Genomic DNA, 576,716 nt, shown 5'->3' with positions numbered 1-576,716 from the left:
GGCAGGGCGGTGTTCTACATCACGACCGAATCCGCAATGAACCGGTACTGTGGAGACTGGACTCTGTGTCGGTGGACTGTTTGTGCCGCTTGAGCCACTGACATCTCCAACCACAAGGATCGCTCTATCCAATATCCTCCCGTACATCCCTGATGAAATGCTGAGAGCACATCGTCGAGCTTGGCAAGATCACGTCGCCTTTCTACCCGGTCCCCATGGGGACCAAGGTTGCCAGGCTAAGACATGTGCTTTCCTTTCGACGCCACTTATAAGTGCTGCTCAATCCTCAAGAACAGTTCGAAGGGAGCTTTATTGTGACTTTTTAAGATATTGCTTACAGAATTTACGATGCTGCTGACATGTTAATGTGCAACGGTTGCAGAAGGCATGGGCATATCCGCAAGAACTGTCCCACCCCCAGGGTCATCAATAATATGGAGAAAATACAAAGAGAAAGATTGGAGGGATGGTGAAATTGTGGTAGAGCCTGCAAATAAAGGCACAGAGGTGCAGCAAGATCCAGTGGAAGCAATGCTGCATCCTCTGGCTGCGACTCCCATTGCCAAACGTCGGCTCCCACTCCCGATTGAGTGTATTGATGCAGGATGAAGCATCTCCCTGCCCTGTGCTGTCTTACAAGAGAAAGCTCAACCGATTTGGTTCCAGCTCACAAGAAACAGAGACGGAGGTGGTGGACGCATTCAGCGACATCCCTCCAATAAAGTCAGAGGAAGAACCTCAGAGCGATAAGGAGAGTGATGGGATCATTGCTCAGCAGACACCACAAATGCACACGCCTCAGTTGAAAAAGGCACGAGTGGGACACAAGAAGCGCCGACAAACAGCGGCCAACCCTGCCCAAGAAGTGCATGATTCGGATGAAATTGTGTCCTCAATCACTCAAGCTGAACAGCCAACATGTGTGAAGGAACAGATGCCGGATGTGCAAGATGACGAGGCCACATCACCAGGAGGGAATGATGAAAATGAGGTGACATGCGAGGCCTCAATGAATGCTCAAACAAAGCTCTGGACCCCTCCAGGGGAAACATGTTCAGACGGCACCCAGCTATATGATGCCGGGGTTAGGGGTGAATCTGCTACCCAGGAAGGAGAAGCAGCAGTAAGTCCTGAGGAGCAGCACGATGTGGATGACACTCTGGAGCATCAGAAAGATAATGGGGACATGAACCCAGAAGCGCAGTGAAATGTGAGTTACACCCAAGACCACCCTGAGGATCATGGAGACATGAACTCAAAAGAGCTGTAGGACGTGGGTGAAACCCAAGGGCGCTCAGAAAATCATGGGAATGTGAACCCGGATTTAGTTTCTACCAACCACTTTGCAGCACTAGCACAGGATACCTCAGATTCAGCGAGTGACGAAGATGCTAGGGCTACCAGGTTTAATGAAGGTGGCATTGGTACCCTCGAGCAAGGAGATGAGGCACTGATTCCTCCAGAGGAACTCCTGGACTTACTGGAAAGTGTGCCTCAAACAAAACGAAAAGAGATTGCTGTCAGCACTTGGGGGGACGTTAACAGAGTGATCTCGTCCCTACGGAGGGGGGGGGGGGGCTATACAACTAGGCCAACGAGGTAAGAGAAAGATGGAGAGAAGTGAGATTGCAAGATTGGACCAATTCCTTGAGGCTCTGTCCAGAAGTGAAAGATGCTCAAATAGAGAGCGCTAGTAAACAGCTTTGTGACTTTCGGCATCTCTAAAAAGTGCACTTCACAGATCCTGTGTAATTGATTTGGCAAAAAGCAAAAGTGCTCGGCCCTCTTCCGACAAGAGACTAACCTCGTGGAGGAGGAGGATGAGGCATGCTGGAAGGTAGACTTGGATTGGAAGATTTTCTTCAGTCACCTTTCTAACACAACTGCAGGGGTGGCAACTCTGTTGTCCCCAGGCTTCTCAACAGGAGTCCGTGCAAAAATATATAGTAGAGGGGAGAGCCCTTGACGTTGTTGCAAAATGACAGAGGCGACCTACCGGACAACGACCAACCAAAGACGTTGCTAACTCCACATACAACAGCAGCAAGGCTGAGAATCTACCTCCAAAAGGGTTGCTGCGAGACTCCTTAATGAACTTACCCATGCCCTCACCCTTCGGACAAGGTCGGCGTTTTCTTCCATCGGCAGTGTCCAGGAGCTGCTCAGTGCTCCCCCCTCCCAGCGAAACACTGCCGGTTAGGCCTAGAGATGCCCAGGCCAGATAACTAGCGGTCGAAAACCGTCTCGGCAAGGCGGCTGCAGCTCCGGAAGTTGATCTAAGAACCCGTCACAGGCGTGACCTCTGCTTCACGATGGTACATCGGCATCCATCAGACGGCACTCGGCAGCCACAAACCCCATGCGTGGGGGCAGGTGTTCCGTGCCAAAAATACCCCAAAGTGGAAGCCTTTTCTACTCACAACTGAGCCCCAACAAGCTTAGGGATCTAAGCTGGAAGGTCGCCCATTAGGCGATTGCAACACAACAGTATCTGGCCAGATTTTGTAGACCCAGACTCCAGTTGCCCTCACTGTGGAGAGGAGAGCAATCCCGCTTGTTCTTTGAGTGCAGGAGCCTACACCCCCTTGTTCCAAACCGCTGAAGCTGCTGCTGCTGCTGCTCAAGTTTAGGCTGCACTTTTATCCCACGCACCGTCATTCCGGGCCACAACGCGACTGGCATCGAGGACATTCGGGAGCCCCGCTGAGCCACGGGAAGCTCGCCATTTGTGGAGCCAGCCCAGCGGGCGGGAGAAAGTACGGGCACGGCGCTTGGGGGAGCCGACAGATTTTCCAGAGCTAGGCTCAGACCGGATTTCCGTTTTGCTCTCTTAAATAATACGGCGCCTTTGAGTTTTGTTATACAACGGGGCGCTGGTGGGGTGCTCTGCTCGGGGGATAGAGGCACGGGGGTGTAAATTGGTGCTGCACATGTAGGCTCTGTAATGTACACGCGGTGGCTTTCAATAACCACAGCTGCTCGATATTACGTGACATTAAATAGCATTAAAAAAAACATTTTTTATGATGATAAACAGACACCCGGTGATGTATTGATGAGACTTGAGACGTTTGTAGTGACTGTACTTTTCACGGTGTGGTGCCAGGACTTGCGGAAGTCACGGCCGGTGATGTCATTGCGGGCAGCCCGGATTGCGGGCTGCAGTACCAGCCCTAGCGGTGGTTGGGTGAGCGCTGGTGAGCGCGGAGGCACCACGAGCAGCGTGCGGTGCCGGCTCCCACTGAGGGAGCGAGAGGGAGCGTCAGCCCAGCCAGGGTTACCCTGGGGCATGACACTGGCTGACCTGTTGTCACGGTGACCGGGCGATACTGGAGGGGGGGGGGCGGCCACCGGTGGACGGGGCCGAGGGGTGGTCACGTGGCCCCGGAGAGCTCTCGGGAACATTCGAGAAGGAGCCCCGAGGAGCCTGGAAGGTGGGGGCGGGGCTAAGGGCGGAGCCAGCCCCAGCCCGGGAGCCATGTAACGAGAGCTCAGTGAGGAGCTCGGGGTTCTTCTTCAAGTGTCGCCGTTCGAAGGTCCACGCCGGGGAGAAGAAGCCTCTAGCCACGCGGTCCGGGACCCAGCTCGTGGTCCGGACCGGGACAGCGAACCGAGTTCTAGTTCTGCCGTAGCGTGGCGAGATGGGCATTCGAGACCCGAGCGTAGGTTATGTTACGTTGGCGCTGTTGTGTTAAATAAATAGCGTTGCTCCCGAGTTAACGTCTGCGACTCAGGTGGACTCACTACACGTTTAACTGATCAGTAAAAAAAATGAGTCACGCGACGATGCATCAGATGACACCACCAACACAACCACAACCAAGGCGACAACTCTTGAGCGCCAGTTTTTTTTTTTAAATCCAATAGATTTATTCAACATTTTTTAAAATTTATAAATAGTACAGAAATAATTTAGTAATTCACCTTTTTCCATCTGTTTTTCTTAAAAATGAATAACTGTATCCACTAGGAACACTCCAAAGCTTAGTGACGTCACGCAGGGGCGGGCGTAGACGAGGGGGGGGTGGGGGGGATTGGGGTGGCTGGGTGACCTGGGGGGGCAGCCCCCCCCCCCCCACTGCCCCCCAAGCTCCTTGCCTCCCCAGCTCCGGCAGCCCCACCCCCCACACCCCCCGCCCCCAACCTTCAGCATCCCCCCCCCGCGCGTGCACGTGTGTGTGTGTAATATATGTGCAGCTTTGGTGTTCACGCACACCAGCACGACTACCGTTCACGCGCGCACGCACACCTCACAACTCGACACACACACACCCAAGGACCTCCCTTCACACATACCTCACAACTCGACATGCACACCCGAAGACCCCCCTACACACACACCTCGCAACTCGACACACATCCAGGGACCCCCCCCCCACTTACACACAACTCGACACACACACCCAAGGACCCCCCCTTCACACACACACCTCGCAACTCGACACACACATCCAGGGACCCCCTTCACACACACACCTCGCAACTCGACACACACATCCAGGGACCCCCCTTCACACACACACACCTCGCAACTCGCACACACATCCAAGGACCCCCCCCACACACACCCAAGGCCCCCCCTAAACTCACAACTCAACACGCACACACACACACAAGGCCTCCGCCGCCCACCCACTACTCAAACGCACACGCAAATTAACTCCCGAGCATTAACCCCCTGCCCTAACATGAACACTCACACATGAATCCCGCATACATGAACAGTCAAAACATGCACCTCCCACAGGTGAATCACTCACACACACACATGAACCCCGAACATGAATACCCACATGAACCCCCCCCCCCCCCCCACACACACTCCTCACGCATGAACACCCAAACATGAACTCCCTCATCAAGAGTGAACCGCCCATGAACCCCTCACATGAACTCCTGGTGCGTGGAGGGGGAGGGGAGTTCGCGCTCTGCTGAGTGGAAGCAGGAGGGGGGGGGGGTGAGATGGTGGGGGGGGGGTCCAGGTTCCAAATCCAATCCAGCTCACTAACCACGCACTCTCACCTCACACTCACCACACACCTCACACCACGCACCTCACACTCACCACACACCTCACACTTGCCACGCACCCTCACCTCACACTCACCACACACCTCACACTCACCACACACCTCACCACACATTCAGTCGCCTCACACCCCTCCCCCACCCCAATCATGCGCTCCTCACTCACGCACTCACCGCTCACCTCACACACAATCCTCACCCTACTTACGACGAGGTTCGTTTACTCACGGACAGCAGCCGAGTGTCAAGACTCTTGAGACTCGGGGTCAGGGCGCGATGTTGGTGCCGCTGCTGCTGCGTTAATCCCAATCGAGTGATTTGCAGGGAATGTTTCGGCTTTGGGATGTTTGGCCAATGTCAAGTTACATTGCACGCGCTGTGTGGTTTTCGTTTAGCTACGGGACGACTTATTTAGCAACGGGAGGAAACCCATGCAGAGCAGGGGGGAGAAGAACGCCGAAAGGCATCCGAGTTGTGAATCGAACCTCGGTGTGCCCTGCTGTGTAGGCACGAGCGTCACCAATGCAGCGCCACCCTTCCGCCCGCCCCGCAGTAAAACACTCCTCTCGCTCACTCTCAACTCACAACCCACTCCCCCCCCCACCACTCGCCACACCTCACTACTCCCCGACGTCACCTCTCACCATACGCGCTCACCCACACCTCACCCGACACGCTCTCACTCGCACGCACGTACACTGTCAACACTCCCGCACTCCTCACCCCCCACTCTCACCCCTCTCTCGCCTCATCTCTCTCACCTTACCCTCTTTCTCATACCCGCACTCACCTGAACCTTGCATCCTCACACTCCCTCTCACCCTCTCCCTCCCTCACCCCTCCCGCTCACCTCACCCTCCCTCTCACCTCACCCTCCCTCTCATCCTCTCCCTCCCTCACCTCACCCTCTCTCACCTCACCCTCCCTCTCTCACCTCACCCTCTCTCTCACCTCACCTCGCTCTCACTTCACCCTCGCTCTCACTTCACCCTTCTCACCTCACCCCTCTCCCTCCCTCACCTCACCCTCTCCCTCACCTCACCCTCTCCCTCACCTCACCCTCTCTCTCACCTCACCCTCCCTCTCACCTCACCCTCCCTCTCACCTCCCTCCCTCACCTCACCCTCCCTCCCTCCCTCTCACCTCACCATCCCTCTCCACCCCCTCTCACCTCACCCTCTCTCTCACCTCATCTCACCCTCTCTCTCTCACCTCACCCTCTCTCTCACCTCACCCTCCCCTCACCCCCTCTCTCTCTCACCTCACCCTCCCTCTCACCTCACCCTCTCACCTCACCCTCTCACCTCACCCTCTCTCTCACCTCACCTCACCCTCTCTCTCTCACCTCACCCTCCCTCTCCACCTCACCCTCTCACCTCACCCTCACCCTCTCACCTCACCCTCCCTCACACCTCACCCTCCCTCTCACCTCACCCTCTCACCTCACCCTCCCTCTCACCTCACCCTCCCTCTCACGCGCGCACGCACACCTACAGACGCGCGTTGCACCCGCCGCCGCGTTGGCTACGTATAATCCGCTACACATCGTCTCCGTGATCATCATCATCATCAAACATTAATTATTATTGTTATTATTACTGGTTACTAATATAGTTTTACGAGCTTAAATATTAAGTGGGGCCTCGTGTAAACGAAGGCGGCTGGGGGGGGGGGTAGGGGAGGGGGGCGGGGTGGTGGGGGAGGCATAAGGGAGGGTGGGGGCCGTGTCATCGTCACCACCACCACCCACCACCGCCGGGTTTAATTTCAGCCGAGCCAGTCCAGGGTCGGTGACCGCGACCGCCCGGTTAAGCCGACCACCCGCCAGCGACCCCCGGGGACGCGAAACCAAAATTCGGCGAGGAGATCAAAAAACCCCGACGGTCGGCGTCGCCGTCGTCGGGGGTTCAGCCGCGATTCGCCGCGGGCTCCCCGAGACGGCGGCGCGACGTCTCGGCGGGCGCGTGGTGCGGAACGTCGGGACGTAGCGCATGGGCGAAACGTCGGGACGTGGCGCGCCGCCTCCCCCCCCCCTCCCCCGCCACCACCCGCAGCGCAACCGCACGTCGGAGGAGCTGTGCGCCGCACGACGGAACGCGACCGCAAACCCCACTACTCCGCCTCCCCGCCCGTTAGGGCAACATCCCTCTCGTCCCATCGTCGCCCCCGCCACCAACGAGACGAACCAAAATAAAGAACACGAAACCCGACCGACTCGACACAAACAAGGGCAGTCCCCCTCGCCAGCCAATCGGTCGGTCGGTCGGCGCAACCGCTGCCACCGCCGCCTTCCTGAATTGTCCTCGCAAATCGGCGAGCGAGACGTCGCGCTCGCCCCGCGGCTGGTGCGTTACCCGGCAACCGCCACTGCCGCCGCCGCCGCCCCCCAATCCAGAGACGGGGAGAGGGGGGCGGCAGTGCGGTTACACGGCAACCGCACTGCCGCCGCCGCCCCCCATCCACACAGAGAGAGGGGGGGGGGCGTTTGCCCCCCCCCCTCCGCTCCAAAGGGGTCGCAGGCCCCTGGACGATGATGGGGGGGTAGGGGGGGGTAGTGGGGCGGCTGCCAAGTCTAACTGGGTGGGGGGGTACGGAGGTGGCGGCTGAGGTGCCAACGCCTAGCAACGAGGGGTCTGGAGGGACACGGACAGTTCGAGGGAGGGAGGTACGGGAGGTGAAGAAGCTCCCCTCAACCTGCCAGTAACCCCCCACAACTCGCCCATCTACCCCATTCCCCCCCCGTATGCTAGGAGGGTCCACCTTGGAACATCACCAACAGTGGCAGTGCTGGCCCATTACTGTGGGGGGGGGGCCCTAAGCAGAAATTATTTTGAAGCCCCCACTCCACGCCCAACCCCTTTTCAACGTATGAATGCCGAGCGAGATTAGAGACGAGCGAGATGCCAGACGAGAGATGTGGATGAAGCACAACCGTGGGCAAGATGCGAGATCTGCGGTCGAGAGAGAGAGGGAGGTGAGCATCGTCTCTGTACGTCATTTCGCTTCGTTACGGTTGTCAGGATTTGAAGTTGAGCATATAGGTTTTCTTGTGCCGAGCACGCCACTGTTCAACAAAACTGCGCCCCCAGCCACCACCCCAGGCCCCCGCTACCTCCCCCTCCCCCACCACCTCATTCCACCGGTCGCAACCGACTCCGCGGGACAGCCTCCACGCACGCGCAGACACACACACACACACACAAACTCGCGCACGCGCAGACAACACACACTCGCACACTCGCGCACGCACGGACGCCCGTACGCACGCACGGACGCCCATGCGCGCGCACGGACACGCGCGTGCGTACGTACGCACGCACGGGCACGCACCGGGCACCGCACGCACGCACGCGGGCACCGCACGCACGGGCGCGACGTAAAGGTGCCTGTGCAGCAGCAGCCAGCACAGGTCACGTCAGGGGTGTGTGGGGGGGAGGGGGGTCAAGGCACGGAAAGCATATACAGTATTTTTTGTTTTCGTCTCAACACATATTTGTACAAAAGAAAACCATAAATAAAAGTGTGACTCGGTGATGATACATTCTATACAGGGGGGGCGGGTGGGGGGGGGCCTTGCACGGTCGGCGGAGGAAGAGGGGGGGGGGGCGGATCGGCGGGCGGGGGGGGGGGGGGGTTCAGAGGTGGGATGGGATGGGTGGTGCGGAGGGGTGGTGGTGGCAGGGCAGGACTTCGGGAGTGGGGGACGCGGCTGCGCGCCAGGAGTGTCTACAGCTTCGCTGGGCACGGCCGACTTCTGATCACCGCACGCACGCACACCACCTCTATGTACAGCACACAAGCTCTCGTACACACGCACGCACGCACGCACGCACGCAGACCTACGCACTCACATATGTACACTGCTCTCGCTTGCTCGCACACGCACGCACACACCGTGTATGTACACAACCCTCTCACGCAGCGCGCAGTCGTTCGTAAGTACGTATGTACACCACGCGCCCGAAGCGCGGCGTATGTACAACGCAACGTACAGACACCGGCGCGTGCGCACGCCCACACACCACACACTCGCCCACACACACGCAAACACTCCGTCTCTCTTGTTCTCTACACCAAACAAGAAGTTGAAATAAATGCTGTCGCCCTACCGTCCTCCTGCTGCCCCAACATCCTTACACACTGCCCCCCCCCTCCAATCCTCGAATGTCTCAACACCCCAAACCTACCCGCCCAACCCCCGCTAAGATGTTGGGCTATGCGAAAGCCACTCTGGCGTGGGGCCTTACCCCTCTATATAGCTGAGGGTCCAATGCAAGCCCCCCTCCACCTCCATCCGGTATCCCTCCCCCTCCCCAAACCATCTAACAAACATCTTAAGGATAATAATAAATCTGACTGTGACTAGAATGATTAATCCGTCTACGAATAACAATAAGGTCTCTCGTGTTTTGAATAAATAAAATGGAAACAGTGACACCCCCCCCCCGACTCCTAACGCTATACCTCGCCCGCTCCAAACATCACAGCAAAATGAGGCAGTAAATAACTTAAGTAGTATATATGTATATATGTACACACACACGCGAGACACGCACACGTGGAGGGGGGGGGGAGCAGCGTCGACACACCAGGTGGGGGTCGGGTTGGGGAAGTGCCGGGAAAGGGGGGGGGGGGGTGATCGGGGTGAGACAAGGTGGGGGCAGGCGGGGGGGGGGAACTGTGGGTGATGGTGGCAAGTGGCGTGACGAAGGTTGGCGAATGGTGAAGTATGGGGGGGGGGGGTATGGATTGCGATGTCGACGGCTTGCCGATGGGAACACCGCCAAAACCGTCGGCCTGCCGCCCCCCCTCCCCCGGACCGCGCCCTTTCCATAAACTCGACGCCACCGATTTCACACGGGTCGCCGGCACCGCCAACCGTTACCGTAGCTACAACAACGATTGTGCCGATGCGCCAGGAAGGGGAGGACGGTGGCGTGGCCGTCGCCGCCGTCGCCGTCACCGTCGGCGGTGGCTGTGGCGGTCGTGGCGACGGTGGTTTTGCCGAGCTGGCGGCGTCGCGGTCGCCGTTGCTCCGGCGGGGGCCCGGCGAGGGCGGGCGCCGGCGGGGAGGGGGGTGGTGTTTGGGGGGGGAGGGGGTGGGGCGTCACAAGAGCATGTACTGGCGCAGGTGCATGCGCTGGATGATGTCACGGCAGTCCTGGGAAGACGCGCCGGATGTTCTACGTGTCGACGGCGCACGTGAAGTGCGGGTAGCAGTAGTGGCGGCCGTCCCCGCTCGCCGTGCTGATGCGCTGCGAAAGGGAGAGCGGCACCGTGGGTAGCGCCGTCAGTGATGCACCGGGTGTGCATGTCAGCACGTACAGCGCCGACAGTACGTACAGCGCCGACAGTACATACAGCGCCGACAGTACGACTACTCCACTAATACTATTTAGCTTTTGACCAGGTAAGGTCCACTGGGCTGCATAGCTCTCTTTCAGAAGCGACCTGGCTACCACAAACGATAGCTCAACGGAACCCACGACCCCCTGCATACCCAGGCGAGAAGGATAATCTCGCCACCGGGGGGGGGGGGGGGGGGGGGGGGGCACCGTTGATGGGCGCAGCACCGCACCGATACACGCAGTACTGTTGGCATTAAGACGCCATCGATAGACGTAGCTGCTTTAGACACCATCCGCAAATCATCAACGCCGCCACTGCCACTACAAACGTCACCCGTCCACACTGTCGACACGCCGCAAAAGCACCCATCAATCGCCATGAACGCCACCAACAGCGCCCAACGCCATCATCACCAACGCCGCCGCCGCCGCCGCCACACCACAATCGGCACGGACGTGCCGCTATCCCCCGGCACCGTGTCGCTTGGTCACCGTCACACCTCGGGAGCCAATCAGGGTTGAGCCCGGACGGTGCTTGGATGGGTGACCCCCCACCGGGCCACCCCCACTGGGCCACCCACCACCCCCCCCCCCACCCCCTCGTGTTGTCCCTGGCCTTCATAAAGTTGCACTGACAAGCGTGGTGAAGTACGGTCAAACCCATCGCCCCCCACCTAACCCCACCTCCCACCACATACGACCAACCCTGCGTGGGAGGAGGGGGGACCCTCATACAGCAGCGGATCAACACAGCGGCTGTACCAAGTACGATAATCCTGCTCAATGTCACCCTTGAGGACGGTCACCGCATCATCGCGCGGCGCTTTCGGCTGCGCTTCTGCGGCCGTCTGGAACGCTCTTCCTTCCGATATTAGGAAGCCACTGGGAGCCACACACGTTTAAATCACCATCTAGTTTGGCAAACTAATTTATATAGAACGGCTTTGTTGTTGTTGCTGCGCGTTAGTTTGTTGTCCTTCCCCGGCCACCTCCGATTACCACGGTTGGCTACGCACGGCGTGAAAGACGTTCAACCGTACAAGTACCACATAGATCAGCGGCACCACCAACACCGTCACAATCTACATCAATAATCACCACCTCCCATCTGCTGCCCGTCTTCCAATAATACTCATCTCCGGCGAAAACGACAGTCACGACCACTTTCACAATCATCCGCCCCCGTCGGATGCAGTCACTGTCATTTCTCACCAAGAACTCGTCTCGAATGAAGAACTTGGCGCGCGTGACTCTGGGATCCTCGCCTCGTCAGAGGTGGCTGCACACGCACGCAGACACACATGGACGGTCAGACACATAACATATATGGTCACACACACACACGAAGATCCCCCCCCCCCCGTGTAGCCTTTAACAGACTGTTGGGCAAGCGCTGTTAGCGGAGCAGGACCTATTAAGGCCGGCACGGCACACGAGGGGGGTGGGTGGCCACCACCACGCCCGGCCGCCTTTGTTCCCCGGTGGCGATGTTGACACACCGGCCTAGCGGAGACGACCCAGGACCGGTTCAGTTAACCGTCACACACTGGTGTTGGCGTGAGCGGTATAGAAGCGTGGGGGAATGCGGTAGCCGCTGCACTGCAGCCGGGTCTCCGGACACACCCCACCGGTTTTGTTCGAATGAAGAACGGCCAACCCTGCACAAAGGCAACAGCAAGCTGCGCGGGGCCTCAGCACGCGTGAGCACGCCACCCTCCCGTAACGTCAGGCGGTTCGGGGGCGTGCCACGCGTCGAAAATGTTTAGTTGTTTTTAAAGGAGCCGCGGTTGTGTGGCTGGGCTCTCCGACCGGCAGAAGAGAACTCTGTTCTCGTTTAGCCCCCCCTCCACTGACCAATCACAACACTTCCTCGGAACGGCCCCTGATTACCCCCCCCCCCCACCTCGGCCCCATCACCCAACCCCCCGCCCACCCTTCTGAGAACAGAGCCTTCTAGAGGCCGCCCCCCCCCCCCAGAGCCCCCCCTACCCGCCCCTCCCCCCGCCAGGCCTCACCGTCGTCAGGCACGGTGTATCGCTCGAACTCGGGGAAGTAGTCCTCGATACGGGATTTCCCGGCCAGCACCTTGTCGGCCAGGACGTCTTGCTTGTTCAAGAACAGGATCACGGAGATTGAGCGCAGCCACCTGAACACGCACGCACACACGGAGGCAAAGACCCACCCCACCACCGTAAAGCCTTTAGCAGACTGCTGGGGTAAGGCCCCACTGAGCTATACAGATTTTTTTTAGAAGCGACCTGTCCACAAATGATAGCTCAACGTAGTGGCCCTATGTAGAAATCTATAACAGCCGAGTACTCTAAAACGCACGTGGATTCTAAATGTGGAGGGGAAAACCGTAGGACCCGGAAAAAAATCCACGCGGCCACAGGGAGAACACACAAACTCTAAATATACAGGCGTCAAGGGTCGGGGTCGAACCCACGACCTCCTGCATACCTAGCGAGGTAGTTAACATCTCGCCACCTTCATAGAAGCTATGAAGGCCGGCACGGCACACTGTGAGGTGGGGTGATGGCCAGCGCCACGCCCGGGACCACTCTTGGCTGTCAGTTTACACACGGCCCCCAGGTACTCATTTGAGGCCGAGTCGATCCAAGGGGGGAGGGCCCAGGACCGGTTCCAATATTCGCTACCGTTATTTGTCGTGAGTGGGAACGGAACTCTGGCCGCCGAGTCCGTCGTGCAGAGCGCTAACCGCAATGCTACCGCTCCTGATGCGAACCAACGCACGTGTTCAAAAGACAAAGATCCCCCCCGTATAGCCTTAACGGACTGTTGGGGCAAGTGCTGTTCAGCGAGCAGCGCCTATGAAGGCCGGGAAGGGCACACGAGCGGGGGTGGGGGTGGGCAGCACCACGCCCGAGACCGCCTGTGTCTCCCGAGCGGCGATGTTAACACACCGCAACCAGGTACTCGTTTGAGGCCGAGTCGACCTAGGGGAGGAGGCCCAGGACCGGTTCAGGTAATCGTCACCGGTGTTGGCCGTGAGCAGGAATCGAAAGCGGGCCGCCGGGTTCATAGCGCAGTGCTCTAACTACACTACAGCACCCCCCCACCATTAAGTGCACACACGCAGAGCAAAAGCCTGTATTCGCAACCAAGTAGCGATCATGTTACCACGGCGACTGTGCCAGGCTAGGTCGCGATTGTGCCAGGCCAGGTCGGGTCACGTGACGTGTGGAAGGCTCACTGGTAGGTGACGCGGCAGACCCAGGGCCCACGACTGGTTCAGAACTTCATCACTGGTATTGGCCGTGTTCACACAGTGGTTCCTGGTGCCCCTACACGGTTTGGTCAGGGTCGCCCCGCCGTTGCATTCTGGCCTTCCTTTGATTTTTCCAGGATTACCAACAACAACCGCCGTTGACCACTGAGTGGCGGTGACGTCCATGTTAGATGCACATCTGAGTACTATCAAAGACGAAGATCCCCTGTATTGCCTTAACAGACTGTTCAGGCTACACGGGGGAACTTTTTGAGTATTATCAATCACTATCACACACTAGCTTTTTACATACAAGTTGGTAGCAAACGCTGACAGCAACCACCTATGAAGGCCGACACGGCACCGCGCAGAGGTGGGGGGGTGTGTCTAGCACCTCACCCGGCCACCTTCATCTCCCCAGCGCCGATGCTTTCACACCACCGCAGCAGGCATTCATTTAAGGCCGAATCGACATAAGGGGGGGGGGGGGGGGGGGGGAGCGCGTGCCCAACGACTGGTTCAGATGTTCGTCACCGATGTTTGTTTGGCCACGAGCAGGAATCGAACTCGTGTCACCGGGGTTCGTAGGGGCGAGGGTGGGGGGGGGATTAACAGTGCGCGCACGCAAAAATGTCGACGTGTACGAGCCAGCCGTTCAGAGGTGCGGGGCCAGAATGGCTCAAGTTGCCGAGTTCCAATCCAGGGCAGAGTTGCAGCCACCGCATGTGACAAAAAAGATTAAAGCGGATCTTCTCGGGCGTAGCGAGTTGATGATCTCAGCCCCCCCCGGTCACCAACGACTGCACGCGAAGAAACCGCACCGCCATTCAATTTGCTTCTGCAATTTATTTGGCTACAGAAACACGCAAAAAAAATGTCAGCTACGAGATGTAAAACTGTCGGTTTGACCGTCGTGAGAAAATCACAAAGCTGCGTGGCGGGGCGCGTGGGTGATGCGTGTACACAAAGATCCCCCGTATAGACTGTAACAGACTGTTGGGGCAAGTGCTGTTAGCGAGCACCTATGAAGGCCAGAACAACACACGAGGGGGTGGGTGGCCAGCACGACGGCCGGCCGCCTTTGTCTCCCCAGTGGCGATGTTTACTACACACCGCACCAGGTACTCATAGCAGGCTGAGTCGACCTAAGGACCGGTTCCGATAATCGTCACCGGTGTTAGCCGTGAGCAGGAATCGAACCCGGGTCGCCGGGTTCGCAGCCTACAGCTCCCCACACACACGCACGTGCGCGCGAGTGTACACACGCATGTGTGTGTGTGCGTGAACATGCCCGTTTGTGCACACAGAAGATGAGCATTTGGGCAATAAATAACGTGTTTGACTTCCCCCGCGGACAACACCAAAAGAATACCCCTTCAAGTGGCCATTTCTTCCTTCACGCAGCAGGGGGCGCAGTGCGTGCACGGGTTTCCCTCGTTCTCGACGCGGGGTTGGGAGCGCGGGCACGCTAACCGCTGCGCCACCACTCCCCCCCACCTCCGCCGCCCCACCCGCAAAAAAACAAGTGTCCGGGTTTCCCTCGCTTTATGCGGGTTTCGGCGAGTGCGATTCGGCGCTGTGCGCGTGCGGGCTAACCTACTGCTACCCAAAATATGCTGGATGCGGTTTGAATTCGCTCAGATGCGGCGATGCGGTCGGACGTTGCGCGTGTGCGCGCGTGTACCGTACGCGCTACTACTGGGCGGGCCAGCTGTGTCGTGCAGTTTCGCTTTGAGCGCCCTTTTATTTGGAAACCATCAATCAATCAAGTCTTTATTTCTATAGCACTATTGCATGCAAGGGATGCCATTCAGATTAAAAAAACATTGTTAATGCACTAAATTACAAGAAGAATTAAAGCAAATTCCATACAAAACAAAACTGCATTATAATAAATTACTATCGAAGGCATATTAAAAAAATTACACTATGAAAGAACCTTACGTAAAAGCAAGTTTTAAAAGGCGAGTTTTTCGATTTAACTTTAAACCGCCTAATGATTTCGAAGCCGAGATCCCTTGGCAGGCTGGTCCAAGCACACTGAAGGCCGCGGTCTCCGTGAGTTTTGGTCCTGGCCCTTGTGATGACTAAAAGACCGGAACCGGAGGATCTGAGGGATCTTGTTGGTTCATATCTACCGCATGAAGCGAGGCAAACCCATACACACACACAGGTCCCCCCCTGTAGTGCATCGTTATGTCAAGTGCTGTTGGCAAACAATTATGATGGCACCACACACCATACCCGGCCAGGGCTGACATTCATGCACCGCACCAGGGAATCATTTAAGTTCACCTAAGGGGGAGCCCTCAGGAGTGGTTCAGATAATCGCCACTGTTATTTAGTCGTACGCTCACCTTTACTCTACCGCTCCCCACTATATATAAGGCAAAGATCGCCGCCTACACAGGGTGTTTGGGGCACATGCTTTTCACGAGTAGCACCTATGAAGGCCAGCACAATGCAGGAGGGGGCGGGTTGGCCAGCACCACGCCCAGCCGCCTTTGTCTCCCCAGTAGCGATGTTTCACACACCGCACCAGGTACTCATTTGAGGCCGAGTCGACAGAGGAGGCACAGGAATGGTTCAGATAATCGTCAGCGATGTCGGCCGCGAGCGGGAATCGCAACTCGGGTCGCCGGGTTCGTAGCGTGGCACGCTAACCGCTACACTACCGCTCCCCACACACCACACCAGATCCACACACACAGGTAGATGGGCGCTATGGGCAGCCAGCCTCTAAACAGTAGATAATCGAATATCCGGTGGCTTCGGGAAGGGGAGGGTGCGGGACGGAACTTTCAAAAACGTCGGATAATCACGAATTATTATTTAAAATAGCTTATTTTTGCACATTCTTGCATGACATTATGTTTGTAGGTTTTGTCAAATTTTGCAATGTTTACTATATGAAATTCGCATAAATTTACAACAACAACAAAAATATCATAGCCTTTTAAAACGTTACCATATTTACTGTACCCTACTTAACCACTCCAATCTCGAAGACTCTGCGTGGGGCAATGTACACACCTGCTGTATTTGAATTGCTTAAGTTGTATGTATGTAGTGTATAATGTACCCTATGTGATATTTAACACCGAAATCAAGCGTAGCTACCCATTTGTCACGCACACGGTGCTGCCGATCGCCAGCCTGGTTACAGCCCTTGGAGCGGTTTTGCCAGATCGGCCCGGGACCGCCGGACAATGTTGAAAGCCGGAGAATCGACGATCAACTCTGTATATGGAAGTGGTTTAAAGTGGGCACCACCCAACCCACAGCACCCCACCCCAGCGCTCGCAGCTTTCGGGAGTCGGGCACCGGCACTGCACGTGCATCTTGGGCGCCCCCTGGTGTCTCTTCCGATCTCACGCCGGCAGCAGAGCGCTTCCAAGCGGATTTCCATGGAGCGATGCGAGAAGCCGGGAAGGCCAGGGACGAGACTTATTCGCAGGAGCAAGCGAATTAGTGATCGAGTGAATGATTGAATGGGTGATTGAATGGGTGAATGAGTGAGTGAGATGGTGAGGGAGTGAATGAGTGTGTGTATATATGAGATAGCTGTTCGGCCGGATAGATGGAGCTAAACGGGCACGGCACCGGCTAGAGACGAGATGGACTGATGCGGTACAAGAGGATGTGGAGCCGATTGCACTTGCCGATGACTGGTACCAGCAGTGTCAAGATCAGCTTCTGTAGAGGAGGTTCGTGAAGGATGCTGCTGGGGAGTTGTACGCCTCCAGCAACAAAGGAGGGCAGAGGAGCGACGCTCGCAACAACGTGCGGAGCGTTGGGAGGCTAAAGCGCAGAGTTGGCACAGTGGGGAACACAATTTGTGTTGAACTTCTTTCATACTGTATGTAGCCAACCGTGCAAATCGGAGGTGCATCTCGTTTGCATGAGTTCGCTGCCAGGAGGGGGTGGGGGGTTAGCGATGACTGCTGCTATGCGTGTATAATCCACAAACGTGCATTAATTCGAACGTGCACAACGTCCTACCCTCGGAGGGATCTTTAACGTCCACCGTGAGCGAAGCAGTCGGCGGCCGCCGCTGCAGTCGCGTTACATTCGGCGAACGCAACCGCAGCGGTAACCAGGGCGGCCGCTCGATTAGAACCGCGAACCTTTACACCAAGCGGTGAAACCGCGGCCACCGGGCCGCGGTTTCATTCTTCCTCCCCCCTCACCCCCGCCCGCCCCCCCCCCCCCCCGACAGTACCGAGTGGTGGCAACGTGCCGCTACACGACGGCACGCCGCACCGCGCAACAGGTGCGCGCCGGAGCTTCTGGCAACGGTTCCTGTTCGCACACCGCAACGCTTCCGCAGAGGTGGAAAGGGCAAATTGGTTGAATTATTTATCTCCCGTAACTTTGTGATCCACAATAGCCATTGATGTATAGACACCCATTCACGTAGCTGGAAACACACCGATAAACAGAGGACTGCAGAGCTTGGGCAACTGTCGGTAGCGCCGGCTGCTCACCACCTGGCTTGGCTGTTAGCTTCCTCGGCGGCTGTGAGAGATGCAACTAACGTGAACTACTAAGCTACACAAGACTCAACATTATTATTAATATTATGGTTATTCTATCAAGCGTTGTTGTTGAGAAAATAAGTAACCAAATAACGATATGCCTTCTTTCTTGCCACTTTGCCTAGCCGCAAAAAAGCATTTGAACACATCCCATCGGCCGCATTGCCTTATGGGAGTGCATTTTTTCAATGCAAGCAAAACTCCAATCGCTCATTCAACTTCCCCGCAGTGTGTTTTGCATTTGCATTCTATTGTTTTTATGCTTTGCTGCACCATTAACTATTTATTACTTTACCAGGTAAGGTCCACCGAGCTATGTAGCTCTTTTTCAGAAGTGACCTGGCCACAAGTGATATGGTAGCCCAACGAAGCGGCTCATCATCACGTCAAAATTGACAGCAGCCAAATACGTTGGAGAGAAAAACCGGAGGACCCGGAGAAAAATCCACGCGACCACGGGGAGACGGAAGAGCGAACAAGCAAACTCCAAATATACAACAGGCGTCAGGGTACCGGAAATTGAATCCACGACCTCCCGTCTACCAGGTGAGGGAGCTAACATCTCGCTAGTACGGCTACCACACGTCGCGACCGGGCAAGTTTCTTCAGCGACCAGCCGCCGCCCCCCCCCCCACCCCCTTGCAGCCGAAACTCTCTCGGACGTCATCGCGCCCGACGAAACACGGCAAAAAAAAAAAACCCGGAGAGCGGAATACCTGCGGAACCCAGCGCTCCGCCGGTCTCCTCTCCAAAACGCAAATTACGTCGTTAAGTGCGCAATTAACCTGGCGTTGTGAAACGTCGGCATGGCGACGGCGCTCGCTGCCCGGGCGCGGCTCCACGCCGACGCAAAGGGAGCGGTAATTTTAGCGCCCGCAGACGCCCGGGGGGGGTGGTGGGGGCGGGTGGGCGAGCGGGCGGCCGGCGGGGGGACAGGAGGGGCCGGCGGCAGCCTCTTCTCCCCTGCCGCTTAATTAGGACCCACCATTACCGGGGCAATTAAGGCTCGTTAACGGGCTTCGCCGTCGGCTGCACCCGTGGAACTGCGGCCCCCCCCGCCCCCCCACCAAGGCCGAACAACCACCAACCACTGCCGCTCGGCTCTCTCGTTCCGCCGGGACGGCGCGAGCGGCGGCGCGGGTGGCCAAGTGGGGACCCCCGTGGGCGGCCGTTCCGCAGCCCCGACCTCCACACCACCCCCACCGGCTCAGGTGGGAGCGGACTAAACTAAACTATGTTTATTTTAAACTCAACTAAACTATGTTTATTTTAAACTCAACTAAACCATGTTCATTTTAAATTCAAGTAAACTATGTTTATTTTCATAAGGTAAGGCCCCACCGAGCTATGTAGCTCCCTTTCAGAAGCGACCTGTCTCTCACGAACGACAGCTCAACGGAAGTGGCTTATCCTCGCGTGCAAAATATTGCAGCGGTCAAATACTCCCGAGCGCGTGATTTTGATTCTAAATGTGGAGGGGAAAAACCGGAGGACGCGGAGAAAACTCCACGCCACCACAGGGAGATAGACACCGCAAACTCCAAATATACAGCAGGCGTCAGGGTCGGGATCAAACCCCCGACCCTCCTGCGTACCAGGCGAGAGAGTTAACATCTCGGCAGACGCACACCACCACCATGCGTGGTTATGACCCGCAAGGTCATCGTCGGCAGTACATGCACGCGCACATGCACGCGCACACGCAACACGCGCTAACACACAACACACGCTAACACACAACACGCGCTAACACACAACACACGCACACACAGCAGCCGGTCTTCGAAGCTGCTCACGCAACAAAAAACCAACGGCGTTCACCGGCGAGTGGCAACGATGTCGTCCTGGCGCTCGTGCCAGGCTAGGTGCGTTTCGAAGCCGCGCGAATTGTACGAGGCTCTCTCTCTCTGCCGGCAGGAGGTCAGAGGGCCAGACGCAGGGGTTCTATGGGATGACCGACCGAGATGACTGGCAGATGCTGCACCTGTGCGCCACTCATTGTGATGCCTGCATGTGCTCTTGAATAAGGGCTGTTGTCCAAAACGTCGCCTATTGTACATTTTCCCTTTTAAGGACAAAGTGTTGACGAATGTGTTTAAGGCCTGGGTCCGTCCGTAACCTCCTGTCAGCAGTGACACTTCATATGGCTTCACCCTAGCCTGGCACAACCGCCGTCACTGCCACGTAACAGCAACTTCTGCGTACGTGTGTGTACGTGCATGTACGTCCACGTATGTGGGCGCACCTGCGTTTACCTGCGTGTAAGTCCATATGCGGGGAGCGGTGTGCACAGCGGTGAACGCGCCGCGCTAAGAACCCGGCGACCTGAGCTCGATTCCCGCTCGCAGCCAACGTCAGTGACCAATATATAATCCGGTCCCGAGACCTCCCGTGTATCAACTCAACCCTTAGGCGAGTACCGGTACGGGGGAAACAAAGGTGGCCGGGCGCGGTGCTGGCCACCCACCCTCTCTCGCACACGCCGTTCTTGTCTCGACAGCCTCTGTAGGCCACACGGGGGCTGTGTGGTCTTTGTGCGGTCGTGTAGCGGGTTGGCGCGCTGCGCTACAAACCCGGCGACCCGATTCACGCTCACGGCCGACACCGGTGACGGTTATCTGAACCGGTCCGGGGCCTCCCCTAGGTCGACTCAGCCACAAATGAGTACCTGGTGCGGTGTGTAAAGTCATCGCCACTGGGGAGACAAAGGCGGCCGGGCGTGGTGTTGGCCACCAACCCTCTCGTGTGCCGTTCCGGCCTTCAGAAGTGCTCGCTAACGCCACTTGCCCCAACAGTCTGTTGAGGCTACACGGGGGATCCCTGTGTGTTTGTGTGTGGTGTGAGCTGGGGGGGGGGGGGGGGGGGGGGGCACCTGTTTATCCAGATGCTCTTGAAGAGCTCCAGGGACTCCCTCAGCCGGTTCTGTGACGGGTCTTCTCGCAGCACCATGTTGTAGCTGCTGCTCGACACCACGAAGATGATGGCCGTCACGTCTGCAATGGGGCCGACACGGGCGCAAGCACAGACACACGTGGTCATGCGCGCCACAAAAAGCACGAAATAACAACAACAACAAAGATCCACCCGTCCCCCTCCCCCCCCATGTAGCCCGCAACAGACTGCTGGAGCAAGTGCTGTTAGCGAGCAGCACCTATGAAGGCCGGCACGGCACACGAGGGGGTGGGTGGCCAGCAACCACTCTCGGCCGCCTCTGTCTCCCCCGGTGGCGATGTTTACTACACACCGCACCAGGTACTCATTTGAGGCTGAGTCGACCTAGGGGGAGACCCAGCACCGGTTCAGATAATCGTCACTGCTGTTGGCCGTGAGCGGGAATTAAACTCGGGTAGCTGGGATCGTAGCGTAAGCGCGCTGACCGTTGCACTACCGCTCCTCACACACACGCTCCGTCTAGACCCCCGCGCGACCTCGGTTCGGCTCGTCGCCCCCCCCACCCCGTCCGTGCGTACCGTTGAAGCACTGGATCCACTTCCTCCTCTCGTCCCTCTGTCCACCCACGTCGAACATGCTGCAGACAGGGGGGGGGGGGGGGGGCAGACAGACACACGGTTACACACACGCTGTCACGCGCGCACACACATATCACTACAACTGACACACACAACAACCGCCGTTCGCCGCTAAGTTGCAGCGATGTCACCACGGCGCTCGCTGCTGGCAGCAGGTCACGGGACAGACCCATGTGCCATGGGTTGACCAATTGAGACGACTTCCAAAAATAGGAAAAAAACACAAAGACAAAGATTCCCCGTATAGCCTTGACAGACTGTTGGGGCGAGTGCTGTTAGCGAGTAGCACCTATCAAGCCCGGCACGGCACACGAGGGGTGGATGGGTGGTCAGCACCACGCCCGGCCGCCTTTGTCTCCCCAATGGCGATGTTTACACACCGTAACCAGATCCTCATGAGGCTGAATCAACCTAGGGGAGGCCCAGGACTGGTGCACGATAATCGTCACTGTGTTGGCCGTGAGCAGAAATCGAACTTGGGTAGCCGGTTTCGTAGCACAGCGCACTAACCGCTACACCACCGCTCACGAGGTCACACATGCATGCTCACACACGTACACACGGTCACACAAACAAAGATTAATTGTCCCGCATAACCTTAACAGATTGTTGGGGCAAGTGTTGTTAGAGCGAGCACCCATGAAGGTCGGCACGACGCACGACGGGGGGTGGTGGGTGGCCACCACCATGCCCGGCCACCTTTGTCTCCAGAGTACCGATGTTAACACATCGCACCAAGTACTTATTTGAGGCCGAGTCGACCTTGGGAAGGCCCATGACTGGTTCAGATAATCTGTACTAGCAGTGAGTGGGAATCGAACCCGGGTCGCCATGTTCTCAGTGAACCGCGACCACCACCGCTCCCCACACACGCACAAAAACAGCAGCCACCTTTCGCCACCGACTGGCGGTGACGTCACCGCAGTGTTTGTGCCAGGCTAGGTGCACACTGAGGCCACATGGAATGACGAAGGCTCGCTGCTGGCAGGAAGTCACGGGAAAGAACCAGGTGCCATGGGTTTGACTGACTGAGATGGCTGGCAGATGCATCACCTGTGCTTCCTCTACTGTGACAACCACTTCGCTTCTGCTCCCCGCACACACGCACACGGTTAAGCACGCATGCACACGGATGCACGCACGCACACCTGAAGGAAGCACCCAAAACAGCAGTGGTGGGCCTTAACCAGACATGGATCTAGAAACTTCCCAGAAGAAGGCACGCTTGGGTGTTGGGGTCGTTTTAAATAGGACGTTCGATATATTTTCAATGGTAAGTATCGAAAACAATTTTCGGGGGAATAGGGGCGATTGCCCCCCCCTCGCCTGCCCTGCTACCTCCAAAGCCCCCCCACCCCCCCCCCTCCGGCCCCCTCCCCCCGTTCCCAACCGTGAGTGTCTCCGGTGCCGCCTGCGCTCGTACTCACTGGAAGTTCACCTTGTCCACCTGGAACCTCGTCTCGTAAATCCCCGATGTGAGAACTCGGCACCGCAGTAGATCCTGTACTCACACACACACACGAAGAAAAAGATCCCCCCCGGGTGTCCTTCAACAGCCTGTTGGGGCAAGTGCTGTCGGCGAGCAGCACCTGTGAAGGCCGGCACGGCACACGAGGGAGTGGGTGGCCAGCACCACGCACGGCCACCTTTATCGACCCGGTGCTAATGTTTACACAATGCACTGGGTACTCGCTTTAAGGCCGAGTCGACCTAGGGGAGGCCCAGGGCGGGTTGAGATATTCGTCACCGGTTTTGGCCACGAGCTGGAATCGAACTCGAGCAACCAGGTTCGTAGCGCAGCACGCCGATGGATACTCGACCGCTCCCCACCCCACACGTGCGCACGCATGCAACCACATACACAAACATGCGCACAGCGGCACGCACGTACACTCCTAAGTACACGCATACACACACTCGCACACCCACATATACAACACAACGCGCGCGCGCACACACAAACACCAATATATCCACTCCCTCGCACAGACACGCTACAGCATGCACGCACACACACGTATACCTACAACAACATGCAAACGCACAACCGCACACGGCGGCACCGGCACCGCTCGTCCGCGCCGTGCGTGTCCCCCGTCTTCACCGCCGACACGGCGCTCGGACTAACACCGAGCGCCGTGCCGACGGTACCAGGGAGGGGCCAGCGAGCACCAGCGTCCCCCCACCAGCCCCCCCCCCCACCCCACCACCCACCACCACCTTCCCCCACCACCCCCAACCCTCCCTTCCCCTCCACAGCCCCGACGGAACGAGCTCCAGGTGGGATCACGCTGGCGCCACCAGGCACGGCACCGACAGCGATGATGATGATGATGATATACCCGCGGGTTTGTATATAAACACGGGCGGGCGGGCGTGCGAGGGAGCGGGCGTGCGCACGTGACGCGCGCCACTGAACGCGCGTGTGCGTCTCAACTTCAGCAGGCGTCGCTCGTGCGGCTACAAACACACCCGCCCGCTCTCCCAGGCCGCACGCACGCACGCTCGCACGCACCGGCCAACAACACAAAGTACCAATACAATGACCTGCCAATACACTCGCCCCCAAAGGCCACTACTCGTACAAACGAACGCGCACTGCGATTACACGAATCGAATCACCGCCGATAACTAGCCGACACACAACCGATACTAACCAACGCGCATTAACCAAAACACCCCCCACACACACACACCACTATCCTCCACAGATCCCCCCCCCCCACACACACACCTCCCCTCCACTACCCCCACCCCCGCCCCCCTGCTCACCACCCAACTCAACAATGGCCTCGTATCAAACACCCCTTGGGCACGGACTGGGTGGGGTGCACGTGGGGTTGGTGAGCGTTGGTTAGGTGAGCGTGGGAGGGGTGAGCGTGGGGATTGGCGAGTGTTGGTTAGGTGAGCGTGGGAGGGGTGAGCGTGGGGATTGGCGAGTGTTGGTTAGGTGAGCGTGGGAGGGGTGAGTGTGGGGATTGGCGAGTGTTGGTTAGGTGAGCGTGGGAGGGGTGAGTGTGGGGATTGGATGAGTACAAGTTGGGTTAGCGTGAGTTGGGTGAGCAATGGCCCCGGGCAAGTGGGCGATTTGGGTGAGCGTGGGCGAGTGCCGGTGAGTACGGATTGGGCGAGTGTTGGCGACACGTGGGTTTGCCGAGTACTCGTTGGGTGAGGGTGAGCAGGCCGAGCGCGAGGGGGTGAGCGGAGTGTGGTGGTGGAGGCTGTGGCCTCACCTGGTCGGTGGGTGAGTAGTTGCTCTGACTGATGACGTCTATTCTGTCCAGGAAGCTGAAAGGCAGAAAGCAAAACGCAGGCAACGTCAACCACCCAGCTCCCACAGCACCCTCCTGCACCTCCCTGCATTAACCCTGCACTCCCCTTCACCACCTCCTGCACTCCCCTTCACCACCTCCTGCACCTCCCTGCACTCCCCTTCACCACCTCCTGCACCTCCCTGCATTAACCCTGCACTCCCTTTCACCACCCTTCACCACTCTGCACTCCCCTTTCACCACCCTTCACCACCCTGCACTCCCCCTTCACCACCCTGCACTCCCCTTTCACCACCCTTCACCACCCTGCACTCCCCTTTCACCACCCTTCACCACCCTGCACTCCCCTTTCACCACCCTTCACCACCCTGCACTCCCCTTTCACCACCCTTCACCACCCTGCACTCCCCTTTCACCACCCTTCACCACCCTGCACTCCCCCTTCACCACCCTTCACTACCCTGCACTCCCCTTTCACCACCCTTCACCACCCTGCACTCCCCTTTCACCACCCTTCACCACCCTGCACTCCCCTTCCACCACCTCCTGCACTTCTGGCGCCTGCGCGGGGCGCCGCCCGCCTCCCCCCACCACCGAACCTACACCTGCACAGGTGCGGTCGGGAGGGGGGAGGGCGCGCGGGGGGGGGGGGGGGCGACAGCGTGGTACTGTACCTACAGCAAAACAATCGCCATGGCAACGCTCGCGCGGCAAACACGGGCGCCGGAGCGGGTACCACCGTGTTTGCTCGTCCGCCGCGAACGCACGTTCCCGCTCGCGCGACGCCGCCGCCGCCGACGACGAGAGGGCCGGGGGAGAGAGGGAGAGAGAGGAGAGAAGGAGGAGAAGGAGGAGAAGGAGGAGAAGAAGGAGGAGGAGGAGAAGGAGGAGAAGGAGGAGGAGAGATGAAAACAGAGGGCACGCGGAAAAGTCGAAACATCCGTAAACAAAGGCAGGGGCCCCATCGGCACAACCGCCCCCCCCCCACCGCCCCACCCATCACCCCCGTTGCCGAGGGCTACCCCAAGCACGCCCACCCGCTCGGCGTCACCGTATCAACCGCTCGGTTGCCGCGGCGACGCCTACAGCATCACACATCAATCATTAACAGAGCGTGGGGGGGGGGGGGCTACGGGGGGGGGGGGACGGTGGGTAGGGGTGTGGGGCATTATTTGAGGGGGGGTGTTGGGGGTGAGGAGTTGGGTGGGGGGGAGGCGAGGCGTTGGGGGGGGGTGAGGAGTTGAGGGGGGGAGGGGCCAGGTAGGACCAAGTTGTAGTTCCCTCTTGAGGTTTTCTTAAAAGGCAAAGGTGCAGCCCTGCAACGGCTTGTTCACTCCACCGCTGGCAGAAGGACCCTCTCAAGTCCTCTGGAAAGATCCTCCACGTAACATCTGGCCTGCTCTTCCACACTGGCCAGCCATGCGACTGTGGTGCTGGATGGACAGTGGCCGGTGGGAGTAGGGGGGGGGGCGTTGGGAGGGGGCGAAGCGGGGGATTGAAGAAAAATGCTTCCGTACTATAACTACCGCACTGGGAAATCGAACATCCAGCCTCTCCATGGATCCTCACTGCACTCTTCCCCCACGCACTCCCCTCTCATCTCACTCCACTCTCCCCTCTCATCTCACTCAACTCTCCCCCACGCACTCTCCCCTTTCCCTCTACTCCGAGGGGTCTTGCACAGCTCCCCAAGTTTAACATGACACCGATTCAACAGCAGGAACAACAGCAATAATAACCACCGGTTGGCTTTGCAAATCTGCCAGTCCGTCACCTCCGTATCACTCTCGTATTACTACTACCATGGTTACTGTTCCCGTGACGTTCCCTCCAACAGTGTGTGGGGGAAGTGTCCATCAGACATTCCTTCATCTCATCCACAATGCGCTCAACCCCCACCACCCTGGGCGTCAAAACACTCACTCACCCATTCACACACTCACTCAGGCACTCACGCACTTACCGATTCACTCATCCACTCACCACTTATTCACTCACGCACTCACCACTTACTGATTCACTCACCACTTATTCACTCAGGCACTCACCACTTACTCCTTCACTCATCCACTCACCACTTATTCACACACTCAATCACCAAAGCACTCACCACTTACCGATTCACTCATCCACACACTCAATCACCAAAGCACTCACCACTTACCGATTCACTCATCCACTCACCACTTATTCACACACTCAATCACCACAGCACTCACCACTTACCGATTCACTCATCCACTCACCAATTATTCAAACACTCACCCCCACCCACCCGCTCACGCAACTCGCCACACTACAGGAGGTCACAACGCTTCTCTTTCTGCTTCTTCCCTGGCACCGTGTCCACTTTGGAATTCTCTCCCCGTCGACTCTTTCCCCCGGCCAAAAGTTCCCGCGTAGTAACCCAGCTCAATTAAATGAACGCGTTGCGCCCGTATCTATTTCACCTTCAATAGCGCCGTTTGTTTGCCGAACCACTTCACATCTCGGGGCCTGCGATTTGGCAACGACGATTCCAAAAAAAAAAATCTTTCCGTCGCATCGGCGGCTCGTCAGCGGCACGCTAAACCGCCCGCCTTGTCGGCGCAGCCCAGGAGGGGCGCGCGCTTCACGCACGATTCACAACCCGGCAGGCCACCCTGGTCAATACTGCGCGCGTTAACCGTGAAAAATACCACGGCGCCGTGTCCGCTTTGCGAACTGACGTTATTAAAGAGAGTGGGGGGGGGGGGCCCATCGTTGCGCTGGCGTCTCGGTTCAAATTTGTAACTTTACCTTACTGCTGGGGGTTGGGGCAGGAGATGTTAACTACCTCGCCCGGTATACAGGAGGTTGTGGGTTCAATCGCGACCCTGACGCCTCATCATCACGGTGGCCAGGAGATGTTAACTACCTCGCCCGGTATACAGGAGGTTGTGGATTCAATCGCGACCCTGACGCTTGTTCTATATTTGGAGTTTGCGCGTCTCTCTACCTCTCTCTCACCGTGGTCTTCCCTCCACGTTGAGGATCAACATCATGCGTTGAAGAGCATTTGGCTGCTGTAAATTTCCACGTGATGATAAGCCGCTTCGTTGAGCTATCATTTGAGGTGGCCAGGTTGCTTCTGAAAATAAGAGCTACATCGCTCAGTGGGGCCTAACCCGGTAAAATAAAAAAAAATGGTTTCTAGTTTAAATAGTTTATAATAACTACTGCCGGCTGTGCTCGCTTGTGCAACACGGCGCCCCTCGCACAAGGACTGGCGCCACGCCGACGGCGAGAGCGTCGCGAAAAAGTGCCGGCCATTCGAGTGGACGACCGGGGGAGGAGCGGCTCACGAAAGCCGACCACCGCCGTCGCCGTTTACTCTCCGTTCACACAATTTCATCCGCCGCAAACGACACCGGGGCCACCGGGGCCACCGGGGCCGCCCGCTGCTCAAGCGGCTGACGGCACAAACCAACGGACAGATGCACGGACAGCCGGACAGAGGAAGACGGACACTCACAAAAGAGAAATATCCCCCCCACCACCTTTCGGATAGCATTAACAGGATGTTGGGGCAAGGGCTGTTAACGAGCAGCGCCTATGAAGGCCCGGCACGGTGCTCGATGGGGGTGAGGGTGGCCCAGCACCACCCGCGGCCGCTTTTGTCGCCCCAGTTCTCAAGTTTAGATGTCCCGCACCAGGTATTAGGTTTTAAGGCTTTGTCAATCTAGAGGAGGCAAATGGGAGCTTCAGATATTCGGGAATCGAAGTTGCAGTACCACTCCCCCAAACAGACACACGCAAGCAGATGGATACAAGGAAGGAATGGGCAGCAAATGAGACATTCCTCGTCTCTCGGGTTCTCACCTCGTTCACCGAAATAAAAGGAAAGCTAAACGGACGGACGGGCGGGCGAACAGGGCGACGGGAACCGCTGGGTGCAATCTGCCCTGCCATGGCCGGACGGAGGGCGTGACCCCCGACCCACGCGGAGGGCGCGACCCCCGACACACGCGGAGGGCGCGACCCCCGACACACGCGGAGGGCGCGACCCCCGACACACGCGGAGGGCGCGACCCCCGACCCACGCGGAGGGCGCGACCCCCGACCCACGCGGAGGGCGCGACCCCCGACACACGCGGAGGGCGCGACCCCAACCCAGCCCCTGAGGCACTGGCAGAAACAGGGAATGTGCGTGCCATTGACGTGTACAAGGGGAGCGGCGGCGCAGTGGCTGGCGCGCTACGCTAGGCAACCAGCAACCTGAGTTCAATCCTCGGCCATGGCCAACGTGAGTGGCGAATATCTCGACTGAACTGGTTCCGGGCCCTACCCCTGTCGCGACTCCGCGGTCGAACCGGTACCCGGCGCGGTGCGCGCGTGCGAACATCGTAAAGGGGGAGACAAAGGCAGCCGGGCACGGCGATGGCCACGCATCCACCCCTACTTGCGCGTCGTGCCGGCCTTCGTAGGTGTGCGCGCTCGCTAACAGCACTTGCCCCAAACGGCCTGTGTGGGCTACACGAGGGGAGACTGGGAGGGAGAGTGGAGGAGGGGTCTGTCTGTCTGTCTCCGCGTGTGTGCGCGAGAGAGAGACGGTTTGCAGGCGGACACGCAGAGACGGACAAACACGGTGGCACAGACGTGTACACACCGAGTTGAACGAGACAGAGGGGAGGCAGAGAAATAAGGAAACAGGGGTGGGGGGTGGGGGCAAAACTAGCGTAGTCCCTTTGGGTTATGAATGCATTACACAGCTCACTGGCGGCTTGTCACTGCGGAAACGTGCTAAAAATAGCTCTGCTCTGCTCTCTCTCTCCCCCTCAATCTCCCCCCTCTCCCTCACCCCCTCTGCCTCTCACTCCCCTCCCACCGACTGCGGCGGGCGGGCAGGCGTTGCTGAGCGCCGAGCGGCCCTGGCAGGACGCATCGCGGCCACGGAGGGGGGTGCCTCCACACCACCGTCCGCCCCCCACAACACACGAGTTGCCAGCGAACGCGGGAGCGACCTCCGACACTTAACCGCTAACCTCCAGATCTTTAACACCCCGCGCCCCCCCAAAACCTCCACGACAACAAGGTTCACCCCCTCACTGGCATGAGCTGGTGGTGCTGGGTGTGGTGAGTAGGGTGGCGGGGGGCAGTTAACGCCCCCCCCCCCCCACCGGTGCCCCCCCCCCAGGCCCCCAACGCTTCCAACCCCATCACTACTGGCTGCACTGTACGACTTGCAGGTCGCCAAACCCCAATTCAAAACGGCGCACCACCATATTTGGAAGGCGGGCTTAAAAGACGTGGCGGTGGTTGAAGGGAATAATTTAAATATTTTTTGTTCCTCTCTTTCTCTCCCCTCTCCCTCCCTCTCCCCTCTCCCTCCCTCTCCCCTCTCCCCCCCCTCTCCCCTCTCCCTCTCCCTCCCCTCTCCCCCCCTCTCGCCTCTCGCTCTTCTCTCTCTCCTCTCGGAGTGACCCGGCATCATCAGCCGAGTTCTGACCCCAGCACCGCCGCTCGGCACGCGTGGCGGCGGGAGGGATGCGGGGGAGGTGGGGGGGAGGGGAGAGATTGGTGGTGGTGGGGGAGATTGGTGGGGGGGGGGGGGGGGATTGGTGGGGGGGGGCGCCGTTGCGTCTCATTGCTGCTTTATTTGGGCCGAGGAGGCGACGGGTCGCCAACGGGCGCGGGGGTCCTCGGTGGAAAGACGGCGACCCAACGACGACGGCGAGAGCCGGGGACCTCCTCCTCCTCCTCCACCTCCTCCTCCTCCTCCTCGTCTCCTTGACCTTGACGAGACGACATCGACTCGTCGCGAGACTCGTCCGTCTTGCTCTGTCATTCAAGAACCTCCTTTTGTCAAAAAGAAAAATATAAACCTCCCCCCCCCCCACGACCACCACCATCCCCACCCCGCCCCCCTTAAAAGGTGTCCGCTGTTTGGATCTGGGCCCATGTAGGGCTGAAGGAGAAGAAGCGGTTTGGAATTTTAACGGCCACGCAGGCGAGTCGAGTGTTTGTGGTTCCTCTGGCCCGGCCTCCGAGGACACCGGGCGACCACGCAGAGCAAACCCGTGCGCGCGCACGCACGTGCCCATGTACGCGCACGCACGCGCCCGTGTACACGCACGCACGCGCCCGTGTACACGCATTACGTCCATGTACCTGCACGCCCGTGTACGCGTACGCATGTGGCGCCCGTCTACGCGCACGTCCGTATACCCGCACGCGCGTGCGTGCGCGTGCGTGTGTTGTACACACCTGAGAGCGACCGTCGGTACGCGCACGCACGTGTAGGCCGACACGTGCACACCTGTGTGTACGCGCAGCCCGCAAGTACACGCTAGTGTGCGTGTGCACACAAGCCAAAGCAGTGCGTACACCGGTGAGTACACACGCCCAACCAGTGAGCACGCCAATGAGCACACCATTGCGTACACACGTCCAACCAGTGAGTAATCCAGTGAGTACACCAATGCGTACACCAATGCGTACACGATGGCGTACACCGGTGAGCACACACCAGCGCGTACACCAATGAGCACGCCATTGCGTGCACGCACACAATCAGCGAGTAAACCGGTAAGCACACCAGCGAGCACACCACAAGGCGTACACCAGTGAGTGGGCCAATGCGTACACGAGTGAGTACACCAATGAGTACACACCGGTGCAATGGTGAGGCAAGGCGCAGGGACTCGGCAGCCTCCCTATGGCCCGCGGCGCCCTAAACGTTCTGCGGGCGGGCAGACTGGTTTACTGGGGGAGACAGGTTTACTGGGGGAGACAGGTTGACTGGGGGAGACAGGTTTACTGGGGGAGACAGGTTTACTGGGGGAGACAGGTTTACTGGGGGGAGACAGGTTTACTGGGGGAGACAGGTTTACTGGGGGGAGACAGGTTTACTGGGGGGAGACAGGTTTACTGGGGGGAGACAGGTTTACTGGGGGAGACAGGTTTACTGGGGGAGACAGGTTTACTGGGTGAGACAGGTTTACTGGGGGAGACAGGTTTACTGGGGGAGACAGGTTTACTGGGGGAGACAGGTTTACTGGGGGGAGACAGGTTTACTGGGGGAGACAGGTTTACTGGGGGGAGACAGGTTTACTGGGGGAGACAGGTTTACTGGGTGAGACAGGTTTACTGGGTGAGACAGGTTTACTGGGGGAGACAGGTTTACTGGGGGGAGACAGGTTTACTGGGGGGAGACAGGTTTACTGGGGAGACAGGTTTACTGGGTGAGACAGGTTTACTGGGGGAGACAGGTTTACTGGGGAGACAGGTTTACTGGGGGGAGACAGGTTTACTGGGGGGAGACAGGTTTACTGGGGAGACAGGTTTACTGGGTGAGACAGGTTTACTGGGGGAGACAGGTTTACTGGGGGGAGACAGGTTGACTGGGGGAGACAGGTTTACTGGAGAGACAGGTTTACTGGGGGAGACAGGTTTACTGGGGGGAGACAGGTTTACTGGGGGAGACAGGTTTACTGGGGGGAGACAGGTTTACTGGGGGGAGACAGGTTTACTGGGGGGAGACAGGTTTACTGGGGAGACAGGTTTACTGGGTGAGACAGGTTTACTGGGGGAGACAGGTTTACTGGGGGGAGACAGGTTTACTGGGGGAGACAGGTTTACTGGGTGAGACAGGTTTACTGGGTGAGACAGGTTTACTGGGGGAGACAGGTTTACTGGGGGGAGACAGGTTTACTGGGGGGAGACAGGTTTACTGGGGAGACAGGTTTACTGGGTGAGACAGGTTTACTGGGGGAGACTGGTTTACTGGGGGGAGACAGGTTTACTGGGGGGAGACAGGTTTACTGGGGGGAGACAGGTTGACTGGGGGGAGACAGGTTTACTGGGGGGAGACAGGTTTACTGGGGAGACAGGTTTACTGGGTGAGACAGGTTTACTGGGGGGAGACAGGTTTACTGGGGAGACAGGTTTACTGGGTAAGACAGGTTTACTGGGGGAGACAGGTTTACTGGGGGGAGACAGGTTTACTGGGGAGACAGGTTTACTGGGGGGAGACAGGTTTACTGGGGGGAGACAGGTTTACTGGGGAGACAGGTTTACTGGGTGAGACAGGTTTACTGGGTGAGACAGGTTTACTGGGGGAGACAGGTTTACTGGGGGGAGACAGGTTGACTGGGGGAGACAGGTTTACTGGGGAGACAGGTTTACTGGGGGAGACAGGTTTACTGGGGGGAGACAGGTTTACTGGGGGAGACAGGTTTACTGGGGGGAGACAGGTTTACTGGGGGGAGACAGGTTTACTGGGGGGAGACAGGTTTACTGGGGAGACAGGTTTACTGGGTGAGACATGTTTACTGGGGGAGACAGGTTTACTGGGGGGAGACAGGTTTACTGGGGGAGACAGGTTTACTGGGTGAGACAGGTTTACTGGGTGAGACAGGTTTACTGGGGGAGACAGGTTTACTGGGGGGAGACAGGTTTACTGGGGGGAGACAGGTTTACTGGGGAGACAGGTTTACTGGGTGAGACAGGTTTACTGGGGGAGACAGGTTTACTGGGGGGAGACAGGTTGACTGGGGGAGACAGGTTTACTGGGGAGACAGGTTTACTGGGGGAGACAGGTTTACTGGGGGGAGACAGGTTTACTGGGGGAGACAGGTTTACTGGGGGGAGACAGGTTTACTGGGGGGAGACAGGTTTACTGGGGGGAGACAGGTTTACTGGGGAGACAGGTTTACTGGGGAGACAGGTTTACTGGGGGAGACAGGTTTACTGGGGGGAGACAGGTTTACTGGGGGAGACAGGTTTACTGGGGGGAGACAGGTTTACTGGGGGGAGACAGGTTTACTGGGGGAGACAGGTTTACTGGGTGAGACAGGTTTACTGGGTGAGACAGGTTTACTGGGAGACAGGTTTACTGGGTGAGACAGGTTTACTGGGAGACAGGTTTACTGGGTAAGACAGGTTTACTGGGGGGAGACAGGTTTACTGGGGGGAGACAGGTTTACTGGGAGACAGGTTTACTGGGGGAGACAGGTTTACTGGGGGGAGACAGGTTTACTGGGGGAGACAGGTTTACTGGGGGAGACAGGTTTACTGGGGGGAGACAGGTTTACTGGGGGAGACAGGTTTACTGGGAGAGACAGGTTTACTGGGGGGAGACAGGTTTACTGGGGGAGACAGGTTTACTGGGGGAGACAGGTTTACTGGGGGAGACAGGTTTACTGGGGGGAGACAGGTTTACTGGGGGAGACAGGTTTACTGGGGGAGACAGGTTTACTGGGAGACAGGTTTACTGGGAGAGACAGGTTTACTGGGGGGAGACAGGTTTACTGGGGGGAGACAGGTTTACTGGGGAGACAGGTTTACTGGGGGAGACAGGTTTACTGGGGGAGACAGGTTTACTGGGAGACAGGTTTACTGGGTGAGACAGGTTTACTGGGAGACAGGTTTACTGGGGGAGACAGGTTTACTGGGGGAGACAGGTTTACTGGGGGGAGACAGGTTTACTGGGGGGAGACAGGTTTACTGGGGGGAGACAGGTTTACTGGGTGAGACAGGTTTACTGGGGGGAGACAGGTTTACTGGGGGGAGACAGGTTTACTGGGGGGAGACAGGTTTACTGGGGGAGACAGGTTTACTGGGGGGAGACAGGTTTACTGGGTGAGACAGGTTTACTGGGGGAGACAGGTTTACTGGGGGGAGACAGGTTTACTGGGGGGAGACAGGTTTACTGGGTGAGACAGGTTTACTGGGGGAGACAGGTTTACTGGGGGAGACAGGTTTACTGGGGGAGACAGGTTTACTGGGAGACAGGTTTACTGGGTGAGACAGGTTTACTGGGAGACAGGTTTACTGGGGGAGACAGGTTTACTGGGGGAGACAGGTTTACTGGGGGGAGACAGGTTTACTGGGGGGAGACAGGTTTACTGGGGGAGACAGGTTTACTGGGGGAGACAGGTTTACTGGGGGGAGACAGGTTTACTGGGGGGAGACAGGTTTACTGGGGGGAGACAGGTTTACTGGGGGAGACAGGTTTACTGGGGGGAGACAGGTTTACTGGGTGAGACAGGTTTACTGGGGGAGACAGGTTTACTGGGGGGAGACAGGTTTACTGGGGGGAGACAGGTTTACTGGGGGAGACAGGTTTACTGGGGGGAGACAGGTTTACTGGGGGGAGACAGGTTTACTGGGGGAGACAGGTTTACTGGGGGGAGACAGGTTTACTGGGGGAGACAGGTTTACTGGGGGGAGACAGGTTTACTGGGGGAGACAGGTTTACTGGGGGAGACAGGTTTACTGGGGGAGACAGGTTTACTGGGGGGAGACAGGTTTACTGGGGGGAAACAGGTTTACTGGGGGAGACAGGTTTACTGGGGGAGACAGGTTTACTGGGGAGACAGGTTTACTGGGGGAGACAGGTTTACTGGGAGACAGGTTTACTGGGAGACAGGTTTACTGAGTGGAGACAGGTTTACTGGGGAGACAGGTTTACTGGGGGAGACAGGTTTACTGGGGGGAGACAGGTTTACTGGGGAGAGACAGGTTTACTGGGAGACAGGTTTACTGGGAGACAGGTTTACTGGGGGAGACAGGTTTACTGGGAGACAGGTTTACTGGGAGACAGGTTTACTGGGGGAGACAGGTTTACTGAGTGGAGACAGGTTTACTGGGGAGACAGGTTTACTGGGAGACAGGTTTACTGGGGGAGACAGGTTTACTGGGGGGAGGCAGGTTTACTGGGGGGAGGCAGGTTTACTGGGGGAGACAGGTTTACTGGGAGACAGGTTTACTGGGAGACAGGTTTACTGGGGAGACAGGTTTACTGGGTGAGACAGGTTTACTGGGAGACAGGTTTACTGGGGGGAGACAGGTTTACTGGGGGGAGACAGGTTTACTGGGGGGAGACAGGTTTACTGGGAGACAGGTTTACTGGGGGGAGACAGGTTTACTGGGGGGAGACAGGTTTACTGGGGGGAGACAGGTTTACTGGGAGAGACAGGTTTACTGGGAGACAGGTTTACGGGGGGAGACAGGTTTACTGGGGGAGACAGGTTTACTGGGGGAGACAGGTTTACTGGGGGAGACAGGTTTACTGGGGGAGACAGGTTTACTGGGGGAGACAGGTTTATTGGGGGGAGACAGGTTTATTGGGGGGAGACAGTTTTAGTGGGGGGAGACAGTTTTAGTGGGGGGAGACAGGATTAGTGGGGGGAGACAGGTTTACTGGGGGGAGACAGGTTTACTGGGGGAGACAGGTTTACTGGGGGGAGACAGGTTTACTGGGGGGAGACAGGTTTACTGGGGGGAGACAGGTTTACTGGGGGAGACAGGTTTACTGGGGGAGACAGGTTTACCGGGGGAGACAGGTTTACCGGGGGAGACAGGTTTACCGGGGGAGACAGGTTTACTGGGGGGAGACAGGTTTACTGGGGAGACAGGTTTACTGGGGAGACAGGTTTACTGGGGAGACAGGTTTACTGGGGAGACAGGATTACTGGGGGGAGACAGGTTTAATGGGGGGAGACAGGTTTACAGGGGGAGACAGGTTTACTGGGGGAGACAGGTTTACTGGGGGGAGACAGGTTTACTGGGGGGAGACAGGTTTACTGGGGGAGACAGGTTTACTGGGGGAGACAGGTTTACTGGGGGGAGACAGGTTTACTGGGTGAGACAGGTTTACTGGGGGAGACAGGTTTACTGGGGGGGAGACAGGTTTACTGGGGGAGACAGGTTTACTGGATGAGAGAGGTTTACTGAGTGGAGACAGGTTTACTGGGGGAGACAGGTTTACTGGGAGACAGGTTTACTGGGGGAGACAGGTTTACTGGGGGGGACAGGTTTACTGGGGGAGACAGGTTTACTGGGGGAGACAGGTTTACTGGGGGAGACAGGTTTACTGGGAGACAGGTTTACTGGGGGAGACAGGTTTACTGGGGGAGACAGGTTTACTGGGGGAGACAGGTTTACTGGGGGAGACAGGTTTACTGGGAGACAGGTTTACTGGGGGAGACAGGTTTACTGGGGGAGACAGGTTTACTGGGGGAGACAGGTTTACTGGGGGAGACAGGTTTACTGGGGGAGACAGGTTTACTGGGGGAGACAGGTTTACTGGGGGAGACAGGTTTACTGGGGGAGACAGGTTTACTGGGGGAGACAGGTTTACTGGGGGAGACAGGTTTACTGGGGGAGACAGGTTTACTGGGGGAGACAGGTTTACTGGGGGAGACAGGTTTACTGGGGGAGACAGGTTTACTGGGGGAGACAGGTTTACTGGGGGAGACAGGTTTACTGGGGGAGACAGGTTTACTGGGGGAGACAGGTTTACTGGGGGAGACAGGTTTACTGGGGGAGACAGGTTTACTGGGGGAGACAGGTTTACTGGGGGAGACAGGTTTACTGGGGGAGACAGGTTTACTGGGGAGATAGGTTTACTGGGGGAGACAGGTTTAGTGGGGGGAGACAGGTTTACTGGGGGAGACAGGTTTACTGGGGGAGACAGGTTTACTGGGGGAGACAGGTTTATTGGGGGGAGACAGGTTTATTGGGGGGAACCAGGTTTACTGGGGGGAGACAGGTTTACTGGGGGAGACAGGTTTACTGGGGGGAGACAGGTTTACTGGGAGAGACAGGTTTACTGGGGGGAGACAGGTTTAGTGGGGGGAGACAGGTTTAGTGGGGGGAGACAGGTTTAGTGGGGGGAGACAGGATTAGTGGGGGGAGACAGGATTAGTGGGGGGAGACAGGTTTAGTGGGGGGAGACAGGTTTACTGGGGGGAGACAGGTTTACTGGGGGGAGACAGGTTTACTGGGGGGAGACAGATTTACTGGGGGGAGACAGATTTACTGGGGGAGACAGGTTTACCGGGGGAGACAGGTTTACCGGGGGAGACAGGTTTACTGGGGAGAGACAGGTTTACTGGGGAGAGACAGGTTTACCGGGGGAGACAGGTTTACCGGGGGAGACAGGTTTACCGGGGGAGACAGGTTTACCGGGGGAGACAGGTTTACTGGGGAGACAGGTTTACTGGGGAGACAGGTTTAATGGGGGGAGACAGGTTTACTGGGAGACAGGTTTACTGGGTGAGACAGGTTTACTGGGGAGACAGGTTTACTGGGGAGACAGGTTTACTGGGGAGACAGGTTTAATGGGGGGAGACAGGTTTACTGGGAGACAGGTTTACTGGGTGAGACAGGTTTACTGGGTGAGACAGGTTTACTGGGGGGACAGGTTTACCGGGGGGGACAGGTTTACTGGGGGAGACAGGTTTACTGGGGGAGACAGGTTTACTGGGGGGAGACAGGTTTACTGGGTGAGACAGGTTTACTGGGGGAGACAGGTTTACTGGGGGAGACAGGTTTACTGGGTGAGACAGGTTTACTAGGGGAGACAGGTTTACTGGGGGGAGACAGGTTTACTGGGGGAGACAGGTTTACTGGATGAGAGAGGTTTACTGAGTGGAGACAGGTTTACTGGGGGAGACAGGTTTACTGGGAGACAGGTTTACTGGGAGACAGGTTTACTGGGGGAGACAGGTTTACTGGGGGAGACAGGTTTACTGGGGGAGACAGGTTTACTGGGGGAGACAGGTTTACTGGGGGGGACTGGTTTACTGGGGGGAGACTGGTTTACTTGGGGGAGACAGGTTTACTTGGGGGAGACAGGTTTACTGGGGGAGACAGGTTTACTGGGGGAGACAGGTTTACTGGGGGAGACAGGTTTACTGGGGGGAGACAGGTTTACTGGGGGGACAGGTTTACTGGGGGAGACAGGTTTACTGGGGGAGACAGGTTTACTGGGGGAGACCGGTTTACTGGGGGGAGACAGGTTTACTGGGGGAGACAGGTTTACTGGGTGAGACAGGTTTACTGGAGGAGACAGGTTTACTGGGAGAGATAGGTTTACTGGGGGAGACAGGTTTACTGGGGGAGACAGGTTTACTGGGGGGAGACAGGTTTACTGGGGGAGACAGGTTTACTGGAGGAGACAGGTTTACTGGGGGAGACAGGTTTACTGGGGGAGACAGGTTTACTGGGGGAGACAGGTTTACTGGGGGAGACAGGTTTACTGGGGGAGACAGGTTTACTGGGGGAGACAGGTTTACTGGGGGAGACAGGTTTACTGGGGGAGACAGGTTTACTGGGGGGAGACAGGTTTACTGGGGGAGACAAGTTTAACTCGCTCCGTAAATTCAAGTCGAGTAATAGCGGCGACGCAGATAAACACGGGGAGGGGCACGGGGGGGGGGCAGCGGTCCCGGGCGTGTGATGCTTAGCAAGGGGGACCGCCGCCGGGGCATTGCGCGGAGGTGACAACATGAGACGGCTGGGTGGGTGTGGCTGGGCTACGGTGAGTGTGAGGTGTGTGAGTTGGTGTGTGTGATAGTGAGGTGTGTGAGTTGGTGTGTGTGATAGTGAGGTGTGTGACTTGGTGTGTGTGTGTGTTTGTGACGTGTGTGGGTTGGTGTGTGGGTTGGTGTGTGTGTGTTTGTGAGGTGTGTGGGTTGGTGTGTGTGTGATACGAGTTGGTGTGTTTGTATGTATTTGTGAGATGTGTGGGTTGGTGTTTGTGAGGTGCGTGGGTTGATGTGTGTGTGTGAGGTGGGTTGGTGTGTGTGTGCGAAGTGTGTGTGGGTAGGTGTGTGTGTGAGGTGTGTGGCTAAGGTAGTGCAGTGTGTAAGGTGGGTTGGTGTGTTTGTGTGAGGTGTGTGGCTGGGCTAGTGTGTATGTGTGCGAGGTGTGTGTATGTGTGTGAGGTGTGTGGCTGGGCTAGTGTGTATGCGTGTGTGCGTTTGTCAGGTGTATGGGTTGGTGTGTGTGTGTATGAGGTGTGTGGGTTGGTGTGTGTGTGTTTGTCAGGTGTATGGGTTGGTGTGTGTGTGTGTATGAGGTGTGTGGGTTGGTGTGTGTGTGTTTGTCAGGTGTATGGGTTGGTGTGTGTGTGTGTATGAGGTGTGTGGGTTGGTGTGTGTGTGTTTGTGAGGTGTGTGGGTTGGTGTGTGTGTGTATGAGGTGTGTGGGTTGGCGTGTGTGCGTTTGTCAGGTGTATGGGTTGGTGTGTGTATGAGGTGTGTGGGTTGGTGTGTGTGTGTTTGTCAGGTGTATGGGTTGGTGTGTGTGTGTATGAGGTGTGTGGGTTGGTGTGTGTGTGTATGAGGTGTGTGGGTTGGTGTGTGTGTGTATGAGGTGTGTGGGTTGGCGTGTGTGCGTTTGTCAGGTGTATGGGTTGGTGTGTGTATGAGGTGTGTGGGTTGGTGTGTGTGTGTTTGTCAGGTGTATGGGTTGGTGTGTGTGTGTGTATGAGGTGTGTGGGTTGGTGTGTGTGTGTATGAGGTGTGTGGGTTGGTGTGTGTGTGTATGAGGTGTGTGGGTTGGCGTGTGTGCGTTTGTCAGGTGTATGGGTTGGTGTGTGTATGAGGTGTGTGGGTTGGTGTGTGTGTGTTTGTCAGGTGTATGGGTTGGTGTGTGTATGTATGAGGTGTGTGGGTTGGTGTGTGTGTGTTTGTGAGGTGTGTGGGTTGGTGTGTGTGTGTATGAGGTGTGTGGGTTGGTGTGTGTGTTTGTCAGGTGTATGGGTTGGTGTGTGTGTGTGTATGAGGTGTGTGGGTTGGTGTGTGTGTGTGTATGAGGTGTGTGGGTTGGTGTGTGTGTGTGTTTGTCAGGTGTATGGGTTGGTGTGTGTGTGTGTATGAGGTGTGTGGGTTGGTGTGTGTGTGTGAGGTGTGTGGGTTGGTGTGTGTGTGTATGAGGTGTGTGGGTTGGTGTGTGTGTGTTTGTCAGGTGTATGGGTTGGTGTGTGTGTGTGTATGAGGTGTGTGGGTTGGTGTGTGTGTGTGAGGTGTGTGGGTTGGTGTGTGTGTGTATGAGGTGTGTGGGTTGGTGTGTGTGTGTTTGTCAGGTGTATGGGTTGGTGTGTGTGTGTTTGTGAGGTGTGTGGGTGTGTGCGCATGGTGCAACGGTTCGTGCAATGCACTACAAACCCGGCCAATCTGAGATTGATTCCCGCTCATGGCCATCAAAACCGGTGACGATTATCTGAACCGGTCCTGGGCCAAATGAGTACCTGGTGCGGTGTGTAAACATCACCACTAGGGAGACAAAGGCGGCCGGGCGTGGTGCTTGCTACCCACCCCCTCGTGTGCCGTGCTGACCTTCATAAGTGCTCTCTAACAGCACTTGCCCCTACAGTCTGTTAAAGGCTATACAGGGCATCTTTGCCTTTGTCTTTTTGGGGTGTGTAGGGAGTGTGCGGTGTGTGCAGCGAGTGATTGAGTGTCCGAGGCGTGTGTGGGTTAGTGTGTGGTGTGCGTGTCATCTGCCAGTCGACCTGTAACACCCTGGGGGAGTCTGTCCTGTGACCTACTGCCAGCAGCGGGTCTTGCACACTTCCAAGCAACAGCCTCAAGGTGCACCTAGCCTGGCGCAGGCGCTGTGGTGACGTCACCGTCATCACTCAAGTGTTGTTGCTGCTGTCCGGTTGCCGTGTGTGCGGTTTACCGTGCGTCAGTGTGAAAGCTTCATCGTGCTGGTATGGGGCTGTTGCTGGGGGTTAACGACACACGCAGGCCTTTGCTGGGGGTACTCATTACCAGCTGGGTCCTTCCCGGAATAATGACCCCCCCCCCCCCCACGCTCCCCTGCGGCCCCGTACCTGCATCCACGGGGGACGCGATGAGACCGCTCAGGTGCGTCACTCGCCGTGACGTAAGCGAAAATATAAACTAATGATGACCGAGAGCACGCGAGTAACATCGCAGACGTCCACGACGTCGCCCCGAGCACGATCCAGCAGGGCTCACGCCGGAAGGCCCAAGAGTCCGCGCTACCGACCACAGCGGTGGCAACGCCGGCACTGCCTCCCCGTTACCGACCACGGCGGTGGCAACGCCGGCGCCGCATCCGCGCTACCGACCACAGCGGTGGCAACGCCGGCGCCGTCTCCGCGCCATCCATCAGAGCGGTGGCAAGCACGGCGCAGCGGTGGTACTAGGGTTACCACCGCACTGCTGTTAAGAAGAATGTCTCACAACACCGGAGGAGGGGGGAACTCCATGTCAACGCATTGTCTGCAGAGGGGGATTTAAGTTATTGTTATTTTAACATATCGTAGACTTTTGCGACCAATATGATCCATAATAGAGGTCTTTTGGGTAAGAGCGCATAAATATCAATGTGTCGTTACACCCACCGCCACCACTCGACACGGCCAGTTTAGTAAGGTTTCATTACCACGCAACGGACAAACACGGCAACTTTTAACGCCACCGGTAAGAATTATAAAATGGCCCAGGTCAGTAGCTGCCTCACTCAAGAACAGGACGATCCGGCACGGATGGCATTGGCAAGGGGGGGGGGGGGGGGGGGCGGCAGTTTAAAATACACGACTCGCTGCGTCGCCGGAATCGGCGACCTCTAGATCGGATCGCGAGTCCAGGAGCGTGCCGGCTGTCACTCCGTTGTGGCAGCTCGCTCGCACGAGATAATTGCCGGGTCGAGATTCGAGCGTGTGCAGGCGACGGCGGCCAAGGGCCGACCGGCGCGCGCGGGCGAGCAAGGGCCGAGCGGCGAGTGTGTGCGGGCGAGAGGGCGAGGAGGGCGCACTCACTACTTTGCGCAGTCGATGAGCTGGTACTCGTTGGAGCGCTCGAAGCAGGCCTTGACCCCGTCGTCCTCCCACAGTGCCTTGGCGTGGACGTAGAACTCCTAGGAACCCGGCACACGGACGCACACGCAGACACGCACACACACACGTCAGAATAATATTAGATCAGACTGCACGGTAGTCTTCTACGTTTAAGGGACATGCAATGATCTAACCCCCCCCCCTTTCCCCCCCCTTCGCTCCCTCCACTTTCTTAAGTTCTTCCCTCACCTTCCGCTTCCCCATATAAAAAAAAACCACATACACACTGCTGGCGGTCTCAACTGAGCGTGGCAGCGAGCCCACTCTGCTGCCTTCTCTAAACTCGTCCCTACGTCGCGGTTTGTGCTCTGTACCGGGCTACTCCTGAAACAACAATTTAGAAAGCCACATGACGTGGACAACCAGGGTAGGCCTTCCACCAAAACAAGCCCCTCGTGCTGGGGCACCATCTGACAAAGACAAAGATCCCTCGTGTAGCCTTTAACAGACTGTTGAGACAAGTGCTGTTAGCGAGCACCTTTGAAGCCCTGCACAGCACACGAGGGGGTGGGTGGACAGCACCACGCCGGGCCGCCTTTGTCTCCCGAGTGGCGATGTGTTACGCACTGCACCAGGTATTAATTCGAGGCTGAGTCGACCTAGGGGAGACGCGGGACCAGTTCAGATAATCGTCACTGGTGTTGGCCGTGAGCTGGAATCGATCTCGGGTCGCCAGGTTCGTAGCGCAGCGTAGCGCTAACCGTTACACTACCGTTCCCCACTGCCATTCACACACGCACACAATCAAACACACGGAACATAGAGATCCCCCGTATAGCCTTCTCCGGCTGCTGGGGCAAGTGCTGTTAGCGAGCAGCACCTACGAAGGCCGGCATGGCACGCTAGGGGGTCGGGCGGGACTAGGACCACGCCCGGCCGCCTTAGCCTCGTTTATACATTGCACCGGGTGCTCGTTTGAGGCCGAGTCGACCAAGGGGAGGCCCATAACCGGTGTCAAGATATAGGTCACCGATATTAGTGATAAAAGCGGGAATCGAACTCGGGTCGCTGGGTTCGTAGCGCAGTGCGCAAACCACTGCACCACCACTCCACCTACACACACACACACAAATGTACACGTGTACACACGAGACAAGCACATATAGAAAGGGACAAAAGACAAAGATCACCCGTAGAGTCTGTAATACTGTTGGGGCAAGTGCTGCTCGCGAGCACTTATGAAGGCCGGCACAGCACAGGAGGGGGTGGGTCGCCACCCGGCCACCTTTGTCTCCCCAGTGGCGATGTTTACACACCATACCAGGTACTCATTTGAGGCTGAGGCCCAGCACCAGTTCAGATAATCGTCAACTGGTGTTTGGCCGTGAGCGGGTCGTGCCGCTCGCTAACCCGCTAAACTAACGCAAACTGGGGGTGTACACGCTGTGGTGTGCACACGCTGTGGTGTACACACGATCTAGTTTACCAGCTGATAAGGTCTCGCGAGATGTAGAGTCACACTCTGGTGTGCACGCTTTGGGGCGCGCGCACGCTCTGGGGTGCGCACACACCACGGGTGTACGTGCTCTGGGGTACACAAACTGGGGGTGCACATGCACAAGGGCACAGATGTATTTAAAGGCTCAAGTTCACCGCTCGCTGATAAGGTCTCGCGAGATGTAGGACGCGGGTTAGAGTCCGACGGCCCAGACTTCCCACCAGGACGGCTCGACGGCCACAACGCCATCATCCGCCCCTGGCGACCTGCCCACAACGATCGGTGACGGACGGAGACGGCGGTGACGTTTTTCGTCGCGAAACGCAATGAGTGACAGTCTCGACGAGAACGAACGTCAAGTCGTTGACCAAAGTGAGAAAAGCTGGGCCCCCGTTTGTCGAAACGAGGAGTGCCGGAGACACGTGGGGACCCCGGTAACGCACGGGAGATCCCTGTCACACGCACGGTGAACCCCGGGAATGTGTTCGGGGATCCTGGTCACACGCACAGGAACCCTGGTCACACACACTGGGACCCCGGTAACGCAACACGGGGGGGGGGGGAACCCTGCGACACGTTGGGATGTAGCGTTGATGCACCTTGACCCAGACGCACTAGATTTTATGGGTGGACAGTTCCACAGTTTCGGACGTGCATTTCAGGCACTTGTTAAAAGTGTAGATTATCATGAGTACAGTCCAATATCACCGTAAAGAGGCTCTTTGCTTGGGTAACACCGGCCGGCCAGGCGACTCGAGCGGCAGAGCCAGCGGCTCGCAATCAGAAAGTCGTAAGTTCAAATCTTGGCTCGTGGGGGGGGGGGGGGGGGGTTGACTCAGGCCACCAGTCGCTATGTGGGAAAGTGGATCTCCAGACCTGTAAACAAACGGGAGATGAGCACCAAATGCTCAGTTCTTTTAGCACCGAGGGGGGGGGGGGGTGGGGGGGGGGGGGGACGGGGTGGGCCCAGTGACCCACGGGGGGCTGCGGGGCTGGCGTATAAGCCTGCTGGGGCCATTGGCACAAGTGACCTCTGGGCCTGAAACACAGCGTGGCCCATTGTGGCCGGGTTTAGCGATGACAACGGTGGCCTGCGTGTTCCGTGACCCGCTTGCCGGAACAATTTGAATCTGTCAGATGTTCCTTGATGTCCTGCGGTGTCTGGCACTTTGCACCTCTCACCCACTGGGCTCTCTCGCGGGCGAATGCCGAGCGGTGAAGGTGCGCGATTTGGGGCCGCGTGACGCAGTCCCTGTTAGAACACAACTGCGTTTGTGTTTTTCGTGGTTGTGCCGTTTAGCCCTCTCCCTGCCTCTCCGGCACGCGGCCTTTCAAGTCTCGTCACTCCCGTGTTGTTCGGCACCACGGCCGACGCTTCGCTTCCCCTTTCGCCGTTCTGTTCTTGCGCGCGATTTATACGCGGTTGAGGGGCTCGCGATGCCAATGGCGAGGTCTGCTACTGCTGTTGCTGCTGCTGCTGCTGCCGCCGCGACGACAGGAGGGCTTCAGCGGTTCATAGTCTGGGTTGCATGGCCACAGTCACAGCAGGTGCGGCTTGTGTCTTGAGTTTTCCCATCCGTGAAGGATATGTGGCGCACCGGCCTATCGGTGGTACTGATGATGCGGTCCATCGTTCCACCAGTGTCTTCGAGGAGGAGGTTGAACATCAAATCCAGGATGTGCAACGATGTTTCGGTCTTGAACGAGGAGTTTATTCTGGACGTCCGCTGTGTTCCACTCTGTTCAACAATGATTCTTTGCGGATCCGAGTTCTTGATGGTGTCAACGGCGATCGCAGAAGCGGAATTGGGACGTGAGCCCACAACTCGATCATCGCCCCCCCCCCCCACCCCCTAACGGCAGACTAACGCCCCCAGAGGTCACTGCTGCAAAGGAGACTCTTGTCCTCTCCAAGTTCAACTTGAGCTGAATCGCGCCGGAAGATTCCTTCAGGAGCGCAAATCCTAGCGTCCCTCCCGCGTGTCCTCGCATCTCGGGGCGCGGACCGCGCGCGTGCGGTGGCTCAGCGGTCGGCGCCCTGCGCTACGACGCCGGCGACCCGAGTTCAATCCCCGCTCGCGCCCAGCACGGGCGATGACTTGCCCGAACCTGCCACAGGGGGGGCCCCCGGCCCCCCCCCTCCCCCCTAGGTCGACTCTGCGTTAAACGAGTACCTGGTGCGACGTGGGATAATCGTCACGAGGGAGACGACAAAGGCGGCCGGGCGTGGTGCTGGTCACCTCCCCGCCACGTGCCTCGCCGGCTTTTTTTGTAGGTGCTCGCGAACAGCACTTGCCCCGACGGTCCGCTAAAGGGTATACGGTGGGCCTTTGTCTTTGCTGTGTGTGGTCCTCTTTTGCACATGCGAGTGCACCTTGACCCTGACATTCCAGGTTTTATGGGGGGGGGGGGGTAGGGGGGTGGGCGGCCAGTCGCAGGATGTCGAACGTACATTTCGGACGCGCTTAAAGGTGTCGGGTAATCGTGAGTGTAATCATGAAGTGGCTTTTCACTTGGGCATAGCATGCGAAGCAATTAGGACTGCGATTCGGTTAGAAGCAATCTGTCCCGCATGATAAGGTGCAAATGCTCATAAAATACCGCATTATCAGATGTACTCGGATGAACTGACTTTGTTTATCTGTGTACGTGTGTGTCTCTGTGGATGTGTGCGTGTGCGATGGGGGAGCGGTAGTGTAGCGTTTGGTGCGCTGTGATGCGAGTTCGATTCCTGTTCACGCCCAACACCGGTGACGATTATCGGAACTGGTCCTGGGCCTCCCCCAAGGTCTACTCGGCCTCAAATGAGTACCCGGTGCGGTGTGTAAACATCGCCACTGGGGAGACAAAGGTGGCCGGGCGTGGTGCTGGTCGCCACACCCCCTCATGTGCCATGCCGGCCTTTATAGGTGCTGCTCGCTAGCGGCACTTGCCCCAACAGCCTGTTAAGGCTATACGGGGGGACCTTTGTCTTTGTATGTATGTATGTATGTGTGCGCGTGCATGCGTGTGTCCGTGTATATATGGGGAGCGATGGTGCGATAGGAAGGTGCGGCCAGTAAGAAGCAAGTGTTGAGTGCACGCACGAGCTTTCTCCGGGTTCTTCTGTTTCCTCGCACAAGAAGCCCCAAACTCTCATTACTGAAATTGGCCAAACATCCCCGACGTGGCAGCAACCCTCCTCAAAAGGAGTCTTGAGACCCACCAAGGGCTTTCCTAAATAAATAATTTGCATTACGTTCATCGTCATCATTACTGGACATCAGTAAAAGATCGGATTTTTCCAGGATAAATACTCTGCTCGAGATTGTGATATTGTATTATTACGGAGCGGTAGTGCTACACACCCTGGGGTGACCGATTCGATTCCCAGCCACGGATGTACGTATGTTGAACTTCTTTCGCACACTACGTAGCCAACCGTGCTAATCGGAGGTGCGAAATGGCTATCATCAGTTGAGACTTCATGAGCCAGTCCTGGGCCCTCCTGAATATCCCTACAGCCTTACACAGAGCACCCTGTTCCGATGCGTAAGCGTTGGAGCTGGGGAGACAAAGGTGGCTGGGCGTGGTGCCGGCCACACCACCACCTCTCCTTGTGTGCGCCGCTGCTGGCTTTCACGGAGGCACCGCTAAAAGCACTTTCCCCAACAGCCCGTTGTAAGGCCAGACTGGAGATCTTTTGTCTTTGTACTGTACAGGGGGGATACTTGCAAGCGCGAATGTGTGCAATCATCGGGAGGGTTGACAGAAGCCCCGACCATTTAAAATCTGCTCTAAAATTACCACACAAACACAGCCGCCAACAAGACAGCAAACTCCCCGCAGTCTATTTTTAGACCAAGCAAACACGTGGATCAGGCCTCACGCACCGGGCAAGCCGAACAAACCGCAACCGTCACTCACGGGGGGGGGGGGGGTGCTCACCACACCACCACCGCAACCATCGCAACCACCGCACCCACCGCCACCCTTAAACCCTCCCGCCCGTAGAGTTCCCGCCCCATCTACACAACCACCGCCACCGCCGTCAGGAGCGGAGCCACGGCAGTGTTTGTTCGGTCGGCGGGTTTTATTTTAGAATGCAGACTTGGTCGTGGCGTTCGTGGTCGCGTGCGTCCGAGTCTGCCGATTTCACGAAGTTTGTTCCCTCTTGGGTCCCCGCCGTGCCTGGTGCAGTAAAAGAGTTGAGCCCAACGCTCTTAAGTTGTTGAAACGTGAGTGAGGGGGGGGGGGGTAAACCATTCCCCCCCCCCCAGCCGCCCGCCCCCCCCCCCCCAATATTATCACGTCAGCCAATCAGCGAACTCGTTTTGTAAAAAAAATAAAAATTACTTTTTACACACTGCCAATTACCATGTTTGGTCTTCCCTCTAGGAACTGCAGTCCGTGATAAGGCTACTAAATTATCTGGGTCCGCGCCTTCACTCGGACGTTGACGCCCGTGCTCGCGTCCGTGCTCGCGTTGCGCTGGCGTCCACGCCCGCGCCGGCGACCGCGGCGGCAACGGGCAGCGGCCGCTGTCATCGACTCACCGGGGGGGGGGGCGATTTTGGTCCGCTCAGCCGTCGTGCCCCCGGCAGGAAATAAACTAAATAAACACTTTGGTCGCCTTTCGCGACCAACATCATCCATAATAACAGGTTTTTTTTGGGTTAGATCGCGTAAATACCAATGTGTGTCGTTAAACCCGCCACCACCCGACACAGCCAATTAGTAAGGTTCGTCACGTAAACAGAACGTGGCCAATTCGTTACAGGCACAGCAAAACCGGTGTTGGAAAGCAAACCCACAACATTTACATTGGCCGTGTCGGGTGGTGGCGGGTTTAACGACACATTTATATTTTGATTTATTGTTTTATATATTTTTTATTATTTTATTGTTTCCCTTCAACGTGACTTTACCGAAAGAGCTAAGAATATACATTTATATTTATGCGACCCAACCCGAAAAAAACTGTATTATAAATAAACACTGTCAACGAATACTGGCCGCCACTAATTTTGTTAACGGAGTTAGCACGGTTCCACGGTGCGGGGGCGAAGGGTGGGGAGGGACACACACACACACACACGAGGCCCCGGATTGCTCGGTAGGGTGTTCGTCAAGAGGGGGGACGATTGGCTCGACTCACTGAATTTAAAAAAATAACAGTGATCGACCACTTCCCCCGTGGTCAATTACGCGGGACCCCTTTAAAAACGGAGCAACCGCGGCCCCACATCGCCCTTCCCGAATAGCAGAAGCCAACCCCATCACACCCCCCCCCCACAACAAAGCCCTACAATAGGCCTATCCTAGCGCCACGCGGATGAAGATACCCATGACGTCACAAGCACCATGCCCGCGTCACCTCCCATCCAGGGGCAGTGCTTACAGAGGTGATTTTCTTTTTTTTACAACGTCGTGTTTTTGTGATCGGTTGAATAACCTAACCGATAACCGGTGAAGTAATCGATTTGCTTGAATAAATCGCATTGCAGCCCAGATGACACTTTTTTAAAATAATAATTTACAGAAACCATTATCGATTCCCAAAGTCACGGAACCGGTAATCGAATACGGTCACCGAATTTAGCAACGGTCGTACCCGGCCACCTCCGGTCAGCACGGTTGGCTACGTACCGTGCAAAAGAAGTTCAACATGCGTGTGTTCATACCACTAGTGTAGAACTTTGCGGCTGTGGTGCTGCTGCTGCTGCTATAAGGCTGCTGCTATCTGAGACGACCCGTTATTCGGATTGTACCGCGCGTCACTCCGTCACACGACGTTACGACGCACTTCGCTCCGCCCGCTGCTGGGGAGACCGAATTCGCTTGCCCCGGACGGAGCTCCCACAGCACGTGGAGCGAAGGAACGTCGGGACGTCACGCCGAACAACGCGCGGTACGACACTCCGCTCGGAGAAGCCACAGGGCACGACCGGGGGCACCCCAAGCGGGTTCAGTGGTGTTTGTTAGCCTCCCGCCCAGTCCCTGGCCCCGGCGGCGGAGCCCTGGGGGATCTGCGAGGCTGCCGCGGCAACGCTCGCGGACGCCAATCCGACGAGGCGAGGGGCGCGCTTTCGTTGCGGCCGTGATGTCGACGAACAATACGGACAAATAAACGGGGCCACAACAACAACAAAACGTCCGTGGCGTAAACATGAGGCGGCCCAAAATAGGGTCTTTGTTTCGGTAAAGAGTAAATATTTAAAAGGTAGGTTCCCGCCAGCTGCCCTTCTCGATCGCCCAACGTGCACAGGGCCCAGGGCTCGCCTAGCGTGGCGCGGTGTGGGCCGCTGGGCGTTAAGAGTTCGGGGTGGTGTGTTGGGTATGCCGTGGTGCAGTGTATTAGTGTGTTGTGTATGCTGTGGCATAGTGTGGTGTGCTGTGTGTACTGTGTTGTCCCGTGGGATACTGTGTGCGCTGTACTGTGGTTTGTGCGCTGTACTGTGGTTTGTGCTGTGGTGTGCTGTGGTGTGATGCGGGTTATTGCGTGGCGTTCTGCGTGCGCTGCGTATGTCGCAATGCCTCTTCTGTGCTGTCGTATGGCGCGATGCTTGTGACGTCGTGGTGCGTCGTGGTCACGTGCATCGTGTTGCAGGGCGGCATAGTGTCGAATGGCTTTGTCGTGTTGTGCCGTAGCGTGGTGTGGTGCATCGCAGCATGACCAGTGGTGGTATGCATCACTGTGCGCCAAGTTGTAGTGAGTGTCCTGCGTCGTGGTTTGGGTGCACCGTGGTGTATTCTATTGTAATGCGGTGCACTACACTGTAATGTGGTACGCTGTAGTGCAGATTAATTGGTGGTGCTGTGGTACACAATCACAATTATTAAAGTGATTCTTCAATAACTACCGTGTGTGGCCTTACAATAAAATGTATATAATGGGAGACATTTCAGGCTATGGCCTTCTTCATGGCACATACACAGAAAGGTCAGTAGAGATAGACTGAGTGGATGATAAGAATTGGAGTCAAGGGGGCGTGAAGAGAATTCCATTTGACCAATGTTATCCAATGTCCAGTTTTGTGAATTGGGGTTTGAATAGTTACACTATCGGTAGCTATCAAGGAACAGACAAACCCTTTAATCACCAAAAAATGTGACTCGTATTAATTTACACATTTGTATTAAAAGTAAAAACAATTAAAGTAACTTATAGTGCAGCCTGTGTGTTGCTCTGTATTAGGGGCGTATTATACTGTGGTGTGGCACAGTGTCATAATGAGAATATTTATTCATACTGGAGGAATCCGATGAGCTATAAAGCTCTTTTCACAGTCGTTCAGTTGGGGCGGGTAAGAACGTTACAACAAAAAAACAGTACAAAAACACGATAGGAGTACAAAGTAAACAAATCACTCAAACACGTAAAAATACAACACTAAACCATCCTCATCCTACCAGGCAAAGCCCACTGCGGTATTAACTTATTGTCCAAAAGTGATCTGGCCACAAATGATACCTCAACAAAGTGGCTTATCATTTGGACATTTATAGCAGCAAAAATAATGTCAATAGTCTAAACGCATGTTCCTAAATGTGGAGACAAAATCCATGTGACCACGGGGAGAGAGAGACACGCAAACTCCAAATATACAGCAGACATCAAGGGTCGGGATCGAACTCATCACGACCTCCTGTATACCAGGCGAGTTAGTTAACATCTCCTAGGCACTATGATGATGATGAGAGAGAGAGAGACACGCAAACTCCAAATATACAGCAGGCATCAAGGGTCGGGATCGAACTCATCACGACCTCCTGTATACCAGGCGAGTTAGTTAACATCTCCTAGGCACTATGATGATGATGATGAGAGAGAGAGACACGCAAACTCCAAATATACAGCAGGCATCAAGGGTCGGGATCGAACTCATCACGACCTCCTGTATACCAGGTGAGTTGGTTAACATCTCTTAGGCACTATGATGATGATGATGAGAGAGAGAGACATGCGAACTCCAAATATACAGCAGGCATCAAGGGTCGGGATCGAACTCATCACGACCTCCTGTATACCAGGCGAGTTAGTTAACATCTCCTAGGCACGATGATGAGAGAGAGAGACATGCAAACTCCAAATATACAGCAGGCATCAAGGGTCGAGATTGAACTCATCACGACCTCCTGTATACCAGGCGAGTTAGTTAACATCTCCTAGGCACTATGATGATGATGATGAGAGAGAGACATGCAAACTCCAAATATACAGCAGGCATCAAGGGTCGGGATCGAACTCATCACGACCTCCTGTATACCAGGCGAGTTAGTTAACATCTCCTAGGCACTATGATGATGATGATGATGAGAGAGAGAGAGAGACACGTGAACTCCAAATATACAGCAGGCATCAGGGGTCGGGATCGAACTCATCACGACCTCCTGCATACCAGGCGAGTTAGTTAACATCTCCTAGGCACTATGATGATGATGATGAGAGAGAGAGAGAGAGACACGTGAACTCCAAATATACAGCAGGCATCAGGGTCGGGATCGAACCCACGCCCTCCTGCGCTTGTACATATCACATTGTAAGTGTAATTAATGCACCTCCTTACGTCATATACCTGTGCGCATTTTCATTTTGATCATCGTTGCTCAAGGTTTGTTCTGTATATTTTGAAACATTCTTGAATTGTAAATTAACTTTGCGTAGCCCTTGTGAAAGGGACCCAATGCTGCTTCGTGGGTCTCAGCGGGGGGGAGGGGGGCCTGCGGTTCACCTGCTGGCTTCGTAAACGCGGCTGCTACTCCAAGAGGCAGCGTTTGCTCAGCGGGGCAGAGCGAGCGGCTCGCAAGTGGAAGGTCGCGAGTTCAAACCTCTGGTTGTCGAGGGGGACGGGTTGACTCAGCCCATCATCCCTTCTGGGGGGGGGGGGGGAGCGGGGGGGGGTCGATAAAATAAGTACCACTTGGTTGGGGAATTCAACGAGTGGGTTTTGTCCTGTCGACTCGCGCACGCCACGAACGCGTCGAAAGCTCACCGCCGGCTCGGGAGGGCGAGCACCAACGGCCTCAAAGCGCTCATTTCTCTGGGAGGCGCCGTAGCGCTGCGGCACGGCGCTACCGGTGCGTCGCGCGTCTCTCTTCGGCCGTGTGGCATCGTGCTAAGACCCTCTGCCCCCCCCCCCGGTTGCTGGGGCTGGAACCTACTACGGCCGGATCCGCAGCAGGCAGGGAACCCGAGCGCGGAAATCCGCGTCTTGCTGCTGCTGCCGCCGCCGCCACCTTCCATATCCGGGGGGGGGGGGGTTTGGTTTGAGAGCGGAGGCGGTGGGCAGTTGGGGAGAACCCTCTCGCCGATTTGGATTGCGCGCGGGCGCAAGCGGCGCGTGCCCAGCGGCCGTCGAGCGAACTTATCTAATATTCAGCGCCGGGAAGGAAGGACTCTCCTGCCAAGAGGGCTAAGCCGCGCCACGCCGCGCCGCGCCTCCGCTCATCTCGCACGCCACCTCCGCCGCCCCCCCCAATCAAGTCTCCGATGACCAATTTACGGCAGAGCGCTGCGCGACATCCGGTGGCACGGGCACAAAGCGCGTGTCTCCGCGTATCTCCCCGGGGGTCTGATTAGCCCACTCAGGTGCGGCCGGGCTGGGGCCGCACCTGACCGGGTCGAACGCAAGTAAAACCAGTCGCCCGGGTGCGCGTGCACCCCCCGCCCCTCTCGCTCTCCGTCTCCCGACGCAGACTTCGCAACGCAAGCAAGACGCGCGGTGGTGCCGGCTGATCATCATTGTCGCCACTGCCATTGTTATCGAGATCATTATTAGCATCATCATCATCATCATTGTTGTCAGACACGCGACATCCTAGGCGGGCGGTCCGGCCCGAGCGGGAAAACGCTCCACCGCAATTTGCCAAAGCCCGCGACCCGCCGCCACCGACCGCCCCGGCCACGGCCGTAACGACCGACCGTCACCACACCGAGCGGCCCCGCAGCGGTAACGACGGCGGCTCTGGCGGCGGCGGAGTGATGAGAGAGACAGGGGAGGGGCCGTCCCTGTGGCCGTGTTTACCTTGGGGCAACAGGGCCATGCTTACGCAGCTAAACCTGCCCGGGCAGGCCGGCGGGGCTGTGGGGGGCTGTGAGCTATGGTGGGCGGTGGGGTGGTGGCTCGCAGACCGTGGGAGGCCCAGAAGAACCCAGGAGCAAATTAGCACGCACCTTCCTTGGAGCACTTTCTTTCACCAACCACCCCCGTTCCCCCCTCCCCCTACCGCCCATGTCTCCCGGCAGTTCCGTCCCGTCGGACCCCTTCGAGGGGCGAGGTGCACGAACGAGCACACGCACGTACACGCACGTACACGCACACGCACGTACACGCACACGCACGCAAACTGGGGGGGGGGGGGGGGGGGGGGGGGGTGTTTGGCCGGAGCGGAGCAACAACGATTCCATGGTCACCGCTCTGACAATGTTGGTGGTGTGATCGCCGGTGTGAAACACCACGGTTGTGCATCGCACACACACGGCACGGCACCACGGTAAACACATCGCTACGCAGCGCGCCGGGACAAACCCTACACCGCGACACACAACAATGTACAGTACTATGATACACCAAAGACAACACAAAGATCCCCCGGACAGCCTGAGCAGACTATTGGGGCAAGTGCTATTCGCTACCGTCTCGTGGAGATGTTTACACACCACACCACCAGGTACTGATTTGAGACTGAGTGGAACTAGGAGAGGAGGCACAGGACCCAGTTCAAATAATTGCCACAGATGTTGGCCATGAGTGGGGAATCAAACTCGGGTTGCCGGGTTCGTAGCGCAGTGCGCCATCTACTACACTAGGACTCCCCACAACTATGATACACCACACACAGCGTTACAGACGGACGTAAAAACAGCACTGCGTAACACACACACTCACGGGATGCTACTTCATGACACGCGACCCTACGCCACAGTAACATTTATGTCACACTACACGCATAGAACGACGCCGCAACATCGCCTGCCGACTCAACGCCTGCGTCAACAACGCTGCCCCCTAACAGAGGGGGGAAAATTTTAAATGAAATCAAAACGGGGTGTGGCCCCCTCTTCATGGCACACAGGTAGAAGCGTGAACAATAGTTGGGAGACGCCGCACTATTCACCACGGGGCCCTGCTAGAAATTTCACTTTAAAAAGAGCGTCTCCGAATCACCATCGAATCCGTTGACGTCACCGTGGCTAAAAGCCAGCAGCACTGGCTCATCTGCTAGTGCCACAGCGACGGTGCTGAAGTTAGAGGGGGGGCCCCAGTGTGCCCGCCGTGCGTTGAGAGTTTTGGCGGCGGTGTTAACAGCCGCGGCTGCGGAGGTGGCGGCGACGACGACGGCTGCAGGTGCGGTGGTGGTGGGAGGAGGGGGGGGGTTGGTGGCGTTTAATCGCTAAAGCCGGATCGGTTTTCTCGGTGTAATTTATCCCCGGGGAAGGGAGTTTGTGAATTGCCGCGGTAGAAAGATCACAACGTCCACCCCCCCCCACCCCCTTTTTTTTTTCTTACCGGGGCAAATAATGCAAACGCGGCTTTTCAAAACAAGCCGCCGCTCGAAGCGAAAAAACACCCAGCGTCACGAGCGGGAGCGCCGGCACGGACGCGTGCGACGCAAAGAACACGCGGCAGGAGCGGGGCCAGTGGGGAGGGGGGGGGCGAGCGGGGGAGTTGCCGGCATAGGCAGGCGGTGGGGATGGAGAGAGAGGAGAGAGAAAGCGAGGAGCAGATGCGACGACGAGTTGGGTGGAACGGACGGCGCACACCTTCGTGACATTTTGGCGAAATGAAGCAAGGGATAAAGCGCGAAGGGACCAAAGCGTAAATCGCTTTAACAATTACAAGTTGGTACAGTTGGTGTTCGCGCCACTCGCACACAGCGCAGCGCAATCACCAAAGGCTGCTGCTGCTGCTGCCGCCGCCGTGTCTCACAGACCCAGGCTGCGGTAGAGTTTTGCTGTCGAGGGTGATAATTGCTGCTACTGCTGCCGATATTGCCGCGTGATCCAAATTAGAGTGATTTACGGTGGCTTCACAGGGGATCCGTAACGTCCACCGTTTAAGCGGACGGTGCGTACCAGTAGTAGTAGAAAGTAGTAGTGTCCAACGGTTGATATGCCAGCCGTTAACAACCAGGGCGGCCCGCCAGATTCGGACCGCGAACCACCGCAAGAAGCCACGGCACCGCGCCAAGTGCCGGGCAGTCACCGTATTGAGCAAATTGCTCTAAAACTAAACTTAAAAACCATTTTTTCAATTAAACGAAACTACCTGGCCACAAATGATAGCTCTTCATCACGTTGACATTTACAGCAGCCAAATACTCCGTGAACGCGTGACGTTGAGTCTAAATGTGGAGGGGAAAAACCGGAGGACCCCGAGAAAAATCTTACTCGACCACAGGGAGAGAGACGCAAACTACAAATACACAGGCGTCAAGGTCAGAATCAAACCCACAACACCTCCTGCATACCAGGCGAGGGCGTTAACATCCACGGTCTCTTCCAGCCAGGTGGAGGTGGTGGTGGTGGTATTGCCATTACGGTTATTGTTGGCCAGTTAGGTGTTCGCGGTGGTGCTGTAAAGCTCAGCGATGTGTTTTCGAACCGTACCGAGCGCCTTTCAGAAACCCCCGAGAGGGAGCTCCCGCAACACGTTCAGCGAAACGTCGGGCATTGTGCCCGCAACGACACGCGGTACCGGAGCGCCGTGTATTGAGGGATGTTGATCAAATTTTTTCCGCGATAATAGTTTATTATGGGGAACCGATGATCGGTTGTGATGATCATCGAACGGATTTAACGTCAAACCCGTGTTAATTGTAGTCGATGCTTCAAAACCGCCTGGCACCCAATTACGCTCAAAACTTGCACGGTCAACTTACTGCGTACAAACATCAACGCAATCAACACGCACGGCCCTCCACTGTCAGTCCACTGCTGCACGAAGGCTTTACCCACAACGTGCCGAGCATGGGACTCGTTTGACCATACTTCATCACGCTTTGTTACAGTGTGGGTCGGTGAAGGGTGTGAGGGTGGGAGGAAGGCGAGTGGATTGAATTGAACTCTGGTGGGTCAGGGTTCATAGCGCAGCGAGATAACCACGGCGCCACCGCTCCACTCGTTTTTACACGAGCGTTGGGTGCAGGTTTGTTCTAAAACATACCGCCGACTTCGCTGAAGCTGTTTGGCTCATGTAATCATCGACGACGTTGAAACGCGATGACATCAACGCGACCCCCGACCGCACGGCGCCTGGCCACTTATTTTGCAGGGTGCTAGAGGAGTGCACACACTCATCTCGGGAAGCCATCAACTTACATTTCTAATTACGATCGTGACTCGAAGACCTGCATTTTTTCATTTGTTTTTGCTGGACATATTTCACCTGGATAATCTCTATCTCTTGATCGCAAGAGTGACGGTGCCCCCCCAATAGGAGAGTCTTGTCAATTGACACTTTCACGGTAAACACGTAATCGAGACGCGTGCAAATATTTTTGTAAATCTACCACGGACGCGGTGGTTATGCGCCTGTATTACGACGCACACCAGCCAGACGCGAGTAGTCAAAAACGCAGAGGACTCATCGGCAACTCATCAACAACGAAGGCCTAAAGCGACCACCGCGTAAGGAAGTAGGTCGTATCCACGGCTCGCCATCTCCCCGCCCAGAGACCCCAAAGATTCAAGTCGCCGGCAGTCAAGCATCGCGGGATTCCATTCTTGATAACAAAAATAGAAATGTTTACAATTCCAGCCAGGATACTCAGCCTGTAGAGCGAGCGACTCGCAGTTAGAAGCTTGTGAGTTGGGGGGGGGGGTGTTAACTAAGCCCATCATCTCTTCCTGCTTGGATAAAATCAGTACCACTCTGTGGGGAAGTCAATACTGGTTGTCCCGTGGATAGACTCACCCCCACCATCATAGGAATGTGGACTTTCCACCGTAATGCCTCAATGCTCATTTGAGCAGGAAATAATGTGGGACTCCCGGGCCATCAGTTGCGGTAACCAAATCGCTTTCGAAATCGCGCAAACTTAGACACATCGCCTGCCAACGGCTTTGTCCACATCTGAGCAAGAAGCTGCGCATTAACGGAAATCTGGCCAAACCCCTCCACAGAAGAGCCCCGCCCCTTACCCGGTTAGCCCCACCCTCCCCCGGCCCCACACGTCAGGACTGTAACGACCAATTGCGTGTTCACAATCAAGCACAGGATGACCTACGAAGCTACAAATCGCTGTCTACACCTGCCAGCAACCAGTTGCTCGACTGCTTGCGACTGACAGGAGAGACGTAAGCGATTCAGTTGCACGCATTCCAGTTGTCGGGAGATCACGCGGACCCACTAGGTACATCACGTTCGAATAGACAAACATAAAAAAACCCACAGATTCCTTTCGCGAGCGATTCGACGCAGGTTACCGCGGGCCTCCGAGAATCGGTGTTCACCTGCAAATCGACGTGACGTTATGCCACCAACCCACGCCGAGCCGGCCAACACCAACCATCAGCAGCGGTTCGGCAATGCAAAACCGCCACAGCCACACCTCCACCGTTACCACCATCACCACCACCATCACCACCGCCCAACCACCCACCCACCAATCCCTGAGCTGCGAAACCTAATTCTTATATACACGCAATGCCGCTCAAAGCCCTCCGCCCCGGTACAAAACATCGTCTTGTCAAGTCAGCGTGTGTTCCCCATGCAGGAGGGGGGTTATAGCCCAGTGTGCTTCACTAATTTTCAGATGGGGGGCGGAGGGGGGGACAATTTCGCCGATAGGACAACATCAATGTGAGGGCCACCACACATGAAACCATTGGGGTTTGACAGCAGCACGATGATGGGTGGGTGCTTTCAAATGTGTGCATTGTCGGGTGGGCCGCACGTCAGGGGCCGCACGAAAGCCAAACCAGGGTCTGGCACGTGGCCCGAGGGCCTTGCAAATGAAGAACACTGATTAAAGTGTGGTGGCGAGAGGGGCTCGCACAACGAGCAGTGAGCGGAGCGCCGGGCGGCCAAAAACACAGCAAGGTGGCACAGTGGAGAAGCGCACAAGGTGGTGCATCTGCCAGTCGTCCAAGTCTGTTAAACCGCAACACTTGGCGTCCGTCCTGCGAACTCCTGCCACTTCGCATGGCCTCAAAGTGCACCTAGCCTGTGTTTGGGGATGCGCGTGTTGTTGTTTCGCATACAATGGCTGTGCGGTCGTGTGAAGTTGTGCATGCAGTAGCTGCACGATCGTGTCCGGTCTGCTGTGTTGGTGGTTTGCGTGCGGTTGCATGTGGTTGAGCACTCTCACCGGCGTTATTTCGTACTCCATGCGCGTCACCGTGTTGAGCATGAAGTCCAGGCTCTTCTGATTGGCCGGGTTGCCGATGGACACGGGCGGCGTGAGCGTGCTCATGGCCGACGTGATGGTCTACGCAGCCAGGGCAGTCCACCGCCACCGTAACACAACCACCACAACACCACCACCACAACACACACACACACATAGATAACACACCCACCACGGCCACACACACACACACAGATAACACCACCGTCATCACCACCGACACACACACCGCAACAAGGGCACACACAACACAGCAACACCGGGTTAGCCAAGCCATTCGCTCGAATAGGCAATCTCCTTTTAAAACAAGGATGAAAAATCGTGCACAAACGCGTGGACTCTAACGCTCCCGCGTTTGCCCTCGGAAGTGCTTCATTTGCGCTCGCAATGTTGCGTTTCTAAGACGAGTAAACGAGGCGGCATCGCACGAGGGCGCGCGGTGTACGAGGGGGCGACGTCACCGCCGTAGCCCGAAGAGGCTTAACCCCCCGCCCCGTACTCCCGTGCTCGTTTTGGGAAAAATGCCTATTACCAATGCGGCCACTTTTCCGGAGGGCAAAAGTCCGCAGCAGCCACGCAACTTTAGCCTCAACGTTTAATTTCGTTTAGGCCTCATCTTCACGGGCGTCATCGTGACCCCATGTGAGACGGACGGAGAGATGGCCAGACGGACAAAGAGACAACGTATTGCCGCTTTCAACCTTAGTTGGAAAGTGTTGCAAATGCCATCATCATCATTACGTTCCCTGTCATCCTGTTATACGGCTTTAGTAAACACAGGCGGCCCTGTGATGTAAACACCCACTGAAGATATTTAGCACCAGCGACGAAAGTTTCCTCTCATCGCCTACTACTAAAGTTTCCTCTCACCGCTTCGTACTGGACATCTGTGTAAAAAAAAAAAAAAGCTTCATATGCTCGTCGGATTCCTCGACTATAAATAAATATTCTGATTCAGATAAAGGGACGCCGCCCATGTTGCCGGTTTCACGGCACTGCCGTGAATTACACCACACCTCGCTACCCCCCCCCCCACCTCCCGTCACTTCTGCAGGTACCGTAATGTCAACCGCCAGAAGAACCACACTGTTCTCGCTCCCGCGCCCTGAATACGCCCACTCGCAGCGGGCTTCAGAGGACTTCTCATTGTCAACGCGGTGAGGTTATTCCTCAAGGATCACTCTCAAGTCTCATCACCACAAGGTTGACTGGACACCCGTGGAAATTGGCTTAATAGCTCATCGCATTCCCAAAGTATGAATAAATATTCTGATTCGGTGGCTTTGGGTCGTCTTCCTTGGTCACCAATCCTCTGGGGGGTGGAGCCAGGCAAACGCAGGTCTCTGGTAACCTGCCCACCTCCCCCCCCCCGACCCCCATCCTGCTCATGTGTCTCAGCCATCACAAGGCACTTTTGCCCGTTCAAAAAAGAACGTCAACCTTCCGACTCGATCGGTTTCTGCTGTGCAAATACTTCGCATTGTTACCGAAGACAGCGGGCGAACCCTGCGCAACGAAAAAAAACACCGGCCCGAGTTATATTTCTGGTCAGAGCAAATCGTCAGTGGCGAGCGCCACGTGAAACGATTCCGCCTAGGAGGGACCCGCCCTGCCCCCTCTCTCTGCACAAACCTGTGCTGACCGGCATGGTGAAGCATCATGAAAAATATTAATAGGTTTTACCCTTTCTGGCAATAAAAAAAGGTTAAGGCGTCACGTCTGCATTATCCACGCATACCTATGGCAAAACATGCTCAACCCGAACGTGCATTGTCTTTGTACTGTTCGCGTTTTGGTGTTCTCTGGCCTGACACTGGTGGTGAGCCTAGGCCATAAAGAAGGCTGTCTCTGGTGTAGGCAATGCATAGTTATCAAAGTATGCTGTGTGCTTGTTTGGATGTTTTGCCACAAGTACGTGTGGTTAATGCGGACCTGATGCCTTGCAACAAGGTATCCATTTGGTGTTTGAGCGTCTTAACACCTCCTGTTTTATTGCCAGAAAGGATAAAACCTATTCTTACTTTTCGTCATTTTGATACCAGCAAAGAGGTCCCAAAGACATGGTGAAGTACAGTCATACCTCGGCATACGACTGCTTTGGAATACGTCGAATTTGGTACACGTCGTGTTTTGACGAGAAAAAAATGTCTTGGGATACGACGTCTTGGTTGCGATACGACGCGCTTTCTAGAACTTGTATGGGTCGGGATGAATCACCGCGTCCACCCGTAGACCCCGTTCACAACTGAAACAAGGCGCCACCACAGACCGCCGCCACCGCCACCCGATAACACTCCATCACCTACCACGATGGAGTCCTTGATGTTCCTCTTGATGTCTTCTATCTTCTGCTTCTTCTCCCTAGGAAGAGAAGAGTGGAACGGGGGAGTCGGACGTTAGCGCAAGGGAAGCTGCTCGCTAGCACCTCATGCACGCAATGGCGCACAAACATCCCACGTGGATAGCCTTTAAACAAGTTGTTAGGGAAAGTTCTGCTCGCGGGAACCTTTGAAGGCCGGCACAAAACACAAGGGGGGGGGGGCCAACACCACGCCCCGCCGCCTTTGTCTCCCGAGCGCCGATGTTTACACACTGCACCAGGTACTCAATTAAGGTCGAGTCGATCAAGGGAGGCCCAGGACCGGTTCAGTAATACGCCACTGGTGTTGGCCGTGAGGGGGAATCGAACGCGGGTCACCGGGTTCGTAGCGCTACGCTACCGCTCCCAACAGAAACACACACACGCACTCTCTCTCTTAAGGGACGTTCACACCCAAGCTATCAATTGCTGAACAAAATCGCTCTCAATATCGCGCAAGTCTTATCAGCCTGCAAACGGCTTGGTCTACATCTGAGCGAGTAGTTGCGCAACAAGGGCACGTCTCTTACAGAGCGGCCCGCCCCCCTTGTCTAGCTGCCCCCCCCCCAAACCACCTCCACGAGGATTGTATCGACCAGTCACGCGCTCGCAAATCGCCGAGCAGATCGCCGCCCGAAACGCCGAGTCCGTCTCAACCAAGCTGCGCTGCACAACGCTCCGGCACGCTTTTACTCGCGCACGCACCACCCGTCCCCACACCTGTAGAAACTCGGCAGTTGCACGGGGACGCTTCTCATTACGCGCACACACCTGTCTGCACCCGTCCGCACCTGCAAGTCAAAGGTTGCATTGGGGGCTGCTCTCAAGAACAACAGCCACCACCGTTCGCCGCTCGGTGGCAGCGATGTCACCGCGGCGTTTGTGAACCAGATAGGTGCGCTTTGAGGCTATAATGTGACGTGTCAAAGGCTCGTTGCGCTGGCAGGAGGTCACGGGAGACTCTAGTCTTACGGGTTGACTGAATGAGATGGCTGGTAGGTGTGCCACCTGTGCTCCCCCACTGTGTTAATAGCTCACACACACCTGGAAATAGCAGAGGGACTGGCAACACAAAGATCCCCCGTGTACCCTTTGCCGGACTGCTGGGGCAAGTGCTGTTAGCGAGCACCAATGAAGGCCGGCACGGCACACTAAGGGGTGGGTGGCCAATACTACACCCAGCCGCCTTCGTCTCCCCAGTGCTGATGTTTACACACCACACAAGGTACTCATTTAAGGCCGAGTCGACCTATGGGAGGCACAGGACCAGTTCAAATTTTCCATAGAAACTGAACACACACATATGCCTATCCACACCTGTGACAGCTTAAACATAGGAGGCTTCCTCACACTCAGTCATGCAGACTTCAGGACATGTCCCACCCAACACTTGGCTCCAACCACTTCCACATGGCGAGGAGTTCATCGACAACGTTCATGCGTTCATGTGGAGGTTGGTGGGCAGGCCAGTGGACGGCTTCAAGGGGTAGCCTGGTGAAGATCTGAAATGCCGCCGATAGCAAATACCCGGCACTGGCAGTGGCGTTACTATTCGGTCCATTGATTGACAGGGAGATTCCCATAAAAGGTTCAGACTTACATAAACAACCAAACTAGTATAGAGACCCATAGACTTACAGCTTTGCACAGAGAGCCTTCGGTGAATGAGCGGAGCAGGCAGTGGCGTTACTATTCGGTCCATGGATTGACAGGGAGATTCTCATAGAGATTCCTACACTGACAGACAACCATCGACTCACGTAGACCAAAAGACTTACAGCCTCACACAGAGACCTTTCGGTGAGTGATCGAGCAGGCAGTGGCTTTACTATTCGGTCCACGGTTTGGGAGGTAAATTATCATAGAGATACCTATACTGACTTAGACAACCATAGACTCACGTAGAGACCCAAAGACTTACAGCCTCACACAGAGAACCTCAAGTGAATGATTGGAGCAGGCAGTGGCATTACTATTGGGTCCATGGTCCGAGATTGGTGACTTGCAGTCGCAACTGCAGACCCTAAACGACGGGACTGGTGGCGGCCACAAGGAAACGAATCCCAGAGTACGTCCCGCCAAAGAGACGGAACAATGGAATCAGCAGCATCAGCGCATTGGTGGATTTTTGCATTGCAGGCTCGCGCTTAGAGAAGGTGGTGGCTTTGGGGGGGGGGGGGTTGTGGAGGGAGTGAGAGGCATTCATCCAACAGTGGATTGATCATGGCAACGCCGATGACATTGCTGATGATGATATAAGCGGGCGAGTTAGCCACATCTGGACAGCGGCCGCGCGGGCTGAAGCTTGGCTGCTCGTGCGAGCACAAGCAGACTCTGCCATAGGCAAGGGGAAGAGGGTGGGGGTAGATGGGAGTTATCCAAAAAGTCTGCACCACCACTACCAGCACCACAGGCCATAGTGGAAAAATCTATGCGGTCCGAGCGCGGGGTTATCGGAGTAACGATTCGCGACGATTCCGGGTCGCGGTTTCATCCGCGAATCGTTGTCATTTCTGGTCTACGCAAGGGGACGGGTGGCCACGGTAGTTCACGCACCCGACCACCCCCAACACAGTTCGATTCCTGGCCCACGAGTGAATGTAGCACATGAGCGATAGCGGTATCTAGACACCGGTCCACGGCAACGCTTTTTGTTTTTAATCCAGTGTGTCGTATGATACGCACACACTGACACATGTGTACATACGTACATACACACGCGTAATCATATACATACAGGAACACAGTCACGTACATATAATTACAACGACAAAGATACCCCCCCCCGTATAGCCTGAACAGATTGTTGGGGCAAGCGATGTTCGCGAGCAACTGTGAAGGTCGACACGGCACACAAGGGGGGTGGGGGGGTGGCCAGCACCACGTACGAGTGCTTTTGACTCCCCCAATGCTGATATTTTATACATGACACCATTTTAATCTGAGTCGACCTAGGAGAGGCCCAAAACCGGTTCGGATATTCGGGCAGGTCAACCTCGGGTCGCCATTGCTCGCAACGCAGCACGCTAACCAGTGCGCCGCCGCTCCCAACACACAAATACAAACATACACAGACAAAGATCTCTCCGTGTAGCCTGTAACAGACTGTTTGGGGCAAGTGCTGTTAGCGAGTAGCACCAACGAAAGCCGGAACGGCACACGAGGGGGTGGTGGGGGGTGGCCAGCACCACACAGACACACCAATAAACTCCCGCAGATATAAACATACAAAGGCATAAACTATATATAGACACACGGCGATTGGCTTGGTGGCGAGTGCACTGCACTATTGACCCGGCGAACACGGCCACTTGAGTTCAATTCCCGGCCACGGTTAACATCGGCGGCGAGCAGTACCTGCACGTGTCCGACCACATCCCAACTAACCCCACCGACCCCCCCCCCCACGCAGCCACTGCCTTCACAAACCCGGAGCGACTTGCGTGGTGAAGTATCACACCTGTCAAGCAATAGGGTTTTTTTTTTAACCCCGTATTCTTGTACAGGGAAATATATTTTTCACGCCCATACAGTGTACAGCCATTTAAATACGGGCACAAAGTAATCATGCTTTACATAACATAGGGTTTTTTTGGGGGGGGGGTGAGATCGCTTAACTATAAATGTGTCGTTAAACCCACCACCACCCGACACAGCCAATTAGTCGGGGTTGTCACGGAAACTGGTAATGAATGGGCGTATTTACGTGACAACCCTTACCAACTGGCTGTGTCGGGTGGTGGAGGGTTTAACGACACATTTATACATTTACGCGATCCAACCTAAAAAAAAACCCTCTATTATGGATGATATTGGCCGCGAAAGCCTACGTACTAGTCGCATTTTTGTCTATTTGTTCGTGTGTTTCTCCCTTGTGCTGATGGGACTTTTGAAGGACGAACGCTGAGATTCATACTGGCACGAAGGTGACCAACGAGGTCCGAATTGATCTGTAACAAGGTAGGGCACTGCGAGGGGGTTGACAGCTGTGACGCATGGTCACACAACCCCTGTGGAGTGACACCCAGCAGCGGACTGACAACAAAAGTTGGCTCCGCCGTTGTTCGTCCACCGTATTGACGTAGCAGTTCAGCGTACGACCGTGCCATGCGTGGATCGCATCAACTTTCAACGCGAATCGAAGCGCGTCGATTCCACACGCGCGCTCGAATCAATGAACGTAACAACAACCGTGCTAAAATCTGTACGATAGAGCTCGGCGCGATGAATTATTAGCGCCCGTAAGCCGCTGCACGGCGTCGAGCCATCGATCGGGGATCAAAATCCCCAGCGCGGCGAATCGAGCACGGTCGAATCGACGCTACCCACGATTCGCGGCCGCGACGTTCCACGTGACGTTGGGGGCAGGCTACCCACCGCGGCTTAACACAGACCGGACGACACACAGAGAAGTCACCGCTAACAATACAAACGAGACGGAAGAGAATCGATTCGCGATTGGAATCGAACGAGTGGCGAATCGTTACACCCATACACAAAAAAGACAAAGATCCCCGTATAGCTTTTAACAGGCTGTAGGGGCAAGTGCTGTTAGCGAGCACCTATGAAAAGCCGGAACGGTACACGAGGGGGTGGGTGGCCAGCACCACGCCCGACCGCCTTTGTCTCCCCAGTGGCGATGTTTACTACACACCGCACCAGGTACTCATTTGAGGCTGAGTCGACCTAGGGGAGGCCCCAGGACCGGTTCAGATAATCATCGACTGGTGTTGGCCTTGAGCGGGAATCAAAATCGTGTCGCCGGGATCGTAGCGCAACGCGCTAGACACTACAGCACCGCTTCCCACACGCACACGCGTAGACAACCCACACGTGGAGATACCCACAACAACGCCCGCCATTCGCCACCAAGTGACGGTGACGTCAAAACGGCGCCCGTGCCAGGCCAGGTGCATGTTCGCTGCTGGCACGAGGTCACGGGATAGACCCAGGTGCCATGGATTGACTGAGATGAATGGCAGATGCACAAAGCTGTGCCCCCTACTGTGCCAACACGAAGACAAAGACCCCCCCCCCCCCATATAGCCTGTCACAGACTGTTGGGGCAAGTGCTGTTAGCGAGCAGCACCTATGAAGTTCGGCGCGGCACACGAGGCGGTTGTGTGGCCAACACCACACCCAGCCACCTTTGTCTCCCCAGTGGCGATGTTTACACACCGCACCAGGTACTCATTTGAGGCCGAGTCGACCTAGGGAGAGGGCCCAGGACCGGTTGGGATAATCGTAACACTGTCGGCGTGGGTTGTCGAATCATCCCAAAACCGGGAAGCGATGGCTTGCCCGATGACATCACTTCCGCGTGTTTCCCCGCCCAAAAAAAAACTTTGGGGGGCGGGGCGGAGAGAACGTGGCGCCGGGTGACGTCACTACTGTCAGCACCAACACATTGGGCAGTGTGAAAGGTGAAATACTTGCACACACACACAAACTAAAATCCGTCCGTCCCCCCCAAAAAAAGTATCCCAACTCTTTTGTTTTCTCTCTCGTAACAAGTTGGAGAATGAACGTGCACACGGCACAGCTGATGCGTACAAAGACAAAGATCCCCCAGCCCCCCCTATAGCCTGTAACAGACTGTTGGGGCAAGTGCTGTTAGCGAGTAGCACCTATGCAGGGCGGCATGGCACACGAGGGGGTGGATGGCCAGCATCACGCCCCGCCGCCTTTGTCTCCCCTAGTGACAATGTTTGTACACCGCACCAGGTACTCATTTAAGGCTGAGTCGACCTAGGGGAGGCCCAGGACCAGTTCAGATAATCGTCACTGGCGTTGGCCCGTGAGCGGGAATTGAACCCGGGTGGCCAGGTTCGTAGCGCGGCGCGTTAGCCGCTACACTACCGCTACCTGCACGTATATACGCGTGTGCACGCACAGGTTGCGAATGCCACCTCGCACACACGCACAGTACGGGTACACGTGCCTACGCGCAGCCCCTCTAAGCACACGCGTGTACACCACACACGTACACAAGACACGTACAGGCGCAGCACGTGCACTCAGCTCACGTGTGCACTTACAATGGGCGGCATACGCGGGCAAAAGAAAACAACACGAAACCCGCCATGTTTGCGCCCACTACTACCCGCCTCGTAGAGCCCCGCCTCATGCACGTATTGATGGCGATGGTAGAGTGGCGAGGATGGCGGTGATGGTGATGGCGGTGATGGTGATGGCGGTGATGGCGATGGTGGTGATGGCGATGGTGGTGATGGCGATGGTGGTGATGGCGGTGGTGGCAGTGGTGGTGAGGATGGTGGTGGTGAGGATGGTGGTAGTGAGGATGATGAGAATGGTGATGGTGGTAGTGAGGAAGATGAGAATGGTGATGGTAAAGATGGCAGTGGTGAGGATGGTGGTGGTGAGGATCATGAGAATGGTGATTGTGAAGATGGTAGTGTTGAGGATGGTGGTGAGGATTGTGGTGGTGCGGATGGTGAAGACGGTAGCAGCGAGGATGCCGAGAATGGTGATGGTGAGGATGGTGAGAATGGTGGCGATGGTGAAAATGATGGTGATGAAGATGATGAGGATGGCAGTGGCGAGGATGGTGGTGGTGAGTGAACGGCCGGGTGAGGAAGGTGAACACACTCACTCGGGGTCGAATCCGTCCACGTGTAGGATCCTCATCTGTTTTACGATGGTGCTCTTGCCTGACTCGCCCGCCCCTTCGGGAGACAAACAAACACGCGCACAAAGAAGGTGTCACGGTCTGGGCAGGATGATGAGGATGATGAGGATGAGGAGGAGAGGCGAAGAGATGAGGAGAGAGGTGGAGACACATCAGGATGATGAGGAGGAAGATGAGGCAGGGAAGGACAGGAGGCTGAAGAGGAAGAGATACGATAATGCGATGATGACAAGGTAGATGAGGAATAATAGAGGAGGAATAAAGAATGTGATGAGAGCATAAAGAGGGGAGAGCACTGAGGAGAGACGGAAGAGAGGAGGATGAGAAGGGGCAAGTGGGGAGGAAGAGGAGCTCGAGGAAGAGGAGGAGAGTGGGAGGGATAGCGAGCGGCGAGGAAGAAGAAGAGGCTGCGAGGAGCCATAGGGAAAGGCGATGAGGAGTAAGGGAGGAGGTAAAATAAGTTGAAGAGGGGATCACCATAAGGAGGAGAAGGAAGAAGCTAGGAAGAGGGTGGCATAGGAGGGCGATGAGGAAGAGGAGAGGACGACGAGAGGAGGAGGACGGGAAAGGAAGAGGGGATGCGAGTGGGGGTAGGAAAGAGAGGAGGAAGAGATGGCCGGGAGAGGAAGTGGCAAGGAGGGGAAGACGATAGGGGATGGGTGGGGGTGCGTGTGGGCAAGAGGAGCAAGGAGGGGATGGATGGGCAACGAGGTAGATGAGATGAGAAGAGGAGAGAAAGACGAGGAGACCAGGCCTCTGTCTCCTAGGCTTGTGGGAAGTCGGGGAGTGTGTGTGCGGTGTGTGTGTGGAGTGTGTGGTGTGTGTGCAGCAGGATGGCTGTTGTTTGTGTGTACGAGTGTTGTACGGGTGTCTGTTTATGGGTGGTGTGTGTGTATCTGCGTGTGTCTGTTTTGTGTGTGTGTGTTGTGTTGATACTGTAATGGGTGTTGTACGGGTGCCCTAATTGTGTCGGCGTCCGTGTATGAGTGAGCGTTGGTTCTCCAACTGTATGGGTGTTTGTTGGACGAGTGTTGTGTTAATATTGTGTGTGTGTGCGTGTTTGTGTGCGTGTGTGCAGTGTGGGTGTGAGCAGTGCGGGTGTGTGTAGTGTGGGTGTATATGTGTGCAGTGTGGGTGTGTGCAGTGTGGGTGTGTGAGTGTGCAGTGTGTGCAGTGTGGGTGTGTGCAGTGTGGGTGTGCAGTGTTTGTGTATAGTGTGGGTGTGCAGTGTTTGTGTATAGTGTGGGAGTGTGTGTAGTGTGTGTGTGTGCAGTGTGTGTGTGTGCAGTGTGTGTGTGTGCAGTGTGTGTGTGTGCAGTGTGTGTGTGTGCTGTGTGCGTGTGCAGTGTTTGTTTATAGTGTGGGAGTGTGTGTGTAGTGTGTGTGCAGTGTGTGTGTGTGCAGTGTGTGCAGTGTGTGTGTGCAGTGTGTGTGCAGTGTGTGTGCGTGCAGTGTGTGTGTGTGTGTGCAGTGTGGGTGTGTGTGCAGGGTGTGTGTGCAGGGTGTGTGTGCAGGGTGTGTGTGCAGGGTGTGTGTGCAGGGTGTGTGTGCAGTGTGGGTGTGTGCGTGTGCAGTGTTTGTGTGTAGTGAGTGGTTCATGCGCCTCTGTGTTGTGTAGGCGGCTGTTTCATTCGTGTTGTGTTTCCGAGTGTGATTATCTAGCTGCATGCACGCCTGTTGTGAGTGGGTGGCAGTGTACGGTTGCTGTACGCAGTACTGTACGTGTGTGTGGCGTGTATGCCAGTGCGTGTTGTGTACATTGTGTGTGTGTTGCACGGTCGGGCGTTTGTGTGTGTTGTATGCGAGTGTACACGCATCGTATGTGTACGTGTGCATAGGTGGCATACGCCTTGTGTGTCAATCGCACTGTGGATGGATGATGTGGGGGATTCCGTGGCTGCGGTCGTTGCGAGTGTCGTGTGTGGCGGTGGTGGTGGTGTCTCGTGAGGTTGTCTAGGTGTAGTGATGTCAGTGTTGTGCGCCTGTGTGTGTGTGTTGTAAGCGCTTGTGCTGGTGTACGATTTTAGTGTCGTGGTTGGTGCTGTGGCGTGAGTTTGGTGCTGCGAGTGTTGTGCCGGTTTGTATTGTGTGAGTGTTGTGGCCGTACCCGGGTTTGCACTGTATGAGTGTTGTGGCTGTACCGGTTTGTACTGTGTGAGTGTTGTGGCTGTACCGGTTTGTACTGTGTGAGTGTTGTGGCTGTACCGGTTTGTACTGTGTGAGTGTTGTGGCTGTACCGGTTTGTACTGTGTGAGTGTTGTGGCTGTGTCGGTTTGTACTGTGTGAGTGGTGTGGCTGTACCGGTTTGTACTGTGTGGGTGTTGTGGCTGTGTCGGTTTGTACTGTGTGAGTGTTGTGGCTGTCCCGGTTTGTACCGTGTGGGTGTTGTGGCTGTGTCGGTTTGTACTGTGTGAGTGGTGTGGCAGTGCCGATTTGTACTGTGTGAGTGTTGTGGCTATACCGGTTTGTACTGTGTGAGTGTTGTGGCTGTCCCGGTTTGTACCGTGTGGGTGTTGTGGCTGTGTCGGTTTGTACTGTGTGAGTGGTGTGGCAGTGCCGATTTGTACTGTGTGAGTGTTGTGGCTATACCGGTTTGTACTGTGTGAGTGTTGTGGCCGTGACGGTTTGTACTGTGTGAGTGTTGTGGCCGTGACGGTTTGTACTGTGTGAGTGTTGTGGCCGTGACGGTTTGTACTGTGTGAGTGTTGTGGCTGTGACGGTTTGTACTGTGTGAGTGTTGTGGCCGTCCCAGTTTGTACTGTGTGAGTGTTGTGGCCGTCCCGGTTTGTACTGTGTGAGTGTTGTGGCCGTGCCTATGTGTACTGTGTGAGTGTTGTGTCTGTGCCGGTTTGTACTGTGCGAGTGTGGTGGCTCGTGCCGGTTTGTACTGTGTGAGTGTTGTGGCTGTCCCGGTTTGTACTGTGTGAGTGTTGTGGCTGTCCCGGTTTGTACTGTGTGAGTGTTGTGGCTGTCCCGGTTTGTACTGTGTGAGTGTTGTGTCTGTGACGGTTTGTACTGTGTGAGTGGTGTGGCCGTCCCGGTTTGTACTGTGTGAGTGTTGTGGCCGTGCCAGTTTGGACTGTGTGAGTGTTGTGGCTGTGACGGTTTGTACTGTGTGGGTGTTGTGTCTGTGACGGTTTGTACTGTGTGGGTGTTGTGGCTGTACCGGTTTATACTGTGTGAGTGTTGTGGCCGTGACGGTTTGCACTGTGTGAGTGTTGTGGCAGTGCCGGTCTGGACTGTGCAAGTGTTGTGGCCGTGCCGGTTTGTACTGTGTAAGTGTTGTGGCTGTGTCGGTTTGTACTGTGTGAGTGTTGTGTCTGTGACGGTTTGTACTGTGTGGGTGTTGTGGCTGTCTCGATTTGTACTGTGTGAGTGTTGTGGCTGTACTGGTTTGTACTGTGTGAGTGTTGTGGCTGTGACGGTTTGTACTGTGTGAGTGTTGTGGCTGTTCTGGTTTGTACTGTGTGAGTGTTGTGGCCGTGCCGGTTTGTACTGTGTGAGTGTTGTGGCTGTCCCGGTTTGTACTGTGTGAGTGTTGTGTCCGTAACGGTTTGTACTGAGTGTTGTGGCTGTCCCGGTTTGTACTGTGTGAGTGTTGTGTCCGTGACGGTTTGTACTGTGTGAGTGTTGTGGCTGTCCCGGTTTGTACTGGGTGAGTGTTGTGGCTGTCCCGGTTTGTACTGTATGAGTGTTGTGGCCGTACCGATTTGTACTGTGTGAGTGTTGTGGCCGTGACGGTTTGTACTGTGTGGGTGTTGTGTCTGTGACGGTTTGTACTGTGTGAGTGTTGTGGTCGTGCCGGTTTGTACTGTGTGAGTGTTGTCGCCGTCTCGATCTGTACTTTGTGAGTGTTGTGGCTGTCCCGGTTTGTACTGTGTGAGTGTTGTGGCCGTGACGGTTTGTACTGTGTGGGTGTTGTGTCTGTGACGGTTTGTACTGTGTGAGTGTTGTGGCTGTGACGATTTGTACTGTGTGGGTGTTGTGGCTGTGACGGTTTGTACTGTGTGGGTGTTGTGGCTGTGACGGTTTGTACTGTGTGAGTGTTGTGGCTGTACCGGTTTGTACTGTGTGAGTGTTGTGGTCGTGCCGGTTTGTACTGTGTGAGTGTTGTGGCTGTCCCGGTTTGTACTGTGTGAGTGTTGTGGCTGTGTCGGTTTGTACTGTGTGAGTGTTGTGGCTGTGTCGGTTTGTACTGTGTGAGTGTTGTGGCTATCCCGGTTTGTACTGTGTGAGTGTTGTGGCTGTGACGATTTGTACTGTGTGGGTGTTGTGTCTGTGACGGTTTGTACTGTGTGGGTGTTGTGTCTGTGATGGTTTGTACTGTGTGAGTGTTGTGTCTGTGACGGTTTGTACTGTGTGGGTGTTGTGGCTGTGACGGTTTGTACTGTGTGGGTGTTGTGTCTGTGATGGTTTGTACTGTGTGAGTGTTGTGGTCGTGCCGGTTTGTACTGTGTGAGTGTTGTGGCTGTCCCGGTTTGTACTGTGTGAGTGTTGTGGCTGTGACGGTTTGTACTGTGTGAGTGTTGTGTCTGTGACGGTTTGTACTGTGTGAGTGTTGTGGCTGTGTCGGTTTGTACTGTGTGAGTGTTGTGGCTGTGTCGGTTTGTACTGTGTGAGTGTTGTGGCTGTGTCGGTTTGTACTGTGTGAGTGTTGTGGCTGTGACGGTTTGTACTGTGTGAGTGTTGTGGCGGTGACGGTTTGTACTGTGTGAGTGTTGTGGCTGTGACGGTTTGTACTGTGTGGGTGTTGTGTCTGTGACGGTTTGTACTGTGTGGGTGTTGTGGCTGTGACGGTTTGTACTGTGTGGGTGTTGTGTCTGTGATGGTTTGTACTGTGTGAGTGTTGTGGTCGTGCCGGTTTGTAGTGTGAGTGTTGTGGCTGTCCCAGTTTGTACTGTGTGAGTGTTGTGGCTATGTCGGTTTGTACTGTGTGAGTGTTGTGGCTATCCCGGTTTGTACTGTGAGTGTTGTGGCTGTCCCGGTTTGTACTGTGTGGGTGTTGTGGCTGTCCCGGTTTGTACTGTGTGGGTGTTGTGGCCGTGACGGTTTGTACTGTGTGGGTGTTGTGGCTGTACCGGTTTGTACTGTGTGGGTGTTGTGGCTGTCCCTGTTTGTACTGTGTGGGTGTTGTGGCTGTCCCGGTTTCTACTGTGTTGTGCTGCGGACCCAGTGTGTGCTGCCGCTGGTGTCTGGTGTGGTTTTGTGTTGCGGGTCGTTTCCACCTTAAATCAACTGCGATGTTGATGCGAGGGCGTTGTGCTGCTGGTTGTTGTTATGTTTGCGTGTGCCGGTGAACCTGGCCACCCGGGTTCGAATCCCGCTCACCGCACAACACCGGTGACGATTACCGGAACCCGTCCTGGACCTGCGCTAGGTCGACTCAGCCTCAAATGGGTACTTGGTGCGGTGTGAAAAAAATCGCGACTGGGAAGACAAAGGCGGCCGGGCGTGGTGCTGTCCACCCCACCCCCTCGCTAAACAGCACTTGTCCCAACAGTCTGTTAAAGGCTACACGGGGGAGCTTTGTGTGCCGGTGTGAGTGTTCAGCCATTCCGTGTGTACTGCTTCTGTGTTCCATTTGGTGTGTGCTGCTGTTGCTGCTGCTGCTGTGTAAACAGTGGGTGCAAAGGCGTTGCGTACTGTGGCACGCAAGTGAAGTGTGCTGTCGACGTGTACTGCTGGTTTGTTTGCTACTGCCGTGTACTGTGGGTGTGTACAGATAGTACTGCTTTGTATTACACTAGAGTACTGTTGTGTAGTTAACGCACCACAGCCCTGTGTATACACACTAATGTTGGTATACAGCGTGTACACTGATGCTAGTATAGTACTACTCTAGCGATATGTACTGCTCGTACTGCTGTGTACTGTGTATTGGATTTATACTTCTGATATACTATTGCGGCGTTCTACTGATGCGAACTTTGAGTACCGTGTACTAACACTGTTGTGCATTACCCTATACCGCTCGTACACGCCCGAGTGTGTGCTGCTGTTATACCAGTCGTGTGTACGTCTCCAGCCTATGGATTATTGCTACCGCTAGTATACTAGTGCATTTCTACTACTTTTCTGTACTGCCAGTGTACAAGTTTAAGTTCTGCGTTCTGCTAGAATATTAGTACTGTGTGCCATGTACTGACAGTTTAGTAGTGCGCGATCCTACTATTCCTGTGAACTGAGATTATACTAGTGCTGTGCAGTCCTGCTACCATACTACTGCTACAAGCGTGCCCCTAATATACCAACTAGTGCTGTGTACTACTACTGTGTATACTACTGGTAAACGAATGCTGTGCACTGCTTGTATACTAGTATTATGTAGTGATGTGTACTGCCAGTGTAGTAGTAATTGTACTGTGTACTGCATGTGTATTAGTGGTGTGTACTGCTGCTACACTAGTGATTACTACGTCTGTTCTGTGTGTACTGTCAGCTCACTAGTGTTGTATACTAACAGTACACTGCTGTGTACTGTTAGTATAAATACGACTATGTACTGCTGTGTACTGTTAGTATAATACGACTAAGCTACTGCTGGTACATTTGCAGTGAATACTGCCACTGCACTGCTAGCATACTACTACTGTGTATTGTCAGTATAACTGTATGTACTGCTGCTAAACTACTACTTTGTACTATCGGTAACATCACTGCTGAGTAATCCAAGTATAATACCGTACGACTATGATAGTGTACAATACTGTGTACCATTGTACACTTGAAGTGAATACTGCCACTGCAGGACTATACCACTCCTGTATACTGCCGGTACACCACTGTGTACTGTCAGTATAGTAGTACTACTATGCACTGTACTATGTACTGCTAGTACAATATTACCAGGTACAGCAAGTACCAGTGTACTTAAATAATAACCACTGCCACTACACCACTAACATGTAATGCCAGTACACCACCACTGTACTGCCAGTACACCACCACTGTGTACTGACAGTACACCACCACTGTGTACTGACAGTACACCACCACTGCGTACTGACAGTACACCACCACTGCGTACTGACAGTACACCACCACTGTGTATTGACAGTACACCACCACTGTGTACTGTCAGTACACCACCACTGTACTGCCAGTATACCACCACTGTGTACTGTCAGTACACCATCACTGTGTACTGACAGTACACCACCACTGTGTACTGACAGTACACCACCACTGTGTACTGTCAGTACACCACCACTGTACTGCCAGTACACCACCACTGTGTACTGCCAGTACACCATCACTGTGTACTGTCAGTACACCACCACTGTACTGCTAGTACACCAACACTGTGTACTGTCAGTACACCACCACTATACTGACTGTACACCACCACTGTGTACTGACAGCACACCACCACTGTGTACTGACAGTACACAATCACTGTGTACTGTCAGTACACCATCACTGTGTAATGTCAGTACACCACCACTGTGTTTTGACAGTACACCACTACTGTGTACTGTCCGTGCACCACCACTGTGTACTGATAGTACACCACCACTGTACTGACAGTACACCACCACTGTGTACGGACAGTACACCATCACTGTGTACTGACAGTACACCATCACTTTGTATTGACAGTACACCACCACTGTGTACTGACAGTATAACTACTACCAGGTACTGCCAGTAATACTATAAGCGAATAATTACTACTACCACCACCATCATACTACTGTACTGCGTGTTGGCTAGTACTGTACCAGCACACAGTACAGCCGTGCAGTCCATGTGTACTGTCGTGTACTGCCCCTCCCCCGCGAGGTGGTGGTGGCGAGTGGCCCGGGGTGGTGGTTGTGGTGGTGGTTGTGGTAGTGGTGGTGGGGGTTGTGGTAGTGGTGGTTGTGATAGTGGTGGTGGTTGTGGTGGGGGTTGTAGTAGTGGTGGTGGTAGTGGGGGTTGTGGTAGTGGTGGTGGCGGTGGGGGTTGTGGTAGTGGTGGTAGTGGTGGTGGTTGTGGGGGTTGTGATAGTGGTGGTGGGGGTTGTGGTAGTGGTGGTGGGGGTTGTGGTAGTGGTGGTGGTTGTGGGGATGGTGATAGTGGTGGTGGGGGTTGTGGTAGTGGGGGTTGTGGTAGTGGGGGTTGTTGTGGTAGTGGTAGTGGGGATGGTGATAGTGGTAGTGGGGGTTGTGGTAATGGTGGTGGGGGTTGTGGTAGTGGTGGTGGGGGTTGTGGTAGTGGTGGTGGGGGTTGTGGTAGTGGTGGGGGTTGTGATAGTGGTGGTGGGGGTTGTGGTAGTGGTGGTGGCGGCCTCACCCAGCAAGAGGAGGCGATGCGTGGCGCGGTACTGCTGCTTCTCCCGCGCGAGCTGTCTCTCGATTTTCTTGTTGGCCTCCCTCTGCGCCTTCTCGTCAGTCCGCTGATCTTCGGTCTTGCTGTCGAAGCAGCCCATGGCGGCAATTTTCTCCTTCTCCTCCCTCCCTCCCTCCTCGTCGCCCTCCTCCTCCTCCTCCCCCGGCCTGGCCCGGCCCGCGGGGCGCGACCGTTATGCGAGACGGCGGCGGCGGCGGTGGCAGCGGCGGTGGTGGTGGTGGCGACGGTAGCGTGAGGAGGTTGTGAGGGGGTTAGCCGCGCGGACGGTTCTGGTTGGGGGGCGGTGTGGTGATGGTGGGGGTTGGTGGTGGTGGCGGGAAGGGGAGAGACAAACACGGCCGCGGGGAAAGAGAGAAAAAAATCCCGCGCCCGCGCGAGACTCTCCCTCACGCGACGACGATTGCGGTTTGACGGTAATTGGGTTTGTGAGGTTGGTTGGTAGTGGAGGGGGGGGGTGTTAATTAATCGGGCTAATTGCGGTGATGTTATAATTAATTTTTTCTCTCTCTCTCTCGCTCTCTTGCGAGGGGGAGGCGGGAGCCGCGAGCCCCCGGCGCGCCACTTTTATATAGAGGGGGAGGGGCCCCGCCCACCGCGCGAGCTCCGCCCCACTCGCGGATAAAGCCACGCCCCGCTCGCAGCCAAGCCCCGCCCTCCCCCACCCCACCCTTCCCTCTCTCCACCCTCCCCTCTCCCATCGCTTAGCCAGGGGCACGTGCCACCAGCAGCAACTGGACGCGGGGTGAGGGGGGCGATTGTGAGAGAGGGCGGGGTCAGAGATGAGAGAAGGCGGGGCGATGGTAAAAGTAGGGGCGGGGCGACAGTGAATGAGGCGGGGCGACGGTGAAATAGGGCGTGGCACAAGCGCAAAACCCTTGCGCGCGAGGCATGCTGGGAGGGCGGCACCGAGGGGGGGGGGTCGTTTCTCGCCCATCTCCCGCCCACTCGATTCGATTAATTTTACAACTCGATTCAATAATTGATTTCTCCACATTCACATTGAGACGAATATACTGCAATTGGATACGAGAGTAACGAATCGAACGTAATCGATGTTAAGCGCACAAGTCAATTAAATTGAATCGTGGTGGGTGGGAGCTTAATAATCGATATGAATATTGGAATAGATTTTCTCTTTTTGATGTAATCGATTAATCGGTGGAAGAGGCGTGGCCACGGTGGAGGAAGAAGCATCACGTGAGCAGCGACGTCAGACCCGGGCAAATGAAGCCCCGCCCTCACCGGCTGGATGGACCACGTGACATCTGGCGTCAGCATGTAGCCCCCGCCCTGGTGCTATTTTTAGATATACATCCGGGTGAGTGGCAGGTCGAGCACGTGACTCACATAGAGGCGGGTCCCCTCACTTGGGTTTCTTAGGGTTCAACAGATTCGTGGCTACGTAGCCCAAACATCAACAAAACATCACCATCACACCAACATAATCAACACAACAGCACCATCACACCAACATCATCAACACAACAGCACCATCACACCAACATCATCAACACAACAGCACCATCACACCAACATCATCAACACAACATCACCATCACACCAACATCATCAACAAAACATCACCATCACATCAACATAATCAACACAACAGCACCATCACATCAACATCATCAACACAACAGCACCATCACACCAACATCATCAACACAACATCACCATCACACCAACATCATCAACACAACAGCACCATCACACCAACATCATCAACACAACAGCACCATCACATCAACATCATCAACACAACAGCACCAGCACACCAACATCATCAACACAACAGCACCATCACACCAACATCATCAACACAACATCACCATCACACCAACATCATCAACACAACAGCACCATCACACCAACATCATCAACACAACAGCACCAGCACACCAACATCATCGACACAACAGCACCATCACACCAACATCATCAACACAACATCACCATCACACCAACATCATCAACACAACAGCACCATCACACCAACATCATCAACACATCACCATCACACCAACATCAACACAACATCACCATCACACCAACATCATCAACACAACAGCACCATCACACCAACATCATCAACACAACAGCACCGTCACACCAACATCATCAACACAACAGCACCGTCACACCAACATCATCAACACAACAGCACCATCACACCAACATCAACACAACAGCACCATAACACCAACATCAACACAACAGCACCGTCACACCAACATCATCAACACAACAGCACCATCACACCAGCATCATCAACACAACAGCACCATCACACCAACATCATCAACACAACAGCACCATCACACCAACATCATCAACACAACAGCACCATCACACCAACATCATCAACACAACAGCACCATCACACCAGCATCATCAACACAACAGCACCATCACACCAACATCATCAACACAACAGCACCATCACACCAACATCATCAACACAACAGCACCGTCACACCAACATCAACACAACATCACCATCACACCAACATCATAATCACAACAGCACCATCACACCAACACTAACATTATCAACACTAACATCATCAGCACTAACATCGCATCAACACCAGCGTCACAATCAGCACTAACATCATCAGATCAACATCAACACTAACATCATCAGATCAACATCAACACTAACATCATCAACAATATCAACAATAACAGCAAACATCAACACTAACATCACATCAGCAATAACATCATCAACAATATAATCAACAATAACATCTTCACATCAGCACTAACATCAACACAAGCGTCACAACACTATCATATAAACACTAACACCGCCCCATCAACACTAACATCACATCAGTACGAACATGAAACACATCAACACTAACATCAACATATTACATGCAGCACCAACATCGCATCTCCGTAAACATCACCACCAACACCACATCACCATCATTGTCAACTTGAACACCATCACATCATCAACACTGATATCACAGCAGCACACAACGCTGACATCACCACCAGCATCACCACAGCAGCAGTTAACACCGTCAATAAATCGGGCACCAAACATCATCCCATGAGGGTGGCCGGGTGACCTCAGAGGGCCCGGTTATAGTCTGTTTATTGTCTCAGCGAGTTGATGCTCTTAGCCTCGCGGTCACCAACGACTTACACAGAGATCCACTGAAGTCCCGTAGATGAAGACAACCAGAGCTCTTGACTAAAACCTGCTTACCAAGTGTAGCGAGTTGAAGCTCTTAGCCTCGCGGTCACCAACGACTTACACAGAGATCCATTGAAGTCCCGTAGATGAAGACAACCAGAGCTCTTGACTAAAACCTGCTTACCAAGTGTAGCGAGTTGAAGCTCTTAGCCTCGCGGTCACCAACGACTTACACAGAGATCCACTGACGTTCATTGAGACAACCAGAGCTCTTGACTAAAACCTGCTTACCAAGTGTAGAGAGTTGATGATCTCAGGCTCGCGGTCACCAACGACTTACACAGAGATTCACTGAAGTCCCGTAGATGAAGACAACCAGAGCTCTTGATTAAAACCTTCTTACCAAGTGTACGAGTTGATGCTCTCAGCCTCGGGGTCACCAACGACTTACACAGAGATCCACTGACGTTCATTTAGACAACCAGAGCTCTTGATTAAAACCTGGTTACCAAGTGTAGCGAGTTGATGATCTCAGCCTAGGGGTCACCAACGACTTACACAGAGATCCGCTGAAGTACCGTAGATGAAGACAACCAGAGTTCTTGATTAAAACCTGCTTACCAAGTGTAGCGAGTTGATGCTCTCAGCCTCGGGGTCACCAACGACTTACACAGAGATCCACTGATGTTCATTGAGACAACCACCACAACTGTCATTAGAACCGGGTTCTCTAAAACTATTAAACTAAACTATATTTTTTTTATTCACCAGGTAAGGCCCTACTGAGCTATTCAGCTTTTTCAGAGGCGACCTGGTGATATCACAAACGAAAGCTCAACGAAGTGGCTTATCACGTGGACATTCATAGCAGACAATTACATGTAGACTCCCCCCCCCTCCCCCGCCACATTTGTGATTAATACCGGGTTCTCTAAAACTATTAAACTAAAATATTGTTTTTATTTCACAAGGAGAGGCCCCACTGAGCCACAAACGATAGCTCGACGAAGTGGCTCATCATCGTCGTGGAAATTGATAGCAGCCAAACACTCCAAACGTGGAGGGAAAAACCGGAGGACCAGGAGAAAAAAAAAACATACGCGACAATGGGAAGAGAGAGAGACGCAAACTCCAAATATACAGCTGGCGTCAGGGTAAGGATCGAGCCTCCAAGACCTCCTATAGACCAGGCGAGGTAGTTAACATCTCGTCACTTGTGATTAAAACGGGGTTCTCAAATGTCGCGAGTTGATGGTCACCGAAGACTCTTCTTCTACTTCCACGCGTTTGGCCTCACTCACGTGGGGCTGTCCGCTGTCCTTGCCAACCTTCTCCACACTGCCCTCTCTTCCCGCTCCTCGGCCCACCACGGTCCGATCGCACCGCATCGCCCCCCACCCCCCACCTTTTCTTCTGCCTTACTCTTGATCTCTTTCCTTCCAACTTGCAGCATTTGCCACCTTCTGACAATACTTTTCCTGCTGTCTCTCCGCATGATCGAACCACACCAGAGCCTTTCTTCATCTTCTCTGTGATTCCTACTACCTTGAGTCGTCTTCTCACTTCTTCATTTCTCACCACTGTGTCCTTCCTTGTTAAACCCAACATCCAACGCAACATCCTCATCTCTGTGACTGCCGTAGCTTGGTCTTCCCTCTTTCTGTGCCCCAGCACTCGGCCCCATACAACAGCACTGGCCTCACCACCGTCTTGTAATATACACTACACTATACACTACTATACACTACACTACTATACACTACACTATACACTACACTATACGCTACTATACACTATACACTGCACTATACACTACACTATACACTACACTATACACTACTATACACTACACTATACACTGCTATACACTACACTATACACTACTATACACTACACTATACACTACTATACACTACACTATACACTACACTATACACTACACTATACGCTACACACTACACTATAAACTACACTATACACTACTATACACTACACTATACACTACACACTACACTATACACTACACTATACGCTACACACTACACTATAAACTACACTATACACTACACTATACACTACACTATACACTACACTATACACGACTATACATTACACTATACACTACACTATACACTACTATACACTACACTATACACCAAACTATACACTACTATACACTACACTATACACCACACTATACACTACTATACACTACACTATACACTACTATACACTACACTATACACTACACTATACACTACTATACACTACAATACACTACACTATACACTACTATACACTACTATACACTACACTATACACTACACACTACACTATACACTACACTATACGCTACACACTACACTATAAACTACACTATACACTACTATACACTACACTATACACTACACTATACACTAGTATACACTACACTATACACTACTATACACTACACTATACACTAGACTATACACCAAACTATGCACTACTATACACTACACTATACACCACACTATACACTACACTATACACTACTATACACTACACTATACACTACACTATACACTACTATACACTACAATACACTACACTATACACTACTATACACTACACACTTTTCCCTTCAACCAAACTGGGACCCTCTTTTTGCACACCACACCAGTCATAAAAAATATTTAAAAAAATATTTTTAAACATTCTTTTTTCTATGTTATGTTTCGGCTTGTGTCTAATTGTCCACGCTCAACTGACGTTGGCTGTAATTGGCCCACGGTCCCCTTACGTTGTGGCAAGCTTCGGGGCCACTTCCTGGAGTCGTGGAGTTCTTCCATTACTACAGTACATTTCATTAAAGCGTGTTTTTTTTTAAAAAGTATTTTAAATATTACTTATTTTCTTCCGGCCACGCAAAGATTGGTCGTACGCTCACAATTCGTTTCCTTTTCCAGCTGAGGCAGGGCGGGCGGGCGGGGAATGGTGCTGCCCCCTGGTGCCAACGAGACGTTGTCGGTGGCGTGGAACGAATTCCGATGTCACGGAGCACCCGCGACATCGACTTACGAACGTCCGCACTTACGCACGAGTTTCCGTAACATATTTAATTATTAACCATCCGAGTTGCGAACCGAACCGCGGAACTCTTCACCAAAACAGAAACCTTTTGCATGTTCACCACAAGCACCGTGTGTGGTTAATGCAGATACGATTCCTTGCAAAAGGACTCTGTTTGGTGTTTTAACATCTTAACACAACTGTTTCATTGCCAGAAAGGGTAAAACCTGTTATTAAATATGTTCTATAGTGGCAAGAAAGGTCCCGTAATTTTTTTTAATGAATCGGAATTAGAATCTGTATTTATACTGGAGGTAATCCGATGAGCTGAGGCTCTTTTCACAGATGTCCGTTGAATTACCTCGGACGCTACACTTTCAAGAGAGTCCTGCGTTGTGTGTGAGTGTTGTATTGAGAGTGGTCATGAATATGGTACGTAAGTGTGGGTCTGGGCGACGCAAATCAGGTGAGCGGTATTCATTACGTGATTGGAAACGAGTTCGTTGAGAACTGCGTTGTTCGTGTTTAGGTTTGGTGGCCTTTCCCCCGCACCTCCGACCAGCACGGTTGGCTACGTACGGCGCGAAAGAAGTTCAACAGACGCACCGCATGAAACCGGAGCACCCGGGGAAAACCCGGCGCGTGCGAGGGGGCAACACTCAATCCCTGTAACAGCAGGCACAGAGAGCAGCGCTCCCCGTAGCCAGCCGACACATTTGATCCGGAGGCTCGCGGTACAGACCATGGGCGCAGGCGACACTTCCACACGCGGGGTTCCCGAAACACAGGCCATGCCACAGCGCAGCGACCATGGAAGCGTTACCTCCTGCGGCGAAGAAGGCGAGAGTAGCGACTCCGTTGTTCATTTGCAACACGACGAGTGTGTGCATCCACGTGACAAGCAAGCAGCAGCAGCAGCGTCAGCATGCAAGATCGCAGACAGTGGCATGATAAGTAGCATCGTTGACACCAATTATAATCGAAATGAATACGTAAAAAGTTTTGTTTAGTAATATAATTGGTCTGCAATAAGGTAGGGCACTAATCAGGGGTTGACAGGTATGAAGACATCAGCCAGTGTGAGGGTGCCCCCACAAATAATCTTAAACCGTTGGGGGTTTGACAGCAGCACGATGATGATGGGGGGAGGGGGGGGTGTCACGTGTTGTGTTTTGTGTCGTGAGGCGCGTGTCAGGGCCCCACTAAAGGCCACCAGGGACCGTCAGTGGCCCGCGAGCCTTGCAATGAAAAACGCGGAGGGGGGGGGGGGTTACACTCTCGACTATTGTACGTAAATATATATTTTGTATTTTAGCAGGTAAGGTCCCACCGAGCTATGTAGCTCGTTTTCATGGGAAGAGAATGAGAGACGCAAATTCGACCTGGCCATCACAAATGATAGCTCAACGAAGTGGAAATGTACAGCAGCCAAATACTTTAAACGAATGACGTTGATTCTAAATGTGGAGAGAAAAAACGGAGGGTCGGGAGAAATATCCACGCGACAATGGGAAGAGCGAGAGACACGCAAACTCCAATTATACAGCAGGCGTCAGGGTTCAAATCGAACCCACGACCTCCTGTATACCAAGCGAGGTAGTTAACCTATCCTAGGCATCGTGATGATGATGAGAGAGAGAGGAACGCAAACTCCAAATATACAGCAGGCGTCAGGGTTGAAATCGAACCCACGCAATTACAAACGGCCTGATAATGCCGGTTGTAATTACTCGCGAAACGTCGTACTCAGATTTTAAATGTTGTGGATTCACTCTTCAAACACACCGGTGGGCTAATTGGCGTTTTGTTAAAGTGACACATTTCTGACTGATTGGCCGTGTCGGGTGGTGGAGGGTTGCGACACATTTATACTTACGCGATCTAACCCAAAAACCTTTACTAATTGGCTGTGTCGGGTGGTGGTCGGTTTAACGACACACATTTATACATTTACGCGATCTAATTAAAAAAAACCTCGATTATGGATCACTCCGTTCCCGTAACGAAGCTTGCTCCGGTATGGTAGGCATGGGCCACTAGAGGGCGCCCACCGCTCACCGATGCGACAGTTCAGACAGGCGTGCAGCAAAGGGCTGCCCACTTCATCATCATCACCACCAACAGCAACAGCAGCCGTGCTCGATCCACTGCTGGATGAAGGCCTCCCTCCTCCACAGCCGCTGGCGGCCCATCACCTCTCGCGGGCCTGGAACGCAACAAATCGCCCAGAGGATCGAGACGTCGCGTAAGTCGAGACGGTGGTGAGATGTTAACTACCATCGCCAGGTATACAGGAGGTCGTGGGTTCGATCCCAACTCCCCCCCCCCCCTGACATCTGTTGAATATTTGGAGTTTGCGATGTTTCTCTGTCTCCCCGTGGTGGTCGCGTGGATTTGTCTCCGGGTCCTCTGGGGTTTTTTGAATTTCCCCTCCACATTCACTCACGAACGTCACGCATTTGTCGAGTATCTGTCTCCTGCTGTAAATGTCCACACGGCGACGCTGATGATGATGAGCCGCTTCCTTGAGGTGTCATTTGTGATATCGCTTCTGAAAAAGAGAGACGCACAGCTCTGAGGGCCCTGACCTGGTACAATAAAATAAAAAGTTTAGTTTAATAGTTTTAGAGAACCCGGTTTTAATCACGACCGTTGGGGGGGGGGGGGGATCCCAATTTAATTATTTGGCTGCTAAAAACGTCCACGTGTTAAGCCATCATTTTCGATATCGCCAGCTCGCTTCTGCAATCAGAGCTACAAAGGCTCAGCGGGGCCTTACCTGGTAAGGTAACAAAACAAAGTTGTTCAATATCTCCCTGTCGCCGCATCCGTTCCTGTCCTTGGCTGCCGGGTGCGAGCCCACCACGCGTCTTCCCTGAGCCAGGGGAATCCTCTGGCTGCCGGCGCCGTTGCAAGTCTCGACCCATCCGGCCCCCAATCCACCTCCCTCGCAGTTCCATTTGCCGCATGCAGCAAGCCGACGGGCAGCTGGCGCTGATGAAGAGGCGACTGGGCAAGACCCCCCTCGTCCGATCTCGACCAACCCGACGACGTCACTGCCCGCTCCACTCCCATCGGTTCACCACCTGCGTGGAGCAAGCTCCCGAGGTTGACAAATTGTTGTTGTTTTTCCACTGCAGGAGCCAAGCCGTGCCCGTGCCGTTGACATCACACGCAATTACGGTAATTGAGTCGAGACATTGCTTAGGTCGAGACGTTGGTTAAAACGTTGCGTAGGGCGAGACGTTGCGTAGGTTGAGACACTGCGTAGGTCGAGACGTTGGTTGAGACATTGCATATATCGAGACGTTGCGTAGATCGAGACATTGCGTAGGTCTCGACGTTGCGTAGGTCGAGACGTTGCGTATGTCGAAACGTTTCTTATATCGAGAAGTTGCGTAGGTCGAGATGTTGCATAGATGAGCGTGGTTGGTTACATACGGTTCCGAAAGAAGTTCAACATACACACATGCATACACACACAGATGGCGTAGCGGCGGAGTTTCCTCACGGCGCGCTGGCTCACGTCACACGCAATGCACGTCACGAGGAGCACGCCGGACAATGTGCACCGACCGATGATGCAACTTGCGCCCGACAAAAAAATAATAATTAAGACGCCAGACTCAGGCGCGGTGCAAGGCCAGCCATAGCACGATTGCGTTCCGGCTCAGCGTGGCAAATAGCCAGTGGAAAACCACCCGTGCCGTGCGGGGCGGGGGCGGGGGGCTGTGCTGGCACGGTTCAGATGTGCCACTGGCAAAGGGGGTATCAGACTCACCTCGCCCCACCTGCACCATCCTAGAATACGCGAGAGAGCAAATCCACTCAGGCAGCAGTCACCCCAACATTCACACGTCACCGCAGAGCTTGCGCCAGGCTAGGTGCACTTTGAATCCACGTGAAGCGTGTAAGCCTCTTGCAGCTGGCAGGAATTCACGGGACAGTCCCAGGTGTCATGAGTTGACGGGACTGAGATGACCGGCAGATGCACCACCTCGTGCACCACACCGTGCCGACTCATTGCGTTTTAGGCGCCCAGCACTCCGCTCGTTGTTGTGAGCGTCGCTCCTCTTGCCCTCCGTTGTTGCTGGAAGGCGACTGCCTCCAACTGCCCAGCAGCAGCGTCCTTCACGAACCTCCTCCACAGAGGCCGATCTTTACACCACTGGTACCAGTCATCGGCAAGTCCACTCAGCTCCACGTCCTCCTGTACCACATCACTCCATCTCTTCTCTAGCCCGTGCCGCGCCCGTTGAGCACCCCTCTATCCGACCAAATCGGAAGCTGCGTGGGCATGCTGTGGCTTGACATGCGGGACGACATGACCCAGCCAACGCAGCCTCGCCTGCCCGGAGGAGCTTGCCGATGGGACCGTATCCAAAATCCTGCAATGCGCCGTGAGCGCTTCGCACAATCCAGCATGGTGAAAGCCCAGGATGGATCGTAGGCAGGCCAACCGGAATGTTTCAAAGTGGCTTCGGTGTTTCAGTCAAGGAGGTCACGTGTGTCAAGCACAGAGAAGGGAGGAGGGGCAGTGACGGTTGCCAAGAAGCCCCGGTGGTGGCCCAGGCGGCCTCCACACAGCTTTAAGCAACAACCGCAATTCGCCACTACGTGCCGGTGACATCACCGCAGCGCTTGTGCCAGGCTGCCGTGTGCACTTTAAGGCCACGTGAAGCGTCGAACGTTCGCTGGCACGTCACGGGACAGACCCAGGGTGCCGTGGGTTGACTGAATGGTGGCTAGATGTTAACTCCCTCGCCTTGTATGCAGGAGGTCGTGGTGTTCGATCCCGACATTTGGAGTTTGCGCGTCTCTCGCTCTCTCCCCCGTGGTCGTGTGGATTTTTCTCGACGATCTTCCGGTTTTTCTCTCCACATTTAGAATCAACGTCATTCGTTTAAAGTATTTGGCTGCTGTACATTTCCACACGATAAGCCACTTCGTTGAGCTATCATTTGTGATGGCCAGGTCGAATTTGCGTCTCTCTCTTCCCATGAAAAGTAGCTAAATAGCTCGGTGGGGCCCTACCTGCTAAAATATAAAAAAAAAATTTACGTACAATAGTCGAGGCCCCTGGTGGCCTTTAGTGGGGCCCCTGACACACGCCTCACGACACAAAACACAACACGTGACAACATCCCCCCCCCCCCCCATCATCATCGTGCTGCTGTCAAACCCCCAACGGTCTAAAATGATTTGTGGGGGGCACCCTCACACTGGCTGTCTTCATACCTGTCAACCCCTGATCAGTGCCCTACCTTATTGCAGACCAATTCAGACCTTATTGGTCACCCCGTGCCTTTTATAAATCTCAACGTTCAACCTACAAAGTTCCACCGTCACAAGGGAGAAACACAAATAGACCACAATTATATTACTAAACATTTTTTTACGTATTCATTTCGATTATAATTGGTGTCAACGATGCTACTTATCATGCCACTGTCTGCGATCTTGCATGCTGACGCTGTTGCTGCTTGCTTGACACGTGGATGCACACACTCGTGGGGCCTTACCCGGTGAAATAAAATGAGAATAGAGGACGCCTTTTAGCGTCCTCTGGTCCAACACCGTTTGAGACGAGGCTCAAAAGAAAGCTGTCTCTGGTGTGGACCAATCAGTTTCGAATACAATGCCACATATATTATCAGAGTACGTTTTCTCTTTGCATTCTGACCACAAGTATTGTGGTTAATGCAGACATGATTCCTTGTAAAAGGTTTCAGTTTGGTGTTTTAACATCTTAACACCTGATTTAAAGCTTTCGTGACTGCAGGAATTCATATGCTTGGTTCTTTCGGTAAAGTCACGTAGAAGGACATTTTCTTGCTGTGGTTTTCACACCTGATGATTATTGCGTGTGTTGCAGTCGAAACGTCGTGAGAATTTTATTGTTTTATATTTTTATTATTTTATTGTTTCCCTTCTACGTGACTTTACCGAAAGAACCAATAATATATCGTAACACCTGTTTTGTTGCCAGAAACAGGGGAAAACCTATTCTCATATTTTGGTACTGTTCGCGAGCAACGCGAATAGTACGGCGAACTTCTTTCGCACCGTACGTCGCAAACCGTGCGAATCGAATGCCGGGGGACACACACACACGTGACATAATCACATCACTGCGAGGTGGAAACGTCTTTGACGCACTTTTAATGGTTCACTGGGTGGAGCAACGCGCGGTCGCCGAGGTCCAAGGGGTCATCGCCCCCCCCCCTCCGCCCTGGCCCCCACCATCAGGGGGAGGTGGAGGGGTGGAGCGGCGAATGCCCCAAGACCGCGACCCCGAACACCACAGGCACAGACGCGACGTCGTTCGCGTGCGAGCGCGTGCGGGGAAGGGGTGGGGGGTGACGCGCGTCGACTCCCTCGTACAAAAACGAACGATAAAAAAAATGAAGTAAAAGTCTGAGTTTTGTGAACGTCAATGGCAATAAATATGTGTCCACAGTCCACTATGGAAGATCCAGAAACTCTCTCCTCTCTCCTCCTCCTCTCTCCTCCTCCTCCTCTTCGCTCTCTCTCTGCGTCACCTGCCCCGGGAGGGCATTTGGGCCGGGGGGGGAGTGAAGGGGGAGTGAAGGGGGAGTGAGGGGGGAGTGAAGGGGGAGTGAGGGGGAGCGAAGGGGGAGTGAGGAGGATCACTCGACGCTGCCCAACCTCACCCCAGCAGTGAGGCCAGACCCCCAAACCCTCCCCCCCCACACACACCACCCTGCTGTGCTGGTACCCCCCCCCCCGATGTGCTGGGACCCACCCCCCCGTGCTGGGACCCCCCCCCCCTCCCCCACTTGGATCCCTGTGCCGAGCCCCCCACTGCGTGGACCCTGATCGCCTCTCTTCCGCGCGTGCGTCACCGCCGCCAGTCGTGCGAGAGCGCTGCACCGGTACGCGCCAGGTGGAGTTAGGCGCACACGCACACACAGACACACGTACAAAGACAAGCACGCACACACACACACAACACTGCACGCAGGTGCGTACACACACACGGACACACACCTGCACACAGGTCGACACAATTGCACACGCATGTACTCCAGACGCGCGAGCACGCGCGTCTACAAAGGTGGACGGTTTGGGGTCAAGTGACGTTCGCGAGCACCTCTGAAGAGGGCCGGCACGGCACACGAGAGCGCAGTGGAGTGGCCAAAACCACGCCAGGCCGCCTTTGTCTCCCCGGTGCTGACGTTCTAATAACGCAACTGCACCCGGTACTTATTGAAAGGCCGAGTCGACCTTTGGGGAAGGGCCACGGGACCGGTTCAGGTGTTCGTCACCGACGTTGTGCGCAAACGGAAATTAAACTCGGGTCGCCTAACTCGCCACAACTACCACACCAACGCACGTACACACACACGTACACGTGAACACACACACACACGTACACACGAACATACACACACACACGTACACACACACACGTACACACACACCTGCACTCGCAATCGTAGACAAAGAGACCCCCCGCCCCCCCCCCCCCCCGTGTAGCCTTTAACAGACTGTAGGGGCAAGTGCTGTTAGTGAGCAGCACCTATGAAGGCCGGCACGGCACACGAGGGGGTGGGTGGCCAGCACCACGCCAGGCCGCCTTTGTCTCCCCTGCGGCGATGTTTACTACACACCGCACCAGGTACTAATTTGAGGCCGAGTCGACCTAGGGGAGGCCCATGACCGGTTCCGATAATTGTCACCGGTGTTGGCCCTGAGCGGGCAATCGAACCCGGGTCGCCGGGTTCGGAGCGCAGCGTAGCGCTAACCGCTAAGCCACCGCTCTCCCCACACGCACACACACCTGCACACACCTGCACACAGACACACACACAGACACACACACAGACACACACACAGACACACACACAGACACACACATGCACGCCCAGCCCCCGATCGTGCCCCCCAGATTTAGTGCAACTGCTTGACCCCCCCCCCCACGCCTGCCCCACCTCCCCCTCCCCCCATCTCCTCCTCGTTAACAAATTATCTAATAATAAAATAATATAAAATAACAGCAATAGCAATTAAATAAGCTTCTGCCACAACGCTCTTGGCACTGACAGAGCCTAAAATATAACAACAAAGACCTCAACGACAACAGTTAATAATGACGGCAATTATAATAATTATAATAATAATCATCATCATTATGGTAACAAAACGATGAGCGGCGTTCCTCGTGTAGGTGGTGAGCAATGGTGAGCGCCGGGTGGTGAGTGCCGGGTGGTCAGCGCCGGGTGGTGAGCGACGGTGAGCGCCGGGTGGAGGGCGATGGTGAGCACCGGGTGATGAGCACCGGGTGGTGAGCGACGGGTGGTGAGCGCCGGGTGATGAGCGACCACCTCCCGGTGGCTGTGTGCTTTTGTGAAACTTTTGCCTGACCCCTAAAAGCACTTTGGAACATCTCCCGGCCGCGCCAACGGCCGGGCGTGTCGCTAGACGTATATATATAGATAGAATCTCTTCTCGTTTATATAATAGAGATATAGATATTTCTTATTATTTTTTTTCATCTCCTCCGTCTTCGTCCTCCGCGAGTCCAGCACTGGCACCCCCCCCCCGCCCTTCCCCACTTTCCCGCAATGACCGGTCCAAATCCTCGCTGCTTGGCTCTCTCGCCCGCTTCACGCGCTCGCCCGCGTCCGTCAGTTCCTCCTTCCAGCTCTCCCTCTTTGGCACCGCCGTCACCGCCGCAGCCGTCGACGCCGCTCCGTTTTCCCCTTCCGTCCCCGGATCCACAACGGCCGCTCTTTTGCAGTGTGGGCTATGGATTTTGACCCCGCGTGCACGCACGAGTCGTCCGTCCGTCCGTCCGTCCGTCCGCACGAGTCCGTCCGTCGGCCCGTCCGTCTCCGTGCTCCCGTCAAGCCGTGCGTCCCCTGGCGGCGTTAGTCTGCGGTTGGCCGCCCCCAATCCCCATCCCCACCACCACAACCACGACCGCCGTCTCTTGCCCGGGCCCCACCGCCACCGCCACGCCGGCGCCCGCCTCTGCAACGGCGGCGGCAGCGGCGGCAGCGGTCGTTCCGGTCGCGCCGCCGTCGCCGGCGGAGACGACCGCGCCGGGCTTCGTGGCGGCAGTCGCGGCGGCGGCCGCGCCGGTCGCGCCGCCGGCGGCAGGGACGGCAACGGCGGTGGTGCCCGCGGCGGGGCCGGCTACCGCCTTGGCGGCGGCGGCGGCGGCCGCGCCGGTCGCGCCGCCGGCGGTCGTCGCCGCGGCGTGCGGCATGAGGCAGTGTCTCAGCGCCTCGCTGTAGGAGGGCGGCGGCGGCAGCAGCAGCCCCCGCAGGGGCCCCCCCCCGCCGCGAGCCCCCCCCGCCGAGACCCCCGCTCGGCAGGAGGGGGGCCGGAAGTGCGGCCAGTAGTCGCTGTCGAAGACGGTGCGGTTGGGGGGCGGCCGGATGGCCTCGCGGTTGATCTCCAGCTGCTGCTCGTGGTTGCGGAGGCGCAAGGAGCAGGGACCCTTGTAGGGGGGCGGCTCCTCGCCGTCCGAGAGCGCGATCGTGGGGGGCAGGTCCACCTCGGAGGAGCTGTAGGGGTACTTGAGTCCCCCGCCCGGGCGGGCGAAGGGGTCGCGGGCGGCCGGGGGGCCCCCCGTCGCAGAGGCACCGCCGCACACCAGGGGCTGGTGGGGGCGACGGTGGCGGGAGGTGTGGAGAGAGTGGGGGGGGGGGCAGAGGGTCGGTGGAGAGAGGGGGATGGAGCAGAGGGTGGGGGGCAGAGAGGGGGGTGGGGAGAGAGTGGGAGGGAGAGATGGGGGGGAGTAAGGTGAGGGAGGGTAGAGAGAAGTGGAAAACAGAGAGAGGAGAAAAAGAGAAAGGGAGGGAGAACATAGAACACAGAGAGACATTGAAATCAATGAGTGGTGAGGGTCAGGCGAGCTGATGTCTGGTGAGGAATTCTCACGTCACTTGGCTGGTGACTCGCCGGCTAGCGAGGCCCCACCGGTAAAAACAACAACTGACGCGTCGTCATTAAACGTTGTGGGGGTGACCTTGGGGGGTGTGACGTTGGAGGTGTGACGTTGAGGGTATGACGTTGTGGGTGTGACATTTGCGGGGGTGCCCTTTGGGGGTGTGACGTTGGGGGTGTGACGTTGGGGGTGTGACGTTGGGGGTGTGACGTTGGGGGTGTGACGTTGGGGGTGTGACGTTGCGGGTGTTATGTGGGCACCACATTGTGGGTGTGACGGTGCGAGGGTAACATTGCGGGGGTGACGTTGTGGGGGTGACGTTGTGGGGGTGACATTGCGGGGGTGACGGTGCGGGTGTGAAGCTGTGGGTGTTGTGCGGACGCGACGTTGCGGGTGTGATGTTGTGGGGGTATGATGTTGTTGGTGTGACGTTGGGGGTGTGTGACAGTGCGGGAGTGATGGTTCGGGGGTGACTTTGCGGGTGTGACTGTGTGGGTGTGACGTTCCCGGGTGCGATGTTGCGGGTGTGACGTTGCGGGGGTGTGACGTTGAGGGGTGTGACGGTGTGGGGGTGACGGTGTGGGGGTGATGGTGTGGGGGTGATGGTGTGGGGGTCACATTGCGGGTGTGAAATTGTGGATGTGAGGGTGCGGGTGTGACATTGCGGGGGTGGTGATTTTGTGGGTGTGATGTTGTCGGTATAATGTTGCGGATGTGACATTGCAAGGGTGACGTTGTGGGGTGTGACGTTGCGGGTGTGATGTTGGGGTTCATCCTTGGAGGGTATGATGTAGTGGGTGTGATGTTGTGGGTGTGACGTTGGGGGGGGGCACGGACGTCACGTTGGAGGGGGGGTGTCACGTTGTGGGAGGTGTCACGTTGTAGGTGTGATGTTGTGGGTACGATGTTGCGGGGGTGAAGATGTGGGGGTGACGTTGCCGGGGTGACGTTACAGGTGTGACGTTGCGTGTGAAACGTTGCGGGGGTGACATTGTGGGTGTGATGTTGTGGGCGCGACGATGCGGGTGTGACGTGGGACCAGTCACCTGATGAGAACTTGCGGTTTGCGAGGCTGCTCGGTCAGCAGGCCACAGGCCACTACCCTGTGAGACACACACACAGCAGCATTATCAGCAGGATCACCATCAATATCATCAGCATCATCATCATCAGTGCGAACAGCATCATCAGCAGCAACATTAACAGCATCATTAACAGCATCATCATCAAATGCATGAGCAGCAGCAACATCAGCATCATTGTCATCAGCAGCATCATCATCATGACCCCACTATAACAGGGACTTCGCATGTTGTGTTGTTCGTGTCGTGCGGCGAGCATGCCACGAGTCGTGTGTGGTGGTGTAAGTCGTCACGGCGTGCGTGTTACCGCAGCGTTACCACGGCTAGCACGGCACGCATGCTACTCTGATGCGTCACCATGGTGTGCGCATATTACCACGGCCACCGTGGTGTTTGTGCGTCACCGTGGCTACGATGGAGCTTGCGCGTTACTACGGTTACCATGGTGTGCGCGAGCAGTGGGGGTGTGGGGCGGCTGTCGAGGAGGAGGAGGAGGTGGTGGTGGTGGTGGTGGAGCAGTGAGCAGGGCAGGAACACCATGGCAGCCACACCGGCCATCAGCAGCACCAGCCTCCGTGGCGGCACACACACCACCCCTGTGCGCACCACACCATCACCGTTACACCGTCACCGTGACACCATTACGCAGTTACTGTTACACCGTCACTGTTATACGGTCAACAACACACCGTCACCGTTACACCATCACTGTTAGACCGTCACCATCACACCATGACGGTTAACCGTCACTGTTGCACCATCACCGTTAACCGTCACTGTTACACCACCGACAAGACATCATTACTGCCACACCATCACTGTTACACCGTCACCAACACACCATCACCGACACACCATCACTGTTACACCGTCACCGACACAACATCACCGTTAAGCCATCACCGTTACACCATCGTTACACCATCATCATTAAACCATCACCAACACCGCCATCATCGTTACATCATCACTGTTACACCGTCACCGACACACCATCACTGTTACACCGTCACCGACACACCATCACTGTAACACCGTCACCGACACACCATCACTGTAACACCGTCACCGACACACCATCACTGACACACCATCACCGACGCACCATCACTGTTACACCGTCACCGACACACCATCACCGATACACCATCACCGACGCACCATCACTGTTACACCGTCACCGACACACCATCAGCGCATGATGATTCTAAGTGTGGAGTGGAAAAAGGGAGGACCCGGAGAAAAATCCACGCGACGACAATCTCCAAATATACAACGACCTCCAGTATACCAGGCGAGGTCGTTAACATCTCCTAGCCACCGGGGCACACCCCCACCATCGCGAGAGGTGACTTCAGGCACTGGTGGGGGGACGGCGGGGGAGGAGGGGGCCTTAATCCAACAGTGGATTGATCATGGCCGACAATGATGATCCGTAATAAAAGTCTTCTTTGGGTTAGATAGCGGAAGAAAAAAAAATACCTCCGTTACGGCGAAAGCCTGCGTGTTAAAATGATGATGAGGATGCCGACGACGAACCAAGGTCGGGCAGAGGTGGAGCAGTAGGGCACGGCGGAGTGAAGCCGTAGCCTCTTGAACAAGGGGACAGGGAGTCCACAGCGTGGATGGCTGTGCGGGTGCGGCAAGGTCGTTGCAGACGAACGAGACAGAGAGAGAGAGAGAGGGATGGAGGAGGGGTCTGTGCAGGACGAGCGACGACCTCACACGGTGGTTAGGGCAGAAGTTTCCTGCCCCCAGGGGAGAGACCTTGACTTAAGATGGGAGATTGGCGGGGGGGGGGGGGGACGACGGCAGGGGGGGGGGGCTTTAATTTGGCATGGGGCCACTCTGCGACGCAGACTTTTATTCTGCCAGGCGGGGGACGATACAGCTGATGCCAGCCTTTGATGTTTGGCAGACGGCACCCGGCCGACGGGGCGGCCTTTATTTTGGCAAGCGGGTCAATCCCGTGACGAGGGACTTTTATTCTGGCAAGAGGAGGGGGCTGGGGGGGGGCCTACCCTTCCCCGTCATGGGAGCCTTTATTTTGGCAGGGGGCCACACCGTGATGACTCAACGTCTAGACTTTCGCACTCGCCCTGCACCCACCCACCCACCCCGCCGACTCTCACTCACACGTACACAAAGATCCCCCGTACCGCCTTGATTACTGGGGCAAGTGCTGTTTGCGAGCACCGCCTATGGAGGCCGGCACGGCCGCCTTTGTCTCACCAGTCCTCATTTTGACAAACTGCACCAGGTACTCATTTAAGGCGGTGTTGACCTAGGGCAGCCCCAGGACCGGTTCTATGCGAGTCTAAGGGTCTCTATGAGAGTCTATGGGTCTCTATGGGAGTGTATGGGTCTCTATGAGAGTCTATGGGTCTCTATGTGAGGCGATGGGTCTCTATGGCAATCTATGGGTCTCTATGAGGGTATATGGGTCTAAGCGAGTCTATGGATCTCTTTAAGAGTATATGGGTCAAAGGGAGTCTATGGATCTCTTTAAGAGTCTATGGGTCTTTATGGGAGTCTATGGGTCTCTATTGCAGTCTATGGGAGTCTATGGGTCTCTGTAATTCTGAGAGTCCAGGCTTAATGCATTCCTCTTATATTCTGCCGACATGATTGGCCGCCTCCATAATCCTCTGTAGGATAACCATGCACATGGCTCTTGAGATGCGGGTTCATTTTAGACTTTGCCCGTGGTATTATATTACACACACACAGGCGCATGGTACACACACACACAAAGATACTGGATACACACAAAGATCACCCCGTCTCGCCTTAACAAACTGTCGGGGTGAAAAGATATCATGTGTTCCATACAGGAACACACATAAAAGACACGTGTGTATGTATACAGTATCTATGTATGGTTAACGTGTGTGTATATGTCTGTGTATGTCTGTATGTGTATATCTGTGTATATTTATATCTGTATCTCTCTACGTGTATATATTTGTGTTTCTCTGTGTAGCTCTGTGCATATCTGTGTGTATATCTCTGTATATCTCTCTAAATGTATTATATCTCTATGTGTGTATCTCTATACATCTGTGTGTATATCTGTGTATATATCTCTATGTATCTCTGTGTATATCTCTATGTATATATCTCGATGTATATCTCTATGTATCTGTGTATATCTCTGTATATCCCTGTGTATCTCTATGTATATATCTCTATGTATGTGTATATCTCTATGTATATATTTCTATGTATATCTCTATATCTGTGTATGTCTCTATGTGTATATGTGTATATGTCTATGCATCTCTGTGTATATCTCTACGTATATATCTCTATGTATCTGTGTATCTCTATGTATATTTCTCTATGTGTGTATCTCTATGTATATATCTCTGTATATATGTGTATATTTCTATGTATATATCTTTATGCATCTGTGTATCTCTATGCATATATTTCTATGTATATATCTCTATATCTGTGTATATCTCTGTGTATATCTCTATGTGTATCTCTATGCATATATCTCTGTATATCTATGTATATCTCGATGTGTATATCTCTATGTATCTCTATGTATATATAACTGTGTATATCTCTATGGATCTCTGTATATATCGCTGTATATATCTGTGTATATATTTATATATCTCTATGTATATATCTCTGTGTATATCGCTATGTATCTCTATATATCTCTCTGTGTATATCTGTGTATATCTCTGTGTATATCTGTGTATATCTCTATGTATCTCTGTGTATCTCTGTGTATATCTCTATGTATATATCTCTATGCATCTCTATGTGTATATCTGTGTATATCTCTATGTATATCTGTGTATATCTCTATGTATCTCTGTGTATCTCTGTGTATATCTCTATGTATATATCTCTATGCATCTCTATGTGTATATCTGTGTATATCTCTATGTATATCTGTGTATATCTCTATGCATAAATCTCTATGTATATATCTCTATGTGTATATCTCTGTTTATATCTCTGTATATCTCTATGTATCTCTATGTATATATCTCTATGTATATATCTGTGTATATCTATATATACCTCTATGTATATATCTATGTATATATCTCTATGTATATTTCTATGTATCTCTGTATATCTCTATGTATATATCTGTGTATATCTATGTATATATCTCTATGTATCTCTAAGTGTATCTCTGTGTGTATCTCTGTGTATATCTCTATGTGTATCTCTCTATGTGTATCTCTGTGTATATATGTGTGTATATCTCTATGTATCTCTATGTGTATCCCTATGTGTATATTTGTGTATGCGTATATCTCTATGTATATATCTCTGTATATCTCTATGTATCTCTGTGTATATCTATGTGTATCTCTGTGTATATCTCTATGTATCACTATGTGTATATCTATGTATCTGTGTATCTCTATATATCTCTATGTGTATATCTCTATGTATATATGTCTATGTATCTCTCTATGTATATATCTCTATGTATCTCTATGTGTATATCTCTATGTATCTCTATGTGTATATATCTATGTATCTCTGTGTATCTCTATGTGGATATCTCTGTATATCTATGTATCTCTGTGTATCTCTATGTGTACATCTCTATGTATCTCTGTATATATATCTATGTATCTCTGTGTATATCTCTATGTATCTCTATGTATATCTCTATGTATCTCTGTGTATCTCTCTATATATCTCTGTGTATCTCTCTGTGTATATCTCTATGTATATCTCTGTGTATATCTCTGTGTACTTCTCTGTGTATATCTATGTATCTGTGTATCTCTATGTGTACATCTCTATGTATCTCTATGTATCTGTGTATATCTCTATGTATCTCTATGTGTATATCTCTATGTATATATCTCTATATATCGCTATGTATATATTTCTATATATCTCTGTATATATCTCTATGTATCTCTATGTGTATATCTCTATGTATATATCTCTATATATCGCTATGTATATATTTCTATATATCTCTGTATATATCTCTATGTATCTCTATGTATATATCTCTATGTATATATCTGTGTATATCTATATGTACATCTATGTATATATCTATGTATATATCTCTATGTATATATCTCTATGTATCTCTGTGTATCTCTATGTGTATGTCTCTATGTATCTCTATGTATATATCTCTATGTATCTCTATGTGTATATCTCTACGTATCTCTATGTATATATCTCTATGTGTATATCTCTACGTATCTCTATGTATATATCTCTATGTATCTCTGTGTATCTCTATATATCTTTATGTATCTCTGTGTATCTCTATGTATATATCTCTATGTATCTCTATGTATATATCTATGTGTATATCTCTACATATCTCTATGTATATATCTCTATGTATCTCTGTATATCTCTATGTATATATATGTATATATCTCTATTATCTCTATGTATCTGTGTATATATATCGCTGTATATATCTCTATGTATATCTTTATATATCTCTATGTATATATCTCTGTGTATATCTGTGCATATCTCTATGTGTATATCTCTATGTATATCTATCTCTATGTATATATCTCTATATATCTCTATGTATCTCTATGTATATATCTCTATATCTCTGTGTATCTCTATATATCTGTGTATCTCTATATATCTCTATGTGTATATCTCTGTCTATATCTCTATGTATATATTCTATGTATCTCTATATATCTCTATGTATCTCTATGTATATATCTCTGTGTATCTCTATATATCTATATATCTGTGTATCTCTATATATCTCTATGTATCTCTATGTGTAAATCTCTGTCCATATCTCTATGTATATATTCTATGTATCTCTATATATCTCTAAATATCTCTATGTATCTCTATATCTCTATGTATCTCTATATATCTCTATATATCTATGTATCTCTATATATCTCTATGTGTATATCTCTATATATCTCTATGTATATATCTCTGTGTATCTCTATGTATATATGTATCTATCTCTATGTATATATCTCTATATATCTCTATGTATCTCTATGTATATATCTATATATCTCTGTGTATCTCTATATATCTATGTGTATCTCTATATATCTATGTATCTCTATGTGTATATCTCTATGTATCTCTATATATCTCTATGTATCTCTATATATCTCTATGTATCTCTATATATCTCTATGTATCTCTATATATCTATGTATCTCTATATCTCTATATATATCTCTATATATATATATCTCTGTGTATCTCTGTATATATTCTATGTATCTCTATATATCTCTATGTATCTCTATATATCTCTATGTATCTCTATATATCTCTATGTATCTATATATCTCTATATATATCTATGCATCTCTATATATCTATATATATCTCTGTGTATCTCTGTGTATCTCTATGTATATCTATGCATCTATCTCTATGTATATACCTCTATATATCTCTATGTATCTCTATGTATATAGCTCTATATATCTCTATATATCTCTGTGTATCTCTATATATCTATATATCTGTGTATCTCTATATATCTCTATGTATCTCTATCTGTATATCTGTCTATATTCTATGTATCTCTATATATCTCTATGTATCTCTATATATATCTATGTATCTCTATATATCTCTATGTATCTCTATATATCTATATGTATCTCTATATATCTATATATCTCTATATATATATCTCTGTGCGTGCGAGTGCGCGTGCGCGGAGGCTGCCAGACTGAACTCATTTAACCCCGGCCCCCTCCAGCTCTGTCTGCGCCGGAGCCCACACAGAAGCCTCTGTTTCCCGGCGAGCCAGCCAAGGTCCATCGCCATCGGACAGCACCATTTCTTTTCCGCCGGCGAAAAAACGTTGCACGCAACATCGCCATCGTCGCCAACATCACCGACACCATCGGTACCGACATCCAGAGCAACGTCGGCAGTCAACATCAACAACATCAGCCAAACAACATCACCGGAACATCTGCAGGAGGATCACAGCAGCAAGACCATCTGATAAATCAACAACCACATTATCGGCATCATCGCCATTAAACATAAGCAGCAACATCGTTACCATCATCACCAGCAACATCACCACCACCATCAAGATGCTGAGGGGGTGTGCGAGTGTGGTGCGTGGGTGGTGGCGGTTCGTTGTGTCTGGGCGTGTGTAGATGTCTGGGCGTGTGTGGGTGGGTGGATTTGTGAGTGGGTGTGCGTGTGGGGTGTGTGAGTGGGTGGGTTTGTGAGTGGGTGTGTGTGTGGGGTATGTGAGTGGGTGGGTTTGTGAGTGGGTGGGTGTGTGGGGTGTGCGGATGTGAGGGTTTGAGTGTATGGATGTCTGGGAGTGTGTGGATGTCTGGGCGTGTGTGGATGTCTGGGCGTGTGTGGGTGTCTGGGCGTGTGTGGGTGTCTGGGCGTGTGTGGGTGTCTGGGTGTGGGTGTGTGTGGGTGTCTGGGTGTGTGTGTGGGTGTCTGTGTGTGTGTGGGTGTCTGGGTGTGTGTGTGGGTGTCTGGGTGTGTGTGGGTGTCTGGGCGTGTGTGGGTGTCTGGGCGTGTGTGGGTGTCTGGGCGTGTGTGGGTGTCTGGGCGTGTGTGGGTGTCTGGGCGTGTGTGGGTGTCTGGGTGTGTGTGGGTGTGTGTGGGTGTCTGTGTGTGTGTGTGGGTGTCTGGGTGTGTGTGTGGGTGTCTGGGCGTGTGTGGGTGTCTGGGCGTGTGTGGGTGTGTGTGGGTGTCTGGGCGTGTGTGGGTGTCTGGGCGTGTGTGGGTGTCTGGGCGTGTGTGGGTGTCTGGGCGTGTGTGGGTGTCTGGGCGTGTGTGGGTGTGTGTAGGTGTCTGGGTGTGTGTGGGTGTGTGTGGGTGTCTGGGCGTGTGTGGGTGTGTGTGTGAGGGGGTGTGTGTGGGGTGTGTGTGGGGTGTGTCGATTTGAGGGTTTGGGTGTATGGATGCAAGGCAGTGTGTGGGTGTCTGGGCGTGTGTTGGTTGGTGTGTGCCTGGGGTGGGTGTGTGTGTCTGGTTGTGTGAGTGGGTTTGTGTCTGGGTGTGTGAGTGGGTATATGTCTGGGGGGTGTATGTCTGGGGTGTGTGTGTCTGGGCGTGTGTCTGAGGGTGTGTGAGTCTGAGGGTGTGTGAGTCTGAGGATGTATGTGTCTGAGGGTGTATGTGTCTGAGGGTGTGTGTGTGGGGAGCGCTAGTGTAGCAGTTAGCGTGCTGCGCTATGAACCTGGCGACCCGGGTTCGATTCCCGCTCATGGCCAACACCAGTGACGATTATCTGAACCGGTCCCGGGCCTCCCCTAGGTCGACTCAGCCTCAAATGAGTACCTGGTGCGGTGTGTAAACATTGCCACTAGGGAGACAAAGGCGGTCGGGCGTGGTGGTGGCCACCCACCCCCTCGTGTACCGTTCCAGCCTTCAGAGGTGCTCGCTAACAGCACTTGCCCCTACAGTCTGTTAAGGCTATATGGGGGATCTTCGTGAGTGGGTGTGTGTGTCTGGGGGTGTGTGGATGTGAGTGGGTGTGTCTGGGGTGTGTGAGTGGGTGTGTGTGTGTCTGGGGTGTGGGTGTGTGTCTGGGGTGTGAGTGGGTGTATCTGGGGTGTAAGAGTGGGTGTGTGGATGTGAGTGGATGTATCTGGGGTGTGAGAGTGGGTGTGTGGATGGGTGTGTGGGTGGGTGTGTGAGTGGGTGTGTGAGTGGGTGTGTGTGTGTGAGAGTGGGTGTGTGTCTGGGGTGTGAGTGGGTGTGTGTGTGTGTCTGGGGTGTGTGTGTGAGAGTGGATGTGTGTCTGGGGTGTGAGTGTGTGTCTGGGGTGTGAGTGGGTGTGTGTGTGTGTCTGGGGTGTGTGAGTGGGTATGTGTGTGAGAGTGTGTGAGAGTGGGTGTGTGAGTGTGTGTCTGGGGTGTGAGTGTGTGTGTGTCTGGGGTGTGTGAGTGTGTGTGTGTGTGTCTGGGGTGTGTGAGTGGGTATGTGTGTGAGAGTGTGTGTGAGAGTGGGTGTGTGAGTGTGTGTCTGGGGTGTGAGTGTGTGTCTGGGGTGTGAGTGGGTATGTGTGTGTGTCTGGGGTGTGTGAGTGGGTATGTGTGTGTGAGAGTGGGTGTGTGTCTGGGGTGTGAGTGTGTGTGTGTCTGGGGTGTGAGTGGGTGTGTGAGTGGGTATGTGTGTGTGTGTCTGGGGTGTGTGAATGGGTGTGTGAGTGGGTATGTGTGTGTGTCTGGGGTGTGTGAGTGGGTGTGTGTGTCTGGGGTGTGTGAGTGGGTATGTGTGTGAGAGTGTGTGTGTGAGAGTGGGTGTGTGAGTGTGAGAGTGGGTGTGTGAGTGTGTGTCTGGGGTGTGAGTGGGTATGTGTGTGTGTGTGTCTGGGGTGTGAGTGGGTATGTGTGTGTGAGAGTGGGTGTGTGTCTGGGGTGTGAGTGGGTGTGTGAGTGGGTATGTGTGAGTGTGTGTGTGAGTGGGTATGTGTGAGTGTGTGTCTGGGGTGTGTGAGTGTGTATGTGGTAGTGTCGCGGCTACGAACCCAGCCACCCGAGTTCCCTTCCCGCTTACGTCCAACACCGTGAGTACCCGGTGCGGTGTGTAAACATCGTCACTGGGGAGACAAAGGCGGCCGGGTGTGGTGCTGGCCACCCACCGCCTCGTGTACCGTCCCAGCCTTCATAGGTGCTCGCTAACAGCACTTGCCCCAACAGCCTGTTAAAGGCTACACGGGGGACCTTCGTCTTTGTCTGGGCGTTGGAGGCAGTCGCCATCCAACCACAGCAACGATGCTCACAACAACGAGCGCAGACCACCGGGCGGATAAAACTCCGCAGGTTGGCGCAGGTTGTTATGGGTCAACCCAAAACAACCTGCAGGCCAGGGGGCCCTGTCCCGTGGCCTCTTGCCAGGAGGAGACGAGCCTCCGACACCCCATGTGATCTCAAGGTGTACAAGGCCCACCACCATTCACACCCACCAAAGACAACAAGACTGTAGGGGCAAGTGCTGTCAGCAAGCACCTATGAAGGCCGGCGCCGCACGCGACGGGGGTTGTGTGGTGGCCAGCTCCACGCCCGGCCGCCTTTGTCTCCCCTAGTGGCGATGTTTACTGCACACCGAACCAGACACTCATTTGAGGCCGAGTCGACCTAGGGAAGGCCCAGGACCAGTGCAGACATTCGTCACTGGTGTTCGGCCGTGGCTCCGCACACCCACACATGCCCTGTGCACACCCACACCACGAACCCTCTGACACCCCTTAACCACCCCCTACCACCACCATCTCACGCACACCCCCCCCCCCCTTCAAGCACACGCGCCGTGTAACGTGACGTAACCCCAATCAAGGCGCACAGCCCCACGCACACCCTCCCACACAGCCAGACCTACACCCCGCACAGAGCCCAAAGCACACGCCCACACACTCACACACAGACCCGCACACGGGCACCACGCACACCCTACTACACACAGGCCTATACACACCCTCAACATTGAACCACACACAAGCACCACACACACACCCCCACACACAGGCACCACACACCCTACACACAGGCACCACACACAGCCTACACACACACACCCTACACACAGAACCACACACAGGCATCACGCACACACCCCACACACAGGCACCAAACACACACCCTACACACAGGCACCACACACACATACACCCTACACACAGAACCACACAGGCACCAGGCACACACCCTACACACAGGCACCACACACACAGCCTACACACAGGCACCACAAACACACACTCAACAAACAGGCATCACGCATACCCTACACACAGAACCACACACATGAATAGCACACACCCTATACACAGAACCACACACATGCACCACACACACCCTACAGACACGTAACCACCCACAGGCACCACACACACACAGGCACCACACACACACCATACACACACACAGGCACCCTACACACACACAACCTACACACAGGCACCACACACACCCTACACACAGGCACCACACACACCCTACACAGGCACCACACACACACACACTAAACACAGGCACCACACACACACAGGCACCACGCACACACAGGCACCACGCACACACACACAGGCACCATGCACACACGCACAGGCACCACACACAGGCACCACGCACATACAGGCACCACGCACACACAGGCACCACACACACACACAGGCACCACACACACACAGGCACCACACACACACGCACCACACACACACACGCACCACACACACACACAGGCACCACACACACAGGCACCACACACACAGGCACCACGCACACACACACAGGCACCACGCACACACACACAGGCACCACGCACACACACACAGGCACCACACACAGGCACCACGCACAGGCACCACGCACAGGCACCACGCACAGGCACCACGCACAGGCACCACGCACACACACACAGGCACCACACACACACAGGCACCACACACACACAGGCACCACACAGACACCACACACACACACACACAGGCACCACACACACACAGGCACCACACACACAGGCACCACACACACAGGCACCACACACACACAGGCACCACACACACACACAGGCACCACACACACACACAGGCACCACACACAGGCACCACACACCACGCACACACACAGGCACCACACACACACACAGGCACCACACACACACAGGCACCACACACACACACAGGCAACACACACACAGGCACCACACACAGGCACCACACACCACGCACACACACAGGCACCACACACACACACAGGCAACACACACACAGGCACCACACACACAGGCACCACACACACACACAGGCACCACACACACAGGCACCACACACACACACACAGGCACCACACACACACACAGGCACCACACACACACAGGCACCACACACACACACAGGCACCACACACACACAGGCACCACACACACACACAGGCACCACACACACACAGGCACCACACACACACACACAGGCACCACACACACACCACGCACACACACACCACGCACACACACAGGCACCACACACACACAGGCACCACACACACACAGGCACCACACACACACAGGCACCACACACACACAGGCACCACACACACACACAGGCACCACACACACACACAGGCACCACACACACACACAGGCACCACACACACACAGGCACCACACACACACAGGCACCACACACAGGCACCACGCACACCCCGTATCGACCCCAGCAGACAGACCCCGCCCCGTCTGTCTGGGTCGCGTCCGCCTCGGGGGTCAGGGCCGGGGTTCAAGGGGACGCGGTGGGCTCGTGGGACCCTCCCGACCGGGGATCCGAGGGGACCGCATTTGGGGTTGAGTCTAAGGGGGGGGGGTACACAACATCTACGGGGGGGGGGTCTGGGATTTTTTTGAGGGGGGGTGGAGGTGGTTGTGGGGGTGTTTGCGAGACGCGTGGAGGGGGGTGCCGTGGGGGACTCACCCCTCTGGTCGCTCTCGTCGGAGTCCGCGCCGATGGGGGCTCGGAGCAGCGCGGGGGAGGCATGGGGTCTGCAGGGAGGCCTCGCCGAGCCTCGCGCCGGCATCAAGGGTCCCCTTCACGGGGTTTCCCCGGGGGTGGGGAGTCCCGGGGGAGGTCTCCCGGGCAGCGGGGTCGAGTGGGGGGCAGGGGGGGGGTCTCTCACACGCGGGCGGCCTCAGGAGCAGCAGTACCCCGGGCGCCGCGCGTGCATTGCAGGGACGCGGCGGTTCAATCGAGGGGGTTTATCTGGGGTTCAGATAAGACCCCCCCACCCCACCCCTACGGCGGAGCGATCGTTCGGAGCCGGCCTTGGGACGACGTCCCCCCTCCGCTGTCCGACTCCAGACAGCCCGGTTAGAGAGTCGTCGCCCCCCCCCGCCCACGTGACTGCCAACGTTCCGAGACCGGTCCTCGACGCCGCTGTGGGGGTTCCCTCGGATCCCAGTCCGGTTGCGTTCCGACGGATTCCCCCCCCCCCACTCGTGTGCGCTGACCGCGCAGTCCTCTAGCCCCGGGGCGCCCTCCTCCGGGTTATTGCGATGCCGGTCTCGGGTTCTGGCATCAGAAGTCCTCCAAGTTCCCGATCACCCGATTCGAGGGACCCCCCCCCCCCCGCTGCCCGGCTACCCCGTGCCCCCTCTGCTCTCCCCGCTGCGTGAACGCGGCCGCCCGGCGTGGCGCCCCGTCAGTGGCGTGTCTGGTCCCGATCTCCGATCCCCTGTCCCGCACTTTGTTGGTTGGCGGCGGTCTTTGGGTTCCCCGAGTCCCGAGATGTTGGTTCGCGGGATCCCGCTCGCCAATGGGGGGGGGGGGGGGGTCCCTGGTCTTGCAGCGGCGGGCGGGGGGGGGGTCCTGGTTCCTTGCTTGTGGCCCGAGTCCGTGGTCCCGTGGTCCCGGCTCCCCCCCCGCCGCCGCCGCCCCAGGTTCTGGATCCGGCCCAGAGTTTCTCGTCCCGGGTTCTCCGGTGCTGCCCGGAGCTGCCCCCAGTGCTACTCGTTGCTGCCCCCGGTGCTGCCCCACGTTCTGCCCGGTGCTGCGCCCGGCGCTGCCCCCGGTGCTGCCCGCGGTGCTGCCCGGCGCTGCCCGCGGTGCTGCCCGGCGCTGCCCGCGGTGCTGCCCGGTGCTGCCCCCGGTGCTGCCCGGCGCTCTCAGCTGTTCCAAAACCTCCAACCTCCTTCTCCCGCTCCCTCGCTTCAAAATGGCGTCGCTCGGATGGGGGCGGGGCTAAACGTGCGGGGGAGGGAGAGGGGGGACGGTGAGGGGGCGTGGCCATCGACGAGCGGTCCACCCAATCGGAGCGCGCATCCTGAGGCGACCCAGGGTTGACCAACGCGCTCGTCCAATGGGTGCGCGGGGGGTTCGTGTGGCGGGTCCCGCCCCCATCCCCTCTCCGTGTGGGGGGAGAGAGGTGGGGGCTCCGCTATATAAACGCCGCGCGCGGGCTCCTCCACTCCGCCGGCGCGGCGGCGCTGGGCGGGAGGCGGTTGCGAGGTTCTCCGTCGCGATAGCCTCCTGCGGGATACTCCACTGCTGGATGACCGCCGAAGGCGGGCCCCCGTTCATTCGTTGTGATCGGGACACTTGCTGGGATGAAAGGCTTCTCGACGCCGGTCCATCGTGAGGCGCGGTTGTTTCCGCCACGGCTGAAGTGATGCATTCGCCGCCGTCATGAGCGAACGGCCTATCCACTGCTGAGTTGCAGCCTCCGCAAGCATCATTGTGGGCTGCATGAACTGTTTCAACCCCTTACAGGCCAATTCGGAGATCTTAATTGGTCACCCCGTGCCCCTTACAAATATCAACGTTCATCCTGCAAAGTTCCCCAATCACAAGGGAGAAACACAAATAAAACACTGTTGTTGCCCGTACTGAAACAGCTGTACGCTGTATGGACCGTGAAACCCCAATTAATCGTGTACACGAATACGGGGTAAGCTATACATACGAGTTGACAGCTGTGGGTCTGTTCACTTGCTAGGCTATAAGACCTTCCCCATTAATCATGAGACTTGGTATATCCACTATTTGATCAAGGCCTCAACATCATGATCCATAGTCTATCCACTGCTGGACGAAGGCCCGTACATTGTTATCCATGGCCCATCCACAGCTGGATTAAGGTCCGCTGATGTCGCTCACGTACCTGGCAATGTACACGATAAGCCACTTCGTTGAGCTATCGTTGGTGATAACCCAGCGCGCTTTTGAAAAAGAGCTACCTACTTAGCTTAATGGGCCTTGGTTGTGGTGGCATAGCATCACGCCTGGCTGCCTTGGTCTCCCCTCGTGGCGATGTTTACACACCCGCACCAGGTTCTCATTTGAGGCCGAGTCGATCTAGGGGAGTCTTAAGACCTGATTCCAACGTTTATCAATGGTTTTTGGTGGCCGTAGGCGGGAATCGAACTCGGGTCGCTGGGTTTGTAGCGCAGTGCGTTATCCACTGTGGTGCCAACACTCCACCTCCCAACATGCACCCTATCGCGCTTTCAGACGCGCTTCTGCGACCGTCTGGAACGCTCTTGCTTCTGATATTAGGAAGCCACTGTGGGAGCAATTGCACTTTTAAATCATCATCCAGAGTGCCAAACTCATTTCTTTACAACGGCTTTTTGTGTGTTAGTTTGTCCTTAATCCACCCCGCACCTCCGATTAGCACGGTTGGCTTACAGAGACGCAAGCACACGAGGAAGCTGATCTCAGAGCATCGCTCCATCTCCTCCATGGGTGTCCTCTCGGACGCGTCACCATTCCCTGGCTGGCCCACCTCCGGTCAATGCTCTTCACCTCTGGACCTCCGGTCTTCTTCGTAACTTCTCGCCATGGCGTGCCCTGTCCGAGCTCACGTAAACAAATTATTTGGTGATGCTTGGTGCTACTGCGTTGACAGTTGGCAGCGGTGCACAAGAACAATTCAGAATGAGAATATTTATTGACAACTTCACACTCCCCCCCTCCTCCTCCCCCTCTACGAGCCGTACCACACTTGATCAAATCTCCGCACAGATAGATTCAAGAATCCATTGCCATCTTTTGGCCACCTGGCAGCAGCCAGCCAGCCAGCCCCAAAACCTACAGCAACGGCAATTCCCAAGCAGCCCACCAGGTTATAATCAGAATATTTATTCATACTTGGAGAAATCCGATGAACTATGAAGCTCCCCTTTTCATATATGTCCGGTAGGGGCGGGTCAGAACGTTACCGTAACAATGAATGGTAAATTAACAACCACAACGACAACACGCAATTCCTTGGTAACGCTGTGTGGTCTTGATAGACAAAAAATGTATCATAGGCGACGTTTTGGGCAATGGCCCTTCATCACATCAAAGTACTTTCAGGGTCTGTATTTATCGTGGAGAAGCTCACTTCCACAGATGTTTGTAAACAGTCTGGGTGACATTACGGACCTGCGTATGTTCTGCAATGCACGCGTGTTCCACCTCTCTCTCTCTCAGTGGAATTCCAAGCGTTGCACATGTCCGTACGTACGTATGTTGAACTTCTTTCGCACCGGTACGTAGTCATCCGTGCCAATCGCAGGTGCGGGGGATGAATAGAAACTAACCAGAGCAAGCAGTTCTAAAGAAATATTTTCAATCTAGGTGATTTTAAAAGCTCCAGTGGCGGCTTCCTCACATCGTGAGGAAGAGCGTTCCAGATGGCCGCAGAGGCGCATCTGAAAGCGCCGCGCGATGCGGTGACCGTCTTTGTTCGATTGTCAGACAAAAGTGTAGTGTATAGTGTAGTGTATAGTAGTGCAGTGCATAAGTGGAGATCTAGATGATTTCAAATTGCATAGCTCCTCGTGGCTTCATAACATTGGAAGGAAGAGCGTTCCAGACGGCCGCAAGAGGCGCGTCTGAAAGCGGCGCACGCGACGATGCAGCCAAGAGCCGCCACGTGGCCACGGCGGACTCGCTCATGGACTCCCGAGCACGAAGAAGACAACCTGTTGTGCTTTACCTGATTTTCGTCGAAAATATATATTTTTTTTGGGGGGGGGGGTGGTTTAGTTGACGATTATTATTATTGATAAGACGGTTTTTTGGGGGGGTTATATCGCGTAAATATATAAATGTGTCGTTAAAACCCGCCACCACCCGACGACACAGCCAACTAAGTGAAGGGTTGTCAAGCAAACAGAACGTGGCGAATTCGTCACTAGTAATTATTATTTAGTTTTCCTTTTCCCCCCCGTAGCTTCTCAAAGCCAGCTGTCATCGTAGCGGGCAGGCGGCACCGCCGGTGCGGTTGTGACAACCCCACGAGGCTTCGTCGACTCGAGCGATTATCCCCCTTCGTTCGATACCCCCCGTGGTCGAGGCTAGCGACGGAACGCAAAACCAAGGTGGGGGAAGGGGAGGGAACGACCACCGCGGAGATGGAGCGATGAAAGATCGGCGGCTTCGGCAGATGGACGACAGCGAGGGGCGTTGGGGGGGTGGTGGAGGCCTTGCTCCTGCAGTGGATAGACAATGGCTCTTGATGATGAGCGTAACATTTGCATTAGTGTACTCGCAAAACGTTGATTATTACGCGGAGCCTTAATATTCGCTATTAGTGTTTTCATATTTTATTAATTTGACAAGAGGGGAGAGGGAGGGGTCTGAGACAAAGTGGGGGGGGGGGTGAGACAGGGGGGGGGGGGGAGACAGCGAGAGGGGGATGAGACAGAGGGGGAGGGAGACGGGGGTAGTGAGAGGTGAGACAGAGGGGGGGATGGGACAGAGGGGGGGTGAGACAGAGAGGGGGGGATGAGACAGAGAGGGGGAGGGAGACGAGGGGGTGAGACAGGGAGACGGGGGGGGTGAGACAGAGAGGGGGAGGGAGACGGGGGGGGGTGAGACGGAGAGGGGGGTGAGACAGGGAGACGGGGGGGGGTGAGACAGGGAGACGGGGGGGGGGTGAGACAGAGAGGGGGAGGGAGACGGGGGGGGGTGAGACGGAGAGGGGGGTGTGAGACAGAGGGGAAGTGGGAAAGACCGAGGGGGAGGGTCTTGAGACTGGGGGGTTGAGGCAGAGGGGAGGGGGTGGACAGAGGGGGAGAGACAAGAGGGGAGTGGGGAGGGATGAGACAGTGAGGAGGGGGGAGGGAGGACGGGGAGAGAGACGGGGGGTGAGGGGCTTGAGACAAAGGGGAGGGGGAGGGAGGAGGCGGCGTTGTGAGACGGAGGGAGAGGATGAGGGGAGGGGGTGGTGTGAGACGTGGAGCGGCGGAGGGGGAGAGACAGCGAGGGGGGTGGAGACGGGAGTTGTCTGGGAAGGCAGCCAGTACGCTGTAGGCACCAACACACCATCACACAGACCATCACACACACACAGACCATCACACACACACAGACCATCACACACCATCACATAGACCATCACACACACACAGACCATCACACACACGCCATCACACACACACCATCACAGACCATCACACAGACAAGCCATCACACACACAGCCATCACACACACACAGACACCATCACACACACACACACTGACCATCACACAGACAAGCCATCACACAGACACACCATCACACAGACCATCACACAGACAAGCCATCACACAGACACACCATCACACAGACACACCATCACACAGACCATCACACAGACACCATCACACACACAGACCATCACACAGACAAGCCATCACACACACACACCATCACACAGACCATCACACACACACAGACCATCACACACACGCCATCACACACACACCATCACAGACCATCACACAGACAAGCCATCACACACACACACCATCACACAGACAAGCCATCACACAGACAAGCCATCACACACACGCCATCACACAGACCATCACACACACCATCACACACAACAACAACACACAACAACAACCGCCATTCGCCACTAAGTGGCGGTGACGTCACCACGGCGCTTGTGCCAGGCTAGGTGCACGTTAAGGCCACGTGAAGTGTCGAACGCCCGCCGGCAGGTCACGTGGCAGACCCAGGTGCCACGGGTCGACTGAGATGACTGGCCGATGGACCACCTGTGCCAACACACACACACATCACACACACAACCCATTACACACAAAGACAAAGATCCCCCATATAGCCTTAACAGACTGTAGGGGCAAGTGCTGTTAGCGAGCACCTATGAAGGCAGGAACGGTACACGAGGGGTGGGTGGCCAGAACCACGCCCAACCGCCTTTGTTTCCCCAGTGGCGATGTTTACACCACACCAGGTACTTACTTGAGGCTGAGTCGACCTAGGGGAGGCCCAGGACCGGTTCAGATCACCGTCACCGGTGTTGGGCGTGAGCAGGAATCGAACCCGGATTGCCGGGTTCATAGCGCAGCGCGATAACCCTTCCTCCTCCCATCACACACCCCATCACACACAGACCCCATCACACACACCCCATCACACACACACCCCATCACACCCCATCACACACACACCCCATCACACCCACACACCCCATCACACCCACACCCCATCACACCCACACTCCATCACACACACACCCCTTCACACACACACACACCATTACACCCACACCCCATCACACACACCCCATCACACACAAACACCATCACACACACACACACCCCATCACACACACCCCATCACACACACACTCCATCACACAAACACCATCACACACACACACCATCACACACAAACACCATCACACACACCCCATCACACACACACCCCATCACACCCACACTCCATCACACACACACACCATCACACACAAACACCATCACACACACCCCATCACACACACCATCACACACAAACACCATCACACACACAACCCCATCACAAACGCCGTTCGTTCGCCACAGAGGTGACGGTGACATCACCGCGGCGTTTGCTCCAGGCGATGTGGCGGGACCTTTGAGGCCACGTGAAGTGTCGAGGCCTCGGCTGCTGGCGAGCAGTTCGCGAAGGGTTCGGGGTCGACTTCCAGATGATGCATCCTCACCTGCGCTCCGCCGCTGTGCCCCCCGACAAAAGACAAAGATCACCCGTGTAGCCTGTAACAGACTGTCGGGGCAAGTGCTTGTTCGCGAGTTAGCGCCCTATGATGGCCGGGACGGCACACAACGGGGTGGGGGTGGCCAACACCACGCCCGGCCGCCTTTGTCTCCCCGGTTGGCGACGTTTACACAGCGCACCGGGTACAGACGATCGTCACCGGTGTTGACCGTGAGCGGGCGGGAATCGAACCCGGGGGGGTGGCCGGGTTAGTACCGCGGCGGGCAGCGGTCCCCATCGCCGTGCTAGAGTCTCACGCGCGGCACACAACGCAATCCACCAAGGGGTCCATCATCATCATCGTCGTCATACATCCACATCGTCCAAAACGATGACGTTGTCGCGCCATCGTCGACATTCATCTCGGACCATCAAAACCCCCGACTCCTGCAGCTGGGCCGAGCCGCCAGTGAAAGTTGGGGAACCCCCCAGCACCCCCCTCCCTCCATCCCCCCATTCCCTCTCCCCCTCCCTCCATCCCCCCCCATTCTCTCTCCCCCTCCCTCCATCCCCCCCCGTTCTCTCTCCCCCTCCCTCCACCCCCCCCATTCTCTCTCCCCCTCCCTCCCCCCGTTCTCTCTCCCCCCTCCCTCCATCCCCCCCCCCCATTCCCTCTCCCCCTCCCTCCACCCCCCCATTCTCTCCCGCCATCCTCCCCCTACCCCCCTCCAAATCCCCCTCCCCCACCCCCCCCCAAACCCTCCTTCCCCGCTCATCCCCCAGCCCCCCACAACCCCCCCTCCCAATCCCTCTCCCCCCCCTCATAATCCCCCCATCCTCCCCCAACCCCCCTCTAAATCCCCCTCCCGCCATCTTACCCCCCCCTTCCTCCCAATTCCCCCACACCCCCCCCACAACCCCCCCCCACCCCCCACACCCCCCTCCACACCCCCCCCCACGTCCCCCCCCCCTTCCCATTCCCTCCTCACCCCCGCGCGCCGCCGTGCACGGGCCGCCACGGGGGATGGTGTCACGTGAGCAGCACGAGCCGGGCGAGGGGTGGGGGGGAGTTGGGGGGGGGGTTGATGGAGGGGGGGGCCGCGGGTCACGTGGGGACGCGGAGCGCCCCGACGTGACCCGCACCTGCGTGACGTCGCGGCTCCCCCGGCCAATCGGAGGGCGCCGCGCGCGGGGTGCCTGGGATCCGGTTCCCACGGTCACCATTCACAAAAAAAATAAACCGCTTGGCCCCGCGGTGCCATTGAGCAGCAGCAGCACCACACAAGCACGTGGGGAACGGTAACCAAGGGTAACGGGGTAACCAGGGGTTACCGAGAGTAACCAGGGGCAACGGGGAAACCCAGGGTGCGCGGGTGACCGTGGGTTACGGCGGTAGTCATGGGTAACGGGTAACCACGTTTAGCGGCGTAACAATGGATAGCTTGGTAACCGCGGCTAACGGGGCAACCATAGTTAACGGGGTAATTGATGATCATTTGGTGACCTCGCTAACGGGGTAACCAATGGTAACAGCTTAATTGGGTAACGCGGTAACGAGGAACCACGGAGTTCATGGGGGGTAAACGGGGGGGCACCAGGAGCCGTTCAGATGTCACTCGCTGCTGCTGCTGCCAGGAGTCGAACTCGGGTTGCCGCGTTCGGAGTACCAGTGCGCTAACCACTGCGCCACCTCTCAATCCCCCATGTGCTCGAGACGAGGACTGCATCGGTAGTCCGGACGGCGGCGGCGGCGGCATGGGGAGGCCTTCATCCAGCAGTGGATTGACCATGAGCGTTGGCAGAGGACCACAAATAATAACAAATAAAACAACAAATAACAACACAAATACTAACAAATAACAACAAATAACTAATTAAAACAGCAAATAATAACAAGTAAAAAAAAACAACCCCAACACATTCGTCAATAACACAGTGGCCTGGAAATGGAAAATATAACAGGCGACGTTTCGGGCAATGCCCCTTCTTCAGAGCACTATGCTAGAGGGTACTTGTACCCCACATCTCTGCGAGTGTAACTGCGCACCGCAGTAGTCATCAGGGCGGTAGCGGGATTGAAACCCTGAACCCCCGCAACGAGCGGGTAACGGGGTAACCATTTAGATAAACGGGGTAGCCGATGGTAACCACGGGTAACGGTGAGACCGGTGGCAATTGGGTTATGCATGGGTCACGGGGTAATTGATGATGATTTGGTAACCGTCGGAGTAACCGATGACCACGGATTAATTGGGTAACGCGGTAACTATCGGCGAACCGCGTTTGCCGTGACGCCTCCCCAATCCGCCTTTGTATCCTCCTCATCGCCCCCCCCACCTCGTCACGTCCCCCCCTCCCTCCTCGCAGCTCCACACTCCCCCTGTGCCCCCCCCCCTCGCCCCACGCGACTCAACTCCTGCCCCCCGCTGATGCCTCAACGCTGCCCTCTCGCGTTTGCCGCGTGAGAATGCAGCGCCGAGGTCTCGACCAAGGTGTGACGGTCCTCCCCCTAGATCCACTCAGCCAGAAACGGAGTCCGCACAGGGCCGCACAGCCGAGGTCTCTGCCACTGTGAGGGTCCTCCCCCTAGATCCACTCAGCCAAAAACGGAGTACCCCCCGGGGCCCTGAGCCCTGGGTGCTAATTGGGGCGGGCAGGCGGTAGGTGGTCACCGCTGTGGGTTGCCTGTTGTGCTACAGCTCCATCGGCGAATTCTTCTCCAGTGAAAATAACAACAACAAAGGACAACAACAATTCCACGTGTTTAAACTATACATATTTTCATGTAAGGCCCCAACTGAGCTGTATAGCTCTTTATTCAGAAGCGACCTGGCCACAAATGATAGCTCAACGAAGTGGCTTACCACGTGGACATTTACAGCAGCAGCAGCAGCAGCCAAAAACTCTAAACGCGTGACGTTGATTTTAAACGTGGAGGAAAAAACCGGAGGACCCGGAGAAAAATCCACGCGACCACAGGGAGAGAGAGAGAGAGACACGCAAACTCTAAATATACAGCAGCAGGCGTCAGGGTCGGGATCAAACCCACGACCTCCTGTAGACCCGCCAAAAGTGCTGCCCGGAGCAGCCAATGTCATTGCCACGAGTGATTTTCGGGGTAACGATTCAGCGTTTGGGGATTCATAATAAAGGTTTTTGGGTTAGATCGCGTTATTTATAAATGTGTCGAACCCTCCACCACCCGACACGGCCAATCAGCAAAAAAGTGTCACGTTGACAAAAGCTAAATAGTTCGCTACTTTAGCCCACCGGTGTGTTGAAGAGTGAATCCACAACATTTACAGTTTGAATACGACGTTTCGCTGGTAATTACATCCAGCATCATCGGGCAATTCGCCAGAATGGTAAAGCCCTCACTTGCTCCCGGTCTTAAATAGAGCAGCAGGGTGACGTCATCATTTAACTCATTCAGGAGCAGTAATTATATAATCGATTGGTAATCAATGGTTATGATTAGCAATGAGTTGTAGATTAGTAATTAGTTGTAATGTGTGTTATTGTGATTATATGCTACGTTAGTAATCCGTTAATTAGTATGTGTTTCCCCTATAAGGAATTGTAATATGTATTATTTAATAATACGCTTCCAAGCCGCACTAAGCCTATAGCTATCAGAGCGATTAAAGTTATTTCTATTTCTCTCAACTTAAATGGATTCTCTAATTAGTCTTTGCTAGTAATAATTCGTTTTACACAACACTTCAACGTTATCAAAATCAATTGAGTGTCCTTGTTGACAAGAATGTTCTGCCGCTGCCGACAGTTGTGTTTGAGATAATTTAATATTTCTTTGGTGTTCTTTTAGTCTTATGCTGATGTTACGTCCCGTCTGTTCAATATAGCATCTGCCACATAAACAATTAATCCGATATACACCTTCTGTTGATAATTTAGGTAATTCGTCTTTAGTGCAAGATACTAGTTTTTGAATTTTGTGTACTGTACCAAATCTTACTGTAATGTTTTGCTTTTGCAAAACACGGGCTAATTTGTCAGTTACTCCTGAGATATATGGAATTTTTATTGTTTTAACAATCTTATCGCTTTCAGCAGTGTTGCTTTGCGATCGCGATTTGGCATTCAGTGCTCTGTTAATTTGAGTATTATTGTAGCCATTCTGTCATAATGCTTCTTTAATGTGTTTGATCTCTCTCACTAGACTTTCACCATCTGACACTGTTTGTCTTTTGTCAACGTGACACTTTTTTGCTGATTGGCTGTGTCGGGTGTGGGAGGGTTACGACACATTTATCAATAACGCGATCTAACCCAAAAACCTTTATTATGAATAATATTGGTCGCGAAAGCCTACGTGTTAAGCGTTGGGGATGTTAACTACCTCGCCTGGTATGCGGGAGGTCGTGGGTTCGAACCCGACCCTGACGCCTGCTGTATATTTGGAGTTTGCGTGTCTCTCTCTCTCACTCTCATCACGATGGCTAGGAGATGTTGACTACCTCGCCTGGTATACAGGAGGTCGTGGGTTCGATCCCGACCATGACGCCTGCTGCTGTATATTTGGAGTTTGCGTGTTTCTCTCTCGCCCCGTGGTCGTGTGGATTTTTCTCCAGGTCCTCCGGTTTTTCCCTCCACATTTAGAATCAGCATCACGCGTTTAGAGTTTTTGGCAGCTATAAATGTCCACGTGATAATCCACTTGCTTGAGATATAATTTGTGGCCAGATCAATTCTGAAAAAAAAGATCTGTATAGCTCAGTGAGGCCTTACCTTGTAAAATAAAAAAAATGTCTTAGTTTTTATTTTAGTTTTCAATTCCAAAATATCCCATTCACGCGATCTCCGGTCATCCTCGCAGCAGCAGAGGCTTCCTTCCGCATATTATGAAGCCACTGGAGCTTTGAAATCTCGGTTGAAAACTCATTTCTTTTGAGCTGTTTGAGCTGTTTTTGTGTGTGTTTAGTTTTTCCACACATCCAGTGGGCTAAATACGGTGCGAAAGAAGTTCTCCATATGCAAAGACAAAGATTCCCCCTAATAGCCTTAACAGACTGTAGGGGCAAGTGCTGTTAGTGAGCACCAATGAAGGCTGGCACGGCACACGAGGGGGTGGGTGACCAACACCACGCCCGGCCGCCTTTGTCTCCCCAGTGACGATGTTTACACACCGCACCAGTTACTCATTTGAGGCTGAGTCGACCTAGGGGAGGCCCGGGACCGGTTCAGATAATCGTCACTGGTGTTGGCCGTGAGCGGAAATCGAACCCGTGTCGCCGGGTTCGTAGCGCAGCGCGCTAACCGCTACACTACCACTCCCCACAACAACAACAACAACCGCCATTCGCCACTAAGTGGCGGTGACGTCACCACGACGCTTGTGCCAGGCTATGTGCACCGTGAGGCCACGTGAAGTGTCGAACGCCCGCTGGCAGGAGGTCACTGGGCAGACCCAGGTGCCACGGGTCGACTGACTGAGATGACTGGCTGATGCACCACCTGTGCCCCCTACTGTGCCAACCTGCTGTGCTTTAGCCACCCGGCGCTCCGCTCGTTGTTCTGAGCGTCGCTCCTCCGCCCTCCGTTGTTGTTGGAGGGCGACTGCCTCCAACTGCCCAGTAGCATCCTTCACGAGCCTCCTCCACAGAGGCCGATCTTGACACCGCTGGTACCAGTCATCGGCAAGTCCACTCAGCTCCACGTCCTCCTGTACCACATCACTCCATCTCTTCTCTAGCCCGTGCCGCGCCCGCTTAGCCCCCTCAATCCGGCCAAACAAAAGCTGTTTCGGCATGCGGTGGCTGGGCATGCGGGCTACATGACCCAGCCATCGCAGCCTTGCCTGCCGGAGGAGCTCACCGATGGGACCCTGCCCAGATCTTTCAAGGATTTGTGAGCTCCTCACACAATCCAGTCTGGTTAAACCCAGGATGGATCGTAGGCAGGCCAGCCTAAATGTTTCTAACCGGCAAAGATGTTCCATTAGGGGGGTCCACGTTTCGCAAGCGTAGAGAAGGGAGGGAATGACCGTGGCCGAGAAGACCTGAAGCTTAGTGCGGAGCGACAGACCAGGTAGCTTCCACACAGCGTTACGCAACCGATGAAAAGATATTGCCGCTCGACTGATTCGGAGTGAGACCTCTGCTGTTAAACTGGAGCCAGTCATAAGCGCACTGCCCAGGTATGGGAAACTCTCCACTCTCTCCACAACTGCCCCATCACCGATTGGGAGTTGTGGAGGTGGAATGTCCGATGGTACAAAATACCCAGGCAGGTGCTTAGTTTTGGTGGGGCTGATGGTAAGGCCCCACCTCTTAGTGGCACGCTCCAGTCTCAGCAGCAGCGTCTCCAACTCCTCCTCTGACTGAGCAGCTATTACCAAATCATCAGCATACATAACGTGGTTGAGCAATAGGGAGCCATCCCTTGACCGCACCCGGGCATCGATTAGCCTCCCATTATATCTGTACCATATGGAGATTCCCCCGGTACAGCTATTGAAGGCTTCACGAACTACGTGGTCAAAATAGATGTTAAATAATGTGGGAGCCAGAGGACATCCCTGTCGCACCCCAAGGTGTACAGGGAATGGCTCTGACTCCCGGCCACGTAGTTTTACCCGGGCCCGCTCACCATCATGAAGGTCCTTAATGATCGTGAGCAGAGGGTCAGGTACTCCAAAAGCACGAAGAACGACCCAGAGCCCAGGCCTACTGATGGTATCATAGGCCTTGACCAGGTCAATAAAGCAGAGATGTAGGTCTTCCTGGAATTCCCTACACCTCTGCTGTAGCAGACGGACAGAAAATATGGCATCTGTGCAGGACCGCCCTTTCCTGAAACCGCATTTGGGCTCCGCAAGCCTCTCCTCAGCATGCCTGGCAAGGCGATGCTGAATAATCCTTGCCAGGACCTTTCCCGGCACATTGAGGAGTGAGATGCCCCTGTAGTTGTTACAGTCTGTGCGGTCCCCCTTCTTAAAGAGGGGGACCACCAGGGCATCCTTCCAATCGTGCGGAACCCGTCCAGCGGCCCAGACCGTTGTTATGATGTCATATAGGGCAGTCTGTGCACAAACGCCACCCTCCCTCAGCATTTCGCTTGGGAGATCATCTCTGCCCGCTGCCTTTCCTGGTCTCAGACTCCGGATCGCCTTCAGTACTTCCTCAACAGATGGCACCTCAGCCAGCCACTCACAGGGGGTGACTTCCTCCCTCCCCCAGGACCTCACAGAAATGCTCAGCAAATCTGCAAACCTGTTCCTGGGGGTCGGAGATTGGATCACCGTTTTTTCCCCTAATGATGGTAATAGGTGTGGCGCTGCAGGTTACTTTTTTGATGGAGTTAAATAGAGATTTGTGATCACGGGCCACTGAGGCAGACTCCATCTCCTCAGCAACCCGCGACCACCACCCATCCTTGCAGCGCCTCACGGCTCTCCGAACCTCCGAGCAAAGGCTGCGGTAAGCCTCCTCATTCTCTGACGTGGGATTCTGTAGCCGATGACAGTGGGCCTGTCGCTTTTTCTCAACCATCCTGAACACCTCCTCTGTCAGCCAGGGTCTCTGGGGAGGTCTGGACCGCGTACCCAAAGCAGCCATTGCAGCTGCATGAGTCACAGTCCTAAACCTCGCCCATTTACCCTCGACATCAGGAGGAGTCGGGGACGATGCCAATCCCAGCCGCAAGCGATGATGAAATTCTCGCTTGCAACTTTCATCAGATAACTGAGACCAGGCCACTTTATGTTGGAATGGGGTCCTGGGTGTACACCCACCACCGGAGTGGAAGAATGGCAGGCGCATCTTACAGATGACTAGTCGATGGTCAGAGGGCAGATCAGCTCCACGGTAGGTCCTGGTGTCAAGGACATGGGCTCGCATTCGCTGGTCCGTCACTATGTAGTCCAGCAGATGTTCTTGCTTGGACCCGGCATGCATCCATGATGTTGTGTGGATGCGCCGATGCCGGAACAGCGTGTTGGTAATTACAAGTCCATGGGCCGATCTTGACACCTCTGGTACCAGTCATCGGCAAGTCCACTCAGCTCCACGTCCTCCTGTACCACATCACTCCATCTCTTCTCTAGCCCGTGCCGCGCCCGCTTAGCCCCCTCAATCCGGCCAAACAAAAGCTGTTTCGGCATGCGGTGGCTGGGCATGCGGGCTACATGACCCAGCCATCGCAGCCTTGCCTGCCGGAGGAGCTCACCGATGGGACTCTGCCCAGATCTTTCAAGGATTTGTGAGCTCCTCACACAATCCAGTCTGGTTAAACCCAGAATGGATCGTAGGCAGGCCAGCCTAAATGTTTCTAACCGGCGAAGATGTTCCATTAGGGGGGTCCACGTTTCGCAAGCGTAGAGAAGGGAGGGAATGACCGTGGCCGAGAAGACCTGAAGCTTAGTGCGCACATACACACACTCATACACACACACATACTAACGTGTACGCCAGTTCTCCAGCATGTTTTTTTCTTCTTCTCATTACATACTGGAATTGGCCAGACGGCCCAAATGTAGGACAACAGAGCTTGGGGAAATTTCTGGCGCGGTGCTTCGACTGCCCCTTCCCCCATCGTCCAGTGGCTTCCCGCGACTCTGAACGAATCTAAAGATATTGTGCGCGTGTAAGACGCTACGCACAGTGTTATGTAAGCAGTGGGGGAGACAAAGGCGACTCAGGCGTGATGATCAACGTTGGCCCAACGGTTTCAATCGGATGCCAATGTTAGCCCAACGTTACGTGCTTTCTCCTCTCCTCTCACTCTCCCGTCTCCTCTCTCCCCTCCCTCACTCTCCTTTTTTACGATCAGAGGAAACAAGAAGATGCTCGGTGTAGTTGGCACTTTGCTCCGTTCATCATTTCGTTTTTTTTCAATGCTTTGCTTTATGTAACACCCCCCTCTCTCTGTACCCCCTCTCTCTACCCCCCCCCCCTCTATCCCTCCCCTATGTCTATGTTCTCCCTGTTTTCTATGTAATTTTTTTCTTTTTTTCGACAAGTGCTGCATCTGCACGCAGCCCTTCTCGCTGTCCTACGGTATCCGATGGGTAGCTCAGATCTGCATGCAGAGCTCTCCGTCTTCTGCCACCGAGCACACGGCCTCCTCCAGCGCCCACTGCTCCTTGAAGGCCGGCACGGCGTGGGTCAGCCGCGCATGGCGGAACTCCAGCCCACACACCCTGGCTCCGACCAGAGCGCAAAAGATGCCCAGGCTGCTGGCCGGACGTTTCCCCTCCACGGCCACCTTCCTCGCCCTGTATATGGCGAGCTTGGTCTAGCCGACTAGCACGTTGACCAGCCCCTGACGATGTTGGGGTCCGTCGCCCTTCGGGTATCCAAAGATGAGGACCGTCGGGGAGAAGTGGAGGCTGAACCTAGGGAGGATGTTTATCAGGACCTTGAACAGTGAGTCCAGGCTCTTGCACTCCACGTATTGGTGCGCCACCATCTCCACTTTGCATCAGAATCGGCACTCCGGGGACGTGTCGGTGAAGCGCGCCAGGGAGGCTTTGGTGGTGACGGTGCCGTGAGCGATGCTCCAGCTGAGGTCGCCAATGTGGTTGTACGTCGGGCTGGAGTAGAGTTGCCTCCAGCGAGGCCTCTCCGGAGAGACGCAGGGCAGGGGCTTTCCTCCAGGCATGGTCCTTGTGGCTCCTCAGGGTGTCCTGTTGGTGAAACCGGACCATGTAGGAGTAGAGCACCTTCTTCTTTACATTTGCGAAGGCCACCTCCGGTAGGTCTTCCAGCCGGCACAGGTTGTGATCCGCCTTCGTTTGTCGGCATTGGCGATGCAGTGGCACGGACTGAGAACTCCGGTGGAGGGGGACCGAGAGGGGCCTCGTCATCCCAAATAGCGATGGGGGGCGTTCTCCCCGCTGCCACTGAGAAGGCCCCCTTGGTTTCGGCCAGGATCCGGGCAGCCACCCGGGGCGACTGCAGCCCCCCTGTCTTTGCGGCCATCTCTGCTGGTCCGAGCCACTGGCCCCGTGTTTCAGGCTCCACCAGATCTCCCATCCTGGTGAGCCGCGCGTTGGCGAGGCGCCTCTCCATGCCGGGGGTGGCGGTGGTGGATGGCAGCTTTGTCTGTGGGTTCCTGAGGATCGGTTCGAAGACCAAATCCTCGGCCGATCGCGGCTGGTTCAGCCTCCTGACGGCGAGGGAGCTCCATGTCTGCAGGATGCTCCTGTAGAAAGGTGGCAGCTGTCCCAGTGGGAGGCCCTGCAGGTCCATGTAGAATAGTTGCTTGGAGCACTGCAGACCCCCCCCCCCCTCCCAGCTGTTTCAGGAGGAAGGAGGCCGTGACGCTCCAGGCTGGTGCAGGGGCGGCGTGCAGGAACTTTCTCCCCCATCTCCTTTTTTTTACGATCAGAGGAAACAAGAAGATGCTCGGTGTAGTCGGCACTTTGCTCCGTTCATTATTTAGTTTTTTTTGTTTTTTATGTTTTGCTTTATGTAACCCCCCCCCCCCCCCCCTTTTAAATGAAAGACCCAACAAAATATTTTTTTTTCTTCTTTTTTTCTGCTCTCCTTACTCCTTCCCTCTCTCTCTACCCCCCTCTCTACCCTCCTCTCTCTCTACCCCCCTCTCTGCCCCCCCTCTCTCTCTCTGCCCCTCTCTTCCTACTCCATTTCGCTCTCTCTCGCTCACTCGCTCGCTTTCTCTCTTTTTTTTAAACTACGACAAGTGCTGCACTTGCACGCAGCCCTTCCCACAGTCTAACGGCCTCCAACGGGTAGCTTATATCTGAATGCAGAGCTCTCCGTCATCTGCCACCGAGCACACGACCTCCTCCAGCGCTCACTGCTCCTTGAAGGCCGGCACGGCGTGGGTCAGCCGCGCATGGCAGAACTCCAGCCACACCCTGGCTCCGACCAGAGCGCGGAAGATGCCCAGGCTGCTGGCTGGACGTTGCCCCTCCAGGGCTACCTTCCTCGCCCTGTATATGGTGAGCTTGACGTAGCCGAAGAACACATTGACCAGCCCCTGAAGATGTTAGGGTCCGTCGCCCTTCAGGTAACCAAAGATGAGGACCGTCGGGGAGAAGTGGAGGCTGAACCTTATGAGGATGTTTCTCAGGACCTTAAACAGCAAGTACAGGCTCTTGCACTCCACGTATTGGTGCGCCACCATCTCCACTTTACTGCAGAACCGACATTCCGGGGACGTGTCGGTGAAGCGCGCCAGGGAGGCGTCGGTGGTGACGGTGCCGTGGGCGATGCTCCAACTGAGGTCGCCGATACGGTTGTACGTCGGTCTGCAGTAGAGTTGCCTCCAGCGAGGCCTCTCCGGAGAGACGCAGGGCAGGGCTTTCCTCCAGGCATGGTCCTTGTGGCTCCTCAGGGCGTCCTGTTGGTGAAACCGGACCATATAGGAGTAGAGCACCTTCCTCTTTACATTTGCGAACGCCACCTCGGGCAGGTCTTCCAGCCAGCACAGGTTGTGATCCGCCTTCGTTTGTCGGCATTGGCGATGCAGTGGCACGACTGAGAGCTCCGGTGGAGGTGGACCGAGAGGGGCCTCGTCATCCCCAACGCCGATAGGGGGCGTTCTCCCCGCTGCCGCTGAGAAAGGCCCCCTTGGCTTTGGCCAGGATCCGGGCAGCCACCCAGAGCAACTGCAGCCCTGTCTTTGCGGCCATGTCTGCTGGTCCGAGCCACCGGCCCCGTGTTTCAGGCTCCACCAGATCTCCCATCCTGGTGAGCCGCGCGTTGGCGAGGCGCCTCTCCATGCCTGGGGTGGCGGTGGTGGATGGCAGCTTTGTCTGTGGGTTCCTGAGGATCGGTTCAAAGACCAGATCCTCGGCCGATCGCGGCTGGTTCAGCCTCCTGACGGCGAGGGAGCTCCATGTCTGCAGGACGCTTCTGTAGAAGGGTGGCAGCTGTCCCATTGGGAGGCCCTGCAGGTCCATGTAGAATAGTTGTTTGGAGCACTGCAGACCCCCCAGCTGTTTCAGGAGGAAGGAGGCCGTGACGCTCCAAGCCGGTGCTGGGGCAGCGTGCAGGAACTTTTGCGCGGCCTGCAGTCGGAAGGTGGCCAGCTGACTCTGCACACACACCAGCCCGTGACCGCCCTCGTCCAGTGGCAGGGCCAGGACCCCAGCCGCGACCCGGTGTCCTCCACCCGACCAGAAGAAGTCGAGGACTCGCTTCTGAAGTGCGTTGACGAGGCTCATGGGGGGGTGCAGGGAGAAGAGTCGGTGCCACAGCATGGACGTCACCAGCTGGTTCACCACCAACGTCTTTGTCCTGAAGGTGAGGAACTTGCACAGGTGACTCCAGGTGCTCAGCCGCTCCTTCACCTTCTCCTCCAGCTCGACCCAGTTCCTCTGCGGTGGTTCCTCCTCTGGTCCGAGGAACACCCCCAGGTGGTGCAGCGATGTTGTCCTCCAATTGATGGCTTTTGCCTTCTCGGGACACTCGGTCATGTCCCACGCTCCAACCAGCAGGCGGCTGCACTTTTGCCAGTTAATTTTTGATGAGGAGGCTTTCGAAAAGACCTCCTGGCACTCATGCAGCAGGGCGATATCATCCAGGGAGCGCAGGATGAGGAGGACGTCGTCGGCGTATGCCGTCAGGACCAACTTGACGCTTGGTTCCCTGAGCACCAGGCCACTGAGTCTCCGTCTTATGAGACTCAGGAAAGGCTCTAATGCCAGGGCATGAAGTTGGCCCGACAATGGGCATCCCTGTCTCACTCCTTGCTCGAATTTGACCGGGGCAGTGAGGGCGCCGTTGATCTTGATCATGCACTCTGCCTTGGTGTAGAGTAGGTGGATCGTTTGGACAAAGGCATCCCCAAAACCAAAGGTCTTGAGGGTTCCCAGCAGGTACTTGTGGTCCACTCTGTCAAAAGCCTTTTCCTGGTCAAGAGCCAGAAACGCGATTGGGATGCCCAACCTCTGGGACACCGCAATGAGGTCCCTGACCAGGAAGATGCCGTCGTGGATGGTTCATCCGGGGATGGCGTAGGACTGGTCCCTGTTTACGACTTGTGCAATCACCCCTTTCAGTCGCAGGGAGAGAGCCTTCGTCAATAATTTGTAGTCGGTGTTCAGGAGGGACACCGGACGCCAGTTTTGTAGGTGCCTCAGGTCTCCCTTCTTGGGAAGCAGAGTGAGCACCGCCCTCCTCCAAGACTGAGGCATCACCCCAGTGACTGAGGCTTCCTCCAGCACCTCTCTGTAGTCCTCCCGCAGGGATGGCCAAAAAGCGGCGTAAAACTCCCCTGTTAGCCCGTCTAACCCTGGGGATTTATTGGGGCCAGTCCTCTTATAGCTGCGTCAAGGTCAGTCCTGGTGAGCTTTTGCTCTAGCAGCTCTTTCCCGTCTTCCCCCAGGGTGGGTAGACCACGCCATGCCTCCGCCTGGGCCAGTTCCGATGTTTCTTCAGGGGAGAACAGGCTGCCGTAGAAGTCTCTGATTATGGTCGACTTCTGCTGGAGTTCGTGCACCAGGACACCTTGACCATCAAGAGGCCACTCCATGGATTTGCATCTCCCGTTCTGCCTCCCGAGGGAGTAGAAAAGCGGGGATCCCGTGTCGAGGTCCGTGATGAGCTTCACCCGGGATCGCACAAACGCTCCCCTTGTCTGCTCCCCATGTAGCCCTTTGAGACGCTCCCTATTCTCCTCGTATTCTCGGAGAAGAGCAGGGTCGCTGTCCTCGGCGAGGCGACCCTCCAAATCGAAGACTCGGGCTTCCATGTCGGTGATGTCCGCGTTCTTCAGTCTGGTGCTCCCCCAGGTGTATTGTTGGCACAGCAGCCTGGTGTGCACTTTGCCCATATTCCACCACTGGGCCAGAGAGTCGAACTGCGTTTTGGTTTTTCACCACTCTTCCCAGAAGTCCTCGAACATTTCTAAAAAGGCGCCGTCCTCCAGCAGCGAGTTGTTAAAATACCAGTGGGACTAGCCCTCACGGGCCCTCTCCAGCCTGACACGGAGCACGATGAGGTTGTGGTCCATGACGGGTGCCGCCCTGATGCCAGACGTTATGGCGCACGTCACAAAGCTCTTAGAGATGTAAAATCAGTCGAGCCTGGACTGCGTCACCGAGCCATCGCGCCTCGTGTACGTGAACTGGCATTGGCCCGGGTGATGTATGCGCCACACATCCACCAAGGCGGCTTCCTCCAGGAGTCCCTGCATTTCCCTCTTCGGCCCAACTCCCCCCGGCTGCCCCCCCGAACGATCCAGGGCGCCGAGTGTGCAGTTGTGGTCACCACCCACAATCACGCACTTGTCATCCGGGATCCCGGCCAGGTGCCTCCTCAGGAGGTGCAGAAATGGGATCTTCTCCTTGTTGGTTACCGGCACGTACACGTTCAGCAGGTGGGTGGTGACATTGCCCACCCTGACCGTTACCGCGAGCAGCCTTCCCTTCACCACCTCGGTCTGGGTGATGAGCTCGGGATGAAACTTTTTAGCAAACAGGGTCGCGACTCCACAGGAGGTGTTGTCAAGGTGACTGTAGAAGGAGTCCCCCTCCCCACTCCTTCCTCCAGTCATCCTCGTCCTCGACCGTGAGATGCGTCTCTTGAATGAAGAAGACAGAGGCAGGGTGTTTCCTCGCAAGAGACATTGCGGAAAACCTCCGCGCTGCCTCCCTGCACCTGTTCACGTTCAGTGAGCCAATGTACATAGACATTGCTTGTTCCTTGCCTCCGTGGCCTCCCACCGTGTAATTTGTTTGCGGAAATATCTCAGCTTTGCCCTCTCGTTGCCCCGGGACTCGAGTCCCTGCTTGGCAAGGAGTCTCTCTGCTTGAGTCACAGAGGCCTTTATTGCCTTGCTGTCCTTCCATCGAGCCAAGGCAATGTCCGCTCTGTCCTCACGTTGGTCTCGTCGAGGAAGTGCCAGAGATCTTCAGGGGAGACCAGGGGAGTCTGAGGGTCAGGGAGTGTAGACCCCTGGCTGCTCTCGCTCCCCACGCTGTTGCAGTTGTCCCAATCTGAGTCGATTTCCTCGGCGTCCGGCTCCACTGGAAGAGCTGCAGCGGCTGGGCTGGCTTATGGCCCAGCGGCGTCCTCTCCCCAGTGTTAGGGATGGCCTGGGATGGCTCCTGCTCAGGCTCTTCGGGTGGATGGCCCGGTGTCTCTTCCGCTGGTTTTGGGTCAGCAGTGGGATGGGGACCTTCCTCCTCATTCCCATCCATTTCGTCGTCGCCCTTGGTGAGTGTGCTCGATGTCTCTCTGCCGACTTATTCCTCTTGGTCAAGGGCGGAGCAAATAGAATTTGTCCTCGCTTCATGTATAGCTGGTGGGGAGTGAGTCTCTATGACCACAGTAGACGGGTCGATTTCCGTGGCGATGTCGCCTTCATCGTCCACGGTCTCCTGCTGTGGAAACCCTTCCCCAGACGCACGCTGCTTCTTCCTCTTGGCGCGTTTCTTCCTCGCCGCCCGCGCGTCACTCGGCGTGGCGTCCGGGAAGGCGAAAACCACGTCTTCGGCGTCTGGCAGCTGTTATGCTTCCTCCCCTGGTGTAGGGGGTTTCACTGCTTCTTCCTCCTCTGAATTTGACCCTTGAGATCCGGGTCCTTCTGTATTCTTCCTCTTGCGATTTGTCGCTTGAGGCGGCGAAGTTGGGGTCACGACTTCAGGTGCAGGAGGATTCGTGGCTGGCGGGTCCGGTGTGGGCTGTTGGGGGGCTTGTTGCAATGGGGGCTCTTGCTGCTTTGCCCCCTTTGCTCTGCCTCCCTCCTCCCCGCTCTTTTCTCCGACCCTCGCCGTCGTCGGTTTAGGGCAATGCCTTCGGAAGTGCCCCTCTTCTTTGCAAAGATTGCATCTGATGCAATCCTTGGCATAAAACAATCTATGGGCAATGCCTGCATTGACAATGACAAACGGGCCCTCTTCCTGCTGTCCGGGAGTCAGCAGGACATGCACCTGCCTCTTGAAAGATAAAATGTGATTCAGAGCAGGGTTTCTGCACCCCAGTGACAGGGCACGCGCTGGCACCACAATGGTGCCCAAGCTTGGACACGTGCTCCAACACGTGCTCCAACACGGCCTCGTCGGGGAAGTGGGGCGGCACGTTCGAAACGACTATTCGCGCCGCCACCGAAGCGACGGGTTCCAGCTGGACGTGGAGTCCCCCCCACGGTCATCCCCTTCTCGACGGCCGCATCGGCCACCTTTTTCGTCGTCAGGAAGAAGCCGGCTTTCCCGCTGGTCTTCGAGGTGTGGGTGACGGTGGCTGGCGGGACGATGGCGGCCGGGGCCTCGACGTACGCCTCGATCGTGACGGAGCTCGAGGCGTAGCGGCGGATGCCGTTCTCGCGCAGCGGCAGTGGTCGCTGCGCGCTTCGGGGGGGGGTCGGCCTTGGAGCAGAGGCCCTAGTGGGGGGCCTCGTGACTCCAGGCAGTTTGGCAGCTGCGACCTTTGCGTAGGTGGCCATTTTGTTCCTCGTACCTTCAATTTCTGCCTGACTGTGGTGTTTGCGTTTCTGTACAGAGCTCCCCTCGACAGAATGTAAACTGAGGATGAATAAAGAATCCTCGTTTAAGAAAATAATGAAAGAAAAAAACGAAAGGAAAGAGATCTATTTATTTATTTAAAAAAACTGTTTTTATTGAATAAATTAACGTATTGATAAAATATATATGAAGCTGTAAATAAATAAATAAACAGTAAGATCTATTTTTTAATTTACGTGTTAAATAAATGAATGTATTTTGCAAACAAATCTACTTTTTAGAAAAAAATTGTTTATTAAATACATTCACTCATCGTTAAATAAATATAACTTAGAGCCCTTGCACACACGTGGAGGCAAAACAAAAAAAAACCGCGGTATGTTAAGGAATCATTAACTGTTAGGTTGCTTTAGCAGCAAAGTCAACAATTGCTTGTGTGGCCTTAAATCTCTGCGCTACAGCGGCAGATGCCTCCACGTGGCTCACACAAGAAACAATTCATAACAAATCTCAAATAGTTTGAGATTCGTAAACTGAGATTAAAAAACATAAGCAGAAGAATACAGGAACAATAAAAGTATAAAAGAAGAACCTGTAAAGTATGAAAACGATGCTTGAATTAACTATGGGATTGAGCACAGCGCCTAAGAAACACCGCTGTGTTTCAAAACACTTTGCCTCACCCTTAACTGTTACGATTTAAAAAAGTAAAGAAAAATAGATCAACACACAACAAGTACGACTTGTTTGTGCAAGAGGCAGAATACTTACTCCTGCTGAGTAAAATCTTGAAAGAAAGAAATTAATTAGAAGAGGGTATGTTAGATTTATAAAGTTAACACGGGGAGCTCAAACGAAGCGCGTCCTCTCTCTCTCCCCTCACTCTCCTTTTTTATGATCAGAGGAAACAAGAAGATGTCTCATCTCCTTTCTCCCTCCCCTCCCTCACTCTCTCTCCACTCTCTCTCCTATCTCTTCTCCTCTCTCCCTCCCTCACTCTCTCTCCCATCTCCCCTCCCTCTCTCCTCTCTCCCCTCCCTCCCTCTCTCCTCTCTCCCTCCCCTCCCTCACTCTCTCTCCACTCTCTCTCCTATCTCTTCTCCTCTCTCCCTCCCTCACTCTCTCTCCACTCTCTCTCTCCTATCTCTTCTCCTCTCTCCCTCCTCACACTCTCTCCCATCTCCTCCCCTCCCTCTCTCCCCTCCCTCCCTCTCTCCTCTCTCCCTCCCCTCCCTCACTCTCTCTCCACTCTCTCTCCTATCTCTTCTCCTCTCTCCCTCCCTCACTCTCCCTCCCATCTCCTCCCCTCCCTCTCTCCTCTCTCCCCTCCCTCCCTCTCTCCTCTCTCCCTCCCCTCCTTCACTCTCTCTCCCATCTCCTCCCCTCCCTCTCTCCTCTCTCCCCTCCCTCTCTCCTCTCTCCCTCCCCTCCTTCACTCTCTCTCCACTCTCTCTCTCCTATCTCTTCTCCTCTCTCCCTCCTTCACTCTCCCTCCCATCTCTTCCCCTCCCTCTCTCCTCTCTCCCCTCCCTCCCTCTGTCCTCGTGGCGCCGCCTCGTGGCCGGAAATCGGAAGTGTCCGGGCTCGGAGCAATTAAGCGCTCGTCCACGATCGTCCACATTTGGGTTGTCAAATAGTGTTTTTTTCCCCTGCATTACCGGTAACCGATTGAAAGAAAACCGGTTAATCCCGCACGTTGAGAATTGTGTGGACCCCTGTACCCACCGGTGTGATGCAAGCGCAGATTATTCCGTAAATAACGACGTTCGTTAATTGTACCCGTTTTGTTTTGGACATTCATTTATATTTAACGTACATGATATTTAATTACAAAAAAAAATACTTCGGTCAAACACCCTGATTAAACTAACCCCAACAAAATGTAAATGCCACCATAAACAAACAAGAAACCCGTTGTAGCTGCGTAAAAAAAAGAGTTTTTTAAAATATATATTTATCTTCCGCTAATATGAATAATGATATTGTATTAGTGGCCTTAGAGAGAGGGAAGTGAACGCGTTTTGTCACCAGGTGGTGGGGGAGGCGGGGGCTGTGTGGTTCCGCGGAAATATTGCAAAGAGCTTTATAGCTCTTCGGATTCCTCCCGTATAAATAAATATTCCGATGCTTCCGTTTACGTCGGCTTGAGTGGTCCACGCGTTAAAAACAACTTTGAGAAATGAAAAAGACCAAAAAAGGTTTTACCCTTTCTGGCAATTAAACGGGTAGCGTTCAGATTTTGCAAGGAATGAAGTCTGCATGGATCACTCGCAATACTCGTTGTGAACATGCAGACAAACATGCTCTGATCATATTTGTGCACTGTCTTTGAAACTGATGGCCTACACCAGAGACAGCCTGGTGTAGGCCAATCACCACCAGAGTCAGACCGGAGGACGCCACAAGGCGAACGGTACAAGGGCAATGCCACGTACCAGAGAACATTTAAAGCTCGGCGTGAGCAGCTACATCACGGGATGCCAACCGCTGCTGTTGGGTGGGTGGTGGTGGTGGATTGGGGGAATCGACGTTCGGTCGCCCACGTTGATGGCATCCGCCGTGGTTTCTCACTCAGGAGTCTCGGTGGATGGATCCGAGTCTGCCTTGCAAAGGCAACCTCTTTCAAACGGAGCCATCCCCTCGTTAGTTGCATGGGTCGGTTGCCCCGTCTGGGTGCTGTTTTCGTGTCCTGCTTTTCACGCTGTCGCTCTTTGGGATCCGATGATGGAATGCGCAATTACACATTTGAATTATTATTAAAATACACGCGGACGTCGACACTGGCACGCGCGCGGACGTCGCGTTATCTTTACGCATCTGTAGTGGCTACAAACTAGAGGGAGACTTCTTTTTAGAGGCAACACGTTTATTTTACAATTAACAATACAGAACACGAAGGGGGAAACGGGCCCCTTCCACCCGCTACACTAGGGAGGTGCGTCCTCCTCACTGGCGTGCCCTATACTACACTCGGGACCAATCTCTATAGAGTCCTCCGCTATCGGGGTCTAGGGAGGCTACACTGACCACGAGCCAGCCAAGGTCCTCGGGTCTGGCTCCGGCTCTGCGGTCTTCAGGGCAGCTTCTTGATTCTTGAGTTAAATGATGACGTCACCCTGCTGCTGCTCTATTTAAGACCGGGAGCAAGTGGAGAGGGCTTTACCATTCTGGCGAATTGCCCGATGATGCTGGATGTAATTACCAGCGAAACGTCGTACTCAAACTGTAAATGTTGTGGATTCACTCTTCAACACACCGGTGGGCTAAAGTAGTGAATTATTTGTCTTTTGTCAACGTGACACTTTTTTTGCTGATTGGCCGTGTCGGGTGGTGGAGGGTTACGACACATTTATAAATAACGCGATCTAACCCAAAAACCTTTATTATGAATTCTTGATCTTCGAGTGGACGACAACTGCGGTCCCGTTCAGGGGGTCCGACTTTTATACCCCGTTCCTGGCTCACTCCGCCCCTAGCCACTCCTCCTTTCTGGAACCATCTCGAGGGGCCTGGAGTGTGACGTTAACCTCCAGCCCCCCTCTTCGGGGTCTGGGGTCTGCACCTCGGGTCACAAGCTACCCTGGGGGTTACCTTGGCCCAACGGCCCGACTCATCTCCATCAGCCTCCCTTCCGCCCCCTGTTGACAAGGGGCGTGTGTTCCTTTTATTTATTATTTTTTCTATCTACGCGACTTTACCGAAAGAACCAGAGAGTATCCTATTCATAAAACGGGGGGGGGGGGGGGGAATTTGGCTTAGATTGCGTAAATATATAAATGTGTCGTCAAACCCGCCACCACTTGACACAGCTAATTTAACGACACATTTATCAATTGACGCGCTCTAACCCAAAAACACCTGTGTTATGGATGATATTGGTCGCGAAAGCCTAGGTGTTGAACTAAAACCCCATTATTTCCCCAGCCTACATCACTGACATGCTGCACCCATGTGTCCCCCTCAAGGTCCCTAAGATCTGGGCATGATGCAGATCTTCTCTCTGCATTCCCAGGTCGAGGTTTCGGTCTATGGGTGACTGAGATTTCCACCGTGTAGCCCCCAGGCTATGGAACGCTCTTCCACGAGATACCAGATGGATCTCTGAGTCTGTCGTATTTTTTTTCAAATGTGTCTTAAAACCTATTTATATACGCATCCGCCTATTACCCTTTTAGTTAATTTATTAAATTGAATTTTGTAATGTATTTATAATGTAATTATATGTTCCCGCTGAGTGCCGGCTGCTGTGTTCTGTACAGCTCTTTGAGATCATTGATGACAAGCCTCTATATATAAATGGAATTATTATTATTAAGTATCGAGTGGACTTTAAGATCCCGCCGCTGCTGCTGCTGCTGCTCTATGAGGCTCTCAGTGGGTTAGGCCCCAGGGGTTTGGCAAACAGAATAACAATAAGCAGAGACAATTGTTTTCAAATTCGATCAAAGAAAAAAAGGCAACTCAATAATTTCAAGAGCCGCGATACACGGGGTGGGTGAATTAAAGACCGTGGTTTGGTCCCTTAGGGGCCGTCCATAAATGACGTCACGCACCTGGCGGGGGGGGGGGGTCAGACATTTGTGACGATGTGTGACGAGGGGGGGGGTTGAGAAATGTGACGTCACATCAAAATGCGCAACTTTAAATAAATATAGACAACACGTTCTAACTTAATTAAATAGACTTTTGAATAAATGTTTTCTCCTACAACATCAGAGTGCAGCGCCACATTAAATACGCACTACAATGACAATAGTTTAAATCGATTTGAAGCGTATTTTATTTGGGGGGGGCAGAGCTTTGTGACGTCATATTTGAGGGGGGTCTGACTTTTTATGACGCCGTGTGACGAAGTGGGGGGGGGGTCAAAAATCGTAAAAAATCGCGTGACGTCATTTATGGACGGCCCCTTAATAAATAAATAAATGCGGTCACGCAAAACAGTCCCCTGGGATAGAGCCGCAGGCTGGCGCCTTGCTTTAAGCCCCACGAAAATCTGCACGAACTGCGTACGGTGCGAAAGAAGTTCAACGTACTCCGGTAAACACTGCACCACACCCTACGCGATACACTACACTACTGGGACACCACACCGCTGTACTAGGTTGAACACTAATTTATTTAGCGCTGCTCTTTGTGTGTTTAGTTTTGTTGTCCTTCCCCCGCACCTCCGATTGGCACGGTTGGCTACGTACGGCGCGAAAGAAGTTCAACATCACGAATATAATGAGGCAATAATGTCTGTGCGTAACGCGCGTGACGTCACTCCACTTCGACCCGCCCCCCTCATTAATAATCATGGACGGGTGACGTCACTCCGCATGAAGCTGGAGCGGAAACGAAAATTTGTTTACGCAAATTAACTTTTATTTTGACCTTTGTTTATGGAAAGTAAAGCTAATAAAGAAATCAACGCAGCAACTATTATAAGGAGCTAAAAAAAGGCTGCGTGTGTGTCCCGCGCATGACGTCACTCCACATGCGGCCCCTCCCCTCATTATTAGTCATGTACGGATGACGTCACTCCATATGCCGCACCCCTCCCCAATAACATGGGCCAACCACCCCCTCATTAACAATAATGAGCGGATGACGTGAGGCACCCCCCCTAATTAATAATGATTAGCGGGTGACGTCACTCCACATGGGGCACCCCCTCATTAATAATCATGAGTTGATGACGTCACTCCACACGGAGCTCCCCCTTCATCAATAATCATGAGCTGATGACGTCACTCACGTGGACTCCGCCCCCCCACCCCCTCATTAATAATCGTGAGCGGGTCATTATTTTCGATCGAATATTTCAGATGAAACGCAATACAATAACGCACGTTCCGTGTTGACCCTCCATCGAGGTCCCTGAGATCTTCTTCGAAAACAAAAACTCCGATGCCAAGGTTCAATTTCTGTCCCGGTCGCGCTATTCACCACTGCGCAACTGCCACTTTTGGGAGCGACGTTTCGTGCCTTGTCTAAGAAGAAGGTTACAGCCCTTGGAGATATTTAGTTCCCGTCTTGAAAGCTCGCCTCTTTAAAAGTGGCCAGAACCCACGAAGCCGAGCTCTGGGCCGTCTTTACTTTAGCTGGGTTCTGAGCGTGTGGGTGAGTGAGTGGGTGAGTGGGGTGGGTCATGATACTGGCACCTGGTCTGGAGTGATTGGAGGGCATGGGCCAGATCAGCTCAATAACAACGGTAGGAGGCTGCTAAATTTTTGTGCAGCCCATGGGCTTGTAATTACCAACACGCTGTTCCGGCATCGGCGCATCCACACAACATCATGGATGCATGCCGGGTCCAAGCAAGAACATCTGCTGGACTACATAGTGACGGACCAGCGAATGCGAGCCCATGTCCTTGACACCAGGACCTACCGTGGAGCTGATCTGCCCTCTGACCATCGACTAGTCATCTGTAAGATGCGCCTGCCATTCTTCCACTCCGGTGGTGGGTGTACACCCAGGACCCCATTCCAACCTAAAGTGGCCTGGTCTCAGTTATCTGATGAAAGTTCCAAGCGAGAATTTCATCATCGCTTGCGGCTGGGATTGGCATCGTCCCCGACTCCTCCTGATGTCGAGGGTAAATGGGCGAGGTTTAGGACTGTGACTCATGCAGCTGCAATGGCTGCTTTGGGTACGCGGTCCAGACCTCCCCAGACACCCTGGATGACAGAGGAGTTGTTCAGGATGGTTGAGAAAAAGCGACAGGCCCACTGTCATCGGCTACAGAATCCCACGTCAGAGAATGAGGAGGCTTACCGCAGCCTTCGCTCGGAGGTTCGGAGAGCCGTGAGGCGCTGCAAGGATGGGTGGTGGTCGCGGGTTGCTGAGGAGATGGAGTCTGCCTCAGTGGCCCGTGATCACAAATCGCTATTTAACTCCATCAAAAAAGTAACCTGCAGCGCCACACCTATTACCATCATTAGGGGAAAAAACGGTGATCCAATTTCCGACCCCCAGGAACAGGTTCGCAGATTTGCTGAGCATTTCTGTGAGGTCCTGGGGGAGGGAAAATCCCTCAGCCAGGAAAACATCGTGGCACAAAGTGAGGATGACCCTGCTGAGGCTGCGGTGCCTCAAATATTGGATGAAGTCACCCCCTGTGAGTGGCTGGCTGAGGTGCCATCTGCTGAGGAAGTATTGAAGGCGATCCGGAGTCTGAGACCAGGAAAGGCAGCGGGCAGAGATGATCTCCCAAGCGAAATGCTGAGGGAGGGTGGCGTTTGTGCACAGACTGCCCTATATGACATCATAACAACAGTCTGGACCACTGGACGGGTTCCGCAGGATTGGAAGGATGCCCTGGTGGTCCCCCTTTTTAAGAAGGGGGACCGCACAGACTGTAACAACTACAGGGGCATCTCACTCCTCAGTGTGCCGGGAAAGGTCCTGGCAAGGATTATTCAGCATCGCCTTGCCAGGCACGCTGAGGAGAGGCTTGCGGAGCCCCAATGCGGTTTCAGGAAAGGGCGGTCCTGCACAGATGCCATATTTTCTGTCCGTCTGCTACAGCAGAGGTGTAGGGAATTCCAACAAGACCTACATCTCTGCTTTATTGACCTGGTCAAGGCCTATGATACCATCAGTAGGCCTGGGCTCTGGGTCGTTCTTCGTGCTTTTGGAGTACCTGACCCTCTGCTCACGATCATTAAGGACCTTCATGATGGTGAGCGGGCCCGGGTAAAACTACGTGGCCGGGAGTCAGAGCCATTCCCTGTACACCTTGGGGTGCGACAGGGATGTCCTCTGGCTCCCACATTATTTAACATCTATTTTGACCACGTAGTTCGTGAAGCCTTCAATAGCTGTACCGGGGGAATCTCCATATGGTACAGATATAATGGGAGGCTAATCGATGCCCGGGTGCGGTCAAGGGATGGCTCCCTATTGCTCAACCACGTTATGTATGCTGATGATTTGGTAATAGCTGCTCAGTCAGAGGAGGAGTTGGAGACGCTGCTGCTGAGACTGGAGCGTGCCACTAAGAGGTGGGGCCTTACCATCAGCCCCACCAAAACTAAGCACCTGCCTGGGTATTTTGTACCATCGGACACTCCACCCCCACAACTCCCAATCGGTGATGGGGCAGTTGTGGAGAGAGTGGAGAGTTTCCCATACCTGGGCAGTTTGCTTATGACTGGCTCCAGTTTAACAGCAGAGGTCTCACTCCGAATCAGTCGAGCGGCAATATCTTTTAATCGGTTGCGTAACGCTGTGTGGAAGCTACCTGGTCTGTCGCTCCGCACTAAGCTTCAGGTCTTCTCGGCCACGGTCATTCCCTCCCTTCTCTACGCTTGCGAAACGTGGACCCCCCTAATGGAACATCTTCGCCAGTTAGAAACATTTAGGCTGACCTGCCTACGATCCATCCTGGGTTTAACCAGACTGGATTGTGTGAGGAGCTCACAAATCCTTGAAAGATCTGGGCAGGGTCCCATCGGTGAGCTCCTCCGGCAGGCAAGGCTGCGATGGCTGGGTCATGTAGCCCGCATGCCCAGCCACCGCATGCCGAAACAGCTTTTGTTTGGCCGGATTGAGGGGGCTAAGCGGGCGCGGCACGGGCTAGAGAAGAGATGGAGTGATGTGGTACAGGAGGACGTGGAGCTGAGTGGACTTGCCGATGACTGGTACCAGCGGTGTCAAGATCGGCCTCTGTGGAGGAGGCTCGTGAAGGATGCTACTGGGCAGTTGGAGGCAGTCGCCCTCCAACAACAACGGAGGGCGGAGGAGCGACGCTCACAACAGCGAGCGGAGCGCCGGGTGGCTAAAGCACAGCAGGTTGGCACAGTAGGGGGCACAGGTGGTGCATCAGCCAGTCATCTCAGTCAGTCGACCCGTGGCACCTGGGTCTGCCCCGTGACCTCCTGCCAACGGGCGTTCGACACTTCACGTGGCCTCAGGGTGCACATAGCCTGGCACAAGCGTCGTGGTGACGTCACCGCCACTTAGTGGCGAATGGCGGTTGTTGTTGTTGTTGTGAGTGGGGTGGGTGAGCGAGTGAGTGAGTGGATGAGTGGTTTTGAGCGTGTGGGTGAGTAGGTTAGGGAGTGGGTGAGTTGGTGAGTGGGTGGGTGAGTTGGTGAGCGAGCGAGTGAGTGGGTGAGTAGGTTAGGGAGTGGGTGAGTTGGTGAGTGGTTGGGTGAATTGGTGAGCGAGGGAGTGGGTTGATGAGTTGGTGAGAGGGTGGGTGAGTTGGTTGAGCGAGCGAGTGAATGGGTGAGTTGGTGAGTGGGTGGGTGAGTTGGTGAGCGAGCGAGTGAGTTGGTGAGTGGGTGGGTGAGTTGGTGAGTGGGTAGGTGAATTGGTGAGCGAGCGAGTGAGTGGGTGAGTTGGTGAGTGGGTGGGTGAGATGGTGAGTGGGTGGGTGAGTTGGTGAGCGAGCGAGTGGGTGAGTTGGTGAGTAGGTGGGTGGGTGAGTTGGTGAGTGGGTAGGTGAGTTGGTGAGCGAGTGAGTGAGTGGGTGAACTGGCCTTAACCCACCGCCGAGTTCTGACCGTTTACCCAGCTGGTTATGAGTTGGTGAGTGAGTTGGTGAGTGAGTGGGTGATTGAGTGGGTGATTGAGTGAGTGGGCGAGTGAGTGGGTGAGTTGGTGAGTGAGTTGAGTGTGTGGGTGAGTGAGTGAGTTGGTGGGTAGGTGAGTGAGTGTGTGGGTGAGTGTGTGAGTTGGTGGGTGGGTGAGTGGGTGGGCGAGTGAGTGAGTTGGTGGGTGGGTGAGTGGGTGGGTGGGTGAGTGAGTGAGTGTGTGGGTGAGTGAGCGTGTGAGTTGGTGGGTGGGTGAATGAGTTGGTGGGTGGGTGAATGAGTTGGTGGGTGGGTGAGTGAGTGAGTCGGTGGGTGAGTGCTTGCCGGACGGGCAACTCTGTCGTGGACAGTGCTGTGGGGGGAGGCCCAATTCCAATTGGCCTCTCCCCTCATGGCGTCTGTGACCACCACAGTGGCTAAACGGGGGCTCTGGACGGGTGCGAGGAGCTGGTAACCCCTCCATCTTCGATAAATTACCACGAAACCACTAGTTATACTGAAATATGTAACTAATAAGCTTGTGCCGGAGGCCCCGGGGGGACAGGCGTCTATGACGTCTCCTGGCCAAACCCCAATTGGCAGAGCCAGGAGATTGAATCTTTACCCTCGGGGCTCCTCCAGAAACAACGAAAAGGAACTTCGTGTGGCCACGTGGAATGTTCGAACGCTCACTGCGGAGGAGAGGCTACCACTCCTCTGTCTGGAGCTGGATCGGTACAGCCTGGATCTCTGTGGCATTCAGGAGGTCCGGTGGACCGGTTCTGGCTCCTGCCACCATGAGGGGTGGACAGTCCTCTACTTGGGGCAGCAGACTGCCAAACAACAGGGTGTGGCTCTTCTTTTGAACAAAAGAATGAAGGGGGCGTGGGAGCGTGGCGGTGAGGTGTGGGAAGCTGTAAGCCCCAGGCTACTTTCGGCTCACCTTTCCATCAACCGGAGGCGAGGAGGGGTAGTCGTGGTTACTTATGCCCCCACCGAAGACGAACATCCGTGGAGGGATGCAGGCAAAGCCGATGAGTCAGATGCCTTCTATGACCTCCTGTCACAGGTGCTGGCTAAAGTGGCCCCTCGGGATAGAGTCATCTGGTTGGGTGACTTCAATGCCCGAGTTGGTCATGATGCTGGCACCTGGTCTGGAGTGATTGCAGGGCATGGGCCAGATCAGCTCAATAACAATGGTAGGAGGCTGCTAGATTTTTGTGCAGCCCATGGGCTTGTAATTACCAACACGCTGTTCCGGCATCAGCGCATCCACACATCATGGATGCATGCCGGGTCCAAGCAAGAACATCTGCTGGACTACATAGTGACGGACCAGCGGATGCGAGCCCATGTACTTGATGCCAGGACCTACCGTGGAGCTGATCTGCCCTCTGCTGTTGCCGATGACAGTGGGCCTGTCGATTTTTCTCAACTATCCTGAACACCTCCTCTGTCAGCCAGGGTCGCTGGGGAGGTCTGGATCGCTTACCTAAAGCAGCCATTGCAGCTGCATGAGTCACAGTCCTAAACCTCGCCCATTTACCCTCGACATCAGGAGGAGTGGGGGACGATGCCAACCCCAGCCGAAAGCGATGATGAAATTCTCGCTTGCAACTTTCATCAGCTAACTGAGACCAGGCCACTTTAGGTTGGAATGGGGTCCTGGGTGTACACCCACCACCGGAGTGGAAGAATGGCAGGCACATCTTACAGGCTACGGCGAATCGGGGGGCGATCGCCCCAGGTCCCGCGCTCTTGGGGGGGCGGGCGGCGGAGGGGGGGGGGGCTGTGTTTTGACGTTAAGGTCATGGGCAGAATTTAGGGGGTGCGGGGCACGGGGAAGATGCAATGCCCCCCCCCCCTCCACCAAACTGGACACCTTTATTAATATATTATCAGGAGTTTACAATTAAGATTTTAAACAATTTTCGAAGTCAAACTCCGCCTATGCTTACGGTGTCAGAGGGAATACTTCCCATTTAATTTGAAGGCGTTTGGGGGGGGGCGGTGGAGTTTGTCCCCCCCAACCCCCCACCCCCTCCTTCCCCTTTGGACGCCCCCTGACTAGAGAATAATGGACTGTATCTACTGTACACACACAGTCCTTTCATCGCTCCACTGCTAGATGACCGCCTCGCTACGCCGCGTGCGGACCCCTGGAGGAGGGGGGTGTGAAGGGTACTTCACACCCCTGCCCTCTACCCTACGAGCTGCACCACGCTTTGATCAAAGCTCCACACAGATGGATTCAAGAATCCATTGCCGCGCTTCCATCTTGTGGCCACAGCAGCAGCAGTAGCAGCCAGCGCCAACCTCTGCAGCACCGGGAATTAGCGAGAAGCCTCCCAGGTTTGAATGTGAATCTTTTATTTTTTTTGCTTGGAGGAATCCGATGAGCTACTAAGCTCTTTCTCTCTCTCCCTCTCACGGATGTCCAGTAACGTCACGGGGTCAGAACGTTACAACAACAAACAATTCAGAAACACCAGCTCGGCCTGTCAACTGTGCTGGCCTCCCATAAAAATGTCAATTTAATATATTTTATCCAGCGGGGGGGGGGGGGGGGGTTAATGTGGCCCCCTCCCCCATTCCCCCCCCCCCCGTTGCCCCCCCCCCCCGGGCACCCCCTCGCCCCCCACCCGCGGGGATGAGAACTGACGGCGCAGTCGCGATGGTGATGAGCCATGCAAGTGGGGGTGACATCATCACTCATGACACAACCCGAACGCCCGATCACCTCCCGGGTCTCCCATCTCATTGAGATCCCCCCCCATTGTGGAGCCGGTTCAACCAGATTGTCAAGGAAGTGAGTGGATGGTTTCAGCCGGGTCACAAGTGACTCACATGGAGACCCACTCACGCACTCACTCACCCGGGCCGAACTGGGATTGAACCTGGATCTCAAGGGTCTGGAGTGGATGGTCTCAGCCGGGTCACCAGTGACTCGCATGGAGATTCACTCACTTGACCCCGAACTGGGATTGAATCTGCTTCTCAAATTTGGCCGAATTGCGGCACGATCATTTTGTACCCCATGGGGTTTGTCCGTTACTCTCATCGGCAGGGGTTGAGGTGGGTGGGACAGTGCTGCCTCCTCACCCACTGCCGTGTCTCACTCCCGTGCTCATCCTCGCACGAGCAGCAGTAGCAGCGCCAGCAGCGACGGTCACGTTTGGCCTCAGCCATCGAACCAAAGACGGCGGCGGTCACCGCATCATCGCTCGCGCTCCGCTTCCAGGCGCGCTGCTTCCGCGGGCCGTCTGGAACGCTCTTGCTGAGCGATATTAGGACGCCACCGGGAGCTATGGCACTTTTAAATAATCATCATCATCATCTAGATTGACAGACTCCTTTTGTTTAGAACTGATTATTTGCGTGTTCGTTTGTTGTCCCCCCCACCCCCGCCGCGCCACCGATGAGCCTACGTACGGTGCGAAAGAAGTTCAACATACTACAGTATACACTGTACCAGGGACGTGCGGTCAGAGGAGGCAGGGGAGGCAGAGCCTCACCTGTCATACTCCAATGAAAATAGCTGTTACGAAAAGTAAAAAATAAAGAATAATCAAATGAGATAAATATTAAGATTTTTCCACTGATATGTGTTATAAATGTCATTTCTGTACAATTCCAATAAATTTTCATAGTCAAAATCGCCAAATTTGCGGAGCTCTGCTGCAAATACAGGAAGAGACGAGAGGTGAGGCAGCGACGAGCTCAGCCTCCCCTCTGATTGCGCAACCCCTCAGTAACTGGATGGAGCGTGGGCAATAAGCGCGTGCCTGTTACTATTTCAGTATGTCACCAATGTAATGTTTGTAGACCCCTTCATTTCATGTCCTCGCCTTCCATACACCAGGTAACTTATTTCACGTATGTGTATAAAGATATTTAGGCTCGCTGGTCTCGTCATGAAACTGCAATGAAAAAGCACCAGGAGAGGCAGCTATCACATCTGCCTCACTTAGGGGGACGTGTCTAACACGCCCCCTCATTGAGGCCACTCCCCCTCATTGAGGCCACGCCCCCTCATTGAGGCCACGCCCTCCTCCGTGTGTGAATCTGGCTCTGACACTAGCTAGTGCCTCCCCAGCCATTGACCTCACCGTCCGTCACTGCACTACACCACACTACGCGGTACACTACACTACTATACGCCACACCACTCACTACACTTGATTGAACACTCACTTCCTTGATGAAGCGATCTCAGCTGTAGTTCTGTGACATCCACTTCAACATTACAATGGCATTCTTCACGTGTCCGTCCCTCCACGGAATTAAAAAAACTTTTTTTTTAAACCCCAAAAGCATTTTCTACGCATCGCATCAAATCAGCCACAGAGCCCCTTTGCTTGGGAGTCGATCGTTCTGGCGTCATTGGTTCAACACAAGCAACACTCGTGACCAGTTTCGACATTGAGGTGTCTCATCAGCAGCAGAGTCACACTTTGCTCGAACCATTGCTGGTGGAACTGCCGGATGATTGTAGGCAGGGAATAGTTGCGGCTAACAGTGTCTCATCAGCAGGGTCAATCTCACTTGCACCAATGTCAGTAAACTCCCAGATGTTTAGAGGTAAGGACAGGTTTCGGCTAACAGTGTCTCATCAGCAGGGTCAATCTCACTTGCACCAATGTCAGTAAACTCCCAGATGTTTAGAGGTAAGGACAAGTTTCAGCTAACAGTGTCTCATCAGCAGGGTCAATCTCACTTGAACCAATGCCAGTAAACTCCCAGATGTTTAGAGGTAAGGACAGGTTTAGGCTAACAGTGTCTCATCAGCAGGGTCAATCTCACTTGAACCAATTCCAGTAAACTCCCAGATGTTTAGAGGTAAGGACAAGTTTCAGCTAACAGTGTCTCATCAGCAGGGTCAATCTCACTTGAACCAATGTCAGTAAACTCCCAGATGTTTCGAGGAAAGGACAGGTTTCGACTAACAGTGTCTCATCAGCAGGGTCAATCTCACTTGAACAAATTCCAGTAAACTCCCAGATGTTTAGAGGTAAGGGCAGGTTTCAGCTAACAGTGTCTCATCAGCAGGGTCAATCTCACTTGAACCAATGTCAGTAAACTCCCAGATGTTTAGAGGTAAGGACAGGTTTCGGCTAACAGTGTCTCATCAGCAGGGTCAATCTCACTTGCACCAATGTCAGTAAACTCCCAGATGTTAAGAGGTAAGGACAAGTTTCAGCTAACAGTGTCTCATCAGCAGGGTCAATCTCACTTGAACCAATGTCAGTAAACTCCCAGATGTTTAGAGGTAAGGACAGGTTTCGGCTAACAGTGTCTCATCAGCAGGGTCAATCTCACTTGAACAAATTCCAGTAAACTCCCAGATGTTTAGAGGTAAGGGCAGGTTTCAGCTAACAGTGTCTCATCAGCAGGGTCAATCTCACTTGAACCAATGTCAGTAAACTCCCAGATGTTTAGAGGTAAGGGCAGGTTTCGGCTAACAGTGTCTCATCAGCAGGGTCAATCTCACTTGAACCAATGTCAGTAAATTCCCAGATGTTTCGAGGAAAGGACAGGTTTCGGCTAACAGTGTCTCATCAGCAGGGTCAATCTCACTTGAACCAATGTCAGTAAACTCCCAGTTGTTTAGAGGTAAGGACAGGTTTCGGCTAACAGTGTCTCATCAGCAGGGTCAATCTCACTTGCACCAATGTCAGTAAACTCCCAGATGTTTAGAGGTAAGGACAAGTTTCAGCTAACAGTGTCTCATCAGCAGGGTCAATCTCACTTGAACCAATATCAGTAAACTCCCAGATGTTTAGAGGTAAGGACAGGTTTCGGCTAACAGTGTCTCATCAGCAGGGTCAATCTCACTTGAACCAATTCCAGTAAACTCCCAGATGTTTAGAGGTAAGGGCAGGTTTCAGCTAACAGTGTCTCATCAGCAGGGTCAATCTCACTTGAACCAATGTCAGTAAACTCCCAGATGTTTAGATGTAAGGGCAGGTTTCGGCTAACAGTGTCTCATCAGCAGGGTCAATCTCACTTGAACCAATGTCAGTAAATTCCCAGATGTTTCGAGGAAAGGACAGGTTTCGGCTAACAGTGTCTCATCAGCAGGGTCAATCTCACTTGAACCAATTCCAGTAAACTCCCAGATGTTTAGAGGTAAGGGCAGGTTTCGGCTAACAGTGTCTCATCAGCAGGGTCGGGATTTGCCTGAGCCAATGAATTAATAATAAAATAACGACAGTCGTAATAATAATACGTTACTTTCCATGTAGTTTCTCTGATAAACATGTTTTCATTAAAGTAAGTTATTATATTTTCATAGAGAGTTAGTAGCGGTCGCTTCCTAAGAAATCAAAATCGATGGGAAAAGATAACGAGATGAAATGGGTTTCAATAAACACCGATTTCAATAAATACTGATTTTATGGGTCTCAAAGTGGGCAAGGGGGGGGGCGAATACCCCCGCCCCCCTCCCAGCCACCCCTGAGCCCCCTCGCATCCCTCCCTGCCCCCCCCCCCCAGTCTCCCCTGTGCTGTTATCGGAGACCCGGGCCCTGGCTGGACTCCGGGGTCACGGGTTCATCATTAACCCGAAACTTGAAGGACGGCCACGGCACACGAGGTGAGCAAACAGGGGGGATGGGGGCTGGGGGAGGGGGTTGTGGGGGTGTGGTATGGAGAGCGGTGGTGCAGTGGTTAGGGCGTTGCGCTACCAACCATGTGCGACCCGAGGTCGATTCCCACTCACGGTCACCAACGCCGGTGACGATTATCTGAACCGGTCCTGGGCCTCCCCTAGGTCGACTCAGCCTCAAATGAGTACCTGGTGCGGTGTGTAAACATCGACACCGGGGAGACAAAGGCGGCCGGGCGTGGCGCTGGCCACGCACCCCCTCGTGGTGCCGTGCCGGCCTTCATAGGTGCTCCTCGTTAAACAGCACTTGCCCCAACAGTTCGTTACAGGCTACACGGGCGATCTTTGTCTTTGGTGTGCGAGTCGAGTGGGTGGGGTGTGTGGAGTGTGTGGAGTGGCCATGGTTTGGTATGTGGGTGGTGTGAGGGCATGAGTGGCGTGGTAGTCTGTTCGTGGTGGTGGCGGTAAGCCGTGATGATAATTATGATGTTGACGGTGATATTTGAACGATCATAGGATCAACAATCATGCTTCGATGATGATGATGATAGCAGAGATGACGCCCGTATATTTGATGAGAGTGACACCACAGATAGCGATGAGAGTTTGACGATGATACGAGTCGCGATCACAGCACCGGCAGTGATCATTCAAACGCGGCCGCCAAGCGCATCCAAGCAGCGAACCCGACTCGGCTGAAGAAGTCGGAGCGCGGATTTCTCATCAGCAGCCCCCCCCCCCCCTCTCTATCTTACACCTCTTCATCTCCTGTGGATCTCAACCAGACGCCCCCCCTCTCTCTATCTTACACCTCTTCATCTCCTGTGGATCTCAACCAGACCCCCCCCTCTCTCTATCTTACACCTCTTCATCTCCTGTGGATCTCCCCCCCCCCCCACTCTCTCTATCTTACACCTCTTCATCTCCTGTGGATCTCCGCCCCCCTCTCTCTATCTTACACCTCTTCATCTCCTGTGGATCTCAACCAGACGCCCCCCCCCCCCCCACTCTCTCTATCTTACACCTCTTCATCTTCTGTGGATCTCAACCAGACCCCCTCCTCACACCTCTTCTTCTCCTGTGGGACACACGCCTACAATGAGCTCTCTCCACGTGTTCCCCGCGCCTCTCCCCACGAGAATCTTCGTCCGAGCCACCGCTCTCTCAGCGACGGATCCTCGCCGCGCGGGGCTTTCGGCCTCCACCGGGTTCCATTTTCACCGGAGGCGCCCAAACTCGGGACAATTTCGGGGATGCGCAACTTGGTCCCCCCGAGGCGCGCCCTCTCGTCAGCCTCTCAACCCACTGCATCCCACTCCAGTGAGGGTCTGGCTGAAGAAGGCTGCCCTCTCTTAGCGTGGGCCCAAGCCTTATATTATATTATCGGAGCCATATATGTTGACTTAAAGCTTTCGTGATGTCATCAGGCGGATGACGGTCGCTTTGCGTTGCGATCGAAACGTCGTAAGAGACACCGCAAACTCCAAATATACAGCAGCAGGCGTCAGGGTCGAGATCGAACCCACGGCGTCCTGTACACCAGGCGAGGTAGTTAACATCTCATAGCCACCGTGGCGCCTGCGTTACAGCCATCGGCGGGGCTTTTAAGTCCACACTGACAATGTTCCACAAAGACAACGATTCCCCGTATAGCCTTCAACAGACTGTTGTGGCAAGTGCTGTTAGCGAGTAGCACCGATGTATGTTGTTTGTGCGTTGAACTTCTTTCGCACCGTACGTAGCCAACCGTGCGAAAGGGAGGTGCGGGGGAAGGACGACAAACCAACACACAAAAAACAGTTCTATATATTTTAAAAAAACGAGTTTGTCAATCTCGAGCACGGATGAGGAACCTTTTTTTTCTGCCAAGGGCCATTTGGATATTTATATAACATCGTTCGCGGGCCATACAAAATTATCAACGTAAAAATTAGCCCGTTATATTTGGTCAAACATTTAATTAACGCACCCCTAATGCGATGGGCTGTAACTGCTTCTCTTTGGCGAGGCGTGGCGATGATGTTAGCCGGTATTGACGATGTTGTTGCTACTCGCAACTGCTTTTCCAGGTTTGCTCTCCTAGATTTGTTGAATTTCGAGTCACGCCTGCGGTTGCCTAGGCAGGGCCACACCAAATGATTTCGCGGGCCTCATACGGCCCGCGGGCCGGACGTTCCACACCCCTAGACGCTGATTTTTAAAGTGCACCGCTCCCAGTGGCTTCGTAAAAAAAAATCGGAAGGAAGAGCGTTCCAGACGGCCGCAGAAGCAGCAGCAGCGTCTTTGTTCGACGGACGAGCTAAAAATCCGCCGCTGCTGCCGCTGCGAGGAAGAGGACCGGGGGTCACGTGCTGATGGTTTTTATTCCTTGACGAGATCAGTGACGTGTCGTTTTTATTCCTTGACGAGATCAGTGACGTGTCGTGGCTCACTTGGGGTGAGCACTTTGTGTGCAATGAGTGCCACCTTACAGAATGAAGGTCCGCAACTGCACACGCAGGGGGGGGGAGGGGGTGGCCAGCGCCACGCCCGGCCGCCTTTGTCTTCCCAGGTACTCATTTCAGACTGAGTCGACCTCGGGGAGGCGCCCAATACCGGTTCCAATGGTTTCAAAATGATGTGCGGCGGCACCCTCACACACTGACCGATGTCTTATCGACCAGTGCCCCCCCCCCACACACACACCACCAACTCCCCGCCTGTGAAAATGAACGAAGAACAACTGCGCTAACTGCTGCGCCACCGCTCCCCCAGCGACCATCAGCCAGCCACGTCGCAAGCGCCCTGGGGTCTCAGCCACCCGCGCTTCCGTCTGAGCTGTCCGGACGAATTGTGGCGCCGTTATGAACGTCGCATCGATCTGTCAATGCGAATTTCACAATTGCCAAACGCTCCGTGTGGGTGGGTGGTGGTGGGCGGGGGATGATGCGGTGACCCCCCCCCCCCATCATCACCCCGCCCCTCTCGCCCCCCTCCCCCCCCCCAGCCAAGCCCAGAATTTTGCGAAGTCGGCGAAAAGTGCGGAGTGCTGATGCAGAATTGACACAGAAAACGAAAAGGGACGAGGGGATTCGCTCGCCCCATGAGAACCGTGGGGGCCGCGGACATCGCCCGCCCGAGTTCGACTCGCGGTCACGGGCGACATCGGCAGAAACGTTTTAATGGGAGAAAAAAAAATGCAGGACACGCAAAACATCCACAGCCCAGTCGCCTCGTTTGCGGCTATGCGACCCGTATATGGCAAACGCATAGAGATAGGTTAAGAACCATAGAGATACATAGAGACACATATAGATATACATAGAGATACCTAGATATACATAGAGACACATAGAGACACAGATATACATAGAGACTAATAGAGACACATATGGATATGCATAGAGATACCTAGATATTCATAGAGACATAGATATACATATAGACTAATAGAGACACATATAGACCCATATAGATACAAATAGATAAATAGAGACACATAGATATACATAGAGATACATAGAGACACATAGAGATACATATAGACACATAGAGATACATAGAGACCCATTTAGATATTTAGAGACACATAGAGACCCATATAGATATATAGAGACACATATAGATATACATAGAGATACATAGAGACACAGATACACATATAGATATACATAGAGACTAATATAGACACATATAGACCCATATAGATATACACAGTCATCGGTTGCGTAACGCTGTGTGGAAGCTACCTGGTCTGTCGCTCCGCACGAAGCTTCAGTTTCATTTATTTGGTATAGCCCTGTGAGCCATTCGGCTCTTGAATCGGGTGCAACAGCAACAAACAAAAAACATGAACAAGAAAAACATCTTAACAAGAAAACATCTTAACAAGAAAACATCTTAACAAGAAAACATCCTAACAAGAAAACATCTTAACGAGCTGAGTGGTAGCAAACGGCACCGCGAGCTTCGGTCATTCCCTCCCTTCTTTACGCTTGCGAAACGTGGACCCCCCGAATGGAACAACTTCGCCAGTTAGAAACATTTAGGCTGGCCTGCCTACGATCTATCCTGGGTTTAACCAGGCTGGATTGTGTGAGGAGCTCACAAATCCTTGAAAGATCTGGGCAAGGTCCCATCGGTGAGCTCCTCCGGCAGACAAGGCTGCGTTGGCTGGGTCATGTAGCCCGCATGCCCAGCCACCACATGCCGAAACAGCTTTTGTTCGGCCGGATCGAGGGAGCTAAACGGGCGCGGCACGGGCTAGAGAAGAGATGGAGTGATGTGGTACAGGAGGACGTGGAGCTGAGTGGACTTGCCGATGACTGGTACCGGCGGTGTCAAGATCGGCCTCTGTGGAGGAGGCTCGTGAAGGACGCTGCTGGGCAGTCGGAGGCAGTCGCCCTCCAACAACAACGGAGGGCGGAGGAGCGACGCTCACAACAACGAGCGGAGCGCCGGCTGGCTAAAGCATAGTAGGTTGGCACAGTAGGGGGCACAGGTGGTGCATCAGCCAATCATCTCAGTCATCTTATTCAGTCAACCCGTGGCACTTGGGTCTGCCCCGTGACCTCCTGCCAGCGGGCGTTCGACACTTCACGTGGCCTCAAGGTGCACATGGCCTGGCACAAGCGTCGTGGTGACGTCACCGCCACAAAGTGGCGAATGGCGGTTGTTGTTGTCTGTGTGTGTGTCAGTGTGTGTGTCAGTGTGTCAGTGTGTGTCAGTGTGTGTGTGTCAGTGTGTGTGTCAGTGTGTGTGTGTCTCTATGTGTGTGTGTGTCAGTGTGTGTGTCAGTGTGTGTGTCAGTGTGTGTGTCTGTATGTCAGTGTGTGTGTCAGTGTGTGTGTCAGTGGTGGTGTAGCGGTTAGCGTGCTGCGCTATGAACCCGGCGATCCGGGTTCGATTCCCGCTCACGGCCAACACCAGTGACGATTATCTGAACCGGTCCCGGGCCTCCCCTAGGTCGACTCAGCCTCAAATGAGTACCTGGTGCAGTGTGTAAACATTGCCACTGGGGAGACAAAGGCGGTCGGGCGTGGTGCTGGCCACCCACCCCCTCGTGTACCGTTACCGGCCTGCATAGGTGCTCGCTAACAGCACTTGCCCCTACAATCTGTTAAGGCTATATGGGGGATCTTTACTCTTTGGTTCTATTCGGTAAAGTCACGTAGGTGACTTTACCGAATAGAACCAAAGAGTATGGACCCTTGCAGTCACGAAAGCTTTAAATCTAGAATTGGGGGATCTTTGTTTTTGTCTGTGTGTGTGTGTGTTAGTGTGTGTGTCAGTGTGTCAGTGTGTGTGTCAGTGTGTGTGTCAGTGTGTGTGTCAGTGTGTGTGTCAGTGTGTGTGTCAGTGTGTCAGTGGGGAGCGGTGGTGTAGCGGTTAGCGCGCTGCGCTATGAACCTGGCGACCCGGGTTCGATTCCCGCTCACGGCCAACACCAGTGACGATTATCTGAACCGGTCCCGGGCCTCCCCTAGGTCGACTCAGCCTCAAATGAGTACCTGGTGCGGTGTGTAAACATTGCCACTAGGGAGACAAAGGCGGTCGGGCGTGGTGCTGGCCACCCACCCCCTCGTGTACCGTTCCGGCCTTCATAGGTGCTCGCTAACAGCACTTGCCCCTACAGTCTGTTAAGGCTATATGGGGGATCTTTGTTTTTCTTTGTTGTGTCAGTGTGTGTGTGTCAGTGTGTGTGTGTCAGTGTGTGTGTGTCAGTGTGTGTGTGTCAGTGTGTGTGTGTCAGTGTGTCAGTGTGTGTGTCAGTGTGTGTGTGTCAGTGTGTGTGTCAGTGTGTGTGTCTGTGTGTCAGTGTGTCAGTGTGTGTGTGTGTCAGTGTATCAGTGTGTGTGTCAGTGTGTGTGTCTGTGTCAGTGTGTGTGTCTGTGTGTCAGTGTGTGTCAGTGTGTGTCAGTGTGTGTGTCAGTGTGTGTGTCTGTGTGTCAGTGTGTGTGTCAGTGTGCGTCTGTGTGTTTGTCCCCCCCCCCCCACTGTTTACCCACCACCGAGTCAACAATTTGACTCCGCGATTTCGCTGCCTCCGCGAGAGTCGAGCGAATAAAAAGCAGGGCACCTCCCCTCTCCGCCTCATCCTCCTCATCCTCCTCACACTGCTCACCACTCCTCCTCCTCGTCCTCCTCGTCGTCCGCATCATCATCATCATGAGGTTCCTCTGTCTCCTGGTCTTGGTCGCATCCAGCTCGCTACTCTGCAGGGCTGACGATGTAAGTGCACATCATCGTCATCATCGTCGTCATCGTCATCATCGTCATCATCATCATCATCGTCGTCATCGTCACCAAACCAACTCCTCATCCATCGCCTCCCGCCACCCGTGCTCACCTTCGTGTGCATGCTGAACTGAAAGAAGTTCAACGCGCTCTCACCTCCTCAACCGCGACCGTCTCTCCTCTCACCTCCTCATCCGCCATCCCCACCGTCTTCACCTCCTCAATGCACAACCCTCATTCCTGCCTCTCCTCGCCTCTGCAATCGCTCCGACCACCCCTCCTCTCACCTCGCCTCTCACTTCATTAATCCCCCAAACCTCGTTGTGACCACGCCGTAGCTACCTCCTTCTCACACCTCATCACTCATCCAAGCGTACTCACCCCACTTCATCATCGGGGTGTGTTGTGCGTGTGGGGAGCGGTGGGCGCGGTGGTCAGCGCTACGCCGCGCTATCAACCGGGCACAGGCGATCCCCTCTAGGTCGACTCAGCCTTAAATAAGTACCTGGTGCGGTGTGTGAAACATCGCCACTGGGGAGACAAAGGCGGCCGGGCGTGGTGTGTGCCGATCGTGTCACGGGTGCCGCTCGCTAACGGCACTTGCCCCAAAAGTCTGCTGCAGGCTGTACGGGGGGATCTTTGTCTCTGTGTGTATGTGTCTGTGTGTGTGTGTATCTGTGTGTGTGTATCTGTGTGTGTCTGTGTGTGTCTGTGTGTGTGTGTCTGTGTGTGTGTGTCTGTGTGTGTGTGTCTGTGTGTGTGTCTGTGTGTGTCTGTGTGTGTGTCCGTGTGTGTGTCCGTGTGTGTGTCTGTGTGTGTATATCTGTGTGTGTGTATCTGTGTGTGTGTCTGTGTGTGTGTGTCTGTGTCTGTGTGTGTATCTGTGTGTATCTGTGTGTGTGTCTGTGTGTGTGTCTGCGTGTGTCTTTTTTAGTCGTAGTTTAGTGGTAATTTGTTTAAGGTGGAGGGGTTACCAGCCCCTCGCACCCGTCCAGAGCCCCCGTTTAGCCCCTGTGGGCCAATCAAAATTGGACCTCCCCCCACAGCACTGTCCACGACAGAGTTGCCCGTCCGGCACCGCGAGGAGGTAGGGGGTTGTTTTGCCGGACGAGGCGATCCGGAGTCTGAGACCAGGAAAGGCACGGGTAGAGATGATCTCCCAAGCGAAATGCTCAGGAAGGGTGGCGTTTGTGCACAGACTGCCCTATATGACATCATAACAACAGTCTGGACCACTGGACGGGTTCCGCAGGGTGGAATGGTGCCCTGGTGGTCCCCCTCTTTAAGTAGGGGGACCGCACAGACTGTAACAACTACAGGGGCATCTCACTCCTCAGTGTGCCGGGAAAGGTCCTGGCAAGGATTATTCAACATCGTCTTGCCAGGCACGCTGAGGAGAAGCTTGCGGAGCCCCAATGCGGTTTCAGAAAAGGGCGGTCCTGCACAGATGCCATATTTTCTGTCCGTCTGCTACAGCAGAGGTGTAGGGAATTCCAACAAGACCTACATCTCTGTTTATTGACCTGGTCAAGGCCTATGATACCATCAGTAGGCCTGGGCTGTGGGTTGTTCTTCGTGCTTTTGGAGTCCCTGACCCTCTGCTCACGATCATTAAGGACCTTCATGATGGTGAGCGGGCCCGGGTAAAACTACGTGGCCGGGAGTCGGAGCCATTCCCTGTACACCTTGGGGTGCGACAGGGATGTCCTCTGGCTCCCACATTATTTAACATCTATTTTGACCACGTAGTTCGTGAAGCCTTAAATAGCTGTACCGGGGGAATCTCCATTTGGTACAGATATAATGGGAGGCTGATCGATGCCCGGGTGCGGTCAAGGGATGGCTCCCTATTGCTCAACCACGTTATGTATGCCGATGATTTGGCAATAGCTGCTCATTCAGAGGACGAGTTGGAGTCGCTGCTGCTGAGACTAGAGCGTGCCACTAAGAGATGGGGCCTTACCATCAGCCCCACCAAAACTAAGCACCTGCCTGGGTATTTTGTACCATCGGACACTCCACCCCCACAACTCCCAATCGGTGATGGGGCAATTGTGGAGAGAGTGGAGAGTTTCCCATACCTGGGCAGTGTGCTTATGACCGGCTCCAGTTTAACAGCAGAGGTCTCACTCCGAATCAGTCGAGCGGCAATATATTTTCATCGGTTGCGTAACGCTGTGTGGAAGCTACCTGGTTTGTCGCTCCGCACTAAGCTTCAGGTCTTCTCGGCCACGGTCATTCCCTCCCTTCTCTATGCTTGCGAAACGTGGACCCCCCTAATGGAACATCTTCGCCGGTTAGAAACATTTAGGCAGGCCTGCCTACGATCCATCCTGGGTTTAACCAGGCTGGATTGTGTGAGGAGTTCACAAATCCTTGAAAGATCTGGGCACGGTCCCATCGGTGAGCTCCTCCGGCAGGCAAGGCTGCGTTGGCTGGGTCATGTAGCCCGCATGCCCAGCCACCGCATGCCGAAACAGCTTTTGTTCGGCCGGATCGAGGGGGCTAAGCGGGCGCGGCACGGGCTAGAGAAGAGATGGAGTGATGTGGTACAGGAGGACGTGGAGCTGAGTGGACCTGCCGATGACTGGTACCAGCGGTGTCCAGATCGGCCTCTGTGGAGGAGGCTCGTGAAGGACGCTACTGGGCAGTTGGAGGTAGTCGCCCTCCAACAACAACGGAGGGCGGAGGAGCGATGCTCACAACAACGAGCGGAGCGCCGGGTGGCTAAAGCACAGCAGGTTGGCACAGTAGGGGGCACAGGTGGTGCATCAGCCAGTCATCTCAGTCAGTCGACCCGTGGCACCTGGGTCTGCCCCGTGACCTCCTGCCAGCGGGCGTTCGACACTTCACGTGGCCTCAAGGTGCACATAGCCTGGCACAAGCGTCGTGGTGACGTCACCGCCACTTAGTGGCGAATGGCGGTTGTTGTTGTTGTTGTCTGTGTGTGTCTGTGTACCTAGCATGGTACAAGCGTCGTGGTGACGTCTCCGCCACTGAGTGATGGACGGCGGTCTGTGTTGTAGTTGTGCGCGCATTTGGGCACGAATGAATGCTTGTTCATGTTTGTTAAACTTCTTTCGCACCGTACGTAAGCCAACCGCGCTCGCCATAGGTGCGGGGGACAACAAACTAGACACAACAACTAGACACAACAACAACAACTAGACACAACAACAGAAGCAGCTCTAAAGAAACGAGTGTTTCGATCTAGATGATGATTTTAAAAGCGCACGGCTACCAGTGGCTTCCCACCATCGGAAGGAAGAGAGCGTTCCAGACGGCTTCATGACGTTATGTAGTGTCGTGTATAGTAGTGTAGTGTGTGTGTATAGTGTATAGTGTAGTGTATAGTAGTGGAGTGTATAGTGTCGTCTGTAGTGTATAGTAGTGTCGTGTATAGTGGAGTGTATAGTGGTGGAGTGTATCGTGTGGTGTATAGTAGTGGAGTGTATAGTGTAGTGCATAGTAGTGTACTGCATAGTAGTGTAGTGCATAGTAGTGGTGTATAGTTAGTGTAGTGTGTTGTGTAGTGCATACTAGTGTAGTGCATACTAGTGTAGTGCATAGTAGTGTGGTGTATAGTCGCATACCTATCAATCCATACGTTTTACCCCGTATTCTTGTACAGGGAAATTTAGTTTTCAGGTCCATACGGCGTACAGACGTTTCAATACGGGCAACAACATTGTTTTGTCTATTTGTTTGTGTTTCTCCTTGTGTGATGGGACTTTGTAGGATGAGATTTATAAGGGGTACGGGGTGACCAATAAGTCTCTGAATTGGTCTGTAACAAGCTAGGGCACGGATAAGGGGTTGACATGCATTTAGTAGTGTAGTGTATAGTGTAGTGTATAGTGTAGTGTATAGTCGTGTAGCGTATAGTTTAGTGTATAGTGGAGTATATAGTCGTATAGTGTAGTTTATAGTGTAGTGTATAGTCGTGTAGTGTATCGTTTAGTGTATAGTGTCATGGAGTGTAGAGAGTATATAGTCGTATAGTGTAGTGTATAGTGTCGTGTATAGGATGAACGTTGAGATGTACAAGGGGCACGGGTTGACCAATAAGTCCCTGGATTGGTCTGTAACAAGCTAGGGGCACGGATAAGCGGTTGACAGCTGACGACGACGACGACGATGAATCGGTGCTCGCTAACAGCCAGCGCGTGCGCCCCACGCACAGGACCACAAGAGCCACGAATCCCACGAGGGAGGCGTCAAGGACTCGTGCCCACTCATGGTGAAGGCGATCGACTCCGTGCAAGGGAAGCCCGCGGCTGGAGTCAAACTCAGCGTGATGAAGAAGCAGGACGATGCCTCCTGGAAGGAGGTGGCGACCGGGTGAGTGGAGCTGCCCCCCCCCCCCCCAACTACTGCCCACCAACCCCGCCCCCCCCCCCCACCAACTCGATCCACACCCAGTAGCTTTTACTCAAAGTTTGATTTGAGAACTCGACGGAGACCCGGGTCTCGGTCTCACTTGCAAGAGTGAGCGAGCGAGTGAACGAATGAACGATTCGGCGAGCGATTGGGCGGGTGAATGAGTGGAGTGGGTGAGCGGCAGGAGCGAGCGAGCGAGTGAGCGAGCGATTGGGTGAATCATTGGCAGGGTGGGCGAGTGGCAAGAGTGAACGGGTAAGCGAATATTAATCTCGATTTGAAGCTTTCGTGACTGCAGGAATCCATCCTCTTTGGTTCTTTCGGTTAAGTCGCGTGGGTAGAAATTTTAAAAAATGTCACGACGTTTCGGGCGCAACACACCTGATGACAGACGCTTGTGTTGCGCCCGAAACGTCGTGGTTTATTTTATTTTATACCACGTGACTTTACCTAAAGCACCAAAGAGTAAGTGAATGTGTGTGAACGATTTTAATAATTGGTTTAAAAGTGATATGCGTGGCCTCACCCGCTCCCCCCCCCCCCCCCCCCGTCTTGCTCCCCCGTCAGGGTGACGGGTAAGACCGGCGAGTCTCATCATCTCATCAGCGACAAGGACTTCACGGAGGGGACCTACAAGGTGCGGTTCGAGACTCAGCAATACTGGACCAAGACCGGCATCACTCCCTTCCACGAAGCGGCCGAGGTGGGCGGCATCGGCACCACCACCATCAACACCATCAACACCACCACCATCAACATCACCACCATCTCCATCAACATCACCACCATCAACATCATTACCACCACCATCAACATCATCACCACCACCATCATCAACATCATCACCACCACCATCAACATCATCACCACCACCATCAACATCATCACCACCACCATCAACATCATCACCACCACCAACATCATCACCACCACCACCACCAACATCATCACCACCACCACCAACATCATCACCACCACCACCATCTTCCTCGACATCGCCACCAATCACCAGTTTCACCATCTGGCCCAACACTGTTTGAGACTAAGCTCTAAAGAAGGCTGTCTTTGGTGTGGACCAATCAGTTTCAAAGAGAATGCACCTACACCAGAGACGGCCTTCTTCATGGCCTAGTCTCACCACCAGTGTCAGACCAGAGGACGCCAGAAGGCGACCAGTACAAGGACAATACCACCATATTATCAGTTTGTTTCCATGTTCACCATAAGCACCGTGTGTGTGGTTAATCCGGTAACTTGATCCATTGCAAAAAGCTTAAATTTTGGTGTTTGAACATCTCGACACACAACTCCTGTCTTATTGCCCGAAAGGGTAAAACCTGTTCTTATTTTTTTCATACTTTGATAGTGGCAGAAAGGTCACATTTATAACCGGCGGGGGGGGGGGGGGGCAACCGACCAAATTAGAGAGGGAAAGCCGCTTTATAGCAGACTCAAATCTATCTACCGACTCCTCCAATTGCCCGATTTCAAGTGGCAAGGCGTTCCATTGCTTGTGGGTGCCATGCAAACAAAAGCACCGATCGCCAAAGAGAGCACGACCAAGAGATCTGGGAGTGCCGAGCAATTGGAGATCAGAAGATGTTAAGGAATATGAAACTATATATAAGAATAGGGGTTTTACACTTTCTGGCAATAAAATAATAGGCGGTGTTAAGATGTTCAAACACCAACTAGAAACCTTCCGCAAGGAATCAAGTTGCTGCATTAACCGCACAGAGTGCTCGTGGTAAAATATGCAAACAAACACGGCTCTGCTTAATATATGGCATCGTCTTTGAAAGGACCTTGATGGAATATGCACATTTATTAGTTCCTGAAAGTAATGTATTTTTACTTAACGTCGATTTATGTCAGTGCAATATTTCTCATCGTCTCTCACGCCAGACGACAAGGCGATTGGGGTTTTTAAATTTAACTTCTATTTCTCTTTCCTTAAGTTATTTTTAAAAAAAATTCGTGGAGCTTTTGCCATTTTGGGTGACCCCCCTTCCCCTCCCAGTCCAGGCTCAGGTCACTGTTGCAAATGAGACTTCTACCCTGGCCTCTTGCATTCTCACCCTGGTTACAACAAACATCAACTTGAATTGGCCAACCCACCCAATCATCCGATCACCCCACCCACTTAATCACCCACACACTCGCCCCATTCAATCATTCATTCACTCTCATTCACTCATTCATTCACTCACCCACACACCCATTCACTCACCCATTCAATAATTCACTCACCCATTCAATCATTTACTCTCACCCACACACCCATTCACTCACCCATTCATTCACTCACCCACACACCCATTCACTCACCCATTCAATAATTCACTCACCCATTCAATCATTTACTCTCACCCACACACCCATTCACTCACCCATTCATTCACTCACCCACACACCCATTCACTCACCCATTCAATAATTCACTCACCCATTCAATCATTTACTCTCACCCACACACCCATTCACTCGCCCATTCATTCACTCGCTTTTGCATACGAGAGTTCTCACCTGCCCCCCCCCCTCCCCATGCCCCCCACGCCCCTCCCCCCAGGTGGTGTTCATGGCCCATGGCGCGGGACACAAGCACTACCACATCCCCATGCTGCTGAGCCCCTACTTCTTCGCAACAGGGGCCATCGTGGTAGACGGAAAGGGACACTGAACCCCCGCGGCTCCCCCACCCCCATGGGCCCACAATAGGGGCCCGTGGCCCTGAACGACCCCACCCCCCCCCCCCCCCCCCGAGGGAGAGGGGATTCCGGAACCCCAAGGGGACCCGAATACCCCCCACCACCACCACCCCCTCTCAGCCCGTTTTCCAGATACGTTGTAGGTAGAGGGGTGACGACTTCCCTGCTGCCGTCGTTAAGAGTTTCGTTTCTTACCGCCGCTGTCACGCGCCGTGTAACGTCGCGTGACAGCGCGTTGCAACCACACCGTGCAGAGCCACACCACACCACACACACCATCTGAACCACACCTGGACTACACACCACACACACCATCTCAACCACGCCTGGACTACACACCACACACCATCTCAACCACACCTGGACTACACACCACACACACCATCTGAACCACACCTGGACTACACACCACACACACACATCTCAACCACACCTGGACTACACACCACACACACACCATCTCAACCACACCTGGACTACCCACCACACACCATCTCAACCACACCTGGACTACGCACCGCACCACACATACATATACACACCATCTCAACAACACCTGGACTACCCACCACACACACACCATCTCAACCACACCTGGACTACGCACTGCACCACACATACATATACACCCCATCTGAACTACACCTGGACTACACACCGCACCACACAATAGAAGACCCATACCACGCCGCGCCAAAACCGGTAATAAACGACGTTGACATCGCTGGAGTGAGCAGACTCAATGTTGTGCGATCCAACCACCACCCGAGGTGGGATAGAGCAGTTGGTGTGGTGCGGATGATGCCGTCTCGATAGAGTTCGGTGCGATTGGTGGTGTGCATCGTGTGGTCCAGATAGCCTGGCACAGTCTGGTGTGGTTGATGTGGTGTGCACGGTGTGGTACGGTATGGTTCGTGCGGCATGCATGGTGTAGTCCGGTTTGGTTGGTACGGTCAGCGTGTGGTGTGCATAGCGTGGCGCAGTATGGTTGGTGTCGTGTGGATGGGGCGGTGTGGTGCGGTGGAAATGGTGTAGTCCGGTGTGGCGAGCACGGTGCGTGGGCTCGTGGTGCGCCACTTTGCCACGGGACTGTAGCTTGGCCCGCACATCGCGGCCCGGGGTTACACCGGCAGACGCTGGCGCCACGGTGGCTTACTCACGATGACACGAGACCGCTGTTGATTTTGGGATCCACGTCCCGTCTATTTCACAGGCGATTCAAACGCGAGTCCCGTGAGCGCTGCAGGCAGGGAGGGTCGCGTCCCCGCACGACAAAACGGGTGGCGATTCAGTGACACAAAGACAAGACAAACATCCCCCACCCCCCCCCCCCCCCCACGTATAGCATCAACAGACTGTAGGGGGCAAGTGCTGTTAGCGAGCACCTGTGAAGGCCGCCACGGCGCACGAGGGGGTGGGTGGCCAACACCACGCCCGGCCGCCTTTGTCTCCCCAGTGGTGATGTTTATACACCATACCAGGTACTCATTTGAGGCCGAGTCGACCTAGGGGAGGCCCAGGACCGGTTCAGATAATCGTCACCGGTGTTGGTGGCCGCGAGCGGTTAGCAGCGCTAACCGCTGCACCACCGCTCCCCGTAGTGACAGTGACACAAAGACACACAGTGACACACACACACAGCTGCCGCCAATCCCAGCCTGAACTCATTCAGACCCCCCAAACCCTACCCGCGCTCTCCAGTATTCGGAGTACTGTAAAACCACACCCTTTACCACTACCCTACACCGGCGCTTGCCTCTCTTTAAAAAAAAAATAGCGCCTTTGTACCACTGCAGAGTGTCGAACTCAGGGGACGTAACGACTCGGAACTCTGTCGATTCGATTAAATCTCGTAATTCGATACCACAACAGCAGCAATTACAATCTGGCGAATGCAGCGCCCTCTGAGGGCCGCAACGGGCCACGTGACATTGCAAATGGCACGTGAAACGAAAAGCGACCCGGCTGGTTCTGACCACCTCGAGGTGGTGTGCGGCGATTGGTGTGGTGTGCACCGATTGGTGTGGTGCGATCGTGGTGATGTGCAGTGATTGGTGTGGCGTCCTGATTGGTGTGGTGTGATTGTAGTGATTCGCAGCGATTGGTGCGGTGTGTGATTGCGGTGGTGTGGTGTGATTGGTGCGGTGTGCGATTGTGGTGGTGTGGTTGCTGTGGGGTGGCGTTATTCTTACGCACGCGACCCGCGACGTGTATCCTGGGCTAATTGTGACCTCGATCACCCCCCTGAATTTGAATCTCAAAAGCTAAGCGAAGCTAAGCATGTGCTAAGCCTGGAAGCAGCCCTTGCACGGGCGAGAACCGTGCAATGCAACAGGCGGTATAGGCTGCTTCACGGCTACGTTACGGGCCGGCGGTAGAGGCGCCGTGGTGGCGAGATGTTACCTCCCTCGCCTGGTACGCAGGAGGTCCGTGGGTTTGATCCGGACCCTGTACAAAACATCATTTTATTTTTGTAATGTTTGTTGGCCGACCTGCCCCTACCGGACATCTGTGAAAGAGAGCTTCTCAGCTCATACGATTCCTCATCCAGTCTAAACACCGATTCTGCTAACCGGAGTTTTGCATTTCATCCCCGTGGTCACGCCGATTCTCCCCCGGGTCCTCCGGGTTTGCCCTTCCACATTTAGGAATCGACGTCACGCGTTTTAGAGTATTTGGCTGCTGTGCATTTCCACGCGACGACGATGATGGGCTGTCGCTTTCGTCGTTGAGCGATCGTTTGTGGCCAACGTCGCTGCCGAAAACAAACACAGCTACACGACCTCGGTGGCCCTTTAGCTGGTTAAAAAAAAAACGCTTAATTTAATCAGCATATGGCCAATGCGTCGAAATCAATTGCAGCCCTACGCTCTTACGTCTTGTCTGCTCCTTGCCGCTCCAGAGGCAACACGTGTTCGTGTGGGTCAAGGTGTGGTCTCGAAATAAATTCCCACGACCTGCAACAGCGTGGGAGGAGGGGGGGGGGAGGTGTCTCTCATCCGGCAGTGGATTGACAGAAAATGTCCTGAATGAATATAGCTGCGCACACACACAACACGTATACTGCACCGAATACACACAGCCCATGTACAGGCAACAGGCGTTGTCCGCATAGCGCGCGGAGGCAACACGTGTTCGCATAGAGCGCGTACAGGCAACACGCATGTTCGCGTGGCGCGGGGCAGAGGCAACACGTGTTCGCATAACGCGCGTACACACACATCGCATGCGTGACACGCCCGTACGTATAGCGCGCGCGCACACCACGCATGTACACGCAGCAAAACTAGCGGGGCACAGCACGGTACAGCTCCATCAGAGGGGGGCCAAGTGCCTCTCTTCATTGGGGCTTTGGCAGTCGGGGAGGGGGGCGTGAGGGGAGGAACTCTGCCCTTGTGAGCCCTGCCCTTAGGATCCCAGTTCGATCCCCAGTCACCGTACATCGGTAATAAAACCACGAGGATTACATTACACAGCAGTGAGGTTTAGAGGTCAGTGTCCAGCCCAAGTGGAGATCTTGCGGGGGGGCGGGCGGGCGGGCATGGATCCCCTACCCCCCCCTCCCCCTACACGGAGTGCTGTCCATAGTGAATAAGGTGGAACAGTATATCATGTAAACAAATGCAGGGGTGGGTTAGTACCGACAGTTTGTGGAAATTCGCGTTATCATAATCGCCAACGTCATGAATTATTAAATCAACATCGTCGCGAAACATCATCACCGTCCCGCTGCCATAGTCACGAATTAAACCGCAAAGTAAAAAGAGGACGATCGCGTTGACCCTCGCCATGCCCCACCCCGACCTCCACAGTGCAACCTGCGACCTGAAGGAGCCCAGCTTTCAAACCCAGGTCTCAGGTGTGAAACCCGGGCCTCAGGCCTCAAACCCAGGCCTCAAATGCGGGCTTCAAACCCAGGCCTCAAACCCAGGCCTCAAATCCGGGCTTCAAACCCGGGCCTCAAACCCAGGCCTCAGGTCTGAAACCCAGGTCGGAAACCCAAGTTTCAAACCCAAGTCTCAACTCTAAGTCTCAGGTGTGAAACCTAGGCCTCAAACCCAGGTCACAGATGTGAAATCCAGGTGTGAAACCCAGGTCTCAGGTGAGAAACCCAGGTCCCAGGTCTCAAACCCAGGTCCCAGGTCTCAAACCCAATCTCTGGTCTGAAACCCAGGTATGCTTCAGGTCTCGATCTCAAATCTCAAAATCCAGTTATCAAACCCAAGGCTCTCACTAACCAGGGTGGCTCAAATCAGGCCGCAATATAAACCCGGAACCCACGAGCTTCGAACCCGTGGCTCGAAGCTCAAGCCCAGAGGAGCACGAGATGCAGATAATCTCGTGTTCTCAAGAGCCATGGGGCATCTGGGGTCAAGGTCAGATGTTGTGAGGGTCACAGCCCTGGTGAGTCAGAGGGTGGGGGGGTGGTGCCCCTCTGTGCAAGAGGACAGTGCTGCCCACTTTCCGCAAGCGCATCCAGAGCACGCAGCCTCCCCGGCCCTGCGGGTGCGCTCACCTGGGAGCGAACTGATCCCAGGCGATCTCACCGGGGGACATAGGGCACGCACGAGCCTCAGGTGAGCTCGCCTGCAGTGGACAGCACTGTGTTCTTGAAGGGCGTAGGAGGTATGTGGTGTTCGTGGGGGGCTGTGGGCGAGGCATGGGGCGGGGTCGGGGAGGGCATTTAGAACCAAAAAGGCATTTATGTACAAAGGTAAAATTAAATAAGGACAGGTAAATGGCCGCAGATTATAAAACACGCGTCCCGGCCACATCGCTCCTCCCTCGGCAGACGACGCGTTTCCGGAGCGAAGGGAGTGCACGCTACATCGTCCCGACGATGGAAACGCGCGCATTCTCATTCACGCGCGCGCGCTTATTCACATATGGAGAAAATGTTTTTCTTAAATCGCTCGCTTGGTACGCGCAAGAGATGCTCACAGGTAAACTCACTCGCACACTCGCATCCCCCTTGGTGGTGGTGGGTGGGGGGAGACGTGAGAGAGGGGTGGCAATTGCCGTTCAGCGAGCAGGCTACGAAGGCCGGAATGATGGCACGGAAGGCGATGTCGTGAGGCAGCACCACGCCATGCTGCCTTTGTTTTCTACAGTGCCGAACGCTTGCACACAGCACCACGTACCCTCCTTTGAAAGACCGAGCCAAACCTGTGCAAGGCCCAGGACCGGTTCAAATAGCATGAGCAAGCGACTGCTAGCCACGGCCGGGGATTGAACTCGGGTCGCCGGGTTCGCAGCGGCACAGTGCGGTAACTACTCTGCCACCACTCACGACTCGCGTTCTCTGTGTGGCGGTGACATCACCACAGAACGCTTGCGCCAAGCTAGGTGCACTCTGAGGCCGTCACATGAAGTGTTGAAGGCTCGCACACGCACACACACAGACTCGCACGCGCAGATGCCATCTCGTGGTTTCATCACCGAGATTGAGGGCACAGAAACATCACGATTCAAAACGGCCACGTGAAAAAATAAACTACATCCACAGCTCTCGAACAGACTCCACGGCTGGCTCGCGCAAACACGGTTCGCACTCTCCCTCGCACGCAGCTCACACCGACACCCACTCCCCGCACAGGTCACTCGCGGCCCACGCAGCAGTGGCACGGCTCAACCCCAAGGGCTTCATAAGCACTGCGTGGCTGCGAAAAGCAAAGTACGCACTGAGCGGCCTACACAGCGCACGCGCGCAGCCACGTGACACAACCACACTCACAGAACAATCGCGCGCACACACACACAATGGTAAAAATATCCCCCCACCCCGTCTAGCCTTTAACAGACTGTTGGGGCAAATGCTGTTAGCGAGCGCCTATGACGGCTGGCACGGCGCACGAGGGGTTAGCCAACACCGTGCCCGGCCGCCTGTGGCTGCCCCAGTGTGGATGTTTACGCACCGCGCCAGATACGCATTTAGGGGAGGCCGAGGAACGATTCACCGTTAATGGTCACGACCGATGAATGGAACTCAGGTCGCCAGGTTTATAGAACAGTGCGGTAACCACTACGCTACCGCTCCCCCACATATTGCTACGACACTAACAGATACAGCACACTCGCAGACAACACAAGCGCACACCACAAATCGCACACAATACGACACGCACGGTGCAATCACACACACACACAAAACAATCACGTGCATCGCACAATCACGTACAAATGACAAAGATCCCTCTCATAGCCTTAGCAGACTTTCGGGACAAGTACTGTTAAGCGAGCACCTACGAAGGCCGGCACGGCACACGAGGGGGGTGGGTGGCCAGCACCACGCCCGACCGCCTTTGTCTCCCTAGTGGCGAAGTTGACACCCTGCACCAGCTACTGAAATCGGCCGGGATCATCGGCCACCGGCGTCGGTGGCCAGCGAGCGCGCGACCGAACCTCGGTCCGCCGGGGTTCGCAGCCACAGCTCGCCGACCGCTGCGCCACCGCTCTCAAGCAACACAAATCCCAAGCGCGCGCGCACAGAGCGGAACGCACGGCGGCCCGCGACCCGCAACCGGACTCACAGCGCCGCTGCCGTAAACAACACTCGTTGGGTGAAGCGCCCGGAGACGCCCGTCGTTCCGTGGTGGTTCGTGGTGGTGGCGGCGGGCGCACCGATTCGCCCCTCCGTCGCCACCGTAAACTTCTCCGGGGCTCACTCAGTAGTTTCGCGAAGGCGAGGGACAGGGCGTCGTATGGGGGGGGGGGGGGGGGGGCCTTGTATTTGAGGTGGTGGGGCGGCGGGTAGCCCCCCCCCCCTCTCCCTTCCCCCACCCTCGCCGTTTTTTGGACGATCGTCAGTCGGTCGGTGCCGGCTGTAGTTTTGTTTAATTTCTTCTCGCCGCGGGAGTTCATCGTGGTTTTGTGTTTTGTTCCCCACCCCCCCCCCCCCCCCAAGACTTGCTGTCTTCCTCCCGACATCTTCACCCCGTCCATCGTTGTTGATTCCATTAAAAAAAAAAATCTTCGATAAAACCCCCCCCCCCCACCACCACAACCACAACCGCCGCCACACTTCAGAAACGCATCATAAATAATGACCGCACATCGGCGAGATCGACGCTCGCTTCATCTCGGTCGCCACGTCTCTCTCTCTCCTCTTCCTCCGTCACCATCACAAATCCGATCAGCTGCAGGCGCCAGGGGTGGGTGGTGCGCGAGGGTGGGAGCGAAGGCGGCATCGTACCCTGAACTGCCGCCCCCCTTCTCGACGTCTCTCTCCTCCCACGAATATCGCCCCCCCCCCCACCCACCTCCTGCTGCCCTCCCTCCTCCCTGCCACTGCTGCCCCCCAGGGCCATGTGTCAGTAGTTGGCGGGCAGCGGTGCGAGCTCGGGGGAGAGGTTGACGGTGATGTTGGTGTAGAGCGGCGTGCGGGCGCGCTGGGCCCGGTAGCGCAGGTTGCTGATGCCGTCCACCGCGTTCCGCTCCCGCGAGCGGTGCAGCAGCAAGTACCTGGTGGAGGATGGAGGGGGAGCGAGGTGGGGGGGGGAGGAGAGGACTGAGCAACCACAACCAATTCTGACGCTACACACAACCAGCACTGACGTTACTACTGTGGTACACGAGAGGGCTGGTGTGGCCAGCAACCACGCCCCAGTGGCGATGTTTACACACCGCACCCGGTACTCATTTAAGGCCAGGTCAACCTCGCGGAGGCCCAGGGCCGGTTCAGATAATCGTCACCGGTGTTGGCCGTGAGCGGGAATCGAAGTCGGGTCCTTGGCTTTGTATCGTCAAGCTCTGCACGCCGCCACGATGATCACCAATACTCCGATCACCACCACCACCACACGCCTATCAGCGCCGCCGTCATTACCACCGCCACCATAACAACCGAAGAGATTGTTGAATAACGGCAGCAAAAAACGGAAAACCACACGTCAAAGGCAAACCACCGCTTTCACCACCACAGTAAGGGTGAGGGTCGGGGGTCACGGTCGTCTCCTCACCTGCCCAGGAACTGCACCTCCCCGCGGTGGTGGTGGGGGATCGACTTGTACCGCCCCATTGCCCCGGGCGGCCGCGTTACATTGTACCCTGCAAACATTACCCTGGCAGTGGGGAAGGCGGAGGGGAACACAAAGACAAAGATTACCCGTGTAGCCTTAACAGACTGTTGGGGCAAGTGCTGTTGGCGAGTAGCACCTGTGAAGGGCCAACACGATTATCCGAGATCAACTCGGCCTCAAATCAGTACCTTGTGTACAGTGTGTGTGTGTAAACATCCCCACCAGGGGAGACAAAGGCAGCGGTGAGGATTTCGGGCTCCGGATGACGTCAGGCGGTTCTCCTCCGTGAGTGCAGTGCCGCGTGACATCGCCAATATAACAACGGCCATCGCAAACAACGCTGTGTGTCAGCCTCCCCCTCTCAGCCTCTCCCCCTCTCAGCCTCTCCCCCTCTCAGCCTCTCCCCCTCTCAGCCTCTCCCCCTCTCAGCCTCTCCCCCTCTCAGCCTCTCCCCCTCTCAGCCTCTCCCCCTCTCAGCCTCTCCCCCTCTCACCCTCCCCCCCTCTCAGCCTCCCCCCCTCTCAGCCTCCCCCCTTCTCAGCCTCCCCCCCTCTCAGCCTCCCCCCCTCAGCCTCCCCCCCTCAGCCTCCCCCTCTCAGCCTCCCCCTCTCAGCCTCCCCCTCTCAGCCTCCCCCTCTCAGCCTCCCCCTCTCAGCCTCCCCCTCCCCGTCTCCCTCTCACCCTCCCCCTCTCTCACCCTCCCCCGCTCTCACCCTCCCCCGCTCTCACCCCACCCCCTCAACCCCCGCCCCACTGACCCCACTTATACATTCCTACATCCGAGCAGACGTGGTCAAGTGCGATCCGTTCACAAAAACCGACCGCTGTGGGCGGTGGGGGCCCCGAGGGCATCGAGGCGCGTGGGGGGGTTGTGCGACGAGTTGGTGAGGGGCGAGAGGCCGAGTGGCGATGGTGAGGTGTGTGCGGGAGGGAGATTAGAGAGAGGTGAGGAGGGGGTGGGCGATGACTAGTAGTGGCGACGGTGAGGGCTGTGGGGATGGTGAGGAATGAGGGGCGTGGGGTGTGAGAGGTGAGGGGGTCGGGTGAGCGGTGGTGGCGAGGGGTTACCGGTTCCACAGGTCGTCGTCCTCCCCTCCCCACCCCCAGAATGCATTGGGGAAGCCGTTGATTTTCTTGAACTGCTCCGTGGTGAGCCCACTCACACCGCCAAAGAACTCTTCGTAGGGCAGGCTGCGGGGGTCACAGGGTCACGGGGTCACAGGGCCACGGGGGTCACAGGGACACGGGGGGTCAACGAGGCCGTATGGGTGGTGTGCGCGCCCTGTCCAGGCGTAGCGATCGGATGGTAGCGATCGGATGGTAGTGATCAGGGCATAGCGTTGGGGCATAGCGTTGGGGCGTAGAACAAAGACGGTGGTCACCGCATCGCGGGCGATTTCAGACGCGCTTCTGCGGCCGTCTGGAACACTCTCCCCTTCCGATATTAGAAAACCACTGGAGCTATGCGCTTTTAAATCATCATCTAGATTGAAAACGAATATCACTAGAACTGCATTTTGTGTTTAGTTTGTCGACCTTCCCCCGACCTCCGATTAGCAGGGTTTGACTGTTCTACATACACATGCATACAAACGGATCTCAGCGATAGTTCCAGGATGTCCACTTCTCAAATTTCAATTAACACAGACGAACAGGAAGGCGGCCCGCAGCAGCAGACACGAGCTACGAGCCGGCGCTACCAACACTCTGCCCAAGCTCTGCGGCCCTCGATGCACGTGCGTTTACACGTGGAAGGAAACCGGAGCACCCGGAGAAACCCTCACGCGCGCGCGAGGGGGAAACTCTCGATCCCCGTACAGACGGAACGGCTGGAGTGCCGTAACCGCCTTGTCGTGGCGAGCCCGAGGTACGGCTCTCCTCCTCGACGCCGACGGGTGGAAGGGAGAGTTCCACCCGGTTTGCGCGGTGACCCGTCACCAACGGACACCTCGCTGCCGCCTCACTCAGGAGCCACGTAGCCGGCAGCACCGCCCGGCTAACCGGGACGTAGCGGTGGCGGCGGTGTCGGCACCGGTGGGGTCAGCACGCGCGGCAGTCGGGGGGGGGGGGGTGTGGGGGGGCACGCGTGTGCGTGCGTGCGTGGCGTCACTCACATGTACATGTACTTGTCGAGCAGGTGGGAAAAGTGGCGCGGCATGTCGCTGCAGCCGTAGTAGTTGCGGTCGCTCTCGGGGATGTGGTCGACGTCGTGGAAGACGAAGCAGTCCCAGGGCGCGTCGCGCAGCGCCTCCACGAAGCCCACGTTGAAGAGCATCGCGCGGTTGAACGGCATGTCGCCCGCCTGCCACCGCCGGGATTAGCACCGCGCCGCCGATTAGCGACGCGCGCCGGTACAAAGTAGTAACCACCCCCCCCCCACCGCGTGACTACCGCTTAGCGCCCCAAATCACATCACACACCGCGCAAATCACCAACCGCACCACACCGCGACATGAACCACGCAGCGCCGTCCAGCGCGTCGCGCCGCTGACCGCGCCGCGCCTCTACCGGCGCCGCCCCCCCTCTTAGCTCCGCTTAGCGACGGAGTTGCGCCGTGTTCAGCGGTCCCGGTGCGGTGCGGCGCGGCGCGGCGCGGCGCGGAGCGGCGCGTCGACGAGGAGCGGCGGGGCGCGGAGCAGTGCGGTGAAACGAGGGCGTCGACGCGAAGCGATCCGCAGGCGAGCCGCGCGATTCGTGACGGCGAGCGGGGAGGCGGGCGCTCACACACCTGCTCGATGAGGTAGAAGGCGAACTCGAGGCGCTGGCGCTGCAGCATGGGAACGAGGTGGCGCAGCAGGATGGGCAGGTGCTCGTGCCGATTGCGGAACGGGATGAGGATGGCGACCTGTACCGCAACGCACGAACCTCAGCTACACCGCATGCACCTCGGCTAAACCGTCAACTTGCACCTCTCTTCGCACCTGCGAGCACAGCCGCCACACCCACCAGGTGCACGCCACAACACTCAAACCCAACACACGCGCGCACACACCTGCATGCTGGCCCCCCACGCGCACGGCTCGACACAGGCACTCGACACCATTACAAAACGCACTCTCCCCATCGCTCGCTCGCACCACAACCCTCTCACCCGCCATCCAAAACACTCGCGCACTAGACGCTCTCACCCACGCGCGCACACGCGCACACGCACACGCACCCAGCTCGGATCAGCGGCCCCCCCTCCCCACACCTTCGGAGGGTTCATGCCAAGGTCAGAGTTCGTGGGTCACGGCGACGCGACCGCGTGCTGGGGGCGGAAGAGGCGGCGGGGTAGGGTGGGGGGAGTGCGGGGGGGGGTAGCGGCTGCGGCGACTGGACGGGAGCCAGGCACAACACGCGGCGATGGCGGCCGTGGCTAAACTCCACTCCCCAATCTAGATCGTTAACGACCAAACTCATTAAGCGCCGCCACGACAACACCAATGGGAGGAGGGGGAGTGGGGGAGAGGGAGTTTGGCGGAGAGGGAGGCTGAGGAGCGGCCAAAACGGAGCAATTAAATCGGTGAAGGAGTGTGTTCATAATGCGAGGGGGGCTTCCAGTGGGCCACCAGGTCACATGGCCAAAGCAGAAGGCCCTCCCTGGTGCCGCCACACGCACAGAGCCAGTCGTGGCCACAAGCGGAGCCGCGTCCGCACGGAGGACGGGCGCGAGACGTTCGCGGCCACGGCTAGCATCAGCGGCGAGCCACGTACCTGGAAGGGTCCTTCCTGTGCACCGCTAACCCCCCCCGCAGACCCCCAACCCCGCCCCACCCCCACCCTCCTTCACCAACCATGCCCGGGATCTTGTGGGGGAATCTCAAAAGCTAAGCAGGATTTTTTTAGACCGGTTTATAACTTCACTTGGTGATCGCAGAACCCGCCTGGGAAAAGCGATTGTCGCGTTGTCCGTCTTGAATTGTCAGACGGGCGGCCAGCAGATGGCAGCGCAAGCATTGCCATCTTGACTCCACCTGTGCGGCGCTATGAGCCCGACACCTCCTGTTTTTTGTTTTTTTACGCGAGGTTGCTCCGGATTTATCCTCCCGCGTGAAGCCAAAACTCCCAGAGTGGAACGGGCCAAACATCACGCCAATGCAGCAAGCAGGACCATCCCACCAGCAAACAAGTGCCTTGAGACTCGGGGAGGCTTACCTAAGGTACATGAGGAACGGTGCCCATAGACTAAAATTGCCGAAAGACTCACACCGCCCGTAGACTAACACCGCCCGTAGACTAACACCGCCCGTAGACTAACACCGCCCACAGACTAACACCGCCCGTAGACTAACACCGCCCGTAGACTAACACCGCCCTCAGACTAACACCGCCCTCAGACTAACACCGCCCGTAGACTAACACTGCACGTAGACTAACACCGCCCATAGACTCACACCACCCGTAGACTAACACCGCCCACAGACTAACACCGCCCGTAGACTAACACCGCCCTCAGACTAACACCGCCCGTAGACTAACACCGCCCGTAGACTAACACCGCCCGTAGACTAACACCGCCCGTAGACTAACACCGCCCGTAGACTAACACCGCCCGTAGACTAACACCGCCCGTAGACTAACACCGCCCATAGACTAACACCGCCCACAGACTCACACTGCCCACAGACTAACACCACCCACAGACTCACACCGCCCGTAGACTAACACCGCCCACAGACTCACACCGCCCATAGACTAACACCGCCCGTAGACTAACACCGCTCACAGACTCACACTGCCCATAGACTAACACCGCCCGTAGAATAACACCGCCCGTAGACTAACACCGTCCGTAGACTAACACCGCCCACAGACTAACACCGCCCGTAGACTAACACCGCCCACAGACTAACACCGCCCACAGACTAACACCGCCCACAGACTAACACCGCCCACAGACTAACCCCGCCCACAGACTAACACCGCCCGTAGACTAACACCGCCCACAGACTAACACCGCCCACAGACTAACACCGCCCACAGACTAACACCGCCCATAGACTAACCCCGCCCACAGACTAACACCGCCCACAGACTAACACCGCCCACAGACTAACACCGCCCATAGACTAACCCCGCCCACAGACTAACACCGCCCGTAGGCTAACACCGCCCACAGACTAACACCGCCCACAGACTAACACCGCCCACAGACTCACACTGCCGTAGACTAACACCGCCCACAGACTCACACTGCCCACAGACTAACACCGCTCACAGACTCACACCGCCCACAGACTAACACTGCCGTAGACTAACATTGCCCAGAGACTCACACTGCCTGTAAAGTAACATTCCCGTGCACTAATCTGTGCTTATGCATCACTGCTAACGCAGCAGCATCACCAAAACACATTTGTTAGCCACGGCCCATAGTGGGAGCTATACTGGATGTGGTGTTCCGGGGTGCAGAAATATTGGTAAAAAAATTTAACTATCCACAAGCGACGCAAAAGCACTGTAACAGATCCCACAGTCACACACCCACACAGTGCCCGAGGTATGCACGCTCACATTCACACGCGCGTTCACACGCCAACGGTGCCGCGCACTCGCACGCGTGCTCAGGCACGCGCGCTCAGGCAGCACATGCACGTCCGCGATCTCGCACACACACACGATGCGCTTTCTCTCACCTACACACACACACAAAATGTGCACACTCACATACACACTGCACACAATGAGCTCAAGCCCACACACGCTGTGCCTGCTCACAAAGACCCCTCGCGTAGCCTCTAACAGACTGCTGGAGGCAACTGCTACCAGCGAGTAGCAGCACCTATGAAGGCAGGTACAGCACACCGCCCGTGGGTGACCAACACGACGCCGGGCCACCTTTGTCTCCCTAGTGGCGACGATTAAACAAACCGCACCAGGTAACTCATTTGAGGCCGAGTCGACCTAGGGGGAGGCCCCAGGACCGGTTCAGATAATCGTCACTGGTGTAGTTGGTCGTGAGCGGGAACCGAACTCGGGTCGCCGGGTTCGTAGGGCAGCGCGCTCACCACTACCGCTCGCGCTCGCCCGCACGCGATCGCACGTGCTGGTTGTGCTAGCTCACTGCACTTGCTCACCCCTCTATTGTACAATGGGTAACCTGAGCGCGTGCATCTTTCTCCAGCTGTGGCTTCACGCAATAGGCTGTCTATACACAAATCCACAGCTCAAGTACATGACCAGCCCCCATCCTTAACCATAACCCTAAACTTGCCTAGCTCTACCCCTTGCCTTAACCCTACACTTACCTAGCTCTAGCCATAACTTTAACCCTAACCTTAACTCTAAAGTTGCCTAGCTCTAGCCCTAGCATTAACGCTAACCCTAGCCTTTACCATAAACATAATCCAGCCTTAACCCTAACGATAGCTTTAACTTGCCAACACGATCCCTAGCCTTAACCCCAAAACTAGCCCAACTCCAGCCTTAACCCTAACCTAGCTCTAACCCTAAACTCTCATCCTAACCTTAGCTGTAAGCCCTAACTGAACTCTCTTCCTAACATTAACCTAGTTCTACTCCTAAACCTCACAAAACCCTAATCTAGCTCTCGGCCTAACACTAACCTAGCCCCAAGCCCTGGCCTCTAATCATACTCGTCTGTCGCTTGCTGGTGGTCTAGGGTCTCTGGCAGTGCCGGCAGGGGGTGTTACTAGCGGGCAGCAGAAGCAGGGCAGCAGCAAGGCAGCAGCAGGAGCCGGGTGACAGCACGTACCCTCCAGAGGGGCTGGCAGTCGCTCGGCTTCCAGTGTCCACCCGGTTTGACCTCCCAGGGCGAGTCGATCGAGCGCAGCACATCATCTATTGTCGTCTCGCTCATGTTCACGTCCATGCGGCCCTCTGCACGCACGCCCACACGCACAGGTGTTTACACACAAATACAACGAGCGACCCCTTTAGCCGTACAAGGCTGTTGGGGCAAGCACTGTTTTAATGAGCACGCGGTGCGGTGTGTAAACGTAACAGGTGGGGGAGAGACAAAGGCGACCGGACGTGGTCCCGGACACACCACAGCAACAGCTGCCCTTCGCCACCACGTGGTGGTGATGTCACCACGGTGCTTGTGCTGGGCTAGGTGCGCTTCGAGGCCGTCACGTCAAATATCAAAGGTTCTCTGTTGCTAGGAAGTCATGGGACAGACTGCGTTATTATGGCTTGTCCGACTGGCACGTTACAAACACGCACTGGTCACGTGCGCTCCCCCACCATGCCTATTCGCTGCGTTTCAGCCGCCAAGCGCTCCGCTCGTGGCTATTGCCGAGCGTCGCAAAGACAAAGGTCCCCCCTAGAGCCTCTAACAGGCTGTTGAGGCAAGAGCTGTGAAGCGAGCACACCTATGATGGCATGCCAGGCACACGAAGAAGTGGGTGGCCAGCACCACGCCCGGCCGCCTTCACCGCCCCCACGAGTGGCGATGTTTACACGCCGAGAACCAGGCACGAACTTGAGGCCGGAGCAAACGTAGAGGCCCGGGGGACCTCGAGTCGCCGGGTTCAGAGGGCAATGCGCTAACCACTGCGCCACCGCTCTCGGTGCCCTTTGCGTCATACGCGGACGCATCGCAGACCCTCGCGCACACGGACGCATGCACACGTACTCATGGAGGGCAGGCGCGAGGGGCAGGTCATGTGCGGCAGGTAGGTGAAGTTCTCGGGGAGGTAGGTGCCGGTCGGCATCATGTAGTCACTCGCGTTGTAGCCGTCCAAGTAATCTGCACCACGCACAACGCAAAGCGCCGCACTCTCACCGGGGATCCACTAACGCCGCGAGGGACGGTCGTGCAACTGCGCACGGTGCCACGGTGTTGCAAGTGCTGGGCGTGCGTGCGTACGCGAGTGTGTAGTGTAGGTGGGTGTGTGGTGTGTGACTGTGTGGTGTGAGTGTGTAGTCTAGGTGTGTGTGGTGTGTGTGGTGTGGTGTGTGTAGTCTAGGTGTGTGCGTGTGTGCGGTGTGTGTAGTCTAGGTGTGTGTAGTCTAGGTGTGTGTGTGTGGTGTGTGTGTGGTGTGAGTGTGTAGTCTAGGTGTGTAGTCTAGGTGTGTGTGTGTGGTGAGAGCGTGTAATCTAGGTGTGTGGTGTGGGTAGTCTAGGTGTGTGTGGTGTGGTGTGTGTAGTCTAGGTGTGTGTGTGTAGTGTGTGTGTAGTCTAGGTGTGTGTGTGTGGTGTGAGCGTGTAGTCTAGGTGTGTGTGGTGTGAGCGTGTAGTTTAGGTGTGTGTGTGGTGTGGTGTGTGTGTAGTCGAGGTGTATGCACGGTGCGTGACTGTGTGGCGTAGTTGCCCCGCGCGAGTGCGGTGCGTACCGGTGCCGTTGCCCGTGCCGTTCTTTCGCATGCCGTGCCGGATCTGCTCGTACACCTGGGCCCCGATAGTCCGCATGTTGTTCCGGATCATAATGCTGCTGGCTTGCACCATGAACAGGTACTGGTTGGCTGTGTCGACGAAACACACCGGGAGACAACAACGACACCGCGGCCACGTTAAAACGGCAACCACGGTGCAGCCGCGCCGCCACGGCAATGACGGTCATTCGCAAACCGGCGGGGGGGCAGGGGACGGCAAACGCGACGGCAACGCCGCGACGACGACGGTCGCACCGCCACAACGCCACCGGCAGGATCGTAGCCGCGTTGTCGCCGCCGCCGCCGCCGCCGCCGCAACCTACCAACAACCACACCGCACCTAGAGACGCGGGGTGATTGAAGCGGTTGTGGGATATCTTGGTACCCCGTGCCCCCCGTCTCAGCCCGGATTTATTGTTGATGCTGTTGCTGCTGCTGCTTCTGCTAAATTGGCAGTGGTGATGCACAAGCACAAATAACAACAAGACTCGACGCATTCGTCAATAACGACACTTGTGTGTGTGTGTGCGTGCGAGACCATAAACACCTTTTTTTATATTCAAATATTTTCACCTGGGAAAACCGCTTGAGATGGAACACCTCATTTGCAAGGGTGTCAAATTGACACACACAGCAAACATGTAACGATACGTGTACAAACAATGTAAATCCATAACTCGTACAGTATGCGGTTATGCAACGAGTATCACAAGACAAAGGTGAATCAACTTCAAATCTATATTGAAGACAAAGGTCCCCCGTATAGCCCTTACTAGACTTTTGGGGCAAGTGCTGTTAAGCGATGCACCTATGACGGCCGGCCACGACACACGGGGAGGTGGGTGGGCCAGCACCATGCCCACACGGCCACCTTTGTCTCCCCAGCGGCGATGTTTACACCCCACACCAGGCGCTCCTTTGAGACAGTCAAGCTGGGGGAGGCCCAGGACCGTTTCCGATAATCGTCACTGGTGTTGGTGGCCATGGGCAGGAATCGAAGTCGGGTCCTTGGCTTTGTATCGTCAAGCTCTGCATGACTGCCTCCCACATATTCTTAGCTCTTTCGGTAGGGAAACAATAAAATAATAAAATATATAACAATACACCGGAACACACACACACGCATATATATCAATATACAACTATATATATATCACCGTAACATCCGCATTTAAATCCTTGGAGACGAAGCCCAGTCGAGGCTTTGCGGTATGTTTTCGAAAGTCGAAAAACAGAAAGGGATTGTTGCGGCTCGAATGAGCACCGCTGCGGTGGCTAATCCTCCTCTTCACAGCCCTGAGACGAGTCGATAAAATGCCACCTTTCCTATGGCGGCGGCGATGGGGGGGGGGTGCGAGAGGGGGCCCCTCTCTATCCACGGGACAACCTTCCGTGGCCGGCGCCGGCGGCGACGCTGCACGCGGCCTGTGATCCAGCGCTGCGCAGAGGCAGCGGCGAGGGGTCCCGGTGGATGACCGCGCAGGTAAACGCGAAAACTCCGTTCCCGTGGGCGTTCAGGAGGTGCCGTACCCCAACTCGCCAGGAGAGGGCGCCGCGGCATAAAATTTGAACTCCCATCTGTCCCATCTGTCCCATCCGTTCCATCCGTCCCACCTGTCCCATCTGTTCCATCTGTTCCATCTGTCCCATCTGTCCACCTGTCCCACCTGTCCCACCTGTCCCATCCGTCCCATCCGTCCCATCCGTCCCATCTGTTCCATCTATCCACCTGTGCCATCTGTCCCATCTGTCCACCTGTTCCACCTGTCCCATCTGTCCATCTGTTCCACCTGTCCCATCTGTCCCACCTGTCCCACCTGTCCCATCTGTCCCATCTGTCCCATCTGTCCACCTGTTCCACCTGTCCCATCTGTCCATCTGTTCCACCTGTCCCATCTGTCCCACCTGTCCCACCTGTCCCATCTGTCCCATCTGTCCCATCCGTTCCATCCGTTCCATCCGTCCCATCTGTTCCATCTGTCCCATCCGTCCCATCTGTTCCATCTATCCACCTGTCCCATCTGTTCCATCTGTCCCACCTGTCCCATCTGTTCCATCTGTCCCATATATCCCATCTGTTCCATCTGTCCCATCTGTTCCATCTGTCCACCTGTCCCATCTGTCCCATCCGTTCCATCTGCCCCATCGGTTCCATCTGTCCCATCTGTCCCATATATCCCATCTGTTCACCTGTCCCATCTGTTCCATCCGTTCCATCTGCTCCATCGGTCCCATCGGTCCCATCGGTCCCATCTGTACGCGTGGGTTTCCTGCCACGCGCAAGCGCTCATTAATTGGCTAATAACACCTTCATGTATAGAGGATGGCAGAGCTTGGGGTGGCAGTGGAGGGGGGGGGACAGGAAATTTGGCGCCGACTCATTGCCGTGGTTCATCCTCGCACCTCCGAGTCGTGCCCCCCCCCCCCCCGTCACTCTCGCTCGCTCTCTTGTTCTATCACGTAACAATGCTCTCCATCTTCGTCCTCGTCACGAGGAGAGAGCGCGAGCCGACACTGCGTGGCAGCGAGGCAGTGTTACAAGTTGAAATTAATTATTATTATTAAGTGTATCAACCTTGTACGTGTTTCACACTCCACACACACGCGCATGCAGCCCCCACCGCCACGTGTCTCACCAATACAGTAAAATCACCAAGGTTCACTATTGCCCAATGCCTTTGGGGATGCCATGTGGTGACAGCTTCCAACCGGAGACACTATGGGAACCCCAATTAGCGCTTTCCCGAGAGCTTACAACGATGATTCAAAACGAAAAGCTTTCTAGAAACGACGCGAAAAACACAACGTTACGGGAGAAAGCGTGCAGGCTCGGGGAGGGGGGGGCACAACTCCCCCACGTGTGCCTAGCAATGCACATTATGCAGTGTGGTCGCAACGTTGTAAATAACAATAATTTGCACTTATAAGGCACCTTCGACCTAAAGCCTAATGTGAAATGTGGAAACTACCAGGTAAGGCCCACCGAGCTATCAACCTATTTTACAGATGGCCACAAATGATAGCACGTTGATTCTAAATGTGGAGGGGAAAAAAAAACCAGAGGACCTGGAGAAAAATCCACGCGACCACCACGGGGAGAGAGAGAACACGCAGACGTCAAATATACGATAGGCATCGGTCAGGGTTTGAGATCGAACCCACGATCTCCCGCATACCAGGCAAGGGAGTTAACAGCCCAGCGCCCTCGTAGTTTGCGATCTGGAAGCGATGAGATGGGAGCAGGTGGATGGCTTCACTATTCTGGCAAAAATCGCCCCGATGATGTTGGACGTGATGACCAGCGAAACGTCGTACTGTTCAAATTGTAAACGTTGTGCATTTACCCTCCAACACACTGGTGGGCTGAAGGAGTCGCTAATTGGCGCGTTTTGTTTACGCGACGAATCCCTTACCGATTGGCTGTGTGCCGGGTGGCGGAGGGTTACGACACATTCATTACTTGCGCAATCTAACTCCAAAAACCTTTATTACGGGAGCCCATTGGCCCGCCAGCGGCTCGCGTTCCACTGCCGTTTCCCCCTTCGTGGCGTGACGCCGCAGGGTGGAAATTGGGAACCGTTTCTCAGAATCGGACGCTTACGTGCCTTGCCTTCCGCAAAGCACCAGCAACGGCAGCGTGCCGGTATGGCAGCGTACCGGCGCAAGTGCCGCGCCGCCACCCCCCCCCAACCCTAAGGGTGTCACGTGACCGCCGCACAGCACGTAAAAAACTCTCTCCCCGTCTCCGTCTCGTTTGGCCGCTGCCCCCGCTGGGTGGACAAGCCTGCACATTGCAGCTCGTTGCACGCGAGGCGTGGACTTGCGTGGGAGTCGCACGACTCCTTGCGGTTTGTGGGTTTGCGGCACTCCCAGCCGGAGTCGTGCGTGGGTGAACGTCCGTGCATTCGGCCTGCACCACGTATTCCTGTTTTTAGCGTTGGATTTGAATTGCCGGTCAGGGTTGCATGACACACCCTGCAGTCCACCCCACCCCCCGACTCCCACACCTGTTCTGTCAAGAGTACACACACGCACACACTCACCTGCGGGGTATCTCCCATATCCACCCACATACACCTGCTGCAGGGCCCCTTCTCAAAGTGTGTGGGCGGGGAGGGAGGGAGGGAAGTGGCGAGAGATCAGATATACTATATCCGTTGATCCAGGTGGGGTGGGCGGCGAGGGTTGCAGAAGAGACAGCGGAGGGGACGGTGCGATGGGGAGGGAGGAGGAGGAGGTGGTGGTGGTGGTGGAGGGGGGTGGTCAGTGTTTGGGAGCGGCCGATGCCAAAGTGCAAAACCACGTCGGAGGGGGGGGAAAACCCAGAACGCTTTGCACGATCGTTACCACAACTCCTCCTGTTCCCCGTTACCACAACTTTGCCTCGTTAAGGCAACACGGCTCGTTAACACAACACCAAGAGGGCGGGTGGGGGGTGGGGGGGCTAACTCCGTGACGACGGCCGGCGTTGGTTTGCCGGTGCTTTTGTTGTGCCGCGTCGTCACTCGCCCGCCCGATCGCCCGTCCATCCGAAATGTGATCCCGGGAAGGGTGACACATTTTCTCCCATGGGGCACTGCTTTGTCATTGCAAATAAGCCGAAGAGCCTCGTCGGCCTGGGTTTGCTAGAGTGCTGGATTAGAGGCCCCTCCGGACCACCTCAGGCACTGAATGTGCTACCTTCACCAACCCGCAAAGACCAACGTGATAAAGTATGGTCAACCAGCAGTGGATTGACCATGGCTGATGACGATGACGACGGGTGACAGGCGGGATGTCCAACGCCGTGGAGATAGAGCGATGAGTTTGGCCCTCGAGCGTTGCCCGCGGACTTCACAGAGGACTCGGTCGATAATTACAGACCGAGTGTTTCGTCTCATCCACCACTCGCTCACCACACCGCAGGTCCCAACACTCACCCAATCACTCACCCACTCACTCACCCACTTCACGAAACCCCACTCCGATTTAGCCTTCTTTCCTCCCACTGCTCCACTTACAAAAATCCCTCCCATCATCGTCACCGTCTCCCAACCACCCCACCAACCACCTCGCCCCCCACCCCCACCCACCAAGTTCTTATCGTAACCTTGCTCGGTTCAACAAAAAACGCATTCACTCGATTACGTATATTACAAACTACGGGGCCGGCCGCTTGGCATTTCGAGATGAGGCAGTCGGTCCCTCGGTGGGCAGAGTTCCCCCCCAAACCCAAACGCCACCCCCCCCCCCCCCCCCGGGTGGAGGAACCCGACGGGCAAACTTTCTCGGGAACGGCAAAAACCAACGAGAACAGCAGCAGCAGTAGCAATGGAAGAGAGCGATAAGGAGGCGACTAACCGCCCGGCCGGGCGAGCGAGTCAAATCGGAATGCCCCCCCCCCGACTCGCACCCCCCCCCCCACGCAGGGGGGGGGGAAATCAGGGAGGGGAACTGAGAGTGAGAGATCCCCAGGTGACACCAGAATGACCGGAATGAGGAAACTGAAAAGGCACACATCCACGACACGGCCACTTGACAGCAGGAGCTCAAAGGGTGGCTCGGGAGATGGCTCGCCCAGCAACGGATTCCGATTCCGTCTGCGCGGAGCTTTGGAGCGGAGTCTATCCCCGGGTTCTCCGGGTTTTTTTTTACCTCCGACACAAAGTCAAACGCTCATTCGCAGTTTCCAATCATCATCATCGTCATCATCCTTGCACGTGCTTGAAATGCCACCGCAACTTATTGTGTTTTTGTACCGTTTGTTGTTGTAGCGTTCTTACCCGCCCCGACTGGGCATGTGAAAAAAGAGCTTTATAGATCATCGGATTCCTCCAACTTATAAAGCACCTTACAATTGCCATCTCATCACAACAGGGACAACCCCCCCCCGTCCATGCCCACAGTGGCAACTGCCCCAGTGCGGCACAAGGTACCTAGGCACCTGTATGCACGTATGTATGTTGAACTTCTTTCGCACCGTACATAGCCAACCGTGCTAATCGGACGCGCGGCGGAAGGGCAACGAACTAACGCACACGCAATGAGCAGTTGTAAGGACATTAATTTTCAATCTGGATGATGTAAAAGTGCCATAGCTCCCAGTGGCTTCCTTATAAATGGGAAGAGCGTTCCAGACGGCCGCAGGAGCGCGTTTGAAAGCGCCGCGCGACGACGCGGTGACCCCCGTCTTTGTTCGATGGGCATAGAAAAAGCCGCTTGCGAGGATGACCGGAGTTCGCGTGGCGGGAAGTAGTCTGCCAATTAAAGTAATTTGGGGTGTTATTTTAAGAGAATAACACCACAAAATCCCATCTGGTCAACGTGCACCGTGACGGCGGCACGCAAAGGCCTACTCTTTACGCATTGCGTCATGCGGATCTTTGCGAAGCGGATGGCACGTGGAGTTTTCATGGTCAACACAGTCGCAGTATTAACCAGGGCGAGTGGCAGGATTCGAACCGCGAACCTCTGCGGCAAGCGGCGAACACGCCACCGCTCGGCCATGTCACCGTTTGTAGTTTCGTGGTTGCTTAGTTTTTGGGGGCCCACAGGAATCCCATCAAGAACAACAGGGATCCCACGGGGACCAACAGGGACCCCACGGGTGCCCACGAGTACCCTACAAGTGTACTGTGCGCGTGACGGCCGAAGCTGACCTCCCCGTGACTCAGTGAAGACTTTTCCGTGTGCGTGAAAACGGCCCTAATTAATGATTAAGCAGCAATGGGTGTGTATGTATTTTTAAACCTAAATGTCTTCACAAAGCGATAACGCTAAACTATATAAAACGACAGATATCCGTGGGTAATAACGTGGGACACTAAACCAGAGTCATTCTTCCTCACTAACGGAGGGGAAAGGGTCAAGGCCAGGTGACTTTACTTTCAAAGATGAAATGCTGACAGCTTGCGGCGGGATTTGTGCACGTATACTAATTAGAGACATTACATCGGCTGTAAAGGCAGGCAAGGAGGTGCTGCTTGGGCAGGACATCGCTCGGGAGGAGAGGATGGCATCCTATTGGTCAAGACCGACAATGGAAAGGCACCAAAGGAAGGAACGCACGCGTCCGAGGAGGACATCAAACTCGTGGAGATGGAGCAATGAAATTACTACTATTTACTCAGACTAGTTTAATTTCTTTTACCAGGCAAGGCTCACCGAGCTACGTAGCTTTTTTTTTCCAAAGCAATCCGACCACATTTTAAATGATAGGTCAACCATGTGGCGGCTTATCACTATTGTGGACATTCAGAGGGGCCAAACACCCTCTAACACTCGTCACGTTGAGTCTAAGTGTGGAGGGGGAGAAAATTCCACGTGATCAGAGAGCAAGACACGCCAACTCCAAATATACAGCAGCAGGCGTCAAAAGTCGGGATCAAACCCCTCTTGCATAACGGGCGAGGTAGTTAACATCTCCTAGCCACCGTGTTGCAGGAGCCAGATGGATTGCCATGTCGCACTGCGGCGAGAGTTGAATAGATCGCGGCTTATGATCAATAACGTTCGGCCCGTTTACTAATTCCCACTGCTGTATGGAGGGCCTGTATGGGTCCTGCGGGGATTTGTTTGACCACATCTCATCGGCATTTAAAGCCACGGCCAGGAATTGAACTCTGGGTGCCGGGATTTCGCAGCGCGGGTGTTCGAACCACAGCGCTCCCACGCCTGCTTTGAATGGAGGAGCGAGCTGCACGGAGGTGGCGGCAAGGGGGGGGGGGCTGCAAAGAGGGTGGGGGGCGGCAAGGCAAGAGGGGAGCACGAAAGAATCACCGTGGAAAGTACAACGGAACAGAAAATGCCGCGTAAATCCAAATCGCACATCTGGGAGTCGGGTGGCACAGCGGCATAGCCTCGCCAGCGGCGGAACAAAGATGCGGGCACGGCGTGGGCGCTAGTGTATTTTGAGTGGTTGGGTGGGAGGTGGATCGGAATGGAGGAGTCTGGGGGGTGCGGGGGGGGGCTGCGGTGGGTGCTGGGCGAGTTACTCAGGAGGCCAATCGTTAATGAGTAACACGGCCAGGTGGTGATGTTAAACGAGGCCGTCTTCAACAACGATGTCGCAAGCGAGTGCGCTGACCCGGGGCGGCTTCGGAGAGCTGTACACGGGGCCCCCTGTCTGTGTTGGAACTTGGAACTTTGGACGGCAGTGCTGCCTGGCGACTAGTTGGTGGGACGCGCGGGGAGGTTATTAGAGTTTATCCCAGGATGTTTCTGTTGCGCGTCGTCACTTTAAGATGTTTCTCTGTTCATATTTAGTTTGTTGCGGTTGCACCCGACTCAAGAGCCGCGTGGCTCACAGGCCTATCTCCATATATATAAAAGGCAAAGTTGTGAATGTGTCTGTTCAAAAATTTTAGCGTACTTCCCGACATGCAACAAACTTGAAATTTGCCATGTGCGTACTTTCCAGACTGTACACCATGCAAAAATTATAAAAATACACTTTTGTTTTTTTTAGGGGGGGGGGCGGGAGCTCAATAATGCATACATTTTTTGCACGGCAAGTGAGCTGTGACGTCAAATCTGTCACGTGACCCTCGCATGTGGAAGCCTAACGCATTGTAGTGTAACGGTTAATGCGCCGCGCTACGAACCCCGCGACCCGAGTTCGATTCCCGCTCACGGCCACCACCGGTGACGATTATTTTAACCGGTCCTGGGCCTCCCCTAAGTCGACTCAGCCTCAAACGAGTAACTGCTGTGGTGTATCAACATCGCCACTGGGGAGACAAAGGCGGCCGGGCGTGTTGCTGGCCACCCACCCCCTCGTGTACCGTCCCGGCCTTCATAGGTGCTCGCTAACAGCACTTGCCCCCTTACAGGCTACACGGGGGATTTTGTCTTTATCCTGTGTGTGGTGGGGGGGGGGACTGCGTAGCGATTCGCGCGCTGCGCTACGAACCCGGCCACCCGAGTTTGATTCCCGCTCACGGCCACCACCGGTGACGATTATTTTAACCGGTCCTGGGCCGCCCCTAGGTCGATTCAGCCTCAAACGACTAACTGTTGTGGATGTGAACACCGCCACTCGGGAGACAAAGGCGGCCGGGTGTGGCGCCGTCCGCCCACAACCCTCGTGTGCCGTGCCGGCCTTCATCGGTGCTGCTAGCGCAAGCATGCACGTGCCACCCAAAGTATGTTCAGGCTGTAGGGGTGAAGGGGAGTGGGTGATCTTTGTCTTGTGCGTGGGTAGATGGGCATGTCAGAAACCTGTGCCAGTTGCTTCAACCGCTGCGCCGCGGAGATTCGAATGGAGCCGGCGAAACCGTTACGGCGACGGTGTTGGTGACGCCCATCAGATGACCCAAAACCACCCACCCCCCCTCTTCTCGCTGCCCCACACCGAACCTCGCCGAGATGGTGGCGAAATGCGCCACTTGCGATTGTGCGTTCCTGCGCGGAGTTTTGCCACTGCAAGTAGCCCAAGGCCGCCACCCTCCCGTTTCGACCCAGGTCAAGCGAGACCATTCTTGAAGAGGCGAGCGTAAGATTTCGCGGCCCAAGTTTTCCCCGATTCGTAGTTTTACGCACGTGTGCGTGGCGAGCGGCAGTGTTGCGGTTAGGCGCGCCGCGCTACGAACCCAGCGTGCCGAGTTCGATTCCCGCTCACGGCCAACACCAGTGACTCACACAGACCCATAGACTCACACATTGACCAACAGACAGTTGCCATGTCCCATAACTCACACAGAGACCCATAACCTCGGAGAACCATAGACTCCTACAGAGACGTACACAGTCGAAAAGCGACGCATAAACTCGCACGGAGACCCAGGGACTCGCAAGACGTTCCCCACAAATCACACGTCCCGGCAGCGCTCTGTTGAACTCCTCCAGTTACCAGAGGCAGCTACATTCACCCACACTAATCTAGATTTGAAGTGGTTGTCCCACCTGATGACGGACGCGTATGTGTTGCGCCCGAAACGTCGTGAATTAATTCATTTTATACCTTCGTGACTTTAACGAAAGAACCAGGGAGTATTCACCCGCACTGTTAAAATAACGGCTCGATTCACAATTAACGTTCGCGTTCGGCCGTGTCAGGAACTAGACAAATGTGCGTGCCCGTCGCAGCCCTCCCCCGCCTGACACAGCCAAAGTAAATTCGACTGTCGCGTGAACAAGCGTGAGACGCGCCGAGACAAAGCACCAACCCCAGCCTGACCAGCGTGGTGAAACACTTCTGTTGCGATGACTTTTCATGTTGTTGATTAACCTTTTTGTTTTTCACAACACCATTATCTCGAATTATTTATCCGTTGTTACTTTTCTGACGGTTTCATTTTCACTTGTCAACAACCGCTGTGAATAGGATTTTGGCCATTCACGCGATTGCGTGTGTCGCCGGGAGCATGCAGACGATGATGCAACTTGCGTCGGACAAAAAAAAATATTAAGACGCCAGACTCGGGCGTGGTGCAAGGCCAGCCATAGCACGGTGGCAAATGGCCCATGGAAAACCACCCGTGCCGTGCAGAACCGCCGCGGTAATGTATGAAGCAAACCGTCCCACACCATCCCCCCACCCCCGCCAACCACGGAGACATTTGTAACCCCCCCTCCACCGCCCCATATTCTCGACAGAACAGCAAACGGGTTGCAGAACGGTATGTGCGCAGGCCGAAATGTTGCAAGTCCTTTCTTCACGCGCAGGGTAAATATATATTTTCACGTTTTCCCCTTCCCCGTGGCTATTCATATTTCAAAAACACTTGGTCGCTAAGAACAAAAGAGAGGGCATTAGACAAACGCATGCTGGTGCAATAGATACGAGGGCGGAGGGGGAGGGCGCCAGGTCTGCCTCGCGGGCCGACGTCAGAGGTCGACGCACCGCAAAAAAAGAGCAGCTGGAGAGGCCACCAACGCGTCGACTGACTTTGAACTCCAACCCAAACTCAGGAGGCCACCAACGCGTTGACTAACCTTGGCCTCCAACCCAAACCCAGGAGGAGAGGCCACCACGTGTGTCGGCATCACGGTGCAAATTTGCCACGTGTAATTTTTTTTTGTTTAAAATTCATTGCATGTTAAGTAATTTAAAAATACCCCCCACAACGCCTCCCCCCCACCTCCCCCCACCCACTCCCTCATCTCAGAGCAATCGTCACCCCCTCCCCTAGCCCCTACTTTGCTGCAAAATCGTAGCCGGGAACCCGCTTGAAAAGGGGTCCCTTGAGACTGGCTCGGCCCCCGGGTTAAATGTAATGCGATTTGGATTCACACAGCGCTGGCCAGACCCCGCAAGTGGGTGTATTTGTTTTATTATTTTATAGAGAGGGCGGAAAGAGTCTATCATGGGAGGACCTTGAGTCTGGATTTCAACAGGGGCAGGGTGGGAGCCAAGAGCACGAGCGACTGGGGGAAAGGAGTTACACAGATTGTGGGGGAAGCAGAGGAGAATGAGCGGCTTCCCACTGACTGACAGGGGAGAAGAGTGAAGGGAGAGGTGGGAGAGTGTGCGGGGGCGAGTAGAGTGAGGTGAGTGGTTGGAGAGTGTGTGGAGACCAGTAGAGCGAGGTGGGAGAGGTGGGAGTGTGTGTGGAGGAGAGGAGAGCGAGGGGAGAGGCAGGCAGGGGCGAGTGTCGTGGAGGATCTGGAAGATGGAGTGCAATAATGAAATCTATGATGGGATGAGTGGGGGGGCAGAGGCCGTAGAGAGCTGAACCCCCCCCCCCTGCCCACCCCTACTGAAGGCTCAACCCCCATTTTTTATTCTTATATACAAGTCAATTTTAACACCAGTGGCCGTTTATGTTAGTCACCCTATGGACACAGGGCGTGATATACCAGAGCAGGACACGTGAGAGAGACAAAGGGCGATTTGTACAGTTACTCATTCAGTTTAGCGATTAACTCCTGTTTAAAGTGTGTTTGACATCCATTGACCTGTATTATGCCCACCCCCCTCCAACTATTAAATAGTTAACGCTGCAGGACTGACTGAGCATGACACCTGCACACCCCCCCCCCCCCACCTGTCCCTGAACCCTAACACTGGACCCTAAACCTTGGACTCCAGATACAGAAATGAGAGAGGCTGTAGTAACCAGGGTAGGGCTAGGAGCGTAGTCTTTGCCCACGAATCAAACTCTAAACCTGTACAGGGTTGTAAACCGAGTTGGAGCACATTCAACAATTGAAACCCCTATCCCCACCCATCCCATCCCATCCCCGCCAAGTCTGCCCCCGTGATTCAGTGCATCGTCACGAAGCGGGTGGGCGGGGGGGGGTCGCGGATTCAGAAAGATTATTTTATTTCTTCATCAGCTGGCAGGACTCTAGCTCAGGGGCCGAACATGCTAGGAGCGTGGCGAGCGTGGTGGTGTGGTGCGAGGGATGCCTTGGCACCGCTAAGGGTACGGGCGCGACGCTCCCCTCCCCCAAATCTCTCAACGTTTTCCCCCCTTACGTCGCTCGCAATCAGGGAGGCACTCAGGCGGACGGGCGGGCGGCAGGTGGGAGACATAATCCTCGGCTCCTTGCTGTGGTAAAAACAAAACAAAAAACCCATTCTCGACAATGTCGTGTAGTTAATTTCTCTTCTCCTCTCTCCTGCGACTGTGGCAGTGGGGTTAGTGGTTGGGTTTCCATCGTCATTTCTCTGGTTTCCTCCTTGCGCAATGAGCAGCCGGTCCAGTTGGCCGTGTCGTCGTCGCCTCCTTCCGCGTTCCCGCCGATGCTATACGGCCAGGGAATTTGCATGCAAGGTGGCCTCATGGACTTGGCACCTGATAATTTTAGCCGCTGACCCACCCCCCCCTCCGTCCCCCTTCCTCCGACAAAAACAAATTTCCTCGTGCCAATAGATGCGAAGCAAAGCTGCAACTCATTCGGTGGGAGGGGGGGGGGAAACTTGGTGAGTGATCACAAAACCGCCCCGAGGTGCCGATCGCCACTTTTTTCAAGTAAAAGTTCTGTCCGATTTCGTTTTGTTTTATTATTTAATAACCGCACGGTTTTGCCAAGGACAGGCACCAAAATACCAAGCGGCCAGCGACTGAACAGCACTGCTGATGGCGTAACAGACGAGTGAGTGCAACACGCTTCTTGAATTTGGCGCGGTTGTTCATTACGAGAGCTTGGCAAAAAGATACGACGATGAGAGGCAAATTCCACAGAAAAGCAGTAACAGGATGGATGCAGAATGAGAAGTGTTGTGAGCTGCAGTGTGGCGAGTGGGTGAGTGGATGGGTAGGTGGGCGGGCGAGCGAGCGAATGGGTGGGTAAAGTGGGTGGGCGAGTGTGTGTGTTGTGTTGGTTGAAGTGTGGGAGTCCTCAACATGGGTGGATCAATCGCCGAGTGAAGTTTGCTGGAACAATAACCATGGTAGTAAGTGGTCGTGATAAGAGAGTTATAGAGGAGGAGGCTGACTCTGATGTACCCATTATAACTGCTGGGTGAACAGAGGCGGTCAGCTGGGGGTTGGGGGGGGTGGTGGATCTAAGAAATGTTCACCATCGCTTCCACTGTCTTACCGGGAGATTGAATCGTCCTGACAATCTCTGGATGGCACGCCCAGCGTGTTGCTAAACAATTAACACCGTGGGCAGCTCCTTCACCCAGCATAAGCCTCCCAAGTAGCCGTTTAATCATTGGGACTTCACAATTTAGAATGCTTACAGCTGCACGCCAGAGCCACTTGAATAGCCGCAATGACTACGGAAACAATGACCTTCACACGTCCATTGCGCCGGAAAAAACATTCAATCGAAGCGCTGGTTTAATGGGTGTTTGGATATTTGTTTACAACCGTAATCAGCGAGCGGGATCCAGCGCAAGATATTTCTGCCAGGATATTAAATGTTAAAAAGAAAACAAAGCAACGATAACCACAGCGGCGGTGATATTTTGCCCAACGGTCCTCGCGACTAATTGTGGGTGCTATTGCGTACGATGCACGCCGTAGCTCGCGAGAAGCTGGCTATGGAGCACACTTCCCTTTGGAGCAAGCCCAGGTGTCCTTGGGTCAAAGTGCCAAGTGACTTCCTGGCTCAAATGAGCATCGAGTCATTGGCACTCATCTCCTGTTTACAGCCGGGCAGAGCCAGTGGTAAAAATTACTAATTCCTCTGGCCGAGGGGGGGGGGGGTGAGTCTATCCCATAAAACAACCACTCTCGACTTCCCCACAAAGTTAGTACTTATTTTATCACCCCAGAAGGATGATACTGAGCTGTGTCAACCAACCCCGCCACCTCCCAACATAGCCACCATTTGAACTCATGGCCCTCCCATTGTGAGCCGCTCAATCGACCCGCTGATTCACCGGGACCGAATTGTTCCAGAAGTTGCCCTGTGCCTTCCCCACCCCACCAGCCTTTAAGTAAGTAAGGAAATATCAGAAGTGTGTAATTATCATATTCTTGGTTCTTTCGGTATGTCACGTAGAAGGGAAACAATAAAATAATAAAAATATAAAACAATACAATTCTCATGACGTTTCGACTGCAACACAAGCAAACATCATCAGGTGTGAAAACCACAGCAAGAAAATTTGAAAAAAGTGGCGTTTTTTTTTACGTTAGCACCACGGAGAGCGATTTGGCAGTTTGTTCAGATGTACGAGTCCATCTATGTTCGGAAAAGAGGAGGGGGGAGACGAAAATAATGGATGCGGTCTGAAAGCCACCGTAAGTGTGATCAATCAATTAAGACCCGAAATAGTTTATAAAATCCTTCCAATGATTGCTAAGCCAGAATCCATCTGCTCGGTTGAAATTGTCTCTGTGTTGGTATATGTGGATAGCCTCATGAACGAATCTCTCATGGTAGCCAGATGGCTTGCAAAGAACCTCTGTCTTGGAGAAGTCAATGTCATGTGAGCCTACTGAATTATAACAGTGATCTGCCAAGGCCGAGGTGTTGGTCCTACCGTGTTTTAGGTCTGCTTTGTGTTCACGAATGCGGTCCGAGACATGTCGTTTGGTTTCTCCAATGTAATTACTACCACAGAGGCAACTTAGTTTGTAGATGCCAGGGTACTGTATGTCCGGAATCACATCTTTTACAGACGGAACCAGATCACGGATTTTATGTAACGTGTTAAATTGGACCTGGATCTTGTGTTTATTCAAGATTTTGGAGATCTTTTTTGTGATCTCCGCAATGTAGGGTAAAGTGATGGTTTTGAAAGGCTCCTCAAGAGGGTCCTTCTTCATGGTTGGAGTGATAGCTTTGCGGATTGTGTAGTCGGAGTAACCATTAGCCTTAAGAGCTTGGTGTACGTGCTTGAGTTCACTGGCTATGTGTTGTTCCTGGTCGGATATGCATTGGGTTCTATGGTGCAGAGTCTTGATGAGGGAATTCTTCTGGGTTGGATGGTGGTGGGAATCCGGTTTCAGGTAAGCATCCGTATGGGTAGCTTTCCTGTAGACAGAGTGGCTCATTGAACCATTAGGTCTCTTTTTTAATAGGACATCCAAAAAAGGTAGCTTGCCATATTTTTCGACTTCCATGGTAAATCTGATGGCTGAGTGTATGGAATTGATGTGGTCGAGGAATTGGTCTAGAGCAGGCCGGCCATGTGGCCAGATGACAAAAGTGTTATCCACGTACCTCTTCCATAAGGTTGGGTGCAGAGTTGCAGTCTGGATGGCGTCAGTCTCAAACTTCTCCATAAAAATATTGGCTACAACCGGATATAGGAGGGAGCCCATTGGGGTTCCCTCAGTTTGTTTGTAGAAAGTTCCATTCCAAGTGAAGTATGTATTGGTTAAGCAGTGTCTCACCGGGGGGGGGGGGGGGGGGGGTACACTTGTTAGCCCAGGAAAGCCTCACTTAAAAACCTTCAGATCTTTTCAGGAGGGCTCAGCATTCGCAGTAGGATGGCGACGAGCAGAATCAGAATATTTATATACCCTGGAGAATTCGATGAGCCACGAAGCAGGGGTGGGTCAGATATACAAATAAGTATACAAGTTAAAATCGCATAAGCACACCAATTCACAGGGTTGGGAAAGGCAGCAAATCGCTGCGCTAAAATTGCGGTGCATTTCTGCAAATGCGTTGAACGACTGCGGCGCATTAGGGCCCTTTATCCTTCTCGAACAACGTCACCGGGGATCTTTAAAAGTGCGCCAGGCGATGCAGGCAGCGCGCAGTACTCCTTTATTTATTTTAGGTCAACACACGCTGTCCCGCGCGATTGTTCAGGGAGGCCCGTGCCTGCCGGATTCGAAATCGTGAACCTCCGCAACAGGCGACGACCGTGCAACCCGGAGCTGGCTGGGCAGCGTCACCGTGAATGAATGCAGCTTCCATTGTATCGCTAAATCATCACAACCACAACCCCCAGGGTCGGGGGGGGGGCACTTATCCTGACAGGTCTGGCCTTCCAAAACCAACCGGACCACTCTGAAGTTCATAAGCACAATTAAGTAGTAGAGCAAAAGACTGTACTTGTGCGTGCGCAGCGCATGCCCAGGGTTTGCGATGTATGCATACATGCATGCATACACACGTGTACCCTACACAACCCTTTCGTCAATTCACTGATGGACGAGGGCCCCATCAAGGCGTGCGGCATCGTAAGGGGGTTATTGGAGCATACTTCACCACGCTGGTTAGTGTGGGTTGGTGGAAAATCATCGCAGACAAATGCCCCCAAGTCACTCTTGCAAATGAGACGAGATCCCGGTCTCTCGAGTTCTCAACTGGTTAAACAAAATTTACTTAAAACTCAAACGAAATAAACTTGAAAACGGGGAACATTGTTGATAGACGTTGGAGCATAGAAGTACAGTTCCACGTCGGAACACGGAGCAACATTTAGCACCCCCAACCGCTGCCTATATCACCCATTCTGCATGCCAGTCGCCTATCAAAGCATTATCCAGTCTTAACACTGCTTTACCTTCTGAGATCTGACGAGACATGGTGAGATCAGGAGGATCCCAAGGGAATTTGGTATACAACTTTGCGTGTTTCATATACTGCTCTAGACACACGTGCCACAAACAGATTTCACACATACACACACAAATTACACTGTAAACACAAACGCAATATACACAGACACCCCCCCCCCCTCTTATAATCGTACAGAATGTTGGGGCTAGTTTTGTGAGCAAGCACCTATTAAGGGCGGCACGGTACACGAAGAGGTGGGGGGGGGGGGGTGTGGGCCAGCACCCAGCCTCGCCACCTTTGTCTCTCCGACAGATCTTCTTTATTATTATTTTATTATTCCACGCAGGCACGAGGTACTAATTTAAGTCCGAGTCGACCTAGGGGAGGCCATTGGCCGGAGCCGTGGTGCAGCAGTTAGCGTGGTGCGCTACGAACCTGGCGACGCGAGTTTCCATTCCCGACCACGGCTAACATCCGCGTCTAATATCGCAGCGGTGCCTCCATCGCTCAAACATCCTTGGCACGCACACCTCGTAACAACGAGGAAGTGTCAAGGCCTCGAGCGTGAGGTGTGCTCAACTTGCAAATGAGATTGCGATCCCCGTTTGCGGAGCTAGGATTCGTACCCCCCTCCCCCCTCTTCCCGATGCCGTGGGCAAAACGTGCGAGGGTTTAGGTCCGTGGGTTCCGCAGCTGCAGCGGTTGCACCGGGCGTGCGGTGCAGAACTCCCCAGGGATAACCACGGCTGGCAGGATGGAAGAGGTGTTGCAGCGAGCCGGGAGTAAAGTAGTCGGGGTGCCCCAATTTTGTTTTTGCCGTCGACAATGTTCACGAAATTACTGCAGCCTACCATCGCTCGGAGGTTCAACGGAATGCGCGGTGCTGCATTGGATGAGCGCGCTGGTCATGGGCCAGAGAGACGGGAAACTGTCTCAGCAGTCCCGAGATCACAAACCACCCGCTCATTGATAAAAAAAAAGTTACTTGCAACCACCACAACTGTTTGTATGCATGTTGAACTTCTTTCACGCCGTACGTAGCCAACCATGCCAATCGGATGTGCGATTACCACGTTGATGTTGTTGTGTATGTGTTTGCTATGTATCAGTCGAATTGACAACCCCCTGCAGGTCAAATTTCGATTTAAAGCTTTCGTGACTGCAAGGATTCATCTTCTTTGGTTCTTTCGGTAAAGTCACGTAGAATGAGAATCAAATAATAAATTGATCAATAAAATAACACAAGAAACGTCGTGAGAATTTTATTGTGTTATTTTATTTTATCAATTTATTATTTTATTCTCATTCTACGTGACTTTACCGAAAGAACCAAAGAAGATAAACCCCTGCAGGTCCTTGCAAACACGATTTTCCCATCTCAAGGGGCTGGGTGATATTTTAAATTAAAATATTTGCTTACACGTTTACGTACAGTATATGGGGGAGGAAAGAACCATGGAGCCCAATCAACTCTACATGGGGCGAGGGGGCACATCCCGTCCCCAGGGTGGATGGCGAATCGGGGTGACCACCCCAGGCCCCGCGCTTTGGGGGGCCCCACGCTGCAACGTCACGGCAGGGGAGGGGGGCCCACACAGTGGGATTTTCCCCGGGCCCCGCACACCCCCCAATGGGCGGGCCTGCCGGGGGTTGATTCCAATTCGGCCTGCAGTATGCAGAGCATTACAGATTAAAATGTGAAAGTAGCCAGTACCTGTGCAGGTGGTTGGCTAAAGAACACATGAAGATATCATCGGTTTCTCAACATTCCAGGAAGGGTTCTGGTAAAAAAACACCGAACGTTTTGTTTCCACACGCCCAGAAGAGGAACCCGATGAGCCCCCCCCCCCCCCAAGTGATGTTTTGTGACAGAGAAAGTCCCAACAGACACCCCACCATGTTCTCTGTACATCGCGCGACGACAGCACACCCTTGACCTTAAGAGGGAAAAAAAATAAGCAACGTTTCAGGAAAAGGCCCTTCTCCATAATACACCAAGAAGAGGAAGGGCCATTGTACAAAATGCTGTCCATTTTTTTTATTGTGGTTTTTAAGGCCGCAGTGTTATTGACGAGCATGTTGAGCAGTTTTGCTATTTGCACTCGTGCAACGCTGCCAACGCAGTATCACCTAATAATATATTTACATAGCCGCTTTATTGCCCCGGTCAAGGTCTACGATCCATCATCAGCCCAGGGCTTTGGGTTGTTCTTCATGCTTTTGGGATCCCTGACCTTATGTTCGCAATACAAGACAAAAGATCCCCCCATATAGTCTTAACAGCCTATTGGCGCAAGTCCTATTTGCGAGTACCTTTGAAGGCCAGAACGGCACATGACGGGGTGGGTGTGGGCCAGCACCACGCCTGGCCACCTTTGTCACCCTAGTGCTGATGTTTACACATCGCAACAGGTAGTCATTTAAGGCCGAGTCGACCTAGGGGAGGCCCAGTTTCAGATAATAATCACTGGTGTTGGCTGGGAGCGGGAATCGAACTCGGATCGCCGGGTTCGTAGCGTTGAGCAATGCACCAACCGTTGTGACACCGCTCTCCAAAATACATCTCACACACACACACACACCCTCCTGTACGTACTCACAATTGCATACACCACACCACAAATATGCGCCAATAATTTCTATTGGAAGTTACTTCTTGTTGCTAAACATGCCAATTTGGTTCAATTACTTCACTCACAATTGTATTGCACATTCATCCTAGCCGGTTTACAGTGAGGTAAAAAAAGTATTTGATCCCCTGCTGATTTTGTACGTTTGCCCACTGACAAAGAAATGATCAGTCTATAATTTTTATGGTAGGTTTCTTTTAACAGTGAGAGACAGAATAACAACAAAAAAAATCCAGAAAAACGCATGTCAAAAATGTTAAAAATTGATTTGCATTTTAATGAGGGAAATAAGTATTTGACCCCTCTGCAAAACATGACTTAGCACTTGGTGGCAAAACCCTTGTTGGCAATCAGAGGTCAGACGTTTCTTGTAGTTGGCCACCAGGTTTGCACACATCTCAGGAGGGATTTTGTCCCATTCCTCTGTGCAGATCTTCTCCAAGACATTAAGGTTTCGAGGCTGACGTTTGGCAACTCGAACCTTCAGCTGCCTCCACATATTTGCTATGGGATTAAGGTCTGGAGACTGGCTAGGCCACTCCAGGACCTTAATGTGCTTCTTCTTGAGCCACTCCTTTGTTGCCTTGGCCGTGTTTTTTGGGTCATTGTCATGCTGGAATACCCATCCACGACCCATTTTCAATGCCCTGGCTGAGGGAAGGAGGTGCTCACCCAAGATTTGACGGTACATGGCCCCGTCTATCGTCCCTTTGATGCGGTGAAGTTGTCCTGTCCTCTTAGCAGAAAAACACCCCCAAAGCATAATGTTTCCACCTCCATGTTTGACGGTGGGGATGGTGTTCTTGGGGTCATAAGCAGCATTCCTCCTCCTCCAAACACGGCGAGTTGAGTTGATGCCAAAGAGCTCCATTTTGGTCTCATCTGACCACAACACTTTCACCCAGTTGTCCTCTGAATCATTCAGATGTTCATTGGCAAACTTCAGACGGGCATATGTATGTGCTTTCTAGAGCAGGGGGACCTTGCGGGCGCTGCAGGAATTCAGTCCTTCACGGCGTAGTGTGTTACCAATTGTATTCTTGGTGACTATGGTCCCAGCTGCCTTGGGATCATTGACAAGATCCTCCCGTGTAGTTCGGGGCTGATTCCTCACCGTTCTCATGATCATTGCATCTCCACGAGGTGAGATCTTGCATGGAGCCCCAGGCCGAGGGAGATTGACAGTTCTTTTGTGTTTTTTTTCCATTTGCGAATAATCACACCAACTCTTGTCACCTCACCAAGCTGCTTGGCAATGGTCTTGTAGCCCATTCCAGCCTTGTGTAGGTATACAATCTTGTCCCTGACATCCTTGGAGAGCTCTTTGGTCTTGGCCATGGTGGAGAGTTTGGAATCTGATTGATTGATTGCTTCTGTGGACAGGTGCTGCTAATCTCAGCTCGTTACCTGTATAAAAGACACCTAGGAGCCAGAAATCTCTGATTGAGAGGGGGTCAAATACTTATTTCCCTCATTAAAATGCAAATCAATTTATAACATTTTTGACATGCGTTTTTCTGGATTTTTGTTGTTATTCTGTATCTCACTATTCAAATAAACCTACCATTAAAATTATAGACTGATCATTTCCTTGTCAGTGGGCAAACGTACAAAATCAGCAGGGGATCAAATACTTTTTTCCCTCACTGTACATATTCGTCAAATAATCACTGTAAATCCGTTTAACGTTTCTGCAACTTAATTTGACCACAAACGGTGATTTGTCCGAGCCAAATTTCATTTGCCTGAAAATGCATTTTTCTTTAATATTGATTTACGTCAGAAGCTTCAGTGTAGCGTGTTTTGCGCTCGCATTTCATCGCCGCATTTAACTTTTTGTATTTCATCGGTTTAACTTTTTATTGCAACAAATATTTTTCACCTGAACAATCCAGTTGAGACGGCAACATTCTCACATGCAAGAGTATCCAGGGCGTGTCCAGTGACAAATGCACAGCAAAACACGTCCATGGCATAACGTCGACAAACATTCTAAAGCATATAAGCGCCGTCACTGTTTGAGGCTCTATTTTGTCATATTGGCGACACCCCAGGGTCACTCTGCAAAATGAGACTAATCCTGGGTTTCTCGAGTTCTCACCTGGTTATAAACAAACACACTTCAAACAATGTGTATCTGTATATACCACGTAACAACAACCACCATTAGCAACTAAGTGGCGCTGACGTCACCAGGGCGCTTGTGCAAGGCTGTGTATTTTAAGGCCACGTGAAGTGTCGAACGCCTGCTGGCAGGAGGTCACGGGGCAGACCCAGGTGCCACGGGTCAACTGACCGAGATGAGCGGCCGATGCACCACCTGTGCCCCCTACTGTGCCAAATTGCTGTGTTTTATCCGCCCAGGGCTCCGCTCGTTGTTGTGAGCGTCGCTACTCTGCCCTCCGTTGTTGCTGGAGGGCGACTGTCTTCAACTGCCCAGTCCTTCACGAGCCTCCTCCACAGAGGCCGATCTTGACACCGCTGGTACCAGTCATCGGCAAGTCCACTCAGAAGGACACGGGACAGACCCAGGTGCCATGGGTTGACGGACTAAGATGACTGGCCCGATGCATATACCACACAAAGACAAATATCCCCCGTATAGCCACAACAGACTGTTGGGGGAAATGCTGTTAGTGAGCACCAATGAAGGCCGGCATGGCACACAAGGAGGTCATGTGGCCAGCACCACGCCTGGCTGCTTGTCTCCCCAGTTGCGATGCTTACACAACACGCATCAGGTACTCATACGAGGCTGAGTCGACCAAGGGGAGGCCTAAGACCGGTTGAAATAATTTCCACTGGTGTTGGCCGTGAGCAGGAATTGAACTTGGGTGGCGAGGTTAGTAGTGCACAAATTTTAAAAAATCAACGCGAGCATTCAATAAATTACGCAACAACTGTGTTTGCCACCCCCACTCTGAACCCATCCTCATTTCTCACCATAGCCGCAACCCTGGAAAACAAACCCCACTCTGTGCAGTAGCAGGAGTTAAGGCCCTTACTTAGTCGCCACTTCCTCCTCACCGCCTCTCCAGTCTCTTTGCTCCCGTTTCTCCGTTTCGTTCCCATCCTTTTCCGCCAATTTCCCATTCTTTCTCTCATCTCTTTCCTTCGCCCCATAAATATACTACATCCTTGACTCGAGTCCCCACGGGTAAAACGTCGCTCGCGCACCGCACACTTGAACACACCACCACCCCACACTTGAACACACCACCACACCACCGCCACACTTGAACACACCACCACACCACCGCCACACTTGCACACAACACCACCACCACCACCGCCACACTTGCACACAACACCACCACCACCACACTTGCACACAACGCCACCACCACCACACTTGCACACAACACCACCACCACCGCCACACTTGCACACAACAACACCACCACCACACAACACCACCACCACCACCACACTTGCACACAACACCAACACCACCACACTTGCACACAACACCACCACCACACTTGCACACAACACCACCACCACACTTGCACACAACACCACCACCACCACACTTGCACACAACACCACCACCACCACCACACTTGCACACAACACCACCACCACCACCACACTTGCACACAACACCACCACCACCACACTTGCACACAACACCACCACCACCACACTTGCACACAACACCACCACCACCACCACACTTGCACACAACACCACCACCACCACCACACTTGCACACAACACCACCACCACCACACTTGCACACAACACCACCACACTTGCACACAATACCACCACCACACTTGCACACAATACCACCACCACACTTGCACACAATACCACCACCACACTTGCACACAACACCAAACTTGCACACTCGTAGAAGCAGTGCACTTGCGAAACGGCTCCAGCGTTGTCTATTTTTTTGTGTGTGTGGTGTAATACTCCCAACTTGCCAATTTTTGTACCGTCACGTCGCCAGGTACATGGCCGGCACGTGCGAATGACGTCACGGGTCTTTAACGTCGCCCCCCCCCTATCCTCCTCCACCCCGCGACACGGGACAGGCACCGCCTCAGTAAAATTGTACATTAGCCGCAAATCGTTCATCACCGCTCGGCAATAAGTGACCAGACGTAAAGACGTGGCTGGTGATGGTGGTGATGGTGGTGGTGGTGCAATCCATTGGGGAGAGGGGGGGGAAGCGCATACGTCATGCAGTTTCAGTTTTTTTCATTTCGGCACACCTTGGGCAAGAACCGGCCATAGCGAGCTTTTTATTTACAAGCACAGGGGGTGGGTTGTAAAAGCGCCGAGCACTTACACCGTGACATTAAGCCCAAGTTTATCTAAGCAGAGTCCAACAGGCCAGGCTCAAACAAACATTGTCCGGTTCCGGCTATAGTGGTCGGCATCACGACCGGGTTGAACCGGGTAACGCACCAACAATTTAAGTAACAAACGCTTACCCCTACCCAAATAAAACACACACACACTTCCACCACTTCAGCACAAATAAAGAAACACATACACACATATCACCAAGTACACTGCATGCATACGCCAACGCACACCTATCTAGCACACGTGATCACATCAAGACACACCTCTAGCACACACAAACACGCACCTATCACACAAGTATTCACCAAGACACACACCTATCACACATGCATACACCAAGACACACACCTCTCTCTAGCACACGCCCAAAGCTCTCTAGCACACACCCAAAGCTCTCTAGAACACACCTAGAGAGCTTTGGGTGTGTGCCAGGCCAGGTACACACTTTGAGGCCACGTGAAGTGGTCGAAAGTTCGCTGACAGGAGGGTCACGGGACAGACCCAGGTGCCATGGGTTGGCCGACTGAGATGACTGGCAGATGCACCAGCTGTAACCCCCTTACTGCGCACACACACCACTCCAGCACACATCACAACCACACACACACCAACAAACAGCTCACTCCACCTTAATACATTTGCACATTAAAGATCACCCGGACAGCTTAAAGAGTTATGTTTGCGAGACCCTACTAAGGCCAACACTGCTCGCACGGAAGAGGGGAGGGGGGGGGGTAGCTGCGCGGTTATTTCCCCGGTGCCGATGATTACAAAGCCTCGCGCACACACACACACGCCAGGCACGGTACTACTCATTGAAGGCTGAGTCCACTGAGGGGGCCGAGGCCCGGGACATAGTTCGGATATTCGCCGACGATGTTGCTGGCCGCGAGCGGGGTCGCCGGTTTCGTAGCGCACTGCGCTTAAACCGCTCACACCACCTCTCCCCCCCCACCACTCCAGAGGAGGCACAACAGTCACAACACTCACAACACTCACCCCCCCACACACACACACCCGCCGCAATGCATCGTGGCATTGTCGGCTGCAGCGTGTTCAAATAAACTGCGCAGGGTTAACTGGTACGTCCGAGGATGTTGTTGTGTGGTCCGGTTGTGTGTGCGCGTGTGTGGTGTGTGTGTGGTCCGGTTGTGTGTGGTGTGCGTGTGTGGTGTGTGCGGCTGTGGGGAGCGGTGGTGCAGCGGTTAGCGCGCTGCGTTGCGAACCCGGCGCCCCGAGTTGGATTCCCGCTCAGGGCCGGCACCGGTGGCGATTATCTGAACCGGTCCTGGGCCTCCTCCCCTTGGTCGGCTCAGCCTCAAATGAGAACCTGGTGCGGTGTGTAGTAAACATCGACACTGGGGGAGACAAAGGCGGCCCGGCGTTGGGTTGGCCACCCACCCCCTCGTGTGCCGTGACGACCTTCATAGGTGCTCGCTAACAGCACTTGCTCCAACAGTCTGTTAAAGGCTACACTGGGGATGTTTGTCTTTGTTTTTTTTTGGAATGCAATTATCCGAGGGCACGTGGTTGTGTTGCGCGACTGTGTACACGTCATCATCGGGGATACAAAGGCGTCCGTGTCTGGTGCTCGCCACACTACTCATAAGTGGTTGCAACGTGTGGTTGTATATGTGTATACCCCTGTCTGTGTGGTTGTGTGGTTATCCCCGTGTCCGTGTGTCGGTGTGGTTATCCCCGTGTCCGTGTGGTTATCCCCGTGTTTGTGTGGTTATCCCCGTGTTTGTGTGGTTATCCCCGTGTTTGTGTGGTTATCCCCGTGTTTGTGTGGTTATCCCCGTGTTTGTGTGGTTATCCCCGTGTCCGTGTGTTTGTGTGGGTATCCCCGTGTTTGTGTAGATGTGTCCATGTGTGCTCGTGACCGTGGTTGCGTACGAGTCTGGGTGTGGCTGTGATGAAGAAGGCAGGGAATGTGATGGTGTTCCTGGCCATGTGGCCGTGTAGCTTAATGGGTGCAGTTCACATGTACTGTGGATGATGTGTACCTGATGTGTGTGTGTGTACGGTCTTACACAGATGCCATATTTTCTGTGCGTCTGCTACAGCAGAGGTGTAGGGAATTCCAACAAGACCTACATCTCTGCTTTATTGATCTGGTCAAGGCCTATGATACCATCAGTAGGCCTGGGCTCTGGGTTGTTCTTCGTGCTTTTGGAGTCCCTGACCCTCTGCCCACGATCATTAAGGACCTTCATGATGGTGAGCGGGCCCGGGTAAAACTACGTGGCCGGGAGTCAGAGCCATTCCCTGTACACCTTGGGGTGCGACAGGGATGTCCTCTGGCTCCCACATTATTTAACATCTATTTTGACCACGTAGTTCGTGAAGCCTTCAATAGCTGTACCGGGGGAATCTACATTTGGTACAGATATACTGGGAGGCTGATCGATGCCCGGGTGCGGTCAAGGGATGGCTCCCTATCGCTCAACCACGTTATGTATGCTGATGATTTGGTAATAGCTGCTCATTCAGAGGAGGAGTTGGAGACGCTTCTGCTGAGACTGGAGCGTGCCACTAAGAGATGGGGCCTTACCACCATCAGCCCCACCAAAACTAAGCACCTGCCTGGGTATTTTGTACCATCGGACACTCCACCCCCACAACTCCAAATCGGTGATGGGGCAGTTGTGGAGAGAGTGGAGAGTTTCCCATACCTGGGCAGTGTGCTTATGACCGGCTCCTGTTTAACAGCAGAGGTCTCACTCCGAATCAGTCGAGCGGTAATATATTTTCATCGGTTGCGTAACGCTGTGTGGAAGCTACCTGGTCTGTCGCTCCGCACTAAGCTTCAGGTCTTCTCGGCCACGGTCATTCCCTCCCTTCTCTACGCTTGCGAAACGTGGACCCCCCTAATGGAACATCTTCGCCAGTTAGAAACATTTAGGCTGGCCTGCCTACGATCCATTCTGGGTTTAACCAGGCTGGATTGTGTGAGGAGCTCACAAATCCTTGAAAGATCTGGGCAAGGTCCCATCGGCGAGCTCCTCCGGCAGGCATGGCTGCGTTGCCTGGGTCATGTAGCCCGCATGCCGAAACAGCTTTTGTTCGTCCGGATCGAGGGGGCTAAGCGGGCGCGGCACGGGCTAGAGAAGAGATGGAGTGATGTGGTACAGGAGGACGTGGAGCTGAGTGGACTTGCCGATGACTGGGACCAGCGGTGTCAAGATCGGCCTCTGTGGAGGAGGCTCGTGAAGGATGCTACTGGGCAGTTGGAGGCAGTCGCCCTCAAGCAACAACGGAGGGCGGAGGAGCGACGCTCACAACAACGAGCGGAGCGCCGGGTGGCTAAAGCACAGCGGGTTAGCACATTAGGGGGCACAGGTGGTGCACCAGCCACTCATCTCAGTCGACCCGTGGCACCTGCTGGGTCTGCCCCGTGACCTCCTGCCCACGGGCGTTCGACACTTCGCGTGGCCTCGGGGTGCACATAGCCTGGCACACGCGTCGTGGTGGCGTCACTGCCACTGAGTGGCGAATGGCGGTTGTTGTTGTTGTGTACCTGATGTGTGGCAGGTGTATACTTGATGTGTGGCCGATGAATGGCTAATGTGTGGCCGGTGTGCACCTCATGTAGATGTGTACCTGACGTGTGTCTGTACGGTTGATGTGTACCTGATGAATGGCTGGTGTGTACCTGATGTGTGGATGACGTGTGTGGCTGATGTACCCGATCTGTGGCTGGTGTGTACCTGATACGCGCGGCTGATGTACTTGATGTGGCCGGCGTGTACCCGATGTGTAGCTAACGTGTACGTATGGCCGCGGTGTGCCCGATGTGTTCGTGCGTGTGTGTGTGTGTGTCGCCGCACTCACCGAGGCCTGGCGACACGTAGATGAAGTAGAGGAAGGAAGACGACAGCGAGAAGAGGAAAAGCAGCGCCACCATGGAGCGGTTCCTCAGCCGCAGCGCTCGCATCGCGGCCGCTTGCGTCCGCCTCACGTCCGAGTCACCAATCAATTAACTACCTCCCCCCGACCAAACTGCCAATTAACGCTTAAGCTAATTACGGTAAAGCCCCCACTCCTCCCTCCCCCTCCTCCCCACCCGGAGGTGCCGAGCGGGCTAGCAGCGAGCTTCTTCTTTCACCATCATCAGCATCATCATCATCACCACTTGAGGGGTCACTGCGGGCGGCTGGACCGTGGCGAGCATGGCCAGACGGGCACTTGGAAACGTCGTCGCCGGTAACTTTGAACCACCACCAGCAGCAGCAGCAGCGGCAACCCGCGGGGCGCTCTCGCCTCAGCCGCAAGCGTCGCAGAGAACCACCTACGGCCGGCGGTGAGCAGCACGCGCAAAGTGGGGGCATGCGGGCGGGCGGGCCCCCTTTATAAAGAGCCAGCAGGCAGAACCGCCGGTGGGGAGAGGTGGAGGTGACGGGGTGGAGGTGACGGGGTGGTGGTGGTGGTGGAGGGGGGGGAGAAGGTGGGCGAGGAGGAGGGGAAGACGACGACGGCGGCGGCGGAGTCGACTTGGCCAGCGCCCTCCTGCGCGCCCCCCCCCCTTCTCCCCCGACTTTCCTCCCTTTTCTTTTTGCCTCCGCTCGCTGGGCGGGCGGAGGCAAAAATTTACGCGTGACGTCATCACGCACGATGTCTGCTGTCCCCCCCCCATCCCCCGCGTGGTTTATACGCGAGCGGGGCGCGTGACGTCACCACGTAATCGGATCCCGCCCTTCCCGCCCTTTTTATTTTCTAACGGGGGTGGGGCGGTGATGACGGAATCACGTACGACGAACGCTACGCCGCCCCCCCCATCCCCCGCGCTGTTTATATGCGAGCGGGGCGCGTGACATCATCGCCCTTCCCCCTTTTCTTTTATGCGAGGTTTGGGTGGGGCTGTGTTTGACCTCATCGCGTTCGACCGTAACGGCGATGACGTCATCATGTACGATACCGCCCCTCCCCCCCGCGCAATTTGTACCCGAGCGGGGTACGTGACGTCATCACGTCATCAGTTCCGCCTCGTCCCCCTATTCTTTGTTGCTGTGGTTTACACACCTGATGATGATGATTGCTTGTGTTGCAGTCGAAACGTCGTCATCGCGTTCAAAACGTAGCGACGCCCCCCCCGACGTCATCGCCCCTCCCCCCCAGACGTCATCGCCCCTCCCCCCCACACGCTCTCTTCCTTCTTTCGCAGTACTGTACGGGTTGTATCGATGCGGTGACGTCACTCAAGGGGTGGGTGGGGAGGGAAAGAGGGGGAAGGGTAGGCGCCCTTAGCGACGGCGCCATAGCAACCAGGGCTCGCACTCACCGCCGGTAATGTTGTTACAGTAGTCCGCAACACTGGTTGTTTGTGAGTTATATCGCCTAAATATATAAACGTGTTTCGTTAAACCCGCCGCCGCCACCCGACACAAGACAATTAGTAACTTTTACTAAAGTTTATATTTACGTGATCTAACCCCCACAACAACAACAAAAACCCCGCTCTGTTATTGATATCGGTCGCGAAAGCCTCCTCCGTGTTCAATTGTACGGTACTGTGTATGGAGCCTGATTGACCTTACTGACGATGATGTGTAACAGCCCCCCTCCCGCTTACGCTGAAGGATGTGGAATTCCGTGAGGGGGGGGGGTTGTTAAATGACCATACTTCACCACGCCTGGCCAGTGTGTGGGTTGGTGGAGGAGGCATGGAGGCAGTGGCCGGATTAAGATGTTGTAGGCCCCGGGGTTACAGGTAACTGTAAGCCCCCCCCACCCTCCTCCCCAGTAATAATTTCAAAATGACTTTACCCAAAGAACCAAGAAAATGAAAACAAAGTTAAAGAAAAATAAAAAAGTAAAAAATAAAATTTTACAAGGCTAACAACAACAAATAAAATTAAGCATTCACAAATGAAAATAACTTTTCACTTCCATCACTGGAGGCCCTCCAAGCTGGCGGAGGCCCTCTGGCCTGCAGCCACTAAAGAAGCCCCCCACCCCCAACCACCACGCCGCCTGCATGGAGGGAGCATAGAAGCACGCTACAACAGTGGATTGCTCTCTCGCTTGCACTTTTCACCCCGGCTGCCTGTGACATTCATCGTTTAGGCGAGTCGAGCAATGAAGATTCATCTGTTTAACGTACCAAAAACATTTTTTTTCCATGCATGTAGAAACGGATTAATTCGCCTTCTTAACGCCGTTAGCTTTTTTTTCTTTCTTTCAAATTACACAATTGTGAAGAAGTTTAGTCTGGATATATTAAATGTCACATTTTTGTCGTATGTATAATTGTCTTAATATACAGACTGGCTCAACATTCAGGACACAATGTTATATTTATTTTAACAAATGATTAAACTGACTGCCATTAACGTTAACGCATGCATGTTACAGTATTCTATTTTGAAAATAACGTCAGACTTTTTTTGTTTTAAAAACATAGCTTTCTTCTTTAGCATCCCGTAAAACAGAATGTATTCTCGTCAATTTAATTTCCATGTTCAAATTTCATCTGAAGAGGAAGACAGACGATAATAATAACGGCAGATAAACTATTAACTTAGAATATATTTTTGTTAAATATTTTAATGACAGCGTTAATATAAATGAAATAAATTTCGATTTAAAGCTTTCGTGACTGCAGGGATTCATATTCTTGGTTCTTTCGTTAAAGTCACGTAGAAGGGAAAAAATAAAATAATTTTGTTTTATTTTTTATTATTTCCCTTCTACGTGACTTTACCGAAAGGACCAAGATTATATAAATGAAATAACTTAATTGTCCCCCAACCCCTGTATCACGCAGCTCACCGATTGTACAAGAGGATAACGAAAACCTATCAATCCCTTATCAGTGCCATACCTTACTCCAGATCAACTCAGACCTTATGCGTCACCCCGTGCCCCTTCAACGTCCATCCTACAAAGTTCCCATCACAAGGGAGAAACACAAACAAATAGACGAAACAATGTTGTTGCCCGTAGTGAAACGGCTGTACGCCGTATGGACCTGAAAACTAAATTTCCCTGTACAAGAATACGGGGTAAACCGTACGGATTGACACCTATGCTACTATACACGACACTACTACACACTACAATACACTACACTATATACTATTGTAAACTTCACTTTACACTATACTACTATATACTACACTATACACTATTGTAAACGTCACTATACACTACACTACTATACACCACACTATACACTACACTACTATACACCACACTATACACTACACTACTATACTCCACATTATACACTACACTATACACTACACTACTATACACTACACTACTATACTCCACATTATACACTACACTATACACTACACTACTATGCACTACACTATACACTATTGTAAACTTCACTTTACACTATACTACTATACACTACACTATACACTACAGTACTATACACTGCACTATACGCTATTGTAAACTTCAATTTACACTATACTACTATACACAACACGACTATACACTACACGTACACTACTATACACTACACTATACACTACACTATGGACTGCACTATACACTGCACTATACACTACACTATACACTACACTATACACTACACTATTATACACTATTATACACTACTATACACTACTATACACTACACTACACTATTGTAAACTGGACTTTACACTATACTACTATACACTACACTATACACTACACGACTATACACTGCACTATACACTGCACTATACACTACACTATACACTACACTATACACTACACTATACACTACATGTCTATACACTGCACTATACTTTACACTATACTACTATACATTACACGACTATACACTGCACTATACACTACACAATACACTACTATACACTACACTATACACTACACGACTATACACTGCACTATACACTACACTAATATACACTACACTATAATTTACACTATACTACTATACACTACACGACTATGCACTACACTATACACTACACTATACACTACACGATACACTACACTATACACTACACTAATATACACTACACTATACTTTACACTATACTACTATACACTGCACTATACACTACACGATACACTACTATACACTACACGACTATACACTGCACTATACACTACACAATACACTACTATACACTACACTATACACTACACGACTATACACTGCACTATACACTACACTAATATACACTACACTATACTTTACATTATACTACTATACACTACACGACTATACACTACACTATACACTACACGATACACTACACTATACACTACACTATACACTACACGACTATACACTGCACTATACACTACACTATACACTACACGACTATACACTACACTATACACTACACGATACACTACACTACACGATACACTACACTATACACTACACTAATATACACTACACTATACTTTACACTATACTACTATACACTACACGACTATACACTGCACTATACACTACACGATACACTACACTATACACTACACGATACACTACACTATACACTACACGATACACTACACTATACACTACACGATACACTACACTATACACTACACTAATATACACTACACTATACTTTACACTATACTACTATACACTACACGACTATACACTGCACTATACACTACACGATACACTACTATACACTACACTATACACTACACGACTATACACTGCACTATACACTACACTAATATACACTACACTATACTTTACACTATACTACTATACACTACACGACTATACACTACACTACACTATACACTACACTAATATACACTACACTATATTTTACACTATACTACTATACACTACACGAATATACACTGCACTATACACTACACGATACACTACACTATACACTACACGACTATACACTGCACTATACACTACACTAATGTACACTACACTATACTTTACACTATACTACTATACACTACACGACTATACACTACACTATACACTACACGATACACTACACTATACACTACACGATACACTACACTATACACTACACTACACTATACACTACACGATACACTACACTATACACTACACTAATATACACTACACTATACTTTACACTATACTACTATACACTACACGACTATACACTGCACTATACACTACATGATACACTACTATACACTACACTATACACTACACGACTATGCACTGCACTATACACTACACTAATATACACTACACTATACTTTACACTATACTACTATACACTACACGACTATACACTACACGATACACTACACTATACACGATACACTACACTATACACTACACGATACACTACACTAATATACACTACACTATATTTTACACTATACTACTATACACTACACGACTATACACTCCACTATACACTACATGATACACTACTATACACTACACTATACACAACACTACTATACACTCCACTATACACTCCACTAATATACACTACACTATACTTTACACTATACTACTATACACTACACTATACACTACACGATACACTACACTATACACTACACGATACACTACACTATACACTACACTAATATACACTACACTATACTTTACACTATACTACTATACACTACACGACTATACACTGCACTATACACTACACGATACACTACACTACACGACTATACACTGCACTATACACTACACTATACACTACACTATACACTACACTATACACTACACAATACACTACACTACCTTTAACGCTCACCCCCTCCCCCCCACATTGCGTCACAAATGGGGACGATGTCGCCAGCCGGCTGCAATGACGCAAAGACACTCGTCTTGAAATGCGTTCAGACAGCTCGTTACCGGCTCGTCACCAGCTTAGGCTGGCTTGTTTTTGTGTTTATTGTACCGTGTGTTGTTGTACCGTGTGTTGTTGTACCGCGTGTTGTTGTAACGTTCTGAACCCGCACCTACTTGGACATCTGCGGGGATGGGCGAGTGTGGCAAGAGCTTTACAGCTATTCTGATTCCTCCAATATAAATATTCAGATTTTTTTGTGTGTGTTTGTTGTTGTTATTGCACGCTATACACGTGCCACGCCGAGTCTCACGAATCGTTCGTAAGTGGGAAGGGGAGGAGGAGGGGGGGGGTAGTTGTCCGTCTCATTGGGATGTTCGGCTATTAATTCCACGTGCTTCAAAGGTGTTTGCTATAACCGCCCGCTAAACAATGGGCTGCTCCGCTCACCTGCCTACGGCCGTCGTCGACTCTAACACAAAACACCGTCACCACCGATGGTGGTGGGCACACACACACACACCCCAAACACACCTTAACGGTGGCAACAGCAACACGAGACGACACGGGACACGGATGTCACCCACCCACCCGCCCGACGTTGAGCCACACAGTGATGGATAAACACAAATCGCTCTCGACGATACACACGCGAGCAGAGACATCGGACACTGCTGCAACTCGTGGATCACTCACAAAGATGGAGACAATCACACACGTTGACACTGACACAGAGACACTGACACAATCACACACGTGGGCACTGACACACAGACACTGACACAATCACACACGTTGGCACTGACACACAGACACAATCACACACGTTGGCACTGACACAGTCACACACGTTGGCACTGACACAGAGACACTGACACACACGTGGGCACTGACACAGAGACACTGACACAGTCACACACGTTGGCACTGACACACAGACACTGACACAATCACACACGTTGACACTGACACACAGACACTGACACAATCACACACGTTGGCACTGACACAGTCACACACGTTGGCACTGACACAGTCACACACGTTGGCACTGACACAGAGACACTGACACAATCACACACGTTGACACTGACACAGAGACACTGACACAATCACACACGTTGGCACTGACACACAGACACTGACACAGATACACACGTTGGCACTGACACACAGACACTGACACAATCACACACGTTGGCACTGACACAATCACACACGTTGGCACTGACACAATCACACACGTTGGCACTGACACAATCACACACGTTGGCACTGACACACAGACACTGACACAATCACACACGTTGACACTGACACAGAGACACTGACACAATCACACACGTTGGCACTGACACACAGACACTGACACAATCACACACGTTGGCACTGACACAGACACAACACACACGAAGACGCGAACTCCTTTACGCCGTCACCAAACACAGACCACCAACGACGACTAACAAGTGACACAAATACGACATAAACACTGGACACGATCGCCAAGTCTTGACACTGATGTAACACAAATACCGCAACTCTGTAAGTTTTTTTATAAAAAAACTTTTTTTGTATTAGGCGTCGTCCATAAATGACGTCACGTGATTTTGGACGATTTTTGACTCCCCCCCCCTCCTCGTCACATGGCGTCACAAAAAGTCAGACCCCCCCTCAAATATGACGTCACAAAGCTCTGCCCCCCCCCCCCAAAAATATATAAAACATGCTTCAAGTCGCTTTAAACTATTGTCATTGTAGTGCGTATTTAGTGTGGCGCTGCACTCTGATATTGTTGGAGAAAACATTTATTAAAAAGTATATTTAATTAAGTAGAACGTGTTGTCTATATTTATTTAAAGTTGCGCATTTTTACGTGACGTCACATTTCTTACCCGCTAGAGCCCACCGAGCGATTAGGGTTATTTTCATAAGTGACCTGGCCACACGCGATGATTGCTCATCACCGTCGTAGTCATCATCATCTTCGTCGTCATCCTCATCACCATCACACGAATGGTATTTTATAGATTAAAAACAGCCATCGCCTGGGTCCGGGATACAACCCACGTGTTTTCTTGCAATAACCAGGCAAGGGAGAGAGTGATCAAATATAATTACCGCATCTCGAATCTTTAAAACTTTTAGAACCCACCCAACATTTAAAAAAAACACACACATATATATCCCATGACGCATACGTCAGCTTGAGTATGAGCCCGCAGAGTTGCGAAACGCATGAGCACACCATGCGATGATGCACGGGCACAGTGTGTGACATACCAAACGTGAATGCGTGCACTGATGACAAGGGGCTATTCGTAGGTGCGCGTGTGGTGTGTTCGTTTGGGCTCCCCGGCAGGGTGAAACGTCGCTTTAGCCCCCTAACAGGCGTGACAAGGTCTGGGTTTCGCTGCGTCCTGTGAGTGTGCCTACTTCTGCATGGCTCTCCTCCGGCCCCTCGGGTTTCCCCTCTCAGCTAAACCGCCCTCTCTCCCTACCCCAAACTCCCCCCTTATCACCCCACAACAACAAAAACCCCACACAGCGTTGACAAATGCGACTGGCCAAACATGCCATCGCTGACAAATGACAGCGAGGATTTTTCGAGGACCGGTGCTCAACCGAGATGATATTGCTACAGCGTCGGCGGTGTCGCGTCGATGACGGGAGATCTGCCGGCGTTGCGCCGCACGTTGAACTTCTTTCGCGCCGTACGTAGCCGGCCAAGCAACCCACCGTTGCACGCACGAAGGCGGAAGATCGAACGTGGCCACGTCGGAGAGGGCGCGCGAAGGCCACGCGGCCGGAGAGTTGCAAGAGGAGCGAGTTGCTGTCCTCGTGTTCGAGTCGCTGGGCGGATTCCGACAGCATCCCTGTGGACTCAAACCTCGATGTTACAGAGTTAGGTCAAGCCGTAAACCTCCAGTGTGCGCCGATATATATCTAAAAAAAAGTATATATAATAGTTATGGTGACATTGGAGATTCAACAATTGGATGTTGGGTTTGTCCGGCCAAACCTACGCCTGAAGTAAAAAAAAAGAGTAAGTCGTAATGTAGTTCATTGAAAAAAAAATCATTATTTGAAGGGCGCTTTGCTTGAAATGCCACAGCAACTGCCAAGTGCCTTCAATCACCATCTCGTGTCAAGAATTGGAAGGAACTCCCCATCCTAAGTGGTTGCTGTCCTTGTGCGGCACCTGGTGACTCACTGGACATTTCACAGTAAAGAGTATTTATTTATTTATACCGGAGGAATCCCGTGAGCTGTGAAGCTTTTTTCTCTCTCACACAGATGTCCAGTGCGGGGCCGACGATTGCTACTGCTGCGCGCAAACCTTCCCACTGTCAGAATCAGATGTTATTTATCCTGGAGGAATCCGATGAGCTATGAAGCTCTTTTTCACAGATGCCCAGTCGTTTTCACGGATGTTGCTTAAGACCACAGAGGCCTCTGCAAGCTTTTCCCCGCTCCGTCCACTGTCCCAAGATGCGCTGTGGCACCACTGCTGGTCGCTTATAGCTGTTTAAGTCTGTGGGTCTCTGTGTGAGTCTGTGGGTCTCTGCATGAGTCTAATGTTCTCTATGTGAGTCTATGGTTCTCTATGTGAGTCTATGCGTCTCTATGTGAGTCTACGGTTCTCTATGAGTCTATGGTTCTCTATGTTAATCTATGTGTATCTATGTGAGTCTACGGTTCTCTATATGAGTCAATGGGTCTCTATGTGAGTCTACGGTTCTCTATATGAGTATCTCTATGAGTCTATGGTTCTCTATCTGAGTCTATGTGTATCTATGTGAGTCTACGGATCTATGAGTGTATGTGTATATGTGAGTCTACGGTTCTCTCTATGAGTGTATGCGTATCTATGTGAGTCTATGTGTATCTGAGTCTATGGTTCTCTATGTGAGTCTACGGTCTCTCTAGGAGTCTATGGTTCTCTGTGAGTCTATGGGTCTGGATGTTCATACGGTGCTGTGTATGCAAATCCACATTGTATTGTTGTATTGTTTGTTGTTGTAACTTGCCGACCCGCCCACAACTGAACATCAGTGAAAAAGAGCTTCAAAGCTCATCGGATTCCTCCAGTCCATTTAAAACATGATTGTGAAATGTATTTAATTGCATGCATTGGCCAACAGGGGGGCAATAATGAACGTAGCGACGCACCCCACCCGAGTGCCTGCAAGGGGGCATTCGCGTGAAATCCATTTACATACGTGTGCGAATCTGAGATTTAAAAAGAACACACCGCTCACGACTGTGTGTGTTCGAGAGAACACCGTCCACCGGGGGGAGACGGAGCGATGACATCAGCTCGTGTGCAGGCGCCAGGTGGACGCAATCACCGGTGGGATCGTGCGAGCTCCACCTGCATGTGTCTCGATCATCAACAAGCCCGCCCGGAACGCACGCGACTTGCACGTGGCGGTTTCGGGCGCTGCGCCACGAACCCGGCCCTCCCCGAGTTCGATTCCCGCTTAACACCGGTGACCATTATCTGAGCCGGTCCAGAGCCTACCCCGAGGTCGACTCAGCCTCAAGTGAGTACCCGGTGCGATGTGTAAATAAAATAAAAACATCGCCACTCGGGAGACGAATACGGCGCGGCGTGGTGCTGGGCCACCCACCCCCTTCGTGTATCGTGCCTGGCCTTCAAAGGTGCTACTCATCAACAGCACTTGCCCCAACAATCTGCCGAGGCTATACGGGGGATCTTTGTCCGAATCCCTCTCCGCTCCGCCACCCTGTGAAAACAGACGCTGCTCGCTCTCGCTCGCTCCTCTCTATCCTCTCATCACTCGCCCTCTCATTCCTGATGTCTTGCTCCGGTCATTCCTCCTCCTCCTCCTGCTCACCCCGAGCCGTGCCCTCCTCCTCTCTGTTCGTCCCCGGCCTCACCGTCTGTTGCCCCTTTTGCGCGACTGTTCTCCGCCTTTCGTCGGTGTTCAACGGATGAACAAGAGATTTATTACGCGATCGATTATCGTTATTATCCGACCTGAATCAATCCACTGCTGGGTGAAGGCCTCCCCCCTCCGGCTCTCACGCGCCTGCGATCTCATGATCCACGTGGCAACTACGCGCGGGGCCGATTTCATCGCCGGTCGATGTCCCCTCACGAACATTCCATCCCTTGGCTGCGGCTCCATTATCACGCTTGCCAATCGTTCACAATCCTCTTCATAGGTGGCCGCGTCCATGCCAAGTCCTCTTGCCTCTCTCACGCAAGGTGCGCGCGTTGTAGCACGCGGTACGCACTCCAATCGGACCCACGCGTTCCTCTTTCTACGCTCTCGCGACCTCCCCCCCCCCCCCCACGTGCGATAATCCACTCGCACCTGCACGAACCCATTTCGACGCTCCGTCTCCCCGGCGAACGTGCGCTCGGATGCGTACCGTCCGTCGGCCTTCCACTCCCGTTGGAAAACCGTCGACACCGATACGGATGATTCCATGCCCGTGCGTCACGAGCGATAGGAATCGAAAGTAAATTGGCTCATTGTCTTAATGTAATCTGTATTAGTATATACTCACCCAGGAGAGCCACACTGATTGACTTCAAGATGTTATCTCCTTTTCCTGGTATACAGGAGGTGGTGGGTTTGATCCCGACGCCTGCTGAATATTTGGAGTTTGCGTGTCTCTCTCCTCCCGTGGTCACGTGGAATTTTTCCTCCGGGTCCTCCGGTTTTTTCCCCCTCCACCTTCAGCATCACCACGCGTTTCAGTGTATTCGGCTGCCATAAATTCCCACGTGATGATGAGCCACTTTGCCGAGCGATCAATTGTGGTGGCCAGGTCGCTCCTCAAAAAGCTCAATACGGCAACTCAGTGGGCCTCACCTGATGAAATAAAAATGCGTTAGAAAGTTTACAAGAGTGCGTTGGTGCAGCACATGGGATGGATGGCAGCGACTTTGCGAGTCCTCCGTCCAGCGGCAGGCTGACAGCGGCCGGTGATGCGAGTGCCTAAATGCGACCGCGCATATTGGGACGAGACCGCGTGATTTGCAAACGCCGTCACAATTACTGTTGCCACGCGCCATTGTACGACTAAGACAACCTCGCTTGACACGTGTCTTTTAACGATGCTGTTGTGACACTATTGCAGTGTAGGCTCTCTTAAAACAAATGATTGAAGGAAGTCAAGAGGGAAATGTGGCGTAACATTTAAAATGAATTGGTGACTCAGTACTTAGTCGACTGTGCGCAATTGTGTATTGAACGTTTCCATCATTGGAGGGGAAAAAATACGTAGACTCAAAAATAATACCACAATGTTTCGTCTAAAATGCTGTGGATGTCTGTTAGCCACATTTAGACATGTTGTAGGGGTCTCTTAGTCACATATAGACACACTGTGGGTGTCTCTTAGCCACATCTAGACACTCTGTGGGTGTCTCTTAGTCACATCTGGACACACTGTGGGTGTCTCTTAGTCACATCTGGACACACTGTGGGTGTCTCTTAGTCACGTCTGGACACGCTGTGGGTCTCTTAGTCACGTCTAGACACGCTGTGGGTGTCTCTTAGTCACATCTAGACACGCTGTGGGTGTCTCTTAGCCACATCTAGACACGCTGTGGGTGTCTCTTAGTCACATCTAGACACGCTGTGGGTGTCTCTTAGTCACATCTAGACACGCTGTGGGTGTCTCTTAGTCACATCTAGACACGCTGTGGGTGTCTCTTAGTCACATCTAGACACTGTGGGTGTCTCTTAGTCACATCTAGACACGCTGTGGGTGTCTCTTAGTCACATCTAGACACGCTGTGGGTGTCTCTTAGTCACATCTAGACACGCTGTGGGTGTCTCTTAGTCACATCTAGACACGCTGTGGGTGTCTCTTAGTCACATCTAGACACGCTGTGGGTGTCTCTTAGTCACATCTAGACACGCTGTAGGTGTCTCTTAGTCACATCTAGACACGCTGTGGGTGTCTCTTAGCCACATCTAAACACGCTGTGGGTGTCCCTTAGTCACATCTAGACACTCTGTGGGTGTCTCTTAGTCACATCTAGACACGCTGTGTGTGTCTCTTAGTCACTTCTAGACACTGTGGGTGTCTCTTAGTCACATCTAGACACGCTGTGTGTGTCTCTTAGTCACTTCTAGACACTGTGGGTGTCTCTTAGTCACTTCTAGACACTGTGGGTGTCTCTTAGTCACATCTAGACACACTGTGGGTGTCTCTTAGCCACTTGTAGACACTCTCTGGGTGTCTCTTAGCCACATCTAGACACGCCGTGGGTGTCTCTTAGTCACATCTAGACATGCTGTGGGTGTTCGGACACCCAAGACATCCACAGTGGCAGTGCCCCCCCCCCCACCAGACACGGCTTCTGGTTAGCAGAAAACAAACACAGCGACACGGTGCCACGACTCAGCGGGTGAGGAAACAACATTCTGTATTGCACAATGAACACAGCGACGGGCAACTCGCACTGGAGCTTTGCAAGGCGTGTATTTAATATGAATTGTGGCAAGAACTGCGGCTGTATAGGCAGCGTCAGCAACGAGGACGACTATTTACAATTCACACCAACCCCTACGCCACCCCCACCACTTAATGAGACACCTTAATTTAACGCTTCACGTGGTGCTCTTCAAGGGAGCCGCCAAACGGGGACGGCGCCTCCGGACATTGCGTGGAAACCGGCGCCTTGCGCCACGGCCATCCAAATAAATACGGCTCGCCACGCCCCCGCGAGCTAGATGTCGGATTTGGCCGGGCGCAGGCGAGTGTAAGCGGCGTTCAGCGCCAGCAGCACCCACATCTCGACGGCCGTGCTGAGCGCGATGAGGAACGGCGCCCTCGACGTGCGGTCCGCTTGCGCCTGCGGCAGCGACAGCTGCAGCACGGCGAGCGCCAGCAGGCTGTTCTGAGCGCTGCACTCGATGGCCACGGCCCGGGCCGCGGGGCCCGGCAGCCGCGCGGCGCGGGCCAGGGTCAATCCAACCAGGAGCCCGCAGACGGGCACCAGCGCGGCGGCGCCGTACAGCGCCGCCGGGGCGCCGGCACCGCCCAGCAGCGAGACGGCGGCGTGCGCGCCAACGTAGAGCCCGCCGAGCGCCACCACCAGCGTGAACGGGCGGATCACGTCCAGCAGCGCCTCCGCGAGGCGCGGCCGCCGGTGCTTGATGACGGCGCCCAGCGACACGGGCACCAGCACGAAGAGCAGCGTGGCGAGGATGCGCGAGAAGGGCACGCGCAGGGTGTGGTGCACGCCCAGCGCGCGGCTGTAGAGCGCCGTCGACGCCGGCATGGCCGCGACGGCCACCAGCGTGGAGGCGAGCGTCATGGCGAGCGCCAGCGCCACGTCGCCGCCCAGCAGCAGGCTGTAGAGGTAGCCGCCTCCGCCGCCGGGGCACGAGCACGCCACCACGAGCCCCAGCGAGAGCTCCTCGTCCAGCGCGAACGCGCGCGACAGCCCGTAGCCGAGCAGCGGCATGACGCCGAACTGCGCCGCCAGCCCCAGCGCGATGGGCGCGGGCCGCGAGCGCAGGCCCTGCAGCGCCTCGCTGTCCATCTTGCAGCCGAAGGCGCACTTGTTGAAGAGCACGAAGGGCAGCAGCATGTAGAGCACGGGCGAGTCGAGGAAGTGCGACACGCCCGCCGGTGCCCAGCCCGCCGCCGTCGCGTTGCCCAGCCAAATCCCCGGCCTCGGACTCGCGCCGCCGCCGCCGTAGAAGAGGGTGGCGTTCGCTGCGGTGGGCGCTGCACCGGTCGTCGCAACGGTGGTGGCGACGGTCGCCGGGGCGGTGCCGTTGGCGGCGGCGGTTGTCACGGCCGTCGTCATCCTCTGTGCGTTCGGCTCGGCCGGCCGTGGAAACCGTTTCACCGGGGCGGCTGAGACCTCCGTTCCCCCTGCGCGCCCCGCCAGGAGGTAAGCCCTGCGCGGGGAGTTCCCATCGATTCTCCCGCTCCCATCGGTATCCGTCGCGGGGTCACCGCTCGGAAACGACTCGAGCGGTTCGCCCGCGTCGGCAGGCAGGTGCCCCGAGGCGTTGACCGGGACTTCGGTTACGGTTCTGGCCGGCGACGTTTCCGGCCCGGCGCTCACTTGGTCCCGCGGCGCCGGCCGGCTCAGCGCGGCGCAGACGGACGCGGCGGAGAGGAGGAAGAGCGCGGCACGGCCCGGTTGGGGCCCTGAACTGACTCGCATCCCCACGCGGGTGACGGCGTGCGTTTGGCGCGACCCGGCGCTATTTGACGGCTCTCACGCCGGCTGCCATGCTGCCTCCCGCGCGATCGGAGCCTGTCGGGACAAGTCAGGGTTCAGGACGCATACACAGCAGCAGCAGCAGCAGCATCATCGTCGCAGTGGTGCAGGATCAACTCTCGTCCACCTCGGGACTGCCTTTATTGCAATCCCGGGTTACATATACTCTCCTTTCAGTAGCATTCATCCGAAAGATATCGGCACTTGCTTTGCAAAATTGTTCCACGTGACAATACATTGTTGCGCATGATAATACCGGTTTGTAAAGTACTTTGTCAATCCACTGCTGAATGAAAACCTCCCCACGCGGTGCGGGTCATGGTGGTTACTTGACCATACTTCACGCTGGTCAATGTAAGTTGGTTATTGGGGGCCCAGGAGCGGTTGAGGTATCACTTGCCAATGACGTTAGCGGTGGCCAGGCCGAAACAGGAGGACTTCTTCACAATGCCGGCTATCGCCTGATGAAGCTGGTTGTAATCACCAGCGAAACGTACTCGAATTGCGAATGTTGCGGGTTTACTCCCCAACACACCGGTTGTGCTGTACTAGTAACGAATTGGCACCTTTTGTTTATGTGACAAACCTTACTAACTGGCTGTGTCGGGTGGTGTGCGGATTTAACAACATGTTTATATTTCCACAATCTAACCACAAAAACATTTTTATTATGGATTCAGGGCCACTATATTCACATCGGAGTGCATGAACCAATGCCCCACCAGTAGCCACAGGAGGAAGTTGAATTGCCAAGGTCCATATTTGGACGTGTGTGTGTGTTATTGTCCCAGACAAGTAGCCCGGTGGTGCAATTGACCAGAGTCGAAATTCTGACCAGCCACACACTCACACTGGTATCCAAACCACCCTTATTTTAAAACATAGCACTTAGATTACCACAACATTCCCTTCCTGTACCACAAAGCCCTCCCCTCCATCCCACAAGTTTTACCACACCACACGGCTCTACCACACCACACGGCACTACCACACAGCCCTACCACACCACACAACTCTACCACACCACACAGCTCTACCACACAACTCTACCACACCACACAGCTCTATCACACAACTCTACCACACCACACAACTTTACCACACCACACAGCTCTACCACACAGCACTACCACACCACACAACTCTACCACACCACACAACTCTACCACACAACTCTACCACACCACACGGCTCTACCACACCACACAGCTCTACCACACAACTCTACCACACCACACCGCCCTCTCACACTACACAGCTCCACCACACCACACAACTCTACCACACAGCACTACCACACCACACAACTCTACCACACCACAGAGCACTACCACACCACACACAGCTCTACCACACCACACAACTCTACCACACCACACAACTCTACCACACAGCACTACCACACCACTCTACCACACAGCACTACAACACCACACAACTCTACCACACCACACACAGCACTACAACACCACACACAGCACTACCACACCACACACAGCACTACCACACCACACACAGCACTACCACACAGAACGTCACCCCCCCCCCCCCCATCACAACCCACAGACCTTCCTTAAAACATTGCTTGCACACCAGTCCTTCCCCATGACACCACCCCGCTCTCACTCCACACTGCCCTCCTACGGCACCGCGGCCTCTTCGAGCGCGTCGCCGCCTCTCGTGCTGCGCGAGCCAGCCGTGACCGGACCAAGCCCACGCCTGCGAGGTGTTGGCGAGAGATGGCGCACTTCGTGATCGCTTCCCACTTCGTCACACCTCGCGATGTCTTCTCCTCAATCTCACTAGCCTCGTCTCCTTGAACGCCTCGTCTCCCCCGTCTCCCTATACCCATCGCCTGGTAACCCACATCTCATTGTACTGCTGTCTCCCTGTAGCCCCCGGTACCCCGGTGTCTCTGCACCATCTGTATCCTTGTTACCCCTGCTGAAGCCCTATAACCCCGCACATCTGTACCACCGTGTCTCCCCGTATCGCTTGTAGCCCCCACGTCTTGCGAAAACGAGCCTACAGCTCGCCGGATTCCTCCAGGTCAAGTAAAATCACTCCCGATTCTGAATCGGTTAAGGGATGCCCAGAGAACCAAACTGCGCGCACAAGGCCCGCGACAACGTCCGCACGTAGCCCGATGTGGAAGTCCGCGGCGAGGGTTTCGGGGTAACAAAGTGGGGGGGGGTGGGGGGGGGGTAACCCCAGCGACACAGCAGGGCGAGTGTTAACCCGTGGGTAACGGAGACGGGACAGCGAGCGTTGCCGAGACAAATATAACGGTCGGCGACAGCGTTGCACGGGGTGGTGAGAGACCGAGAGAGGCTATAGTAAGTGAGCGGTGCGAGAGGTAAGTTTACAGCACGAGGTAACCAACTCACAGCAGCGGCGGCGGCGGCGGCGCGGCAGCTTTGAGGGTAACGGAGGCGCCACGCGCGGGAGGGGTCGGTACAGTCGCCAACCACCGCAAGTGAACGCGCGCGCTTCCGGACTGTACCCGCGCTCTTGAGGCCCCCCCCTCCTTCCCGCAGCTCGCGAGCCAATCGGTGGCGAGATCTTCCCCGCCGCCCCGCCCACCCTGTCGCCCCGCCCACCCCGCACCCGGTTTTGTTTGTAAGGTGCGATGACGTCATCCGGCGATTACAAAACGCCACGGGGGACGTCACACGCTTTCCGCGCCCAACCACTTCTCGGGGCGCGTGATGTCAGGTAAATTCATAATGAAAGCGTCGCCTGTGACGTCGCCCTCGTGAAGATGTACGCGTGACGTCACTGTCGGGGAAGGCCATCACGCCCTCCCCCCAACCCCCGGTCACGCCCCCCCCGCGCGTGACTCGTCCGCGTGTGAGTCACGGCCACGTGATCCACGTGATACCCCCCCCCCCTCATCGTTTCTGCCCCCCTCCTGCCTCCCCTACTGCTAAGAAGAACGAGAGACAACGTGGACAAGCACTTTGAACACTAGTGTCCAATAACTCTGTGGCCTTAAGGCAAGGCCGTAGCCATGGAGTCAACATTTGGGGGGCCAAATCTTCCAGGGGGTCTAGGGGTCCCCCCCCCCAGAAAAAAATATAAATTTGAAAACGAATTTCCTGTCTAAAATATTTAAAAAAATCACTAACACATAGGATGGACTTTTTATTTATGTTTTACAATAATGTCTAATAGTGTATTGTATTACATTGCTCTGTTTTAATTGTTTACCTTGTTTTAATGGCAGCGATTAGGGATTAATCAAGAACAACCAAAACTACAATAATATAAACAGAAATCGATGCATTGTTATATGAAGACAAGTCCAGATATTGTGGCAAAGGTTTAGCAAATTCTTTGGTTTTATTCGGTAAAGTCACGTAAAATAAAATAAAACAAAATAATTAAATCACGTTTCGGAGGCAACACAAGCTTCCGTCTTCAGGTGGAAAAGTCAACACAATATCTGTGACACAGATGACTTTACCGAATAAAACCAAAGAGTATGAATCCTTGCAGTCACGAAAGCTTCAAATCTAGAAGTTTAGCAAATTGTTTTTATTTACATAGCATAGCAATGATTCTTTTTAAATATTTTTGATAGCTATATATTGGGGGGACATTTTGAGCATACAGTAAAATCTTGGATTACGAGTAACTTGGTCTGCGAGTGTTTTGCAAAATGACCAATTTTTTTAAAATAAATATTAATTTGATAAACGAGCGAGGCCTTGCAATACGAGTAGTAGTACGTATACGCTTTGTCCGCCGAGCGTCACGTGATCACAACTGATATACGAGTGCTTTGATATACGAGTGCTTTGGATTACAAACACGTTCCGGAACGAATTATGCTCGCAATCCAAGGTTTTACTGTACAGTATTTGAATATTGGGGGGTGGGGGGGGTGTCCCAATATATATTATTACAGCCTTGCCTTAAGGGGAAAAGTACGTAAGAGGTGACGCGCCGGGGCAATTTAATACGCAACCAACCTATACATGAGTCACTCCGTGATAGAGGTTTTTTTGGGTTAGATCGCGTAAATAGACGGTGGGGGATTCCCATGGAGGGATTTACAGACGACTGGAGTGTGAGATACCAACAGACAGCGATACTCGACAGGCAGCCAGTGGAGTTGGGAAAGTGGAGCAAAAGTGTGGGAATTGTCCCGTGGTGGGTGTATCACAAGGCATTGGCGACTCCTCGGGGGATAGATCATGGCTGCTGCTGCTGATGAATCTAGCAATCTGAATCTCGTGAAATGCTTCAAATTTCTCCAAGCGTCTCAACATCTCATCTCAAACATTCAAAGGGCACCCCCAGTGGCAGCTGTTTCCTGTGCGGCACAGTACTGTGTCGTGAGTCACGAACACAAAACTTAATAATTAAGTTCAAAAAGCGACGAGACTACATTCATTCATTCATAATAATGAATTAATGTAATTCATTCATTCATAATAATGAATTAATGTAGTCTCATTAATACCAATGAATGAAAGCGATCTAATGTCATGAAATAATTAATATACAATCTACCGTATTTGCAAGTTCCACTTTTCCAAATGTTAATATATTCTATGAGACACACTTTTGATCCCTGTACGGTGTTTTAAAGCAAAAGTTGGGGTGCGTCTTATAATCCGGTGTATCCACATCGTGTATAACTTTATTGGGGTGCATCTTATAATCCAGCTTGTGTTGTGTCCACATTGTGTATAACTTTATTGGGGTGCGTCTTATAATCCAGCTTGTGTTGTGTCCACATTGTGTATAACTTTATTGGGGTGCGTCTTATAATCCAGCTTGTGTTGTGTCCACATTGTGTAACTTTATTGGGGTGCGTCTTATAATCCAGCTTGTGTTGTGTGTCCACATTGTAACTTTATTGGGGTGCGTCTTATAATCCAGCTTGTGTTGTGTCCACATTGTGTGTAACTTTATTGGGGTGCGTCTCATAATCCAGCTTGTGTTGTGTCCACATTGTGTATAACTTTATTGGGGTGCGTCTTATAATCCAGCTTGTGTTGTGTCCACATTGTTTTATCGGGGTGCGTCTTATAATCCAGCAGTTGGTGTGGTCATATTGTGTATCACTTTATCGGATGCCTACTTGTGTTTGTGAGATATTAACTTTCCTGACACCGGGCACGACAGTTCTTCATACAAGTTGTGTGTGTGTTGGTGCTTCTTACCGTCGGGGGCTGTCTTACAATCTGGTCAATACACTACGGCCATTCTGTATATCTGTAAACATTCTATATATAAAGAGCTTTACAGCTCATCGGATTCGTCCACGATAAGGAAACAATTCATATTTATTTTAACGCGTAGGAGGATTTCGCGACCAATTTCATCCATAATCGAGGGGTGTTTTTTTTGGGTTAGATCGCGTAAAAATATGTGTGTCGTTAAACCCGCCACCACCCGACACAGCCAATTAGTAAGGTTCGTCACGTAAACAGAAACATGCCAATTCGTTACTAATACAACACACCGGTGTGTTAGAGGGCAAAGCCACAACATTAACAAATGCACAAATCTGGCGGATTTACGGGTGAGGTGTCGATATTTTGAACGATTTTAAAATCGCGATTTTTCTTTTTGTCATCGCCCCCCCCCTCCACCCCGCGGGCCCCCGTAGAGGAGGAGGAGCTGCGGTCAGGAAGTGACGTCACACCCCCAGATTGAGCAACACAGCGGCTCGCGTTACAGAAGTCGGCAGCGTTTTACTCATCATCCTCCTCGTTGTCGTTTACAAGCTCAGCACTAACAACTCCTCATCATCCTCAATCATCATCAAGCTCAGCACTAACAACTCCTCATCATCCTCCTCGTTGTCGTTTACAAGCTCAGCACTAACAACTCCTCATCCTCATCATCATCGTCAAGCTCAGCACTAACAACGCCTCATCATCGTCAAGCTCAGCACTAACAACTCCTCATCCTCATCATCCTCCTCATCGTCAAGCTCAGCACTAAAAACGCCTCCCCATCGTCAAGCTCAGCACTAACAACTCCTCATCAGCCACCTCGTCATCATCGTCGTCTCCTTCACCACTCGTCAATAACTACAGTGGTCATCATCATCAGCCCCCCCCCCCCCGCTCGGCTACAGCGCTCCCCTCACTCATCTCGTCTCTATCCCCGCTTCGCTTTCCTCCCTGATTAAAACCTCGCCTTACCTCATCTCCCCCTCCCCCCTCATCCCCTCGTTTGGTGGCCACCACCTCATCACCCGCTGTGTCGCCTCACCACCTCATCACCCGCTGGGTCGCGTCACCACCACCTCATCACCCGCTGGGTCGCGTCACCAACACCACCACCTCTACCGCTGGGTCGCGTCACCACCACCAACACCACCACCTCATCACCCACTGGGTCGCGTCACCACCACCAACACCACCACCTCATCACCCACTGGGTCGCCTCACCACCTCATCACCCGCTGGGTCGCGTCACCAACACCACCTCATCACCCGCTGGGTCGCGTCACCACCACCAACACCACCTCATCACCCGCTGGGTCGCATCACCACCACCAACACCACCACCTCATCACCCGCTGGGTCGCGTCACCACCACCAACACCACCACCTCATCACCCGCTGTTTCGCGTCCCCACCTCCACCACCACCTCATCACCCGCCGGGTCACCATGAACGTCCTCGCGAAGTTGTTCGGGTCGTCCCAGGGCTCGTCTTCGGGCCCCACGGCTCAGGAGGCCATCCACAAGTTGCGCGAGACGGAGGAGATGCTCGTGAAGAAACAGGAGTTCCTCGAGGGCAAGGTGGACGCAGAAGTTGCCCTCGCCCGGAGACACGGCACCGCCAACAAGCGCGGTGCGTATCACTCGACGATTTTTAATTCTTCGTTTTTTTTTTACCACACGCTTTTTCATTTAACCCGCTCTGTTGTTGTCGTCGTTGTAGCCTCAAATCTTGTAGCTCAATGTTAACCCACTTCCCAATGTGGTATCGACTGGAAACTTGCTATACTTATGTCATATCGATGACAATACTATGTTCTATGAAAACAAAAATCTAATAAAGTATTTTTAAACATTATTTTTTATATGTTATGTTTCGACTTGGGTCTAAATGGCCACGGTCCCCTTACGTTATGGCAAGCTTCGGGGCCACTTCCTGGAGTTCTATTACCAGCACATTTCATAAAAGCGTGTTTAAAAAAAAAGTTTTAAAAATAATACTTATTTTGACCGCATTTACAGGGTGCTTAAAACAAATATATTTAAAAAAAGCAATGTATGTTAACACTTCTGAGAATTCGCAAACAATGCCACGAGAAATGTGCTCCCTCCCCCGGGGCCTCTGGAGACCACCTGGAGAAGATCCCAGGCACGCGTTGACGACGATGGCGAACACGTGGAGGCACTTAGACTATGTGAAGCTATTAACGTACATTTGTTATCGTGTTACAGTGTGTTATCCGTTCTTTTTCCATTAAAAGCGATAGTTCCATATATATGTTTAAAAATGTTAAAGCACCCTGTATACTACACTCCTATATACTACACTATGCACTACACTACTATATACTACACTATACACTAGACTACTATATACTATAATAATAGGGTTTTTCCCCTCTTTTCTGGCAACAAAACTGAAACCTTTTTTTACAAGGATTCATGTCTGCATTAACCACAATACCTCCAGTCAAAATGCAAAAAAAAACATGCTATGATAATATATGTTTTGTTGCCAGAAAAAAAGGGGAAAAACCCTATTATTAAATTTTGGTACTGGCAAAGGAGGTCTAATGATGTAGATGCTCACCCCGAGCCCTCATTACTTTGACAGTGCATTGTCTTTGAGCTGTGTGACGCCTTTTGGCGTCATCTGGTCGAGCACCAATTGGGTCGAGGCTCAAAAGAAAGCCGTCCCTTGGTGTGGACCAATCAGTTTCAAGGACAATGCATATATTACTCATTGGTTTTTTCGGTAAAGTCACGTGTGTAGAAATAATAAAATTATATTAAAACAAAACAATCACGACGTTTCGATCACAACACAAGCGATCTTCATCAGGTGTCAAGAACAAATCACGGAGGTAAATACAACAAAAAAGATGAGAGACGAGAATTTAACAAACCTAAAAAAACATTTTGTGAAGCACAAAAACCAATGGGTAAAGCCCACTACGGTATTAATTAGTTTTTTTCAGAAGCGACCTGGCCACAAATAATTCCTCCACATTTATAAACATGTATTTGGAGCGCTTGGCTACTAGAAATTTCCACGTGATAAGCCACTTTGTTGAGGAATTATTTGTGGCCAGGTCGCTTCTGAAAAAATTAATACCGTAGTGGGCTTTACCCATTGGTTTTTGTGCTTCACATAATGTTTTTTAGGTTTGTTAAATTCTCGTCTCGCATCTTTTTTGTTGTATTTACCTCCGTGATTTGTTCTTGACACCTGATGAAGATCGCTTGTGTTGTGATCGAAACGTCGTGATTGGTTTGTTTTAATATAATTTTATTATTTCTACATACGTGACTTTACCGAAAAAAACAATGAGTAATTTTATGCAGTCACGAAAGCTTTAATACTTTATTAATGCATATATTATCATAGTATGTTTTTTGTTTGCATTTTTACTGCAGGTATTGTGGTTAATGCAGACATGAATCCTTGTAAAAAGGTTTCAGTTTTGTTGCCAGAAAAAAGGGGAAAAACCCTATTATTACATTTTGGTATTGGCAAAGGAGGTCTAATGATACTATATACTACACTACATACTATACAGGGTGCTTCAAAAAATAAATGTCAGAACTTCTAAGAATTTGCAACAATGTCACGAGAAATGTGCCTCCTGGCTCTTGGAGACGACCTGGAGAAAATGCTCGGCACGCGTTGACGATGGTGGCGAACAAGTGGAGACTTTGACTTTTTGAAGCTATTAACATTACATTTGTTATCATGTTACAGTGAATTATCCGTTCTTTTTCCATGAAAAACGATAGTCGCACGTAAGCGTTAACATTTTTGTTTAAGCACCCTGCATTTGACTTTGCCAGGTGAAGCTGCCCCCTACCCCCGCACTGAGCTATGTGTGTTAGCGATTTTAATTCCAGAAGCGACTTGGCCATCACGAATAGTGCTAATAGGTCGGCGAAAGTGGCTTCTTGTGGTCATAGCGTGGACTTTTTTTTAATAGCGGCGGCCAAATGCTCGAAACGCGTGGTGATGTTGATTTCTAAATGTAGAGGGGGAAAAACCTGGAGGGCCCGGAGAAAAATCCACGCGACCACGGGGAGAGAGAGAGACGCCGCAAACTTCAACTATACAGCAGCAGCAGCAGGCGTCAGGGTCGGGGTAGAACCCACGACCTCCTGCGTACCAGGCGAGGTAGTTAACGTCCCCTAGCCACCGTGGCGCTCCCACGGTGACGAGAATCTCCTAGCACTGACGCCCCGCTCGACCCGAGCCATATAGTTAGTTGCTCTGATGACTTGCGTTGCCTTTGTTACCCTTCACCTTGTGGCGATGTGTTATCTGGTCTTAACACCGGTGGTGAGACGAGGCCAGAAAGGAAGCTGTCTCTGGTGTAGGCCAATCGGCTTCGAACAGAACGCGTGCATTATTATCAGAGCATGTTTGTTTGCACGTTTTGCAGACCTGATGCCCCTTTGGTGTTTGAACATCTTAACGCCTCCGGTTTTATTGCCAGAAAGGGTACAAACACATTCTTACTTTCCATCATTTTCGACACTGGCCAAAAAAAGGTCCCCCGTAGATACTGAGAGACCCTGAACATACCAAGCTCCAAACCCCTAGCAGTGTTCGTCACTCATCAGTGTGTGCGGGTGGCCGTCACAGACAGCAGCACAACGACGACGATGATGATAGGGCAGTGTTTTTACTGTCTGTGTATTGTCGGGGGGGGGGCACACTAAAGGATATTAGGGCCCCTCCCTCCAGTGACCGGCAGGGCCTTGGCAAATGAAAGTCGAACACTGCGGAGTCGAGCACTTAACCCCCCAGCGGTTCCCAACATGTCTGGGCTGTGGTGCCGCTCCCCCCCCCTCCACCCCACTCCAGCCCCAATCGAGACCGCTCGTCCCACCCGCCCCCCCAGCCCCTCCGCAGATCGCAGAGCCACAGCGCACGGATGTCAGTGACCACACCCCGGGTCAACGCGGCGCGAGGCTTTTGTTTGATGTCGCGTACTCGTAAAGTATTTGACGTTGTGTATTAAGGGTTTTGTGGCGATTCCGCTTCCCCCAACCCCCCCCCCCCGCACCGAGCATTTACCAAATGTCCAAGATTCGCTGCGACCTCTATCTCCCAACACACGCGCGCGAAATCTCGGTCGAATCACTTCCCCGAACACTGTGCTCCGCTGTAGCTCACAGCGTGCGTTATCTCCAACGCAAACAGCAACCCAACCACCAACAGCCAAGTCCCCAGCACCAACCTCTGACCTATCGTTAAATAATTAATGTACTTGTCCGTGTTTGACACGCAATGCGACGCTTACTCCACAGGCATATACTGCAGCGTGCAAGTCGGGGGGCGTACTTGTTAATGTGTTGTGTCCGAGTGGTTAGAGGTTTTTAATTAAAAGTTGGAGGTTTTTTTGCCGAACGAGCGTTGGCCTCGTGAAAGAGTGGCCGCGGGGGATCGCCGAAATACGGAGCAATCGCAAGCCACGATGCGAATAGCAACCGGGGCGAAGGCAAAAGCGCGCTTCAGGAAATTTAAATCGAAAATACTGCACAGGCGTGAATGGCCCGTTCACATGCAAATTCCCATAACGGAAATTTGAAAAAAGTTAACTTTAAAAAGTTACGTGCGGATGTAGGATCGTGGTAGCACCGGAATGTAAACGGACGAGGCGACGTGCCGAATACACCAAGAATGTTCTTCCGTCTCGAAAGGGGGGGGGGGCGGAGGGCGGGGTGGGGGATGCAGGTGAAATGTTTTGCATGAGTAAAGTTAAAGCAAGCCGCTGACCCCCGAACATCCCGGTGGGTAGTTGGTGTACATCGTCGTACTCAAAATGTAACAATTGGGGGGCTTTTGCGACCAATGTTATCCACAATAGAGGTTTTTGGGTTAGATCGCCTAAATATAAAGGTGGCGTTAAACCCGCCAATTAGTAAGGTTTGTCACGTAAACTAAACGTGGCGAATTCGTTACTGGTACAGCACTAACCGATTGTGTGTTGGAGAGTAAACCCACTACAACATTTACAATTTGAGTTCCGTGACGTTTGGCCGGTAATTACAACCAGCCTCCAACACACCGGTGTGCTGTACTCGTCACGAATTTCCATGTTTTGTTTACGTGACAAACCTTACTAATTGGCTGTTCCGGGTGGTGGCGGGTTTAACGACGCGTTTATATTTACGCGATCTAACACAAACCCCTCCCCCCTCGATTGTGGTGTCTATCTCGCTGAAGCAGAACCACCACGGGTTCTAGGTTCCTGTGGAATTGCGACATTGCACTTCCCCCTTCGAGCCTTTCGCACACGCTTGTTGGCCCGGCGAAGCAGGGTCCCCCGCCACCTTTGAATGCTTTTGGAAATTTCCACAATTTCAAATCGTGTTTGCTCGCAAAGCCCTTTGCTGGACAATGGACCTCCCCCTCAACCTGCCCTGCTAACACTGCCGCAGACCCTAACGCAAACACCGCCGCCACCTGCGCCAAAGCCAATGGATGCTAACGCCAATAGAAACGCGAGCACCGGCAACAAACACCGGCACCAAATTTTATCGATGGGAACAAAAGCCTAACGCCGACACACCGGCACCAAACACTAACCGAGGACGAATAGTACCTGGCAGTACCCCCTGCGTTGTGTACCCCCGCTGCCCTCGTGTGTTGAACGCCGGGGCGATGCAGGCTTTGTTTATGCCGCCCCGAGGAGTGAGTCACACGCGGCTCTACTGGCTGCGACATCTTGGCCGCGAAGCTGCCACGGAATTCTAATTTTACTTTGCCGACAGCCTCGCCCGGCTTATTGTAGACTCCAGCTAGCCGGGGTTCCGGCTAACCGGGGTTTTGCTGCGCTGCATCACGGGCGTTAGCCGCCACGCACGGCTATAGGGTTAGACTGGCGGTTCCCAACCCATGGGGTTACAGGCTGGGGTGGGCGGGTGCTGACGGCGGCATGGATACCGTGCGGGAGACATTTTCAATGGTAGCGCCATGTTGTTTGGTGACAAAACACTTCAGACACAGCGTGTAATACATGCCTTATTCACACCGCATTGACGCCTGGCGTGGACGTGTGACCTCTCTGGTTATGCCTTCGTAACCTGGGGCGGGGGGCGCGAGGTCTTAATTCTGGGGGGGGGGGGGGGGGCGGGAGGGGGGCGCCATACCTAATAGCTTGAGAACCACTGGGTTAGCTGAACATTAAGACACTCTGACCGCTCCTCCTCACCGTGCCCCCGCTGCCCCCCCCCCACCACCGCCCCGGTTTAGCCGCCCTGTCGGCGCTGAAGCGCAAAAAGCGCTACGAGAAGCAGCTGGCGCAGATCGACGGCACGCTGTCCACCATCGAGTTCCAGCGCGAGGCGCTCGAGAACGCCAACACCAACACCGAGGTGCTCAAGACCATGGGCTTCGCTGCCAAGGCCATGAAGAAGGCGCACCAGGACATGTGAGACCGCGCGACGCACACTGCCATTCTTACGGCCTGTGTCACACACAGGCACTGCTGCGTTGCATGCATTCCCAGTGCCACACATGTGTATGTATGTATGTCGAACTCGTTTTGTACGTAGCCAAGTGCGTGAATCGGAGGTGCGAGGGAAGGACAAAAAAAAAACAAATGCGAAAAGCGGTTCTAAAGGAATTCTTTTTTTTATTCTAGATGAATTAAAAGTGCCATAGCTCCCAGTGGCTTCCTAATATCGCAAGAGCGTTCCAGACGGCCGCAGAAGCGCAGCTGAAAGCGTGCGATGCAGTGACCATCTTTGTTCGATGGCTCGACATAAGCCACTGCGGACTTCGCGTGATGGTTTATGCTTCTTGATGAGATCAGCACGTTATTGTGGTTCATTTGTGGCAAGCATTGCCGGTGTAACTGCCAGTGTCAAACACCCGCATTCGGTGTCGGTCGCCTTACCACATGGGTTTTCGCAGACACGCAAAACGCGCGCCTTAATTTCTCTTTAGTTGAAATATTTCGGCTGGATATAAAAGTCCCTTGCGATGGAAAATATTGTTTGCGAAGGGACGTGAGTGCGTGTGTGTGTGTGTGTGCGCATGCGTGTGTGCGTGCGTGTGTGCGCGTGAGTGCGTGTGCGCGTTCGTGCGTGTGTGTAAGCGGTAGTGTAGCGGTTAGCGCACTGCGCTATGAACCTGGCGACCCGGGTTCGATTCCTGCTCACGGCCAACACCAGTGACGATTATCTGAACCGGTCCCGGGCCTTCCCTAGGTCGACTCAGCCTCAAATGAGTACCTGGTGCGGTGTGTAAATATCGCCACTAGGGAGACAAAGGCGGTCGGGCGTGGTGCTGGCCACCCACCCCTTCGTGTACCGTTCCGGCCTTCATAGGTGCTCGCTAACAGCACTTGCCCCTACAGTCTGTTACAGGCTATATGGGGGATCTTTGTCTTTTGTATGCACATGCGTGTGCTACCCATGGGTTGGGTCACTCGTCATTGAGTATTTCTCCTCTCCAACTCGCGCCGCCGCCGTAGGCACCGTTGCTGCTCAAGATGCCTGCAGCAGCAGCAGCAGCAGCATCGGCGTGCCCCATCGTAGTAGTCCCTTGCCATTCAGCGTTGCTACAAATTGACAACTCGGCACGTTCGTCAATAACACTGTGGCCTGAAAAGGGAAAAATAATTAACAGGCGACGTTTTGGGCAACGGCCCTTCTTCACGGCACGTGATATCAATCAAGAGGTCCATTGCCCGAAACGTCGCCGATTATACATTATTCCTGTTAAGGCCGCAGAGTTTTATTGACGTACATGTTGAGTCGTCGCCGCTACCAACGCAGCCGCAGCATCGCTGACATGATTTGTTTCATCGAGAAAACGTTGCCTGGATCGGTGTCACTCACGCATGGCACAATCACCGCGGTTTACCCGCCCCCGAGTTGTTGGGAGCTTGTGACGCCAACGCCGCCGCCGCCGCCGCCTCCTCTGCTGCCATCTCCCGTCTCTGGGCAGGGACATCGACAAGGTGGACGACCTCATGGCCGACATCACGGAACAGCAGGACCTGGCGCAGGAAATCTCCGACGCCATCTCCAAACCTGTGGGCATGAGCGATGACTACGACGAGGTGTGACCACCCCCCCCCCCCCCCGCCCCTTGCCCCGACCCGTCCAGCCCTCGCAGTTTGTATCTCTCCGTTAAGTCCTTCGTTTGTCGCCTGCGTTGTTCACTCTTCATCCACGATGGAGGGGGTTTTGTTGGGTTTCGGTCGCCTCCATGTTAGTGAGGTTTGTCACGTGCACAGAACACGCCTTGATGAGGCCGTCGCCTGATGATGCTGGTTGTAGTTACCGGCGAAAACGTCACGGCACTCGAATTGCAAAGGTGCCGCGTTTACTCTCCAACGCGCAACCGGTGTGCTGAACTCGTAACTAATCGGCGCGTTTTGTTTTGCGTGACAACGCTCACTAATTTATCTCCGTCGGGTGGTGGCGGTGTTTAACGACGCATTTATATTGAAGCGATCTAATTCAAATATCGGTCGCGAAAGCTTACTCCACATTAAACGTAATTCTTCATCGTTAAGCCCCCCCCCCCCCCCCCCCAATTAGCTTTCCACTCGTCAGCGGTTCGTCGTCGAGAAGCCCTTCACCGTTAGCCCTGCATCGTCTCGTTTCGTCTCCCCCCGTCGCTAACCCCGCGTGGTCGCGGCGCGTGTGGCAGGACGAGCTGATGGCCGAGCTGGAGGAGATGGAGCAGGAGGAGCTCGACAAGGAGCTACTCTCGGTGGGGGAGGACGAGCTGCCCAGCGTGCCGAGCCAGTCGCTCCCCGGTGTGTACCGCGCCGGCACAACCTCCGAAACCACCACAATCACCACCGGCGCCACGCGCGGACGGCACACTTCCCGGTGTGCACCGCGTCGGCACAACCTCCAAACGCACCCAGCCAGCCGCTGCCCAGCACGTGCCACACCGATAACTGCGCCGGCACCGCCGTGTAACCACACCATCACCCTAACCACCGGCACCACACACCCGACGCATGTATATAAACACACCCAGCCAACACCACACGAAATTGCGCGCACACACAAACCATTCATCATCTAGACACCAAGCGTGCCTCCTGACTCCCGTCCATGCCACCCGTGCCCCCCCCCCCCCCCCCCCGCCGTAATCCTATCCCCCCTGACCCCACCTCCCGTGTCGTGCACACACGCAGCTGCGGAGAAGAAGGTGGCGGAAGACGACGAACTGAAGGAGCTGGAAAACTGGGCCTCCTAAAGCACACAGTCGCCCTTCATAGTGGGCGGTGGTGGTGGGCGCATGGGAGTGGTGGGGGCGGGTTGTGTGGAGTTGGGTATGGGGGCTCACAAGGCCTTCCCTTGTCACCAGTACCCAGCGACCACACCCCGCAGTCTACGTGTGCTAAAAAGACACTGTAAAACCACGATTAATACATCTATATATATGTGTGTGTGTGTCTGTTAACCTGAGCGTTAATAGCCAGACCATCGTCATCGTTGTCGGGGTTTGCTTGAGCGATTGCGCCAATTTATAATAAGTTCAGTTGCCGGGGGGGGGGGTAGGGGGGGGTAGGGGGGGGGGGCTTGGGAGGGGGGGGGGCTTGGGAGGGGGGGGGGCTTGGGAGGGGGGGGGCTTGGGAGGGGGGGGGGGCGCTTCCTCGGTGACCGCTGCCACTCGCTGTGGTGGATCGGTGCCACAGAGCCGCGACAAATCAAACTTCTAAACGCCATCGTCCTGTACATTTTTACTGTGAAGAGCCGTTGTCAACGTTGAAGACAAACAACTCTATTCAAATCTGCTTGCGAGTGATGCACAGTGCGGGACTGCACGGGGAGGGGGGGGGGGGTTGGGGGGGTGGGGATTGCTAAGGGCGTGCGACGGCGCGTCGATTCGTAATCGAGCGATCTCGATTCCGGCGAGATTTGCCGAGCCTGGGCTGTCCCCATGTCTTCATTAATCGATGGCGCTACCGATAGCCCGCTTCTGTTACTCGACTAACCAGATAGCAAGTTGGGGGTGGGGGGGGGTGTGGCTTAGTGGTGTTCATTTGGCTTGAGGGGGGGTGGTGGTGGGGGGGGGTTTCCAGTATTCGGGAAGCGAGAGCGGCTTCCGATTCTATAGGGGTCCCCGAGAGTGGCCGATTAGATTTTCTTTAAGTCGATTTAATCGAGGCAATCGTCGCAGCTGGAGATGAACACGCGTGTAAGAACGGACGTTCTGCGGTGTGTGCGTGTGCAAGCAGGTCACGTGACCAGCCCCCCCCCCCCCCGTACTAAATATTTCACGATACAATATAGAAATACTATTATATTGATTTGAATAATAAATCGTAACAACACTACTCAGGAAAGCCTCCACAGCATTTTTTTCACAAGGTCGGGGAGGGGTGGCGGCTGCTGCTCCAGTGGGGATGATTGGCAAATTCCATCAAAGGGGGGGGGGGGGAGTCGCGCGAGAGGAGGAAACCGGAGGAATCTGGAGGAAACCGGAGGAATCTGGAGGAATCTGGAGGAATCTGGAGGAATCTGGAGGAATCCGGAGGAATCTGGAGGAAACCGGAGGAAACCGGAGGAATCCGGAGGAAACCGGAGGAATCTGGAGAAAACCCAGCACGCCAAATAAGAGGGGAGGTGATTCGGCATCGCCGTTTACCCGGTCGCACCTCGACCCGAAATCTACAACACCTGGGATGTGTCCGAGAGGCAGCGGTTGCTCAAAAGAACGTTTTTTTGTTTTATATTGAACGATCTGTTTAGCCAAGGAGCGCATTGTTAGCAGCAGGGGCTCGCGGCCCCGAGGGAACTGAATTGCCGACATCTGTGTAAAAGAAGAGCTTCGCAGCTCATGGGATTTCTCCAGGATAAAGATTCTGATTCCGGTGACCTTTGAACTCCTCGCCGACTGAACGCGCACGCACCAGTCGGTGCGTGACGTTGCCCGGCGATGAGAGGCTCCTAACGCCACGGTGGCTAGGAGATGTGAACTACCTCGCCTGGTATACAGGAGGTCATGGATTCGATCCCGACCCTGTTGTATGTTTGGCGTTTGCGGTGTCTTTCTTCCCGTGGTCGCGTGGATTTTCCCCTCCGGGTCCTCCCGTTTTTCCCTCCACATTTAGAATCGGCATGTGTTCTATTTGGCTGCTATAAATGTCCATGTGATAAGCCACTAAGTTCAGCTGTCATTTGCGGACAGATCACTTCTGAAAGAGAGCTATATAGGTCAGTGGGGCCTTACCCGGTAAAATAAAAGAAGTGCAATAGTTGAGTTTCGATAAGAGCCAATGCCCGCCTCGTTGCGCCAAGGTGGCAGAACGCTCTGCCCACCGAGCGCTACCTCCCGCAAGCCCTGGCGGTGGTCACCCATCCACGTGCTCAACCACGCTCAAGCCTTCTTGGCGTCCGAGCACGGACGAGATTGGGTGCATTTCGGTTCGATTTGAGTGGCGTCCTGGGAAAATGTGATAACGCACAGAGTAGGCTTTTTTGTCAAGACGGTTTTTTTCGTGGATGGGGAAAATGTAAATTATTTAGTTGTATGACTTATCTGTGGGGAGATGATACAAATAAAAGCTACGAAAGAAGTGGATTGCAAAGTGCTACGATGAAGCGAAATATGGGTTTTTTTATTTTCTTCTGTGTGCGTGTGATCAACTTTTTCCAGGACTCCAAAAAGTCAGACTTATCTGGAATCACAATTTATTAAACCCCTGGGCATGTGAGGGTGGTGGGGGGGGGTGTTTTAAACCTTGCACCTTTGAGTGTTCGACGCTGCACACAAGAATGGTGGGGGTTGATGTTGGTGAGTGCGGGAGGGGCAGGCAAGGGGGGTGCGATTACAGCTTTTGATTATCGCTACTCGCGTGCAAACTCGCTCGTAAATAAACGTGAACACAGCCACGCGGTCTCGACAGCTTTCGCTCTCTCTAAAGATAAAGATCGCCCGTATAGCCTGCAGAGACTTGTGGGGGCAAGTGCCGTTAGCGAGTATCGCGTACGAACGGCCCTGCACTCGACGGGGTGGGTGGCGAGCACCACGCCCGACCACCTTTGTCTCCCCAGTGGCGACGTTTACATCCCACACCAGGTACTCATTTGATGCTGAGTCGACCTAGGGGAGGCCCAGGACCAGTTCAGATAATTGTCACCGGTGGTGGCCGTGAGCGGGAATCGAACCCGCCGGGTTCATAGCGTAGCGTAGCACTAACCACTACACTACCGCTCCCCGCACACACACGCACGCAGAGGCACGCACACGGGCGTCCAAACCGAGCAATGTTTATTTGACGCAAATTTTTTTACGGTGCGTTAATTGGAAGGATGCGAACGTACAAGGCACACGGACAGAATATTTATAATTTAGAAGTCAGCAACCGCAACGCCCCCCCCCCACCTCTATAACTAATTACATCTCTCACAAAACCCACGTGCGGTTTATCGCGAGCACACGCATGCCGAATTTTAATTAGCGCCCCCCAAAAAAAAGAATCTTTGCCGAGTCTCCTAATAAACATTTAGCCCAATATCGTTCATGTAGTGTTCGGCTTCACGTGGGAGCAAAGCAGACAATCTATAGAGGAAACCCTGCATTTGTACATACACGGTGGGGGGCGGGAGAGACTCGGGACACCCATCTTGCCAGCCACATCTCACAGCCCCCCCACCCACACACACACCTACAGCACCTACAGTACCTGGCAAGCAAGCGTCTGGTGTGGGTCACGGCGTTCGAACACGGGCCGGGCCCAACCCCGCCGAGCCGCAGCGCGGTCGTGACGCTCCGCCCCACGGGGAGCTCACGTGGGGCCACCGTGAACGTCTGGGCTCGAGGAGACTTTTGAGAGGTTGGATCTTGGTGGGGGGAGGTGGGATCTTGGTGGGGGGAGGGGTGGGATCTTGGTGGGGGGAGGGGTGGGATCTTGGTGGGGGGAGGTGGGATCTTGTTGGGGGGAGGTGGGATCTTGGTGGGGGGAGGTGGGATCTTGTTGGGGGGGGGGGGGTGGGATCTTGGTGTGGGAGATGGGGAGGGTGATTCTTGGTGGGGGGAGGTGGTGGGTGGGATCTAGGTGGGGGATGTGAAGGGGTGGGATCTTGTTGTGGGGGAGGTGGAGGGGTGGGATCTAGGTGGGGGATGTGAAGGGGTGGGATCTTGTTGTGGGGGAGGGATCTTCAGAGTGAGGAGGCAACCCCCTGTCATTGTTAACCAGCGCTGCTCAATTTCAGCCGGGTCTGTCCGGGTGATCGGCGTGAAAAACGTCGCTTTCGGCCGCTGCAAGTCATGGGCCATCGATTTCAGTCTCCCGTTGACCCGTAAAATATTCAGCACCGAATTTGGCGTAGATGTCAATACCCTCTCTTCCACACCGGTACAACCCAGCTGTGCCGGAGGGAGGGGGGGGGCTTAGTCAGTGGCACGCCAGCGTCAAGAATGGACAAGTCGAGACGCCGTGTGAGTCGCTACACAGCGACCGATGAGTCGTGACGGACTGACGTCACACACGCCATCAACTCATCGCGAGCTCCTCCCCCGGCCCTGCTTGCCCCCCCCCCCACCCCCGAGCCAGATTCAGATGTCTTTGGCGAGGCCCGGCAAAATAGCCGGGGGGGGGGGGGAAACACGGCACCCACCAGCACCGCGAGCTTGTCCCACACCCTGGCTCGGTTCGGATGTGACAGTGGAAAAAGAGGCGATCGTACGACGAGTACCAGCACCAAGAGGGGGAAAAACCGCGGCCGAGATGCCCCAGGGGCTCGCTGTGCAGACGGCTCCCGCAGGGCAAGCCACCGCGTAGGAGGATTGGCGCACGAGCAAATTACTCTCTCACAGACTCACACAGACTCACACAGACTCCTCTCTCACAGACTACCCTCTCACTCTCACAGACTCACACAGACTCCTCTCTCACAGACTACTCTCTCACTATCACAGACTCACACACGACTCTCTCGCCCTCTCACACACGACTCTCTCACACACTTCTCTCTCACTCTCACGACTCACACACTACTCTCACAGACTACTCTCACTCTCTCACACTCAGAGACTACCCTCACACTCTCTCACTCCCACACACTACTCTTACAGACTCTCACACTCCCACACACTACACTCTCACACTCTCACACACTATCTCACTCTCACAGACTCACACACTACTCTCACAGACTACCCTCACTCTCACAGACTACTCTCTCACTCTCACACACTATCTCACTCTCACAGACTCACACACTACTCTCTCACTCACACACTACTCACTCTCTCAGTCACTACTCTCACACTCGCACGACTCACTCTCACACTTAACCCACTCACACACACCATTCACCCTCACACTCGCACACGACTCTCGCTCTCACACAAAGTGCTGGGTACGAAATCCAAAATAGCGCGTCCTCTAAATAGCAGCCAAACCCAGGGATGGGGGTGCCTCCCCGTGCCTACCTACCACCCCCAGCCCCCCGCCCCGGTATATCAGCTTCGTTCACAAAATCCCCTTGTTTCAATGGAGACCAAATTTATCCCCCATTCTTTCACGCGGCTCCCCTTCGACCGACGACCACTAAAAAGCCAATTCAGGAGCGCGCTATTTCAACGCCACTGCGGCTGTGACAGCGCTCAACCGGGGGCGAGGCTGCAAGGGCGTTCACGGCAGTCAGTCTGCTCTGCGCGATTATTATTCCCTTTTATTCTCAGGCTATAGATTTTTTTTGTGGGGGGTCCCCAAAATTCACCACCCCCCCCCCCCATATGCGGAGCATCTGCCGGCGACGTTATTCGGAGGACGCACTGTACCAGTCGTTGGCTTTTGTTTCGGACGCTATCGCCGATCAAAATCAAAAATCCACGGAGGGGGAAAAAAAAAGCCGCACGAGGAAACCCGAGAAACGCAACGAGAAAAGAAAAACAAAGAGCACGGGTAGGTTTCTCATCACCACAACCAGCAGCTAAGTTTAGATCGGTGCGTGAGAAGTGTGGTGTGGTGCGTGGGTGTGCGCGCGAGTGTGTGGCTTCAAGTGCATGCCAGCGTGTATAGGCATGTGCATCTTGGCAGGCGCTCGTACGTGGATGTCAAGTGTTGTGTGGGGAGCGCTCACGGCACAACACCGGTGACGATTGTCTGAACCGGTCCTGGGCAACCCCTAGGTCGAGTCAGCCTCAAATGACTACCTGGTGCGGTGCGTAAAATAATTGCCACGGAGGAGACAAAGGCAGACGGGCGTGTGCCATGCTGTGCCGGACTTCATAGGTGCTCGCTTCCAGCATTTGCCCCAACAGCCTGTTAAGGCTAGACGGGAGATCTTTGTCTTTGTGTGAGAGTGTATACACGTGTTTAAGTGTGTGAGTGTTTGGGTTTAAAGTGTGAGCCTGTTCACTTGTGCTTTGTGTGTGTACGTAAATGCGCGTGTACGTGTGTGTTTACGTAAATGCGTGTGTACGTGTGTGTGTGTACGTAAATGCGTGTGTACGTGTGTGTGTGCCGTGGCCTGCTTTAAAGGTGCCCACTAACAGCACTTACCCCAACAGCCTGTGTAGGCCACACGGGAGATCTTTGTCTTTCTACGCGCTTGTGAGAACAGAGGATCTTTGTCTTTCTGTATGTGCCGGGTGGTGGCGCAGTGGTTAGCGCAATGCACGCGAGTGTTTTGCAGGTGTGTGTAAGACTGTCTGTGTACGTAAGAGGAGTCTATCTGCGTGTACATATATATACTGTATATACAAACGTGGATTCTCTCAAGCAATGCAGGCAGCTGCTACCGGCCGCGTTCACTGCCTCAGAGCGGCCAGCCTGCGTCAGAGAGGGTGGGGGGGGGGGGAGCGGGGGTGACAGGAACACAGAACCGAAAGTTACACCGACCCGCCTTCACTGCCTCGGCACCGCTGCATGCCGCCGTCGCAACGTGTCCCAGCGTGCCGTGGCGCCGTCGTGCCAAAGGGTAACGTGGCGGCGTTTCCCGGTGGGAGCTGCGGTTGTCATCGCGTACGTCGAAATAAATTGCAATCTCGATCTCGGGTGTCGCAATTTCGGATTAAAATGCTTCTGTAATTGTAATTGTCGTAGCGGTGTGCCGTAGCGGTTTGCCGTGTCGTCCCTGTGTCCCCGTGTCCCCGTGTGCCCGTGTGCCCGTGTCCCCGTGTGCCCGTGTGCCCGTGTGCCCGTGTGCCGTGTCGTCCCTGTGTCCCCGTGTCCCCGTGTGCCCGTGTGCCCGTGTGCCCGTGTGCCCGTGTGCCGTGTCGTCCCCGTGTCCCCGTCCCCGTGTCCCCGTGTCGTCCCCGTGTGCCGTGGTGGCGGCGCGCGCACCTGCGGGACAGCTGGTCCTCCTGGCTGCGGGCGCTGGCCTCGCCCACGGTGGAGGCCCCCGCCGGCAGCTGGTCCAGCTGATCCATGACCTCGAGGCCGTTTTCCTCGGCGATCTGGTGGATGAGGCTCTCCACCTGGTCCTGGGGCGTCGTGAGCGTCGTGGCCGAGCTCATGCTGTCCTCCATCACCTGGGCGACACACGCACGCACGCACACACATCAAGACCCCCTGTGTAACGCACACACACGCACACACGTCAAGACCCCCTGTGTAACGCACACACGCACACACACGCACACACGTCAAGACCCCCTGTGTAACGCACACACGCACACGCACGCACATACGTCAAGACCCCCTGTGTAACACACACACGCACGCACACACGTTAATATCCCGTGTAACGCACACACACGTTAAGATCTCCTGTGCAACGCACACACGCACACGTTAAGATCCCCTGTGTTGGCGAGAACGTATGAAGGTCGGTAAGGGACACGAGGGGGTGGGGTGGCCAGCAACACGCCCGGCCACCTTTGTCTCCCCTGCGGCGAAGTTTACACACTGCACCAGGCACTAATTTGAGACTGAGTCGACCTAGGGGAGGCCCAGGACTGGTTCAGGTAATCGTCACCGGTGTTGACCGTGAACAGGAATCGAACCTGGGTCCGCCGGACTCGTAGCGCAGCGCGCTAACCGCTACACCACCACTCCCCACACACACACACACACGTACACACACACACACGTACACACACACACACACGTACACACACACACGTACACACACGTACACACACACACGTACACACACACACACGTACACTCACACATTCACGCACGCACAAAGATCCTCCGGGTAACCATGCGGACCAGTCGGGGCGAAGCTCTGCTAGCGAGCACCGATCAAGGCCGGCACGGCACACGCAGGGATTGCCGTTTGGCCAGCACCACGCCAGGCCGTCTTTGTCTCCTCACTAGTGTGCAAGTGGTGGTCAGGGGGTGGGGGGCAGGTTGCCGGGGGGCCGTGTGAGCGATGAAGCGGAACTCACCGAGGTGTGGACGTCCAGGTTCTGCACCTGGTGCTCAAACTTGTCCATGACGGCCGACACCTTCTGCAGGTCCATCGACTTGAGGGCCTTGTCCAGCGACTTGGTCACCTGACCCATGTTCTTGGTCACCTGATCGAAAAGACAGAGATCCCCCCCGCATAGCCTCGTCAAGACTGTTGTGGCAAGCGCCGTTAGCGAGCAACACCGAAGACCAGCACGGCGCACGAGGGGGTGGTGTGGCTAGCACCTTGCCCAGCCGCCTTTTTCTCCCCAGTTCTGATGTAGATCACACACCGCGCCGGGAACTGATTTCACGAGCGCTATGTGGGAGGAAGCTGGAGATTCTAGAGAAATAGTGCGCGTGTTGTGGTGCCGTCCTGGTGTTGGTGTGGTACTGCGGTGCGGTGCTGTGGATCGTCGTACTGCTGTGGATTATTCCAGTGCGGTGCAATTGGATTATTCCAGCGGTGCGGTGCAATTGGATAATTCCACCGGTGCGGTCCTCACCGCCTTCATGGTGACCGCGCTCTGCACTTTGGATGCGACGGCGTCGACGCGGGACGCCATGCGGAGCCAGTTGAGCGCCTCGTTCTTCTTGCGGATTGAGTTCTCCGCGTAAATCCGCGCGCCCTCCACATTCTTCTGCTGCAGCGCCTGGTGGGCGGCGGGAGGGGAGGTGGAGGGAGGGGAGGTGCATAGGGGCAGGTGGGGGGGGGGTGGAGGGGTGAAGGGGTGGAGACGGGGGGGGGGGCATGAGAGGAGTTTTCGGTTCATTGTTGGTTTACGCAGTTGCCGAGTGTACGTGCCCCCCAAACTCGCACGATGTCACGCAGCCGCAGCGACCGACCGCGCTATATTCGGCTGTGGAGAATTGCTCCTTAACTCGCAGGGCGCTGACAAATTATAACCGGCGCTTTTGTTTCGACGTTTGTACGCGTGACAATTTTAAAAAAACAAGGCCAAACACAAGAATAAATCACGAATCATAACACTGGCCGCGGAAACCCACTGCGCTAAGTTAGTGGGGCAAAGTTGCACGAGGTGAGGGTTAATACGTTTATCTGGAACGGAGTAAGGATTTTTTTGTAAGCGTTTGGGGAAAGAGACGATTGGAGTGTGGGAGTTAAACACGGTGTGGATAAGACGTAACAGTCAGCCCGTGTCGCCGATGTGACGCAAAGGTCAATAAGAAGTGGGCAAAGTTTACTACCAGTCACTCAACATCAACATGTAATTGTGGCCAAAGTAGGTGATGCCGTCACCACCACCACACCTCGCCAATGCTTTATACCCTCTGTCAGTTCCTGCAGCTGCTGAGCGGTGGAGACACACAGCATCCTCCAAGATCAGCCCTGATAGTCTCCCACCATCTGCTCTTAGATAGACTCGCACAGAGAGCCACAGACTCACACAGAGACCCACAGGCTCACACAGAGACCCACAGACTCGCACAGAGACCCACAGACTCACAGAGAGACCCACAGGCTCACACAGAGAACCACAGGCTCACACAGACACACAGGCTCACACAGAGACCCACAGACTCACAGAGGGACCCACAGGCTCACACAGAGAACCACAGGCTCACACAGACACACAGGCTCACACAGAGACCCATAGATCTGCCCTGACAGTCTCCCAGAGTCCACTCTGAGGTCTCCTCTTCCCATGTGATCACCGGACTCGTGGAGACCGCTCCCAATGCCGGCGTCTTGGCATTCGCCCCACCGCCCCATCCCGATGCGTCCCACCCAGCATGGCCGTTTTTTCCCTTCATCGTGTCCACACATATTCACGTTGCTTACCCTAGCCTCCCTCCTGCACACGTTTCACCCAGCCCAACAACACCTACAAACACATTGTTTCCATGGTCTATTCCCAACTACCAGTGTATAAAACACACTGATTATTTGGTGACGGTGCTGCTGCTGCTCCATCGGTCGTGGTTCACAAATAAACCAAAACAACTTGACTGGTGCTCCACTACTGCCCCCGACAGTCTCCGGAATTCCGAAAAATATAAATGTTGGTGAAAATAAAAACGATGCAATGTGGATTGATATCGCGTCTAAATGGGACCGCGTTTCGAGATGCTGTAACAGTTGGCATAGTTATTCTATAGAGGGAGATAGCCAGTCGTTGACAGAGGGAAAGACGCTCTTTGGGCTGCACTTGCAGACTTACTTAGAGACCCAAAGACCAACACAGACATCCATAGATTCAGAGACACCCAATGGATTTACATCAGAGACCCTTATACAATATAAGTTGAGCGGGGAGGCACAAGTGGTACGGGTGGTATGGGTGGCACAAGTGGAACAGGTGGAACAATGGAACGCCCAAGGTGGTGAGATGTTAACTACCTCGCCTGGTGCACAGGAGGTTGTGGGTTCTATCCCGACCCTGACGCCTGCTGTATATTTGGAGTATGCACGTTCTCCCCGTGGTCGCGTGGATTTTTCTCCGGGTCCTCCGGTTTTCCCCCTCCACATTCATAATCAACGTCACGCATGTTAGAGCATTTGGCAGCTATAAATCTCCACGTGATAAGCCACTTCGTTGAGCTATCATCTGTGGCAGGGTCACTTCTGAAAGAGAGCTACGTAGTTTAGTGCGCCTTACCCGGTAAAATAAAATAAAAGTGTAATAGTTGAGTTTCGATAAGAGCCAATGCCCGCCTCGTTGCGCCAAGGTGGCAGAACGCTCTGCCCACCGAGCGCTACCTCTCGCAAGCCCCGGTGGTGGTCACCCATCCACGTGCTCTACCACGATCAAGCCTGCTTGGCGTCCGAGCGCGGACGAGATTGGGTACATTCAGGGCGATTCGAGTGGCGTCCTGGGAACAAGTGACAGTTTAGTGCGCCTTCCCTGGTAACATAAAAAAAATTGTTCAAGTGGCACACGTGGTATGCAGCAGGTGGCGCTATACCTTCTTGACTTTGGCCTGCTCTGTCTTGGCGTCCTTCTCCGCCTTCTTGGAGAGCTTCTCCAGCTGCTTCGCTGTGAACTGAGAGCAGAGCAGCAACGTTGACCACAGCGGCAGCCGTGTGTACGCTGGGTACACACACAGGGTACACACACTACCAAGACAAAGATCCTGTTGGGGTAAGTGTTGTTAGCGAGCACCTATGAAGGCCGGTGCAAGTGGCTGGTCTCCCTAGTGGCGATGTTTACACACCGCACCATATTCTTATTTGGGGCCGAGTCGACCTAGGGGAGGCCCAGAAGCGGTTAAAATACTCGCCACTGTTATTGCTCATCGTGAGCAGGAATCGAATTTGGGTCGCCAGGTTTGTAGCGCAGCGCACGAAAAACTGCACCACCACCCTCCAATCGTATATACAACAACCGCCATTCGCTACTAAGTGGCGGTGACGTCACTTGTGCCAGGCTACGTGCACGTTAAGGCCACGTGAAGTGTCGAACGCCCGCTGGCAGGCGGCCACGGGACAGACCCAGCAGGTGCCATGCGTTGCTTGAGTGACATGACCGGCTGATGCACCACCTGTGCCCCCTACTGTTCTAACTGTGTATACCCTAGTGGGGAGCGGTAGTGTCGCGGTTAGCGTGCTGCTCTACGAACCTTGCCGCTCACGGCCAACTCCAGGTACGATTATTTTAACCGGTCCTGGGCCTCCCCTAGGTCGACTCAGCCTCCAATGGTGCGATGTGTAAATATCGCTATCCCTGTGGAAAGGTAGCAAGCAGCCTTAGGAACTGCAAGTTCCAAACTCTAACCCCTACACCCAAAGCCCTCTAACCCCAAGCCCTAATCCCAATTAGCCGGAGTTTCAGCCTGCCAGTCTGGTAATGGGCATTCGTGTTCGGGTTGAGGGACTTGATTCGCACGGGGATCTGTTGGTATGCTTGCGTTGAACTTGATTACTGTTATAACTGCAGTTCCGTTGCTAGAACTAGGCTGGCTGAGAAATATGTTCGGTTTTTGAAAAGGTGACGACGACCTTAGCCCCAACTCCAAACACCTGAACATTACACACACCTTATCCCCAACTCCAAACACATGAACACCACACACCTTATCCCCAACTCTAAACACCTGAACATTACATACACCTGATCCCCAACTCCAAACACCTGAACACCACACACACCTTATCCCCAACTCCAAACACCTGAAGACCACACACACCTTATCCCCAACTCCAAACACATGAACACCACACACCTTATCCCCAACCCTAAACACCTAAACACAAGACAAACTAAAAAATCAGCGACCCTTTACTGCATCATCATCAATTGGGCATCGTCACTACTCTGTTGACATGTTAAATTCGTTTTTTTGTTTGTTTGTGCCGTGAATCGCAGGCGAGGAGCGCTTTTTATTACCTTCAACTGGAACAAAGTGTCTGCGAAAAGAGGAGACACACACACGCGTCAACAACAATGAAATAAAGATTCCGATTCTGAACCATGTACAGTGAGGGGAAAAAAGTATTTGATCCCCTGCTGATTTTGTACGTTCGCCCACTGACAAAGAAATGATCAGTCTATAATTTTAATGGTAGGTTTATTTGAACAGTGAGAGAGAATAAAAACGAAATCCAGAAAAACGTATGTCAAAAATGTTATAAATTGATTTGCATTTTAATGAGGGAAATAAGTATTTGAATCCCTCTAAATCAGAAAGATTTCTGGCTACCAGGTGTCTTTTATACAGGTAACGACAGGATACAGGACAGGTTACAGGACAGGTAACAGGACAGGTAACAGGACAGGTAACAGGACAGGTAACAGGACAGGATACAGGACAGGTTACAGGACAGGTTACAGGACAGGTAACAAGACAGGTAACAGGACAGGTAACGACAGGATACAGGACAGGTTACAGGACAGGATACAGGACAGGTTACAGGACAGGTAACAGGGCAGGTTACAGGACAGGATACAGGACAGGATACAGGACAGGTAACAGGACAGGATACAGGACAGGTAACAGGGGAGGCGATTTGGAGTTGGGGAGAGTCAGAAGGGGTGGGGTATGGGGATAGCTGAGGGGGGCGTGAGGGGAGATAGGGAAGAACTACAGGAGGGGAGAAGACATGGAACACACAAGGGAGTTGAGAGAGAAGATCTGTAATGTGTCCGACTGGACGTCTGTGATAAAGAGATTCATAGCTCATAGGATTCCCTCCTCCGGTATAATATAAAAAAAATATTCTGATAGATGAGAGGGGGGATGAGTATGGGGGGAGAGGGGATGGAAGAGACGACACGAGACTTGAGGTGAGAATCAGATCATTTTATACCACAGGAGGAATCCGACGAGCTATAAAGCTCTTTTTTCACAGATGTCCTGCAGGAGCAGGGCAGAACGTGACAACACAGAAACACGATGGGGGAGTGACATTTTTCGGAGGTAAACGAATCACACTAACAAATATAACACAAAAAATGTGTTATCTTACCAGCTAAAGTTCACTGAAGGTATAAACTTATTTCTTCAGAAGCGACCTGGCCACAAATGATAGCTCAGCGAAATTGCTTATCGCCTTGTGGAAATGTATAACGGTGGGGGGGGGGACGCCCACACGACCCCGCCAAGGTGGCGCTCCATCGCGGGCCGTCCAGCCAGGAAATCCCGCAGGCTTCTCACCAGGCCGCGCGCGGCCTCCTCTTCACACTTCCTAAACATCTCCGGCTCAGCGCGACTGACTTACGCACGCGAACCATAGACCCACCACCGCCATCACTACACACATACCCCTTGCTGTAGTTGTCAGTCACTCTCACACAACACCCCACAACAAACACCCCACAACAAAAACCCCAACACCGCTTCCTTACCGTCCATGGCGAGTTGGGGCTGCTCCGTCTCTTCCTTCTTGATGACGTCACCGCCCGTGGTTGCGCAACGCCCCCCCCCGCCGGTGACGTCGCTGCTCCCCGTCGACGACGTCATTACAACCCACGCCCTCACTCGATGACGTCGCGCGTCACGCGCCGAGCACGTGCGGCTGATGACTCGCTCGCTCAGCTGACTTGGGGGTGCGGCTAGGGGCGCGCGTCTTGGCCGCCGCTTGACGCCGTCACCACCACCACCTCGTTGAGGATTATCCACCGCCTTGTAAAGGCTGCCAGCCGTGGAGACGGAGCGATGCGAAGGGGGTGGGGGCCCGTTGGCACGCGGGTGGATCGTTGTTGCCTCGCCGGCTTGGGGGCAGTGGATCGATCAAGACGTGCAACACGGGAGTTGAGGCGTATTCTTGCCGAAGACAACCTACCCCCGTCAACAGAGACCTCGGCGATGTCCCCATTCCCAACCCCTTCCGTCAACATCCTCGGCATTGCATTCGCCCAGTTCCAGGAGAAACGCTGGCGAAACAAGAGTGGAACGTCGCGGCCGTGCGGAATATCAACGCAACACCTCATTCCCAGAGTCAACTTCGCACCTCGTGGGTGTGACACTACTAAAAATCACGCGATTTTTGCCCCCCTCCTCGTCACACGGCGTCACAATAAGTCAGACCCCCCCTCAAATGACGTCACAAAGCTCTGCCCCCCCCCCCCAAACCAAATTTCCATTTTGAAAATAAAACATGCTTCAAATCGCTTTAAACTATTGTAGTGCGTATTTAATCTGGCGCTGCACTATGATGTTGTAGGAGTGTTGTTATAACAATTAGTGTTGTAAAATTTTGATTCAAAGCTTTCGTGACTGCAGGAATTCATATTCTTGGTTCTTTCGGTAAAGTCACGTAGAAGGGAAACAAAAAAATATAAAACATTTCTCACGTTTTGACTGCAACACAAGCAATCATCAAAATTGTATTGCCGTGGTTTTCACACCTGATGATGATTGCTTGTGCTGCAGTCTAAACGTGAGAATTTTATTGTTTTATTGTTTCCCTTCTACGTGACTTTACCGAAAGAACCAAAATATGTAATTAGTCTTATAACAATTATATATACTAAACAAGATGGCGTCCCTACTTCCGCCCTCCTCACTTCCGGCCCCCTCTTTCACACTTCCGCCCCCCCCCCTCTCATTTCCCCCCTACCACCTCACACTTCCCTCCCCTCCCCCACGTGCTGACCCTCTTAAGAAAGTAAAGTGACAATAGGCCCATGCCCTCTCCACGATAAACGTGGCTCGGTGAGACACACCAAGCCGGCGCCATCGCACTAACCACAGCGTACGAACCCGCAAGGCGCTAACCACTCTGCCACCGCTCCACCAGACCACCCCGGTTTGTAGACACCGTAGGTCATCGATACACGTGACCCAGCCAACCGGGTTGAGGGCCGCTACATTCACACCAAATGTAAAAAAAAATGTTTAATGGGTGTCGCAGAGCCTGATTCACAACAATTCATGGAATCGTGAATGTCGGTGGGTAGGGGGCGAATGTTATACACCCCCACCACAAGTGATATATCTCTTGATGACCAACGCCGCCCCCCCCCCACCACAGACAACGCTTATTGTCTCCCACTGACAATGAACACATTGCGCGTTTCGCCGCCTGCTGCAGGGACTCGCGGTTCGGATCCGGCAGGCCGCCCCTGGCAAATAGCACGCGGAAAGGCGCGCGTTGCCCGCGCAGTGAACGGGTTATACAGATCCCCTGTGACGACGTTCGCGAGAGAGCGCTGGCCGTCGCTCGTGTGCCAGCAATGACAAAATATATATATACCCGCTAATTTCCTCGATTGAAATGTACGCACAACAATCGTCGGCCCGACTGCAAACATTTTTTTTTAGCGGAAACCCCTTTTTTAAGACGTGAAAATAAATTAAGCAGACAATATATTTCCTTCGTACATATGTCCGTTGAAAAAAAAAATTGTGTGTTTTTTTTTTTGAACACGTCCCATCGACCACACGGCCCAATCCTGGGAGTGCACGATTTCGGCAGCATTGATTCGAAAACAAGCAAACTCTGGACCAGTTTCGCCATACCAGTGTCTCATCAGCAGCATCATGCTCGCGTGAACCAACGTCGGTGAACTGCCGGATGTTGAGACTTCGTGAGGCTTTCTCGGGGAAATAAGTGGAATAAAATAGTAATAAACCCAATCTTGATTTGAAGCTTTCGTGACTGCAGGAATCCATACTCTCTGGTTCTTTCGGTAAAGTCACGTGGGTAGAAAATAAAAATAACTCGCGACGTTTCGATTGCAACACAAGCAATCATCATCGGCTGATCAGCTGATGATCAGATGATGATGATTGCTGATGATCAGCCGATGATGATCGCTTGTGTTGCAATCGAAACGTCATTTATTTTTCTTTACCTACGTGACTTTACCGAAAGAACCAAGGGTATGGATCCTTGCAGTCACGAAAACTTAAAATCTAGTATAGTAATAAACCCGTAATGACCCAGCCCCCCCCCACGCCTAATGACAATCATCTCATTCAGCAAATTCATTTAACTCTCGATCCGTGGGCAGATTATCCGGATGGCGGGTTGCGGGTTAGGCCGTGCTTGCGAAAGAAAGAAAAATAAATAAAGCATCTTTACGCACACGCACGCGAGAGTTCAATCGTCAGCCGCTCCTCACTCGCCGGGGGGTTCGTGACTCAGGCGCCCCTGTCACTGCAAACATGTCAGAAAGTAAAGCGATTCTAAGCGATTAAAAGAAAGAGATAACAATCGTAAGATAACCCAATTCACGTCGCCGCCCCTCCGCCGTTGTGCGTAGGATAAACGAAAAATACGTCTTTGCCACGTTTTGCATTATCGGCGTTGTCGTTTTCCGTGGGGCGATCCACCCCTGCCACTGAACAATTACGCACAGGTTTCCCTCGCTCGATGCGGGGCCGGTTTGTCGGACCTCGCGCCGTATACACGGATAAACTATTTCTACCCAGGACTCGCGACGTCGCGCGCCTCGAATCCACTCGCACCGCGGCTACGCGGTCGCACGTGGGGCAGCGTTTGCGTACCGCGGCGCGTGCCGTACGCGCTTACGCCGGCCAGGCAGCCGTCTCTCTCGACTCGTGCGATTTCGCTTGGCGTGCCCATTTCGGAACTCGCATCTGCCGCCGCACAGGAGCGAGGGAAACTTGGAACGCCGGCTCCGTTAGCGCGGGCGTCGCCGCGCAGCAGTCGCTCGCTCTCACGAAGAGACGACTCGGGAGCAGCGAGGAAGGAACCGCAGACGAGCGAGAAGGCGGCGGCAGCGACGCCAGAGTTGACCGCGCGTTGCCAATGGCGTTGCCGCAGGCGGTTAAGCGCGCTGAGCCATCAACACGGAGACCCGAGTTCGATTCCTGGACACGGCGAACACGTCCGTCAAGTCAAAGCGATTCCGTGCTGGCGTGAGCAAGCGGTGGAAATGTCACTTTCCTGTGGCGGGGGCAAGTTTATCCATGGGACAACCAAAGCTGACCTACTTATAAAGTAGTACTCGTGTTATCGACTCGAAAGCAATGATGACGGGGCCGAGTCGACCCATAACCAGAACTTGCAACCTTCCCATCATAAGCCCGCTCGCTCTGCCGCTCAGCCACCCCTGGCCATCAGCGGTTGAATTATCTGAAGCAGTCCCAGGCGCTGCCGACACCGACCTGCGATAAGCAGCGTGGTGAAGTACGGTCAAAGATCCCCTACGAGCAGGATCGGTTCGGCGACGCCTTTACCGAGGAGCGGATTGACAGAGTTGTAAATCATTTCATTGTCGTGTTATAGTTACCACGACCAATTCTGAACAGAAGCTGAAACTGGGTTGAGTTTATGGATAGTGATTGGATTGGAGACCGCTGAGTGTACCAGAGGTCGGCTGCGGTCATTCGCTGTGGGCGGCCAAGTGCAGCAAAAGCCAGGAACTATGTACAGCCGGTGCCAATCCACCGCTGGATCAGGGCCCTCCTCATGCCCGCGTGCGTCGTGGATACGCGTGACCGTGAAGCAGAATGCACCAACAGATGTTGCTGGGCTGCCCTCTTCTGTCCACCTCCCAGCCCTGCAGGCCTACGGCAAACTGCTTTAAACGCCGGTTGCCTCGGGCACGTATGAGCCAGGCTGAAACCTGCTCGGCTTCCAAAGCAACTAAGTCGTCGATTAATTAACCAACTCATTAACTTCGCTGCCAAAACTTCCTCTCCACCAGGCGAGAGAAACCCCCTCCAAGGGGGTTCTCCCTTTATATTTATTGCAAATATCATCTTTAAAAAATTATCCACCAGCAATGGTAGCAATAATAATAATACATTTAAAAAGTGATACGCACTATGGACCGGATTCAGTCTACCTCCACCCGCCCCCCCCCTTCTCCGCCCCCTCCCCTCCCTACCTCCTCCACCAACCCGTCGCTAAGTTTCCCTCCCACAACCCTCCTGCCCCCCCCCACCACCTCAATTTAACTCATCACCGTCGCTAATTAATCCCTTGAGCTCCCCTCCTCTCCCCCACCCGCCCGCCCCGCCGCAACCGCCGATGACATCCGCACGCTAACGACGGCCCGAGAGGCCTCGCCACCACCGCCGCGTTCAGTTCGTCGACGTATCCATCCATCGTCGAGTGTGTGCAGGCGATGCAACTGCACCGGTGGGTGGCCCCATGGGCTGGAGTGGTGCCCAGATGCAGGGGCTACGACGACAGAGAGGTATTACGGTACTGTGTTGTTTGTGCGCCGGGTGCAGAAATGTTTTCCAGTTCAAATGAAGACCTGGCCTTGCCGCCCCTCCCCCGACCACCACCATCACGTGATTATTGTTTGGCGTCGCCATCGTTTGCCGTGATTTATCGCGCGACGCGATTCGCGGGCGTCACACTGTCGCTCCCCCCCCCCCCCCCCCGGTTGCGTGGAGCTGGGCGGGGGCCCGCCGGAGGTCACTTGACCGTCGCCGTCGTGGCCTGGGTCCGTGCCGCCACCCACGCCATGAACACGTCCCTGTCGCGACATTGTCGTAACCGTTACCACCATCGCGATCGCCATCGTCGTCGACGCTGCTTTCATTGGGGTTAACATCGTAGTCGTCGCCATCATCATCATCATCATTTCCCTCATTGTCGCCGTAGTTCATTTTGATTGTCATCATCGTTATCATTGTCATCATCATTATCATTGCCATTGTTATTTTGATCACCGTTGTATTCATCGTCGTCATCATTGTTAACATTGTCATCATCATCATCATTATCGTTGTCAACTGCCACTTCATCACCGCTTCTGCCCATCGGTCACCAACCCATCTGGCCTCGCTCCAGAGTTTTCCCCAGCGTGTGCACGACAACCTCAGGGCGTAATTACCGGCGTTAATAATAACTTAAATTTCCCAAGTCTCGGAGGCGCTGGGCAGGAACCACAGACAAGCAGGAGCAGAGGTAGTTGCAGCAGCAGCTTCGGCAGCCAGGCGGGAGAGCCGGCACGAAGCAACAATTTCCCAAGCTCCTCTCTATATTGTATATTGATCCTAGTAATAGGTTTTTACCCTTTTAACTGGCACAAAAACCGACACCTTTATTCAAGGCATCATGTTTGCAATAACCACAACACAAGCGGTCAAAATGCAAACAAAAGAGACAACTCTGATAATAATATTGGCACTGTCCTTGAATTTGATTGGTCCACACCCGAGACAGCTTTTCTTAGAGCCTAGTCTCCACGCTACTGGTGTTGGACCAGAAGTCGCCAAAAGGCGTACAACTCAAAAAACAGCGCACTATCAGAGTATTGAGGGCTCGGGGTGAGCATTTACATTATGAGACCTCCTTTGCCAGTAACAAGATATAGTAATAGGTTTCACCCTTTTAACTGGCACAAAAACTGACACCTTTATTCAAGGCATCACGTTTGCAATAACCACAACACAAGCAGTCAAAATGCAAACAAAAGAGACAACTCTGATAATAATATGCACTGTCCTTGAATTTGATTGGTCCACACCCGAGAGGGCTTTTCTTAGAGCCTAGTCTCCACTGGTGTTGGACCAGAAGACGCCAAAAGGCGTACAACGTATATTGATCCTTTCCTGCTCCGGCACGTCTGCAAGTTACAGGGTTGGGGGGGGGGGGTCCCTTTCACCGCCGAATCTGGGGAACACACGAGCGGCTCAGCGCTAACTTCATTTAGAGAGCCGTAGTCACGCCGCTGTTTTTAAAGCTGTCGTTACTCACCGCAGAGAACCGTAGCGACACGAACCGCCGCACTCTACGACAGCCGGAGCCAAACTGTGTGCCACACGCCCTTCAGATTTCGTTCCGAGAAATGTACGCCAATGGGCGTTTCACGCGCGGCACGTAGAGTGATGGGAGATGACCACATTTCGCTTGTGTGCCCCAGGGCAGGGGGTAGACTCGCCTGCAGTGGCTGACCACGCACTCGCTGCTACAGTACTCGTTGTCCCAGTCGACGCTCTCCACCGACGGGTTGTTGCAGCCCGTGCGCACGCACCGCGACACCGCCGCCTCCGCCGTCACCGTCACCACCGCGTGCGGCGGAGAGGGCGCCGGCAGACACTCCACGCGCGCCGGCGACTTCTGCCGACGAGAGAGAGAGAGGAGAGAGGAGGAGAGGGGCGGAACGGCCCCGAACGTCAAATTGATGGTAACAACGGTGACCCCACGCCACGCCGGGAAGGAAGCGCGTTCGGCGCTCGTGGCAAAAGGTTCGCGGTTTCGAACCCGGCAGGACGCCCCGGTCAATGCTGCGGGTGTATTAATCTTAAAAGTCCCCGCCGTCTACTTAGCCAAAAACTAAATATGGAAACTGGCCGTATAAGTGAATGAAGGGTTTACAAAATGTAACTAATATAATACAACCAATAATTTATTATTTAACTAACAATTTATAATTATATATATATTTTTTATAAATTAATATAATAATATTCTTAGTTTTTTCGGTAAAGTCACGTTGACTTTACCGAAAAAACTAAGAATATGAATTACTGCAGTCACGAAAGCTTTAAACCAAAATTTAATATAATAATAACCAATAATTATTTCAGAAATAATTAATTAATCACTAATTTTACTCGCAATTTTACTAATAACTTTATCGCTAATTATTATATTCAGAGAATGACCGGATAAAAATCCGCAGACTGACGGCAGTGGTGCCCAATCTTTCCGGACCCACGGATCACCTTGCACGTTCACACGGTTGGCTACGGACGGATCGAAAGAAGTTCAAATGCATACATACGTACGCCACAAAAAACGTGTTATACTAAAAACTAAAAATGACACGACATCGTCGCGTCTGCGACGGATTTCGCGGGCCACCTCCCTTGCGGACACGACCAGCGACCGCACGCTGGGACTCCGCAGGCTTTCACCACAACTCCACGATCTATTTGCCCCCATCTCGACCGCGACAATCGACGCCGACTCGACCGCCGCTGCCCACCTCCGTGCCGGCGGCGGCGGGCGGGGAGGCGGGCGCCACCGCCTGCACCAGCACCTGCTGCGCCATCTGCTGCACCACCTGCTGCACCACGGTCACCGGCGCCTCGGTGGCGGCGCGAGCAGCGGCCGCCGGCGTTAGCGGCAGAGGCTGCTGCGCCACCTCCACCATGCGCTGCACCACGGCGCCGCCGCCCTCCATGGGCTCGATCTGCATCGCGTCATCCGCCGAGGCGGCCGAGTCGTCGGCGCCCGCCGCCACCCCGCCCTCCGGCTCCTCCACCTCGTCGACGCCGGCGCCGCCGATGCCGCCGTCGGCGCCCGCCTGCTCCTCGCCGGCGCTCTGCACCTCCATCGGCTCGCTCACCATTACCTGCCGGGGTGGGTGAGAGCGGCCGGGCGGCCGAGCGTTGAGTCGTAAGGAGGGGACGATGACGGTGGCGGTGATGCCGTGCCAGTAGGAGCAGCACGATTGGCCATCGCCGGTCATAGTGACGACGTCATCACCGAGAGTGACCAGCAACAGCAGCACCACGGAATGAGTCACGTGCCCCCCATCCATCATCGGCACCACCACCCTTACACGTGCCAGGAGCACCCACAGCACATCAGCACCGACACCAGCAACACCAATGTCAACAGCAGCACAATGACCACCACCATCCTCACCACCTCCACCACCACCACCGCCATCATGACGACCAGCGGACCAGCACACGGTGTGAGGGCTCCGTACTCACCACGTCACTGTCGCTGACCAGGGGCGTCACCTGCACCGTCTGCAGGTCGTCGCTCACGAGCGAGTGCACGTGGATCTGCTGGTGCTGCTGCTGCACCACCAAGGGAGGCCGCTGGTTCATGGGGCCCTGCAGAACTATCTGCTGCTCCATCAGCATCTGCTGCTGCTGCTGTTGCTGCTGCTGCTGTTGCTGGGCGGCGAGCCGCTGGTGGTAGTGCGGGGCGCTCATGAGCGGCGGCGGAGGGGGCATCCCCATGGCGGACACCGACGAGGTCCCGACCGCCCGCCCGCCGGTCCCCGCCGGACCCGCCCCGGCCATCATGACGCCGGCGCCGGCGCCCCCGCCGCCCCCGGAGGCGTTGGCGTGAGTCGCGACGACGGGCCGCATCATCACCTGCGGCATAGGCTGCAGCGGCGGCGGCATCGGCGTGGCCGCCGGCGCCAGCACGATGTGGGCCGGAGGGGCGCCGGGGGATTTCTGCAGCGCGGAGAGAAGCTCGCCGTCCGTCGGGTCCAGGGCGGCCTGCGCGAGGAGGCGGGGCGGCGGCGGTGACCGCCCGTCCGTCGGCAACGTTACAACCGGCGCGCCACGAACGTCGTACCGGCAGTCACGCGCCCACCGTCGTCGTCAACGTCGGCAAACGTGGCCGCCGCTGCCGCCAGCGTCGGCGACCTGCGGCTCTCCGCAGCCCCGTGCGGCTCTTTAAGCGACCGCTTCGTGACCGCTATTTATTAAAGAGCAGCGTCTCGAACTCGGGTGGCACTGGGGGGGGGGGCTCTTGAAATATTGAGGGGTTTTTTTTCTACCGAATAGCGAATCAGAATGTGACTATTTATTTATAGTGGAAGAATACGATGAACTATAAAGCGCTTCTTCTTTGGTTCTTTCGGTAAAGTCACGTAGAATGAGAATAAAATAATAAATTGATAAAATAAAATAACACAATAATATTCTCACGACGTTTCGGCCACAACACAAGCAGCCTTCATCAGGTGAAGGGACGAGACTGTCTGGTAGGACAGCGCTTTTTCACAGATGTCCAGTCGGGGCACGGAGTAAGGACGCTGCTTGCCGACCCCTGGTCAAGAACGCGGCCGCCCTCCGTCGCCGATGTCACCACCGCCACCGCAGCCGGCAACCAGTGGTGGCACCTTTGCCGCTAGTTGCAGGGATTCACGGTTTCGAATGCAGCGGCCGCCCTGGTTAATGCTGCGGCTGCGAGTATTAACCGTAAAAAATATCACTGCGCTCCTTCCGCTTCACGGTGAACATTCAAGTTTCCGTGACGTCGGTCGCAAGAGTGGGCCCATTGTCGTGCAATGGTCCAAGTTCGTCAAATTTGCGACATTACCTGCAAATGTACTCAACTGTGATTACAGCACACACATATCCAGTGGCAATCATCGCCCCCTACTGCAAAAACTTGGCAGGGAACCTCCTGAAAATAAGTCATGAGACCCCGGGGAGGCTTTCCAGAGAAAACAATTGCAACAAAAATAACGTTACGAAATAAATGTAATAACGTCGCCATCAACGCCAGAGATCGTCAATAACAACACCAACACCACCGTCATCACCACGGCTTCCCCAACGCACCACACAGCAGCAGCCCACCCCCCCGCCGCCCCCACCATCGGCGCCCTGCCTGGTGAGCGTGGCGAGCTGGCCCACCCTCACCTGAGGCAGGAGGCCGTCCTTGTATGCTGCGAGGGCCTTCAGGTAGTCCTTCTTGGCGGCCTCCGCCTTCCGCTTGTAAACCTGGGCCAGGCCCGATACACGCGCACCGTTTCATCCGCGAACGAGGGCGACCGCTGTCGTGCTTATGCCCTTTAATGTAAAATATAAACAACAGAAAACATGTACGTATGCAAGTTGAACTTTTTTTGCCCCGCACGTAGCCAACGGCGCTAATGGGAGGTGCGGGGGAAGGACAACAAACACGTAACGCCGGTATCCGTTAGTACGATTTAGCGCCAGATATGCGGCCGACCTATTTCTACCCAAAATGTATTCCCTACACGTGGCTTGAATTATTTTCGTTTTCATTTGTACAACAGTATCAAGTATGTTTAACACGTAGGCTTTCGCGACCAATATCATCCATAATACAGATTTTTTTTCTTGGGATTAGATGGCGTAAATATGAATGTGTCGCTAAACGCGCCACCACTCGACACAGCCAATTAAGTAAGGTTCGTCACGTAAACAGAACACGCCAATTCGTTATTAGTACAGCACACCGGAGCGTTGGAGAGCAAATCCACAACATTTACAATCTGAGTGTCAGAGTCATGGATCGGGAATCGGCTCCAGTGGGATCGTCCAAAACATGGAGCGTCGTGCCGCTCCGATTAGTCATCGGTGGAGGCACCGTGTGGTATATTTGCCCCATTGGGTGAGTGCAGTGGACTAAGGGACGGCAGTTGTGGACTATCCGGCGAGCATGGTGAACTATGGGGCGAGTTCAGTGGACTGTGGAACGATTAAAGTGAACTCTGGGGCGAGTTTAGTGAACTGTGGGGCGAGTGGTGGATTGTGGAGAGTGCGGTGGATCGGCGTTGTGGTGGAGAGTTGTGGACTAAAAGACGAGCGGTGGTGCAGTGTGGTGGAGGAGTGTCGGTAGAGTGTGTCGGTAGAGTGTGTCGGTAGAGTGTGTCAGTGGAGTGTGGCGGTGCAGTGTGGCGGTGGAGTGTGGCGGTGGAGTGTGGCGGTGGAGTGTGGCGGTGGAGTGTGGCGGTGCAGTGTGGCGGTGGAGTGTGGCGGTGGAGTGTGTCGGTGGAGTGTGGCGGTGCAGTGTGGCGGTGCAGTGTGGCGGTCGAGTGTGGCGATGGAGTGTGGCGATAGAGTGTGGCGGTGGAGTGTGGCGGTGGAGTGTGGCTGTGCAGTGTGGCAGTGGAGTGTGGTGATGGAGAGTGGCGGTGCAGTTTGGCGGTCGAGTGTGGCGGTGGAGTGTGGCGGTGCAGTGTGGCGATGAAGTGTGGCGGTGCAGTGTGGCGGTGCAGTGTGGCGGTGGAGTGTGGCGGTGCAGTGTGGCGATGGAGTGTGGCGATGGAGTGTGACGGTGCAGTGTGGCGGTGGAGTGTGGCGGTGGAGTGTGGCGGTGCAGTGTGGCGATGGAGTGTGGCGGTGCAGTGTGGCGGTGCAGTGTGGCGGTGCAGTGTGGCGGTGGAGTGTGGCGGTGGAGTGTGGCGGTGGAGTGTGGCGGTGGAGTGTGGCGGTGGAGTGTGGCGGTGGAGTGTGGCGGTGCAGTGTGGCGGTGGAGTGTGGCGGTGGAGTGTGGCGGTGGAGTGTGGCGGTGGAGTGTGGCGGTGGAGTGTGGCGGTGCAGTGTGGCGATGGAGTGTGGCGGTGCAGTGTGGCGGTGCAGTGTGGCGGTGCAGTGTGGTGGTGCAGTGTGGCGATGGAGTGTGCCGATGGAGTGTGGCGGTGCAGTGTGGCGGTGGAGTGTGGCGGTGCAGTGTGGCGGTGGAGTGTGGCACTGGAGTGTGGCGGTGGCGTGAGGCGGTGGAGTGTGGCGGTGCAGTGTGGCGATGGAGTGTGGCGGTGCAGTGTGGCGGAAGAGTGTGGCGGTGGTGGTGGACCCACCTGTTTCTGCTCCTCCCCGAGGCTGTCCCACATGGAGGCCACGATCTTGGAGACCTCACCAAACGTGGCACTCGCATTCTGGCCCTTGATGGCCGCCTGAGCCACATCGGAGTGGTGGTGGGGGGGGCACACGGGGAGGGGGAGGGATGTGGGGGAGGTTAGGGGTCGCAGAGGTCATGGGGGGTTCAGCAACGAGTAGCGGCTTGGGTAATGATGGGAAAGGATGAGGGTCATGCTGAGGGTCATGGTGAAAATCACAGTGAGGGTTACATCGAGGTCAGGGTGTGGGTCACGGTGAGGGTCAGGTGAAGATTACAGCAAAGGTCAGGGTGAGTTAGTGCGGGTCACAGTGATTCACAAAGCGGGCCACGGTAAGTCACAGCGAGGGTCACGGTGCGGTCCAGGCTAACATTACAGTGAGGGTCAGGGTAAGTCAGAGTGCAGGTCACGGTAAGTCACAGCGAGGGTCACGGTGAGGTCCAGGCTAACATTACGGCGAGGGTCAGGGTAAGTCAGAGTGCGGGTCATGGTAAGTCACAGCGAGGGTCACGGTGAGGTCCAGGCTAACATTACGGCGAGGGTCAGGGTAAGTCAGAGTGCGGGTCATGGTAAGTCACAGCGAGGGTCACGGTGAGGTCCAGGCTAACATTACGGCGAGGGTCACGGTGATTCACAAAGCGGGCCACGGTAAGTCACAGCGAGGGTCACGGTGCGGTCCAGGCTAACATTACGGCGAGGGTCAGGGTAAGTCAGAGTGCGGGTCATGGTGAAGACCACGGCGAGGTGAGAGCGAGGTCAGGGTGTGGGCCAGGCCGCACCTGCGTGTCTCGGAAGAAGAGGGCGTACGCGGACAGCGGTTTCAGGGGCTCGTTGGGGTCCTTCTTCTTCTTACGCTTGCTGGGCTTCACTTTGCGCTGCAGCTCTACGAGCTGCCTCTTCTCCAGCGCCACCTGCACACACAACAACATCAACAACATCAACAAACAACAACATTTTGATTTAAAGCTTTCGTGACTGCAGGGATTCATATTCTTGGTTCTTTCGGTAAAGTCACCAAGTAGAAGGGAAAACAATGAAATAATAAAAAATAATAAAATAATATTGCTTTATATTTTTATTATTTTATTGTTTCCCTTCTACGTGACTTTACCGAAAGAACCAAGAATAAAAACAACAACATGCTGCTGCTGTTGCCGTTTGTTGTCGGCGTAGTGATAACACTTGCACCTCGCAGCAAGCAGCGTCTGGGTTCGATTCCCGACTTGGGTGCCTTTCTCTGCCGTGATAGCGAGGCTATCACGCTGCATTTCCCAGACGCAGTCTGTACCAGTTCCACCGCAGTGGGAGGGGGTGAGAGGAGGGATGTTACCACGGCCGCCGCGTGTTATCCCAATTGAGTAAGTTGAGTATGTCTGTATGCTGAACTTCTTTCGCACCGTACGTAGCCCACCGTGGCTAATAGGCAGCTGCGGGGGGGGGGGGGGGGGGCAAGGACAACAAGCACGCAAAAAGCAGTTCTAAACAAGGCTGCCGCTGACGTGCGCGGGCGACACGGGCACTCACGCGGGCAGCCTCTTCGGGGTCCTCGGCGGGCTCCAGCGAGCTGCACGGTGACGGCGTGGGCGACTTGCTGCTGGGTGGCGACGGCGAGCCGTGGCCCAGGCCCAGGTGCGATTGGTCAATGGTGGTCAGCTGACCGTGCGGGATGCCCATGCTCCCAAGCGGCCCACTCAGCCCCCCGTGGGAGCCCGCCAAGGAGTGCGAGCGGAGCTGCAGGGTGGTCCTCTGCGGCTGCTGCTGATGCTGTTGTTGATGCTGTTGTTGCTGCTGCTGGTGCTGTTGCAGCTGCAGCTGTGGCGGCTGATGTATGAGTCCCGCCATGCTCATGTGGGGACTGTGTGCGTGGACGTACGGGGATGTGTCCTGTGGAGGCGAGGCATGAGAGGCTGGAATCGCGAATTGCGAAAACGCGATCATCCGTTCAGTTAATCAGCGCTGAGTGTCGCTACGATCACTATTCGATTGAAGAATGTAAACTATAAACTATTTTTGTTTTAACAGGTAAAGGCCCACAGAGCTATGTTGCTCTTTTTTCAGAAGCGACCTGGCCACAAATGATAGCTCAACGAAGAAGTGACTTATCATCACGTGGAGATTTACAGCAGCCACGGGGAGAACACACAAACTACAAATTTCAAGCAAACTACAAATTTCAAGCAGACGTCAGGGTTGGGATCGAACCCACGACCTCTTGCGTACCAGGCGAGATAGTTAACATCTCGCCACGGGAGAGACAGAGAGACACGCAAACTCCAAATATACAGCAGGCGTCAGGGTCGGGATCGAACCCACGCCCTCCTGTATACCAGGCGAGGTAGTTAACATCTCCTAGCCACCGTGATGATGATGAGAGAAAGACACGCAAACTCCAAATATACAGCAGGCGTCAGGGTCGGGATCGAACCCACGCCCTCCTGTATACCAGGCGAGGTAGTTAACATCTCCTAGCTACCGTGATGATGATGAGAGAGAGACACGCAAACTCCAAATATACAGCAGGCGTCAGGGTCGGGATCGAACCCACGCCCTCCTGTATACCAGGCGAGGTAGTTAACATCTCCTAGCCACCGTGATGATGATGAGAGAGAGACACGCAAACTCCAAATATACAGCAGGCGTCAGGGTCGGGATCGAACCCACGACCTCCTGTATACCAGGCGAGGTAGTTAACATCTCCTAGCCACCGTGGCGCTCCTCGGTGTCTAGCTCAGTGGTGCCCCCCCCTCCGACTACCGCACCCCCCACTAATCCCCTCCCACAGGTCACGAAGGCCACAGCACTCGGGGAGATCGCATGTCTACACATCTAGACGTCACAAGGAATGATGAAATCACTGCTGGATGAAGACCTCTCTCCAAGCCGTCACCATTGCTCACGGTCCTGCGATGTAGCAGTGGGCGCATCGTACCCCCCCTGGAAATTAATTTCACTCGCACGCTGTCAGAAGCTCAAAACGTTAACTGGGGTGCCAATTCCACCACGAATTATTATTCTCAGCTCCAATGCGAGTCATTAGTTTCCAGGCTGAGAACATCTATCTGCTCAATACAATTAATGTCCCTGTCAATCCATAAATTGTGCGACTATGGGTCTCTGTGTAGTAAGTCAATGGCAACTGCTCTGAGACCATCAACTCAATACGCATCCAGAACCCAATTTAATCAACGGCGGCTGAACCTGGATTCGAGCCCAGAATCTCAGCGCACTGACCTCTGAGCCACCCGGCTCCCCGCTCCCCTAATTGTAATGGATATTATATTAACATCATCATCATCCATTATCTCCGACTGCACGGTCGGGCCAACGTTGTCGACAAGAGTGGTGGTGGTGGCGGTGGTGGTGGCGGTGGCGGCAGCGGTGGTGGTGGTGGTGTTCTCACCATGTCCAGTGTGGCCTCCAGCAGGGCCGGCTCGGCCGACAGGAGGCCGCCCGCGATGGCTAGGCTCGGCAGCTCGAGGCCCTGCGCCGGCGGGAAGTGCGGCGAGAAGTCTCCGCCGATGACGCCGCCGGCACCGCTGCCAGGATGGCCACCGATCGCCGTCCTGCCGATGTCGGGGACGCCCCCGCCGGCCACGGGCTGCAAAGAGCCCCCGAAGGCCTGGACGACGACCCCTCCGCCGTCCACGGCGGAGGGATCCACCCCGGGAAGCCCGAGCTCCTCGGAGGGGTCGCCCAGCGCCGACATGGGGGGAATCTCCAGGTCCTCGTCGCCCAGGCTCGGAGTGTGGAACGTCTGCCGGGGGTGACGGGGTGGGGGGTGGTCGGGGAGGGACGGGGGGTGGTTGGACGGTGGCGGGGGTTTGACAGCAGTGGAAGGGTCAGCAGTGGCAGCAGGGGTGGTAGCAAAATGACGACGACGACAACAACAGCAGCAATGACAGCTACGATGGCAGAGCCAGTAAGAGCAGCAGCGACAATAACAGCAGCAGCGGCGGCGGCCGCAACAGCAGCAGCAAGCGGTAAAAGATAGCAACAGCAGCAGCACCGGCAGCAGTAGCATTAACAGTATTATCAGCGAGAGCATCAGTAGAGGCATCAATAGCAAAAGCAGTAGCAGCAGCAACAGCGTCAACAACAGCATAAGTAGCATTAATAGCAGCATCAATAGCAGCAACTGCAGCAGCAGCACCAGCAGCAGCATCAGCAGCAGCATCTGCAGCAACAGCGGCAGCACAAGCGATAGCAACAACAGCAGCAGCAACACCAGTATGAGATCAGCAAAATATCAGCAGCAGCAAAACAGAAAAATAGATAGCAGCAACAGAAACAGTAGCAGCAACAACGGTAGCAGCAACAACAGCAGGAGCAACAGCAGTAGCAGCAACGACAACAATACAAGATGAAGCAATAGATGACAAAATGGGACCTTTGAACCAGTATCAAAGTAAAACATATTCTTATTTTTTCATACTACACAATAATTAATTATTTGTAAATGCAGCTGCTGCAATAACAAGACGGGCGGTATTGCGCTGGCAACAACCGACACAACACCACCACCACAGCCACCGCACAAGCGCAGCAAACAACAGACAACCCGACGGCTGCCCAGGTTGTAACGAAACATCGACTCGGTGGTTTTGTTGATTGTCACGCTCCCGTAAACTTCACTTGTTACTCCATCCACACCGAGGACTTGGTCTACCAGACTCATCAACACCACCTTCAACCACAACCCACCCACCCACTCAGTCAGTCACCCACCCACTCACCCACTTACTCACTCACCACACTGCAGGTCACAACTCACTCACCCACCCGCTCATTCACCCACCCAACCACCCACTCTCTGACTCACTCACTAACCTACCCACCCACCCACTTACCAATCCACTCACCCAACCACCCCCTTACTCACTCGCTCACCACACTACAGGTCACTACTCACTCACCCACCCACTCATTTACCCACCCAACCACCCCACCCACTCACTCACTCACCTACCCACCCACCCACTTACTCACCCATTCACTCACCCACTGACCCCCTTACTCACTAATTCACCACACTGCAGGTCACAACTCACTCACCCACCCACTCATTCACCCATCCAACCACCCACCCACTCTCTCACTCACCCACTCACCTACCCACCCATTCACTCACCAATTCACCCACCCATTCACTCACCCATTCACCCACCCACCTACCCATTCACTCAACCACCCACCCACCCACCTACTCATTCACTCAACCACCCACTCACTCACTTATTCACTCACCTACCCACCCACCAAACTGCAGGTCACAACACTTCTCTATCTGATTATTTTCTCGCACTTCTCCAATTTGGAATTCCATCCTCTCATCATCTCTCCCCTCCCCCCCCCCAAGTTTTTACAAAAATAACCTCGCTCAATTCAAGAAACACATCAACCATCACCTATTACAACCTACAATGATGCTGTTTGTCGTTGCCTGCTTGACATTGTGGGACTTTAGGTTTGCGCTCAGCAACTGTGATTAAAAATAAAATACGTGCATCAAATTAAGACTTTCAGGAATCGGCTGCTATCCAATTGTGCATTAGTCACTCGGCAAGATGCTATATCAGTCAGCTGGGTAGTCTGGGTGTCCAGGACCTGTTCAAATATCACCCACCACCAATGTTATATCTGCCGTGGACAGATATCGAAACCAGGTTGAAGGTCCGTAGCGCCACGCACAAACCGCTGCACCAACACGCCAAGACACCACCGCACGCCACCGTGACTTGAACAAAAATGTACGTTAAAATAGAATTGCGCAAAAAGACAAGATAATAATTGTGCACACCTGGGGCGCGGTGCACCTACGCACAAGCACAAGCCCACCTGTTTTACCGCGGACGCCGCTGACACAAGACGAGCCGCTGACACAGACGAGCGAGTGCGAGCGCGAGCGAGCGTCGTTACCCGCGGTGACTCAAACGACACAAAAATAAACCCGCGCCACACACATCTCTGGTGCCCACGAGACACACACGCGCGCTCGCATGCGCGCGACGCCCAACGCCAGCGTCGCCTCCCAAGGGGCCGTGCGCCAGGAAGTGACGTCATCGGCGTTGCCCATCGGTGCAGGGCGTCTGGGGTTTATTTGGGGGGTAGGGAGGGTCCCCGAAGACCAGGGCTTAATTTCAGCTGAGTCCATCCGCACCCAGCACGCCACAGCCACCATACGTCTCCCCAACGGCCGTGGTTGCTATCAGATACGTGCCCACCTACTCCGGTCTCCGGGCAACCCCAAGAATATGTATATATATGCATATTCGTCGAAAGATTGAAAGCCCTGCTGGAGAGAGTGGGACAGGCGAGAGCCTTGAGAACAATGTCAGTGTAGAGGGGGGTGCTTTGGGGAGGCAGGGGGGGGGGGGTTGGGGGGGGGGGGAGCTCACCTCTGTGGTGGATAGAAAGCTGGGGTCCGACATGTTCATGAAGTTATTGGAGCCAAACTGTGGGGGAAAACACGGAGAGCAGATTAGATACTCCAGGATAGACAAAACAAAGACAAAGATCCCCCGTAGAGCCTTCACAGACTGTTGGGGCAAGTGCTGTTAGCGAACACCTATCAAGGGCGGAACGGCACACGAGGGGGTGTGGGTGGCCAGCACCACGCCCGGCCGCCTTTGTCTCCCTAATGGCGATGTTTACACATCGCACCAGGTACAGATTGGAGGCTGAGTCGACCTAATGGAGGCCGCGAAAGTTAAATTGGTACACAAAGAGTTTGCCCGCGATAGGTCGAAACCGCATACGATAAGCCCGCAATATTGTACTGACAAACTCAAACGCGCGCGCGCACACACACACTCCCCGGCACGCCGTGCCGCCACTCACCATTCCTCCGCCGGTGTCGGGCTCCAAAGATTGAAAAGCGGCTTCGAGCTAAAACCACGCAAGCCTAAACGGACAGAGCGCAACGCGCGCACACACACACACGCACACACGCACACACACACACACGCACACACACACGCACACACACACGCACACACACACACACGCACGCACACACGCACGCACGCACACACACACACGCACGCACACACGCACGCACGCACGCACGCACACACGCACACGCGCGTGCGTTATCTCCTTTGGAGATGCCACCCACTTGCACAGCACCGCACCTTTACCAAGTGGTCGTGAGAGCACCCGTCATGCCATCAGGTCTCAGAAGCTCAAGCAGAAAAGACCCAATCCTGGATTGTGCTTGGATTTGGCCACCACAGTGTGCAACAGGTGGTATAGGACCGCAGTGGAGGCCAGTGCAGAAAAATGCACGTGCTGTACACGTGCGGCCAACGTCAATCCACTGCTGGATGAGGGCCTCCCCACGCCCAGAGGATTTTGGGGGTTATTGGAACCATGATTCACTACGTCGGTCAATGCAGACCTCACCCCAACAGGTGATTGAATTTAACAAAAGCGATGGCTCCAAATGCTACAGACGAGGCTGTTAAAAGACTAAACAAGTGTGTTGGGATTGGTGGGAGAGAGACAGGCAGAGGTTTTGAAATACAAAGTTTGTCTTCTCTATTATTTATCCCTATTATTATTATTATTAAATTGGGATATTTACATATGGATCACCCTCCATTATGACTTTTAACAAATGCAGGGTTCAGAGTGCACGGTGGCAGGGCTCGTAGATTCACGATCTTGCACCTCAGCTTGGTGCAGGATCCTGCCAGAGACTTACCAATCGGCAAAGCGGTGTGGGTGGCGATGGAACCACCTCCGGCCCTGCCTCCCCGTGTCAGCCGCTGGAGCTGTTGCTCTTGAGTGTTTCAGACGATGATACTGCAGCAGCAGCAACAATTACCGCTATTCCGGCTGGTCGTGATGCCACCAGGCACCTGCACGCCAACAAAGACAAAGATCCCCCGTGTAGCCTGAACAGACTGTTGGGACAAGTGCTGTTAGCGAGCACCTATGAAGGCCGGAACGGAGCACGAGGGGGTGGGTGGCCAACACCACGCTCGCCCACCTTTGTCTCCCGAGTGGCGATGTTTACACACCGTACCAGGTACTCATTTGAGGCTGAGTCGACCTAAGGGAGGCCCAGGACCTATTCAAACAATCGTCACTGGTCTTGGCCGTGAGCGGGAATCGAACTCGGGTTCCCAGATTCGTAGCGCAGCGCGTTAACCGCTGCACTACCGCTCCCCACGCTAACACACACACGCGCTAACACACACGGTTCACCCCGTTCAGGGCCGTCATTTAACTTATTGTGGGAAAAAAAAAGATTCCTCCTGTATAGCCACACCGGTTGTTGGGGCAAGTGATGTTCAGCAAGCAGCTTGTGAAGTTTGACATGGCACAATGTGGGGCCGGTGTGGACAGCGCTGCAACCGGTCGCACGTCTCTCCGGTGTAGCATTTGAGGCCGAGTCAACCTAGGGGAGGCCCGGGACCGCCTCTGTCAATACTCACCACCGACGTTAGCCTTGACTGGGAACGGAACCACTCCGCCTCGGACACTCGTACCATATTAACATCCGTAAAGCCACTGGGGATTTGACCGAGAGGCCTGACCCTGCCGATTAAACTCTTGCAAGCTCAAGCCGATTCAGGGTTTGCTGCTGTTAACCCCTAATCCTAAACCCAGGTGTGCACGGCTCCATAGTAGACCTGAAGTGCCAATCTCCCCATGATTAAATAGGAGCTGAGACAATGCTTTACTTGAACCCTATTTCTAAAACAGTCTACATGGCCGAAGGCTGTTTGGATTAAAGTATCGTTCCCATATATGAGTACTGCAGGGCAAGTGGAGATGAAGATTTGTCTAATTATTTTTTTTATTTTAGTAACTCCTTAATTTTGTCACTTCATGAATTTAATGAGAGCATTAAAAAAAATTTAGCGTCAGGCCAAAAATGGCACATCGGTACCAGCCCATAAGGCGATTGCTCACAATTATTTTCTTAAAACAATTTTTAATCTCCGGATAACAAAGGTGAATGATAGCAAGATGAATGTCGTAGCTTTGTTTTTTTTTTAATTCATCATTAAAGAAAAGCACCGTATCGAACAAATATATAATAGGCGACGTTTCGGACAACAGCCCTCTTTCACAGCTCATAAGAGAGGTCAGAGCGGTATAAATAAATCGTTCGCATTCTTTGATACGAGATGATCGTTTTGGGGGAATCAACTGTGATATGAAACGTCTATGGAATGTGAATATAAATAAATCGCAAGTTGTGCGTACGAAACGGGCAGGAATGACGTTAAGCTTTTAACCGACCACGGTGGGACGCTGACCACGGTGTGACGCTGACCAGGCTGGGACGCTGACCACGGTGTGACGCTGATCACGGTGGGACGCTGACCACAGTGGGACGTTGACCACGGTGTGACGCTGACCAGGGTGGGACGCTGACCACGGTGTGACGCTGAGCACGGTGGGACGCTGACCACGGTGGGACGCTGACCACGGTTGGACGCTGACCACGGTGGGACGCTGATCACGGTGGGTCGCTGACCACGGTGGGATGCTGACCATGGTGTGACACTTATCACGATGGGACACTGACCACGGTGTGACGCTGACCACGGTGGGACGCTGATCAGGGTGGGACGCTGACCACGGTGGGACACTGACCAGGGTGGGACGCTGACCACGGTGTGACGCTGACCAGGGGTGGGATGCTGACAACGGTGTGACGCTGACCACGGTGTGACGCTGACCACGGTAGGACACTGACCACGATGAGACACTGACTATGGTGGATACTGGCCACGGTGGGTCGCTGACCACGGTGGGACGCTGACTCCGATGAGACACTGACCATGGTACGACACTAACCACGGTGGGACAATGACCATGGCGGATACATGTAGCAACTTCCACCCCGAGGTGGTACCGACTAAACAGCTTGGGCTATGATGACTGAGCCCTCCCCTCCAGGCTCTTAACAGAACCCCCAATTTACAGGACCCCCAATTTACAGGACCCTCAATTTACAGGACCCCCAATTTACAGGACCCCCAATTTACAGGACCCCCAATTTACAGGACCCCCAATTTACACGCCTCGTCAATCCACTGCTGGGTGAAAGCGCCCCACGCGGCGTCGCGTCCCAGTGGCTTGCTCGGCCGCAACTTCACAAACGCCGGTCGATGCGTGCTTCATTGTGAAGGAATTCGTGGCCGCCAGTCAAACTCACTCACTCCGTGTCAACACGCAGGCACATTCATCATCACCGTCAACAGCAGCAGCAGCAGTGGTCAATCCGCTGCTGGATGAGGATTACCCCATCTTACCCTTCGATGGCAGTGGCTTCACGGAGCATTCGCGAGCGAGCAAATGACCATTTGGCGAACGTCCTCGGCAATTCAAGGGCGCTAAGTCGATCCTACATGGAATGGAACGGGACGACAGGTCGCGGATGGAATCCTTCAATCCGGCAGCGGATTGATCGCGGCCGCGTGCGACGTGACACCGGTTCGCTTAGCACCGAACGCTCTTGAGGCCAACGCGGTTTAAAGTCTCGTCGCGTTATAGACGAGCGCCTTTTTTAATTAAGTAACAAACAAAAGCAAAAAAAGTTGTGTGTGGGTGGGGTGGGGGTAAAGGGTTGTTGTTGATTTAAAGACTCGTTCGGCCACGGCGAATTTACCGTCGCACGAGCACGTAGGTAGGCCTCGAAAGCCTACGGACTTTCCTGGCCCCCCGCTGCCGGCGAGGTCCCGAGTTACCCGCGTACAGAATCTAGCCCAGGCCGGTGGGGGTGGGTCGAGTGTCTCAAGTCATTGGCGGGCGGGCGCACGCTGATAGGGTCGCTCGATCATCACCGCTTCACCTACACCTCCCTCATCATCACCTCCCTCATCATCACCTCATCACAATCAACTCCTCACCGTCACCTCCAGGACCAACATCGCAACCATCAAATCCCTTCCTTCGCATCGCTTCCATAAAACTTCATCATCATCATCACCACCACGTCCTCCTCCTCATCTGCTCACCTCCCTCACATCACCACCACCACCTCCTCACATCACCACCTCCTCACCCACCACCACCACCTCCTCACCTCCGCTGGGTGGGAACTCGTCACAACTGCTCACCGCGCGGCCTCCACCAAGCCCATCCCTCCCCGCCTTCCCGACAGCGATTTGAATCTAAATGATTATTATTATTAAGACGGTGGTAGTTTGTTGTTGCTGTTGTTGCTGCTGCTGTTAACACGCGGCGATCGATCGGGGTGGGCAAGTGGAGCGAGTTAACGACAACTGTTGGTGTGGCAGTAGTGGTGGTGCTGATGGTGGTGCTGGTGGCGACGGTGGCCGAGACGGGATAGCAACGCGCGAGCCGATAATGGCAACGGTCCCCCCCACACACCCCCCCACACCCCACACAGACTCCTCCCCCCCACACCCCCCCCACAGACTCCTCCCACGACCCCCCCACCACACCCCTCCCACAGACTCCCCCCCCTACAGACCCCCCCCCCACAGACCCCCCCCCCCACTATCACCCCCTCCCACAAGCACAGATGCGGCCTGACGGAGGAGCACCGCCACTGCACAAGAAATCATCAGCAGCAGCAGCCACGATCATCAGCAGCAGCAGCCAAGATCATCATCAGCAGCAGCCGCGATCATCATCAGCCACGAGCATCAACAACAGCCACGATCATCATCAGCCACGATCATCATCAGCCACGATCATCAACAACAGCCACGATCATCATCAGCAACAGCCACGATCAGCACCAGCCACGATCATCATCAGCAGCAGCCACGATCATCAGCAACAGCCACGATCATCATCATCAGCCACTCCGCTGCTGGATGGTGATGCCTTTGTTGTCCCAATGTAATTTTCAGAAAATCACCTGCGCGTTACTTTGACCGTGTGTGTCTGTGTTGTCGTGACCTTCTGACCCACCCGTGCCCCCCCTCCCCCGCCCCTTACTGGACACCTGTCGAAAAAAGAGCTTTATAGCTCATCGGATTCATCCTGCGGTAGGAATACAGAATCTGAGTTTTTACCTTTTGGTATTATATTCGTGTTATCTCAGCGTGGCAAATCCATTTTTGGAAACATTTTAACACTTCAAAATATATTTTGTATTTTGGCCTTACCATTCTACAAAGACAAAGGTGCAATGCTAATATCTATAACACTCACTCTTGTTATTACGATATTAATTGTTTTATTGCAATTATTGCATTCAAATTTTACACGTAATTCATGTTAAACCCGGCGGTTGAAGTGCTCCCGTGCTCTCCCTCGGGTTCAATGATGATTCTTGACCACAACGATTTATAATGATCCATGAGAGGTTTTTTGGGGGGGGTTAAATCGCGTAAATATGTGTCGTTAAACCCCGCCACCACCCGACACAGCCAACTAGTGAGGGTTGTCACGTAAACAGAACGTGGCCAATTCGTCACCGGTACAGCACTAACCGGTGTATCGGAGAGCCATGCCACAACGTTTACAATCTTGAGTACGACGTTTCGCCAGTAATGACAACTAGCTTCATCATGTGACAGCCAGATTTGTGGAGAAGTCACCGATACATTGGCGCGATCTAACCCCCCCCAAAAAACCTGTATTATGGATATTGGTCACGAAAGCTTACTACGTGTTCAACTGATTTATGATATTTATATATACGCCGGGAAGTGATCAAGGACTTAAAACAATTAAATTGCCGCTTCCTTGGGATGCTCCGAGTATTTTTGCAAGTGATAAGTGGGAGCTTTCCTCCAAGGAGAGAACACAAACTCAACACGTACGTAGCCCGTCGGATTTCTAATTAACTTCTACATAATTGGCAAGCAATAATATAATTCATCTAGATTTGGCATCTCGTCGCGCGCTTAAGGAGGTTACAAATCACTTTGACGCACATTTTTTTTATGTCATCGTTACATTATTACCGGTGGCAATTTGACATTGACTTCCGAGTGGTCCGAACCACCCCCGAGAGATCCCTCTTAACTTGACGATACTTAATCATTCTTAACTCCCGAAATTGAATTAGTGTTCAGACAAATCTCACCTTCAAGCGGGCCTGCTCCATATCTACGATTACACAAGTCGTTCTGTGGACACAGGCCACAGAACAAGTTGGTAAGTTGGTAAGTCTTTCCAGACTTACCAACTTATTTAATTCTCACGTCGTGAGAATTTTATTGTCTTATTTTGTTTTATTGTTTTATTCTCATTCTACGTGACTTTACCAAAAGAACCAAGACGAAAACACATTTGATTTTACCTGGCAAGGCCTACTGAAATGTCTCTTTTTTCAGAAGCAACCTGGCTTTCACAAATGACAGCTCAACGAAGCGGCTTACCACGTGGACATTTCTCGCAGCCAAATACTCTCAATGCGTGTCGATTCTAAATGTGGAAGGACAAATCCACGCGACCACGTACAAGCGTAATGACAATAGAGCCTGCATGCGGTGTGAGGGGACTAGTGGTCACGGGGGGTAATGACAGGGGAGTCAGCCTGCTGTACGAATAGACTAGTGGCCGCGGGAGGTAATGACAGGGGAGTCAGCCTGCGGTGCGAATGGACTAGTGGCCACAGGAGGTAATGACAAGGGGAGTCAGCCTGCAGTGCGAATGGACTAGTGGTCACGGGAGGTAATGACAGGGGAGTCAGCCTGCGGTGCGAATGGACTAGTGGTCACGGGGGGTAATGACAGGGGAGTCAGCCTGCTGTACGAATGCACTCGTGGCCACGGGAGATAATGACAGGGGAGTCAGCCTGCAGTGCGAATGGACTAGTGGCCACGGGAGGTAATGACAAGGGGAGTCAGCCTGCAGTGCAAATGGACTAGTGGCCACGGGAGGTAATGACAGGGGAGTCAGCCTGCAGTACAAATGGACTAGTGGCCACGGGAGGTAATGACAGGGGAGTCAGCCTGCAGTACAAATGGACTAATGGCCACGGGAGGTAATGACAGGGGAGTCAGCCTGCAGTACAAATGGACTAGTGGCCACGGGAAGTAATGACAGGGAAGTCAACCTGCTGTACGAATGCACTCGTGGCCACGGGAGGTAATGACAGGAGAAGGGAGCGTGGTCAGGTGACGAAAGAGGACGGTGGAGTCTGTCGGTGGAGGGAGCGTCCAAAGTCAGCGAGAATGATCGATAAGGGGGACGTGGCCTCGTGTTGATATGTAAGGGAGATGCGCGGGAGACTCAGGACTGTTGCAGTGGGATCTCCGCCTGATGTCAAGTGAACGTGTCTTCAATAAAGTGCCATCTCAAGAGAAGTGTGTTAAGTCGTCATTACACAAGCATCAGGGTCGGGATCGAACCCACGACCTCCTGTATACAAGGTGAGGTGGTTAACGTCTCCCAAACAGTGGCGCACTTTGCCAACCCTATCAGTTTAAACTCAGCTGCCGATATAAAACACATTTTTGACGCATTACCGAGTTTAAGCTATTGTCATACTTCCTCACAACATTTTAATGTCTTTTTTTTCTTCGATGAAACTGTTGCTTTTGTTTTTCTAATTGGTCAGCGGTAATGAGTTAGAAAAAGCGTAAGCCTGCAGCTTAAAACTGCAGGGGTTGTCAAGTACAGCACAACGTCGCATATCCATTGTGGCGAGATGTTAACTCCCTCGCCCGGTACGCAGGAGGTCGTGGGTTCGATCCTGACCCCCGACGCCCGTCTCTCTCTCTCCCCGTGGTCGCATAGATTTTTTTTCTCCGGGTCCTCCGGTTTTTCCCTCCGCATTTAGAATCAACGTCACGCGCTCAAAATATTTGGCTGCTGTAGATTTCCACACGACGATGAGCCACTTCACTGAGCCGTCACTTGCGGCCAGGTCGCTTCAGAAAAAAGAGCTACGTAGCTCAGTGGGGCCTCACCTGGTAAAATAAAATCACTTTGTATAGTTCAGCTTAAATTTCGATTTAAAGCTTTCGTGACTGCAAGGATTCATCTTCTTTGGTTCTTTCGGTAAAGTCACGTAGAATGAGAATAAAATAATAAATTGTGGCCGAAACGTCGTGAGAATTTTTATTGTGTTATTTTATTTTATCAATTTATTATTTTATTCTCATTCTACGTGACTTTACCGAAAGAACCAAAGAAGATAGTTCAGCTTAGTACCACGACTCGCTGGGTGGCTGAGTTACGCGGCGGATATGTTAAACGGGTTGAGATACGCGAATGTCTATGGTAAATGGCAGTTACACCGTGCGCAGATAGGTTAGTGAGACAAGGCCCACATTGCTTTTAACGTGGGTACAATGTTTAAGCTGTGTTTTAGAAGTGAACTTAAGACAAACTGACTTTTTTTTATTAACCACACACAGTACTTGTGGTGAACATTCTAGATTTGAAGTTTTCGTGACTGCAAGGATCCAAACTCTTTGATTCTTTCGGTAAAGTCACGTAGGTGAAAAAATGAAAACAACTCAATTAAATCACGACGTTTCGGAGTAACACAAGCTTCCTTCATCAGCTCCCTCTTTCTACAGTAATTTTGCTGTGCTTTTTTTACACCTGATGAAGGAAGGTTGTGTTGCCTCCGAAACGTCGTGATTTAATTTAGTTGTTTTCATTTTTGTTTTATTTAATTTAATTGTATTAAATGTTTACCTACGTGACTTTACCGAAAGAACCAAAGAGTATGTTGTGGTGACCATACAAACAAACACGCTCTGATAATAATAACAATATACTTGCATTGTAAAATTTTTGATTCAAAGCTTTCGTGACTGCAGGGATTCATATTCTTGGTTCTCTCGGTAAAGTCATGTTGAAGGGAAACAATAAAATAATATATTTTACTATTAATAATATATTTTATTATTTTATTGTCACGTTGAAGGGAAACAATAAAATACATATTTTATTATATTATTGTTTCCCTTCAACGTGACTTTACCGAAAGAACCAAGAATATACTTGCATTGTCTTTGAAACTGATTGGCCTACACCAGAGACAGCCTTCTTGATGGCCTAGTCTCACCGGCGCGAGAGAACCAAAGAACGCCAAAAGTGCGCACGGCACAAAGACAACGCACGACCAGCGCATTTATAGCTCGGCTCGGGGTGCAGCTACATCATGGGATGCCTTTTAAACTTTGAAAAAACGCAAAGCGCGAACTCGATTCCTTGCAAAAGGTTTCTACAGTAGAACCTCGGAGATCGATTACGCCCCAGGACTCGGAACAATTCGGTGATCGAACACAATTTTTAGACCATTGTTTTTGGTCCCCGGACATTGAACAAAAATTCAGAGGTCGAACAACTTGAAAGAAGTTGCGTGGGCCGAGACGCATAGCCATGGCGACCGAGACGCGTAGCCATGACGACCGAGACGCGTAGCCAGGGCGACCGAGACGCGTAGCCAGGGCGACCGAGACGCGTAGCCATGGCGACCGAGACGCGTAGCCATGGCGACCGAGACGCGTAGCCATGGCGACCGAGACGCGTAGCCATGGCGACCGAGACGCGTAGCCATGGCGACCGAGACGCGTAGCCAGGGCGACCGAGACGCGTAGCCAGGGCGACCGAGACGCGTAGCCAGGGCGACCGAGACGCGTAGCCATGGCGACCGAGACGCGTAGCCATGGCGACCGAGACGCGTAGCCAGGGCGACCGAGACGCGTAGCCAGGGCGACCGAGACGCGTAGCCATGGCGACCGAGATGCGTAGCCATGGCGACCGAGACGCGTAGCCATGGCGACCGAGACGCGTAGCCAGGGCGACCGAGACGCGTAGCCAGGGCGACCGAGACGCATAGCCATGGCGACCGAGACGCGTTGCCAGGGCGACCGAGACGCGTAGCCAGGGCGACCGAGACGCGTAGCCATGGCGACCGAGACGCGTAGCCATGGCGACCGAAACGCGTAGTCATGGCGACCGAGACAAAGGCGAATGACCCAGTTCACGCGTGGCTCTCGCCCAGTGGCAGACCCGCCAAAAAACATCATTACGTTAACTTTGTCCTCACCATCTTCCACTCAAGCCATCCACTCTCCTTACTACAGGTAAAGTGAAGTTTCAATGTTCATTTATTATATTAATTATAACTGTGTTTCTTGTTTTTTAAATGCTTTTATGTACTCTACTGTATTTTAATACTGTAAACTTTGTGTAAAAATGGCCCATAATAGGAGCATCCTTGGGTGGGGAACCAATTAATGCCATTTCCATTCATTCTTATGGGGAAAACTGATTCGGTGTTCGAATTAAGTTCGATCTCCGAGGTTACCACTGCATTTGGTGTTTGAACATCTCAACGCATTCTATTTTATTGCCAGAAAGGGTAAAAACCGACTTCTTATTTTTGTCATACTTTGATACTGGCAAAAAGGTCCCATTTTGCCGTTACGCGGCTCGAAACGTCGGACGTCGCCCGAGCAACGCGCGAGCGGCGCAGCCCGAAGAGCACGCAGGAGATGCACGCAGCGCGACGCAGTGGGCACACAGCGGATAATTAACTTCGAAAATGACACCTATTGTTTCCAAGATGTTGTTGGCGATTATAATTTGCAACTGCGAGGTTGACGAAATTCTGACCACGCGGATACATTTTTTTTCACGGGACAACAGACGAGACCCGGGCATGATGGTCCGATGACACGGGGGGGGGGGGGGGGTGTGGGAAGGGGGGGGGGGCACTCGGGGTGCGTGTGATCGTGCCAGCGGTGGCGATGGGGCTGATGCGATGGCGAGGGGAGGTCAGACGGGTGGTGACATAGCCGGCGATGGGCACGGTCGATGTTGTCGACGCTGTAAAAAAATAAAGTGCGAGGCGCTGCCCCTCACTGCCCACCACCACCGTCCCCCCCCTCTGCCTCAAGCTCGTTCTTGTGCGGAGCCAGGGCAGTGGGCAGCGTCTGCCCACACGGCCCCTCGAAGTGGAACCTGGCAGGGTGGAGTGGCAGCGGTGGGGAGGCAGACAGATGCACACAGCACTCGTACAGAGTTGCGTTGACCCAGGAGAAGGCCCCTATTGTGGTATTTGCGTCTCTCGTGTCTGTGTGTCCCGTGTCTCCAGTGCCCTCGTCTCCTGTCTCTCCCGTGTCCCCTATGTGCCCCTTTGTCTCCTGTGTCCCATGTCTCCCGCGTCTCACGCGTCCCTCCAAGCGTGTATATCCCACGTCTTCTGCGTCCCCATCTTTCGCTTCGTCCCCATGCCCCCGGTGTCCCCGCGTCTGCCGTGTCCCCGTATCGTCCCCATGCCTCCCGCGTCCCCGTGTCCCCGTATCTTGCACATGTTCCCAATGTTCCCCATCTTTCAATACGTCCCGCGCCACACCCACGCTCCTCACCCGAAGCCCTGGGTCACGGGCGTCGTCTCGATGTTGAACTCCGCCACGGGGACCCCGCGCCCAGCGACCTGCGGCGCAAACATAGCGGCCGGGTAGACGACGGACGAGGTGCCCGCCTGGGGACAAGGGTCAGGGGTCAGGGGAGACAGGGGGTCAACAGTCACGAGCGATTTCCTCCGCAAAAAAAATTAACTCACCGCAGAGAACTGTAGCGACACGACCGCCGCACTCTACAATAGCCGACGCCAAAACTGCCACACGACCTCCCGCATGGCCTTGTGGGAGCCCCGGTATTCTATATCAGTTATTCTTTTGGTTCCGTTCCGATGACGTACATGTTGCGATGATGTGCGCGCACGTACGTGCCGTGCAACGATGACGACGATCGTCGTCGTGATTATTATTATCAAAACATTTTTCTTTTTTCGTTCAAGAACTGTACCACGATGCAGAGATCACAGGAGTCGAGTTCGGCGTAGACCCGGTCCATCACGCCCGAGTCCAGGCTCTCGCCAAACCACACCACGTGCGGGCGCAGCAGCCCCCCACAGCCGCCCTGCACGCACCTGGGCACACGCGGGGCAATCGAGGGCGGTGCTCACCTCCCGCTCGCAACCCTGAGCCAGCCAGCGGTGGACATTCCACGTTCCCGTGGCTTCCGGTTGGCGAACGGACGTCGCGCTCGTTAGACGCGCGACGTCCGCTTGCCTGCAAATGAGCCGCGGTGCCCTCGCCGATCTCGCCATAGAGCATGAACCATCGGCACGCCAGCTCCGGTTATCCTCGCAGCAGCAGCAGCAGCAGCAGCGGTGGCTTTTGGCTGCTCGAAGTCGAACAGAGACGGTCGCCCGCATCGCGCGGCGCTTTCAGGTGCGCTTCTGCGGCCGTCTGGAACGCTCTTCCATCCGAGACTATGAAGCCACTGAGAGCAATGCACTCTTAAATAATCTCGATTGAAAACTCATTTCTTTAGAACCGCCTTTTTGCGCGTTAGTTTGTTGTCCTTGGCTACGTACGGCGCGAAAGACGTTCAACATACACGCGTACATACATATCGATAGAAACAACAACCACTGTTGGCTCCCCCCCCCCCACCACACCCCCCACACAAAATGGTACCGAGTGTATCGACCCCCCCAAAGGGATGATGGGGGTTTGAGTCAACCCGCAGCAACCCGTGACTTGAACTCGCGAACCTTCCGGGCCGCGAGCCGCCCTCTCTACCGCCGGGCACGAGCGGGCGGTTCAACGGACGGAGACAAGCAGCTCCAGAGGCGTCCGTAGTGAGTGGCGGGGGTCCGGGGGTGGGGGGGGCAAACCCCACCTGACACCGTGACGTCGAAGCCCGGGCCCCCCCCCCCCGATTCGCCGTCCACCACCCAGGCGACGGCTCTGTGTGTGACGGGCGTCCGGAGGGCGACTCGAGTGGCTCCCGGCGATACTGCTGTGGCACGCAGCGGTATCGACAGGGGCCCTTCATTTTGCCAGCATCCAAGGTGTTCAGACACCGCCGTGTGTTATTTGTTTTGCATGTTTTACCAACAAGTGTGTGTGTGGGGGGGGGGGGGGTGTCTATTTGGTGTCTGGACATCTTAACACTTCCCGTATTTGTGCCGGAAAGAGGACGAAGCCTTTTCCTGTTTTTTTTTTTTTTCCCAGGCACACGCACGCACACGCACACGCACACACACACGCACACGCACGCACACACACACGCACACACGCACGCACACACGCACACACGCACGCACGCACGCACACGCGCACACACGCACGCACACACGCACGCATACGCGCACACACGCACGCACACACGCACGCACACACACACGCACACACGCACGCACACACGCACACACGCACGCACGCACGCACACGCGCACACACGCACGCACACACGCACGCATACGCGCACACACGCACGCACACACGCACGCACACACACACGCACACGCACGCACGCACACACGCACGCACACACGCACGCACACGCACGCGCAGTCATCACTGAACAGAAGTTGAAGTCTGATTTTTTTTCTTTCCTTCACAAACCAAACTAAAGTATGTTTTGATTTAAAGCTTTCGTGACTGCAGGGATTCATATTCTTGGTTCTTTCGGTAAAGTCACGTAGAAGGGAACAATAAAAGAATAATAAAAAAATAAAACAATAAAATTCTCACGACGTTTCGACTGCAACACAAGCAATCATCATCAGGTGTGAAAACCACAGAGACAATTTCAACCGAGAAGATGGATTCTGGTTTAGAAATCATTGGAAGGATTTGATAAACCATTTCGGGTCTTAATTGATTGATCACGCTTAAGGTGGCTTTCAGACCACATCCATTATTTTCCGTCTCCCCCCTCCTCTTTTCCGAACATAGATGGACTCGTCCATCTGAACAAACTGTCAAATCTCTCTCCGTGGTGCTAACGTAAAAAAAAACCGCCACTTTTTTCAAATTTTCTTATTGTGGTTTTCACACCTGATGATGATTGCTTGTGTTGCAGTCGAAACGTCGTGAGAATTTTATTGTTTTATATTTTTATTTTTTTATTATTATTTTATTGTTTCCCTTCTACGTGACTTTACCGAAAGAACCAACAATATAAAGCATTTTTTATTTTATTCTACGGTCAGGCCCACTGAGCTGTATAGCTGCTTATCAGAAGCGACCTTGCGGTCGCAAATTATCGCTCAACGAAGTGGCGGATTATCACGTGGACATTTATGGCAGCCGAAGGCTCTAAACGCGTGACGTTGAATATAAATGTGGAGGGAAAAACCGGAGGACCCAGAGAAAAATCCACGCGACCACGGGGAGAGAGAGAGAGACACGCAAACTCTAAATATATGACAGGTGTCCAGGTCGGGATCGAACCCACGACCTCTTGTATACCAGGTGAGGTAGTTAACATCTCCTAGCCACCGTGGCAAGATATTATAGCGAATCAAATTAGGGGAGTGGAGTGAGAGGAAAGCGAGAGAGGGGGTGGCTGGAATGCCCCTTCTCCCTGAGGGTACAGGCAGGCATCAACAGCACCAGCTCACCTGGGCAGCAACTCCTCAGGGATGGCAGCGTCCGGAGTGTTCGGGTCTGGGGCACTGGGGTCACACGGGGTCACAAAGCGACGAGGGGGGGTCACATCGGGACACCAAAAGGGGAGGGGGGAGGGTAGGGGGGGTCACACGGGGTCACGAAGTGGAGTGGGGGGTGGGGGGGTCACATAGAGACACACCAAGGGATGGGGAGGGTGGGGGAGGCGTCATTTTGTTAATAAAAAAAAAACATTCCACCTGGATGATCCCTTCTTGACACGGAAGAACACAGGGTGTGAAGTGACACAACCCAACAACAACAACAACAGCAGCAGCAATTCGTCACCGCAACGCTTGTGCCAGGCCAGGTGCGCACACAGACACACACACACACAGCAAACGCGTACAGACGCAACGTACAGACGCAACGTATGAGGCGGGCATTCTGGAATCGACGGGATTGGGGCGTCACCACCACAGGGAGTCTTTCTCTTCTCGATTTTAAGGTTTTTACCCAGTGGTTCTATAAAGATATCTTTCTCATTTTTAAACCCCCGAATTACGTTCTACGCGTGCCGAGACGGAGCCAATTCCATTGCGAGCGCTCGCAGTGAGCAGTGGACCGCCCCGAGGTGGGGACAGACGGAACAAGAATCTCCGCTGCCGCCGGCGGCCGCTAACATTCACTGAACCGTGACCCCGTAATGACTGCCTCTGCCTGTGACGGCCTGTGACTGGCAGTGACTGCGATTGCCTCTGACCTAACCGACAGTGACTGCTCATGGGTGCCAGTGTAGGGGAGTAGTGGGTGACGTCACGTCACGCTCGCCCTCGGAGAGAGTGGCGTCGCAGAACGTGACGTCAGGCGGACCCTGGGGGACGGTGACGTCGTTGGTGACGTCATGGTGACGTCATGCCCCCAGGGGGGGGGGGTATTTAAAGGGGGACCCGGGGATGTAACCGGGGTTCGTCGGGGGTAGGAGTCGGGACTCAGGGTAGTTGATCCTCACCCGAGGCTAGGGTAGTCCCGGCCCGGGGGGGCAGGGAGGAGAGCCGAGTTAGCCGGGGTTGTAGGGATCACGGTCCCCTGTCCCCTGGGGAGTTATCGGCCAGGGGGGTTTTGGTTCGGCGTAAGCCCCTAACAAACTTGACGTGAGCCCCGAACCGCAAACTGCTTCGGAGTCGTGGATTGCACCGCAACAACTGTGACTGTGACGACCGCAAGTGGCCAACCGCGACTGCCTTTAAGCCAAGCGCCGACCGAGTGCCTGCCCATGACTGCGACTTGACGACTTGACGACTTTGATTGCATGAGAGCGACTGCCCGTGACTAACCGTCTGTGACCGACTGCCCGCGTGTCTGCCCGCCCGCCTCCGCGGGCGACAGTCAACACGTTGCGCTCACCCCTTGCCCTGCAGGGCCGGGGTGATGGGGCTGTTGTAGTTGCTCTCCACGTGTCCACAGCTTGTGCAGCGCGTCTTAAACAGGCTCCCTGTGCCCAGGCACACACACACACAAAGACAAAGATCCCCCGTGTAGCCTTGGCAGACCGTTGGGACAAGTGCTGTTAGCGAGCAGCACCTATGAAGGCCGGAACGGCACACGACGGGCTGGGTGGCCGGCGCCGCGCCCGGCCGCCTTTGTCTCCCCAGTGGCGATGTTTACTGCACGTCGCAACCGAGTGCAGCTTGTAAAACATCACCACTTGGGAGGTGGAGACCAACTAGGGGAGGCCCGGGACCGGTTCAGATAATCGGGGTGTTACCCTCCCCCTCCTCGCCACACGCACCTCACCGTCTCTCCTCACCAAACCCACCTCAAGACTCTCTGCTTCGCCACACTCACCTCAAACTCTTCCCTCACCGCACTCACCTCACAGTCTCTCATCACTACACGTGGCTCCGGTACTTACCGTGGCTCCGGTATTTACCGTGGCCCCGGCGTAGCTCCGGTGTTACCACGGCTACAAAATCGCGAGACGACTCCGGCGGTCCGGTGTTTCGCACGGCGATCCACGGTGCCACCAGCCCAGCCCCCCCCGGCCCCCGGCCCCCCGCCGCCTCTCACCGTGCAGCTCGTGCACGTGCTCGGAGCCGGCGCGGCGGTGCAGCTCGTCCACGTTCTGCGTGACGAGGGTGAGCTTGCGGCCCTGCCCGGCGAAGCGGCGCTGGCACCGCGCGAGCGCCGTGTGCGCCGCGTTGGGCTCGGCGCGCAGCACGGCCTCGCGCCGGTAGTGGTAGAACTCCCAGACGCGCGACGGCGACGCCTGGAACGCGGCGGCCGTCGCCAGGTCCTGCGGCACACGCGCGCACACACACGCAGAAACACACACGCAGATTCACACACGCAGAATCACACACACAGAAGCACACACACAGAATCACACGCAGAAACACACACGCAGAAACACACACACAGAAACACACACACAGAAACACACACACAGAAACACACACACAGAAACACACACACAGAAACACACACACAGAAACACACACGCAGAAACACACACGCAGAAACACACACGCAGAATCACACGCGCGCACACACACGCAGAAACACACACGCAGAAACACACACGCAGAAACACACACGCAGAAACACACACACAGAAACACACACACAGAAACACACACGCAGAAACACACACGCAGAAACACACACGCAGAATCACACGCGCGCACACACACGCAGAAACACACACGCAGAAACACACACGCAGAAACACACACACAGAAACACACACACAGAAACACACACGCAGAAACACACACGCAGAAACACACACACAGAAACACACACACAGAAACACACACGCAGAAACACACACAGAAACACACACACAGAAACACACACACAGAATCACACACACAGAAACACACACACAGAAACACACACGCAGAAACACACACGCAGAATCACACACACAGAAACACACACACGGAAACACACACAGAAACACACAGAAACACACACACAGAAACACACACAGAAGCACACAGAAGCACACACACAGAAGCACACAGAAACACAGACAAAGATCCCCCGTGTAGCCTTAACAGACTGTAGGGGCAAGTGCTGTTAGCGAGTAGCACCTGTGAAGGCCGCAACGGTACACGAGGGGGTGGGTGGCCAGCACCACGCCCGATCGCCTTTGTCTCCCCAGTGGTGATGTTTACACACCGCACCAGGTACTCATTTGAGGCTGAGTCGACCTAGGGGAGGCCCAAGACCGGTTCAAATAATCGTCAGTGGTGTTGTGCCATGAGCGGGAATCGAACCCGGGTCGCCGGGTTCGTGGTGCAGCGTAGCGCTAACCGCTGGACTACCGCTCCCCGCTGGTGTTTCCGTGGAAGACATGGGGCCAAACTGCGCCTTGTGAATCATCGGTAGTCCGCTGGTGGGAACTGGACCACAAGTAAATATCCCGTACCAGACAGGTGAGTCAAGGCCGTAATTACAATAAATATTGGGGGGGGGGGGGACATCCCCCCCCCCCCCAATATTCAAATATGCTCAAAATGTCCCCCCCAATATATTGCTATAAAATAGATTTATGTTCATATCATTGTGGTTATGGTTGTACTTTATTAATCCCTAATCTCTACCATTACATACAATGAAACAAGGAATGGTAAAAAAATTAAAACAGAGCAATGTAATACAATACACTATTAGACATTATTGTGAAAAAATAATAAAAAGTCCATCCTATGTGTTAGCGAATTTTTTTTAATATTTTAGGCAGGAAATTAGTTTTCAAATTTAGATTTTTTTTTCTGGGGAGGGGGGGGGGGGACCCCCAGACCCCTTAGAAGATTTGGTCCCCCCCCCCCCAATCTTGACTCCATGGCTACGGCCTTGAGGCGAGTTACCTGCGACTGCCAGGTGCGCCAGTATCCGCCGGTGCCGCGGAAGGTGGGCACACCGCTCTCGGCACTCACGCCGGCACCCGTGAGCACCACCACGTGACGAGCGCGGCTCAGCACCTCCCGGAATCTACTCATGTCTGTGGGGGGAGGGGTGGGGCGGGAACGAGGCGGGGGGGAGAGGGGGGAACGAGGTTTGGGGGGGAGGGGGGGAACGAGGTGAGGGGGAGGGGGGGAACGAGGTGAGGGGGAGGGGGGGAACGAGGTGGAGGGGAGGGGGGGAAACGAGGTTTGGGGGAGGGGGGGAACGAGGTGGGGGGGGGGAACGAGGTGGGGGGGGAAACGAGGTGGGGGGAGGGGGGTAACGAGGTGGGGGGGGGAACGAGGTGGGGGGGAGGGGGGGAACGAGGTGTGGGGGAGGGGGGGAACGAGGTGGGGAGGGGGGAACGAGGTGGGGGGGAGGGGGGGAACGAGGTGAGGGGGAGGGGGGGAACGAGGTGGGGGGAGGGGGGGAACGAGGTGGGGGGAGGGGGGAACGAGGTGAGGGGGAGGGGGGAACGAGGTGGGGGGAGGGGGGAACGAGGTGGGGGGAGGGGGAACGAGGTGGGGGGAGGGGGAACGAGGTGGGGGGGGGACACTGAACTCCGTTTGCGTGATGATTGCTTGTGTTGCGATCGAAACGTAGTGATTTTTTTTATTATTTTTCTATCTTACGTGACTTTACCAAAGAGTAGTGCAGTGTATAGTGTAGTGTATAGTATAGTGCAGTGTATAGTGCAGTGTATAGTGCAGTGTATAGTGCAGTGTATAGTGCAGTGTATAGTGCAGTGTATAGTATAGTGTATAGTATAGTGTAGTTTACAGTGTAGTGTATAGTGCAGTGTATAGTGCAGTGTATAGCCGTGTAGTTTACAGTGTAGTTTACAGTGTAGTGTATAGTTTAGTATAGTTGTACAGCACACCGATGTGTTGGAGAGTAAACCCACTACAACATTTGCCAATTCCAGGACCGCGACGTTTCGCCTAATGATGCTGGTTGTTATTTCCGGCGAGTTTATTAAACGAAAACAATTTAAATCTCAAGGCTGAGCTGCGTAGCTATTTTTTTTCACAAAGCAACGTTGGCCACAAAAGGACAGCTCAACGGAGTGGGCGGCTTATGGTCGTCAACATCATCATCACCACGTGGCAATTCACAGCAGCCAAATACCGTACTCTTGAACGCGTGGTGGTCGTTGATTACTAAATCTACGGCGACCACGAGGAGAGGGAGAGACACCGCAAACTGCAAATATACAGCAGCAGTAGCAGGCGTCAGGGTCTGGATCGAACCCACGACCTCCTGTACACCAGGCGAGGTAGTTAACATCTCCTAGCCACCGTGATGATGATGATGATGAGGGAGACACGCAAACTCTAAATATACAGCAGCAGGCATCATCAGGGTCGGGATCGAACCCACAACCTCCTGTATACCAGGCGAGGTAGTTAACATCTCTTATCCACTGTAGCGGTGGATAGTTTTACTCCGGATCCTCCGGTTTTTCCCCTCCATATTTCGAATCAGCGTGCCTCCAGATTATTTAGAGTAATTGCCCTGCTATAAATTTCCACCTTTGATGATGGTGATGATGATGAGCCCACTTCGTTGAGCTATCATTTGCGATGAGCGGGGTCGCTTCTGAAAAAAAAAACTAATTGTTCCGTGGGCCTTACCTTGCAAGATACAAAAATAGTTTAGTTGAGTTGTTTTAAAGGTAAAATTACCTTGCCATTTCCTAGACTCCGCACTCCTACCGTGCTTTCTGTACTGTTCGTTGCTGTTGCGTTCTGACCTGCCCGCGCTGGTAACGTGTGAACAAAAAGATTCAAATAAAGATCCCCGTTAAAGGCTCGCTCGCTCGCTCGCTCTCACCTGAGCTGGGTCTGGCCATGGCTCGGGACTGCCCGGTCGCCTGCAAGAATGCGGAGCGGCAGCTGCTGGTGCTGCTGCTGGCACCACCACCCAGCAGCGACCAACAACGAGTCGGCAGCATCGCCCCCTGCCCACGCTGGGGGGGAGGTGCAGGGAGGGAGAGACAAAGACGGAGACCGCGGGAATTCCCCACGCCGCCCACCGCAGCAGGGAGTGAACGCGGATGCCACGGAAGGAGGAGGCGGTGGTGGTGACGCGCGCCGTGGGCCGCGGAGGGCACGTGGGTGACACTGGGTGATGTGTGTGTGTGTGGTGTGTGTGTGTGTGTGGTGTGTGTGGTGTGTGTGTGTGTGGTGTGTGTGGTGTGTGTGTGGTGTGTGTGTGGTGTGTGTGGTGTGTGTGGTGTGTGTGTGGTGTGTGTGTGTGGTGTGTGTGGTGTGTGTGTGGTGTGTGTGTGGTGTGTGTGTGGTGTGTGATGTGGGTGTGTGTGATGTGGGTGTGTGTGATGTGTGTGTGTGTGGTGTGTGTGTGGTGTGTGTGGTGTGTGTGTGTGGTTTGTGTGTGTGTGGTGTGTGTGTGTGGTGTGTGTATGTATGGTGTGTGATGTGGGTGTGTGGTGTGATGTGTGTGATGCGTGTGTGTATGGTGTGTGTGTGGTGTGTGTGGTTTTTGTGTGTGGTGTGTATGTATGGTGTGTGTATGTATGGTGTGTGTGTGATGTGGGTGTGTGGTGTGATGCGTGTGTGTACGGTGTGTGTGATGTGTGTGTGTGATGTGTGTGTACGGTGTGTGTGATGTGGGTGTGTGTGATGTGAGTGTGTGTGATGTGTGTGTATGGTGTGTGTGTGTATGATGTGGGTGTGTGTGATGTGGGTGGGTGTGATGTGTGTATGGTGTGTGTGATGTGGGTGTGTGTGATGTGTGTTTATGGTGTGTGTGATGTGTGTGATGTGTGTGTGTATGGTGTGTGTGATGTGTGTGATGTGTGTGTGTATGGTGTGTGTGATGTGTGTGATGTGTGTGTATGGTGTGTGTGATGTGTGTGTGTATGGTGTGTGTGATGTGTGTGATGTGGGTGTGTATGGTGTGTGTGTGTATGGTGTGTGTGATGTGTGTGTGTATGGTGTGTGTGATGTGTGTGTGTATGGTGTGTGTGATGTGTGTGTGTGTATGGTGTGTGTGATGTGTGATGTGTGTGATGTGTGTGTGATGTGTGTGATGTGTGTGTGTTATGTGTGTGATGTGGGTGTGTGTGATGCGTGATGTGTGTGATGTGTGTGTGTATGGTGTGTGATGTGTGTGATGTGTGTGTGATGTGTGTGATGTGTGTGTGATGTGTGTGATGTGTGTGATGTGTGTGTGATGTGTGTGTGATGTGTGTGTATGGTGTGTATGATGTGTGATGTGGGTGTGTGTGTGATGTGTGTGTATGGTGTGTGTGTGATGTGTGTGTGTATGGTGTGTGTGTGTGTATGGTGTGTGTGTTATGTGTGATGTGTGTGAGTCACCGGCGGGGCAGTCGCCTCCTTGGCACTCTCATATCGCTACTGCCTTGGTAACTGTCCCCGCGTGAACTACAAACATTGATTCCTCCACCAATACAACGCATCCACTCACTCACTCAACAATTTACATACTCACCCATTCCATTACCCACTCACTCACCCACCCACTCACTCACACACTCACCCACTCACTCACCCACTCATACACTCACTCACCCACCCACTCACTCACCCACTTACTCACCAACTCACACACTCACTCACTCACCCACTCACACACACACACTCACCCACCCACTCACTCACCCACTCACACACTCACTCACCCACTCACTCACACACTCACTTACCCACCCACTCACTCACCCACTTACTCACCAACTCACACACTCACTCACCCACTCACACACTCACTCACCCACTCACACACTCACTCACCCACTCACTCACACACTCACAACTCACTCACCCACTCACTCACACACTCACCAACTCACTCACCCACTCACTCACCCACTCACACACTCACCAACTCACTCACCCACTCACTCACACATCCACTCACACACCCACTCACATTCCCACTCACTCACACACTCACAACTCACTCACCCACTCACTCACCCACTCACTCACACACTCACACACTCACCAACTCACTCACCCACTCACTCACACATCCACTCACACATCCACTCACACATCCACTCACATACTCACTCACTCACACACTCACCAACTCACTCACCCACTCACTCAGCCACTCACTAACACACTCACACACTCACCAACTCACTCACCAACTCACTCACACATCCACTCACTCACACATCCACTCACACACCCACTCACATACCCACCCACTCACTCACCCACTCACTCACCCACTCACTCACCAACTCACTCACCCACTCACCCACTCACTCAACCACTCACTCACACATCCACTCACACACCCACTCACATTCCCACTCACCTATCCAGTCACCACACCGTTTGACCTTTCCTTAGCAAAATGTAAAACAAAAAGGGTTGAGTCCACGGTGAAGCGAGATCGCCTCCCTCTCAGACACCCAGAGAAACTCGAATTCGACCTCGACACCCACAGAGGTACTCACTGAGACGACTCGCGGAGACACCCAGAGACAACAGACCGCCGTTTGCCACCACAGCACTCGTGCCAGGCTAGGTTCACCTCGAGGCCACGTGACGCGCCAAAGGCTCGCTGCTGGCAGGAGGTCACGGGACAGACCCAGCAGGTGGCGTGGGTTGGCTGACCGAGATGACTGGCAGAGGGCATCAGCTGTGGCCCACTCCCCCCAACTCTGCCAACTCTTTTTTCAGCGCGGTCACTCGTGAGCGTCGCTCCTCTGCCCTCCGCTGTTGCTGGAGGGCGACTGCCTCCGATTGCTACCGGGTCAGTTGGAGGCAGTCGCCAAGTCGACCAATACCAACAATAACAACCGCGCCATTCGCCATTAAGTGGTTGTGACGTGACCACGGAGCCTGTGCCAGGCTAGGTGCACTTTGAGGCCACGTGAAGTGTCGAAGGCTCGCTGCTGACAGGAGATCTCGGGACAGACCCAGCAGGTGCCGTGGGTTGGCTGACCGAGATGACCGGTAGATGCACACCAGCCGTGCCCCCCACTGTGCCAACTCGCTGCACTTTAACCGCCCGGCGCTCCGCTCGTTGTTGTGAGCGTCGCTCCTCCGCCCTCCGCTGTAGCTGTAGGGCGACTGCCTCCAGCCTGCCCAGCAGCGGCAGCGTCCTTCACGAGCCACGGGGGCCGATCTTGATACCGCTGGTACCGGTCATTGGCGAGTCCAACCTCAGCCTCCACATCCCCTCTGTACCGCATCAGCTCCACATCTTGTCGAGCCCTGTACAGCCGTTGCCCGCTTTAGCCTCCTCTCTGTCCGGTAGTAACACAACACTGGCTGGGCACGCGGGCCGACTGCATGCGGGCAACCCAGAGGCTGCCACGGGCACAGGCGCGTCCACTCGCGAAGACAAAGGTCCCCCGTGCAGCCTTGACAGACTGCTGGGGCAAGTGCTGTTAGCGAGCAGCACTTATGAAGGCCGGGACGGCACACGAGGGGGTGGGGTAGCCAGCACCACGCCCGGGCGTCTTTGTCTCCCCAGTGGCGATGTTTTTACACCGCACCAGGTACTCATTTGAGGCCGAGTCGACCTAGGGGAGGCCCAGGACCGGTTCAGATAATCGCCACCGGTGTTGGCCGTGAGCGGGAATCGAACTCCGGTTCGCCGGGTTCGTAGCGCAGCGTAGCGCTACCCGCTACACCACCGCTTCCCACTACCACTCGTGAAGACACAGAGAGACACACACAGACACAGAGAGAGACAGACACACACGAGAGAGACACCCGTAAAGACACAGAGAGAGAGACAGACACAGAGAGAGAGACAGACACAGACACGAGAGAGACACCCGTGAAGACACAGAGAGAGAGACAGACACAGAGAGAGACACACACACACCGAGAGAGACAACCGTGAAGACACAGAGAGAGAGACAGACACAGAGAGAGACAGACAGAGAGAGACACCCGTGAAGACACAGAGAGAGACAGACACAGACACGAGAGACACACACACGAGAGAGACACCCGTGAAGACACAGAGAGAGAGACACACACAGACACGAGAGAGACAGAGAGACATCCGTGAAGACACAGAGAGAGACAGACACACACGAGAGAGACACACATACAGACACGAGAGAGACACCCGTGAAGACAGAGAGAGATACACAGAGAGACAGACACCCGTGAAGACAGAGAGAGACAGACACAGAGAGAGACAGACACACCGAGAGACAGACACCCGTGAAGACACAGAGAGAGAGAGACAGACACAGAGAGACAGACACACACACACCGAGACAGACACCCGTGAAGACACAGAGAGAGACAGACACACCGAGAGACACCCGTGAAGACACAGAGAGAGAGACACGCCGAGAGAGACACACAGAGAGAGAGAGACAGAGAGAGAGACACACACACCGAGAGAGACACCGGTGAAGACGCAGAGAGACAGACACAGAGAGACAGACACCCGTGAAGACAGCAGGAAAGCCTCTGACCAAAGTAAACATGTAATGTTGGGCTAACGGAGAGCCCACGCACACACCCAATGTTGATCCAACGTTGAATCTAACGCGTAGGCTTTCGCGACCACTATCATCCACAATGCAGTTGTCTTGTTCTGTTTACGTGACAAACCTTTACTAATTGGCTGTGGTAACAAGGTTAACGCCACGTTTATCTTTGACGCGATCTCACCCACAAACAGCCTCTGGTGTGAGACCAGCGTCCAATGTTGATACCGGGGAGACGCTGGAACGAGAGCCGCGCACATGCAGAAGACGAATCTCGGGCCCGGGAACCGTGCAGACAACACTCGGACGAGGCGTGACGCCGTTGTCCAACTCACGCCGACACTCGTCGCGACACACGGACACACACGGGCACACACACACACGGACACACACACGCACACACGGGCACACACGGACACACGGGCGCACACACACACGCACACACGGACACACGGACACACACGGGGACACACACGGACACACACACGGACACACACACACGGACACACACGGACACACGGGCGCACACACACACGCACACGCGGACACACACGCACACACGGGCACACACGGACACACACGGGCACACACACGCACACACACGGACACACGCACACTGTGTCTCACGGAGACACGGACATTGTCTCAAAGCCGCCCCAACCCAGGCGGCCTAAACAGCCCCCCCCCCACCCGCCCTCCTTCGTCTCCCTGCTCCCCCCGTATCTCTCTCTCTCGTGTCCCACACATCTACCTTGTCCACCCTGTGTCTGCCCACCCCTGTGTCACCCCCGTGTCATCCCCGTGCGTCGTCCACCCCGCGTCGAACCCGGCCCCCCCCCTCGGCTCACCTCCCCGGTCCTCGCGCTGAGCCTCCGGCCCTCGAGTAACCGCCCGACTCAGAGCGCCCCCTGCCGGCCCACAGCCGCGGTAGCTCACCCTGGTCAAAGGCCACCCCGGCGACTGTGACGTCACCACGGCGCCTGTGACGTCACCACGGCGCCTGTGCCAGACTAGCGTCACCTCGAGGCCACGTGAAGCGTCGAAGGCTCGCCGCTGGCAGGAGGCCACGGGACAGACCCAGCAGGTGGCGTGGGTTGGCCGATTGAGGTGACCGGTAGATGCACCACCACCTGTGCCCACCACTGTGCCAACTTGCTGCACTTTAGCCGCCCGGCGCTCCGCTCGTTTGTTGTGAGCATCGGTCCTCTGCCCTCCGTTGTTACTGGAGGGCGACTGCCTCCAACTGCTTACTGGGGTAGTTGAAGGCAGTTGCCAAGTCGACCAATACCAACACCCGCCATTCGCCACTAAGTGGCTGTGACGTCACCACGGCACCTGTGCCAGGCTAGGTTTACTTCGAGGCCACGTCAAAGTGTCGAAGGCTCGCTGCTGGCAGGAGGTCACGGGACAGACCCAGATGGTGCCATGTATTGGCTGAGATGACTGGCAGAGGGCATCAGCTCTGGCCCCTCACTCTGCCAACTTTTTTGGCGGTCAATTGTTGTGAGCACCGCTCCTCTGCCCTCCGCTATTGCTGGAGGGCGACTGCCTCCAACTGCTACTAGGGCAGTTGGAGGCAGTTGCCAACTCAACCAACACCCGCCATTCGTCACTAAGTGGCCGTGACGTCCCCACGGCGCCTGTGCCAGGCTAGGTGCACTTTGAGGGCAAACGTGAAGTGTCGAAGGCTCGCTGCTGACAGGCGGCCACGGGACAGAGCCAGATGGTGCCGTGGGTTGGCTGACTGAGATGACTGGCAGATGCACCACCTGTGCCAACTTGCTGTACTTATCCGTCCGGCGCTCCGCTCGTTGTTGTGAGCGTCGCTCCTCTGCCCTCCGTTGTTGCTGGAGGGCGACTGCCTCCAACTGCCCAGCAGCAGCGGCAGCTTCCTTCACGAGCCTCCTCTACAGAGGCCGATCTTGACACCCCTGGTACCAAGTCCACTCGGCTCCACATCCTCACATACCGCATCAGTCCATCTCTCCTCCAGCCCATGTCGTGCCCGTTAAGGCAACCCACCCCCGCCTGAGAATACAGGGACTCCTCTACTTACGAACGAGATTCAAAGGCCTGTTCCGTAAGTCGATTTGTTCCCAAGTCCAACTTTACTCCTGCCGATTCCGAACGAGCTGCGCGGTATGTACACTAAACAACGGCTTTAAAAGTCGTGTAACCTCCTGTAGACGCCACACCGATTCTTCACGTTCCGCACTTGTAGCAGATGCCACCTCCGCCACCAATTGCGCGGCGGTTGGATGTCGGCGGCGGCGGCGTCGGCGGCGGCGTCCGCGCGGTGGCCTTCTCAACAAACTCTGTCGCTCACGTCGACACGGCCAGCTCTCCCGTCCACCGTGAACGTTGACGGTGGCGCAGCACGCTCGGGCGAACGCACGCCGCGGCAGCGGAGAGAATTAGAATGCTTTGCACTCGCCGAAGGCGTTTGCGGCATTCGCGCTAGACACGAGTTTTCGCTGTGACGCGGTTCTCCCTCCACAAGGGAGCACTTGTCACCCAACGCGGAACCGGCGGCGTTGTAACGCGGAACCGGCAGCGTTGTAACGCGGAACTGGCAGCGTTGTAACGCGGATCTGGCACCGTTATAACGCGGAACCCGCAGCGTTGTAACGTGGAACCCGCAGCGTTGTAACGCGGAACCGGCAGCGTTGTAACGCGGAACCGGCAGCGTTGTAACGCGGAACTGGCAGCGTTGTAACGCGGGAACTGGCAGCGTTGTAACGTGGAACTGGCAGCGTTATAACGCGGAACTGGCAGCGTTATAACGCGGAACTGGCACTGTTGTAACACGGAACTGGCAGCGTTGTAACGCGGAACTGGCAGCGTTGTAACACGGAACTGGCAGCGTTATAACGCGGAACTGGCACCGTTGTAACGCGGAACTGGCAGCGTTGTAACGCGGAACTGGCAGCGTTATAACGCGGAACTGGCACCGTTGTAACGCGGAACTGACACCGTTATAACGCAGAACTGGCAGCATTGTAACACGGAACTGGCAGCGTTATAACGCGAAACTGGCACCGTTGTTACGCGGAACTGGCAGCGTTGTAACGCGGAACTGGCAGCGTTGTAACGCGGAACTGGCACCGTTGTAACGCGGAACTGACACCGTTATAACGCAGAACTGGCAGCATTGTAACACGGAACTGGCAGCGTTATAACGCGGAACTGGCACCGTTGTAACGCGGAACTGGCAGCGTTGTAACGCGGAACTGGCACCGTTATAACGCGGAACTGACACCATTATAATGAGGTCTCGGAGTGGTCGACGACGAACTACTATCTTGAGCTGCGCGGCCGAGTGGTACAGTGATACAGTACGCGGAATGATACTGCAAAGCGGTGGTGTACCCTCGGTTATTAGTCCCACCATCTCACTGTACGGAGTGCGTAGTAGTAGTACAGGACATCGTGTCTCGCCAAACTCTGTCGTCACAGGATCTTGGGGGAAATCGTTTGCTTAACGCTGTGCTGTTCAGCAACGCACCTTGCTCCCGCGTGAAACGAGCACTTGCCCCGCGTCTTTACGTCTCTGCCGTGTCGAGCGACAACCCCGAACAGCACCATTGGGAGCGAGATTGTCCCCCCCACCCCACCCCACCCCCCCCCCAATTCCGAGGCATTTTTCCCAGGCGAAATATAATTAAATTGTAATCAAGTCCCAAAAGCATCGACCGCTAACAAGGTCCCTTTAAAGCACCCCGGACCGCGACGACTCAAAACTGCGCTTAAAGGGTGACCAGGTCAGTCCAAATGTAAAAGTGTATTTTATTCGAAATTTAATTATTACATTTATACATTAGTCGAGTACACAACAAAAAAAACTGAGCTGGTGTGCTGCTGCTAAAAAAAAAAACCGGGGGGGGGTGGGGGTGGGGTGGAAATTTTCGAGCAAAATCATCAGTAAGTCGATGAGCTGGAGCTGCGGGTGTCGTCGTAGTGCTTGGCGTGCGCCACGCTGTTGGTGGCGAAGTAGCGCACATCGGGGTCGGCGTCGCTCTGCAGCATCAGCACCGCCTGCTCCGCCGCCTGCAACGCGGCGCCAGCGGGAACGTCTGCGTGGCGGTGGGGAAGGAGGAGGGGGGGGGGTCGGTAACGGGCATGGGCGGCGGCGGCGGCGGCGCGAGCAGTGAAACCCGAGGTCAATTAGGAATCAACTTTAATTTATTCTCATTAAGAGGTTTCTTGGGTTACTGTATCGTCTCGCGCGTGCAAACGTTTAAAACGTGCGGCGGCGGCGGCTGACGGCGGCGGCGGTGGCGGCAGCTGCGGTGATGACGGCGGCGGGTCTGACCTTTCTCCAGCACGGCTTGCCGCAGCGTCTTGGCCAGGAGGATGCGCACGTTGGGCACCGGGTCGGGCACCAACTCCAACAGACGCGGCAGCAGCAACAGCCCAAAGTCCTCCCACGCCAGGCAGTCCTCCTCCGCTATGGCCTGCGCACGAGCAGCAGCGCGCGGACACGGTGACACACCACCACCACCACCGCCACCCCCGCCCGCCACATCGGACTGCCCACCACATCGGATGCCACCCGGCCGTGTGCCGGGTGGCATCAACGGCTGTGTCCACGATGATATTTTGATCTCGATCTTGTGCTCCGGGGAGGGGCGGGGAAGGGGGGGGGGGTGGGAAACGTGGTTACCCGCAAAAAAGGCAAGTGTCCGCAAAGTGGCGGGATTTTTTTTCGAGAGTTGACTACTTAAGCCGATGGAATGGGTAAGATGATTGTGCGGCCATCTGTTGGGGAGATGCAATAAGAAATACCAAAATTGGGACCGTAAAATACTTCCAGTGAAGTCAGTAAGCGGGATGTTATCTTTTAAATATCGTATGTCGAGGTATCTTTTCAAACCGCAAATTTGGACTGTGACGAGTCGTCACACACAGGCCTCCCCTGCTCCTTCTCCGAATGACATCCCGGGAAACTTGAACGTCCACCGTCATCGAAGCAGACCGGCGCCTCGTAATTTTACGGTGAATAACACCAACAACCGCCGTTCACCCCTAAGTGGCGATGACGTCACAACGGCGCCTGTGCCATGCTAGGTGCACTTGGAGGCCACGTGAAGTATTGAAGGCTCGCTGGCAGAAGGTCACAGCACAGAACCAGCAGGTGCCATGGGTTGACCTACTTAGATGACTGGCAGATGTACCGACCGTGCTCCCCACTGTGCCAACTTGCTGCATTTTAAGCCGCCCGGTGCTCCGCTCGTCGTTGCGAGCGTGGCTCCCTCTGCCCTCCAACAGAGGCCAATCTTGAAACGACTGGTTACTGCTTCATCGGCAAGTCCAATCCACTCCAACTGCGCTCCCTCACCCTTCACCCCGGTTGGCTACGCACAGCGCGCGAAAGAAGTTCAACTGACAAAACATCCGTGCACACAATTGCCCGCAAAAACCCAACGCCCTCACCTGGCAGATGTAAGCGAAGGTCTGCCTGCTGTTCCACTTGGAACCCGCCAGGAACTTGCTGATGATCTGCTCCAGGAACAGCTGAAGGAGGTCCCGTGAGGACGACAGCTTACGGACGATCTCGCTGACCTGCGGGCACGGGGCGAACGGACACGATGCAAGCCGTCGGCGAGAGCGCGCGCTCGCGGGCGTGGGAGCGGTGCTGGGGGAAGACCGTGCACGACGGGTCAGCAATTGCACGCGAGAAATACAACCCGGCTTTGTCCTAATAGAAAGATACGACCGGGAATCGAATCTCGGTTCGCTGGGTTTGCAGCAGAACGCGCTCATCATCATCATCGCGCCACGAATCCACGGAGGACCTTGCAGAGAGCGAGCGCGATTCTAAAAATGTACCCGGTCAGGGAATCTCTAGCTCGCAGCTCAGAAATTCGAGTTTAGATGTCGTGTGTGTAGGGACTGGGACGGAGTGGGGGCGCAGTGGTTAGCGCATGTCGCCCTATGAACCCGGCGGGACCAGAGTCCATGGGTAATGTCAGTGGCGAGGGATATTCGAACAGTTCCTGGGTGAATTTTGATTTAAAGCTTTCGTGACCAGCTTGGCGAGGTACGATCAAACAAAGCCCCCACCGACACGGCACGAATGGGCACCCCATCATCCAGCAGTGGACTAACACGGAGTTCTGCGAATTATTACTGGAGACCTGCCGCGCCCGAATAAGCGCATTTTTATTTACGCAGGCGGTTGCTAGAGCGGCGCAACAACTCACCAGTTTGTAGGAAATCCATCGGACTTCTGCAACTTTGTCCGAGCAGAGTTGAAAGGCAATTGGGCAGAGGTGGTCGAACACATCCTTGGAGGCATAGAGCTCGAGGAGCAGAATCAACTGCCTGTGACACACACCGCACACACCACACCATGCACACACACCACACACACACACCACACACCGCACACATGATCCCCCATGTAGATTATATTTGCTAGTGGGCCAAATGTTGTTGGCGAGAACCGTGAGAAGGCCGGAGAAGGCCTACGAGAGGGGGTGGAGCGACAAGCACCACACTCCGCCGCGCTTTGCCTCCCCAGCGCCAATGTTTTGTCAACACCGTGCCAGGAACTCACTTCAGGCCGAGTCAGCCTGGGAGAAGCCCAGGACCGATGCAGACATTCGCCGCCACCGCCGATGATGGCAGCGAGCGGGGATTGAAATCAGGTGGCTGGGTTCGTAGCACAGTGCACGAACCTCCACATGACCACTCCCCACAAAGTATGTGTACGCTGAGGAGTATACACAAAACACACATATCTCTCGTGTAGCCACCTTAATAGACTGTTCGGGCAAGTGTTGTGAGCGAGCAGCACCTATGAAGGCCGCCACGTCACACGAGGGGGTGGGTGGCCAGCAACATGCACGGCCACCTTTGACTCCCGAGTGGCGATGTTTACACATCGCACCGATTAAAAGTGAGGATAGCGGAGACGATCTCGGGGAGGGGCCCATGACCAGTTCGGATAATCGTCACTGGCGTTGGCCGTGAGCGGCAATCCAACTCGGGTGGCCAGGTTTGAAGTGAAGCGCGCTAACCTTCGCACTACTGCTGCGCGTGCACGCACGCGTGTGTGTGTGTGTGTAAAAGAAATCAAACGCATGCGCCAGCTACTGCATCGCATCGTCTCTCACCATTTTACGCTGACGCACACGCGCGCTTTTGTGTGCCAGGTGGTTCGCGCTTACACGCGTGTGTGCTCATCGCGCAAAAACGGTTTCACGTCAGCGAGTTCTGCGCATTGGGCATTATAAAAGTAGCGCCTCCAGTGGCTTGCAGGTGGTAGTCACGCAACCAAGTACGAACCCAGGCTCAACCCTGCTTCCAGCGTCCGAGACGTATGTTTGTGTGTTTGTATGTACGTGGAACGTCTTTCGCACCGCGCGTAGCCAACCGTGCTAATCGGAGGTGAAGATGGTGGTGATGGTGGTGGTGGTGGGGAGGCGATCGTGGCAGTGAAGATGGTGGTGGTGGTGGGGGGCGATCGTGGCAGCAGAGATGGTGGTGGGGGGGGGCGATCGTGGCAGTGAAGATGGTGGTGGTGGGGGGCGATCGTCGCAGCAGAGATGGTGGTGGTGGGGGGGCGATCGTGGCAGTGAAGATGGTGGTGGTGGGGGGGGCGATCGTGGCAGTGAAGATGGTGGTGGTGGCAGAGATGCCACCAGAACCATACGTTTAGAGTATTTGTCTGCTGCTATAAATGTCCACGTGATGCTAAGCCACTTTGTTGAACTATCATTTGTGGCTAACAAAAAAAAACTACGTACAAAAAGCAGTTCTAAAGAAATGAGTTTTAAATCTAGACTCAAAAGTGCAAAGAGATGTGTAGAGATCAGGGTGCACGCATTGAGGGTGACAAGGCAAGGCACGTGGTGGCCACACATCGCAAGGTCCTGCAACACTACCTTCCAATCGCAGCCGTTGGGCACCTCCGATTAGCACGGTTGGTTACGTACGGTGCGAAAGAAGTTCAACGTACATACATACACAAGAATTGTTCATGAGTATAGGGTGGTGGGGAGGTGGTGAGGGGGGGTGTGTGGGGAATGGGGGGGGTGCTAAATGAGATCATAGTGGGGGCGGGGAGAAGGCACGCACTCGGCAAGGTCGTAGCGAAATCGCCAATTCCTCGTGTTGTCCGTGACGAGGAACTCCTGCAGGTGGTAGAGGTACTCCCTCCGCTTCTGCTGGGGCAGCAACTGCACGGGGGACAAGACAAAGATCCCCCGTGTAGCCTTAACAGACTGTTGGGGCAAGTGCTGTAAGCGAGAAGCATCTATGAAGGCCGGCACAGCACAAGAAGGGGGTGGCTGGCCGGCACCACGCCCGGCCGCCTTTGTCTCCCCAGTGGCAATGTATACACACCGCACCAGGTAGTCAATTGAGGCCAAGTCGACAATCGCCACTGGTGTTGGCCGCGAGCGGGAATTTAAACCGGGTTGCCAGCTTCGCAACGCTGCGCACGCACCGCAACATTACCGTACAGGGACAATGCACGGCACCACCAGCATCAACCAACGGGCTACGCACAATCAATAAACCAGGGGTGGTGGAACCGATGGTCCCATACACTACCACTTCATCTCACATTCCACAAATGCAGCGATGAATAATTGGATGTATTGTCAGTACAACCGGTGCAGCATAACATCGCGGTCCTCATAAAACAGTCTGACGATGTCCATGTTGCTTGCCCTTGAGTGGAGCTGCAGACTCTCCATCAGAAGTCGCACTGCCTTCCAATTGGAACGCGCGGTGGCGACACCACGAGTCGTAGTATTTTGATGCCACCGTCCGCCGAGAAATGATTCTGGAACTGAATCGAGGCACCGTCCGACCAAGTCTAGGGCACGAGGAGTCAAATCTGCCTCGGAAACATGGAGCAGCCAATCTCTCGTCAGGCTGGGTGCTGCTGTACGGGAACAGACTGAAGCATCGTGTTCAGCCGCTCGTTTAAACGTTCGTCGTCCGACTGCTTCGACATCACGAGAAACTGATTTTGACCGACGCCCCGCAGCAAGATTTTCTGAATCGGGGGAAAGTAAATACTTATTGCAGGTTTTTTTAATTTCCCTCCCTCCCTCCCCGCCCACCGGTTGTACCGCCAATACGTTCAACCACCCGTACCGGCGAAGCTCCCGAAAAATCCTCAATTGTCGAGGCCGCCCACCAGCCCCCGCCCCAACCATTTTTCACCCCAGGCTCGAAGTAAACGCGAGAGAGTTCCCTGCGCGTGACTTTGCCGTGCTTTTTAAAGGTTGCGCAAGGCCCCGCCCCGTTGAACCCGCGCGACGTGGCCACTTCTGCTGTTGCGCAACTTGGGTGCTGGTCGTTGGGAGAGTTATTAAACTCAAAGCGGTGGGGGGGGCGGGGCGGGCGGGGTGGGGTGGGGGAGGGCAAAGTCTCCGTGCGGTAAACTGGCTGGGAGGCCTGAGCCAGGCAGCTTGGCGTAAGGATCGAGGCAAGTAAAAGCGCCCGTAGCTCAACCTATTAATAACAAAATTAAAAAGCCCTGCCCCAGACATTTTCGTACAAACCACGAACCGACAGTAAATACTGTTTACTCAAAATAGTAAATATTGTATTGCAGCTATATTTTTAGCCTGGCCAGGTGGCTCAGCGGTAGAGTGAACTGCTCCGCACTCGGAAGGTTGCGGTGACATCACTGCCCCCTCACTTTGGGACTCTCTCCCCAAAACAAATCCGTGACTGCACCGACCTTCCAGCGTTCAAATCATTGACTAAAACTCACCTTTTTAAAATTGCTTTTAATGTTTAGCTAAGTTTGATGTGTTTTTAGTGTTTTTACCATTTGAATGTTGTTTTTTTGCTGCTTTTACGATTTTATGTAAAGTGTCTTTGAGTATTCAGAAAAGCGCTCACAAATAAAATTTATTATTATTATTATCATCACCACGGCGCTTGTGTCAGGCCACGTGTGGAAGACTCGCTGCCGGCAGGAGGTCGCGGGACAGACCCAGGTGCCACGGGGGATGACCCTCCGAGAATGACCGGCAACACCCCCGCGCGCGCGCGCACGCGCGGCCACGCCCGCCCACCCGCTCGCGCCCCGCTGACCTTGAGGAAGTCGTGCAGGTGTTTGAGCACGCCCACACGCACGTCGTCCAGGTCCTTGAGGAAGCCGTTGAAGACGGGGACGAGGTCCACGGCGGTGAGGCGGTCTCCCAGGATGGCGGCCAGCTCGTGGATTGAGAAGGCCAGCGTGCGCCGCACCTTCCACTGTGGGGTTGCCGGCGGCCCCACAACGGGCGCTCATTCGCCATTTGACTTTCTTGCTCTTTTTTTTTTTAACTTTTCGGTCAAAGTCGTTTTCCCCAAAGATTTCACCCTGCAAGTGTCATTTTGTAACTTTTACCCTTTACCCGTGTATCGACGATTCAATTGACAAAAAACGTGCCTTTTTATTGAGGGACTGTGCGATGTCTTGGACAAAGCGCACCACACCATCGTGTAGACAGAAGAAAGCAGTGGCCAACCGAACGTCGACTAAGAGAGAGAGAGAGACCCACCTGCATGTCCGCTGCCAGCGAGTTGTAGGTGCTCTTGAGGCAGTGCCAGTGCTGGGTACCCAGGGTGAGCGCCACCCCCGGGAGACTGTACGCGCAGTGCCTCGCGATCTCCGTGTCCACGGTTTGAGCCCGGAACGGGTCGGTCATTGACAGGAACTGGTCCAGCAGCTCCTGGGGTATCACGTCCTGCGGAGAAGCAGCGTCGTCGCAACTCGCCATCACGACCACCACCACCGTAACATGATCAGCAGCACCGCGGGCGCGATCGTCAGCGATAACGCAGGTAGGCGTTACGATGATCAAACATCAAATCAGACGCCTATTAAGTCTGCATTGGCCACACAAACTTGTGGTAAAACATGCACACAGGTATCCTTTGATAGTGCATGTATTTTCCTTGAAACCGATTGGCCCACACCAGAGACGGCCTCTTGTAACTACCACTAAAATTGTCACCAATGCTATCAACACCCCCCCCGCCCCACTCCATCATCACCACAACCATCATCCCAACCGTCCCTGTCACCACAACCATTGAGTGTGGTAACCGTGGCGATTGGGTGGGGTGGCGGTCACCTGGTTGTGAAGCTGCTCCTCTGGCTGCGGTGTGAGCACCATGCTCCTGTCGGGAGAGTCCATGGTGCCAACGCGCCCCTCCTCCTCCTGCACGAACAAGCGGTCACTGTTCAACTTGCTATTGGCAGCAGCAGCAGCAACAAGGAACTAAAACCATGCCCACGCTGGGGGCGGCGAGACGTGGCCCTGCGGCAGAGCGCTCGCCGCTTGCTGCCGAGGTTTGCAGCTCGACTCTGGCACGCACGAATCACGCGACACACCAAGTACCGTCCGCTTCACAGTGGCCTTTAAAGATTCTCCCGATGTCATTACAAATGAGAAGGCCATCGTGCTCTGGGGTCATGGTCAAAATTTACAAAATTCGAATAAAAATAGCCCCCCTTCTGGTATGTCGAACTTCTTTCGCACCGAAATGTTTGAGATGAGATTTGATGCATGCCGGCACTGAGTTGCTGAAGCATTTAATGCAAGGATTAATATTATTATTATGAAACAATTAACATGTAAGGCTTTTGCGACCAATATCATCCATAATTAGTTTTTTTTGGGTTATGCTCTGTAAACGTGACAAACCTTACTAATTGGCCGTGTCGGGTGGTGGCGGGTTTAATGACACATTTATACATTCATGCGATCCAAACCCCCCAAAAAAACCTGTATTATGGAATTCCCAACTTGTGCTTGTCCTCGCAAGGATTCAACCCCTCCCCTCCGTGCGATTACGGCTGCGGACCAGCGGCCATGACGTAAGGATCGCAGAAACCAGGACGGTGACGATGAGGACGGAATTTAAAAAAAAACCCGGCTCGGCAGACTTGAGAGATCCGACGAGAGGCTGGGCGAGCGCTCGGGACGATTTCAGTCGTAGGTAACAAGGGGGGGGGGGGTGGGACGGAGGTGGGGGGCAACGTCGCAACCTTGCTACGCGCCTTCCCCTGACGCGACGAACACGGGAGAGGCGCTCGAGGCACGGCTCACCGTGCTATCGAGGAAGCTCGACTTGACGGAGCCCTCCAGGGAGAGGCAAACGTTGTCGAAGTGCAATCCCTCGTACTCGCCGAGATCGGACGGGTCCGAATCGAGGGAGGCGGCCTCCAGCATGCACGCAGCCACGTCCACAGCCTCTGTAAACAGAGAGCACAGGAGGAGCCGCGTTCACAACACGACTCTCCACCAGCAGCTGTTCAAAGACGAAGATCCCTCCTCCCCCCCCCCTCCGCCCATACAGTCTTTAACAGGCTGTTGGCGCAAGTGCTGTTCGCGAGCAAATATGAAGAGCGGAGTGGGGGGGGAGGGGGGAAACCTCTGTCGCGGATCTTCGCAACATCCGTGGCATCCCCCGACACCGAAGGCGCGCTCGCGCCCTCGGCGTCGTCTCTCTCCGCCGGTTCTTCGCGCGGCGCGTGGCACTCGGGGGGGTGCAGCAGCAGCAGCTCCCCGTCGATCGCCACGTCCGACAGCGGCGTTCTCCAGAAGAGGAACGTGCCGTACTTGTTGTTCGCTCCGGCGTCGCCACCGCCCGGCCCGGCCATCTCGGCGTCGCGCCGGGTGCCGTCGCGGTCGCCCGACTGCTCTCCTGGCCGCTCGCTCGCCGCGCTCTCCGCGGGGCGACGGCTTTCAGCCTCCTCGTCGTCGTCGTCCGAGCGCGCGGGCTCCGACGCGACATGGGTGTCGCGCTCGGTGGGAATCGAGGGCGGCTGTGGCTGACGAGAGTCGCCCGAGAGAGACTCCGAGCCTCCGCCCTCGCGGGCGGCGAGCCTTGGTGGCGGCGGCGGCGGTGGCGGCGGCGCCCCCCCGGCGTCGCTGCCGGGATTCGGGCACCCGTCGGCCGGTGCCTCCTGCCCTTCGGCGGCACTGCGGCGACACAAACGGCGTGGAACCTCCTGGCGAGTCGGGGTCGCAAGTCCGGAACGCTCTTCCTTACAATGTTAGGAAGCCGCCGGGAGCTATGCACTTTTAAGTCACCTAGACGGAAAGCTCATTCTGCTTTTTGCGTTTAGTCAGTCGCCCTTCCCGCGCACGTCCAATTAGCACGGTTGGCTACGTACGGTGCGAACGAAGTTCAACGTACATACATACATGTAGTCGTCTACTAACGATGGAGATGCGTTACGACGACCCCATCGTAAGTCAAAAATATCGCAAGTCGAAGATGGCCCTAGCCTACCCAGGAGTCTTAAAGAATGGTGATAATTTAGCAAAACAGAGCAATTTACAGTACCGTATAAACTATATACTGTATGTATTTATTAATTACAATACTGTATTGCACAGTAAAACGTAAAGTAAAAAAAGGTACAGTACACGCGCTAACACCTAGACAACTTAACTCCGTCGACCGCTGGCGAGAGTGAGGCATCACCACACAAGGCGGGAGATGCGTACATCCCGGCAGCGTCCCAACGTACAGTATCGTACCTCGTACGTTGCTGCGTTTACCCGCCGCGCGATAATTTTAAATATTTTAAAATTTTGTCGTACCGCTATCGCCATCATAAGGTCGAAATATCGTAAGTCGGGGACCATCGTAATTCGGGGACAATCTGTACATACACGTGTGGTGCCTCCCACCCATGCCACCCCCCTTCTTCCTCCCTGCGCCGAGAGACATTTATGCCGGGGGGGGAAGTAGAGTTTCTTTTCCCCCCCAAGGATTTTCAAATACCTCGATGAAATGATCATCTGTAAAGTGACACGCGCGTCGACCAGGTGTGAGGAGGAGCCCCTTGCGGTGACAGAAGCGACTGAGCGTGGTGCCAAAACTAGAAACGCCTGGTGTTGACACCAGGTCGAAAAAAACTGCCCTCCAGAACCAAGTAAATGCGGCCAAGGTCCTTGCAGCGATGGATTAATGATTCTTTTCTGGCAATTTTGAAGAGTGTGGGCTAGCGTGGAGCCGTACGTAATAAAGTAGCGGGCCGGGTACGGCCCATGGGCCAGCCTGCTCGCTCGTCGCAACGTCAAATGAAAACTACAGGACACCGGTAACTACAGGACACCGGTAACACGACGTGCATAAATTTAGGGGAAGATGAAGTTGAAGTACAACGGTTATTTATTTTTATTCTTTGGGTCTTTCGGTAAAGCCGCGTAGATGGAAAAATAATTTTAAAAAACATCACGCCGTTTCGATCGCGACACGAGCAATCGTCATCAGGCGAGGAAAAAAAACGAGTACAAAGACTCGCTTTCAGGAGGATCCCGGCATTGCGATGTTTGGCCAAGAGCCATGACATCGCGGTGGTTTACAGCTATGGGAAGAACCCAGAAAAACCCACGCAGAGCAGGAGGGGAGAGCTAACAAACCACACGCAGAAAGGCAACTGAACCCGGGCCCTTATTGCCCGGGAAGGCGCAAGCGTTAACCGACGCGCACCGCCAACCCGCCGCCCACTGTACGAGAGGCGAACAAAAATTGAGATTCAACGCCGCGCCGAGGTCCTCACCCAGTGGAAGGCGACGCCGACAGAGCCTCGATGGTCAATTCCACGTCCCCTTTGCTCTCCTTGTGGATTGCCACGCCGGCGAGCAGGGAGGGGGGGCTCGCAAAGGTGGAAATGAACTGCCCCAGAGACTGGAAGGCCGCCATCCTCACCTGCAACGCAATCAGGCACACGTTGTCAAGGGGGGTAGGGATTGATCGGTGTGGGATGAGATTGATCAGTGGGGCAGGGATCGATCAGTGGGGCAGGGATCGATCAGTGGCTCAGGGATCGATCAGTGGCTCAGAGATCGATCAGTGGGGTAGAGATCAATCAGTGGGGTAGAGATCAATCAGTTGGGGTAGCGATCGATCAGTGAGGTAGGGATCGATCAGTGGCTTAGGGATCGATCAGTTGGGGTAGGGATCGATCAGTGAGGTAGGGATCGATCAGTAACTTAGGGATCGATCAGTTGGGGTAGGCATCGATCAATTGGGTAGGAATCGATCAGTGGGGTAGAGATCAATCAGTGGGGTAGAGATCAATCAGTGGCTCAGGGATCGATCAGTGGCTCAGGGATCGATCAGTGGGGTCGAGATCGATCAGTGGGGTCGGGATCAATCAGTGGGGTAGGAATCAATCAGTCCTATAATTAACACAGCCCTGAAGGGGGTGGGGTACTGTAATCATTTTTAAACCAATGAAAAATCATTAACTGGCCGTAATCGATCAACTGCTAAATTCATACTTACCTCTGCCCCTCCCCCCCCACCACAGCGTGTTGTTGTTTTACTATACTTCACCACACAGGTCAGTGCAAGTTTGTTGACGGGACAGAGGGACATCCAGGATTGGTTCCGGTATCATTCACCTCTCACCCTTGTCTGGAAATCAAACTGAGGTTTCTTGATTCACTGTGCAAGTGAATTGACCACCGAGTGACTACACCCCTTGTGCCCCCCCCCCCCCAGCCCCCGACTTCGCCCCCTCCCCCCACCCAACAATAATAATAATCAAGCTATGAAAAATAATAATACGTTTTTACCCTTTCTGGGAATAAAATAGGTGTTAAGATGTTGAACCACCAAATACAAAACCTTTTGCAAAGAATTACGTCCGCATTAACCACATGGTAAGGGGCCATCCATTGAGTACGTACGCATGGAGGGGGGGTTAACCCAAATGCGTACGCATGGGGGGTCTACTGACAATGTACGCATAGGAAACGGGGGGGGGGGGGGGTGAAGCCTCTATAATAATTTGTCTACGTTGACCTTCAAATGAGTTAGATAGTCTGGCGGTGAACTGTTTGCTTAAACACGTTAATATTATTAAATCCTTGATCGTTTCTGCGTGGATTAAATATTGGCCGTTCTATACAATTCGGGGGGGGGGGGGTGCGTCAAGTGTACGTACGCAGGTGGGGGGGGGGTATAAAAAGTCCGCGTGTGTACAGGGAGGGGGGGGGGAGGGGTCAAGTTGACAGATTTTTGCATACCTACTCAATGCATGGCCCCTAAAACAGGCAAACACCAACGTGCTCTCATGATAAGCAGGGTGGGCTGGTAGGACAAGTTTCTGCGCTGTCTATTGCTGATTTTACACCAAACAGCACGAGATTTCACTTAGTTAAAGTATTGAAAGGGGACGGACGGACGGACACATTAATCTATTGCAGGCTGGTACACTCAGTTTACAACTTCGTTCCTACCAGTATAAATACATCTTATTTGAAATTGATTGGCCTACAACAGAGACAGCCTTCTCTAGAGCATTGTCGTCTTATCCAGTGTCAGACCAGAGAACGCCAAAATGTGTATGAACATCTGAACGCCTATTTGGTTGTCAGAAAGAGTCAAACGTAATCTTATTATTTTTCATACTTTGATATCGGCCAAACAAGGTCTCGTATAAATAATAAAGCCGTTTATCAACGCAAGAAAGTGCGGTTTCCCAGACTCTTTTCACAACAGGGTCATCTGCGACATTTTCACAGTCCACGGGGCAACATTGCAACGCGCAATCCCATGAGCGATTTTCCAGATAATATTTCAGCATTGGGATGTTTCGACCAATATCAGTTACAATGTACGGCAAAGTCACGTAGGTAAAAATAAAATTAATCAAATCTCGACGTTTCGGAGGCAACACAATCACAGCAAAATTACTGGTGTCTCCTACCGATTTTGCTGTGCAAAATTACTGATTTTGCTGTGTTAGTTACACCTGATGACGGAAGCTTGTGTTGCCTCCGAAACGTCGTGAGATTTGATTAACTTTATATTTACCTACGTGACTTTACCGAAAGAACCAAAGAGCATGGATCGTTGCAGTCACGAAAACTTAAAATCTAGAATGTACGGCAATTTTGTGTGTTCTTGCTCTTTTAGCCATGGGAGGAAATCGGAGAACCCGGAAGGAGACACCCACACAGAAACAGGGAGGCGGGGGGGGGGGGGGAGGCGTGAAGAACATGCAAACTCCACGCAGAAAAGGCGCCCGAGTCCGTGAATCGAACCAAAGTTGGGTCCCTTCTCGGCGCCGGCGCAGCCACCGCCGGCGTTACCCGCCGCGGCTAACGCGTCGCGCCCCCTTTAAGGCGGGCACGCACCCAGCGCGAGGGGTCGCAGATGAGGTTGATGAAGAGCGGCGAGAGCTGGGTGCGGCGGAAATCGTGCGAGGCGGTGCTCGACACGGCGGTGAAGCACTCGGCGCACGCCTTGCGCACGCCCCACACGCTGTCAGAGCACAGCTGCATGAACTTGGGCAGCTGTGGGGGGGAGTGGGGGGGGTGGTGGTTAAAAAACAATGAAAAGAAAAACCCGGCGCAAGCTCGGATGCCGTAAACGCGACCCCGTCACCGCCGCACGTTAGTCCTCGGGGAAAGTATTTAGCGAGTGGCGTCCGACTCGGTGGTCGCGTGATATGCGACTCGGTCCTAGGACTCCCTCGTGCTCGGCTGGGTCTTCGATTCTATTCTTGCGTGTGATGGCCGACGTGCTCGCAGGAGCTGAAACGCCAATGCCGAGAGACCGTTCAGGAGACTGTTCGTGTTAGACTTTGCTATGCCTCCTCGTCCGTCGAAGGAGCGGAGAGACCACAGTGGTTTAGCATACGGTCCAGTTTGGGTTGCATGACCACAGTCTTAAATAAGTACGTGGTGATGTGTCAACAACAACGGGCGTGGTTGCTGGCCACCCACCCCCTCGTGTGCCGTGCCGGCCTTCATAGGTGCTGCTCGCTAACAGCACTTGCCTCAACAGTCTGTTACAGGCTTTGTGTGTGCGTGCGTGTTTGTGTCTGTTTGTATTATTATTTTAGATAAGTTTGATGTGTTTTTAGTGTTTTTACCATTTGATGTTGTTTTTTGCTGCTTTTATGATTTTATGTAAAGTGTCTTTGAGTCTTCAGAAAAGCGCTCACAAATAAAATGTATTATTATTTTAGATAAGTTTGATGTGTTTGTAGTGTTTTACCATTTGATGTTTTTGCTGCTTTTATGATTTTATGTAAAGTGTCTGAGTATTCAGAAAAGCACTCACAAATAAAATTTATTATTATTTTAGATAAATTTGATGTATTTTTAGTGTTTTTACCATTTGATGTTGTTTTTTCTGCTTTTATGATTTTATGTAAAGTGTCTTTGAGTCTTCAGAAAAGTGCTCACAAATAAAATGTATTATTATTTTAGATAAGTTTGATGTGTTTTTAGTGTTTTAACCATTTGATGTTGTTTTTGCTGCTTTTATGATTTTATGTAAAGTGTCTTTGAGTCTTCAGAAAAGCGCTCACAAATAAAATGTATTATTGTTTATAGTGGTGAGCGACCGATGCTACAAACCCGGCGACCCGAGTTTGATTCCCGCTCAGGGCGACCACCAACACACCAGTGACGACTATCCGAACCTGTCCTGCGCCTCCCCTAGGTGGATTACGCCTCAAATAAGGACTCGGTGCGGTGTGTAAAAATGCGCGGTGCTGCTCTTCGAAAGGTGCTCGCTAACAGGACGTGCTATATGGGGGGGGGGTGGGGGGTGGGGAGCATTTGCGTTGCCTTTGTACGCACTCACCAGCACGTGCTCTGTCGTTTTCTGCCCCACGACGCTGCACACGTCGCCAAAGTGAGCCGCGCAAACCTGAACACGCACGCGAGTAAACGCACGCAACTTGCAACCAGCCCCGCCATCCTCACGTCACTGTGGCCAGCGCTGCAGCTAAGACGGTTCAGAGTCACAAGTGATTTCCTGCTCAGATGAGCTTGGAGGAATTGCCGCTCATTTCCTGTTTACAAGATCCGAGTCAGTTGCCGGAAAAATCCACATTCATCCGGCGGGGTAGGGTGGTGGGTGGGGGGCAGGGACAACCACTTGGCAACTATTTTATCGACCCAGGAGTGATGATGATGATGATCTACACCCCCCCCCCCCCACTCATTGCACCCCTCCACTGGAATCAACTTTCCTTGCACTGCCCATAGACTCATCACTGCACCATAGACTCAACACTACCCATAGATGCAGCACTACCCATAGACTCATCACTGGACCATAGACTCAGCACCGCCCGTAGACTCAGCACCGCCCGTAGACTCAGCACCGCCCGTAGACTCAGCACTACCCATAGACGCAGCACCGCCCGTAGACTCAACACTACCCATATACTCAACACTACCCATAGACTCAGCACTACCCATAGACTCAACACTACCCATAGACTCAACACTACCCATAGACTCAGCACTGCCCATAGACTCAACACTACCCATAGACTCAACACTACCCATAGACTAACACTACCCATAGACTCAACACTACCCATAGACGCAGCACTACCCATAGACGCAGCACTACCCATAGACTCAGCACCGCCCTTGTACATTGAGCAGTCCACCTCCTTAACCTCCTTTCGTTGCTCTTCCAGCCTCACCACCTCGTCTCTATCGCCCGTTCCTCTTCCCTCCACTCGCCCCTCCACTCCTTCCCGTCCCTCCCCAGAGCCCCTATGCATCCCTCTATCGCGGTCACTCATTCCTCAATATTTGCGGCACGCCCCCCCCGTCAACTACATCATTCCGTTCTGCGTCATCGTTTTGTGTAAGTTACATCAAGCTATACATTACATTAGATATGCCTATCCATTGTGTCGTTTTGAAAGCCGGGCTCGTGACAGCCCTGGGGTGGGGCTGGCATCACAAGTTGGGTGACTGTAAACGGTAGAGTAGACAAGCAGCGCACGGGCCAAATAAGCCGATTCATGCGATCAAAGGGCAAAAGTCTTTGTACTGTTAACACTCGCTCCCGCCACAGGAATGTATAAATAGGTTAGCACCACTTCAGTGTTACTCTGAGCAGGAAATAACTTTATGACTTTTTAAATCGCAATAATGCTGTTCTCGGACGGAGGCCCCACTTCGCAGGACAGCACAGGGCGCCACGGGGGCAGGGGTCAACTTCCGTATCGACCAGCGAGTGTGTTCGTGCGTGCGGAAAACGCATTTGACGTTTGCGCACCTTGCGGACGTGAAAGATTTTGCCGTCCATGCAGAGCTCGCAAAAGCGCGGCAGCAGCAGACACTCCGTCACGTCCTTGCCGACCACCATCGCCATCTTGCACATGATCTGCGCAGGGGAAACGCGGCGTCAGCCCAACTCAAGACAATCACTTGCGTCATTGTGGAGAATATTAACAAACGAAACCATCTCTCCACATCAAACCCAGAAGATCCCTGGGGTTTGATCTTCCACGAAGACGCTCATCCGCTGCAGCAGATGCGGGCACGTGATGCACAAATGTAAAACTCTCCAGTGTGCAACTGTGGGTCATCCAGAACGGAACGGACCGTACAACGTATGACGACTCAATGCCCGGTCCACAATTACGAAGGAGACATCACGGCAATGCACTCCGCTGCTCCCGACGCGGTTATCTGGCTTGACGCACCTGAACGTGAAATTGTAGTTGTTGCTCGGCATCTACATCAGCCGTAGGAAAGAGGAGGAAACGGCACGGCCGAGTGGGAGTGCACAACTTCGGCAGCGTATGTATGTTGGATTTATTTCGCACCGTACGTAGCCAACCGTGCTAAATTGGAGGCGCGGGGGAAGGACGACATACTAAACACAACGAGAAAAAAGTGAAGCGTTTCGCCCAGGCAACACAATCACAGCAAAATTACTGGTGTCTCCTACTGATTTTGTCGTGCAAAATTACTGATTTTGCTGTGTTAGTTACACCTGATGATGGAAGCTTGTGTTGCCTCCGAAACGTCGCGATTTGATTAACTTTATTTTTATTTTTACCTACGTGACTTTACCGAAAGAACCAAAAAAGTATGGACCATTGGCAGTCACGAAAACTTCAAATCTAGAATGTACGCCCACCGTGACGGCCTCGGCTTTGTAATCGTCGTTGCTCTCGGGCGCCGTCAGCTCCAAGATCACGGGGCACACTTTGGTCTCGATGCTGGCGGCGTCCAGCAGCTCCTGCTCCAGCAGCACCAACAGCGCCGCCTGGCTAGTCTTGCGCACCTCTCGTTCGGAAGCACACCGCGGGGGGCACAACACCGGTCAGCGCTCGCGCGCCGGCGCACGGCAGCGCAAGCGCCGTTACCCATCCTCGGGCGGTGCCGTGCCGTTCCGGCGCTGCTACCGTGCGGTTCGAATCCGGCAAGCCGCCCTCCTGGTTATCATTATCCCTGCGGTCGTTGTGTATCAACGGCAAGATATGACACCGCCGTCTGCTTCACAGTGGACGTCAAATAAATCCCGCGACATCGTTCCAAACGAGTTGGGCCACTGTGCGCCGGCGTCGACGGTCCAGGTTTGGCAGGTTAAAAAAAAAAACAACACGGAAAAATGATTCAACTGGGATGATACGCGTAGCGACATCGCCCCCGACTGGGAAACCACCGCAGACATGTCTGTGACACGTAGCGCCGTTTCTCCGTGGTAGCCTTGAGCCATAAGAATAATCGTGCCAAAACCAAATGTACTCAACGATAATTACCATTTAGTATTACTGCTCCCATAAACTTCACCTGTTGATTTTTCCAGCCGAGTCGAGGACTCCCGTCTAGCCGACTATTAAGTCTGGTCCACACGACACGTTCACAACCACCACACTGCAGGTCACAATGTTGTTCACCGTCCTGCTCACTCGATCGCTTATCCACGATGTGTTCAGTCACCGCACTGGTCACGACACTTTCTCCTTCAGCTTCTCTCCTTGCACTGCTCCACTTTGGAATTCCCTCCCATCATCATCATCATCACCATCGTCCCTTTTCCCCCAAAACGCGTGCAATAATATTACTCGATTCAAGAAACATGTCAGGTCTGTCCTATCACAACCTACAATAAGTGCTGTTTGTTGCTGGCCGTTTCGCATCCTGGGCCATCGAGCCCGTTGCTCATCACGTCAAAAAACATTTTTTCTTCCCAAAAAGATTGTGCAACACCGCAGTCAAGCGTTTGAATATATCAACCGAGTGAGATCTGCGAATGCAATAAAAAATAAACTTTCCCCATTAATTCGCCAAAGTTCCAGGACCGTGCTGCGTACCTGGTTGTTCGTGTCGGTCATTAATCGGATGACGACGGGCAGCAGGTACTTCTGAATAATGTGCGGAACCGTCGGATGGCTGTCTTTACAGAAAATGGCGATGTGAGGCAGCTGCTCCATCAGCTCAGCTCGTACCGTCGGCTCTACACAAGAAACAAAACAAAACCATCAGCGACCTGGCACACGAGCTCCGGTCATCCTCGCAGCAGCGGATTTCGGCTGGCCGGCGAACAAAATACGGCGGTCACCGCATCATCGCGGCGCTTTCAGATGCGCTTCTGCGACCGTCTGGAACGCTCTTTCCTTCCGATATTAGGAAGCCACTGGAGCTATGCACTTTTAAATCATCTAAATTGAAAACTCGCACCTTTAGAACTGCTTTTCACATTCAGTTTGTTGTCCCTACCCCGCACCTCCGATTAGCACGGTTGGCTACGTATGGTACGAAAGAAGTTCAACATACGGTGCTGTGCTGCTGCGGAACACAATGGACAGATGACACAAACAAGCTCCGCTGAAGTCTAGCGGTAAAACGTGGGGTTTGTTCGACACAGCACTGTGTCCGCCAATCGTGTGAACTTTTGTGGAGTCGTTAGCCCTACGATTTAGCCTTGGTTCCAACAGAAACCAGTATAATGCCTTTGGTATGTATGCATGTACGTATTTTGAACTCTTTCACACTGTACTGTAGCCAACTGTGCTGATCGGAGGTGCAGGGGAAGGAATCAAAGGTGCGGGGGAAGGAAAGGTACAGGCTAACACGGCTGCGTATGTTTTCACCGTTGGGCTCCGCGGCTCTCCCATGTGTTTTTATGCAGTGCCACGCATTTTGTGGCCATGTCCGGGAGCGAAACGTCGGACGTCGTGCCGAAAAGCACGCGGTTCACGGCGACGAAAGCACATCGCGGGACTAGGCGATGATCCCCTCTTTGACAGCGACACGGTGAAACAGGAGACTTGTAGAGCAGCTGGATTCCACGAGCCCACGTGTCGAGAGCATGAACGCGCGTTGCCGTAACCGCGGACAACCTTTCCTGATTTGTTTCATTTTTTTGTCTTTTTGTCGACTGGGTTTGGCCTCGAGGTCCGCTCATTTTCCGGGCTGAAGCTCGGATTCTTTCGGGCCGGCTTCGTTTCACAGGCACGGGCTGAAATCCGTACGTCAGAATTTTGGGCCGAGTGGAAATGACAGAAAAAAATAATGAAAATCGCATCGTCAAAATAGTTTTTTTTTTTCAAACATTTTGTAAGCGGCAGGAATTGAAAAAATAAATAACTCTACCATTAATGTTTTATTTTGTTAGCATGTGCGGTCGTGACATCGCACCGACATCTATTTCGGGGAAAACTTGGCCAACTCGACAATAATGAAACCGCCACTTTTATTACTGACCAAGTCGAGCGGTTTTAACCGAGTCGAGTCAACTGGCACTCAAAAAGCATTCGAGCCGGCTCTCGTGTAGCTCTGTCTCAAGTAAACGTGGCAATGCGATTTATTGCGAGGTTGCCGGGGTGCCTCAGGGCTCACAGCGCTGAGGCAGTACCAACCAGTTTCCTGGCTATATATCCATGTTTCAGCCACCTGTGGTCAAAACGAATGCTCAAGCGTAGCGAGACGATGATAATGGTGGTGGTGGTGGTGGTCTTGGTCTGATCAACGATGGGGACTGTGTGTGTGGAAAAAACCAACAACCGACTCGTGTCAAATGTAGTTTGCCACTTTGGACAAATTCCAGCTACGGGAATACAAAAAAAAAACACTTGCAGCTGTATTGACGCACGACAAACACTTCTCTCCGCAGGGCATATACCAAGCGTGCTCCCCCCAGTGTGGATGAACAGGTATCATAAAGTGTCTTCAGAAGCAATTTTTCGTTCGAATTTTCCCGGGCCATTCTCCGACACAGGGTTGCGAGCTGCGAGCTGCCACGAAGCTCAAAATGAAAACCTTCACCGCAAGACGAAGAAAAACGCCGACGTCACGACACGCGGAACAAAAATTTGGGGGAAGAAAATTGAGAAAAATTAAATTTTAAAATAAAAAAATGTCGTGTCCCTTCCTGCGTAGGTTTTCACGGTCGGCTGTTCTGCGCAGCTCTCTCCAATCCATGGTTTGAGGTCGTGCCGCTTTGCTGTTCGACACCAAGTCCGACGTTTCACCCTACGTGCTGAGAGCTTATTCAGCAGCGAACCTGAAACTGTCAGCGATCGAACGGCGGCTTGTCCCGTTTCGCAAAATGAGCGAGTAAAAAAAAATAATAATTACAGGAAAAGCTCTTATCTGGCATCCACGGGGAATGGAGTCTCCTGGTTAATCAAATACGCCGGCTATCTGCGAGTTATACTTATGGTTCAACCAGAATAAAGAAACTAAGACTACATTTTCATTTTGACATAATAAGTAATAATATACTCATTTGCCGAGTTACTCACCACCGGTCAGTTGTAGAGCATTCTAAGTTGATTGTAGAGAAGTGGTGGGGCCGTTTAGAGTACAGTATACAGTACTGTATTTATGGACTACCGCTAGCGCCAATGAGTTCTCAACTACACGACCACGGCACATGCGAGCGGGCTCCTCACCGGCATCTTCGGACAGCTTGACGATTACTCGCATGACTTTAAGCGACTCGTTTTCATCGTCCATCACGAAGCGGAACGTGTCCAGGAGGCTCCTGGTGATCATCTGTCTGTAAAACAAACACGCGCGCATTACAATGAGAACAGTGGTAATAGCTCTCTTTTGCCGAAACGCCGGAGGTACAGTAACGGTAGTGGAGCGGACGGGAGCGATGGCTATGAACTCCACGATCGCCCGATTTTTTTGGAGACGTGCGAGGAATGCCAAAATTGCAAATAAGTTTGACGTTAAAAATCGCTAAAAAAACCAAAATCCTGAATGATAGAACATCATTGTTTATTATTACGCTTGTTTGGGCAGGAAAGCCTCACCGAGTCTCATGGACTCTTCCGGGAGGTTCCTGCCAATTCATTGCAGGCGATTTTTACGTACGAAGCCAAGGGAGACGTTTGTGGGACACGTTTTTCGAATGTGGCAAACTTTGGACCACGACGCCCGTCACACAATGGCCAACTCACGCGGATGGCGTCACGCGATCCTTAATGTCCACTGCGAAGCAGACGTCACGTAGCGCTTCTATTGTTGATGATGCACACCTCGCCCTAGCTTACAAACCTCAACCATGGTCTCGCCCAAACGTATATCGCTTCCCTCATTTCCTTCTACGCTGCCTCTCTCTGTTCCCCCTCCTGCTTGTGCTCAATCACGATTGCCTTCTTTCTCGCTTCTGGCGCCATGGTGGCGAGATGTTAACTACCTCGCCTGGTTTACAGGAGGTCGCGGTTTCGATCCCGATCCCGACGCCTAAATATTTGGAGTTTGCATGTTCTCCCCATGGTCGTGTTTTAGAAACATGCGTTTACAGTATTTGGCCGCTATTATACATTTCCATGCGATAAGCCACTTCTGAAAAAGAACTACATCGCACAGTGGGCCTTACCTGGTAACCTAAAAACTTAACTTTTTTTTTTTACACTGGAACAAGCTGCCCCTAAACGTCAAACAATCAGCCTCACTGTCCACAATTAATTATTCCCCTAGAACTCTTATTTTTCCTCGCTTGCCAGACTCCTCTTCCATCTACCTTCCCCATCATTTGCTCCACCATCCTTCTTCCCAACTTCCCCACCTATGCATCTCACTCACTCATCATGAACCACTCGCCGTTCGTTTCATCATCGTTTATTTCACTGGTCAACATGTTCATCATGTGCTACCATCCTTCCCATCAACCCATCTCTACACACTCCTGCTGTACAAATAGCCCATTCTATGTTCAGCATCCATCATTAACTCCACCATGCCTCTTCCCAACTGCCCCACCCATGCATCACTCACTCATGATTAACCGCTCGCTGTGAGTTTCATCATCGTTTATTTCATGCATCATCATATTCATCCCTCTCATCAATCCATCTCATCACACTCCAGCTGTACAAATAGCTAATTCTTTGCTCAGCACCTTGGTCAAGGAGCTGTACAAATTAAAGATAACACCAGCAAAGTTTAATCAAGGATGGCTTGCCAGATTTGAACCGTGACTACAACCTCAAAGCTCATTCGAGTAGGAAACCATTTGACCTTTGACCGAGAGCTCCAGAATGAGCTGCAACACTTTGGCACTTTACGCATTAGAAAAAAAAATTCCGCGTGGCATTTAAGTTCAACGTGAAATGGCTACACGGAGAAATATCGCCGCGCATCACGAGTCCGCACGGACCGAAAGGAACTGACATGCGCTTGTGGCGAAACAGTGGTCACATGACCCATAGGGACCGTTAAGAGGGGGGGGGGGGGCGGGGGGGGGGTTTGCTAACGTGCCCCGCGTGTGTTTTTTTATTGTAAGTTTTTTGCATGGCAAAGTACAACAGCTACGTTGCAGTAAGTTAACGCGTAAGTTAATGCGTACCCCCCCCCCCCCCCATTGGTGAGTGTGAGACCATCGTATCGTACGTGACTCACAACTTCAAGGAAATGTTGCTTTGTATTTCCTGAAAAGGGATTTACTCACAGCGTTCAAAGGTAAAAGTTCAGCCCTCCAGTGGCCGTACTTCACCACACTGGCCAGTGTCCATTGATGAGGGTTTGGCAGGGGCGGTCAAACAGGACCGAGTCATCAAATGCCAGTGATGGCCCACTATTTTAACCGTCAAGGCTCGGAGATGGAATCAAACCGACGACCTCTGGATTAAAAGTCCGGTGCACACACCATTACGCCAACGTGACAGCTCCCCAGTGTCAAACCTGCAGCGCAAATCACTCAGAACACCCAAAAAAAGCTTTCCTGCAGCACCGCTTACACATGCACGCGCGGACAAACATACCGCGTCGCTCACCTGTTAAATATGTTGTCGCTTGATGAGAATTTCTCCATTCTGGCCAGTGGCGTCAACATTTCATCCTGAGTTATGGTATCCAGCACCGACGTTAGCGACTGGATATCGCTGTCCGGGCCAAAGTCGTCGTAACCTGAAAGATAAAAGGTGAGAGGGCACGCGGCCTCGCTCAGTGAAACTGTGACGGCGGAGCCTGTTGAGCCGATGCCACGCTCATTCATCCCAAGTCAACTTGCACCCTCGCTTAGACAGCCAATAATAATTGAATACATTTGCTATTCATGTTGTTCCCATAGGGCAAAGCTATCACAAAAGCGCAATGTTTCACAGATGGGTATAGTCTGCCAGTAGGGAGCGATGCTGTCAAGTGGTTTTACTCAATTAAGTAATTTGCAAGCAAATGTTCAAACTCTGGACCTTGAGAGCGGCACTATTTTTCGAATAACATTACGGACTCTTTAAACGTCCTCCGACAAGCAGCCGGCACCGTGGTAACGAGCAATAAAGCTTTCGGTATTAACCACGGAGGTCGGTGGGGGGTTCAAACCGTGAACTTAGCAATGGGCGACCGCTCGACCACGTCACCGCCCAACTCAAGGCAATCTTCATTTGGGCCGATTTCTCGCCGGAAACACGAATTAAGGGACAACGCAAGTCACGGAAAATTTAAAAAAGAGCCGTTTCCATACCCGAGTCAGCACGCGAGATGAGTGGCACATTTCCACTAACGTTTCGGAGTAAGACCGTGTCATAAATACTTATGAGTTTAAAGACCACAATAATTGTGTTACCGACAATAAATTACCGTACTATGTCGATCGTAAGATGCTCTGGAAAGTAAGATGCGCTAGAAATTTGGGCTTGCTGTAAATAAAAGTTACACTAATCCAATCACTTAACACACACACACACGTACCTGATGATAATACACACCCCCCCCCAAATTTTTCTTTAAAACGCGGGGGGATCTAAGTTATTATTATCCAGAGAACATGGTAAATATTGGATCATTAATTGAACGTCTCCTCGAACCATATTTTGGACTTATAAGTTTGGTGAAATTTTTCCCGCTCGGCCCAAATTCTGTCCGTGGGTCCAGTCCCGAGTCAGACTCGAATCAACTTGAGTCGGCTCACACGAGGCTGGTTTCTCTCAGAACCAGAGGTGGAAGGCACCTTGAAATTATAATAAACAAGTAGCGAGATGTTATCTGCCTCGTCTGGTATACACAGGAGGTCGTGGGTTCGATCCCGACCCGGATGCCTGTGGTCGTGTGGATTTTTCTTCGGGTCCTCCGGTTTTTCCCTCCACATTTGTATTCTACGTCACGTGTTTAGAGTATTATGGCTGCGATAAATTTCCACCTGATAAGCCACTCCGTTGAGCTTTCATTTGTGGTCAGGTCGCTTCTGAAACAGAGCTATACAGCTCAGTGGGCCTTACCTGGTAAAATTAAAAAAAAATGTTTAGCTTTATATATTTCATAAATTGGGCAGGGCCTCTGAAAAAAAAATTCCATTCGGTCCGAAATCTGACGTCAACAATTCAGGCCAGCCCGAGAAGCGAAATAGCCGAGGAGAATTTGGGCTGCCACCCAAATTGGCAGCTATAACGTGAGTCGTCTAAAATCATGGAAATGGAGTGTGTGGGGAGCGGCATTTTGAGTTCTGGGGTTCATGCAAATGTGGTATTGCAACTACACATCCCCAAGGCGTGGAACAAGAAGCAATGCCAAAATCGCCTGCGAGAAAGTTCGCGCTCAATGCGCCTCATCTCTTGTATCTCAGAAGCTCGGCAGAGTTGATTCTGATCAGTGCTTAGATAGGACACAGAATCCACAACAGTACAGCAATGGATTCTGGATTCCAGCTGTCGTGCAGCGTGGAGTGACAACCCCCTTGTACGCGTGGTGGGATTGTGTCTCCGGGTTCGCTCCCACATGATGCCAACCTCTCGTGAACATAAAATTGGCCAAACATCCCGAATGTAGCTGCAGCAACCCTCATGAAAGATAAGTCTAGACTCCCGGGGGGGTAATGAGTAGAGAATCGCCGTCAAGAGTCACCGTCGGCTGCACGCGAGACGTCAAAGATTCTAATTAAAGGGAGGGCCCCTCTCAACCCTCGCACAAATATCTTAACACTGGCAATAGAACAAGGAGGGGGGGGGGGTTGTTGGAGCGGGATGGGTGCAAGTGAGCAGGCTGAGCAGGATAGTTGGGTTGAGCAGGGGAAGCCGGGTGAGCCGGGCGAGAGGCGTGATACAGTGAAGAGAGTGTGGAGAGACGGAATGCAGGGAGAATTGGCGTGGGGAATTGAGTGAAAGAGGGTTGGGGAGAGTGCAAGATGACATTATTAAGTGGGAGTGTTAGGAGAGGCTTTGGGCAGAGAGGGGTGACTACGGGAGGGATAGGAGAGTGCATAGCTGTCAACCCATACAGGGAAATTGAGTTCTCAGGTCCATATAACATACAGCTGCTTCAACACGGGCTTTGTAGGATGAACGTTGAGATTTATAAGGGCACGGAGAGACCAATAAGTACTGAATTGGTCTGTAATAACGTCGGCACTGATAAGGGGTTGACAGGTATGACTGAGCGGCTTTACTCTCCAACACACCGGTGTGCCCAACTAGTAACTAATTTTCACGTTTTCTTCACCTCAAAAACCGAATTGGCTGTGTCGGGTGGTGGCGGGTTTAAAGACACATTTATATTTTACGCCATCTAACCCCCCTCCCCCCCCCCCCCAAAAAAAAACACCTTTATTATGGATAGGAGAGGGTTAGTGGAGAGTCTGGGAGAATGAGTGGAGTGTGCCCGTTGAGTGGAGGGGAGAGTTAGGGGAGCACAAAAGAACAGGGGCCAATGGAGAGTGTGTAGGACGCGTTGGCGGAGTCAGGGGTGAGTGAAGGCAAAGAGGAAATGGATGTTGGGAGTGTAGAGGGGACTTGCATTGCGTGAGGGGAGAGTCAAGGTAGCGCGGGGAGAGTTAAGGTAGTGTGGGGAGAGTCAAGGTAGTGTGGGGAGAGTCAAGGTAGTGTGTGGAGAGTCAAGGTAGTGTGGGGAGAGTTAAGGTAGTGTGGGGAGAGTCAAGGTAGTGTGGGGAGAATCAAGGTAGTGTGGAGAGAGTTAAGGTAGTGTGGGGAGAGTCAAGGTAGTGTGGGGAGAATCAAGGTAGTGTGGAGAGAGTCAAGGTAGTGTGGAGAGAGTTAAGGTAGTGTGGAGAGAGTCAAGGTAGTGTGGAGAGAGTTAAGGTAGTGTGGGGAGAGTTAAGATAGTGTGGGGAGAGTTAAGGTAGTGTGGGGAGAGTTAAGGTAGTGTGGAGAGAGTTAAGGTAGTGTGGGGAGAGTCAAGGTAGTGTGGGGAGAGTTAAGGTAGCGTGGGGAGAGTTAAGGTAGCTGGGGGAGAGTTAAGGTAGTGTGGAGAGAGTTAAGGTAGTGTGGGGAGAGTTAAGGTAGTGTGGGGAGAGTCAAGGTAGTGTGGGGAGAGTTAAGGTAGTGTGGGGAGAGTCAAGGTAGTGTGGGGAGAGTCAAGGTAGTGTGGGGAGAGTTAAGGTAGTGTGGGGAGAGTCAAGGTAGTGTGGGGAGAGTCAAGGTAGTGTGGGGAGAGTTAAGGTAGTGTGTGGGGAGAGTTAAGATAGTGTGGGGAGAGCAGCGCAACAGGAGAATGAGGGTGACAATGGAGACTTAGGGAGGGTGACGGTGAGGGTAGTGGTGAGAGTGAAGGGAGAGTGAGTGGCGAGTTAGAGGAGCGTTAGGGGAGAGTCGGGAGAGCGTCACGAGCGAATGAGGCAGCAGTGTGTGGGGAGTGTTGAGGGTCCATCCGATGGCAACTGTGGCGGCTGCGCTGAGGAGGAGTTGGAGGAGGAGAGTGGAGAGTTTACGAGGCCCGCGCAACAGGAGAATGAGGGGAGACGCGAACCGAGAGTCCCGGTGGTGGTGGTGGTGGTGCGGCGACGAGTAGTCGACGCAAAGTTTACGGGGTGAGAGGGAGGAGGATGTCGGGGTTGGCGTCGGGGGGGGGGGAGAGCGAGTGGGGGATCGAGAGGGGAGCGCTCAGCCAGGAAGAGTTCGGTGGACGAGAAGCCGCCGATCGTCGCCTCCTGCCCCGAGGGGCCCCACGGGAGTCTCCCCCCCCGGCTTCAGCTTTTTTTCGTTGTTGCCGACGGCCTCGACCGCTTCCGGAGTTTGGTGGTGGCGGAGAGATGAGGAGGAGGAGGCGGCGGCGGCGGCGGGGAGCTGTGGGAGGGGGGGCGGTTGGCGGAAAGAGGTCGAAACCGCGACGGGAGATAAAACTCACAGTCAGCGGGGTCCCCTTCGGAGTCGTCCGTGAGAAGGCTGATATCTGCGGTCGCACACAGTACACAAGGGACCCGGGGGTCGGGGTGGAGGTGAGGCAAAGGGGAGCGGTTGAAGCTCGCCCGGAGCCGACTACAGCGCCGCGTAACGCGCGGAGCCGCCGAGCGCACGAGTCCTCACCCGCCATCTTGACCCGCCTGCAGCGCCTCGGAGGCGGCGCGCGATTGGCTGACCAGGCGACCCCGCCCCCCCCCCGTTCCCCGGCTCCGCCCTCCATTCCCCGGCCCCGCCCCCGCAGCCACCGTCCCACGTCCGCCCCCACCATCTCCGATGTACGTCATTTCCGGGAAGACACCGCTCCCCTCTCTCGTGATATCTTTATTGGTACGCGCTGGTTGCAAAAACTTTATTAATAACTTTATTAGTTATTAATAAATACTCGTCAGATTTCTTAGGTAAACTTTATTATTCTTGGTTCTTTCGGTAAAGTCACGTAGAAGGGAAACAGTCACGAAAGCTTTAAATCAGAATTTAAAATTTATTAGTCAACTTTATTAATAACTTTATTAGTAACTTGATTATTTAACTTGATTAGTCAACTTTATTCATCACTTAATTAGTAAACTTTATTAGTTATTTTTATTAACAACTTTATTAACATCTGTATTAGTTAACGTGACAAAAAAAACTTAATTAGTTAACTTTATTAGTCAACCTTATTGGTCAACTTTATTAATAACTTAATTAGTTAACTTTATTAGTCAACGTTAATAATAACTTTACTAGTAACTTTATAAATAACGTTACTAGTAACTTTATTAGTCAAAATTATTAATAACTTCATTAGTTAACTTTATTAGTCAAATGTATTAATAACTTAGCTAACTTTAATAGTCAACTTTATGAACAACTTTTTTAGTCAACTTCATGAACAACTTTATTAATCTATATTCTTGGTTCTGTCGGTAAAGTCACGTAGAAGGGAAACAATAAAATAATAAAAAATATATAAAACAATAAAATTCTTACGACGTTTCGACTGCAACACAAGCAATCATCATCAGGTGTGAAAAACCACAGCAAGAAAATTTGAAAAAAGTGGCGGTTTTTTTTACGTTAGCACCACGGAGAGCGATTTGGCAGTTATTCAGATGGACGAGTCCATCTATGTTCGGAAAAGAGGAGGGGGGAGACGAAAATAATGGCTGCGCTCTGAAAGCCACCGTAAGCGTGAACAATCAATTAAGACCCGAAATGGTTTATCAAATCCTTCCAATGATTGCTAAGCCAGAATCCATCTTCTCGGTTGAAATTGTCTCTGTGTTTGTATATGTGGATAGCCTCATGAACGAATCTCTCATGGTAGCCAGATGGCTTGCAAATAACCTCTGTCATGGAGATGATTGCTTGTGTTGCAGTTGAAACGTCCTGAGAATTTTATTGTTTTATATTTTTATTATTTTATTGTTCCCCTTCTACGTGACTTTACCGAAAGAACCAAGAATATGAATCCCTGGAGTCACGAAAGCTTTAAATAAACATTTATTAATCTACTTTATGAATAACTTTCCTAACAACTGTATTAGTCAACTTTATTAGGCAACTTTTAAATTAAGTTTTGGAAGGGTCATGAAATGCATCATAATCGAGGGTTTTTTGGGAGTTAGGTCGTGTCGACGAAGCCGTCAACCCGTGCGATTTACCCCGTATTCTTGTCGAGGAAAATACGGGCAAAAGAAATGTGTCTATTTGTTTGTGTTTCTCTCCCTTGTGATGGGACTTTGTAGGATGAACGTTGACATTTATAAGGGGCACGGGATGACCAATAAGGTCTCTGAATTGGTCTGTAACAAGTTGGGCATTGATATGGGGTTGACAGGTTTGCGTAAATATGAGTCTTTAAACCCAACTAACTAGTTTCAACTCTGTCTGAGCTCTTGACTTAAAGCTTTCGTGACTGCAGGAATTCATATTCTTGGGTATTTCGTTAAAGTTACGTAGATCGGTTCAAAGAAAATAACAAAAAAATAACAAAAACCTACGACGTTTCGATCGCTTCAGACGACCGCTTGTGTTGCGATCGAAACGTCGTAGTTTTTTTTATTACATTTTCTGTTATTTTCTTTGAACCTTTCTACGTGACTTTACCGAAAGACCCAAGAATATCTGTCTGAGCTCTCTAGCTGTGTGCTGTAAAGAAGGGCCGTTGTCCGAAACGTCGCCTGTTTTAAATGTGTTGTTGTTGACGAATGCGTTGAGCGTTGTTGACGAATCTGATGTGTTGTTGTTGTTGTTGACGAATGTGTTGAGTGTTGTTGACGAATGCGTTGAGCGTTGTTGTTGACGAATCTAATGTGTTGTTGTTGTTGACGAATGTGTTGAGTGTTGTTGTTGGTTGTGCTTGTGCACCAGTGACAACGCAGCGTTAGCAGCGTCACCAAATAATAAGTTATTAAACTGCATTCCAAAGTTGTTATACAGTATTTGTATTAATTTCTGAATAATCAACATCATCATCGAGTGATTACTACTGCGGTGTTATACTCACCGTTCGAACAACTTCATCGCTTAAATAACTACTTTATTGATTGATGGTCGTGTAACTTTACACGTAACCTTTTTGTGAGCGATAATTACAGTGAGGGAAAAAAGTATTTGATCCCCTGCTGATTGTGTACGTTTGCCCACTGACAAAGAAATGATCAGTCGATAATTTTAATGGTAGGTTTATTTACACATTGAGAGACAGAATAACAATAAAAACATCCAGAAAAAACGCATGTCAAAAATGTTATAAATTGATTTGCATTTTAATGAGGGAAATAAGTATTTGGCCCCCTCTCAATCAGAAAGATTTCTGGCTCCCAAGTGTCTTTTATGCAGGTAACGAGCTGAGATTAGGAGCACACTCTTAAAGGGAGTGCTCCTAATCTCAGCTTGTTACCTGTATAAAAGACACCTGTCCACAAAAGCAATCAATCAGATTCCAAACTCTCCACCATGGCCAAGACCAAAGAGCTCTCCAAGGATGCCAGGGACAAGATTGTAGACCTACACAAGGCTGCAATGGGCTACAAGACCATTGAAAAGAAGCTCGGTGAGAAGGTGACAACAGTTGGTGTGATTATTCGCAAAACACAAAAGAACTGTCAATCTCCCTCGGCCTGGGGCTCCATGCAAGATCTCACCTCGTGGAGTTGCAATGATCATGAGAACGGTGAGGAATCAGCCCAGAACTACACGGGAGCATCTTGTCAATGATCTCAAGGCAGCTGGGACCATAGTCACCAAGAAAACAATTGGTAACACACTACGCCGTGAAGGACTGAAATCCTGCAGCGCCCGCAAGGTCCCCCTGCTCAAGAAAGCACATATACATGCCCGTCTGAAGTTTGCCAATGAACATTTGAATGATTCAGAGGACAACTGGGTGAAAGTCTTGTGGTCAGATGAGACCAAAATGGAGCTCTTTGGCATCAACTCAACTCGCCGTGTTTGGAGGAGGAGGAATGCTGCCTATGACCCCAAGAACACCATCCCCACCGTGAAACATGGAGGTGGAAACATTATGCTTTGGTGACCTCCTGAGTGACGCCGTGCCGATCGCGGGGGTTATTTTCCCGTACGTTTGTTGAACACTCTCTGGCACCCTGTAGACGATTGTAATGGCTTAACTCCCTAGAGTGGCTGAGAAGGTGCTGATCATTTTGCAGCATCATGAGGCCATCTTTGCCAGTACCAAAACATAATAATATGGGTTTTCCCCTTTTTTATGGCGACAAAACAACACTCTGATAATCGGAAGCGTATAAATAAATTATCAGTGTTGTTTTTTTGTTTGCATTATGACTGCAAGTATTGTGGTTAATGTAAACATGATTCCTTGCAAAAGGTTTCAGTTTTGTCGCCAGAAAAAAGGGGAAAAACCCCTATTATTTATAATTTGCAGTACGTTCAGAATTCGGCTTTTATGGTGTGAATTAGAACGCCTTCTTCACATCGTATATATGACTCCGTGTTGGCCTCCCTGCACTGGCTTCCAGTTTCGCAGTGAATCATCTTGCCCCAGCCTACATCGTTGACATGCTGCACCCCCCTCAAGGTTCCTAATATCTGGGCATGATGCAGATCTTCTCTCTGAATTCCCAGGTCGAGGTTTCGGTCTATGGATGCTCCTTCACGAGATATCAGGGATCTCTGAGCCTGTGGACATTTTTTAAATGTGCAATCAAACCCTATTTATACGCTTCCGATTATTAAAAATTTAGTTAATTTAGTAAATGATTCTTGAAATGTATTAATAATATTATGTTTATGCTGAGTGTCTAATGCTGCTGCTGTGTCCTGTATAGATCCGTGAAAAGCGCTGTATAAATTTAATTATTATCACGTAGCCAACCGTGCTTGCTGATTGGAGGTGCAGGGGCGTGGATAACAAACTAAAAACAAAAAGCAGTTCTAAAAAAATAGTTTTTCAATCTGTATCATTGAAAAGTGCATAGCTCCAGTGGCTTCATAACATCGCAAGAGCGTTCCAGACGGCCGTAGAAGCGCATCTGAAAGAGCGCGATGATGATGCGGTGACCACCGTCTTTGTTAGATGGTCAGCGAAAAGCCGTCGCTGCTGCTGCTGCGACGATGACCGGAGTCCACGCGATGGTTTTAGGGGCCGTCCATAAATGACTTCACGCGATTTTGGACGATTTTTGACCACCCCCCCCCTTTCGTCACACGGCGTCACAAAAAGTCAGACCCCCCCCCCTCCTCAAATATGACGTCACAAAGCTCTGCCCCCCCCCCCTCCAAAAAACATTTCCATTTTGAAAATAAAGCATGTGCTGCACTCTGACGTTGTCGGAGTGTTGTTATAACAATTAGTGTTGTTGTAACAATTCTATATTTATTGAAAGTTGCGCATTTTGATGTGACGTCACATTTCTCAACACCCACCCCCCTCGTCACACATCGTCACAAAAATCTGACCCCCCTCCCCCCCCTAGGTGCGTGACGTCATTTATGGACGGCCCCTTATGCTCCTTGACGAGATCAGCGAGGTATTGTGGTGCATTTGCGGTCAAGCGCTTTGTCGTTTATTCATCACTCCTAGCCACGACGTGTCCTGCTCATTTCCATCAGTCGACAGAAATGATGTTTGGTTTGCGCACGCGCGTGTTCCTCTTCCGATGTTAAACATTTGTAATGGTATTCTTGGTTCTTTCGGTAAAGTCACGTAGAAGGGAAACAATAAAATAATAAAAATATAAAACAATATTTTTATATATTTTTGTATATAGGGAAACAATAAAATAATAAAAATAGAAAACAATATTTTAATATATTTTGTATTATTTTATTGTTTCCCTTCTACATGACTTTACCGAAAGAACCAAGAATATGAATCCCTGCAGTCACGAAAGCTTTAAATCAAAATTTGTATTGGTGTTATGGGACGAACGTACACCATCTCCGGCTAGCACCCACTGCTTACCTGTAGGGGGCTGTGGGGTGTTTGGATCCCCCGTGCCCTCCCAACGGGCGGGGGCTGCGGGGTGTCCTGGAATCCCACAGAAGACAGAAGGCTGGCAAGCCTAGGACCCTGGACCCCTCTGGCCCCGCAGTCCTTATCAGGGCCGGGCAGACTGAGCCAGTGGTGTGACCCTGGGAGCCTCGGATCCCGACGTCCTTATCAGGGCCGGGTCCGTGTAACCAGAGGTCGGGACCTGCACCTTGGCCGGTGAGGTCATGACGAGCTTGAGACCCTAGCTTAGAGATCGGGCGAGTTCCGTGGGGGAGTGTATCCCCTTAGTTAGCGGGTGGAGGGGCCGCTACCCTTCCTGTTAGGGATGTTGTGTTGTGTGAAAGTTATAATAAATAAGTGTTGCCTCAACCATCCGTCTACGTCGTCTAAAGAACCCACTACACATTCACAATCATCGCCCCTTACTGGCAGAGCAATGCCCCGGGTCACGCATGCAAACCAGACTAACAAGACCCTGCTCACGTGTTACCCCGTTGGACGGAATGAACTGGAAACCGAAACTCGATCTCTGACCGCATTCACTCGCTCACTCACCCACCCACCTGCTCATTCACTCGTGCAAATGAGCCTACCCTGGTCTCTTGATGTCTCAGCTGGTTAAACAACGTGCACGTTAAATTTTGATTTAAAGCTTTCGTGACTGCAGTGATTCATATTCTTGGTTCTTTCGGTAAAGTCACGTAGAAGGGAAACAATAAAATAAAAAAATATAAAACAATAAAATTCTCACGACGTTTCGACTGCAACACAAGCAATCATCATCAGGTGTGAAAACCACGACAAGACATTTAGAAAAAAAGTGGCGGTTTTTTAACGTTAAAAATAACCGTCGTGAGAATTGTATTGTTTTATGTATATTTTTGTTTATTATTTTATTGTTCCCTTCTACGTGACTTTACCGAAAGAACCAAGAATAACATGCACGTTGATGAGGATGTCCCACCGTTTCTGGGCCAGCAGCATCTGTGAGATGGGTGTCACGTTTCTCAAACTTGTTTTGGCCCGCGGACAACTCATCCGATGCAAACTTTTCAGCGGAACACCCCCCCCCACGCTCCCCCCCCACTCCGCCCCCCAAACAACAACCGCCATTCGCCACTAAGTGGCGGTGACGTCACCACGACGCTCGTGCCAGGCTATGTGCACTTTGAGGCCACGTGAAGTGTCGAACGCCCGCTGGCAGGAGGTCACGGGACAGACCCAGCAGGTGCCACGGGTCGACTGAGATGAGTGGCTGATGCACCACCTGTGCCCCCTACTGTGCCAACTTGCTGTGCTATAGCCGCCCGGCGCTCCGCTCGTTGTTTTGAGCGTCGCCCCTCCGCCCTCCGTTGTTGTTGGAGGGCGACTGCCTCCAACTGCCCAGTAGCGTCCTTCACGAGCCTCCTCCACAGAGGCCGATCTTGACACCGCCCCAAACGCTGCTCCCGCCTCCCACCTACCCCACCCCCCACTCCCCCCCCCACTCCTCGTGACGAAACGCTTCTCTGTAATTACCAGTCATACAAAATTATTCATATTACCGGAACATAGAAAAACATTCTAACGTTGTTTTTTGTTGGGAGGGGGGGGCAATTTAGATTTTATGGTAGTTTAATTAGGGTCGTTTACCTGACTTCATGATTTCAATTGAACATCACGAGTAAAATATTAACTAATGTCCGAAACAAAAGGTATAAACACACCGTCATTATTTCCGGATCAACATTCACTCGCATCGGCCCTGCTCTTTGTGTCAAGAAATGCTTTGTGTGTTTAGTTCGTTGTCGTTACCCCCCCCCCTGCACCTCCGATTAGCACGGTCGGCTACGTGCGGTGCGAAAGAAGTTCTACATACAGACATACAGACGAACAGACCGCGTACCACCTGTTCTCAACCCTCAAGCGGACTCGCACCGTGTGCACCTTGCCCCCCCCGCTGTCCACATCTCGGATGACGACCCCTCCTTTGCTCGGAATTTAACCGCACTCGCAAGCCACCAATATACAGGGTGCTTCGAAAAAAATGTTAACACTTACATGGGGGTATCGTTTTAAATGGAATACCAACGGATAATGCACCATAACATGATAGCAAATGTACGTTAATCGCTTCAAAAAGTCAAAAAATCTCCCACGTGTTCGCCATCGTTGTCAACACACCCCTGGAATCTTCTCCAGGTAGTCTCCAGAGCCTGGAGACACATTTCTCGTGGCGTTGCAAACTCTCCGAAGTGTTAATATTTTTTTGAAGCAACTTGTACTTTATACGGCACAGCTTGTTTACCCAGAAAGTCACACTCCCCCGCCCCCCCGCAAGGGTTCCTGATGGGTTTTCCCAGCATGGGGGCGATGTTGCCACGTGTTTCAGAATTAAGTTACTGGCGGGCATTTTTTCATTTTCGTTCATTCCTCTCTGCTACCTATTTCCCGTGGCTACTCATTCATTAATTCCTTCTGTCCCCCAGTGTGTGGAACTGCTCCCCCCCCACCACTACTCATTCATTTATTCATTCATTTCAGCTGTCCCCCCCCCCACTCCTCCACTCGTCTGCCACTTCCACTGGCTACCTGCTCATTCATTCACCCCCTCTGCTGCCCCGCCTCGTCTGAAACCCTTCCACTTCCACCCATTCACAAATCCCTCCTTGCTGTCCAGTGACACACAACCTCTGGCCGTCCTACTTTCATCCTCCGCTGCTGTCGTGGCCACTCGCTCATTCCTCTCTGTCGCCCCCTATTGTCTGGAATGCCCCCTCCTGGCCGTCCCCACTGCATGTTAAAAGCGTTTACCCTTTTCTGTTCTTGTTAAAGGCTAAGATCAAGAACTTGGACTCTACGTCTGAGACTATATCTGCGAGGTGGCGGGTATCTTTATCTGTCATGTAGCCTTCGACATTACCCCACCCCCGTGGACACAACCTGGGTTTATCAATGTATGATGCCCCCCCCCCCCCCCCCAATATTTAACTCGCATATTAAGTTGCCAGTCACGCACTGCACGAGCCCAGCAATGTATTTCATTGATCGTTATCGTCCTCCATGGTCAATCCACTGCTGGATGAGGGCCAACCTCAAGGCGCCACCCACGTGGCGTGGGTGGTGCCTTGCCACGTGACCACAATCCACCTGGCACACCTGCACGCGCGACGATTTCATTTCTCCATCTCCGCCCCTTCACTGCAGCCCTCGTCACTGTTATTGACCATCGGCTACCATCGCCCATTCGGGTGACGTGTGTTGCCCAAGCACGCTTGTCTCGACAGTTTCATCCCCCATATAGACATTGCGTCTTGTGTTCTAGCTACCGTAGTTGTTATATCTTATTCATATTCTTTGTTGTATATCTTGTCGAGTGCATATGTATTGCAGTAGCTATCGTTGCCTCCATCGCATACATGTCAACCCCTTACCAGTGCCCTACCTTATTACAGATCAAATCAGACTTGATTGGTCACCCCGTGCCCCTTATAAATCTCAAAGTTCATCCTACAAAGTTCCCATCACAAGGAGAAACACAAACAAATATACGAAACAATGTTGCCCGTATTGAAACGTCTGTACGCCGTATTGACCTGCAAACTCAATTTCTCTGTACAAGAATACGGGGTAAACCGAATGGGTTGACAGCTGTGCAACCTACATTATGGTTAAAGAGTGATCAAGTTTCGTGGATTATTTGTATCGCGTAGTGTATGCTTAAATATATGATGCAATTATTTTTTAAACACAGTACAGTATAATCTAAAGTCCCTGTGTAGAAGATCTAGTGCGTAGCTATTGTCTAGTATTTTACATATACACTACTCTCTCTCTCCTTGTCTGACTTGGTGGTCTAAAACTCTAAAATATATGGTGTAGTATTAGTTGCCTGATTTCGCTCCGCGTGCTGACAGCGCCCTCTTAATGGGCGTTTGAGCCGGCAAGTGGAACCATGGATAAAGGAAGTTTAAGACGTAGTAGGCTTTCGCGACCAATATCATCCATAAATATAGAAATGTGTCGTTAAAACCCGGGACCAACCGTCAGGTGAAGCTAGCTGTAATTACTGGCGAAACGTCGTACTCAGATTGTAAATGTTGTGGTTTGCCTCTCCAACACACCGGTTAGTGCAGTACTAGTGACGAATTGGCCACGTTGTTTACGTGACAACCCTTACTAGTTGGCTGTGTCGGGTGGTGGCTGGTTTTAACGACACACATTTAAACGATCTAAACCCCCCCCCCCCTGTATTGTGGATGAATAAAGGAAACCTACGCAGGTGAATCAGCCTTGGGCAGGTCACGTCGCGCCGAAAGCGTTGATGGCCGATGGTCAATAGGTAGTGGCGGGAGTGACCGCAAAGGAATGAAACGCGTCGGAGAGGACGCGCGCCGAGAAGGACCACGACAACAGCTCGTGTTTAAGTAGCTCGATGCATCGCGGAGCCGCGAGAGGTTTGCGACGGCTAGGGGGAAGGCCTTCATGCAGCAGTGGATTGATACATGGCTGATAATGAACGCGATTTCACACGCACGTGAATTCGGGACGCGAAAATGCGATTCTGCGTTGGCTGTGGCGCAAAAAGGACAAATAGCGAAAGCTCAACGCATTCGTTAACAACACTGTGGCCTTAAAAGTAGCAACAACAAAAAAATGGAATTGGAGACGTTTCGGAGCATGTGCCTTTTTGCAAAGCTCATCGAAATTCCCTCAGCTGCAAAGACACGTGCTTCCGGGTCCCGCCCTTGGGGGGAGGGGTGGGGGAGGGGGCGGAGCGAACTCCGCCCACGCAGGATATACCGGCCAATCATCGTGTGTGGTATGTCCCCGCCCTAAGATGTTGGAGGAAAGGGGGTAGCTGAACGGGCGTGGCCTCGTTATAATAACGCCCTCTTATATTGAGGCCCCGCCCACGCAGGACGCGTGGACCAATTAGTGCCGCGCTCGAGGGTTTATGCCCCGCCCTAAGCCGGAGGTGGGGTTTTTTTAACTGTTCGAGGAGTCGGAAAGCAGGGGCGCGGACTCACCCGAAACGAGGCCACGCCCCGTTTACGTTAAGACCACGCCCACGCAGGACCCGTTGACCAACCAGCAGCGCGCTATGTCCCGCCCTTTTTGTGGGAGGGGTGGATGAGGGGGTGGGGGAAGCGAGAGAGGGGTTGGAGGGGGAGGCGAGAGGGCGTGGCTCACAAAACAAACCGTCAGAAGTACGCGTGGCCAGCCATAATAACCCCGCCCTCGCCCCCCCCCCAAACCGCGCCCCACCCCCGTTTTCAGTCGTGGCACCGCCCACGCAGGACGCGTGGACCAATGAGCGCCGGCGCTTCGCGAGCCTTCTCGCGCCAGTGTGAACTGGAGGGGGGGGAGGGATTCTGGCGGGGGGCTTGTAGGGGTGGGTAGTCGGTGAGAGGGGCGTGTGTAAGGGGGGGGATAGGGGGGGTGTTTTGGGGGGGGGGGCGGGGGTAGGGGGCGCTCGTGGCCGTTGCCGAAGCTTGCTGGGGGGTTTGGGTGCGGGCAGCGCGCGCGCGCGCAGTGCACTCTGGGTCGCTGCGTCAGGAGCTCCGGGGCGGTGCTGGTGGTGGCAGCAGCAGTAGCAGCAGCAGCGGGAGCGGCTATCGCGGTGACGAGAGGCAGTAAGCAGCAGCAGCAGCGGCGTTCGTCATCGGCAGCAATATCATCATCAGCAGCAGCATCATCATCAGCAGCAGCATCGCCGGCAGGGCTTTCTGCACAAGTGCGCGACCTCCCCCAGCCCGAGTGTGCCCCACACAATGTCCAAGTTCGACCAAGTGCTGCTGCTGGAGCCGCCCAACGAGCTCAAGTTTAAAGGTGAGAGCGTGGCGGTTGGTGGTTAGTGGTGGATTGGGTGGCTGCTGGTGGTTGTTGTTGGTGGTTGTTTGCTGCTGCTGCAGCAGCAGCAGCAGCCGGTGGTGGTGGTGGTTGCAGCTGGACGTGACTCGGCGCTTCCGCTCTCCCCCGCGTCGTCTCCCGCCGCCGCCGCCGTTTTTTTTTTGCCGCCCGCCTCCTAGGCCGCGCCGCCATGTTTTTATCTCCGGCTTCTTCGCGGCTAAGCGATGAGGAGAGAGAGAGAGATGAACAACAACAGCAACAACAAACAGCAACAACAACGAATGTTGTTGTCGTCGCCGCCATCTCTCGCTCGTCACGCGGAGCGAGAGACGGCGGATAGAGCCTAGAGAGAGCGAGTGGAGAGACGTGGTGGGGGGGTGGTTGGGGAGAGAGTTGTAGGCACGCTCGGAGAGAGATGGGGCCCGATGGTGGGGGGGGGAGCGATGCGGTCGATTTGTGTGCGGTGCGATTGAAGGTGGGCAACGAGTTGGGGGGTGGGGAGTCCACACTCGACGTGGTGGGCGGTGGACACTCTTGCCTCGGGGAGGCGCCGAGGCTTGCTGTAAGCTAACTCGAAATCACGCGAGATGGACAATGGGCGAGATACGTTCCCAGGCGAAGGTGGACTGTGTAGTAGATTGGAGATGGGCGATGTGCACACACACACACGCTACAGTACTTAAGAAGACACGAGGCCTTGTTGAGGATGTAACTCGAAATCGCTCGCGATGGGACAATCGGCGAAGATACATTCACAAGCTCGCGTTGTACTTTGGAGTCGTGATTAGTGGGTAGATTAGAGATGGGCGATATGCGCACACTGCGGTACTTGAGGTGACGCCGAGGCTTGCCGAGGAGGAGGAGGTAACTCGTACTGCCTCTAGATGGACAATTTCGCGAGAAACATTCCCAAGCAAGGTGGACAATGTAGTAGCGGATTAAAGAGTGGGTCCACTCGAGACGAGCGATGGACTTTCTACTTTAGGGAGACACCGAGTGTTATTGAGGAGGTAACTCGAAATTACTCGAGATGGACAATGGGCGAAATGTATTCCCGAGCGAGGTGGACAATATAGTAGTAGATTAAATCGTGGATACATTGGAGATGGGCAATGCACACTACTTGAGAAGACACGAGGCTTGAGACAACTGTCGCCCACTTTAGATGGACACCGATGAGATGGACACACGGGGAATGATGGACAATGGGCGAAAATGTGTATGTGCTGCAAGCGAGGTGAACGAAAGAGAGTATATTAGATGGGCTCTATTCTTAGAAGACACGACTTCGAGACACGAGGGAAGGGATGTACAGCATACTTAAGGAGGTTGTATAATGCACCGGATGAAATGTACAAAGGAGGAGACACACACGCGAGGTGGACAATATCGTGAATGGTCGATGTGGGCAGTGCGCTGGACGACCACTGCGATAGGCACTAGAACTAGCAAGACGCTATGTGAACAAAAATATCTATATATACGAACACTTGGATTAAGTGAGACGCGAGAGAAAAGACAAACGTCTTAGAGGAGATGGACACGGGAGGGGGAGGTGAGAGACCACGCGTTAGGATAGGCGGTAGGGTAAATAGATTATTATATGGGCGCAATGCACTTAGAAGACACTGGATTAAACGCTGCCCCTCATACACTCAAGGTAGACTGTGGATACACTGGAGAGGAGGCCGGACTCGTGGAAAAGATTAGACTAAATACGACGGTAAATTCGAGCGTAGATGCTAAATAGATACAACGTGGATTGGACATCCATTAGGTAGGTGGACGGCAGGATGAACATTCTGCTGGGGGCGCCACAGTTGAGAGATGTTAACTACCTCGCCTTGTATTCAGAAGGTTGTGGGTTCGATTCCGACCCTGCCGCCTGCTGCTGTATAATTGGGAGTTTGCGGTGTCTCTCTCCCCGTGGATTTTTCTCCGGATCCACCAGTTTTTCCTTACACATTTATAATCAATGTGCGCTTAAAAGTATTTGGTTGCGATAAATTCCCACATGATAAACCACTTCAGGTATCATTTGTGGCCAGGTCGCGTCTGAAAAACAGCTATACAGCTCATTGGGCCTTACCTGGTAAAATGACGTCTTTTTTTAAACATGAGATTAGGTGCACAATGCACCAGATGTACAATAAAGTAGGCACTTGCAGTAGACACTGAACTGTAGAAATATAGACACTAGGAACACATGCTGTACTGTATATAAAATAGTATAAACGGACACAAGACTAAAGATAGGATAAATACAAGAATATATGAACAGTATAGGAGAGTGATAATAAACTAGACACTGCCATAATGGGCATTAGATGAGAGACTTCACTGAACACACACTGACCAACGTGGCTAAGCGTGGTCAAACACCCCCCCCCCCAAAAAAAAAGTGTGCCAGAGAGCCCTTCATCCAGCAGCGGATTTGACAAATTATTTTAAACTGCATAGAACACTGGACCAGATATACCCAGCCTGTACATTAAGGGACCAGATCCGATAGCCACGAGACTAGATAGACACTAGACTTGATAGACTGCACATTAAACTAGATGCTACGCTGGACTACATGCAGACTAGACTATATAACACTAGGTCAGATAGACATGAGACCAGACGCTTACGTCACTTAATTGATTTTACCTTTACATTTCTTGTTTATCCAGGAAGGTCACAGAGTCACGGGGACTCGTTTTTTTTCAGGAGCATCCTGCATTTTGGTTTTAATTTGCAGATGCTTTCAGCCGAATAAAGTCTTGAGTGTTTTGTATCTAGTATCTAGATGCATGTATCTAAGCCGACGTGTTAAATTTATGGTTTTATACCTGCGGGAGGAGACCGGAGCGCCCGGGGAAACCGCCGCCCCCCCAACGCGCGCGAGGAGGCAACGCTCTATCCTCCGTACAGATGGAAGCAGATGGCGATTAGTCCACTTGCTGGTTACTGCCTTCTCCTGCCGAGCCAGGGTACGGCACCTCAACACCCAACGGAAAGGGAATTTCACCAGAATTGTGCGATCCAACAACCCTCGCATCCCCAAAGTGTGCTGGATTCGAGACGCGCGCCACCACCGCCTGGCACAAACCAGACTCAATTATATATAACAGTGGACTGGAAACGACAATAATTTGGCATAAAACTACTGTTGCTTAACCCAAAATACAAATGTGAATGATTGTATTGGCTACGAAAAGGCAACGTTTTAAGTTGGACTTGAAACTAGATTACAAGGCAGAAGACTTTTTATTTCACACAAACACCCTTTCACGACCAATCTTTCTCATTTTGTTTCTTTCGCGCTAGATTGTGTAAGTATGAAGTAAGTTAGAGCGATAGCTCCTCCATCATCTAACAGCCAAATAAATTAAGGTTTTCACGTGGGCACATGTGACACTTGATTCTGTTGAGAACCGGTTAGGTTGAAACATAAGTACCATTTTTTTAATTTTATAAAACTAGGGACACTTAAACTTGAGTAGAGAGATGATGGGCAGTAAACTAGAGAGTAGACTGCATGTCACACTGCACTAGTGAGACAATACATTATATTAGCTATACTAAACAGACTAGTATTTATGTCGTCTAGTGTTATAGTACAAACTGGAACGAGACTGGATAGACACTAGACTAGATGGACACGAGACAGAAGACTATACTCTGGACTGCTTATTAGACACAATGATAGTGGATCAATATTGGATAAGTGTCTTTATTGCACAATATTATTATAACTACTATAATTAGTTTGATTACATGACCACTCAACTAGCTGAGTTTAACAATCAGCTCGACTACAGGCTACACCACACAGACACTACATTTCAATCAGGCTAGATCGAGAATAGGTTAGACACTCAACTAGATACAAATAATAGACTACATTTATATTACACTAGACTAGACCCTAGATTAGTAATATGCACCAGATGGACGCTAGATTTGCATGATGACATGGCCTATTGGTACCACGTTTGCCGTTTAACCGTGCAGACCGCCCTGGTTAATACCGCAGTCTGTACTAAACAGTTAAATACACGCCGCCAACTGCCTTGCTCTCGCAGTGTGCTCATTAATCTCGTGACATCATTGGAAATGAGTAGGCCAGCGTCGTGGTCCGAATTATTTTGTGCAGAACTGCGACTTCATGGTGGAAGGAAAGCCTTTCGTGACAAACGGTGCAAATGCCACATTTGACTAAAATGTAATGATTGCGTCAATGATTCAAAGTCTGGAGAGAGGACATATTTTGGACAAGCGAGAAAAGGACTTAAAATTAAGATTAGATGTAAAATGATCAAGCTAAACCTTAAGCATAAGAGTGTTCTAGAAACAGACCAGACTAAACGTGACAGCAGACGACAAACCGATAATAGTTGAGATAAAGACTAGACTGATTTGGGATGAAAACTAGCCTGTAATAGACAGCAAGCAATTTACTTAAGAGTAGACTAGAAGCAGAAAATATAGACATGGACCACGCCAACGTAAAAATGTTATCGGGACAAACAGATATAAACGAGACTGTGGCGATTAGACTACAGCCAGACTGCACAGGAACGTGATACCAGGACCAGACTGTAGAGCTGGTTAGTATGCACTGCAGGACCACAATCGGACTGGATCTAAACCAGGAGCTTGATGCATACCAGAGGCAGAAACCAAGGACCAGATCCAAAGACCAAAGCAATACATCAGAAGTACAACTCGCAGCGGATAAGGGACCAAATGAGACACGCGGACCAGCATTGGTTTAAACCCGGAGAAAAAAAAAACTAGGATTAAACGACAGTATAACTTAACTAGCGCCAACAACCAGGACACCAGAACCGGAAAAGTCTAGAACAACAAAAATAAACGAATAGTAACTTGAGCAAAACTAGAACCGTATGAAGTCCGGAACGAATAAGAGACCCCCCCCCCTCCAGGATCCTACATAAGGGGAACTCGGTGCGGTGTTCTCACCAACACTGGAAAGCACGTAACCTTTGGACCCAGGAAAGGTCCTGGGCCATTCCAGCTGAGATGTTGTTCAATTGCTCCGTGACCCTTCAGCATTGATCCCACGATGCCGTGCCTGGTTTGACAGTCCAGGTGAGAGCGTACAGCTCTCTTCATAAAGGAAGAAAGTGGGCCTGGCATTGAGTGCAATCGAACAATTGCACCTACTACAATACAAAGCACAGATTCGGCCAATGTTTAAAATGCTGTTGACATATCGGGTGGAGCACCCACAGTTCCTTCTTCACTGCGCTTGATTGCATTCATCATATTGCAGTCAAGTTGACTGATGAATCCAGCACTCATGAATTTACTCTAGTCGGTCGCCTCCTATAGCTCTGCTATCGCTACTGCCATGGTTACCCTTCCTGTGAACTTGAGTCATTGATTCTCCACCCTTGTGGACTGACCGTTTTGTCGTCTCCAGACTGTCCAACAACTCATACTGCAGGTTACAACACTCGTTCACACTCGCCCATTCACACACTCACCCATCCACTCACTCGCCACACTGCAGGCCACAACATACTCACCCATTGACTCACCCATCTGCTCACTCACCAAACTGCAGGTCATAACACACCCATTCACACACCACAGGTTACAATGCACTCACCTATCCACTCACCCGTCCACTCGCCACACTGCAGGTCACAATGCACTCACCAATCCACTCACCACACTGCAGGTCACAATACACTCACCCATCCACTCACCACACTGCAGGTCACAATGCAGTCACCAATCCACTCACCACACTGCAGGTCACAATACACTCACCAATGCACTCACCACACTGCAGGTCACAATGCACTCACCATTCCACTCACCACACTGCAGGTCACAATGCACTCACCATTCCACTCACCACACTGCAGGTCACAATACACTCACCAATGCACTCACCACACTGCAGGTCACAATGCACTCACCATTCCACTCACCACACTGCAGGTCACAATGCACTCACCATTCCACTCACCACACTGCAGGTCAGAATGCACTCACCCATCCACTTGCCACACTGCAGGTCAGAATGCACTCACCACACTGCAGGTCACAATGCACTCACCATTCCACTCACCACACTGCAGGTCAGAATGCACTCACCAATCCACTCACCACACCACTTCTCTTTCCGCTCTTTCCCTCGCACCGCTTGACTTTGGAATTCCCTCCGATCGTCTCTTAACCCGAGCTCTTCTAACCTTGCTTAATTCAAGAAACGTTACCTATTGCAACTTGGTGATATTTGTTGCTGGTCAGTTGGTGTTTTGGGCTTCTGCTCGGCAACTGCGATTAAAACGCAAAGTAAGGTGACGAGGGGGGGGGGGTGGGGGAGTGATGAAGAAAAGGTCAAATTCGAATAAGTTTTACCCTTTCTGGCAATAAAACAGGTCTTAAGATGTTCAAACACCAAATCGATTTCTTTTGCAAGGAATCAAGTCTGCATTAACCACAGGTACTTGTGGTGAATATAAAAAGAAAACATGCTCTGATAATATATGCATTGTCTTTGAAACTGATTGGCCCACACCAGGGACAGCCGCCTTTATGAGCAAGTCTCAACAGTGTCTGACCAGAGAACTCCCAAAGTGGAACAGTGTAAAGCCAATGCACATATCGGGGGATTTATAGCTCGGGGTGAGCAGCTAATTTTCATGCTTTGATACTGGCAAAAAAGGACCAATGATAATTATGAGGTCATTTTTAGACCCTGGTTCTGGAACCTCCCAACTGCCCCCCCCCCCCACCACTAAACTAGAAAATGTTCCCGCCTCATGTGAATGCATGTCCTTCAAGGGAGAGGGCAGCAACCCACAGACTGCTCCACGCTGGGATATGCAATGGGTCCAATATAAAAAAAAAAACACAAAGTAAGGTTCCCGTGAGAATCCATGCTCTTCTAGCTGGATATGTGAAGCAGGCCAGTTCACTTCACAATGGATGTGGAAATACAGCACGAGTCAGAACTTGATAAACACCAACTTTAGAGCTGGATAAAGACCAGCAATAGGAGTAGAACGGGTTAAATATAGACAGATTTAGAACCAAGACCAGAGCCAGGCAAAGAGCAGAATTTCACAGAATGAACAATACAAACGTAAATTGACTGGACTACCATTGTATCAGAACCAGACCATCTTAATTTATTATTTATACCACGCCTCCCAGGCAGTGCCTCTCAAAGCAGAGGAACAAAGGGGCAAATATGACGTTTAAAACAATGCAGTCGAGACAATATACACGAGGACAAGCACTGCACAGTACCAGACAAGATATTTACTTAAATCATTCCACCACTTCAGACAAGAATTGGAATCTAAAAACTACGCCCAGCCATTCCATCCTCTGGGCCCGCCCTCCCCACCCAGCCCCTCCCCACCCCCTCCGTGACGGCCGATGTTGGGGTCGTCCTTGCCGATACGCGTGCTGTTGGGGAGGGAAACTCTGCCCTCACCCGCAACGGCCATGTCCAAGGGAGACCTAATTAGCGGAGAATCTAATTTAGGCGGCGGGATAGGTGAGCGGGGATCGTGTTTCTGTCACTGTAAATTTAGTCAAGCGGTGACGTCGGCAGCATGCTTCCCAGCTCGCCGCTGTGCTTAGCCCCTGCCCCCCCCCACCTCTGCATTCAGAGGGCGATGGCGTGTGGAAGTCGGTCGCACGGAACGTTTGATCACACGGATTGTTTGATAACACGGAGAGGGAGAGAAGTTTCACTCGCCCGTGTTTAGATCACGTGGACCGTTCCATCGCGTGGAGACCGTTGTCAATCGCGCAGAACATTCGTTCCATCACCCCGGAGGCTCCCCAACACGCCACCGCACTGAACGTTCCATCGCATGGGGAACATTCCATCGCACGGAAGGTTCCGTCACAATTCGACGTTCCGCCACGTGGAGCGGTCCCGTCGAGCAATGTTCGATCGCATAAGGTTCCCTTGGCATGGACGAATCGGTACGATTACTGCCCTGCCGCAACCGAACGGTGCGTGGTGTCCCGCCCCCGCAGGTCCGTTCACGGATGTCGTCACCACGAACCTGAAGCTGACAAATCCATCCGAAAGACGGGTCGTGTTCAAGGTGAAGACCACGGCGCCGCGCCGGTACTGCGTGCGGCCCAACAGCGGCATCTTGGAGGCCGGCTCGTCCATCAATGTCTCTGGTAAGTACGGCGCTGTGTCACCGGGCACGGCATTGCCAGCACCAGCCATAGACACGATCTAAACGGGCTCTGTAAATGGTGCCGAGCGCGAGACGTGCGCCTGAATCTTCCCCGCGCTGTGACAACATGACCGCCAGTAGCCTGAGCCGCTGAATTTCTTGCGAGCGTTCATTCCACGAGAATACTGGAGAAATCCGATGAGCTATGAAGCTCATTTTCACACATGTCAAATATCCCACTAGGTGGGCTCTGCTATCCCGAGTCCTCTCGCTGTCTCCGATTCGTCGCCATCCCCCGCAGTGACGCCGCATGCTTTCCTGCCCTCGTTGGCGTCGCAGTGGCGAGATGTTAACTCCCTCGCCTTGTATGCAGTAGATCATGGGCTCAATCCTGACTGACGCCTCTTTAGTATTTGGCTGCTGTACATTTCTACGTGGTGGGCCACTTTTGTTGTGCTATCTTTTGTGATAGCCAGGTCGCTTCTGAAAAAGAGCTGTCTGGCTCAGTGAGCCTTTCCTGGTAAAATAAAAAAATCGTTAAACAATGCAACTCCTTGCCATTCACCCTTCATTTTCCCTCTTCCTTTCGCCCGGCTTTCATTGTTCTGAACTTTCCAATGTAGTCTTCTGGCTTTTTGGCCACATGACCGAACCATCTCAGTCCTCTGCTCACCCAACTTCCACTCTGTCGACGCTGCTGCTACATTCACTCGCCGTCTCGCCTCCCCAGCTCCCAATAAAGAGGACTGTTTAACGTTCGGGCAAATAACACAAATAACTGACTTGATTTTGGGGGGCCTCCAGCAGCAGCAGCAGCAGCATTGCAGAATGAGAATCAGAATATTTACACCGGAGGAATCCAATGAGCTTTAAAGCTCTTTTTCACAGATGTCCAGTTTCGGGGCGGGTCGGAACGTTAGAACAACAAACAATACAAAAATACGATAGCGGGGAAAAGTATAAGAAAGGTAAACAAATCACTTCAAAAAATATATACAAATTAAACTAAACTATTTTGTCATCTTACCAGGTAAAGCCCACTACTGAGCCATTAGCTTCTTTTTCAGAAGCGACCTGGCCACAATTGATAGCTCAATGAAGTGGCTTATCATCACGTGGAAATGTATAGCAGCACAACTTACAAAGTAATGAGGCCTCTCCCCATAGATGAGTGTGGTGGTAACGCACACCTTTAATCTCCACCACTGGTGGAGGCGAGCGTTGGTGGATCGCACACATCTTGTGAAGCCACCTTCGAGGTGGCCATACCCTGGCTTGCCAGGAGAAGGCGTCACAGCAAAATCTGGAATCCACTCAATGCGTTCCATTCGCCATGAGACGGTGTTACCCGCTCACACAGTTGGGTTTTCTCCGGTCTCCCCCCTCATAAATCTGCCGGAAAAATCTTAACATATAAAGGATGGCAGAGCTTCGGCAGTTGGTGGTGCCAGCTCGCCGCCCGGCTTCCTTCCCGCTTGTCTGCGGTTCCTCGCGCATCCTAGCTCTCTCTTTGAGAGCGAGCAAAGAGTGTGCGTCGGCGCGTTACAAGTTGAGATAATTTGTAAATGCGGCTAGTCTGTGCTGTACGTTTGTCTGGACCATTCCCTCCCTGAGCGCTGCACCAAATCCAGTGTACAACGTGTGGCCAAGACGCGTTCGGGATGGCACCTCGGAATGAGAATATTTATTTGCACTGGAGGAATCCGACGAGCTATAAAGCTCTTTTTCACAGATGTCCAGTCGTGGGCGAGTCAGAACATTACAATGACTTAGATCAATAAGATCAGCTTTATTGCTCGTGTGCAGGCAGGTGCCAGGTGGATTATTGTATCGGAGAGCTGTTGAGAGATGGCGACGACTTGGAGCCACTTTCATCCGTTAGTGGATTGGCATAAGGGCTGGAGTTTCAATTAACGTCAGTGTCACCTCCGCTGATTGGGGGGGGGGGGGAGGTGCATGTGTTAAACATTGGCCAATCTCTCTCCCGGCTTGCTCACCCCGTTGCTAAAGTACCGTGCAGAGGATTCGTTTTGACTTAACTTTCGTGACTGCAGGAAATCATATTCGTTGGTTCTTTCGATAAAGTCACGTAAATAAAAAAGAAAGGTAAATTTTTATGTTATTTATTCACTTTATTTTTATTATTTTTCTATCTACGCGACGTTACCAAAAGAACCAAAGAATGCAGATGGTTCGTGTTGAGCTCTCATACGATTGCCGTTGATGGAGCTTTACTTGATGGGAGCTTGACCACTCCAAGGAGATGGCATCGGTAGCCTGCCAATAGTATGACTGGATTCGTCTCTCCGTTTGCATCGCTCTGCCACCAATAATGCAAGGCACAACGTTTCTCTTGTTTCTGCTTCTTCCCTCGAACTTTTCAACTGCGGAATTCTCTCCCGTTGTCTCTTTTCCCCAAGCTCTCATCATCATCATCCTGATTTCATCATCATCGTCATGATTTTAAACCCCACTATCTTTCTGATCTCGTCAAGGAGCATTAACCGTCGCGTGAAGTCCGGTCATCCTCCCAGCGGCTTTTGGCGAGCCACCGGACAAAGACGGTGGTCACAGCCTCGCGCACTTTCATATGCGTTCCTGCGGCCGTCTGGAACACTCTTCTTTGCGATATTAGGAAGCCACTGGCGCTATGCGCTTTTAAATCATCTAGATTGACAAACTCATTTCTTTAGAAGTTCCTTTTGTGCTCGGCACCATTGTCCTTCCCCCGCACGTCCAATTAGCGCAGTTGGCTATGTACGGTACGAAAAAAGTTCAACATACATAATTGATGGCCATCATCAATCATCTAATCCACTTCTGCATGATGGCTTCCACCAAGCCGTCGCCTCTTCTCAGGGGACTTGCATTGCAACGATCTCGTAGTCTAGATTCGGCGGTTCTCAACCTTGCCAAACCACAGCGGGGAACACGACCCCTCAACCTTCAGACATGTTCGCAGATCGTCACGCAGTCGTGAAACGTGGCGTTTTTGTGCAAATCAATTGTGCCTGCGACAGGTCCGCGGACTGCCTCGCCGCGGTCTCGCGGACCACGGGTTGGAAGCTGATGAAACTCTGGGGTTTCATCCATCGCTCCGTTATTCATGGCGGACATCTTCCCCGGACGTGGCATTCCACCCTTTGGGCTGCCATTCCACCCTTTGGGCTGCCGTTCCATCCAAAGTCCTGACCACCAGGGGGGTGGGGGTGTCGCCCACGTGACGGCCGCCTCATTCCAGAGCGGCCGTGACTCGCGCGGGCGTGCGCTGTGCATTTCTCGTGCCGACGCGTTTTTTTGTGTGCGCCAGTGATGGAAGGCTGTTGTGGTGTGCGCCTGTTTGCCTGATGACTGTGTGTGCCCGTGTTTGACGACTGTTATATGTGCGCGTGTTTGTTGACTGCGGAGTGCTAGTGTAGTCGGCAGCCCGCTGCGCTTTTGTCTTCTTTCATACTGCTGATGTAGATGCAGAGCAACGACTACCATTTCGCATTCAGGTGGTCAAGCCAGATAACCGCGTCTGATGTAATGTCTCCTTCGTATGTGTGGATCGGGGCATTGTGTCGTTATACTTTGTACGGTCTATGCTGGAGGACCACAAGCGCACACTGGAGAGTTTCGAATTTTCCACATGTGCATCATGTATCCGCATTTGCCGTGGTCAGTGCGCTACGAACCCGGCGACCCGGGTTCGATTCCAGCTCACGGCCAACACCAGTGCCGATTATCTGAACCGGTCATGGGCCTCTCCTAGGTCGACTCAGCCTCAAATGAGTACCTGGTGCGGTGTGCAAACATCGCCACTGGCCACTGGGGAGACAAAGGCGGCTGGCCGTGGTGCTGGCCTTCATAGCTGCTTCCTAACAGCACTTGCCTCAACAGTGTTTAACATTGTCTGACAACCGTGCATGTGTGTCTGACAACTTGCGTGCGTTTCGACTGCGTGTGCATCTGATGACGGTGCGTGTGTCTTATCACTCGGCGCGTGCGTCATCGTCCCTTTCCTATGTGCGTGCGTGTGTGTGCGTGCGGTGTGTGTTTAGGTGCTCGATAACAGCACTCACCTCCCCCCCCCCGATAGTCTGTTGGGGCTACCCCCTGGGGGGGGGAGGGAGGAGGGGGATCTTTGTGGATGTGATGTAACGACTTTGCGCGCGTCTCAGATGCCTGCCTACGTCACTGACCGCCGTTTGTCTCCCCCACCTCCGCCGCTCCCCGCAGTTATGCTGCAGCCCTTCGACTACGACCCCAACGAGAAGAGCAAACACAAATTCATGGTGCAGACGATGTTTGCGCCCCAAGACACGTCGGACATGGATGCCGTGGTGAGCCGCTGCGCTGTCGGTTCCGTCTGCTGTAAAACTCATCAGCAGTTAACTTTTCGGGGGGGGGGGGGGTGGTGGCGGAGGGGAAGGGAACAACGTCCGCATTGTCGGTGCACAATAGTGAGCATTGTACCGTATATACGTTTCGTCGCCTCGACGCCAATTAAATGGCTGTCTCAAAACTTGGCGACCCGTGTGTGTGTGTGTGTAAAATCATTTGCACTTATAAGGAGCTTTTCACGAAAAAAGTGTCAAGGCGCCGTGCGTGAAAATGAGCAAGATAAAGAAAGAGGCGGTTGTCAGAAGAATGGTCAAAGAGGAGCACAGCTAATTAGGAAAACCTTTTGAAAATAAACTGTAGCTTTCGATATGGGACTTTTGAGTTATCAACACTGTCCCGAAGCCTCATCTCCAGTTGTAGTAGGGGGTCACATCACCGGTGGGGGGGGGGGGGGGGGGGTCACCAGTAGAGAGTTCCACAACCGTGGGGGGGCACCAGTAGGGAGTTCCACAACCGTGGGGGCGGGGGGGGGGGCGGCACCAGTCGGGAATCTCACAACCAGGGTGGGTGGGGGTGGGGCACAATTGGCAAACCATAGGGACCCTTGTGGTGGAATAATGTTGATGATACGTATAAACCGTACTTGACTATGCTGATCTTTATGGGTTGGTGTGGAGATGCGGACACACAGATGTACGATTTTCTGCACTGCCCTGTCCGCTGCCCAAAAGCCGATATATATATAGCACATATAACACCTTGGTATAGGCACGAGCCAGGCTTATACCTGCTTAGCTTCCGCGTTGTGACAAAAGCGGGCACGATTCTGGAGATTTGGTAGCAGCTCTGCACGGTTTGTCATTCACGTGCGCTAATCCTCCGCGTGTGCCCATCGGTGCGACGGTTACTGACGGTCCACTGGAACCCTGTTTACCGGACGTTCGGAACCGGTCACCGGTTTTCGTCTTCATCAACCCCGCCCAAGGCTCTCGACCAGTTTTTAATTTGACGCCGTCTCCTGAAGGACGTTGCTCCATCGGCGATACCCTCACAGCGTCGCGGCGCCGCCTGAGTTTCCGCGGCTGCGCCGTGCTTCCGGATCGTGCCCGCTGTGTGGTTTGGCCCCGGCCTGCGACGTTGTTCGCGCCACGTGCCACGGGCAGTTTCTTGAGGACTTGAAGTGAACTAAAGAGTCTTGTGTGTTTGTGTCTGTGTGTGTGTCCGTTTGTGTGTGTGTGTCTTGTCTTTACTGCCTGCCACCTCAGTGGAAAGATGCTAAGCCCGATGACTTGATGGACTCCAAACTGAGGTGTGTGTTCGAGCTGCCCCCCGACCAGGAAAAGCAGGTGAGTGTTTATTTCCCGTCGAGTTTGCGCAAACACAAAACAATGTTTATCATTCTTGTTGTTTCGATTCAAAGCTTTCGTGACTGCAGGGATTCACATTCTTGGTTCTTTCGGTAAAGTCACCACGTAGAAGGGAAAGAATAAAACAATAAAAATATATTATCGTATTATATTTTTATTGTTTTATTGTTTCCCTTCTACGTGACTTTACCGAAAGAACCAAGAATATTCTTGTTGTCGTTACGCTCGTTTACCCGGTGAAGTCTCGCCGAGTCTCGTTTCGAGGAGAGTCCCGCCAAGGTTTGGTTGCGGTCTGCAGGCAACGTGGCTTTGTAATCCCGAAGGAGTCATTTGCAGGTGTGCTCGTGTTTTGCATTGGGATGTTTGGCCAACGCCAGTGACGTACGGTTGTTTGGCTATGAGAAGTAAAGCGGAGTACCGGAATGAAACCAGTGCTAGAACATGGGGGGGGGGGGTGGGGGGAGGGGGGATGATGAACCCGATGAGTACAAAGCTGCACGCATACGGCCGCAAGAGTTGGGAATCGAACCCAGACCCTTGTTGCTGCGAAGCCACCAGTGTTGCCACTGTGCCACCCACCCAACCCAAAATAGCCCTGGCACCATGGGTTGCTAGGTCAGAGTTCCAGTCAAGGACTCTGACCAACCACCTGGTTCTGATGTGGGAAAGCGATGATGATGATGAACCCGGCGAGTGAAGAAGGCCATGCTTTTGAAAGCCATCGTTGTCAGATGTTCTACATTCTGTGAAGCGTTGAGGAAAAAAAAACAAAGGCAAAGTTTGTCTTGTTGCCCAATGTTTATCCCAATTGTTATTTTCAAACCCAGTTACTGAGCACAGGTCAAAGAGTGTCAAGCGGGCAGCGGCAAAACTGGCGCAATCGCAAGCTGTTAAGTCAAAAAGATGGAGAGTTTACACGTTTCTGGAATTGAGCAAATTGGTTATAAGAGCTTGGGAGGGAGGGAGCGAGGGAGGGAGGAAGACGATGGGAGGGGGGGAGATGATGGGAGGGAGGGAGACAATGAGAGGGAGGGAGACGATGTGAGGGAGGGAGATGATGAGAGGGAGGGAGACAATGAGAGGGAGAGAGACAATGAGAGGGAGGGAGGGAGACGATGAGAGGGAGGGAGACGATGAGAGGGAGGGAGACGATGAGAGGGAGGGAGACGATGAGAGGGAGGGAGGGAGACGATGGGAGGGAGGGAGACGATGTGAGGGAGGGAGACGATGGGAGGGAGGGAGGGAGACAGAGGGAGGGGGGGAGACGATGAGAGGGAGGGAGACGATGAGAGGGAGGGAGGGAGACGATGAGAGGGAGGGAGACGATGAGAGGGAGGGAGACGATGAGAGGGAGGGAGACGATGAGAGGGAGGGAGACGATGGGAGGGAGGGAGACGATGAGAGGGAGGGAGACGATGAGAGGGAGGGAGGGAGACAATGAGAGGGAGGGAGACGATGAGAGGGAGGGAGGGAGACAATGAGAGGGAGGGAGACGATGAGAGGGAGGGAGGGAGACGATGGGAGGGAGGGAGACGATGAGAGGGAGGGAGACGATGAGAGGGAGGGAGACGATGAGAGGGAGGGAGGGAGACAATGAGAGGGAGGGAGACGATGAGAGGGAGGGAGACGATGAGAGGGAGGGAGGGAGACGATGGGAGGGAGGGAGACGATGGGAGGGAGGGGGGGAGATGATGGGAGGGAGGGAGACGATGGGAGCGAGGGAGACGATGGGAGGGAGGGAGACGATAGGAGGGAGGGAGACGATGGGAGGGAGGGAGACGATGGGAGGGAGGGAGACGATAGGAGGGAGGGAGACGATGGGAGGGAGGGAGACGATAGGGAGGGAGACGATGGGAGGGGGGGAGACGATGGGAGGGAGGGAGACGATGGGAGGGAGGGAGGGAGACAATGGGAGGGAGGGAGACGGTGGGAGGGAGACGATGGGAGGGAGACGATGGGAGGGAGACGATGGGAGGGAGACGATGGGAGGGAGACGATGGGAGGGAGACGATGGGAGGGAGACGATGGGAGGGAGACGATGGGAGGGAGATGATGGGAGGGAGGGAGACAGAGGGAGTGGGGGAGATGATAGGAGGGAGGGAGACAATGAGAGGGAGGGAGGGAGATTATGGGAGGGAGGGAGACGATGGGAGGGAATTGCAGGGCTAATGCACAAACACTTTGTTGAAGCTTGCCTGAGGGCACCAAGGTGGGTAAGATGTATACATGAGGACGTGGGTTCCATCCAGACCTAGCCCACCTGTATACAGTGGTACCCCGGAGATCGAACTTAATGAATGAAAATTTCATTAATTGGTTCAAGACACAAGAAATCTCTCATTATAAAGCATTTTGACACGAAGTTTACAGTAATGGCAAACATAAAATAAAAAAAAGAGAAACACATGAAATAAATGAATAAATACATGGAATAAATGAGATAAATGAACATTGAACTTCACTTTACCTGTAGTAAGGAGAGTTGATGGCTTGAGTGGAAGGTGGTGAGGAGATGGTGGTGGTGTTATTGTTTGTAAGGGGAGTCCCCTTTGTCTGGGCAAGCGTCATGCACGCTGCTGGCCATCAGCGTCTTAGCCGTGTACAGGTTCTTGCAAGTCGCGATTGCCGTTCGACCTCCGAATTTCGTTCGGTTTCCGGGGCAAAAAATTGTTGGGAAATACTAAATATCTTTCGAACACCGATTTGTTCGAGTTCTGGTGCATTCGATCTCCGAGGTTCTACTGTATATTTGTAGTGTGCATGTTCTCCCCCGTGGTCGTGTGGAATTTTTCTCCGGGTCCTCCGGTTGCTCCCTCCACGTTTAGAATCAACGTCACGTGTTTCGAGCATTTGGCTACTATACATTGCCACATCCATAATAAAGCTTTTTTTTGGGTTGGATCGCGTAAAGCCTCCGTGTTAAAACAATCCCACGTGATAAGCCACTTCGTTGGGCTGCCGTTTGTTGCCAGGGCGCTTCTGAAAAGAGCCGTGCAGCCCAGTGGGCCCTTTTCGTTTGTAGAATGCGATGAAGTCGCGCTTCCTCGGGTCTGTTTTTTGGCCGCCCGTCCCCCAGAACGACTTGGAAACGAGCAAAGTAGCGAACGTCACGGCCGCGGTGAACAAGTCGGAGGTAGGCGCGGCAAAGCCGCTGAGTGCGGCGCTGGACGACTCGGAGGTCAAGAAGGTCATGGACGATTACAAGAAGCTGCAGTCGGAGGTTCAGAAACTGCGCGAGGAGAACCGGAGGCTCGTGGTAAAGACGCACACGGGGACGATATATGAGAGTGCGCAACGATGGGCCCGTAGCGTAGCAGACACCTCGGAGCGCTGGGATAGATGCACGGGGGACACGGGAGGGACCGGGCTAGGGAAGGAGTGGTTGGCTAGCTCACCCACCCACCCACCTCGCCCGCTTGCACACACCTACCTGTTCACTCGCCCACCCACTCAACTACTCACCCACTCACTCGCTTGCCCACAGACCTACCTGTTCACTCACCTTCTCACCCACTCACACACCTGTTAATTATCCCACTCACTCGCTTACCCACATACCTGCCTGTTCACTCACCCACCCAACCAATCACCCACTCACTCGCACATCTGTTAATTCTCCCACTCACTCGCTTACACACACACCTACCTGTTCACAATTCCCCCACTCACTCGCTTACATACACACACACCTACCTGTTCACTCACCTACCCACTCACCTTTTCACCCACTCACACACCTGTTAATTCTCCCACTCACTCGCTTACCCACATACCTGCCTGTTCACTCACCCACCCAACCAATCACCCACTCACTCGCACATCTGTTAATTCTCCCACTCACTCGCTTACACACACACCTACCTGTTCACAATTCCCCCACTCACTCGCTTACACACACACACACCTACCTGTTCACTCACCTACCCACTCACCTTCTCACCCACTCACACACCTGTTAATTCTCCCACTCACTCGCTTACCCACACACTTACCTGTTCACTCACCCACCTACTCACACCTACCTGTTCCTTCCTAAGAGGCATCGTCTTGTTGCGTTTGCGCGCGATTTGTTTCCGCAAACGTGGCGCCGATAATCCCCAGTGCGCATTTCAAAATTTCTCCTGCACGGTGTCCACGCCGCAGTCTGCATCACTCCCCCCCCCCCCCCCCCACTCACCCCCCTCACCCCATCCCTGCCACAAAAAATAAATTGGGGGGGCAAGGGTGGGTGGAAGGGGGGCGGGGAGGGGCCGTGTCACCTCGCCGCGCCCGCGTGCCGTGTCCGAGCGTGAGCCTGACCGTGGTTCCGCGCCGTCCCTCCCTCTCCCCCTCTCCCCCTCTCCGGACAGGACGAAGACGGCGTCCGACTGCGCCACGGGGCCCAAGTAGACAACAGCGGCATGAGTGCGATGCCCAAGCAGCTCTCGATGAAGGAGGGCACCGCCAGCGCCTTCCCCTCCCTGGCTGTCGTCATCGCTGCCATCTTCCTGGGCTTTTTCTTGGGTAAATTTATCCTGTAGGGGAAGGAGGGTGGAATCGTACAACTACCATCCCCCCCTCCCTCTCCTCCCTTTCCCACCACCCACCACTTCCCCACCCCACACCTGAATGCTGCAGTCTGATGATGATAATAATAACTCCCCATTACTCAACTATAATTGCGCATCATATCCAGTTCTTGCCTTTTACATAGATCTGACGTCACACGTTACGGACCCCAGGATTTGCGGGAGTTTTTTTTTTACGTGCACGGGTGAGCGGATGGGACGGGGAGCGAAAGCGAGCATTTTGTGGGCGGTCTCTGGTTGATGTCCGTGGGCAGCAGCGGAAGAAGATAAATCCTGTCAAGCCCCGAATAATAATTGTCGTTTAAAAAGAAAGAAAAAAAACCCTATAAACGTACGAAAGGAAAACCCCCTTCTTGACGAAACTGGCGGGCTGAGTCTGGCAGATGCAAACCGAGGTGTTGGGTGCTGTAACACTAAAACTCCGAGGTGCCATCGGTGTTCGACGCATGCAGCCGGGGCTATAGAATGCATAACCCCCACCCCCCCGCCCCCCCCCCCCCCACCTTGCATTTTAAAGCCTCTACATTTCAGTTGGGTGTGGACGGTGTTTGCTATAGCCGACGTTAAGAAACATTGAAAGATTATCTCGTGCATATAGTGGAGAGAGGCGCTGTGCAAAAAAGAAAATGGTTAACCCACCCCGCCCCTACCCCCCCCCCTCCCCCTTCTTCCCAACCCACCCCGCGGTCCTCCATAAAGATCCGCGTTATGTAAAATGTATTTAATTATACGGTGGACAGTGGGTGCGCGCGCACACACACACACACACATGCAAAACTGTGGCTGACAAAGGCGTCTTTTAATCCATCCTGGTGAATAATTGTAGAGGAGGAAAGCAAGAACAACGACAACAAGGCGTGCGTGGAAATCGATTAGCAAAACTGAAGTCCGAGCGAATCTCGAGGGGGCAACGAAAAAATCGTCGCAGAAAAATTATCACGGGCGATAAATCCAGTTCCAGGACGGATCTTGAATGTTTAAAAAGAAAGAAAGTGAGTCGTGAAATTTGTGCTGATGTGCTATTGACCTTTTCTGACCACAGTGCTGTATTTCCATTGTGCCACTGCTTTAGTGGTTATAGCCGATTAGTGATACGGAAAATAACACACAATATTTGCCTGTTCTGACGGTCTTTTTTCCTGTGGTGATTTTACACTTCTGTCATGTAGTTTGAATGTCTTACCCATAAAAAACCCCATCTCTGACTGTAACTTGCTTGTAGTAATCAAAACGGCTTGAAATTTCACCATGGTGAGCACATTGGTCCTTGCTAAATTATATATATGGGGAAAAAATAAAAACTTAAGTTTTGCTTTTTAGTTCGAGCCTTACGCAGCTAAACTTTACTAAGGGCAGTTTAAGAACATAAGATGAGCTTTTACTGCGTTTTCAGTTTTAGTGCAGCATGTTTGTATCAAGATATTTTGTCCAAGAGTTGGTGTTTTCTTTACGTGTTAATTCATCTTGTGGTTTGATGACTCAAGAGGAATAAACAGTACTGTATGTTCACGCGCCCGCGCACAGTGGATCTCGTGCAGACCGAACTCGCGCCGTTCGTTCACGTCCCTCCCGAGAGGCAGGGCCGGGTCGGCGGCGAAACGCCCATCGTCGCGGCGAAACGGCAATTGGCCCCACCGCCGCGGCGGCGAAACGTCGATCGCCACCGCGGCGGCGAAACGGCGATTGTCTCCGCCTTGGCGAAACGGCACGCGCCAACCGCAGCCACAGGTCATCGTCACCGTCATTGTCCCCCCTTGTCCGTCTCGCCCCCCTCGCTTGCAAATCGACCAGGGTACTCGTGGATTGACACAGACGATGACACGTAGATGTCCTCCCTACTGCCCTACCGTGCCCCCCACCCCACCCCCACCTCCCATCACCCCATTTTTTTCGCAAGTGCATGAATGCCCTTCGGGTGTTTAATTGGGTTGGATGGTGAAATGACCTCACATTGACGATAGATATTTAACGACTACCAGTATATTATGGGCACTTTACAATTCGTAGGATTGTGCTGTTCAAATAAAAACAACTCAAACGTGACCGTTTCCGCATTCAGGATTCACTGGATCCTCGGAACTGGAGGCCCCCCCCCGCCCCAAAGGGTCAGACGTGATGCAAACCCTTGGTGGGGGCTCACCGCGCGGCGAGCCTGCCGAGCGAGCACGGGGGGCTGGTTTGGAGGGGGTAGTTTTAATTTCTCACCCGAGTATCTCTCGTTGTGTTTCGGTGTTGTTACCCCCCCCCCCACTCTTCGCCTGGGGTATTTGTTTTGGGCACGATGTCAATACGTTGCGTTCCACGTAACCGAGAACGAAGCCGCAGCCCGCGAAAAACGTAGGTGTACAGCACAACCGCGAAAACCTTAGCGCGCATGAATATTTCTCACTAAATCATGCTATGGGTCGTCTGGGAGTACGTGGCATATGACGACTCCTCGCCGCAGGCATATCGCAAGAGGTCTTAGTCCTAGATGCGCTCCCGGAATGTTCTCCGGGTCGGGCCGATTGGCACAGAGACGCAGCTGAAATCCAGGCCCTGATTGGGGCCCACTTGATAAGATCATGATTTGCGTTTATTGGCCCAGCCCCCGCCACCTCTTAAAGTCTCCCCTCGGCAACTCGTCAACGACCTCGCATTGGATCTCACCCGCGGCCTGGCCAAGGGGAGCCCTCGCCGCCCATTGGCAGCTGTCCCTGTGCAGCGCAGGACGTGGAGCCGGGGTGACTCGCAAGGGCCGCTGGTGGATGTGGCTCCTCGTGAGTTCTCGGTCTGGCTCCCCCCTCGCCATGCTGCACGCAGTTGTGACGCTCGTCGGCGTCGCTACCACGACTTGATATTGACAGCACGCATCCCACGCGGTGCATCTTGTGCCCTGCAACAAGAGGCATCTGTGCCTAAGCAGCACGGCGGCAGTTGCACACGCTCGCTCACCCGCCAACTGACTCGCTCAGCCCCAACCACTCGCACATCCACTCGCCCACTTACTCCCCCACTCGCCCATCATCGCTTGCTATTTATAACTATGCCTCCCATGCTGAACATCTTGAGACAGCATCGGGGTAGGGAACCCCCAGTGACTGCAGCAGTGATGGCGACCAGACGGGGTAGGGGAGGGGGGCTTCATCCAGCAGAGGATAGACCATGTCCGATTATTTCAGGCAGTGCCACCCAGGGGTTTGTGAAGGTCCAGGGCCACGGGGCAGTGCCACGTGGGCCTCGGGCCCCCCCCCCCCCCCCGCGCGCCACGGTGGCTAGGAGATGTTAACTCCCTCGTCTGGTATACAGGAGGTCGTGGGTTCGATCCAGACCCCGACACCTGTACAGTATATTTGCTTGTTCTCTCCGGGTCGTCCGGTGTTTCGCTGCACGTTTAGCATCAACATCACGCGTTGAGAGCATTTGGCTGCTATACAGTCCCACGTGATGATGATGATTAGCCACTTCGTTGAGCTATCATTTGTGGCCAGGTCGCTTCTGAAAAAGTGCAACATAGCTCAGTGGGCCTTTACCTGGTAGAACAAAAAGTATTTTTTGTTTTGTTTACTGGGCTACAATCAGTGCACTATTGCTATGTTGCTTCCCAATTAAGTAATTATCAAATTTAGACCACAACACCAGCACACGTGTCCCATTTAAAAAAAAAAATGGATCTTAAACGTCCGCTGTGAAGCAGATCGCGTGTGTGTTATTCTATTTTACAGTTGACATCTGTAGATGATACACCTGTAGTAGTAGTAGTCGTATTAACCAGGTCAGTTGCTGTGCTCACACCACAATCCTCTGCAGCGAGCATGCTGTGGTTCGGCCATGCATTGTAATTCAGTTTAAGTGTAAGAGCAGTGGTGGGGATCAGGGATCCCAGTTTCCATGACTCAAAGGGGGATCAGGGTTCCCAGTTCTTGTGGCTCAGAGCGGATCAGAGATCCCAGTTCTTGTGGCTCAAAGGGGATCAGAGATCCCAGTTCTTGTAGCTCTAAGGGGATCAGGGATCTCAATTCTTGTGGCTCAAAGGGGATCAGGGTTCCCAGTTCTTGTGGCTCAAAGGGGATCAGAGATCCCAGTTATTGTAGTTCAAACAACAACTGCCATTCGCCACTAATTGACGGTGACGTCATCACGGCGCTTGTACCAGGCTATGTGCACGTTGAGGCCACGTGAAGTGTCGAATGCCCGCTGGCAAGTCACGGAGCAGACCCAGGTGCCACGGGTCGACTGAGATGACTGGCTGATCTATCACCTGTGCCCCCCACTGTGCCAACTTGCTGTGCTTTATCCACCCGGCGCTCCACTCGTTGTGAGCGTCGCTCCTCCGCCCTCCGTTGTTGTTGGAGGGCGACTGCCTCCCAACTGCCCAGCAGCAGCGTCCTTCACAAACCTCCACAGAGGCCGATCTTGACACCGCTGGTACCAGTCATCGGCAAGTCCACTCAGCTCCACATCCTGTACCAAATCACTCCATCTGAATCGATTGACGGTGACCCGGGTCACCATCGTGACCCGGGGGTGCCAAAACCTCCATAACTCCGAAACCAGAAGACCTATGAAGAGGGGAGATGTCACTGAGCCCGATACGCACGCCAACTATGGAAATAAAAAACACGCAAAACACCCATTAAAAAGGGGGGCTGCTGGGGATTTGTGCGTGGCAACGGCTGTTTATTGCTTACTCTTTGGTTTTATTTGGTCAAGTCACGTAGATAAAATAAAATAATTAACGACATTTCGGAGGCAACACAAGCTTCCGTCTTCAGGTGGAATAGTCAGCAAAAGATCTGTGTAGAGTACACAGCTCTGAGACGATCGGGTTTATATATAGGTTAAGGGGGGGGGGAGGAGTCAGAAAGGGGGCGTGGGTGGGTGGGCTGAGTCAAGAGTGGAAGGTGGTGGTGGACTGCCAACGCGGAGGTTAAGGGGGGGGGGAGGGCTGAGACAAGTGGAAGGCTGTGGTGGACTACCAACAACTGCGGAGGAAACATCTAAAGTTTGGTATACCACCACTGAGAATTGCTGTACAATTAAAAAGCAGCTAACGTTTAACTTGATTTAAAGCATCTTTCCAATGGCTGCTCAATTTGAAACCATCCTCTCGGTTGAAGTTGTGTCTGTGTTTGTATATCTGGATGGCCTCGTGGACAAATCTCTGATAACCGGTAGGTTTGGAGAGTACCTTGGTATCGGAGAAAACAATATCATGATCACCCACGGCAGAAGAATTCGTTCTGCCGTGTTTCAAATCTGATTTGTGCTCGCGAATTCGGTCAGAGATATGTCGCTTCGTCTCCCCGATATAGCAGTCACCGCAGGTACAACTCAATTTGTAAACACCGGGGTACTGTAAGTCAGGAACAACATCCTTTACGGATGGGATCAGATCACGGATTTTGTGTACTGTGTTGAACCGGACCTGGATCTTGTGTTTGTTTAGGATTTTGGAAATATTTTAGTAACGCCTGCTATGTATGGTAGCGTGATGATTTTGATCGGAGTGTCAAGTGGTTGTTTCTGTATGGTGGGAGAAACAGCTTGGCGGATGGTGCGGTCAGAGTAACCGTTCATCTTGAGGGCCAGATGTACATGTTTTAATTCACTGGACAGGTGGTGTTTGTCAGAGATGCAATGAGCCCTATGGTATAGCGTTTTGATGAGAGAATTCCTCTGAATCGGGTGGTGGTGGGAATCAGGTTTCAAGTAGGAATCTGTGTGGGTAGGCTTCTCTCAAACAGGACATCCAAGAATGGTAGCTTGCCATCCTTCTCCACTTCCATGGTGAATTTGATGGAAGGGTGTCCAGAATTGGTGTGGTCTAGGAAAAGGTTCAAAGCTGGGAGGCCATGTGGCCAAATGACGAACGTGTCATCCACATATCTCTTCCACAGGGAAGGGCTGAGGGTGGATGTCTGGATGGCGTCTGATTCAAATTTCTCCATGAAAACATTGGCTATCACTGGTGATAAGGGGGAACCCATGGGGGTACCCTCATTTTGTTTGTAGAAGGTGCCATTCCAAGTAAAGTAGGTGTTGGTGAGGCAGTGCTTAACCAACGCCGGCACATTGGGGTCAAGTCCATGTTGGACCAAATCTTCGATTATTGTGATGGTATCAGGTACTGGGACCTTGGTGTATATTGCTTGTTGTGAAAGTACATCAGGATGCTGGTCTGGTCATTCCCCAGCACGTTCTGCTTCTTACGGGGGCGGCAACACCCTCCTTGTCTTTGTGAGCGAGACCACTTGGAGGCAATGGCGCACCAGGCGCTCGCTTGGTACGGCCGGCGGTCACGGTCGTGCCGGTGGGATCGACATCGTCGTCATCATCGCTCCCAGCGTCGCCCTCCGGCAGGACAGGGTGGTGGTACCAGCGATGCTCCCAGAAAAAACAAAACCTTAAACTCTGCCCGGCCCACCAATATTGTGCGGTGACCCGGGCCCACCGCCAAATCGATTCATCTCTTCTCCAGCCCGTGGCTCAAAAGGAGGGGGGTGGTGGTGGTGGGGGGGGGGGTTGCCCACGGTTTAAGGGGCTCGGGGGACTGAGGTCACGTGGCGCCACGTCCTCCGCCTGCCCCATATAAGGAGTAGCGCCTGCCACGTGGCTCGGACACGCCCGCTGCGTGACGTCAACATTTAAATGTCCATCTCTCGCCCCGCCCTCTCACCCCCACGCACGTGGTTTGGAGATGGGGAGCCGGGGTAAGTGACGCCAACGCCGCCGTTTCCTTGTGGGCGCGCTTATTTATTTTACACGCCCGGAGACGGCCAGCGACAAACGGCGTTCGTCGTCGTAGCAGTCGAGGTGGAAGAGCCGAAGGCGTCTCTTACGAATTTGGGTGGGCGACGTTGCAGGAGCTTTGGGCCGAAAGAGACGAAGGGAATGCGATTGCCAAGCTTGGAGGAGCAGTGCGAAGGGAAGAAGCCAGCGAGAGAAGCGTTTGTGAGCCTGCAGTGTGGTCCAGATGTCTTGTGACCACCCACCCCCCACCCATGTAATTCTCTGAAATGTAATATTTTAAAGTTAAGTTTATTTGAAACAAATGAATATGCAAAGGATAAAACAATGTTAGGGGTCAATTGGGGGTTATATCCGGACCACCTCTGTAGTGTGGTGTGGGCGTGTATGATTGTGTGCTGACCTACAGTGTGGTGAGTCGGAGTGTGTGTGTGTGTGTTTTGACCTGAATTATGGTGAGTGTGCCTGTGTGTTGTGGCCAGCAGTGTGGTGAGTGGAAGTGGTTGAGTGCGTGTGTGCCTGTTTTGTGACCTGCAGTGTGGGTGAGTACCTGTGTGTTGTGGCCTGAAGTGTGGCGAGTGGGTGAGTATGCCTGTGTTGTGGCCTGAAGTGTGGTGAGTGGGTGAGTGTTTGTGTGGGTGATTGTGTGTGGGTGAGTGAGTGGGTGAGTGCGTGGGTGAGTGCGCCTGTGTGTTGTGGCCTGTAGTGTGGTGAGTGTTGTGAGGGTGCGAGCGAATGTGCCTGTGTTGTGGCCTACAGTGTGGTGAGTGGGTTAGTGTTGTGAGTGGGTGTTTGCCTGTGTTGTGGTCTAAATTGTGGCGAGTGGGTGAGTGTGTGTTGTGGCCTGCAGTGTGGTGCGTGTGCCTGTGTGTTGTGGCCTGCAGTGTGGTGAGTGTTGTAAGAGTGTCTGTGTGTTGTGGCCTGCAGTGTGGTGAGTGTGCCTGTGTGTTGTGGCCTGCAGTGTGGTGAGTGTTGTGAGTAAGAGTGTCTGTGTGTTGTGGCCTGAAAAGTGTGGTGGTTGCAGGCAGTCTGGATGAGATGGCGGAATCTGGTAAACAGTTTCCTCCAACATGGGCGAAAACAAACAAAAAAAAGAACGAGTTAAGTTGACCGCAATAGCAACAACCGTGGTTGTAGAAGTAGACGATGGGATAAGGAGGCGGCTGAGCGTGAGTGGCCCAGAGTGAGGCGGCCAGCTCTGGATCATCATCGAGCCCCATTGCTTCACTCGCTCGTCTCGGACGAGGCCCGAACTGGTTTGCCGCATTCCAAACACGGCAAGTATTTGAACTTTGGCCGAATTTCGTGCTCGTGTTCGGTCGCATTTTTTTCGTCTTCTTTTCGTCCAAAGCAGCGAGCAGCCTCGCCACTCAATTGTAATTAAATGAGAATGGTTTGTGCAACAATTTATGGCAATAGAACAGTTGTGTTAAGATGCTGAAACACCAAGCAGAAGCCTCCTGCGAGGAATCACGTCATAGCATGAACCACGCATACGTGTGGCGAACAAGCAAACACAAACGCGCCCTGGTGGTATATGGTGCAGTCTTTTGAAACTGATTTGGTCCACACAAGAGACGGCTTTCTTTACAGCTTAGTCTCAAACATAGGTCCCATGATCAACTGTAATCGTTTAATCGGGGCCATTACCAATCCACCGCTGGATGAAGGCCTTCCCCAAGCCGCCGTCTTAACGCGGTACCGTGCCGCGTCACAATTCGCCGAGCTCCTCGGAAGCTGCTCGCCCACACCGCTTCAGAAGCTTCAGAAGCGGTGTGCGGCTGCTCCGTGCCACGCGACTTCAGCTTGCTCATTCATTCTCCCCTCTCATCAACGAACCCCCCTCCCCCCCATATTTTCCCATAGGCCCTTATTTAAAAACCGAATCCCCACGATTGGTGAGGGGTTACTAAATAGCTCAGTGGGCCTCACCTGGTACAATATAGTTTTTAGTTTATGGCGGTGGTGCTTGCCCATGCATTCTCCCTCTTCCCTTCCCTCTCATCACCCCCCCCCCCCACCACTATTTTACCGGAGCCTCTGTACTTCACTACCCGCGGATTTTGGCTACCACGGCCTTATCCAGGAATCTCACCGCACGGTTAGTGAGGGATTACAAAATATCTCAATGGGCCTTACGTGGTCAAATATATCATTAGACCTCCTTTGCCAGTACCAAAATGTAATAATAGGGTTTTTCCCCTTTTTTCTGGCAACAAAACTGAAACCTTTTCACAAGGATTCATGTTACTGAATTAACCACAATACCTGCAGTCAAAATGCAAACAAACAAAAAACATACTATGATAATATATGCATTGTCCTTGAAACTGATTGGTCCACACCAAGGGACGGCTTTCTTTTGAGCCTCGACCCAATTGGTGCTCGAGCACCAGTTTCAAGGACAATGCATATATTATCATTGTTTTTTTTTGCTTTGACTGCAAGTATTGTGGTTAATGCAGACATGAATCCTTGCTTTGACTGCAAGTATTGTGGTTAATGCAGACATGAATCCTTGTAAAAAACGTTTCAGTTTTGTTGCCAGAAAAAATGGGAAAAACCCTATAATTATGTCAATATAGTTTATAGCGGTGGTGCTTGCTCATGCATTCTCCCGCTCTTCTCTACCCTCTCATCATCACCTACCCCTTCTATTTTCCCATAGGCCCTGTACTGAACCAACCGCAGATTAGCCTACCACGGCCTTATCCAGAAACCTAACCCCCCCCCCCCCCCCCCCGGTTTGTGAGTGATTACTATAAAGCTCAGCGGGGACTCAGTGGGCCTTACCCAGTACAATTTTTTTAGTTTATAGTGTTCCCCGAAAACCCTAAAAAGCAACGGAATTTTTTGAGAGCCGCATTTGTGTGCCAGTTTGTCAGCCTTCTCCCGCACCTCCGACGGACACGGTTTGGCCGCGTACGGCGCACAAGACAACTCATCCCCGACATCTCGGCGCCGTCATTCTTTCTCCGCTTCCCGGCGCTCTTTCCCAATGCTGCTCATCTTGAGCACTTTCGTCGATCTGTCCATCTTGGGGACCTCCGTGTCCACTGCATCCCTTTCTCTTCCCGCTCTCTTTTTCCACGCCTTCTCTTCCCTCCCCTCTCATGATCACCCCCCCCCCCCGTCTCTCATCGCCGACACCTCGACTCTCTCTATTCCACCACTTCCGGTGTGCCACGGGTGAAAAGTTGTATCTGAACTACGGGCGTGCTGTTTCAACACGCGCGCGCGCAAAAAAAACCGACAGCTTACATTGGCAAGAGCGCACGCCTGTAATAATTTATTGGCAAGCCAAGGAACTAGGGCTCCCAGGAGCCTTGCATCAGGTCCAGTATTCAAGCCGACAGTGTCACATTGTTTATAAAGACCCATAAATACAAAAAAATAAATACTTCATCTTAAAATGGTATTAAGGGTCTACGACTCCGCGACTTACAAAAACAGAATACGGAGTGGTTCCCTAGATCGAGCGCAGTGATGCAGAGAGGGAGGCCCTGTTACAGATCGAGGTTATAAGGGCAAAGCTTTTAACGTCTCTATCATTTTTTTCTTTCGTTTTGGCCGTTAGATCAACTGGAGTAGGTGGCTGCGGTGGCTGGCAACGTGAATAGCCGTAGCCACAGGCATTGCTTCGTCGTAAAAGCTGTTTGATTTCAGCGGCCGCCCTGGTTAATTGCTGTGCGTGTGTATCAACCGTAATAATCCCGTGGCGGCCGTAAAAAAAACGACACACACACAAGGTGCCGCGACGTTCTCAAGAGTGGAGAGGCCACGAGTTTCCTGGCACCGTGCTACAAATTTGAAACTCAAGTCCAGAAAAATTGCCGAGTTGGGATAAAATCAGGTAAGCGACGCGGCCATCTACTGGCAGACGATGCTACGCGCCTGAGAAACATCGGACCTTCGCGATAGCCTTTGTGCACTTAGCATGGCGGCGACTGCCATGTGCACGCTAACGCTTCCATTGCGGGCAGAAAGATAAACTGGATGCGGTTGTGCCGGTTTTCTTGAAATATTTTTCCCGGGTCGCTGACCTCGACAGGGGGTTCTTATTCAGTGCTACACCTTGAGTGGGGGGGGGGGTGGATGGATGGGGGAGGGGTCTCACCCCAGCTCTGCAGGCGACCGCTGCCCAAGCCGCGGCACCATTACCCTAGCCCGAACTTTGAACCGGGAAGCTCTCTGCATCACCGCCGCTTGTACGCAGGCACGCGCGCCCCCCCTCCCCAGCTCGATTTTATGAACCCTTGGTGCATGAGCTTGACAACCAAGTGCTATTTCACAATGACTGGCGTCGACATTGTAAGGGCTGGCGGTGTCGTCGACGACGACGACCTGCAGACGTTCAGTCAGGCCTTGGTTAGACCCGTGTGGATTTCTTTTTTTCTGTTAACGACGGATGAAAGACCCGACCTCGAATTACCACGCAGGTTCGTCACCGATTCAGCTCGCACTTGGCGGCAAGGAGGTCGGGACGCCCAATAAAATCGGTTGCGTAAAAATGATCCCACCCTTGATGTCGGGTTCTGTAAAACACGGCACCGTTCTAATCTTATCGCGGGGGGTGCCGTCCACCAGCACGCAAACTACAATATGGCCACGGGGCACTGCAACGCCTTCCCGACGGCTCTCGGGACGCTGCTCGGGAGGGACGGGGCGAGGGTTGTGCGACGTCCCCCGTCGCTCCACGTGCTGGGGAGATTCTTCGGGAGTTAATTCAATAATTTGTGCTCTCCGAAAGACGCTGCCCCCCCCCCAGCACCATGTAACCCGATGTGGGGGTGGGGCCCAAACATCCCAACGCTGAACAAAAAACCATCCTAATTACCTCCTAATTACTCGGTTGGGATGACACGCAGCAGCAGCATTGTGGCCCCTTGTGTGGAAACTCAGCAGGACCACCCCCCCCCCGCCCCACCCCACCCCTTTTGAATAAAGAACCTTGAGAATTCCGCCAGGACTTTCGCACGCACACACGCACACACACGCACACACACACACACGCACACACACACGCACACACACACGCACACACACACGCACACACATGCACACACACACACACACGCACACACACACGCACACACACACGCGAGTATGTGCACACACACACATGCACACACACGCACACACACATGCACACACACGCGCGTATGTGCACACACACACATGCACACACACACGCACGCACACACACACGCGTGGCGGCGAAACGTTGCACGACACGCGTCAGCGGCACAACCCGGACAGCACAACGCGGGAGAGTTGCGCGGCACGACCGAGAAATCCTCTGCAGCGTTTCCTTGCACCGATTCCTTGCACCGACGTTCCAATTCGGGTAATCAAGTTCATGGCCGGAGACCGCACAGAGCGCGGGCCAAGGGGTGGGTGGGTGGGGATGGGGGGGGGCGCTTTTAGCACAAAGGGGGGGGGCACAGCATTTAACGTAAACGCTGCCCCGCCCCGGTCAGTGATTTCGCTGCGTCGACGGCAAACACGATCGCTACTCGTAACAGCCTCTCCGTAGTCGCCACGGTTGTTTGGCGCGGGGCCCGAGATTCTCGGCGCGCGGCAAGTCGTATGGCAAACAGCATTCCGAGCAATGCGGGCAGCGTGCCGCGGTGTCGAAGAGCCGTGCGCCAAATGGCGTGGTAAACAGTGCGCCGACCGGCGTGTTGCGGTGTGCCGGGGGGGGGGAGGGGGGGGGGGTTAGTGGTGTGGCGCTCGCGGTTGGGACGGCGCGCGACCGACACCGCCGCCGCGCGCGTGCGCCGCACCCTGTAAAGTCACCGCCTTATCGCCGTACAACCGCACCGGCCGCGGCTTTGACGCCACGCCAACCGCACCGCGCACCGTGCCGGCGACCGCCTTGACGCCGCGCCGAGCCGAGCCGGGTGCTCGCGGGAAAAAAAACTTCCCCGTGGGCGTGGGGGGCTCGCCGTGGCCGGCGCCGTGAGCCTAGAACGAAGTCCCGGTGGCTGCGGCCGCCCCCGAGATGGCGCTCTTGAGCTCGTGCATGCTGCCGCACGCCGTCGCAGCCAGCTCCTCGATCTCCACGTTGATCTTGCCAATGACCCACTCCATCGCCTCGCGGCCCTGCGAGACGCACGCCGTCGACACACACACACGCGCACACACACGCGCACACACACACACCGCCATCACCGCGGCAGCCACCCCCCACGGCAAGGCGTTAGCAACAGGCGGGCTCTGTGTGTTTGCGAGTGTTTGTGTTTCGCGCGTCTTGCATGTACGCGCGCGTGACGGCGAATGCGTGCAGGCGAATGTGCGAATGTGCGAATGTGCGTCCGTGTGTCGCGCGCGTGCGAGCTTGTGCGTGCGTGCGTGCCACCTCCGCCCCCACCTAACAACACTCGCGCGCTCGCGGGGGTCCTAATCGTTTTAAGGCGGTTCTCGTTAGGCGCACGCCAATCGCCGGCAGCGCCATACCAGCCAGGGCTTTCAACTGCTTTGAACCGGACGCGGACGCCTGATGACGCAAACGTGAAAACTGTGCTTTGAACGGCGGTCGTCACTCCACCGTTTTAAATTGTAACACTTTGTTGGAGTATTGCGTCATAATGATCATCATTAGGGAGGGAGGAGGGGGGGTAACATTACCCCCAAAACTCTCCCTCCGCCCCCCCTCCCTCCTGCTTCCGTCTCACCCCAGCGGTTCGCCAATTTGTCCAGATTCGATTCCGAGTTAACGTTGAGGTGGACGCGGGCAGCTCGTCCAGAGACCACATTCAAACTGCACCAATCGGGGAACGTCAGCAACACCTTCCTAAAGGCGACGGTGAAGCAATCACTCCTGGGAAAAGGGGGGGGGGGCAGGTGGGGGGGGAGGCTGGTATAATTCTGGGTATCGGCGAAGGTGGCGGTGACAAGATGGAGGAGGCCACATGGGTGGGACACTGGACAAGGCAAGAGCTCGGGACTGGGTTCACTGGGCGCATGCGGGAGACGAACGCCTCTTTTTTTCCACCATCACTTCCAAGCTGTGCCAGCGCGGGGCCATCACGGCAAGGGGTGGTTTTTCCACTGCCGAGGCGAACCGAACCGAGCAGGCCTTGCGACGACAAGTCTAAATCAGTCTGCGCTGTCTGCGACGTTAGTGGCATGGTTCGGCTACGGCAGTGGAAAAACGGCGCCGGTGCCAAACGAGCCACACCGGGGGCTGGCTCGGCATGGCACCGGCGTGGTTTGGTTGTGCGGTGGAAAGAAAGAAAAAAAAGAAAGAGGTAAACGGTGGAGCATTGCAGAAGGAAGCCTCATGCACATCCATAGAAACAGGGCCCCGCCTCCAGTGGGCAATGGCGAGATGTTAACTACCTCGCCTGGTATGCAGGAAGGTCGTGGAGTCTGCATGTTCTCCCCATGGTATTCCCTCTGGGTCCTCCCATTTTCCCCTCCAGATTTAGAAACATACGTTAAGAGTATTTGACTGCTGTAAATTTCCACGTGATAAGCCACTTTTTGTTCAGCAATCATTTGTGATAGCCAGGTCGTTTCTGAAAAAGAGCAAATATAGCTCAGTGGGGCCTTTACCTGGTAAAATAAAATGTTAATACATTTTATTAAACAGATCCCCAGGGATCAATCATTTCAGCTGGGTGTGTCCGGGGTCGGTGAGCATGAGTTTTTCCTTACCCAGCACACCGCATCCAGAACAAGCTCTCACTATGGCTGCGGCCACCACTTTACGAGTTAAGCCGCGCGCCACCGACCGGAAGCCTATAAAGCGACCCGACAAAAAATTGTCGGCGAGCAAATTGAAACCAACAGATGTACACACCGGGGTCCGAACGCTCGGGTTAGAGGACCCATCGATTTACACGGCCTAAATTTCCGCCAAGCCTGTGCGGACAACAGTTCTGCAGCGGTCACACCTCGCGCAGCATGCCGATTGGTCAAGTGCCACCTACTCCTCCAGTTAAATCTGTCAAAGACCTGGCGCACCTATTCACTTTGGACAAATTAAGCCCCGAGACTATCACAAGAAAGCATGGAAGGGTGGCAGCGACACTGCAGATAAAGCAACTGAGCGAACCTTCTGCCCGCACACACTGCACACGAGCGTACACACCACACACGCGCGCACGCTACAACACACACACGCGCGCACGTGCGTGCAATAACTACGGCGGCGGTGGCATGGTTGAACGATGGAAGCGATGCCCAGTGTGCGTACAGGAGACAAGAGTCGTTACCCATCAGCGAGTAACAGCCGCAGGGAATAGTGACGCGGCTAGCTAACGGCAGGGCCTGCATTGTGTATTGTCCACTCAATAGCGTCCCACCCCTGCGGAGACAGGACAGCGGCCCCGCGCCGGGTTATCGGACGCGCGCGGTTGCGACGCGCTCACTCGTGACACTGCAAAGCCGGTCGGCAAAAATTCACGACGAGTGTTGAAGGGCGGCGGCGGCGGCCGCGTTTCACCTTTTTGGCGTTTGCCGAGATGGTGCTGGCCATGAGTCCTTCCAGGTAGCTGCCTAAGCTCACGCCCTTGACGGAAATGATGGCTTCCTGCACGAGCATCGTCCTGCACGCGCGCACACAGCACACGCACGCGTGTATAACAACAACGGGCGTTTGCCACCGAGTGGCGGTGACGTCACCACAGCGCCTGTGCCAAGCTAGGTGGACTTCTTGAGACCACGTGAAGTGTCGAAGGCCGCTGGCCGGAGGCATACCACACACACACACACACGGCAAGTACACAAAGCAAGCAGCAAACAGGCGGTGCGCTGTGCAGCACAGTGAAACGCCAAGTGTAAACACAGTCCATACACAGCACACGTACACACGGAACACGTGTATACGTATAGCAGGCGCGCAGCACACGCGTGTACAGCGCACATATACAAACCAAGCAGCATACACATTGTCTATAAGCAGCCCAGTGCAGCACAGTAAACAAAGCAGAGACAGCGCGCACAGCACACGTACAGCACAGCACACGTACAGCACACACGGTACACATGCAGCACACACGGTACGAACAGTGCACGCTCGTAGCGCAGAGAACGAGAAAGCGTAGCGCAGGCCGTTCGCCGAGCGCCGGGCTTACTTCTCGGCATCGTCCGGGTGCGGCTTGTACACAAGGCGCTCGTCCACCGACACGAGGTTCGTGAGCGTGATCTGCGGAGCAACAGCAACGGCAAAACAAATATGAACTATTTTTTTTTTATTTATAGCGGAAACGGCCCACCGAGCTGTACAGGCCTTTTCCAGAAGCAACCTGGCCACAAATGATAGCTCAATCAAGTGGCTTATCACGTGGAAATGTATAGCAGCAGCCAAATACTCTAAAAGCGGTGACGTTGAGTCTAAATGTGGAGGGCAAAAAACCGGAGGACCCGGAGAAAAATCCACGCGACGACTGGCAGAGAGAGAGAGAGACACGCAAACTGCAAATATACAACAGGCGTCAAGGGTTGGGATCGAACCCATGACGTCTTGTATACCTGGCGAGGGAGATCACATCTCGCCACAACCCGTCGGCTAACACGAGGGCGGAGCGCATACTACGTACCCCAGTACTGCTGTGTTCACAAGCGCCTCAGTGGGTTTAATTCTGTATCTCCGGGTTGTACGTCCTGGACCAGTTGAGCGATTTGTTTTTTTTGTTATCCATCAATGTAAAACCGTTAAAACATTTTCATGAATGAATCTATTTTCGTTTTAGATGTGACAATAATTAACATGTAATATTGAAAACTACATTTGTTGCGCGATCGATTGTTTTCGCCGGTGTGATTTTCTCCCTCGGAAATGTTTAGCCGATCGACAATAATCGAATTTCAACAAACACTGTTCCCACCGCTGCGATGGGAGATGATTTAAAAAAACTCACGTTTGTTGACTTTAACTCCATCGTCCTCTGGGTTGGGTTCACGATCGAATGTTCCTTGATGTAGGTTTTGGTTCTGCCCGTTCCTAAAAGCTGCAAAACAATAACACGTACGCTCACACTCCTGCACAATATATTCACCACAAGGCTTGCGCCAGGCTGGGTGCACTTTGAATCTGTCGCATGTAAGCGTGGAAGCCTCTCGCTGCTGGCAGGAGGTCACACGGGACAGACCCAGCAGGTGCCACGGGGTGGACTGACTGGGATGACCGGCAGATGCACCACGTGTGCCCCCTACTGTGAAACTTGCTCTGTATTTAGTCGCCCAGTGCTCCGCTCGTTGTTGTGACCGTCGCTCCTCCGCCCTCCGCTATTGCTGAAGGGCGAATGCCTCCAGCCTGCCCAGCAGTGTCCTTCACGAGCCTCCTGCACAGAGGCCAATCTTGATACCGCCGGTGCCAGTTATCGGATTCCGCGCACGCACGCACACGACGTGTACTTACTGATCTCACGTGACGCGTACGTACTGATCTCACGTGACGCGTACGTACTGATCTCACGTGACGTGTACTTACTGATCTCACGTGACGCGTACGTACTGATCTCACGTGACGCGTACGTACTGATCTCACGTGACGTGTACGTACTGATCTCACGTGACGCGTACGTACTGATCTCACGTGACGTGTACCTACTGATCTCACGTGACGTGTACGTACTGATCTCACGTGACGCGTCCCCTACTGATCTCACGTGACGTGTACGTACTGATCTCACGTGACGCGTACGTACTGATCTCACGTGACGCGTACGTACTGATCTCACGTGACGTGTACCTACTGATCTCACGTGACGTGTACGTACTGATCTCACGTGACGCGTCCCCTACTGATCTCACGTGACGCGTACGTACTGATCTCACGTGACGCGTACGTACTGATCTCACGTGACGCGTCCCCTACTGATCTCACGTGACGCGTACCTACTGATCTCACGTGACGCGTACCTACTGATCTCACGTGACGTGTACTTACTGATCTCACGTGACGTGTACTTACTGATCTCACGTGACGTGTACCTACTGATCACGTGACGTCTATGCACTGATCTCACGTGACGTGTACCTACTGATCTCACGTGACGTGTACGTACTGATCTCACGTGACGTGTACTTACTGATCTCACGTGACGTGTACTTCCTGATCTCACGTGACGTGTACTTACTGATCTCACGTGACGTGTACTTACTGATCTCACGTGACGCGTACGTACTGATCTCACGTGACGTGTACTTACTGATCTCACGTGACGCGTACGTACTGATCTCACGTGACGTGTACTTACTGATCTCACGAGGCTGGGCAGGCCCCACTCGGTGCTGAGTAGACGGTGTGAGTGGAGCTGCCCGGCTGCGTCCACGTGTCGCCCCACCACGTCCACCCCCACGACGCTCGGGTTCATCGGGTTGGGGTATTTGCGCATGGCAGCCTGCGTCACCGTCTCCCACGGGTGGCTGCTCACACACGCGCAAAGACAAAGATCCCCCGTGTAGCCTTAACAGACCGTTGGGGCAAGTGCTGTTAGCGAGCGGCACCTATGAATGCCGGCACACACGAGGGGGTGGCTCCATTGACTACCCCCTGGTGTGCCGTGCCGGCCTTCATAGGCCTCATTTGGTTAAAATATTCGCCCCTGTTAATTGTAGTGAGCGGGAATCGAACTCAAGTTGCCGGGTTCGTAGAGCAGTGCGCTTACCACTGCACCACTGCTCTCCACCGACGGTCTCTTCCCGTGTGTCCCCGCGCATATACGGAGACAGACTCGCACATGTACACACATAGGCATGCACAGAGGCGCATACAAAGACAAAGATCCCACCGTAGAGCCTTAACAGACTGTTGGGGCAAGCGCTGTTAGCGAGCAGCACCTACCAAGGCCGGCACGGCACACGAGGGGGTGGGTGGCCAGCACCACGCCCTGCCGCATTTGTATCCCCAGTGGCGATGTTTACTACGCACCGCACCAGATACTCATTTCAGGCTGAGTCGACCTAGGGGAGGCCCAGTTTCAGATAATAATCACTGGTGTTGGCTGGGAGCGGGAATCGAACTCGGATCGCCGGGTTCGCAGCGCAGCTTAGCGCTAACCGCTGCGCCACCGCTCCCCCTGACCGCCGCGCACACAAACCCAGCACGTGCACAGCCAGGTCAAGGGACAGGCGAGTGGGGGGGGAGGTGCGGTGAGGGGGGTGGTGTCGTAATGGGAGAGGGTACAAGGGGTGGACATTCCATTAGGGCGAGGGGGGGGAGCAAGGGGGGGGGTATAGGGGGGGATGGGTTGCGACCTTGGGGTGACCCTGTCCTCTTTTGACCCCTCGGCCCCTCCCGCCATCCTCCCATGTACCCCTCCCTCCCCCTCCCGCCGCCTCCACCACCCCTCAAGACACCGGACCCCAATCACTGAGCCGCAACCGATTCGATTCGCTGTCGCGCGACGTATTTCGATTCGAGGATCGATGCCTTCACTAAAACGACCCCTAGCGCCTGCTGCCGAGGGCAAATGAGGGCCAGCGCTCAACGTTCCCACGACGTTCCCACGACGTTCCCACGAGCTCCCCCTGAACAACACCGTGGCCCCTTGGAAAGGACGAGGACAAATTAGGCGTCAACGTCCCTCAATAATAAAACAAAAACCCGCGCAACAAATTTGTCCAATCCTCAATACGGATTTTTTTTTTCTTTTTCAGGTTGGCTCGCGTAAATGTGTGTCGTTAAACCCGCCACCACCACCCGACACGACCGATAAGTAAAGGTTTGTCACGTAAACAGAACGTGGCCAATTCGTTACTGGCACAGCGCACACCGCTGTGATGGAGAGTGAATCCACATTTACAATCTTCTCTACGCGATCTAACCCAAAAAAAATCTAAACATACATTTTGGATATTGCTCGCGACAGCCGAACGTGTTAAACCGACGTTCGTCAATAGCACAATCGTGGGCTTTAAAAGTGCACAATGACGGGGCGACGTTTCGGGCAATGGGCCCCCCTTCAGTTCACTGCGTCAGACGGTTCGAAGGAATCGACGGCGATCGATAACGACAGAACGATTCGACGCCAACGGCCGCATCGTTTCCCCGGTGATTCAACGATACGAAGCGTATCGACGCAAACGATTCCCGTCATTACGGCCGTAACGCCGCGTTGCTCGCGACGATAAAGCACCTCCAAGACTCGTCGCTATCGCGATTATTATTATTGTGGTTGTGGTTACTGCCGCTTCCACGCAACGGCTGCGCGTGATGCCGCCAGCCACGAGAAGCCGCTACAACTAAAATAGATGTTTTAATGGAGGAATCGATTCCGTTTGACTGCGAATCGACGGCGGGAGATGGCGCGCGAGTGGTTGCGTCACTTTCCGTTATGACGCAACACCGGGCCCAGGGCGAGTGGGGGACTTCAAAGCCCCGGGAGAGACACTTGGACCCCTACAGGGGGGTCCTGTAGACCCCTACAGGACCCCCCTGTAGACCCCTACAGGGGGGTCCTGTAGACCCCTACAGGACCCCCCTGTAGACCCCTACAGGGGGGTCCTGTAGACCCCTACAGGACCCCCCTGTAGACCCCTACAGGGGGGTCCTGTAGACCCCTACAGGACCCCCCTGTAGACCCCTACAGGACCCCCTGTAGACCCCTACAGGGGGGTCCTGTAGACCCCTACAGGACCCCCCTGTAGACCCCTACAGGACCCCCTGTAGACCCCTACAGGACCCCCCTGTAGACCCCTACAGGACCCCCCTGTAGACCCCTACAGGGGGGTCCTGTAGACCCCTACAGGACCCCCTGTAGACCCCTACAGGACCCCCCTGTAGACCCCTACAGCACCCCCTGTAGACCCCTACAGGACCCCCCTGTAGACCCCTACAGGACCCCCCTGTAGACCCCTACAGGACCCCCCTGTAGACCCCTACAGGACCCCCCTGTAGACCCCTACAGGACCCCCCTGCAGACCCCTACAGGACCCACCTATAGACCCCTACAGGACCCCCCGTATAGACCCCTACAGGACCCCCCTGTAGACCCACCCAGTCAGGACCCCGTCTCAAGGGGGTGTTATGATCCCTCACTTGAATATCCCTGCTTAACGTGACCCAGTACACCTCCCCCACAGATCCCCTATAGACGCCAGCAGTGAGATCCCCCTCAATTGTTAGACCAGCCATCGTCCGTGCACAGCCCTTTGCCTATCCACCGCTGGATGAGGCCCTGGGAAGGAAGTTCGTCATGCCCCTGTACAGTAGTCCTCCATATACTGTACCCATGGACCCCAATAGCCTCCTCAATTGCACACGCACCCTAATAGATCCCTGTTAAAACCCCCTATAAATATACACCCCTGAAGACCCGTCACGTGGACATACCCCCACGATGGACCGTTATAGAATCCCGTTTGACCCCTGCCCTACAAAGGCTTCTGTAAACAAAATCATTGTAAGACAATACCACCTCAATTTAACACATGGCCCTGTAGCCCCCTTACAGGCAGCCTGTACACCGCGTTCACGATGAGAATACATTACCCGCTAATCTCCCTGTAGACATAGTTGGCGGGCGTGGGATCTTGTTAACTTGAACACGCACCCTGCGAGACCCCTGTAGGACCCCTGTAGGACCTTGACCCCCGACTCACTTGAACACACACACCCGAATGTGTTAGCCCCCTACGAGACCCCTGTAGGACCCCTGTAGGACCCCTGCCCCCCGACTCACTTGAACACACACACCCCAGTGTTAGCCCCCTACGAGACCCCTGTAGGACCCCTGTAGGACCCAGTAAAACCCCTGCCCCCCGACTCACTTGAACACACACACCCCAGTGTTAGCCCCCTACGAGACCCCTGTAGGACCACAGTAAAACCCCTGCCCCCCGACTCACTTGAACACACACACCCCAGTGTTAGCCCCCTACGAGACCCCTATAGGACCCCTGTAGGACCCCTGTAGGACCCCAGTAAAACCCCTGCCCCCCGACTCACTTGAACACACACACCCCAGTGTTAGCCCCCTACGAGACCCCTGTAGGACTCCTGTAGGACCCCAGTAAAACCCCTGCCCCTCGACTCACTTGAACACACACCCCAGTGTTAGCCCCCTACGAGACCCCTGTAGGACCCCTGTAGGACCCCAGTAAAACCCCTGCCCCCCGACTCACTTGAACACACACACCCCAGTGTTAGCCCCCTACGAGACCCCTGTAGGACCCCTGTAGGACCCCTGTAGGACCCCAGTAAAACCCCTGCCCCCCGACTTACTTGAACACACACACCCCAGTGTTAGCCCCCTACGAGACCCCTGTAGGACCCCTGTAGGACCCCAGTAAAACCCCTGCCCCCCGACTCACTTGAACACACACACACCCCAGTGTTAGCCCCCTACGAGACCCCTGTAGGACCCCTGTAGGACCCCTGTAGGACCCCTGTAGGACCCCTGCCCCCCGACTCACTTGAACACATGTTCCGAGGTCCAGATCTTCATGGCGTCGCAGCTTCTTCTCCCGGCGTAGAGAGGGAGTGGGGGGGGGGCGCGCGCGCTTCCGCGGCACGTGCCCTCGCGTCAAGGAGACAGCCGGCCCACCAATGGGAAGAGTCGACGAGCGACCACGTGACGAGAGAGGGTGGGCATTAGTGGAGGGGCGAACGCCGGGAGATGACGTCACGCAATTGGAATGTGCCTCGTTATGCACCGCCCCCCGTGACGTCACGCCAACACGCACTCACACAAACGACCCTGGCGGTCAGGGGTCACTGCGGCAATGGGAGCCCAGGGGAACCCGGACACGTTGCTTTAGTTACTCTGCCACGTTACTTTCCATACTCTGACACGATACTTTCGTTACTCTGCCACGTTACTTTCCATACTCTGACACGATACTTTCGTTACTCTGCCACGTTACTTTCCATACTCTGACACGATACTTTCGTTACTCTGCCACGTTACTTTCCATACTCTGACACGATGTTTTCGTTACTCTGCCACGTTACTTTACATACTCTGACACTATACTTTCGTTACTCTACCACGTTACTTTCCATACTCTGACACGATACTTTCGTTACTCTGTCACGTTACTTTCCATACTCTGACACGATACTTTCGTTACTCTACCACGTTACTTTCCACACTCTGACACGATACTTCCGTTACTCTGCCACGTTACTTTACATTCTCTGACACTATACTTTCGTTACTCTGCCACGTTACTTTCCATACTCTGACACGATACTTTCGTTACTCTGCCACGTTACTTTCCATACTCTGACACGATACTTTCGTTACTCTGCCACGTTACTTTACATACTCTGGCACGTTACTTCCGTTACTCTGTCACGTTACTTTCCATACTCTGATACGATACTTTCGTTACTCTGCCACGTTACTTTTCATACTCTGACACGATACTCTCGTTACTCTGCCACATTACTTTCCATACTCTGACACGATACTCTCGTTACTCTGCCACGTTACTTCGGTTTATTTTAAACGATATTTCCACTACTCTGACGCGTTATTGTAGTAACTCTGCCACGTTACTTTCTATACGCTGGGACGATACTTTCGTTAGGGGCCGTCCATAGATGACGTCACGCGATTTTTGGACCCCCCCCCCCCTCGTCACACGGCATCACAAAGTCAGACCCCCCCCCTCAAATATGACGTCACAAAGCTCTGCCCCCCCCCCCCCAAAAAAATAAAACATGCTACAAATCGCTTTAAACTATTGTCATTGTAGTGCGTATTTAATGTGGCGCTGCACTCTGATGTTGTAGGAGAAAACATTTATTACAAAGTCTATTTAATAACTAGAACGTGTTGTCTATATTTATTTAAAGTTGCGCATTTTTATGTGACGTCACATTTCTCAATCCCCTCCCCCGTCACACATCGTTACAAATGTCTGACAAGCCCCCCCCCCCCCAGGTGCGTGACGTCATTTATGGACGGCCCCTTACTAGGCTTTCGCGACCAATATCCATAATAGAGGTTTTATTGGGTTAGATCATGTAAATGTATAAATGTGTCGTTAAACCCGCCACCACCCGACACAGCCAACTAGTAAGGGTTGTCACGTAAACAGAACATGCCAATTCGTCACTAGTACAGCACACAAGGTGTGTTGGAGAGCCAAGCCACAACATTTACAATCTGAGTACGACGTTTCGCCAGTAATTACAACTAGCTTCATCAGGCGACAGACAGATTTGTGAAGTCCACCTGTTTCGTTCCTTGTATAGAGGCGTACAGTCAGGGAAAAAAGTATTTTATCCCCTGCTGATTTTGTACGTTTGCCCACTGACAAAGGAATGATCAGTCTATAATTTTAATGGTAGGTTTATTTGAACAGTGAGAGACAGAATAACAACAAAAAATCCAGATAAACGCATGTCAAAAATGTTATAAATTGATTTGCATTTTAATGAGGGAAATAAGTATTTTACCCCCTCTCAATCAGAAAGATTTCTGGCTCCAAGGTGTCTTTTATTTAGATAACGAGCTGAGATTAGGAGCACACTCTTAAAGGGAGTGCTCCTAATCTCAGCTTGTTACCTGTATAAAAGACACCTGTCCACAGAAGCAATCAATCAATCAGATTCCAAACTCTCCACCATGGCCAAGACCAAAGAGCTCTCCAAGGATGTCAGGGACAAGATTGTAGACCTACACAAGGCTGGAATGGGCTACAAGACCATTGCCAAGCAGCTTGGTGAGAAGGTGACAACATTTGGTGCGAGTATTCGCAAATGGAAGAAACACAAAAGAACTGTCAATCTCCCTCGGCCTGGGGCTCCATGCAAGATCTCACCTCGTGGAGTTGCAATGATCATGAGAACGGTGAGGAATCAGCCCAGAACTACACGGGAGCATCTTGTCAATGATCTCAAGGCAGCTGGAACCATAGTCACCAAGAAAACAATTGGTAACACACTACGCCGTGAAGGACTGAAATCCTGCAGCGCCCGCAAGGTCCCCCTGCTCAAGAAAGCACATATACATGCCCGTCTGAAGTTTGCCAATGAACATTTGAATGATTCATAGGACAACTGGGTGAAAGTGTCGTGGTCAGATGAGACCAAAATGGAGCTCTTTGGCATCAACTCAACTTGCCGTGTTTGGAGAAGGAGGAATGCTGCCTATGACCCCAAGAACACCATCCCCACCGTCAAACATGGAGGTGGAAACATTATGTTATGGGGGTGTTTTTCTGCTAAGGGGACAGGACAACTTCACCGCATCAAAGGGACGATGGACGGGGCCATGTACCGTCAAATCTTGGGTGAGAACCCCCTTCCCTCAGCCAGGGCATTGAAAATGGGTCGTGGATGGGTATTCCAGCATGACAATGACCCAAAACACACGGCTAAGGCAACAAAGGAGTGGCTCAAGAAGAAGCACATTAAGGTCCTGGAGTGGCCTAGCCAGTCTCCAGATCTTAATCCCATAGAAAATCTATGGAGGGAGCTGAAGATTCGAGTTGCCAAACGTCAGCCTCGAAACCTTAATGACTTGGAGAAGATCTGCAAAGAGGAGTGGGACAAAATCCCTCCTGAGATGTGTGCAAACCTGGTGGCCTACTACAAGAAACGTCTGACCTCTGTGATTGCCAACAAGGGTTTTGCCACCAAGTACTAAATCATGTTTTGCAGAGGGGTCAAATACTTATTTCCCTCATTAAAATGCAAATCAATTTATAACATTTTTGACATGCGTTTTTCTGGATTTTGTTGTTGTTATTCTGTCTCTCACTCTTCAAATAAACCTACCATTAAAATTATAGACTGATCATTTCTTTGTCAGTGGGCAAATACTTTTTTTCCTCACTGCAGATGTGGTGACCACACTTCTGCGGTCTTGCGCAAAGTGGGGGGGGGGGGGGGGGATAAATGAGTCAACGTACATTATGCATGCACATTATGTGAGCCCAGTCCTTCTTCCTAGATTTGAGGTTTTCGTGACTGCAAAGATCCATACTCTTTGGTTCTTTCGGTAAAGTCACGTAGGTGAAAAAATTTAGAAAAAATAATATCATTAAAAAATGATTTCAATTTTTTGTTTTAATTTTATTATTTTAATTTTATTTTTTCACCTACGTGACTTTACCGAAAGAACCAAAGAGTATACCAGTCCTTCATGTCTATTGTGTCTATAATGTGTGCATTACAATAGCCGTACCAACGGTAATCCCAATTAAAGTATGGTGGCCTGTATAGGCATGCATTTAAACTTTGTATTATTTGATGATTCTCTTCCACGCAGCACTAAGTCGGTAGCTATCCAAACGGTTAAAATTATTTTAATTTCTTTCAATTTCGATAAATTATCTCGTTAGTCTTGACCAGTAGTAGCTAGTTTTGCACAGATCTTCAACATCAAAATCAATTGAGTGTCCTTGTTGGCACACGTGTTCTGCTACTGCTTGCTGACAGTTGTATTTGGGAGACTTGAATATTTCTTGAGTTTTCTTTGTCTCATGCTGATCATTCGTCCTGTTTGCCCAACATAACATTTAACACACGTGCAGTTGATACTGTACACACCTTCTGTTGATAGTTTCGGTAATACATCTTTTGTAGCAGATTTTTTATTTCTGTATTTTATGTACCGTGACAAATCTGACTCGGATGTTTTGTTCTTACAAACATTTAGTTAGTTTATCAGTTACTCCCGCAATGTACGGTATTTTGATTGTTTGAATTACTTGGGCAGTTTCAAGGCTCGTGTTATTTGATTTGGTTTTGGCATTCAATGCCCTGTTGATTTGTGCATCATTGTAACCGTTCATTTGCAGCGCTTCTTTAACATGTTTAATTTCTCTTCTCAGACTGTCACCATCTGACACTTTCTTAGCCCGATCAGTGAGCGTCTTGATAAGAGCAGATTTCTGTGCAGAGTGATGGTGTGACTCAGCATTCAGATAGGCGTCAGTGTGCGTTTTCTTTCGGTAAACGCTGCGTGTTATTTTGCCATTTTGACCCCGTCCGAGCAGAATATCCAGAAATGTTAGAGTTATGTCAACGTCCCCTTCCATGGTGAACTGGATGGATGGGTTTCGCGAGTTGAGATAATTTAGAAATTCGTTAAGTGTATCTTTGCCGTGTGGCCAGACCACCAATAGCTTGAAGCTATTGCTTTCAATCTTGATTTGAAGCTTTTGTCACTGCAGGAATCCATACTCTTTGGGTTATTTCGGTAAAGTCACGTAGGCTATTGCTTTTGTTTATAGAAGTCACCTTTCCACAAGAAATAGGTGTTCTTCACTCTGCCATGTTACTTCGGTTAATTTTGAACGATACTTCCGTTACTCTGACGCGTTAGTGGCCGTCCATAAATGACGTCATGCACCTGGGGGGGGGGGGGGGTCAGACATTTGTGACGATGTGTGACGAGGGTGGTGGTGGGGGGTTGAGAAATGTGACGTCACATCAAAATGCGCAACTTTAAATAAATATAGGCAACACGTTCTACTTAATTAGACTTTTTGATAAATGTTTTCTCCTACAACATCAGAGTGCAGCGTCACATTAAATACGCACTACAAAGACAATAGTTTAAAGCGATTTGAAGGATTTTTTTTGCGGGGGGGTGGGGGGCAGAGCTTTGTGACGTCATATTTGAGGGGGGGGGGTCTGACTTTTTGTGACGCCGTGTGACGAAAGGGGGTGGTCAAAAATCGTCCCAAATCGCGTGACGTCATTTATGGACGGCCCCTTACTGTAGTAATTCTGCCAGGTTACTTCCGTTACTTTCCCACTTCAGTTTACCGTTATGTTTCATTGGTCCTTACGTTTTGAAATCACAGCCTATTTTATAATTTTCCTGTTAAGGTAGTGCTTTTGACGAATGTGTTGAGTTTATTTTTCTTTGGGGCTGATGTTTGCCTTTCAAGTGACCCCCACTCACTCACCCTCGGATGAGGGGGTAATTCTTGAATCCCTAACGGTCCACTCTCTTCTATTCCACCACCTCCTGCTCTCCCATCGGCCGCTAAAACATAGCACCATGCTTTTGTCATCACCATCGTGCTTTATCCATTGCCGGATGAAGAATAATATGATGTAATTAACATCTCCGTGCGTCTTTGTAAATTGCACCCATAGTAAAAAAAAATGTTCAAAGGGCATACACTTGATGTGAAGCTTTCTGTGTGTCTGTGTTGTGTGTCTCTCTCTCTGCTTGTGTGTCTATGTCTGTGTGTCTCCGTGTCTGTGTTTTGTCTCTCTCTCTCAAATTTAGTTCTAATTGATGACGGTTACTTGTGTGGCACAAGCTGAACACAGAAATGGCCTGCCAAAGTGGTCATTAGTTTGCCAGTAGAGAACTGTGGGGCTCTGTGTGAGTGTCATGGTCTACGTAGGTTTCTATGTCTCTATATAACCCAGGTCACCCTTTCGAGTAGCAAGTTGTTTCATGTGTATCGATTGATTTGTTTCATTCCCCTGTTTAAATAAAGGATACCGTACAACAATGTGTCACTACGTGAATCTATTGGTCACTATGTAAATCTAAGAGTCTGTGAGTATGAGTCTGCCAGTAAGGGGCTGTGGGTTTCTATTTGAGTCTATGTGTACTACACTAAACTTTTTTTATTTTACCAAGTGATGACAACTGAGCTATATAGCCCCTTTTTTAGAAACAACCTGGCCACAAATGATAGCTCAACGAAGTGGCTTATCACGTGTAAATGTATAGCAGCAGCCAAATACTCTAAACGTATGTTTATAAATGTGGGGGGAAAAACGTGAGGACACGGATAAAAATTCATGAGACCACGGGGAAAAAAATACAAACTACATATACCTCGCCACCGTGTCTCTATGCGAGTCTAAGGATCTCTGTTCAAGTCTGTGAGTGGGTGAGTGAATGCGTGGGTATGAGCAGTGTTGATTTATCTTATAGCAAAAGTAGCTACATATGTTATGGTCCCCGCACTTTCAAGGGCCCCCGCGATAAATGCTTTCAAGCTATCAATTCCGGTTCAGTGATTCCGCACTTGCTCTATTACTACAGTACTATACCGCCTTCAACTTTTACGAACGACTGGGTGTTTAAGGTTAGCGATTTGTCGTATTATCTGGCTGTATAGCAAATGAAGAAATACAATTACTTTACTATGCAAGTAACAAATTCGTGTTTGAATAATTATGTATTTTTTTTAATTTAGGGCCCCATTTTAACATATGCTACAGGCCCCGCACTAGCTTCATCCGGCACTGTGTATGAGACTCGTGAAACAACCCCCACCTCAATAGTTACCAGACGGTAAACACTCTGGTGTGCTGTGAGCAATGCCATTGGGTGGAAATGTTGATACTCATCAGCTGTTACCCTAATGGCAGTTCACAGCTGCCACACTGGCCAAGAGAGGCTCTGGGGTTGGTAACCCTTCAAACTAAAATTACAAACAAAACAACAGAAAGTGGCCGTCCATAAATGACGTCACGCACCTGGGGGGGGGTCAGACATTTGTGACGATGTGTAACGAGGGCGGGGGTTGAGAAATGTGACGTCACATGAAAATGCGCAACTTTAAGTAAATAGACAACACGTTCTACTTAATTAATTAGACTTTTTAATAAATGTTTTCTCCTACAACATCAGAGTGCAGTGCCATATTAAATACGCACTACAATGACAATAGTTTAAAGCGATTTGAAGCATGTTTGATTTTTTGCGGGGGGGGGGGGCAGAGCTTTGTGACGTCATATTTCAGGGGGGGGGGGGTCTGACTTTTTGTGACGTCGTGTGACAAAGGGGGCCAAAAATCGTCCAAAATCGCATGACATCATTTATGGACGGCTCCATACCCCGCCGGTGTGCGGGGCGGGGGGCAATTGCCGGTGGGCGGTGGGCCTGGGGGGGGTGCGAGGCTCGCAACGCGAAGTCTCGCGATGTTTACGGACGCGAGAATACGTCACAGACGCGGCTATCGCGTCACAGACGTGGCGAACGCGTCACAGACCAGGCCGCACGTGACGCTTCCTCGGCGATTGTTGGCAAGGTCGGTGTCGAGACTGAGGAGGTCGCAACAGAAGCAGTGGGGGGGGGGAGGGGTTGTTTTTAGCGGCTGCCATCCGACTAAACATTCGATCAGGTAAGCGGAGAAACTGCAGAAAAAGTGCGGTAATGAGTTAGATGTGGGTGTTTGTGTTTATGAGGTTTTCTCCGTGTTGATTAGGTGGTCCCGTGTTGATGATGGTGGGTTCCGTTTGACGATGTGGCTACATGTTGATGTGACTCCGTGTTGATGAGAGTCCGTGTTGATGTGGGTTCGTTTTATGATGTGGTTTCGTATTGCACAATGTACGTTGATTACCATATGAATAACTCAACCGGAAATGGATACCCATTGTATTTTATGTGCGTTCATTAATTCCCCCTCCCTCGCACAAGAAGGGCTCACAAGTGACGTAATCACATCTATCCTTCTAAGGGACGAAACAGGAGGATCTCTCCACAAATCTGACCGTCGCCGGATGAAGCTAGTTGTAATTACTGGCGTAACATCCTACTCAGATTGTAGATGTTGTGGATTTCATCTCCAACACACCAGTGTGCTGTACTAGTAACGAATTGGCATGCTCTGTTTACATCACAAACCTTACTAATTGGCTGTGTCGTGTGGTGGCGAATTTAACGACACATTTATATTTTAGCGATCTAACCCAAAAAAACCATATTATGGGTTCGTATTGATGGTGTGGGTTCATATTGATGATGTGGGTCTGTGTTGGTGTGGGTTAATGTTGATGATGAGGGTCCGTGTTGATGATGGTTGGTCCGTGTCCACGTGGGTTCGTGGCTACGTACGGTGCGAGAGAAGTTCGACATATATACACTGCGATATACAATTGTGCATCATCAGCATATGGAACTCGATGTAATGCGATCAGATGCCATTGGTGATTGTAGAAACATATGACATAGGCGATAACTATTCGTCATCCAATTCTATGAACTGTGATCGACAATGTAGGTATGACTCAATCCACCCAAGTGCCGTACAAAATACACCTAACCTTGACCTTCATATGGGTTCATGCTCATGAGGGTCCGTGTTGATAATGAGGGTCCGTATTGATGATTTGGGTCCATGTGGATGATTTTGGCCAGTGATGATGATGATAATGTGTGTTCGTGCTGACAAAATCGCTGACGTGAATTATATTCTATCCTGAGAAATGATCTTGTCGCACATTCCAGACGCTGCATGACCCGAGACTCGTTTACCACTTTCCCTGCAGGGATGAGAAGATGGTGTGAGACACAAATTTCTTGACCCGCCCATACTGGATATCTGTCAAAAAGAGCTTCATAACTCATCGGATTCCTCTAGTCAGAATAAAGATTCTGATTCCGAGGTCTGCACATCCTGCCCCGTACGTCGACGACATGGAGGTACGGTCTCTTATGCCCGTGTGGCGAAGTATGTGTGGACATGTCATGCACCAACGTGTGTTCTCCACTCTATCCGTGTACCTACCTGTCATCCTGTCTACCTGGGTGTGTCTATTTGCCTACCTGTATGTGTATCAGTGTCTGACTGAGAGCTTGTCTGTGTACCCACCTGTCTATCTATGCAAGATCGTCCGCCATCCTTTAGTGTATCCACTGCCAGTCGAAGGTTTCCCAAGGCACTGCCATCTCTCAGGATGCTGTGATGCTATAATTCGCCCAGCACCTACTTTACACATAATCTGATTTAACCGCACTGTATTTTTTGGTCCATGAACTCTTGTGCATGTTCCATTCCTTGGCTGCCTCTTTGTTATGAGTCTTGACCATCGGACCTTTGTCCCTTGTAGCTGTGACGTGTCCTGCCAAAGTCCACTAACTTTTCTTCATAGTGTGGATGTGGTCAAGAACCTGTGTATGTTCTCTCATCCACGTGTTCTTCTTCTTGTCAACATAATTCCATGATTGCATCTCGAGATGCTTCTCTCGTCACATCCCATGTATGTGAGGAGTATGCACTCATTGAAGCTTTATTGTTTAAAAAAAATCTGCTAACCCATGTGGGGGGGGGGGGGGGAGGAGGATCTTTGTCTTTGTTTGTTTAGATCTGCTGTCATCGAGTGCTTGAGAGGGAGAGGACTGACATGACATGGAGCGCACTGTCCCACTCGTCGGGTGGAGAAGCCATTAAAAGCAAATCTCCACGAGGTATTACAAATTAATGGGGGAAGTTAATGAGGCTGTGTTGCATTGGGGGGGTGGGGGGGGGGGTACTGGGTGGTGTTAACGCATCCATGTTGCATGGGGGAACTCTTGTTGGCTATGTTACATAGGGATACGTCAAGGTGGCTATGTTGTACAGAGGACATCATGCTCCCTATCTTGCATGGGAGAAGTCAAGGAGACCATGTTTCATGGATGTCATGTCGGCCATGTTACATGGGGTGTGTCACGTCGGCCATGTTGCATAGGGGGGTCATGTCGGCCATGTTGCAAAGGGGGGTCATGTTGGCCATGTTGCATAGGGGGGTCATGTCAGCCAGGATGACATGGATGTGTCATCGTCTCCTTTAAAAAAAAAGTATTGAGACTGGTGCGACTTTTCTGGGTATATAACAGCAACACATTAATTGTGGATGCCATTCTTGTGTCTGTAGACATCCTTGAGCTCCATGGCAACCAGCTGACCCCCTGTGAGAAACGAGAAATCTCCACAATGAGGGACATCTGGTATTTCGGGGTCCACAATCTCGCCATTGGTGGCCATAACCACGGTTATGACGACTCCGAACGCCCTTACGTGTCGGTAAGTGTCACCACAGACGGCCAGCCTTGCGGGTAGTGACAAGGCACAGCACTCGTACGTGCAGTCTATTTCCTTATCCGGCACCTTACTAAACTTAGTACAATAAAACGCCTTAATAACAATGAAAAACGGGAACAACCGCATACTTGTCAACTCATACGGTATACCCCGTATTATTGTACAGGGAAATTGAGTTTTCAGTTCCACACGGCGTACAGACGTTTCAATAGGGGCAACAACATTGTTTTGTCTCTTTGTGTTTGTGTTTCTCCCTCGTGATGGGAACTTTTTTAGGATGAACGTTGAGATTTATAAGGGGCACGGGGTGAGCACTAAGGTCTAAAATTGGTCCGTAATAACTTAGGCACTGATAAGGGGTTGGATAGGCGTGCAACCGCGATGCACGGCTTACGGCAACTCACGCCAAAGCTCCGATCTCACTGTCAACAAATGTCGGTAAGAAATTGACTAATGCCCCTTTTACCACGACGGAAAACCGCAGGATCTCGCGGTTCATTTGCGGCCACCCGCCGCCATGGTTATTCGTTTGAGTGTCATGATCATCATCAGCATCATCATCACACCCGGCTTAATTAACGAAACGAAGAATCGGCAAAAACATAATCGCGCATGTTGCCATCGCACACTACGTCCTCACGAACTGCAACGTTAATCGTGGTGACAACAACAATAACCGAAATACAATTTTAGTCACCTTGGTACGAGCTTATTAGGGTGTTTTCACCGTGCAGGGGTTACCGGCCCCTCGCACACAACAATCTGACTACACACATTCATACACAAAAGACAAAGATCCCCTGTGACATACTGTCGGGGCAAGTGCTGTTAGAGAGCACCTATGAAGGCCGGTAACGGTACACGAGGGGGTGGGTAGCCAGCACCACGCCCGGCCGCCTTTGTCTCCCCAGTGATGATGTTTACACACCGCACCAGGTACTCATTTGATGCTGAGTCGACCCATTGGAGGCCCAGGACTGGTTCAGATAGTCGTCACCGGTGTTGGCCCTGATCAGGAATCGAACTCGGGTCACTGGGTTCACAGCGCGGTGCGCTAACTGCTACACTACCGCTCCCCACAAAGACAAAGATCCCCCATATAGCCTTAACAGACTGTAGGGGCAAGTGCTGTTAGCGAGCAGCACCTGTGAAGGCCGGCACGGTACACGAGGAGGTGGGTAGCCAGTACCACGCCCAACCGCCTTTGTCTCCCCAGTGGCGATGTTTACACACTGCACCAGGTACTCATTTGAGGCTGAGTCGACCTAGGGGAGGCCCGGGACCGGTTCAGATAATCGTCACTGGTGTTGGCCGTGAGTGGGAATCGAATCCGGGTCGCCGGGTTCATAGCGCAGCGCGCTAACCGCTACACTACCGCTCCCCACATACACACACACACACCTACACACATGTAAAGACAGTGCGGAGCGATAGCGGGACAGTATGGTTCCTCGGGAGCCATGGTTACTCATGGATGTGCTCGTGATGATTGATGGGATGAGTGTTGACACGTGAGGGGGAGCACGGGATCCAATGGAGGGAAAGTGTAATTCGGGCGGTGATTGACAAGAGCAGGTGCGGCGAGGAAAATTCTGGAATAAGGGCGTGGCCAGACCGGGCGAGCTGTGGGCTGTTTGGTGTGGCAAACCGTCGTTTCCATCGTCTGCGAGTTGTCTTGAGACGAGAAGCTATGTCGTCTCTGTGTAGAGTTGTCTCACCACAGTGTACGGAGTCACTCGCGGTCACTTGTTGAGTTCTAGATCTGAAGCTTTCGTGACTGCAAGGATCCATACTCTTTGGTTCTATTCGGTAAAGTCACGTAGGTGAAAAATAAAATAACAAAAGTCACGACGTTTCGGCCACAACACAAGTGGCCTTCATTAGGTGAAGGGACCGTGCTGTCATGAGGACAGCGTTGGAGTGAAAACAGCCAAGCCCAGGTCGCGTCCTTTAAGCTGTGTGGGAGGAAGCAAAACGCTTTGACAAAGGAATTAGCATAAAAATGAGCATGATGTATGAGTTGTCAGTGGACTTCATTCATAATAAATACAGGAGACAAAACGGTGTCTCTGAGAGCTACATTACACATACACTCAGCATCACACACCACTCCCTGTGCAATACAAAAATCCCATGTCAGTTATGTTACCCTGACACCTGAATGTCACAAGCCTGCCAATCAGTTCAATAGATTAAATACAGATCTACCAATATAATACTATCACTCATTAATGGTCCAGCCATACAAAGGTCTAAACACACACACTCACAATCCGCAGAACGGAACATACAAAAATAACTCCACACAGAAAGGGACACCTCGGTCGGGCATTTAACTCAATCACTGCTTGCCGTGAGGCACAAGTGTTACTGCTGCGCCACCCTGCCACCCAAAGAATGTTCTGACACTCGGTTATCTAGGACAGCAGACGAGGGCGTGTCGAGTCTCATTTTCATTGTGCCCCAGAATTGATAAAAACGAGTTTAATTCTGTAAATGGTACTCTTGTCACTGCGCGGATTAGGTCTCCGATTTATTTATCGAATGAGCACCGAATCGTATGTACATACATTGAACTTCTTCCGCACCGTACGTAGCCAACTGCACGAATCGGAGGCGCGGGGGGGGGGAAGGACAACAGCAAAAAAAACCACAAAAAGCAGTTCTAAAGAAATGAATTAGCGGTGACTTAATGAGCGTTGAGCCGGCACTCATTTGTCGCGTGATTGTTGCGCAGGTCACCCACGAGCACATACACTTCCGCTACGAGGTGCTCGCGAGGCTCACGAGGAGCGAAGGCCGCCGGGTGTTGTCTTGCCTTGACCACAGAACCAACGATCTGGTGGCCATCAAAATGTGGAGGAAAGCATCGAGGTAAGACTTCACGATGGCGCGTATCGTAACAATAAATAATAACAACGGCGAATACTTCGTTTCAACTTGTACAGCGCGCACGGTCAGCATTCGCGTCACTTTTGGTGAGCGGCGACGACGTAGCGGCGTGAGGGACAGCCACACGGATGAGCCAGCGCCGGCAATCGCCCCGGCGGCTCTGCGGCCTGCGATTCCTCGCTCCCCTCTGCGGGTCGTTTCTCTCTCCCTCGCGCTCTCTTCGAGACCAAGACCAAACAAATATCGCACGTGCGTTAATTTGCCTACATTGTCATTGATATCGTCGAATTGTGGACTCCCGTCTGCGCAGCCCCATGGAGGGCACGATCCAGAGGGCAGAACTGAACGCCATGCTTCGTTATGCCAGCAAAGGCAACGCCAGTGGTGTCAGTGCCGTGGATTGCTTCAAGTTCAGGGGTCACAAGAGCATCGTCCTGAGGATGCCGAGGTATGCGCCACATATCCCTTTGGCGCCATCGCTCGACTTGCCTGCGCTGTCATCAGTTGTTATAATACAGTAGACTCGATATACAGTCGACTCTCGATTGTCTGTGCTAATGACGGGGAGGACGGCCGCGGATAATCCAAAAATATAACCATTTTCCGTGGATCTCGATGCCAAAAACCACTAATATGGGTATAAATAATAACTCACAAAACACATGGGATAAATCACTCAAAATGAAGCACAACTGATCATTTCAATTGTTACTCTTTCGATTTAGAATGAATTCTAACGATCGACCGATCAATGCACGTGCTCAGTGATAACACTTTCCTGCTCCCGCACGGAAGAATCTGTCCACTTAGTGGACAGCAGAGCCACGCCACTAAACATCAATTAAACTCCGCCCACTGTTGTAAATATATGCAACTCCTGTATTGTAGGGCCATCACATGGATTTCAGATTAACCGGAGCACCATATTTGTTCGGTTTAAGCACGTGACTCGTAATGAACATTTCCAAGATTGACAATGTACAACTGTTTTTAGATTAATTTGGGCTGAAGGGAAAATCCATGAGTTATTAATTTATGTCAACATCTCAGGTGCGTGGTTAATCCGCAAATCGGATAAACCGCACGCGGATAATTGAGAGTCTATCGTGTGCCCTGGGAGGCTCGACTGGGACGTGTCTCCTCGGCAGTGGACGTTGAACATCCTCCCCCCCCGACGTCACTCGAGATGAGCGCGCTGCTGTGCGTAGAGATTTAAAAAGAACTCTCCAACACACCAGTGGGTTGAAGTAGTAACTAAATGGCACGTGTTGTTTACGTGACAAACCTTACTGGCTGCGTCGGGTGGTGGAGAGTTACGACAGATGTATACTTACGCGATCTAACCCAAAAACCTTTATTACATACACCCCTGTTAACGACTAATCACTTAACGATGGCCCTCCATAGAGCCCAATGTGTAGTGTCTAGTAGTGTAGTGTATATTACACAAAGCAACATCGCCCCCCACTATGTCTCTGAATCGTATGGCGTCTTCCTTCCCGATATCCTCACGTGACGGGAAAGCCTCGCGTGGATATTAAATGCCCCAAACTATTATTACATCGCTAAACGTGGTTCATCGGCAAAACTGATCTCCGTACAGCAGGGGTGTGGAAAGTCCGGTCCGCGGGCCATATGAGGCCCGCGAAATCATTTGATCTCTGGCCCTGCCAAGGCAACCGCAGGCGGGATTCGAAATTCAATAAATCTAGGAGCAAACCTGGAAAAGCAGTTGCGAGTCGCAACAACATCGTCAATACCGGCTAACATCATCACGCCTCACCAAACAGAAGCAGTTCCAGCCATCACATTAGGGGTGAGTTAATTAAATGTTTGACCAAATATAACGGGCTAATTTTTAAGTTGATAATTTTGTACGGCCCGCGAATGACGTTTTATAAATATCCAAATGGTTCTTGGCAGAAAAAAGTGGTTCCCCACCCGCTGCCGTAGAGGCATAAATGCGGAATCGGGAGGAAAATAAAATCGTCTCATTCACGTCTTTTCACAGATGGGAAGCTGCGCCCCCCTCCTCGCTCTCACAATATTCTGCGGATCTGGAGGTGACCGAGGAGCAGATGACTGAGGAGGAGGAGGTCGTGGAAGATAAGGTGAAAGCGGAGCGCAAGAAGAAGGGGGAGGAGAAGGGATCGCGACTGGCTCGAGCAGGACGAGCGATCCGCTCGTTCCTCCGCCGCACGCTTTGCTGTCGGGGAGCGCCCGCCGCTAGAGGAGCCGCACGACGACGATGACGACGCAACATTCGCGATGGCCGCGTCTTAAAAGCGCCGCTTCCCCCCTTCGTATACACCCCGTGTTTGCACGGTGCTCATGTTTACACATAGAGGCCCGGGACCGGTTTAGATAATCATCACCGGCGTTGGCCGTCTAGTGGGGATCGAACTCGGCAGTCCGCCGGGTTCGTAGCTCAGCGCGCGAGGCGCTACACTACCGCTCACTGCACGCACGCACGGGGGTAGCGCAGTCGTTGAGTGGAGCCGGCCCTACCCTGGGCCCTTCCCCGGTGGTTTTCTTCCAGTAAGTCCTCCAGAGGATGACCTCGCCAAGGTTGCCAGAACACGCGAGGGTAGGAGCTGGCCCAGGGTTCGAGAGCTGAGGTGAGCTAGGCAAAGGCAAGGCCACCTGTTAAAAGTTAGGGATGTTACGTGTACTGATAAATTATCTGTTGTTGCTACGCACGATATGCTTCGTAAATTAACAAATTGAACGAGTAATCAACTCGACGAAACTGGGTCCTGTGCATGATAGTGTCGGTGACTTTACTGGTACTGTACTTAAGGGACCCGGATCAGGAAGCTCGTTGACGAGAGAGCTGATCTCTGATGGTGCTGGATGTTCTGACCTGAATCCACGTCCAAACTGAGGGCACCGATCCGGACTGTGAACCGTGGCTCACGAAATGCCGTCGATTCCTCCGTCCCTGATGAGCACTCGGTCCTACCTCACCCACACTGCGTTCAACTGGCACAACACTCTCGGCTTCCCCTCTCGCACCGGCCAATCCACTGCTGAAGGCCGCTCCAAGTTGCCGCCACCTCCCGTGGGCAATTCGCCTCGCCACTCGCGCTCCAACCGATTGTCGTTCCATCGCCCCGGTGGGCACCCTCACGGACGTGTTCCGTTCCTTCTCAGAACCTCGGCACAATTAAAGAGACACTCCAGATGCGTTCCTGGAGAGGTGAGCACTCATCGAATCGGCGCTAAAAGGGGTCATTGTACCATGGTACATGTGGGGACGCGTTCCCGACAATGTTATTTATTTCAAATGAGCAATATGTGTACATGTTGAATTTATTTCGCACCGTACATAGCCACCACGCTAATTGGAGGGGGGAAGGACAAGCTAAACACAAAACATACAGTTTGAAAGAAATGCGTTTTCAATCTACGTGATAACTCCAGTGGCTTTTTAATATCGGGAGAACGTTCCAGACGGCCGCAAAAGCGCATGCGAAAGTGTGCGACGCAGCGGACCGTTTTTGTTCGACGGCCAGCCAAAAGCCGCCACTGCTGCGAGGATGAGTGGCGTTCGCGCGATGATGGTTTATGCTGCTTGACAAGATCAGCGAGGTATTGTGGTTCATTTGTGGCAAGCACATTGTGTGTAATGAGTGCGACCTTACAAGAGTGTTCCCACTCTTATCGCGGTATCCTGTGTATGCTTTGATGTAAAAAAAAATTTCAGTAAATATTTTCTCCAGGAAAAAGCGCTGTAACGAAGGAGCATTCCAGGGGGTCGCGCTAAGCGAGGTCTGCCTGTATTCTCATCTATTGCCACATTAAGAATGTTGTTAGTTGCTGGCCACGTGCAATTGTGGGACTGTGCCCAGCAAACATTATTGAACATGTTGTGACATCGGGGATGTTACTGTACGGTGCCGGCCCGGGAGGGCCGTGGCGTGCGATGTACTTCCGTCGCGGACAGCACCGTGTGGGTTGCTGTGTGAGGCCGGCTCTAGCAGAGCACGGCGTGCGATGCACCGTCAACGCGTACACCCCGTGGGCGGGTGTAGTACCAGCCCTAGCGGGGCTTGGTGAGTGCTGGGATAGCGCGGGCACCACGCACGACGTGCAGTGCGGGCTCCCACAAGGGGCAGTGGGAGAGTGTCAGCCCAGGGGCAGGGTTGTTCCGGGCCATGGCACTCTGGTTGACCCCGTAGACACGTGATCCGGAGTGTCCACAGAGAGGGCTCCAGTTGGGGGGGCTAGGGGGTGATCACGTGTCCGGGGAGAGCTCTCGAGAGGGAGCTAGAACGCTCGAGAAGGTGGGCAGGGCCGAGGGCGGAGCCAGCCTCGACCCAGGGGGATATAAGGTGGGTCCCTGAGAGGGACCGGGGTCTCTTAATTCTACAAGCTGGAAGCTCTACGTCCTACGAGGCATCAACACGTGGCCGGGGACCCGAGCGAGGGTCCGACCCTTCGTAGCTGTAACTCCTACGTATAGTGTAGTTAGCTGGGTGGTCACCACCCTAGGCTGTATCTGGCAAAGAGGCAGTTACCCCTTTGTATATACGTGTTACAATAAATGTGTTGCCTCTAAAGAATACGTCTGGGACTCAGTTGGACTCACTACAAGCACATAGGACACCACGTACAACCAGCGGCAACAACAAAAAAAACAACTGCAAGAACAACAATCCAGGAGGCTGAAGTCTTACGTGGCACCTTTTTTTATTAATATTACATTAAAAAAGTGACAAAATATCATGTGACAAAAATGTTTATTATATAGACCATTGAGATAAGAATTAAGATATTGCTGTTACTTGACGACTGCAGGCCGCTCTTTGCGAGCCCGCCGCACGCACACACGCACGCACGTACGCCACAAACGATACGGGGAGGCACATTTATAATGGCGCCGCGCGGCTCCGGAAGCATTCACCACCACTGTGCCACCGCGGTGCCACCTTCAAGGCGGCGTCTTGATACGGCGTCGCGCCAATGCAGGTGCGCGTCCGTCGATCCGTCCGCCTGTCCGTCCGTCAACCGTCGGGTCCGCCAGCCGGGCCGAAACGGTCGCGGCAAAGGTGAAGACGCGAAGGTCGGGCCCTGGGCCTGCGTAGGGCCGAGCGTCGTGCCACTTAAGGGCAGCGACGGAACAACAAAAAAAACGAAACTGGGTTTCTCCGGGAAACGTTTTTTTTTGTTCCCCTAGCGCCCGTGCAGCGGCACGGAAGCCGTGGCAAGCGCAGGCAGTCGCAGAAATGTGCCGCTCGCGTGCCACCTTCTCGCACCGACGAGATAACCGAACGCTCCTTCCCAGGGATTAATTTCAGCCAGGTCTGGTCCAGGTTCTGTTGGGAGTACCCCAGAGAAAAATATTTATGTGCGCGACACACACACACAAACAAAAACGCACATCCAGGAACCCATTGCTACGGCTGCTCTTACTACTACTGTAGTCACGTGCCGCCTGCTGCAGTGAGCCTACCAGCGACCTGGGAAATATTCTGCGTCAAATTAAGCCCCTGGGCACACCACATCCAGTATACCTCTCGCTACGGGCTCTGGTCACTACGGTGGAAAATTCAAACCCTGCCCGTTGTTCGCATAGGCACTGAATCCACCGATAAAAATGTCGCGCAGAGCGATGTGTGGGCGGGGGCGAGATGTCATTTTAATTACACAGAAAAATAACTCGTCAAGGTTTGCCCAGCGTCTGGGAAAAGCCGGATACAAGGGGTGAGGATTTCACATCGCAAAGTTAACGGCCGGCAAATCGCAAGGTTCGCCCCAGCCCCCGCTCGGTTGGCGAAAATGAAATCGGAAATTTCCCCCACCCCCCCCCCCACCACAAAGATCAGAACAAGAGACGGAATCCTTCCTCCACGCGGCACCGTCTCCGCAGAGCCACGCGGCAGGCGGGGAAGCATTAGAAGGCCCTGCCTGTACCACAGCTCCCGGCACTCCATCCAGTCGAGACCTGCAACAGGGCACGTCGATAGCGGCTACCGACATCGGGAATGCCGGGCCAACCGAAACACCTCCACCAGCACGCCGCCGCCGTCGCCACCGTCGCCGTGGTATCGTGCAGGGGCGACGCGGCGTGCACCCAGTGCGGGTTTATGCCATACGGCTGTGAAGCGTGGTTGTTTCCCGGCCGTTTCCCACCGTACACACCGCCACGGCACCCCGGTGGCACGCGCCGCCGGACCTGTCTCACTGTGCGCGCGGCGCGTCTCACGCGGTGGGGGGGGGGGGCCGGTTGAATATTTATAGAAAGGAGAATTAGTACTTGGGTCATTTATTTAACACACAAGACAAAGATACCCCCCCGTATAGCCTTAATCAGACTGTTGGGGCAAGTGCTGTTGGCGAGCACTTATGAAGGCCGGCACGGCACACGAGGGGGGTGGGTGGCCATCACCGCGCTCGGCCGCTTTTGTCTCCCCAGTAGCGATGTGGTTTGCACACCGCACCAGGTACTCATTTGAGGCTGAGTAGACCTAGGGGAGGCCCAGGACCGGTTCAGATACTCGTCACTGGTGTTGGCCGTGAGCGGGAATCGAACTCGGGCCGCCGGGTTCGTAGAGCGGCGCGCTTACCGCTACGATACCACTCCACGCACGCACGCGCACACACGACCATTCGGCCTTAGCGTACAATATTATAGATAGGAGCCGGCGAATGGTTCATACGGTGGGGAGGGGGGTTCAACCTCTCGCCCCGAGACACAGTCTCTCCCATTCATAGCTCAGTATGACGTATAGGTCATGTGAGGCCGAAAAAAAGGGCCCGTTCCAACATCCACCGATTATTTTAAATATACAAGTGTTATTAAGAAATATCTCCACGCGGGTACAAAGTGGTATATGTATTACATAAATAGGTTATGCAAAATAGTGCACTCTTAATGTAATATTTGCTAAATACATAACTTGCCTCTCCGTGTGCTTAGCAGGCCTCCCTCCTTGGCTGCATCGCCAGCATTAAACTCCTCCTACTGCTGTTCCCTCCCCAGCAACCACCACCACCACCACAACAAAGACAAAGATCCCCCGTATAGCCTTTTAACAGATTGTTGGGACAAGTGCTGTTAGCGAGCACCTCTGAAGGCCGGAACGGTACACGAGGGGGTGGGTGGCCAGCACCACGCCCGGCCGCCTTTGTCTCCCCAGTGGCGATGTTTACACATTGCACCAGGTACTCAATTGAGGCTGAGCCGACCTAGGGGAGGCTCACGACCGGCACAGATAATTGTTACTGGCATTGGCCGTGAGCGAGACTCGAACTCGGGTCGTCGGGTTCATGGCGCGGCGCGCTAACCGCTACGCTACTGCTCCCCCTCGCATCACAAACGCACAAACACGTACACACACACCACCCAGCATGCCACAGGCCCCATTCACAAAAAAACGCTTCCCACCGTTGGCATGGTACATTACGGTGAAGTTTGGCAAACGCGCCACATCGACCGGAAAACCACTGCCAGCCGGCCCGCACATACAAACTCCGAGAGCCACGAATCGCTTCGGCCCCGAACGTGCCTCAGTTGAGGCTTGAGCCACTTCACAGTTGCTTTCGAAGACGCACAAACGGCCAAGCCACAGCTTGGCACAACCTCAGCGCAAGGAAATCCTGGGCACGGCTGGGGCCGTGCTCGGAGCTGGCTCGAGCGAGGCGTGGCCCTGTGCCGGCTCGCCGAGCCAGAGCCGAGCTGAAGGGGGCGAGCCGTGAGTAAGGCCTACAATTGCCTTGGTTGGGGCGTGGGAGCGCGTGTCGTTCTTTTTGCCGACACCCCTGGTCCACAGGCGGGTGGGATAGCCGGGTCCACAAGCCCTCGCGGAGAGGTGGGGGGGGGAGAGAACGCGTGGTGGTGGCGGTGGTGGCGGCGGTGACGCTGTCGAGCCGTGCGGTACAATGCAAAGGGCCCCACGCGGCCAATGGGTGGCTCCCCAAATCACCGAACTGCGACTTTGGGACACCGGCTGCTCGGCAACCGAAGCGCCATCACGTGCTCAGCCGGGGCAAGGGCGATGTGGTATAGGGGCACACAATAGTGGGCGGCTCTCTTCAGCCTCCCCTCACTTACCCCTTTCCCCACTGGAACACTTAAGTTGTGCCAGTGGGGGCTTGCCACTGGCGTGATAAGAAATAATGGAATTACTGACGAGGCCAACGAGAAGAAAGGTGGGCGCAGACAGCACATGTCCCAAGAGAGAGGTTAAGCTTGATAAATAATGAAGATGTACGGGGGGGAGGGGGGGGTGTGTGGAAGAAGGAAAGAGAGGGGAAGAGAGGAGAGAGGAAGGAGAGGGGAAGGAGAGGGAAGGAGAGAGGAGGAGAGGAAAGAGAGTGGAAGAGAGGGGAAAGAGGAAGGAGAGGGATCATCAGTTGGCAGGAGACGAAGCGAGGCGGTTGGGGACGGGGGTCTCTCCGCGGGGGACGAAGACGAGAGGTCGAGACCGTCCGTTGTCCGTCGTCAACAGTCGGTTCACAGAAGACGCGTTTTGGCGAACCGGGACGCAAGCAAACCGTGAGAAAAATCCGAATCTGGCTCGCGGCGGGGGGGAGGTGGGTGTCAAGCAGAAGGGGGGGGGGGTCAAGCAGCCTGGGGTTGACGGGTTCCCGTTGTTAACGTCGCGTGGCTCCGACTTGTTAAGCTTTGTGCGACGGCGGCGGCGGCGGCAGCAGCAGTGTGGCTCAGGTTCTGCAGTGGTGGGGGGGGTTTAAAAAAAACAACGAAGTTTTCTGGAGCTACGAATCGGCCGAAAATCTCGGCAGGGCGCCAGAGTGGCTCAGTTTGTAGTGGGGGAGAAAAAAGGGGGTTGTGAATGACAAGCCGGGAGAAGCGTCACCCCCCCCCTCCACACACACACATGGGGGGGGGGGGGGAGTGTGGGAGGGGGGCACCAGACACAACAACCGCCATTCACCACTAAGTGGGGGTGACATCACCAAGACGCTTGTGCCAGGCTATGTGCACGTTGAGACCACGTAAAGTGTCGAACGCCCGCTGGCAGGTCACGGGGCAGACCCAGGTGCCACGGGTCGACTGAGACGACTGGCTGATGCACCACCTGTGCCCCCTACTGTGCCAACTTGCTGTGCTTTAGCCACCCGGCGCTCCGCTCGTTGTTCTGAGCGTCGCTCCTCCGCCCTCCGCTGTTTTTGGAGGGCGACTGCCTCCAACTGCCCAGTAGCGTCCTTCACGAGCCTCCTCCACTGAGGCCGATCTTGACACCCCTGGTACCAGTCAACGGCAAGTCCACTCCTGTACCACATCACTCCATCTCTTCTCTAGTCAGTGCCGCGCCCGTTTAGCCCCCTCTATCCGGCCGAACAAAAGCTGTTTAGGCATGTGGTGGCTGGGCAAGCGGGCTACATGACCAAGCCTTGCCTGCCGGAGGAGCTCACCGATGGGACTTTGTCCACATCTTTCAATGACTTGTGAGCTACTCACACAATCCAGCCTGGTTACACCCAGGGTGGATCGTAGGCAAGCCAGCCTAAATGTTTCTATCTGGCAAAGATGTTCCATTAGGGGGGTCCACGTTTCGCAAGCGTAAAGGGAATGAATTACCATGGCCGAGAAGACATGAAGCATTGTGCGGAGCGACAGACCTGGTAGCTTCCACACAGCGTTACGCAACCGATGAAAAGATATTGCCGCTCGACTGATTCGGAGTGAGACCTCTGCTGCTAAACCGAAGCCGGTCATGAGCGGACTGCCCAGGTATGGGAAACTCTTCACTCTCTCCACAACTGCCCCATCACCGATTTGGGAGTTGTGGGAGTGGAGTGTCCAATGGTACAAAATACCCAGGCAGGTGCTTAGTTTTCGTGGGGCTGGTGTTAAGGCCCCACCTCTTAGTGGCACGCTCCAGTTTGAGCAGCAGCGTCTCCAATTCCTCCTCTGAGTGAGCAGTAATTACCAGATCGGCATACATAACGTGGTTGACCAATAGGGAGCCATCCCTTGACCGCACCCCCGCATCGATTAGCCTCCCATTATATCTGTACCAAATGGAGATTCCCCCGGTACAGCTATTGAAGGCTTCACGAACTACGTGGTCAAAATAGATGTTAAATAATGTGCGAGCCAGAGGACATCCCTGACGCACCCCAATGTGTACCGGGAATGGCTCTGACTCCCGGCCACGTAGTTTTACCCGGGCCCGCTCACCATCATGAAGGTCCTGAATGATATTGAGCAGGGGGTCAGGGACTCCAAAAGCAAGAAGAACAACCCAGAGCCCAGGCCTCCTGATGGTATCATAGGCCTTGACCAGGTCAATAAAGCAGAGATGTAGGTTTTGTTGGAATTCCCTACACCTCTGCTGTAGCAGACGGACAGAAAATATGGCATCTGTGCAGGACCGCCCTTTCCGGAAACCACATTGGGGCTCTGCAAGCTCTCCTCAGCGTGCCTAGCAAGGCGATGCTGAATAATCATTGCCAGGACCTTTCCCGGCACACTGAGGAGTGAGATGCCCCTGTAGTTGTTATAATCCTGCGGAACCCGTCCAGTGGTCCAGTCTGTGCACAAACGCCACCCTCCCTCAGCATTTTGCTTGGGAGATCATCTCTGCCCGGTGCCTTTCCTGGTCTCAGACTCTGGATCTCCTTCAGTATTTGCTCAACAGATGGCACCTTAGCCAGCCACTCACTGGGGGTGACTTCTTCCAATATTTGAGGCACCGCAGCCTCAGCAGGGTCATCCCCACTTTGTGCCACGCTGTTTTCCTGGCTGAGGGATTTCCCCTCCCCCAGGCCCTCACAGAAATGCTCAGAAAATCTGAAAACCTGTTCCTGGGGGTCGGAGATTGGATCACCGTTGTTTCCCCTAATGATAGTAATAATAGGTGTGGCGCTGCAGGTTACTTTTTTGATGGAGTTAAATCGGGATTTGTGACCGCGGGCCACTGAGGCAGATTCCGTCTCCTCAGCAACCAGCGACCACCACCCATCCTTGCAGCGCCTCACAGCTCTCCGAACCTCCGAGCGAAGGCTGCGGTAAGCCTCCTCATGACCCCACGCACACACAAAGACAGCCTGTTGGGGCAAGTGCTGTTAGCGAGCACCTATGAAGGCCGGCACGGCACACGAGGTGGGTGGGTGGCCAGCACCACGCCCGGCCGCCTTTTTCTCCCCAGTGGCAATGTTCACTACACACCGCACCAGGTACTCATTTGAGGCAGCCTCGACCTAGGGGAAGAGGCCTGGGGCCGGTTCAGATAATCGTCACTGGTGTTGGCCGTGAGCGGAAATCGAACTCGGGGTCGGCGGGTTCATAGTGCAGCGCGCTAACCGCTACACTACCGCTCCCCCATATACACAAAAGACACACAACACGCAGTAAACCACACGCACCCTTACGCACACGCACACACGCATAATCGAGTCCGCACAACTCGGTGACCAATGCATTTCGCATTGTTCTCTGGGTCTCACGACACTACACAATACGGTATTCGTATTGTGCTACACGATATGCGAGGGGTTATTTGACCGTACTTCACTACGCGGCCTAGTGCGCGCTCATCCAACAGTGGATTGACAAGGAGTGCTACACGTGCACGCTCCATGTGCGCTGTATAGTGTGATACACGTTGTATACCTTTAAAAGGAGGGAGGCTCAGGTATCTCCAATTTGGACGGGCGGTGGGGGGCGGATGAGACTTTGTCAAGGTGCAGCCGTGATGGCGGAAGGGCCTCCACTTAACCCATTCACGTTCCGAGACGTCCTGCAAGTTGCAGGCTGTGGGTGTGTCCCGTCCACCGCCGAATCTTGGGACGGCGCAAGCGGCTCGGCGTTCATATCATTTTAGAGAGGCGTCGTAAGTAGCAGCGCCGCCATTTTTAAAGACAACGTTGCTCACCGCAGAGAACCGTAGCGACACGACCGCCGCAACTCTACGATAGCCGGCGCCAAAAACTTTGCCACAAGCGCTCCCCCCGTGGCCTTGTGGGAGCCTCGGAAGCGGTTCCGCTCCGATGACGCACGTGCGCGTGCACATCACCGGCGTACACGTCGCCGGCAACGGAACCGCAAGCTGACGGGAGCACGCGTACGTCATCGCAACGGGAAGGGCTTAAGGGGAACTCGAGAGAGAGCGCCGCCCAGAGGGTACATATGGCCTCCTCTTCCAGGCTGCCCGAGCATCGTCAAAACTGTGGGCACGCTCGCGAAAGGGCACCGCGCACGCCACGCGCTCAGGCGATTTCCTTTCCCCGCCGAACACTCGGCCAAGCGTCCATCATCGCAAAAGGCCCCCCCCCCCCCCCCCAGAGGGACCCCACGCATCCGATATCAGATTCTCTGTAAAAAACAAGTCCGATGTAAACTCTTATATACGCTTATATACACATTATACGCGTAAAAGCGGGAAGGGGGGAGGAGGTGGGGGGGGAAGGGGCGAACTAATGGGAAAAATACAAGTGCCCCCCCCCCAAACCAATCCCACTCTGACCCCCCAGCGATTCATTTTCTCTTAAAATATATTCTTCAAAAAAAGGGATGTGTGCAGAACGAGACAGCATTTTCATCACTTTCTCACGTGGAAGGTTTAACGATGGCTTAAGTATTCTTTTGTTTTATTCACCCCTTCGCAAATATCTACTTATTTATATATCAATAAAGTGCAAGTAGCCGACGGCATGGAGCATGGCCCCTTGACCAGCCGCCGCCGCCACCACCACCAACTCCACCACCACCAACTTCACCACAACCACCAGCACCTTCACCACAACCACCAGTACCTTCACCACAACCACCGTCACCATCTACACCACCACCACCATCACCATTGCCATCTCACCACCATATCCATCACCACCATCTCCACCAGCACACAATTCACCACCACTGCCGCCGCACATCACCACTTCTGCCTCCACAACCACCACTTCAAGCAACAGCCACAACCACCACATCAGACACAACCACTTTCCTCTGCCACCACCACCACCACCTCCGGACAACAACCACCACCACCACAACTCGGGGGAACAGTTAAGAGCCCCCACAGGGCTGCGCCACCCTTCCGCCGTCATCTTCATGACTACACGAGTGCTAAACCGTGGGCTACAGACTCTTTACCACACCCGAGGTCAATTATAATTCACAACAGCAGCATCGTCAGCTCACATCGTGACAATTGGAGACTGCGATTCAGTGTGGGGAGTGTCGCAGATATCCATCGCTGTACCCTACTTCCATGCTCCCCCGCCTTCACCAGCTCGCACAAACCGGCGTGGTGAGGGGTGGTGAAATAACCGCCCCCCTCCGACCACCCCGAGACCCGCACGGCGTTGGGAGTCCCCTCATTCAGCAGTGGATCAACGAGAGGGCTGCACGCGCGTTAAATGCAAATACGACAACTCGTTATTCAAAAACGCCCCATCAACGCGCATCGCTACCCGTTTCAATGTGCTGCCCCAGTAGCAGCTGTCTCCCACCCCCCCCCTCGCCACACACGAATCCCAGGTCTGCCGCCGTAACGGAAGCGCCCACTCGGACGTGCGTACTCCACCGCACGTGGTACACGCGTGTGGTGCACACGCGTACCACGTGCGTACTCCACCGCACGTGGTGCACACGCTAGTGGTACGCGCACGTGGTACACGCTCGCTCGTGCTCTCCAGCAGTCAAGGGCATCCAGGGCGTGGGGTTTGGATGACCAAACTTTCACGTGCGCACACCTGAATGTGCACGCGCGTGTACACCTGAATGTGCACGCGTGTGCACGCGCGCACACACACGGTCGGGTGTGTCCGCGTCGGTGACACATTCAACATCTCTGCAGCCAGCAGACACGCGCACGCACCCAAATCGTCCACTATATACCTCCTCTCGGTTACGGCCGTGGCCACAACTGGTCGCGTGCCACCCACGCCAGTCTAGCAGCTGTGCGGGAAAACGTTCGGTGAGAAATTACGCACCTGGTCGCGAAACTGTGCTTACCCGTGCCGAGTCGATCGAGGAAACAGTCATGTGGTCGTGCGCCTCGATTGGACATCAAATACATGTTGACACTGAGGAGGAACTCAGGGCGGCAGGTGCCACTACGCGATGCAGGGAGGTGTCACTGTGTTATACCAGGGAGGTGTCACTGTGTTATACCAGGGAGGTGTCACTGTGTTATACCAGGGAGGTGTCACTGTGTTATACCAGGGAGGTGTCACTGTGTTATACCAGGGAGGTGTCACTGTGTTATACCAGGGAGGTGTCACTGTGTTATACCAGGGAGGTGTCACTGTGTTATACCGGGGAGGTGTCACTGTGTTATACCGGGGAGGTGTCACTGTGTTATACCAGGGAGGTGTCACTGTGTTATACCAGGGAGGTGTCACTGTTATACCAGGGAGGTGTCACTGTGTTATACCAGGGAGGTGTCACTGTGTTATACCAGGGAGGTGTGACTGTGTTATACCAGGGAGGTGTCACTGTGTTATACCAGGGAGGTGTCACTGTGTTATACCAGGGAGGTGTCACTGTGTTATACCAGGGAGGTGTCACTGTGTTATACCAGGGAGGTGTCACTGTGTTATACCAGGGAGGTGTCACTGTGTTATACCAGGGAGGTGTCACTGTGTTATACCAGGGAGGTGTCACTGTGTTATACCAGGGAGGTGTCACTGTGTTATACCGGGGAGGTGTCACTGTGTTATACCAGGGAGGTAGGTGGTACGGGTGGCCCCGCAGGGTTTTGACGGAGCGTGCCCACGGACATCACTGCTGTCCCAGCACACGAGGGCACGAGCACACCTTCGCCACAACTCACCGGTTGCCAGACTCACCAGCGCGTACCACACTCACCAGTCCCACATACACTCGCTACCACCGGTGCCACGGTGCCCACCACGTGCCACAGTCGCCACCACGTTGCCATCCACCACCACCACCACCACCACGAGAAGCCACGGCTCCCCACCACCACCGGTGCCACGCTACGGGAGAAGACGCGGTAAGGCAAGACGCCGAGACAGCCGCCTGTGCCGGCAAACACAGCGGTGTGCGCGTTCTCGTATAAACGTCAACGATTGCTTTAAATTACTCGCAAGCCTGTCCCGCCAACGGTCGTGGTCTCGACAAAAACGCGGGACACGCTCCGTGCGTGTGTGTGTATATTAAAAAAAATAAAACTTTACTTCACTCCCAAAAAAAAATAACCCCTCGGCAAATCGCATCGGTGCTGGCGAGGAAACCCCCCCCCCCCGCGGAGGCGATGTCACGGGGAACGACGAAGAACACTAGCCGGGCTTCGCTCCGCCGTGCCGACGCCTCGTCGCGGTGAGGGGAGAGGTTTGGGGGAACGCCGCGGCCGGCACGGACCCGGTGTGCACCGCATCGTGACTCATCTCGCAAAATAAAAAAAATCAGTCAATACCTCCTTCGCCTCGAAACCCATCCAACCCCGGCGGCGGAGCTGTCACTTGGTCGGTGTACGGCCCAAGGTGGCTTTACATGGCCAATCGGCAGCGAGTTGTGCGACAACCATCGGGAACGAGTGGGGGTTACCAAATTACGGTGGCTAAGAGATGTTAACTACACCGCCCGGTATACAGGAGGTCGTGGGTTTGATCCCGACCCTGACGCCTGCAGTATACTTGGAGTTTGTGCGTCTCTCTCCCCGTGGTCTGTGTATTTTTTTCCGGATCCTCCAGTTTTTTTCCTGAACATTTTAAATCAACGTGCGTTCAGAGTACTTGGCTGCTATAAATTCCCAAGTGGTGACAGGCCACCTCTCTGAGCTATCATTTGTGGCCAGGTCGCTTCTGAAAAAGAGCTACATAGCTAATTGGGTCACCCCACCAATTTCATAAAGCTGCACCCTCCAACATTACAATTAACGGTCATGTAATCAGTCCGGCACAAGAAGTCACAAATCTCGGGGTCATCATTGTCCTTCAAGGCTCATATTAAAAAGATCACAAAGACTTAATTTTTCCATCTGGCGAAATATCTCCCGTAACCGATCCCTACTCTCTACCTGGTCCATCTCATCTCGCATAGACTACTGTGGATGTATTACTTACTCCCCGGCGTGGCTAAGAAGGTGCCAATCAATTTTCAGGATGTTCAAAATGCGATTTCTAGAGTGTTAACCAGAACGCCTCCTTTACATCGTATTACGCCCGTGTTTGCCTCCCTGCACTGGCTTACAGTTTCACAAAGAACGCAGTTTAAAACCCTATTGTTAATTTAACAAAGCAGTGAACCATCTTGCCCCAGCCTACATCACTGACATGCTGCACCCATGTGTCCCCCCCTCAAGGTCCCTAAGATCTGGGCATGACGCAGATTTTCTCTCTGTATTCCCAGGGCGAGGCCTCGGTCTATGGGTAACAGAGATTTTCCCCGTTTAGCCTCCAGGCTATGGAACGCTCTTCCACGAGATATCAGATGGATCTCTTGAGTCCGTGGACATTTTTTTAAATGAGTCTTAAAACCAATTAATATACGCATCCACCTATTCATGTTTAAGTTAATTTATTAAATGGATTTAAAGAATTAATAATATATTTATTATTTCCCACCGAGTGCCTGCCGCTGCTGTGTTCTGTACAGCGCTTGCGATCCTTGATGAAAAGTGCAAAATAAGTGTAATTATTATTATTATTCATAATACAGGTTTTTTGGGTTAGATCGCAAAAATGTATAAATGTGTCGTTAAACCCGCCACCACTTTACTCTTTCCTCCCGCCTGCTCTGATGAGTCCGGGGTGTGCCTGATCCTGTCGATGCCCCTGGTAATGCCGTCCGGAACGTCAGGATGTTGCAATGCACGAAGTGAGGGAGGATGTGGAATAGAAAAATTTTACCTACGAAAAAATAACTACATTTTTTTTTTATTTTACCGGGTAAGGCCCACTGAGCTGTGTAGCTCATTTTCAGACGCGACCTGGCCACCACAAATGACAGCCCCTGCGAAGGGACTTATCACATGGAAATTTCTAGCGTCGAAATACTCCCGAAAGTGAAATGTTGATTCTAAATGAGGGGGGGAAAACAAAAAACCCGAGGACCTGGAGAAGAATCCACGCAACCACGGGGAGAACGCGCAAACTCCAAATTTCGAAGCGTCAGGGTCGGGCTCGAACCCACGACCTCCTGCATACCAGGCGAGGTATTTAACATCTCACCACAGTGGCATAATTGGCCTACGCTGCGACGCAAGTCTGACGCACCCCACCGCAAGCGCCCTTGCTGACCGTATGTGCAGTACCCGTCGATAACTGCCGTGTGGACAGAGACGAGAGGGGGGGGGGATATAAGAAATGTGCTTCATTGCGACGTCTGGATTGCAAGTCCAGTGTGCTGCCCATTACAAAAAGGCAGGATCTCTGCGGCTGTATGCTAATCAGTAATTACACTAGGATGTATTAAGGAGATGCTCACGTCACCGGCGGTTACAAAACCTGAGACAGAGCTCATCGCCAACTGAAACTGGAGCCACAGAACACCTTGACCCTTTTGCTGGTCGAGTGCACGCCACACCACAGCATACGCTCTTCACCGCACCACACACACCAACCCCAATGCACCACCCGCACCACACACGCCACCTAAACCATGCCACGTCGCACCGAGCTGGGACCGCGCTCACCGACGTCCGTCCCTAGCAGCCGGGGGGGGCGCCGGCCGCGCCATCGCGCGTCTCGCCCGGCACCGCGCGCCACCACCGCCCGTTGCGGCCTACGAGCCAGTGTTGGATCGGCCCTCGATGGAGACCTTGAGCTGGTGCGGGATGAACGCGGGGGGAGGGCGCGGCGAGGAGGAAGGGGAGGAGGGCGGCGCCGCGTCCGATGGGGCCGGCGCCGGCTCGCGAACGTCGGGCGCCGACCAGCGCCGCTTGCGCGACGGCCGTGCCGGAGGGCCCCCGCCGCCCCACCACTCGCAATCCCTCCCGGCGAGTCCCTCCCTTTCTCCTCCTCGGTCGTCCGCCGCGCCGGCGGCCGGCGAGGCGCCACCTTCCCTCCTCCACCACGTCCGACCGCCGGCGGCCGAGACCGCCCCTGTGGCCGGAGTGGGCGCGGCGCGGTTCCTGCCGCCGGCGTCCGGCGCGACCGGGCCGCCGCGCGTCCTCCACGCCGCCGACGGCTCCTCGGCGCCGCCGTCGCCGTGGCCCGACGGCTCGGAGCGCAGCGCCAGCGACACGCACACGTCGCCGACGCGCAGGCGTGAGCAGCGCAGCCCCGCGGCGCGTTCGGTGCGCTCCGGCTCGCACGACGCCCAGCCCCGGCCGAACACGAAGAAGGGGTGCTCCACGCTCACCTGCACCGTCACCTGCACCACGGAGACAAACAACGGGCGATTGAGGGCGTCCACTTCGCCCGGCTGGCAGAGGCCGCGACGGGCGTCACTCGACGGGTGTCACATGACGGGCGTCACTCGACAGGTGTCACTCGACGGGTGTCACATGACGGGCGTCACGCGACGGGTGTCACATGACGGGCGTCACTCGACAGGTGTCACTCGACGGGTGTCACATGACGGGCGTCAGGCGACGGGTGTCACATGACGGGCGTCACTCGACAGGTGTCACTCGACGGGTGTCACATGACGGGCGTCACGCGACGGGTGTCACATGACGGGCGTCACTCGACAGGTGTCACTCGACGGGTGTCACGCGGCGGGCGTCACGCGACGGGTGTCACATGACGGGCGTCACTCGACAGGTGTCACTCGACAGGTGTCACTCGACGGGTGTCACGCGACGGGTGTCACATGACGAGTGTCACATGACGGGCGTCACTCGACGAGTGTCACATGACGGGCGTCACTCGACGAGTGTCACATGACGGGTGTCACATGACGGGTGTCACGCGACGAGTGTCACATGACGGGTGTCACATGACAGGCGTCACTCGACGGGTGTCACATGACGGGTGTCACATGACGGGCGTCACTCGACGGGTGTCACATGACGGGCGACGCTGTGGGGCGTCTCGTCGGCACGCGAGCTGGGAACGAAACGCGACCCCCGATTCACAGTGGACGTTAAATACCCGGCCACGTCGGTTGAAGCAAACTGGGCTGTCCGTCGGTAAACTCACTTCTTGAGAACTGCTTTTGATATTGATTTTGAAGACGACCGTTTGAGTTATGGTCGAAACGTCGTGAAAATTTTTTATAGTTTTTATATATATTTTATTATTTTGTTGTTTCCCTTCAACGTGACTTTACCGAAAAAACTAAGAATATGTACTGCTTTTGATGTTTAGTTTGTTGTCCTTCCCCCAGCACCTCCAATCAGTACGGTTGGCTACGTACGGTGCGAAATAAGTTTAACATAGACACATACCGCGTCGTGGTCCACTTCTTGTCTTTACAAAGCACCAATTTAATCATTAATCCATATTTATTCACAATGTGAATAAAAATTTGTTGACTGAAATGATAGTATTTGAAATAAGCACAACCTGACTATTTTACAAAACAGAAGATAGGGTTATGAGGGTGGCCGAGCGAAGATGAGTCTTTGGACTCTTTAAATTGTTAAGTTATCATTATTTTTTTTATCTTATAGCATCGTCAACCCTAGAGATTAGCAACACAGCGCGACTAGCTGAGGACAGAGAGTGCAGAGAGGCGCTACACGTCTTGCAAATGAGACTGTCCTGGCCTCTTGAGTTCTCACCTTGCCAATCAAAATTAATTAAACTATTCACGAAAAAAACCCATCTTTTTTTTTATTTCACCAGGTAGGGGCCCACCGAGCTCAGAAGCGACCTGGCCACAAATGATAGCTCCACGAAGTGGCTCACCACCATCATCATCATCATCACGTGGAAATTTATAGCAGCCAGGGTCGGGATTGAACCCACGCCCCCGCCGAGAGAGTCAAAATCTTGCCGCTCCTCCGGATTGCGGACGGCACACGAAACCGACGGCGCATCACCTGCAGGCGCTGGGGCCCCACGGAGAAGTGCAGCAAGTTGCATCGGGGCTGCGCGGCGGGCTGGATGGCCGCCAGCGTGCTCGAGTCGACGCGCAGCTCCCCGCTCGCCTCGGCGCTGCACACAAAGTCCTCCGTGCGCAGCTCTTCCACGCGCTTGAGCCCCCCGCCCGCGAGCGCGATCACCGAGCCACGCGTAAAGTGCGGGGGCAGCGGCGGCGTGGGAGCGGGCGATGGCGAGGTCGCGGGCAGCGGTGGCGCCTGACCCCCCGCGTGACCGTGGTGGCGCCGGTCGGGGCCGTGCCGGCGATCGAACGCCGAGTCGGGCCTCTGCGTCGTCGGCACCCCGGCCTGGTCGTGGGCGACGGAATCCAGGGCCGCCAGCAGCGGCTGGTGCTGCCCGACGCGGCCGTGCCCGTCCTGATACCCGCCCCCGAGCTCCCTGGTGACGGCCGGCGCTCGGTCAGGCACGACGTGCAACGGTGGCCTTCCCGCCGAGGCCCTGCCGGCCGCGTACGCGTGGGCAGCGTCGTGGTGCTGCTGCCGCGGTGGCGGAGGCGCGGCCGCGGCGGCGTAGCGGGCGCCGCCGGTCCCGGTCGCGCGCCGCTCCCGCGCCGCTCCCGCGCCGTCACCGTGGCGCCAGGGCGTGGCGCGAGAGGCCGCGGGGGCGGCGGCGCCAGCGCCGTCGGGGGAGGGGTGCGGAGGCCGGCGGGGCCTCATGGCGCCGTCCGGGTCCGGGGTCGGGGAGCGGCGAGTACCAGCGTCGAGCGCCTGCAGCACGGAGCAGCGCGGGTTGCGGCCCAGGATCTGAGCAGCGCAAACACGAGCCGCCAAGTCAGCATCGACAAGTCGCTAGATGGCTTTGACGCCACACACACACAGAGAGAGAGAGAGAGGTGTGCACTGCGTGTAAAAAATCTGGCAACCTTTTCCAGCCCACCAGCTCAAGCGGCCTCAACAGGCTGCAGTCAAACATTTGCGCAAAGAAAAGTCACAAGACCTTCTAAAGCCACCGAATGCATCGCAAAACAACTGACCAAACTATCACGCAGAGTGAACCGATACGTGATCCCGCATGCAAACCTGAAACTGCTCCCACGTTTGCACAATGTCCACACGGCTCCTGCGCGGCGAGCACAGGCTGCCCAAGATTGGCACTCACCTGCAAGGTGAGCGGAGAGCGCTGCCCCCCAGCCGCCAGTTCCATGACCAACTCCGGCGAGCTCGCGTACCGCGCCGCGTCCCTCCACGCCGCCGCGCCGCCATTCGCTGCCTCCCGGTCGAGCGGCGGCGGCTCACCGCCACCACCGCCGTGCCGCTCGCCGCCGCCACCACCGCCGTGCCGCTCGCCGCCACCACCGTCGTGCCGCTCACCGCCGTGCCGCTCACCGCCGTGCCGCTCACCGCCGTGCCGCTCACCGCCGTGCCGCTCACCGCCGTGCCGCTCACCGCCACCACCGCCGTGCCGCTCACCGCCACCATGCCGCTCACCGCCGCCGCCTCCGTGGCACTCACCGCCACCCGTCGCCCGCTCATTCATTCCCAGGCGGTCGCCGCCCACCGGCGGCGAAGGGTGCGACGAGAGACCCATGCGGTACATGGCCTCCGAGTATTGCAGCGAGGCGGACACCGGCGGCGCCGCCACGCCCACCATGCCGGGCCCCGGCGACAACAGCGCCGGGTGGATGGGCATGGGGGGCATTCCCGGCGAGGGCATTCCGCGTGGTACACCGTATGCAGCTGCGGGTGAAGCCAGGAAAGAGAGCATGGCTTGGGGATTCCCATATGCCTGCCCCCCTCCATGCTGCTGCTGTTGCTGTTGTTGCTGCTGCTGCTGCAGCTGTTGATGCTGCTGCAGCTGCTGCTGCGAGCCGCCAAGTCCGGCCAGCATGGCGGAGTACGAGTCTAGCGAGCTTGTACGGGCCGTGACGAGGGAGGGGTGCAGGAAGGCCTGCGATTGGTACGCGGCGGTGGCGTAGGGCACGCCGCCAATGTACTGTATCGGCGGGTACTGCAACCCCGACGGGTACGAGACGGCGCCATGTCCCAGCGGCGAAGTGGAATAGACGGCCACCAGCGGCGCCGTCGCCGCCGCCACGTAGGTGCGGGCGGATGCCGCCCCTGGCGAGTAGTCGATGGGCGAGGGGGAGCAGCTGTAGAGGCCTGGCGGCGGATGCTTGCCGACGGAGGTGTCGCCGTAACCGTCGCCGGCGTTGGCCAGAAGCACCGGCGGCGAGTAGCCGGCGCGGCCCGACTGGCCCTGGCTCGCCGCGAGCGACTCCAGCCAAGAGAGGCCCTCGGCGGTGCGATCCGAGGACGGGTGGTCCAGCGAGGGGCGCTCGCAGGGCGAGGCGAGCATCGGCGGGCGGGGCGGCGCCGGCGGCGGCGGCGGCGGCGGCAAGCCGTGGGCGCCGCCATCGTGGGCGTCGGCGTTGTGCAGCAGCTCGCGCTTCTTGGGCGGAAGGCAGGACTCGCTGGCGCGATCTCCTCCCGACGACCTCATCTTGGCATCTTCTCAGCGCCAGCAGCACGACCGGCGCCGGGGTACAGGGGCGGCACTTGCTCTAGCTCCGCCGGTACACGTGTGTGACGCTGACGCCATACGGGAGAAAAGAAGGGCATACGGCCCCCGAACAATTGGAAATGTCAGGTGGAGGAACGGACAACAGGGCACGACCACAACAGCAAACTGCACGGCTGACGGTACAGCCTATAGCCGGACTCTCAAAGCGAAAAGGTGCGGAACTTCCTGAGCGAGTACTGGAGGAAGTGGATGTGAGACTTCGCAGCTGCTTGGAGGTGGAGCGACCGATTGATTGGGAGGCGTGAGAAGTGAGTGATCATTGGGAGGTGTGAGGTAGCGTGAGTGATGATGGGGGAGGGGGCGGGGGCTATGAGATTGAGACATAATTGGCAGGAAGGAGTAGGTGTGAGGAACGAGTGATGAAGGGAAGGTTTGCGGTGGGGTTTGTTGCTGGTGGTAATAATAATAATAATGGTGAGTGCATGGCACGGACTGAACACGGGCAGGGGGGGGGGGACACCAGGGGGAGGGGGGGAAGAACGTGGGTAGAGGGGGAAACGGGGGGGGGAGGTAAGACGGGAAACCTGGGGGGAAGGGGAATACGCGGAGAGGGGGGGGCACGGAGAGGGGGGGGCACGGAGAGGGGGGGCACGGAGAGGGGGGGGCACGGAGAGGGGGGGGCACGGAGAGGGGGGGTACGGAGAGGGGGGCACGGAGAGGGGGGGCACGGAGAGGGGGGCACGGAGAGGGGGGGCACGGAGAGGGGGGGGCACGGAGAGGGGGGGCACGGAGAGGGGGGGCACGGAGAGGGGGGGCACGGAGAGGGGGGGTACGGAGAGGGGGGCACGGAGAGGGGGGGCACGGAGAGGGGGGCACGGAGAGGGGGGGCACGGAGAGGGGGGGGCACGGAGGGGGGGCACGGAGAGGGGGGGCACGGAGAAGGGGGGGCACGGAGAGGGGGGGCCACGGAGGGGGGGCACGGAGAGGGGGGGCACGGAGAGGGGGGGCACGGAGAGGGGGGGCACGGAGAGGGGGGGCACGGAGAGGGGGGGCACGGAGAGGGGGGGGCACGGAGAGGGGGGGTACGGAGAGGGGGTGGGGGCACGGAGAGGGGGGGCCACGGAGGGGGGGGCACGGAGAGGGGGGCACGGAGAGGGGGGCACGGAGAGGGGGGCACGGAGAGGGGGGCACGGAGAGGGGGGGGTACGGAGAGGGGGGCACGGAGAGGGGGGCACGGAGAGGGGGGCACGGAGAGGGGGGGCACGGAGAGAGGGGGGGCACGGAGAGGGGGGGCACGGAGAGGGGGGGCACGGAGAGGGGGGCACGGAGAGGGGGGGCACGGAGAGGGGGGGGCACGGAGAGGGGGTGGGGGCACGGAGAGGGGGGCACGGAGGGGACGACTGGGAGGGGGCCACATGAAGAGGAGAAACACAGCATGGGGATGGCAAACACCGGTGGGCGTGGGGGGCATAGGGAGGGGGGGCACTGGGAAAGGAGCCATCCATTGAGTCCGTACGCAAATGCGTAGCTTGCGTATGGGGGGGGGGTGAAGCCTCGATAATAATTTGTCTACTTTGGCCTTCAAATGAGTTAGATAGTTCGGCGGGGGACTGTCTGTACTGGGGAGGGGGAACACAGGGAGGGGGAGACGGGGGAGAGGGGACATTGGGGAAGGGGGAACACGGTTCAAGGGGAACATGGGTCCCGTTCTCACCATCCGCTCCGTCTCCGTCTCCCGCGAAAAACGCGGGCCCAGCGAAGCGCGGTTGCAGGCGACCGCGTCGTGAGGACCGTGACAGGGTTGCAAACAACGTGATGGCAGTGATGATGTGGATGCAATGATGATGATGTAGTGGTATCGGTGATGAAGGGTTGGCGATGCTGGTGATGGGGTGATGGTGCTGATGAATAGTTGATTAAAATTATGAGGGGGGGGGAGGTGTGATAGTGGATGTAATGTTAATGTTGTAGATGTGATGACGATGTAGCGTTAGCAATGGTGGTGGCGATGATGATGATGTGAAGATGTTGATGGTGATGGTGTTGATGTAAAAGACGCGCAGCGACTCCTCGTTTCCGGTGCGCGGTTCCACTTCCGCCTTGGCGGTCCCATGACCCCTGACCCCCCCCATCCCCCCTCCTTCCCCCCGTCTCTTCCCCCCACCCACCCCCCACACAAAGCCCCGGATGTCAGCACTGACACGCATGCGCGCCCGCACTCTCCGCCCCCTTCCCCCTCTGCACACGGGCGCGAAACCCCGGATGTTGACACATGTGCGCGTGCGCGCACCTCTCGCGACGCTCCCCCGCCCCCCGAGTCACGTGACCCGAAACGAGGCGGGGCGGGGGCGGCGGCAGCGTGGTGAGGTGGGGGGGGGGTCTCTTCCGCTCGACAATGGCGACCGCGGGGTAAGCGTGGGGGAGCTAAGGCGGGCGGCGCACGAAGCGAGGTGCACGGTAGCGACATGGAGAGCGGCGCCAAGGTAACAAATAAAAACGCACGCGCGTGGACAGCGTGGGCCGGCGACGCGGCGTCGCTTACGACCTCTCCCCACACACACACACACCCGACGGCGGTGAGGGCTCGAGGCGTTGGGGAGGGGGAGGGAGGAGAGGCTCCGGCTGCCGTAGGGTTGCTCGGCGTGACTAGGCCACGCGCAGAGAGGGCGGCTTCGGGCAAGCGCGTTGCCTCCTCTCGTCGAGGGAAGAGGAAGCCGAGGACGAAGCCCCTTCCCCCCCACCTCCCTCGGGGTGGTGATGGAGGTGGTAGGGGGGGGGGTCGCTTGGTTGTTGTTGCGTGGCCGTCTATGAGATGCGCCGCCCGGTCGAGGGGGCTTCTCGCCACGCGCGGTGGTTTGTGCGGTGGGCCGAGTGCGTGGCCAGGGGGAAGTGGTGGTGGTGATGGTGGTGGTGGAAGGGGGGGCACGCACTCGTGGGGGGGTTGGGAGAGACGAGACGGTGGGGGGGGGGGGTCGATGGGACGAGGCTGCTTGCTGGTGGCGGGAGTGGCGGCCCAACCAGACGGACAAAAACGATACTGTACTGTATATATGTGAAATCGCGTTTCTTTTGAGGCAGATGCAGAGGCGGCATTTGCCTTCCGTTTTGCTGCAAGAGACCACCTCGGGTACACGCATAACGCAACGCAGGTCAACGCGTTTCGCCTTTTTGATTTTTTTGGCTCCACGTTTCTGCTTTGAGGGCCACCCACTGCCAACGCAGGGACAAAAATAAAACCTCTCAATATATTAAAAACGCATTTTTAATTTGTCGAATCGAGACTTTCCCCGTGAACAAATCTGCAGTCGATGCAATCGATGGGGGTGTAAGTAAAGACGACGAAATTGCACTTTAAAAGAACATTACATTAAATGTGATGTACACGAATTGTCTTAAGGCAGCCGGTTAAACCAACTCACTTTACAAGGGTTTTCGTCAAGAGCCTTTGGCACATATATATTCCCCCCCCCCTTCTAACTCGGCTAATGGTCGTGATTGCCTGCAGACGTGGTCTGAGAGGCAAAGTGAATACAGAATCGCGAGGCGGCGTCGACTGTGAAAATGATGCCAGACCAAACCAATTCGCACGGGGTACGATGCAGTGAACGTGCGTACATACAGAGGGGGGAAGCCTTATATATCCAACAGGGTGGTGGGCTCCTTGGCTTGCCACGGTCAGCATGTGGACTATAAGCGACAGAGTTGCGGCGTTCACGACTTTGTATGGCCGTTTTAAGACATTTGGCCCAAATGCTGAATTAGAATATTTATTTATACTTGAGGAAATGCGACGAGCTATGAAGCTTATTTTATTCGCACATGTCCAGGAGGGGCATTTCTCAACTCTAATAAATGCAAAGAGAATCAATGAATGGGTATGGTTGCATCATCGCTAGATAGGAGGACGATGATGACGGCTGATGGACGAGGCCGGTGATGTGGAGTGAGCGGCAACCACAAGTCGAGAGGGCATCCCATGAGGATGGACCTCCATGACGGTGGAGCAAAGTTTTCCCGGCGTGTGGCAGTGAGATGGTAGCAGCAGCACTGGACCCCGACGGATAGCGACCGCATGGGGGGAGGCCTTCGCCCAGCAGTGGATAGGCGATTACGGATTACACAATCACAGTTGATGGAATTCAGATACACCCGCCGCTGATGTTTAGCCGTGGCCGGGAATCGAACTTGGTGTTTGTCGAATTGACGGTGCGGTGCGTGAACCACTGCTCCACCGCACCACCCACGCTATCCTGATTAACCCCTTAGTATCAATCCCCTCTTAATTCGCTCCCCCTTCCCGTTTTTGATGAGCCCTGCTCTCTTCGCCAAGGCTGCGACCGAATACCTGTTGAGGTGACTTCGCGGCAAACCTCTCTGCAAGCCCAAAAAATGCTGAGTAACCCATGGGGTTACTCAGCACTTTTGGTTTGAAGTGACTCATCCTGAATTGAGTTGAAGCCCAATATGGGGTTGCGTCACCAGCAGCGGTGGCGGCGAATCGCCTTTTGTCATGCGCAATAAACAAGCGTAGCTGCCAACCCATACGGTTTACCCCATATTTTTGCATAAGGAAATTGAGTTTTCAGGTCCATACGGCGTACAGCCATTTCAATGCGGGCAAAAACTTTTTTCTCTATTTGTTTGTGTTTCTCCCGTTGTGATGGGACTTTGTAGGATGAACGTTGAGATTTATAAGGGCACGGGGTGATCAATAAAGTCTGAATTGGTCTGTAATAAGGTAGGCACCGATAAGGTGTTGACAGATATGAAGAAGTGACATTGCCAAAAATCTTGCCTGCCACGTTTGCTCTTCTCAGGCGGTTTCATTATTGTTGTTGATTGCTCCAGCCGAGGAAAGAGCTCTTTACGTGGGTGGGGAGAGGAGTCTGTTGAGATGCCGGGCCCTTGCACCAAAACAGACACCGGCTTAACCAAAATATTTTATTATAACAATTTACTACGCACGGTGCAAACACCGTGACTAGTAAATTGGAACGGAAAGAGAGATGGCGCAGGACAAGGCAGCGTGGAGAAGGTTGGCAAGGACAGCGGACCCCGCATGAGTTGGACAAACACGTGGAAGAAGACGAAGAGGTGTTTACACCGTTCTCATAGCGAAAGGCTAGAACGAAGACGTGTTTTACAAACGAGTCTGCCACTAAGAGGAAATGCTGCCGCGTGTGGCCTTTACGCATTAGAAGTAATTTTGGCTGGTTATTTTTTCGTTGTAAAAATGCTTGACCGTGACGCCAGCTCACCCGGCCTCCTCTTATTCAAATAACGCAGTGGTTGAGACTAACGACACTCGAGAGGACGACGTCCACCGTGGACACAGGAGCACGTGCTCAGGAGCCAGGTGGATTGTTTCTCTGAAGGAACAATAACAGATGACGGTGGCTTGCGGAGGCCTTGACCCAGCGGTCCCCACAACCCCCCCCCCCCCCCAATGCCTTGTTCTATGACGGTGATGAATTGTAACACTCTTTACGCATGAGCTCCGTCAGTCCATCCATAAAGGAGCAGGGGGGGAGCCCACTTCAACTCCAATGTGAAGAAGACTATAGGATAACGTTGTGTTGCTGTTACGCACTCGCCCTGTTAACAACTGGCTCCTAAAACGTCGAGACAATCCAGAGTGAAGAGGGCCTATTTGCAAATAACCCCACAGCGTTTTTCCCAGACCGCTACCCAATTGCTTATGTACTGCTAATTGAATCCTTGCAAGGGCAAACTTACATTTATTGTTTGACTGTGAAGCCGATGTGTAAATTGGTATCTTTTTTCTCCCTCAGTATATTTTCGGGGAGTTCAGCCATGAAGAGGTGCAACAATACTTCCAGAACTCGCACATTTCCGTGGAGGTGAGTACCCCAGAGGTCCCCCACTACCTTCTCAAGTGCGGTCCGTGTGTGTGTGTACAATGACACACGCACACAGTCGTTCGTTTAAGCCACACGTCTCCGGCATTTCAACAGAGAATTGGAGATAAAGTGCTGCTGCTGCTGCCGCCGAACGCCGCTGTTTGCACTTTGCACACAAGACGTGTGAGACACCCAAGTGCTAGTCTATACAATGCAACGTGGATTTACATAGCATCGACTCGTGACTACATACGGTGGTTGTAGGTATTGAGAGGGAGCGAGAGAGAGAGAGAGAGGCAGTCGTAGGCAGAGGCAAAAAGGACGATCTTGAGCCCTGACCATTGGACAGTTCGTCGTCAGCACGAGATTGCTGAGGGAAGGCAGTGCCAAACAAACGGGGGCAGTGGAAGTGAATTGAGAACTAATGCAGCGCTTATCTCCCATTTACAGCCCTGCACCAGGTGGAAATGCCACTAATCTTGGGCAGAGCGGAGTCTATTCATAGGGCAATCACTGTTGACCTCAACCACAAAGTGACACTAATTTTACGAGATGAGCCGGTGTGAATAAAAAGGGGTGTTGGACTCCCAGCAATGGTGGGCCGTGGTTCTCTCAGTTATTGACATTGTTTTGTCCCTGCTGTGATGGGGTATTTTTTTCTCTCATAATCTGCAGAAATTGTTGACTTTTTTTTATTCTCGCACCGCTTGCAAATGAAATGCCGATTTTAACAGTTTCCTCTAATTTTTTTTTGTGTTTGGGGCAGCTTCCTCCATGCTCGGAAGACACGGACGATGATGATGCGACAGGCCGTACCGGTAAGACAAAGAAGATCGTGTCGCGTTGGTTTATTTTTGCCGTTGACGTGGTGTACGGATGACTGACGGCGCCAATCGTACGTTTGAGGGATGCCCTGGAATACCTTTAGCCGACAAAAGTTCGTCGTCCAGCTAGTCGGGTTTCGTTGAGCGCGCTAGCTTTTGATTAAGTGGATGAACAAAGTAATATTTACACACGTGATTCAATGAGCTTCATCGTCAGCGAACACCCATGTATCCGCAAATTACAAAGCAACATCGCTCCCTACTGCAACGTCCGACAAGTACGGTTGGCTACGTCCGGTGCGAAGGAAGTTCAACGTGTATACAAAACTACTGCAGACAAATAGCTGTCTGAAACGTGTAGCACCTTATGGTGATGGTGTTGCGCCGTAACAAATGGCGCAAATACCAAACGTGCCCGTGGCAAGAGTGAATGTTTATTCGCAGTTGCGCATCTGCCAAGTGACAATTGGCAATTGGGTGAATTGTTACGTGCCTTAATTGTGACGATAAAACAAGCGCGTAAAGAAGCGTGGAGATGCGCCCGCTTGGAGTGACGTTGAGGCGCGGAAAGAGTGACTCGTGGCTTTGGGTGAAGGCCAAGTGAATGACGTTCAGACTTGTTAAGAAAAGTAACGAAGTAAATAAGTGGATAAATGCACCTTTATATGTCTGTCCCGTAAAATAATTAAGTGTGTATTTTTTTTGAACCTCTCATCAGCCACACGGCCTTCCGGAAGTGCATTATTTCAAGAGCGCGTTGCTAGAAGGGATGATCGTGGGTGGTGGAGGCGAGCGACAGTGGTAGTCGAACTAAAACTAAACTAACAAAACAATTTTTTTTATTTTTCCAAGTAAGGCCCACTGAGCTATATATTTTTTTTCATAAGCGACCTGGCCACAATAGATAGCTCAATGAAGCGGCTCATCACGTGGAAATGTATAGCAGCCAAATACTCTAAATGCATGTTTCTAACGTGGAGGGAATAACCGGAGGACCCGGAGAAAAATCCACTTGACCATGGGGAGAACACGCAGACTCCATATATACAGGCTTCAGGGTCTGGATCGAACCCACAACATGCTGAAAACCAGGCGAGGTAGTTAGCATCTCCCCTCTGTAGCTAGAAGATACCCAGCACAGAGACGGAGCCATCAAATCCGCTCGTTCTCAGGAGTTGTTGTGGATTGTTAATTTTATCACGAGATCACGAGAGGTGGCGACGGCTCCGGGGGGGGGGGTAGACCTTCGTCCAGTCGTGGATAGAGCAAAATCCACGCGACCACGACGATGAATTGTGACACCGCCTTAACCTGGCTTCTGCCGTGTCCTCACAGGGGGGGGCGACTGTTCCGAGCCGGCCAGGGGGCTCGCGAGCAGCAACGGTGGGGACAACTCGGTCGAGGGCTCCCCTCCTGACGAAGTGGGGGGGCCCAGCACGCTCAACCCACGAGCCCCCGAGTTCTGCCTGCCGCTCGAGCAGCCCGCCACCTCCTTCCCTCGCCAGCCGGCCCCGCCACCGTTCCCGCCGGCGCCGATGGTCGGTTGCCGAACCACCGCTGCGGCCGCCGTCATCGCCGCTCCTCTGGTGGGAGACCCGGCGCCGCTGCCGCCCAACAGCTCCGTCCACACGGCAGCGCTGTCGATGGGCCCGGCTGCCCCGCTGACGTTCGGCCACCCGGTGCCAACCGCCGCCCTGCAGCTGCCCCTGTTCGTGCCGCCCCAGTCGGCCCTCGCCGGCGCGGAAGCGGCGCCGGTCGTGGTGCCGCGGCCGCTGGTGCCGGTCCATGCCCTGCCCGTGGGGCTGGCGCCGACGGCCTCCGCCACCGCGTTTTTTGGCAGCGCCCACACGGCGCCCGTCGTGCTGCTGCAGCCGCTGCCGGCGTTCAACAACGGCGACGAGATGAGCGCCGCCGAAGGTGCGATGGCCGCGCGCACGCACACACGCACGTATGTGCAAGCCCGCTTGCTGGCGCGTACATGAGCGAAGGCGCCACCGGTACCTGACCGTCATGGCATCATGAAACCTCTCTCTCTCTCTCTCTTCCTTCTCTCTCCATAACGGCTCAGCCGCCGCGGACGGGAACGGCGATGGTTCCAGTCGCAGCTCGGGCGGCCCGCGGGAGCGGCGGAACAAGAAGAAGCGGCCCCCCGGCTACTACGGTTACCAGGATGGTGAGGGGCACGCGACGCCACACGCGACGCCACGCACCGGTACCCACAGTTGTGCGCTCGCATCAACGCGTGTGGCGGTACACAACGATCGGGCGCGAAGGGGACACCACGTCGATGCACTCCCACCATGCCCGGCCGCCTTTTTCTCCCGAGTGGCGATGTTTATGCACCTCACCAGGTACTCATTTGAGGCTAAGCTGACCTAGGGGAGGCACAGGACCGGTTCAGATAATCGTTACTGGTGTTGGCCGTGAGCGAATCGAACTCGGGCCGCTGGGCTTACCAGAGCAGCACGCTCTCTGGCCCGCGCTCCATTCACACGCGCTCTCCACCCACAGGCACCGGCGCGGTGAACGGGATGTCGTGTGCCGACGACGGCGACGAGGCCTCTCCGGACGCCCCCTTCGCACCGCCTCCGCCACAGGGGGCGGCGCCCCCCCACCAGGGCCGGCTCCCCTCGCCGGTCCCCCCATCGCAGGATCCACAGCCGCAGCCCCGGCAACCTCCGGAGGCGTCTGTGCCGGCGCCCCGTCCCGCCGAGCCCGCCGAGCAGCCGGCGCCGCCCTGCAAGCAGCCCGCGCCCGTGCTGGCGGTGCCGCCGGCCGCCGTGCCCCCGCCGGTGCCGTCCGCCCCACCGGCCCCGCCGCAGAGCGCCGCTCAGCCGACCGAATTGCCGGGCATCGGCGGTCCGCAGGGCCAGCAGCCGCCGGTGATGATGATGATGCTGATGAACGGCCCCCAGGGGCTGCCCGTTGAGGCGCTGTTGGTGAACCAGCTGGGCATGCCGGCTGTTCCGGGGGTGCCGGTTGTGGCCTCGACGGCGCCCATGACAGTGCCCCTGCTGGTGCTCCCCCAGCGCATGCCGCCGGTCGTGATGTCCGTCGCGCCGCAGGCGGCTGTGCAGCTGGTGGCGCCGGTGCTCCAGGCGCCTGCCGCACAGCCGCCGCAACCGACGGTGTGCCCGCAGCAGAAGCCGCAGCAGCCGCAACCAAAGCAACAGCCGCAGCCAACGCAGCAGTCGCAGCAGGTGGGGAACAGCACCACCGGCAGCAGCAGCAGCAGCAGCTTGATCATGCTGGCCACACGAGGTGCTCACCAGCTCCCCGTCAGCGCCATCCGCACCGGCGGCAGCTTCAAGTTCGGCGGCGACACCAACTTTGCGGACGTGAGCGGGCGCCAGCGAGAGAGCCCGCCCGTCGTGTTCACCAACGCGTGCACCGTGCCCAGGGCGGCGCTGCTACGGGACGGCGCCGCGGTGGCGCCGATGGCGCCGCCCGTCGGGGACCTGCGCTCGTCCTCGGCGCCCGGCGACGCCGCCAAGCAACCCAGGCCGATGGCCACCATCGCCCCGATCTCTTTCGGCCCCGCCATGCCAGCGCTGTCCGAGGTCGTGACGCTGCCTCCGGCTGTCGCCGATCGCCAGCGGCGCGCGAGCGCCGTTACCGGCAGCGCGTCGGCACCGGCTCGGTCACGCGAGGAGCAGGTGGCCCCGGTGGCCCCGGTGGCCCCGGTGGCGGCGGTGGCGCCCACCGCCCCGCGCTGCGGCGAAGCCCGGAAAGGTTCCGCGCAGCTGAACGGCGTGGAGACGGCACCGGCGAGGCCCGGCGTGAACACGAACGCGGCGGTGGCGCCGGCCGGCAGCGCCGCCGCTACCGCCGGGCGAGGCGGTCGCCCGGCGACGTCGATGCCGGCCGCGGCCTTTCTGGACCCACGGCCGCAAACGCCGACCCTTGCTCACGGTTCGTCCTGCCCCATCGAGGCATCTGCCGTAGGGAGGGATGCTCCAGCGGCCGTTGCTCCAGCGAAAGATGCTCAAGCTGGCGCGGTGGGGAGAGAAGCGCCTGCTATTCCTGCAGGGAGACCGGCGCCAGCAGCAGCCGTTACTGCTGCGGGGAGAGAGCCATCAGCTGGTGCTGAAAGCAGAGAGGCACCGGCTGTTGCTGCTGCTGCTGTCGCGGGGAAATCTGCTGCTGCAGGCGACGCAGCTGCTCACGACGCCAGGCCACAGCCGCCGGCACTCCCCGGCGTCAAGACCTGGGCCAGCCTCTTCAGTGCCAGCAAGCCCGCCGCGCCGTCACCGGGGGCCGGCACCACTGTTCGCGTCGACCTGCCCGCCGGGGACTGCAAGGCGGGGGGGGAAAGGAGCCCGGGGTCGCAGGAGGCGCCGGTTCCGCAGACAGCGCCGGCGCACAAAGCTGGGCCCGTGTCGGTGGCCGAGGACCCCTGTGCCACCAGGATAGCCGGTGAGGCTCCTTGCCGCTGCAGATTGTGGGGGTGGGGGGGGGGGACCCCCCCTTGTGATCCAGAGGTCACTGGTTCTATTGTGGATTTTTCTACGGGTCCTCCGTTTTTTTTTTCCCCCTCCACATTTAGAATCAACGTGAATTGAGAGTATTTATTTGGCTGCTATAAATTGCCAAAACGTGATAAGCTACTTCGTTGAGTTATCATATGTGGCCAGGTCGCTTCTGAAAAGTAAAAATAGTTTAGTTTTGATATTGCAGCGCCGCAGTTGGTATGATGGTGCAAATTTCATGAATGCCTCCCCCGCCACTGTCCCTCCGCTCCCGGCTCAGATGTGCCCGTGGAAAAGGTGTACAGGGCTTTCCGGAGAATCTTGTGGGTGGTTGCGTGTGTGTGTGTGTGTGCGCACATAGCACTCGCGTCTGTCCCATGACCTGCTGCCAGTGAGTTTTCGACACTTCACGTGGCCTCAAAGTGCACAGAGCCTGGCACAAGCGCCGTACGTCACCGCCACATAGTGGCGAATGGCAGTTGTCGTTGTTGCATACACGCTCACTAACAGCACTTTTGCCACGACAATCTGTTTTTGTTGAAGGCTACACGGGGCATCTTTGTTTTTTGTGTATTTGTGTGCGCGTGTGTGTTCAGAGCTCCTGTCATTGACGCCGTTGTCCTACAAGCCGGTCTCCGTGCAACCACGCGGGCTGATCAACCGGGGCAACTGGTGCTACATCAACTCCGTATCCTTGGCAACGCCAAACCCAGCCACAACAGCAGACAAACATAGACTGGACAGGGATACGGACAGCCGCACATGAAGGCTGGCACGGCACCTCCCCCGTGTACCCGACGCGATGTGAAAACATCGCCACTGGGGAGAGACATTTGCGTGTGTGCATAATATACAATGGTACAGATACAATGGGAGGCTGATCGATGCCCGGGTGCGGTCAAGGGATGGCTCCCTATTGGTCAACCACGTTATGTATGCCGATGATCTGGTAATTTCCGCTCACTCAGAGGAGGAGTTGGAGGCGCTGCTGCTGAGACTGGAGCGTGCCACTAAGAGGTGGGGCCTTACCATCAGCCCAACCAAAACGAAGCTCCTGCCTGGGTATTTTGTACCATCGGGCAACCCACCCACACAACTCCCAATCGGTGATGGGGCAGTTGTGGAGAGTGGGCAGTGTGCTTATGACCGGCTCCAGTTTAACAGCAGAGGTCTCCGAATCAGTCGAGCGGCAATATCTTTTCATCAGTTGCGTAACGCTGTGTGGAAGCTACCTGGTCTGTCGCTCCGCACTAAGCTTCAGGTCTTCTCGGCCACGGTCATTCCATCCCTTCTCTACGCTTGCGAAACGTGGACCCCCTTAATGGAACATCTTCGCAGATTGGAAACATTTAGACTGGCCTCCCTAAGATCCATCCTGGGTTTAACCAGGCCGGATTGTGTGAGGAGCTCACAAATCCTCGAAAGATCTGGGCAAAGTCCCATCGGTGAGCTCCTCCGGCAGGCAAGGCTGCGTTGGCTGGGTCATGTAGCCCACATGCCCAGTCACCGCATGCCTAAACAGCTTTTGTTCGGCCGGATAGAGGGGGCTAAACGAGCGCGGCACGGGCTAGAGAACAGACTGAGTGACGTGGTACAGGAGGATGTGGAGCTGGGTGGACTAGGCGATGACTGGTACCAGCGGTGTCAAGATCGGCCTCTGTGGAGGAGGCTCGTGAAGGACGCTGCTGGGCAGTTGGAGGCAGTCTCCCTCCATCAACAACGGAGGGCACAGGAGCGACGCTCACAACGAGTGGAGCTCCGAGTGGCTTAAGCACAGCAAGTTGGAACAGTAGGGGGCACAGGTGGTGCATCAGCCAGTCATCTCAGTCATCTCAGTCAGTTGACTCGTGGCACCTGCTGGGTCTGCCCTGTGACCTGCCAGCGGGCGTTCGACATTTCACGTGGCCTCAAGGTGCGCATAGCCTGGCACAAGCGTCGTGGTGACGTCACCGCCACCTAGTGGCGAATGGCGGTTGTTGCTTGCGTGTGCATTAGTGTGTGTAGGGAGCGGTATTGTAACGGTTAGCGCGCTGCGCTACGAACCCGGCGACCCGAGGTCAATTCCCTCTCACGGTTACCACAAGTGACGATTATTTTACCCGTTAACAAGCCTGCCCTAGGTCGACTCAACCTAAATTGAGCAATTCTAGATTTGAAGCTTTCGTGACTGCAAGGATCCATGCTCTCTGGTTCTTTTGGGTAAAGTCACGTAGGTAAAAAAATAAAATAACAAAAAATCACGACGTTTCGGCCACGACACAAGCGGCCTTCATCAGGTGAAGGGACGAGACTGTCTGGAGGACAGCGCTGCAGTGAAAAAAGCCACGCTCAGCTCACGACCTTTTAAGCTGTGTGAGAAGAAACAATTGCGTACCTGGTGCGGGGGTGTGAGCATCACCACTGGGGAGACAAAGGTGGCCGGGCGTAGTGCTGGGATTCTTCTTTGTCTTTGGTTGTGGCCTTAACCGCGCGCGCGCAGACCCTTCAGGTGCTTGTTGCTTGCGTGCCGCTCTACCACCTGCTGCGCGCGCTGCCCCTGTATGGCGACGGCGAGCGCCCCGTCAGCGCCACGCCCATGCTCGACGCGTTGTGAGTGTGCGCAGAGAAGCGTGGGGGGTGGGACGCGGAGGGGGGGGCGGTTGTGGGGGGGGGGGGCGGGTGCGAGTGGGATCTGGGAAGGTCAGCGAGCCGCGCGGTGGAACCTGGCGACAACCGGGTTCCATTCCCGCTCACGGCCAACATCGGCGACTAATATACGAACCGGTCGTGGGGCTTCCCCAGGTCGACTCGGCCCCCCGATGCGAGTACCTGGTGTGTGTGAAAAAAAAAAAAAACCCCCAAGCACTGGGGCATAATGTTGGCCACCCACCCCCCTAGCGTGTCATGCCGGCCTTCATAGAGGTTCGCTCATAGCACTTGAAAGTGCTAACGGTTGTCAGGGGGGAATCTTCGTCTCTGCGGTGGTGAGAGGGGAATGGGGGTGGGGTGCCACGTAACCACATCTTGCCATGGGTAACAAACATGCGGGTACACATGCACGTTTGCGAGTGTGGGGAGCGGTGGCGCAGCGGTCAGCGTGCTGCGCGACGAACCCGGCGACCCGAGGAGTTCGATTCCCACTCACGGCCAAACGCCACAGTGACGGTTATTCTGAGCCAGTCTTGGGCCTCCCCTAGGTAGACTCAGCCTCAAAATTAGTACCTGGTGCGGTGTGTAAACATCGCTACTGGGGAGACAAAGGCGGTGCTGGCCACCCATGCCCTCGTGTACCCTGCAGGCTTTCATAGGTGCTCGCTAACAGCACTTGCCCCAACAGTATGTTAAGGCTATACGGTGGAGGATCTTTGTATGCGGGGAGTGATAGCGAAGTAGACTGAGAATTCCCCACGCGCACGCACGCACGCACACGTGTGTGTGTGTGTGCACGTGTGTGTGCGCGTGTGTGTGCGCGTGTGTGTGCACGTGTGTGTGTGCACGTGTGTGTGTGTGTGCTTGCGCGAATGTAACGGCTCGTGTGTGTGTGTGTGCGCGCGTGTGTTTCCAGTATCCGGCTCATGAAGGAGTACGGATCTATGCTGCCACCATCCAAACCCAAGACCGGTGAGTGGCGTGGCGTCAAACATCACCAGCGGGTGGCGCCACCGACACAATCTGCGTGGCGCCACGCCACACGCGGTGGCGTGGCGCGCTGCTAGCTTCGTGCGCCTGGCATTCGCGCCATTCTTCGAGTGCGAGGCTCGCACGGAGGCGCTGTGTTTCACAGATGGGTATCGTTTGCCTGTTGGGGGATTTGTTCAGAGTCGGAATCTTTATTTGTCCCCGACAAATCCGGTGAGCTGTGAAGCTGTTTTGCACGGATGTCGAGTCGAGCAACGTGGCCCTGCCCGGTTGCTCACGCCCACTCGGTTGCACTCGGGTTGTCAGTCGATGACCACGTTTTTGACGGATCGTTTACAGAATCGATTCATCTTTGGCGCCCTCTACAGCCCGTTGAAGGGTGTTCCCCACAACGACCCTCATGATTCTTCCTTCCTAATTTGACTCTTGGGTCGGATCGCCGCCCTCCTCCACCCAAGCGTTAACGAACAGATCGCCGACACTTCACCCCTTTCACATTTCCGAGATGTCTCTTAAGTTGCAGGGTGGCGTCCCGCTCGCCGCTGAATCTCGGAGAGCGCCATCGGCTCGGCGTTAATTTTACTTGGGAGAGGCGTAGCGCCGCGGAGAACTACGGCCGACACGACCGCACCCTGCGATAGCCGATGCCAAACTCGCCCACACGGCCTCCCGCACGGCGTTGTGTGAACGTCTATAAATATTTTACCCCGATGACGTACGCGTGCACGTGCGTCATCGGAAGGGCAAAGCGTCAACAGCCGCAGCTGCCAGTTGTGATTCGCCGACTCGCCACTCTGAGCTCCCCTCCCTTCTTCAGCTGGACCCCCGGAGAAGAGCAAAGACCTTCGCGTGGGGTCGCCCTTCGAGCCGGCCTTCATCTACAAGCTGCTGTCAATCGTCAAGTCCAGCTTGTGCGACAAGGTGTGACGCGTGCGTGTGACGTCTGCGATGCGTGCGTGCACGTCCAGGCGCTTGCGTTTTGTGCGTGCGCGTGTTTTGCGTGTGCGCTTTAGCCTGGTGCCGATGGCTCGCTCATCAGGTGCTGATGAGCGCGTGACCTGTACCCCGTCCCCCACAGGGCCGGCAGGAGGATGCGGAGGAGTTTCTGGGCTTTGTGATTAACGGGCTGCACGACGAGATGCTGTCGCTGCGCCGGCTGGACAGCGCCGACGGTGAGCATCAGACGCGCCGGGGTCACACGGACACGCGGATGCGCAGATGTGCTCGGGACACCAGGATACACCAGGACAAATGGACACTGACACCGGGTTGCACTGACACTTGGACAAACACACAGCTAGATACGAGGACACGTAGACACACATACGCACGGTCATCAAAACTGCTAGGCAGCGAATTAACAGCAAAAACAGTCCCAGACCACACCTAGACAACAACACACAGTCCCTCAATACAATCGACGTACACAGGGAGTCGTACACACACACACAGACACCGGGGCACCTCCTCTTGACAAGCTGACATGCGGCGCTTCACCTTCCTCTGCTAGGAGCTGCGACAAATGGCGTGGCCTCCGATGGGGCCAGCTCTGACGGCTGGCCCGAGGGGGATGCGGAGGCCGGGTCCGGTGGGCCCCGTGGTGCCCATGGTAATGGCAGAGGGTTGCAGCTGGAGGACAGCGATGGTCATGGCCAGCGTGCCAACAACGAGAAGGGTGGCGAGGAGGAGGAGGAGGAAGAGGAGTGGGAGCAGGTTGGGCCGCGGAACCGCTCGGCCATCACGCGCTCCGCCGAGTTCGTGCGCTCGCCCATCACCGACATCTTCGGTGGATGCATCAGGTGGGTCCCTCGCCCTTCCCTCCACCTCACCACCACCACCACCTCTCAGCCGAGCTCCTCTTTCCCGTCCGACTGCGCTGGGTCGTTGTGCCGGCCCGTGCGTGTCACGTGACGTTGGGGCGGTTTTCTGGGTAAACGCGACGACCGCTTTCCGCGGTGCCGCGATGTCAGCCTTGCGTGCATGCCTCGGTGTGTGTGTGTGTGTGCGTGCGAGTGTGTGTGTGTGTTTTGCGTAATGTTGTTCACACAACCGTGCTATGAACCGGGCGAACAAAGTTCGATTCCCCGCTAACGACCAACAACGTTGTCCGCCAACAGCACTTGAGCCCAACAGTCTATTAAAGGCTACACTGTGGGGGTCTTTGCGTGTGTGCGTGCGTGTGTGCGTGCGTGCGTGCGTGCGCGCAGGTCGGCCGTGTACCAGGCGGGGGTGAAGGAGTCGGCGACGCTGCAGCCGTTCTTCACGCTGCCGCTGGACGTGAGCGCGGAGCGCGTGTGGACACTTCGCGACGCGCTCGAGGGGTTGGTGGCACGCGAGGCCGTGCAGGGGTACACCACCAAGAACCGTCAGGAGGTAACCACAGACAAAAACTCTCCCTCCCTTCCCTCCGTGACGTAGCCAGTAACGCACCGTTGGGGGCATGTGCTGTCACAGCGAGCGAACGAGGGGCTCGGTGGCCAACACCGCACCCGGCCGCCTCTGTCTCCCCAGTGGCGATGTTTACTACACACCGCACCAGGTACTCATTTGAAGCTGAGTCGACCTAGGGGAGGCCCAGGACCGGTTCAGAATAATCGTCAGTGGCGTTGGCCGTGAGCGGGCAATGGAACTCGGGCCGCTTGGTCGGTTGCGCGCGGTCTGTTCACCGAGCGGAGGTTCACCCTGGCGTCCGTGTGCGATCTTGACGGCGCACCCCACCCACCCCACCCCCCCCACCCACCCACCGCTGCCTCCTTTCCACCGCCCGGCGCACTTGACTTGCGTTCCGCGGCGTCGGAGGCTGCGTGGCTGAGCGGCCGTGTTTACTGAAGCTCGCGTGTGAACCGAGCCGCGCCAAGTGTGGGCCCCCCAAGCGAGGGGCCCTGGCGAGGTTCCCTCTCGGCGGTGTTGTCGGCACGCGCTCGGTGTGGAGAATGCCGCTGCCGTGGCTCGGGCGGGGAGGGCCCATCACGGCCGAGAGGCCGGGCCGGGGCCCCTCGTGTCCCTGTTAAAGGGTGTCGAGATGTTAACCACCTCGCCTGGTATGTAGGAGGTCGTGGGTTCGATCCCTACGCTGACGCCTGCTGCTGTATATTTGAAGTTTGCTTGTTTCCCCGTGGTCGTGTGGATTTTTCTCCGGGTTCCTCCGGTTTTTCCCTCCACATTTAGAATCATTGTCACTCGTCTAGACTATTTGGCTGCTAAACAATTCCACGTGATTGATAAGCCGCTTCATTCAGCTCTCATTTGTGGCCGGGTCGCTTCTGAAAAAAAGCTACATAGCTCAGTGAGCCTTGCCTGGTAAAACAAAAAATAGTTGAAAAAGTTTTTTAAAAAACCCCTGACCCCGGCGGAATGGAGACCCACCCCCCTTCCCTTCCTCCCTACCCACCCCAGTTCTGCCCTTGCCCTCACCGCCTGCGCTGTCTCTCACCACGTACACCTGTGCTGCCTTCCCTGTGCTGTGGGCCACTCTGTGCTTGCGTGCGATGGACTGGTGTGTGCGTGCGTGCGTGTTTTGGTGTGTGTGTCAATGCAAAGCATCTGGGCCTCTCCCGTGACATGCCTGTGAGCCTTAAGCCCTTCACATGGCCCCAGAGTGAACTTAGCCTGGGACAATCGCCATGATGATTTTGTGTGTTTTCGCGGGCGTCTTATGGCCTGGTGTAGTGTATAAACATTGCCACTCGGGAGGCAAAGGCGGCCGGGCGTGGTGTTGGCCACCCAACCCTTCATGCGTCGTGCTGACTTTCATATCGGCACTTGCCCCAACAGTCTGTTAAGGTCTACGCTGGGTGATCGTTAGCTCATGAGTACGCAGCGTCCCACTGCGTGCCGCGCGTTTTCCCACGCACGTGCGCCGTGCCTGTGTGCGCGTGTGCGCAGGTGGAGGTGTGTCGTCGCATCACGCTGGAGGAGCTGCCGCCGGTCCTCGTGCTGCATCTCAAGCGCTTTGTCTACGACAAAACCGGCGGCTCACAAAAGCTGCTTAAGGCCATCGACTACCCCCTAGAGCTGGAGATCAGCAAGGGTGAGGCAGACAGACTGTCACTCAGCCAGGCAGACAGACTGTCACTCAGCCAGGCAGACAGACTGTCACTCGGCCAGGCAGACAGACTCTCACTCACTCAGCCAGGCAGACTGTCACTCAGCAATGCAGACAGACTGTCACTCAGCCAGGCAGACAGACTCTGACTCAGCCAGGCAGACAGACTGTCACTCAGCCAGGCAGACAGACTGTCACTCAGCCAGGCGGACAGACTCTCACTCAGCCAGGCAGACAGACTCTCACTCAGCCAGGCAGACAGACTCTCACTCAGCCAGGCAGACAGACTCTCACTCAGCCAGGCAGACAGACTCTCACTCAGCCAGGCAGACAGACTGTCACTCAGCCAGGCAGACAGACTGTCACTCAGCCAGGCAGACAGACTCTCACTCAGCCAGGCAGACAGACTCTCACTCAGCCAGGCAGTTAGACTCTCACTCAGTCAGGCAGACAGACTGTCACTCAGCCAGGCAGACAGACTATCACTCAGCCAGGCAGACAGACTCTCACTCAGCCAGGCAGACAGACTCTCACTCAGCCAGGCAGACAGACTGTCACTCAGCCAGGCAGACAGACTGTCACTCAGCCAGGCAGACAGACTGTCACTCAGCCAGGCAGACAGACTCTCACTCACTCAGCCAGGCAGACACTCTCACTCAGCCAGGCAGACAGACTGTCACTCAGCCAGGCAGACAGACTCTCACTCAGCCAGGCAGACAGACTCTCACTCAGCCAGGCAGTTAGACTGTCACTCAGCCATGCAGACAGACTCTCACTCACTCAGCCAGGCAGACAGACTGTCACTCAGCCAGGCAGTTAGACTCTCACTCAGCCAGGCAGACAGACTCTCACTCAGCCAGGCAGACAGACTCTCACTCAGCCAGGCAGACAGACTCTCACTCAGCCAGGCAGACAGACTCTCACTCAGCCAGGCAGACAGACTCTCACTCAGCCAGGCAGACAGACTGTCACTCAGCCAGGCAGACAGACTGTCACTCAGCCAGGCAGACAGACTCTCACTCAGTCAGGCAGACAGACTGTCACTCAGCCAGGCAGACAGACTCTCACTCAGCCAGGCAGACAGACTCTCACTCAGCCAGGCAGACAGACTCTCACTCAGCCAGGCAGACAGACTGTCACTCAGCCAGGCAGACAGACTCTCACTCAGCCAGGCAGACAGACTCACTCAGCCAGGCAGTTAGACTGTCACTCAGCCATGCAGACAGACTCTCACTCACTCAGCCAGGCAGACAAACTGTCACTCAGCCAGGCAGTTAGACTCTCACTCAGTCAGGCAGACAGACTGTCACTCAGCCAGGCAGACAGACTCTCACTCAGCCAGGCAGACAGACTATCACTCAGCCAGGCAGACAGACTCTCACTCAGCCAGGCAGACAGACTCTCACTCAGCCAGGCAGACAGACTGTCACTCAGCCAGGCAGACAGACTGTCACTCAGCCAGGCAGACAGACTGTCACTCAGCCAGGCAGACAGACTGTCACTCAGCCAGGCAGACAGACTGTCACTCAGCCAGGCAGACAGACTCTCACTCAGCCAGGCAGACAGACTCTCACTCAGCCAGGCAGACAGACTCTCACTCAGCCAGGCAGTTAGACTGTCACTCAGCCATGCAGACAGACTCTCACTCACTCAGCCAGGCAGACAGACTGTCACTCAGCCAGGCAGTTAGACTCTCACTCAGTCAGGCAGACAGACTGTCACTCAGCCAGGCAGACAGACTATCACTCAGCCAGGCAGACACAGACGGGGTACAGACACCCGGTCAGATGGGTGCACGCTTACGCGTTGTTATGCGTGCAGCCACCCAGGTCGAGGCTCATTTCCAGAGGTGAGAAGGCTTTGCTACTAAGACGATCAGAGTCATTGGAGCTATTTGAGTGCCGTCTTGAAAACTCGCCTCTTTAACCTGGCCATTAAGCCCCTCCTAGTTCTGGCCATTCTGTTTATTTCCTGGCTTTGCGTACACGTTGGCGCATTGGATCTGCTGGCGAAATGCCCCTCACAAATGTAAAGTATTGTTATTGTTGATGTGTGCCACGCTGATTGTTCCGCTGCTGGTGTCTGTGTGATGCCTCTCAGACCTGCTCTCCCCAATTGCCAAGGTGAAGCTTTCCAAGGGCCAGAGGAGCTACCGTCTGTTTGCCGGTGAGTGTTGGCTGTCCACCTCGTCTGGCTGTCTGTGAATATGGCCGTCTGTGAGCGTGGTTGTCTGTTAGTGTATCCGTATCTGTGAGTGTGGCTGTATCTGAGGCTTGCTGTATCTGAGGTTTGCTGCATCTGTGAGTGTGTCCATATCTGTGGCTGTATCTGCGAGTCTGGGTGTCTGCGAGTGTCGTGCAGACGCGTCGATTCGTTGCGTTACGTCGACGGCTCACGTCGTGTTGATGCATCGCTACGTTATGTCGACGGCTCACGTTGTGTTGACGCGTTGACGCGTTGACGCATTGTTGTGCTGACGCGCCACGTTGTGTTGACGAGGCGCGTTGTGTTGACGCATCACTGCGTTGTGACTAACGCGCCGCTTTGTTGCGCTGACGCTGCGGCGTCGCCCCCGCGCAGTGACGTGTCACCACGGCGGCACGGCGGCGGGCGGCCACTACACTACGGACGTGCAGCACGCCGGCCTGGGCCTGTGGCTGCACTACGACGACCAGGGCGTGCGCCCCACCGCGCTCTCCGCAGTGCTCAAGCCCGTGCTGCCCCGCACCGCCTACTTGCTCTACTACCGCCGCGCAGACGTGCAGTGAGAGGGGGGGACGAGCCCCGACGTGGTAGCGGGGGGCGCCCGCTGCCACCCCCCCCCCCCCGCCCCCCATCCTACCTCACCTACACCGGCGCCAGCTGCCTCCGCGCCCGAAGCCGGACGTTGGTGACGACGGCGGTGGCGGTGACGATGGTGACGATGGTGACGATCGCGGGGACAGGAGCGCGCGCGTCGCTCGGACGACGGGCGGACGAGTCCGCTCGCTCGCCTCCTCCGCTGCCCGCTTCTCCAGCCCTTCCTCCCCACTCGTCGGCAGTCCGCTTGTCAAACAGAAATCTCTGAGCCACGTGACTTCTCACCACCCCCCCCCCCCCCCCCGCGTGCCGGTCGCGGTGCTGCCGGTCGAGGTGCTGCCGGTGTCGAGGCTCGCGGAAGATCGTCGGATGTCGGACGACGTTCCACATAAGGGGGGCGGTGGAGGAGGACTCCCCCATGCTGCCAGAGCTTCGTGGGCGCGCACGCACGCCGCAAGCACGCCTCGCCCGCCTCGCCCGCCTAGACCGCCTCGCCCGCCTAGACCGCCTAGACCGCCTCGCCCATCCTCGCCCGCCTCTCCTGTGCGCGAGAGACCTTTCGAATGAATCGTCGGAAAAATAACCTTTGAAAAATAATATTTTCAAAAAAATAACAAGTATCGTGACTTCAAGTCCATTTGTCTCGTACGCCCAATGGAGTTCAGCGGCAGAATGTGGCAAGGTGTCAATCTGGTGCCCCCCCCCCCCCCCACCAAAGAGCTCACAGGACACCTGGGGAGCCCCCCCAAGAGCTCACAAGACACTTGAGCTCACAGGACACCTGGGGGCCCCCCCAAGAGCTCACGAGACACTTGAGCTCACAGGACACCTGGGGGCCCCCCCAAGAGCTCACGAGACACTTGAGCTCACAGGACACCTGGGGGGGGGGCCCATGGAGCTCACAGGACAAGTGGGGGCCCCAGAGAGATCACAAGACCCACCAGGGCCCCCCCCGCAGCCCACGTGATATCAACGGGGTGGTACACACACGTGGTGGTACACATACACACACACGTGGTGGTACACACACACGTGGTGGTACACATACACACAAGGAGTGATACACACACGGGGGTGGTACACACACGTGGTGGTACACACACACGGGGTGGTACACACACAAACACGTGGTGGTACACACACGGGGTGGTACACACACACGTGGTGGTACACACACACGGGGTAGTACACAAACACGTGGTGGTACACACACCTGGTGGTGGTACACACACACACGGGGTGGTACACACGTGGTGGTACACACACGGGGTGGTACACACACACGGGGTGGTACACACACACGTGGTGGTACACACACACGGGGTAGTACACAAACACGTGGTGGTGGTACACACACGTGGTGGTGGTACACACACACACGGGGTGGTACACACACACACGGGGTGGTAAACACACACGTGGTGGTGGTACACACACGGGGTGGTACACACACGTGGTGGTGGTACACACACACGTGGTAGTACACACACGTGGTGGTGGTACACACACACGTGGTAGTACACACACGGGGTGGTGGTACACACACACGGGGTGGTACACACACACGGGGTGGTACACACACACGGGGTGGTACACACACGTGGTGGTGGTACACACACACGTGGTAGTACACACACGGGGTGCACCCAACGGGGGCACCCCCCTCGCCTCTATTTTCTCCCGACGTGCACGAATCCGTACGTCGGCCGCGCGGACTCGATCGAGTCTGAGAAGCTGGGGGCGTGGGTGGTGGGTGCCGGGGGGGCTGCGTTTGGGGGGGAGGAGCCGCATGCCCCCCCCCCCCCCCCTTGGGGAGGTGCTGCCTCTGGGAATCATAGCCGGGGGGCGCTGTCGCAGTCGACACGCGTGGTACGGAGCGATACGCGCGGCACGGGCTCCAGCCGTAGTTTATTGTCGGGGGGGGGGGGAGGGGGCTGGGGGGGGGTGTGTTTGCGTGGGGGATTTTGTTGTTGTTGCTTCCCCTCCCCTCCCTCCCTAATTGCGTTCTGCTTGTTTGTGTTCATTTCTTTTAGCTGCGCTTGAGTGCGGTCGGGGCGCAGCGGCGTCCTAGCGTACACACGCGGCGCGCACACTCGCCGCTCACACTCGCCGCTCACACTCGCTCACACGCGCGCACACTCGCGCACACTCGCGCACACACGCACACAACGGGAGCGTGAGTTGACGACGGGAGACTGATGAGTGAGGGTGAAGCGAGGCGTGCGCATGACGCACGCCTCGCTTCACCTCCCCCCCCCCTCCACCACCTCTGGGATCCCACAATCGTGGGTCCCTTTTCGGTCCGCCGGTGGGGGGCTGGGGGGGGGGGGTTTAACTCCCATCGCGTCGTCACAGGTTGGGGGAGTGGGAACGGGGAGTGGTGTTGATAATTGGCACGCGTTCTTTTGGTTGCGTTGTTGGATTTGCTCACCGAATGAAATACTGTAAGGTGTGGGTTTTATTTTTTAATGACACCTTGAAGGCTTGGCCTGGTTTGTGCGTTGCCCCCCCTCCCCTCCGCCATTGAGTTGCCTAATAAAGCGATCTGCCAGCCCCAGGTGTGGCTCTGACGATGTTGGGTACCGGGGTAGAGGTGGGGGTGTGTGAACAGAGATGGCACGGGTAAGGAGAGCACATGCGGAGGAGAGAGTGTCCAACTGAAAACGTTATCTGTTTAAAATGGCTTTCTCTCGCTTGGTTGATGTTAAAACTATTTTCCACCCTTTCATCGGCACAGCGCCCCGAGAACGACTGCTTAAGGGCGCTTAATGAATTTTTGTTTTACATGGGAAGAGAGAGGCACCGGGTGACAGAGACGGGAGTGGTCGAGAAGAGGGGACAGGACGTGGAAATGGGGGACAGAACGCGATGGAGAGGGAACGGAGATGAGAAAGGCGAGAGTCGAGAGGGCATGGGAAGAGAGCGATGGGGGTGGGTGCAGAGGTGGAGGGTGAGAAAGAGAGAGAGACAACGTGGAAGGCAGAGTAATAAGGCAAAAGGAAAAAAGGCACGAGGGGCAGAAGGGAAAGAGGGGGAGACTGGGAGGGACAGCGGAGAGAGAGACTTGACTTTTAAACATCTTTTATTGCCGCCAGCAGCTGTTGCTGCATTGGAGGCGATTCCGATACGAAACAAACAAAGTCACCAGCAACACAGATGAAAACAAACGATATAAATCCACGCTGTGGTGCTAAATGCACCGCGCACAACACGAAAGAAAAGCCACGTGGTGTGGACCAATCAGTTTCAAGGACAATATATATTATCATAGTATGTTTTTTGTTTGCATTTTGACTGCAGGTATTGTGGTTAATGCAGTAACATGAATCCTTGTAAAAAGGTTTCAGTTTTGTTGCCGGAAAAAAGGGGAAAAACCCCTATTATTTCACGTGGTGGTGTTCAGCACAGAGAGAGAGCGGTGGGCAGTGAGAGGGAATGGGGAGGTTGAGTGCACGGGGAGACGCGTCGTCGGTTGGCTTCACGGGGAGAGCGCCCCTGGCCCCACGCGCCCCTGGCCCCACGCGCCCCTGGCCCCACGCGCCCCTGGCCCCACGCGCCCCTGGCCCCACGCGCCCCTGGCCCCACGCGCCCCTGGCCCCACGCGCCCCTGGCCCCACGCGCCCCTGGCCCCACGCGCCCCTGGCCCCACGCGCCCCTGGCCCCACGCGCCCCTGGCCCCACGCGCCCCTGGCCCCACGCGCCCCTGGCCCCACGCGCCCCTGGCCCCACGCGCCCCTGGCCCCACGCGCCCCTGGCCCCACGCGCCCCTGGCCCCACGCGCCCCTGGCCCCACGCGCCCCTGGCCCCACGCGCCCCTGGCCCCACGCGCCCCTGGCCCCACGCGCCCCTGGCCCCACGCGCCCCTGGCCCCACGCGCCCCTGGCCCCACGCGCCCCTGGCCCCACGCGCCCCTGGCCCCACGCGCCCCTGGCCCCACGCGCCCCTGGCCCCACGCGCCCCTGGCCCCACGCGCCCCTGGCCCCACGCGCCCCTGGCCCCACGCGCCCCTGGCCCCACGCGCCCCTGGCCCCACGCGCCCCTGGCCCCACGCGCCCCTGGCCCCACGCGCCCCTGGCCCCACGCGCCCCTGGCCCCACGCGCCCCTGGCCCCACGCGCCCCTGGCCCCACGCGCCCCTGGCCCCACGCGCCCCTGGCCCCACGCGCCCCTGGCCCCACGCGCCCCTGGCCCCACGCGCCCCTGGCCCCACGCGCCCCTGGTCCCACGCGCCCCTGGCCCCACGCGCCCCTGGCCCCACGCGCCCCTGGCCCCACGCGCCCCTGGCCCCACGCGCCCCTGGCCCCACGCGCCCCTGGCCCCACGCGCCCCTGGCCCCACGCGCCCCTGGCCCCACCCTCCCCTGGCCCCACGCGCCCCTGGCCCCACGCGCCCCTGGCCCCACGTTCCCCTGGCCCCACGCGCCCCTGGCCCCACGCGCCCCTGGCCCCACGCTCCCCTGGCCTCACGCGCCCCTGGCCCCACGCGCCCCTGGCCCCACGCGCCCCTGGCCCCACGCGCCCCTGGCCCCACGCGCCCCTGGCCCCACCCTCCCCTGGTCCCACGCGCCCCTGGCCCCACGCTCCCCTGGCCCCACCCTCCCCTGGCCCCACGCGCCCCTGGCCCCACGCGCCCCTGGCCCGTCTCTGCTCATTGTGGCTGACATGATCGCCAAGTGCCGGGACTGAGCGCGGTGCGGTGGTGGTGGTAGTGGTGGTCTGCGTGGAGGATCGTGCTGGATGGGCCCGGGATCTCCGCCCCTGCGGCTTGCGTCCCAACGCACACAGATGGCGCTTTGGTTGGTGGTGGTGGTGGTGATGGGGGGCGGTTTACGGGGACGGCGCACGCGAAGCAACCAACGGCGGACGGACGGAGCGGCTTGCGTTTGAAGTCCGCGCGGCAGCGGACTGCGGCTCGGTTGTCACTGGTTAGGTTGAGGCGTGGTGGTTGTGGTGGTGGGTGGCGCTTGGTTGTAACTGTGTGTGGCCGCTTGTGGTGGTGGTGGTTGTTGTTGTTACCGCGTGTGTGGGTCTGGAAAAACAACCGCCACCTGCTCCCCCCCCCACACACTTTGCAGTGGCAGACGGCAAAGCTGATGGTGTTGGTGTTGGTCACGAGGAGCGGTTCGATTCCCGCTCACGGCCACCAACGCCGGTGATCTCAACCGGTCCTGCGCCTCCCCCTAGGTCGACTCGGCCTCAAAATGAGTACCCGGTGCGGCGTGAAAACATCACCACTGGGGAGACAAAGGCGGCCGGGCGTGGTGCTGGCCACCCCGCCCCCTGGCGATGCCGCAATGCCGGCCTTCGTAGGTGCCGCTCGCTAACAGCACTTGCCCCACTAGTCTGTTAAGGCTACACGGGGGATCTTTGTCGTCGTTGGTGGTGGTGGTGGGGGAGGATAGGAAAAAAGTCTGACGTTAGTCGGCTTGTGACTCTCGTGCCAAGCTCGCATCCACCCGCGGCTCACGAGCGCTGTGGGTTTAGTGCCAGTGGCTGGAAACCACCACCACCACCACCTCCATCGTATAATCGGAGACAAAGGCAAAGATCCCCCGTATAGCCTTAACAGACTGTAGGGTCAAGTGCTGTTAGCGAGCACCTGTGAAGGCCGGCACGGCACACGAGGGGGTGTGTGGCCAGCACCACGCCCGACCGCCTTTGTCTCCCCAGTGGCGATGTTTGCACACCGCACCAGGCACTCATTTTAGGCTGAGTCGACCGAGGGGGCAGGCCCAGGACGGTTCAGATAATCGTCACTGGCTTTGGCCGCGAGCGGGAATGCGAACTCGGGTCCCCGGGCTTGTAGCGCGGCGCGCTCACCGCTACACCACGGCTCCCCCCAGGGACACACAGACACACAAAGCAACGAGCAGCACGGGTGGCTGTATACGGCGTGAAAGAAGTTCACCAACAACAGGACGAGCGTGCGCAGGAGGGCCCCCGGCGTTTTATATTCCCCTTCTAGCAGGATCAAGGTTTTGGGGGAGGTGGCTGGGGGGAGGTGGCTGAAGTAGTTCTTCACTCGGGGTCCCCCAGGTTCAATCGGCAACTGGTTGCTGCTGGTGGCTGGGCCGGGCGAAATTTTGTTTGTCTGGCCGCGGTTTCGTCCGCGGGGGGGGGGGGGTGGGGGCGGGGAGTGTTTGTTGGACGAGACGGGTTGGGAGCTGCGGTGGTGAGATGTTAACTACCTCGCCCGGTATGCAGGAGGTCGTGGGTTCGATTACGACTCTGACGCCTGCTGCTGCTGTATATTTGGAGTTTGAAGTGTCTTTCCCCGTGGCCGGGTGGATTTTTTTCCGGGTTCCTCCGGTTTTTCCCTCCACATGAAGAAACAGCATCACGCGTTTAGAGTGTTTGGCTTCTATGAATTTCCACGTGATAAGCCACTTCCTTGAGCTACCATAAATCCAAAATAGACACGAATAGCTATCATTTGTGGCCAGATCGCTTCTGACAAAGAGCCATATAGCTCAGTGGTCCTTACCTGGTAAAATATTTTTTTAAAAATGTTGAAAGTTTAATGTAGTTTGGAGCTGAGCATGGTTCTCTGAAATCCAGCAAGATTGGTGAACGGTTGTCAGCTACTTTCACCACGAAGTGGAAGATGATTCCGTAGTTGGGGTAGGCTCACATCAAACTACAGGAAGTGGCTTTTCTAAATAAAGTCATTAAGAGGGCCTGGGAATGTGCCATGATGTACACACTCCATGTAAGCAATTGAGGGTCTATTTATGACACCGCTGTATTTGATTTTTTTTTTACAAAGGGGTTTGAACTTATAGGGTATCTGTTATGTAAGCAGAATCTTACATTTTGACGGCAGTGTTACTTTGAACTAATGGAATGACATCGAAAGGAATGGAAGGGGAAAAAATATATACAGCTGAGAACATTCAATTAGAATTGTTTTGTTCATAAAAGAAAACAACAACTCGGTTGTGTAGTTTAGAGGTGAACATTGAGCGAACGCGCACTAATGGGCCCGAAGGGTCACGTGACTGTTCCGTTACCACCTCCGATAGCGAAAGAAGTTCAACATACAAACATACATGCTGCCCATAGACTAACACTGCCCATAGACTAACACTGCCCATAGACAAACACTACCCATAGACTAACACTGCCCATAGACTAACACTATCCATAGACTAACACTGCCCATAGACTCAACACTACCCATAGACAAACACTACCCATAGACTAACACTGCCCATAGACTAACACTGCCCATAGACAAACACTGCCCATAGACTAACACTATCCATAGACTAACACTGCCCATAGACTCAACACTACCCATAGACAAACACTACCCATAGACTAACACTGCCCATAGACTAACACTGCCCATAGACTAACACTGCCCATAGACAAACACTACCCATAGACTAACACTGCCCATAGACTCAACACTACCCATGTTTTAACACTACCCACATAGACTAAACACTACCCATAGACAAACACTGCCCATAGACTAACACTGCCCATAGACGAACACTGCCCATAGACTCAACACTGCCCATAGACAAACACTACCCATAGACTTACATTACCCATAGACTAACACTGCCCATAGACTAACACTGCCCATAGACTTACATTACCCACAGACTAACACTGCCCATAGACTAACACTGCCCATAGACTTACATTACCCACAGACTAACACTTCCCATAGACTAACACTGCCCATAGACTCAACACTACCCATAGACTAACACTGCCCATAGACTCAACACTACCCATCGACTAACACTGCCCATAGACTAACACTGCCCATAGACAAACACTACCCATAGACTAACACTACCCATAGACTCAACACTACCCATCGACTAACACTGCCCATAGACAAACGCTGCCCTTAGACTAACGCTGCCCATAGACTAACACTACCCATAGACTCAACACTACCTGTAGACAAACACTGCCCATAGACTCAGCACTACCCATCGACTAACACTACCCATAAACTCAACACTGCCCATAGACTCAACACTACCCATAGACTAACACTGCCCATAGACAAACACTACCCATAGACTAACACTACCCATTGACTCAACACTACCCATCGACTAACACTACCCATAGACTAACACTGCCCATAGACTCAACACTACCCATCGACTAACACTACCCATAGACTAACACTGCCCATAGACTCAGCACTACCCATAGACTCAACACTGCCCATAGACTCAACACTACCCATAGACTAACAATACCCATAGACTAACACTGCACCTCCGATTAGCGCGGTTGGCTGCGTACGGTGCGAAAGAAGTTCAACATCCACGAGCACATTCCATTTGTTGCCGTACGAACTCAAACGGCAGAAACATTGCCACGTGGGTTATTCTGACATTCACCGTTAAGGGCCACGCGTAAATCTTTTAAATAATATATACTTGGTTATTCACCCGTTGTAGCTTGTCTGGAGCACACTAGAGAGATTTGTTTTGGAAAACCTTGTTAGTTGTTGCGACGTCGTCTCTAATCCAGGGGTTCTCAACCTGGGGTGTAGGCCACCCCCTGTGGAGTGCGAGATGCCCTTTCTGGGGGTGGGGGAGGGTAGCGAGATATGGCCAGGTCTTTTTGTTCGAAGGTAAATCATCGAAAACACAAATGAACAACGTTGTTTCATCAACCCCATGTGTTTACTAACATTCTACAGGAAAGAACCACTGCTCGAATCGCACAGGAGGTGAGGAATGGTGGTGGTTCAGCATATTTATTTAGAGGGCAGGAGGAATTCGATGAGCTGTGAAGCTCTTCTTCACGGATGTCCAGTTTGGGGCGGGTCAGTTTGTTACAACAACAAACAATACATATATTATATTAATACAAATATAAACAGAAAGGAGCGTAAAGTAGAGAAACGGTAAGAAAAGTTACTTAATAAACGACTGCATAAAATCCTGTCCATTTTTCAGCACTAAAATGCAAAGCCTTGGGGGCAAGGCAAGCAAAACAACAACAGTCCCACACCAAGCCAACACGGGGTCCCCTCATTACAATCGAACGATCGATACACACGGCTAATGATCAATGTCGTAGAATCGCATCGTTGTTGCAAACGTGGCCGTCGATATCGAACACCACCCGATCTGCTTCGGCTTGAGGATCATTTTTCGATTCGTGGCGGTCCCACAATGCTCCCAGAAACCAAGAGGGCCCAACAGGTACGTCTGGCGAGTCGCCGATAACCTGTCACGAACCTATCTTGTATTCCTAGTTCTTTCGGTCAAGTCACGTAGATAGAAAATAAATAAAAAATAGAAAATAATAAAAGCAAAAACAAAACCCACGACGTTTCGATCGCAACACAAGCGGTCTTTATTTTCAAATTTTTTTTTTATTTTCCATCTGCGTGACTTTACCGAAAGAACCAAGAATGTGAATTCCTGCAGTCACGAAAGTCCCAAGTCAAAACCTCTCTTATCTCACGAGTTGTCTCAAAAGTGGAACCCCACCACCACCACCACCCATCTCGGGATACAAAACGGTGGTTGAGGTGACTCATTGCCACGTGGCTCACGATGCCCGGCACTATGTCTGGGAGCGGTCGGAAGGCGTGAGTCAGATCAGCTCAACAAGCGAACGGTAGGAGGCTTGCTGGACATCTGTGTGACCGACCCCATGGGCTTGGAATCACCGACACGCTGCTCTGCCATGACCGTAACGGAACACGCGCACAGTGGCTTTGGGCGCATGCTGGGTCCAAGCAAGGGCATCTGCTGCACCTCTCGGATTGCTTAAACACAGACTTGGGTGAAAACGTTCAGTCAAGTTCAGTTTCAGTTCAGTTTATTTTGGTATAGCCCTGTGAGCCATTCGGCTCTTGAATCGGGTGCAACCACAACAAACAAAAACACGAACAAGAAAAACATCTTAAAGTGACTATGTGACTGTGTAAACAGAAAATCCATGGGAAAAAAACCCAGCAAAAATATTCCTTAAAAAAGCACCGTACACCAACGCTGTGTGCAAAAAAATCCCAGTGGGATGCAAGTCAAACAACAACAACCACCACAAAAACACATTCTGAGGAGCTCGCAGATCCTGGAAAGATCTGGACACACGGTCCCATCTGTGAACGCCTCTCGGCAGGCGAAGGCTGCGTTGGCTGTGTCATGTAGCCCGCATGCCCAGCCACCGCATGCCCAAGCAGCTTCTACTTGGCCGGATTGAGGGCACCAAGCGGGCACGGCACGGGGATGGAGTGATGCGGTTCAGGAGGATGTGGAGCTGAGTGGACTTGCCCATGACCTGCTACCGAGATCGGTCTCTTTTGTGGAGGGGGCTCGTGAAGGCCGCTACTCTGGGGCGGTTCGAGGCGGCTGCCATCCAGCAAACAGCGGATGGCCGAGGAGCGACGCTCACGACAATGAACGCAGCAAGTTGGCACAGTGGGCAGTGGGCAACAGTCAGCAGTCGGTAACCACCCACGCAAATGGGAAAGATATCGAGTCGCCGGCGGTGAGAAGCATGATTCCCCAACCTCCAATTAGCACGGTTGGCTACGTGCGGTGTGAGAGAGGTTCACTTACTACGTGACTTTGCCGAAAGAAGCAAAGAGTAAGGTTCACATAAATACATCACACACTGACGTTCTCCGTTTGGGGTTCTAAGGCAGGGAGGAATTCCTATTCTGAGCTCGGTAGACATCGGCCAGGGCTCCAAATAAAGGGTAAGGGGCCGTCCATAAGTGACGTCACGCGATTTTGGACTATTTTTGACCCCCCCCCCACCCCTTCGTCACACGGCGTCACAAAAAGTCAGACCCCCCCTAAAATATTTCGTCACAAAGCTCTGCCACCCCCCCGCCCCCCCAAAAAAAAACGTATTTCCATTTTGAAAATAAAACATGCTTCAAATCGCTTTAAACTATTGTCATTGAAGTGCGTATTTAATGTGGCGCTGCACTCTGATGTTTTAGGAGTGTTGTTATAACAATTCTATATTTATTTAAAGTTGCGCATTTTTAATGTGACGTCACATTTCTCACCCCCCCCCCCTTTCTCGTCACACATCGTCACAAAAATCTGACCCCCTCCCCCCACCCCTCTAGGTGCGTGACGTCATTTATGGACGGCTCCTAAGCTGGAGGGTGGGTGGGGGGTGGTGGTGAGTCTGCAAGACCTCACCTCCGATAAGCAAGGTTGTCTACTTACGGCGAAGTTCAACACACACCCAACGATGATCCTGACAAGGCTCTTGGCGAAGACCCAACACAGGGAGGCTGTCTGCCTTCTCTCTCCGTCTCGCAACACTCGCGAGTGCGCTGGCTGCTGGGACGACACGTGGGCGCGGCGCGGTCCACTCCTCCACGAGCAGGAATTGTTGCGACCGCGGTGCAGTGCACTTCATCACTTTGTATTGTATAATATGTGTGTGTGTGAGTCTATGAGGTCTCTGTGTGAGTCTATGAGGTCTCTGTGCGATGTGTCTATAGGTCTCTGTGAGAGTCTATGGGTCTCTGTGTGAGTCTATTGGTCTCTGTGTGAGTCTATGAGGTCTCTGTGTGAGTCTATGAGGTCTCTGTGTGAGTCTATGGGTCTCTGTGCGATGTGTCTATAGGTCTCTGTGTGAGTCTATCGGTCTCTGTGTGAGTCTATGGGTCTCTGTGCGATGTGTCTATAGGTCTCTATGTGAGTCTATTGGCCTCTGTGTGAGTCTATGAGGTCTCTGTGTGAGTCTATTGGTCTCTGTGTGAGTGTATGGGTCTCTGTGTGAGTCTATAGATCTCTGTGTGAGTGTATGGGTCTCTGTGAGAGTCTATTGGTCTCTGTGTGAGTCTATGAGGTATCTGTGTGAGTCTATGAGGTATCTGTGTGAGTCTATGGGTCTCTGTGCGATGTGTCTATAGGTCTCTGTGTGAGTCTATGGGTCTCTGTGTGAGTCTATGGGTCTCTGTGCGATGTGTCTATAGGTCTCTATGTGAGTCTATTGGTCTCTGTGTGAGTCTATGAGGTCTCTGTGTGAGTCTATGGGTCTCTGCGATGTGTTTATAGGTCTCTGTGTGAGTGTATGGGTCTCTGTGTGAGTCTATGGGTCTCTGTGCGATGTGTCTATAGGTCTCTATGTGAGTCTATTGGTCTCTGTGTGAGTCTATGAGGTCTCTGTGTGAGTCTATTGGTCTCTGTGTGAGTGTATGGGTCTCTGTGTGAGTCTATGGGTCTCTGTGTGAGTCTATGAGGTCTCTGTGTGAGTCTATGGGTCTCTGTGTGAGTGTATGGGTCTCTGTGTGAGTCTATGGGTCTCCGTGTGAGTCTATAGGTCTCGGTGCGATGTGTCTGTGGTTCTGTGTGAGAGTCGATTGGTCTCTGTGTGAGTGTATGGGTCTCTGTGAGAGTCTATGGGTCTCCGTGTGAGTCTATAGGTCTCGGTGCGATGTGTCTATGGTTCTGTGTGAGAGTCTATTGGTCTCTGTGTGCGTGTATGGGTCTCTGTGAGAGTCTATGGGTCTCCGTGTGAGTCTATAGGTCTCGGTGCGATGTGTATGGGTCTCTGTGCGAGTCTATTGGTCTCTGTGTGAGTGTATGGGTCTCCGTGCGAGTCTATAGGTCTCCGTGTGAGAGTCTATGGGTCTCTGTAGGTAAGTCGGATTTTAAGTGAGTATGGGTATCCACGTGAGTCTATGGATCTCTGTGTGGCCTATGGCCATCTGAGTCTATATGTCTATGTGCGAGTCCGCGTGTCTCAGTGTGAAGTGCCTTCTGCCACTCTCGTTACCGATCATTGCCCCACGCGAGCCTTTGCAGAGCGACAGAACATGACCCCGTCTGGCAAACCGGATGGCTTCACCAAACTCATCACACACACACAGATTTAAAATACACGCGCCCGTTGCCTTTCAAATGCCTCACAAAACAAGAACCGGGGTCTGCCCCCTTACCCTGCCGGCAAGCCTCCCATACCGCACGTGCTCTCAAAGCGCACCTAGCCTGGCACAAGTACAGAGGCAACGTCGCACACCCCCCCCCCCCCCCCCCCACTTAGTGACTCGCTGCACTGCGAACCCGGTGGCCCGCGTTCGAATCCCGCTCACGGCCGACACCATTGACGAATTCCTGAACCGGTTATGGGCCTCCCCTACGTCGACTTAGCCTCAAATTAGTACCTGGTGCGGTGTGTAAACATTCGCCAACTGGGGAGACAAAGGCGGCCGGGCGTGGTTGTGGCCACCCACCCCCCTCGTGCGCCGTGCCGGCCTTCAAAGGTGCTACTCGCTAACAGCACTTGCCCCGACAGTCTGTTAAGGCTACACGGGGGATCTTTATGTTTGTGGTTATGCTTGTGGCTTGCCTGCGATTGTGTGTGACTGTGGTCTGTGTTTGTACGTTGGCCTGTAGTCGTAGGGCTGTGTCTGTAACTGAACTCGTTCAAGAGGGCCTTTGAGGGTCCGAGTGTTTTTGCGCGTACAATGCACGCCTTTGTGTGCTGCTAAATCCGCGTGTACGCGTCTACATGGTCGTGTCCGCGCTCGTGTGGGTGTGTGTCGGTTGTCTCTATTGGAGCTGTGGCTGTGTCTGTGCTGTGTCTGTGCTGTGTCTGTGCTGTGTCTGTGTCTGTAGCGGTGCTGTCTGTGTCTGTGCTGTGTCTGTGTCTGTGCTGTGTCTGTCTGTGCTGTGTCTCTGTCGGTGCTGTGTCTGTGCTGTGTCTGTACTGTGTCTGTGCTGTATCTGTGTCTGTGCTGTGTCTGTGTCTGTGCTGTGTCTGTGCTGTGTCTGTAGCGGTGCTGTCTGTGTCTGTGCTGTGTCTGTGCTGTGCTGTGTCTGTGATGTGTCTGTGCTGTGTCTGTGTCTGTGCTGTGTCTGTGCTGTGTCTGTGTCTGTGCTATGCTATGTCTGTGTCTGTGCTGTGTCTGTGTCTGTGCTGTGTCTGTGTCTGTGCTGTGCTATGTCTGTGTCTGCTGTGTCTGTACTGTGTCTGTGTCTGTGCTGTGTCTGTGCTGTGTCTGTGTTGTGTCTGTGCTGTGTCTGTGCTGTGTCTGTGTCTGTGCTGTGTCTGTGTCTGTGCTGTGTCTGTGTCTGTGCTGTGTCGGTGCTGTGTCTGTGTCTGTGCTGTGTCGGTGCTGTGTCTGCGCTGTGTCTGTGCTGTGTCTGTGTCTGTGTCGGTGCTGTGTCTGTGTCTGTGCTGTGTCTGTGCTGTGTCTGTGTCTGTGCTGTGTCTGTGTCTGTGCTGTGTCTGTGTCTGTGCTGTGTCTGTGCTATGTCTGTGCTGTGTCTGTGCTGTGTCTGTGCTGTGTCTGTGTCTGTGCTATGTCTGTGCTGTGTCTGTGTTGTGTCTGTGCTGTGTCTGTGCTGTGTCTGTGTCTGTGCTGTGTCTGTGCTGTGTCTGTGCTGTGTCTGTGTCTGTGCTGTGTCGGTGCTATGTCTGCGCTGTGTCTGTGCTGTGTCTGTGTCTGTGTCGGTGCTGTGTCTGTGCTGTGTCTGTGTCTGTGCTGTGTCTGTGCTATGTCTGTGCTGTGTCTGTGCTGTGTCTGTGCTGTGTCGGTGCTGTGTCTGTGTATGTGCTGTGTCTGTGCTGTGTCTGTGCTGTGTCTGTGTCTGTGCTGTGTCTGTGTCTGTGCTGTGTCTATGTCTGTGCTGTGTCTGTGTTGTGTCTGTGCTGTGTCTGTGTCTGTGCTGTGTCTGTGCTGTGTCTGTGTCTGTGCTGTGTCTGTGCTGTGTCTGTGTCTGTGCTGTGTCTGTGCTGTGTCTGTGTCTGTGCTGTATCTGTGCTGTGTCTGTGTCTGTGCTGTGTCTGTGCTGTGTCTGTGCTGTGTCTGTGTCTGTGCTGTGTCTGTGTTGTGTCTGTGCTGTGTCTGTGTCCGTGCTGTGTCTGTGCTGTGTCTGTGCTGTGTCTGTGTTGTGTCTGTGCTGTGTCTGTGTCTGTGCTGTGTCTGTGTCTGTGCTGTGTCTGTGTCTGTGTCTCTGTCGGTGCTGTGTCTGTGTTGTGTCTGTGCTGTGTCTGTTTTGTGTCTGTGCTGTGTCTGTGCTGTGTCTGTGTCTGTGCTGTGTCTGTGCTGTGTCTGTGCTCTGTCTGTGCTGTGTCTGTAGTGGTGCTGTCTGTGTCTGTGCTGTGTCTGTGCTGTGTCTGTATCTGTGCTGTGTCTGTGCTGTGTCTGTGTCTGTGCTGTGTCTGTGCCTGTGTCTGTGCTGTGTCTGTGCTGTGCTGTGTCTGTGCTGTGTTGTGTCTGTGCTGTGTCTGTGTTGTGTCTGTGCTGTGTATCTGTCTGTGTTGTGTCTGTGTCTGTGCTGTGTCTGTGCTGTGTCTGTGTCTGTGCTGTGTCGGTGCTGTGTCTGCGCTGTGTCTGCGCTGTGTCTGTGTCTATGTCGGTGCTGTGTCTGTGTCTGTGCTGTGTCTGTGTCTGTGCTGTGTCTGTGCTGTGTCTGTGTCTATGCTGTGTCTGTGCTGTGCTGTGTCTGTGCTGTGTCTGTGTCTGTGCTGTGTCTGTGCCTGTGCTGTGTCTGTGTCTGTGCTGTGTCTGTGCTGTGTCTGTGCTGTGCTATGTCTGTGTCTGTGCTGTGTCTGTGCTGTGTCTGTGCTGTGTTATGTCTGTGTCTGTGTCTGTGCTGTGTCTGTGCTGTGTTTGTGTCTGTGTTGTGTTTGTGTCTGTGTTGTGTCTGTGTCTGTGCTGTGTCTGTGCTGTGCTGTGTCTGTGTCTGTGCTGTGTCTATGCTGTGCTGTGTCTGTGTTGTGTCTGTGCTGTGTCTGTGCTCTGTCTGTGTCTGTGCTGTGTCTGTGCTGTGTCTGTGCTGTGTCTGTGTCTGTGCTGTGTCGGTGCTGTGTCTGCGCTGTGTCTGTGCTGTGTCTGTGTCGGTGCTGTGTCTGTGCTGTGTCTGTGTCTGTGCTGTGTCTGTGTCTGTGCTGTGTCTGTGTTGTGTCGGTGCTGTGTCGGCGCTGTGTCTGTGTCTGTGCTGTGTCTGTGCTGTGTCTGTGTCTATGCTGTGTCTGTGTCTGTGCTGTGTCTGTGTCTGTGCTGTGTCTGTGTTGTGTCTGTGCTGTGTCTGTGCTGTGTCTGTGTCTGTGCTGTGTCTGTGCTGTGTCTGTGTCTGTGCTGTGTCTGTGCTGTGTCTGTGTCTGTGCTGTGTCTGTGCTGTGTCTGTGTCTGTGCTGTGTCTGTGTTTGTGCTGTGTCTGTGCTGTGTCTGTGTCTGTGCTGTGTCTGTGTCCGTGCTGTGTCTGTGTCTGTGCTGTGTCTGTGCTGTGTCTCTGTCGGTGCTGTGTCTGTGCTGTGTCTGTGCTGTGTCTGTGTCTGTGTTGTGTCTGTGCTGTGTCTGTGTCTGTGCTGTGTCTGTGTCTGTGTCTCTGTCGGTGCTGTGTCTGTGTTGTGTCTGTGCTGTGTCTGTGCTGTGTCTGTGCTGTGTCTGTGCTGTGCCTGTGCTGTGTCTGTGCTGTGTCTGTGTCTGTGCTCTGTCTGTGCTGTATCTGTAGTGGTGCTGCCTGTGTCTGTGCTGTGTCTGTGCTGTGTCTGTATCTGTGCTGTGTCTGTGCTATGTCTGTGTCTGTGCTGTGTCTGTGCCTGTGTCTGTGCTGTGTCTGTGCTGTGCTGTGTCTGTGTCTGTGCTGTGCCTGTGTCTGTGTTGTGTCTGTGTCTGTGCTGTGTTGTGTCTGTGCTGTGTCTCTGTTGTGTCTGTGCTGTGTCTGTGCTGTGTCTCTGTCTGTGCTGTGTCTGTGCTGTGCTGTGTCTGCGCTGTGTCTGTGCTGTGTCTGTGTCTGTGTTGTGTCTGTGTCTGTGCTGTGTCTGTGCTGTGTCTGTGTCTGTGCTGTGTCTGTAGTGGTGCTGTCTGTGTCTGTGCTTTGTCTGTGTCTGTGCTGTGTCTGTGTCTGTGCTGTGTCTGTCTGTGCTGTGTCTGTGTTGGTGCTGTGTCTGTGTCTGTTCTGTGTCTCTCTGTGCTGTGTCTGTGCTGTGTCTGTCTGTGCTGTGTCTGTGTCTGTGCTGTGTCTGTGTCTGTGCTGTGTCTGTGCTGTCTGTGTCTGTGCTGTGTCTGTGTCTGTGCTGTGTCTGTATCTGTGCTGTGTCTGTGCTGTGTCTGTGCTGTGTCTCTGTTGTGTCTGTGCTGTGTCTGTGTCTGTGCTGTGTCTGTGCTGTGTCTGTGCTATGTTATGTCTGTGTCTGTGCTGTGTCTGTGTTGTGTTTGTGTCTGTGTTGTGTCTGTGTCTGTGCTGTGTCTGTGCTGTGCTGTGTCTGTGTCTGTGCTGTGTCTATGCTGTGCTGTGTCTGTGTTGTGTCTGTGCTGTGTCTGTGCTCTGTCTGTGTCTGTGCTGTGTCTGTGCTGTGTCTGTGCTGTGTCTGTGTCTGTGCTGTGTCGGTGCTGTGTCTGCGCTGTGTCTGTGCTGTGTCTGTGTCGGTGCTGTGTCTGTGCTGTGTCTGTGTCTGTGCTGTGTCTGTGTCTGTGCTGTGTCTGTGCTGTGTCGGTGCTGTGTCGGCGCTGTGTCTGTGTCTGTGCTGTGTCTGTGCTGTGTCTGTGTCTATGCTGTGTCTGTGTCTGTGCTGTGTCTGTGTCTGTGCTGTGTCTGTGTTGTGTCTGTGCTGTGTCTGTGCTGTGTCTGTGTCTGTGCTGTGTCTGTGCTGTGTCTGTGTCTGTGCTGTGTCTGTGCTGTGTCTGTGTCTGTGCTGTGTCTGTGCTGTGTCTGTGTCTGTGCTGTGTCTGTGTTTGTGCTGTGTCTGTGCTGTGTCTGTGTCTGTGCTGTGTCTGTGTCCGTGCTGTGTCTGTGTCTGTGCTGTGTCTGTGCTGTGTTTCTGTCGGTGCTGTGTCTGTGCTGTGTCTGTGCTGTGTCTGTGTCTGTGTTGTGTCTGTGCTGTGTCTGTGTCTGTGCTGTGTCTGTGTCTCTGTCGGTGCTGTGTCTGTGTTGTGTCTGTGCTGTGTCTGTTTTGTGTCTGTGCTGTGTCTGTGCTGTGTCTGTGCTGTGCCTGTGCTGTGTCTGTGCTGTGTCTGTGTCTGTGCTCTGTCTGTGCTGTATCTGTAGTGGTGCTGCCTGTGTCTGTGCTGTGTCTGTGCTGTGTCTGTATCTGTGCTGTGTCTGTGCTATGTCTGTGTCTGTGCTGTGTCTGTGCCTGTGTCTGTGCTGTGTCTGTGCTGTGCTGTGTCTGTGTCTGTGCTGTGCCTGTGTCTGTGTTGTGTCTGTGTCTGTGCTGTGTTGTGTCTGTGCTGTGTCTCTGTTGTGTCTGTGCTGTGTCTGTGCTGTGTCTCTGTCTGTGCTGTGTCTGTGCTGTGCTGTGTCTGCGCTGTGTCTGTGCTGTGTCTGTGTCTGTGTTGTGTCTGTGTCTGTGCTGTGTCTGTGCTGTGTCTGTGTCTGTGCTGTGTCTGTAGTGGTGCTGTCTGTGTCTGTGCTTTGTCTGTGTCTGTGCTGTGTCTGTGTCTGTGCTGTGTCTGTCTGTGCTGTGTCTGTGTTGGTGCTGTGTCTGTGTCTGTTCTGTGTCTCTCTGTGCTGTGTCTGTGCTGTGTCTGTCTGTGCTGTGTCTGTGTCTGTGCTGTGTCTGTGTCTGTGCTGTGTCTGTGCTGTCTGTGTCTGTGCTGTGTCTGTGCTGTGTCTGTATCTGTGCTGTGTCTGTGCTGTGTCTGTGTTGTGTCTGTGCTGTGCTGTGTCTGTGCTGTGTCTGTGCTATGTCTGTGTCTGTGCTGTGTCTGTGTTTGTGCTGTGTCTGCGTCTGTGTGTGTGCTGTGTCTGTGTGTGTGCTGTGTCTGTCTGTGTGTCTGTATTTGTGCTGTGTCTGTATTTGTGCTGTGTCTGTGCTGTGTCTGTGTCTGTGCTGTGTCTGTGCTGTGTCTGTCTGTGCTGTGTCTGTGTCTGTGCTGTGTCTGTGCTGTGTCTGTGTCTGTGCTGTGTCTGTGCTGTGTTTGTGTCTGTGCTGTGTCTGTGTCTGTGCTGTGTCTGTGGTTGTGCTGCGCTGTGTCTGTGATGTGTCTGTGCTGTGTCTGTGTCTGTGCTGTGTCTGTGTTGGTGCTGTGTCTGTGTCTGTGCTGTGTCTGTGCTGTCTGTGCTATGTCTGTGCTGTGTCTCTGTCGGTGCTGTGTCTGTGTCTGTGCTGTGTCTGTACTGTGTTTGTGCTGTGTCTGTGTCTGTGCTGTGTCTGTAGCGGTGCTGTCTGTGTCTGTGCTGTGTCTGTGCTGTGCTGTGTCTGTGCTGTGTCTGTGCTGTGTCTGTGTCTGTGCTGTGTCTGTGCTGTGTCTGTGTCTGTGCTGTGTCTGTGTCTGTGTTGTGTCTGTGCTGTGTCTGTGTCTGTGCTGTGTCTGTGTTGGTGCTGTGTCTGTGCTGTGTCTGTGTCGTGTCTGTGCTGTGTCTGTGCTGTGTCTGTGCTGTGTCTGTGTCGGTGATGTGTCTGTGTCTGTGCTGTGTCTGTGCTGTGTCTGTGTCTGTGCTGTGTCTGTGCTGTGTCTGTGCTGTGTCTGTATCGGTGCTGTGTCTGTGGTTGTGCTGTGTCTGTGCTGTGTCTGTGTCTGTGCTGTGTCTGTGTCTGTGCTGTGTCTGTGCTGTGTCTGTGTCGATGCTGTGTCTGTGCTGTGTCTGTGCTGTGTCTGTGTCTGTGCTGTGTCTGTGCTGTGTCTGTGGTTGTGCTGTGTCTGTATCTGTACTGTGTCTGTACTGTGTCTGTGTCTGTGCTGTGTCTGTGTCTGTACTGTGTCTGTGTCTGTGGTTGTGCCTGTGGTTGTGCTGTGTCTGTGTCTGTGCTGTGTCGGTGCTGTGTCTGTGTCTGTACTGTGTCTGTGTCTGTGGTTGTGCTGTGTCTGTGCTGTGTCTGTGTTGTGTCTGTGCTGTGTCTGTGCTGTGTCGGTGCTGTGTCTGTGTCTGTGCTGTGTCTGTGCTGTGTCTGTGGTTGTGCTGTGTCTGTGCTGTGTCTGTGTCTGTGCTGTGTCTGTGTCTGTGCTGTGTCTGTGCTGTCTGTGCTGTGTCTCTGTGGGTGCTGTGTCTGTGTCTGTGCTGTGTCTGTACTGTGTCTGTGCTGTGTCTGTGTCTGTGCTGTGTCTGTGCTGTGTCTGTGCTGTGTCTGTAGCGGTGCTGTCTGTGTCTGTGCTGTATCTGTGCTGTATCTGTGCTGTGTCTGTGCTGTGTCTGTGTCTGTGCTGTGTCTGTGCTGTGCTGTGTCTGTGCTGTGTCTGTGTCTGTGCTGTGTCTGTGATATGTCTGTGCTGTGTCTGTGCTGTGTCTGTGCTGTGTCTGTGTCTGTGCTGTGCCTGTGTCTGTGCTGTGTCTGTGCTGTGTCTGTGTCTGTGCTGTGTCTGTGCCTGTGGTTGTGTTTGCGGGTCGAGTTCACACCGCGTGGTTGGCGCTGCCGCTGTGTGGGAACAAATCTCTTTTGTCCCTTTGCCCAGGAAACTCGGAGTTTGTTCTTCTCCGGGAGGGGGAGGAGGAGAAAGAGCGAGGGAGGAGGAGGAGATGGAGGAGGTGGAAGAGGTGGAGGTGGATTATGAGGAGTTGGAGGGAAGAACATAGACATAGAGTAGGGAGCGAGGGGGTAGAGAGGGGGTAGAGAGAGAGAGAGAGGGGGTAGAGAGAGAGAGGGGGTAGAGAGAGAGAGGGGGTAGAGAGAGAGAGAGGGGGTAGAGAGAGAGAGGGGGTAGAGAGAGAGAGGGGGTAGAGAGAGAGGGGGTAGAGAGAGAGAGGGGGTAGAGAGAGAGAGGGGGTAGAGAGAGAGAGAGGGGGTAGAGAGAGAGAGGGGGTAGAGAGAGAGAGGGGGTAGAGAGAGAGGGGGTAGAGAGAGAGAGGGGGTAGAGAGAGAGAGGGGGTAGAGAGGAGAAGGGAGAGCGAGACAAAAAAGGGGAGGGGGTTACATAAAGCAAAGCATTAAAAAAACAAAAAAACCCGAAATGATGAACGGAGCAAAGTGCCGACTAGACCGAGCAGCATCTTCTTCTTGTCTCCTCTGATCGTGCAAAGAAACAAAGAGAGAGAGAGAGAAGGAACGAGCCAGCTCCGCCCTTCATTCTTCACCCCACGGGGGCTGCGGGAGAGAGAGGAGGGAGAGAGGGGAGCGGGGAGAGAACTGGGGAGTGAGGGGGAGGGAGGTGGGGGGGAGTGAGGGGGGAGAGGAGAGGGAGGGAGGTGGGGGGAGAGGGAGGTGGGGGGAGAGGGAGGGGGGAGAGGGGAGGGAGGTGGGGGGGAGAGGGGAGGGAGGTGGAGGGGGGAGTGAGGGGGGAGAGGGAGGGAGGTGGGGGGGAATGAGGGGGAGCGAGAATGAGGTGGTGGGGGGGGGTGAGAACTGGAGACGGGAGGGAGGGGGGAGGACGAGAGGAGGAGCTGAGAGCGCGAAGGAGCGAGCTGCATTTCTTGGCTTCGTCCTTGAGACGAGAGGGAGGGAGACACGAGAGTCGAGACACGAGAGTCGAGACACGGGACACGAGAGTGGAGAGAGACACGGGCGCTGGGATTCGCGACTCCCTCCCAACGCCCTTCCTCCCCGCCATCCCGGCCCGCGGCTCCGACTCCGCTGCCCGCACGACGCGGGGAGCTGCGCACGGCCTGCGGCGGTCCGGTACGACGGGGCAGGGGGGGAGGGAGAGAAGGGCAGGGAGGGTAGAGTATGGGAGGAGGGAGAAGGGCAGGGGAGGAGGGAGAAGGGCAGGGGGGGAGGGAGAAGGGCAGGGAGGGTAGAGTATGGGAGGAGGGAGAAGGGCAGGGGAGGAGGGAGAAGGGCAGGGGGGCATGCTGGGACTCACAGGGAGCTGGGGACCCACGGGGTTGCCTGCCAGCTGCCGCTATTACCGACCCCTGGGAGGGTGCGAACCCCGCCTCGTGCTCCAGGGGACTCTCGTGACCCCTTGTCCCAGGTCCCCTCGCCCAGTCTCCCTCTCTGTCTGCCCCTTTATCTCCCCTCCACATCTCCCCACTCACCCCGACAGGTCTGACATTGGGCAGTCCTCCTGTCTGTGCTGTACTTCTCCTCCTTAAGGCTTCGAGCAGTCTCCCTCCCCCGATATCTCCCCGTGTCTCCCAGAGTCTCCATCAGAGTCTCCCTCAGAGTCTCCCTCAGAGTCTCCCTCAGAGTCTCCCTCAGAGTCTCCCTCAGAGTCTCCCTCATCTCCCCGATCTCTCCGTGTCTCCCTCATCTCCCAGCGTCTCCCTCAGAGTCTCCCTCAGAGTCTCCCTCAGAGTCTCCCTCAGAGTCTCCCTCAGAGTCTCCCTCAGAGTCTCCCTCAGAGTCTCCCTCAGAGTCTCCCTCATCTCCCCGATCTCTCCGTGTCTCCCTCATCTCCCAGCGTCTCCCTCAGAGTCTCCCTCAGAGTCTCCCTCAGAGTCTCCCTCAGAGTCTCCCTCAGAGTCTCCCTCAGAGTCTCCCTCAGAGTCTCCCTCAGAGTCTCCCTCAGAGTCTCCCTCAGAGTCTCCCTCAGAGTCTCCCTCAGAGTCTCCCTCAGAGTCTCCCTCAGAGTCTCCCTCAGAGTCTCCCTCAGAGTCTCCCTCAGAGTCTCCCTCAGAGTCTCCCTCAGAGTCTCCCTCAGAGTCTCCCTCAGAGTCTCCCTCAGAGTCTCCCTCAGAGTCTCCCTCAGAGTCTCCCTCAGAGTCTCCCTCAGAGTCTCCCTCAGAGTCTCCCTCAGAGTCTCCCTCAGAGTCTCCCTCAGAGTCTCCCTCAGAGTCTCCCTCAGAGTCTCCCTCATCTCCCAGCGTCTCATCTCCCAGCATCTCCCTCAGAGTCTCCCTCGTCTCCCCGATCTCTCCGTGTCTCCCTCATCTCCCAGAGTCTCCCTCAGAGTCTCCCTCATCTCCCAGAGTCTCCCAGATCTCCCAGAGTCTCCCTCAGAGTCTCCCTCAGAGTCTCCCTCAGAGTCTCCCTCGTCTCCCCGATCTCTCCGTGTCTCCCTCATCTCCCAGAGTCTCTCCGCAGGGGGCGATGACGCATTCACCGCTTTTGTTGCAGTTTGGAATCCTGGTTATCCCTGCCTCGTTACCCCTGCCTGGTTACCCCACCAAGTACTCTTTTGAGGCTGAGTCAACCTAGGGGAAGGCCCAGGAGCCGGTTCAGATAATCGTCACTGGCGGTGTTGGCCGTGAGCGGGAGTCGAACTCGCCTCGCCAGGTTCGTAGCGCAGCGCGCTAACCGCTACACTACCACCCAGCCCTACACTACATACACTACATACACACACACACCACACACACACTACATACACACTACATACAAACACTACACACACACACTACACACACTACACATACACACCACACACACACACTACACACACACTACACACACACCACACACACACTATACACACTACACACACACCACACACACATCATACACACTACACACAGACATCATACACACTACACACACACTATACACACACACTACATACACACACACACATCATACACATACTACATAGACACACTACACACACACATCATATACACACACTACATACACACACTACATACACACACTACACACACATCATACACACACTACATACACACTACACACACACCACACACACACACTACACACACTACATACACACACACACACATCATACACATACTAAATAGACACATTACACACACACACTACACACACACATCATACACACACTACATACACACACTACATACACACACTACACACACATCATACACACACATCATACACACACTACATACACACTACACACACACATCACACACACACACTACACACACTACATACACACACTACACACACTACTACACACACTACATACACACACTACACACACACATCATACACACACACATCATACACACACTACATACACACTACACACACACCACACACACTACACACACACACTACACACACACATCATACACACACTACACACACACACCCTACACACACACTACACACACACTACACACACCACACACACACTACACACACACATCATACACACACTACACACACCACACACACACACTACACACCACACACACTACACACACACACACCACACACTACATACACACACTACATACACACCACACACACACCGCACACACACTACATACACACACTACACACACATACTACACACACACTACCACACACCACACACACACACTACACACACACATCATACACACACTACATACACACACTACATACACACACTACACACACATCATACACACACTACATACACACTACACACACATCACACACACTACACACACTACATACACACACTACACACACTACATACACACACTACACACACACATCATACACACACTACATACACACTACACACACACTACCACACACCACACACACACACTACACACTACACACACACACTACATACACACACTACACACTACACACACACTACACACACACATCATACACACACTACACACACCACACACACCACACACACACACTACACACCACACACACTACACACACTACATACACACACTACATACACACCACACACACACCACACACACACTACATACACACACTACACACACATACTACACACACACTACCACACACCACACACACACACTACACACACACACTACACACACACACTACATACACACACTACACACTACACACACACTACACACACACTACACACACTACACACACTACACACACACCACGCACACACACACACACCACGCACACACACACACACCACGCACACACTACACACACTACATACACACACTACACACACACTACACACACACTACACACACACACTACACCCACACAACACACACACACTACACACACACATCATACACACACTACATACACCACACACACACTACACACACCACACACACTACACACACACCACACACACTACATACACACGCTACATACACACCACACACACACACACCACACACACACACTACATACACACACTACACACACATACTACACACACACTACCACACACACACACTACACACACACACTACACACACACACTACATACACACACTACACACACACACTACACACACTACACACACACTACACACACTACACACACACCACGCACACACACACCACGCACACACACACCACGCACACACTACACACACACTACATACACACACTACACACACTACACACACAACACACTACACACACTACACACACACACTACACGCACACTACACACACACACACTACACACACTACACACACTACACCCACACTACACACACACACCACACACACACACCACACACACACCACACACACACCACACACACACTACACACACATACTACACACACACATCATACACACACTACACACACACACTGCACACACTACACACACACAACACACACACTACACACACTACACACACACACTACACACACACTACACACGCACACTACACACACACACTACACACATACACTACATACACACACTACACACACTACACACACTACAAACACACTAAACACACACTACACACACACCACACACACTACACACACACACTACATACACTACACACACACTACACACACACACTACACACACTACACACACACACTACACACGCACTACACACACACTACACACACTACATACACACACACTACATAGACACACTACACACACTACATACACACACACTACATACACACACTACACACACTACATACACACACTACATACACACACTACACACACACACTACACCCACTACACACACTACACACACACACATCATACACTACATACACACACTACACACACTACACACACACACTACACACACACACTACACACACACACTACACACACACACTACACACATACACACACATCATACACTACATACACACACTACACACACTACATACACACACTACATACATACACTACACACACTACACACACACTACACACATACACACACTACATACACTACACACACACATCATACACTACATACACACATTACATACACACACTACACACACACACTACACACATACACACACTACATACACACACTACACACACACATCATACACTACATACACACACTACACACACTACATACACACACCCACACACTACACACACACACTACACACAAACACACACTACATACACTACAACACACACATACACACATACACTACACACACACATCATACACTACATACACACATTACACACACTACACACACTACACACACACACTACACACATACACACACTACACACATACATACACTACATACACACATACACACACACACTACACACATACACATCATACACTACATACACACACTACACACACTACACACACCACACTACACACACTACACACACTACACACACACACTACATACACACACACACTACACACATACACACACTACACACAATACATACACACAATACACACACACACTACACACACACACTACACACATACACACACTACATACACTACACACACACTACACACATACACTACAAACACACTCACACTACACACACACTACACACACACTACACACACACTACACACACAGTACACACACTACACACACACACTACATACACACACTACACACACTACATACACACACTACACACACACACTACACACACACTACACACACATCATACACTACATACACACACTACACACACTACATACACACACTACACACACTACACACACACTACACACACACTACACACACTACATACACACACACTACATACACACACTACACACACTACATACACACACACTACATACACACACTACACACACTACACACACACATCATACACTGCATACACACACTATATACACTCACTACACACACACACCACACACACACTACACACACACGCTACACACACACACACTACACACATACATACACTACATACACTACACACACACACCACACACACACTACACACACTACATACACTACATACACTACACACATACACACACTACACACATACACACACTACACACACACACACACACACACACTACATACACACACTACACACACTACACACACACCACACACACACTACACACACACTACACACACACACTACATACACACACTACACACACTACACACATACACACACACATACTACACACATACACACACTACATACACTACACACACACTACATACACACACTACATACACTACACACACTACATACACACACTACATACACTACACACACACTACACGCACTACACACACATTACACACACACATCATACACTACATACACACACTACACACACTACACACACATACTACACACACACACTACACACACTACATACACACACTACATACACTACACACTACACACATACACACACTACATACACTACACACACTACACACATACACACACTACATACACTACACACACACTACATACACACACTACACACACACACTACACTACATACACACACTACACACATACACACATTACATACACTACACACACACTACACACATACACACACTACATACACTACACACACACTACATACACTACACACACTACATACACTACACACACTACATACACACACTACATACACTACACACACACTACACACACTACACACACATTACACACACACATACACTACATACACACACTACACACATACACACACTACACACATACACACACACACTACACACATACACACACTACACACATACACACACACACTACACACATACACACACTACATACACTACACACACACATGTAGGAGTACTGCAGGCGTAAGCCACTGGGAGTCGACGTCGCGGCTTCAATTTGCCAAAATTGTAAATAAATAAATAAGCAAGATGACTCAGTTGGGGATGGCAGTCACGGCAGACAATCCTCGCCCACTCCACTCCTGACAAGACTAATAACGTCAGATTTTTACCCTTTCTGGCAATGAAACAGGTGGCGTTCAGATGTTCAAAAACACTAAACACGAATCTTTTACAAAGGAATCATGTCGCTGCATTAACCACACGCGGCACTTGCGGTGAACATGGAAACCAACAACACATGGCTCTGGCGATGTGTGGCATTGTAACAAAGATGGGACCTTGCTTTGCCAGTATGAAGAATATGGATTCCTGCAGTGTCGAAAGCTCCAAATCAAGATGCTAACGATAGCTTTTACCCTTCCTGGCAATGAAAGCAGGTGTCGGGATGTTAAAACGCCAAACAGAATCCCCTTTGCAAGGGCATCCTATTCTGTATGGCAGTCTTCGAAGTTGATCGGTCTGCGCCGTCTTCGGGGTCCTAACCTCGAGCAGTGAGTGTTAGACAGCACGACGGAGTCGAGGTCGAGGCTTTTGCGACCACTATGGTCAACAACGAGCCTTTTGCCCGTCCAAGGGCGGTGTGTGTTGCAGTGAAACGTGAAACTTGCAAGCGGGAAAGCACAGGCCGCTACGTGATCTTCATTCGCATCAATGCGCGTGTGCAATTTGTAAGGCCGCGCGGTGACGCAGACCTATTTCATTTGAAGGTTATATAATCCCTTGTTCATCTTGACGTCCTTTTTACTTTGATGTCTCAGCAGCAGCAACAGTCACGGAGATCACGTGATGACGTGAGGGTTCTGCCTTTGTAGCGAGGGTTGTGAGTTGACGTCGAGGAGGGGGAGGAGGCGCCTCGCCCCGCCCCCATGTGGAGTGACGTCACCCGCTAATTAATATTAATGGTGGGGAGGGGGGGTGTCCATTTGGAGGACGTCACCTGTTCATGATTATTAATGATGGGGGCTGTTCGATGTGGAGTGACGTCACCTGCTCATGATTATTCATGAGGGGGCGGGTTCTCCATGCTGAGTGACGTCGCCCGCTCCTCATGATTATTAATGAGGGAGGGGGGTGTCCATGTGGATGACGTCGCCTGTTCATGATTATTAATGAGGGGGGCTGGTCGACGTGGAGTGACGTCACGCGTGGGACACACAGATATTCTTGGCTCATTGTAGTAGGTAATAGAGGTTTCTCGGTGAGGTCACGTGAATTTAAATGCGTCGTCAAACCGAAGTTTCTGGGTTTGATCGCGTAAAAATAAAACATACACACTTGTGTGGATGCGATGTAACCTCTGTTATGGAAGACTAATAATATTGCAAGGCCAGGCGCTGAGTCGGGCCACGCAGGGATGCAAAGGTGGCTAGGAGATGTTAACTACCTCGCCCGGTGGACAGGTGGCCATGGGTTCGATCCCGACCCCTGCTGTATATTTGGAGTTTGTGTCTCTCTCTCACCGTGGTCGCGTGGATTTTTGTCCCTGTCCTTCGTTTATTCCCCCCCCCCCCCTCTACGTTTAGAATCAACGTCACGCGTTTAGAGAGTATTTGGCTGCTCGAAATTTCCCACGTGATGATGATGATGAGCCCACTTCGTTTAGCTATCCACTTGTAATAGCCCGGTCGCTGCTGAAAAAGAGCTACATAGCTCAGTGAGGCCCGGACCCGGTAAAAAAATTAAATAAAAGTTGTTCAGTTTAGAATCGCCAGAGAAAAGGAGAGGGTAGGGGGCGTGGAGGGAGGCGGTCAGTGGTGAGGAGGGGGATGAGTGGTGGGGGGAAAGGTGGGCGGGAGGGATGGGATGAATGGTTGCATCCAGCGTTGCTAAACCCCCCTACCCCCCCACTCCCTTACCCAAGCGCGATTGGCTTCAAGTTTTAGCTGCCACTGGGGGTGCCCCTCGGAATGTGGAATGTTCGAGATGAGACGCCGATCACGTGGTGCGCCGTTCCCAGACCCCGCATAGAGGGTGCTCTATGGAGGAAGAAAAAAAAAACACCCACCACTCATCATGAATGATTACTTTCTCACCCTCGTCTTACCTCTCCTCTTCATCGTATCTCCCCCGCCCCCCCCCCCTCCATGTTACCCCCTCCTCACCCCCCCCCCCCCCCCCACACACACACACACACAGGTGCAGGCACCACTGGCAGTCCGCATGGCCTCCATCGTGAGCCCGTCTCCGCTGACCTCCTTGAGACCTCGGGTCGCTCCGAGCGCCGTGAGCCCCATGGCCTGGCTGCCCCTAGCTGCCCTCGTCACCCTCGCCGCCGCCTCATCCTCCTCATCCTCCTCATCGTCCTCCCTGGCTTCCATCTCGCCCGAGTGGGTGACCTTGATGACCCGACACGGCGCGGATGCTCAGGGGAGCAGCAGCAGCAGCAACAACAACAGAAGTAAAAACTACAGCGGCAGCAGCAGCAACTACAGCAGCAGCAACTACAGCAGCAACAACTACAACTACAACAGTGGCAACTACAGCGGCAACAGCTACAACAGTGGCAACTACAGCGGCAGCGGCATGAGGAGGCTGCGCAGGGCCATCTCAGAAAGCGACAAGGCCGTCATCCTGGACCTCCACAATAGACTCCGGGGCCAGGTGTCCCCAACGGCCTCGAACATGGAGTACCTGGTGAGTGGCCAGGAGATGTTAACTCCCTCGCCTGGTATACAGGAGGTCCTGGGTTCGATCCAGATCCTGACGCCTGCTGCTGTATATTTGGAGTTCGCATGCCTCTCTCTCCGTGGTGAGATGTTAACTACCTCGCCTGGTATCCAGGAGGTCCTGGGTTCGATCCAGACCCTGACGCCTGCTGCTGTATATTTGGAGTTCGCGTGTCTCTCTCTCTCTCACCGTGGTAGCGTGGATTTTTCAACGGGTCCTCCGATTCCCCTCCCCTCCGCCTTCACAGGCGTTTAGAGTTATTTGGCTCCTATACATTTCCCAACGATGATAAATGAGCCACTTCGTTGAGCTATCGTCTGTGATGATATCGCCAGGGTCGCTTCTGAAGAAAGAGCTACGTAGCTCAGTGGGCCTTACCTGGTCAAATATAATAGAATGAGGGGGGGAGGGGGGGTGGAGGTTTGACCTTGACCTGACCTTCATTAATTGACCCACGCCCTTACCCCTCCTACAAGGGCCTCTTTGATGGGTGTGTGTGTGGAGTAGAGGTGTGCGTAGTGGGGAGCGGTGGTGTAGCGGTCAGAGCGCTGCGCTACGAACCCTGGCGTCCCAAGTTCGATTCCCGCTCACGGCCAACACCGGTGACGATTATCTGAACCGGTCCCGGGCCTCCCCTAGGTCGACTCGGCCTCAAATGAGTACCTGGTGCAGTGAAACATCGATACTAGGGAGACAAAGGCGGCCAGGCACGGTGTTGGCCACCCACCCCTACGTGCTCGCTAACAGCACTTGCCCCAACATTCTGTTAAGGATATACAGGGCATATTTATCTTTGTTGCTGCTGGGGGAGGAGGAGTTGTAGATTCTAAAGTAAAATCTTTCCTGGGTATAATCAGCCTGGATTGTGCTAGGAGCTCACAGGACCTTGAAAGATCTGGACAAAGTCCCATCGGTGAGCTCCTTCGGCAGGCAAGGCTGCGTTGGCTGGGTCATGGAGCCCGCATGCCCAGCCACCGCATGCCGAAACAGCTTTTGTTCGGCCGGATCGAGGGGGCTAAACAGGTTAGAGACGAGATGGACTGATGCAGTACAGGAGGATGTGTAGCTGAGTGGACCCGCCGATGAGTGGTACTAGCGGTGTCAAGATCGGCCTCTGTAGAGGAGGCTCGTGAAGGACACTGCTGCTGCTGGGCAGTTGGAGGCAGTCGCCCTCCAACAACAACGGAGGGCAGAAGAGCAACGCTCACAACAACGAGCGGAGCGCCGGGTGACTAAGACGCAGCAATTTGGCACAGGAAGGAGCACAGGTGGTGCATTGGCCAGTCATCTCAGTCCGTCGACCTATGGCACCTGAAGGGTCTGTCCCGTGACGTGGTGCGTGTATGTGGTGCGTGTGTGGTGTGTGTATGTGGTGTGTGTACGCGGTGCGTGTATGTGGTGCGTGTGTATGCAGTGTCTATGTGGTACGTAACACTGTGTGGAAGCTACCTGGTCTGTCGCTCCGCACTAAGCTTCAGGTCTTCTCGGCCGCAGTCATTCCCTCCCCTTCTCTGCGCTTGCGAAGCGTGGACCCCCTTAATGGAACGTCTTCGCCGGTTAGAAACATTTGGGCTGGCCTGCCTACGTTCCATCCTGGGTTTGGCCGGGCTGGATTGTGTGAGGAGCTCAGAAATCCTTGGGGGGTCTGGGCAAGGTCCCATCGGTGAGCTCCTCCGGCGGGCAAGGCTGCGTTGGCTGGGTCATGTAGCCCGCATGCCCAGCCACCGCATGCCGAAACAGCTTTTGTTCGGCCGGATCGAGGGGGCTAAACGGGCGCGGCACGGGCTGGAGAAGAGATGGAGTGATGTGGTACAGGAGGACGTGGAGCTGAGTGGACTTGCCGATGACTGGTACCAGCGGTGTCAAGATCGGCCTCTGTGGAGGAGGCTCGTGAAGGACGCTGCTACTGGGCAGTGCCAGGCTAGGTGCACCTTGAGGCTACTGGGCAGTTGGAGGCAGTCGCCCTCCAACAACAACGGAGGGCGGAGGAGCGACGCTCACAACAACGAGCGGAGCGCCGGGTGGCTAAAGCACAGCAGGTTGGCACAGTAGGGGGCACAGGTGGTGCATCAGCCAGTCATCTCAGTCAGTCGACCCGTGGCACCTGGGTCTGCCCCGTGACCTCCTGCCCGCGGGCGTTCGACACTTCATGTGGCCTCAAGGTGCAAATGGCCTGGCACAAGCGTCTTGGTGACGTCACCGCCACTTAGTGGCGAATGGCGGTTGTTGTTGTTGTTATGTGGTACGTGCGGTGTGTGCGTGAGGTGTGCGTGCGGTGTGCGTGCGTGTGTGTGTGATGCGTGTGTATGTGGTGCGTGTGTTCATGATGCGTGTGTGTGCGATGCACGTGTGATGCGTGTGTGTGATGTGATGTGTGTGTGATGTGATGCGCGTGTGTGTGATTTGATGCGCGTGTGTGATGTGATGCGCGTGTGTGATGTGATGCGTGTGTGTGATGTGATGCATGTGTGTGATGTGATGCGTGTGTGATGTGATGCGCGTGTGTGTGATGTGATGCGCGTGTGTGTGATGTGATGCGTGTGTGTGTGATGTGATGCGTGTGTGTGATGTGATGCGTGTGTGTGTGATGTGATGCGTGTGTGATGTGATGCGTGTGTGTGATGTGATGCATGTGTGTGTGTGTGATGCGTGTGTGTGTGATGCGTGTGTGTGTGATGCGTGTGTGTGTGATGTGATGCGTGTGTGTGTGATGTGATGCGTATGTGTGTGTGTGTGGTGTGATGTGTGTGTGTGTGGTGTGATGTGTGTGTGTGATGTGATGCGTGTGTGTGTGGTGTGATGCGTGTGTGTGGTGTGATGCGTGTGTGTGTGATGTGTGTGTGATGTGATGTGTGTGGTGTGATGCGTGTGTGTGTGTGGTGTAGGTGTGTGTGTGATGCGTGTGTGGTGTGATGCGTGTGTGTGTGATGCGTGTGTGTGTGATGTGTGTGCTATGTGATGTGTGTGGTGTGATGCGTGTGTGTGTGATGCGTGTGTGTGTGTGTGGTGTAGGTGTGGGACTCGGAGCTGGAGCGCTCTGCCGAGCACTGGGCCGAGACGTGTCTGTGGGAGCACGGTCCCGCAGGGGAGCTCAGCCGCATCGGCCAGAACCTCGGGGCACACTGGGGCAGGTGAGGCGGGGTGAGGGTGAGGGTACTGGGACAGGTGAGTGGGGTGAGGGCACTGGGGCAGGTGAGTGGGGTGAGGGTACTGGGGCAGGTGAGCGGGGTGAGGGTACTGGGGCAGGTGAGTGGGGTGGGGGTGAGGGTACTGGGGCAGATGAGTGGGGTGGGGGTGAGGGTACTGGGGCAGGTGAGCGGGGTGAGGGTACTGGGGCAGGTGAGTGGGGTGGGGGTGAGGGTACTGGGGCAGATGAGTGGGGTGGGGGTGAGGGTACTGGGGCAGGTGAGCGGGGTGAGGGTACTGGGGCAGGTGAGCGGGGTGAGGGTACTGGGGCAGGTGAGCGGGGTGAGGGCACTGGGGCAGGTGAGTGGGGTGAGGGTACTGGGGCAGGTGAATGGGGTGAGGGTACTGGGGCAGGTGAGTGGGGTGAGGGTACTGGGGCAGGTGAGCGGGGTGAGGGTACTGGGGCAGGTGAGCGGGGTGAGGGTACTGGGGCAGGTGAGCGGGGTGAGGGTACTGGGGCAGGTGAGCGGGGTGAGGGCACTGGGGCAGGTGAGTGGGGTGAGGGTACTGGGGCAGGTGAATGGGGTGAGGGTACTGGGGCAGGTGAGTGGGGTGAGGGTACTGGGGCAGGTGAGCGGGGTGAGGGTACTGGGGCAGGTGAGCGGGGTGAGGGTACTGGGGCAGGTGAGTGGGGTGAGGGTACTGGGGCAAGTGAGCGCATCCCCCACGCGGTTAGCGAATTCTCCTGCTCCATCGTGGCACCACGTGGACATTGCGGCTGAGATTTCACCTGGGGGTTGTGCGTTGCATGCGCGAACGTTGAGCTTCTTTCGCACGGTACGTAGACAACCGTGGTGAATCGGAGGTGCGGCGTGGATGAGCGGGGCGGGGGGTGGGGGAGGGGGTAGACAACTACCCAAAGACAAAAAGCAGTTTTAAAGAAATGAATTTTCAATCTGGATGGCATAAAGTGCACAGCTCCCCAGTGGCTTCCTAACAAGATTTTTCCGCACACGTCGGACACACTACATCCAGCCTACCGCTCTCGCGTTGCCTGTTGCCAGCTGTCGCTCTCTATCCACGGGGAGCGGCGTCCAACACCAGTTACATTTCGCTGGTGCGGCTGATGGGATGTGTTAAGACATTTTTTATATATATTGTTCTTTTTAAAAGCAGAGGGACAGGTAAGTGATGGAGGCGTATCTTACCTATAAATGTGACCTCTGGTTGGAGCGAAATTTAAGGGTGGAAGGGGGCTCCTATCAAGGCTAACCCCCCCTGCTCACCCCGTGCCCCCCTCATCCCCCCCCCCGTGCCCCCCTCTTCTTCCCCTCCCATAGGTTTCGCCCCCCCACGTTCCATGTGCAGGCGTGGTACGACGAGGTGCGGGACTACAGCTTCCCGTACCCGCACGAGTGCAATCCCTGGTGCCCCTTCCGCTGCACAGGGCCCGTGTGCACTCACTACACGCAGGTGAGTCACTCACCACGTGCACTCACCACGTGCACTCACTACACGCAGGTGAGTCACTCACCACGTACACTCACCACGTACACTCACCACGTACACTCACCACGTGCACTCACTGCACGCAGGTGAGGCACTCACCACGTACACTCACCACGTACTCTCACCACGTACACTCACTGCACGCAGGTGAGCCACTCACGCCATCCCTGTCTCGAACCCTAACCACTCAAACTCTGCTCCTGCCTCTCCTCCGTGCCTGCCCCTGACCTTGCTCTCATCCTTGACCCTCATCCCTACCCCTCATCCCTGCCCCTGCCCCAACAGCTCGTGTGGGCCACCTCCAGTCGGATCGGCTGTGCCATAAACCTGTGCTACAACATGAACGTGTGGGGTCAAGTGTGGGCCCGTGCCGTCTACCTCGTCTGCAACTACGCCCCCAAGTGAGCAGAGGTGTCCCGGTTCGAGACCCCCAGTGTCTCGCTCTTTCGCTCCGCGGGCTCACCGTGGCCGTGTCGGAGATACCGAGCCAGCACTAGTTCCGGATTAAGCCAGTGTGGGGCCTGTAGTGTATGTTAGAAAGGGACCCTACATAAATAAATAAAACATGTAAATATTGAAACATACATTTTTTTACTTGCATAGTAATTTGGATTTTTTAATCTGCTATACAGCCAGATAATACGACAAATCGCTAAACTGAAACACCCAGTCGTTCATCAAAGTTGAAGGCTGTATAGTACTATAGTAATAGAGCAAGTGCAGAAGCACTGAACCGGAATTGATCGCTTGAAAGCGTTTAGCGCGGGGCCCTTGAAAGCGCGGGGCCCGTAGCATTTGTAGATAGTTCTGCTACTAGGATAATCCGGCACTGGCCAGCACCGATTATATCCTGGGGTTTTAAGCCCTCTGGGTTCATTGACGGGGAAGATGGTTGACAACCAGTGGAGAAGAAGGACGGGGATTGGCTGAGGGAAATGGGGGGGGGGGGGGGGTGAGCGAACCTTCGAGAAAGGGGACTTCGAGGGATTTAAAAGGGGATAGAACAAGGGGAAGAGACGGTTGTAATGAAGACAAAGTTCGGGCTTAAAGAAGTGTTCGTGTCTACAACAAAGGCTCCGAGTAAAGTAAGAACGTGTGTCGGTTGTCTTTACAAAAGGAAGAGCTGGCACTGCTGAGATCCTGGGTTCAAGCGCTGAGACTGGCTGTATATCTGTATGAGTTCACAGTGGCCGTGTTCAGCCATGTGTGGTTAAACCCGAGTTCTCAGGGCCAGTGAGTTGATGGTCTCAGCCTGGACACCATTGTATGCGGATGTCGATGGGTCTCTATGTAAGTCAGTGGGTTTGCTGTGCGAGTCTATGGGTCTCTATGCAAGTTTCTGTGTAAGTCACGGGTGATCAGGCTGAGACCATCAACTCACTACAATTGAGATCCCCGATTGGTCAGAGATTGGAACTCTGGATCTCAGCAACATGATCCCTGATCTCTAAGCCATCCGGCCCTATCAATGACTTAAACTTAATAATAGGGTTTTTCCCCTTTTTTCTGGCAACAAAACTGAAACCTTTTTACAAGGATTCATGTCTGTATTAACCACAATACCTGCAGTCAAAATGCAAACAAAAAACATACTATGATAATATGATGCATTGTCCTTGAAACTGATTGGTCCACACCAAGGGACGGCTTTCTTTTGAGCCTCGACCCAATTGGTGCTCGACCAGATGACGCCAGACGGCGTACAGCTCAAAGACAATGCACTATCAAAGTATGTTTTTTGTTTGCATTTTGACTGCAGGTATTGTGGTTAATGCAGACATGAATCCTCGAAAAAAAAGGTTTCAGTTTTGTTGCCAGAAAAAAGGGGGAAAACCCTATTATTACATTTTGGTACTGGCAAAGGAGGTCTAATGATGACTTCAACTTATTTTACCAAGTAAGGTCCACTGAGTTATATAGCTCTTTTTCAGAAGCGACCTGGCCACAAATGATAGCCCAATTTAGTGGCTTATCGTGTGGAAATGTACAGCAGCCAAATACTGTAATTGCATGTTTCTAAATGTGGAAGGAATAACTGGAAGACACAGAAAAAAATCCACGCGTCCACGGAGAGAGAGAGACATACAAACTCCAAATATACAGCAGGCGTCAGGGTCGGGATCGAACCCACAACCTCCTGTATACCAGGCGAGGTAGTTAACATCTCTCAACTGTGGCACCCCCAACCCCCACTCATTGTGTGTTCCAGGGGCAACTGGTGGGGGTCGGCCCCCTACAAGGTGGGGCGCCCGTGCTCCGAGTGCCCCCCCAGCTACGGAGGGGGCTGCCGGGACAACATGTGCTTCTGGGGTGCGGCAGCAGCACCAGCCCTGACACTAACACTGGGCCTGACACTAACACTAGCCCTGACACTAACACTGGGCCTGACACTAACACTAGCCCTGACACTAACACTGGGCCTGACACTAACACTAGCCCTGACACTAACACTGGGCCTGACACTAACACTGGGCCTGACACTAACACTAGCCCTGACACTAACACTGGGCCTGACACTAACACTGGGCCTGACACTAACACTAGCCCTGACACTAACACTGGGCCTGACACTAACACTAGCCCTGACACTAACACTAGCCCTGACACTAACACTAGCCCTGACACTAACACTAGCCCTGACACTAACACTGGGCCTGACACTAACACTAGCCCTGACACTAACACTGGGCCTGACACTAACACTAGCCCTGACACTAACACTGGGCCTGACACTAACACTGGGCCTGACACTAACACTGGGCCTGACACTAACACTAGGCCTGACACTAACACTGGGCCTGACACTAACACTGGGCCTGACACTAACACTGGGCCTGACACTAACACTAGCCCTGACACTAACACCAGGCCTGACACTAACACTAGCCCTGACACTAACACTGGGCCTGACACTAACACTGGGCCTGACACTAACACTAGCCCTGACACTAACACTGGGCCTGACACTAACACTAGCCCTGACACTAACACTGGGCCTGACACTAACACTGGGCCTGACACTAATACGAGCCATGACACTAACACTGGGCCTGACACTAACACTAGCCCTGACACTAACACCAGGCCTGACACTAACACTAGCCCTGACACTAACACTGGGCCTGACACTAACACTGGGCCTGACACTAATACGAGCCATGACACTAACACTGGGCCTGACACTAACACTAGCCCTGACACTAACACTAGCCCTGACACTAACACTGGGCCTGACACTAACACTAGCCCTGACACTAACACTGGGCCTGACACTAACACTGGGCCTGACACTAACACTAGCCCTGACACTAACACTGGGCCTGACACTAACACTAGCCCTGACACTAACACTGGGCCTGACACTAACACTAGCCCTGACACTAACACTGGGCCTGACACTAACACTGGGCCTGACACTAATACGAGCCATGACACTAACACTGGGCCTGACACTAACACTAGCCCTGACACTAACACTAGCCCTGACACTAACACTGGGCCTGACACTAACACTAGCCCTGACACTAACACTGGGCCTGACACTAACACTTGGCCTGACACTAACACTAGCCCTGACACTAACACTGGGCCTGACACTAACACTAGGCCTGACACTAACACTGGGCCTGACACTAACACTAGCCCTGACACTAACACTGGGCCTGACACTAACACTAGCCCTGACACTAACACTGGGCCTGACACTAACACTAGCCCTGACACTAACACTGGGCCTGACACTAACACTAGCCCTGACACTAACACTGGGCCTGACACTAACACTAGCCCTGACACTAACACTGGGCCTGACACTAACACTAGCCCTGACACTAACACTGGGCCTGACACTAACACTGGGCCTGACACTAACACTAGCCCTGACACTAACACTGGGCCTGACACTAACAATCGCCCTGACACTAACACTGGGCCTGACACTAACACTGGGCCTGACACTAACACTAGCCCTGACACTAACACTGGGCCTGACACTAACACTAGCCCTGACACTAACACTGGGCCTGACACTAACACTAGCCCTGACACTAACACTGGGCCTGACACTAACACTAGCCCTGACACTAACACTGGGCCTGACACTAACACTAGGCCTGACACTAACACTGGGCCTGACACTAACACTAGCCCTGACACTAACACTAGGCCTGACACTAACACTAGGCCTGACACTAACACTAGCCCTGACACTAACACTAGGCCTGACACTAACACTAGCCCTGACACTAACACTGGGCCTGACACTAACACTAGCCCTGACACTAACACTGGGCCTGACACTAACACTAGCCCTGACACTAACACTGGGCCTGACACTAACACTAGCCCTGACACTAACACTGGGCCTGACACTAACACTAGCCCTGACACTAACACTGGGCCTGACACTAACACTAGCCCTGACACTAACACTGGGCCTGACACTAACACTAGCCCTGACACTAACACTGGGCCTGACACTAACACTAGCCCTGACACTAACACTGGGCCTGACACTAACACTAGGCCTGACACTAACACTGGGCTTGACACTAACAATCGCCCTGATACTAACATTGGGCCTGACTAAACACTAGCCCTGACACTAACACTAGGCCGGACACCAACACTGGGCCTGACACTAACAATCGCCCTGATACTGAGCCTGACACTAACACTAGCCGTGACACTAATACTGGGCCTGACACTAACACCAGCCCTGACACTAACACTAGGCCTGACGCTAACACTAGGCCTGACACTAACACTAGGCCTGACACTAATACGAGCCCTGACACTAACACTGGGCCTGACACTAACACTAGCCCTGACACTAACACTGGGCCTGACACTAACACTAGCCCTGACACTAACACTGGGCCTGACACTAACACTAGGCCTGACACTAACACTGGGCCTGACACTAACAATCGCCCTGATACTAACATTGGGCCTGACTAAACACTAGCCCTGACACTAACACTAGGCCGGACACCAACACTGGGCCTGACACTAACAATCGCCCTGATACTGAGCCTGACACTAACACTAGCCGTGACACTAATACTGGGCCTGACACTAACACCAGCCCTGACACTAACACTAGGCCTGACGCTAACACTAGGCCTGACACTAACACTAGGCCTGACACTAATACGAGCCCTGACACTAACACTGGGCCTGACACTAACACTAGGCCTGACACTAACACGAACCCTGACACTACCATTAGGCCTGACACTAACACTAGGCCTGACACTAAAACCAGGCCTGACACTAACACTAGGTTTGACAATAACACTAGGCCTGACACTAACATTAGGCCTGACACTAACACTAGCCCTGACACTAACACTAGCCCTGCCACTAAAACTAGGACTGACACTAACACTAGCCCTGACACTAACACTAACCCTGACACTAACACTAGCCCTCACACTAACACTAGGCCTTACACTAACACTAGGCCTCACACTAACATTGCGTCTGACACTAACACTAGGCCTGACAATAACACTAACCCTGACACTAATACTGGGTCTGACACTAGCACTAGATCTGACACTAACACTAGGTCTGACACTAACACTAGGCCTCACACTAACACTAGCCCTGACACTAACACTAGCCCTGGCACTAACACTAGAACTGACACTAACACTAGGCCTGACACACTAGGTCTGACACTAACACAAGGCCTGACACTAACACTAGGCCTGACACTAACACTAACCCTGACACTAACACAAGGCCCGACACTAACACTAACCCTGACACTAACACTGGGCTTGACACTAACACTAGGCCTGACATGAACACTAGGTCTGACACTAACACTAACCCTGACACTAACACAAGGCCTGACGCTAACACTAACCCTGACACACTGGGCTTGACACTAACACTAGGCCTCACACTAGCACTAGTTCTGACACTAATACTAGCCTTGACACTAGCACTAGGCCTGACACTAACACTAGGCCTTACACTAACACTGGGCCTGACAACAACACTAACCCTGACACTAATACTAGCCATGACACTAACACTAGCCCTGACACTAACCCTGGGCCTGACACTAACACTAGCACTGACACTAACACTAGCCTTGACACTAACACTAGTCCTGACACTAACACTAGGCCTGACACTCACACTAGGCTTGACAATAACACTAGGCCTGACACTAACACTGGGCCTGACACTAACACTAGGCCTCACACTAACACTAGCCCTGACACTAACACTAGGCCTGACACTAACACTAGGCCTGACACTAACACTAGGCCTGACACTAACACTAGCCCTGCCATTAAAACTAGGCCTGACACTAACACTAGGCCTGACACTAACACTAACCCTGACACTAACACTAGCCCTCACACTAACACTAGGTCTTACACTAACACTAGGCCTCACACTAACACTGGGCCTGACACTAACACTAGGCCTGACACTAGCACTAGGCCTGACATTAACACTGGGCCTGACACTAACACTAGGCCTGACACACTAGGTCTGACACCAACACTAGCCTTGACACTAACACTGGGCCTGACACTAACACTAGGCCTGACACTAACACTAACCCTGACACTAACACTAGCCCTCACACTAACACTAGGCCTTACACTAACACTAGGCCTCACACTAACACTAGGCCTGACACTAACACCAGGCCTGACACTAACACTAGCCCTGACACTAACACTGGGCCTGACACTAACACTAGGCCTGACACACTAGGTCTGACACCAACACTAGCCTTGCCACTAACACTGGGCCTGACACTAACACTAGCCCTGATACTAACACTAGCCCTGACACTAACACTAGCCCTTACACTAACACTAGATCTGACACTAACACTAGGCCTCACACTAACACTAGGCCTGACACACTAGGTCTGACACCAACACTAGCCTTGACACTAACACTAGGCCTGACACTAACACTAGGCCTGACACTAACACTAGGCCTGACACTAACACTGGGCCTGACACTAACACCGGGCCTGACACTAGCACTAGTCCAGACACTAACACTAGTCCTGACACTAACACTGGGCCTGACACTAACACTAGGCCTGACACTAACACTAGCCCTGACACTAACACTAGCTCTGACACTAACACCGGGCCTGACACTAACACTAGCCCTGACACTAACACTAGCCCTGACAATAACACTAGCCCTGACACTAACACTAGCCCTGACACTAACACTAGGTCTGACACTAAGACTAGGTCTGACACTAACACTAGCCTTGACACTAACACTGGGCCTGGCACTAACACTAGCCTTGACACTAACACTAGGTCTGACACCTGCACTAGGCCTGACACTAAACTAGGTCTGACACTAGCACTAGGCCTGACACTAACACTAGGTCTGACACTAACACTAACCCTGACACTAACACTAGGCCTGACACTAATACTGGGCCTGACACTAACACTAGCCCTGCCACTAAAACTAGGCCTAACACTAACACTAGGTCTGACACTAGCACTTGGGCCTGACACTAACACTAGGTCTGACACTAACACTAGCCCTGACACGAACACTAACTCTGACACTAACACTAGGCTTACACTAACACTGGGCCTGACACTAACAGTAGGCCTTACACTAACACTAGGCTTCACATTAACACTGGGCCTGACACTAACACTAGGCCTCACACTAATACTAGCCCTGACACGAACACTACCCCTGACACTAACTCTCGGCCTTGACACTAGCACTAGGCCTGACACTAACACTGGGCCTGACACTAACACTAGCCCTGACACTAACACTAGTCCTGACACTAACACTAACCCTGACACTAATCCTTGGCCTCACATTAACACGAGTCCTGACAATAACACTAGGTTTGACACTAACACTAGCCCTGACACTAACACTGGGCCTGGCACTAACACTAGCCCTGACACTAACACTAGGCTTCACATTAACACTGGGCCTGACACTAACACTAGGTCTGACACTAACACTATGCCTCACACTAATACTAAACCTGACATGAACACTAGGCCAAACACTAACACTGGGCCTGACACTAACACTAACCCTGCCACTAACACTAGTCCTGACACTAACACTGGTCCTGACACTAACACTAACGCTGACACTAACACTAGCTCTGACACTAACACTAGCTCTGACACTAACACTAGGCCTGACACTAACACTAGCCCTGCCACTAACACTAGCTCTGACACTGACACTAGCTCTGACACTAACACTAGGTCTGACACTTACACTAGGCCTGACAATTACACTAGGTCTGACACTAACACTAGCCCTGACACTAACACTGGGCCTGACACTAACACTAGGCCTTACACTAACACTGGGCCTGACACTAACACTAACCCTGACACTAATACTAGCCATGACACTAACACTAGCCCTGACACTAACCCTGGGCCTGACACTAACACTAGCACTGACACTAACACTAGCCTTGACACTAACACTAGTCCTGACACTAACACTAGGCCTGACACTCACACTAGGCTTGACAATAACACTAGGCCTGACACACTGGGCCTGACACTAACACTAGGCCTCACACTAACACTAGCCCTGACACTAACACTAGGCCTGACACTAACACTAGGCCTGACACTAACACTAATCCTGACACTAACACTAGGTTTGACAATAACACTAGGCCTGACACTAACACTAGGCCTCACACTAACACTGGGCCTGACACTAACACTAGGCCTGACACTAACACTAGGCCTGACACTAACACTGGGCCTGACACTAACACTAGGCCTGACACACTAGGTCTGACACCAACACTAGCCTTAACACTAACACTAGGCCTGACACTAACACCAGGCCTGACACTAACACTAGCCCTGACACTAACACTGGGCCTGACACTAACACTAGGCCTGACACACTAGGTCTGACACCAACACTAGCCTTGACACTAACACTGGGCCTGACACTAACACTAGCCCTGATACTAACACTAGCCCTGACACTAACACTAGCCCTGACACTAACACTAGATCTGACACTAACACTAGGCCTCACACTAACACTAGGCCTGACACACTAGGTCTGACACCAACACTAGCCTTGACACTAACACTAGGCCTGACACTAACACTAGGCCTGACACTAACACTGGGCCTGACACTAACACTAGCCCTGACACTAATACTAGCCCTGACACTAACACTAGGCCTCACACTAACACTAGCCCTGACACTAACATTAGGCCTGACACTAACACTAGCCCTGACACTAGCACTAGCCCTGACACTAATACTAGCCCTGACACTAACACTAGGCCTGACACTAATACTGGACCTGACACTAACACTCGGCCGGCACTAACACTAGGCCTTGACACTAGCACTAGTCCAGACACTAACACTGGGCCTGACACTAACACTAGGCCTGACACTAACACTAGCCCTGACACTAACACTAGCCCTGACACTTACACCGGGCCTGACACTAACACTAGCCCTGACACTAACACTAGCCCTGACAATAACACTAACCCTGACACTAACACTAGCCCTGACACTAACACTAGGTCTGACACTAAGACTAGGTCTGACACTAACACTAGCCTTGACACTAACACTGGGCCTGGCACTAACACTAGCCTTGACACTAACACTAGGTCTGACACCTGCACTAGGCCTGACACTAAACTAGGTCTGACACTAGCACTAGGCCTGACACTAACACTAGGTCTTACACTAACACTAACCCTGACACTAACACTAGGCCTGACACTAATACTGGGCCTGACACTAACACTAGCCCTGCCACTAAAACTAGGCCTAACACTAACACTAGGTCTGACACTAGCACTTGGGCCTGACACTAACACTAGGTCTGACACTAACACTAGCCCTGACACTAACACTAGCCCTGACACTAACACTAGGCTTACACTAACACTGGGCCTGACACTAACAGTAGGCCTTACACTAACACTAGGCTTCACATTAACACTTGGCCTGACACTAACACTAGGCCTCACACTAATACTAGCCCTGACACGAACACTAGGCCTTCCATTAACACTAGGCCTCACACTAATACTAGCCCTGACACTAACACTAGTCCTGACACTAACACTAACCCTGACACTAATCCTAGGCCTGACACTAACACTACCCCTGACACTAACACTCGGCCTTGACACTAGCACTAGGCCTGACACTAACACTGGGCCTGACACTAACACTAGCCCTGACACTAACACTAGTCCTGACACTAACACTAACCCTGACACTAATCCTAGGCCTCACATTAACACGAGTCCTGACAATAACACTAGGTTTGACACTAACACTAGCCCTGACACTAACACTGGGCCTGGCACTAACACTAGCCCTGACACTAACACTAGGCTTCACATTAACACTGGGCCTGACACTAACACTAGGTCTGACACTAACACTATGCCTCACACTAATACTAAACCTGACATGAACACTAGGCCAAACACTAACACTGGGCCTGACACTAACACTAGCCCTGCCACTAACACTAGTCCTGACACTAACACTGGTCCTGACACTAACACTAACGCTGACACTAACACTAGCTCTGACACTAACACTAGCTCTGACACTAACACTAGGCCTGACACTAACACTAGCCCTGCCACTAACACTAGCTCTGACACTGACACTAGCTCTGACACTAACACTAGGTCTGACACTTACACTAGGCCTGACACTTACACTAGGTCTGACACTAACACTAGCCCTGACACTAACACTAGCCCTGACACTAACACTAGCCCTGACACTAACACTAGGCCTGACACTAACACTGGGCCTGACACCAACACTAGCCCTGACACTAACACTAGGCTTGACACTAACACTAGGCCTGACTCTAACACTAGTCCTGATACTAACACTATGCCTCACACTAACACTAGGCCTCACACTAATACTAGCCCTGACACTAACACTAGGCCTGACACTAACACTAGGCCTGACACTAACACTAGCCCTGACACTAACACTAGCCCTGACACTAACACTAGCCCTGACACTAACACTAGGCCTGACACTAACATTAGGTCTGATCCTAATACTAGTCCTGACATTAAAACTAGCCCTGACACTAACACTATGCTTGACATTAACACTAGGCCTCACACTAATACTAGCCCGACCACTAACATTAGGTCTGACACTAACACTGGCCCTGACACAAATACAAGGTTTCACACTAACACTAGGCCTGACACTAACACTAGGCCTGACACTAACACTAAAACTGGGCCCGCCATTCTCCATAGCCCCCGAGACTGCTCCCAGTGTCGTCCTCCAGTGTCCCCCCCCCCCCCTCCTCTCTGCAGGAGGGAGCGGTGAGCGACCTCTGCCCGGGCCTGACACGGGCACCAAGGTGGAGGAGGTGGACGAGGAGACTGAGGAAGAGGAGGGCCCCAACGAGGTGGAGCCGCGTGGGGCCCCTGAGCCGACCCGGCCCGCTCGCACCACGACCACCGCGGCACCCCCCGTGGCCCCGCCGGACGCGAGAGAATTTGACATTCGCGAAGTAATAAGCGTAGAGGAAATGAGTAGGCGCCCTCTTCCCTCGCCTCTCCGCGGCACGCGCGCACATGCACGCACCCACATCATCAGCATCAGAATATTTCCTTGGCACTGGAGGAATCCGATGAGCTGTGAAGCCCTTTTCTTTTTCACCGATGTCTCCAGTAGAGGCAGGTCAGATGTTTTCCGAACACAAAGACAAACACCTCCCCCCCCCACCACCCCCGTGTAGCCTCAACGGACTATTGGGGCAAGTGCTGTTAGCGAGCACCTTTGAAGGTCGGCCACTGCGCACGAGGGGGTTGGTGGCCAGCACCATGCCCAACTGCCTTGTGATGTGGTGATGCTTACACACCGCACAATAATGAACATCATGGCCGGACCCCGGGGTCCCATAAGCTCCCGGCTCTCGCATAAACTGCATTGCGACGTCATTTTATGCCTGTTGAAGGCGAACGACACGGCGATCTATTCATCTCGACGAGCTCTACACGATGCGCTAATCAAAGTTTAAAAGTTGTGTTTCTTCTGCGCATTCGACCTCGCCGCGCTTGGACGACACGACAACAGAATGTTCCGCGCCAGGTGGGTCTCGGCGTTTACGTGCGCAGTGGGACGGAGTCGCCAAAACGAAATAAATTAATTACGATTTTGACTTCCCCGCCATAAGGTTCATATACTCATTTGAGGCTGAGTTGACATAAGGGAGGCCCATGACCGTTTTAGACATTCGTCACTGGTGTTGGCCGTGAGCGCGAATCGAACCCGGGTCACCGGGTTCGAGCATAGCGCGCTAACCACTACACGACCACTGCCCACACACAAATACACACACACATCGTACCGTCCATACAACCCTGGGGCAACTGCTGTCATGACCACGTGGTGGTCGCGGTGGTGATGGGATGGTGGTGGTGATGGTAGCATCGTGGTGGTAACGTTGTGGTGATGATACCAAGGTGGTGGTGATGGCATGGTGGTGTCGTGGTGACGATGACGGAATGGTAGCGGTGGTGATGTCGCAGGAACGGTGGTGGTGCGGACGTATCGATGGCGTGGCGGTGATGTGGTGATGTCGATGTCCATCGCCGTGTGTCGCCCTCTTGCCGTGCAGCTCAGAAAGTTACGTGCGACACCAAGCTTCGCGATCGCTGTAAGGGCACGCCGTGCAACAGGTGAGCGGATTGTCACATCACCCGACTCGCCTGTGTCATGTGACCCCACACACATTTGTCACGTCACCCCCCCCCCCCCCACACATCTGTGTCACGTGACCCTCCCCCCCCCCTCACCTGTGTGCAGGTACGAGTGCCCTGCGGGCTGTTTCCACAGCAGTGGCAAGGTCATCGGCACCCTCTACTATGACATGGTACGAGGCATAATGGCACGTGCAAGCCACGTGTCACACGGTATAATTAATTGTACAAAGTGGTACAATGACGTGGGATAATATATTGCAATGTGGCACGACGGACGTGGTACAATGTACAGGCGGTTCCTGAGATACGAACGTCCGACTTATGAACTTCCGCACTTACGAACGAACCGACATAGGATAGTGGCATTGTTTTTGTGCTGTTCGCCTTTTGGCGTCCTCTGGTCTAACACCGTTTGAGACGAGGCTCTAAAGAAAGCTGTCTCTGGTGCGGACCAATCAGCTTCAAAGACAACGCATCATCTACTACCAGAGCATGTCTTTTTTGTATATTCACCACAGGTATATGTGGTTAATGCAGACATGATTCCTTGCAAAAAAGGTTTCAGTTTGGTGTTTTAACATCTCAACACAACTGATTTATTGCCAGAAAGGGTGAAACCTACTCTCGTATGTTGATAATGGCAAAGGGAGGTCTCATGACGTTATTATTAACCATCAGACTTCCAAACGTCCGGTCGCGCTCATGAGCCGAACCGCGGAACTATTTTGTTCGGTGGACCGATGCTCCACGAGATGTCATCCCGTGTGATGCACACTCCTTGAAACGAAATGGTACAATGCATTACGATGTGGTAGAACGACATTGTACAATGTAGTGTACAATCACGTGGTACAATGCACCACAACACGGCATGCTGCGTAGCGGTCGTATGACTTGCGTGACCAGTGGCATGCCGATCACGTGACTGACATGGCGGTCGCGTGTTGGGTCACGTGGTCCCGCAGCAATCGAGCGTATGCCGCGCCGCAATGCATTACGGGATTGTGGACAACGAGGGCGGCTGGGTGGACGTGACGCGCAACGGACGCATCCCGTTCTTCGTGAAGTCGACCCGCGAGGGCATCACCTCGATCAGGTGAAGCCGCCGCGCGAAACTCACACGACCGGGTTGCGGGAATGGGTGGCGGGAGTGAGGCTCAGGTGTGAGTGGTATGAGTAAGTGGTATGAGTAAGTGGTATGAGTGAGTGGCATGAGTGAGTGGAATGAGTGAGTGGAATGAGTGAGTGGCATGAGTGAGTGGTATGAGTGAGTGGTATGAGTGAGTGGTATGAGTGAGTGGCATGAGTGAGTGGAATGAGTGAGTGGAATGAGTGAGTGGCAGGAGTGAGTGGTATGAGTGAGTGGAATGAGTGAGTGGCATTAGTGAGTGGTATGAGTGAGTGGTATGAGTGAGTGGTGTGAGTGAGTGGCATGAGTGAGTGGTATGAGTGGCATTCGTGAGTGGTATGAGTGAGTGACATTAGAGAGTGGCATTAGAGAGTGGCATGAGTGAGTAGCAGGAGTGAGTGGTATTAGTGAGTGGCAGGAATGAGTGGCAGGAGTGAGTGGCATGAGTGAGTGGAATTAGTGAGTGGCAAGAGTGAGTGGTATGAGTGAGTAGCAGGAGTGAGTTGTATGAGTGAGTGGAATTAGAGAGTGGCATGAGTGAGTGGCATTAGTGCGTAGCAGGAGTGAGTGGAAAGAGTGAGTAGCAGGAGTGAGTAGCAGGAGTGAGTGGCAGGAGTGAGTGGCAGGAGTGAGTAGCAGGAGTGAGTAGCAAGAGTGAGTGGCAGGGGTGAGGGTGATTTACGCCTCTGTTTGTTCCACAGCAAGTACCGCCCCGCCAACTCCTTCACTGTGTTCCGTGTGACGGGTGAGTGAGCGCGGCTCCTCACCACCACTCACTACCGCTCACCACCCGTTGTCCCTCACCCCTCAAACGTTCACTACCCCTCATCCCTCACCCATCACCACCACTTGACCCTCAGCATGCCTCACCACCTTCACCATCTCTGACCACTCCCCAACCACTCAACCCTCACACACCACCTTAACCACTCCTCATCTCTCACCACCCCTCACCCCAAAGGCGGATTTAGTTTTGAGGGGGGCTGGGGGAGCACACAGGGCTGTTAAAGGTTTGGAGGGTGGAGGCCCTCTCTTTATTACCCTGTTCCTCCCCTTGACAGAGCACCATGTTGGCTAGGAGATGTTAACTACCTCGCCTGGTACACAGGAGGTCGTGGGTTCGATCCCGAGCCTGATGACGCCTGCTGCTGTATATTTGGAGTTTGCGTGTCTCTCTCTCTCTCTCATCATCATCATCATGGTGGCTAGGCGATGTTAACTACCTCGCCTGGTACACAGGAGGCCGTGGGTTCGATCTCGACCCCGACGCCTGCTGCTGCTGTATATTTGGAGTCTGCGCGTCTCTCTCTCTCTCATCATCATCATCATCACGGTGGCTAGGAGATGTTAACTACCTCGCCTGGTATACAGGAGGACGTGGGTTCGATCCCGACCCTGATGACGCCTGCTGCTGTATATTTGGAGTCTGCGGTGTCCCTCTCCCTCTCTCTCCCCGTGGTCGCACGGATTTGTCTCCGGGTCCTTCGGTTTTTTTTGCCTCCACGTTTATAATCAACGTCACGCGTTTCGAGTGTTTGGCTGCTGCTATACATGTCCACGTGATGATGATGATGATCATGATGAGCCGCTCTGCTGAGCTGTTATCAACTGTGGCCAGATCGCTTCTGAGAAATGGCAATATCGCTCATTGGGCCTTATCTGGTAGAATAACACACGCAGATTTGGTGATCTGTGCGTCACGCCTGCCACTCTGCACGCTGTGTGTAACGCCGCTGGCTGGCCACGTGGATTGTCAGGAGAAAAAGATGGAAATGTTCTCATGGTTTATCATGCAAGAATGGTTTATCATGCAATAATTTTTACGAATTAATCATTAGTTCGTTATTACAAACACAATCAATTTATTCCAAATAAATCTACACCGCCGCTTTTGATAGGAGCCGAGTGCACTCCAGTTTTATTCTTTTATTTTTTCGTTTTGCGCTACCTTACAAAATAACAAGAATTATATATAGTTCTATTCGGTTAATTTGTGCGTGACAACAATTTTTGTAAAAAAAATTTGGACGTCGAATAGAAGTTGAAATTGAAGAAGCGGAATCCGCTTTTAATTTGAACTCGGTGCAGTTTCACTTTCATGACTTTTGCTCGCACTGAAGAGTGAAAATTTGCGAAAATTCGTGAAAACCAACCTCACACCTTCCCATCAATAACAAAAAGTTACTTTTCTCCAGTTCGAAATTAATTCAGAATCCAGTAAATTATTGTAACCGAGTGCAATTCGTTTCGGTAACAGCGACCTAATTTTGGCGAAAATGAGTGAACAACGACCTGTCCTTCCGGTTTATAAATAGTAACAAAAAAAAAATCACATCAATGCAGAATCCAATAAGTAAAAAGTCTTCACGTCAAGGAAAACTTTTGGGAGATGATCGTCAATTTACACCGAATTTGATATATATAGAGATATGTTCGATTTAATAAATTCGATACAATCCTCCAGACAGTCTCGTCCCTTCACCTGATGAAGGCCACTTGTGTTGTGGCCGAAACGTCGTGAGAATTTTATTGTGTTATTTTATTTTATTAATTTATTATTTTATTCTCATTCTACGTGACTTTACCGAAAGAACCAAAGAAGATGAATCCTTGCAGTCACGAAAGCTTTAAATCGAAATACAATCCTTCCATTTTAGTCTTTTTCATTCAACTTAATATTTATGAGCCCGTCATGTGGCGGCCAATTAAACTAATGAATAAATAGTTTAACAGCTTAGTTTAGACTGTTCCACCACCACCACCCATGCCTGATGATGATGCTACCCCGGAGGAAGGGAGGGATTATGATGATGATGATTGGCAAGCTGCTTGCTCTTACACTGCTGAGCCTCCCGGAAGTCTGGGCTCCACCCGCACTAATCTCGCTCCGCTCACTCTCACCACTCGAACGGGGGGGCCCGCCGCTCTCTCCCTCCCTCCCCCCCGCAGTGAAGGCTCTGGACTGTGTCACCACCGTGGGCCAGCTGTGTCCTTACAGGAAACCAGCGACGCATTGCCCCAGGTGAGCGTGAGTCCAGGTGAGCGTGAGTCCGGGTGAGCGTGAGTCCGGGTGAGCGTGAGTCCGGGTGAGCGTGAGTCCGGGTGAGCGAGAGTCCGGGTGAGCGAGAGTCCAGGTGAGCGAGAGTCCGGGTGAGCGAGAGTCCGGGTGAGCGAGAGTCCGGGTGAGCGAGGGTCCCAGGTGAGCGTGAGTCCCGGGTGAGCGTGAGTCCGGGTGAGCGTGAGTCCGGGTGAGCGAGGGTCCGGGTGAGCGTGAGTCCGGGTGAGCGTGAGTCCGGGTGAGCGTGAGTCCAGGTGAGCGTGAGTCCAGGTGAGCGTGAGTCCGGGTGAGCGTGAGTCCAGGTGAGCGTGAGTCCAGGTGAGCGTGAGTCCGGGTGAGCGTGAGTCCGGGTGAGCATGAGTCCGGGTGAGCGAGAGTCCGGGTGAGCGTGAGTCCGGGTGAGCGTGAGTCCGGGTGAGCGTAAGCCCGGGTGGGTGTGAGTACTGGTTCTAGGTGAGTGTTAATCCAGGTGAGCGTGGGTCCAGGTGAGCGTAAGCCCAGGTGAGCGTGAGGCCAGGTGAGTGTGAGTACTGGGTCCGGGTGGGTGTTAGCCCAGGTGAGTTTGGTTAAGGTGATTGTTGTTCAGGTGGGGATTTGGGAGTAGTCGAGGTTTGGGTGAGTAGCGAGGTTTTGAGTGAGCATGGTGAGGAGTCCTGGCTCCCTCACCCTACCTCACCCCACCTCACCCCTGTGTCTGCCCCCCCCCATCCCCGTCCCCCAGGGTCCACTGCCCCGCCCACTGCATGCAGTACAACCCTCATCAAGCGCGTGTCATTGGCTCAACGATCTACTCTGACGTGAGTGACACCAAGACAAAGATCCTCCGTGTAGCCTCACCAGGCTGCTGGGGCAAGTGCTAGTAGTGATGAGCACCTATGAAGGCCGGCACGGCACACGAGGGGGTGGGTGGTCAGCAACACGCCCGGCCGCCTTTGTCTCCCCAGTGGCGATGTTTACTGACACTGCACCAGGTACTCATTTGAGGCTGAGTCGACCTAGGGTTTAGCGTGCTGCGCTAAGAACCCAGCAACCTGAGTTCGATTCCTAACACCAATGACGATTATTTGAATCGGTGAGTGTAATGGTGAGCGTGTTGGTGAGTATGATAGTGAGTGTATTGATATTGCAGCGGGTTAAATTCAGGCGCACACTGGAACTTGGGAGGCAACGCTATTTATTAGGCACCATAACAATTAACGCTTAACATAACGACTTAACAAACACACGAGGATACTATATTACTGGACCAGGACAGCCCCACACGCTGCCTGGTCCACTAGCGGAGACCCGAGAGATTCATCCCTGAGATGACCCAGCAGCAGAGCAGAACAGCGCAGACCAGCCCCCAACTCTCCGTCCACACCCCGCTTATAACCACTCCGGCGTGGCTGGCTCCGTCCCAGGCCACGCCCCCCTTCCCGATCCTTCTGGAAGGCCCGAACCCCAACCACGTGATTCCCCTGGGACCCCTGGCCCCCCCTCTATCCGGTCACGTGTCCTGTTGGGTTCACGGAGAGAGTCACGGCCTGACACGACCCCCGTGACACCTGCCTACAGCCCCCATATAGGGCCAATACAGCAGTGTCGTTCTACAACACCACAATAGGTAGTGAGTGTGTTGATGAGTATGGTAGTGAGTGTGTTGGTGAGTATGGTAGTGAGTGTGTTGGTGAGTATGGTAGTGAGTGTGTTGATGACTATGGTAGTGAGTGTGTTGGTGAGTATGGTAGTGAGTGTGTTGATGACTATGGTAGTGAGTGTGTTGGTGAGTATGGTAGTGAGTGTGTTGATGACTATGGTAGTGAGCGTGTTGATGACTATGGTAGTGAGTGTGTTGGTGAGTATGGTAGTGAGTGTGTTGATGACTATGGTAGTGAGCGTGTTGACTATGGTAGTGTGTTGATGACTAAGGTAGTGAGCATGTTGATGAGTATGGTAGTGAGTGTGTTGGTGAGTATGGTAGTGAGTGTGTTGATGAGTATGGTAGTGAGTGTGTTGATGACTATGGTAGTGAGCGTGTTGATGACTATGGTAGTGAGCGTGTTGATGACTATGGTAGTGTGTTGATGACTATGGTAGTGTGTTGATGAGTATGGTAGTGAGCGTGTTGATGAGTATGGTAGTGAGCGTGTTGATGAGTATGGTAGTGAGTGTGTTGATGAGTATGGTAGTGAGTGTGTTGATGAGTATGGTAGTGAGCGTGTTGATGACTATGGTAGTGAGCGTGTTGATGAGTATGGTAGTGTGTTGATGAGTATGGTAGTGAGTGTGTTGATGAGTATGGTAGTGTGTTGATGTGTATGGTAGTGTGTTGATGAGTATGGTAGTGAGTGTTTTGATGAGTATGGTAGTGAGTGTGTTGATGAGTATGGTAGTGAGTGTGTTGATGAGTATGGTAGTGTGTTGATGAGTATGGTAGTGAGCGTGTTGATGAGTATGGTAGTGAGCGTGTTGATGAGTATGGTAGTGAGTGTGTTGATGAGTATGGTAGTGAGCGTGTTGATGACTATGGTAGTGAGCGTGTTGATGAGTATGGTAGTGTGTTGATGAGTATGGTAGTGAGTGTGTTGATGAGTATGGTAGTGTGTTGATGTGTATGGTAGTGTGTTGATGAGTATGGTAGTGAGTGTTTTGATGAGTATGGTAGTGAGTGTGTTGATGAGTATGGTAGTGAGTGTGTTGATGAGTATGGTAGTGAGTGTGTTGATGACTATGGTAGTGTGTTGATGAGTATGGTAGTGAGCGTGTTGATGAGTATGGTAGTGAGTGTGTTGATGAATATGGTAGTGAGTGTGTTGATGAGTATGGTAGTGAGTGTGTTGATGAGTATGGTAGTGAGTGTATTGATGAGTATGGTAGTGAGCGTGTTGATGACTATGGTAGTGAGCGTGTTGATGAGTATGGTAGTGAGCGTGTTGATGACTATGGTAGTGAGCGTGTTGATGAGTATGGTAGTGAGTGTGTTGATGAGTATGGTAGTGAGTGTGTTGATGAGTATGGTAGTGAGCGTGTTGATGACTATGGTAGTGAGCGTGTTGATGACTATGGTAGTGGGCGTGTTGATGAGTATGGTAGTGAGTGTGTTGATGAGTATGGTAGTGAGTGTGTTGATGAGTATGGTAGTGAGCGTGTTGATGAGTATGGTAGTGAGTGTGTTGATGAGTATGGTAGTGAGTGTGTTGATGAGTATGGTAGTGAGCGTGTTGATGAGTATGGTAGTGAGCGTGTTGATGAGTATGGTAGTGTGTTGATGAGTATGGTAGTGAGCGTGTTGATGAGTATGGTAGTGAGTGTGTTGATGAGTATGGTAGTGTGTTGATGAGTATGGTAGTGAGCGTGTTGATGAGTATGGTAGTGAGCATGTTGATGAGTATGGTAGTGAGTGTGTTGATGAGTATGGTAGTGAGCGTGTTGATGAGTATGGTAGTGAGCGTGTTGATGACTATGGTAGTGAGCGTGTTGATGAGTATGGTAGTGTGTTGATGAGTATGATAGTGAGCGTGTTGATGAGTATGGTAGTGGGTGTGTTGACGAGTATGGTAGTGAGTGTGTTGATGAGTATGGTAGTGAGTGTGTTGATGAGTATGGTAGTGAGCGTGTTGATGAGTATGGTAGTGAGCGTGTTGATGAGTATGGTAGTGAGCGTGTTGATGAGTATGGTAGTGAGCGTGTTGATGAGTATGGTAGTGTGTTGATGAGTATGGTAGTGAGCGTGTTGATGAGTATGGTAGTGTGTTGATGAGTATGGTATTGAGCGTGTTGATGAGTATGGTAGTGTGTTGATGAGTATGGTAGTGAGCGTGTTGATGAGTATGGTAGTGAGCGTGTTTATGACTATGGTAGTGAGCGTGTTGATGAGTATGGTAGTGAGTGTGTTGATGAGTATGGTAGTGAGTGTGTTGATGAGTATGGTAGTGAGTGTGTTGATGAGTATGGTAGTGTGTTGATGAGTATGGTAGTGAGCGTGTTGATGAGTATGGTAGTGTGTTGATGACTATGGTAGTGAGTGTGTTGATGAGTATGGTAGTGAGCGTGTTGATGACTAAGGTAGTGAGTGTTGATGAGTATGGTAGTGAGCGTGTTGATGAGTATGGTAGTGTGTTGATGACTATGGTAGTGAGTGTGTTGATGACTATGGTAGTGAGCATGTTGATGAGTATGGTAGTGTGTTGATGACTATGGTAGTGAGTGTGTTGATGACTATGGTAGTGAGCGTGTTGATGAGTATGGTAGTGAGCGTGTTGATGAGTATGGTAGTGAGTGTGTTGATGAGTATGGTAGTGAGCGTGTTGATGAGTATGGTAGTGAGTGTGTTGATGAGTATGGTAGTGAGCGTGTTGATGAGTATGGTAGTGAGTGTGTTGATGAGTATGGTAGTGAGCGTGTTGATGAGTATGGTAGTGAGTGTGTTGACGAGTATGGTAGTGAGCGTGTTGATGAGTATGGTAGTGAGCGTGTTGATGAGTATGGTAGTGAGTGTGTTGATGAGTATGGTAGTGAGCGTGTTGATGACTATGGTAGTGAGCGTGTTGATGAGTATGGTAGTGAGCGTGTTGATGACTATGGCAGTGAGTGTGTTGATGAGCATGGTAGTGAGCGTGTTGATGACTATGGTAGTGTGTTGATGACTATGGTAGTGAGTGTGTTGATGAGTATGGTAGTGAGCGTGTTGATGAGTATGGTAGTGAGTGTGTTGATGAGTATGGTAGTGAGTGTATTGATGAGTATGGTAGTGTGTTGATGAGTATGGTAGTGAGTGTGTTGATGAGTATGGTAGTGAGCGTGTTGATGACTATGGTAGTGTGTTGATGAGTATGGTAGTGAGCGTGTTGATGACTATGGCAGTGAGCGTGTTCATGAGTATGGTAGTGAATCGGTGAGCGAGGCAGTGAGCGGAGTGAGTGACCTGCCGGGGAGCCTTCGACGCTCCGCGTGGCCTCCGAAAGTGCTCCTGGCCTCGCGTCACAAGAGCCCTCGTGACGTCGCCACCGCCGCTTCGGTGGCGATTGGCGACTGCCGCCGCCGTCGGCGTCGTCGTCGAAGCGAGTGAGCCGCCGATTGTTGTCGGCGTCCATCCCCCCCTGGCACAGCTGTCGAGCGCGTGCCGCGTGGCGGTGCACGCCGGCGTGGTGCAGAACGCGCGCGGTGGCTACGTGGACCTGATGCCCGTGGACAAGAAGTCTGAGTACCTGGCCTCCTTCCAGAACGGCATCTTCTCCGAGAGGTGCGGCACACCTGCGAGTGTGGTGCACCGCGTGCGTGCGTGTGTGTGTCTGTGTGTGTGTGTGTGTGTCTGTGTGTGTCTGTGTGTGTGTGTCTGTGTGTGTGTGTCTGTGTGTGTGTGTGTGTGTGTCTGTGTGTGTCTGTGCGTGTCTGTGTGGGTCTGTGCGTGTCTGTGTGTCTGTGTGTGTCTGTGCGTGTCTGTGTGTGTGTCTGTGCGTGTCTGTGTGTATCTGTGCGTGTCTGTGTGTGTGTCTGTGCGTGTCTGTGCGTGTGTGGCCTCAAGGTGCACATGGCCTGGCACAAGCGTCGTGGTGACGTCACCGCCACTTAGTGGCGAATGGCGGTTGTTGTTGTTGTTGTGGTGCATCTCAGTCAGTCGACCCGTGGCACCTGCTGGGTCTGTCCCGTGTCCTGCCTGCGGGCGTCCGACACCTCACGTGGCCTCAACGTGCACCTAGCCTGGCACAAGCGCCGTGGTGACGTCGCCGCCACTTAGTCATTGTCGTTGATGCTAGGGGAGCGGTGGCTTCCCGGTTTCTCTGCGCTACGAACCCGGCACTCGGAGTTCCATTCCCCGCTCACGGCCACCAACGCCGGTGACGATGATCCCGAACCGGCCCTGGGACTCCCCGAGGTCGACTCGGCCTCAAATGAGTACCTGGTGCGGTGCGTAAACATCGCAAGCGGGGAGACAAAGGCGGCCGGGCGTTGTGCTGGCCACCCACCTCCTCGTGTGCCGTGCCGGGCTTCATAGGTGCTCGCTAACAGCGTTCACTCCAACATTTAAGGCTATGCGGGGGGGGGGGGGGGGATATCTTTGTGGTGTGAGTGTTGTGTGTTGTGAGTGTTGTGTGTTGTGAGTGTTGTGCGGTGTGAGTGTTGTGTGGTGTGAGTGTTGTGTGGTGTGAGTGTTGTGTGGTGTGAGTGTTGTGCGGTGTGAGTGTTGTGCGGTGTGAGTGTTGTGCGGTGTGAGTGTTGTGTGGTGTGAGTGTTGTGCGGTGTGAGTGTTGTGTGGTGTGAGTGTTGTGCGGTGTGAGTGTTGTGCGGTGTGAGTGTTGTGCGGTGTGAGTGTTGTGTGGTGTGAGTGTTGTGCGGTGTGAGTGTTGTGTGGTGTGAGTGTTGTGCGGTGTGAGTGTTGTGTGGTGTGAGTGTTGTGTGGTGTGAGTGTTGTGTGGTGTGAGTGTTGTGTGGTGTGAGTGTTGTGCGGTGTGAGTGTTGTGCGGTGTGAGTGTTGTGTGGTGTGAGTGTTGTGCGGTGTGAGTGTTGTGCGGTGTGAGTGTTGTGCGGTGTGAGTGTTGTGTGGTGTGAGTGTCGTGTGGTGTGAGTGTCGTGCGGTGTGAGTGTTGTGCGGTGTGAGTGTTGTGCGGTGTGAGAGTGACAACAAGCGGCGACGCACTACCGCTCGGCCATGTCACGTGATTGTGATGTCGTTGAGTTTGGTTGAGTGTGTGATTGACCGTGGTTAACTGTGGTTGACCGTGGTTGAGTGTGATTGACTGTGGTTGTCCGTGGTTGAGTGTGATTGAGTGTGGTTGACCGTGGTTGAGTGTGGTTGACCGTGGTTGAGTGATTGAGTGTGGTTGACCGTGGTTGAGTGTGGATGACCGTGGTTGAGTGTCGTTGACTGTCGTTGACCGTGCGTGGTTTACCGTGGTTGACCGTGGTTGAGTGCTGTTGAGTGTGGCTGAGTGGTTGAGTGTGGCTGTCTGTGGTTGGGTGATTGACTGTAGTTGAGTGTGGTTGAGTGTGGCTGAGTGGTTGAGTGTGGCTGACTGTGGTTGAGTGATTGACTGTGGTTGAGTGTGGTTGAGTGTGGTTGACCGTGGTTGAGTGTGGTTGAGTGATTGACTGTGGTTGACTGTGGTTGAGTGTGGCTGAGTGGTTTAGTGTGGCTGACTGTGGTTGAGTGATTGACTGTGGTTGAGTGTGGTTGAGTGTGGTTGAGTGTGGCTGAGTGGTTGAGTGTGGCTAACCGTGGTTGAGTGTCGTTGACTGTGGTTGACCGTGGTTCACCGTGGTTGAGTGTGGTTGAGTGGTTGAGTGTGGCTGACTGTGGTTGAGTGATTGACTGTAGTTGAGTGTGGTTGAGTGATTGACTGTGGTTGACCGTGGTTGACCGTGGTTGAGTGATTGACTGTGGTTGACCGTGGTTGAGTGTGGTTGAGTGTGGCTGAGTGGTTGAGTGTGGCTGACTGTGGTTGAATGATTGACTGTGGTTGACCTTGGTTGAGTGATTGACTGTGGTTGACCGTGGTTGACCGTGGTTGAGTGTGGTTGAGTGTGGATGAGTGGTTGAGTGTGGCTGACTGTGGTTGAGTGATTGACTGTGGTTGAGTGTGGTTGAGTGTGGCTGAGTGGTTGAGTGTGGCTGACTGTGGTTGAGTGATTGACTGTGGTTGACTGTGGTTGAGTGTGGCTGAGTGGTTGAGTGGGGCTGACTGTGGTTGAGTGGTTGACTGTGGTTGAGTGTGGTTGAGTGTGGTTGACTGTGGTTGAGTGTGGTTGAGTGTGGCTGACTGTGGTTGACTGTGGTTGAGTGTGGTTGGGTGTGGCTGAGTGGTTGAGTGTGGCTGACTGTGGTTGAGTGGTTGACTGTGATTGACTGTGGTTGAGTGTGGCTGACTGTGGTTGAGTGTGGTTGAGTGTGGTTGACCCGTTTGTTCTCTCCACAGTTTGCAGAACCCCCCGGGAGGGAAGGCGTTCCGAGTGTTTGCCGTCATCTGACCCCGTGACCCCGTGACCTCGTGACCCCCGTGACCTCTGACTTTCTACGTACAACGATGAAATGCAACGAGCAGCGATCGGCCTCGTGGGGATAACGCGGCCGTGACACCGCACTGACACCACCACACTCACCACACTCACCACACTCACCACACTCACGACTACACTCACCACACTCACCACCACACTCACCACCACACTCACCACCACACTCACCACACTCACACTCACCACCACACTCACCACCACACTCACCACACTCACACTCACCACACTCACCACACTCACCACCACACTCACCACACTCACCACCACACTCACCACACTCACCACCACACTCACCACACTCACCACCACACTCATCACACTCACCACACTCACCACCACACTCACCACACTCACCACACTCACCACCACACTCACCACTACGCTCACACTCACCACACTGACACCACCACACTCACCACACTCACCACCACACTCACCACACTCACCACTACACTCACCACTACACTCACCACCACACTGACACCACACTCACCACACTCACCACCACACTCACCACCACACTCACCACACTCACCACACTCACCACTACACTCACCACACTCACCACACTCTCCACCACACTCACCACACTCACCACACTCACCACACACACCACACTCACCACTACACTTACCACACTCACCACCACACTCACCACCACACTCACCACACTTACCACACTCACCACCACACTCACCACACCCACCACACTCACCACACTCACCACACTCACCACCACACTCACCACCACACTCACCACCACACTCACCACACTCACACTCACCACACTCACCACTCACACTCACCACACTGACACTCATCACACTGACACCACCACACTCACCACACTCACCACCACACTCAACACACTCACCACTACACTCACCACCATACTGACACCACACTCACCCCACTCACCACCACACTCACCATCACGCTCACCACCACACTCGCCACACTCACCACCACACTCATACTCACCACACTCACCACACTCACCACCACACTCACCACACTCACCACAATCACCACTACACTTACCACTACACTCACCACACTCACCACACTCACCACACTCACACTCACCACTACACTCACCACTACACTCACCACACTCACCACACTCACACTCACCACACTCAACACACTCACCACACTCACCACTACGCTCACACTCACCACACTGACACCACCACACTCACCACACTCACCACACTCACCACCACACTCACCACACTCACCACTACACTCACCACTACACTCACCACCACACTGACACCACACTCACCACACTCACCACCACACTCACCACCACACTCACCACCACACTCACCACACTCACCACTACACTCACCACACTCACCACACTCTCCACCACACTCACCACACTCACCACTACACTTACCACACTCACCACCACACTCACCACACCCACCACACTCACACTCACCACACTCACACTCACCACACTCACCACCACACTCACCACCACACTCACCACCACACTCACCACACTCACACTCACCACACTGACACTCATCACACTGACACCACCACACTCACCACACTCACCACCACACTCACCACACTCACCACTACACTCACCACTACACTCACCACCACACTGACACCACACTCACCCCACTCACCACCACACTCACCATCACGCTCACCACCACACTCACCACACTCACCACCACACTCACCACACTCACCACACTCATACTCACCACACTCACCACACTCACCACCACACTCACCACACTCACCACACTCACCGCCACACTCACCACACTCACCACCACACTCACCACCACACTCACCACACTCACCACTACACTCACCACCACACTCACCACACTCACCACCACACTCACCACACTCACCACCAGTCACCACACTCACCACTACACTCACCACCACACTCACCACACTCACACTCACCACACTCACCACACTCACACTCACCACTACACTCACCACACTCACCACACTCACCACACTCACCACCACACTCACCACACTCACCACCACACTTACCACTACACTCACGACACTCACCACACTCACACTCATCACACTCACCACCACACCACCACACTCACCACACTCACCACACTCACCACCACACTCACCACACTCACCACACTCACACTCACCACACTCACCACACTCACAACCACACTCACCACACTCACCACACTCACCACCACTCTCACCACACTCACCACCACACTCACCACACTCACCACCACACTCACCACACTCACCACCACACTCACCACCACACCACCACACTCACCACACTCACCACACTCACCACCACACTCACCACACTCACCACACTCACCACCACACTCACCACACTCACACTCACCACACTCACCACACTCACCACCACACTCACCACACTCACCACACTCACCACCACTCTCACCACACTCACCACCACACTCACCACACTCACCACCACACTCACCACACTCACCACCACACTCACCACCACACTCACCACACTCACCATCACACTCACCACACTCACCACACTCACCACCACACTCACACTCACCACCACATTCACCACACTCACACTCGCCACCACACTCACCACACTCACACTCACCACACTCACCACACTCACAACCACACTCACCACACTCACCACACTCACCACCACTCTCACCACACTCACCACCACACTCACCACACTCACCACCACACTCACCACACTCACCACCACACTCACCACCACACCACCACACTCACCACACTCACCACACTCACCACCACACTCACCACACTCACCACACTCACCACCACACTCACCACACTCACACTCACCACACTCACCACACTCACCACCACACTCACCACACTCACCACACTCACCACCACTCTCACCACACTCACCACCACACTCACCACACTCACCACCACACTCACCACACTCACCACCACACTCACCACCACACTCACCACACTCACCATCACACTCACCACACTCACCACACTCACCACCACACTCACACTCACCACCACATTCACCACACTCACACTCGCCACCACACTCACCACACTCACACTCGCCACCACACTCACCACACTCACCACCACACTCACCACCACTCACCACCACACTCACCACACTGACACTCACACTCACCACACTCACCACACTCCCACTCACCACACTCACCACACTCACCACACTGACACCACACTCACCACACTCACCACACTGACACTACACTCACCACACTCACCACCACACTCAACACACTCACCACACTCACCACCACACTCATCACACTCACCACCACACTCACCACACTCACCACCACACTCACCACACTCACCACCACACTCACCACACTCATCACACTCACCACCACTCTCACCACACTCACCACCACACTCACCAACACACTCACCACACTCACCACCACACTCACCACACTCACAACCACACTCACCACCACACTCACCACCACACTCACCACACTCACCACACTCACCACCACACTCACCACACTCACCACACTCACCACCACACTCAACACACTCACCACACTCACCACCACACTCACCACACTCACCACCACACTCACCACCACACTCACCACACTCACCACCACACTCACCACACTCACCACACTCACCACCACACTCAACATACTCACCACCACACTCATCACACTCACCACCACACTCACCACACTCACCACCACACCACCACACTCACCACACTCACCACACTCACCACCACACTCACCACACTCACCACACTCACCACACTCACCACCACACTCACCACACTCACCACACTCACCACCACTCTCACCACACTCACCACACTCACCACCACACTCACCACACTCACCACCACACTCACCACAATTACCACCACACTCACCACCACACTCACCACACTCACCACCACACTCACCACACTCACCACCACACTCACCACCACACTCACCACCACACTCACCACCACACTCACACTCACCACACTCACCACATTCACCACACTCACACTCGCCACCACACTCACCACCACACTCACCACCACACTCACCACCACTCACCACCACACTCACCACCACACTCACCACCACACTCACCACACTCACCACACTCACCACCACACTCACCACACTCACCACACTCACCACCACACTCAACACACTCACCACACTCACCACCACACTCACCACACTCACCACCACACTCACCACCACACTCACCACACTCACCACCACACTCACCACACTCACCACACTCACCACCACACTCAACACACTCACCACCACACTCATCACACTCACCACCACACTCACCACACTCACCACCACACCACCACACTCACCACACTCACCACACTCACCACCACACTCACCACACTCACCACACTCACCACACTCACCACCACACTCACCACACTCACCACACTCACCACCACTCTCACCACACTCACCACACTCACCACCACACTCACCACACTCACCACCACACTCACCACAATCACCACCACACTCACCACCACACTCACCACACTCACCACCACACTCACCACACTCACCACCACACTCACCACCACACTCACCACCACACTCACACTCACCACACTCACCACATTCACCACACTCACACTCGCCACCACACTCACCACCACACTCACCACCACACTCACCACCACACTCACCACACTGACACTCACACTCACCACACTCACCACACTCACCACACTCCCACTCACCACACTCACCACACTCACCACACTGACACCACACTCACCACACTCACCACACTGACAGTACACTCACCACACTCACCACACTCACCACACTGACACCACACTCACCACACTCACCACACTGACACTACACTCACCACACTCACCACCACACTCACCACACTCACCACCACACTCATCACACTCACCACCACACTCACCACACTCACCACCACACTCACACTCACCACACTCACCACACTCACCACCACACTCACCACACTCATCACACTCACCACCACTCTCACCACACTCACCACCACACTCACCACACTCACCACCACACTCACCACACTCACCACCACACTCACCACCACACTCACCACTCTCACCACCACACTCACCACCACACTCACCACATTCACCACACTCACACTCGCCACCACACTCACCACACTCACCACCACACTCACCACCACACTCACCACCACTCACCACCACACTCACACTCACCACACTCATACTCACCACACTCACCACACTCACCACACTCCCACTCACCACACTCACCACACTGACACCACACTCACCACACTCACCACACTGACAGTACACTCACCACACTCACCACACTCACCACACTGACACCACACTCACCACACTCACCACACTGACACTACACTCACCACACTCACCACACTCACCACACTGACATTACACTCACCACACTGACACAACACTCACCACACTGACACCACACTCACCACACTCACCACACTGACACCACACTCACCACACTGACACCACACTCACCACACTCACCACACTGACCACACTGACACCACATTCACCACACTCACACCGCAGCACACACCACATCACACGTCACATCACACGCTGCACCACACTCACACCGCATCACATGCTGCACCACACGCTGCACCATACTAACACCGCTTCAGACGCTGCACCACACGCTGCACCACACACACACCGCATCACACGTCACATCACACGCTGCACCACACTCACACCGCATCACACGCTGCACCACACGCTGCACCATACTAACACCGCTTCAGACGCTGCACCACACGCTGCACCACACTAACACCGCATCACACGTCACATCACACGCTGCACCACACTCACACCGCAGGACACGCACCTCGTTTGAGGGTTTCGAGGGCATAGAGGGCTGGCGGGAGGGTTAAGGTCTGGATTTGGGGGTTGAGGTGAGTCTAGGGGTAAGGGGATAGGGGTGAGTCTAGGAGTAAGAGGGGTGAGGTGAGTCTAGGGGTAAGAGGATAGGGGTGAGTCTAGGGGTAAGGGGGTTGAGGTGAGTCTAGGGGTAAGGGGGTGAGGTGAGTCTAGGGGTAAGGGGATAGGGATGAGTCTAGGGGTAAGGGGATAGGGGTGAGTCTAGGGGTAAGGGGATAGGGGTGAGGCTAGGGGTAAGGGGATAGGGATGAGTCTATGGGTAAGGGGATAGGGGTGAGTCTAGGGGTAAGGGGGTTGAGGTGAGTCTAGGGGTAAGGGGGTGAGGTGAGTCTAGGGGTAAGGGGATAGGGGTGAGTCTAGGGGTAAGAGGGGTGAGGTGAGGCTAGGGGTAAGGGGATAGGGGTGAGTCTAGGGGTAAGGGGATAGGGGTGAGTCTAGGGGTAAGGGGATAGGGGTGAGTCTAGGGGTAAGAGGGGTGAGGTGAGGCTAGGGGTAAGGGGATAGGGGTGAGTCTAGGGGTAAGGGGATAGGGGTAAGGGGATAGGGGTGAGTCTAGGGGTAAGGGGGTTGAGGTGAGTCTAGGGGTAAGGGGGTTGAGGTGAGTCTAGGGGTAAGAGGGGTGAGGTGAGTCTAGGGGTAAGGGGATAGGGGTGAGTCTAGGGGTAAGGGGATAGGGGTGAGTCTAGGAGTAAGGGGGGTGAGGTGAGTCTATGGGTAAGGGGGTTGAGGTGAGTCTAGGGGTAAGGGGATAGGGATGAGTCTAGGGGTAAGGGGATAGGGGTAAGGGGATAGGGGTGAGTCTAGGAGTAAGGGGGGTGAGGTGAGTCTAGGGGTAAGGGGGTTGAGGTGACTCTAGGGGTAAGGGGAAAGGGGTGAGTCTAGGGGTAAGGGGATAGGGGTGAGTCTAGGAGTAAGGGGGGTGAGGTGAGTCTAGGGGTAAGGGGATAGGGATGAGTCTAGGGGTAAGGGGATAGGGGTGAGTCTAGGGGTAAGGGGATAGGGGTGAGGCTAGGGGTAAGGGGATAGGGATGAGTCTATGGGTAAGGGGATAGGGGTGAGGCTATGGGTAAGGGGGTTGAGGTGAGTCTAGGGGTAAGGGGATAGGGATGAGTCTAGGGGTAAGGGATAGGGGTGAGGCTATGGGTAAGGGGATAGGGGTGAGGCTAGGGGTAAGGGATGGGGGTGAGGCTAGGGGTAAGGGGATAGGAGTGAGTCTAGGGGTAAGGGATAGGGGTGAGGCTAGGGGTAAGGAGATAGGGATGAGTCTAGGGGTAAGGGATAGGGGTGAGGCTAGCAGGTGGAGGGTAGAGGTGAGACTTGGGATAGGGGTGGGTTAGGGGTAGGGTTTTGTGTAGGGGTAAGAATATGAGTAGGGTTGACGTTAGGCTTATGGGTGTGGGTAGAGAGGGCAAAGGTTCATGGTCAGGTGTAGGGGTTAGGTGTAGGGTTTAGGTGTAGGGGTTAGGTATAAGGGTTAGGTGTAGGGTTTAGGTGTAGGAGTTAGGGGTAGGAGTCGCGGTGTGGGAGGGCATTGGGGGTAGGGCTGAGCTGCTTATGTGTGTCTGTGTGACCGTGCCAAGGCCGTGCCTTTTAATTAAACACGCACACTCCAATGCGTTGGCGCTTCCGCGGATTTCTTCTTGACCATGTTTCGTGTCTCCGCACATTTCCGTGGCACTGGGTATGTTGGGGGTCCTGGCGTAGATGAGGGACTGGGTCCACGCATGGATCTGTTCTCGGTCTGGATTCAATCAGGGTGCTGTAAGTGTTCGCATTTACCGTGTTCGAGGCCAGGATGAGTCTCATTTGCTCGTCTGACCTGGGTCACCGAAATGACAAAAAGAAAACAGTCACGGGTCTCGCCTGAATGGAATCTGGGATCTGGATTGAATCGGGGGTCTGGATTGAATCTGGGTTTGGATTGAATCTGGGGTCTGGATTGAATCTGGGGTCTGGATTGAATCTGGGGTCTGGATTGAATCTGGGATCTGGATTGAATCTGGATCTGGATTGAATCTGGGTCTGGACTGAATCTGGGATCTGGATTGAATCTGGGGTCTGGATTGAATCTGGGATCTGGATTGAATCTGGGTCTGGATTGAATCTGGGATCGGGATTGAATCTGGGGTCTGGACTGAATCTGGGGTCTGGATTGAATCTGGGGTCTGGATTGAATCTGGGATCTGGATTGAATCTGGGTCTGGATTGAATCTGGGTCTGGATTGAATCTGGGATCTGGATTGAATCTGGGATCTGGATTGAATCTGGGGTCTGGACTGAATCTGGGGTCTGGATTGAATCTGGGGTCTGGATTGAATCTGGGGTCTGGATTGAATCTGGGATCTGGATTGAATCTGGGTCTGGATTGAATCTGGGATCTGGATTGAATCTGGGTCTGGATTTATTCAGCTCGCCCTCACCCCCCCCCCCCCCCGTGACTCCAGGTGGTACCCAGATGACCCCCCCCCCCCACCATCGGCCTTCCCCCCGCCCCCCCGCCCACTGGTATACAGGAGGTTGTGGGTTCGATCCCGACCCTGACGCGTGGATTTTTCTTGGGGTCCTCTGGGGTTCCTCCCCTCCCCCGCACAGTTAGAATGAAGGCTGCTCTATAAGTTATCCCGCACGACGATGAAGCCCACTTTGTGGATAGGCAGGTCAGCTCTGAAAAAGACGAGAGCGAGAAACGACATCAGTGGAGAGAGAGATGCAGACGACGACAACAACAATTTCACTTTAAAGAATCTCATTCAAACAACGCTCTACATTAATTGTACACAGTCCAACCCCTCCACCTTCTCATCGACGGCGATTGGATCCACGCAACGAGTCGTGAAGCGAATCGCTCGTTAAACGAGGATAGGGAATGCACGTTAAAGGGTTAATTCGTTCCGATAGCATCGCAAGCGTACACCCCATTTTTCACCCAAAAAAACTTACTTTATAATATTTAAACAATGCATAGTAATACTTGAAGATACTAACGACGTTATAAACGCATACTATTAAAATAAACATGGTTAATCAATACATTAATGAATGTTTATTGTACCTACAATAGCCCATTGTTAACATGAGAATGGTCACTAAGCGAACACATTGGGCTATATGGAGACACTATACACTACTATACACTACAATACACTACTACACACTACACTATATACTACTATACACTACACTATACACTACTATACACTACACACTACTATACACTACACTACAATACACTACTATACACTACAATACACTACTACACACTATACACTACACTATATACTACACCGCTATACACTAGACACTACACTACTATACACTACTATACACTACACTACTATACACCACACTACTATACACTACACTATACCCTACACGAGGCACACTACACTACTATACACCACACTACTATACACTACACGACTATACAATACACTACTATACACTACACAATACCCTACACTAGGAACACTACACTACTATACACTACACTACTATACATTATTATACACTACACTACTATACACCACACTACTATACACTACACTACTATACACCACACTACACTACCACTATACACCACACTACTACACACTATACACTACTATACACTACACTACCACTATACACCACCACTATACACCACACTACTATACACCAGTACACACACTAGACTACCACTATACACCACACTACTACACACTATACACTACTACACACACTACACTACCACTATACACCACACTACTATACACTACACTACCACTATACACCACACTACCACTATACACTACACTACCACTATACACCACACTACCACTATACACCACACTACTATACACTACACTACCACTATACACCACACTACCACTATACACCACACTACTATACACTACACTACCACTATACACCACACTACACTATACACCACACTACTACACACTATACACTACTATACACTACACTACCACTATACACCACACTACTATACACTACTATACACTACACTACCACTATACACCACACTACTATACACTACTACACACTACACTACCACTATACACCACACTACTACACACTATACACTACTACACACACTACACTACCACTATACACCACACTACTACACACTATACACTACTACACACACTACACTACCACTATACACCACACTACACTATACACTACTATACACTACACTACCACTATACACCACACTACTATACACTACTACACACACTACACTACCACTATACACCACACTACTACACACTATACACTACTACACACTACACTACCACTATACACCACACTATACACTACTACACACACTACACTACCACTATACACCACACTACTACACACTATACACTACTACACACACTACACTACCACTATACACCACACTACTATACACTACTACACACACTACACTACCACTATACACCACACTACTACACACTATACACTACTACACACACTACACTACCACTATACACCACACTACTACACACTATACACTACTACACACACTACACTACCACTATACTCCACACTACTACACACTATACACTACTACACTACCACTATACACCACACTACTACACACTATACACTACTACACACTACACTACCACTATACACCACACTACTACACACTATACACTACTACACACACTACACTACCACTATATACCACACTACTATACACTACTACACACACTACACTACACACTATACACCACACTACTACACACTATACACTACTACACACACTACCACTATACACCACACTACTATACACTACTACACACACTACACACTACTACACACACTACACTACACACTATACTACACACTACTACACACACTACACTATAAACATTGGGCTCTATGGAGGCCGTCGTGAAGCGATTTGTCGTTAACAGGGGCAGTCGTTAAGACGAGTTCTACTGTATGAGAGGCAAATTCTATACACATATATACTGTATAGCAACTACAGTATATACTGTATAGCAACCAAAATATAGACTGTACAGCAACTACAGTACGTGCTGTGTAGCAACTACAGTATATACTGTATAACTACAGTACGTACTGTGTAGCAACTACAGTATATACTGTACAGCAACTAAAGTATATACTGTATAACAACTACCAAACAAATGAAAAAACCCTCCAAAACTAACAACTGCATTAACAAGTAAATACGCACAGACAGACAAAGATAAAGATCCCCCATATAGCCTTAACAGACTGTAGGGGCAAGTGCTGTTAGCGAGCGCCTATGAAGGCCGGAACGGTACACGAGGGGGTGGGTGGCCAGCACCACGCCCGACCGCCTTTGTCTCCCCAGTAGCAATGTTTACACACCACACCAGCTACTCATTTGAGGCTGAGTCGACTTAGGGGAGGCCCAGGACCGGTTCAGATAATCGTCACTGGTGTTGGCCGTGAGCGGGAATCGAACCCGGGTCGCCAGGTTCATAGCGCAGCGTAGCGCTAACCGCTACACTACCGCTCCCCACAACACACACAGACACACACATACAGACACACATATACACACAGACACACACAGACAGACACACACAGACACACACACAGACACATACACACAGACACACATACAGACACACACAGGCACACACAGACACATAACACAGACACACACATAGACACATAACACAGACACACACACAGACACACACAAAGACACACACAGACACACAGCCATAACACAGACACACACACATAGACACATAACACAGACACACATACAGACAGACACACACAGACACACACAAAGACACACACAGACACACAGACGAGACGAGAGTGGACGCTTGCATTTGCTTTCTGTCCACTGGCTCGCGATATATTTCAGATTGGAATGAGAACGCCGCCGTTGAAAATTAAAAAAGTTTTTTTCACGCGCGCCGCCAACAACTTCGCGGGGTTCCGGAGCTCCTCCTCGAGCTCCATCCCCCAAGTCACCGGAGGAGCTACCTGGGGCTCCACAGGAGCTACCTGGGGCTCCACAGGAGCTACCTGGGGCTCCTGGGGCTCTAGAGGAGCTACCTTGGGCTCCTGGGGCTCTAGAGGAGCTACCTGGGGCTCCTGGGGCTCCCAAGGAGCTACCTGGGGCTCTAGAGGAGCTACCTGGGGCTCCAGAGGAGCTACCTGGGGCTCTAGAGGAGCTACCTGGGGCTCCTGGGGCTCTAGAGGAGCTACCTGGGGCTCCTGGGGCTCCCAAGGAGCTACCTGGGGCTCTAGAGGAGCTACCTGGGGCTCCAGAGGAGCTACCTGGGGCTCCAGAGGAGCTACCTGGGGCTCCTGGGGCTCTAGAGGAGCTACCTTGGGCTCCTGGGGCTTCTGGGGCTCCAGAGGAGCTACCTGGGGCTCTAGAGGAGCTACCTGGGGCTCCTGGGGCTCCAGAGGAGCTACCTGGGGCTCCTGGGGCTCTGAAGGAGCTACCTGGGGCTCCTGGGGCTTTGCCTTTGGTGTTCATTCTTTTTTTTCTGAACAACCGAGCGAGCGGCGCCCCAACTGCCAAACCAGGTGACCTCACCTGGCGGGTGGGAGGGGGGCAGCCCCCACGCCCCTCCCCCCTATTCATACACAGCCCCTCCCCTCTCCCCCGCCCCCTCTTCCCCCCCCGCCCCCTCCCCGCTCCCCCGCCCCCTCCCCTCTCCCCCGCGTCTTCTCCACCCGAGCGCCATGGTGAACGGAGGAGCGCAGCGCTCAGCGGCAGCGACATCGGTTACTGCGCGCGGTGAGACGGAGACGCGCGCGCGCTATCGCTCACCTGTGCGTGGACTCTGCTCACCTGCGCGCGCTATCGCTCACCTGTGCGTGGACTCTGCTCACCTGTGCGTGGACTCTGCTCACCTGCGCGCGCTATCGCTCACCTGTGCGTGGACTCTGCTCACCTGCTCGCCTGTGCGTGGACTCTGCTCACCTGTGTGTGGACTCTGCTCACCTGTGTGTGGACTCTGCTCACCTGTGCGTGGACTCTTCATGAGAGTGTCAAACCCCCCCGCATGTGCGTGGACTTACCTGTGTGAAGCTCTCACCTGTGTGGCAATCTCACCCCGCGTGCGTGGACTCTGCTCACCTGTGCGGCAAATTTCACTCGCGGTCTTAATGAAAGTGTCAAACGCCTCGCATGTGCGTGGACTCACCTGTGTGAAGCTCTCACCTGTGCGGTAATCACCTGTGTCGACACTCACCCGTATAGACCCTCACCTGTCTGGACCCTCGCCTATATACCTGTGTGACTCGCCGTGCATGACGCTCACATGTGTGGACTCTTCGCACCTAGAGGAGACGCACCTATACGGATTCTCCCTTGCGTGGCACTCTCACCTGTACGAGTCTCTCATCTGTGTGAGACTCACCTGTGTGGCCTCGCACCTGCGTGAGACGTTACCTGTGTGGACTCTCATGGGAATATCGCCTCCTTATCACTTGCCTATAGCTACCACCACGGTTGCTGTTCCCGTGAACTTCAACTCACTGTTTCATTCCGCAAAACCATGTTGAGGACTCGGTATACCCGACCCCGACTGTGTATCTCATTCATCGAACGCTTAACCGCTACACTGCATGTCAGAGCAACACACTCGCTAACTAATCAGTCCACTCACTCACTCACTTAGTCCACTCACTCACCGACTCACTCACCCAGTCCACTCACTCATCCAGTCACCAGCCCACTCACTCATCCAGTCATCAGTCCACTCACTCATCCAGTCATCAGCCCACTCACTCATCCAGTCACCAGTCCACTCACTCATCCAGTCATCAGTCCACTCACTCATCCAGTCATCAGTCCACTCACTCATCCAGTCACTAGCCCACTCACTCGCTAACCTCACAAATCTCTCTGCGTCTTCACTCTCACTGCTCCACTCTGGAATTCCCTTCCAACAATCATCACCATCATCATCATCTTCCTCTCTTATCCCCCGACCAGAACCTTTTCCAATTCAAGAAAACGTGTCAAATTCACGTAACTATGGCAACGTTAACAGTGCCGTTTGTTCCTGGCCCTTTGGCGTTTCGGACCTTTTGATCTGCGCTCAGAAAACTGAGTTTCATCATCATTTACTCATAATAAAGGTTTTTGGGTTAGATCGCGTTATTTATAAATGTGTCGTGACCCTCCACCACCCGACACGGCCAATCAGCAAAAAAAGTGTCACGTTGACAAAAGACAAAATAGTTCACTACTTTAGCCCACCGGTGTGTCGAAGAGTGAATCCACAACATTTACAGTTTGAGTACTCAAACTGTAAATGTTGTGGATTCACTCTTCATGTTGTGGATTCACTCTTCCACTCTTCAGCACACCGGTGGGCTAAAGTAGTGAACTATTTTTGTCTTTTGTCAACGTGACACTTTTTTGCTGATTGGCCGTGTCGGGTGGTGGAGGGTTACGACACATTTATAAACAACGCGATCTAACCCAAACACCTTTATTATGAATAATATTGGTCGCGAAAGCCTACTACGTGTTAATTCTAGATTTGACTTTACCGAATAGAACCAAAGAGTATGGATCCTACATGTTAAACTGATCGTCATTTATTATCGAACATCCACGGTCAATCCACTTCTGGACGATTTCCTCCCCCCCCCCCCAATCAGCCGCCACCTCTCACGACACCCCACCACGCACCAACGAGCGGGTCCGTGAACTCATCTCACCAGCAACTGCGCCAAGGCAAATTCGCGGAAAGGTCCACGCTACGTCAACGCATCTTTCGACAGTCCGCGGCCATGCGATTGTTCAACTATACTGCAGCCTTGTCAACCCACTTTGGTTCTCAGTCGTATCATGACAAAAAAATATACGATGTTAATAAACGCATAGGGGTTTCATGAAACAAACGTAAGTCGTAACTTACGTGCCCGTGCCGAATGAGTGTTTTCGATGGTTTAACCTTCTTACAAAAAAAGAAATCTGGCCGTGGTAGGTATGTTGAACTTCTTTCGCACCATACGTAGCCAACCGCGCTAATCGGGGGTGCGCGGTGGGGAAGGAAGACAAACGAAACTCAAAAAATCAGTTCCAAAGAAATGTAGTTTATCACGTAGGCTTTCGCCCACAAATTGCCCGATGATGCTGGATGTAATTACCAGCGAAACGTCGCACTGAAAAAAGTGTAAATGCTGTGGATTCACTCTTCAACAACACACCGGTGGGCTAAAGCGGTGAACTATTTGTCTCATTGTCAACGTGACACGTGTTTTACTGATTGGCCGTGTCGGGTGGTGGAGGGTTGCGACACATTTATAAATAACGCGATCTAATCCGAAAACCTTTATTACCAAAGAAACGTAGTTTATCAATCTGGATCAGTGGTTATTAACCTCCACCACAGCTTGCACCTCTTTGCTTCATAATCGTAAACAATTAGTATGTTAATAAATACATAGAAGGGGTTTTATGAAACAAAGTAGTTGTACTTACGTGCCCGTGCCTAATTTGCGTTCTCCGTGATTTACCTTGCAACAAAAATCTGGCCACGTCTACGCAGAAGGGGCATCTCGCACCCCGCAGGGGATGCGTGCACCCCAGGTACCACTGCTCTGCACCTGTATCGAAATCAGCTCAAGCCTCCCGTAAAACCACGTGACTTGCGCGTGGATCACCACGCCCACTTTGAAGCCCTTCCTTCCCTCCTCCACTCTCCGCCCCCTTTGAAAACAGACGCCGCTCCCCCCATGCAGCTCCTCCTCTCTTCCTCGTCATCATCGACACTCATTACGCCACACAAAGCACCCGCCACATATGAAGCACAAGGGTACGTCGCTGATCTCGTCACGGAGCCTAAAGCACCATCGCCCCAACTCCGGCCATCCTCGCAGCAGCTGATTGTGGCTCGGCCGTCGAACACCGTCGCGCGGCGCTTTCAGACGCGCTCCTGCGGCCGTCTGGAACGCTCTTCCTTGCCGATATTCGGGAGCCACTGGGAGCTGTGGCACTTTTCAATCATCTCGATTGAAGTTGAACTTCTTTAGCACTGCTTTTCCGCGTGTCAGTTTGTTGTCCTTCCCCCGCACCTCCGATTAGCGCGGCCGGCTACGTACGGTGCGAAAGAAGTTCAACACGCATAAAGACACCGCCGCCATCATCATCATCATCGTCATCTCATCGTCCCCCGACATCTTGGCCAGGTCACTATTTCTCATCCTCTCTCCCCGCTGCTCATCTTGAGCCCCAGTGTCCTCCTCTTTGTCCGAACTCCCGTTCCCGGCCTCTCTTCCTGTTTGCCCGCCGCTCATCCTGAACCTCCGTCTCTGGCGTTCTGTAAGCGCGACGGTTCCTTTGAAAGGGGTGCGACAAGGGAAGCCTCCCCGTAACTCTGCACGGCGTTTGTTGCCTCGCGTGTGTTGCACCATCCTTGACTTTACCTCTCTTCACTCCCTTCCCGTGGTGCACCACGTGGGGGGGGGGGGGGACACGTGTTCTAGTGCCTTCACATCGCCATCATCATCATCATCACCACCACCACCAGGGCCACTGTGCGACCACTGAACCAGGCTTGGCGAGGGAGGGCTGAAATGAATATGGTATCTGACGATTATTGGTCACGATTATTATTGGTGTCTCTATCTCCTGTTGGTCTCTACCCCTTCCTTGTGTCTCTACCCCTTCTTGTGTCTCTACCCCTTCTTGTGTCTCTACCCCTCCTTGTGTCTCTACCCCTCCTTGTGTCTCTACCCCTTCTTGTGTCTCTATCCCCTCCTGCTGGTCTCTACCCCTCCTTGTGTCTCTATCCCTCCTTGTGTCTCTACCCCTCCTGGTGTCTCTATCCCCTCCTTGTGTCTCTACCCCTTGTGTCTCTACCCCTTCTTGTGTCTCTATCCCTTGTGTCTCTATCCCCTCCTTGTGTCTCTATCCCCTCCTTGTGTCTCTACCCCTTCTTGTGTCTCTACCCCTTCTTGTGTCTCTACCCCTCCTTGTGTCTCTATCCCTTCTTGTGTCTCTACCCCTTCTTGTGTCTCTATCCATTCCTTGTCTCTATCCATTCCTTGTGTCTCTATCCCTTCTTGTGTCTCTATCCCCTCCTGGTGTCTCTACCCCTTCTTGTGTCTCTACCCCTCCTTGTATCTCTACCCATTCTTGTGTCTCTACCCCTCCTTGTGTCTCTACCCCTCCTTGTGTCTCTACCCATTCTTGTGTCTCTACCCCTCCTTGTGTCTCTACCCATTCTTGTGTCTCTACCCCTCCTTGTGTCTCTACCCCTCCTTGTGTCTCTACCCATTCTTGTGTCTCTACCCCTCCTTGTGTCTCTATCCCCTCCTTGTGTCTCTACCCCTTCTTGTGTCTCTACCCCTTCTTGTGTCTCTACCCCTTCTTGTGTCTCTATCCCCTCCTTGTGTCTCTATCCCCTCTTGTGTCTCTACCCCTCCTTGTGTCTCTACCCCTTCTTGTGTCTCTACCCCTCCTTGTGTCTCTACCCCTTCTTGTGTCTCTACCCCTCCTTGTGTCTCTACCCCTTCTTGTGTCTCTATCCATTCCTTGTGTCTCTACCCCTCCTTGTGTCTCTACCCCTTCTTGTGTCTCTACCCCTCCTTGTGTCTCTATCCCCTCCTGGTGTCTGTGCCTATCCACTTGCTAGTGGCAAATGCGATATTCCCTCTCTCTCTTCGTGTATAACACGCGACTCGCTTGGCTCGGCGTAAACCGTTCACTAATGATTGAGGAAGTGTTGTAGACCAGGAGTCGGTGACCTTTCAAAAGCAGCAGCAGCAGGAGCAGAAGAGCCACTTGCAATGTATTTTTTAAAATCTTTGACAAAAGAAATCGTCCAAGATCCGCAGCACCACACGGGCAGCTGCTTGTGTACATGCGGGCACGGCAAAGCGGGCACAAAGCAGACGACGACGACGACACACATTGTGAATTAAACAACTACATTGTGTTGTCACCAAGACGCGACTACATTGCATCGGTGGGAAAAAAGGGTCCGATTTACGACGCTGTTTATAGGAATAGAATTGTTGTAAAAGCGGGGACCGCCTCTAACGACATTTTCGAGTGTACAGAATCGAAGAAAGTAAATTGTGTTATTTTATAAATAAATAAAAACTGCCGCCCGCAAAGGGGGCAGCCACAGAGCCGCATGGGGGCAGCCACAGAGCCACATGGGGGCAGCCACAAGGGGGCAGCCACAGAGTCAAACGGGGGCAGCCACAGAGCCACAAGGGGGCAGCCACAGAGCCGCATGGGGGCAGCCACAAGGGGGCAGCTACAGAGCCACAAGGGGGCAGCCACAGAGCCACAAGGGGGCAGCCACAGAGCCACAAGGGGGCAGCCACAGAGCCACATGGGGGCAGCCACAGAGTCACATGGGGGCAGCCACAGAGCCACATGGGGGCAGCCACAGAGCCACATGGGGGCAGCCACAGAGCCACAAGGGGGCACCCACAGAGTCACAAGGGGGCAGCCACAGAGCCACATGGGGGCAGCCACAGAGCCACATGGGGGCAGCCACAGAGTCACAAGGGGGCAGCCACAGAGCCACAAGGGGGCAGCCACAGAGCCACAAGGGGGCAGCCACAGAGTCACATGGGGGCAGCCACAGAGCCACAAGGGGGCAGCCACAGAGCCACATGGGGGCAGCCACAGAGTCACAAGGGGGCAGCCACAGAGCCACAAGTGGGCAGCCACAGAGTCACAAGGGGGCAGCCACAAGGGGGCAGCCACAGAGCCACAAGGGGGCAGCCACAGAGTCACATGAGGGCAGCCACAGAGTCACACGGGGGCAGCCACAGAGTCACAAGGGGGCAGCCACAGAGCCACATGGGGGCAGCCACAGAGTCACAAGGGGGCAGCCACAGAGTCACACGGGGGCAGCCACAGAGCCACAAGGGGGCAGCCACAGAGTCACAAGGGGGCAGCCACAAGGGGGCAGCCACAGAGTCACAAGGGGGCAGCCACAAGGGGGCAGCCACAGAGTCACATGGGGGCAGCCACAGAGTCACAAGGGGGCAGCCACAAGGGGGCAGCCACAGAGCCACATGGGGGCAGCCACAGAGTCACAAGGGGGCAGCCACAGAGCCACATGGGGGCAGCCACAGAGCCACAAGGGGGCAGCCACAGAGCCACATGGGGGCAGCCACAGAGTCACAAGGGGGCAGCCACAAGGGGGCAGCCACAGAGTCACAAGGGGGCAGCCACAAGGGGGCAGCCACAGAGCCGCACGCGGCTCCGGAGCCGCACGTTGCCGACCCCTGTTCTAGATGACTGTGCTGAGTGGTGGTGGTTGTTGACGAGTCCGTTCTCTCTGTTGAAGCTGAGTGGTGGTTGTTGTTGTTGTTGACGAGTTCGTTCTCTCTGTTGAACCTGAGTGGTTGTGGTTGTTGTTGACGAGTCTCTGTAGTGAATGTAGCGCCTCCTAACCACCCTACCCCAGAGGTGGACATTGAATCTTCCCGGAGGGGGGGGGGGGGTTGGGGGAGGGGGGCGATGGGGGGGGGGCTCGGATAAAGGGGGATGGAGGGGGGGGATTTAAGAACGTCGCCCCCCATCGTTTCACATGCCGCCCCGGGAGATCGAATCACCGAGCCGTGGACTGTATCTCTGTTTTACGTATCTATTATGTATCTATTTATAATGTATTTATTATGTATCTAGTACGTATCTATTATGTATCTATTTATAATGTATCTATTATGTATCTAGTACGTATCTATTATGTTTTTATTTATAATGTATCTATTATGTATCTAGTATGTATCTATTATGTTTTTATTTATAATGTATCTATTATGTATCTATTACGTATCTATTATATATCTATTTATAATGTATCTATTATATATCTAGTATGTATCTATTATGTTTTTATTTATAATGTATCTATTATGTATCTAGTACGTATCTATTATGTATCTATTTATAATGTATTTATTATGTATCTCGTACGTATCTATTATGTATCTATTTATAATGTATCTATTATATATCTAGTATGTATCTATTATGTTTTTATTTATAATGTATCTATTATGTATCTAGCACGTATCTATTATGTATCTATTTATAATGTATCTATTATGTATCTAGTATGTATCTATTGTGTATTTATAATGTATCTATTATGTATCTAGTATGTATCTATTGTGTATTTATAATGTATCTATTGTGTATCTATTATGTATTTATTTATAATGTATCTATTATGTATCTAGTACGTATCTATTATGTATCTACTATGTATCTGGTATGTATCTGTTATGTATCTATTTATAATGTATCTATTATGCATCTAGTATGTATCTATTATGTATTTATTTATAATGTATCTCTTATATATCTAGTACGTATCTATTATGTATCTATCTATTATGTATCTATTTATAATGTATCTATTATGTATCTAGTATGTATCTATGATGTATTTATTTATTATTCAGTTCGATGCACACCTGTCTGCTGCTGCTGCGGGGTGGGCGTTAGGGAGGTGACCCCGGCTGGGTTCGATTCCCGACTCGGCCGTCATTCTGTGTATGTGCGTAGTGTGTGGTGAGTGTGTGTGGTGAGTGTGCGCGTGTGTGCGTGTGTGTGCGTGTGTGTGTGTGCGTGTGTGCGTGTGTTCGTGTGCGCGTGTGTGTGTGCGTGTGCTTATGTGTGCGTGTGTGTGTGTGCGTGTGTGTGTGTGCGTGTATGGGTGACTTCAATGCCCGAATTGGTCATGATGCTGGCATCTGGTCTGGAGTGATTGGAGGGCATGGGCCAGATCATCTCAATAACAACGGTAGGAGGCTGCTAGATTTTTGTGCAGCCCATGGGCTTGTAATTACCAACACGCTGTTCCGGCATCGGCGCATCCACACAACATCATGGATGCATGCCGGGTCCAAGCAAGAACATCTGCTGGACTACATAGTGACGGACCAGCGGATGCGAGCCCATGTCCTTGACACCAGGACCTACCGTGGAGCTGATCTGCCCTCTGACCATCGACTAGTCATCTGTAAGATGCGCCTGCCATTCTTCCGCTCCGGTGGTGGGTGTACACCCAGGACCCCATTCCAACCTAAAGTGGCCTGGTCTCAGTTATCTGATGAAAGTTGCAAGCGAGAATTTTATCATCGCCTGCGGCTGGGATTGGCATCGTCCCCCACTCCTCCTGATGTCGAGGGTAAATGGGCGAGGTTTAGGACTGTCACTCATGCAGCTGCATTGGCTGCTTTGGGTACGCGGTCCAGACATCCCCAGAGACCCTGGCTGATAGAGGAGGTGTTCAGGATGGTTGAGAAAAAGCAACAGGCCCACTGTCATCGGCTACAGAATCCCACGTCAGAGAATGAGGAGGCTTACCGCAGCCTTCGCTCGGAGGTTTGGAGAGCCGTGAGGCGCTGTAAGGATGGGTGGTGGTCGCGGGTTGCTGAGGCAAGGCCTCAGTGGCCCGCGATCATAAATCTCTATTTAACTCCATCAAAAAAGTAACCTGCAGCACCACACCTATTACCATCATTAGGGGAAAAAACGGTGATCCAATCTCCGACCCCCAGGAACAGGTTTGCAGATTTGCTGAGCATTTCTGTGAGGTCCTGGGGGAGGGAAAATCCCTCAGCCAGGAAAACATCGTGGCACAAAGTGAGGATGATCCTGCTGAGGCTGCGGTGCCTCAAATATTGGAAGTCACCCCCTCTGAGTGGCTGGCTGAAGTGCCATCTGTTGAGGAAGTACTGAAGGCGATCCAGAGTCTGAGACCAGGAAAGGCAGCAGGCAGAGATGATCTCCCAAGCGAAATGCTGAGGGAGGGTGGCATTTGTGCACAGATTACCCTATATGACATCATAACAACAGTCTAGACCACTGGACGGGTTCCGCAGGATTGGAAGGATGCCCTGGTGGTCCCCCTCTTTAAGAAGGGGGACCGCACAGACTGTAACAACTACAGGGGCATCTCACTCCTCAGTGTGCCGGGAAAGGTCCTGGCAAGGATTATTCAACATCGCCTTGCCAGGCACGCTGAGGAGAGGCTTACGGAGCCCCAATGCGGTTTCCGGAAAGGGCGGTCCTGCACAGATGCCATATATTTTCTGTCCATCTGCTACAGCAGAGGTGTAGGGAATTCCAGCAAGACCTACATCTCTGCTTTATTGACCTGGTCAAGGCCTATGATACCATGAGTAGGCCTGGGCTCTGGGTTGTTCTTCGTGCTTTTGGAGTACCTGACCCTCTGCTCACGATCATTAAGGACCTTCATGATGGTGAGCGGGCCCGGGTAAAATTAAGTGGCCGGGAGTCAGAGCCATTCCCTGTACACTTTGAGGTGCGACAGGGATGTCCTCTGGCTCCCAAATTATTTAACATCTATTTTGACCACGTAGTTTGTGAAGCCTTCAATAGCTGTACCGGGGGAATCTCCATATGGTACAGATATAATGGGAAGCTGATCGATACCCGGGTGCGGTCAAGGGATGGCTCCCTATTGCTCAACCACGTTATGTATGTCGATGATTTGGTAATAGCTGCTCATTCCAGAGGAGGAGTTGGAGACGCTGCTGCTGAGACTGGAGCGTGGCACTAAGAGATGGGGCCTTACCATCAGCCCAACCAAAACTAAGCACCTGCCTGGGTATTTTGTACCACCGGACACTCCACCCCCACAACTCCCAATCGGTGATGGGGCAGTTGTGGAGAGAGTGGAGAGTTTCCCATACCTGGGCAGTGTGCTTATGACCGGCTCCAGTTTAACAGCCTGCCTACGATCCATCCTGCATTTAACCAGGCTGGATTATGTGAGGAGCTCACACATCCTTGAAAGATCTGGGCAAGGTCCCATCGATGAACTCCTCCGGCAGGCAAGGCTGCGTTGGCTGGGTCATGTAGCCCGCATGCCCAGCCTCCGCATGCCGAAACAGCTTTTGTTCGGCCGGATCGAGGGGGCTAAACGGGCGCGGCACGGGCTAGAGAAGAGATGGAGTGACGTGGTACAGGAGGACGTGGATCTGAGTGGACTTGCCGATGACTGGTACCAGCGGTGTCAAGATCGGCCTCTGTGGAGGAGGCTCGTGAAGGACGCTACTGGGCAGTTGGAGGTAGTCGCCCACCAACAACAACGGAGGGCGGAGGAGCGACGCTCACAATAACGAGCGGAGCGCTGGGTGACTAAAGCACAGCAGGTTGGCACAGTAGGGGGCACAGGTGGTGCATCAGCCAGTCATCTCAGTCATCTTAGTCAGTCGACCCGTGGCACCTGGGTCTGCCCGTGACCTCCTGCCCGCGGGCGTTCGACACTTCACGTGGCCTCAAGGTGCACATGGCCTGGCACAAGCGTCGTGGTGACGTCACCGCCACTTAGTGGCGAATGGCGGTTGTTGTTGTGCGTGTGTGTGTGCGTGCGTGTGTGCAGTCTGTACGTACAGGAGGTTTTGTGAGAGTGTGTGTTCGTGTGGGGTGTGTTGGGTGAGTGCGAATGAGCGAATGTGTGTGTTGTATGAACAAGGGAACGTGTGTGTTGTATGAATTAGTGAACGTGTGTGTTGTGTGAATGAGTGAATGTGTGAGCGCGGGGAGCGGTGGCGCAGTGGTTAGCGCGCTGCTTGACGAACCCGGTGATCCGAGTTCGATTCCCACTCACGGCCGAGCACGAGCGTGGTGCTGGCCACCCACCCCCACGTGTGCCGTGCCGGCCTTCATAGGTGCTGCTCGCTAACAGCACTTGCCCCAAGAGTCTGTCAAGGCTACACGGGGGACCTTTGTCTTTGGATGTGTGAGTGACTACTATTGTTGAGCATCGCCTGTCTTGGCCGTGAGAGGCAATGCAACTCGGGTGGCTGAGTTCGTAGGGCAGTGTGCTAACCACTGCGCCACCGCTCGCCAAAATGCTATTTAGGACGTATCCTGTATTGTGTTGTCGTGTGGCTGCGCTGCACTCCGTTGTGTTGTGCTGTATAGTATTGTATAGTATTGTGTTGTATAGTATTGTATAGTATAGTATTGTGTTGTATAGTATTGTATAGTATTGTGCTGTATTGTCCTGGGCTGAACGCGCCCCTCCCCTTCGTCAATATTTGCGGTGCCGCTTCGCGACTGCTCCACTCCCCCCTGCCCCTCCCCCCTGCCCCTCCCCTCCCCCTACCCCCTCTACCCCCCCCTCCAACTTCACTCGCCCCACGACCCCTCCCCCAAACTCGCACGGATTCTTACGACCTCAGAGTGATTCCACCCCCACAAAGACTGTGACCCCATGATCTGACCCATTGAACTGACCCATTGATCTCAACCCCATGGTCTGACCTACTGACCTGACCCATTGGTATTACCCCATGGTCTGAGCCATTGACCAGACCCATTGAACTGACCTATTGATCTCACCCCATGATCTGACCCATTGAACTGACCTATTGATCTCACCCCATGGTCTGACCCATTGACCTGACCCCATGATCTAACCCGATGATCTGACCCATTGCCGTGACCCCATGATATGACCCATTGATCTGACCCATTGATTTGACCCCACGATCTGACGCATTGATCTGACCCCATGAGATGACCCATTGACCTGACCCCATGATGGGACCCATTGATCTGACCCCATGATCTAACACATTGATCTGACACCATGATCTGACCTATTGACCTGACCACATGATCGGACCCATTGATCTGACCAATTTATTTGACCCATTGATCTGACTCATTGATTGACTCATTAATCTTACCCCATAATCTGACCCGATGATCTCATCTCTTAACTTGACTGGCGGGGGGGGGGGGGGGGTTACCTCACAGCCACCTTACACACACACCTGACACACACACACACCTGACACACACACACACCTGACACACACACACACCTGACACACACACACACCTGATACAGACCTGACACACACACACACACGTGACACACACACGTGACACACGTGACACACACACCTGACACACACCTGACACACACACCTGACACACACCTGACACACACCTGACACACACACACACACACACCTGACACACACACACCTGACACACACACACCTGACACACACTTGACACACACACACCTGACACACACACACCTGACACACACCTGACACACACACACCTGACACACACCTGACACACACACACCTGACACACACACACCGGACACACACCTGACACACACACACCTGACACACACCTGACACACACACACACACACGTGACACACGTGACACACACACGTGACACACGTGACACACACACCTGACACACACACCTGACACACACACCTGACACACACACACACCCCTAACACACACCTGACACACACGTGACACACACACACGTGACACACAGACACACACCTGACACACACACCTGACACACACACACACCTGACACACACACACACGTGACACACACACACCTAACACACACCTGACACACACGTGACACACACACACGTGACACACACCTTACACACACACGTGACACACACACCTGACACACACGTGACACACAGACACACACCTGACACACACACCTGACACACACACCTAACACACACGTGACACACACGTGACACACACACACGTGACACACACACACACCTGACACACACACCTGACACACACACCTGACACACACACGTGACACACACACGTGACACACACACGTGACACACACACACCTGACACACACACACCTGACACACACGTGACACACACACACGTGACACACACACCTGACACACACACACCTGACACACACGTGACACACACACGTGACACACACACGTGACACACACACACACCTGTCGCGCGAGACAAAGGCGGCCGTTGCCGCTCGCGGCAGGAATCACGGCCGGGTGGCCCAGAGTCGCCCGCGAGAAGAAAAGGGGCCGGGGTCACGTGGGGTCGCGGTCTGTCCGCGTGCGTGAGAGCCAAACTCGCAGCTCGCTGGGATCGTCAAACAAAGGCGCCGTGCCGCACGGGTTGCAGGAGGCCGGTTAGAGTCCCCGTGCCACGTTAAACAAAACAATGTCGCAGCCGTGCAGTTGCTCGTCTCCGCTAGAGAGAGAGAGAGAGGGGAGGGGGTGGGGGGTGGGGGAGCTTCTCGGGACAGCGGTGCGAGGGAAAGATTGTGGGTGAGTGGGTGAGTGTGTTGTTGTTGTGGCCTGCGGTGTGGTGAGTGGGTGAGTGTGTTGTTGTTGTGGCCTGCGGTGTGGTGAGTGGGTGAGTGTGTTGTTGTTGTGGCCTGCGGTGTGGGTGAGTGTGTTGTTGTTGTGGCCTGCGGTGTGGTGAGTGGGTGAGTGTGTTGTTGTTGTGGCCTGCGGTGTGGGTGAGTGGGTGAGTGTGTTGTTGTTGTGGCCTGCGGTGTGGGTGAGTGGGTGAGTGTGTTGTTGTGGCCTGCGGTGTGGTGAGTGGGTGAGTGTGTTGTTGTTGTGGCCTGCGGTGTGGGTGAGTGGGTGAGTGTGTTGTTGTGGCCTGCGGTGTGGTGAGTGGGTGAGTGTGTTGTTGTTGTGGCCTGCGGTGTGGGTGAGTGGGTGAGTGTGTTGTTGTTATGGCCTGCGGTGTGGTGAGTGGGTGAGTGTGTTGTTGTTGTGGCCTGCGGTGTGGTGAGTGGGTGAGTGTGTTGTTGTTGTGGCCTGAGGTGTGGGTGAGTGGGTGAGTGTGTTGTTGTTGTGACCTACGGTGTGGTGAGTGGGTGAGTGTGTTGTTGTGGTCTGAAGTGTGGTGAGTGGGTGAGTGGGTGTGGTGAGTGATTGGGTGAGCGCTTTTGGGAACTTCATCACTCACCATCCCTCCCCATCACTCACCATCCCTCCCCATCACTCACCAATCCCTCCCCATCACTCACCATCCCTATTCATCACTCACCATCACTCACCATCCCTATTCATCACTCACCATCCCTCATCACTCACCATCCCTATTCATCACTCACCATCCCTATTCATCACTCACCATCCCTCCCCATCACTCACCAATCCCTCCCCATCACTCACCATCCCTATTCATCACTCACCATCACTCACCATCCCTATTCATCACTCACCATCCCTCCCCATCACTCACCAATCCCTCCCCATCACTCACCATCCCTATTCATCACTCACCATCACTCACCATCCCTATTCATCACTCACCATCCCTCCCAATCACTCACCATCCCTCCCCATCACTCACCATCCCTCCCCATCACTCACCATTCCTATTAATCACTCACCATCCCTATTCATCACTCACCATCCCTCCCCATCACTCACCATCCCTATTCATCACTCACCAACACTCACCATCCCTCCCCATCACTCACCATCCCTATTCATCACTCACCATCCCTATTCATCACTCACCATCCCTCCCCATCACTCACCATCCCTCCCCATCACTCACCATCCCTATTCATCACTCACCATCCCTATTCATCACTCACCATCACTCACCATCCCTCCCCATCACTCACTATCCCTCCCCATCACTCACCATACCTCCCCATCACTCACCATCCCTCCCCATCACTCACCATCCCTCCCCATCACTCACCATCCCTATTCATCACTCACTATCCCTCATCATCACTCACCATCCCTATTCATCACTCACCATCCCTATTCATCACTCACCATCCCTATTCATCACTCACCATCCCTCCCCATCACTCACCAATCCCTCCCCATCACTCACCATCTCTATTCATCACTCACCATCCCTCCCCGTCACTCACCAATCCCTCCCCATCACTCACCATCCCTATTCATCACTCACCATCACTCACCATCCCTATTCATCACTCACCATCCCTCCCCATCACTCACCATCCCTATTCATCACTCACCATCACTTACCATCCCTCCTCATCACTCACCATCTCTCCCCATCACTCACCAATCCCTCCCCATCACTCACCATCCCTCCCCATCACTCACCATCCCTATTCATTTCTCACCATCCCTATTCATCACTCACCATCACTCACCATCCCTATTCATCACTCACCATCCCTCCCCATCACTCACCATCCCTATTCATCACTCACCATCGCTATTCATCACTCACCATCACTCACCATCCGTCCCCATCACTCACCATCCCTCCCCATCACTCACCATCCCTCCCCATCACTCACCAATCCCTCCCCATCACTCACCATCCCTATTCATCACTCACCATCCCTCCCCATCACTCACCATCCCTCCCCATCACTCACCATCCCTATTCATCACTCACCATCCCTCCCCATCACTCACCATCCCTCCCCATAACTCACCATCCCTATTCATCACTCACCATCACTCACCATCCCTCCCCATCACTCACCATCCCTATTCATCACTCACCATCCCTCCCCATCACTCACCATCCTTCCCCATCACTCACCATCCCTATTCATCACTCACCATCCCTATTCATCACTCACCATCCCTCCCCATCACTCACCATCCCTCCCCATCACTCACCAATCCCTCCCCATCACTCACCAATCCCTCCCCATGACTCACCATCCTTCCCCATCACTCACCATCCCTATTCATCACTCACCATCCTATTCATCACTCACCATCCCTCCCCATCACTCACCAATCCCTCCCCATCACTCACCAATCCCTCCCCATCACTCACCATCCCTCCCCATCACTCACCATCCCTATTCATCACTCACCATCACTCACCATCCCTCCCCATCACTTACCATCCCTCCTCATCACTCACCATCCCTCCCCATCACTCACCATCCATATTCATCTCTCACCATCCCTATTCATCACTCACCATCACTCACCATCCCTCCCCATCACTCACCAATCACTCCCCATCACTCACCATCCCTCCCCATCACTCACCATCCCTATTCATCTCTCACCATCCCTATTCATCATTCACCATCACTCACCATCCCTATTCATCACTCACCATCCCTCCCCATCACTCACCATCCCTATTCATCACTCACCATCCCTCCCCATCACTCACCATCCCTCCCCATCACTCACCAATCCCTCCCCATCACTCACCATCCCTATTCATCACTCACCATCCCTCCCCATCACTCACCATCCCTATTCATCACTCACCATCCCTATTCATCACTCACCAATCCCTCCCCATCACTCACCATCCCTCCCCATCACTCACCATCCCTATTCATCACTCACCATTCCTATTCATCACTCACCATCACTCACCATCCCTATTCATCACTCCCCATCACTCACCATCCCTCCCCATCACTCACCATCCTATTCATCACTCACCATCCCTCCCCATCACTCACCATCCCTCCCCATCACTCACCAATCCCTCCCCATCACTCACCATCACTCACCATCCCTATTCATCACTCACCATCACTCACCATCCCTCCCCATCACTCACCATCACTCACCATCACTCACCAATCCCTCCCTATCACTCACCATCCCTTTCATCACTCACCATCCACATTCATCACTCACCATCACTCACCATCACTCACCATCCCTCCCCATCACTCACCATCCCTCCCCATCACTCACCAATCCCTCTGCATCACTCACCGTCCCTATTCATCACTCACCATCCCTCCCCATCACTCACCATCCCTATTCATCACTCACCATCACTCACCATCCCTATTCATCACTCACCATCACTCACCATCCCTATTCATCACTCACCATCCCTCCCCATCACTCACCATCCCTCTGCATCACTCACCATCCCTCCCCATCACTCACCATCCCTCCCCATCACTCACCATCCCTCCATATTACTCACCAGCCACGCTCACCACTCGTCTGGTCACGTGCCGTCATTAATGAGTCAAGGAGTGCGTGATGGAGTCACGTGACCTGCAATCAAAGCCCCCCGCTCACGTGGGTCTAGGCCCCCTCCCATCCACCGACGCCCCCGTCCACCCCCCCCCCTTCACCGACGCCCCCCATCCACCGACCCCCCTGTCTACTTGTGGGCGGGGCTAACGTGACAGCCCTGACGTCACTCAAGATAGGTCACGCCCACCGGCGTGGCATCTCTTTGGGGTGCTCTCAAGAAGGCGCATTGCCCGAAACGTCGCCCGTTACTGTACAAACGGTGTTGTGTTTAAGGCCACGGTGTTATTGACGACTTTGGTAAAGAGTGGGGTGGGGGGTGGGGGGAGCAAAGCTGGGTGCAACCATTCATCTCAAACCTCCCGCCCACCTTTCCCCCCACCACTCACCCCCCACCTCACCACTGACAACCTCCCTCCATCCCCCCAGCCCTCTCCCTTTCCCTAGCGATTCTAAACCAAACACGTTAAAACAAATGTTACCAGCTAAGGGTCCCTGGTGAGCTACGTAGCCTTGGCCGCAAATGATAGCTCAACGAAGGTGGCTTATAATTTCATGAACATATTTAAAATGAAATTTTAGTTGTTGTTGTCTGCATCTCTATCCAGTGATGTCGTTCGTCACATCTCGCTCTCGTCCAGGTCTCTCCTGTCATTCACTCACAAGGAGTTTGTAAACTACTAAACTTAACGTTTTCGATTTTGACTTATAAACTTTCGTGACTGCAGGAATTCATATTATTTGGTTATTTCGGTAAAGCCACGTCGATAGAAAATAAAATAAAAATAAAATTGCATTTTTTGTTTAATTTTATTTACATTTTATTTTTATTTTCCATCTACGTAACTTTACCGAAAGAGCCAAAGAACAGAACATTTAAGATTTTACCAGGCAAGGCCCACTGAGCTATATTTCTCGTTTTCAAAAGCGACCTGGCCACAAATGATAGCTCAACGAATCGGCTTATCGCGTGGACATTTATAGCAGCCAAATGACTCTAAACGCGTGACGTTGATTCTAAATATGATGGGGAAAACCGGAGGACCTGGAGAAAAATTCCCCGGGGAGAGAGAGAGGATAGAGACACCGCAAACTCCAATATACAGCAGCAGGCACCCGTCAGAGTCGGGACCGAACCCACGACCTCCTGTATACCAGACGAGGTAGTGAACATCTCACCACGGAGAGAGAGATACAGAGTGAGACACGCAAACTCCAATATACAGCAGCAGGCACCCGTCAGGGTCGGGATCGAACCCACGACCTCCTGTATACCGGGCGAGGTAGTTAACATCTCGCCCCGATTCTCGTGAGGTTTACATGGTAACCTCGCTTTGTTACCAAGTCGTCGGTTAACAATTCTATTGACTCGATGGGCCCAAGTTCATTGCTTTGCATTTAATTTGCATGATTATGTAAAACAGCGAGTCCTACGCGCGAATCCTAAGAGGTTTTGTGATCGATTTTAAGCGATTCATGGTTACACCCCCACTGAGTGCTGAATGGAGAGTGCAGGGTGGTGAGTGCTGGGTGCTAGGTGCAGGGTGTCGAGTATAGATTGCTAGGTGAAGCGTGTTCGTTGCAAGGTGTTAGGTGCAGGGTGCTGAGTGCAGGGTGCCGAGTGCAGGGTGCTAGGTGCAGGGTGCTGGGTGCAGGGTGCTGAGTGCGAGGTGCATATTGGGGGGGGGGGGTGGGGATTTGAGGTTGACTCCCCCCCCCCCCCGGATGAATGACGTTGCAGTGACGTTGCAGTGACGTTGCACGAGCGTGGATGAGCTCGGCAGGGAGGCTGCCCGGGGCTGACTTCTGCCAGAAGATGGCCAGAAGATGGCAGCACAATCATGGATTCCTGAATCCATCCGTGCGACCGGAGCTTTGAGTGGCTTATAGCACGTGGGAGGAAGGAAACCGGGGCACCCGGTTGAAAACTCCACGCCTTGCGCGAGGGGGCAACGCTCGATTCCCCCCGTACAGATGGAAAGAGATGGCAGAGCCAAGCAAGGTACGCGGCTCCTCGTCGACACCAACGGGTGGATGGGAGTCTCACAACGTCTGTGTGTGAGCCACCAACCCTCGCTGCTGCCTCCACACTGCTGGGTTACAGGGCGCGTGCAGAGCCGCGATCGCCCGCCTATGGGTGCAGGGTGCTGGTCGGAGTGCTAAGTTTACAGGGTGTTGTTAGCAGAACGCTGTGCCGTGGAGTGCTCGGCGCAAAGTGTAGGGTGCGCGGAGTGCTGGGTGTAGTGTGCAGAGTGCAGAGTGCTGTGCCTATAGTGCAGGGTGCGGAGTGCAGGGTGCTGCGCTATGAGTGCATGGTGCTGTGTGGACGGTGCAGGGTGCTGTGTGCAAGGTGCAGGGTGCTGTGTGGAGGGTGCTGTGTGGAGGGTGCAGGGTGCTGTGTGCAGGGTGCTGTGTGCAGGGTGCTGTGTGGAGGGTGCAGGGTGCTGTGTGCTGTGTGCAGGGTGCTGTGTGGAGGGTGCTGTGTGGAGGGTGCTGTGTGCTGTGTGCAGGGTGCTGTGTGGAGGGTGCAGGGTGCTGTGTGGAGGGTGCAGGGTGCTGTGTGCAGGGTGCTGTGTGGAGGGTGCAGGGTGCTGTGTGCAGGGTGCTGTGTGGAGGGTGCAGGGTGCTGTGTGTAGGGTGCTGTGTGCAGGGTGCAGGGTGCTGTGTGGAGGGTGCAGGGTGCTGTGTGCAGGGTGCTGTGTGCAGGGTGCTGTGTGCAGGGTGCTGTGTGTAGGGTGCAGGGTGCTGTGTGGACGGTGCAGGGTGCTGTGTGCAAGGTGCAGGGTGCTGTGTGGAGGGTGCTGTGTGGAGGGTGCTGTGTGGAGGGTGCTGTGTGCAGGGTGCTGTGTGGAGGGTGCTGTGTGGAGGGTGCAGGGTGCTGTGTGGAGGGTGCAGGGTGCTGTGTGCAGGGTGCTGTGTGGAGGGTGCAGGGTGCTGTGTGCAGGGTGCTGTGTGGAGGGTGCAGGGTGCTGTGTGGAGGGTGCAGGGTGCTGTGTGGAGGGTGCTGTGTGGAGGGTGCAGGGTGCTGTGTGGAGGGTGCAGGGTGCTGTGTGCAGGGTGCTGTGTGGAGGGTGCAGGGTGCTGTGTGCAGGGTGCAGGGTGCTGTGTGGAGGGTGCAGGGTGCTGTGTGGAGGGTGCAGGGTGCTGTGTGCAGGGTGCTGTGTGCAGGGTGCAGGGTGCTGTGTGCAGGGTGCAGGGTGCTGTGTGGAGGGTGCAGGGTGCTGTGTGGAGGGTGCAGGGTGCTGTGTGCAGGGTGCTGTGTGGAGGGTGCAGGGTGCTGTGTGCAGGGTGCTGTGTGCAGGGTGCTGTGTGTAGGGTGCAGGGTGCTGTGTGGACGGTGCAGGGTGCTGTGTGCAAGGTGCAGGGTGCTGTGTGGAGGGTGCTGTGTGGAGGGTGCTGTGTGGAGGGTGCTGTGTGCAGGGTGCTGTGTGGAGGGTGCAGGGTGCTGTGTGGAGGGTGCAGGGTGCTGTGTGCAGGGTGCTGTGTGCAGGGTGCAGGGTGCTGTGTGGAGGGTGCAGGGTGCTGTGTGGAGGGTGCAGGGTGTTGCTGGGTGTCGCGGCCTCGGGGCGAGGTGACGCGGTTATGGCCATGGGGTTCAAAGTCCTCGCTCTGTCGTAATGCGAGCCGCGGGGTGAAGGGGGTGAGGTGGGGGGGGTAGAAATCCGCGGAAGCTCCACGTTCTCGTCTGCCCACAAATGATACTCAGTAATGTGAGGTTGTCCGTACTCTGTGGGGACAGACAACAATCACAGAAGCACGTAGGTACGTGTACACACACAAACACGTGTACACACACAAACACGTGTACACACATACAAACACGTGTACACACATACAAACACGTGTACATACACAAACACGTGTACACACACAAACACGTGTACACACATACAAACACGTGTTCACACATACACGTGTACACACACAAACACATGTACACACATACAAACACGTGTACACACAAACACGTGTACACACATACAAACACGTGTACACACATACAAACACGTGTACATACACAAACACGTGTACACACATACAAACACGTGTACACACATACAAACACGTGTACACACACAAACACGTGTACACACACACAAACACGTGCACACACACAAACACGTGTACACACAAACACGTGTACATACAAACACGTGTACACACATACAAACACGTGTACACACATACAAACACGTGTACACATACAAACACGTGTACACACATACAAACACGTGTACACACATACAAAAACGTACACACACACAAACACGTGTACACATACAAACACGTGTACACACATACAAACACGTGTACACACATACAAACACGTACACACACAAACACGTGTGCACATACACACACGTACACACACAAACACGTGCACACACACACGTGCACAAAGACAAATATCCCCCCTATAGCCTCACCAGACTGATGGGGCAAGTGCTGTTAGCGAGTAGCACTTACGAAGGCCGGCACGCCACGCCCGGCCGCCTTTGTCTCTCCCCCCCCCACCCCCGAGTGGCAATGTTTACACACAGTGCACCAGGGTAATGATTTCAGGCCGAGTCGACCTAGAGGGGGAGGGCCCTGGACCGGTTCAGCCGACCGTGAGGTGAGGGGGCAGGGTGAGTGTGTCTGGAAGGGAGGGGTGAGGAGAGAGGCGAGTGACGTCAGAGTGTCCCTGGGGGTGGTGAGGAGTTTGATTTGGCGGGGCGAGTTTGGAATGAGGTGAGGAGCAAGGGGGCCGTCCATAAATGACGTCACGCACCTGGGGGGGGGGGGTGGGGGGGTCAGACATTTGTGACGATGTGTGGACGATGGGGGGGGTGAGAAATGTGACGTCACATCAAAATTCGCAACTTTAAATAAATAAAGACAAGACGTTCTACTTAATTAAATAGACTTTGTAATAAATGTTTTCTCCTACAACATCAGAGTGCAGCGGCACATTAAATACGCACTACAATGACAATAGTTTAAAGCGATTTGAAGCATGTTTTATTATTTTTTTAGGGAGGGGGGGGGGAGCAGAGCTTTGTGACGTCATATTTGAGGGGTGGGGGGGGTCTGACTTGTTGTGACGTCGTGTGACGAAGGGGGAGGGGGGGGTCAAAAATCGCGTGACGTCATTTATGGACGGCCCCCAAGGTGAACGGTTCCTGGAGGGTGAGGCAAGGAGTGGGGGTGAGGAGCGAGGCGAGGTGAGAGTTCGGGAATCGAACTCGCATCGGGGGGCAGCGCGCTCACCACTGCGCCCACCGCTCCCCGCCCCAACACACACAAAGACAAAGATCCCCCGTATAGCCTCAACAGACTGTAAGGGGCAAGTGCTGTTAGCGAGCAGCACCTATGAAGGCCGGAACGGCACACGAGGGGGTGGGTGGCCCAGCACCACGCCCGACCGCCTTTGTCTCCCCAGTGGCGATGTTTACTACACACCGCACCAGGTACTCATTTGAGGCTGAGTCGACCTAGGGGAGGTCCATGACCGGTTCAGATAATCGTCACTGGTGTTGGCCGTGAGCAGGAATCGAACCCGGGTCGCCAGGTTCATAGCGCAGCGTAGCGCTAACCGCTACACCACCGCTCCCCCACACACATTCACACACTCACACACACATTCACACACTCACACACACACACTAACACACGCACACACAGCCACACACACGCACACACAGCCACACACACGCACACACACACACACACTAACACACACACACTAACACACACACACACTAACACACACACACACTAACACACGCACACACACACACACTAACACACGCACACACAGCCACACACACGCACACACACACATGCGCACGCACACGGCACTGACTTTACACACGAGGGGGTGAGGGGTGGGTGAGGGGTGGGTGAGGGGGGTGGTAGGGGTTGACCCTGGGGGTGTTACTGGGGGGGGGGGGCGGGGTGAGTAACTTTTCGGTGTTGTTTGGGGAAAGCGGAGATAGAAGAAGCAACACGGTTACCGGTCGTGTGATCACTCACCAACACTCACCGTGACACGGCCATCACTCACCATCACTCACCATCACACTCGCTCGCCGTTACAGTCACACGAACTCACCGTCACTCTCACTCATCACCTGCAATCACACTCACCAACTCAGTACTCACCCCCCCCCTTACACATGTTCACGCCGCCTCTACTCACCGTCATTCAAACTCACCCTCACCACGCAGGCTCGCCCTCACACTTGACCTCATTCAAGCTAGTCCACCCTCTCACTCACCCTAACCCGCGACCTCACTCACACGCACCAACACTCGCGACAAATACACTCACCCGTTCACTCACGCGTTCACTCACTCGTTCACTCACCCGTTCACTCACTCGTTCACTCACCCGTTCACTCACCCGTTCACTCACCCGTTCACTCACGCGTTCACTCACCTGCTCACTCACCCGTTCACTCACCCGTTCACTCACTCGTTCACTCACCCGTTCACTCACCCGTTCACTCACCCATTCACAATCACCCGTTCACTCACCCGTTCACACTCACCCGTTCACTCACCCGTTCACTCACGCGTTCACTCACCTGCTCACTCACCCGTTCACTCACCCGTTCACTCACTCGTTCACTCACCCGTTCACAATCACCCGTTCACTCACCCGTTCACACTCACCCGTTCACTCACGCGTTCACTCACCCGTTCACTCACCCGTTCACTCACCCGTTCACTCACCCATTCACACTCACCCGTTCAATCACCCGTTCACTCACCCATTCACACTCACCCGTTCAATCACCCGTTCACTCACCCATTCACACTCACCCGTTCACTCACCCGTTCACTCACCCGTTCATTCACGCGTTCACTCACCCGTTCACTCACCCGTTCACTCACCCATTCACACTCACCCGTTCACTCACCCGTTCACTCACCCATTCACAATCACCCGTTCACTCACCCATTCACAATCACCCGTTCACTCACCCGTTCACACTCACCCGTTCACTCACGCGTTCACTCACCCGTTCACTCACCCATTCACACTCACCCGTTCCTCACCCGTTCACTCACCCGTTCACTCACCCATTCACACTCACCCGTTCAATCACCCGTTCACTCACCCATTCACACTCACCCGTTCAATCACCCGTTCACTCACCCATTCACACTCACCCGTTCACTCACCCGTTCACTCACCCGTTCATTCACGCGTTCACTCACCCGTTCACTCACCCGTTCACTCACCCGTTCACTCACCCGTCCACACTCACGCGTTCACTTACCCGTTCACTCACGCGTTCACTCACCGTTCACTCACCCATTCACACTCACCCGTTCACTCACCCATTCACACTCACCCGTTCACTCACCTGTTCACTCACCTGTTCACTCACCCATTCACACTCACCCGTTCACTCACCCATTCACACTCACCCGTTCACTCACCCATTCAGCGGCGGGCATCAATAGGGGCCGAGGGTGTAGCAAGGGGTGAGGTGAGGGGTGAGGTGAGGGGTGAGGGTTAGGTGAGAGGTGAGGGTTAGGTGAGAGGTGAGGGTTAGGTGAGAGGTGAGGGTTAGGTGAGAGGTGAGGGTTAGGTGAGAGGTGAGGGTTAGGTGAGAGGTGAGGGTTAGGTGAGAGGTGAGGGTTAGGTGAGAGGTGAGGGTTAGGTGAGAGGTGAGGGTTAGGTGAGAGGTGAGGGTTAGGTGAGAGGTGAGGGTTAGGTGAGAGGTGAGGGTTAGGTGAGAGGTGAGGGTTAGGTGAGAGGTGAGGGTTAGGTGTGGGTGGTTGAGGTGAGCGTCACTGTGAAGTGATCGGTGAGGAGCGTCACCTGGTGGTGAGGAGCGAGGTGAGGAGCAGGGTGAGTGTGCCTGGTAGGGGTGAGGAGAGTGAGGAGAGTGAGGTCAGATTATCCCTGGGGGGTTGAGGTGAGGAGATTGTTTTGAAGGGGCCGAGTTTGGCATTAGGTGAGGAGCAAGGTGAGCGGTCCCTGGAATGGTGAGGCAAGCAGCGGGGTGAGGAGGCGAGGCAGAGTGGTGAGGCGAGTGGTGAGGCGAGTGGTGAGGGGAGTGTTTTGGCGGGCCGGGTGAGGAGGAGGATGCGCCTGTCGCCACGTCTCGCCGCGGACATCATGTCCGACTTCCCCGCTCTCGATCCCGATTTCTCGCGTCTCATGGAGTTTCACGGGGACCAGCAGCGCCTGGGGTCCCCTCACGGTGAGACCCCCAACGGGGACCCCTCTCAGCAACCCCCCCCCCTAACACCTTGAGGGTCCTCACGGATACTGCCCCCCTCACCCCCTCGATCCTCAGGGACCCCACGGAGGGGATCTGGGGACCCCCTTGTGTTTAGTGAGACACAACGCGATGTTTACAGACGAGTGGACAATGTTACAGATGGGTGAGTGATGTTATGGGTGAGTGATGTTATGGGTGAGTGGTGTTATGAGTGAGTGATGTTGGAGGTGAGTGATGTTATGAGTGAGTGATGTTGGAGGTGAGTGATGTTGGAGGTGAGTGATGTTACGAGTGAGTGATGTTATGAGTGAGTGATGTTGGAGGTGAGTGATGTTATGAGTGAGTGATGTTGGAGGTGAGTGATGTTACGAGTGAGTGTTGTTGGAGGTGAGTGATGTTACGAGTGAGTGTTGTTGGAGGTGAGTGATGTCGCAGGTGAGTGATGTTGGAGGTGAGTGATGTTGGAGGTGAGTGATGTTATGAGTGAGTGATGTTGGAGGTGAGTGATGTTGTAGGTGAGTGATGTTGGAGGTGAGTGATGTTACGAGTGAGTGTTGTTGGAGGTGAGTGATGTTATGGGTGAGTGATGTTATGAGTGAGTGATGTTGGAGGTGAGTGATGTTATAAGTGAGTGATGTATGGAGGTGAGTGATGTTGGAGGTGAGTGATGTTACGAGTGAGTGTTGTTGGAGGTGAGTGATGTCGCAGGTGAGTGATGTTGGAGGTGAGTGATGTTATGAGTGAGTGATGTTGGAGGTGAGTGATGTTATGAGTGAGTGATGTTATGAGTGAGTGATGTTGGAGGTGAGTGATGTTGGAGGTGAGTGATGTTGGAGGTGAGTGATGTTATGAGTGAGTGATGTTGGAGGTGAGTGATGTCATGAGTGAGTGATGTTATGAGTGAGTGATGTTATGAGTGAGTGATGTTGGAGGTGAGTGATGTTATGAGTGAGTGGTGTTATGAGTGAGTGATGTTGGAGGTGAGTGATGTTATGAGTGAGTGATGTTATGAGTGAGTGATGTTGGAGGTGAGTGATGTTGGAGGTGAGTAATGTTATGAGTGAGTGATGTTGGAGGTGAGTGATGTTGGAGGTGAGTGATGTTGGAGGTGAGTGATGTTATGAGTGAGTGATGTTGGAGGTGAGTGATGTTGGAGGTGAGTGATGTTGGAGGTGAGTGATGTTATGAGTGAGTGATGTTGGAGGTGAGTGATGTTATGGGTGAGTGATGTTATGAGTGAGTGATGTTGGAGGTGAGTGATGTTATGGGTGAGTGATGTTATGAGTGAGTGATGTTGGAGGTGAGTGATGTTATAAGTGAGTGATGTATGGAGGTGAGTGATGTTGGAGGTGAGTGATGTTACGAGTGAGTGTTGTTGGAGGTGAGTGATGTCGCAGGTGAGTGATGTTGGAGGTGAGTGATGTTATGAGTGAGTGATGTTGGAGGTGAGTGATGTTACGAGTGAGTGATGTTGGAGGTGAGTGATGTTGGAGGTGAGTGATGTTATGGGTGAGTGATGTTATGAGTGAGTGATGTTATGAGTGAGTGATGTTGGAGGTGAGTGATGTTGGAGGTGAGTGATGTTATGAGTGAGTGATGTTATGAGTGAGTGATGTTATGAGTGAGTGATGTTGGAGGTGAGTGATGTTATGAGTGAGTGATGTTATGAGTGAGTGATGTTGGAGGTGAGTGATGTTGGAGGTGAGTGATGTTATGAGTGAGTGATGTTGGAGGTGAGTGATGTTATGAGTGTGTGATGTTATGAGTGAGTAATGTTGGAGGTGAGTGATGTTGGAGGTGAGTGATGTTATGGGTGAGTGATGTTACGAGTGAGTGATGTTATGAGTGAGTGATGTTATGAGTGAGTGATGTTGGAGGTGAGTGATGTTATGAGTGAGTGGTGTTATGAGTGATGTAACGAGTGAGTGATGTTAGAGGTGAGTGATGTTATGAGTGAGTGATGTTATGAGTGAGTGATGTTGGAGGTGAGTGATGTTGGAGGTGAGTGATGTTGGAGGTGAGTGATGTTATGAGTGAGTGATGTTGGAGGTGAGTGATGTTATGGGTGAGTGATGTTATGAGTGAGTGATGTTATGAGTGAGTGATGTTATGAGTGAGTGATGTTGGAGGTGAGTGATGTTACGAGTGATGTATGGAGGTGAGTGATGTTGGAGGTGAGTGATGTTATGAGTGAGTGATGTTATGAGTGATGTTGGAGGTGAGTGATGTTATGAGTGAGTGATGTTATGAGTGAGTGATGTTGGAGGTGAGTGATGTTATGAGTGAGTGATGTTATGAGTGAGTGATGTTGGAGGTGAGTGATGTTATGGGTGAGTGATGTTGGAGGTGAGTGATGTTACGAGTGAGTGATGTTATGAGAGAGTGATGTTATGAGTGAGTGATGTTGGAGGTGAGTGATGTTACGAGTGAGTGATGTTGGAGGTGAGTGATGGTGGAGGTGAGTGATGTTATGAGTGAGTGATGTTGGAGGTGAGTGATGTTATGAGTGAGTGATGTTATGAGTGAGTGATGTTGCAGGTGAGTGATGTTATGAGTGAGTGATGTTGGAGGTGAGTGATGTTGGAGGTGAGTGATGTTATGAGTGAGTGATGTTGGAGGTGAGTGATGTTACGAGTGAGTGATGTTGGAGGTGAGTGATGTTGGAGGTGAGTGATGTTATGGGTGAGTGATGTTATGAGTGAGTGATGTTATGAGTGAGTGATGTTGGAGGTGAGTGATGTTGGAGGTGAGTGATGTTATGAGTGAGTGATGTTATGAGTGAGTGATGTTATGAGTGAGTGATGTTGGAGGTGAGTGATGTTATGAGTGAGTGATGTTATGAGTGAGTGATGTTGGAGGTGAGTGATGTTGGAGGTGAGTGATGTTATGAGTGAGTGATGTTGGAGGTGAGTGATGTTATGAGTGTGTGATGTTATGAGTGAGTGATGTTGGAGGTGAGTGATGTTGGAGGTGAGTGATGTTATGGGTGAGTGATGTTACGAGTGAGTGATGTTATGAGTGAGTGATGTTATGAGTGAGTGATGTTGGAGGTGAGTGATGTTATGAGTGAGTGGTGTTATGAGTGATGTAACGAGTGAGTGATGTTGGAGGTGAGTGATGTTATGAGTGAGTGATGTTATGAGTGAGTGATGTTGGAGGTGAGTGATGTTGGAGGTGAGTGATGTTGGAGGTGAGTGATGTTATGAGTGAGTGATGTTGGAGGTGAGTGATGTTATGGGTGAGTGATGTTATGAGTGAGTGATGTTATGAGTGAGTGATGTTATGAGTGAATGATGTTGGAGGTGAGTGATGTTACGAGTGATGTATGGAGGTGAGTGATGTTGGAGGTGAGTGATGTTATGAGTGAGTGATGTTATGAGTGATGTTGGAGGTGAGTGATGTTATGAGTGAGTGATGTTGGAGGTGAGTGATGTTATGAGTGAGTGATGTTATGAGTGAGTGATGTTGGAGGTGAGTGATGTTATGGGTGAGTGATGTTGGAGGTGAGTGATGTTACGAGTGAGTGATGTTATGAGAGAGTGATGTTATGAGTGAGTGATGTTGGAGGTGAGTGAAGTTACGAGTGAGTGATGTTGGAGGTGAGTGATGTTGGAGGTGAGTGATGTTATGAGTGAGTGATGTTGGAGGTGAGTGATGTTATGAGTGAGTGATGTTATGAGTGAGTGATGTTGCAGGTGAGTGATGTTATGAGTGAGTGATGTTATGAGTGAGTGATGTTGGAGGTGAGTGATGTTGGAGGTGAGTGATGTTATGAGTGAGTGATGTTGGAGGTGAGTGATGTTATGAGTGAGTGATGTTATGGGTGAGTGATGTTGGAGGTGAGTGATGTTGGAGGTGAGTGATGTTATGAGTGAGTGATGTTGGAGGTGAGTGATGTTGGAGGTGAGTGATGTTATGAGTGAGTGATGTTGCAGGTGGGTGATGTTGGAGGTGAGTGATGTTGGAGGTGAGTGATGTTATGAGTGAGTGATGTTGGAGGTGAGTGATGTTGGAGGTGAGTGATGTTATGAGTGAGTGATGTTGGAGGTGAGTGATGTTGGAGGTGAGTGATGTTACGAGTGATGTTGGAGGTGAGTGATGTTACAGATGAGTGTCATCTGTCCACCCAGCAGTGTAAATGGATTCACTGTAGTCGAATCGATTCGCAGTGTGTGTGTGGTGGGGTAGAGTGTGGGTACAACGACCACGGTCGATCGCATCGCGCGGCGCTTTCAGATGCGTTTCTGCGGCCGTCTGGAACGCTCTCCCTTCCGATATGAGGAAGCCACTGGGAGCACTTTTATATATGGATTGAAAACTCATTTCATTATCATTAGACCTCCTTTGCCAGTACTAACATGTAATAACGGGGTTTTCCCCTTTTTTCTGGCAACAAAACTGAAACCTTTTTTTATACAAGGATTCATGTCACTGCATTAACCACAATACCTGCAGTCAAAATGCAAACAGAAAACATACTATGATAATATATACATTGTCCTTGAAACTGATTGGTCCACACCAAGGGACGGCTTTCTTTTGAGCCTCGACCCAATTGGTGCTCGACCAGATGACGCCAATAATATGAAAACTCATTTCCGTAGAACTCCTTTCTGTGTCGTTTGTTGTCCTTCCGCCGCACTCCCGATTATCACGGTTGGCAAGGTACGGTGCGAAAGAAGTTCCACTATTCAGTACATACACCCCACCTCTTACAAGACGCCAGAGCACCCGCCAGCAGGTGCGCGACCGAGCACTTGCAGGAGCTGCGCCTGTTGACCTTTCATCCTTCACAATCGGAATATTTTATTCATATCGGAGGAATCCGATGAGCTGTAAAGCTCTTTAACACAGATGCCCAGCAGGGGCACGGGGTCAGAACGTTACAACAATATATAAAACACGATGGGAGTGCAAACGTACAATGCAAACAAATCACCCAAAGACATACGAATAATTAAAAGCATCCACATTTCTACCCAGGCAGGCATTAACTTATTTTTCAGAAGCGACCTGGCTACCACAAGTGATAGCTTGACAAAGTGGCTCATTTGGACATTTAATGGAACTGTGCCACGCGGTGACTTGGACCGCCGTGCTCTTCGTACGTTCGCCGCTGCCCTAGCGGGCGAAATCATTGAGCCGACATCGCCACCGGGAACGCTCGGGAACCCGTGTCTCACCGTGTCTCACCGTGTCTCGCCGTGTCTCACCGTGCCTCACCGTGCCTCACCGTGTCTCACCGTGTCTCACCGTGTCTCACCGTGCCTCACCGTGTCTCACCGTGTCTCACCGTGTCTCGCCGTGCCTCACTGTGTCTCACCGTGTCTCCCCGTGTCTCACCGTGTCTCACCGTGCCTCACCGCGTCTCACCGTGTCTCACCGTGTCTCGCCGTGTCTCGCCGTGTCTCACCGTGTCTCACCGTGTCTCACCGTGCCTCACCGCGTCTCACCGTGTCTCACCGTGTCTCACCGTGTCTCGCCGTGTCTCACCGTGTCTCACCGTGTCTCACCGTGCCTCACCGTGTCTCACCGTGTCTCACCGTGTCTCACCGATTTTCGGAACCGGCTTCCGAAAACTGTTTTTTTTTTCCGGTTTACTGTTCAGACAACAGGTCACTCACAGGCACCACCACGTGATATAACCCCCTCTACTTGGGACCGAAACAGAATTCCTCTACACTTCTGGCTGTCGCCTGATGAGGCTGGTTGTACTTACCGGCGAAACGTGGCACTCCAATTGTAAATGTTGTTGTGCGTTCACTCTCCCAAACACACCGGGGTGCTGAACTAGTCACTAATTGGCGCGTTTTGTTTACATGACAGACCTCAGTAATTGGCTGTGTCGGGTTGTGGTGGTTTTAACGACGCATTTACAATTTCCCGACCTAACCCCCCCCCCCCCCCAAAAAAAACAACTCCATTATGGAATATTGGTCGCGAAAGCCTCCTACGTACTCATTGGTTTTTTCGGTAAAGTCACGTATGTAGAAATACCGTAAAATTATATTAAAATAAATCAATCACGACGTTTCGACCGCAACACAAGCGATCTTCATCCGGTGTAAAAAACAAACAGCGAGGGAGCACACAGGGTGACATCAACGCAACACAGAGAGAGCGTTAAACTGCACGGAGGTAAATACAACAAGAAGATGAGAGACGAGAATTCAACAAACCTAAGAAAAAATGTACGTGATGCAAAACCAGTCAGGCCAACGACACAGTTAGACGCTTGCCTGGCGGACCACGAATTTCAGAAGAGTGCTAAATTTCGTGTTCATCCTCTGGGTTGAACATACCGGCATAGACAGAGTGAACAAATACGAGGTACAAGTCAGCAGAAATACATGTACAGGGACACCAAGAGGCAGGGAGAGGAAAGACGGACGGAGAAAGGAGGGAGGAACAGACAGAGGCCTTAAATAAAAAAGTAGAGGTGGGGGGTAAGGGCTGAAGAGAGCAAGGTGGCACGGCAGCATAGGTGAGGGGAGGGGTAGGAGAAGGCAAGGGGTACAATACGTTTCAAGGTGGCACGGCAGCATAGGTGGGGGGAGTAGAAGGCAAGGGGTACAATACGTTTAGGACAGGACTGTAAAGGTAACTTCCCCGTAGAAGCGCGTTAATAAAGAATTAAAGCTTTCGTGACCGCAAAAATTGCTCGTTGTTTTTTTTTCGGTAAAGTCACGTATGTATAAATACCATTAAATTATACCAAAATAAATCTACATACGTGACTTTGCCGAAAAAAAACCAATGAGTAATTTATGCGGTCACAAAATGCTTGAATTCTTTATCCTCCTACGTGTTGATCTTATTTTGAACTCTTCCCCACCCCCTACCCCATCCCCACCCCCGCCACCCCCACCCACCAGGTGTGCATGGGCCCTCGGACTCTCTGGGGCCCGGGGGCCCCGGGGCCGGCGTGCTGGTGGGCGGCGTGGTGGCCACGTGCGCCATCTGCGGCGACCGCGCCACGGGGAAGCACTACGGCGCCTCCAGCTGCGACGGCTGCAAGGGCTTCTTCCGGCGCAGCGTTCGCAAGAACCACATCTACACCTGCAGGTGCGGCGGCGGCGGCGGCGGCGGCGGCGGCGCTGGCACCCGCAGTGCCAGCGCCGCACTCGACTGCAGTTTCGGTATTGCGCTGCCTGTCGTGGTAAAAGTAGTGCACCACCTGTAGCAGCGCAACAGCTGTAGTGCACCACCTGTAGCAGCGTGACACCTGTAGTGCACCACCTGTAGCAGCGTGACAGCTGCAGTAGACCACCTGTAGCAGCGTGACACCTGTAGTGCACCACCTGTAGCAGCGTGAGAGCTGCAGTAGACCATCCGTAGCAGCGTGACACCTGCAGTGCACCACCTGTAGCAGCGTGACAGCTGCAGTAGACCACCTGTAGTCCACCACCTGTAGTGCACCACCTGTAGTGCACCACTTGTAGTGCACCACCTGTAGCAGCGTGACACCTGTAGTAGACCACCTGTAGCAGCGTGACACCTGCAGTGCAACACCTGTAGCAGTGCACCACCTGTACCAGTGCACCACCTGTAGCAGCGTGACACCTGTAGTGCAACACCTGTAGCAGTGCACCACCTGTACCAGTGCACCACCTGTAGCAGCGTGACACCTGTAGTGCACCACCTGTAGCAGTGCACCACCTGTACCAGTGCACCACCTGTAGCAGCGTGACACCTGCAGTGCAACACCTGTAGCAGTGCACCACCTGTACCAGTGCACCACCTGTAGCAGCGTGACACCTGCAGTGCAACACCTGTACCAGTGCACCACCTGTAGCAGCGTGACACGTGTAGTGCACCACCTGTAGCAGTGTACCACCTGTACCAGTGCACCACCTGTAGTGCACCACCTGTAGTGCAACACCTGTACCAGTGCACCACCTGTAGTGCACCACCTGTAGTGCAACACCTGTACCAGTGCACCACCTGTAGTGCACCACCTGTGGTGCACCACCTGTACCAGTTTACCACCTGTAGTGCACCACCTGTAGTGCACCACCTGTAGCAGCGTTACACCTGTAGTGCAACACCTGTAGTGCACCACCTGTACCAGTGCACCACCTGAAGTGCACCACCTGTAGTGCACCACCTGTAGCAGTGCACCACCTGTACCAGTGCACCACCTGTAGTGCACCACCTGTAGTGCAACACCTGTAGCAGTGCACCACCTGTAGCAGTGCACCACCTGTAGCAGTGCACCACCTGTAGCAGTGCACCACTGCCTGCAGCATTGATTCAAACATAGCCTGACTCTGCTGATGAGACACCGGTCCGGAACTTGCTTGTGTTCAACCAATGCTGCTGAAGTACAAAATCACTCGCAGACGGAAGAAGGGCCGTGCGGGTGATGAGATGGGCGCTCGCGCGTGCACACGTGTCCACCTGTATGTCCACCTGTGTGTCCACCTGTGTGTTCACCTGTGTGTCCACCTGTGTCTTCACCTGTGTGTCCACCTGCGTGTCCACCTGTGTGTCCACTTGCGTGTCCACCTGTGTGTTCACCTGTGTCTTCACCTGTGTGTCCACCTGTGTCTTCACCTGTGTGTCCACCTGCGTGTTCACCTGTGTGTCCACCTGCGTGTTCACCTGTGTGTTCACCTGTGTCTTCACCTGTGTGTCCACCTATGTGTCCACCTGCGTGTCCACCTGTGTGTTCACCTGTGTGTCCACCTGCGTGTTCACCTGTGTGTCCACCTGTGTGTCCACCTGTGTGTTCACCTGTGTGTCCACCTGTGTGTTCACCTGTGTGTCCACCTGTGTGTTCACCTGTGTGTCCACCTGTGTGTTCACCTGTGTGTCCACCTGTGTGTCCACCTGCGTGTTCACCTGTGTGTTCACCGCCTCCCTCCCTCCCTCTCGGCCGAGCGCCCCGGCGCTTCGTGCGTGCGGCCTCTGCCAAAACCCAGGAGGCGTCGCCGACGACGTGGGATGTCGATTTTACGACCCCCCCCCCCCCCCCGCTGCTATCTCCGCTTTACGGCCCCGATAGTGGCAGCCAAGGTCGCCCCGTGCGTAACCAACGCTCACCTGCAGCGGGGGAGTGGGGGCGGGCGATGGGGCGGCTAAATGAGTTACCCATTAACCTCTAGCGCAAACCGCAAACCCTCCCAAGCAAGCCCCATCACCCCACACTAATCCCAGATCCCTCCCCCCACCCCCCGCCCGGCCACGCGGCCAAAGCCCGGCGCAGGCGGTGAGCGAGGATCGTGCCGGGGAACCAAAGTCGCTCCGATCGTCCCAGAATGGCTCGCTCTGAACACCACTGCCACTGCCACCCCCATCGCACCCTCCCTGCCTCTCCAGCCGACGGCGTCTCTCTGGCCGAACCGACCACTCGTTGTAATTTGTTGTGATCTTTTGACGACCCCAGGAGAAAATAAACCAGGACGGGTGGTAAGCCTGGCCATGCCAAACGCAGTCAAGCTAACCTAACCGTAACCCTAGCCGTACCACACCCGGTCTAGCTAACCTAACCGTAACCCTAGCCGTACCACACCCGGTCAAGCTAGCCTAAACATAACCCTAGCCGTACCACACCTGGTCAAGCTAGCCTAAACATAACCATAGCCATACCACACCCGGTCAAGCTAACCTAACCATAACCCTAGCCATACCACATCCGGTCTAGCTAGCCTAAACATAACCATAGCCATACCACACCCGGTCAAGCTAGCCTAACCTTAACCCTAGCCATACCACACCCGGTCAAGCTAGCCTAAACATAACCATAGCCATACCAAAACCGGGCTAGCTAGCCTAAACATAACCATAGCCATACCACACCCAGTCAAGTTATCCTAAACATAACCCTAGCCGTACCACACCCGGTCTAGCTAGCCTAAACATAACCATAGCCATACCACACCCGGTCAAGCTAACCTAAACATAACCATAGCCGTACCACACCCGGTCTAGCTAGCCTAAACATAACCATAGCCATACGACACCCGGTCAAGCTATCCTAACCATAACCCTCGCCGTACCACACCTGGTCAAACTACCCTAACCATAACCATAGCCGTACCACACCCGATCAAGCTATTCTAACCATAACCCTCGCCGTACCACAACGTGGTATTGAGTACATTTTTTTGTCAAATTACCTTTGACCCGCTCCCCTGGATGACGATGACCTCTGACCCCCAGGTTCAACCGGCAGTGCGTGGTGGACAAGGACAAACGCAACCAGTGCCGCTACTGCCGCCTGCGCAAGTGCTTCCGTGCGGGGATGAAGAAGGAGGGTGAGGGGAGGGAATCAGATGGCAAAGCCGTTAATCCCAAAGGAAATCCGGTCAACACCCAAAAGGGAATCCCTATTAAAAGCGAGAGAAAATTTAATTCGTAACCCATGGGAAAATATCTCATGAAAGCTCAGTGGTAATTCTGTAATAAGCCGACAAAATTCCATTTAAACACAGAGAAGGTTAAATTTTAACCCCATTAAAAATCTAAATTGAACCACAAAAACCCCATAAAAAATCCATTAAATCAGGAATAGCCCCATTAAGAATCGATATAAATTTCCAGTAAAATACATTAAACACATAACAACCCAGAGAAACTCCATTAAACTCACAGATAATCCTAATATCCAGTGAAATCCCATCAAAGCCCAGTGAAGTTTCCATTAAATCCCATAAAAACTCCCATTATAACCCGTAGAAAATACCATTAAAATCCAGATAAAATCCCATTAGACCAATTAAAACCCAGACAAACCCCATTAGACCTATAAAACCCCATTAAACCCCAGAGAACCCCTCCTTCCCCCCATTAAAATTCAGACGTACCACACCTGGGACAGCTAACCTGACCCACAATCCTCGGCCTGCTGCTCTTCGCACCAACTTGCGTCCTGCCCTGGGTGTCAGTGAAGCCGAGTGGTGTTGACGATCTTGTGCTGCACCCCCAAAATCATCTCACCGCCACCCCCTACTCCCCACTGTCCCCACCTCCCCCAAACCCCTCATTCCCCCCTCAAGCAGCCGTGCAGAATGAGAGAGATCGGATCGCCCTGCGGAGACCGAGCTACGAGGAGGTGGGGTCGCTCTCAATCAGCAGCCTCGTGCAGGCCGAGGCCCTCTCCAGACAGGTGCCCTCACTCTAACATGGCGGCCTCACTCTAACATGGCGGCCTCACTCTAACGTGACGCCGTCACTCTAACATGGTGCCCTCACTCTAACGTGGCTCCCTCACTCTAACGTGACGCCCCCACTCTAACATGGCGGCCTCACTCTAACATGGCGGCCTCACTCTAACATGGTGGCCGTCACTCTAACGTGACGCCATCACTCTAACGTGACGCCGTCACTCTAACGTGACGGCCTCACTCTAACGTGACGCCCTCACTCTAACATGGCGGCCTCACTCTAACATGGTGGCCGTCACTCTAACGTGACGCCATCACTCTAACGTGACGCCGTCACTCTAACGTGACGGCCTCACTCTAACGTGACGCCCTCACTCTAACGTGACGGCCTCACTCTAACGTGACGCCATCACTCTAACGTGACGCCGTCACTCTAACGTGACGCCATCACTCTAACGTGACGGCCTCACTCTAACGTGACGCCCTCACTCTAACGTGACGGCCTCACTCTAACGTGACGCCCTCACTCTAACATGGCGGCCTCACTCTAACATGGTGGCCGTCACTCTAACGTGACGCCATCACTCTAACGTGACGCCGTCACTCTAACGTGACGGCCTCACTCTAACGTGACGCCATCACTCTAACGTGACGCCGTCACTCTAACGTGACGCCATCACTCTAACGTGACGGCCTCACTCTAACGTGACGCCCTCACTCTAACGTGACGGCCTCACTCTAACGTGACGCCGTCACTCTAACGTGACGGCCTCACTCTAACGTGACGCCCTCACTCTAACGTGACGGCCTCACCCTAACGTGACGCCGTCACTCTAACGTGACGCCGTCACTCTAACGTGACGCCATCACTCTAACGTGACGGCCTCACTCTAACGTGATGCCCTCACTCTAACGTGACGGCCTCACTCTAACGTGACGGCCTCACTCTAACGTGACGCCATCACTCTAACGTGACGCCGTCACTCTAACGTGACGCCGTCACTCTAACATGGTGGCCTCACTCTAACATGGTGGCCTCACTCTAACGTGACGCCCTCACTCTAACATGACGCCCTCACTCTAACATGGTGGCCTCACTCTAACGTGACGCCGTCACTCTAACGTGGTGGCCTCACTCTAACGTGACGTCCTCACTCTAACGTGACGCCGTCACTCTAACATGGTGGCCTCACTCTAACGTGACGCCGTCACTCTAACATGGTGGCCTCACTCTAACGTGACACCGTCACTCTAACATGGTGGCCTCACTCTAACATGGTGGCCTCACTCTAACGTGACGCCGTCACTCTAACGTGGTGGCCTCACTCTAACATGGTGGCCTCACTCTAACGTGACACCGTCACTCTAACATGGTGGCCTCACTCTAACATGGTGGCCTCACTCTAACGTGACGCCCTCAGTCTAACGTGACTCCCTCACTCTAATGTGACGCTCTCACTCTAACGTGACGCCGTCACTCTAACATGGTGGCCTCACTCTAACATGACACCCTCACTCTCACGTGGCTCCCTGACTCTAACGTGACGCCCTCACTCTAACGTGACACCCTCACTCTAACGTGACGCCCTCACTCTAACGTGACTCCCTCACTCTAACATGACGCCCTCACTCTAACGTGAAGCCCTCACTCTAACGTGACGCCGTCACTCTAACATGACGCCGTCACTCTAACATGGTGGCCTCACTCTAACGTGACACCCTCACTCTAACGTGACGCCCTCACTCTAACATGGTGGCCTCACTCTAACATGGCTCCCTCACTCTAACGTGACACCCTCACTCTAACATGGCGCCCTCACTCTAACGTGACGCCCTCACTCTAACGTGAAGCCCTCACTCTAACGTGACGCCGTCAGTCTAACATGGTGGCCTCACTCTAACGTGGTGGCCTCACTCTAACGTGACGCCCTCACTCTAACATGACGCCGTCACTCTAACATGACGCCCTCACTCTAACATGGTGGCCTCACTCTAACATGGTGGCCTCACTCTAACATGACACCCTCACTCTAACGTGACGCCCTCACTCTAACATGGTGGCCTCACTCTAACGTGACGCCCTCACTCTAACATGGTGGCCTCACTCTAACATGACTCCCTCACTCTAACGTGACGCCCTCACTCTAACTTGACTACCTCACTCTAACATGACACCCTGACTCTAACGTGAAGCCCTCACTCTAACGTGAAGCCCTCACTCTAACGTGAAGCCCTCACTCTAACGTGAAGTCCTCACTCTAACGTGACGCCCTCACTCTAACGTGGCTCCCTCAGTCTTTACGATGACGCTCTCACCCTAATGTGGCGCCCTCACCCTCACTGATGTGGCGATTTCACCTTCGCGAGCACTTGCCCCTGAAGTCCGTTCGGGCGATACAGTAGAATACAGGTTTCGAATTTAAAGTTCTTGTATTGGCCTTCAGGGCCATGAGAGGGTGTTCGTGGGCCCATTATATCTTGGAGATCTTCTGAAACCGTACGCTGCCCCTGACCGGCAACTTCGATCCACCGAATCCGGGCACCCCGAGTATGCCGAGGACAAATCTGCATTCAGTGGGTGATGATAGAGCTTTCAGGAGTCAGGGTGCCTCGCTTTGTGGGATGTCTTGCCCCAGTCTGTTAGGGATGCTCCGTCAGTCGAGCTTTTGAAGGTCTCGCCTGAAAACACATTTATTTTCTCCTGCATATCGGTCCGTGCGGGGTTGTTTTATCTCGCTGTTTTAATGTTAAGGTTTTTTTTGTTTTGTTGTGGGGCCTTGCGCGAACGAGTTTTTTCTCACTTCACCTCACACGTGGGGTGGGGGGTGTTCTTTGTCTCTGTGCGCATAGATCACGGGGGCCAGGGAAGTGGGGGGCTCGGGGCCGATGGGGGATGGTGGGGGCCCCATACGCAAGCTGGCCGGGGTGCAGGACGTGTGCGAGTCGATGAAGCAGCAGCTGCTGGTGCTGGTCGAGTGGGCCAAGTACATCCCGGCCTTCTGTGACCTGCCCCTAGACGACCAGGCACGGCGGGGACGGGAATCCTCCTCACCAATCGCGCGACTCGCATTCCTCACCAGTCACGTGACTCGCCCTCCTCATAAGTCACGTGACTCACCCTCATAAATCAAGTTACTCGCCCACTTCACCAATTAAGTGACTCACCCACCTCACCAATCACGCGACTCGCCCTCCTCACCAATCAAGTCACTCGCCCACCTCACCAATCAAGTGACTCATCCTCCTCACCAATGACACGACTCGCCGATCTCGCCAAGCAAGTGACTGATCCCTCGCGTGTCCTGCTCAATGCTCACCCCTCACGTGTCCCCCTCACCCCTCACGTGTCCCCCTCACCCCTTCTCGTGTCCCCCTCACCCCTCACGCGCCCCCCTCACCCCTCACGCGTCCCCCTCACCCCTCACGTGTCCCTCTCACCCCTCAGTGTCCCCCTCACGTGTCCCCCTCACCCCTCACGTGTCCCCCTCACCCCTCGCGTGTCCCCCTCACCCCTCACGTGTCCCCCTCACCCCTCACGTGTCCCCCTCACCCCTCACGTGTCCCCCTCACCCCTTCACGTGTCCCCCTCACCCCTTCACGTGTCCCCCTCACCCCTCACGTGTCCCCCTCACCCCTCACGTGTCCCCCTCACCCCTCACGTGTCCCCCTCACCCCTCACGTGTCCCCCTCACCCCTTCACGTGTCCCCCTCACCCCTCACGTGTCCCCCTCACGTGCCCCCCTCACCCCTCACGTGTCCCCCTCACGTGCCCCCCTCACCCCTCACGTGTCCCCCTCACGTGTCCCCCTCACCCCTCACGTGTCCCCCTCACCCCTTCACGTGTCCCCCTCACCCCTCACGTGTCCCCCTCACCCCTCACGTGTCCCCCTCACGTGCCCCCCTCACCCCTCACGTGTCCCCCTCACGTGCCCCCCTCACCCCTCACGTGTCCCCCTCACGTGCCCCCCTCACCCCTCACGTGTCCCCCTCACGTGTCCCCCTCACCCCTCACGTGTCCCCCTCACCCCTTCACGTGTCCCCCTCACCCCTCACGTGTCCCCCTCACGTGTCCCCCTCACGTGCCCCCCTCACCCCTCACGTGTCCCCCTCACGTGCCCCCCTCACCCCTCACGTGTCCCCCTCACGTGTCCCCCTCACCCCTCACGTGCCCCCCTCACCCCTCACGTGTCCCCCTCACCCCTCACGTGCCCCCCTCACCCCCTCACGTGCCCCCCTCACCCCTTCACGTGCCCCCCTCACCCCTTCACGTGCCCCCCTCACGTGTCCCCCTCACCCCTCACGTGTCCCCCTCACGTGTCCCCCTCACGTGCCCCCCTCACCCCTCACGTGTCCCCCTCACGTGTCCCCCTCACCCCTCACGTGCCCCCCTCACCCCTCACGTGTCCCCCTCACCCCTCACGTGCCCCCCTCACCCCTCACGTGCCCCCCTCACCCCTCACGTGCCCCCCTCACCCCTCACGTGTCCCCCTCACCCCTCACGTGCCCCCCTCACCCCTCACGTGCCCCCCTCACCCCTCACGTGCCCCCCTCACCCCTCACGTGTCCCCCTCACCCCTCACGTGTCCCCCTCACCCCTCACGTGCCCCCCTCACCCCTCACGTGTCCCCCTCACCCCTCACGTGTCCCCCTCACCCCTCACGTGTCCCCCTCACCCCTCACGTGCCCCCCTCACCCCTCACGTGTCCCCCTCACGTGTCCCCCTCACCCCTCACGTGCCCCCCTCACCCCTCACGTGTCCCCCTCACCCCTCACGTGCCCCCCTCACCCCTCACGTGCCCCCCTCACCCCTCACGTGCCCCCCTCACCCCTCACGTGTCCCCCTCACCCCTCACGTGCCCCCCTCACCCCTCACGTGCCCCCCTCACCCCTCACGTGCCCCCCTCACCCCTCACGTGTCCCCCTCACCCCTCACGTGTCCCCCTCACCCCTCACGTGCCCCCCTCACCCCTCACGTGTCCCCCTCACCCCTCACGTGTCCCCCTCACCCCTCACGTGTCCCCCTCACCCCTCACGTGCCCCCCTCACGTGTCCCCCTCACGTGTCCCCCTCACCAGGTGTCTCTGCTGAGAGCTCATGCTGGTGAGCACCTCCTTCTTGGGGTCTCCAAGCGCTCCCTGCCCTACAAGGAGCTGCTGCTGCTGGGTGAGCACCACACTCACACAGACAAAGGTCCCCCGTGTAGCCTCAACAGACTGTTGGGGCAAGTGCTGTTAGCGAGGAGCACCTGCGAAGGCCGGCACGGCGCACGAGGGGGTGGGTGGCCCAGCGCCACGCCCCGGTTCACCGTCGTCTCCCCCCAGTGGCGGTGCTCATTTGAGGCTGAGTCGGCCTAGGGGAGGCCCAGGACCGCTTCAGATAAATCCTCAGGGCCATTCGGTTTGTAGTGCAGCGTGCTAACCAGTGCACCGCCGCTCTTTACAACTGCCGTGCGTTCGCCGGCGTGGCCGTTGCCATGCGTGAAGTGTCGATCCCGTTGCCGTGCGTTCATCGGCGAGGGCGTTGGCATCCGTTCACCGGCGAGACCGTTGCCATGTGTTCACTGGCGAGACCGTTGCCATGTGTTCACTGGCGAGGCCGTTGGCATCCATTCACCGGCGAGACCGTTGCCATGTGTTCACTGGCGAGACCGTTGCCATGTGTTCACTGGCGAGACCGTTGCCATGTTTTCACTGGCGAGACCGTTGCCATGTTTTCACTGGCGAGACCGTTGCCATGTGTTCACTGGCGAGACCGTTGCCATGTGTTCACTGGCGAGACCGTTGCCATGTGTTCACTGGCGAGACCGTTGCCATGTTTTCACTGGCGAGACCGTTGCCATGTTTTCACTGGCGAGACCGTTGCCATGTGTTCACTGGTGAGACTGTTGCCATGTGTTCACTGGCGAGGCCGTTGCCATGTGTTCACTGGTGAGACTGTTGCCGTGTGTTCACTGGCGAGACCGTTGCCATGTGTTCACTGGCGAGACCGTTGCCATGTGTTCACCGGCGAGGGCGCTGATGTGCGTTCGCCTTACCGGGCCGCTGCCGCGCGTTCCCCGCCGTCCCGGCGCAGGCTCCGAGGCGGTGATTCCCAGGAACTGCCCCGAGCAGGAGCTGTGCCGCGTCACAAACCGCGTGCTGGACGAGCTCGTGAGACCTTTCCGCGACCTCCAGCTCGACGACGCGGAGTTCGCCTGCCTCAAGGCCATCGTCTTCTTTGACCCAGGTGAGACAGGAACTCCTGGACCCCGGTCCCTAACTCTACGACCCTCGCCAGCCTCTACGGCTCTCGCTGGCTACGACCCTCCCCGCACTCTTGGCTCCAGCACCCTTGGCTTCCTGTTGAAGCTCCCAGTCAACCATCGCTCAAAGGGGGGCTGCCGATTCTCCTCTGGTGACCCCCATAGTCTGGAACTACCCCCCTCCACCCACCCCACCACCACCACCACCACCCAGCTGCCTCCTTGCTCCCTGTTCAAATCCAGGCTGAAGACCTCCCTCTTCATCTTCACTCTTCATGTAAAATACACCCATTGCTACCCGCACACCTGTAAACAACAACAACCGGTGATGGCACCGCAGAGCCTTTAGTGCCAGGCTAGGTCCAGCTTGGGGTTATCACGTGGCTTGTGGAAGGCTCGCTGCAGGCAAGGGGTCATGGGGCACACACAGGTGCCATGGGTTGACCGACCGAGACGACTGGCAGATGCACCACCCGGTGGTACATGTGGTCAGTGGTGAGGCTGTGGCGAGGGTGGGGTGGCGAGGCTGTGGCGAGGGTGGGGTGGTGAGGCTGTGGCGAGTGTGGGTGGCGAGGCTGTGGCGAGTGTGGGTGGTGAGCGCTCACCCGGTGTGCGTGACCTCGCTGTTGTTGCAGATGCGAAGGGATTGAGCGACGCCGCTCGAATCAAAGCGATGCGCTTCCACGTGCAGGTGAGTGACGTGCGCGAGGGTGAGCGACGGTGGCTGAGGGTGAGTGACTGGTGAGAGACCAGAGAGTGAGTGACCGGTGATTGAACTGTGAGACTGATGACTTGGTGAGACTGGACATTGACCAATGAGTGACTCATGCTCGCTCACCCCAGGTGCTGCTGGACTACATGACTAATCCATGTGCGTGCTCACCCACTTGCCCGCTCGCCCGCTCGCTCACCCCAGGTGCTGCTGGAGGACTACGTGACCGACCGCCAGTACGAGAGCCGCGGGCGATTCGGGGAGCTGCTGCTGCTGCTGCCGGCGCTGCAGAGCATCACGTGGCAGCTCATCGAGCAGGTCCACCTCCTCCGCCTCTTCGGCGTCGCCAAGGTGGACAACCTTCTGCAGGAGATGCTGCTCGGAGGTACGGCGGAGGGGCTGGACCGTGCCCGGGCATCGGAGGTTTCAGTCCGTCCTCCTCCCGTCTCGTGAGGTGACGTTATGAAAGGGCGTCACCGGCGAAAAATACGGCAGAAGCTGGCGCACAGCGGTGGCTCGGAGATGTTAACTCCCTCGCCTGGTATGCGGGAGGTCGTGGGTTCCATCCTGACCCTGGCGGTGTCTCTCCCCCCCCCGTGGTCACGCGGATCTTTCTCCGGGTCCCCCGCTTTTTCGAACCAACATCATGCGTTTTGAGCATTTGGCTGCCGCTATCAATGTGCACACGGCGATGATAAGCCACTTTCGTTTCGTCGAGCTATCGCTAGCAATGGCCAGCAGGGTTGCTTCCGAAGAAGAGCTATATAGCGGCTCCAGCGGGACCTTTACCTGCTCAAGTAAAAAGGACACCGCTTTAATGGCTTTCCTCTCGCGGCCTCTAACCCGTTTCGCTTTTGCGGCTTCCGCGCCAACGTTTGATTGAGGCCACGCGGCTCGCCGACCGTGCCTCCCCGCCCCGCCAGATGGGAACGGCGGTCAAGAATAATAGCGACGGAGCGGCAGCCGGGCAATGGTCCGTGTCCCGACGGGAGGGCGTTCACGCGGGCGGGAGATGGGGCGGTGGAATCGGTCAATTTGCTGCGGCTTGGAGCAGCGGGTCGGCAACCGGCGGCTTTGGAGCCGCGTGCGAGTGCCTCCTTGGCCGCCCCCTTGCGGGCAGCCGCTGAAAAAATAAATAAAACTAAAAATAATTCCAATCTCAGGCGTAAATTTAAGCTGAAGTTCATCGGCGGTGTGTTAAACACAACAGGGAATGGGGCTTGTGACTATGGGATGTCTTGTCGACAACACGATGCAGTCAAGCTGTGCGATTGTTAGAGAATAACTGAGGGGGGGGGGGGCAAAAGCGAAATAGACGCTGTTTATTGCATCACCTATTTTTGTTAATTGTGGTCGGAATTTGTTTCTCGTCGGCTGCGTTCCCGCTTTGCTGTGTGTTGTGTGTACAAGTTGCTGCCCGTGTGACGCGGCTCTCAAATTACTTTGTCTATTCAAGTTAGAATGTGTGGCGTTGTCGTCGGCTGTGTACCCGCTTTGCTGTGTTTGTGTGTACACAAACACAAACACACAAACACAGCAAAGTGTACAAGTAGCTGCCCGTGCTAAGACACAAAAAACGGCTATTCGTCTTCTTCTGCTTTGAGAGGTTGCTGACCCCTGGCCTAGAGTAATGGATGGAGGAGGAGGGGGGGGCACAAGAGGAAGATTGCTGCTCAGGGCGATTCCAGATTCAGTTGAATTTGTAATCACGGGTTTGGAGCGCGACACCGGGGGAGCGAGCGGTGGGCGCAGCGGTCGGCATGCCGGCGGCCGTGAACCCGGCGACCTGCTGCGGTCGATTCTCGGTGAAGGCCAAACACGAAGTGGGCGAGAGATTATCCTCGCCGGTGCCGGGGTAGCGGTTGGGCGCAGCGGTTAGCGCGGGCCCGGCCGCCCGCCCGGCCGCTCGCTCGTTGACGTCGCTGGCGAATATCTTAACCGGTCCTGGGCCTCCCATCCATAGGTCGACGTAGCCTGAAATGAGACCTGGTTACAGTGCGTAGTGAATATCAGCACCGGGGAGGCAAAGTGAGGCCGGGCGTGGTCGCCGGCCACCTCACCGCCTCATACGCCGTACCGGCGCTCGCTAGCGGCACTTGCCCCAGCGGTCTGTTCGAGGCTACATGGTGGGGGGGGGGGCCTTTGTCTTTGTGCGCGTGCAGGAGTGACGGCCGACGCTGCACCGGCCGGCCAGGCGCCCGCTCACCCTCAGCTGCTGCCCCATCTGCCTCACCTGCCCCACCTGCCCGCTCACCCCCCTCACCAGCAGCAGCCGCTGCCCCCTTCCCGCTCCCCAGACCCCCCGCATCACTTCCTGGGCAACTCTGGCAGTGGGCACCCGGTCATTATCAGCAACCCCATGGCCACGCAGCACACCATGCAGCACACCGCTCACCTGTGTGAGTAGATGCTCACCACTACCATGCAGCACACCGCTCACCTGTGTGAGTAGACGCTCACCACTACCGCACAGCACACCACTCACCTGTGTGAGTAGGTGCTCACCACTACCACGCAGCACACCACTCACCTGTGTGAGTTGACGCTCACCACTACCACGCAGCACGCCGCTCACCTGTGTGAGTAGAGGCTCACCACTACCACGCAGCACACCGCTCACCTGTGTGAGTAGATGCTCACCACACCGCGCAGCACGCCGCTCACCTGTTTGAGTAGACGCTCACCACACCACGCAGCACACCGCTCACCTGTGTGAGTAGACGCTCACCACTACTACGCAGCACACCGCTCACCTGTGTGAGTAGACGCTCACCACTACCACGCAGCACACCGCTCACCTGTGTGAGTAGATGCTCACCACTACCACGCAGCACACCACTCACCTGTGTGAGTAGACGCTCACCACTACTACGCAGCACACCGCTCACCTGTGTGAGTAGACGCTCACCACTACCACGCAGCACGCCGCTCACCTGTGTGAGTAGAGGCTCACCACTACCACACAGCACACCGCTCACCTGTGTGAGTAGACGCTCACCACTACCACGCAGCACACCGCTCACCTGTGTGAGTAGACGCTCACCACTATCGTGGATCTCACAGCTCACCTGTGTGAGTATATGCTCACCACACCCTGCATCACACCACTCACCTGTGTGAGTAGATTCTCACCACACCACGCAGCACACCACTCACCTGTGTGAGTAGACGCTCACCACACCATGGAGCACACCACTCACCTGTGTGAGTAGACGCTCACCACTACCATGCAGCACGCCGCTCACCTGTGTGAATAGATGCTCACCACACCACGCAGCACACCACTCACCTGTGTGAGTAGATGCTCACCACACCATGGAGCACACCACTCACCTGTGTGAGTAGATGATCACCACACCGTGCAGCACACCGCTCACCTGTGTGAGTAGACGCTCACCACCACCATGTAGCTCACCACTCACCGCTACAGCTGGTGTCATGGTAGCTGGCTGTTAATGCTAAGGCGCCTCTGCGTGTCTGTGTGTGTGTCTGTGTGTGTCTGTGTGTGTGTCTGTGTGTGTCTGTGTGCGCGCGTCCGTGGGGAGCAGTAGTGGAGCGGTTAGTGCGCTGTGCTACGAATCTGGCGACCCAGGTTCGATTCCCTCTCACGGCCAACACCAGTGACGATTATCTAAACTGGTCCTGGGCCTTCCCTAGGTCGACTCAGCCTCAAATGAGTACCTGGTGCGATGCGTGAACAACGCCACTAGGGAGACAAAGGCGGCCGGGCGTGATGCTGGCCACCCACCCCCTCGTGTGCCGTGCCGGCCTTCGTAGGTGCTCGCTAACATCACTTGCCCCAACAGTCTGTTAAAAGCTACGTGGGGGATCTTTTGTCTTTGTGTGTGTCTGTGGTGCGTGTCTCTGCGTCGCAGCCACCCCGGACACGCCGCTCCCGTCTCCTCCCGGGAGCTCCCCCCCTGGGGGTCCCGACCCCTACAAGATGAGGGGGGGAGCCCTGCCCCACGAGGGACCCCCACCCTCCCCATCCTCCACATCCCACACAGTGCTCACCAAGCGGGAGACTCAGTGACTCTGCACAACAGTAGCACACCAGCTGTACACGCCTGCATGAGCAGTAGCACACCTGTACACACCTGCAGTAACACACCTGTATACACCTGTACAGGAATTCCCCGCTATACATAAGGGTTCTGTTCCTGAGAAATGCTACTTAACTCATGAGCAGTGGCACACCTGTACACACCTGCATGAGCAGTAGAACACTTGTACACACCTGCAGTAGCACACCTGTACACACCTGTACAGGAATCCCCCGCTAAACATAAGGGTTCTGTTCCTGAGAAATGCTACTTAACTCGAAATAACTTAAAACGAACTCTAAATTCCCATAAAGATGTTAAAATAGGGGGTTGCGTTCTTAACCGACATTTCAGGAATAAAATGCGTGACTAAATGTCATGAAGTTTATTACAAAAAAACATCAGGTAACATGGATTTAACGAATAATAATTACAAATAACTACATAAAACTTACCAGAGATGGTAAAGCAAAGCTTATTGATCGACGACTGTGGAGTTACGCAGACGAAGGCCACGCATGCTTGCAATATCGACAGCCTTTTCACCTGCTTTATAACGATTTGAAACGTCTGATTTATCGTTGAGATTCTTTACCTTTTTTTTCTTTTTCTTGCCAGAGGCGCTATCATCATTTTCCGTGCATTTTGCACTCACCTTTCTAAGGCCTATGTACTGTTAAAAAAAACTATCGCCGAACGCGACATTTCTAGCTAGCCACGCTCGCTGCGATCACACAAGATGGCGGTCTGGCAGACAAGGAGGTCGGATCACACGTTGGAACGATATTCGGTGGTACGCGAATATTCGCCTACCGTGCGGTATTACATCGCAAAATAATAGTCCGTGTGCGTTCCGAGTTTTAACAATGTTGCAAACATTTTTGGCGCAAATATATATATTTTTGATCCATAATAGAGGTTTTCTTTGGGCTAGGTAGCATAAATATATAAATGCGTCTTTAAACGCGCCACCACCCGACACAGCCAATTAGTAAGGTTTGCGATGTAAACAGAACGTGGCCAATTCGTGACTTAGCGCAGCACTAACCGGTGTGTTGGAGAGCATATCCACAACATTTACAATCTGAGTACGACGTTCCGCCTGTAATTACAACCAGCATCATCAGGCGGCAGCCAGATGTGTGGAGAAATCCTCCTGTTTCGTTCCTTAAATGGAGGGGTAGAACGAAGCAGGAGGATGTATCCACAAATCTGGCTGCCGCCTGACGATGCCGGTTGTAATTGGTGGTCAAACGTCGTACTCAGATTGTAAATGTTGTGGATTTGCGCTCCAACACACACCGGTTAGTGCTGTGCTAAGTAACGAATTGGCCGCGTTCTGTTTACGTGACAAACCTTACTGATTGGCTGCGTCGGGTGGTGGCGGGTTTAACGGCACACTTATATATTCACGCACTCTAACAAAATAAGAAACCTCTATAATGGATGATATCGGTCGCGAAAGCCTACGTGTTGATATATATTTTTTTAAGCAACGCGCATGCGAAACATTACACTTATACGGAAATGTGTTCCCTTATTAATCGGCAATTAATTTTCAGAACAACGCATGTGGACACTTATCGTGGGGGGATTCTTGTACACACCTACATTTGCTGCGAACCACACCTGTACACACCTGCAGCAGTGCACCAGTACACACCTGTGGACAGTAGCCCCACACCTATACGCACCTGCAGCAGTGCACCAGTACGCACCTGTGGACAGTAGCCCCAAACCTGTACACACCTGCAGCAGTGCACCAGTACGCACCTGTGGACAGTAGCCCCACTCCTGTACACACCTGCAGCAGTGCACCAGTACGCACCTGTGGACAGTAGCCCCACTCCTGTACACGCCTGCAGCAGTGCACCAGTACGCACCTGTGGACAGTAGCCCCACTCCTGTACACGCCTGCAGCAGTGCACCAGTACGCACCTGTGGACAGTAGCCCCACTCCTGTACACACCTGCAGCAGTGCACCAGTACGCACCTGTGGACAGTAGCCCCACTCCTGTACACGCCTGCAGCAGTGCACCAGTACGCACCTGTGGACAGTAGCCCCACTCCTGTACACACCTGCAGCAGTGCACCAGTACGCACCTGTGGACAGTAGCCCCACTCCTGTACACGCCTGCAGCAGTGCACCAGTACGCACCTGTGGACAGTAGCCCCACTCCTGTACACGCCTGCAGCAGTGCACCAGTACGCACCTGTGGACAGTAGCCCCACTCCTGTACACGCCTGCAGCAGTGCACCAGTACGCACCTGTGGACAGTAGCCCCACTCCTGTACACGCCTGCAGCAGTGCACCAGTACGCACCTGTGGACAGTAGCCCCACACCTGTACACACGAGGAGTTGCAGCACACCTGTGCAAGACAAAGACAAAGGTCCCCCGTGTAGCCTGAACAGATTTTTGTGGCAAGCGGTGTCAGCGAGTAGCGCCTACGAAGGACAGCACGGTACACGAGGGGTGGGGGGGGGGGGGGGCAGCACAACGCCCGACCGCCTTTGTCTCCCCCAGTGGCGATGTTTACACACCGCACCAGGTACTCATTTGAGGCTGAGTCGACTTAGGGGGAGGCCCAAGACCGGTTCAGATAACCGTCACCGGTGTTGGCCGTGAGCGGGAACCGAACTCGGGCAGCCGGGGTCCGTAGCGCGTGGCGCGCTAACCGCTGCGCCACCGCTCCCCCGTGCACACCTGGCGCCCGACAACACCTACGCTGCCGGAGTGCCCTACAGGTGTGGGAGATCACCTGTACACACTTCACCTGGGGGCATTGGTGGTGCCACGGAGAAGGCTGTGGGGGGTGGGGGCGTGCGCGGTGGGGGGGGGGTCTTATACTGCGGTGGGGGGCCCACCAACAGAATACGATTGGTTGGGGGGGTGGGGGGGGGCCTATGAGCAGATTGAGTTATTCTCAAATGACCCCGCCACAGGAATGTCAGACGGTCAGAGTCCTCATCTATCGCGGAGAAATCCGGCCAGCCACGGAGCTCTTTCCCGCAGGCCGTCCCGGTAATCGCCACCGCTGGCTCCGTGGGCTTCCAACGGGAGCACAACCACAACCACCACCACCACCAACAACAACAATAATGCCTCAGTGTAAGATATCGATTTCTTGACTTAAAAGCTTTCGTAGACTGCAGGAATTCATATTCTTGGGTCTTTCGGTAAAAGTTACGTGGATTCTTTGAACCTACCTCCGTAACTTTACCGAAAGACCAAGAATATATCGATTTCTGTTTTGACTGTCATAGGGTTTAGGGCGTGCAGGGGTGGTGGGGGGTGGGGTTGTTTGTCCATACTTCACCACTTTTGGTTGGATAAACTAAAACTCAATCTTGATTTGAAGCTTTCGTGACTGCAGGAATCCATTCTCTTTGTTTTTTTTCGGTAAAGTCATCACGTGGCAGGTAGCAAAATGGAAATAAATAAATCACGACGTTTCGATCGCAACACAAGCAATCGTCATCAGGTGTAAAGACACGGCAGTAGAACTGCTGAACAAGACAGGGCTGCTGCAACACGAGGTTATATGTCGAGGTTTGAGGTGGGCGTCACCCAAGGGTTAAGTGGGCGGGGTCAGAGATGCCAATCTCTTCCTCTCACGCAGCTGCTGTGCGTGCGACGGGACTCCTTTCCACCTCTGACCCCGCCCACTTACCCTTGGGTGACGCCCACCTCAAACCTCTACATATAACCTCGCGTTGCAGCAGCCCTGTCTTGTTCAGCAGTTCTACTGCCGTGTCTTTACACCTGATGACGATTGCTTGTGTTGCGATCGAAACGTCGTGATTCATTCTTCATTTTTCTATCTACGCGACTTCACCGAAATAACCAAAGAGTATAAACTAAAACTAATACTTTTTTTATTTTATTTTACCAGGTAAGGCCCACTAAGCGACCTGGCCATCACAAATGATAGCTCAGACGCGGTGGGGTCATCATCATCATCGTCGTCGTCGTGCGGACATTCATAGCAGCAGTCAAATTCTCGCGAAACGCATGACGCTGACTCTGAATGTGGAGGGGGGGGAAAAACCGGAGTGACCCGGAGACAAAAATCCACGCGACCACGGGGGGGGGGGAGCGAGAGAGAGAGAGGGAGGGAGTGATGCGCCACCACCACGGACTGGCTCTGATATTCCAGGCAATGACAAAGCGCACACTGCGCTAACCGTTGCGCCACCGCTCCCCCCCCTCCTATTCTAGACGGATGAGACAACGTTTCCGGTGTTGCTTCTGCAGCAGCTGCTGCACCTAGCCTGGCACAAGCGCCGCGGTGGCGATTGGCTGCTGCTGCCGCTGCTTGCCCAAGGTGGTTGATCTGGATGTCAGGGCCGATGCGTTGAGTAGCATCGTCCATCGGAGATGAATCGACAAGAACAGCAGCAGCAGCAGCGGCAGAAACACAAAAAAACAAATCTTAATCTTAGGTAAAGATAATTTATTTTGAATTGATTTGTACATACGGAGAAATTTAATATTTTTTTATACATATACGGATACATATAGTCCCCGGTTTAATACCTTCGCCAATTAATTGCAAGATTGCCCCTGAATTTTACTGCGGCTGGGGACAGCTGTGTCCGGGGGGATGGGGGGGCTGGGTGGGGTGGGGGGCAACGTTCATGTTTGTGGGGAGGGGACGTGAGGGTTCGTGATTCGGAAGGGCGTTCACGTGTGTGGAGGGAGGGGTTCATGCGTGTGGGTGTGTTTCCATGTGAATTAAAGATCCGTTGACACCCGTGCGCGCCTGGAGTCTCCCGTCGCAATTGTAAACGTGGCGCTGGGGACCCACACCGCCACGAACAACTCCCCTCCGCCACCCATCGTGTGTCGTGCCGGCCGTCTTTTGCAGGTGCTCAGCTTGCCGCTCGCTAACGGCGCTTGCCAGCGACAGTCTGTCCGCGCTGTACCGGGGGACCTGTGCCTTCGTCGTTCTTTCGTGTCAGAGATCGCGCCTGTGGGAAGCTCAAGCAACTATGGGGCCTAATCACGTTCGTTGTTCTTACCGCGCACCTCCGATTGGCACCGGTTTAGGATACGTACGGTGCGAAAGAAGTTGAACGCGCATGCACACGTGCATACGCTCTGCCCCCTCCGATGTTTGGAAAGCCGCTGGGAACATAGCATTTTTAAATCTAGATTTAAAACTCTTTTCTTTAGAACTGGTTTTCGTGTTTAGTTTTCCTTCCCCCCCCCCCACACACCTCTGATTGGCACGGCTTGGCTACGTACGGTGCGAAAGAGGTTCCACATACATGCCGCATATACATGCGAGCAACATGGGAAACCGTTGTGGTGTGAAAGTAGAATAGAATCGGGGTCAGTGACGCCGAGGTGCCTGGGATCGGGGGTGACAGCCACGTGTTATGAAATGGACTTCACAAGCCCGGCGGAGTGAGATTCACACGGCAAACATTTTTTATTATTTCACCGGGAAAGGCCCCGCTGAGCTACGTAGCTTTTAATTTTTTTTTAGAATCGACTTGGACATAAACGATAGCCCGACGAAGTGGCTCGTCACGTGGTAATGGAAAGGCAGCGGCCGAATGTCCCACACGTCGCTTCTAAATGTGGAGGGAACAAACGGACGCGGGCAAAATACACGCGACCACAGCGGGGGGGGGGGGGGGGGGGGGGGTGAAACACCGCAAACTCCAAATACACAGCAGCAGCAGCAGGCGTCAGGGTCCGGAGAGAACCCACGACCTCCTGTGTACCAGGCGAGGTAGTTAACATTTCATAGCCACCGTGATGATGATGAGACACGCAAACTCCAAATATACAGCAGCAGCAGGCGTCAGGGTTGGGATCGAACCCACGACCTCCTGCAGACCAGGCGAGGTAGTTAACATCTCCTAGCCACCGTTTGATGATGAGAGAGAGAGAGAGAGACACGCAAACTCCAAATATACAGCAGCAGCAGGCATCAGGGTTGGGATGGAACCCACGACCTCCTGCAGACCAGGCGAGGTAGTTAACATCTCACCACGGGGAGAGAGAGAGACGCAAACTCCAAATATACAGCAGCAGGCGTCAGGGTTGGGATCGAACCCACGACCTCCTGCATACCAGGCGAGGTAGTAAACATCTCAACACGGGGAGAGAGAGAGAGAGACACGCCAACTCCAAATATACAGCAGGTGTCAAGGTCGAATACATGACCCCTGCATACTAGGCGAGGTTGTTAACATCTCGCCACCGGGGCGGATCGATTTAATTATCGCGTTAATGGTTCGCTGTGTCTTAGTCACTGGTGAACGGGCTGAGAGAAATCAACTTGCTACACTTGAGAACCCGATTTCATCACAACTAATTCTTCTCCAGAGACCAATACATCGACTTAAACCGAGACCAATCGACTTACACAGAGATACATAAACTTCATACATAGAGACCCATACATAGACTTACACTGAGGCCAATCGACTTACACACAGATCCATATACTTTATACATAGAGACCCGTCGACTTACACAGAGATTCATAGACCGCATACATGAGATCCATCGGCTTACACAGAGATCCATAGACCGCATACATAGAGACCCATCAGCTTACACAGAGATCCATAGACCGCATAAATAGAGACTCATCAGCTTACACAGAGATCCATAGACCGCATACATAGAGACCCATCGGCTTACACAGAGATCCATAGACCGCATACATAGAGACCCATCAGCTTACACAGAGATCCATAGACCGCATACATAGAGACCCATCGGCTTACACAGAGATCCATAGACCGCATACATAGAGACCCATCAGCTTACACAGAGATCCATAGACCGCATACATAGAGACCCATCGGCTTACACAAAGATCCATAGACCGCATACATAGAGATCCATCGGCTTACACAAAGATCCATAGACCGCATACATAGAGACCCATCGGCTTACACAAAGATCCATAGACCGCATACATAGAGATCCATCGGCTTACACAGAGATCCATAGACCGCATACATAGAGATCCATCGGCTTACACAGAGATCCATAGACCGCATACATAGAGACCCATCGGCTTACACAGAGATCCATAGACCGCATACATAGAGACCAATCAGCTTACACAGAGATCCATAGACCGCATACATAGAGACCCATTGGCTTACACAGAGATCCATAGACCGCATACATAGAGACCCATTGGCTTACACAGAGATCCATAGACTTCACGCATAGAGACCCATCGACTTAGATACCCATAGACCTACTTAGAGGGTTCTGAAGAAACCGGGTTCTTAACCAAACGAAACTATTTTTTATGTGACCAGGTTAAGGCCCACTGAGCGAAACGGCTTTCTTTCAGTGGATAGGCAACGGCTGTAAGGGACCGTCCATAAATGACGTCACGCACCTAGGGAAGGGGGGGAGGGGCTCAGAAATTTGTGACGATGTGTGACGAGGGGGGGGGGTCAGAAATGTGACGCCACATCAAAATGCGCAACTTTAAATATAGACAACACGTTCTGCTTAATTAAATAGACTTTTTAATAAATGTTTTCTCCTACAACATCAGAGTGCAGCGGCACATTAAATAAGCACTACAATGACAATAGTTTAAAGCGATTTGAAGCATGTTTTATTTGGGGGTGGGTGGGCAGAGCTTTGTGACGTCATATTTGAGGGGGGGGGTCTGAATTTTTGCGACGCCGTGTGACGAGGGAGGGGGGGGGGTAAAAAAATCGTCCAAAACCGCGTGACGTCATTTATGGACGGCCCCTACCATTGAGAGTAACCCTTGTACCGTGTAAGAAACTTTTGTTGTTAATGGGCGAGCCGAGCAGGGGCGTTGTCGCAGCAGCAGCAGAGGGCGCTGCGGGATCGGGGCCCGTGGCCGGGGGGTACGGGGCCCGGTGCTGAGGAGCGGTGGCGCAGCGGTTAGCGTTGCGCTTGCGCTACGAACCCAAGGGATCGCGGCCACCAACGCCTGTGACGATTATCTGAACCGATCCTGGGCCTCCGCCTAGGTCGACTCGGCATCGAATGAGTACCTGGTTGCGGTGTGTAAGAAACATGGTCACTGGGGGAGACAAAGGCGGCCGGGCGGAGTGCTGGCCACAGCCCCACTTTGTGCGCCGTGCCGGCCTTCATAGCTCGGTGCTGCTACTCGCTAGCAGCACTCGCCCCTACAGTCTGTTCAGGCTATACGGGGGATCTTTGTATTTGGTGCCACGATCACCGTCCTGGGGTTCACAAAGATGGCATTCATAGATCTTCCTAACACCGAGACAACGCCTGTTAGCCTCTAACTCTAACCACACCGCTGTCTCTAACATGAGTGATAGTCCTAAACCCAACCATCTAACCCTAACCACACCCCTGTCTCTAACATGAGTGATAGTCCTAACCCAGCCATCTAACCCTAACCACACCCCTGTCTCTAACATGAGTGATAGTCCTAAACCCAACCATCTAACCCTAACCACACCCCTGTCTCTAACATGAGTGATAGTCCTAAACCCAACCATCTAACCCTAACCACACCCCTGTCTCTAACATGAGTGATAGTCCTAAACCCAACCATCTAACCCTAACCACACCCCTGTCTCTAATATGAGTGATAGTCCTAACCCAGCCATCTAACCCTAACCACACCCCTGTCTCTAACATGAGTGATAGTCCTAAACCCAACCATCTAACCCTAACCATACCCCTGTCTCTAACATGAGTCATAGTCCTAACCCAAACATCTAACCCTAACCACACCCCTGTCTCTAGCATGAGTGATAGTCCTAAACCCAACCATCTAACCCAGCCACACCGCTGTCTCTAACATGAGTGATAGTCCTAAACCCAACGATCTAACCCTAACCACACCGCTGTCTCTAACATGAGTGATAGTCCTAAACCCAACTATCTAACCCTAACCACACCCCTGTCTCTAACATGAGTGATAGTCCTAAACCCAACCATCTAACCCTAACCACACTCCTATCTCTAACATGAGTGATAGTCCTAAACCCAACAATCTAACCGTAACCACACCACCGTCTCTAACATGAGTGATAGTCCTAAACCCAACCATCTAACCCTAACCACACCCCTGTCTCTAACATGAGTGATATTCCTAAACCCAACCATCTAACCCAGCCACACCGCTGTCTCTAACATGAGTGATAGTCCTAAACCCAACCATCTAACCCTAACCACACCCCTGTCTCTAACATGAGTGATAGTCCTAAACCCAACCATCTAACTCTACCACACTCCTGTCTCTAACATGAGTGATAGTCCTAAACCCAACCATCTAACCCTAACCACACCCCTGTCTCTAACATGAGTGATAGTCCTAAACCCAACCATCTAACCCTAACCACACTCCTGTCTCTAACATGAGTGATATTCCTAAACCCAACCATCTAACCCAGCCACACCGCTGTCTCTAACATGAGTGATAGTCCTAAACCCAACCATCTAACCCTAACCACACCCCTGTCTCTAACATGAGTGATAGTCCTAAACCCAACCATCTAACTCTACCACACTCCTGTCTCTAACATGAGTGATAGTCCTAAACCCAACCATCTAACCCTAACCACACCCCTGTCTCTAACATGAGTGATAGTCCTAAACCCAACCATCTAACCCTAACCACACTCCTGTCTCTAACATGAGTGATATTCCTAAACCCAGCCAACTAACCCTAACCACACCCCTGTCTCTAACATGAGTGATAGTCCTAAACCCAGCCAACTAACCCTAACCACACCCCTGTCTCTAACATGAGTGATAGTCCTAAACCCAACCATCTAACCCTAACCACACCCCTGTCTCTAACATGAATGATAGTCCTAAACCCAACCATCTAACCCTAACCATACCCCTGGCTCGAACATGAGTCATAGTCCTAACCCAAACATCTAACCCTAACCACACCCCTGTCTCTAGCATGAGTGATAGTCCTAAACCCAACCATCTAACCCAGCCACACCGCTGTCTCTAACATGAGCCATAGTCCTAACCCAAACATCTAACCCAGCCACACCGCTGTCTCTAACATGAGTGATAGTCCTAACCCCAACCATCTAACCCTAACCACACCCCTGTCTCTAACATGAGTGATAGTCCTAAACCCAACCATCTAACCCTAACCACACCCCTGTCTCTAACATGAGTGATAGTCCTAACCCAGCCATCTAACCCTAATCACACCCCTGTCTCTAACATGAGTGATAGTCCTAAACCCAACCATCTAACCCTAACCATACCCCTGGCTCTAACATGAGTCATAGTCCTAACCCAAACATCTAACCCTAACCACACCCCTGTCTCTAGCATGAGTGATAGTCCTAAACCCAACCATCTAACCCAGCCACACCGCTGTCTCTAACATGAGTGATAGTCCTAAACCCAACCATCTAACCCAGCCACACCGCTGTCTCTAACATGAGTGATAGTCCTAACCCCAACCATCTAACCCTAACCACACCCCTGTCTCTAACATGAGTGATAGTCCTAAAACCGACCATCTAACCCTAACCACACCGCTGTCTCTAACACGAGTGATAGTCATAACCCTCTATCCCTAACTATACCACTGTTCAAATACGCTTGGACAGCGTGGAAGAGTAGGCCAAATACCACCCAGAGTTTAATGGGGTAGGGGAGGGCTCTCTCCGTCTTGGCGTTAGCGCGAGAATTTTCATTTTTTAAAAAGACTAAACTATTATATTTTATTAGCAGGTGAGGTCCACTGAGCTATGTAGCTTATCCTCGTGTGGAAATGTATAGTAGCCGAATGACTCTAAACTTCGTAGTGAAGTTCATTCTAAATGTGGAGGGGGAAAAAAAAACGGAGGACCCGGAGAAAAATCCACGCGACCACCACGAGGAGGACGACGCGCAAACTCCAAATATACAGCAGCAGCAGGCATCGTCAGGGTCGAGATTGAACCGACGACCTCCTGCATACCAAGCGAGGTAGTTAACATCTCCTAGCCACCGTGATGATGATGAGAGAGAGAGTGAGACACGTAAACTCAAAATATACAGCAGCAGGCATCGTCAGGGTCGAGATTGAACCGACGACCTCCTGCATACCAAGCGAGGTAGTTAACATCTCCTAGCCACCGTGATGATGATGATGAGAGAGAGAGAGAGACACGCAAACTCCAAATATACAGCAGCAGCAGGCATCGTCAGGGTCGAGATTGAACCGACGACCTCCTGCATACCAAGCGAGGTAGTTAACATCTCCTAGCCACCGTGATGATGATGAGAGAGAGAGAGACACGCAAACTCCAAATATACAGCAGCAGCAGGCATCGTCAGGGTCGAGATTGAACCGACGACCTCCTGCATACCAAGCGAGGTAGTTAACATCTCCTAGCCACCGTGATGATGATGAGAGGGAGAGAGAGACGCGCAAACTCCAAATATACAGCAGCAGCAGGCATCGTCAGGGTCGAGATTGAACCGACGACCTCCTGCATACCAGGCGAGGTAGTTAACATCTCCTAGCCACCGTGATGATGATGAGAGAGAGAGTGAGACACGTAAACTCCAAATATACAGCAGCAGGCATCGTCAGGGTCGAGATTGAACCGACGACCTCCTGCATACCAGGCGAGGTGGTTAACATCTCCTAGCCACCGTGATGATGATGAGAGAGAGAGTGAGACACGTAAACTCCAAATATACAGCAGCAGGCATCGTCAGGGTCGAGATTGAACCGACGACCTCCTGCATACCAGGCGAGGTGGTTAACATCTCCTAGCCACCGTGATGATGATGAGAGAGAGAGAGAGACACACGCACACTTCAAATATACAGCAGGCGTCAGGGTCGGGATCGAACCCACGAGGTTCTGCCTACCAGGCGAGGTAATTAACATATTCTGAGCCACCGTGGCGCCCACGAGAAGTTGCAGGGGCTGCGCCTTTACCCGCCACCCTCCACCACCCCGGCGTCTCCTACGGGCGTTGGGCGGTGGCTGCAGCCGGGGAGCCGCTCCCGCGATGAAAGTGGAGGAGGAGGAGATGGCTGGGGCCCTTCGGGGTCGGCTTCATGAAACGCTCCTGTGTAGTCAGAGCGCAGCATAAAATCTCGATATTTCTTTAAACTTATAAAAATGTTAAGTAAATAAACGTAGGACCCCCCCCCCCCCACCCACACCTCCACTCACTCCCATCGTTCTCTCCTCGCGGGCCCCCCACCACCGCCCCCCCCCCACCGCTTCAAACGAATATTTGCTGCGATGTAATGAATGACGACGTGACGGCACTAGGAGCGCGCGCGCACACAGAGAGAGGAGAGAGATGGAGAGGAGGGAGAAGAGAGAGAGAGGGAGAAGTGTAAATGATGGAGAGGGGGGGGGGTAGGAGAAGAGAAGAGAGAGAGGGAGAGGAGGAGAGCGAGTGGAGAGAGAAGAGAGAGATTGGAGGGGGGGGGATACAGACAATGAGATGGAGTGAGAAAATAAACTTTAATTAGAGTTGCGATAGAGAGAGGGAGAGTGTGGAAGAGATAATGTGGAGATAGAACAGAAGGAGGGAGGAAAGAGTTTTGAATTTTGAACCACTTTCATTGTTGCCAACAGCAAAAGCACTGAAGCCCATTTCGATACAAAGTCACATCGAGTACAGCGTCATGCGTGCGCGTCACAAACACTGCCCGCGGCACGTGACGCCGCACGTGCCGCGCGCGTCACGCAAACACCGACGTCGTTGATGAGAGAGGGCAGGGAGCGAAGAGAGAGGGAGATGGAGAGAGGAGATAGTGTGATCGAGAGGAGAGTGAGAGTGTGCTAGAGTACAGCGTCACGCGTGCGCGTCACAAACGCTTCAACTTTGTGACGCGCGTGTCACGTGGTCCTGCACGTGCCACGCGCGTCACAAACACCGACGTCGTCACGCACGCCACGGCACGCGCGACCAATGCGCTCAGTTATGAAGTAAAATTAAAAGAGAATTGCCTTTTGCGCCTGTGCCGAGGGGTTGAGCTGCCTCCCCCACCACCATTAAAAAAATAAAAAAGCGCTCGTCCCGAGAGAGAGAGTAGACAGAGCCGTGGTGACGATCAAGGCGTGGCTCACAATCACAGAAACCGACGTTTCGCTGATCAGCAAATGAAAGAGATAGAGACGATAGAGGGCGAGGAGGGTAATAGAGACGAGAGAGATAATTGTATATATAAGAAGGCTGAAGAGAAGGGGAGAGGAGGAGAGATGGAAAGAGGGAACCGGAGAGCAGAGAGCGAGTGGAGAGATCAGGAGACGTGAGGATGAGAGAATGGGAGCGGTGGAGAGAGGTGGTGGTGGGTGGGAGAGTGCGAGAGGAGAGTGGGAGATGAGAGAGACAAATGGAGAGAGATGGAGAGAGGGGGGAGAGTGAGAGGAGAGAGACAATTGGAGAGAGATGGAGAGAGGGGGGAGAGTGAGAGGAGAGAGACAATTGGAGAGAGATGGAGAGAGGGGGGAGAGTGAGAGGAGAGAGACAATTGGATAGAGATGGAGAGAGGGGGGGGAGTGAGAGGAGAGAGACAATTGGAGAGAGATGGAGAGAGGGGGGAGAGTGAGAGGAGAGAGACAATTGGAGAGAGATGGAGAGAGGGGGGAGAGTGAGAGGAGAGAGACAATTGGAGAGAGATGGAGAGAGGGGGGAGAGTGAGAGGAGAGAGACATATGGAGAGAGAGAGTGGTGGGTGAGAGTGGGAGATGAGAGAGACAATTGGAGAGAGATGGAGAAAGGGGGAGAGTGAGAGAAGAGAGACAATTGTAGAGAGATGGAGAGAGGGGGGAGAGTGAGAGGAGAGAGACAATTGGAGAGAGAGAGAGTGGTGGGTGAGAGTGGGAGATGAGAGAGACAATTGGAGAGAGATGGAGAGAGGGGGGAGAGTGAGAGGAGAGAGACAATTGGATAGAGATGGAGGCAAGGCTTCGGGAGTCGTGGCGAGAGAGGAAAGCGTGGCGCATCGTGAAGCGACGCGCCAGGAGGCTCCCTCGGACCGCGCGCGGCCTGCGAGTCCTCGACACGCGGATATCAAAGTGGGAGCGGGACTCTGATGTTGATGGGGGTGATGGTGATGATAGTGCTGATGGTGGTGATGGCAGCGGTGGTGGTGATGGTGGTGATGTGGCGGTGGTGATGGGAGTGATGGTGGTAATGGTGGTGATGGTGGTGATGGTGGTGGTGGTGATGGGAGTGATGGTGGCGGTGGTGGTGATAGTGGTGATGGTGATGATGGTGGCGGTGGTGGTGATGGTGATGATGGTGGCGGTGGTGATGGTGATGATGGTGGCGGTGGTGGTAGTGGTGGTGATGGTGGTGATGGTGGCGATGGTTGTGGTGATGCATTGGAAGGAGGGGGGGGGGGTTAATGACTGGCGCTCTCTCTCTCTCTTCCCTCTCTGATCATCCTCTCCGCCCTCTCTCCAATCTCTCCACTCTCTCTCTCTCCACTCTCTCTCTCCCTCTCTCATCACTCTATCTCCACTCTCCCTCCCTCTCTCCACTCTCTCTCCACTCTCTCTCTCTCCACTCTCTCTCCCTCTCTCTCTCCATTCTCTCTGCTCATTGACAATCGACTCGCGCTCTTCTCTGCGCTCTCCCTGTGTCTCTTCTCTTTTTGACTTCTAAACAATTTGTATTGCCGACAGCAGCAACAGCACTGGAGGCGATTCCGATACGAAATACACAAAGTCACCAGCAACACAAATAACAACAAACGCTGTAAATCCATGCGCTGTGGCGCTAAATGCACCGCGCACAACACGAAAGAAAAGTCACGTGGTGGTGGTGGTGGTGTTCATCGCGCACGCTACGGTGACGAGCGAGCGCTTCAGAAGGTGAACACGTGGGGTGCCGTCCACGCCGGTACAGAGAGGGGCTTGTCCGGCTCCCCAGCGTTCGAAGAATACGCGCTGCACATCACCGACACGTGTGTGGTACGCGTGCTCCATCCCTTCTCTCTCCACACTCTTCCCTCTCTCTCGTATTCCCTATCTCTCCACTCGCTCTCCGCACTCTCCTCTCTCCACACTACCCCGCTATTCTTCCCTTTCTCTAACCCCACTCTCCAACCCCCACCCCCCCTTCTCTCTCTCTCTCGCATTTCTCTTCCTCCCCTCTCTCTCTCTTTGATAGTTTTCTCCCGACTATTTCCCATCTCATCTGCTCTATCTCCCACTCTATCTATCTCTGCTCTCCTCTCTGTCCGATCAACTCTCACTCTCTCACTCTCCGTGGCGTCTCTTTCCACTCTCCCACTCTGTTCTCTCTCAACTCCAGATGAACCCTCTCCTCTCTCTCTCCTCTCTGTTTCATGTTCAATCTCTCCTCTCTCTCTCTCTCTCTGCTCTCTCTCCCCAACCATCTCTATTTTCCAACCACTCTCCACCTCATCTAACCCCCACCAGCCTCGAGCTCTCTTCCACTGCCCCAACTCTCTCTCTTTATTTTTTTACGATCAGAGGAAACGAGAAGATGCTCGGTGTAGTCGGCACTTTGCTCCGTTCATCATTTCGTTTTTTTTTGTTTTTTAATGCTTTGCTTCATGTAACCCCCCCCCCCCTTTTAAATGAAAGAACCAACACATTTTTTCTTTTTTCTGCTCTCCTTACCCCTTCCCTCTCTCTCTACCCCCCTCTCTGCCTCCCCTCTCTCTCCTGCTTCCCTCTCTGGACAACGTCTCCCGTCCCTACTCTTTGGTTCCTTCGGTAAAGTCACGTAGGTATAAAATAAAATAAATTAAAATCCACGACGTTTCGATTGCAACACAAGCACTCATCATCAGTGGGAGAGAGAGAGTTGCCATTACTCTCATTTCTCCCTCTCTCTCTCTTTTCTCTCTCCCCACTGCCCTCTTGGCTCTCTCTCTCTCTCATCTCCCCCCCGCCTCCCTCTCTACCCACTACCCTCTTGTCTCTCTCTCTCTCTCATCTCTCCCCCTCTCTCTCCCCACCGCCCTCTCATCTCTCTCTCTCTCTCCCCACGGCTCCACCCCGCTCACGCGCTCTCTCTGATCTCTCTCCTCGACACGGGGAGTCGATCCTTGATGCCCTCTCGCTACGAGGCCCCGGGGAGCCATCGGCCTGCAGGTTTTCGCGCAGCGAGCGAGAGACTTCCACGTGCAGCGGCAGCCGAGCGGTGGCGCAGCGGTTAGCGCCACGCTGCGCTACGGACCCGGCGACCCGAGTTCGATTCCCGCTCACGGCAAACACCGGTGACGATTATCTCAACCGGTCATGGGCCTCCCCTAGGTCGACTCAGCCTGAAATTAGTACCTGGTGCGGTGTGTAGTAAGCATCTCCACTGGGGGAGACAAAGGCGGCCGGGCGTGGTGCTGGCCACCCACCCCCTCGTGTGCCGTGCCGGCCTTCATAGGTGCTGCTCGCTAACAGCACTTGCCCCAACACTCTGTTAAGGCTACACGGAGAATCTTTGTTTTGTGTGTGGGGAGAGGTGGGGCAGTGACGCACGTGCTGAGCTACAAACCCGCCCGCCCGAGTTCGAGTCCCATGCACGGCCACCCACTTCACGCTTCTCCGAACTAGTTACAGGGCCTCCCCTAGGGCCGACACAGCCTTCAAAACGAGTCCCCGGTGCAATGTGTAAACATCGCCACTCGGGAGACAAAGGCGGCCGGGCGTGGTGCTGCCCACCCACCCACCCAGCCCATCGAGTGCCGTGCCGACTGGGCCCGCAACAGTCCGTCAAAAGGCTTCACGGGGGAATCGTTTTCCCTTTTTTCTTTTGTGCCCAAAGGTCAAGGCGCAGCCCTGCAATTGCCTGCTCACGCCACTGCTGTGCGGACTGGGCCTCCCCCCTTACTCCAAGGCGCTATCGACCCCCGCCGCCCCCTCCTCTCCATACAGAGGGGGCCTTTCTCACCCCGCCATAGAGAGCCACCCTCTCTATAGACGGCCTCTGTCTCTCTCGCTCTCTAGAGAGAGAGAGAGGGGGGCTCTAGAGGATTTCGAGTGCGCGGTTCTCGGTTTTCCATTGAAGTTGTCACTCTCGTCCGCTCGAGCGACGTTGTTCACACAACTCAGCACTCACTCACTCGCTCGCCAGAGTGAGGGTGAGCGGGGTGCGTGGGCGAGTGGGGTGAGCGGGGTGCGTGGGTGAGCTGGTTGCATGGTGAGTGGGGTGAGGTGGGTCAAACTGTGTGAGTAAGGTGAGTGGGGTGCGTGGTTGAGTGGGGTACGTGGGGAAGTGGGGTGAGTGGGGTGAATGGGTTACTGGGTGAGTGGGGTGAGTGGATGAGTGGGGTGGATGGGTTACTGGGTGAGTGGGGTGAGTGGGTGAGTGGATGAGTGGGGTGAATGGGTTTACTGGGTGAGTGGGGTGGATGGGTTACTGGGTGAGTGGGGTGAGTGGGTGAGTGGGTGAGTGGGGTGAGCAGGGTGAGTGGGTGAGTGGGTGAGTGGGGTGGATGGGTTACAGGGTGAGTGGGTGAGCAGGGTGAGTGGGGTGAGTGGGTGAGTGGGGTGAGCAGGGTGAGTGGGGTGAGTGGGTGAGTGGAGTGAGCAGGGTGAGTGGGGTGAGTGGGTGAGTGGGGTGAGCAGGGTGAGTGGGGTGAATGGGTGAGTGGGGTGAGCAGGGTGAGTGGGTGAGTGGGGTGAGTGGGTGAGTGGGGTGAGCGGGTGAGTGGGGTGGATGGGTTACTGGGTGAGTGGATGAGTGGGTGTGTGGATGAGTGGGGTGGATGGGTTACAGGGTGAGCGGGGTGAGCAGGGTGAGTGGGGTGAGCAGGGTGAGCGGGGTGAGTGGATGAGTGGGTGAGTGGGGTGAGCAGGGTTACAGGGTGAGTGGGGTGAGTGGGTGAGTGGGGTGAGCAGGGTGAGTGGATGAGTGGGTGAGTGGGGTGAGTGGGGTGGATGGGTTACAGGGTGAGCAGGGTGAGTGGGTGAGTGGGTGAGCAGGGTGGATGGGTTACAGGGTGAGCAGGGTGAGCGGGGTGAGTGGGTTACAGGGTGAGCAGGGTGAGCTGGGTGAGTGGATGGGTGAGCAGGGTGAGCTGGGTGAGCTGGGTGAGCTGTACAAACAGGCACCACTCACGCGGTTTCCGCGCCCTGGGAGCGGCGGAAACGGAGCTGCCAAGTCTCAACTGCCCGTGTGTGTGGGGGGGGGGGGTGCCAGTGTGTGTGTTTGTGTGCGTGTGTGTGTTTGTGTGTGTGTGCGTGTGTGTGTGTTTGTGTGCGTGTGTGTGTTTGTGTGCGTGTGTGTGTGTGCGTGTGTGTTTGTGTGTGCCAGTGTGTGTGTGCGTGGTGTTTGTGTGTGCCAGTGTGTGTGTGTTTGTGTGCCAGTGTGTGTGTGTGCATGTGTGTGTGCGCGTGTGTGTGTGCGTGTGTGTGTGCCAGTGTGTTTGTGTGCGTGTGTGTGTGCCATTGTGATTGTGTGCGTGTGTGTGTGTTCGCGTGTGTGTGTGCCAGTGTGTTTGTGTGCGTGTGTGTGTGTGCCAGTGTGTTTGTGTGCGTGTGTGTGTGCGTGTGTGTGCCAGTGTGTGTGCGTGTGTGTGCCAGTGTGTTTGTGTGTTCGTGTGTGTGTGTGCCAGTGTGTTTGTGTGTGTGTGCGTGTGTGTGTGCCAGTGTGTTTGTGTGCGTGTGCGTGTCTGCCAGTGTGTTTATGTGCGTGTGTGTATGCCAGTGTGTTTGTGTGCGTGTGTGTGTGTGCGCGTGTGTGTGTGCGTGTGCCAGTGTGTTTGTGTGTGTGTGTTCGCGTGTGTGTGTGCCAGTGTGTTCGTGTGCGTGTGTGTGTGTGTGCCAGTGTGTTTGTGTGCGTGTGTGTGTGTGTGCGCGTGTGTGTGTGCCAGTGTGTTTGTGTGCGGGCGTGTGTGTGCCAATGCGTTTGTGTGCGTGTGCCAGTGCGTTTGTGTGCGTGTGTGTGTGTGCCAGTGTGTTTGTGTGCGTGTGTGTGTGCCAATGCGATTGTGTGCGCGTGTGTGTGTGTGTGTGCCAGTGTGTTTGTGTGCGTGTGTGGGGGTGTACGCGTGTGTGTGCTAGTGTGTTTATGTGTGGGGGTGTGCGCGTGTGTGCCAGTGTGTTTGTGTGTGTGGGTATGCGCGTGCGTGTGCCAGTGTGTTTGTGTGCATGTGTGTGGGTATGTGTGTGTGGATGTGTGTTTGGCAGTGTGTGTGTGTGTGCATGTGTGTGTGTGCGCCAGTATGTGTACGTGTGTGCGTGCGGGTAGGTGTGTGTGTGTGCACGAGAGATACAAAGGTGATCCCTTATAGCACTTGCCCCAACATTATTTTAAGGCTATACGGGTGACCTTTGCCTTTGTGCCAGGGTGGATGTGTGCAAGTTGGTGCGGGTTTGTTGTGTTTGTGTGTGCGCGTCTGATTCACGCATGGACTCACATGGAAACACATTGCAGAGAGACCCATGGACTCGGATGGAGACCCATAATGCTCACATAGACACACACAGAGACACACTTAGACCGATAGACATCACTCACAGGGCAGTACACGGGAGATGAGGAACGCTGCCCCCAATATTCGTGTGAGCAGCGGTCTTTGGAAGTGGTCAATCAACCCATGGCACCTGGGCCTGTCCCGTGGCCTCCTCGTGCACCTAGCCTGGCACAGCAGTCAACCCATGGCACCTGGGTCTGCCCCGTGGCCTCCTCGTGCACCTAGCCTGGCACAGCCGTCAACCCATGGCACCTGGGTCTGTCCCGTGGCCTCCTCGTGCACCTAGCCTGGCACAGCAGTCAACCCATGGCACCTGGGTCTGCCCCGTGGCCTCCTCGTGCACCTAGCCTGGCACAGCCGTCAACCCATGGCACCTGGGTCTGTCCCGTGGCCACCTCGTGCACCTAGCCTGGCACAGCCGTCAAGCCATGGCACCTCGGTCTGTCCCGTGACCTCCTCCAGGCACCTAGCCTGGCACAGCAGTCAACCCATGGAATCTGGGTCTGTCCCGTGACCTCCTCGTGCACCTAGCCTGGCACAGCAGTCAACCCATGGAATCTGGGTCTGTTCCGTGACCTCCTCGTGCACCTAGCCTGGCACAGCAGTCAACCCATGACACCTGGGCCTGTCCCGTGGCCTCCTCGTGCACCTAGCCTGGCACAGCAGTCAACCCATGGCACCTGGGTCTGTCCCGTGGCCTCCTCGTGCACCTAGTCTGGCACAGCAGTCTACCCATAGCACCTCGGTCTGTCCCGTGACCTCCTCCAGGCACCTAGCCTGGCACAGCAGTCAACCCATGGAATCTGGGTCTGTTCCGTGACCTCCTCGTGCACCTAGCCTGGCACAACAGTCAACCCATGACACCTGGGCCTGTCCCGTGGCCTCCTCGTGCACCTAGCCTGGCACAGCAGTCAGCCCATGGCACCTGGGTCTGTCCCGTGACCTCCTCGTGCACCTAGCCTGGCACAGCAGTCAACCCATGGAACCTGGGACTGTCCCGTGACCTCCTTGTGCACCTAGCCTGGCACAGCAGTCTACCCATAGCACCTCGGTCTGTCCCGTGACCTCCTCCAGGCACCTAGCCTGGCACAGCAGTCAACCCATGGAATCTGGGTCTGTCCCGTGACCTCCTCGTGCACCTAGCCTGGCACAGCAGTCAACCCATAGCATCTGGGTCTGTCCCGTGACCTCCTCGTGCACCTAGCCTGGCACAGCAGTCAACCCATGGAATCTGGGTCTGTCCCGTGACCTCCTCGTGCACCTAGCCTGGCACAGCAGTCAACCCATGGAATCTGGGTCTGTCCCGTGACCTCCTCGTGCACCTAGCCTGGCACAGCAGTCAACCCATAGCATCTGGGTCTGTCCCGTGACCTCCTCGTGCACCTAGCCTGGCACAGCAGTCAACCCATAGCATCTGGGTCTGTCCCGTGACCTCCTCGTGCACCTAGCCTGGCACAGCAGTCAACCCATGGAATCTGGGTCTGGTCCGTGATCTCCTGCCAGCAGCGAGCCTTCGACACCTCGCGCGATGGCCTCAAATTGACGTCACAAAGGCACTTGAGCTCTTTGTGACGTCAACGGCTGTTGTTGTTATTTGGGGAGTGCTGCGTGACGTCATGTTTTCTGGGCCGAGGGAGGGAATCCGGCGTTGCGCCGTAGTTCTGCCCCCCCCTCGCCCTGCCCCCCCCTCGCCCTGCCCCCCCCTCGCCCTGCCCCCCCCCTCGCCCTGCCCCCCCCTCGCCCCCCCCCCCCACCCGGCTGCCCGCGTCTCCTACCCCCCAGGTCGCGCGTGTCTTGTCAGGTGTGGCCCCCCGCGAACTTGAGCAATTATCGATTTGTTTTGATTGGAAGCGTCGAGGGAGCGTGGGTGGGTGCGCGCGTGTGTGAATGTCTTTGTGTGTGTGCAGGTGCGTGTGTGTGTGTGTATGTGTATATGTCTGTGTGCGTGTGCACGTGTCTGCGCGTGTGTGTGAATGTCTTTGTGTGTGTGCAGGTGCGTGCGTGTGTGTACGTGTATATGTCTGTGTGCGTGTGCACGTGTCTGCGCGCGTGTGTGTATGTCTTTGTGTGTGTGTGTGCAGGTGCGCGTGTGTGTGTACGCGTGTGCGTATATGTCTGTGTGCGTGTGCACGTGTCTGCGCACGTGTGTGTATCTCTTTGTGTGTGTGCACGTGTGCGTCTGTGTTCGTGTGTGTGTATATGTCTTTGTGTGTGTGTGTGTGCACGCACGTGTGCACATGTCTTTGTATGGGTGTACATGGGAAGCAGTGGCGTAGAAGTTAGCGCTGAACGCTACGAACCCGGCCGCCCAAGTTCGACTCCCGCTCATGGGCAACAAACAGCAGTGACGTTTCTTTGAACCCGTCCTGGACCTCTCCTAGGTCAACTCAGCCTCAAATGAGCACCTGATAATCGGTGTGTAAACATCGCCACTGGGGAGACAAAGGCGGCCGGGCCTGGTGCCGGCCACCAAACAACCCTTCGTGTGCCGTGCCGGCCTTCGTAGCTGCTACTCGCTGACAGCACTTGCCCCGACAGTCTGTTGCAGGCTATACGGGGGATCTTTGTCTTTGTGTAGCATTGGTGAGTGATCGGCCATGATCACAGCGCCAAGAAACCAGATAAAATCGTTAAACAACATCGACCCTCCACGTCGCCACCACCACCACCAGATGTGAGTTTGTACCTACAAGGCGTGCGTGTGAAATAGCGTGCACGTGTGTGTCTGTGTGTATGTATGTGTGTGTCTCTGTGTATGTATGTGTGTGTGTGTCTGTGTGTATGTATGTGTGTATGTATGTGTGTGTCTGCGTGTATGTATGCATGTCTGTATGTCTGTGTGTATGTGTGTGTGTGTATGTCCGTGTATATCTGTGTGTGTCTGTGTTTATGTCCGTGTGTGTATGTGTGTGTATTATATGTGTATGTCTGTGTTTATGTCCCCGTGTGTACGTATGTCTGTGTGTATGTCTGTGTGTGTCTGTGTTTATGTCCGTGTGTGTATGTCTGTGTGTATATGTCTGTGTGTGTTAACCACCCACAACCTCGTGTGCCGTTCCGGCCTTCATAGATGCTCGCTAATAGCACTTGTCCCAACAGTCTGCTAAAGCTATACGGGGGATCTTCGTCTGTGTGTATGTCTGTGTGTCTGTGTGTTCGTCTGTGAGTGTAAGAGCGATAGGGTAGCGGTTAGCGCGCTGCGCTACGAACCCGGCGTCCCGACTTCGACTCCCTCTCACGGTCAACACAGGTGACCAGAGACCGTACTGGTGCCTCCCCTAGGTCGACTCAGCCTTTAAGTGAGTACTTGGTGCGGTGTGTAAAATATCAGAATTGGTGAGACAAAGGGGGCCGGACGTGATGATGATATTGCTGTTGATGATGTTGACGATCATGGTGATGTTGTTGATGATGAAGTCGATGCTGTTGATGATGTTAACCATTATGTTGATGGCAATGCTGATGTTGTTGTCGATGTAGAAGATTTTGATGTTGTTTATGATGATGTTAAAGATATGCTTGGTTCTTTCGGTAAAGTCACGTAGAAGGGAAACAATAAAAAATATATAAAACAATAAAATTATCACGACGTTTCGACTGCAACACAAGCAATCATCATCAGGTGTGAAAACAACAGCAAGAAAATTTGAAAAAGTGGCGGTTTTTTTAACGTAAAAAAAACCGTCACTTTTTTTTCAAATTTTCTTGCCGTGGTTTTCACACCTGATGATGATTGCTTGTGTTGCAGTCGAAACGTCCTGAGAATTGTATTGTTTTATATTTTTATTATTTTATTGTTTCCCTTCTACGTGACTTTACCGAAAGAACCAAGAATATGAATCCCTGCAGTCACGAAAGCTTTAAATCGAGATGTTAAAGATGTTGATGACGCAGAGCTTTCAGACGTCTGACTGCGTCCTCGCGTGCCTTGCAGGCTCAGTATAAACAACAGAGATGTGTGTCACAACAGTTCCAGAGGTCTCCGGTTCGATCCCCCGTTGCGGCACTTAAACCAGCGGTGGGCCAAAGCGTGGGTAGCTCTCACCTCTTCCGCCAAGACGTCGGGAGCAGCGCGGACGAGGCAGCCCCGGGAGTCCCCTCTCTCTCGGCGCGAGGGCGATCCGCGAGAGACATTGCAGGGCTGCGCCTTTATCTTTGAATAGCATTATATCCATATACGTTGGTAAGGTTTGTTGTTCTGGCACGTTAATGTTTACATGGGGAGGGGATGGGCGGGGGTTTGGCGTTGGTGGGGGGGGGGGGGGATTCCAGGTTCGAATCCGGTACACGGTGGCCACTTGCCCACGACCTCAGAATCTTTTATTTAGACTGCAGGAGGAATCCGATGAGCTGTGAAGCTCTTGTTCATGTCACGGATGCCCCAGTATGGGCACGGGGGTGGGGGGTGGGGGGGGGGTGGTCAATGCCTTTGCCCCACCGCGTGCAACAGATTCACGGTGTGGTGTGTCAACCATGATGGTAACGATGCTACCGCTCTACGACTACCACCACTACTTGCTACTAACTCGCCGTATGCTTCACTCGCAGTGGATTATAAAAAGAGCAAGCCCACTGTGCGCCACCGGTGTAAGCCCAGGCTCACGACAGCGAGCGGAGCGCCGGGCGGATAAAATGCAGCGAACTTGGCAAGCCGCGGGGAGCAGAGGTGGTGCAATCGGCCCAGTCGGCTCACTCAGTCAAGCCCATGGCGCCTGACCCCGTGACCTCCTCCTGCCGGGAGCAGCGAGCCTTCGACACGCTTCACCGTGGAGGCCTCGAGGTACACCTAGCCTGGCACAAGCGCCGCGCTGATGTCACCGCAACACTTAGCGGCGATTGGCGTTTTCTGTTGTTGTTGTTGTAGTAGTAGTAGGGTCCAAAGCTTGTCAAAATCGGAGAGAGAAAACAATTTATACCGCAAATCTACTCGATTGGGGTGACGGGATTACACCAGCAGAGGCCACAGCCTCCTTACAGGCCAGCGAGCAGCCTCATGCCCCAGGGTCTTGGGTCTTCGCCTGGTTGCACAGAATCAATTTTAAACGACGACGATGATGATGATGATGGTAAGAAAGAAGAATGAAGTTCTGTGTTGGGATGTAAATGCTGCGTGGACGTTGCTGAAATGTTTAATGTCTTCGGTGGAAATGAAGGCGTGGGAGGGGAAATGTATGCGAGGAAGCTGCGGGTTTGGAGCTGGCCGGGTTTTCAGTCGTAGCCACAGCTAGAGGGGGTTGTGGTGTGTGTGTGTGGAGAGAGCGAGAGAGACACACACAGAGAGACTTTTGACTATTTAAAACACTTCTATTGCTGCCAGCGGCAATAGCACTGGAGGCGATTTCGAAATGAAAGAAAGTCACAAACAACAAATACACTTACGCGCTCTAACCCAAAAACCATTATTATGAATAATATTGGTCGCGAAAGCCTACGTGTTCAACTAATAAATACACAATGAAAAAGCACGAGGCCGTGGCACGTGGCGCTCGACGCGTCACGCGCAACACAAGAGCGACCACGTGGTGGTGGTCGTCACGCACGCCACGCCCATCGACGACCGAGCACGTGAGAAGGTGAAAAGGAGGGTGCCGTTCACGCCGGTGCAGAGGGCTTGTCCGCCCCCCCCCCCCCACCAGCGTTCGAAGAAGACGCGAGGGACACACACACAGAGAGAGGGAGACAGAAAGAGACGCAG

The 576,716-nt window shown here is 53.7% G+C and overlaps 18 protein-coding genes and 4 long non-coding RNA genes across 39 annotated transcripts; 9 read left to right on the top strand and 13 right to left on the bottom strand.

Annotated features, from left to right (window-relative positions):
* Positions 1-3,845: 3,845 nt before the first annotated feature.
* LOC142905436 (uncharacterized) lies at positions 3,846-5,999 on the bottom strand. The gene is made up of 2 exons (XR_012929612.1): positions 4,477-5,999; positions 3,846-4,430 (listed from the first exon to the last, which is right to left on the bottom strand). It is a non-coding gene; the product is annotated as an uncharacterized LOC142905436 (long non-coding RNA).
* Positions 6,000-9,762: 3,763 nt separating this feature from the next.
* LOC116954227 (guanine nucleotide-binding protein G(s) subunit alpha-like) lies at positions 9,763-77,232 on the bottom strand. Its single transcript, XM_032974787.2, has 12 exons — positions 76,619-77,232; positions 68,309-68,381; positions 61,643-61,697; positions 59,298-59,417; positions 42,488-42,585; positions 24,907-24,961; positions 23,101-23,174; positions 21,614-21,672; positions 21,016-21,136; positions 12,392-12,522; positions 11,589-11,655; positions 9,763-10,283 (listed from the first exon to the last, which is right to left on the bottom strand). Exons 1-12 carry the CDS (start codon positions 76,752-76,754, stop codon positions 10,136-10,138), a joined length of 1,137 nt encoding a protein of 378 aa, XP_032830678.2. The 5' UTR covers positions 76,755-77,232; the 3' UTR covers positions 9,763-10,135.
* On the top strand, positions 31,762-32,127 carry LOC142905434 (uncharacterized). The gene is made up of 3 exons (XR_012929610.1): positions 31,762-31,809; positions 31,884-31,974; positions 32,084-32,127. It is a non-coding gene; the product is annotated as an uncharacterized LOC142905434 (long non-coding RNA).
* LOC142905435 (uncharacterized) lies at positions 35,018-35,801 on the top strand. Its single transcript, XR_012929611.1, has 3 exons — positions 35,018-35,066; positions 35,122-35,213; positions 35,737-35,801. It is a non-coding gene; the product is annotated as an uncharacterized LOC142905435 (long non-coding RNA).
* Positions 77,233-90,836: 13,604 nt separating the features above from the next.
* Positions 90,837-107,558, bottom strand: LOC116954078 (uncharacterized). 5 transcript variants are annotated; one of them, XM_076052120.1, is made up of 5 exons: positions 106,300-106,386; positions 103,841-103,929; positions 94,323-94,477; positions 93,846-93,902; positions 90,837-92,511 (listed from the first exon to the last, which is right to left on the bottom strand). In XM_076052120.1, the coding sequence occupies exons 3-5, from the start codon at positions 94,437-94,439 to the stop codon at positions 91,750-91,752; spliced, it is 936 nt and encodes a 311-aa protein (XP_075908235.1). In that variant the 5' UTR covers positions 94,440-94,477; positions 103,841-103,929; positions 106,300-106,386; the 3' UTR covers positions 90,837-91,749. The 5 variants fall into 5 exon arrangements, with proteins under 5 accessions (XP_075908235.1, XP_032830388.2, XP_075908233.1 ...); XM_032974497.2 differs by lacking the exon at positions 103,841-103,929 and having other exon boundaries at positions 106,300-107,558; XM_076052118.1 differs by lacking the exons at positions 103,841-103,929; positions 106,300-106,386 and adding an exon at positions 100,918-102,049.
* A 44,305-nt stretch (positions 107,559-151,863) lies between these two features.
* TTR (transthyretin) lies at positions 151,864-159,837 on the top strand. Its single transcript, XM_032974847.2, has 4 exons — positions 151,864-152,019; positions 156,209-156,366; positions 156,973-157,108; positions 158,975-159,837. Exons 1-4 carry the CDS (start codon positions 151,957-151,959, stop codon positions 159,083-159,085), a joined length of 468 nt encoding a protein of 155 aa, XP_032830738.1. The 5' UTR covers positions 151,864-151,956; the 3' UTR covers positions 159,086-159,837.
* LOC116954277 (uncharacterized) lies at positions 151,885-152,297 on the bottom strand. Its single transcript, XR_004404709.2, has 2 exons — positions 152,212-152,297; positions 151,885-152,181 (listed from the first exon to the last, which is right to left on the bottom strand). It is a non-coding gene; the product is annotated as an uncharacterized LOC116954277 (long non-coding RNA).
* Positions 159,838-160,291: 454 nt separating the features above from the next.
* On the bottom strand, positions 160,292-203,812 carry LOC116954225 (beta-1,4-galactosyltransferase 6-like). The gene is made up of 9 exons (XM_032974785.2): positions 203,074-203,812; positions 175,412-175,540; positions 174,711-174,824; positions 173,829-173,953; positions 169,860-169,976; positions 169,246-169,433; positions 168,200-168,322; positions 167,072-167,173; positions 160,292-166,574 (listed from the first exon to the last, which is right to left on the bottom strand). Exons 1-9 carry the CDS (start codon positions 203,174-203,176, stop codon positions 166,424-166,426), a joined length of 1,152 nt encoding a protein of 383 aa, XP_032830676.2. The 5' UTR covers positions 203,177-203,812; the 3' UTR covers positions 160,292-166,423.
* A 12,567-nt stretch (positions 203,813-216,379) lies between these two features.
* Positions 216,380-220,748, bottom strand: LOC116954217 (P3 protein-like). Of its 2 annotated transcripts, none has more exons than XM_032974761.2 (2): positions 220,599-220,748; positions 216,380-218,247 (listed from the first exon to the last, which is right to left on the bottom strand). In XM_032974761.2, exon 2 carries the CDS (start codon positions 218,152-218,154, stop codon positions 216,700-216,702), a length of 1,455 nt encoding a protein of 484 aa, XP_032830652.2. In that variant the 5' UTR covers positions 218,155-218,247; positions 220,599-220,748; the 3' UTR covers positions 216,380-216,699. The 2 variants fall into 2 exon arrangements, with proteins under 2 accessions (XP_032830652.2, XP_032830653.2); XM_032974762.2 differs by lacking the exon at positions 220,599-220,748 and adding an exon at positions 219,780-220,568.
* A 3,215-nt stretch (positions 220,749-223,963) lies between these two features.
* LOC116954247 (charged multivesicular body protein 4c-like) lies at positions 223,964-233,913 on the top strand. Its single transcript, XM_032974824.2, has 5 exons — positions 223,964-225,032; positions 230,649-230,826; positions 232,350-232,464; positions 233,061-233,169; positions 233,560-233,913. Exons 1-5 carry the CDS (start codon positions 224,849-224,851, stop codon positions 233,619-233,621), a joined length of 648 nt encoding a protein of 215 aa, XP_032830715.1. The 5' UTR covers positions 223,964-224,848; the 3' UTR covers positions 233,622-233,913.
* A 2,712-nt stretch (positions 233,914-236,625) lies between these two features.
* On the bottom strand, positions 236,626-247,707 carry CHMP1A (charged multivesicular body protein 1A). Of its 3 annotated transcripts, none has more exons than XR_012929608.1 (8): positions 247,527-247,707; positions 246,069-246,088; positions 244,648-244,725; positions 242,226-242,372; positions 241,719-241,847; positions 240,667-240,854; positions 238,561-240,153; positions 236,626-238,494 (listed from the first exon to the last, which is right to left on the bottom strand). XR_012929608.1 is itself a non-coding variant. In XM_032974837.2 (7 exons), the coding sequence occupies exons 1-7, from the start codon at positions 247,639-247,641 to the stop codon at positions 240,132-240,134; spliced, it is 699 nt and encodes a 232-aa protein (XP_032830728.1). In that variant the 5' UTR covers positions 247,642-247,707; the 3' UTR covers positions 236,626-240,131. The 3 variants fall into 3 exon arrangements, 1 of the variants encoding a protein (XP_032830728.1); XR_012929609.1 differs by having other exon boundaries at positions 236,626-239,745; positions 239,804-240,153; XM_032974837.2 differs by having other exon boundaries at positions 236,626-240,153.
* A 4,401-nt stretch (positions 247,708-252,108) lies between these two features.
* LOC116954208 (TOX high mobility group box family member 4-B-like) lies at positions 252,109-270,742 on the bottom strand. 3 transcript variants are annotated; one of them, XM_032974743.2, is made up of 14 exons: positions 270,445-270,742; positions 269,672-269,763; positions 267,103-267,259; positions 266,238-266,301; positions 265,796-265,852; positions 262,801-263,154; positions 260,925-261,284; positions 260,180-260,311; positions 259,362-259,457; positions 257,455-257,535; positions 255,778-256,299; positions 255,042-255,410; positions 253,992-254,170; positions 252,109-252,581 (listed from the first exon to the last, which is right to left on the bottom strand). In XM_032974743.2, exons 4-14 carry the CDS (start codon positions 266,238-266,240, stop codon positions 252,521-252,523), a joined length of 2,214 nt encoding a protein of 737 aa, XP_032830634.2. In that variant the 5' UTR covers positions 266,241-266,301; positions 267,103-267,259; positions 269,672-269,763; positions 270,445-270,742; the 3' UTR covers positions 252,109-252,520. The 3 variants fall into 3 exon arrangements, with proteins under 3 accessions (XP_032830634.2, XP_032830633.2, XP_032830635.2); XM_032974742.2 differs by lacking the exon at positions 269,672-269,763 and having other exon boundaries at positions 270,445-270,741; XM_032974744.2 differs by lacking the exons at positions 269,672-269,763; positions 270,445-270,742 and adding an exon at positions 270,028-270,360.
* An 804-nt stretch (positions 270,743-271,546) lies between these two features.
* Positions 271,547-292,094, bottom strand: SIRT5 (sirtuin 5). 3 transcript variants are annotated; one of them, XM_032974817.2, is made up of 9 exons: positions 291,977-292,093; positions 286,502-286,637; positions 284,593-284,726; positions 282,785-283,010; positions 282,122-282,209; positions 280,729-280,782; positions 278,118-278,241; positions 277,676-277,791; positions 271,547-277,268 (listed from the first exon to the last, which is right to left on the bottom strand). In XM_032974817.2, the coding sequence occupies exons 2-9, from the start codon at positions 286,620-286,622 to the stop codon at positions 277,166-277,168; spliced, it is 966 nt and encodes a 321-aa protein (XP_032830708.1). In that variant the 5' UTR covers positions 286,623-286,637; positions 291,977-292,093; the 3' UTR covers positions 271,547-277,165. The 3 variants fall into 3 exon arrangements, with proteins under 3 accessions (XP_032830708.1, XP_075908229.1, XP_075908230.1); XM_076052114.1 differs by lacking the exons at positions 271,547-277,268; positions 277,676-277,791; positions 278,118-278,241 and adding an exon at positions 278,248-279,312 and having other exon boundaries at positions 291,977-292,094; XM_076052115.1 differs by lacking the exons at positions 271,547-277,268; positions 277,676-277,791; positions 278,118-278,241; positions 291,977-292,093 and adding exons at positions 278,248-279,312; positions 291,313-291,793.
* Positions 292,095-294,894: 2,800 nt separating this feature from the next.
* Positions 294,895-322,673, bottom strand: PPP4R1 (protein phosphatase 4 regulatory subunit 1). 3 transcript variants are annotated; one of them, XM_032974714.2, is made up of 20 exons: positions 322,597-322,673; positions 322,418-322,462; positions 318,118-318,250; positions 315,784-315,890; positions 313,201-313,343; positions 312,021-312,167; positions 311,151-311,258; positions 309,711-309,776; positions 308,252-308,410; positions 305,665-305,813; positions 303,522-304,072; positions 303,197-303,342; positions 302,219-302,305; positions 301,643-301,828; positions 301,191-301,352; positions 299,211-299,311; positions 297,332-297,452; positions 296,562-296,690; positions 295,441-295,582; positions 294,895-295,201 (listed from the first exon to the last, which is right to left on the bottom strand). In XM_032974714.2, exons 1-20 carry the CDS (start codon positions 322,601-322,603, stop codon positions 295,047-295,049), a joined length of 2,844 nt encoding a protein of 947 aa, XP_032830605.2. In that variant the 5' UTR covers positions 322,604-322,673; the 3' UTR covers positions 294,895-295,046. The 3 variants fall into 3 exon arrangements, with proteins under 3 accessions (XP_032830605.2, XP_032830606.2, XP_075908228.1); XM_032974715.2 differs by having other exon boundaries at positions 302,219-302,302; XM_076052113.1 differs by lacking the exon at positions 302,219-302,305.
* Positions 322,674-333,495: 10,822 nt separating this feature from the next.
* Positions 333,496-352,568, top strand: LOC116954254 (vesicle-associated membrane protein-associated protein A). The gene is made up of 6 exons (XM_032974834.2): positions 333,496-333,745; positions 341,789-341,941; positions 346,162-346,265; positions 347,532-347,612; positions 350,710-350,889; positions 351,983-352,568. Exons 1-6 carry the CDS (start codon positions 333,688-333,690, stop codon positions 352,151-352,153), a joined length of 747 nt encoding a protein of 248 aa, XP_032830725.1. The 5' UTR covers positions 333,496-333,687; the 3' UTR covers positions 352,154-352,568.
* A 9,629-nt stretch (positions 352,569-362,197) lies between these two features.
* LOC116954258 (PRELI domain containing protein 3B-like) lies at positions 362,198-374,442 on the bottom strand. Of its 3 annotated transcripts, none has more exons than XM_032974842.2 (7): positions 374,300-374,442; positions 370,141-370,309; positions 368,800-368,889; positions 368,014-368,084; positions 367,383-367,485; positions 367,153-367,244; positions 364,897-365,035 (listed from the first exon to the last, which is right to left on the bottom strand). In XM_032974842.2, exons 1-6 carry the CDS (start codon positions 374,329-374,331, stop codon positions 367,191-367,193), a joined length of 519 nt encoding a protein of 172 aa, XP_032830733.1. In that variant the 5' UTR covers positions 374,332-374,442; the 3' UTR covers positions 364,897-365,035; positions 367,153-367,190. The 3 variants fall into 3 exon arrangements, with proteins under 3 accessions (XP_032830731.1, XP_032830733.1, XP_032830732.2); XM_032974841.2 differs by lacking the exon at positions 374,300-374,442 and adding an exon at positions 370,552-370,571; XM_032974840.2 differs by lacking the exon at positions 367,153-367,244 and having other exon boundaries at positions 362,198-365,035.
* Positions 374,443-384,414: 9,972 nt separating this feature from the next.
* LOC142905433 (dual specificity tyrosine-phosphorylation-regulated kinase 4-like) lies at positions 384,415-390,132 on the top strand. The gene is made up of 4 exons (XM_076052111.1): positions 384,415-384,610; positions 387,366-387,502; positions 387,831-387,968; positions 389,532-390,132. The coding sequence occupies exons 1-4, from the start codon at positions 384,521-384,523 to the stop codon at positions 389,770-389,772; spliced, it is 606 nt and encodes a 201-aa protein (XP_075908226.1). The 5' UTR covers positions 384,415-384,520; the 3' UTR covers positions 389,773-390,132.
* A 2,061-nt stretch (positions 390,133-392,193) lies between these two features.
* LOC116954079 (uncharacterized) lies at positions 392,194-412,039 on the bottom strand. Its single transcript, XM_076052110.1, has 4 exons — positions 411,627-412,039; positions 408,551-409,980; positions 407,392-408,195; positions 392,194-405,776 (listed from the first exon to the last, which is right to left on the bottom strand). Exons 2-4 carry the CDS (start codon positions 409,889-409,891, stop codon positions 405,186-405,188), a joined length of 2,736 nt encoding a protein of 911 aa, XP_075908225.1. The 5' UTR covers positions 409,892-409,980; positions 411,627-412,039; the 3' UTR covers positions 392,194-405,185.
* A 119-nt stretch (positions 412,040-412,158) lies between these two features.
* USP10 (ubiquitin specific peptidase 10) lies at positions 412,159-434,081 on the top strand. Of its 2 annotated transcripts, none has more exons than XM_076052109.1 (16): positions 412,159-412,395; positions 415,705-415,773; positions 416,540-416,591; positions 417,933-418,514; positions 418,666-418,770; positions 419,109-421,013; positions 421,663-421,754; positions 423,546-423,655; positions 424,611-424,666; positions 425,484-425,605; positions 425,763-425,856; positions 426,195-426,483; positions 426,892-427,057; positions 428,570-428,714; positions 430,830-430,895; positions 431,310-434,081. In XM_076052109.1, the coding sequence occupies exons 1-16, from the start codon at positions 412,378-412,380 to the stop codon at positions 431,495-431,497; spliced, it is 4,059 nt and encodes a 1,352-aa protein (XP_075908224.1). In that variant the 5' UTR covers positions 412,159-412,377; the 3' UTR covers positions 431,498-434,081. The 2 variants fall into 2 exon arrangements, with proteins under 2 accessions (XP_075908224.1, XP_032830745.2); XM_032974854.2 differs by having other exon boundaries at positions 412,160-412,395; positions 425,502-425,605.
* Positions 434,082-452,723: 18,642 nt separating this feature from the next.
* LOC116954212 (cysteine-rich secretory protein LCCL domain-containing 1-like) lies at positions 452,724-492,668 on the top strand. 2 transcript variants are annotated; one of them, XM_032974752.2, is made up of 15 exons: positions 452,724-452,994; positions 461,478-461,975; positions 465,021-465,139; positions 466,475-466,607; positions 466,929-467,044; positions 468,853-468,953; positions 478,006-478,227; positions 479,316-479,376; positions 479,504-479,570; positions 480,366-480,496; positions 481,231-481,274; positions 483,479-483,551; positions 484,309-484,384; positions 488,678-488,811; positions 491,483-492,668. In XM_032974752.2, the coding sequence occupies exons 2-15, from the start codon at positions 461,502-461,504 to the stop codon at positions 491,532-491,534; spliced, it is 1,803 nt and encodes a 600-aa protein (XP_032830643.2). In that variant the 5' UTR covers positions 452,724-452,994; positions 461,478-461,501; the 3' UTR covers positions 491,535-492,668. The 2 variants fall into 2 exon arrangements, with proteins under 2 accessions (XP_032830643.2, XP_075908223.1); XM_076052108.1 differs by lacking the exons at positions 452,724-452,994; positions 461,478-461,975; positions 465,021-465,139; positions 466,475-466,607 and adding an exon at positions 466,643-466,655.
* Positions 492,669-493,002: 334 nt separating this feature from the next.
* Positions 493,003-497,263, bottom strand: LOC142905424 (uncharacterized). Its single transcript, XM_076052046.1, has 5 exons — positions 497,232-497,263; positions 495,935-496,291; positions 495,259-495,833; positions 493,671-494,343; positions 493,003-493,545 (listed from the first exon to the last, which is right to left on the bottom strand). Exons 1-5 carry the CDS (start codon positions 497,261-497,263, stop codon positions 493,122-493,124), a joined length of 2,061 nt encoding a protein of 686 aa, XP_075908161.1. The 3' UTR covers positions 493,003-493,121.
* A 32,132-nt stretch (positions 497,264-529,395) lies between these two features.
* LOC116954270 (hepatocyte nuclear factor 4-gamma-like) lies at positions 529,396-551,816 on the top strand. Its single transcript, XM_076052106.1, has 11 exons — positions 529,396-529,513; positions 536,410-536,599; positions 539,699-539,793; positions 540,538-540,644; positions 543,493-543,666; positions 545,718-545,805; positions 546,715-546,867; positions 547,519-547,574; positions 547,800-547,980; positions 549,758-549,994; positions 551,471-551,816. The coding sequence occupies exons 1-11, from the start codon at positions 529,396-529,398 to the stop codon at positions 551,626-551,628; spliced, it is 1,557 nt and encodes a 518-aa protein (XP_075908221.1). The 3' UTR covers positions 551,629-551,816.
* The last annotated feature ends 24,900 nt before the right edge of the window (positions 551,817-576,716 follow it).

This window comes from Petromyzon marinus, chromosome 54 (assembly GCF_048934315.1).
Source record: "Petromyzon marinus isolate PM22_M1 ecotype Great Lakes invasive population chromosome 54, UKy_Petmar_22M1.pri1.0, whole genome shotgun sequence".
NCBI classification, from domain to species: domain Eukaryota; kingdom Metazoa; phylum Chordata; class Hyperoartia; order Petromyzontiformes; family Petromyzontidae; genus Petromyzon; species Petromyzon marinus.
This window is presented reverse-complemented; position numbering and strand designations above follow the sequence as displayed.

Coding starts and splice junctions, on each gene's coding strand:
- LOC116954079 (XM_076052110.1), bottom strand. CDS start 409,891: ATGAGGTCGTCGGGAGGAGATCGCGCCAGCGAGTCCTGCCTTCCGCCC. Junction 408,196..408,550: donor GCTCTCCGCTCACCTTGCAG/GTGAGTGCCAAT, acceptor TGCGCTGCTCAG/ATCCTGGGCCGCAACCCGCG. Junction 405,777..407,391: donor TGGGGCCCCAGCGCCTGCAG/GTGATGCGCCGT, acceptor TCCGTGGTGCAG/GTGACGGTGCAGGTGAGCGT.
- LOC116954225 (XM_032974785.2), bottom strand. CDS start 203,176: ATGCGAGCGCTGCGGCTGAGGAACCGCTCCATGGTGGCGCTGCTTTTC. Junction 173,954..174,710: donor CTCGCGCCTGCCCTCCATGA/GTACGTGTGCAT, acceptor GCGTGCGTGCAG/AGGGCCGCATGGACGTGAAC. Junction 168,323..169,245: donor CTCGACAAGTACATGTACAT/GTGAGTGACGCC, acceptor TGACCCCCGCAG/CCTGCCCTACGAAGAGTTCT.
- SIRT5 (XM_076052114.1), bottom strand. CDS start 286,622: ATGCTGCCGACTCGTTGTTGGTCGCTGCTGGGTGGTGGTGCCAGCAGC. Junction 284,727..286,501: donor CATGGCCAGACCCAGCTCAG/GTGAGAGCGAGC, acceptor CTCCCCCCACAG/ACATGAGTAGATTCCGGGAG. Junction 279,313..280,728: donor CCTGAGGAGTTGCTGCCCAG/GTGAGCTGGTGC, acceptor AAAAAAAAACAG/GAAAAGGCTTCGTCCTCTTT.
- LOC116954212 (XM_032974752.2), top strand. CDS start 461,502: ATGGCCTCCATCGTGAGCCCGTCTCCGCTGACCTCCTTGAGACCTCGG. Junction 480,497..481,230: donor GAGGGCATCACCTCGATCAG/GTGAAGCCGCCG, acceptor TTTGTTCCACAG/CAAGTACCGCCCCGCCAACT. Junction 483,552..484,308: donor CCAGCGACGCATTGCCCCAG/GTGAGCGTGAGT, acceptor CCCGTCCCCCAG/GGTCCACTGCCCCGCCCACT.
- TTR (XM_032974847.2), top strand. CDS start 151,957: ATGAGGTTCCTCTGTCTCCTGGTCTTGGTCGCATCCAGCTCGCTACTC. Junction 156,367..156,972: donor TGGAAGGAGGTGGCGACCGG/GTGAGTGGAGCT, acceptor CTCCCCCGTCAG/GGTGACGGGTAAGACCGGCG. Junction 157,109..158,974: donor CCTTCCACGAAGCGGCCGAG/GTGGGCGGCATC, acceptor CCCTCCCCCCAG/GTGGTGTTCATGGCCCATGG.
- LOC116954227 (XM_032974787.2), bottom strand. CDS start 76,754: ATGGGCTGCTTCGACAGCAAGACCGAAGATCAGCGGACTGACGAGAAG. Junction 61,698..68,308: donor GTGGACGGATTCGACCCCGA/GTGAGTGTGTTC, acceptor TTCTCTTCCTAG/GGAGAAGAAGCAGAAGATAG. Junction 21,137..21,613: donor GTGGATCCAGTGCTTCAACG/GTACGCACGGAC, acceptor GCCCCATTGCAG/ACGTGACGGCCATCATCTTC.
- LOC116954247 (XM_032974824.2), top strand. CDS start 224,849: ATGAACGTCCTCGCGAAGTTGTTCGGGTCGTCCCAGGGCTCGTCTTCG. Junction 225,033..230,648: donor CGGCACCGCCAACAAGCGCG/GTGCGTATCACT, acceptor GCCCCGGTTTAG/CCGCCCTGTCGGCGCTGAAG. Junction 232,465..233,060: donor TGAGCGATGACTACGACGAG/GTGTGACCACCC, acceptor CGCGTGTGGCAG/GACGAGCTGATGGCCGAGCT.
- LOC116954208 (XM_032974743.2), bottom strand. Junction 259,458..260,179: donor TCTTCTTCCGAGACACGCAG/GTGCGGCCTGGC, acceptor GATGTGGCTCAG/GCGGCCATCAAGGGCCAGAA. Junction 252,582..253,991: donor TGCGTGGTCAGCCACTGCAG/GCGAGTCTACCC, acceptor ATGTCGCGACAG/GGACGTGTTCATGGCGTGGG.
- LOC116954258 (XM_032974840.2), bottom strand. CDS start 374,331: ATGAAGATCTGGACCTCGGAACATGTGTTCAA. Junction 370,310..374,299: donor ACCTCGGAACATGTGTTCAA/GTGAGTCGGGGG, acceptor GTGTGTGAGCAG/CCACCCGTGGGAGACGGTGA. Junction 368,890..370,140: donor TGCCCAGCCTCGTGAGATCA/GTAAGTACACGT, acceptor ATTGTTTTGCAG/CTTTTAGGAACGGGCAGAAC.
- LOC142905424 (XM_076052046.1), bottom strand. CDS start 497,263: ATGGTGCAGCGTGTGGTGCAGCATGTGATGCG. Junction 496,292..497,231: donor GTGGTGCAGCATGTGATGCG/GTGTGAGTGTGG, acceptor TGTGAGTGTCAG/TGTGGTGAGTGTGGTGGTGA. Junction 494,344..495,258: donor TGTGATGAGTGTGGTGGTGA/GTATGTTGAGTG, acceptor GAGTGTGGTGAG/TGTGGTGGTGTGGTGGTGAG.
- LOC116954078 (XM_076052119.1), bottom strand. CDS start 102,095: ATGAGCGGGAATCGAACCCGGGTCGCCAGGTTCATAGCGCAGCACGCT.
- LOC116954254 (XM_032974834.2), top strand. CDS start 333,688: ATGTCCAAGTTCGACCAAGTGCTGCTGCTGGAGCCGCCCAACGAGCTC. Junction 333,746..341,788: donor CAACGAGCTCAAGTTTAAAG/GTGAGAGCGTGG, acceptor CCGCCCCCGCAG/GTCCGTTCACGGATGTCGTC. Junction 346,266..347,531: donor CGTCGGACATGGATGCCGTG/GTGAGCCGCTGC, acceptor CTGCCACCTCAG/TGGAAAGATGCTAAGCCCGA.
- PPP4R1 (XM_032974714.2), bottom strand. Junction 305,814..308,251: donor TCTGCGACCCCTCGCGCTGG/GTGCGTGCCCGC, acceptor ATTGCGTTGCAG/GTGAGGATGGCGGCCTTCCA. Junction 301,353..301,642: donor CGCTGGCAGCGGACATGCAG/GTGGGTCTCTCT, acceptor GCAACCCCACAG/TGGAAGGTGCGGCGCACGCT.
- LOC116954217 (XM_032974761.2), bottom strand. CDS start 218,154: ATGCGAGTCAGTTCAGGGCCCCAACCGGGCCGTGCCGCGCTCTTCCTC.
- LOC116954270 (XM_076052106.1), top strand. CDS start 529,396: ATGCGCCTGTCGCCACGTCTCGCCGCGGACATCATGTCCGACTTCCCC. Junction 529,514..536,409: donor GCGCCTGGGGTCCCCTCACG/GTGAGACCCCCA, acceptor CCCACCCACCAG/GTGTGCATGGGCCCTCGGAC. Junction 540,645..543,492: donor CCGAGGCCCTCTCCAGACAG/GTGCCCTCACTC, acceptor CTGTGCGCATAG/ATCACGGGGGCCAGGGAAGT.
- LOC142905433 (XM_076052111.1), top strand. CDS start 384,521: ATGAGGGACATCTGGTATTTCGGGGTCCACAATCTCGCCATTGGTGGC. Junction 387,503..387,830: donor ATGTGGAGGAAAGCATCGAG/GTAAGACTTCAC, acceptor CCGTCTGCGCAG/CCCCATGGAGGGCACGATCC. Junction 387,969..389,531: donor ATCGTCCTGAGGATGCCGAG/GTATGCGCCACA, acceptor GTCTTTTCACAG/ATGGGAAGCTGCGCCCCCCT.
- CHMP1A (XM_032974837.2), bottom strand. CDS start 247,641: ATGACGTCGTCGACGGGGAGCAGCGACGTCACCGGCGGGGGGGGGCGT. Junction 246,089..247,526: donor GCCCCAACTCGCCATGGACG/GTAAGGAAGCGG, acceptor CTCTTTTCGCAG/ACACTTTGTTCCAGTTGAAG. Junction 242,373..244,647: donor AGCAGGCCAAAGTCAAGAAG/GTATAGCGCCAC, acceptor GCCGCCCACCAG/GCGCTGCAGCAGAAGAATGT.
- USP10 (XM_076052109.1), top strand. Junction 418,771..419,108: donor CTACTACGGTTACCAGGATG/GTGAGGGGCACG, acceptor CTCCACCCACAG/GCACCGGCGCGGTGAACGGG. Junction 421,755..423,545: donor ACTGGTGCTACATCAACTCC/GTATCCTTGGCA, acceptor GCGCGCGCGCAG/ACCCTTCAGGTGCTTGTTGC.